The sequence below is a fragment of the Felis catus genome, chromosome B4, assembly GCF_018350175.1.
Source record: "Felis catus isolate Fca126 chromosome B4, F.catus_Fca126_mat1.0, whole genome shotgun sequence".
NCBI classification, from domain to species: Eukaryota; Metazoa; Chordata; class Mammalia; order Carnivora; family Felidae; genus Felis; species Felis catus.
The window spans coordinates 45,630,015-46,123,563 of NC_058374.1; the positions used below are offsets into that span (position 1 = coordinate 45,630,015).

General features: G+C 44.8%; 2 protein-coding genes and 6 long non-coding RNA genes across 18 annotated transcripts; 3 read left to right on the forward strand and 5 right to left on the reverse strand.

Moving 5' to 3' along the window:
• Positions 1–3,516: 3,516 nt before the first annotated feature.
• On the reverse strand, positions 3,517–10,351 carry LOC102900024 (sialidase-like). Of its 4 annotated transcripts, none has more exons than XM_019834522.3 (7): positions 10,183–10,351; positions 9,009–9,201; positions 6,750–7,166; positions 6,538–6,600; positions 4,922–4,969; positions 4,414–4,461; positions 3,517–3,755 (listed from the first exon to the last, which is right to left on the reverse strand). In XM_019834522.3, the coding sequence occupies exons 2-6, from the start codon at positions 9,076–9,078 to the stop codon at positions 4,424–4,426; spliced, it is 636 nt and encodes a 211-aa protein (XP_019690081.1). In that variant the 5' UTR covers positions 9,079–9,201; positions 10,183–10,351; the 3' UTR covers positions 3,517–3,755; positions 4,414–4,423. The 4 variants fall into 4 exon arrangements, with proteins under 4 accessions (XP_019690081.1, XP_019690080.1, XP_019690083.1 ...); XM_019834521.3 differs by having other exon boundaries at positions 4,414–4,464; positions 9,009–9,132; positions 10,183–10,319; XM_019834524.3 differs by lacking the exon at positions 10,183–10,351 and having other exon boundaries at positions 4,414–4,464; positions 6,750–7,058.
• A 33-nt stretch (positions 10,352–10,384) lies between these two features.
• LOC123386532 lies at positions 10,385–43,256 on the forward strand. 3 transcript variants are annotated; one of them, XR_006600539.1, is made up of 3 exons: positions 10,385–10,859; positions 20,210–20,459; positions 43,153–43,256. It is a non-coding gene; the product is annotated as an uncharacterized LOC123386532 (long non-coding RNA). The 3 variants fall into 3 exon arrangements; XR_006600538.1 differs by lacking the exon at positions 43,153–43,256 and adding an exon at positions 23,401–24,448; XR_006600540.1 differs by lacking the exons at positions 10,385–10,859; positions 43,153–43,256 and adding exons at positions 10,868–11,181; positions 23,401–24,448.
• A 40,385-nt stretch (positions 43,257–83,641) lies between these two features.
• On the forward strand, positions 83,642–399,634 carry ETV6 (ETS variant transcription factor 6). 5 transcript variants are annotated; one of them, XM_045061379.1, is made up of 10 exons: positions 83,642–83,770; positions 110,441–110,514; positions 132,701–132,828; positions 243,032–243,161; positions 345,000–345,164; positions 359,817–359,951; positions 375,132–375,677; positions 389,094–389,236; positions 391,506–391,606; positions 395,465–399,634. In XM_045061379.1, exons 4-10 carry the CDS (start codon positions 243,125–243,127, stop codon positions 395,568–395,570), a joined length of 1,233 nt encoding a protein of 410 aa, XP_044917314.1. In that variant the 5' UTR covers positions 83,642–83,770; positions 110,441–110,514; positions 132,701–132,828; positions 243,032–243,124; the 3' UTR covers positions 395,571–399,634. The 5 variants fall into 5 exon arrangements, with proteins under 5 accessions (XP_044917314.1, XP_044917315.1, XP_044917313.1 ...); XM_045061378.1 differs by lacking the exons at positions 83,642–83,770; positions 110,441–110,514; positions 132,701–132,828 and adding an exon at positions 144,232–144,565 and having other exon boundaries at positions 243,035–243,161; XM_045061377.1 differs by lacking the exons at positions 83,642–83,770; positions 110,441–110,514; positions 132,701–132,828 and adding an exon at positions 144,234–144,565.
• On the reverse strand, positions 164,497–166,766 carry LOC123386535. Its single transcript, XR_006600544.1, has 2 exons — positions 166,323–166,766; positions 164,497–165,442 (listed from the first exon to the last, which is right to left on the reverse strand). It is a non-coding gene; the product is annotated as an uncharacterized LOC123386535 (long non-coding RNA).
• LOC123386536 lies at positions 220,073–225,348 on the reverse strand. The gene is made up of 3 exons (XR_006600545.1): positions 225,247–225,348; positions 223,381–223,461; positions 220,073–220,235 (listed from the first exon to the last, which is right to left on the reverse strand). It is a non-coding gene; the product is annotated as an uncharacterized LOC123386536 (long non-coding RNA).
• LOC109501456 lies at positions 263,739–285,259 on the forward strand. Its single transcript, XR_002159515.2, has 2 exons — positions 263,739–263,867; positions 284,913–285,259. It is a non-coding gene; the product is annotated as an uncharacterized LOC109501456 (long non-coding RNA).
• Positions 363,020–367,341, reverse strand: LOC123386534. Its single transcript, XR_006600543.1, has 3 exons — positions 366,479–367,341; positions 364,866–365,690; positions 363,020–363,874 (listed from the first exon to the last, which is right to left on the reverse strand). It is a non-coding gene; the product is annotated as an uncharacterized LOC123386534 (long non-coding RNA).
• LOC123386533 lies at positions 395,962–463,153 on the reverse strand. 2 transcript variants are annotated; one of them, XR_006600541.1, is made up of 4 exons: positions 462,295–463,153; positions 451,799–451,951; positions 450,409–450,545; positions 395,962–396,344 (listed from the first exon to the last, which is right to left on the reverse strand). It is a non-coding gene; the product is annotated as an uncharacterized LOC123386533 (long non-coding RNA). The 2 variants fall into 2 exon arrangements; XR_006600542.1 differs by lacking the exons at positions 451,799–451,951; positions 462,295–463,153 and adding an exon at positions 450,886–451,115.
• Positions 463,154–493,549: the final 30,396 nt, after the last annotated feature.

Below are 493,549 nucleotides of genomic sequence, written 5' to 3' on the forward strand. Positions count from 1 at the left end.
TGGCTCAGTTGGTTGAACGGCTGACTTCAGCTCAGGTCACGATCTCATGGTTCATGAGTTCGAGCCCCACATGGGGCTGTCTGCTGTCAGCACAGAGCCAGCTTCAGATCCTCTGTCCCAGTCTCTCTGCCCCTCCCCTGATTGCGTGCTCTCTCTCTCTCTCTCTCTCAAAAATAAACTTAAAAAAAAAAAGTTCCATGCTCTTCCCACTGAGCCAACCAGGCACCGCTGGTTGATTCTTTATTCAATAGCAACCTATTCTTGTTGCAAGGATGCGGTATCCATTCTTACCCTTCAGAATTTATCCATTACGGTTTCTTAAAGGTTTCTTCTGCTCTTCGTGTTTTCTACGTTTCTTCTGAATTCCCCTTTTACTGCTCCTTAACTGTTATTTGATGGAGATTGTCTTCAAATGTCTGGTGATGCTCCGCTTTCTTTTTATACATGAAAATGAGGCACTGAGATAATCAGAAAACTGAGAGCCTTGCAAGGCTTTTATAGAATCGTGTGTGCCTCACAGGAGAACGATCGGGTGGCCTGACACCCAGTCTGTTGAAGACCTAGCTCCAGATGCTACCTCTGAGACCACTCCAACTCTTCAGAAGAATTTGAAGACTGCATGGCAGGCATAATCCTCACTGCTGGCACTTTGGAGCTGGCCGGGGTAAGAGACTGGGTGTCTGTCCATTCATTTCACTCCACTGCCCTGCTTTTATTTTTTATTTTTTTTTTTTTTTAAATTTTTTTTTTCAACGTTTATTTATTTTTGGGACAGAGAGAGACAGAGCATGAACGGGGGAGGGGCAGAGAGAGAGGGAGACACAGAATCGGAAACAGGCTCCAGGCTCTGAGCCATCAGCCCAGAGCCTGACGCGGGGCTCGAACTCACGGACCGCGAGATCGTGACCTGGCTGAAGTCGGACGCTTAACCGACTGCGCCACCCAGGCGCCCCTTCTGCCCTGCTTTTAGAATGGCATCTCCCTCGTATCTTCTTCAGTGACGGCGGTCCCAAGTCCAGCACTTTTCTGGGTCAATTTTCTAGAGAATAAATCTAATCTCACCTGCTGGAATAAGGGAGGATATGAACCTGTCTCCTGTCGCCTGTTTTACCACCATCGTCACCTGTCCTTAAGCCTAATCTTAACAGCACCTTGTGCCTGTAACCCCTGAGCCTCGCCAGCAAGTTATGAGGACAACTGGCCTCCTTCTATCTGGTACCACTTTCCCCCAAACAGGCTTCCACAGATAGTTAAGGATTATCTTTATTTCTCTTATGCCATTAACCATTCTATTTTTGGTCTCTGTTTATTGTGGTTTATAATTTTCTTTATGATTATTCTAAAATGTCCTGTAACTCTTTATTGTTGTTGTTACTGCGTTGTAACAGCATTTTTTTTTCATGTTTCAAGCTGATATTTATATTTGTCTATAAATCGCACGAATATTACTTATTTTGGGGCGCAATTGCATGCAATTAATAATATCATACATATTTACGTGGTGTAAGTAACTTACGTAAAGCTCTCAGCTCAGTCCATGCCTCCCATAGGCAAGCCTTCAGTGGTAGCTGCTATTATGAGGACAGTAATTGTGTGGGGCTCCTTGTCATTTGCTTGCTCTGTATGTCCAGTTTCTATAACTCTGTCAGGTGCCTAACTCCTCCAGTATATATACTATTCCTAAATGACCTCATCTGAACCCATAGCTTCAATGCCACTTCTACTAGGATCAGCAAATGGTCAGCACACATGTTACAAATTCCCCCTTCAACCAATCCCCAGGTTTGGTAGTCATCTCATTAGTCTCTAGGCGGCTACCTTTAACTAATCAGTCAGAATCTGAAATGAAAATTTTTTTTCTATTCTAGATAGGTACAAATGAGTGCCTAGCTGGAGGCAGCTATCACATTTTCCTGGCTAAATTGCATAAACCATTCCAACGGTCCATCATAAAAGTCCATGCTGAAATGTACTTGAAACTAAGGAGAAAATAGGAAGAAAAATTGGAAAAATCGTTGACTGGCAAAACAGAAATAGATTTATCGTCTTAAAAGAGATCAGCAGAGGCCTTGGAACTACTTTCCTATTTAGAAGAAAAGACCTGAGATAAGGGGCTTGATAGAGCCAGGATAAAGAATCCTAAAATCTGGGGCGCCTGGGTGGCGCAGTCGGTTAAGCGTCCGACTTCAGCCAGGTCACGATCTCGCAGTCTGTGAGTTCGAGCCCCGCGTCGGGCTCTGGGCTGATGGCTCAGAGCCTGGAGCCTGTTTCCGATTCTGTGTCTCCCTCTCTCTCTGACCCTCCCCCGTTCATGCTCTGTCTCTCTCTGTCCCAAAAATAAAGAAAATAAAAAAAAATAATAAAATAAAATTAAAAAAAAAAAGAATCCTAAAATCTGATGTGCTTTGTGGCCAACTCATCCTAAGAGTGAGGGATTTATTGCATGTCGTGTAAAAATCACTGGAAAGCATGGAATAATTTTCCCTGACACAAGCTAGTAAGCTACTAATTCTTTAAGTTAATATTCCCAAACACTGGTGTATTCTGTGTTGAAATATATTAATAAGAAAAAGGGAATTTTCAATCAACCCAGTATAATTGACTCATTTTACATAAGGAAGCTGGGGTTCCCAAGTGGTAGATATACACCTAAAATCTGTATTCTCCCCACTTTCAACTCTGCCTATCACTCTACGTTTCTGCCATTTTAGTTTGTCATTTATGCTATTGCATACTGCGAAATTACAAATATGTGCCACGCCAACTAATTTTACGTAAATTCATATATATCCTCTTGTAAAAATCTAGTGTAAGAAGAAAAAAAAAAAAAAAAAAGCATGGGTAATTATCTCCATCCTGTAATGAACCAAACCAGTTTTAGAGTGAGATGTCTTGTCCTGTCTGTGGTATGAAGAATAATGGCCTCACAAAGATGCTCACTGACTAATTCCCAGAATCAGTGAATATGTTAAGTTACATGGCAAATGGGAATTAAGGTTGCTAGTCAACTGACCTTGAAATGGAGATTATCCTGGATTATCCAGGTAGGGCCCGATGTGTTCTTAGGGTCCCTAAATGTGGAAGAGATGGGCAGTAGTCAGTGTCAGTGACTGTGATATAATGAGAGAATCAAACAGCCGCTGCTGACTTTCAGGATGAAAGAGGGCCAAACAAAGCAGGCAAGAAAATAGATTCTTCCATAAAGTCTCCAGAAAGGAGCTCAGCCCCAGCAACACATTTTTAACCCAGTGAGATGCCTTCAGACTTCTGAGCTACAAAACTATAAAATAGGTCTGTGTTGTTTTAAGCCACTAACTTTGTAGTAATTCGTTACAGCAGGAATAGGAAAACTAATATATTTCCCATAGATGATTTCATGCTTTCTTGGGGCCATCAAGAGTTAAAGCCTGGTTATAAAGTATCTACCAGAGAGGAATAAAATGATTATTAGTACTAACACAAAGCAAATAAGCAATCTGTCCCTTTATAAAATAAAATAAAAAAACCCTCTCAAAATTCAATTCTAATCAACATTTATTGAGCCCCTGCGAAATGGGACACTGTTAAAAGACACCCCTCCTTTGTGTGGGTGCAACTCCTGTCACTCTGTTTATCTTCAACAGGTACATCTAAGCCTTTATAATATTCAATCTCCAATAATGGGGTGGAAGCCTTGTTCAGAAGCTCAGAATCTTCTCAGAAAGTTGTGGTTAGAAGGGTGATGGTCACAACTAATGGAAAATCTGCTTCATTTTCTAAATTAAAAAAAAAAAAAAAGGAGTTACCAAGAGAAACTAGCATTCAACAGATCACCCCCATCTTTCCCGCTGCCCACTGTGACCTTGGACATGTGACTTCATTTCTTTAAGGTGTAAACTCCTTATTCCCCCTCCCTCTCCTTGTGTCTCCAGTCAGATATTTACACACTGTCCAGGTAGCCACTTTATTTCATGAAGAAACCATTTTAGAGGCTTCCCCAAAAAGCCCAAAATGAGGCCACTTAGTAAAACTGGGACCTCCTGATTCAGAACTCTGAGGCTTTACAGTTTTTAACTGAATTATACAGTCTGTGCATTGGAAAATCTGATGACTTTTCTTCAGGCTCTTCCTTTGAAAAAGACTCCATATACTGAATTGGAATCCACATCCAAGATAGACAGGAAAATGCAATCTTGGGAAACTCAAGCAAGAAGACTTATTTATCGTATGCTTATTTGGTTGCTGAGCAACCAGACAATCAAGACAAACATCAGAGAGGAAAGAGGTTGCCTTTGAGCTCATGTGAGCTTTTATAACTGATCTCAGCATCTTGGAAGTTGTCAGTTGGGACTCCTTTCCCAGTGTACGAAAACCAGCACTGAAAATGGTATCAAACCCTTGATAAGGAATCAGGGCCAGAGAGAAGAAACTTACAAAAAGGTACTTAGGCATACTCGTTGCTTCCCACGGAGGTGCTGGGCTCTTCTGAAATTAAGTAAAGAAATGGTTTTATTCACGTCAGTAAGGATCACTCGCAGTGGGTCTAGCGTTCAGTTAACCGTGTCACGTAGCCCTGGTAAACAGAGGGCTCCACTAAGTCTGTGGCACCCACACCTTCCTTCTCCCAACTTCCAGGGTCCTCTGCCATGCCTGAAATCCTACTGTTAGAAATGGAACACAGATGCACTCCATGAGGATGATCTGGTTTAAGGGGAGGTCTCCACTCACTTACAAGTCCCTAAGAGCAGCACGTGCACTTGTTATAACTTCATTCCCTCTTCTCCCCCAGAAGCTGAGCAGACATGAGTGAGAAGGGTATAAACAGAGGCAGAGTACCTACCAGAGTCCCACTTCCTGAGTCTGTTCTGCAAAGCCTCCCAAGGAAAAAAAAATCCCTTAAAGGCCAAGAATAGGCAAGAAAGACAAAGCTGTTTGGCCTTACCTGGTCCTCTAGTCATGGGCTCTTCTGAATAAGTGGCAGTGACATTTTCTAGAAATAAAGGAGTACATTTCTTAACTTAAAAGGTTTAAACTTCCATTGATGTTCTCTATTAAAAACCACAACTTCTCAATATACATTCATATCAAATCACTACATTGTACACCTTAAGCTGATGTCAATTACATCCCAATAAAACTGAAAAAAAAAAGTTAAATAAATAAATACATTATGGTGAGGGGAAAAAAACAAAGACCCCCATTTTATGGGTAAATTCCACAGTCAGAAAGCATCTCTTGATAAGCAGGTACGAGGTCCAGTGTATTAGCAAAAATGACCAGATGGATCTTGTAGTCAAACATGAGAATTTTCCTAACGCCCCATGGGAGGGGGCAGGGGGAGACACCATTAACACAGATGAACTCTTTAATCAAGCCAGATTACAGTTTGGGTAATTAGAACACAATAGTGAAGTAGAGCTTCGTGTTGCAAATGATGTCAATTCTTCGAGGAAGACAATTAGTGGAAGAGGAAGATGTTAAAGCCAGGGAAACAACACTTTCTCAAAATAGGCCTTTCCACTAACATACCATTTCTAGATTCCTCCCACTACTCCCTGCGATACCCCAATACACTTAGAGCAGTGCTGGAATATAGACAATCGCGATTAATTTTAGCTATTGTTTGCAGACGTAAGAATCAGATCGTATAGAAATTTGCTTTTGTAGGTAAGACCCAAGAGTCTTTCTTAGCAAACATCCCAGGCATCCCTTAAAGTATTGGGGTTTGTTTTGTGGGGGTAGAAAGCATCGAAATCTTATGGCCCCTTGGCTAGGTGGAAGACAGAAAAATGAAAGAAGGTAGAGACTGGAAAGAGGGATGGGCAAAGATAGGACCACTGCTTAACCCATAAAGCTTTTAAATCTCTTTTCTCTTTTGTTTAGTCTATATTCAAATAAGATTTACATTTACCATAACCTTCTCTCAAAAAGTTCTCTATGTAAACTGAATGGTAATGAACTGGCAGAGAAAAGGAAATTGTCAACCCCTTTTTGGCCACCACATACTTCAGTCCATTGGAGACACCAAGCCCCTCCTCTTTGAGAAGCCCTGAAGGCTGGTCCTGGTCAGGTCTGGGCAGACCTCTGGGATGGAGCTATGTTGGCATCCAAGCAATTCCGGTTTCTGACACTCGGGGAAAATGTTTCAATTTTCTACAAGTTTCAGAGAACTTTTGGCAAAACTTCCCTCTACCATAGAGAACAAAGCAGCAAAAGTATCCCCAAATGTATAAGATACCTCAGGACATTTCTTTTTTTTTTCAACTTTTTTTTTTTTTTTTCCTTCGGGACAGAGAGAGACAGAGCATGAACGGGGGAGGGGCAGAGAGAGAGGGAGACACAGAATCGGAAACAGGCTCCAAGCTCCGAGCCATCAGCCCAGAGCCTGACGCGGGGCTCGAACTCCCGGACCGCGAGATCGTGACCTGGCTGAAGTCGGACGCTTAACCGACTGCGCCACCCAGGCGCCCCCCTCAGGACATTTCTATGCAATGGCCTATAAACAAGAAAAAGGAGGAAGGAAGAAATTTCTGCATTTTTGAAGTCAGAAATCCTTACCTGTAGCCTCAGCAGTTGCTTCGTCAGAGCTATCAGTGTTTGATTCCACTTCAGTAGATAATTCTAGGACAACAAAATGGAGGATGGCTTTGATCATCAGCTTACATTGGGAAATCAAGTACACTGGAGGAAAGTAGGCTTTCTCTCAGAAATGCAATGGGAGCTCACCAACTCCTGCCCAGGCCTCCTCTGAAGCCCAAACCCTCACCTACCAAAGGTTGGTGTGTTCTCAAGATGCACATCCGTGGTCGATTCTACACCAATGGAGAGTAGGTCAGTGGTTGGCTCTGGGGTGGCCGTGGACTCCAGGTCAGTGGACAACTCCAGGTCGGTGGAGGACTCCAGGTCAGTGGAAAATTCCAGATCGGTGGAGAACTCTGGGTCAGTGGTCAACTTCAGGGCAGCAGTGGACTCCGCGGTGGTGGACAACTCCAGGTCGGTGGGGGACTCTGGGTCAGTGGTCAACTCCAAGGTGGCAGTGAATTCTGTGGTGGTGGATGACTCCAGGTCGGTGGGGGACTCTGGGGTGACAGTGGACTCCGGGTAAGTAGATGACTCCAGGATGGCAGGGGACTCTAGTTCAGCGGTAAATCCAAGGGCATTAATCAACTCAAGGTCAGTGGTCAAGTCTAGGTCCGTAATGAATTCCAGAGGAGCCAAAAAAAAAAAAAAAGACGATGACGACAATGAAGAAGAAGAAGAAGAAGGAGAAGAAGAAGAAGAAGGGGAAGAGGAGGAGGAGGAAGAAGAAGAATTATTTAAGTACTATCTAGGAAGAATATTTTCACCATCTCTACACTACTTCAAGCTAGATCTTTTTCCGGGGAAAATCTGGAACATAAAAGAGTATACTGAGTCAAATGTGGTCTCACCACAAGTTTCTCTCCTGCCAAGTGCTAGAAAGGGCAGAAGACTTTAACTGCCACCCGGGAGTATGCTCAAAGCCCGCTATACCATCTTTCTTTGAGAGGGTCAGTTTAGGAAGAAGAATTCAATACTGTGCCTCTATATACAAATTAGTTAGACAGAAACAGAATAAAAACTCCAAGGATATCCTTCCTTGGATATAATCCTTCCAGGTTCCTGAAAACTAAAAAGGGAAACCAAAAGGGGGAAGGAGCCAGGAAAACAGTTATTTCCAAGGTGCATAAACCAGAATGGAATCGACTCTAAAATGGGCTACTCCTACCGGCTTTTCACTTATTGGGTGAAGTCTAGGACCCAACTTCCCAGTCTCTCCCATAGAATGCACAATCCAGATATTTGGGGGTTTGCTCACCATAAGAGCATCATAACCATGTAGACCTGATGAGCTTACAACCAGGGTCTTCTTGAGCCTGTAGTGAATCCTTCACTGTAGTGAAATATACCCAGTCATTGTGGCTGCCTAGCCTCGGTGACCAGGTTATGGGCACACTGCCAATGAGGCCAAAATCATTAGCTCTCTAATTTAGTCACTATGCTGTATCATTCATGCGTATGCAGTAAAGAACCCCAAATACAGCATCTGATCAATTGAAAGGTATCAGAGGGAGTTCTGGGAGGAAGAGGATGGGGGAAAGTAATTATTTTTAAAGTTTTTTTTAACGTTTATTTATTTTTGAGAGAGAGAGAGAGAGAGAGAGAGAGAATGAGTGGGGGATGAGCAGAGAGAAAGAAAGACAGAGAATCCAAAGCAGACCCCACACTGTTAGCACAGAACCCGAAGCAGGGCTCGAACTCACGAATCATGAGACCATGAGCTAAGTCGAAATCAAAACTTGGACGCTTAACTGACTAGGTCACCCAGTGGCCCTGAAAGTAATTATTTTAACGCAAAAGAATGAACACCCTTTCTCCCGAGAAATCAAATTGAATTTGGAAAGAAGTAGAAAAGAAAGCCCTTAGGGGAAGGCTTTCCTTTCCTCTCCGGTTCAGGAAGACCCCTATTTCTTTCCTTTCCCAGTGTGATTCATAAGTTTCCATTCCAGACACCCTGACTTCCATTGCACGTGACTGAATGAACGGCTGAAGCACTCTGAACTGCACTCTGCTATAAAATGAGGATACAACCTAGGACTTTTCCACCGGCACTAAATAGAATAAAGCCTCTTTAGGACCCAAGAGTGAATAGGGCCACAGAAAACCCTCGGTAGTGATGTTTTCCCATCACCCACCCTAAGCCCATCTAGCCCAAACTTATTACCTTTATGAGATCAATTCCAGCACCTAATCCACATTTTAGCTTAGCACTCCATGTGTCCAAGGCGCCGGGGCTCCGCCACCGGCCCATCTCCAACTTAACACCAAGCGGATATAATTTCACCCACTTCACTTTACAACATTCACTGCTAGTCTTCGTCTTTTGCTCTTTCTGTGTCTGCAGAAAGGCCCCCCCCACACCTCCCCCCCACACACACCCCCCCCACACATACACCCCATAAAAGAATTTTAGTTTCATTCTCCAACAGACCTCCCAATGGTCCACTTACCCGGGAGTATTACAGGGTAAGCCACAGCCAAGGTAAACCAGGCTGTGACTATCAGGGCCTTCCTCAGCATGGTGCCAGTGGGAGCGCAAGAGGCTGGTGAAGGTTAAGTGGAAGGAAGCAGGTCCTGAGTGTGATGAACAGAGTTCCCTTGAGCTTTTATGCAACCCTCAGCCTCAGGTCCCTCAAGGCAGCTCTTCCAAGTGGTTGTAGGAAAAAAAAAGAAAAAAAAAAAAAAAAGACGGAAAGAAAAGAAAAGAACAAGCAAGCCACGCCCCACCCGATGAGAATGCCCCTGGAGCAAAGGTGGGAAGGGAACTGGGGGCAGGGCTAAGCTAGAAGTATGGAAAATTCTGATAAGGACTGTGGCGAAATTAGGTTGCACCTTACCATTACCACCAACCTGTTGCTTCTCAGAGAGGCAGGGGGGAAAGTCTAGCTCCTCCAGGTCCCAGAAAATACCCCCTCCTGGCCTCAGGAGGTTGCAAATTTGTCATGGAGGCTGGAGGCTAGCCCTCTACCACCCTGAAAAGCTATTTTGTATCAGGGTGTGGGACTAAGAACCACAGTCAGAGCCTGATGGCTACTCTGATTCTAAGGGAGAGCCCTATTGCAAAGTCTTCTCACCCTAGCGGGTCCCTTAAAGAGAATTGTCAAAGAGAATAATTATTGCTACTATAACCACTACATAATGACAGAAACATCTAGAATCATAAATTTTCACATGTGCTCCTATCTTATTTGATTCTCACCACGATCCTGGGTGTGAGACATTACTCTCCCCATTCTTCTGGTGAGGAAAGAAGAGGCTGAGACACTAAGTGACCCCAGATTCACTTGAAGATATTCCAGCTCTGAGGGAAGTCGCTAACATGGGATACACTTCCTGGCAGAGCAGACCTGGCTCCTGCTAGCGACTTCCTCAGTCCTCTAGGGGGCAGTAGTAAGTCGCCATGGGGTCTTGGCTGAAGCACTGACTGGAACCCTCCCTCACAGGAGATGCAAACTAGACAGGGGACAGATAAGACTGTGGAGCTGGCTCACATCAGTCAACCTGGGCTCGCTATTACAAGTCAAGACCCTTCTCTGGAAAGAAAGTTCTTTATCACAGATTCACAACTCCCATCCCAGGGCCAAACTCCCATAAGGCCTTTAGCTCTCAGTGTTCCTTACTTACGAGATTCCAGCTGATTCCTGCTGCTCAGAAACCATGGGGTTTCTCTCAATACCGTTGAGAGGAATAATAACAGCTCACATTTATTAAGTGCTTAACTGTGTCCCACCGGAGTATGTTATTTTGTCCAATACAAACCCAAGTCAATTTTATTATTCTCCTTTCCTAGGTAAAGAAACCAGGGCACAGAAAAGTTAGGGAACTTATGAAAGGTCACACAGTAAGTGTTCTAGAATCAGGAAGCAAACCTTCCTGTTGCTAGGGCCTATTGTGTCCATCACGCTCTTTGTCCTCCCCACCCCCACCCAGTTGTCACCCTGACTCTTCATGGCCAGCTTTGTCCTACAAAGTGTGGCACTGCACAGGCTTCCCCTTAACGGGGTGGGGGAGGAACATCCACATACATTAGAGAACATTCTGTTCTTCTATGAACTACCTTTCTTTGGCGAGCCCTGTGCATTTTGAAGGGTAACCGAAACACAACAGTCAGGAACTTGGGAAGCAAGAACTCTTGAAAAACTTGCAGGCAATGAACACCAGCAAATGATAGGACTCAGATGAGACAATAATCCAGTAAGTCATAGGTCAGTGGAAGAAGGGGGAGTTTTATCTGCATCAGCTACAATATGAGAATATTTCCTACCCGGAAACCTATAAGAATTGACTTCCAAATGTGCAAGGTAGGATCTCTGAACTCTTTGGGGAGATTTACAAGTTCAGGTATGGAAGGGGCAGAAATGACCAACTTCTTCTAGAAGCTTTGTTTTGCAGCTCAACCACCTAAAAATACAGATACTACTTTGGATATTCTTCCAAAGGTCATGGGCCATTTTTAGGTGCCGCGGTTTTCCCCAGAGGCAGTGAAAGAGCAGCTGATGACCTCTATATTGAAAACTGGGAGGAACTTGACACGTCCTGAAGATGCGTCACTGTTTCTCACCACCTGAGTATTATTAAGTAACTGATACTGTGGGTCCAAGGAGGAGCCAGGCCTCTGGTAAGGTGAGCTCTAATTAAACTGTACGGTTATAGGGTCTTTTTAATTAATATGGGCTTATAATTCTGTTATGTATTATTAAATTATTGGGCTTTCGTGACTTTACATGTGTTATCAAACGTTCTAGAATCATGTAATCTCATGGCTTGAAGGTATATTAAATTGTATCCAGCTCAACCAGACATTCAGTGTTTTTTTCTAATATACGAGAAATTTTTCCATACATAATACACCTGTCAAGACCTGACAGCCCGAGTGATGGGGAACTCACTACCTTGAAAAGAACAGTTCATACTTGGCTACAAATTCCTTGCAACAACAACCTTGTTATTATTTCGACCCGCTGACCTCAGTTTTATTTTGGAGACCATATATATAAAATTGGGCCCTTCTTTTCTCTTTTCAGATGTCAAAAGTAGCTATCATTGTATTTTCCAATTTCTTCACCATACTAAAAAAAGTGTAAGTTTTTTCCTATCTTGTTCGGTCAAATTTCTCCAGCACTTAGCACAGTATCTGGCATATTGGAGGTGTGAAAAATATTGATTAATAAATTAAGGACTAGATAACACCTGGTCATTAGTCTCTGATCTCGTTTGTTTATGGTCTTCTAAAAAGGAAACACTAGAATGAAATGATCACAGATTTGACCTAATTGGAGCCGGGGGCGGGGGCGGGGGTGGGGGGGAGACTATCCCTGTCCTTTCTGGATAATACATGATATTAATCTGATTGTATTAAATTGATTTTTACCTTAAATGCGAAATTAAATGCCGAAAGGTAGGCTTGGCAGGATGTATGAAAAGGTTCCTGACAGCATTAAAGGACCTCAAAAGCCTTTGCATCTATTTCCTCCAGAGTGAGATCAGTTTCTGGCAAGCGGGTTGAGCGGGGAGTGATGTCCTAGGGATGTGTCTCTGTCCCTCCCCTAATTCCTACCTTCAACAGACACAGGTCCTGAAGCACCTGGGAATGAGGAGCCAGGCATTTGACCCAGGGCAAGGTGCTTCATTCATTCCACACGCCAACAGTCATTCTTCCCTTAAGGAGCAGTTTCCAGAGACTAAGACTCAGGTTTCTGCCCTGGGGAACAGGGAGCCCAAAATGGGCCATCTAACCTCCCAGATTAGATATGGATAAAGACTAGCCCGGTCTTCCAGGGTCAGACCAGACATTTTCCAACATCTGTGCAGTGACCCAGCAATTACACTAAGTATCTGCAACAATCCAAAAGAAGCCCCAAAATTGATTCCTTCTTTAAAGTTATAACCATGGAGTATGTCGACATAATATATATTAATAATAAAGGCAGTTTACAGCAAGATACTAAGAAATCTAAAGCAGCACCAGGAATTCAAAAAAAAAAAATGTTGATTTAGTTAAATGTTTACAGAGGGACTGTGAAGTACAGTGACTAAACACTAGGCAAAGAGGTCAAAATTGCAGACTCCAAGAGCCCGAGTAGCAATCCTTGCTCTGCCAGAAATAACTAGCAACCATGGCCAAGTCAGCCAGTTCACAGGACTTCAGTTTTCTCTTTTACAAAATAGAGATGAACGTAGGTTTACTTCATTGGATTTTGTAAGGGTTAAATTAATCTATTCATGTTCAATGCCTGGAATAAGCAAAGCCCATAATAAAAATTAGTTATTATTATTAGGTGCTGAAATGAAACAGGCCCAGGTCCCCAGTGAGTTGATAACATTGTTTTACAGCAGGAACGGGATGGGGCATTGCCCTGGAAAGTTCCAGGCGGGAGATGGAACAAGTTGAAGTAAGAGTGGCATTCGCTTGAATTCAATAAATATATCTTTGGGTCTGTCTTTGGTTTATGGAAGATAAACCAAAGGAAGAAGATAGGCAAAAGGAAGTAATAGGGTATCGGAGGAGACAACAATGCGTACGAAAAGCAATGTTCAAGGTGTCATGGCATGTCAACTATAATAAATTTGGGAACATAGAGCAAGAACGGATCATCAGTAAGATGACTGAAACCGTCTTCATCGACTTTCCAATGCCTATGCCTGGAAGTGCATAGTTTCTACTCTGGTGCCCTATGCGTGGCAGTTGCCAAATAAATGATTCATGACTCATTTGTACTGAATTCTAACATGGGGAAGGTGGGAAGACATCACCAGCTGAGAAGTAGAATCGTGGCGAAAAACTTGGGTTCTGGACTCAGATCATCTGGACATGAATCCAGGTCCTGGTAGAACTCGGGCTTGCCCAGGTTACTCTTCCCTTCTGACTGCCTCGCCTGCAAAATGCAGATGATGGCAGGAATCATTCATAGGGCCTTTGTGAAAGTTAAATGAAGGAATCTGTGTAAACTGGTAACTGGCATATAGTAAATGATCAATGATTGGCAGCCGCCATCATTATAACTTGGAATGGACTTTGAAGAATGAGGTGAAGCTGTAGGATTAACTCCTGTCATTACAGAGAAGCTCATGATGGGGAATATAGTGAGAGACTGAGGGGAAAGGAGAGGGTGGGAGAGGAGGTTGTGAAAGTCTGAAATGATATCTGGGACCAGACCCAAGAGAGCTCTGAAAGCTAAAGAGTTGAGTCATTATTCTGCCAGCAGAATAGAGTCATTGAGGCTGTTTAATCAAGGATTGTCATGATAAAACTAACCAAACAAACCTGCACAGACCACAGACGAAAAGCAAGTCAGCTATGGCTCTGCACAGGCAAGAGCTAATGCGGATTGAGCAGGGTAGTGACCGTAGGCATGAAAAGAACACAGATATTAAAGATATTACAAAGGTGCAATTAAAGGGACTGGGTGGCTGATTGGGTGCGGGGAAGTCAGCCCCACTGTGAGATATGTATATCCTCACAAGAGTTGGCCTTCTAGGCTTTTAGTTCCTCGAGGACATGAATTTCCAGAGTCAAAACCCCTGTGTTAAAAACAATAGAGGAGAATGAAGAGAATGATAGTTCTTTCTTGCCTGATGGTGAATGAGCTATGGCACACCAAAAATGGATTTCACTGGGTTTGAATGAAGTTTTAGGGCCCATATTTTCTTTGGCACTAATATACATCCTCATGGGAAATTCTGAGACTGGAGACAATGGTTTTGTCTGTTAAATATTTTGGCTCAAGATCAGACCCTTTTAAGTCATTGGGGGGGAGCAAGGAGATTCCATCAGTGAATTGGTAAGAAATAAAACAACAAGATACACTTCACGAACCCATTAGAATGAACACTATCAAAAAAACACACGGGCCCTGGGTGGTTCAGTCGGTTAAGCGTCCGACTCTTGATTTCAGCTCAGGTCATGATCTCACTGTTTGTGAGTTTGAGCCCCGCATCGGGCTCTACAATGACAGTGGGGAGCCTGCTTAGGATTCTCTTTCTCTCTCTCTCTCTCTCTCTGGCCCTCCCCTGCTCTCATGCATGCTCTGTCTCAAATAAACAAATAAACATTAAAAAAAAAAAAAAAACAAATAGAAAAGACCAGTGTTCACAGGATGTGGAGACACTGGAACTCTCATATACTTGGAACATAAAATGGTGCAGCCATTAGGGAAAACAGTATAGAGGTTCCTCAAAAAATTAAAAGTAGAACTATCCTATGAGCTAGCGATCTTACTCCTTGGGGATATATCCAACAGAATTCAGCGCCAGGTCTCCAAGAGATATTTTCACAACCATGTTTATAGCAGCAATATTCATAATAGCTAAGAAGTGGAAACAACCCAAATGTCCGTCAACGAGTGAGTAGATAAAGAAGGTGGTATATACACATACTGAAATATTATTCAGCCTTAAAAAAGGAAGGGAAACTCATCGCATGCCATGAACAAGGTCGTATGGATGAACCTTGAAGACACTATGCTATGTGAAACAAGCCAGTCACCAAAGAACCAATAATGCATGATTCCTCTGACATGAGCTATCTGAAGTTCAAGTTCATAGAGACACAAAGTGGAATGGTGGTTTCCAGGGGCTGGAAAGAGGGAGAAAGGACAGTTGTTGTTCAGTGGGCACAGAGTTTCTGTGTTGCAACAAGAGAAACTTCTAGAAATGTGTTGCACAATAACGTGAATATACTTTTGAATATACTGTACATTATTGAACTATAAAGAACACTTAAAGATGGTTAAGTGGCAAATCTTATGAGTTGTTTTTTTTTACCACAATTAAAAATGTTTAAATATTGTAACAGTTAATAATGCCTCGATGACCATTACTGTGTGCAAGGCAAATGCTAAATATTTTACAAATTGTGAGTACTTCACAAATGCCTTTCATTATAATCCTCATAACAATCCTAAAAGGCATGTAAATTGTTATCCCTGCATCCAATTTAGAGATGAAGAAACTGGGGCACAAAGAATTTAAGTAACGTGCCCAAAGTTAACAACAGGTAGAGGCAGGATTCAACGCAGACAGAATGGACCAGAGTCAATTCTTAGTTTTGCTCCACCAAGATTCATCTCTACGCATTATCTCAGTGTCAAAGGTAACTATTCTGATAGTTTGGAATCAGTTCCTTCCTTATGTCGCTAACCCAACTATAATGAGAGCTTCAGAGGGCAGGGACCAACCTTACATAATGACACGACATTGTGTTCCCTGACGACACTCAGGGAGGTGCTTTGCCCATTATTGTTGAACCTAGTTAGTGCATGCATTTTAATTTTTTTAATGTTTATTTATTTTTGAGAGAGAGAGAGAGAGAGAGAGAGAGAGAGAGAGAAAATGAGTGGGGGAGGGGCAGTGAGAGGGAGACACAGAATCTGAAGCGGGCTCCAGGCTCTGAGCTGTCAGCACAGAGCCTGGTGTGGGGCTCGAACTCACAAACTGCAAAATCATGACATGAGCCAAAGTCAGATGCTTAACTGACTGAGTCACCCAGGCACCCACGTACATACATTTTTAAAAGCAGATATTGAAGCTGAACAGAATCCCATCCATGTAAGATTTGAACTAGGAAACTTCATCCATTCCCCCCACTGATTCATTTCTTTTTCTTTTTCTTTTTCCTTTTAGTTTCCTGAATGAGCAAACTATTTTTATTTTGCAGACTTTGAATGGGATATCCATCACCACATGCTGTTGGGAAAGTAACACAATTGTTTTCATTTCTTTACCTTTTTTTTTTTTTTTAGTTTATTTTGAGAGAGAGAGAGAGAGAGAGAGAGAGTCTGGGAAGGGCAGAGAGAGAGAATCCCAAGCTGGCTTTGCATTGTCAGTGAGGATCCTGATGCAGGGCTCGAACACATGAACTACGATATCATGACCTCAGCCAAAATCAAGAGTCAGATGCTTAATCCACTGAGCCACCCAGGTGTCTTCCCTATCACATTTTGAGTTACATAGGGAAATATCAGAAGAATGTTCAAGTGTCTTTGACCTTCCAAGAGATTTCATAGAAATGCACTACAGAATTTTATTCATTACTGTTTTCTGTACAAATGAGACTCCCCTTAAACGGGAACCCTCTTGCACTATTGGTGGGAATGCAAACTGGTGCAGCCACTCTGGAAAGCAGTGTGGAGGTTCTTCAAAAAATTAAAAATAGATAAAAAGATCTACCCTATGACCCAGCAATAGCACTGCTAGGAATTTACCCAAGGGATACAGGAGTGCTGATGCAGAGGGGCACTTGTACTCCAATGTTTATAGCAGCACTTTCAACAATGGCCAAATTATGGAAAAAGCCTAAATGTCCATCAACTGATGAATGGATAAAAAAAAATTGTGGTTTATATACACAATGGAATACTACTTGGTAATGAGAAAGAATGAAATATGGCCTTTTGTAGCAACGTGGATGGAACTGGAGAGTGTGATGCTAAGAGAAATAAGTCATACAGAGGACAGATTCCATATGTTTTCACTCTTATGTGGATCCTGAGAAACTTAACAGAAGACCATGGGGGAGGGGAAGGAAAAAAAAGAGAGAGAGAGAGAGAGAGAGAGAGGGAGCCAAACCACAAGAGACTCTTAAATACTGAGAATAAACTGAGGGTTGATGGAGGGTTGGAGGGTGGTTATGGGCATTGAGGAGGGCACCTGTTGGGACGAGCACTGGGTATTGTATGGAAACCAATTTGACAATAAATTTCATATTAAAAAATGAAATGATTTCATTTGTTTCATCTTAAAAAACAAAAAATAAATGAGACTCCCCTTAACCATCTGAACACTCATTTAAGTAAAGCCAAAAGGAGGGTAAAGGATGAAGGATGCAAGAGTCCATTATTCAATTTGATAAATCCCTAAGGCGATCTGAAACAAAGTCCCAAAATCTTTTATATACAAAATTTCTTTTGTCTCTTTGTCACTGGAATTTCCTCAGCAATATTGTCCCTTGTCTTTTCCTTTAAAAAAGCATATTAAGAGGGACGCCTGGGTGGCTCAGTAATTAAGTGTCCAACTCCATTTCAGTTCACGTCATGATCTCACAATCCGTGGGTTCAAGTCCTACATCGGGCTCTGTGCTGACCGTGTGGAGCCTGCTTGGGATTCTCTCTCTCTCTCTCTCTCTCTCTCTCTGCCTCTCTCCTGTTAGCTCTTTCTCCCTCTCTCTCCCTCAAAAGTAAATTAAAACATTAAACAAAATTTGAAAAGCATATTAAGAGAATATTTCTTATGAGCATATTATTTTTCTCATAGGAGAAGCCTGAACGGTAGTTTCTCCCAATAGTGCTCCTGTCCCTTTGACACCTTCCTTAGAAAATCACACCACCGCCTCTCCACCATCACCACCATTGGCCAAACAATTCTGTCGAAGCAACCTTTAATGGGGTTAACATTAAGTCCTAGAAAATGTACTGAGGATACAGAATTGAATGGACCCTGCCTCCAAGAATCACACAATCTAGTGGGGGAAGGATGTTATAAAGGTTATAGAGTATAATCTCAGGGGAAATTAATTATTAGTACCAACTCTAACCGCTTATGTGAGCTTTCTGGTTAACAACATAATCTCCTCCCTACTCTAATGCTTCCTGAAGTTCATTCGTTTAATGCATATGTATGGATCGTCAACGCTCTGCAAAATTCCTGACTGTTCCAAGGGCTCAAAGCTAACGATACAAATAAATGTAACATAAGAGAAGCACCAGGTATTCTAGTGACCCAGAAGAGACAGGGGTTCCATTTAGCTCACGATTGTCCCTTAAGTCAACAGTTGTTGAGCAACTCAGTGAGTCAGTAACTGTGCTAGACACGAGTGGCACAAACACAAATAAGCTACCGTCACTGACTCTGAAGGTATTTCTGGCTAATAGAAGATCAGGGGACCTTTCATAAAGGATGTTGCATTTTCACTGAAAGTTAACAGATGGTTAGGATTTCATCGGGAGAAAATGGTGGATAAAACAGAGAGGGTTATTGGAAGAAGGAAAATTCCAAGTAAATATAAGAGAGGAGAGAAGACGCATCCAGGGAACGGCAATAAGTCTAATTTGTCTTCCGTGGATATTGCCATGTGGAAATGGAACTGACTACCTTGGAATGGTAGACCACAGAGATTTGACTCATTGATAAATAGGAACCTGCTACCGAAGGCTTTTTAGTAGGTTAAGTTGATCCGAATCATATTGTACGAAGACAGGCAGTGAAAAGAAATGTAAAGGAAAGAAAAGGAGCATCCTGATAGCACAGGCAAGACACTGAACAGGAGGACCACAGTGATGGAAGTAATGTATGTTTCCATGTGTGATACGTGAAGTGACGGTCCAGGGAGAGGAAAAATGACTCCGGGTTGTAAACCATGAATTATTCCAATGACACACACAAGGGGGGGGGGGGGGGGGGTCAAACCAGGAACCGGCTTCTGAGTAGCACTGGGATGAGTAGACAGTTGGCGAGAAGGGGATTTGCAGAAGTAGTGGGTAAGATGAGTTCGGCTCATGGAAATTTAAGTGCTGTAAGAGAATCTTGATAGAAATATACCAGAGACAAGCAGAAAACATGAGTCTGTGAGATTTTGGTTTATGATTATAATTCTGAGCTATACATGGAGATGTGATTCATTTGCTTCAAAATAATGACTGGGACCAAACAGTGGATACGATTTCAAGGCCCTTCGGGAAGGCCCGGCAGAAACTTGGTTCCGAAAAATTCTTTCATTCAGGAGGATGGAGGAAAAGTCAGCAAAGGAAACAGAGGTAGAAAACTAGAATGTTGCATGGACACAGAAGATAGGGAGGGAGAGAATTTCAAGAAGACAATCAGCAGTATTAGATACAGCCAAGAGAGGTCAAGAAAAATGGGGAAGTAATCAAAGGGGCAAAAAGATCAAGAGAAGGTGAAGAGTTTGGGCGGTGGGGGAGGTATTCTAGGTTTTAGGTGAAGGGCATTGAAAACAAGACAATGGTCCCAAAATGAAGTCACTCATACTGAGCACCCCATCAGGAAACCAAACTTAACTCAGTTACAGCTTTGGCCTCTCCCAGAAATGGAATTTTAAACTAATCAACCAGATATCACCTGATTAGCCACTAATTAGGGAATCTGCCGGATTCCCTACAGAAAAACAACCTTACAATAACCAACCCACTTTCTTGCCCCGTATAATATTCTCTTTCTTTCTCGCTTCCGCTATAGGAGTCTTTCATTTTGTACAGCTTCTTGGAGCTCCAATCTAAGCTCTGCTTAGATTGCATGCTGCCTGACCTGTGCATTGTTGAACAAAGCCAAAAAGATCTTTAAAAAGTTACTCGGCTGACTCATGTTTTTTAGAAGTCAACAAGAGCATAGTTTAGGCAGAGGAAAGGGAGACAAAAGAGAATAAGAGAATGACAGTGTTAGGTGGTAAAGTGTTGGGATAAATGACAGCACAGGGTTGCAAAATATATATATATATACACACATATATATATAATATATAATATATAATATATAACATATGATATATATGATATATATATATAATAATTCCTTATTTACACTTCCGTTTTCTTCCACCAACATAAGCAACTTTTAGGAAAAGACCAGGAACTGTTCACATTTGTGCCCCAGACAAAGATTACTTGTTGTCCTTGATACACATTCTCCCCTTCTCTCCCAGATGACATCCCAATGTGAAGACTGCATTTCCCAGAGGACATAAGCGGAAATAATATGCACAACTTCTAAGTTTTGTCCTAACATGGAAAAGGCATACCCTTCACTTCCACCTTCCCCCTTTCTGCTATAATGGATATGGGTGTGGTGGTAAGTCATCTTGAACCATCTGGATGAGGGCAACACTGTACGGATGGCAGAGAAGATACAAGGAAAGGATCCTGCATTCCTCTGAAACCTCTCCCCTGTTTGAGGTACTGACATTGTAGTGTTAGTGTGGGATACACCCCCAGTATGTTCCGTGTTGTCCCAAATAATTTCACATCCCGGCACCTCGCGTAGCTCCTACTAGTTGCCTGATAAAGATGGAAGGAGAGGAAAGAGAAGAATTTCTAAGGTCTATGTCAGTGAGGAGACATTTGAGATGATGCCAAGACCATAGAAAGTAAAAGAAACATCAGGTCAACCATGAGCACACCGGTTTGTTTCCCCTGTGTTTCCATTTCTTTGTATCAAGTCAGGCTTGCTGTGATGACAATCTCCAATTTGGTCTTGCTTCACTTTGTTACTTATTTAGTGAAACACTTTGTTATGAAAAGTCTAGTCTTCAATGAGGCAAGAATTCTCTTCTTTGAAGTCTTTTGTTCTGAAATGCATGAGGTTTTTTAATGTTTTAAAGGGCTTTCAAATCCAATTTTACTCCAATACTAGTACTGAGAGATTGCCAGAGTTCATAGTATTAATATTATTCTGTGAGTGAGTGCTCAGCACATTGCTGCCTCCAGAAATAGTTACATATGGAGCATAAGCCAAAGAAATAGAAATACAAGATGGTAAGTGATTTGCCAGGTCGCAGCTAGTTAGTGCAATGCCATGAGTTAGAGCCTGTAGGATTCTTCCCACGTTTAATTGTAGTAGATTAGTAGATTGTAGTAGACTGAATGAACAATAACTCCCGATGAGCCTCAGTCAACCCATCAAGAATAAGTTTCTCTGGAAATAGTAAGAGGCATCCAAGTCCTCATCCTTTCTGTTTGCAACCCAAAATGTCTCACGATTGACATTTTTTCACCATCACTTATGAGGAAAAACATAGAAGCACATTTTCTAAATTACCTAATACCAGCAGTGGGAAAGACAAGGAAAAGTCTCATTCATTTCCAAGTAACTAAGATCAATACTGTAGGGGAAGAAAATTTGCCACCTCAAAATGTGTCTCTTTGTCATTGGACTTCTTCAGGCTGATTATGCTTTTTAAGAAACAGAAGGCTCAGGGGGTACCTGGGTGACTCAGTCAGTTATGTGTCCAACTCTTGATTTTGACTCAGGTCATGATCTTAGACTTTTTGAGTTTGAGCCCCACGTCAGGCTCCATCTAGACAGTGCAGAGCCTGCTTGGGATTATCTCTTTCCCTCTCTCTGCCCCCCCCCCCCCCCCCCCCCCGCCGTTCTCTCTTTCTCTTAAAATAAATTAATTAACTTTAAAAAAACACAAAAAACAGAAGACTCAAAAAGGTTTCCTTTTTGCCTGTCTCCTAACTACTCCAGGTAGGGAGTTATCACCATAGATAACTATAGTAAAATATAAACTGGGTGTGGCAGACGAGGAATTTAGCAAAATCTCTGTTAAAATTCCTCTCTATGTCCCATTGTTTCTGCATGGCCCAACAAACATTTGTTTACAGAACATTTACTCTTTTTCACCTTCCTGTGAGTTGCCTTCCTTCCGGTCAAGTCCCAGATTCCTATCCCCTTCTCTTTAACTCTGGATGGCATATAAGCCTCAATTGCCTGACCGCCGGTGGGCCTCATATTCTCATAGAGCCCCTGAATGTTCTGTAATTAAATATTAAACTTGATTTTCTCCTATTAACTTGTCTCAGGCCAATTTAATCTTAAGACCAACCAAACAAATCTTGAACGGTAGAGGAAAACTTTTCCTCCACAACAATACATTCTCAACTCATTCCACTCTTTGCTTCCATGAAAAGCAGCCCATCTATATAACAGTGAATACGTTGTTCATCTTTATTCTTCATGTTTAACTAGAAAGTACTACTGTAGACATGTAAGCTTGTAAGTTCTCTTGCTTAAAACAGAAAAGTATTTGATGATGCAGCCCATAAAAATATTTTTTAAAAACCCACAGCAAGAATCCACTGAAGCTTAAGCATAGGAAATTTTCTGAAAGGAGGACCAGACGGGCATTTTGCCTTCCAGGGATTTGTGATTATGATTAAGCTGCCTCAACTGGTTGGCCTTGTGTGTGCAGTTAATATCAATGATAAGGACAACTTGTGTTGCCTTTAAGCCATCAAGGAACCTTAATATACTTTTTTTTTTAATTTTTTTAACGTTTTTATTTATTTTTGAGACAGAGAGAGACAGAGCATGAACAGGGGAGGGGCAGAGAGAGGGAGACACAGAACCGGAAGCAGGCTCCAGGCTCTGAGCCACCAGCCCAGAGCCCGACGCAGGGCTCGAACTCACGGACCGCGAGATCGTGACCTGAGCTGAAGTCGGACGCCTAACCGACTGCGCCACCCAGGCGCCCCAAGGAACCTTAATATATATTGTTTCCAAATCTTAGTCCTCAAAACCTGGCCCATTTCTTCCTCTCTCCTCAAGAACTTCCCTGATATTTCTAGTAGCTCTCTGGATACAATCCCTCTTAAACTCCCCCTTAGTCCTTCTACAGTCTCCCCTTCTCCACCATCCACAACTGTATTTGATGTTGAATGAGACGTAGATTACTAACATCACTTGTGCTATCGGTGCATCCACACAACAAATATTGAGGGTCTCAATCCACTGGTCCCTCCAGGTGTTTTCTTATGTATGACTTCCGTGATTACCTTTTCCTCCTCTGGGCTAGTTATAGAGCTGGGTCCACCTGTTATATTCCTTTTCCCTTGGGAAGAGTAAATGGTCCTCCTCACTTCTCCTCTGCCCAGTGGTTCTCCAAGAGCCCGACTGAACAGAGGGCAGAAGCAAGGACAAGGAGCCACAACCCTTTTAATTCTTCCAATGACTCTTCTATCTTGCTGTCTAGAATTCACCCAGCGAGATCAATCCCTTTTCTTATGTCCCCAGCCATACTCTTCATATAATGAGAGGTCAATGAAATAAATACTCATTGAATAAATAAGTCAATAAATCAAGAAGTTAATTAGATATTCTCTGTTCTCAATTCAGTGGACCATCCTAGGACAGCCGTTCTGTGTGATCCAGCAATGGGTGCCTCCAAACAAGAAAACTCTATGCAACATAAGCCCAAACATTTGGGAAGCCACAAAAAGAGCCCAGGAAGTTCAGGGATGTATCCTGTTTTTTCCATGCAAGAAACTAAAGATGGGTAATAAGGAGGAGAATGAGAAGCCTGGAATCAAGCAGAATTTTAAAATCATGATGCAAGCAGCATTTTAAGTGAAATCAGGAGGGGTTTTGCCCTTCCTATACTTGTTATTTTTAACTAGTTAAGGAAATGTAAGGGCAAATGTAGTGGCATGGGGCACCTGTGAACACTGCTGGCGACGAAACACCCTAGAGGTTTGTTTATAGAGGCTGTTGTGTATCTTGACCCCAGAAAACCTAGAGCCAAACTGGGGTTTCTTGCCCTGTAATTAGCACAGGTACTAATGTGGGCAGACAGAATGTCTGCTCAGGCTTCCTAAATTCAATTTGCATCGGAAACTCATGGAAAAACTGGTCCCCCAGTTTCTAAACTGGGAGTCAGCGTTATAAGATGATACCAAAATTTCCTCACATTTATACAGAACTCAACAAGTTTCAGGACAGTCCCCAAGCATTATCTTATTCGAGTCGCACAACCACCTTGTGGGGTGGGTGTTTTTCCAAGTTTATAGAATATCTTTAGGACTTGAGAGGGCTTCTTTAAAGTGAGAAAAATGGGTCAGTTCCTGCTTCCTTTGAAGAAACAGATATTGGCCCCTTTGTCTCAGTGGATGCCACCTTCATGCCCTAAAAAACAAAAACAAAAACAAAACAGTGAGTCGGAAGGAACAGCTCCTGTGGTCTTGATAAAAACAGCTGTTCGGGGCAATCACCTTTATGTTCAGGGCAATCACCTTTTCGTGATTACTGCATGAAACGAAACATCCTGCAATTGTCATGGCGGGCTCCCCATCTGTAAGCCCTCAGAGACTCATACAGTTTAGAATAGAAATAAACTTAGGGGCGCCTGGGTGGCGCAGTCGGTTAAGCGTCCGACTTCAGCCAGGTCACTCGCGGTCCATGAGTTCGAGCCCCGCGTCAGGCTCTGGGCTGATGGCTCGGAGCCTGGAGCCTGTTTCCGATTCTGTGTCTCCCTCTCTCTCTGCCCCTCCCCCGTTCATGCTCTGTCTCTCTCTGTCCCAAAAATAAATAAAAAACGTTGAAAAAAAAATTTTAGAATAGAAATAAACTTAGAGATTATATGACCCAATACCTTCATTTTAATGAGAAGGAAACTGAGATCTAGAAAGATTAGGTAAGAGTGTCCAGGTTCCAATCCCCAGCCTGCCCCTTAGCAAATTTCTTAACATTTCTATGCCTCAGTTCTCCCGTACGCAATATGGGAATAAAAATATCTACCTCATATTGTGGTGAGGATTAGGATAATGCCTGTACCTATTAAGCACAGAGTACTTAGTAAGTAATCAATAAATAGTTGATAGTGTAGTCACTGTCATCTTCTACCAAGCACAGATAGAAGAGTTGGCATTAAAATCGGGCTGTAAATTACGACTCCCCAACATTGTGTCCACTGTGGGACATGATCAGTTTCTGTGAGAAGAGTTCTGCTGTCTTTGAGGCGCCAAAGGCATTACAAGAAAATTCGTATTTTTCACATGTAAATGCATAATAGAAACTGGACTCAGAGAAGCCCCGAGGCAAGGGGTGTCTAAGAATGCCGTATCAGGGAGACATCCACCATTGCCCTGAAGAATGGGACAATCAGTTGATCTGGAATCTTTATTAGTCCTGGAGTTGCAGATAGATGAGCGATGGGGGGTGGGGAGCAAAGGGAAACCTCCAGGATAGAATCAAAGAATGTATGTTGTCCCTCTCATTTCTAGTGACTGATTTCCCAGTGTCATTTATGTGAAAAGGGAAGGGGAGGGAGTAAAACAAGAAATAAAATCAGAAAGTCTGATATTTGAGAGTTCTTGCAGACAAAGAAAAATACATTTACACAGGGTTTAGAAGGAAGGAAGAGGTGAAGAGGCAGAACACAGGATTTTTAAGGCAGTGAAAATACTCTATATGATACTATAATTGTAGAGGGGCGCCTGGGTGGCTCAGTCAGTTAAGCATCTGACTTCGACTCAGGTCATGATCTCGCGGTTCATGAGTTCAAGCCCTGCACCCAGCTCTGTGCTGACAGCTCAGAGCCTGGAGCCTGCTTCAGTTTCTGTGTCTCCCTCTCTCTCTCTCTGTTCCTCCCCCTCTCACACTCTGTCTCTCTTTCTCTCAAAAATAAATAAATATTTTTTTAAAAATTTTTAAACGTTATAATTGTAGATATATGTCATTATACATTTGTCCAAACCACAGAATATATAACACCAAGAGTGAACCCTAATGGGAACTAGGGACTCTGGATAACGATGTGTCAATGTAGGCTCATCAGTTGTGACAAATGTACACTCTAGTTGGGGGGTGGAGTGGTTGTTGATAATGGGAGAGGCTAAGCATGTGTGAGAGGAGGGGTATATGGGAAATCCCAATACCTATACTGTTTGCTCAACATTACTGTTAACCTCCATCTGCTTTGAAAAAATTAAATGTATTTAGATAAATAAATAAATTTCACACATCTATAGAATCGGCTGATTCCTTCCCATGGAGGAATGTCCCTGGAATAACACATTTAGCAAGATAGTTATTTCACTTGCGGGGAGACAGAGCAGCCAGATCCATTACTAAGGAGATTCTCATCAGAAAAACCAGTATGGCATTCCAGAAATACTCTGCCACCGAAGCATGTGGAATGGAGTCACAGAATGTTGGAACATAAAAACCTGTAGAAGAAGGTCGGTCTAAACCCCCTTTGTCTTTCCTAGAGCCTAACCATAGGCCTGGAACAGAGTAGGTTCTCAAAGCTTGAGAAAGAACAGGAAGAAACTGAGCCAGAACATTACGAGATTAATACAGATAAGACTCCATTTGCCCCCTGTGGCATTGAGGTTCCATATGACTACGTGGTCCACAGAGAAAGAAAGATTCTGGAGCCTGGTAAACACATCCCTCTTTGATGAGTGCTCATCACCTCCACGGGCCCCCAGAGCACAGTGTCTTGTTTTCATAATGTGGGCACAGTAGCCTTTACCCAGATCCGGGGACTATAAGAAAAAGCAGATAGGGGCGCCTGGGTGGCGCAGTCGGTTAAGCGTCCGACTTCAGCCAGCTCACGATCTCGCGGTCCGGGAGTTTGAGCCCCGCGTCGGGCTCTGGGCTGATGGCTCAGAGCCTGGAGCCTGTTTCCGATTCTGTGTCTCCCTCTCTCTCTGCCCCTCCCCCGTTCATGCACTGTCTGTCTCTGTCCCAAAAAAAAAAGAAAAAAGAAAAAGAAAAAGCAGATAAAGCTCAAATTTTCCAGTTTTCCTCTAATCAGGAAGAGGCTTGATCTGGAGCAGAGTATCACCAGAGCCCGAGCCCCCAGGGAACAATGGCATGCTGTAATCCCACTAAAGGCCATAAATTCAGGGAGTCCTAAAGGCGAAATCTTAACTGGAGTTGGTGGGAAAGCCCCAGACTCCTACCACAGTATTCAAAAGAGGACTTTACTTCCCGTTTTCCTCTTGTTCATACTTTCCATTTCTTGTCCATGGGATTCCCAAACAGGCTGTTGCTCATACTCCCAGTTATAATCAGGAATGCCTTCCCAACTGGACTCCTCACGGGGTCGAATCTGAGGTGGTTCTTCTGACTGCTTCCCTTTGCCTTTTCCCTGTGGGTTCTTTTCTCGATTCTTCTCTACACGGTTCAAATGAATCTTCAGTAAATTCCCAGCTGAGGTCCTGTCCCTAAATGTCACCGAATTCTCCACTGATGTGCCTCAGTCTGTGCACTTCGCTCCATGCAGAAGACGCCAAATAAAAAGGCAGTTGAGCAAATACAAACGTTGAGCATCTCAGCGTCAAACTCTGCGATGAGTCTCTCCCATTTCCTTCATGTTGACAGGGGAGGAGATAGCACATCTGTGGTTCTCAATCATCTCTACAAGGATGGAAATACTCTCTGTCTCCGTTGCCCAGTTCCATAGCCACTAGTCGCAGGTGGCTACTGAGCACTTGAATTTTTGACCTAACTTAATGTTCATCATTTTAATTTATAGGGTTAGTGGCTATGGTGTTGGACAGTCCAGCCTTGCTTGAGTGAGAGATTTCTGTAATTTTTCTCGGTTATGAAACAGATACCTTTTCCCTACTACTTGCCCAACCTGGTTTCCCTCGTCTGATTCCCCTGGAATGAGAATTTTCTTGGGAAAAAAAAAAATAGAAAAAATTGAGAAATAACTGAGGTGTTTGGGAATTCACTAACACAAACAACAAAACTGTTCTTATGATCTTGTTCTATACACAGGCCAAACTCAATGCCATTATCCTATTATTATTATTATTATTATTCAGGGCCCCAAATAGCTTGGGTTTGCTGTCACTTAGAAAGCAAACAGATCGTCATAGTCTTTCCTACTGCTACTTGAATGACAGGTCTAATGGGGATATTTTCTGAGTCACCCCATGTTCTTTCAAAACTTTTTCTTTGTAACTTACCAACATGGCAGGCTTTGTGTAACCAGCATCTATGTCTAGTACATCACAGATACTCAAAACAGCATTTCTTATGTGAAAGAAATGATTAATAAAGTGGGAAACAGACCATAGCTCAGCCAGACCCAGGCTAAGTGAGATTCAGGAAGACGTCCTTAAGGACTGGGTGAGTGGGAAAGCCAGCAACCAGGAAATTAGGTTGTCTCTGGGGTTAATTCAAACACCTTGGAAAAATCAAAGCATCACTAAAATGTTGAAGGGTGACAAGCTGACGACGGGCAGCGGGAACAGAAAGAAGGCGGAGTTTGCAGGACCCCGAGAGCAATCTGGGCCTGGAACTGGACTCCCTTGGGGCAGAGGAAGCAGGCATCAAATGGGCCGAGGTTACCCTCCTCATGGTGGGCAGTCTTCAGTCTCTGGTGGGAAATGTACTGGGAACAAAGCAGAAAAGTACATAAAGGTCAGTTGTGCCAAGGTCAAGCAAACCTCAGGCCCAGGCCCTTCCCCCACTTTGCAGTGTCATTACACTAGAGACAATTGTTTGATTCACTAAAATTCACTAGGACATGTCACCACCAGGGGCTGAATGAGTAGGACTTATTGCCTATAAGGGACCAAATCAAAGATTTCAGAGCAAGTCAAGAATGAAAAAAGAAAAAAAATCAAAAAGGAGAGGGATAAAAGAAGGATGATTATAAATTGGAAGTCACTTGGAATCACATGATATGCAGCTGTCACCTTCAAATAAAAATGCACTGAGTTCCGGCTGGCTGGGAATTAGGCAGAGATGGCCAGTAGAGTAACTGAGTGGAAGGATTTGCAAGAAAAGGCAAGTACAAATCATCAGAGACCAATCCAAATCATTGCGACCATGTCCTCTTCTTTGAAATGATCAAAATAAATAAAACAAAAAGAATAATAAAACTTGAAAGAACAAAACCCCCGTAGGTACAGAAAAATACGAAAAATACCCTGCAGCTGCAAATCTACTCTGGAAATACCTGAGTGCTGGCAAAATCCAATTAGCCATTTAGGTCCTGCTTTGGTTTTAAAATTAGTTTTCCTGGGGCGCCTGGGTGGCTTGGTCGGTTAAGCGTCCGACTTCGGCTCAGGTCATGATCTCACAGTCGGTGAGTTTGAGCCCCGCGTCGGGCTCTGTGCTGACAGCTCAGAGCCTGGAGCCTGTTTCAGATTCTGTGTCTCCCTCTCTCTCTGCCCCTCCCCTGTTCATGCTCTGTCTCTCTCTGTCTCAAAAATAAATAAACGTTAAAAAAAAATAAAAATAAAATAATAAATAAATAAATAAAATAAAATTAGTTTTCCTCAGGGATCCTAGGTGGATCAGTCGGTTATGCGACCGATCCTTAATTTCGGCTCGGGTCACGGTCTCAGGGTTCATGAGTTCGAGCCGCCTCACCTCTGGCTCTGTGCTGACAGTACAGAGCCTACTTGAGGTTCTCTACAGGGATTCTCCCTGCCCCTCCCCCATTCTCTCTCTCTCTCTCTCTCTCTCAATAAATGAACATTGTTTAAAAAAAGAAAATTAAAAATAAATAAATAAATAAATGGAAATGATTCCTCCAGTTTCCAATATTCCTCCAGTTTCCATATTTCCATATTCCTCCAATTTCCTCCATTGACGAAACAGAGTTAGGGGATGGAGATGGGAGGAAGATGGGCATTGCCGGTTCACGTCACCAGAAGGAAAGGAAGAATATGATAAACAAGGTCTCAGTTGCAAGACAAGAGGATGAAAACAAGTAGCAAGCTTGAAGAAACTCTGAAACGTGTCAAGACGAAGGAAATCTTTGGGTCCGTGTGCAACCCAGAAAGGATGAGGAAGCTCAGGCACAGAGAGGCTAAGTAACTTGTCCAAGGACACAGAGCTAGTTAATGGCAATTTCAAGGACTAGAGAAAAATGCACAATAGCTTCAACGGATGACTTCATCAAAAGCTGATTCAAAGCTTATAGACCAGACCTGAGGCCAGCACCATCCCTCCCAAAATGCTTCTTTACCACAAATTCTTCTAACCAGTACCGAGAGGACTTAAGGAGCTTCCAAGAAAGAACGAGTGAAAGAAAACCACATAAACAAGTATATGACCCTGGCGATGGAAGGCAAGGCAGTGCCCTTAATGGTTCTTCATTCCGTGTCTATAAATGTCGAGGAACGGGGAGGAGCTGGGACAATGAAATGAAATAGAAAAAAAATGAAGATCACCAGCTTGGTCCAGGGTCCTGGACCAGAAGCCTTCAGGCCCACAAGGCTAAGGCTAAATGCTGCGGTCTTCTTATTCACTGAAAGGGAACAAGATCACGCATGTATGGAATTTTTTTTAAAAGAAGCCGGGGAGTGAGAGAAAGACTCCATCCAGCATAAGGGAATTTCAGAATCAAGTGAGGAGTCAATGTTTCTGTGAAAAAGAAAGCAGGCCTTAAAATCGGTGTCACTTGGGACACCTGGGTGGCTCAGTCGGTTGAGCATCTGACTTCAGCTCAGGTCATGATCTCACGGTTTGTGGGTTTGAGCCCCACATCAGGCTCTGTGCTGACAGCTCAGAGCCTGGAGCCTGCTTTGGATTTTGTGTCTCCCTCTCTCTCTGCCCCTCCCCCACTCATGCCTCTGTCTCTCTCGCTCTCAAAAATAAATAAAAACATTAGGGAAAAAATGGGTGCCACCCATTTAAATAGCAAGAGCCTCCACAGGCCCAGAGCCTGCAATACAAAGCAGAGGAGGGACACCTCAACAGCTCATTTGGTTAAGCGTCCAACTCTTGATTTCAGCTCAGAACGTGATCACAGGGTCATGGGTTCAAGTCCCCTGTCAGGCTCTGTGCTGACAATGCAGAGCCTGCTTGAGATTCTCTCTCTGCCTCTCTCTCTCTCTCTCTCTCTCTCTCTCTGCCTCTCCCCTCTCCTGCTCATGCTCTCTCTCTCTCACTCTTTCAAAATAAATAAATAAACATTTTAAAAAATTTTTTAAATCTTTATTTTTGAGAGAGAGGGATGCTGAGCGTGAGCAGGAGAGGGGCAGAGAGAGAGAGAGAGACAGAATCCGAAGCAGGCTCCAGGCTCTGGGCTGTCAGCCCAGAGCCCGACGCGGGGCTCAAACTCACGAGCCATGAGATCGTGACCTGAGCCGAAGTCAGCTTTAACCAACTGAGTCACCCAGGTGCCCCCATCAATGAACATTTTCTAAAAATTTTCAAAAAGAAAAAAACTACAGGAGACCAGCCCCGCCCCCACAGATCCACCTGTTTGCTGCCCATGCCCTGTGTCTCCTGGGAAAAACCGGGGCCTCATCACTGTTTCCGGTGCCTGAGTCCCACCAGACAGTTCCTCCACTCCTGTGCCTCGGCTCAGATGGCTCAGTCACCTCCTTAAGGGGGTGAACTCCACCAGGGCCCCCAGAGACCTACAAGCCTCGCGTTAAGTTCTGCCCTGCTGGAGGGCTGTTCCACCCGCTAATGGAATCAAGGCAGCCATAGTGACCCCAGCCTCCCTTCCCACAACTTCAACCCTCCCCTCGGAGTCCATTTCTCATCGTCAGCCCGAGCTGAAGCACTCCCCAGCAGAGTTCCCAAGCCTCGCCCCAGTGTAACCTGAGCGCACACTGCTTGCCCCTGCCTGGTGGGCACAGAGCCCCCCAGCCGAGGCAGGCTGCCTCCAGGGCAGCAACAGCTCAGCTCTCTGGGCCTGGGTCCCACCCTTCAGCTCCCACCCTGCCCCACCCCCTTGCCTCGGTCCTACACGTCAGTCAAATCGCAAGAAGCCGCTTCCCACCGGTCAAATTCACCTTCTGTTCTTCCTAGAGAATTTGCGATTTTGCCTCATGAACCTGGTGCTCACCTTGTCATTGATTTATTTTTTTTTTCATTATTGCTAACGCTTTTCTTGCTAAGACTAAATGCATAGCCTTCGTCTGGGCAGGGGCACACTGTTAACTCCTGTTTGTATACCCAGGGCCAAAAAGAATATACTGATGTTGATAATGAGGAGGAGGAGGAGGAGGAGGAGGAAGAAGATTACATGCTCCTTACGTTTTCTGGCTACATTTCCACACCATCCTCCGAGTATATATTAAGTCAGGCACCGTCCTCAGCATCAGAGGGGTGTGAGTAGCCTCCTTATCCTCAATGAGCTCCTGATCAAGTGGGCAAGACAAACAGGCAACGCGACGGGTCTTGAAAGTCAAATGTCTAAGAAGAGGAGGAAAACACCCCAAGCAAGTACGGGCCAAGATTTGAGATCACGTCTGGGATGGTCTTTCAACCGTTCGTTCATTCATTCAAGAAAAATCCCCGGGGTATCATATTCCAAGCCCTGCGGTAAGCATCGAGCGTATAACGATGCATAAGACATGATCATAATCGTTGCCATTAAGGAGTTTACAATCTGGAAAGGAAGGGAAGCCAGCAGGCAGCTAATTAATTGCAGCGACAATTCTTTAAGGGGGGGGGGGTGTGAATGTGGGCTACTCTGTCTCATCTTAGAAGGATTCAAGGAAGCCATGAAGTCTGAAATCCAAAGGACACGTGTTGCCCTGTGAAGAGGGGGGATATGGTAGGGAGAATTTCCTGGTAGAAGAAAAAGAAGGAAATCCTTTCTCAGCCCCTTTTCTAGAACTATATATCTGCCTCATCTCTGCCGTGTGGTTTAGGGATAAAAAAAGACTGAGCCTGGGTGGCTCAGTCGGTTAAGCGTCCAACTTCAGCTCAGGCCATGGTCTTGCAGTTCATGAGTTCAAGCCGGCATCGGGCTCTGTGGTGACAGCTCAGAGCTCGAAGCCTGCTTTGGATTCTGTGTCTCCCTCTCTCTCTGCTCCCCCCCTCACGCCTCTCTCTCTCTCTCTCTCTCTCTTAAAAAGAAATGTTTAAAAAAACTTAAAAAGAAGAATTTAAATTCATAAAGGAATGAATGGCACAGAAAACTAGAGAAAATAAAGTATTTCTGAATTGTGCTTTGAGATTGCATTGGCATTACGCCGTCTTGATTTTATTCATTCTTTGAGAGAGAGAGAGCACAGGCGCACAGGGGAGGGGTGGGGGGGGGCGGAGGGGGGGAAAGAGGGACAGAAGATCCAAAGAATGTTCTGTGCTGTTAAGAGCAAGATTATGACCTGAGCCAAAGTCAGACACAACCGACTGAGCCACCCAGGTGCCCCTACACCATCCTGATTTTAAAAGCAATGTGGGTAACGAACGCCTATAATACGTATTCCCTATAAAGGGAAGAAAGCAAAATGCAAAACTATATATACAACCTGCCTGTAACTGAATAAAAAGAAAAAACAGGGCATAATAGGTAAATATGAAAGGCTATGAAGTTAATTCTGTTGGGGCGCCTGGGTAGCTCACTCAGTTAAGCCACCGACTCCTGGTTCCGGCTCAGGTCATGATCTCAGGGTTTCCTGAGTTTGAGGCCTGCATTGGGTCCATGCTGACAGTTTGGAGCCTGCTTGGGATTCTCTCTCCCTCCCTCTCTCTCTGCCCCTCCCTTGCTCACACTCTGTCTCTCAAAATGAATAAATAGGGGCACCTGGGTGGCTTAGTCCGTTAAGCGCCCGACTTCAGCTCAGGTCATGATCTCGCGGTTTGTGGGTTCGAGCCCCGCGTGGGGCTCTGTGCTGACAGCTCAGAGCCTGGAGCCAACTTCCGATTCTGTATCTCCCTCTCTCTCTACCCCTCCCCTGCTCATGCTCTCTCTCTCTCTCTGTCTCACAAAAATAAATAAACGTTAAAAAAAATCAAAATAAATAAACTTCAAAAAAAGGAAAACACTGTCAAATTACTTATTGTGGGACTCTGCTTATAAAAGACTTTGGATGTTTCTCATTATTTTAATAATAATTGAATGAGTGTGATTTATCTTTATAATAAGGGATAAATTATCTTTTTTTAATTTTTTAGGGATAAATTATTTTTAAATAAAATATAAGTGCTGCCATCCTTTTTCATGTTTTGACATGTATATTAATCATTTAACAAATATATATTGATATTCAGTCATTATTTTAAGCAGTAGTAGAAAATAAAATAGGGTTAGTCTCTGTCATCACAGTAAAGGAAAAAAGACATCAATAAATAAACAAGTAAAAATAAGTAAATTAGATGAGATTAATTTAGATGAGTAGTATGGGGGAAAAATTAAATCATTAAATCATTAAATTAGATGAGTAGTATGGGGGAAAAATCATCAAAGAAGGGTTACACGTCGTGCTGGAGAGCAGGTCTGGAAGTTAGTGGTATGCTAGTTTAGATAGGGGCCTAGAGAAGGGCTCTCTGAGAAAGTCTTTTTAACAACATAAGGGACAGTGACAGACATTACCTGGAGAAAAAGTGGTCCAGGCATTAGGAACAGTAAATGCAAAGGCCCTGAGGTGACATGGAAAGGGCTTGTTTCATTTTCCGCCTGCACTGTTGCCTGGTTTTCCCCCAATGGAGTATAAGCAAAATTAAGAGCAACCAGGGAGAAATTGTCATGAGGTAAATGCACATACTAGACTTTGTTTTATTCCACAAATACTTACTGCATACCTGTAAGATACCAAGCACTGTTCTGGGTGCTAGGGACCAAACAAAGTCCAAAACAAAGTTCCTGGCTTTAATGAAGCATAACATCAGAGAGGGAATTACTGTCGGGTTAAAGAAGTAAAAATTACTGGGGCGCCTGGGTGGCTCAGTCGGTTAAGCGCCCGACTTCAGCTCAGGTCATGATCTTGCGGTTCATGGGTTTGAGCCCCGCGTCGGGCTCTGTGCTGACAGCTCAGAGCCTGGAGTCTGCTTTGGATTCTGTGTCTCCCTCTCTCTCTGCCCCTCCCCTGCTCATGCTGTGTCTCTCTCTGTCTGAAAAATAAAAACAAAAATAAAAATAAAAAGAAGTAAAAATTACTTCCCATGTTAGATAGTACAAATGCAAAGAAGGAAGGCCAGGCAAGGAAGACAAACGGGGACTGTGTGTTTGTGGGTGAAGAGCCACAGAACCTAAGGGACACATGGCTGGTTTTCCTGGACATTGGTGCTTCGATAGGGCTTAATAGTGAAAAATAAAGATCGTAATCGCAAAACGGCAACAAAATGCGTCAACTCACGACCATGTTCCGTGTTGTTCCCTCCTTTTACATGGAGCAACTGGAATGTGCTGGAAGAAACCCGCTCACAGTAAGCTCAGCTTACAGAAAACATAATTAGGGGATCAGATCTGCTGGAACAACAGCTAACATCTAGTGAGCACTTGCTCTGTGCCGATCACCGTTCCCAGGGCCAGGGATGTGTCTGTGTGATTCACGTAAAGTAAAACGGGTTTTGATCTACACAGCAGCTCTGAAGCAGGTATTACGACTCCCAGTTTATGGCCGCAACGAATGAACAACATGAAAAGTTCAACTACATGTTTGAGGTTGCGCAGTGGGTGAAAGGCTGAACCGGGAACACGATCCCAGGGTGCCTGACATTTAGGGGCCAATTTGGAATCTCTGGAACGTACCATACTGCCTCCGCTGTCAGAACAAAGGAAACCCATACACAATGAATCTCATAGTAAGAGGATGACTCAGAATCACACAAGATTAGAACTTGAAATGACCTCAGACATCTTGTCATCCTGAGAGATCCAGGATGGATGGCCTGAAGCCGTTTTTCACATAGTGGTTGCGTTAGCTGTTGTCCATGGCTCTATATCCAGATCTGGGCCATCCAGTCCTCATCTGGACTTAAGAGCACAGAAAGACAAAATTCCTCATCAGGTGTGTCTGGCCTTTAGTGCTTAGGAAGCCAGATTTTTAGGGAATGCATACTCATGAAGATCCATAGATGCTACTGTTCTCATCTGGTGGATAGCTCCTCAATTTTTCTTGGCCCCACTCTTCCCAGTTCCCTTAAACATAAAGAATAAACACCTTCTGCTGGGCGAGGGGCCCAGTTCAAATACATCTACGAATGAGCAGAATCGGGCAATCAGGTCTCCAGGAGAATCAGCCTGACCATGCCTAGCACCGAAGCTGTGCGTTCGCGTGTACTGAGCACCATCCACCCAGAGGAGTTCCGTGCTCCCGTTTGCTCACAGCACAGGCATTTGCTACGAATTTCTCTGTGCATTGCTGGGCTACGTACCACGGGGGTCACAAAGAAGGGTGAGCCAATCCTCCTGGATGAAGGAGGCAGGTACATGTCAACACAAAGGACTCAGATCCAAAACAACAGACAAAAGGAAGTAGATATTCATGCCGTTATTGACTGATGTTTTCCAAAAGCATTTCTGAGTAAGCATTTTGGGGGTAAAGCTAAAGAAGACGGATCAGTGAAGATGAAGGAGAGAGCTAAACGGGCTCACGAAGGGTGCGAAGGAGCGCACAGACAAGGTTGTGAAAGAGCCTTACCAAGCAAGTAATAAAAAAGCAGCAACAAAGGTAGGAGGAAATAGGACAGATCTGGAAGAAACCATGTTCCAGAAAGATGGAAAAGCCTCAGAACATAAGCGACAATGCTGAACTTATACCATTATTCAGAAGGGTCCTGGCATCCACTCCGTTTGATGGGATTTCACGTTATATTTGCACTGGCTCACAACCAGCTTTCACTGGTAACACACTCCTTGACTTGGGAGGACTTCACACCTCTTCTGGTCAAAACAGTAATAACTAAGCCACGCATACTAACAATCCCCTGTGGTTTGAATTGGTCCAACCCAACTTCACTCAGTAATGGTCATTCCTAAGGCTGGAGCCAGGTAAATATGACATGAAATACCATTCATAATTTTGTTTCCCCACCAGATGTTTATTGAGCATTTGTTATGTGCAAAATTAAGATGAAAAAGTAGCTTCTCCTCTTATCCTCTCTCACCCTCATTTGAGAGGAAAAATGGCAGAGGCTAGGGGGGGTGGGGAATGGAAAGAAGAGAAGAGTAAAGGGCCCTGGGCCTTGATTTTATAATCTAGTTTAGGAGGCAGGTATGTAATGAAGCGGAGGGAAAAAAATAAATAAAACAGAAGAAAACAATGCTATGAGACTTCAGAAGAACAGGTGAAGGAAATTCCTGGAAGAAACCAGGAATTGAGAAACTTGCATTGGAAAAGGTAGCATTTGGCTTGTACTTTGAAGATGGGGAAATTGGAGATGCAGAATACATTCTGAGCCCGAAGCCCTGTTCCACCAGGCTACTGATGTCAACTGCTAAGCAAAGATAAGTAATATGCCTTTGGGTGGGAGGCAGTCGGTTGAAGTTCAGGCCCTTTGCTAATTCTTCCAAAGGGATCCATTCCAATGAAAGTATAAGGAGCCCTTATTCTTCCTTGATGCCACGAGACAGAAATTCTTTTTTTTTAATTTTTTTTTCAACATTTTTATTTATTTTTGGGACAGAGAGAGACAGAGCATGAACGGGGGAGGGGCAGAGAGAGAGGGAGACACCGAATCAGAAACAGGCTCCAGGCTCTGAGCCATCAGCCCAGAGCCTGACGCGGGGCTCGAACTCACGGACCGCGAGATCATGACCTGGCTGAAGTCGGACGCTTAACCGACGGCGCCACCCAGGCGCCCCACATTTGCCTTGGATTTTAATGTAAACTCCTGACATAAAGAAACTAGTAAGAGAGAAGCCGATACTGCAGCTGTCTCCAAAAATCTTTGGTTGCCATCACCTGGTCTCCTCGTCTGATAGATTATGTTGTCTTCTTTGGTGAATTTGAACAGTGTAATAGTTGGAAATCTGGATTTCCTAGAATTAAAATGAGATGTGCCTTGTAATTACCAAAGCAGAGAACGACGACAACAAGTTAGTACTCGGAGCGTTATTTTTACTTCTAAAACAAAATTACATGAAAGCACACATATTGAAAACTGTACTACTTAATAACTTACATTTAATAACTTTCTACAGTTTAATTTGGGGTTTCTCAACATTATAGGAGCTCCTGTGGCCATAGGATGTAGCATTCCTGGCCTCCACTGACAATATGCCAATAGCATTTCCCCAAGTTGCGACAACCAAAAATGTTGCCAGACATTGACAAAATTGAGAACCTGATTGAGAACCAGGAGTTTTAATGGAAAACCCCATATTTTAAAATTTAAAAAGTAACAATTTCTATGTTGATTGGTGTAGGAGGAAAAGTGATCCTGATAGTTGTGGTATTACACATTTACTCATAGAAAACTAAAAAAGTTTTGTGAGAAGCTAAAATAGACGGCAATTATGTGTTTCAAGCTTGTTGTTTATTTTTTCTGAATATATTTCCCCATATTAAAAGAATGGTAATACCCCTTAGAATTACAGTGAGATCAAATAAAACTTAAAAATATAATACATATCAGAATCTAAGCACATAGCAGGTGCACAAAAAATTTGTGTTTTTTCATGCTTTCTTGTGAAGTGAAACAATTCAACAGCTAAGACTATGTGAAATAAAGGGTTTTGTATGTAGTCTAGAAAAAAATTGTGTTTTTTCATTCTTAACAGACTTATGGAAGCGTTCTCTGTTTTGGTTTCTTTTGTTGTGTTATGTCTCATCTGTGTATTTGGGCATGACTTTAGTTTTGTAGGATTATATTAAGACCACGTAAAGTGATAGTCTTGTCTAAGCCAAACTGGAATGTACATTTAGCTGTTTGTGGAACTCTTGCTTTTAATTTTAAGGGATATCTGAAGAGAGAAAAAAAAGGGAGAGAAGTAGAGAGCAATAGAGGGAGGAGAGAATATCTATTTCCTGCTGCCACCCTGACACCAGTTTTTAGAGGAGTTAAAAAAAAAAAAAGAAGCTAGGGAGATCACATTCAGAAAAGGCTGTGAAAGGCTCAGAGCATCAGCAATGCTAAACCGACTCCATAGATTATATTTTTCAAAAAGTTCTCACAATCCACTCCATCGGTGGAGGGCTTTCTCCGCATGCAACATTACAAAGAGTGTCGATTTCCCAGTGGAACACTACTAGCCTTCAGTGGTCACCCACTCCTGGGTGCAGTCAACTTTCATGTCTCTTCCATACCAAATATTAATAACTAAAACATTAATAATAATTGTGTAAGGAAGAGGCACCCAGTTTGGTTCAGTAACAAGGTCATACTATAATGGAACTTTTACATCTTTAGACGAAATCAGTCTTCAAACCCCAGATTTACATGCCCAACCATCTAACAGATTTTCTACGAGGACTTCAAATCAAATAAGTTCAAAACAGAGCTCATCTTCTCTCCCCAGAACCTGTTCCCCTCCTGTGCCTTCTAGCTCAGTGAATATTACTGATCTCTGCTATTCTCTATTGCTCATCTCTACTCAGACCCTAAAACCTGTCAAGTGTTACCTTGTCTCCTTGTCTTCCCTTAAACCCACAGATCTAAAAAACTAAATCCTGTTGATTCCATTTCTGAAGTAGCTTTTAAATCGGCGCCTTCTTTCCATCCCCTGGTTTACCAACAAAAACCTCCTAACTAGCATAGCCTTCAATCTTGCCCCTCCAATTTAATGAACATAGTACAGAGGGAGCCTTCCCCCTCCTCCCCAAAGAGCAAATCTTTTTGCCTCTCCATCCCACATAAAACCTTTCACTAGATCCTACATTGCCTTCTGGATAAAGTCCACAGTTTTAAAATAAAGGCCGTGGTTACTCCCCCAAGTTCACTTCTTGCCACTCTCTCTCTCCAACCCTCCAGCACCGTGAGCCCTGCAACTAAACACGCGGTCTAAACTGCAGAGACATGCACTGCTTGCAGGTCTCCAAACACCATGTTTCCTACTTCTGCTCGTCCCCATTCCCGACCTTTGGTCACCTTATGGGAACCGCTCTGTTGGTTCCTCTAGGGGAGATTTCCTTGGTCTGCCAGGAGAGGGTCACATGTCCTCCCAATGGGCTTTCATTTCCCGTTTATGTACATTCTCATGACACTGAGCTTCCTGTTTCACTACTTCATTCCCAGCTCCTAGCCCACAGCATGCTATTTTTTTTTTTTTTTTTTTTTTTTTTTTGAGACAGAGAAAGACAAAGCATGAACGGGGGAGGAGCAGAGAGAGAGGGAGACACAGAATCGGAAACAGGCTCCAGGCTCCGAGCCATCAGACCAGAGCCCGATGCGGGGCTCGAACTCACGGGCCGCGAGATCGTGACCTGGCTGAAGTCGGACGCTTAACCGACTGCGCCACCCAGGCGCCCCAACACAGCATGCTATTAATAATATTTCTTAAATGACTGAAGTACCCCCAGCAAATGAGAATAAAATTCCACTGACCTGACTGTGATCCTTATGTTTATCTCACCATCTCTCGTATTACACAGTTATTCATTTGTTGAGTAAATAGGTGTCTATTTCTTCGGTCACACACATATCTTACGGTGGATACCCAAGCCAGCTGCCTTTCTTGTCTCTGCTCAATATAGAAAACTTTCTCTTCGCTCCAGGCCCCAGCTTTTTGGTTTTGTTTTTGTTTTACCTATTAAGTTATTTTATTTTGTAATTTTTTTTAATGTTTATTTATTTTTGAGAGAGAGACAAGGTATGAGCAGGGGAGGGGCAGAGTGAGGGGGAGACACAGAATCCGAAGCAGGCTGCAGGCTCTGAGCTGTCAGCACAGAGCCTGATGCAGGGCTCGAACCCACGAACCGCAAGATCATGACCTGAGCCTAAGTCAGACACTACTGAGCCACCCAGGCTCCCCTCTATTAAGTTATTTTAAAGAGTCACCAAAAAATGTAGTTTGCGTTTAAAATGTCCCTTTAAAATATTTGAACAGTATTTTAAAGATACCATTGATGTAATCTGATTTTTTCCCCACATATTCCTTTTTTGGAAAAATTGTGGTTAAAAAACAAAAGTACACAACATTAGATTTACTATCCTAACCATTTATTATTGTTTCTTAAGGAATGTTTAATAAGGTAGATAATATATGCTTATCTAACATGCATTTCTGTATCACTGAAGCTAAAGCAAAAATCCTGTTCGTTGGGTGAAAATGGCCTGTTTTATGTAGGTACATTTCAATGCAATTAGTAAAAAAAAAAAACAAAAGCGAGAATACACTTGCTCCTTCGTATTCTGATGACACACAGCACATAAAGATGTGTCTTCTATTCTTTTTTCCATATCAGGATGCCGTGCCCCATCATGCACAATAAGACCTCTGATTAGGCTTGTATCAGTCTCTGATTCCTGTTGCATTCCCATGACGTTGACCATGAAGAGGTTCACAGGTTCATTTTATTTTTTAATGGCCAAAGTGGAGCCCAGTTGTCCAGACATCAGCAAGTTCAGCACGAGCACCACGTAGAGGTGTTCTGGCCACATCTATCAGTGTTTTCCTGTTCTTCTCTTTGCTTATGTTGATTTGTTCCAAAGACAGATGTGCCTTTTCCTTTGAAGCTTCAGATCCCTATATTATTATTATTATTATTGGGGTGAAGACCCTAATAATAAACACACAATTATGAAACCACCCCCATACAGGAGTTCTTCGATTAGGTGCAACTATCGTTTGTGTTAAAGATAGTTTTTGAAGGGGTATTCTGGATCCTGCATACCCTTTAATACAATTAAGTTAATAAAACGTGCTGACTTTCTGAATACGCTTAAAAGGATGAATAGTCCTTTCAGTGCAGAGGAAAAGAACAGACCTTGCTCTATCTAGCAGAGGGCCAAAACCAAGGGAATATTAGGGCCCCCTAACCGTCTTAAGTGTAGAGTTCAGTAGTGTTAAGTATATTCACACTGCTGTGCTATAAATCTCTAGAACATTGCCATACTGCAACCCTGAAACCATATACCCGTTAAACATTTATCTCCCTCCTCCCCCAGCCCTTGGCAACCACCTTTCTTTTTTCTGTTTCTGTGCTTTGGACTACTTTAGATACTTCGTATGAGTGGCATCATTGCAACATTTATCCTTTCGTCTATGGCTTATTTCAGTTAGCATAATGTCCTCAAGGTTCATCCAGTGTTGTAGCCTGTGGGAGGACTGCCTTCCTTTCTCAAGGCTGAATAATATCCACCCAGTGTGTCCGCCATATTTTCTTTACCCATTCATTCGTCAGGTCGTCTTGGCTTTGTGAAGAATGCTGTAATCCACATGGGTGTACACATATCTTTTGAGATCCAACTTTGAATTCTTTGGATATTGAAAAGTTCAGGACACGGCTGTGTTCCAACTTTGTGTATTTTTTTGAGCTTATTCCTTCAACGTCGCATTCTGTGTGTGAGATACAACCAAATTGTTTCCTGGGGCTTCAGATGATTCAATTTCATTGCTATATGATACTTCCTTTTATGACTTTACCCAAATGTACTCACCTATTTTAGTATGATGGGCATATGAATTATTTCTGGTTTGGGCCTAGGACAAACAATTCTGCTATGTACTTTTTTAGTCAACCATCGTGGTGAGCATGTGCTAGAGTTTCTCTAAGATTTATACCCCAGAGTAGCATTGCCAGGCCATAGGTGTACTTATATTCAACTATACCAAATAATTAAAATTTCTTTTCCAAAGGGATTATGCCAGTATAAATTCTTGCCACAAGCATATGAGAGTTTTCAATGCTACATATCCTGACCGATATTGGGTGTAACCCATGTTAAATTTTTACTGACTCAGAGGGTGTATGATGGTAACTTATTTTGCAATTACCATTTTTACCTAGGAATCTCACAAGCCAAGAGAGGCCATTAGTCACTTACATTTTTCAAGGTTCATATGATATAAAAAAAAAATGCCAAAACACAAATGTAATATACTATTATTGTGCTATTTACAAGATAATGACAATTAAAAAAAATAACCTGTGGTACATTATGAAAGGAATGAAATGCAAGTTTTTTTTTTTCAATATATGAAGTTTATTGTCAAATTGGTTTCCATACAACACCCAGTGCTCATCCCAAAAGGTGCCCTCCTCAATACTCATCACCCACCCTCCCCTTCCTCCCACCCCCCATCAACCCTCAGTTTGTTCTCAGTTTTTAAGAATCTCTTATGCTTTGGCTCTCTTCCACTCTAACCTCTTTTTTTTTTCTTCCCCTCCCCCATGGGATTCTGTTAAGTTTCTCAGGATCCACATAAGAGTGAAACCATATGGTATGTCTTTCTCTGTATGGCTTATGAAATGCAAGTTTAAAGTCTTATGATGAACATCTTCAATCTCATTCATGTATACTTACAAATGTATGTGTAAATCTCATTGACAGGTAAAGATAAAGTCTCCGATAACATGAAAAAGTTCTCCTGAAGGACCTTTTCAAATCCAAGTCCAGAGCAAAATGGTCATGTGATTCCCTCCACCTACCCCCCCCCCCCCCCGAACTCAGCCTCCAAGCCTCCAAGCCTCCACTTTCGCTCTCGAGAAAACCGTCCTTAATGTCTGCCGGACCTATTGGTTTTACCCGAATTTCTTCAGGAAATACTTTAAAATGAACATTGGGGGAAAACCTCAAAAACAATTCACAAAAGGATAGTCTAGTGGGGGCATCAAGAAAAGATGAAGATACCTCCTGCCTTGACTTGTGAGAATATCTGTCTATCCAACAAGCATTGGCTGAGCACTTTCAAAATCAAGGAAGTGCGCTGAGCACTTTCGAGGAAACAAAGAAGAGTAAAACCAGGTGCCCGCCATCGCTGAAGCTCATATGCCAGTTGGGGAGCTAAGGGAAACAGAGGCAGTAAAGGGGTTGAAAGAGATGGCCCTTGAGATAGAGCGGAAATATGAAGAGCTGTTCACCTGGTGGTCAACAAGTATGCTTCCACTAGAATTAATAGCGTGTGTAGATGGCCAGGACGCTGGGAAAGCTCAGGGCCAGTTGGGAGAACACTTAGAAGTGCTCTGTGGACAGTCTGAAGGTCGGCCTTGGCGATAGCGATAAGGGCAATTAGTAAAATGTAAAACCAGGGCCAGATTCTCCGTGCATTAAGTGTCATGACAAATACAAACCATTAATAATAGACTATCAGCAATTTAAAAGAGAGTAGTTGCATGGACCTTATTTGCATTTCCCAAAGATAATCCTTGTGGGAGTGGAAAAGATCATAGAGGAGACGACCCTCTAGTCTAGATATTAAAATAAGGACCTTCACGGAGGAACTTGGCAGGGGGCAGGGGAGGGCAGCCATTTTGTGGGCTGACCCCATCCCTGTAAGACCCAGATCTTTTCCAGTATACCACCTGCTCCTTTCCTGAGTCGCTTGACCAGTAACTGGCTGCTCTGGAACCACCAGTCAAATGGGTCTCGGCACAATCCTGTTTCCTGAGGCAGCCAGTGGGTCCTTGGGACAACCCTGGGCTATAGCCACCCGCCTAGGCCTGTTCCACAGAATGTGAGAACTGTATCGCTGAAAGGCATCCTAGACTCCAACCCGGTGCCTACATGAGGAAATTTAGGTCCAGAGAAGTTAAGTAAGCCACCCAAGGCCAAACAACTAATCACTGGCTGAGTCAGTACTCCAACTCGCCCCAGGATTCTGAGGTGCCAAGTTTCCTACACAACAAAATCAGGACAGAACCCAAACTCGGTCCTGTTGTATTGTTTCTCTATGACTGAGAGTGACACCCAAATTTATTAGCAGTAGCGTTTACAAAATCATTCACACATTATCGCTGGCTAATGTTTTCAAAGCTTTCACAAAGGCCTAACCACAGGACGGGCTCTGAAACCCACCAACTAAATACAGTTACTCTCTCCAGGTACCCTAATACCCCGGGCAGTTTGGTTAGGGCTCTCCTTTGGTTTTTTTCTGTCTACCACGACAGAAGGTCCAAGAATCTGGGGACAAGCCTTGGTGTAAGCACAACGCTAATCATGGTTGTGGAAAACAAGCTCATTAAGTAAGGATGCAAAAGAGAAAAACAGTGCATTGGTGGTTTTCAGAGAGGCTGAAATGACGTGATGCATTAATTAGTTCATTAATACCCATTTTTGCACGCACGGTAGCACATGAGTACTCTGCGGTGTGTTTAAAACAAACGACAGAAAGTGCCAACGTTGGTTTATAGAACTTTTAGCACAAACTCCATGTCTCTTGATCCCTACGTCAGCCCGTGTATGTGAGATAACACCCTCCCCATTTTAGGATGAGAAAACTGAGGCTCAGAGCGGTTAAGTGAATAGTCTCACATCACACGGCCAGGAAATAGCAGAGCTGTGATTTTCGTCTATGCCTTACAATCTCAAACACCCTATTCTTTCCATTACATCCGTCTGGTATCGTAGCAGAAATCTCTAAGGCAAAGGGGGCTCACATCCCAACAAAAGGTAATAATGTCACGTGTAAGGGAGTACAATGTAAATAATACATGCAGATTTTAAATAGTTTTTGAAGAAAAAACTCTTACTGTGCACGGGGATTAAGCACTGTATCTAGAATGTGCAAGCCCAACGCTCCATATATCATGATACACCCTACATTCATTGCGTCTCAGGTCTGCCCTAGGAAGGGGGTGGGGGTTGAAAAAAAAAAAAAGACTTAACTGAATTCAGCAAATATATTTCCCCAAACACCCCCCAAACCCACTGATCTTCTTAAGGCAGATCTAAGACGACACTGAAGAATTTCCTAACTAGGCAGGCTGGAATCCAAAACTTTCTTCTGCTTTGTAGTTTTGATACTAACTAAACATCAGCTACAAGCAGAAGAAAAACACAACTGTTCCTTAAATTTTAAACCTTCAGTCTGCATTCATTCTTTTGAAGAGACTGAGGTAATTCTTCAGTTAATTAACTAATTAATTAATCAATCTGAGCAATGTTCCTCAGGTTTCACTGGGCAGGAAAATCACCTTGACAAGTGTTCGAGTACAGATTCCAATGCTCTAGGCTTGGGGTGGGATCTGCCTCTGAAATTGTACGTTTCAAGTTAGCAAAGGCCTAGAATACACTTGTACGCTCAGGTCTATACATGTTGCCAAGAGACTATTCAGAGGGCAAATTGAGTTGAGTGCTCTTGCCCTAGGGGAGATCACTACCTAGATTTAGTTCTAGCAGCGTCTCAAAGGCAGAGGGCAAAGTCAAGATTTTTATGACCTCTCGGGGTTTGGTATGAGGTGGGTCTTTCAATATGCGACTTGATTAGGATTTGGTAAACATTACGATATAATCGTAATTCAGGATTGGTGGACAGCAAGGGTGTCAAAGAGTTTCGGGGAGTAAACAGCTGTTTGATGCCACGAACTGGAAAGTTCGACAGTCTCATTTTGCAAGTTGTTTCTGCCCAGGCAAGAGTTCCAGGGATAGCAAAGACTTGTTGGCGAAGGCAGTGAGTAGTAAAGTCGTACTGATACTAATCTGCGCGGGTGTAGACCATTTGGGTGTTTAATACCGATGTGCACGCTCATGTATTATGACAAATCGGGAATCCACGGCTTCCTAGAAGGAGCCAGGGAGGAAGAAAAGGAGGCAGGGAGGACTTAATGAGTGACAAAGGCTTTCGTGTCCGAGAGCGCCACCTGCTGGCTTCTGTGGGTTAAAAACAAAACAAAACAAAACAAAACCCCAAACTACAAACAGAAAGACTGGGGTGCCACCTACCGACTTATTTTTGAACTTTTCAAATGGTTTCCAGAAAGATGATTCACTTTCTTTTAAAATATGTATGTTATGCACCAATCATATAAGAGATGCTAGAAACAGAACAATCGATAACACAAGATGGGAAGGCAAGTCATGGAGACAAGTGAGCACAGAGGAGAGACCAGGTGAGGGACAGAGGCATAGGTAAGAGGGGTGAAGTGTGCAGCCCAAAGGACAGACTTGCAATCAAGTGACCGGGGTGACTGGGCCCCAGGGAGTTGGGAAAGCTTTGTGGAGGGGAGGAACCCCAACGTGTCTCTTGAACGAGAACTGACAAGCAGGTGGGAGAAGGAAGGGCTGGGAGGTGGACCTTGTGCCTGCCCAGTGATTTAGTATGGCCAAATCATGATGTAGGGGGCCTACAGACAGGCACAAAGAGAGAAAACCAGGGAGCGGTGTTGGGGCCACATCCTGCAAGGCTTCACATGCCACACTGAGGAGGTTACCCTGACCGAACGAGCTCTGCCCAAAGGATCACCAAACAATCCCTAATGGATATCAAACCGGGGAAATGCAGAATGAGACCTCTGCTTACAAATACCACACAGGCAGCGCGGCCCTGTCTTTGGAAGAAGGTGACATTGGAAATCAGCGCCTCAATTTGGAAATCCGCGGTTGCAAATCGCATAAACGCGTGCCACCTGTGAGTGGCAATAAAAAGAGGGAATCTATTAGAAGGATATCAGGAGCACACCAAAATTATCAAGAGGCTGGAAGAACAGGCTTGCAGAGGGGCAGGGGCAGAGGCACAGCAACGGTCTCAGAGGCGGAACAGTTTGACCAAGGGGACTGTGCTGTGGGAGGACTCCGTTGCCACTGCTGTGCTGAACTGGGCCTGACCACCCAGTGCGAGCGAGGGATCTGTCAGCCCTCCGCCATCTGCCGGTGCCAGGGATAGTAGGTAGCTGGGGCGGGGGGGGGGGGGGGTTCTAACTGGTCCCTGACTTCATAAACACTATGAAGTTAGGGTGCATGTTTGGCTGCAGTAACAAAGATCAGAGTTCACACAACTCAAAAAAGGCTGATGTTATTGTTCCCTTGTGTTAAGCCCAAACTAGTTTGACGGCATTCCTCCAGGAAGCCACTTTGGGCCCAACCTCCCTCCATATTTTGACTCCACGATCCGACTTCCCAGTTTCTTTCTTTCTTTCTTTCTTTCTTTCTTTCTTTCTTTCTTTCTTTCTTTCTTTCCTTTCTTTCCTTTCTTTCTTTCTTTTTTAATTTTTTAAATGTTTATTTATTATTTTTAAGAGTGAGAGACAGAGCACGAGCAGGGGAGGGGCAGAGAGAGAGAGAGAGAGAGAGATGAAGACACAGAGTCCGAAGCCGGCTCCAGGCTCTGAGCTGTCGGCACCAGAGCCTGACGTGGGGCTCGAACTCACGAACCGTGAGATCGTGACATGAGGCTGAAGTCGAGGCCTAACCCATCGAGCCCCCAGATGCCCCTGCCCGCCTGCTTTCTGTTTGTGGTCCAAAAGAGCTGCCCAAGTTCCCACCATCACTTTTCCATTCCAGCCGCAGGAAGAAGGAAAATGAAGTGAGATGTCACGCTATTTTCTTTTCAGGGCCCAACTTGGAAATTGCGTATCTCACTTTTCCTTACAAGCCATCTTCCGGAACACGGTGACGCAGCCACACGGCACTGAAAAAAACCTGACACGACGCAGCCACACGGCACTGAAAAAAAAACTGACACGTGTAAGTCAGGATTCTGTGTGGCCAGATAGTTAAGATTCTGTTCCTATGACGGAGGGGAATGCATATTGGGAGATGACCAGAAGATCCCCAAAATAGGAATCGAGGAGCTAGATTCTGGAAAGACAAAAAAAGAAAAAAAGAAAAAAGAAAACAAGGCAAATGTCCAGCACAGGCAGGTAGATTAGGTAGAAGAGTGGTTCAGTCATCTGAGTAAGAGATAATAGCAGCCAGGAAGAAGGTCATATACTGAGGATGGAACGAAATGTTTTAAAAATACAAAGGGAGTTAGACTCTCCAGGTTTCAGAGTCTGATTAAATATAAGGGCTAAAGAGAAGAGAGATAAATGCATCGCAATTTTCTGACGCTCGTAACGGGGTTGATCTCTGAGCCATCACTCAGATAAGGAATATACCAGCAATCACACATGGTACGCTCAGGTCTGTGGGACTTTCCCCTGGAGGTGCCAGGCCTCAGTCAGATGCATGGTTCTTGACTCGGGACGGAGTTTGATAATTGTCAGCATTTTGGTGGTAGATGAAGCTGTGGAAGAGAATCCCATCACCAGAGGAGAGTATGAAGTCAGAGACAGGGTAGAGTCTTAAATTAACATAGGAGCACAGACCCGAAATTAACCAAACCCATTAACCAACCCCAGGGCTACAACGAAAGCTGTAGCTCAAATCACAGTGCCCATGATCAGAGCTAGTAGATGAGGCATATTCCGGGCCATCCGTGTTTCTTCACCCATCTTTTGTAAGCTCCGACACTTAACAAGCACTCACTGGATGGAAACGCAAAATTTCCTGTAGACGAGGCCTGGATAACCCGATTCAAGGCATCAGTGGGGATCCTGGTCAGGCCATTCCTCCCTCACTGAAGTGACAAGCGATCAGTAACTGGAAATTCCTTTGTGTTGAACATTCTTTTCTTGGGGGGCCCGCTCTGTTGGAGGAAACATGCCATGACACCCCCAAGGTCTCAGGTTGTGCATTTTCCTATCCGAAATGAAAAGAAGACGGAGCCCTGAAGGAGAGCTGAAGGTTACAGATAAAGCGTCTCCTGTTAAGAAGTCACTGCTTTACGATTTACAATTTATTACAGCTACTTGTGTCTAGTACTTTCTGTAGAATGTGAAACAGCATATACAGTGGCCATCACAGCCAGCTGGAACATTTCTACTTCATTTATTTAGTCAACAGTGGGTGGGACCCTCATAAATTTCACCGGCATGTAGGTTGTTCAACAGGTCAGACTCCTTTTCTGCGAAAACTGTTTTCAGGTTTTAATCCCAAGTATCCAGCCTGAGAATGTTTCTCATTTTTCCTTCCCGCTTCTCTTTCCTCACCAAGTAAATCTATAGCTGTGGCCTCAATGAAACACAAAAGGCAGACGTGAATAATTTGAAGCCATATGAAAAACAATTAGCACAGAAATTGTCCTAGTAAGGCTACTGGAAGATATAGAACAGCTGTGCTCGGTTCCATTTTGTTCATTATCTTTTAAAGTGAGTTTCTTGAGTTATAATTTACATACAATAACATTTACCTTTTTAAAGAGGATAGCCTGATGAGTTTTTGACACTTGAATGCGGGTTGTTCAAACGCCATCACAATTAAGATACAATTTTTATCACCCCAAAGAGTTCCCTTGTCTTAAAAATTCATCCCTGCCCCCTACTCCCAACTCTTCGCTCCCATTATCTGATTTCTGGCGTTAGAGTTTTGCCTTTTCCAGAATGTCACATGAATGGGATCATATAGTACTTACTCTTTGGGGTCCGACCGCTCTGACTTAACAAAATGCTCTTACGGTTTATCCATGTTGTTGCAGGGATCTGTAGTTTGCTCCTTTTTATTAGTAAAGTATGCCAGCGAATGGATGGACCACAGTTTGTCTATACTCTGACCAGCTGATGGACATTGAGATTGTTCCTGGTTTGTGGCTCTTATGAGCGAATGATGTCGTAAACAGTTTCATTTCCTTTGAGAATGGGGTTGATGGGTCATACAGAAGTTTTACATTTAATTTTATAAATAACCACAAAACCATTTTTCCCAAGCGGCTCTACCATTTTGTATTCGCACCGGAAGTTCATAAGGGCTCCAGTCCTTCCTCCTCCCCAACAGTGCTATTATCTCTCTTCTTTTTTAAAAGAATTTTTTAATGTTTTTATTTATTTTTGAGACAGGGAGAGACAGAGCACGAGCAGGGAAGGGGCAGAGAGAGAGGGACGCACATAATCGGAAGCAGGCTCCAGGCTCTGAGCTGTCAGCCCAGAGCCCGACGCGGGGCTCGAACTCACGGACCGTAAGATCGTGACCTGAGCTGAAGTCGGACGCTCAACCGACTGAGCCACCCAGGCGCCCTGCTATTGTGTCTCTTCTTAATCTTTGTCACACTGCTCAGTATGTCATGGTATCTCATTGTGGCTCAAACTTCCATTTCCTCAGTGACTAAAAATGTGGAGTGTCTTTTCATGGACTTAGCCATCACCTTTATCTCAGGGTCTGTTCAAACCTTTTCCCCATGTTTAAACTGGATTGTTTGTCTTATTATTAACTGGTAGGCCTTATTCCTATCTTCTGGACAGCAGCCTTTTTCATGTTTAAGACCTGTGTTTTGCAAATATTCTCTCCCCATCGGTGACTTATCTTTTCAGCTTCTTAACGTGGTGTTCAAAGGACAGAAGTTTTTATTTTGCTGAAATCCAGTTTAGCTCTTTTTTTTTTTCTTTTGTAGTTTCTGTGTTTCGTATCTTATCTAAAACGTGAGGGACTTAAAGTTTTTGTGTTTGCTGTTAAATCAAATGAAGCTACAGTAACTGATACAGCATAAAACTGACAATAAATGTAGGCATCCAGATCAATGAAACAGAATAGAGTCTATTTGATCTTTGCTATCTCACCTAAAACATTAATCATTGCTTAGCTTCATTAAGCAGAAATGTTCACATTTCTCTGATTCTCTTAAAAGGTTACCCATTTATTTGTTTGAATTGTGATCAAAATAAGTCCCAAACTTTGTGACGAATTGATGTATTTCCTAGGTCTCTTTTTATTGTTGACCCCCCCCCATCTATTTTTTCTGGATTTTATTTATTTATTTTTTTTTAGAGTTTATTTACTTACTTTGAGAGAGGCAGAGAGAGAGAGAGAGGCAGAGAAAGAGGGAGAGAGAAGCCCAAGAAGGCTCTGTGCTACAGCCCAGAGCTTGACACAGGGCTCGAACTCACAAACTCTAAGATCCTGACCTGAGCTGAAATCAAGAGTTGGATGCTTAACCGACTGGGCCACCCAGGTGCTCCACATTACTATTGACATTTGTACCTTTTGACCGATTCTGTCCATTTTGCCCATTCTCCTTCCCCACCGACCTTCACCCAGGCAACCACCAATCTGTTTCTATGAGTTGGGGTTCTTTTTTTTTAAGATTCCACATGTAAATGAGCTCATACAGTACTTGTCTTTCTTGGACTTTTTCCTCTTAGCATAACGCCTTCAAGATCCATCCAAGTTGTCTCTTATGGCGGGATTCCCACCACCGTCTCCATTCTGGATCATGTGGGCCCTTCCAGCTCCTAGTCCCGGAAGGTCTCACCGCTCCACCTCAAACCTTCCCAGTGTGTCTGCACGTATTTTCTTCCCCTCCTATCGTTTCGAGAACAAACTCTCCAACTGCTTCTGACCCTGTCCGTTCTTCAGTCCACTGCACTCTGTTTTTCACAGAATTCCACTCTATTAAAAATACTCTGCAAACAGGTCACTGTTGACTTTCCTAATCATCTGAAAGCAGGTCAGCCAACAGAGAACCACGGTAGCCCAGGCAGCACGAAGGAAGGAAACGAAGAAAAATGGGACAGGAGATAAAAGAGGCACTCAGAGGCTGGACGTGCGGTTTTTCAAGTGAAGTCCACAGACCACACTTGCGTCAGAAGCACCTGGCGCCTTCCTAAAAGCACGGGTGCCCGTTCAAGCTGGCTTCATGAGCTTTGTCCATTTGTTCATAGTTTTCGTTGTTGCTGGCTTGGTTATTGTTCTTGTTTGCTTTGAATATTGCCTTATTCGGGGGCACCACGAGATGCCGTAGGCCCATCTTGTGTTTTCTCTACCTAGCCCGGGATTCGGCCGATACTTTGCGGAGTCCTGGTGTCTTTTACATGAAAGTAGTACTTAGAAGTGAAGATCCGGACGTGAGATGGGCTCGTGGCTGTGGGATTGTTGCAACTGTCAGGCCATGTCGCTGGACAGAGCCAAGGAGCACATGCATACGCCTAGACACAAAACCAAACGCATAATCACATTTACATCTCTACCTATATCTATCTATCTACTTACCTACTGAACCAGGAATTTACTGGTACCTCCAAACCCCATCTACCACCATGGATCACTGGAATGATTTCAGATTTCTCTCTGTATCGTCATTTCCTTCTCAGATTGGTATCCAGTCTCCTTACAACATATTTACCTATTTGATCAGCCCCAGCTTTTATACTTCGTCTTCCATATTCGTTACCGCCCCTTCCTGCTCCAGCCCTGCACCCCCTTCCAGGCCACCCTGCCCTGGAGTGTCTTCCTTAGCCTGACACCCTGCATCAGGATGCACTCTTGCCCCACATGGACAGTCTGCCCCCCACACAGGCTCGGACACACACATACTGGGCCACGGAAGCTGCCCACCTCCTCCTACACGACAGGTGGCTTAGGATTGAGTTGTTCAAGAAGCCACGGGAAAGGAAGATGAAAAGAAGTGAGAGGAGGGGGAAAAGAGAAGGAAGGGGAAGAGAAATAGGAAGTAGATGCAATATCTCCTTAGTATAGCAAAACAGATGAGGGTGGGTTTAGAGGCGCTAGTTAGGAATTTTGTATTCCAAGCCTTGGATGCTGATGATCTTATAGGAGTGGGCGGTGGGGGAGAGAGAAACAGACCAGCTAGGAAGATATTTAGGAGATAAAATGGACGGAACTTGAGGACAGGTAAAATACAAGGGATGAGAAACAGAAGGAGCATTGTACTGAGGGTGATTCTTCATACTTGTGTAGTAAATGATGCCATTGCTGGAAAAGGACCAAATTCTACGTAGCCACACATTTTTGTACATCTCTTAAATAGCATTGACATACCTGCTTTGTATTATAGTTATTTGTAGGTATGTAAGATTTTCTCTTTTTCTTTTTTCTTTTTAAGATTTTATTTTTTTAAGTAATCTCTATACCCAGCAAGGGGCTCAAACCCACCACCCCACGATCAAGAGTCCCACACTCCAACTGAGCCAACCAGGCACCCCTATACACATGTAAGATTTTCAAATCAAGGCTTTTCAGAGGTTGGCAAAAAAGGCCCACAGGCCAAATGAAGCCTGTTTTTATATGGTCCAGCTAAGAATGGGTTTTTTTTTTTTTACATTTTTTTAATGTTTATTTATTTACTTTGAGAGAGAGAGAGAGAGAGAGAGAGCAGGGGAGGTGCAGAGAGAAGAAAGAAAGAATCCCAAGCAGAGCTGAGCCTGATGTGGGGCTCGAACCCACAAACCATGAGTTCGTGAGATCATGACCTGAGCCGAAACCAAGAGTCAGTTGCTTAACCCGCTGAGCCACCCAGGCGCCCCGGTTTTTAACATTTTTAATGGTTGTTAGAAAAATAACATAAAGAAAGATGAATAGGCAACAGAGGTGGTATGGGGCGGGCAAATTTTCAAATATTTCCTCTCTCCCCTTCATTGGAAAAATGTATAGATCTCTGCTTCATGTAGTTTCTCTTGCGTGATTAGGTAATGAATACATATTTACAAAATTGAATTTTATACTTGAAAAAAGTTCTCCAAAGAATTTAAAGTTGTAAAGTAGAAATAATACATAAGGAGGCTTAAGATAAGTTTCTTACATAGAAAAATACATGTTTTGAAACTTCAGAAAAAATGGAGAATCTTCTGCTGACTTGGTCAGTCAACACATTCATGAGGAAGGAGAATTTGTAAGTTGAACTTGGGAAGTTCAACTGGGCGGGTCTAACTGAAAGAATTGAAGCAGTCTTAAGTATTTATGATGAAATGAACATATTTTTAATCTTTCAAAATTTTACACTGTGGATGATAAATCATATTCTCCTAACCATCAAGCTTTATGCACATAATATCTCAGTTTCAGCCTTTACTCCCCTTATCATAACTAGGAACAAAAAACTCTTTAAACTGATTGTTACTAGTTGACCAGTAAATGGCTCAACAATTGAGCAAATGTGAAGCCACAGTCCATCATCTTGCTTACAATTGCATTTGTATAGAACCCAGTAATTTCTCCATGTGAAAGCAATTGTTTTACCTCTTCTACAGACCCCACCCCCACCCCCACCCCTACCACCAAGGTTTACGTTGTGCCATGTTCTATAACCTTTACCTAGGATTAAGGTTTGGGTATTTTTGCGGTGGATGGTCTTTGGTAACTGTTTGGTCTCGGTTTCTTAAGAGGCCAGGTCACAGGAATTGCCACGTGTCTGAATACGCAAGTTGGCAACTTGAGCTTAGCCAAGGATGTGACATTTTTAATAGGACAAGAGCCAAGTTGTTCTATTTCCATACAGGTGGTTACAAGCAAAACATATTAGTCACGGTAAAGGAAGTAAAAATGCAAGAAAAAAAGGTAGAGATGCTGCCTTGTTCCCTTCCTCCAAGGAATTGAACTTTAAACACTCAGGTTAATGGAGACTTTCTTTCTGAAGCATTTCCTTACCCCTCCTCCATCTGTTTTTGAAGCTAGAATTAACTATGTCTTTTCTACACCCATGCCTAGTATTTTCTGTACCATTTTATACAGTTTAAGTGTCTATAAGTGCTTCTATAACAATTCAGAGCAGTTGTCCACATGTCTGCTTTGCCCGCTGGACTGCAGACTTCTCGGGGAAAGGACCTTGTCTATCTTTCTCGTTCCCTCACCTAATCAAGTGCCCACCACAGAGCAGGCTCTCCACAAATGTGTGTAGATGAGTAAATACATGAATGGCTTAGAGTTACTGGGTGATGACACTGCTTATAGAGGGAGTGGCCAGGACCTAATACCCATTTTCCCCCTCCCAAGATGATGGAGTCCTCAATTTTTTGCTTGATTACATGGCCGTCTGGAAAGGAAGCTTCAATTCCCAGCCTCCCTTGCAGCTAGGTGTGGCCATTTGGCTGATGTCCGCCCAATGCGATGCAAGCATAAGCACAGGGTGGCAGTTTCCAGGCCCCTTCTTCACCTTTCATTCACGTTATCGGGCCTGGATCAAAAGGTCAAGAGCTACATTCCGGGGATGGTGGGTCATGGGGGCCAAAGGAGCCTGGGATCCTAAGGACTTCACGGTTTGTGGCTGCCACCTCGGCCGTGAGCTAGCAAACCCTGGACTGTTGCCTGAGGAAGAAATAAACTTCTAGTTCTGAAAACCATTACCACTTTAGGCTTTGTGTATCACTCTCAGCCAAACCTATTGCTAGGCAATACAGGACTCAAAGTGTTGACAGCCTAGAGCGCCTAATTACCCACAAATCACAGGGCTTGTGGAAACTGTCTTTAAAAACAAACAAAGCAAAGATCTAAGGATTTCATCCCCTTCTCCCCACCCACATCCAGGTTGCAGGATTTGCTGTGGAAAGCTAGGTCTGCAAAGTCAGTTATGCGGAAACTTAACTGGAAGAACAGTAGGAGAGAAATTAGGGGAGGGAGGGAGAGGGGGAGGATGGGAAAGAGACAGGACAAAACAGAGAGAGATGAATGAAATGAAAGGAAAAATTAATGGCAACTAATATCAGGCCTCTCTCAGCTTCCTCTCCTTTCCCCACAAGGCAGGAGTAGAATGCACAGAAAGGGAAGATGAGACTTCTACCCTGACTGAGGAAAATTACAAAACATTACAGCAGAAGGGGCAACAAAGAATATAGAGGCCAATCTTGTAATTTCACAGATGAAGTGGGGTCAAGGGGAAAGAAATTACCTTATTCAGCTCACACAGCTGTGAGGATCAAAGCCAATAGCGGGTCCTAAGACAGTACAGTTGACCCTTGAACAACGTGGGGGTTAGGAGCACCAACCCCATGTGCAGTCCAAAATCTGTGAATAACTTCTGACTCCCTAATAGCCTGTTGTTGACCAGAAGCCTTACTGATAAACGGCCGATTAACACATAGCAAAACGCTGGATTGCTAGTAACGTGTTCTACAAGTGTTCCACAAGACGAGCAAGCATTTTAAATAAATTTTAACTTGATAAACGAGCGATGTCTTGCCATACGAGTAGTGTGTGATGCCAAATGTCACGTGATCACCACTGAACCAATGGTTCTTGAAATTTGCTTTGATATACGAGTGCTTTGGATTACAAGCATGTTTTCAGAACAAATTATGCTCGCAAACCAAGGTTTTGCTGTATTTTGTATGTTACAGGTATTAAATACTAAATTCTTACAATGAAGTAAGCTACAGAAAAAAAAAGTCATTAAGAAAATCATAAGGAAAATACATTTACAGTACTGTACTGTATTTATTGAAAAAAAATCGCATGTAAGTAGACCTGTGTAGTTCAAACATATGTGTTCCAGGGTCTACTGTATTTACTCTTCTATATAGGGTTCTCTCTGTTAATCTCAGATTGTTAAAGATGGAAAGATGCTTAGTCCAAAGTCCTCATTTTAAAAGTAAGGAAAGATGTTTTGAGAGAAGTCAACTAAATTGCCATGGTCACGCAGTTGGCTTCCTTTTTTGTTTGTTTGTTTGTTTGTTTATTATTTTTTAGAGAGAGAGCAAGCAGGGAAGAGGCAGAGAGAGAGGGAGGCACAGAATCGGAAGCAGGCTCCAGGCTCTGAGTGCTCAGGTCAGAGCCCGAACACGGGGCTCGACCTCACAGACCAGGAGATCATGACCTGAGCTGAAGTCGGCCCCCCAACCGACTGAGCCACCCAGGCGCCCCAATTGGCTCCTTACTACCAAATCAACTTATCTTCCCTAGTTTTTGCATTCACAAACAACAACGATGTGCTGGAAAAGCTTATATTAATCCAAAGTAAATGTGCATATTCAAAGGGAGCATGGAGATAAGCAATAGGGTGTAAATGCAAATGTAAAAACACCCTCCCCCCACGACGCAACGTATGTTGGTCCAGGACCAGTTAACAGTTTTTAACATCTGACACTTTTCTTCCTGTCCTAACCGGCCGCCAGAGTTCTTTTGCAAAACTATGTTTCCAAGTTCCCAAGACGGATACATGGTTTAAATATGTTTTAAACTTGCAATTGTTCTATCTTTGAACTCCTTGAGAAGTAACACTATTCATCTTCACCTTTAAACTGCTCTGTGGAGTTTGTTACGAGCTGTTTACACATACCAGCCTTCTTTTTCTGCACAGAACATCTCTCAGCAGGTCACCGGGCTCTTAGAACTGAACCCTTCAAATTCCTATAAATTTCCTTCTGTTGATAATACTGGCTTTCACCCTTCGCGGAAACAGGGCAGAAGGAATGAGAGCAAAGAGGAAATGAATTTGTATGGGAAGAAGCCCTCGTCACCTTGTGAATAACACGCGCGTGAAAGCTTCAGTAACATGTGAGGGCACAAAGGGAGAGACAGGGATTCTCCGGGAGAGAGGAGAGCAGCCCCACACTGGGAGCTGGGTCGGGTGGTGTGGATCTGCACCCCGGTGCGTGAAGTGCTGCAATGCTGAGGGCGAGGGCGTACTTACAACCAGGGTCTGCCCTGCACCAGGAAGAAGCCTTGGGGTATTTTCACTAGTGGCTCTCCTCTGTCCAAGCAGCACCGGCTGATGTCCTTGAAAACGTTCTCATGTGCCCACTTCATTCTTAACGAGGCCAAGCGCATTAGTCATGCAACTCACGGACAAATAGGAATGTCTGCAGCTCTGGACACAGTCACGAACTCATTGTACTTTGCACAGGAAGCTCGGCTCTGCGTGCTCAAATGTCATCCTCTAAAGGTCAGCTCTAAGTCCACAGAAGCAGTCTAGGAACACTGACAGCCGAGCTGAGCACGCGGCACTTCAAACAAGAAAGCTCTACAGTGGTTTTCGTCCTCCCGAACAGCGGCAGGTACAGGCTGGCAAGCCCGCCTTTGCCCCTGGGCAGACTGCCCTTTGGAAAGGAAAGCCGTCTCTCCAGACTTTCCTGTTGGAAACAGTGCCTGAGACTGAAAAGAGGAAAGGAGGTCCAGGGAACTCTTCCTGCTGCAACAGAACTAGTCCAGCCCGGGTCCTGAGATCCTTGACCTGCTGTGTGCATCAAGGGAAACTCAACTCCCCAGCATGCCTCTCCGCTCCCAAAATAGTCCCCTTGGCCTGGCGCATCCTCCCCATTCCGCCCGCCACCGAGGCAGCCCGGTCAGCGGTCAGCGGTAAAGAGTTTGGATGAATTTAGAGATCATGTGCTCCAGCCCCCCCTACCTGTCCATCAAAGTCCACTTCAATTAGCACCTCCTCCATTAAGACCTTCCAGGATCCCGCTGGCTCTCAATACATTGGCCCTTTGGCACGCCCTCATGCTGTTGATCACATTAGATCAGTGGAAGTTGATTGCGTCCATATTTTTCACACCCCCTACAGGGCCAGCTTAAAACCTACAAATTACACAATTTGTCCTAAAAATTAAACAATAACCTGTGCGCTTCCTACCATTAAAGATTTTATGCTTGGGGAAGGAAACGTATCATTTTTTTTTTTTTAACCAAACTTGGTTTCTCTGCTTTTCCAGTTGCCCAAGTGTCTGCTCAGCATGTCTAGGGGGTGCTTGGTCCACCTCCATCCCAACCGCACGGCGGACTGTGAGCACGGTCAGGACAAAGGCAGCCTTACCCCCTGTATGAGCCCTGTAGGATTAAGCACGCCGTCCGGAACACAGTAAAAACCCAAGAAATGAATAATGAAATGAACAGAGCTAGCATGAACTCAATGAGGGGCAAGAAGTAAGATCACACGGCCCCATCCGAGGCTTCCTAGTGCCCCACGGGGACCACCCGACTCCCTTAACACAGGAAACATCGCGACGCTTGATAAGCAAGCAGTACACAAAGCACAGCTTCCTACCCTTCCTCTCCCTGCAGCTCAGTGCCCTTGGCAGGGGGCCACCTGCCTCCAGCCTTGTTTGGAAAAGTATTCATGGGACAATGGCGGTAACGTTGCACAGACTAACACTTGTTTAGATGTTTGTGGGGAGCCACTGCCGCCGTTACTGCTCCCGCTGCTTCCGGAATCCAGTCAGCAAATGCCTTCTCCCGTGGCTTAGGAAGTTCTCTACTTTTGACCCCTGCAGCATCACTTTCCACATTCTCGGTCAGAAATCAGAAGGCACCCACCCGCATTTCCTGTGTTCATGGTAGCAGTAAGTAGCAGAGAAGGGTAGGCTGCTGGGCAGCCGCCAGGTTGCAGGGAAGGGGGCTGAGTAGGGACAGAGCCACAGAATTTGGTAAATCTGGACCACTAACCTCCCCCCACCTCTCCCTGTTTGGTCCTTTACAGCCTTCTTACTAGTCAGGAACAGATTTCTGTCTCTTTTTTTTAAGTTTAGTTATTTATTTGGAGAGAGAGAGAGAGAGAGCAGGGGAGAGACAGAGAGAGAGAGGGAGGATTCAGTCAGGCCCCCCACTGTCAGCACAGGGCTCGATGCGGGGCTTGAACCCATGAACCATGAGATGATGACCTGAGCCAAAACCAAGTGTCAGACACCTAACTGATGAGCCACCCAGGCACCCCCAGATTTCTGCCTCTGAAAGCAGCAGCCTGAGTTGCTAAAAGCCATTATCTGGGATTTAGGGATGAAAATGCCCACAGGAGAAAAAAAAAACCACCCTAAGAGGATTCAGCTGGACCAATCTTTTGGTCATTGGACTGTCTGCAAGGCCAAGGGGGAATCCATGCTGATTTCAGATCACCATTTATTCAATGACTTCAGATCTCAGGGGAATGCTGGCCGGTGGGGTAGTTTATAAATACGTTCAACCCTGGTCTCTGAACGAATTCTTTAGGAATATGAACGTATCCAGTGGCCTAGAGAGCTTCTCATCTGGGCTCACAGTTACCACATTCTCTAAAACCATGTCTAATCCCTTTCTTACATTGCTCCTAAAACACTCATTGCTGGGTGTCCGTGGCATTTCGATTCTCCTCGAAGTGCTCATTTGAAAGAAAAGTCTTTTCGTAGTTTTTGATAGTATTAAATCATTGACGAGTGACTCTCAAAAACTGGTTCTCCGAGTGTCCCCTTCTGTACAAGAAGCTAGAATGGGATGATTTTAAGGCCATGAAGTTCTGATGGCCCTCTGGTGGCCCAGGGTAGGCCTGACGTGTGACATGAGAGAGAGAGGCACCCTGAGTGAACGGGGGCTGACTCCCACCTCCCCGTTAAAGGGTATGCGTACTGGGTTGAATAGTATCTCCCAAACTTCTTGTCCACCTGGAGCCTGGGACTGCGACTTTATTTGGAAAAGGGGTCTTCACAGATATTCAAGTTACGATGAGGTCATACTGGATTACGGTGGGCCTTAAATCCAATATGACTGGCGTCTTTCCAAAGAGAGAGACACAGACCCAAAGGAAGAATACCTTGTGACCACGGAGGCAGAGACTGGAGTCACGCCTCTGAAAGCCAAGAAAGCACCTTCCCCCTAAATTCTTCTTTGCCACATCACTTACTAAGTATCTAGCTCATGGCAGAAACCAGGCTAGATCCCAGAACCACGATGGCAGAGAAGTCTATTCCTGCCTTCTGATTTGGTTCTCTGGTACAGGAGACGGGCAGGTAAACAAATAGTGACACAGGCAATCAGAGAGGTGTATACGAGGAGCAGGACTAGCAGAAAGGAGTAGGTAACTGTTAATAAAGGTGTCGAGAAAAGTTTCTTAGAGGCAGAAACACCGAGGCAGGGTTTGTAAGAGGAAGTTCCGGAGAAGTCGCTGAATCACGGGAGCATGATGCAGAAACAGTTGTGATGGAACAGGGTATATGCAGACAACTGCACACGTTCATTTCTCCTGAAGGCACAAGGGAAGGAGAGGCAAACCTAACAAGGAAGGTGCAGACGGGGGCCAGGTCGCAGGGGGTTAAGAGGGTTTTACTCCACCCCCGGGAGCCATGAGGAGTCATTGGAGAGTTTAAAGGAGAGGAATAACCATCGCACTGTGTTATGAAAGACCATCTGGGCTGCTCGCAGTGGGGGTGGAGCTGAGGGGAGAGATCGGACTGGGGCATTATGGAAAAGAAAAAACATAATGTGCGTGTAGGAAATGGGGAAGAAGAAAGAAATCATTTCCGGTTTCACCTTCCCTTTTCCGAGGTTGGGTTGCAGGGCAAGGCGGGGACAGCTGGGAGATCAGTTTCACGCAAGTAAGTAAATAGATGGAGGACAGGAGAGAGTTTCTCACTGCCGGAGAAAGATGGCACACGCATAAAAACAAGGAACTGTAGGACTGGGGGGCGTCTGGGTGGCTCAGTCGGTTAAGCAACCGACTCTTGATTTCTGCTCAGGTCCTGATCTCATGGTTCTGGAGATCAAGCCCCGCATCAGGCTTTGTGCTGACAGTGCAGAGCCTGCTTGGGGTTCCCTCTCTCCCTCTCCCTCTCTGCCCCTTCCCCCGCCTCTTTCTAATAAACTTAAAAAAAAAAGAAAGAAAGAAACTATAGGATCAGATTGGAATTGGAGGCATTGGTTTGAAATCACGGTTTTTTAAGACAGATAACATGATGTCTAGGCAGATGGGGAGAGAGATAGATGATGAAGAAATAGGTATCAATGGATAGTTGAGTCATATTTCCTAGTTGTGTGCACTTACTTAGAAGGGCTTAGAAGCAAGGACATCCCAGTTGCAATGAGCATCCTGGCATCCACATCTCAGTTTCTGGCTTCTTGGAGAAATGTCTGATTCCAAGGCTAAGACCGGAAAAGCACGGGATGAGTCTGGATGTCATGTGCCAGAGAGCAAAGAGGCAGTCAGGGAACTGTGAGGACATGCCCCGAGGGCACAGGACGCGGCCCAACGGGGACTCCTTCTGGCCCAGTCTGGGATGGTTTGAACATCAAAATTAATAACGATGCTGATCATAATCCATTGAAAAAAATCAAAATTCGCGAGTTCATACTGATATGAATAACATGAACAAATAAATGCAAGGAAATAGGGAAAGCTCTCCTTTATAGTAAAAGGCCAATTCGGGGCGCCTGGGTGGCGCAGTCGGTTGAGCGTCCGACTTCAGCCAGGTCACGATCTCGCGGTCCGTGAGTTCGAGCCCCGCATCGGGTTCTGGGCTGATGGCTCAGAGCCTGGAGCCTGTTTCCGATTCTATGTCTCCCTCTCTCTCTGCCCCTCCCCCATTCATGCTCTGTCTCTCTCTGTCCCAAAAATAAATAAACTTTGAAAAAAAAATTTTAAAAAGGCCAATTAAATTGAGAAGGGATGATGGAATTAGGAAGTCATTATTTGGCAACCATCACAGTAACGACTAATTTAGATAGAATTATTGGATGCCAAAACTAGCATGTGAACATTTAATGAGGATATGGACATAGGGTCAAAATAGCTTCCCCAAATATTTACCTGCTTATTAATTAATGAGTACAAACTACTTGCTAATTAATTAGGGTGGACAAGCTTAGCCAACACCATCATAATCAAGTGATAAGATGTAACATTACCAGCAACAAGACAAACCCACATCAAGTTATTGCCGATCAACTGAGAAAACACAGCATCGCTTCCGCGAAATTCCTGCCAAAAATGCATTACTGAAATCTAATAATGAGAAAACATCAGATAAACCCAAAGTGAGGGACATACTACAGAGCAATTAGCCTGTAGTTTTTAAAAAAAAAAAAAATTTCAGAGATGTGAAAAACCAGGAAAGAATGAGGAAATGTTCCATATTGAGGGAGACTAAAAAAGACGTAATGATTAAATACAACACATGATCCTGGGTTGGGTTCTGAAAGTATAAAGAACATTATTGAAATGCCTTTTGAAATTTGAAAGGGGTCCATGGGTGTACTGGCAGATGGTAATATTACCGCAATAGTCATTTCCTGATCTTGATGGTTTCCCTCTGGTTATATAAGTGTCCTTGTTTGGAGGAAATACACACTGAAGCAATAAAAGGTAATGGGGCATTTTGTCTGCACCGCTCTCCCCTAGCTCAGAAAAAAAAAATAATAATACCTATAAGTGTGTGGATAGAACGAGAAGACACGTGTGGTAAAAATGTTACCAATTGAGGAATCTGGATAAAGAATGTGTAGAAGTTTTCGTGCCGTTCTTACAATTTTTCTGACTTTGAAATCGCGTCTAAATAAAAAATTTTAATGTGTTAATGTTCTAGAAAATGCAACTCACCTGCAGCGACAGAAAGCAGATGACTGATTGAACAGGGAGGGGCCAGAGGCAAGAGTTAGGATGACGAAGGGGCATCAGGAAACTTTGGGGGGGAGGGCGTTGGATACGTTCGTTATCTCGATTGTGGCAACGGCTTTCTTGGTGTAAATATATGTCAAAACTTACACTGGACACTTTATAAAACTCTATCAATACGTAAAACAATAGAAAAAATGATTTTGAAAATTCCTGATATCTGCCAAGGGGTTCCAACCAACCTCTTTACCATGTGGATGCTTTTTTGTCACGCATTTCCATACTCCTGAAATGCCCTATCCTAGGAACTTCCTCCACCTTACCCTCTCCTTCATGTTAGAGAAGATAATGGATTTCCATCCCCTCCGTTGACTCTCCCTGCACTGAAATCTGGTGGGTCCTTCATTAATTCAACAAATCTTACCGTTCAATGTTAAAGCACCCTACCCTTTACGATATCTACAATGGAAGTATGTAATCTTTTCTGTTGCTCTCCTTATAAGCATTTCATAGGTTCGTTTTTATGTTTCCTGCTTGTTTTTACACTAGAATTGAATGTCGAGATGTTTCTATTCTTGGAGCGTAACATCTTGTCAAAGTGCATTGCACGGCGCGTACCTGGGTAACATGAGGGGAGGAGGGACAGGAGAGGGAACACAGTGAACGTGGCCGAGAGAGTGGGCTGGAGATGTGGCTCCAGTTCCACCACTAACCAGCCACCTGCCAAGAACGCTTGGCTTCACTTCTTTCCGTCTAGATTTCCGCGTATGTCAAAACGTTGGATCGGATGTCCTATCACCCACCTAGAAAATGTTGTCAATCTTGGATGATTTGAGTAGTGACCACTAGATGGAACCCGTGAGCCCACACATGTGGACTTGGGCGCTAGAAGGTGAGGCCTAGCCACACCAGAAAGCCTGGGGGGAGACGTGAGCCTGTGTTTGATGCAACAGGCCTAGTATGTAGAAAAAACTTGCAACGTTTTCCCCACAGACAGTGGTGTTTTCGTGTCTTTGCCATCTGGGCCAGGAAACTAGCCTTCAGAGGAAGTCAGGCCAAAGTGAAAGCTGTGCACTTTCATTCCCCTCTTTGCTAAATCCGAAGGGTCTTTCACATAAAACTTGCAAATCCCGCGTGAGTTTCTGTATTATCTAAAGTGAAACTTATTTAGGAGTTCCTCATGTTTTTAGCCACATATGTTCAAAATGAATAGTTTTGAGAGACAGGGGATGTTAATCGCTTGTGTCAAGGGTATTCGAGGGTGTTGGAGAGAAATCGTTTTTTTTTAGAATTTGAAAATGAAATCGCTGTGAGATGAATTAAAATGGACACGAATTTAAAAACTATCAAGCTATAAGTGGATAGAAAAACGATTGATTTTGCGGCATTTTTGGATGCTAATAAATTAATGGTTAGCACTTGTCAACACTTGTTAGAAGTATCAAATGCTATAGCGTAACTGATTCCTTACTGTTTATAAGTCGCACATATAAGGAGTGACACGCTACCCCCTCCCTGAATAATGTTTTTCTTCTGCCACTGACCTTTCCTGCTGAATATTTCGAAACCCTTTGTAAACTTACTTCGGCATCTCTGTGGGGCATTCATTCCCTTCCCTTGCACACCTTTAACAGTCAGAAGCTGTCTTTCTCTCTCTCAGAGCAAATAAACTTAGCGAAGGAGATTGTCTTTTTTTTTTTTTTTTTTTTTTAAAGTAGGCTTCATGCCGAGCACAGAGTCCAACATGGGGCTTGAACTCGCAACCCTGAGATCGAGACCTGAGCTCAGATCAAGAGTCAGACGCTTAACTGACGGAGCCACCCAGGCGCTCTAGAAACTGCCTTTGATAAGAACAAATACAGATACTTGGAAAAGGATGATGGTAAGACTGAGAGACACTCGCATTCAGATTCAACAGCACTTAACGAGAAAGTGGTCTTTGACAGGAATTTTAATTCCTTTATTCATGCCTCACAACATCATTGTCAATAGCCATGTCAAATGACGTTTTATAAATGATGAAATGAGGGGCGCCTGGGTGGCTCAATCGGTTGGGCGTCCGACTTCGGCTCAGGTCACGATCTCGCGGTCCGTGGGTTCGAGCCCCGCGTCGGGCTCTGTGCTGACAGCTCAGAGCCTGGAGCCTGCTGCGGATTCCGTGTCTCCCCCTCTCTCTGCCCCTCCCCTGCTCACGCTCTGTGTGTCTGTCTCTCAATAATAAATTTTTAAAAACGTTAAAAAAAATGTATAAATGATGAAATGAAAACTTAGGGATGTTAAGCCATTTGTGCCAATAATACAAGTGGCAAAGTCAGAATTCAAACCAAGGTCTCTTGGTTTCGAGCCCGGTTCTTCCCAATACACCAAGGTGGAGGAGATGATGAATTATCTCAGCTTTAACATAGAAGGTAGAGACCTCACACGTGAGTCATCACGAAGCAATGAAACCGTTTTCCCCATCTTTGTTAGAGATGCTCTCTTTGTCTTACCCTTTTTCACAATTATTATTCTTTTTCACTCAGCAAGGAAGAATCTCGGACTTCACATTAGCACACACGGCCACTTCTTTGTTTTTAATTTTTTTGCTAATGTTTTATTTAGTTTTGAGACAGAGAGAGACAGAGCATGAGCAGGGGAGGGGCGGAGAGAGAGGGAGACACAGAATCCGAAGCAGGCTCCAAGCTCTGAGCTGCCAGCACAGAGCCGGATGTGGGGCTCGAACTCATGAACCGTGAGATCGTGACCTGAGCCGAAGTCGGATGCTTAACCGACTGAGCCACCCAGGCGCCCTGATTGTTCTTTTCTTTTTTTTTTTTTAATTTTTTTAATGTTTATTTATTTTTGGCAGAGAGAGAGAGAGAGACAGAGCATGAGTGGGGAAGGGGCAGAGAGAGAGGGAGACACAATCTGAAACAGGTTCCAGGCTCTGAGCCATCAGCACAGAGCCCCACGCAGTGCCCAAACTCACGAACTCACGAACTCTGAGATTATGACCTGAGCTGAAGTCGGACGCCTAACCGACTGAGCCACCCAGGCACCCCACGGCCACTTCTTACCAATAGTGCGATGCTACCTAAGCTTTTGCGTGTCAACAGCACATGAGAAACAAAATCCTGTAAAAGCCTTGACAAATCGCAACACAAGGAAGGCGATACAATTGCTAAAGGGCAACCTCCATTCTCCCCACCCAAACCAGAGGGAAAAGGCATCTGCGGCCCTTAGGCTGAAGGCCCCCCAACAGTATCAAAGACCTGGTTTTGTTGTTGTTTTAAAGGGCTGGTGCAGACAGTGCATTCTCTGAGCTGTGTGGGGTGAGGGTTTTTAAGTGTTTTTCTACACTAGTGTCTAAGTGTTTAAGTGTTTTCTATACACTAGTGCGGGCTGCCTCGCTCCAGCCAATCCTTGTGGAGGCAGCGAGATCTGAGCCCTTTCTTTCTTTCTTTTTTTTTTAAATTTTATTTATTGTTGAGACAGAGAGGGACAGAGCATGAATGGGAAGGGGCAGAGAGAGAGGGAGACGCAGAATCCGAAGCAGGCTCCAGGCTCTGAGCTGTTAGCACAGAGCCCGACGTGGGGCTCGAACTCACAGACTGTGAGATCATGACCTGAGCTGAAGCCAGATGCTTAACTGACTGAGCCACCCAGGCGCCCCTGTTTTTATTTATTTTTGAAGGAGAGAGAGAGACAGAGCATGAGCGGGGAAGGAGCAGAGAGAGAGAGGGAGACAGAGAATTCGAAGCCGACTCCAGGCTCTGAGCTGTCAGCACAGAGCCCGATGCGGGGCTCGAACCCACAAATCGTGAGATCATGACCTGAGCCTAAGTCGGACGCTCAACCGACTCAGCCACCCAGACGCCCCAGGAATTTCCTCCTTCTCTTAAGAGAGCAAAGAGAGACATGGATGTGGAAAGGAACAGGGAAATTTTTCCGTCCAAGGCTTGATAAAGTTGACGTCTTCCTTCATTGCTTCCTGCAGTTCGGGACCCAAGACTGGAGTAAAGGAGTTAGGAGTTCTGCTCTTCAGCCCCGTAACTTTCATCTCAAACTGAGGGCATTGCCCTCAAAATAGAAGCCTCTCGTGAGGAGTGGAGGAAGGCTTGGTCTATGCTCCACGTCTGCTGACCTGGAGGGAGGACAGTTGGGCTGTTATTGTCCATTTCCCTTTTCAGGGACGTCCAGCCCCGGTCAGTTCCATGCACAGCAGAGAAAGCCCGGTCTGTTAGCCCAGCCTGCTGACCAAGTCTTGGCAGGTCCTTCTATTTTGGCAAGGCTGAGCCAAAAGAGAAGTTTTGTTGTGCTACTTACTTTCTCTCATAGCATCTCTGGCTCAGAACTATCAAAGTAGCCTGTCAGTGCAGAAGGCAGGCATTCCCCTCCCATATCCTCCCACTCCTGCCTCCCTCCCCCCACCCTGCCAGTGTTTCTGGTCTACTGGGGTTTTTTTGAGCTTGCTCAGTGGGGGAGGAAATCCCACTTGACCTGGCATTCCTTTCTGACAATTACCATATGCCTCTAGAGACCTGGGAAGCTTCACCGTGGCTTGCGATGTCACTGTGGGGGCCATTCTTATCCCGGATAGTGCTGAAAGCTTGCCTTTTCTGTTTCTTCTCTGTCTTCTTTTTCTTTTTCTTTTCTTTTTTTTTTTTTTTTAATTATAATAAGCTACCTTGTCTCTGTGAGATTCGGTGACAGTGAATTTCAAGGGCTAATTATTCCCCCCATTAAAAAAAGTTTCCTCTACATCATTTAAAGCGTGCTGCCTTGTCCCCAGCCTGAGATGATTGGCACAGGTAGCCAGGATGAGTTTAATTAAGGGATTTTCATGTGTCAACAGCTGAGAATAAGTCTGACTTCTCTGACACAAGGGGAGACTTTAATTAAAGTGAGAAATGGCCATTATCCCCGGGGGCACATCCTCCTCTCCCTTCCCCATCCAGATCTTCGCCTGTCTCTCTTCCCCTATGCCAGGAAGAAGGTATGGGACGGAAAGGTTCCACTGCCCAAGATCGCCAGCCACCTGCAGAAGGGCAGTGGACACCTGCTCATCGAGCTAAGAACAAGGGGCTCTGGGGCTTACAGAATAATTGTACAAGTCTCACGTGGTTTCCCTAAAAGCAGTGACAGCTCAAAACGTTATTCGCCCCCAGTTTCTAGAAAATCTCTTTCTTTACTAAGTTACCTCCAAGGTTTTGTTTGTTGAATTTTTGTTCAATTGTTTATTTTGTGAGTGGGAAATACATGCACATGGTAAAAGGGTATGTGGTGAAAAGCAATCTTCCTCCTCCCTCAGTCCCCAGCCACCGAGCTCCAATTTTCTTGCATACGCTTCTAAAGACATGTTGCTCAGTTGTAGGTTTATGTATGTGTGTGTATTCAGTTTATCTGAAATTCAGATTTAATTGGGCATCTTGTATTTTCTCTGGCAATCCTGTACTGGGTGTCACTGTTTCTAGGCTCTTTCTGGAACAGAAGTCAGATATACAGATATAAAAAATACATATAGGGGCGCCTGGGTGGCGCAGTCGGTTAAGCGTCCGACTTCAGCCAGGTCACGATCTCGCGGTCCGGGAGTTCGAGCCCCGTGTCAGGCTCTGGGCTGATGGCTCAGAGCCTGGAGCCTGTTTCCGATTCTGTGTCTCCCTCTCTCTCTGCCCCTCCCCTGTTCATGCTCTGTCTCTCTCTGTCCCAAAAATAAATAAACGATGAAAAAAAAAATTTTTTTAAATACATATAATTATGATATAACACGTAAATATATATTATAATACATACATAATATATAATATATAAATAATATATGAAAATATATTCTCTCATGTTTCTATACATTATTTCTGTATCTTTTATCTATTGTAATATATAAAACATAAATGGATAATGGAGATACATTTATTATTTCTATCTCTATTATAATATGTAACATATATCATATAAAAATAATATTTATACAATATATTAATCCACATTTATACACATAACTATTATTATTTCTGTATCTTTCTGTGTGAATATATATGCCATATATATCTTACATTGATATGAACTCATATTTAACTTTAAATATATTAAAATTTGGGGCGCCTGGGTGGCTCAGTCAGTTGAGCGTCTCACTTCAGCTCAGGTCATGATCTCGCAGTCTCGCGGTCCGTGAGTTCGAGCCCCGTGTCCGGCTCTGTGCTGGCAGCTCAGAGCCTGCAGCCTACTTTGGATTCTGTGTCTCCCTCTCTCTCTGCCCCTCCCCAGCTCATGCTCTGTCTCTCCCACTCTCAAAAATGAATAAATGTTAAAAAAAAACAAAATTAAAAAATATATATTAAAATTTGAATTAACTACATACTTTATAAATTAAAATTTATAAACTGAATGTATATTTAAATATGTATTTAAAGTTAAACATGAGTTCTTACTAATGTTTGCCATATATATTCATAACTTAAATATGAATATATATGTTTAAAGTTAAATATGAGTTTATATTGGTGTCCCCGATTCTAATCTAGTACCAAAGGGTTTCTTCTATTGTCTCCCTTTTGCTTGTCTATAGCTTCCCCCTCCAACAGGGGAATAACCTTGCCCCCACTATCCACCATCCATTTACTTGTTTGTCCCTTGTTGCTTAGTTTACATGCAAAGCAGTTTCAGGATTAACTCGTAACCCCATGAGGAAGAAACTTACTAACTGGAAAACAGTGGTGGCATTTAGCATTGTTTGCCTTTAACCTTAGGGTGGTTTCCAAAGTTACTTAGGTGACTGTCAAAGACAAAGTCTGCATTCCATCTTGGGATGCCCCAACATCCTGGTGGATTTTTTAAAATTGTGTGCATTAAGGCTCACTCTTTGTGATGTATAGTTCTATGGAGTTTGACAAATTCAGAGTCATTCATCATCCATCCCAGGGACATGTTAGAACAGTTCTTTCACCCTCAAAATCCCCCCATGAATCTGCTTTGTAGTCAACTACTGCTTCCCGTCACCAACCCCTGGCATCTGTTTTTTATTCCTATAGTATTGCCTTTTCTAGAGTGATCGTGCAGTGATTTTCTGCAAAAAAATATATATGTATTTTGGTTCCATTAAAAGTACTGTGCTTCTTGTATGAGAAATGTATTAATATAAGAGATAAAAGTGACATCATATCAAAAAGAAGATGGTTTTGCCATCCAAATTTCATCCTTTTGTGAGGACACACACACACATACACACACACACACCGTTTATCCCACCGACTGATCATTGTGAAAAGAAGTACAAAATATATTGAGAACTTAAGAAAAGAGAACTTAAAAATATTTATTAGGTGTTGGATCCTTGTTAAAAATTTATATTCTTGGCCTAATAAAGACTTTGCCACTCGGAAAGGATCAAAAAGATTGAAAAGTATTCTAATTGAAGATAAGTCAGTCTTGTAGAATCTATTAAAATAGATGAACTTAATTGTGGCAAAGTGAATTTCTCTCTATACATTCTCTCTATACATCTCTCTGCATTACCAATAATGTTAAACATGGTGGTTTTGTTTAGTATCTGTATAAACTTTCGAACTTGTATCGCCTGCCCACACATCCAGATCTGCCTCTATGGGCTTTCTTGAGAACTATTTGAGCTTCCTGGTAAGGGCCTCTACAGGTCTTGCTTCACTGGTACGGTGACTTCATGTAATCATTAAGGTAATCACCACCTCACCAGAGCAGAATAGCGGGCCCTACAAAAATTGAGACTAAATTCTCAATAAATGTGGTCTCAAATTTCAGAAATCTAAAAATTTTAGTGTATCCACTAACCCGTTGATGCATTCAGTCAACCAACAAACATCCACTGAGAACATTTCAAGCACATCGTGCTATCAATTGAAAATACCATGATGATAAAGCTTAGGATCTACTATCAAAGACTTACAGAGAAACCAGAGTAAGAGACCGTGAGGCATGTTAGGAGAAATGTGGTCAAGGAATGTAAACCTTGGATGGAAATCAGAGCGTGCTTCCCAAAGGAGAGGACAAGAGAGTTCAACCCTGGGTTACTCTCTTCATCTTGAATGTGACTTCCAAGAGTCAATGGTTTGGTTTCACTAAACAAGTGTTGATTTAGCAACTCTAGGCACTATTTGGACCATTAAGACAAGTGAATTATGAAACATGCCTCAGAATGTAAACTTACTTTCCTCTGTCACTATTCCTTGCTCTATTTGACAAAGTAATGAACAGATGAGAGTCATTGAAACCTAGTAATTAATGAGTATATAAACACTTGAGAATGCTGTTTAAGTGTTTAAACACCCTTAAGGGTCCATGCATAAGTCAAACATGTCACTAGTCTTTTCATTTACACCACGAATTGACCTGGCAAACTTTTTCCCATGCAATTTAAAAGTAAGGTTCAAATCGGCCTATATAGAAACAACTGCAAATGAAATGCCTGAAGTTGTATTTAAAACAAACAAACAAACAAAAAAAATCCACGAAAATTCCAACAATGGTTATCTTTGGATTGTGGGTTGTGGGTCATTTTTCATTCCCTTGTATGTTTTTTATATTTCCTGAGAGCTCTCTATTGATCATGCGTTGCTCCTTTAAGAAAAACTTGAAATAAAATTACAAAACCCGTGCAGGGATTCCAAGAACACTTCAGCGTAAACTCTTTTGTGAGCAGTTCAATTTGGGCCATGTTTAACGTCAATCCCTTCATTAAGCTGGCTACACATAGCTCCTGAATCCGAGAGCCCAGTAATGTGAAACATACTGGAAGACTGTCCAGCAAGAGTAAGCAAAGGCCAGTGAGATAGTGTTATAGAGAACTGACAGTCTAGAAGCTGAGTTAGACACCAGTGGAAAGAGAACTGGAAGCAGAAGGGGCAGAAACAGAGAGAAGTTCCATCATCACAATAGCAGACCATTGCTTAGAAAGCAACAGACGTCTACTCTAAAAGGACAAGATAACAAGATTAATAGAGCTGCTTCTTATCAGAATGGCGTTTTAGTGCTCTTTGAGTCCTGTGTGTTCTGTTCCGGGCTCCGCGGCTGATGAGATTATCTTGTTCTGTGTCTGCTTTTCACGTGTTCTTACAACACAAACCGTCAACTGAGGCCACCTGAGGACGTATCTGCTCCTTGAAACCTACAAGAAGCTAACTGGCATAGACAAATATTTAGATTGTATCCAGTTTTAAAAAATCTTTTTTCAAAACACTGTGATAAACATACTAGAAGAGAAATTTTTGTCTGTGTTTATAGTTACTTCCTTAGGACTGAGCCTTAGAATAAAAACTGACGGGTCAAAGGGTAAAGAAATTTTTTTCATTTTTTAAAGGTTTATTTATTTATTTTGAGAGAGACAGAGACAGCATGAGCAAGGGAGGGGTGGAGAGAGAGAGGGAGAGAGAGAATCCCAAATAGACTCCACACTGTCAGTGCAGAACCCATGCTGGGGGCTGAACTCACGGAACCGTGAGTTCATGACCATGAGATCATGACTGTGAGATCATGACGTAAGCCGAAACCGAGAGGTATATGCTTAACCGACTGAGCCACCCAGGCGTCCAAGGGTAAGAACTTAAATACTGCCAAACAGCTTGTCAAAAACTGCTTTGCTTACTATTGAGGTTTATTGGTTTTGCATGACTTTTATATCTTTTAATTTTCTATTTTGTGCGTTTTCTGCTTCTATTCTGTGTCTATATGGCTGATGCTATATTTAGGCGGACCCAGTCTCCATTTGCAACATATTTCTTCCTTATTTGACTCCACTATGGAGGGGACAAAAGCTAAATTTTGATTTTCACCCTCTCTGGTTGGTATGAGAAATAAATCTATAGGCACATTCTCCAAATTCTGCCTTCTTCCTGCTTGAACTGCCGGGAGACACAGCAATCATTTTGAAACCAGAAAGATAAAAGCTACCTGCTAAGAATTTGTGAGTCAAAAGGGTTAATCCTTGGACATTGGTGATGTTTGGGGACAACATATCAGCCTGGACTGATTCCCACGGGATTTCTTATTGCCGGAGTAAAACGGCCCCTTCACCTCTTCAGCCACTGGGGTAGGTTTTTCTATTTCTTGTAGCTAAATGCAATTTTGACTTGCTGCACCCATTTTTTCATGACTTCATCTATGCACGATTATCTATCATGCTTGTTGCAAATATTTTCCCAGTTGTCCTTTAGTTTGTGATGTTTTCCAATGCACATATGGTTTCATGTTTATGCTGTTACATGTACCCATTTTCTCCTGTGGTTTTTTTCAATTGAAAACTGGAGAGATGTAGTTGAAGAATTTTGAAAGTTATTGGAGTTGTAAGCAAAACAGAACACAGTCTATCAATTGTAACTGAAAACGATGAACAAAAACAAATCATATGTCTAACATATGGCAGTTACGTGTACATTTATAGTAATGAAAATGGGTTGAGCTTCTTAAATTCCCCTAGTAAGATACAGTGGTTCTTAGACTGGTTAAATACATATGCATGCACACCCATATACATACAATCATGCTATTTATACCACATACTCGGGCCAAAATGACCAAAAAAGTTGTCAGCAGATAGGCAAAGATATGCCAAGGAATGAAAAGAACAAGAAAGCAGGAATATATATTGAACGAAATATGATGTAGGGCAAAAAACAATAAGGAGGCCCCACACCACCATTTTATTGATAAAGCTGCACCGTGATAAGAGTCATGTGATTTTATCCATAAACACTACATAGTTTTATACAGAGCAAAACACACTAGAAACACATGAAGAGGGGCACCTGGGTGGCTCAGTCGGTTAAGTGGCCGACTTCAGCTCAGGTCATGATCTCGTGGTCTGCGGGTTCGAGTCCCAAGTCGGGCTCTGTGCTGACAGCTCAGAGCCTGGAGCCTGTTTCGGATTCTATGTCTCCCTCTCTCTCTGCCCCTCCCCCGTTCACACTCTGTCTCTCTCTGCCTTTCAAAAATGAGTAAATGTTAAAAAAAAAAAAAAAATTTAGGAACACATGAAGAAAATTCCAGAAATGCAATTTCAGTGGGACATTTTAATGTGTTTTACTCTTTGACAGGTAGGACAAGCAATACATAATATAGAGCCGAGGGGTATAATTAACATGTTTGATTTAATCAATACGTTCAAAATTATGTATGCTACAAAACAATGTGCCTTCATTTTTAGTATGCCTGAAATATTATAATTTAATATTTTGTTGGACATCGGGGAAATCATCAATTGAGCAGATTACTCCCTGTTCTTTCAGGATAAAGCAAGAGGGATTAATTTTTTTTTTTTCAACATTTTTTATTTATTTTTGGGACAGAGAGAGACAGAGCATGAACAGGGGAGGGGCAGAGAGAGAGGGAGACACAGAATCGGAAACAGGCTCCAGGCTCCGAGCCATCAGCCCAGAGCCTGACGCGGGGCTCGAACTCCCGGACCGCGAGATCGTGACCTGGCTGAAGTCGGACGCTTAACCGACTGCGCCACCCAGGCGCCCCAAGAGGGATTAATTTTAAAATTAAAACATAAGCTTTTGGCTTTCAACTTGGAGGAGGTGAAGGGACAACTCTCTTTGATGGTCCTGAGCCCAGGCTCATCTGCCACCAGCCACCTCCGCCATGATGCCTAAGTTCAACCCCGGTGAACTCAAGGTCATACACCCGAGGCGCACCGGTGGGTAGGTCAGTGTCCCGGCCCCCAAGATTGGCCCTCTGGGTCTGTCTCCAGAAAGGATTGGTGATGAGAACACAAGACAACCAGTAATTGGAAGGATCTGAGGATTACAGTGAAACTGGCCATTCAGAACAGGCAGGCCCAGACTGAAGCGGTACCTTCTACCTCTGCCCTGATTATTAAAGCCCTCATGGAACCCCCAAGAGACAAAAGGAAGCAGAGGTACCTGGGTGGCTCAGTCGGTTGAGTGACCAACTTCAGCCCAGGTCATGAGCTTGACGTTTGTGAGTTTGAGCCCCACATCAGGTTTGCTGCTGTCAGCCTGTCAGCGTAGAGCTGGCTTCAGATTTTCTGTCCCCCTCTCTCTGCCCCTTCCCCACTTGCACTCTCCCAAAAATAAATATATTTTTTAAAAGAGATGAAGAGAAGCAGAAAAATATCAAGCACAGTGGAAATAACACTTTTGACGAGATTGTCAACATTTCCTGGTAGACGCGAGAGAACTCTCTGGAACTATTAAAGAGATCCTAGGGACGGCCCAGGCTGTGGGCAGCAATATTGATGGCTACCACCCTCGCAGGTGACATCACCAGTGGGGCAGTGGGACGCCCCACTAGTTAAGAACTAAGAAGGAAGGGGCACCTGGGTGGCTTAGTCGGTTGAGTGACTAAGTCTTGATTTTGGCTCAGGCCATGATCTTACAGTTCATGGGATCAAGCCCTGCATCAGGGTCCACACTGACAGCACAGAGCCTGCTTGGGATTCTCCCTACCCGCCCCTCCCCCTGCCCCTCCCCATCTCATGCACCTGCACACGTGCTCACTCTCTCTCTCTCAAAATGAATAAACAAAAAAAACAAAACAAACAAAGAACTAAGATGGAAAACATTTCAATAAAGGATCATTTGACAGCCAAAAAGAAGTAAATTAAAAAATTGTCTAAATTCTCTTTTACCTGAAAGACGAAATCTACTGCTTGTATATACCACATTTTGTCTATCCATTTACCAGTTGGTAGATGTTTGGGTTATTTCTACTTTTTGACTACTATGAATAATGCTGCTGTGAGCATTTGCACTCAAGTTTTTATGGGAGCACATGTTTTCAGTTATTTTGGGTGCATATCCAGGGTTGGAATGGCTGGGTCATACGGTAATTACATGTTTATTTGTTTTGAGGAACAAACAATTTTCCAAAGCAGCTGCACCATTTTAGATTCCATCCAGCAATGCATCCTCCCTAGCACTTGCTACTGGCCGTCTTTTTTAGTGTCCTGTCCCCGGAAGTAAGGGTTACACGCAGCTCCCTTGATGCTTGTCTGAAGCAGTCACGTCTTTTAGGTAAGAGGTACCTGCAAAACCCTCTGTGTGTCCGCCAATAAGAGCCATCAAATGGATGTTCAGAGCAGCTTAGATGCTTGGACACATTTATCTTTTCACAGAAGACTAAACTGAGGGTGAGTATTATCTCAATATTTATGAATGTCGTCTTGGGGTAGAGAATTAAAAGGGCTGGAGAAATACCTCTTGGTTGATCTCCGTATCTCTGTCTCTTGAAAGTTCTGAGTCATGCTTAAGTAAAAGAATCAAAGTTTCATTTTGCTTTCTGGAATATATATATATATATATATATATATATATATATATATAACATCTTCTTTAGCCATTCATCCATCAATGGACAGACAGGTTGTTTCCATATCTTGGCTGTTGTTAATAACGCTGCAATGAACACGGGGGTACAGATTATCTCTTTGAGCTCTTGTCATTTCCTTTGGATGTATACACGGAAGTGGGTTGCTAGTTTCTGTGGTAGTTCTATGTCAAATTTCGTGAGGAAGCTCCATACTGTTTTCCATAGCGGCTGCACCAATTTACATTCCCACCAAGAGCACACAAGGGTTCCCTTTTCTCCACTTCCTCACCAACACTTGTTATCTCTTGTCTTTCTGATGCCGGCCATTCTAACAGGTGTGAGGTGATAGCTCATTGCGGTTTTGATTTGCATTTGTTAAGGGTCCATTTGCATTTTGTTCTATAAAGGGGAAATTGACCGAAGACGTCCCAAAAGAGTTGGACACAATAGACATTGGGACATTGTCTTACTCTTTCGCTGTTTCTTGCAAAAATCTCTGCTGTCAGTTTAAATGATAAGTATGGCCGGCCTTTCGTCTGATCGTAGTGGTGAGGTCTTGGGTTCAATCTCTGAGATAGAGTTAGAAGAGTTCTTTTAACTTGCTTTGGTCTTAGGTCAGGAAATGTCAAATATCTCTACTGTATCCATTCTCAAGCCCATGACAGGCATTGTTACATATCATGTCACACCACACTGTCCCACCGAGTTCTACTTCTGTCTTAGAATCCTTGGTGGTACAGAGTTTCAAGAAGCCACGGCTAATTGATTAGATTTGGAGAATAAAGTAAAGCCTATTCACCACCCTTGTTCTAAGAGCTATCCAAGTCAATCTAGTTTACCTAAGGATAGTCTTCTCGGGACTCAGACTAGCTCATCACAGTTCTGAACTGGTGTTGGAAGCTAAAGTCACAGCCCTTTAAAAAGTGTTACTTGTTTCTACTGTGTCCTCAATGCGTGTGCGTGCTTTGCTAAAATCCGAAGTAATTTAAAAACCCTACGCCTTCCCCACTTTGTCATGATGGAAAAGGCCATTGAGCACCTTGAAAAAGATAATTTATTTCTATTACCTCAGCCAAATGTGAACTGTGGCAAATAATTCTGCCAATATGTCTCCACTTCTATGGCTCCTGTCTTCTTCGTATGCTGCCCTTCCTCTCTTGCTGAGTTTCACTTGTCTGGAGTCACTGCTTTGGGGAGCTATGGTCAGCCATGCCCGTCACAAGATTTTCCAGCCTCAGTTCTCTTCAACTGAAAAAATACTAGGTCAACTAATATCCAGTCTGTCCATAAAGATTAGATTCTCTTCATTTACTTATAAGATATATTATCATCTGCAAAGTTCTAAAACACTTAGCAACAGACTATTGCTACTGCTATATCTATCCCCTCACCTCACCCTTCACCATTGCCAGTTGATTTTCATTCATTCTTGGCCAGCTTTAATGAGACAGAGAGAGAGCATGAGCATGGGAGGGGCAGAGAGGAGGAGACACAGTGTCCAAAACAAGCTCCAGGCTCTGAGCTGTCAGCACAGAGCCCGACGCGGGGCTCGAACTCACAAACCGCGAGATCATGACCTGAGCCGAAGTGGGACGCTTAATCGACTGAGCCACCCAGGCGCCCCGAAGCGTGTTTTCTCTACATCAGCACTAATAACATTTTGAGCTGGGTAATTCTTTGCGGTAGACGTCTGGTCCTGTGCAGTGTAACATCTTTGGCCTCTACCCACTAGATGCCAGTTAGCAGCCCCGCTGTCACCACCCACCTCATTATGACAACTAAAAATGTCTCCAAAAATTACCAAATGTTGTTGGAGAGCAGGCGACAAAATTATCCCCTATTGAAAACCGTTGCTATAAAGGAAACCTAAGTGTTATCATGCATATAAAAGGGCTGTATATACTGTGCACTTTAGGAACTATTGTATTTCTTATTATTTTTATTTTTTTAATGTTGACTTATTTTTTTTTTTAATTTTTTTTTTCCAACGTTTATTTATTTTTTGGGGGGCGGACAGAGAGAGACAGAGCATGAACGGGGGAGGGGCAGAGAGAGAGGGAGACACAGAATCGGAAACAGGCTCCAGGCTCCGAGCCATCAGGCCAGAGCCCGACGCGGGGCTCGAACTCACGGACCGCGAGATCGTGACCTGGCTGAAGTCGGACGCTCAACCGACTGCGCCACCCAGGCGCCCCTAATGTTGACTTATTTTTGAGAGAGAGGGAGAAAAGGAGAGCGAGCGCATGCAAGGCAGAGAGCTGGGGAGACAGAAGATCTGAAGCAGGCTCTGTGCTGACACCAGGGATCCTGATGCGGGGCTTGAACTCATGAGCCATGAGATCGTGACCTGAGCCAAAGTCGGATGCTTAACCAACTGAGCCATCCGGGTGCTCCGGAATGACTGTAGTTTTCAACAGGTGCTTTGTCAATATGTCGGAGAAGAATGTGAGAAAAAAGTAGATGCAAAGAGTAGGGAGGTGGTTTTTAAGTGGCATTCCACGTTATTGTCTGCATGGAAGTTGTCTCATGAGAAAAGACAGACTGTCTAAGGATGTCTTAAAAGAGGTTGTGACCCACAATCCAGGTCATCCCCTAATATAAAAAAGGATCCACTATCTAGCTTTGATAGAAATCGACTCAGTGTCTCCAGCCCCCTTAAAATTGATCAACAGCTTCATAAGGACACATAAAGCATGAAACAAGAAAATACTTTCCATCAAGTGAGGTCAAGAGATAGATAGCATGATTAATCCGAATCTACAGTTATTTGAGTTGCCATCAATAGCAATCTGGTTTATCTACGATTTGTCGTGACAGGGGTCTTAGAAAGTAAAATGTGCACATGGGTAAAATTTCAAACCGTACAAGAGATATTCGTTGGGAAGTAAACTTCATCCTCACCCCTGACCTTTAGTCTCTGTTTCCTGGAGCAACCACTGATATCAATGTCTTGGTCATCGGGAGATATTTTGTGCATGTGTGTGTGCACGTACACACGTGTGTGTGTGTGTGTGTGTGTGTGTAGGCATCAGTGTAGGAGTTGAAATTCACACATCAATAATCCTGTAATGACAAAAACAAAATCAACCTTTAGCCCCAACTGAGGAAAAAAAACACCTTGCTGGTCACTCTGAGAAAGGGAAAAACCTAAGTATTACACATTATTCCCCTCTCTGGTCTTCTTTTAATACTGTATTTGGTCAATTCTAAGATGCCCACTGTCAAATTTCAGCATGGCTGAAATTGGAAGGTGTCTTAGATTTCACCTTACATTCAGTGAAACACAGAATTGTTCTGATATTCATAATTAGATAGCTGATAACCCCAGGGGGTACATCATTCTTTTATCCAGACGTTGGTGGAGTAAATTATCATTTTAAATTTTCTGAAAGGGTGAAAGAAAAGAGCCAGACTCTGGCTTTGACAAAACAGCCAGCTTCTGGGTGCAACACATGGAGATGTACCAGGCCCACCCTGTAGGGGGCGCTGATGGTGTCCGATTATCTTTCATTTGAGGGGTTTCATCCATTACGTCTGCACACTCTCCTTCCTGCCCAGGTTAAATAGGCAGTGTGGTAGAATGGAAAGAATCTGGATTTTAGGGTTAGGAATGCCTGGGTTACATTTCTGGGTCTGACACTTTCTATGTGGTGCTGGGCAAGTTATCATCCTGAGCTGTAGTTTCCTCCTCTATAAAATGGACATAATGATTGCTCCTTCTCAGGCTCATGGTGATCATTAAAGCCTCCAGCAGTGTGAATGCCATGGAATTCTTCCCTTGTTTCCTTCCTTCCTTCCTTCTTCCTTCCTCTGTCTCTTCCTTTCTTCCCTCTTCCTTCTTTCCTTCCTTTCTTCCTTTCTTTCTTCCTTCCTTCCTTCTTTCCTTTTTTCTTCCTTCCTTCCTTCCTTCTCTAACTGTTATCTATCCATCAGATATCTATTGATCCATCTATCTATCCCTCCCCCAGGTGTTAGCCCTTGGAAATCCCCAAGCCCTCCAGTTTTGTAGGGTCATCTTGTGCTTTAAGATTTAATAAAAATTAGGGGCACCCAGATGGTTCAGTCAGTGAAGCATCCACCTTTAGCTCGGGTCATGATCTTGCAGTTCCTGGGTTTGAGCCTGGCCTTGGGCTCTGAGCTGGCAGTGCAGAGCCTGTTTGGGGTTCTCTCCCTCCCTCTCTCTCTCTGCCCCTCCCCTGCTGGTTCTCCCTCTCTCTCTCTCTCTCTCTCTCTCTCAAAATAAATAAATAAACTTCAAAAAAAGATGTAATAAAAATTGACTCACAATCCAGTCCCACTTAAGATGGAACATCCCACGTCCTTCCCGATATCCCCGGGCAGCCTTTGTGGGGCCTTTTTGTTGCTTCCACTGAATTCCTTCTTTCCATCCTGCATTTTACCTCCTGGGCTATTGGTGGTTCCTTTGAAACTATGTCACTCTGACAGCACGCGAAACCCCTCGCCTCCAAAGTATGGCTGACTTAAAGCCATGTGTGAATGCTTTATTACACTCCGTGGCCCTTAAAGAGGAGCTCATACTGCAAAGCACAATAAAACAACAGATATGTTCCAACTGGATACCAGGCTTCCGTGCAGGATGACTGCATAGACAGGGTGCACTCTGCACCAGGCCACTCAGGTTCAAATTCTCGTTCCATCACTTACTAGCTACGACCTTGGTGTGGGGAGAGGCAGTTTGCCACGTGCCCCAGGAGTCCCTGCATGTCCTTGCTGAGTGTGCCAAACCACAGCCCCTCATCATCCCCTGACCCCGGCAGTTTCTGGAGCCGGTCACACAGCAATGAAGTCAGTCAAGGCGCTCACAACTCGCATACTTCACAACTCGCTTGCTATAAAAAGTGCCGACCCTTCGACCCTGGGTTTCTCAGAGGCAGCATGACCCAAGGTGTGAGTAGCTGCCATCTGGGCCCATTGCTGCTTCATGGGACTTAGAGGCAGGGGAACCTGCGGCCGTGTTGATGCTCCCGCTGTTGGCTGCGCTGTGAGTCATAGACATCTCGATCTCATCCGATCCGTCGCATGTCCACCTCTGCACCCATGACGTGAGGGCCGACCAACGCGGTGCCGGCTCACTCGGGTCCTTGCAAGCCTGTTACTCTTTGCCATTTGGGGCTTTTCCCTGATACTTTAGTAAGCTACTTAATTTCCCTATGCCTCAGTTTCTACACTTGACTAAGGGGAGAAAAGTAACAGCGTTTAACACCCATCGTTGTGAGACTCAAACCAGCCAACATAGGTCAAGCACTTAGAACAACACTTAGAACTGGCACATAATTACGTTAGCTCCATTTTTTCTCCTGTCTGCTCCTAACTTCTTGCCCTTTAAAACTCAAAATTCTTCTAAACCTTGCCTTCTAACACTCAAAGTTGTACCTTTATTTTGCAGGGAAATGTACTTTTCTTTGTCCCACTGCTAGGTCACTACGGCCATGCCTTGTGGGTTAACTTTTCCCAAACAGAATGCTTAACAAAGACAGTTTTCTTCCCTAATCAGATTTTTTTCCCCCTGCAGTTCTTAAATGAGTCATGTTTGTGTGTTTCTGCTACAACAGAGGTGGTATTCAAATCGTGTAACAGGCGCTCTTGCAAGGGCACTGACCCATCAGAACTTTCTGGAAAGTAAATATACCAGCAAAAATCAGGCCTAGCTGCCGTGATCTACATACTCGGGGCCAAAACATGTTTTTTGTAATATAATAACTTAAAGTATTTTCCCCTTTCCTGCTTCTAAGAGACCGATCAGCTTCTAGCTAGGGGATGTTGTTAACCTAACTTGAGAGGAGGGGTGAATAGTGGGTGTAGACACAGAATTAAAAAAGCTTTGAGAGGTAGTAGATCTATCTATGTAAAAAAAAAAGGGGGCTACGTGGGAGGAAACACAAGATCCCAGGAGCAAAAGGAGGCAGATGAGAAAGGAGAAGTGATCTGTAGGGTAAAGCCAGGATGAGATCAGCGTTCCTGGAGAGAGGGGACAAAAATGTTTGAGTTGCTCCCAAGACGAATAAAAGTTTGGGGAAAGGAGGTGCCTAAGAAGGAGTTTTAGAACTTTTGACATGTGTTATGTGATGCAGTTCTCGGGTTCCTGTCTCTTTAAGAAACATTTAAATCAACACATGAGTTTCAAAGATCATTTTGGAGTGAAATTTGTGCTTCTTTAGAACTTGACACCATGCTGAGGATGGTCTTAATTTCTCTTTTTTACATTTATTTATTTTTGAGAGACAGAGACAGAGCACAAGTGGGGGAAGGGCAGAGATAGAAGAAGACACAGAATCCGAAGCAGGCTCCAGGCTCCGAGCTGTCAGCACAGAGCCCCAGGCGGGGCTCGAACTCACGGACTGTGAGATCATGACCTGAGCCGAAGTCGGACGCTTAACCGACTGAGCCACCCAGGCGCCCCCCTGCTGAAGATGGTCTTAATGTCAGCGAGTTAACGTCCCAGTGTCTATTTATACATAATATTTACAATAGAAACAGGAATATAATTATTCGAAGGATTTATATTCGGATTATGTACAACATTCAAAACCCGCAAACGCGTACACACATTATACAATATCTGGGTATACACTGATATCACTCGAGACATGCAGCACGCAATGAGTCTCACTGCAGTTATCAAATACACGCGCGCGTGCCTGTGAGCGCACGAAAAGCATCACAACCGAAGGCAGGGCGAACGCATGCGCAACGTCACGTGGCTCGCTGAGACTCCAAGTGAAGGTGGAAAAAGAAAACGTCTCTTGAAGGTACAATAAGTCGTTGGGTTTTTGTTGTTGTTTTTTCTTTAAGCAACCGGGGAATCAGGTTTGGGGGTGACTGTGGTTCTCTGGCGGTGCTCGTTTGCAGCAGAGGAGGAAGGGCAGAGACCATTGCATAAAGGTAGGAAAACACAGCGCCCGCGAGTTGGGTCCAAGCGGAGATGGATACTAAAGAAGAGGGAGGAGCCAGCAAATTGCCAGAGCCAACTGGGGGTGGGGAACCGCGTGGGAGCAGGCTTTACTTCGCTTTCTGTCCACTGACGTTGGTTCCGTTTCGTGCTGCGTTCTGTTGCGCTCCGAGGGCAGCTCTTCCCCGTACCCACTTAGCCCAAACGTTTTTCTCCTGGATTGAGGGAATGCAGCGGAGATTTAGGAAATCCCAGAACCTGCCACAATTTGCAGTGTGCGTCAACCTGCCCTCATGCTTGCCTTCTCTCTGCCTCAGTCTCCTCTGCTCATTAACCTCCCTGCTCCCTCGCTGGTGCAAACAAATTCCTTCCTTTGGCTTACGGGTAGTAGTTAAGAAACCAACTTGTGTTATAACATGTCCCTAGGATCTCCGTCTTCACCCCACGGCGGTTTAAGGGTTTTCTTCCCATCCAATTCCTCCCCGCCAGGATGGAGTTCTTGCAAATAAAAGTTTTTTTCACCACCTCCGTCATTAATTGTGCAATGAATATATTTTTTTTCTTGTGGTGGGGTAATATTTGCATATTTATGTGGGTTTTTAAAAAATTCCTTTTACTGATCTGTTTTTTCCCCCACCATTCAAGGAGTGTTGGGTTTTTTTTTTTAATTTTTTTTTCAACGTTTATTTATTTTTGGGACAGAGAGAGACAGAGCATGAACGGGGGAGGGGTAGAGAGAGAGGGAGACACAGAATCGGAAACAGGCTCCAGGCTCTGAGCCATCAGCCCAGAGCCCGACGCGGGGCTCGAACTCACGGACCGCGAGATCGTGACCTGGCTGAAGTCGGACGCTTAACCGACTGCGCCACCCAGGCGCCCCAGGAGTGTTGGGTTTTTTAGAGCTCGAGATAAAGAGACGAAACAGGGTGAACAATTAAATGCCTAACTTTTAAGCTCTTGAAAAAAATTTTGTAAAGTCCATAGCAGAGCAAAAGGTCTCAAAAGCTTTGACTTTCGATTACGAGCCAGGTACTTGACGAAAAAACAAAACAGAACAAAAAACAAAACGTGTTTGGGTTTTGTTTTGTTTTTTTTTTATCCCCAGAGTCTGGCTTGAAATACCCAGAGCCAAAACTTGGAGGACCGAGTACCTGATATTTATACCATAACCACACAGAGGAGTATGTGATGTCATAAAAGGTGTCCCGTTCAGAGGATAGGGTTTGGCCAACCCATGGGAAAGCAAGGATTGTGGGAGATGTGTTAAGGGCTCAGTGACTGGTGGGGCCTGGGATCTCCACTCCTTCCCAGAAGGCCAAGTCTCTGTGAGAGGCAGCATAAGCTTGAATACCTCTGAGGCATTCCAGAGCAAATAGAACCATCGCTTGACTTCGGGGACAACCTGAGTGACTCTAAACCTTGGAGGACACCTTTACATCTGCCCAAGCAGGACAAGGATCAGGGCTGGGGCTGGTCGTAAGGGTCTGAGGGACCCTCACAGAGTCTTATACCCCAGCGTGATGCAGGGGAAGGACCTGGAATCACCAGGCTCCCCGAGAAGCTGAGTGCACAGGTGCATCTTTGTGATTAGGACAAGGAAGACAGAGAATTGAGGTGTGACAGCATGAGCCCCGGCAGCAGCACCAGAGAGCAGTGCCCCAGGCGAGTCCAGACAGAGACATCTGTGGTCCGAACCCACACATGCCCACCCCTGATGCCACAATTTCACACAAGCACCTCTCAAACTCAGAGGCCATCCAGGAACAAAAGGACCAGAGCAGGGTTGGAGGATTGAGTTACTCGTAAGAGACTGAGCTTTAAAGTGAGAGTAAATTAATCAGGGTACAAGTGAAAAATGGAGGCTCATGAACTAAGCTGGAATCAGTTACAGAGAAATCATGAAAATGTGTGTATAAGCCATCCCGTGGTAATGCAAAGTTTGCACTCCCGAGTCTTTTGGGAGGGTTACCTGGCAACAGCTACTAAAATTAAAAATGCAGGGGCGCCTGGGTGGTTCAGCTGGATAAGCACCCATCTTTGGCTCAGGTCACGATCTCAGAGTTCGTAAGTTCAAGCCCTGCGTCAGGCTTTGTGCGGACAGCTCAGAGCCTGGAACCTGCTTTGGCTCTTTTAAAAATAAAAGAGCCAGGGGCACCTGGGTGGCTCAGTCGGTTGAGAGTCCGACTTCGGCTCTGGTCATGATCTCACGGCTCATGAGTTGGAGCCCTGCATCGGGCTCTGTGCTGATGGCTCGGAGCCTGGAGCCTGCCTTGGATTCTGTGTCTCCCTCTCTCTCTGCCCCTCCCCTGCTCATGCTCTGTCTCTCTCTCTCTGTCAAAAATAAATAAACATTAAAAAATAAGTAAATACATAATAAAAATAAAAGAACCAGAATGCAAAGAGATGTGTATAAAGATTTTTATTTTGACAATATTTACAGTGTCAAAAGACTGGAAAAAGCTTGAAAATATCTTATCAGTGAGGATGAGGTGCATAAAAACTGCACATCCAAAGCCTGAAATACTTTGTAGCAATTAATATGTTGATATAGATTAGTTTTTAAAGAGGAAGTTACAGCGGGAGTGTATGTTACCTTATTTTTGTTGAAAAATGGGGGTCCTTAGGCATGTTGTTATAAAAATGTAAAAAGATACATCAAACCGTTAGCATTAGCTCTCCAGTGTTTTGAATGTAGTTCTGAAGGAGGACACTTATTTTCTGTTCATATACTTCAATATTGTTTGACTTGAAGCAAAGAGCGTGTTCTAATTCTGTAATATATTTTAAGCCGTAAAACAAAAATATGAAAATATAGATATGAGAAGGGGGGAAAACCCTCAGTTTAGCACTAACTTTTAAATTATACTCTCAAAAGTGTCCAGAAAAAAAGTGCATATCTTTCGGAAAGATTAGACTTTCACTTCTCTCCTGCTTGCCTTCCCTTAACTCTGCACCTCTGGTAAAAGCGATGAAATATAGTGAAAGGGGTGGGGGCGTGGGGGGAGGTACCTTAAAATAGATCATTTACATTGTGAAATATACTCAAGAATTAAGATTTGATCTTGAAAGCTTCTGAGTCCTAATTTTCAAGGCCTCCATTCAGCCTGGGGAATCGAATCTCCCTTTCTCGGATAATGCCCCTTAATCTGAGAGTTACACCCATCCCTCCACCCCCCATAACCTGTGCCCACGCCCTTTCCTGTTTCCCATACTCCCCACATTCACATCCCTGGATCTCCTTGTCTCTGACCTAATCATTTCTTTTCTTTTTTTTTTTTTAATTTTTTTTTAATGTTTATTTATTTATTTTTGAGACAGAGAGAGACAGAGCATGAGCAGGGGAGAGGCAGAGAGAGAGGGAGACACAGAATCTGAAACAGGCTCCAGGCTCTGAGCTGTCAGCACAGAGCCCGACGCGGGGCTTGAACTCATGAACTGTGAGATCATGACCTGAGCCGAAGTCGGACGCTTAACCGACTGAGCCACCCGGGCGCCCCAGCCTAATCATTTCTTTTAAAAAAAGGTGTTTTTTTATGTTTTTATTAGAGAGACAGAAAATGAGCAGGGGAGGGTCAGAGAGAGAGAGAGAGAGAGAGAGAGAGAGAGAATCCAAAGCAGTCTACAGGCTCCGAGCTGCCAGCACAGAGCCCAATGCGGGGCTCAAACCCACAAGCAGTGAGATCATGACCTGAGCCGAAGTCGGAAGCTGCACCGAGTGAACCACCCAGATGCTCCTGACCTAATCATTTTTTATTGCTGCCTACCTAAAAAAAGAGAGAGAGAAAGAGAATGTCACATATGGACATCATAACTTCATTGTGGGAGGTATGCTCTTAATGGATGGAGCACTGGTGGGAGCACTGAGAATCCACACCAAGTTCCCCAGTAACTTGTCTCATGAAAATCACTTCATCCTCAGACATGGGATAATGGAAGGGGGCAGGGCTGGCGAGGCCGGGCGGTTCCTTAGGACAATTCAAGTAGGAAGTGTTCCAGGCTGTGTTCAAGGTGGTCCATAACCGCTAGTAAGTTTAGCAAGGAGGGAGAGGAAAGCAGCATCAGAGAAAAGATCAGAGCTGAAGGAGTTGATAGGGTGGTGTGTCAAACTTAAAATGGAAAAGAGAAGAACCAAGAAATAGAGTATCAGCAAAGAGATTCAGCAGTTAAATTGTTTAGTATCCTGTTCACCCTGGCCTTCTTTCTCATGGTTCGGTGCATTTCACTGAGCTCCAGATATGCTCTTAAAATTTCAGAGTCAACATCTGAGGAATTTAAGCTATAAACCAGATGAACATAAGGGAAGGGAAGCAAACATAATATAAAAAGCAGGGAGGGGGACAAAACACAAGAGACTCTTAAGTACAGAGAACAAACTGGTGGGTTGCTGGAGGGTTTGTGGGTGGGGAGATGGGCTAAATGGTTTAGGGGCATTGGGGACGACACTTGCTGGGATGAGCACTGGGTGTTGTACACGGGATGAATCCCTGGAATCTACTCCCGAAGTCATTTTAATACTATATGCTAATTAACTTGGACGTAAATTAAAAAATAAATAAGGAAAAAAAATTCAGAGTCAGGAAGGACAAACGCGTGGGAGTGTCCATCAGCTAGAAATAAATTTGTGTATATACACTTCAGTATATTTTCCACTTCGTGATTTAGCTTAGGGTAAAAAGTATAAAGCCTTGCATTTCTTCAAAAAAGATATTTAATTTTCCAACCGTCATTCCGATCCACTTAAATGCAGAGTCATTTTTGATGTGATGACAGGCCATGGGACAAGGTGGTCTCCATGATTCTGTGTCCAACCAAGGAGTCTAAGAATTAAGCAGATCGATGTTTTCTGGGCAAAAGAGTAGCAATCTGTAGGAAGCCCTTGGCTGGAAGCAGGGCCAGATGAGGCCGTGCAGTCCGTGGTGGGCTCCTTTTTAACGAGGAAACCACCCCCGGAGGCATTTAGCTCACTTCAAGAATTGGTGATGCAAAGCAAATGACCTATTTAATGCTTAATCCCCTGAGCCCTGACTTCTGCTCGGCCTTCTGAGGCAGCGCAGAGGACCTGAACCAGACTGCTCAGGAGGAAGTAAGGAAACGACCCCCACCCACCACACCACTCCCCTACACAGAAGTGAGAGTAAGTTCAAAACTGGGGGGAAGTGTTTGGTGCCAAGGCCTTTGGCCTCTTCCTGCCCGTGTTGAGCAACTCAGGCACACGCTACCCGTGTCCTGGCAAGAAACTCTAACTCCCGCAACAGCGGGAGGAAGGCCAGAGAGGACCAAAACCTTCAAACAGAAGCTCAGTAGCAGAACTGGGAGGGAGGGAGAGGAAGAAGTGAGGCAATTGCCCGGGGCATCCTGGGCTGGTGACTCAGCAGCCTGGCTAAAGACAGGAGCCGGCAATTCTGGAAGAGTTAGGCCTGGTGCCACCACGGGGGGTGGGGAGGCTTAGTGCAAAGGAGGAGGGCAGGTGTCCTCGTCAAGAAAAAGCGCATGGTCCAGCAGGCAGAGACAGACAGCCTTGTCCACCAAGGAAATTCTGGTTTCTCTGTCCGGGCCTGGGGTTAAACGCTGTAGAAAAGAAAATGCCCAGCAGGTGGCAGCACCAGATAACTGGAGTAAAACCGGAGCAAATTTCAACACCGCCGTTCATCTTGCAACACACCGCGCTATAACTTTCTTGGGAGGGGGGGGGATTCACTTAGCTATTAGTGCGTATCTCCCTAAGAAGGAAGAGGCGTCCAGTTCATCTTGGTATCCCCAGCACTCAGCACAGTGCCTGGCACATGCTGAGTGTGTTTGTTGATGGAACGGATCCATGAATACAAAAATTTTCAGATTTTACCTACACTAGAAAAAAAGTCCAATTCCCTTCTTCTTATTCCATTACTGCTTTTATCATGTTAGTCACAAAGTTAATTAGTTTAGGTAATAATAATAATGCGCCATACTAGAGTAATTCTCCGCTTACCCTTTTGCCAACCTACATTTTTATTCTCTGCTTAATTAATTTTTCCCTCTGTCTTCGGAGACTTTTAAAACCCCCAGGGGTTCAAAAAAAAAAAAAAAAACCTGACATTAGAGATACAACAGCCTAAATTCCAGGTTAAAAGAATTCACCTACGTTTGGATGTTGATGTTTATAAGGAAGGCAAAAGACAATTGTTCTTTGATTAGTTGTATTTTTTAAAATCAGTGACCTGCTTGCCAACTGTGCTTATCTTAAATTCTACTCGTGAACAACCTTTTCTTTAATTGGCCCTCTCTGATGTCTGCTGTTGTGCTGTGGCTTGTGGTTTTTTAGAATCCTTGCTTACTAATAATATTTTAAGGTCATAAAAAACAAAAAGACTAAGTAAACTAATATGCAGTGAGAGTTGACTATGCTAACCAGGCACTGTGATATATGGAGTTAGAGTGTGACTTTCTATCACTCTTTAGAGAGATTTAAAAAAAAAAGAAAAAAAGAAAAAAAAACCACTTCACCTTTTGTTTAACCAGGGACACAAAATGGCCACAGTGAGCACCAAAATAAAGAATTTCCGTATCTACCTATATGAGGGGGAGCCAAACTTTCCCTAAAAGCTAATGGCAAGATCTTTGCTAATAAATTAATGGAGGCTAGCAGCACTGAGTTGGAGTACGAAGAGCAGTCTATGCATATATATAGGAGTTCTTTGAGGGCAGGAATGTTATCTTATATATTTTCATATCCCTGGCACCTCACCCAGAGTCTGGCATATTTTAAGGCCTCAGTAAATATTTACCGTATGGGTGGAGACTATGAAGACATATCACACTGAACAATGGTACTTGAATCCAGGCCACGTTCTCAGCAGAAGAAAAGAATGGGAAAACAGATCATGGGAGCCATCATTCATCAGATTCATAAGGATGGGCCCAGAACCAAAAGAGTTAGATAGCATCATCTGGAGCTGCTGACACCCTTGATTATCTTTCCCATCTCAGGAACTCCTAGCCTCCCCCTGTTCAACTCTGTTACACCTAATCATCTTACTACAGCTTTTACGCCTAACGCAACGTTCCTGAGCTCGCAGAGCCCGGTTAAGTCCTTCTTATCCATGAGGGAAACGTTCTGAACTATCATTAGTCTCCCTAACTAGGATACCAGGAATATTGTATCCGAAAAACAATGGTCTCAAATATTGATGGTCCCCAGCATTACGCTTAATTCCTATTCCATTTTCGTTCTGCATGCTTTCCCGAAGCAATCTCATCCCCACCCGTCATTTCTATACCAGGGACTCCAGATATTTACCTGTAATGTAGATTTGCCTCCTGAATTCCAAGTCCATACAGACAGCTACCTGCCTACCTTATATCTCTACAAGACACACCATAGCTATGAAACACATCCTATGATAGATCAAATTCTAGAGCTTCTGGCTTAACGTGGAAGACTGAGCATGCCCACTTACCTCTTTTCCAAAAACCACATTAAAACCACGGTAAAGAAAGAAGAAGGTGTGGACATTCCTAACACAGCCCAACAAAGCGAGTAAGATAGAAGCCACAGAAGGAGTAGAGATTCCAAGAAAGTTCTGAAAGTCAGGACATGGAGGAAGAGGGGTGACTATTGACCAGAGCAGAGTAACCTCCAGCCTAGAACACCCAAGAATGAGACTGTGGCCAATGAAGGAGTCAACCTGTCCGGAGTAAAGCCAGAAACGCTCTCTACTCGCTGACCCCCAAATTCTGCAGAAGGCAAGAGTGAGAAGCAGGCAGAAGGCAAACAAAAGTACTTCAGTGCCTTCAGAAATATGAAGCATGACACTGCAGTCATAAAACAAAAGGAGGATGAAAGATATGAGTGCCCAAACTTCACGCTTCTCACCAACCTGCTTCTAGTCCTATACCCTCTATGTCTGGGAACACCACCATTGCCCGTTCAGTTTCCCAAGCCAGAAAGTTGAAAGTGATCCTTTATCCTTCCCTCCCCTTATGCCTCATTCAGTAAACTAAGGGTTCTTTCTATCTCCTAAATCTTTCTCCCCCTCCCCCAGCCACTGTCTTTCATAGATTTTTACCGTGTCTTTCCTGGATTTTCTCACAGCTTTATTTATGTTCTTTCTAACTGTATAGCCTTCCCAAACCATTCTCCAGGATCTTGTAATTCCTAGTGAGCCCAGCGTCTAGTACATATCGGACCCCCCCTTCCCCGGGGCTTCCCTTTCTGAATTTCAATTGCTATGCATGGTCAACTGCGGTCCAGAAGCAGATGATCTTCCTACGGATGAAGGTCCTCAGAAGGTCAATAGCAGCCTAACGCTACGTCACAGCACCTCCATCATTCACCTCACTTCATCTCATGACGTGGGCATTTTACTATCCTATGTCATCACAAGAAGAAGGGCGAGTGCAATACAATAAGCAGCTTTGAGAGACAAAGACCATATTCACATAACTTTTGTTACAGTGTGTTGTTATAACTGTTCTATCTTATTATTGTTGTTGTTCATCTCTTACTGTGCCTAATTTACAAGTTACGCTTTATCATACATGTGTATGTATTGGAAAAAAGAGCATATACAGGGTTGAGTAGTAGCCATGGTTTCAGGCATCCCCTGGGGGGGGGGCGGTCTTAGAATATATCCCCTGTGGGTAACGGGGACCACTGTATCCCTTTCAACCAGTGAGTGCTTAGTAACTGTGTTGGTTGAGCGATACATCTGACCATCTGTCCAGCCCCGAGTTTTCATTAACTTCATGCGTTGTTCTTTATAGCCCAGTAATATGACTTTACTTTCCGTTCTTTCTCAACACACGTCTCCTTTTAAAACCATGTGCTAGTATCTCTGCCTGGAACCCCTCTTCTCATTATTGGCATGGAAACCCCTTTCAAGGCTCAGCTCAAGTGTCACTTCCCCTGAGGAAGTCCCCAAACTTCCCTGGCCTGACATGAGTCTCCAAGTCCTCATATGCCCTCCACATATCTCAGCTGCCTCCACTTTTGTGTCCAATTGTAATTGTATGGCCCTTGTTTCCGCAGACCAGATTGTAAGGCTCTTGGGAGACAGGAAAACTAAAGTCCTTTCAATCTTGTATCCCCTGTACATGTGGCACGTGAATGAATGATCACACCACAGCAGAAGGACACTCAAGAAGCCATCCAAGATCCCCGTCCTGGAGCCAAAGAAATATTATCATTCCCATTTTTTTTTTTTTTTTTTTTAGTTGAGGCCACTGAAACCCAGAGATTAAGTGACTGCCTTGAGGTTGCAGGGCTGGAACATACAGTTTCATATGCGTGGTGGGGCAGAGGCAGGGACAGGAGATAGTGGTGTTCATAACTCATAATCCTGGTTTCCTGCCTTCTTATACAGTGATGGTTTCACTACATGATGACCTCTTACTAATCTGTCATCATTCGCTAGAGAAACTCAATTGGAAAAAAGAAAACATACGGGAGCCTGGATGGCTCAGTCAGTAAAATAGCCAACTGATCTCACAGTTCACGAGTTCAAACCGCCAGTCGGGCTCTGTGCTGACAGTTCAGAGCCTGGAGCCTGCTAAGGGTTCTGTGTCTCCCTCTCTCTCTGCCCCTCCCCCACGTGTACTCTGCGTCTCTCTCTCTCAAAAGTAAATAAAGATGAAAAAAGAAAAAAGAAAGCATAGGCGTGCCTGGGTGGCTCAGTTGGTTAACGATCCGACTTTTGATTTTGACTCAGGTCATGACCTCACAGTTTGTAAGATCGCACCCCTCATTGGGCTCTGTGCTGATAGAGCCTGCTTGGGATTATTTCTCTCTCCCTCGCTCTCTCTCTCAAAATAAATAAACATTAAAAAAAAGAAAGTATAAGCAAAACGAATTATTACCCAAACAGACAAAAGGATTGTTCTCTTTAAATAACAATTATTATATGATATTTTTAAGCCTAGCCTTGTTCTGAGCCAGGAGGGTGATGCTCCTTTGAAACCACCCATTTATTCGTTAGGCACGATGTCTCATATGTAATTTTCTGTTACAATGAGCTGATAAGCAAACGCTCTCACGGGTTGTCACATTCCGTTCTTCCCCTTATTCTGTCGTGGCAACTTCTGGTTCATATGCCAAAGGTGGCAAAAGGGCCAAGTATTATCAGTGTGCTGACCAGCCACTCTCCACCGCACCCCCCTCCCCCGAGCACGTTCTCAAACAGTCTACCATTATTTTACCTCTCTGTCTTCTACGTCTTTTCTATCTCCCTTGGCGCCCTGACAAAATCCAGTGACCATAAGAGGTGCTCCAGAGGCAATTTGGTGACTTCATAAAGAAGATAAAAGGGAACCTACAAATCACTCTGATTTTTTTTTATACCTTCTTACCCATTTCCCTCCTTGTTATTTGATCGCGCCTTCTCAGCCTGTTTTGTCATTTTAGCCCCTGAAGCCCACCATTAAAATGATGTAAATTTCCTAGATTCTGCCCTCCACCCTCCCCTCTGAACGGTCTTATCCATTTAGCTTTATCATAACCTATGTGCTAATGACTCCCAAATCTACAGTGTAAAAACCAATTTCTCCTAAAAAAAATGAAATATCCCAATTTCTAAGGGCCTCCTACACAATGCCACATGAATAGCCTGATATACTTTAAAAATAAGATGTCTAAAATAAAATTGGCTACTTTACCCAAACCTATTTCTTTATCTGTTCAAAGCATCATCATCCTCCCAAACATTGTGGCCCAGAACCCCATTCACAATTTATGTTCCTCTGTCTTCTGTGCTGTGTCCCCACTGAGGGAGCTGAGATGCCTCCATACCCAAGAAGTTCCCTTGTGGCTATGCCTCCAATACCTTCCGGGACCCTCAACGGTGATTTTCTAGCAGGAAATGCCAAAATCAGCACCTCAGATGTCAGGTCCAGTGACTGGCCCAAGAGACGGATACATGACCCAAGCCCATCCATCAGTGTCCATCTCTGGAAAAGCCCAAACTGGCTCAGGAGGAGACCCCATCGTTCTGTGGGAGCTCAGTTAGAAGAACCAGCTTTGATGGTGATCCACAGGCATGGAGAGAGCTTCTCTGCAGTAGAAAAGAATAAAGTCTACATTCAATGAGAGGATATGGGGGAAGAATGACATCTGAGGCCCTGATTCAATTGTCTGTAGTTGGCTCTATTTCTGTCCTTCCTCTTGAATTAACAAAAATCCAGCTGAGTAAATTTGAAGATCTAATTGGCTTTATTCAATGATTCATGAGTTGGGCGACATCCCATCCAGCAATAAGAAGGTCCCAAGCTGTAGGAAAGGAAAGGTTTTTAAAGGTGGAAAGGGATGGGAGGCTGAATGGCTCAGTCTGTTAAGCATCTGACTCTTGATTTTGGCTCAGATCATGATCTCGAGGTTCGGTTCGTGAGATTGAGCCCTGAGGCAGGCTTTGTGCTGACAGCGCAGAGCCTGCTTGGGATTGTCTCTCTCTCTCTCTCTCTCTCTCTCTCTCTCTCTCTTTCAAAATAAATACACATTAAAAAAAATAATAAAGCTGGAAAGGGAGCAAAAATAAAAAAAATTAAAAAAAAGGAAATTATGAGCAAAGAATACATTGCTTCAGGCAGTCGCTTTCCCCAAGCAAATGGAAGGGGTCTATCTGGCAGATTATCTCACTAGTGCTGACCAGGTAATTCCCTGTTGACTGGTTGAAGGTTACATTCCTGAGCATTGAAACTGAAATCAAGTGAAGTCAAGGTTTGCTGACGTGGGGTTGGGCACAAGTGACTCCATTTGGGACGTGCCGTCTCCTTTTTAACATTCCCAAAGTTAGGTTAGTAACCTAATTTTGCGAATAAATTCTCCTCTTTAACTTTTTGGGTGAATCAAATTGAACTCCTGTCATTTACAAAATCCTTACTTAAGCCTTTTCCTCTCACCATGTGTCTTCCCTTTCCCCTGAATGGGTAGGTATGCATTTAAGCGGTTGCCAAATCATGTGCATTCTACCTCCAAACACCCTTCATATATATCTCATTTTCCTCACCTAGTCCAGGTCCTAGGTTACATAATGGTTTCCTTACTCTATTCTGAGACTCTAGTCTTACCTCCTGTAAATATTCTCCAACTGCTGTCAAAGGACTTTCTTTAAAAAAAAAAGAACTTTCTTTTATTCTTTAAGTCTATTTATTTTGTGTGTGTGTGTGTGTGTGTGAGAGAGAGAGAGAGAGAGAGAGAGAGAGAGAGAGAGAGAGAATCCCAGGTAGGCTCCACCCGGCCCGCGCAGAGCCCAATGCGGAGCTCAAACTCATGAACCATGAGATCATGACCTGAGCCAACGTCAGATGCTCAACCAACTGAGCCACCCAGGTGCCCCACTGTCAAAGACCTTTCTAAAACTCACACTCAGTATGTCAACCTTCTTTTCAGTAACACTCAGGGACTTCCTAGGACTCACAGAATAAAAATGAAACAGCTCAAACAGCCTCAAATAGCCTATGATTTGGTACTTGCTTTGTTCTCCAATGCATTGCTCCTAATATCTCCTTCAACCAAACATGACTATTCACCTATCACTAAACATTTCCTGAAATTTCCTGCCCGTTTGCTTGCCATTTTCTCTCCATTTGTCAGCGATACAAATTCTACCCATCCTTAAGATGTCACCTTCTTCACAGAACCTAAAATCTCTTAGATAGTAGCGAATTCTACATTTTCTTAGCATCTACAGCACTTTATACATCTAACTCATTTTCCTTTTAGGCTATAAATTTCCTTGAGGACAGGAACTCTTCTGTGTTAATCATGAATACCACAGTGTACCAGAAAACACCACCCCCAAAATATGCCCATTTGGCATATGGATAATTGTGAGCCAAAGGCAATTGAGAACCAGCCGATGCAGAAAAGCGACTCCCAAAGACAACTCTTGTCGCCTGACAAGAAGATAAACCTTATCTGCCCAAGAAGATAAACCTTATTTACCATATATTTCCTCTCCTCAACACCCATAACTTGCTTCCTCCTCCCCAGAGCTCAAAATCCCTTTTCTTTTTTTTCTGCCTAAGGTGGTGTATAAACGTCAATCATCTGGCTACCTTTCTGAGTTTTCGTTTCTTTCTGAACTCCTATATAAAATATATGGGAGACCTAGGGTTTTTCCTCTTGTTAATCTTTTTCTTGTCCATTCGATTAGGGGGATGGGCGGCCAGTAACCTGGGAGAGTAAAGGGAAAAAATTGTTTTGCACCAAATAACTTCTTACCCGACACTGTTAAATCAATCGAAATATTACATGTGGATTTAGGCAGAAGCACCGTTTCTCCTCTAACCACGTCAAAGTTTAATTCAGGATTGTAATGAATGCTTCCTATAGAATCCATGCGGCATTTATTATGAAAGTCTAAGCAATTACGCTCTTTTTTTTTTTTTCCCTACCATTTTCATGTGTGTCCTCTGTAAGAAAAGTTCTGGTTTGAAATAAATTCTAGGGGTGTCTGGTTGGCTCAGTTGGTTATGCATCCAGCTCCTGATTTTGGCTCAGATCATGATCTCATGGTTCGTGGGTTCGAGCTCCACATGGGGCTCTGTGCTGACAGCAGGGAGCCTGCTTGGAATTCTGTCTCCCCTGTCTCTCTCTGCCCCTCCCTTGTTTGTGCACATGCTCGCTCGCTCGCTCGCTCTCTCTCTCTCTCAAAAATAAACTTTAAAAATGTTTAATAAAAAATTAAATTCTGTAAGAATAAAAATAAATAGAATAAATGATAAAATTCTGTAAGGAAACAATATCCGAGTCTGTTCCATTAATAAAAAAACAAAATGTAATCTCCCTATCCTCTTTCTTTCTTTCTTTGACAATCAAAATGCAAACCATGGCTTGGGTGTAATTATAGGTGTCAAACTAAAGTCAGCTTTTATTTACACCCCCTTTGCCAACTCAGCAGTCCTTCTCCTACTGTCTGATGTACGCCGACTGCACCCGAACCGGTTTGAGTCATGTTATTTGTATGCCATTAAAATGGGGCATCTGATAGCATCTGCTCCCTTTCTCTGGTTCAAATCATGAATGGGGTTCCTCTCCCTTCCTTTAGTCACCAGCTTTTGAATATTTACAATCTGTGATCGTACAAAGAAATGGATTTGGAACTCTAAGCAGTCGGTAGTTGAAGTGGGGAAGCCATAAGGGAAGGAAAACCGGAGTGAACCCCTGATAATAATGAATTTTCTGTGAGTGGGAGTGGGCTGTGGAAGATGGGGGAGAAGAAGGAAGATAGATGGATGACTAAGAGAAAATGGAAGTTTACAAGGAAAGCTAAATACTTACTTATGAACAGGAAGACAAGAAATATTGTGCCATTTATGTAGTATATGTAGTAGGTACTCGATAGCCTTATATATAAGGATTTGGATGGTACTTAAAAGATAGTACTTTCTGGGGCGCCTGGGTGGTTCAGTCGGTTGAGCGTCTGACTTCGGCTCAGGTCATGATCTCGTGGTTGGTGAGTTCGAGCCCTGCGTCGGGCTCTGTGCTGATGGCTCAGAGCCTGAAGCCTGCTTTGGATTTGGTGTCTCCCTCTCTCTCTGCCCCTCCCCCACTCATGTTCTGTCTCTGTCTCTCTCAAAAATAAATTTAAAAAACATTACAAAAAAGAAAGAAAGAAAGAAAAAAAGATAGTACTTTCTTTCTCAGAATTAAGAAGAAATGACAAAAATTATTCCTTTAAAGGGCCATGGCAATGTTAAGGCCACGCGAGGATGTACGTAGATGGTTTGACCAGAACTTGGTTAAGTCCCTATACTCATGCAATTCTATATAAACTGAGAGTTATAGCCTTTGGTTTCAGGTACTGACAGCCTGAATCTGTATATTTTTTTGCAGATGAGCTGGATTGAAACATCTGTTCTCAGACTACCTAATCCTGTTGTTTCAACCAGGCAGAGCTAGGCCACCAGCCCCACTTTTGCTAGGTTAGCACGGTTATTAAAAACCGAAGCAAACCAGACCAACTGGATTTTGACTGTTGAGCTTAGTTGGCCAAGACTGGTGTTACAGATCGAGTCAAAGAATATGAAGGCACCTGATCCAAAAGAGAAAGCGCCGGGATACTGGAGTGTCTCGGATTTATGGTCAGGATAGCATACGCTAGAATCTTGGTTCCCTCGAGTGCACTTGGAGTAAATCACTCAACCTCTACAATTCCTTTTCCTGTGACTTTTGTATCAAACACCCTGTTTCCTTCAGATTTGCCCTCCTGTGAAAAATGGGAATACAAAGTTGTTGTGAAAATGAAATGCGATTAGCATTCTCATTGAGGAATGGCTTCTGTTCATTTCTGAGAGTAGGAGGGTCATGTACGGTAAATGCAGACAGGATGAGTCATTCACTAATTCGCCCCTAATTCACAGCTTATTGATGGCCTACCATGTGCCACCAGTGTTTTAAGTGCTGGAGATGCAGCCACAAGAAGAACAGGTAAAAACTCCTGTCCTTGTGGACAGGATACAGATAATGAGCCGACTAGCCACAACAAAGGAGGGCTTAAAGAATCACTGGTGTAAAATTTGGGGTCATGCTACTGTGAAGTTAGTGTAGAATGATACTTTTCAGTTGACGACATATAGGTAATTAAAACAAACCACACGTGTGATTGACAGACGCTGACGTGAGGAAACCCCAAATTATCAGCAGGGGGTCGCTGCCGAACTTCCTGCCACCTCCACTCTGTCCAAAAGAACTTTAGCTGGTTGAGAAGTGAGAAGGGAGGATGGGCAGATGATGGGAGCTAGGCTCCTCCCGTCTGAGGTTAATACACATAATGCGACAAGGATGGGTCCTGGAGAAAAGTCCCACAGGGAAGGGAACAGGGTGGGTCATGGTTGGTGGGGAGAGAGGATGGTCAGGAAGACCTTCACTGAGAAGGTGGAGTCTGAGCAAAGACCTGAAGGAGGGGAGGGAATCGTCCACATAGAGGTCTGGGGCCATCACATGGCCATCCAAAGGAACAGTGAATAGCATGCCTGGTGTGCTGGAGAGACAGCAAGGGGGTTAATGAGGCTGCACTGGAGTGAATGGGGTCTAGTAAAAGGTGAGCTAAGAGGGAACTGGGCCAGATGTTAGGGGGCTAAAAGACACTGGCTTTTACTTTGGGGGAGATGGTAAGCCATTGAAAGATGCCGGGCAGAAGAGTAACGTGATCTGCAGGTTCTGACAGGATCACCCAGGCCACTGTCTCGAGAACAGATGGCAGGGAGCAAGGGTACAAGCGGAGACACCAGTGAAAAACTAGTGAAATAGTCCAGAGGAAGGACACGGTGACTTGGCCCAGGCGAGGCGCCATGGGGGTGAGGAGTGGTTGAAGTTGGCGAAAGGAGAACGAACAGGATTTACCGACAAATCGAATGTGGGCCATAAATGAAGGAAAAAGTAGATGGAAAGACTAAAATTCTCGGCCTGAACAATCAGAAGGGTCAACTGACCTGTGCTGAAAGGAGGTTGAGTAGAGATGAATGGGATTTGTTTGAGAAGTCAAGGACCATTTTCTGTTTCTGAGGGCATGAAGTGAGGAACGAGTAAAGGTGGAGAAAGAATATAGCCAATGAGAATGAAAATGGCATTTTAGGGGACGCCTGGGCGGCTCAGTTGGTTAAGCGTCTGACAGTCAGCTCTTAACCGTACATGAGTTCGAGCCCCACAGCAGGCTGTCTCTGTCCCCACGGAGCCCACTTCGGATCCTCTGTCCCCCTCTCTTTCTTCCCCTCCCCCACTCATTCCCTCTCTCTCTCTCTCCCACTCTCTCAAAATAAATTCATACATTTTAAAAAAAAAAGAAAGAAAGAAAATGGCCCTCTAGGTGTAGGTGAGGCTATAGGTACATGAGCTGAGGTGGAAAGAGCTAAGGACTTGGGAAGAGCAGTCAGAAGCTGGACGCGCCATCACAAGATGAAGACTGCGCCTCTCTGTTGTACGACTCCATCCCCGGGGCCCAGGAAGGGGCAGCAGGTTAAACATGGGTGGTAGGCAATGCCATTTTGGTGGCAGTCGTCGGATGTGTGGGTGAAGAGCAGGCAAGGCACTCAACAAAGACAATCCCAGTAAAAAGAGAACACTAAACCTGGGGGCTCAGGATGGAAAGAATTGACTTCCTGTCCTGAGAAAAAGGGCCGGCCTTTACAGCACATCGTCCGCGTAGCATGAAGACCAATATAGGTTTTAGGTTGTTTTCCTTTGTTGCTCACTTTCGCATCCCGTCTATTTTTTAGAGTCCGGCGGGTTCCGCTTCTGACGTGGTTTCTTGGATCTGTCCTCTTCTATGGGTTTCCACTGCTAATACTCTGTCCTACCTTACCAAACTCTCTTCTCATTACTACTGCAACAGGCTCGTAAATGTCTCTCCACGTGTTCTCTTGTCTCCCCCCTAATCGATTTCCCACATGGGTCCGAGAGGGAACTTAGTAAACTGTCAAACAGATCGTGATAGTCCTTCTTAGAATTCTTCAATGGCTCGTGGTTGCACTTAGAATAAATCATAATAAAACGGGCACATCTGTGACACGTACTGGGTGCCAGGCGCTTAAGTAAGCGCATTACATAGGTGAATTTGCTTAATATTCGACCCTGTGAGGCAGCCACTGTTCTTATAACTTATATTTCTCAAATGAGGAAACTGAGGCATTGAGAGGCAATTTGCTAAAGAGGCCTGTCTTAACCTGGCTTTCCCAGAAGCGGAGGCTGCAGGAGAAGCATACACACCGCTACATGATTAGTGAGTAGCATCTCAGGAGAGCATGAACGAGTCGGGTAAGGAGGGACAGCCAACACAAAGTGACGCATTCTCTCAGTGACGGCCACTGCGTGGAATCAAATACAACTGATTGCTTGAATTTGCCCGATCGTCTTTGAGAAGCTGCCTGAATAAATGTATCTCAGGACCCTCCATCTGGCTGGAATGAGGGAAGAGCTTTCTCGATGGCACCTCTATCTGATTGGTCAGAGGTCTGCCCTACGGGCCATTAGCTCCCTTGTGATGGTACCCGAAAGCTCCCTTAACGCCGATGGGAATGCGCCTGACCACGTGACGGCAGGTGCATGGGGCAGGACGCTATAGGATTGGCCCACGTGAAGTCTACCAGAACCTCACAGAGCTGTCCGTCTCATTGGTGGCGGGAGCAGAACAAGTAGCTGGAGGGTACTGGAATATGCCACCCCAAAACATGCCTCTTTGGCACATGGATTATGTTGAGCAAAGCAATTTGAGAAGCAGCAGATGCCGGAAAAGCTTTTTTACTTCCTCTAACTGCCTAAACATAGTATATAAATTCCCCCCCTTTATGAAGGAAATTTCCATTTATAAAGGAAATTTCCATTTGTAAAAATATCACTTGCCAGGAACAGAGATACTGTTCAGGGACAACTCTTCCCTGCATTAACAAGACAACCCTTATTTATGAGACATTTGTGCCCCTCACCTTCCCATAACTTGTCCTCCCTGCCCAGCAATTAAGCGTCTGACTTCGGCTCAGGTCATGATCTTAACAGCTTGTGAGTTCGAGCCCCGCGTCGGGCTCTGTGCTGTCGGCTCAGAGCCCGGGACCCGCTTCGGATTCTGTGTCTCCCTCTCTCTCTGCCCCTCCCCAGCTCAAGCTCTGTCTCTCTCTCTCTCCTTCAAAAAGAAATAATCATTAAAAAAACTGAAAAACTAGCAAAAGGTACAAATCCTTACCAAAGTCAGCCTCCCTAGTTTCCGTCTGCAAAGTCCAATTGAATGAGGGTGGTAAAAGTCTCTTTGTCTTTTCCTTTCCAGATTTAAATCAGCAGGAGAAAGATAGTTGTAAGAATTCATTCTTTGGATTATGAGTCTTGTCTGTTTGGTTTTAGGTAATCGTTGCCTTATTGATCCTTAGCCGCCTCTGACTTTTATATCTTTCATCTTAAGAGAAAACTTACAAGAGAGTCTCCTTCCATTTTATTTTGTGTCTTGAGAGCTTGGGGTACTCTCCTTGGTCTCTGGCGCCTTGGGGGGTAGGGGGGCTGTTCATCTGGCAGCGAGGAAACCCTGTATATGAAGTGCACAAGGAACATTGCCTGTCCAACCATACCAGCTCTCAGGGATGTTTTGTCTTCATGTGGGGTCACAGTCAGCATGAAGGCTTTGTCTTTTCATTTCCTCGTTTGTCCAGGAAAAAAAGTCCCATTCCAGGGTAGCCTATTCAGTGAGACTGATTAGCAGGCCTGGGATTAAAGGCATCTCCACTTTGCAGAAGACCAGAGTTTCCTTACCACTTGTGATAACAAAGGTCTTTGATTCTTAAGCTATCTTTAGGGACAACTTTAGATCCTGGGGTGGAGGGGGGCGGGAGGATGCTCTATCTTTCGCACTCTCTCTGGAGATGACTTTCGTGTCCGTGGTTAAAGATATAAAGGGATAATTGGTTTAGAATGACATTGTAATAGGTGTATTTGGCAATTTGGGCTTCATATATAACATATTTTTTTTTTTAATCTTTAGAGAAAGTGTGAGAAGGGGAGGGGGGAAGAATGAGAGAGAGAAAGAGAGAGAGAGGGAGGGAGAATCTTAAGCAGACTCCACCCTCAGTGTAGATCCTGATGCTGGGCTCAATCCCGCGATCCTGGGATCGTGACCTAAGCCGAATTGAGGCAGACGCTCAACTGACTGAGCCACCCAGGCACCCCTGAAAGACTTTTTTTGATATTTATCTTTCTAATTGAGATATCCTTGACATATAACATTATATTAGTTCTAGGTATACAACATAATGATTTGGTATTTGTCTATATTGTGAAGCAATTACTACAATAAGTTTAGCCAACATCCATTGCCACATATTAAAAATTGTTCTTATGATGAGAACTTTCAAGATTAACCTGTTAGCAAGTTTCAAATATATAATATAGTATTGTAAACCTTAGTCACCATGCTTTAAACTACATCTCCAGAACTTATTTATCTTATAATTGCAAATTTGTGTCTTTTGCCCACTTTCATTCATTTTGCCTACCCCAACCTCCCCTGACCTCTGGTGACCACCCATCTGTTCTCTGTATCTATGAGGTCTTTTTTTTTTTTAATTCTCATTTATGTAAGATCATAAAGTATTTGTCTTTCTTAGTCCAACTTATTTCACTTAGCATAATGCCCTGAAGTCCTATACATGATGCTGCAAATAGAATTTCCTCCTTTTTTAAAAAAATTTAATGTTTATTTATTTTTGAGAGAGAGAGAGAGTAAGTGGGCGAGGGGCAGAGAGAGGGGTACAGAGGATGTGAAGAGGGCTCTGTGATGTCAGCACAGAGCCTGATGCAAGGCTCAAACTCATGAACCATGAGATCGTGACCTGAACCGAAGTCAGACACTCAACAGACGAGCCACCCAGGCGCCCTGAATTTCCTCCTTTTTAATGGCTGAATAACATTCCATCATGTGTGTGTGTGTGTGTGTGTGTGTGTGTGTGTGTATCACATTTTTTGTCCATTCATCCATCGTTGGACACTTAGGCTGTTTCCAGGTCATGGCTATTGCAAATAAAGCTACAGTGAACGTAGGGGTGAGAATATCTCTACAAGTCTCTACAATCTCTACAAGTTAGTGATTTTGTTTTCTTCAGATAGATGCCCAGAAACGATATTGCTAGATCATGTGGCAGCTGTATTTTTAATTTTTTGAGGAATCTTCATATTGTTTTCACATTGCAAAGTGGTTTCACCAATTTGCATTCCCACCAACAGTGCACAAGCGTTCCCTTTTCTCCACTTCCTCACCAACACTTGTTATCTTTGTGATGATAGCCATTCTAACAGGTGTGGGTTGATAACTCTTTGAGGTTTTGATTTTCGATTATGTGATGATTAGTGATATTGAGCGCCTTTTCAAGCAGCTGTTGTATACAACATAACGATTTGGCCATTTGTATATGTTTTTTGGAAAATGTGCATTAGGTCCTCTACCCATTTTTTAATTAGATTGGCTGGTTTTTTGCTATCAAGCGGTTTGAATTCTCCTATATTTTGGATATTAATCCCTTAACAGATATATCATTTGCAAACATTTTCTCCCATTCAGTAGGTTGTCTTTTGCATTTTGTTGGTGGTTACCTTTGCTGTGTAGAAGCTTTTTAGCTTGACAGAATCCCATTTGTTTATTTTTGTTTCCTGTGGCTTTTGCTTTTGGTACCAAATCCAAATGATCCCTGCCAATGGTGATGTCAAGGAATTTACCCCTGTTTTCTTCCATGAGTTTTATAGTTTCATGGCTTACATCCAAGTTTTTAATCCATTTTGAGCTAATTTTTATGGATGGAATAAGATAGGATCCGGTTTCACTCTTTTCCACGTAGCTGTGCAATTTTCCGAGAAGCGTTTATTGAAGAGACTGTTCTTGCCCCATTGTGCATTCTTGGCTTCTTTGTCATTAATGAATTGACCGTATATACACGAGTTCAGTTCTGGGCTCTTTATTCTGTTCCATTGATCTATGTGTCTGTTTTTATACTGATACCATACTGTTTTGACTGCTGTAGATTCGTAATATAGTTTGAAATCAGAAATTAATTCTCCAGCTTTGTTCTTTTCTCAAGATTACATTCGTTGTCCAGGGGGTTTTGTGGTTCCTTATTTTAGGACTGTTTGTTCTATTTCCATAAAAAATGCCATTGGAATTTTGATAGAGATTGAATTGAATCTGTATATTGAATTGAATCTGAGTGGCATGGAACAATATTAATTCTTCCAATGCATGAGCACAGAATATCTTTCCAGTTATTTGTGTTTTCCATTTCTTTCAGCAATGTCTTAATACTTTTTAGTTAACGAGTTTTTCGTCTCATTGATTAAATTTATTCCTAGGGTTTTATTCCTTTTGATGCGATTGTAATTCGGGTTGCTTTTCAAATTTTTCTCTCTGATACTTCATTATTACTGTAAAGGAACCCAAGTGACTTTTGCATGTTGATTTTGTATCCCACAACGTTACTGGATTTGTTTATTAGCTCTAATAGTGTTTTCCCCTCAGTCTTTAGGGTTTTCTATGTATAATACCATGTCATCCACACATAGAGACATTTTTACTCGTTTTGCAATCTCGTATGCCTTTTATTTCTTTTTCCTGCCTAGTTGCTCTTGTTAGAGATCCCAGTACTATGTTGAATAAAAGTTGCTAGAGTGGGCATTTTTGTCTTGTTCCTGATCCTAGAGGAAAATTTTTCAGGTTTTCATCATTTAGTGTGGCGTTAGCTGTGGGTTTGTCACACACGGACTTTAGGATTTTTTTTAAAGAGAGCTCTTCTCCTGAAACAACTATCTAATCGGAACCTACGGGAAGAACAGACTCAAAGGAAAAAAGGAGTGCCTTAGCTGGCCTATGAAAACAAACAAACAAGATTAGGAGATGGAGAACAGACTGAAAACAAAAGTTAAGAATTGCTAAATAGTGTCTGCCCCTCCCCCCTCTTAAAAATAAATAAACATTAAAAATTAAAAAAAGAGAATTGCAAAATATTTTGTGAGACCAGTGTAAATACTGACAGCCAAGAAACAGCTTGAATGAAGTCCCCAAGCTCCCAGACCTTCCCATTCAGTGCCCTACGTGAATGTATTTTGGACTTCGATGACGAATAATTCATTGGACTGTCCTATATTTAAACTAAAAATTTTAAACATAAATAGTAAATGCCCCAGATTTGAGCAAATATGCCTTTAAACTCTTCCTGAGAGGAAACTTACATCCTTTTCTCTGTCCCTTGGAAATGGAAATCTTACTATCTTCCTAAAATGTAAACATCCAATAAGATAGATAACATTTGGCTAAAGCAACCACCTACAACCGCTTAGGGCTGAAAAACATAATAAAATTTTAAATAGAGGCTTTTTGGAAACAAACTGTCCTTGATCTTTTTAAATTTTTTTTTTTCAACGTTTATTTATTTTTGGGACAGAGAGAGACAGAGCATGAACGGGGGAGGGGCAGAGAGGGAGACACAGAACCAGAAACAGGCTCCAGGCTCCGAGCCATCAGCCCAGAGCCCGACGCGGGGCTGGAACTCACGGACCGCGAGATCGTGACCCAGGCTGAAGTCGGACGCTTAACAGACTGCGCCACCCAGGCGCCCCTGTCCTTGATCTTTTTAAAGGGCCCTTTGCCCACAATTTAGTATACAACCTTTATGAGATTATTTATTAAGGGCAAATGAAAATCTTAAAAGTCTTCCCCACCAATATTGGTAAAAAGTTTTAGCCATGAGTGAGCAGGTAACTGTTAACTTGATCCATCTACCAAAAACATAATTTGGATCCAACTATTGTCTATAAACGAGTGAGTTTTGTATTACTGTATCTGACTCATGGGTACAATTTTTAAATGAATGCTATAAGATCCCTATTTGTACCTGTCTGAATGTTTATGTATGTCCCCATGTGCATATTTTGTATATGGAGTGGTTTCCTACCTCAGGATGATATTGCCAAAATTCAGAAAAGAGCTCTGCTTTAAGTGATTCAGAAAGAAATAAGCACTTATATAAATTAAGTATTCCTAAAACTGCCAGAAAATCAAGAACGAACCCAAATGCGTTTTTTTTTTTTTGCAAGTCCATATGAGCTTGGATAATCTTTGATAAAATAGGCTATTTAATATTGTTAATTAATTAAAAGTCATTATGTCCTACGAGCTGTCAGCATTAAATGTAATGCAAAAATACAATTTTCTTCCACCTGGGTTTACTTGTCAAATAAGCTTAAGTTATCTTTACCAGTTAAGATTATAAAATTATAAATTCATGCTAAGGCATATGCTTAACTCTTAGTTTCTTTACTTCTGTGAGTTTTTAATATTTGCCTCACATGCATATGTTATAAAATTCCTTAACAAGAAAATAACTTTAGATGATGGCTGATTTATTTAACGTCTCATGAAATTTTCATGAATAGTCCAAGCATAATTGTTAAGAATACATGAGTTAAATTGAAGTGGAATAAAATTTATAAATGAGGCTTTCTGCTTAAAAATACTTTTCCAAATCTTGTCAGTAATTTAAAACGTTAATGTAATACTAAGCTAAATTAAACGATGTATATTCCTTGAAAAGGTAGGTCATTTTGAAATAAGATAAAATACTGCAACATTAATTGCTCAACACCAGGTTATCTACCTTTGGCCTCTTATTACAGACAGAACAGATATTTGGGTCTGTTAGTAAACACATTCTTTTACCTCTTAGAAAAATTGTACTGTGAAGAAATCCAGGTCTCTAAAAAGTATACAATTGGTGTATTCATAAATTTGCTAATTTGCTACCGAATGCTAGCATATGTAATGTGCAATTCACAATTGCTTCCTTGCTTTCACTAGAAATTAAGGTTACCAAGGATTAAAAATTCTAATCAATATATGTAGATAAACTACTAGGAATAATAAGGATGAAGGAAAAAGTTCTATGTGCAAATTCTTCAAGGAAAACAAGGCATTAAAAAAATTTTTTTTTAATGTTTATCTATTTTTGAGAGAGACAGAGCACAAGCGGGGAGCAGAGAGAGAGGGAGACACAGAATCCAAAACAGGCTCCAGGCTCTGAGCTGTCAGCGCAGAGCCGGATGCAGGGCTCAAACTCACAAACCGTGAGATCATGACCTGAGCCGAAGTTGGACGCTCAACTGACTGAGCCACCCAGGTGCTTCAGAATAAGGCATTTTTTGTTACACAAGATATGAGAGATGAAAGATGACTTTTTGTAAGAAAAAGGAGAATGATTTTATCCTACAGTAGTTTAAGGTTAAAGTTTGTTTCAGATGAGACAGAGGAAAATAAAGGACAAAAATGTAGATAGATACAGGAAGTTATAATAAGAAAGAAAAAAATTTTGTCTCATGTGGTCAAGCTATCTAAAATTAAATGTTATTTATCATAAGATTTTAAATGAATTTTAATATCAATAATGTGCTGATGATACAAGACTGGAGTTCACATTACTGGTCTGTTGTTTAAAAGATATGCTGAAAGGTTTTTCTTACCTATTAAGTAATTTGCCTAAAAAACAGATTCTGTGTCTTAACTCAATAATTTCCTATGCTTTGTGTTGTCTTTATCTTGTCTTTGATTTCTTAGGACAACTGAGACTTTTTTTTTTTTTAATTTTTTTAATGTTTTATTTATTTTTGAGACAGAGAGAGACAGAGCATGAGCAGGGGAGGGGCAGAGAGAGAGAGGGGACACAGAATCCGAAGCAGGCTCCAGGCTCCAGGCTCTGAGCGGTCAGCACAGAGCCCGATGCGGGGCTCGAACTCACAAACTGCGAGATCATGACCTGAGCCGAAGTCGAATGCTCAACCGACTGAGCCACCCAGGCGCCCCCAACTGAGACTTCTTAATGTTGAAAGTGCTAAGGTTTTTTTTAGTCACGTGACGTTCTACATTTGCTTTGAAATCTTTTATTGTCACTTTGGTTACATAGGTAACGAAGTATTGTTTCATAGTGACCTGTGATTGTATTTAGTCAGATGTACAAAGCTTTTGGCATTTCAGACAAATCTCCCCAAATCAAATTTCCCACAATTCTAAATGGGGTGGGTTTTTTTTTGTTGTTGTTTTTTTTAACCTGAAGACAACTTTGAGACTCTGTAGAGGTCACTTGGAAAATTTCAAAGGATTTGTTCTCTTACTTTGTGAAAGAGAGATATTAAGCCAATTAGGTTTAGTTGGTATGTTAAACTGCATGGGAAGCATTGTCAAATAAGAAGTGACTCTTTTTTATTTCTTTTCTTTTCTTTTTTAATGTTTATTTATTTTTCAGAGAGAGAGAGAGAGAGAGAGAGTGAGCAGGGAGGGGCAGAGAGAGAGGGAGATACAATCTAAAGCAGGTTCCAGCTCTAAACTGTCAGCACAGAGCCCAATATGGGGCTCAAACTCAAGAACCGTGAGATCATGACCTGAGCCCCAGATGCCTAACCGACTGAGCCACCCAGGTGCATCCTCTCCCCCCTTTTTCTTATTTATTTCTTTATTTATTTATTTATTATTTTAAAATTTTATTTATTTATTTATTTTGAGAGGGACAGAAACAGTGTGAGCCAGGGAGGGACAGAGAGAGTGGGGTGAGAGAGAGAATCCCAAGTAGGCTCTGCAATGTTGACACAGAGCCCAATGTGGGGCTCGAACTCTTGAAATTATGAGACCATGACCTGAGCCGAAACTGAGAGTCAGACACTTAGCCGACTGAGCCACCCAGGCGCCCCATCCCTCTCTCTTTTTAAAGGCTGAGCAAGAATTTGCTTTCTGCCTGATGGTCTTTACTTTTTTTTTTTTAAGATTATTTATTTTAAGAGAGACAGAGTAAGTAGGGGAGGTGCAGAGAGGGAGAAAGAGAAAATCCCAAGCAGGCTCCGCACGGCCAGCGCAGTGGGGCTCTGACTCACGAAACTGCAAGGTCATGACCTGAGCCAAAACCGAGAGTCAGACTCTCAACAGACTGAGCCACCCAGGAGCCCCTAAGAAGTGAGTCTTACCCTCCTTTAGTTATATTTGTGTGGACAGATGTTTTAATGCACATTATTCAGAAATCATGTAAGGTTTCTAGAAATTTCTCAGTACCCATGTTATCAGTCATAATTCCAGTAATTACAAACTGTTGTATGCCACAGAAATAACAAACTTTACTTGTCAATTATCCCATAATGAACTTCCATAAGATTTTATTTTGTCATCCACATACAACTAATGTTTTACTTTCAGTCTTTCGGAAAGCATTTGCAGTCAACTAAAGGTGAACGTGCGTATCTTCAAGTAGATTCATGGGGAAAACTCTGGTAAGTAATCTGAAATACAGGTTTCTGATAACTTTCATAGCATGCCACCGGGCTGGGTAGAGATTCACGAAACTCCAATGGAGAAAGTGATGAATTCATAAAATTGTTAATCCCAAATCAAGCAAAACAAGAATTAATTCATGGAACTGAATACACTGAAGATGATTATAATTTTTATGGCCCTTTTGTTTGAAATATCGCTGGTTCTTTACTGTTTCACTTTCCAGATTTAAAGAATCTTTTTTCTCTTCTCTCTTATCAATAACTTACAGCAACGTGTTAAAGTATACCTTTGTGAAACCTTTGTGAAACCCCTCCTTTTTGACCTCTCTGATCCTTCCAGAATTTGGAAACTCTTATCGAGGACTCTTATTTTCATGGTAACACAATTATTTGCGTAAGTTTAATAAGAATCTGTTTTCCTTGTAAACATAGCACAATTTGAAACTTTGGTTATGTTACCAAGGGTTTGACTGGAATGTCACATTTGAGAACGGTGTGCATACAATCAGATAAGACCAGACATTTTTTTTTTTTAATTTACGTTTTACTTATTTAAGTTATCACTACACCCAACATGGGGCTTGAATTCATGACTCTGAGATCAAGAGTCACATGCTCCTCCGACTGAGCCAGCCCGGTGCCCCTATGACCAGACAGTTTAAAGGAACTAATTTTGACTGTAGGGAGCCAATGCTTACAGAGTCCTCGTGGGATATCTACCTGATACCCGGCTTACAGGGTTCCTGGCCTTCTAAGTGAGTAAGGAAGATCACTTTGAGGCAGGCCCAGGAACATTAAAATATATTGGAAACCTCAAGAAAGAAGGAATTCACTCAAACCTAAAGGCACTACAGGTAAAGACTGATGGCAAGTCCTTGGCGTGGCTTCCTACCCTCAAGAGGCTTTTTAAAAGTCTCATCTAAACGGGAACCCTCTTGCACTGTTGGTGGGAATGCAAATTGGTGCAGCCGCTCTGGAAACCAGTGTGGAGGTTCCTCAGAAAATTAAAAATAGACCTACCCTATGACCCAGCAATAGCACTGCTAGGAATTTATCCAAGGGATACAGGAGTACTGATGCATAGGGCCACTTGTACCCCAATGTTCATAGCAGCACTCTCAACAATAGCCAAATTATGGAAAGAGCCTAAATGTCCATCAACTGATGAATGGATAAAGAAATTGTGGTTTATATACACAATGGAATATTACGTGGCAATGAGAAAAAATGAAATATGGCCTTTTGTAGCAACGTGGATGGAACTGGAGAGTGTGATGCTAAGTGAAATAAGCCATACAGAGAAAGACAGATACCATATGGTTTCACTCTTATGTGGATCCTGAGAAACTTAACAGGAACCCATGGGGGAGGGGAAGGAAAAAAAAAAAAAGAGGTTAGAGTGGGAGAGAGCCAAAGCATAAGAGACTGTTAAAAACTGAGAACAAACTGAGGGTTGATGGGGGGTGGGAGGGAGGAGAGGGTGGGTGATGGGTATTGAGGAGGGCACCTTTTGGGATGAGCACTGGGTGTTGTATGGAAACCAATTTGTCAATAAATTTCATATATTAAAAAAAAAAAGTCTCATCTGAGTTATTTAAAGTTCCAGCAGTGCAGACTTAAAAGAGCCTAAAAGATCAATTACTATTTTTGCTGTGCTTATGCAAATAATCAGGCCAAGTTTAATGAGACTAGATTTATTTTGCAAATTAGTCTTTACTTTGATTGTCTTTGATAGAAATTAGAGTGACTGTAGAGAGTCATTTCCCATTTTTCTCTCACCCTTCTGCCTTGGCACCACTGAGAACGAAAACCTGACCTCACAGATCCTTATTAAGACCATCCAAAGGGCTCTGTAAGCAAATGACGGATGCTTCCGTGCTCTGCCCTGAAAACTAACCACGTCTGTGACGCCGGTGCACCTGCCATCACTAAAGACATTCAAACTGCGAACCAGGAAAGCCGGAAGCTGGATTATCACAGCCATCTTCACCCCGCCGTCTAAAGAGGTTTTGATCCCAGCCTCCAGGAGTCTTTTTGACTGACTTCCATCTGATCCCCAAAATTGGATTTATAATTTGCTTCATTCATTCACTTTTGGTTTTCTTTTGGTTTCCACAGGAATGCTGCTTCCTGAAAAATGAGTTTCAGTGGGCAGAATGAAAGGTATCAGAATATGCCACCCCCACAGGTGCCTCTTTGTCATAGGGATTAGTTTGAGCTAAAGGCAATTGAGGACCAGCATATGTAGGAAGAGCTCTTCAGCTCCCCTTACTACCTAAAATGGAGTACAATTTTCCCCTTTTGTAAAGGAAAATTTACATTTAAAAAAGGAAATTGCCATTGGTAAAGATGTGTCTCACCAGGGAGAGACAGATCTACACCCAGAGACGACTCACCTGAGAGACTCTTATCTGCAGAGCAAGGCAACCCTTATTTACTATATATTTTCTACCTTCCCCTTTCCAAAACATGCCTCTCCCGCCTAGAAGCTCAAACCTCTTTTCTTTTGTTTAGCCTAAGATCACATATAAAGCCTCATTCATCTAGCTGCCTCCTTGAGTTTTCATTTTGTTGAAGCAAAATGTATATGCATGTATATGCATGTAGCCTTCTCTCTCTCTCTCTCTCTTGTTCATCTGTTTCTTATCAGTTTCATTGGAGGGCTTGGTTGGTGAACCTAGGAAGGTAGAGGGAAAAAAAGGCTTTCCTTCCCTTCACTGTCAAAGACCCTGGAAATGAGTGAGGCTAGGGGTTCTGAAGTAGTGCACAGATGGGGGGCTGATACATACAAATAGTAAGTAATGAAGTGGGACTCCAGACCTGTCAGCCTGGCCTCAAGGTCCACACTTCATTGAACTTGAAGTAATTTCATGAATTTCTTCGATAGCTTTTATTTTTAATCAGTCTCTCCAGTAGAATGTAAGCCTCTTGAGGAAATGGCATTTGTCGATCTTATTCTCCATTATATCCTCAACATGGAACCCAGTCCCTGACTCAAGAAGGTGCTCAGTAAATATTTGTAGAATGAGTGAATAAAGGGTTCCTGTACAGGAAATGGATTTTAAGGTGGTGTTGTTCATGTCACCATTCAAAGTGAAAACACTATTAGTTACTGAATGGGCAAATAAGACTTATCAAGTGAAGGTGACAGACTGCAAGGAAATGACGTGGTTGGTGTAGCTTGCTCAGGTTTCCAGCCAGCCCTGGAAGTCCTTGAACTCTGGAGGATATCATTAAGGAAATAGGAAGGAAACACCGTTGGAAATTCCTTAGGAAGTTCAAAAAAGGAAACATAGAGAATCGGGCATGTTGTATGATACACAGGACGTTATTTAAAGCAGGTTTTTAAAACTGTGAATCTATAAGTGGGTTATAAAAATCCAGGAACTCCATACAATTTTACACAACAACATGTCTCTATATATTCATACACAAATTCCTAAGCAATAGTTTCTTTCATATTTGGAAATAAATCCATAACTTCCACATGATTGGGAAATGCTAATTGATTATAGGAACTCATAGGTAATCTAGATCCATGTTCAAGTGAAGAAACCAGGGGCACCTGGGTGGCTCAGTTGGTTGAACATCTGACTCTTGATTTCAGCTCAGGTCATGATCCCAGAGTCATGGGATTGAGCCCTGCATTTGGCTTTGCACTGAGCGTGGAGCCTGCTTAAGATTCTCTCTCACCCTTTCTCTCTCTGCCCTTCTTCCCCACTTGCATGGTCTTTCTAAGAGAAAGAAAGAAAGAAAGAAAGAAAGAAAGAAAGAAAGAAAGAAAGAAAGAAAGAAAGAAAGAAAAGAAGGAAAAGAAGAAAGAAAGAAAGAAAGAAAGAAAGAAAGAAAGAAAGAAAGAAAAGAAAAGAAAAGAAAGAAAGAAAAGAAAGAAACCAAAGTCCAAAGATGTTATGGGATCTGCTAAAATTCAAACAATAAACTGAGTGACAAGAGGGACCAGGACTCAGGTCTCCTGATTCCTAATTTAGTGTTCTTTGCTGTGCCTCAATGCCTTCCTGAAATTAAGTCATAGAATACTGTGTGAAGCAAAAAAAGGAATTTAATTTCTTGGAAAAAAGAAGTAAAAATCTAGACAGATCCATTAGAAAGATTAAATCAGTAGAACCATATAAGGCTATAGGAGCCTTTAGGTATACCTAATGCTTCCCTGATTTTAGGTGAAAAATGACTCTAAATGTCCTGAAATGTTTATTTTTCAGGATGGTGAAGGAATATGAAAGAAAAGACCTAAATAATTATTCAGCCATTCAGCTGAGAAACAGTGAGGACTAGATTATCTTCATTCGGTATATAAATATGAACATCTATCAAAGTTGTCCACAAGAAAGAATTTTACAAAGCATTGTGAACATTTGATTGTCTTTTGCAATATAGTCTCAAGGGTATTTAAGTAAATGAAGTCTTCAAACTCCAGTCCCCATATTAGGCAATCATGCTAGGCAGAGAATGTCAGACTATCAGGAGACCGAGTTCAAATCTTGCAGTAGTCACTAATTCATTGACTTGGACAAGTCAACTTCTGTTTCTCAACTTTTTCCATCTTCAGAGTGGAAAAAATGTTGATCTTAGGCAGTGTTTTTCAAACTTTTTGTGTGCGGTTTTTTATTTTTAAAAATTTAACTTTTTTGACGACCACCCATTGTAAGACGCATAGTTTATGCTATCTGCATGAATGAACATATATGCCTATAACTGAACCATAAGTTTCATATAACAGTATCAACTCAGTATATTCAGGGCACTCTGATATTTTCTACTCTATTAGGTTAGGCTCTGTTTCTTTCTTTTTTTAAAGTGCATGTTATGACCCGTTAAATTGATTTCATGACCTACCAATGGGTCATAACCTACGGTTAAAAAGACATTATGAAAAACATTAAGGTCGCTCTGGCTTTTATATTCTACTGATAAACTCTCTCCAAGGACCACAAGTCAATAGTAAAATCAATTTACTTGAATTTCTATTTTACCCTCTCCCTTATTTTGATGGTAAGAATGGATAATGATAAAGAATTTCAGGTGGCAAAAGGGAAAGCGGGAACTTTAAGCATTCCATGAAGGGAAATTCGGCCAGTAATTTAACATTAACCTTCGAGAAAAGCCAAGACATTCACAACTAAACTAGGGTATTTTTACTGACATTTTAAGAAGACCACCTGCGAACCGTTGAAGTGTTAAGGGCTTCCTAAGAGAATATTTAAGAGAAGAGGGAGACTGGGCAGGTAAGAAGAAGGACGAAGAAGGAGAAAAAGAGGTAAATGTTCAGGTGTTGGGCTGTGCCAGCCTCTCTGACTCTCGCTGGTGGGAGGCTTAGCTTCTGTGACAAACCCCCTCTATACATGTGAAATGGACATTCTGAGCCACGTCGGCCTGTCCCACTGTGAAAACGCTCCTTTTAGATCACAAATCTGACCATTACACTTCTGCTTAAGATTCTTCAGGAATTCTCAGCATCTCCAGGATAATGTGCAAACTCTTTAGCATGGCGCACAAACCACTCCTAATTGGATTGCATGTTCTCCCATATCCCCCGGACCCGTCCACACCCCAGTGTGCATACGCCATCACCAGTTATTATCAAATGTGTGCAGTTCCCTAAACCTCCCTTATAATGCCTCTTTTTTTCAGTTCGTTTCTCCTTCTAGAATACCCTCGTCTCTGCTTACCTTTTCTATTCCCTCAAGTCTTTTTCTTTTTAATGTTTATATATTTATTTTGAGAGAGAGAGAGAGGAAGGGGCAGAGAGAGACAAAGGGAGAGAGAGAAAATCCAAGGCAGGCTCCGAGCTGTCAGCACAGAGCCTGACCAGGGGCTCGATCTCACAAACCATGAGATCATTATGTGAGCTGAAATCAAGAGTTGGACGCTTAACCAACTGAGCCTCCCCAGGTGCTCCTCTATTCCCTCAAGTCTTAGTACATGTGTCCTTTCTCTGTCATTCCCCACGTGTCTGTGCTCCTCTAACACTGGGCCTGCCCCAGTCACAGATGCTAACACCGTATATTGCAACACATATCTGTTCATCTTTCCCACAAGATGGTGACTTCCTTGAGAGCAGGGGTCATGTCCCTCCTATTCATAGGTGAACAGTACCCAGCACATAAAGTTCCATAGATATCTGTTAACAGAATGAACATGGAAGGACCTTCCTATATTCCACTTGTCCCAGCTACTCAGAGTAACTGCAAGTTCTGAAATTCAGTTCTGATGCCTTCCGGTTAAGTGTAATCAGATTAAGTAGATAATCCTTCAGTCTCCCAGCAAAACTTGAGCTAAATCTTCACATAATAAGTAAACTGTGAGTCCTGGTTAAAATAGATCGTGATTAAGCCAAATGGGAACATAAGCTCCTGGCAGTCCATCAAGAGAACGTTGTTCCTAGAAGGGCCCCTCGAAAAACGTCTGGAATTAAGAGTGGAAAAAACTCCGAAAAACCCAGGGGAGAATCACCAGATTTTAGAAAATTTAGCTTTTCGACTGTATCCCCTATACCAGTGGAAAAGAGATAACCATGGCTAATGGTAAAACTCATATGCTGGAAAGAAAGCAAAGCATTCTTAACTCATCACTATATTCCTACTTTGATTATTAAAAGAGTAGGATTTCACTAAAACAATACATCCCTGGTGTGAGGAACAAGTAACAAGGGATCAGCATCATTCATTTTAAAAATATGGTAAATAAAACAAGAGAGCCCATTAAATCCAACAAGGGAAATGATCGGAGGAACAAAGGTAATAAATGTTAGCCTCAAGAGGAAATAGAATGAAATATCTGATCTTGGAAAATGAACAGAGGTGAGCCTAATGAAAGCCCAAGATACAGAGGGGATGAAAGAGACCATGATTCTAGAATTTTTTGGCTTTTGGAGTGGAAGATGCTTTTGGAATGGAAGCCATTTTAGATTTGGTAACTTTCCAGGAAACACAAGAGGACAACCAGGAAGTAAAAAATATGCTTCCATTAAATTGCTGATAAAAAACAGGTGAGGAAATGCAAAGAATTAAGGACATGGTTTAAATCTCCCCGTTCCTAAAGAACAGAGGAACTGAATAAAGTAAATGCATTTATTGGTTATCAGGAAGACTAAAGAAGTCCGATTTCAAAATTACTCCCCACTGAATCAAATTCTGGTCCTCAATGATCTCTGAAAGAAAAAAATGCCTATATGTACAGACATATATGAATGTATATGAATATAAGTAGTAAAATTACCTGCATTTTTGAGGACAATTCAAGATACTAATGTGATTATATTTTCATCATTGTTGGAATTTTGTCCTTAAAATTAATGACGGTTGTTTGTTAGTGATAAAACTAATTTTTTAAAAATATTTTTTCCTCTTATTTATATTATCAAAAGTTGTGATGATGAACATATATTACTATTATAATGAAGAAAAATTCCCTTTCCACCCTTTCCCCCCCCCACCCAAAAAATTCTGAACAGGATAATTATTATTATTATTATTATTATTATTAATTTTTTTTTAATTTTTTTTCAACGTTTATTTATTTTTGGGACAGAGAGAGACAGAGCATGAACGGGGGAGGGGCAGAGAGAGAGGGAGACACAGAATCGGAAACAGGCTCCAGGCTCCGAGCCATCAGCCCAGAGCGCGCCGCGGGGCTCGAACTCACGGACCGCGAGATCGTGACCTGGCTGAAGTCGGACGCTTAACCGACTGCGCCACCCAGGCGCCCCGGATAATTATTTTTTAAGAGAGAGAGAGCGCGCAAGTGAGCAAGGTGGCAGAGAGAGAAGGAGAATCACACGAAGGGCAGAGAGAAAGAGAGAGAGAGAGAGGAGAGAGAAGCAGAGCTCACCCAAAGACGGGCTCATGCTCCCCCGATGTGGGACTTGAACTCATGTACTGTGGGATCATGAGCTGAGCCGAAGTCAGATACTTAACCGACTGAACCACCTAAGCTCCCTGTATAAGACAATATTTTAAAAATTTGATTTATTTGATCTCTTGTGGTAGAAATATGACAAAATTGATCCCACGAATTCAAATCACTCCCAAGATATTCCTAGGAAATTAGACTATTCAAAAGAGCATCAAATCCAGTCTCCTAAAACTAGAACCTGGAGGACAGCAGCTTTAATTAACCCCTTCCCTCTGGGCAGAGGTGAACTTTTATTGTGTTACTTGAAATAAGTAAACAAATATGACTAAGAGATTTTGATTTTGATTCAGCCGTTGACTGTCTTCTTACCAATTTCCTCGACCGAAGGAACAGAAACCAACTCGCGGAGCTCAGATTTTTTAAAAAGCGCGTCTAGGGGCGCCTGGGTGGCGCAGTCGGTTAAGCGTCCGACTTCAGCCAGGTCACGATCTCGCGGTCCGTGAGTTCGAGTCCCGCGTCGGGCTCTGGGCTGATGGTTCAGAGCCTGGAGCCTGTTTCCGATTCTGTGTCTCCCTCTCTCTCTGCCCCTCCCCCGTTCATGCTCTGTCTCTCTCTGTCCCAAAAATAAATAAACGTTGGAAAAAAATAAATAAATAAAAAGCGCGTCTATTTTTAAGGACAGAGAGAACTCACAAAAACACTGTTCAGTCCAGCCGCATGGGAGCCGAGGATGGGGAGTGGTCAGCTGGCAGGCCAGGGAGAGAGCTCCGTAAGTCCTGGCGCCACGTGGCCTCTATTCTTTGGCATTTTCTCAATATCTGCTCCGTGCTTATCTCTGCAGAGCAGATCCTTTCACAAATTCAAAATTTCTGCAGTTCGATGATTTTGGCCCACACGTGGCTTTTTCTCGGCCACAAAGCTGGCTCCAGGCATGATGCTACGTAACAGATAAGCTTCTAGCACCTACCACACAAACTCTCAGAAAGCCGACTCCACATTGGTTCTAAGAGAAGATGCCCATTGTCTCAGCTCCGATGAGGTTTACGTCGCTGTTCCAATCGGCAAAGGTAAAGGAACCGGATACGGTGCTTTCACATGGCCACCTAGCCCACCTCTTCAAAAGAGCCTTTTCTGGGGTCCTTTCCGGAGAAGGGGCTTGGTGTTAACAGCTACCCAAAATATACTTAGGATCGTTTACTGAGCAACTTTGGGCGAATCGTTATATTTAGTAACGGGATGAAAGGGTTGTTGTGTGGTTCTTCCTTGCCTCTTCCACCCCTCTCCTCAAGTATCCTGGTCGTTTTGGGGGGGCTGCCAAGAGCCCCAGTCCCAGGCCTTCCCTTACGAGTAAGACCCCAGCTCCAAAAGCATGTACGCTCCTTCTCCCCTCCAGTCACATTCCTGGAGCGGTCAGCTTTTTCCTAGCTAAAACAGATCAGCTAATTCCTACTGAGGTACTAACCAGTGAGGTGACTTTCTAGCAAGCCATTCAACCTCTCAGGGATTTCGTTTACTTATCCCTAAAGTGACAGAACTTGAACTGATTGACTCTTTTTTTTTTTTAAGTTTATTTTTTTTTAATTTTTTTTAACCTTTATTTATTTTTCTGAGACAGAGCATGAACGGGGGAGGGTCAGAGAGAGAGGGAGACACAGAATCGGAAACAGGCTCCAGGCTCTGAGCCATCAGCCCAGAGCCTGACGCGGGGCTCGAACTCACAGACCCTGAGATCATGACCTGAGCCGAACTCGGATGCTCAACCGACTGAGCCACCCAGGCGCCCCTATTTATTTATTTTTGAGAGAGAGAACGAGAGAAAGCGTGGGCAGGGGAGGGGCAGAGAGGGAGAGAGAATCCCAAGCAGGCTGTACATTATCGGCACGGAGTCCAACTTGGGGCTCCGTCTCATGAACCTTGAGACCATGGCCTAGGCCAAAATCAAGAGTCAGCTGTTCAAGCAACGGAGCCACCCAGGCACCTTAGACCGGTCGATTCTTAAGTTGTTTCCTAGTATAATGTTCTAAATTCCGAAGATAGAAGTTGAAGATCACCCCTTGAAGGTTATTTGCATTTTTAAGGACCATTCCATTCAGAATAATAACAGCATCCATTTAATGCTTAGCATATGTTAGACACTCTTCTAAGAGCTTTACATGTAATAATTTCTTTGACCCTTAAAACAACCCAGGTAAGAGAGTGTGTTAATTAGAATCATATTCACTGCGGTAAATAAGTGCTGAATATATGGACCTTAAATACAGTCAAAGTGTATTTCTTATTGGCATCGCAGGCCGGGATGACGGGTGTTCCTGATCTGTGGTAGCTTTCTTCCATTTGGTGATTCAGAAACCCGGGTGCCGTCCTCCTCCCTGCCCTTTTGTGGCCCCGCCACCTCCTGGATCTCTCTGTCATCTGCTTTCAACTACAGAAGGGAAAAGAGACTACAGAAAATTCAGGAAGTGCCGGACTTTGCAAGGGACTGAAAGCCCCCATCTCATCTAAAGGCCGTGAACTGGCAGCCAGGGCGAAATCTGGCTCAGAGATGAGATGTGCTTTGTTTGACTCATTATTTGAATTGGGTGTCCACATCTTTAAAAAAAAAAAGGAGGGCTCACATTTTTAATTTTTTTCACATTTATTTATTTATTTATTTATTTATTTTAAAATTTTTTTTTCAACGTTTTTATTTATTTTTGGGTCAGAGAGAGACAGAGCATGAACGGGGGAGGGGCAGAGAGAGAGGGAGACAGAATCGGAAACAGGCTCCAGGCTCTGAGCCATCAGCCCAGAGCCTGACGTGGGGCTCAAACTCACGGACCGCGAGATCGTGACCTGGCTGAAGTTGGACGCTTAACCGACTGCGCCACCCTGGCGCCCCTCATTTATTTATTTTTTGAGAGACAGAGCACAAGTGGGGGAGGGACAGAGAGAGAGGGAGACACAGAATCTGAAGCAGGCTCCAGGCTCTGAGCTGTCAGCACAGAGGCCTGAGGTGGGGCTCGAACCCGTGAACCACGAGATCATGACCTGAGCCGAAGTTGGATGCCCAACCGACTGAGCCGCCCAGGCGCCCCTCAGGGAGCTCCCATTTTTCAAAAATCTAGATTCGCTCTTGAAAAATCGTAAGACTTGGTGCCTCTGAGTGGCCAGCGTTTCCCCATGGCTGTGACGAGAACTAGCCGCTGAAATGCCCTTTGGACATTACAGTACAGTACCCCCCACTTGCCCAGAGCCCTGCTCCAGCTCGTTTACATAACCTGCCCAGACTCTGTTGGCAGGATCCGAGTTCGCAACCCTTGCTAGACCGACCTGTTTGTTTTTCAGAGCTAAGGAAGGGAGGCCCAGAGAAGCCAAGTGATTCACTCGTCCACGTCACTTTTTCTCACGTAACGGGGCTCAGATAGCTAATAAGAGGGTGCTGTGTCCATACGTTCCCTTCTCCATCTCATACTTTCTCCCGGAGAGATTTGGGAAGTACGCATACAATCTGAGGAAATTGTGTTTTGGGCAGGAAGACACAAAGATGACGTCAACCAGCGGATAAGCTAGAGAGGTCCACTGACTGGAACTCAAGAGACTTGGATAGGAAATTATTAGTGGGAGGAAGTGGAAGGAAGAGAGAGGTTACATGCATACTAAGGGCACGGGACAGAAGCACGCGTGGAAGAACCAAGGTGAGGCGAGGAGAAAGAGCAAAGGAGGCACTGAGTTGCTCTGTTCCTCTAGAGAGGAGAGCCTTGCTGGAAAGCAGCTGTTGCCAAGGGGGAGAAAAGGAGGCCGCCAAACGGAGACAAAAATCAAAACTGATCAGAGACAAAATAATGAGAACTGTAAGAGATTTCTTCTTCAGATTTGTTTATTTTGCACAGCCACAGAAGCCCTGCAAAGAAAAGGCAGAGATTTCTCAAGGTTGTAATAAGTTCTCAGGCAACCTTGAGAAACAATGATCTAAAACAATGAAGGTCTGCATGAAAAGAAAGAAAGAAAGAAAGAAAGAAAGAAAGAAAGAAAGAAAGAAAGAAAGAAAGAAAGAAAGAAAGAAAAAGAAAGAAAGAAAAAGAAAGAGAAAGAAAGAAAGGAAGAAAAGAATCTCCCCCAGAACCAAAAATGCAAATGGGGTAGTTTTACCGAGAATTGGCCGTTTAAGCGTTCAGCAAAAGTTTTTCTAGAAAGAAAAATGAACCAGGACTGAGGCACAGGACTTTTTCTTAGGGAGGAGGGGAATCTCCGGACTGGTTCCACTGCAAGGCTATAGGATCCACAGCACATGCTATTGTATGAGTTCACTGGAAAGATTCACAGAAGTAACAAAATGATATTTGAGATCCTGACCGGAGCCAAAGCAATAGGGAAGGAGTAATGTAGACAATTGGTAACCTTAAAAAGAAAGAAGGAAAGAAAGAAAGAAAGAAAGAAAGAAAGAAAGAAAGAAAGAAAGAAAGAAAGAAAGAAGAAAGAAGAAAGAAAGAAAGAAAGAAAGAAAGAAAGAAAGAAAGAGAAAGAAAGAAAGAAAGAAAGAGAAAGAAAGAAAAGATTCATGTGCAATTAGCATATGAAAGTCAAAATGGCTGGATGCTGGCCCTGGTTCTGCCATTAATGGGTTGGGTGGTTTGAGTCTCTCGCTTCACTTCTCTAAGGCTCAGTTTCCTCAAGCTGTGAAGTGAGAAGCTTGGGTTGAGTCTCAAGGTGTTCTTCCCAGCTCAGCTGCAGCAGCCCAGGAGAACTTGTTAGAAATACAAATTCTTCGGTCTCATCGCGGACCAACTGATGCCCTGCAGTCTGTGTTGTAACCAGCCCTTTGGCTGAAAGCCTCTGAGGTTTGAGAACCACTGAGCAAGCCACCGGCTAGATGTTCTCCACCGACTGCTGTAAATACTCTTAATTCTCAATGAGAGAGGAAACAGAGCTGGGTTCCTTCTAGCTGGCATTAAAGATTTTTTAAATTAAAATTTTTTAATGTTTATTTATTTTTGAGAGAGGCAGAGAGAGAGAGAGAGAGAGAGAGAGAGAGAGAGAGAGAAACAGTGCTAGCAGGGGAGGGGCAGAGAGAGAGGGAGACACAGAATCTGAAGCAGGCTCCTGGCTCCCAGCTGTCAGCGCAGAGCCCGACGCGGGGCTCAAACCCGTGAACCGCGAGATCATGACCTGAGCCGAAGTTGGACACTTAAACGACTGAGCCACGCAGGCGCCCTAAGATTTTTTTTAAAACATGTTCAACGTGACAAGGCATGATTATTTGTTTCAAATGATGCAAGTGTTTGGTTAACCATTTGATTTTGGGAGACATAAGAACAGCCACGCACAGGCAAGGAGCATCCCAACAGTGAAACAAAGTGAATTGAAGCTAAGTTAAAAACCACAGATGGCAAGACAAGGACAGTCACATATGCATCAGCAGTAATCTCCCTGTGAGGGAACATACAAATTAGGACAGGTTCAGTGTGCAGAGTAAAGAGAAGGATCTATTCCTTTCAATGTTTAAGTTCTACAGGGTACCAAAAAAAAAAAAAAAAAAAAAAAAAAAAGAATACGCTGGTAGCTCAGTAAATAAACTGCCTTATAATTAGCTATTTTATATTAATAGTACTTATGTTTACAAAAAAGGTCTTCAAGGCTCATTGGAAGTTTTAGTGGTGTTTTCCGGCTCCAAGGTAGAGCTCTAATACCAAAAGACAAAGGAAAACACAAGCAAGGAAGCAAAAGAAATGAGACAAACCAACGTCAAAATCAACCTCCGTCTGTCCAGGAGTAGTTGAAGATGACTTGGACGGCACAACTCGGGGATTTTAGTTTGCTTTCCATAGCACCTTCTTCTGGGTCTTCTTCCTTTGCTCTTTAATGTCTTGTCCTTGTCAGTCATTATGCATTATGACTCTTAACGCTTGGGTGTGAATAAATGTTACAATGTGCTCTGTTGATCAGGCATTTTCATGTGGTTTTTCCTAATGAATTCTTGAATGCAAGGTCTTGTCATCCATGAAAGGAGCTATAGGTATCACCTACTATTGGGAAATACTTGAAATGGCGCAGGAAAGCCTCCAAGGTCAGAAAGGACAGTAAGGAAAGTTGATCTGACTTAGTGATCTTCTTAGCAACCTTCTCAGAGCGATTGGGAGCAGTGGTGGTAGAGGAAGTGGAGCAGCATGGGAGGTGGAGTAGCAGGGGGGGTGGAGTAGTGGGGGAGGTGGAGTAGCGGGGGAGGTGGAGTAGCGGGGGAAGTGGAGCAGGGAGCTGTCCAGAAGCCTGTGGTAAAATGAACAGAGACTCTGCTGACCTTTCTGCTAAAAGAACTTTCTCCCACCGAAGGACAACCTGCAGGTTGGCTAGGCAAGACAGTCTGTATTCCCTGTTGCAAAATCTCTCCCAGGGTTGAAGTCTTCCTACCTTCCAATCAGCTCTCTCCCATCCTTCCTGCTTCTCTGCCCCATCTTTTTGTGCATGGCTATGGATCAGCTCATCTCCCTTCCCCCCCTAACCGTGATCCGTCTTCTGTCCCAGGGGCCAGGGCTGTTGTGTTGGTTAGGCAGGCTGTGCCCTACGCAAAAGGGCTCACGCAAGTGGCACCATGCAGAGGGACAAAGGGAGGCTGAGATTTACCCCTCATTAAACCCCGCCTTGGAGGAGTGCCTTTTTCTGACTCACACACAGGCACCCGAAGCTAGCCACAATCATGCCAGGACCCCCCACCTTGTATATTGGGGCACATCTGACACTATAGTACTTTCCTTAAAGAAATTCCTCTTGACTACTCTCTAGACTAACCCATGCTTCTCGTTCCCTCTGTAAAACATACCGTGAGAGCTGTGCCCGCGGCACATCCCTGCCTGCTGTTGGTAGACACTCTCTCGTATGCTCCGGGCACATCTACTCCCTCTAGTTAGGCTCTATGTATATCAAGCGCTCCTAGCTGTTCCCAGACTGGTTTCTACCAGTTGTGCTTGTTGTTTTAATTACCCAAATTAATTAAATATTGAATAAACTGATGACATCGTGTAAAATGAGTGTTGTGGTTTCTGTACAAACTACATTCAGCAGCTGCAAAAAGAAATCGCTGTTGATACGGCTGAGGGGAGACAACTAACTGGAAAAGGTTGGCCAAATGAAAATGCGAAGGCTGAGATTCTGTACTTGAAAGACTTTGTGTGTGATTTGAAGTCCTTGATTCCCTTTAAAGAAACCCAGGCAAGAAATCGTGGACCAGGAATTATAGGTGTCATTTATGAATGAAAGGTACCACCGTAGTCCACAGTCCCATGTGGACATAGACACATATGCACATAGAAATAGAAACGTCTGTGCTATTTTTAGCAGTTTTTCCAATTAATCAATTGTCAACCAGGTCATGTCAGATAAGAAGGCTTCTATAGAATTTTATTAGGTGCTTAATGAGATTTGCCTATGGTAGCTCTCGCCCGTTGTGGTGCCTTTCTGTGCAACTTGAAGTATCTCATAGGACATCAGCCTTTACTAACAGTATTTTTTGTTTTTCAATCTTTTTTTTTTTAATTTTTCAATTGCTAACAATATTTTTGACAATAAAAGCATAAAATCATCCTCAGTAACAAAAGAAACAAAAGAGTCATCCTCAACAACAGCCATACAATCGCATCTAGGCCAACTCAAAATATATATAAAAAAATCTTTTGAATCCAATTGGACTTTATGAAACATGCTTCGCTACAGATGAGAACCGGACGCACATTCTATCTGGCAACCACAAATCAATATTTGGCACCTCTGCTGGAAATTTTGTAAAAATTGCCTTTTAAAAAGTTCACACTGACTAAAACCCAGCTGGGTATAACAAACTCAGAACTTTTCTTAGGAAGGGTGATTTAAAGTGAAGTTAATTATTCATTAAGGGAGGCAGAAAGAACTGGAGAAGAAGTTTTGTTTCATCATTTCCCAACCATTTAGAATCCAAGAACCATGCAGCTTTGGAAGTGGGAGAAACCTCAGAGGTCAGTGTGCTTTTCTCTCATGGCAGAAAGTTCTTCAGATCAAAGGGTTCCCCACTCTGCTGTATTACCACTACAAATAAGATGTTCTCCATGCCGGAAAGCAGTATGCTTCGTAATTGAAAAACTTAATTCAGAAAATTCTTTCTTCTAATGAGTTCTATTCAGTCATTTTGTAACCTCCATTTCTGGATATCAGTTCTGAAGCTCGCTATATGAACACTTCTGTTCTTGCATATTTTGAAGAAACTGGGTGTAGTTACCCTGGAGATAACAGTGTGTGTGTGTGTGTGTGTGTGTGTGTGTGTGTGTGTGTGTGTATGTGTCCCCTAGATGGATTGTGGGTAAGAGTAGTAAGCTTCTGGGTGTGCCTGGAAGGGCTCAGTTGGTTACGTGTCCGACTTTTGATCTTGGCTCAGGTCATGATCTCATGGTTTGTGAGTTCGAACCCTGCCTTAGTCTCTGCACTGTCAGTGCAGAGCCTGCTTGAGATTCTCTCTCTCCCTCTCTTTCTGCCCTTCCCTAACTCACACATGCACATACCCTCACTGTCTCTTAAAATAAATAAACTTAAAAAATGAGGAATAAGCTTCTGCATATAAGGGAAAACTACCTATCAGTTTAGCAATTAAATAATGTGGAGGTTTGCCTTAGAAAGTAGAAAGGCCACTTGTTTCCGAAGAGAGCACTGTTCCAGCAGAGAGCATCCTGAAAACTTCAGGATGGCATTCTTACATTGAGGAGAAGGTCAGGATAAGAGATCTCTAAAGTTCTTTTGAAAATTTTAAAAGTCCTTAATATACCTGATAGTCTCGATGATTTTCTTTCTTTTTTTTTTTTTTAATTATTTATTTTTGAGAGAGAGAGAGAGGGGGGGACAGAGTACAAGCAGGGGAGGGGCAGAGAGAGAGAGGGAGACACAAAATCCGAAGCAGGCTCCAGGCTCTGAGCTGTCAGCACAGAGCCCGACATGGGGTTCCAACCCACAAACCGCGAGATCATGACCTGAGCTGAAGTCTGACGCTTAACCAACTGAGCCACCCAGGCGCCCCTGACAGTCTCCATGATTTTCTACTCCATAACATCCTTGGTTTCTTCAAGTATCCTTTATACGCTGTAGTTTCAGATCTTTTTATTATGTCAGCTGACCTGCTATGAAAGCATGTTGATGTAATAAATATCCTTAAAATCTTGTATCCAAAATTTAAATGTACAGTCAGTAAAAATTATGCTGAAATGGGGTCATCGGGAAATGGCCTCCATTTGGTGTTCATGTTGCTAGTAAAAGACAATATGAAATGCAGTGTTGCTAAAGAGCCTTGGAAAACACTAATTTCAAGTAAAGTGGCCAGAATTGATTCGCAGAATTAGAATATCACTCACAAATCAATAAGTCAGTTAATACTTTGTTTCCTACTTAAAGAAATACAGGTCAAAAACCCCTTACTCGTAACCCAGAAAACTTAAAAAACAAATTGTTCCATAACTAATTTGGTGGCAGAAAGTGATGTGAATCGCTGGAGGCTATTGAATTACCTGCACTTATCCTATTTATTCTGAATACTCACATGTTTGGCTGCTGAATCATTTAAATGTTTGATTCGGAGGTGCACTATATTACTTTGCGAAATCCAAAGTATCTGAATTCAGAAACACATCTGGGCAACAACAACAGGTTTGCTAAACCTGTCATATGTTCCTGGAGACCGGTGATGGGCACCTGTGTATTTGCAAGAAAAAAAGTGATTCTACTTGGAGAGGTGTGTGCTCCAGACATTGAAGATTCTGGCTATACAAATAAAAACAATGAGATCCTGAAGAGGACATAGTTTTAACGCCATTCTAGCCTCCCAAGCAGTAATGGAAATCTACAAACACACACACACACACACACACACACACACACCCCTCATACATACACACTGAACACAAAATAAAAACAGACCAAATACAAATTGGAGGCGGGGGTGATGAAAAAGGAAAAAAATCATTCCAAAGACTTCAAGATAACATCGTGGTCACAATAGGCTACATCATGCTATGACGGTAAATTAACTTCAATACCTCACCGATATAACACAAACAAAACTTGCGTCTCACTCCTGCCTGAACACCAAAGCAGGTAAGAGGATCTGCTCTGCACAGTCATTGAAGGACTTGACCCATTGAAAGTTTTGCCCTCCAGCATGCTGTAAGCTGTTGCAACAGGATAAAAGAACACATGGAGAACTGAAACCCACCCTTCCCAGCTTTGGACCAGAAATGGCATATGTCACTTTCATGTCTATAGCCAAGGATCCGGTTGCCTCCCCTAAATGCAAAGGAAACAATCAACAAAACTAAAAGGCAACCGATGGGATGAGAAAAGATACTTGCAAATGACATATTGGATAAAGGGTTAGTATCCAAAATCTATAAAGAATTTACCAAACTCAACACCCGAAAACCAAATAATCCAGTGAAGAAATGGGCAGAAGACATGAATAGACACTTTTCCAAAGAAGACATCCAGATGGCCAACAGACACATGAAAAGATGCTCAACATCAGTCATCATCAGGGAAATACAAATCAAAACCACACTAAGATACCAACTCACACCAGTCAGAGTGACTAAAATTAACATCTTGGGAAACAACAGATGCTGGCCAGGATGTGGAGAAACAGGAACCCTCTTGCACTGTTGGTGGGAATGCACACTGGTGCAGCTGCTCTGGAAAACAGTGTGGAGATTCCTCAAAAAATTAAAAAAAGACCTACCCTATGACCCAGCAATAGCACTGCTAGGAATTTACCCAAGGGATACAGGAGGGCTGATGCATAGGGGCACTTGTTTAGAGCACAATGTTTAGAGCAGCACTTTCAACAATAGCCAAATTATGGAAAGAGACTAAATGTCCATCAACTGATGAATGGATAAAGAAGATGTGGTTTATATATACAATGGAATACCACTTGGCAATCAGAAAGAATGAAATCCTGCCATTTGCAGCAATGTGGATGGAACTGGAGGGTATTATGCTTATGCTAAGTGAAATAAGTCAGTCAGAAAGACAGATATCATATGTTTTCACTCAGATGTGGAACTTGAGAAACTTAACAGAAGACCATAGGGGAAGGGAAGGGGAAAAAACAGTTACAAACAGAGAGGGAGGCAAACCATAAGACACTTAAATACAGAGAAGAAACTGAGGGTTGATGAGTGGAGTGGGGGAGAGGGGAAAATGAGTGATGGGCATTGAGGAGGGCACTTGCTGAGATGAGTACTGGGTGTTGCATGTAAGGGGTGAATCATGGGAGTCTACCCCCAAAGCTAAGAGCACACTGTATACACTGTATGTTAGCCAACTTGACGATAAATTATATTAAAAAAATGCAAGTGTTCAGATAGGACAGCATCTGGGATATTTACTGATCGTTACTGCATCTGCTATGAAAGGAGAAAAAAAGAAACAAGCAAAAAATGGGACAGATAGAAATTTAAAATGACAGTGTATAAATAAGTCCAGATAAATCTGTAATCACAATATACAAATCAAGTATGTTCATAAGTAAAAAAGCAGGTAATGTCCAAAAAACATTTTTGAATCTAATTATTCATGTTCAAAAGAGAGCCACCAAAATTATCAGAGCAAGTAAAGCTTAAAAATAAAAAGGCAAAGAAGGCCATCACAGGCAAATATGAACCAAAAGAAAGCTGATGTGGCTATGGTTTTTATCAGCAATAATAGGTGTTAAGATTAAAACTTATTAACTATAAATAGAGACACTCAAAACAGTTTGATAAAAGCTCAGTTCAACAAGATCTAAAAATTGTAAACTTATGTATACCTAATAAAATAATATCAAATTATATAAAATAAAAAATTGATAAGGTGAAGAAAAAATATGGCTCACCAAGTTTAAAATATCTTGGGGCGCCTGGGTGGCGCAGTCGGTTAAGCGTCCGACTTCAGCCAGGTCACGATCTCGCGGTCCGTGAGTTCGAGCCCCGCGTCGGGCTCTGGGCCGATGGCTCAGAGCCTGGAGCCTGTTTCCGATTCTGTGTCTCCCTCTCTCTCTGCCCCTCCCCCGTTCATGCTCTGTCTCTTTCTGTCCCAAAAATAAATAAACGTTGGAAAAAAAATTTTTAAATATCTACTATCTGACCTTTTACAGGAAAAGTTTGTAGACTTCTATACATGGACATATAAGGCATCTCAGAAATTTTCAAACTATTGGTACCAGATGAGAGTAATCTTTGAAGCATAATGCAACTAAGATGTCAATTAAAAAGAAATTAAAATAAGTAAAAAAATTCCACACTCTTGAATATTTAAAAGGTGACCATACTTTTTAAATAATGCATAGGTGAAAGGAGAAATAATAATGGGAATTTTATTTTATTTAACTTTTTTTTTGAGAGAGAAAGAGAGCATGTGCATGGAAGAGGGGCAGAGAGAGAGAGAGAGAGAGAGAGAGAGAGAGAGAATCTTAAGCAGTTTTCACATTCAGCATTGAGCCAAACGCTGGACTCGATCCCACAACCCTGAGATCATGACCTGACCCAAAATCAAGAGTTGGATGCTCAGCCGACTGAGGCACCCAGGCGCCCTAAGATGGACAATTTGGACATCACCAAGGGCACTAAGGGCACTGATCGCAATGCATGAAAACAGATCAAATATGTTTAAATCCATGAGTTTAGATGCTTGGGTGGAAAAGTAGGAGGTCACTTTGGAAAGATAATAGAGAATCATTCATTGGTAAAAGAAAACAAAATCATGTTATTTATCATGCATTCCTGCATGGACTGTACCAGTGAGCCATCAATAATCAATAAACTCAAAACAATGGCACAGGTGGACAAGTTGAAACTTTCAGGGAAACTCGAAAGGCCAATCATATTCAGACGCCCAAGTGAGGCCACTAAAAGGGTACCTTGGAGAGTTCTATGGAAAGCTGTGATCTCTGTGGGCTGATCATGGAATTTAAAGTGAGGCCAACCCAGATCCAATGGGGACTTCTGCATCTATCCATCGCGATATCTGAGCGCAACAAGTTTCTGAAAGTAGTGGTCTCTACCTGACGTCTACCTTCCAGATTTCATCTGGCTCTTCTTTTGACCAACTCGAACTCAGAGTCATAATGGAAAGGGAATTCTGGAAAATAGTCCAATTCAGTGTAGCCTACTATTTTTCAATTTGGCAGCTATACGTCTTCTTTTAACCACTTCCAAATAAAGATAACAGCGAAATCATGCTTCCACTGAAGAAAATGTAACTACCGGGTCGCTTGGGTGGCTCAGTCAGTTAACCGTCAGACTTCCGCTCAAGTCATGATCTCGCGATTTGTGGGTTCGAGCCCCGCGTCCGGCTCTGTGCCGACAGCTCAGAGCCTGGAGCCTGCTTCCGATTCTGTGTCTCTTTCTCTCTCTGCCCCTCTTCCACTTATGCTCTGTCTTTCTCTGTCTCTCAAAAATAAATAAATGTAAACATTTTTAAAAATGTTTAAAGAAAAAGAAGAAAATGTAACTACCCCTCATGCAACTGAAAAGGCACTGTTATAGGACTCCTTCTTGGATATCTTGTCCCACTCCTTCTTGGATATCTTGTAACTCACATACTAATGCATAAAGTTAACATTTTATGTTAGACAGTAGAGGAATGGGAGAGAAAAAAAGAAATGGTGCGTATTTGTGTCTATATACACATGTATGAATATAGTCATATCAAGGAGAAAATATACTCATGACTACTACAATCCTCATTTCTGCGATTGCTCACATGGTCATAGCTGGTATTTATAAACTCCTTTCTCCACTACCCAGAGAGTATTTGGGTTAGTATTTGTTGCTCTCAGTAAGCATTCAGATTTGGTGACCCAAACCTTCATTCCTAAAGGTTCTGTGTCATTTGCAGTCCTGCTATATTGGGTTGCTGTGACTTTCTATCAACATTAAAAAAAATTTTTTTTTACATTTATTTCTTTTTGAGAGACACAGAGAGACAGAGCACAAGTTGGGGAGGGGCAAAGAGAGAAGGAGACACAGAATCTGAAGCAGGCTCCAGGCTGTGAGCCGTCAGCACAGAGCCTGACGCGGGGCTCGAACCCACAGACTGCAAGATCATGACCTGAGCCGAAGTCAGACGCTCAACCGACTGAGCCACCCAGGCGCCCCTCTATCAACATTTTTCATAGCACATAGGAGTATAGAGTATGAAGAGGTATTCCCAGAGGATCTGTTGAATTCCAGAGATTTCTCCTTCTGCCCTCATTTTGTAGCAGCAATCCAATTTCCCCTTGAGGAGTAGGATCCATCAACCAGCTAATATAGTAAGGCACTTTCTTTTTTTTTTTTCCTTGTTGATTCAGCGGCATGAGAAGACCCAAATGGCCAGGTTGCAGCACCAGCTTCCAGTTCAATGGAATCAGTTTTGTACCCCTAGTGAAAGCACTCTTCCTTTGGAAACTTAAGACCTCTAAACCAACAGCGCACAAAGGTGAGGGAAGGAAAGCATGGTTTTTCTGGTGGACCGTTAGCGTTATTAATAAGAGGAGCAATCCCACTTCCATCCCTTGATTCTTGGAACTGAGATAAAAAGTGCCATATGGTGGCTGCTTACTCAGCGTGTATATCACATCCTGTAAGACATTATTCTTCCCCGAAAAGTGTTGCCATCCGGCTGGCACCCCATCGAAGTCTTCAAAAGGCCATTCCCCGGTCCTGTCAGGCCAACTGCTTCCAAGTGATGGAGAACATGATAACCCCAGTGAATCCCATGAGCCCGAGCCCACTGCTGTCATTCATTTGGTGTAACATCGGTTTTCTGTTCAGAAAGCAATGCCGTGTGCAACGCCATGAGGATGAGTGAGACATTTTGTGGTTCGCAGAAGGTGGTGTTGCCAGAAACATTGCGGGCAGGACAGGCAAATCTCTATCCGGCTCGGACCCCTGAGAGATTTTCCATAACGACTGTCCTTGGGGCCTCTTCTGAGTGGGGTGGTAGTGTGGCAGCTATCCGCGTTCGGGTGCTGCCATTGTACCCTGAAAACCCATCTGTAGTCAGGCCTGAATTTTGTCTTCTTTAGTACAGTGGACACAGAGGACTTCCCGAAAGGCCAGAGGTGTGGGTGGAGACAGAGGAGACAATTACTAGGAATCAGAGCCATCGGAATCGGGGTCAGGTGCTGATGCAACCTACTTGTACCATCAGGACCTACCTGGGCCGGATTTTACATATATTATTTCTACTCATGTTGCAGCGCTCGGTGCATGCCCCACCTAATGCCTTCGTGGGTTAAACAATACCTCAAATGAGCAGTTCAGGGTCTATGGCAACTTGGGAGTCCAAAGTCAAGCCTTCAGTCTCTTTCAGGGTTCAGTAGCAAACCAGAAGCTATTTCTTAAAAGGAGAATGGTTACCTTTATTTTTAAAAATTTTTTTAAATGTTTTTATTTATTTTTGAGACACAGAGAGACAGAGCGTGAGCGGTGGGGGGGGGGGGGCGCAGAGAGAGAGGGAGACACAGAATCCAAAGCAGGCTCCAGGCTCTGAGCTGTCAGCACAGAGCCTGACACAGGGCTCGAACTCACGGACTGTGAGATCATGACCTGAGCTGAAGTCAGGTGCTTAGCAAGACTGAGCCACCCAGGCACCCCAAGAATGGTTATCTTTAGAAGGTGGCATAGCGTCGCTCCAAATCCTACAGGACTGCTCTGTAATTCACCCAGGATCCTGCCAAGGGCCCCATACAACATCCCTATTTGTCACAGACGTTTTAAGTATCAGTGGGCCTTCTGGACCAAAGGGCTCAAGTGCCAGGGGGGCTGGCACCTAACTTGGACCTGTTGCCGAGCCTTCTCTTTCCCCGAACACTAGAAACCCACTAAATGTTGTGTTTCTGTCTTTGGAGTAGGAGCAGCTAGGTGCAGCAAATTTTTCACCTTAGCAGAGATATCTCGACCATGCCCCAGATCAGAGGAGGCAGTCACTAAGGTGGAAGTCCCCAGAACTTTGATGAGATTTATTTCTCACCCTTTGGATATTTGTTACTTCCTGCTCATCAGGTCCAATCAACATGCTATAATTGCTACGATGGACCAAGATGATATTTCGTGGAATGGAGAGGCAATAAAGATATTTTTACATGGGATTATGGGTAATGGATTAGGACAGTGAAGTACATTGCTAGCCCCACCATTTGAAAGCAAACTGCTTTTTATAGTCTTTGTTATGAAAGATAAAAGGAAAAGTATTAATCAGATCAAGAGGTGCATACTAAGGACCAAGGATTGTATCAGTTTGCTCCAATATGGAAGCCTCATTTGGAAGAGTAGCTGTGATTAGAATTATGACCTGACAAAATTCACTACAATCTACCAGCATTCCCCCAAATCTAGCTTTTCTTCACAGGCCAAATAGGTGAAATAAATGGGAATGTATTAGAAATCACCACTTGTCCAATTTTCAAAGCCTTAGTGGTGACACTATTCTGAGAATGCTATGTTGCCTTTGGTTAACCGTTTTGGCAAGTAAAAGGACTTTTAGGGACTTCCTCCTGGCTTTTTCTACCATAAAGCCCTCACTCCATAATTTGGGGAACAATGTGGGATTCTGTCATTCGCGGAATATGTAAACTCTGCATTTCAGAACTGGAAAATAATCATGGAGTGGGTTTGGACTTCCACTAGGTCCACTATGAGTTGGGCTCAAGCCAAAACTCCATTTATTCCCTGACTTCTTAGGCCCTACTCCGACTGTCACACCACAGTGACATTTGGGGTTCTAGGAATCATCATTAATTCAGAGCTAGTAATGAGTAATACCCCAAATCCTGGTTATTTCCCCTCCCTTAATGTGCAATAATACCGGTAAGTTGCCACAGTGTCTTTGGAAGGGAAGGTGGAAGATTTACAGTACACATTTTGGCAACGTAGCAGGGCTGTTCCTCAAGGAGACTTGCCTCATCTTCATTTAAGGAGCTCTGCATCTAACTTATCCAGATTGAATCAAGTCTGGGAATCATTGGAGGATCTAGGACTATCTACTCTTGGATTGAAGTCAGAAGTCTTTACTCCAGGCCTGGAGCTTTTTTTGTTCATACAAGCCAAGTAAGACATTAGTGGGGTGTCTACATATTTCAATCCTAGGAAGACTACAATGAATTAGCCAATGCCAAAGAGCAAGCCATTCTGATTATCTCTTTAGCTCTGTCCATTATTACAATGTTTCCCTTGTTTCTGGTAGTTAAGATAGTTAAGTCACGTCACTTGGTGCCTGTCATTCCAGTGTCCCACTATCCCCAGTGAATTCAAGGGACCCAGTTTAGTGAGAGCATTAATGGCTTATAGAGAATGGCTAATACAAAACTGTGCACAGATGTTGTTGTTTGCTTCAACAATGCATTTCTTAAAGCCTTGATGAAGGAAATGTCTTCTGAACCCTCCTGGGTCATAAGTAGGGGATGGCTGAACAGTTCTTACATAATGCATCCGCTCCAGTATTCCAACTCCTTAACTTGTGGATACCTTCCATTTATATAGTGAAGGATGGATTTATGAAAGACGTGAGCGTCAGGTCCAACTTGACAGAAAACAAACGGTTTCACAGCTTAGGTGTGTGGGTAGAATTCTGAGTAATATAGGACAAGACAGAAAGACAGAAATGAAAGTACAGTAGTTCCCCCCCCATTCCATGGTTTCACTTTCCATGGTTTTAGTCACCCTCTGTCAACTGTAGTCTGTAGGCAGATGATCCTCCCTCTGACTTATCACCAGAAGGCCAATGGTAGCCTAACACTAATTCACAGTGCCCATGTCATTCACCTTATTTCATCTCGTCATGTAGGCATTTTATCATCTCATCGTCACAAGTGGAAGGATGGGTACAGTACAATAAGATATTTTGAGAGAGAGAAAGACCATATTCACATAACTTCTTTACGGTGTATTATTGTAATTGTTCTATTTTATTATTGTTGTTGTTACTCTCTTACTGCACCTAATTTATAAATTAAACTATCAGAGGTAGATATGTATGAATAGGAAAAAAAAACATAGTACATGTGGGGTTCAATACTACCTGTGGTTTTGGGGTCTTGGAATATATCCCCTGCAGATAAGGGGAAACTAACGAAGAGATTTGGGCAGACATACTCAGTAGATTACGGATGAACCATAGACGTTTGGTGGTGGAAGAAAAGAAGTGGCAATAACCCAAACTGAAGAGTTGCTGCTTCTGGGAAAATGAGGAGAATCTGTGAATGAAACAGAGATTGGGGAGCAGGCAATATACATGACATAAAAGGGAGCAGCAGGTCAAAAATTATTTTGAGGTTAAGTTGGAGGTTGGTGATATTGTGGCGTTAGTAACGAAGATGGGGAAACCATAGAAAGAAGGCATGTGGAAGAGAATAGTTTGAAGGTTAGATGGGAAAAGATGTGACAGTAGTGAACAATTCTAAAAATATAACTGTCAGAGAAGGCTTAGGGAAAACTATTGCAGTGGCTGTTTTTCTAACTTAAAAAAAATGTTTATTTATTTTGAAGGGGGGTGGGTGGAGAGAGGGAGAGAGCAGGGGTAGGGAAGAGAGAAAGGAGAGAATTCAAGAATTCCAAGAACTCTGTGCTGATAGTGCAGAGACCGACGTGGGGCTCAAAGTCACGAACCATGAGATTGTCACCTGAGTTAAAGTCAAGCACTCAACCAAATGAACCACCCAGGTGCCCCTGCGGTGACTTTGTAATGTGAACACTTGGGTTTCCCTACATTCCCAGAATTCACTTCTCTCTCTGTTTTCAGTTAGGGTGGTCCATGGGAGCGTCTTGTGTGATCTGGGTAGAAATGAAGCCGCATTTTTGTAGATCCCACACGTTGTCATTCATCTGTTGCCTCACTTCATTGGTGTGTGGCAGCAGCTGAGCCTATGACTGATCAACCTTTGCCAAGATCCTCCTTTATCTTCGGAAACTCCTGGGCCAGCGCGCGCGCGCGTGTGTGTGTGTGTGTGTGTGTGTGTGTGTGTGTGTGTGTGCGTAGTTGCATGAAAAAGGGCCCTAGCTTGGGTATAGGATACCCAAGCCTATATCAAGGTCAGGGGCAATGAATGTCATGTGTTTTGGTCCATCCTCATGGGCTCATATTTTTGTATTCTAGCTTGCTCTTAATTTCACCCACTTTATATCCGTTTGCTCTACCTGACTGTCATATATATATTTCCGTTATTATATCAATCACCATGCAATCAGAGAAGGAGGATCACTATATAGATACACACACACACACACACACACACACACACACACACACACTGCCCCCTCCTCCATGATTCTGCTTTTCTGATTGTACCCCAGTTGATGTAATAAAGGAAATATGTAGTTTAGGGCAGTCATTCTTAAGATTTCAAAATCTATGTCTTGTTTGGATAAGCATAAACATTTCTCTTCTTCTTTCCCACCCCACCAGTTATAACAGACTCCTCTTAGGTTAAGCAATTCTGGTTTCACAGAGATACATGGATGGTGTTTCTTACTATAGTTATATTGTTTAAAGTGCTATTTTCATTAAAAAAAGATGATACTGTAATGGCTTTGGTTTTTAAATTAAACAATCCACTTCCACACATTCTTTTTTTTCTAATTTTGTTAATGTTTATTTATTTTTGAGAGAGAAAGAGACAGAGTGAGAATGGGGGAGGGGCAGAGAGAGAGAGGGAGACACAGAATCCAAAGCAGGCTCCAGGCTCTGAGCTGTCAGCACAGAGCCAGATGCGGGTCTTGAACCCAAAAATCGTTCAAGAGATCATGATGCGGGTCTTGAACCCAAGAATCGTTCAAGAGATCATGACCCACCCAGGCACCCCATCCATTACCACACGTTCTTTTTTTTATTTTATTTTAACACTTATTTATCTTTGAGAGAGAGAGACAGAGACAGAGCATGAGAGAGGTAGGGGCAGAGAGAGAGGGACACACAGAATCTGAAGCAGGCTCCAGGCTCTGAGCTGGCAGCACAGAGCCCAACGCGGGGCTCCAACTCCTGGACCATGAGATCATGACCTGAGCCAAAGTCAGACGCCCAGCCGACTGAGCCACCCAGGCACCCCTTTTTCCACACATTCTTAATTGTTCATTCTTCCCCAGTCCTTGCCCATCCTCATCGCTCTTTTGGAGGATAAAGATTAGACATTCAGGTTCCTCTTCATGTTTGTATGTAGTGAGTCACAAGAGCCACAATTCACTCCGTAACACCCAATACAAGCCAAATAATCTACATAATTATAGTTTTAAAAAAAGTCAGAGAGGGGCGCCTGGGTGGTTCAGTCAGTTAAGCACCTGACTTCAGCTTTGTTAGAAGCACCCATCAAACTTTGTTAGAAGGTAGGCTGATTTCTCCTTACCATCATCTGTGGTGGATTTCTCTTCCCTTTGCTCCAGACAGGAGTGAGAACCACTATGGATCTTTCCTCTCATCCTTGTCATTATCTGAAATTTAGTTCACTTAAACTCCTCTGTACTCTCATCTCTCTTGACTTTTAAATTTTTTTTTTATGTTTATTTGTTTTGGGGAGAGAGAGAGACACACACACAGCGCAAACTGGGGAGGGGCAGAGAGAGAGGGAGACACAGAATCCGAAGCAGGTTCCAGGCTCTGAGCTGTCAGCACAGAGCCCGACGCAGGGCTTGAACCCACGAACTGCAAGATCATGACCTGAGCTGACACTCAGCCAACTGAACCACCCAAGTGCCCCTAGGAAAGTCTTGTAGAGGAGTAGAAGAGCTGAGAGGGGACCCCTGGCATTCCAGGCCTTTGGCTAAGAAAGTTTGGGGGTAGGAGCAGAAGAGAACTGAGATCCTCTCCCAAGGCTTCAAGCTAAGGAAGATATCCAGCAGAGCAGCAAAGTGGAGAATAAGAGCTGTAAATCAACATTTGCTTGTAGGAAAAGTCCTAGTCCTGCCTTCAAAATTTTCGAAGCCAGTGGTGAATTGAATCAAACTAAAAAATTATAACAAACCCCAAAGTCAGTTTAATTACACATCATACAGACTCAGTCCCAATTCTGGTGGTATTATAGGAGAAGGTATTAACCCTTTTTGGAGGAAAACATCATTTAATTCTTTGTCTACTGTGTTTTCACATAAAATGTCCGGCACACAGGAAACAATATCAAGACACGTACACAAATAAGAAAACATGACCCATGGCCAAGAAAGGAAAACATCAACAGAAGTGAACCAGGAAAGAACCCAGATTTTAGAATTGTCACAGTATGACAAAAATGCTGAAGGACGTAAAGGAAAACATAGAGGCCATGCATGAAGATACGGGCAACTTCAAAAAAGTGGCGGAGAATATAAAAAAAAAGGGAAATGCTAAACGTGAAAAAACAGTGGGAATTAATCAGATGGGCTGGCTTGACAGTACAATGGAAACAGGAAGAGGAAAGAAATGTATAAAAAGATAAATAGAAGGTATCCAAATTGTAACAGATCAGAGTTACTTTAGAACTGTGGACCAAGTAACAGATCAGAGTTACTTTAGAACTATAAAAGGTCATGTGGTCTAATATTTGTATCAGTAGGGTAATAAAAGGAGGGGAGAGAGAACATGAGCAGAAACAATATTCAGACAGGTAATAGATGAGAATTTTCCAAGACGGATGAAAGATATCAACTTATAGTCCAAGAATTTCTGCCAACATCAAGAAGAATAAATACAAAAAAAACCAAAACCAAAAACAAAAACAACTACACTTAGGCACATCACAGTCAAAATTCTGAAAACCAAATTTAGACCTTAAAAGCAGCTAGAGAGAAAAAAAAAAAGATACTATACACAGGGAGTTAGAATCTGAACTACAAATGACTTCTAATCAAAAATAATGGAGACAGAAGTGGAATGACATCTTTAAAGTGCCAAAAGATGGGGCGCCTGGGTGGCGCAGTCGGTTAAGCGTCCGACTTCAGCCAGGTCCCGATCTCGCGGTCCGTGAGTTCGAGCCCCGCGTCAGGCTCTGGGCTGATGGCTCGGAGCCTGGAGCCTGTTTCCGATTCTGTGTCTCCCTCTCTCTCTGCCCCTCCCCCGTTCATGCTCTGTCTCTCTCTGTCCCAAAAAAATAAATAAACGTTGGAAAAAAAAAAAGTGCCAAAAGGAAAAAGAATCTGTCAACCTAAAATTTATATACTGCAAATTATCCTTCAAAAATGAATGTGAAATAAAGACATCCCCACACAGACAAAAGCTGAGAGACTTTACCTCCAACAACCTGCACTACAAGAAATGCCAAAAGTTCTTGAGGCCAAGGAAAAATGATACCATATCTGCAAGAAGAAATTAAGAAGTACCAGAAAGGGCAAATATCTGGGCAAATTAAAAAGAAACATATATTTTAGTACCTTCATTATATACATGTATTTGCAATTTTTAAAATATCAAAATATTACCCCACAACGTATGTGGGTTTTATAACACATAGAAGTAAAAGATATGCCCGTATCATAAGGGATGGGAGAGGGAATTATGGAATAATTATGGAATAATTATGGAATTATGCTGTTGTAAGTTTCTTACATATTCTGATAATAGAATACTATTATTTGAACATAAACTCTTATAATTAAAGGTGCAAACTCTAATTCTTAGAGGACAGCTATATTTAACATAAAGGAGAAAAGCTACAAAGACAACCTAGGAATTTTAGTGGAATATGAAAAAAAAATGCCCAATTTGCCAAAAATTCAGGAAACGAGGAATAGAGAAACAACTGATAAGCGGGAATAAATAAGTGAAACCTTCCCTCAACTATGATTACTGAAAGCTGAGTGTCTTTGGAAATTAGCTTTTGCTACAGACTTGATGTTTTTCATGAATCAAACCTAAAACTACAAGGCAAAACAGAGCAACGTGTGAAGTTTGTACTGCAGTCAAATCATTTTGACATGACTAACATTGTTGCAATCACAAATAATATCAAGCTGCTTTATCAACTTCCCATGCTATCCAAAGTGAAAAGGAGAACAATATTTCTATTCCAACACACATTTACAGCAGCTACGTTGTGCTGACCCCAAACTACAATTCCAATAGTGGTTTTTGGATTTTGATGCAACTGAAAACTAAATTTCCGTGTTTAAAACCCACTTAACTGTGCAACTGAGGCACTTCCACCTAATTTTCCACTGAATGTGCTTAATCTGCAATGTAATGGCATGCTGAAGGGGAAATATCAAGAGAACTTAATAGCATTCTAATAGAATTGTATGAATGCGTTCTAAGCAATGAATATGCTTGACTAAAATCACACATTCATGGATTATTTGTCAGGACCTATCTGGGTGAGAAAATGTTTTCAAAAATGAAATGTGTAAAATTTCATTACAGATCAGCATTAACAGATAGATAAACAATTAGTTTTGATGATAGAGAACACTAATTCTGAACTGGTGTTCAACTAAGTAAAATGTTAATCCCCCCCTCCCGAAAAAAATTCAATTCCTCTCATTATTAGACTTGATTACAATTATTATTATTACACCTTACATTTTGTCAATAAAAAACGTGGATATTTATTTCCTCTCTAGTTATAGAAGTATCTACATAATATCCTCGATTCTACATCTTTGCACACAAACCCTCAAATGTTTTGTGTCTGGCCCTTTACAGAAAGAGATTGCCAACCTCTGGTCTAAACGTACAGTTTTCCATAACTATTGTTTTGCTTTGGAATCACACACTTTCTAATTCAAATTACTTCTATGAGTCACTCGGAGAAGGTAAGGAGGAAAGGAAGTTGAGAGTTAATTCAGTCGTGAGGTTAAATAATTGTAGCTAACATTGAGCACATATAATATGTAGCAAGTGTCAGGTAATTATGTACCTTGTATACATTTGCTTGAACTCTTATGAGATAGGTACTAGTTCCCACCTTTAACAGAAGCTGAGAGTTGCCAAAGATCTTATTGGTAAGTAAGTGATACAGAGGTTTATAGGATTTAATCCAGCAATAGGAGTCAATGTCTGCAACATAAGTAGAGGGATCAAAGGCAGAGAGATAATGGGGGGGGGGCGCTAAGGAGCTAAGGAGGGTGTCGGATGGGGTGGACTGCAGGTGGAGGAGTTGGTGTGGACATGAGCCCTCTTGGGGACGATAGAACTACCAGGTGACAAAAACTGCTGAGATCTCTGGAGGCTCACAAAAAACCATTTTTCCCACCATTCCAGCAATAGGACTCTTCCATCCCGACCCCCTTAATCACTTCTGGTTCAGAACGTTCTTTTGATGTGTGAAGAGGTCCGAACACATTTTATTATGTGGAGAGTTGAAGACAAGTGAGTAGGAAAAATCTGTAGGGTGGGGAACTGGGAAATCTGTCCTGTTTTACACACACACACACACACACACACACACACACACACACAATACACACACAATTAGGCACATACTTATACATACGTGTTTATACGTTTGTAATATAATACACATCTACACATTAAACTCCTATGTATGTATCAGCAGGGGTTTGGAATTTAACACATAATTATGTTCTCAGCGTTTTGCAGTGGACACTTCAGAACGTGGTAAGAGACTACGAATGACAATAAAAATAAGAGAGCATTCAGACCACATGTGCTCAAGGCTAGAACCCTCAGCCCCGCCGGATTTTGCTTCCCCACGATTGTTTTTCCAGCCAAAGATTCCTCCCCTGGCGGGATCTCAGGGTCATCCAACCGGCCAATGACGGTTTCAGAGAAGCGGTCCCGGGGAGGGGTATTATGTTCGGGAACACGTCCTGTCAACTTTGCAGTCGAGTCACCTATTTCGGTTGGTAGCGGCCGCTATTTCTTTAAATGGACAGCGGATTTCGAAACGGCAGGAAGGGGGGGGGGCGCTCAGGAAAAGGAACTCAACCGCCTTTGATAACTGCCCAGCAGCCTTCCCTTCCCCAGAACGCGTGCCCGGTTGGGGAAGCGCCTGCGGCGGCCGCACCCCGCCCCCGACCCCCCCCCCCCCACGGGCGCGCGCGGCGCCTGCTCTTTTCGGGGAGCCCACCTTCGCGGGGAATCCCCCCCGCCCGGCAGTCCCCCCGCGTCTGCGGCGCGGCCGCCCGGCTTTGTCTCCGGCGGCGTCGCGCTCCGGCGCTCGCTCTCCCACATTTCCCCGTGTGCAGGCTGTAACCCGATCTCCCATTTCCTGGTGGATTCTCTTAAAGAGGCAGCGGTCGAGAAGCAGAACAAAGGCTATTGTTTTATTTCCTCCTTTGGATTCCGCGTCCTTACCGGAATGTCCCTTCATACATGATTATTCTCACTGCGTCTCTGCTGGGGCGCGGGGAAGCGGGGCGGCGGGGGGGGGGGTGGGGGGGGAACCTCGTGCATTTCAGGGTAGCTCAGAGACCGAGGCGGGGAAGGTGGGAGGCGTTTCACAAAACCTGTCTTGTGGTTTCTGGGGCCCCAGCGTAACGTTTTTTTTCCAACGTGTCTCCCCGGACCTGGCGATTGCCCGGCCGCGCCCGGGCAGCCGGGCTCCCGGCCCGCAGAGGGGATCACGGCTGCGCGGACGCGCGTGGGCCGCGCTGCGGGGGGCTGCGCCGCGCGCTCCGCTGGCGGCCCTGGCCTCGCGCGGCCCCGCTCCCCGGCTTCCCTCCGCCGCCGCCCCTCCCCCCGCCCGGCTTTTATTTCCCCGATGCCGGGCTGTAACCCGAGCTTTTATTTCCTGGTGGCTCCTTTAAGAGGCAGAGCTCAGTGCTGGGAATTCACGTCAGTTTCTGCACTGAAACTCTCAAGATCAATGAGCAAAGAGCTTTCTCAGTTCTGCCTTTCAGTTTCTCTCTTCCAGGAAGGAAAACATTCGAGAGAGCGAGGGAGAGCGGCGGGAGGGCGGGGGGCGGGGGCGCCGGCCGCGGGTGGGAGGAGAGAGCGGGAGGCCGGCCGGGCTGCGCCCCGGGTCGCCGCGCCGCGCCGCGACCTGCAGACCCCGCCGCCGCGCTCGGGCCCGGCTCCCACGCCCCCGCCGCCCCGCGCACCCAACTCCGCCGGCCGCCCCGCCCCGCGCGCTCGCAGACCCCCGGGGCGGCTGCCGGGAGAGATGCTGCAAGAAACTTCTTAAATGACCGCGTCCGGCTGGCCGTGGAGCGCTTCTGGGTTGGGGAGAGGAAAGGAAAGTGGAAAAAAACTGAGAACTTCCTGATCTCTCTCGCTGTGAGACATGTCTGAGACTCCTGCTCAGTGTAGCATTAAGGTAAAGATCTTCTCCCCCTCCCTCTGCGTGCTCGGAAACCTTGAGCTGCACCGGCCGGGGCAGCAGTGCTGGGCTCTTCCGAGGGGGCTGTTGCAGTTGCCTCGGTTGCAGTGAATTATTTGGGGCGCCGGGGAAGGAGATGCAGCTCGCGGCGGCGGCTGTACCCTTTCGTGTAACCTTGCTGCTCCCCCCGCCGAGCCCCATCTCGGCTCCTCGCCCCCCCCCCCAGCCCACCCCCTTTCTTTTTGACAATTGAATGCCCGTCACAATTGGGCAGGAGGAACCCGAGTGGTCTCTAGACCTGTAAGACACCCCCGTAATTAGTGCGCTTTTGTAAAAAAAAACAAAAACAAAAACAAAACAACAACAAACCTGCTCCTACTCCTACTGCCAACATGTGACTGAAATGTAACTTTTGTTCCGGAGGGGTGGTCTCCTTAGGAAAAAAAAAAAAGTGACTGCATCTCCAACGGGAGCTGAAGAACTTTTTTTTTTTTTTCCCCCCTTAAAGGACTCCCGGGGTCAGATCAGACTGGATTTTTCCCCCCTCCTCTGATTGTAATTTCAAGCACTGTCGGAAAGACAGCCCTGGTGTCAGCTTTTCCTGGGCATTTGCACAATGAATTTCGTTCTTTCTTTTTTAAAGCAAGGTAATTAAAGTTGCCGAGTGGTTATTGTACTCCGATGCATAGGAGAGTTGAGTAATCCCAAAGTAGAAAACTCCTGTGATGCATTATCTGAGTGACCAGGCAAAGTGACCTTCCCTGTTTGACAGTGCGGGGAGGGTATCTGAGAGTAGAAATCTCCCGGCTTTCTGGTGGTGTTTTGCAGCATTGTAAACGCAGGATGGTGGATGTTTGCAAACACGGTGTTTGGTTCCAGTATGTGTACATGTGTATGTATCGATATCTATAGAGCCGGTGGTGCTGTGGTTTGTTGCTTCTAAAAAGTTGTAAAGTTTGCCACCGTGAGGAGGCAAGATGATTTGTCCATTTCCCCCAATTATTTTTCCCATCGCCGCATTTATTGAACACTTTATTTATTTCACGATTCCATCTGTCCCCCAGGTGGAAGAGCCTACTGCTTCTGCCGGAGGCTGAAGCCACGGAAGTTTGTTTGTTTTTGGCTTGGGCCGTTTAATATGTGCTCATTGAGTGGACACTGCAGAAACAATGAACAAATAACCTGTTTTCCTCATCTGTGGGGAATTAGAGAAACCTTTCCTGTTTTAACATGGCTTTTCCATTAGGGTCTGTTTAAAGGAAACAGTATTTTATTATATTTGCTTGCTAGGTTTTCATAATCATACTCAGATTTTAGTGTTTCTTATCAGGTGAGATTTTCATGGATTTTAAGATAGGGCTAATGTGAACTTAAAAAGTGGGTTGGGTTTCTTTGTTTTTGCCTCACAGGAATGCCCAGTGGAACTTTTGTGTTTGTGTATACCTGGGGTTATCCGTATGTCTGTGGTGAAGGGTGTGTCCCAGTCAATAATTTAAGCTACTTGTATACTTCAAAACTAGTTTCTTTTGCTGTATAAATTAGATTTTACAATGAGCACGGTATGGATCATCTATTTGGACACTTCACAACACAGACAGAGGGAACTGCATAATAGGGATTAAATCAGTAAATTGTATTTAATTCGATGGCAGTAACTCTGGCATCAGGAAAACCGGACCAGCTACGGGGTCCTCATTTTCGGGTGACCGCAACAAAAAGCTATCCTTTCTGTGACTTTTCTTGATACTTCTTTTAAAGGGACTGCATATCCCCACCATTCTCATGGGCTGATTTATGTTCGTGCCTAAATCAGAAAACTCCTACTGAGTGGCTGGTTCCGTTGTACTCCAGTGGGAAGAGTACAACAGCCCTTTCCTTGCTCAGACATGCAGAACCAGTCCCAAACCCAGAGAGAATACCGTCTTAAATGTGACATAAAAATTTCTTCCCTTATTGCTTACCCTCAGTTTGTTTGTTTCCTTTTTTTTTTTTTTTTAGGTGCCTCTTTTTGTGACTTTGTATTTCCGTGTAATTGAGCTAGATTGAATGTTCTCCACTAGTAATGAAGTATCACTTTTATTTGGATGGTTCTTCACGGAGCCAGATTATGACTGTTCTGTTTGTTGAGACCGTGCATATGTTTAGGTGCACATAGGTGAGGTGTATTTTTTCCAAGGAGTTTGCTTAATTCGCTGCGTTCCAATAATAAGTGCTGCAGATCAAGGCCTGGGGATTATTCCGGGTCATCTGAAAATGTTCTGGTGATGTGTGCAGTGTTTCCTTTAGTCCTTGGGATGTGGTACAGTGACTGCATAATGAAAAATGTTTGCTGGTAACCCGCAAGCAAGTACCGGGATTGCTTTTAGAGCCCAGTAAACAATAAACTTTTCTGCCGAGCAGAGAAGGAATGTCAGAAGCTGTCAAGGATGACCTGATGAATCTGATGGATTGAAGACATGTGACACGGAAGCGTGGCTCTAGGTGGAGAGATTTCCCTTACTCGTCCACTCCACTCCTGAAACCTTCCTCCCTTGCTCCTGTTCCTTACAAGCAGCTGGTCAGCAAGCGGTAAACTCGGCAGCTGGTGCGATGGCACACCGAGGCAGCCACGGAGGGAAGTGCTTAGTTTACTTCTGAGTAGTGTCTGTTCTCCTAGAAAAGACCAGTGTACCATTTGGGTGCAATTTCTAAGGTGAAAGTTTTTGAATCAGTCAATCAGCGACACCTTTGTATGTATCACTTGTGTGGCAGTGGGTGACATTGGATACCCGATAAAGCGCTTTTATATTTCTTTAGCGATTTATAGGCATCTTTCCGTCACGTAGGGAGGTGACTGTCAGATGCGCATTGTACAGGAGAAGACAGGTTGACTAGCCCAAGGTCACCCAGACTGTCGCGGAGCCCCCACCGTTTCTCTGCACCGAGCTGCCCCACGCGTGGAGTGACACTCTCGTCCAAGAGTTTAAATGCTTCCCTTCCTGATCATTGGGATTGTTCAACTGTAAGGACGGGGCAACCAACTATATAAAAAGTCAAATAACTTTTTTTCAGAGGATTGTGTGGCTGACTGCGCCGGTGATGGGAGGAAGGAAGGAAGAGGCTGTCTTTTCCCTCATCAGCCTTCACCTTCAAATCACCTGTTCAGTGTTAAGTTCAGCCAGCTTGCTGTGGAACGTGGTTATGGCCCAGCAGACATAGTCCTTCAGGTCTTGGTAGGCTGTTTTAGTCGTGAGGGCCATCCAGGTTACCAAAACTAGTGGTATAACTTCCTCTTCCCCTTTTCACTGCCCTCCCTATTTGTCTCTACTCTCCAATATGGTTGGCTTTCTTGGCAGAAAGAAATCTTTTTTCTTTTTTCTTTTTTTTTTTTTTGCTACTAACTGGGATGGATGGATGGATGGATGGATGGATGGATGGATAGATAGATAGATAGATAGATAGATAGATAGATAGATAGATAGATAGAGTGAGTGAGTCCAGGTTTCCCCTACTGGACTCTGAGCTCCTTGGGTTTAGCGATGATTGTCTTTGTATCCTGCTCCCTAGCTTGGCACCTGGCATAGACATGTTTCTCAGTAATGTTTGCTGATTTGAAGTGAGGCATGGGAGGAGGTCATTGCCCTTTCTTCTGTTTGTCCCTGTGTACCAAAGGCTGACTTAACACCTGCATCCATTAGCTTGCGTCAAGTATTTGATAGAGCCACACTGCTCTCTCAGGGAGGCCGACGACACTCTCTGGGTGTCGGTCCAAAGATGATTATCAGTAGAATTTTGGTATAATAATACTATTTTTATCATTTTGGTAAAGTTCAACAAAAACGTTTGTGTCTAAACAGACAAAGGAATTGAGTAAAAGATCATAAAAGGGCCTGAAGAATTACCTTAGAATCACGTTAGGCTCAGATTCGCAGGCTTCTAAGTTTCCCCCAGTCTCTCGGACAATTGAATCGGGGAACGTTCAGGCTTTCAGAGCTGGAAGACCTTAGGGATCACCTGGGCCAGCCTCTTATTTTCATAGGGAGGGGCTCCAGAGAACGCAGTGGCTTGGCTTTAGCTAATTGGTGACCGAGCCAGGTTGAGAGCAGCGCAGGCCGTGCTCTCAGGCCCCTGCCCTGCATTTGCTGGGTTCGTGGTGCATCCCTATAAAAGGCCAAGGACATTCGATACAATAGGCTGCACTCTCTCCGGCACTTCCTAGCTTGGTCCATTTTAATCCCAAGCCAGCTGGTATGAGGGCACGGAGGTATGTGCCAAGGAAGATGTGTGTGGGGGGGAAGCCCTGGGCCCAGAGGGTGTATTGTTAGACGTGAGAAGAGGAAGGAGTAGGAGTAGGGGATCAGGGAAGAGGGACTTGACAGACTTGTATTTGCACCACTGTTTGCAGCACCAACTTTTTTTTTTTTTAATTGTAAGACACGCACGATGTTCCGTTTACTGTCTTACCCGTGTTTAAGCATCCAGTTCAGTAGCGCTAAGTATATTCACATGGTTGTGCAACAGATCTCTGGAACTTTTTCGTCTCGTGGCTCGGAAACTCTGTACCCACTAAACACGAACTAAACCCTGCATCCCTCTCCCCTCCTCCCAGCCCTTGGTAACCACCTTTCTGTTTTCTGTTTCTATGATTTCGACTACTTTAGTGCTCTGTGGGAGTGGAATCCTAGACTGTCATTTTGCTTATCGTAATGTCTTTGAGGCTCATCCACGTCGTACCGTAGCGGGCACGGGATTTCCTTCTTGTTTTAAGGCTGCGTAATATTCCATTTTATGTGTATGCCACGTTTCCTTTCCCCGCTCACCCGCTGTTGGAGATTTCGGTTGCTTCTGTCTCCTGGCTGTTGTGAATCAGGCTGCAATGAACTCAGATGTGCAGTTATGTCTTCGAGATCCTGCTTTTTAATTTTTTTTTTTTAACATTTATTTATTTTTGAGACAGAGAGAGACAGAGCATGAACGGGGGAGGGTCAGAGAGAGAGGGAGACACGGAATCCGAAATAGGCTCCAGGCTCTGAGCAGTCAGCACAGAGCCCGACGCGGGGCTCGAACCCATGGACCGTGAGATCGTGACCTGAACCGAAGTCGGACGCTTAACCGACTGAGCCACCCAGGCGCCCCTCGAGATCCTGCTTTAAGCCCTTTGGATGTATGCCCAAAGATGGGACATGTGGAATGCAGCAACCCTTTTTTTTTTTTTTTTTTTTTTTTTACAGTGTGTGAGAAGTCTGGTACTTCTGTGCTGGGCTGAGGGAACTGGGCCTGTTATGAAAAGCGCCCTTTTCTGAGGAAACCTTGGGTGGGCCATAGGCTCTTTTATCTAGGGGTGGCCAAACTTATACCTCAGTTGAGGTGTAGTAAGCTTCCTGTTTCACACAGTATGAGCTAAAAGCATGGCAGTTGGTCCTAGGAAAGTAGCTTCCTTCCTTCACACAGGTCAGTCAAGGGAAGAAGTACCCCTGATGTGGCTACCAGAGAACCCAAAGAAATTCTGTAAATCTGAGTTGAGCTGCGTGCACTCACGCCAAGGAAGGTAGAGGGGCAAGGAGGCACGGGGTTATTGGGACGAACGGGAAGAGCCGTTTCATTTTATTACCAACTGTGAAAAGTTGCCCTTTGGTGTGGTTCTCCCAGCTAAGCAGCGCAGTGTTAAATGAAGCCCCCTAGGGTGTGGGGGTTTACAAATGGCATATTTTTCTCTGTGACTGTGACTTTAGAAAAAGCCCTGGTGTTCGTTTTCAGGCAGAGTCTGGCCCTGCCGTATTCGTTGTTAGACGTGTGTCAGAAACCAATCTCTGTGTGTATTTGTTGCCGAGAATGAATGTGAGTACACTCAGGGTTCCCAGGCCAAAAGGGGCCCCGCTGAAAAACGAATCCCCGCCGCACCTAGTATTTGGGGAGTGGAAGAGTAGGCTGAATTAGCAAGAAGTTGGGATTATGGCCCATTGAACAGAAAACACATTCTTATTTATTTCTCAACGTACAGGAACCAGACTGATAACGCGTTGTTCACTGGGGCGTCTCAGGATGAGCCCCAGCGAAGAGGCAAAAATGACGTGTGTTCCACATCACCTGTTGGTTAGAAATGAGTGCTACTGTGTGCTCGAAACTGTTCTTTCAGTGTCGAAATGGTACCACAAATATATCATTTGCCTGATAAGCCTTTCTTCTGAGGTAGTGAAAATGTACAGTTCATCTGGTCTTTGTCTAAATGAGCTGGAATTTTCAGACTGTGGGAGGATGGTGGGGGTGTTGAGTGAGGAAGGCATTAGCCCGAGTTTGGTAAGCGTGGACTCCCAGATGAGCATGGCCGCGTCTGGGTCCTGTGGACTACGCTTACGGAAAACTGGGGAACACTTGCATTTTGGAGCTTTCCCAGTTCTGTGATTAAAGGTGTCTGTCAGCTGTTTTAGTGGTCATTGCTCCTACCTTTTCTCTCCTTCCTCCTCCTTCATCACCACCAGCACCAACGTCGTGTATGGAATACCCCTGTGTGCTGGTCTGTGTGCTAAGGGCTTTACCTACATTATTTTGCTTACTCTTCACAACTCTCTCGAGGAGAGAGATTCTGAAAGATTCTGAAGCCCGGAGTGTTTAAGCCATGGATTGGTCCAAGAGCTCACCTGCCATAGGTGGTAAAGCTAGGGCCTATAGTTCCAAAGCATTTTCCCTGACTGTTCTTGGGTGCGGCCATCTTTATGAAGAGAAGTAGGAAATCGAGAGTGACGGGGGATGGTGGAGGCTCCCATGAGCTGGGATGAAGGGCAGGAATGGGGCTGCAGAGATGTTTATGAGGCCCCAACTTCCCTTCCCATTCTGGGTTCCCTGAAGGTGGATTTCTCCTCACTGTTCCTCTCACGGTGGGGAGAGCTAGATGGCCACACTGTGCAAACCATCTTCGAATCAATGTCCAGATCTTCCATTTTTATTCCAATCTCTGGTATTCTCTAGCAATGTTTTGTCTTTCGACGGGTTTCATTTTGGGCCCTTTATGTTGTCAGAAACCTTTCTTTTCCCTCTCTGCCTTTTTCTTCTTTCCCCTGGCACCTAATTTCCCCTGAATGTGGGCGACAGGCTGTGCGGTGTCCTCTCATCCTGTCCAGCCTCTGGGTTGGATGCCTTTGTCTGCGTTACTCTCTGGTCAGTCTCTTTTCCTTCCACAGCCTTTTTTTTTTTTTCCCTCCCTTGAAACTCTTTATACTATCGATCAACGTAAAATTTTTCTTTAACCCATCCCTCATGTGCATCCTCAATACTGTATGATTTCTAGGAATCTGTTTGAGATCTTTTCAGATATTCCCTGATTATCGCCTACCACCAAAGGAATCATCTTTTTTTCCCCCTCCCTCTTTCCTGATAGCCTGACCACACTGGCCTGGTTTATTTTACTTGAGTGAAGAGAGGATTTTGGCCATCTGACTTCACAACATTTTGGATTTGAATGGCTCTAACAGAGCCTGTCTACAGAGCAGATGTGGGGAAGGAAGCAGAGAGAGAGATGTGTGGAGGTAATAAGAAGGAATCTAAGAGCGCCCAAGCCAAATTTCTCATGAAACAGATGAGGAAACCGAGTCCGTTGGCATTTATTTATCAATTTATTAATATTTTATTGAGACAGAGCACAAGCAGAGGAGAGGCAGAGAGAGAGGGAGACACAGAATCCGAAGCAGGCTCCAGGCTCCGAGCTGTCAGCACAGAGCCTGACATGGGGCTTGAACCCACCAACTGTGAGATCATGATCTGAGCCAAAGTCGTACGGTTAACCGACTCAGCCACCCAGGCACCCCTGAGTCCTTTGGCATTTAAATAGCATGCCTGAGATCACATTGTGCACTGTACCTGAGCCAGAGTCAGAATCAGGTGTTCTGTCCTCGGGCCATGCCCCTCTAACACTGGCTGGGGAAAAGTGATACAGAGCAGACAAGAATTCAGAAAGTGAAGCTTTATCACAAGGACTCCTATAGAGTTAAACCCATTTGTATGGCACCCCACAATGACTGATGATATTAATGATCATAATTATGACTTCCAAGTTAAAGACAAGCTTTAAGTTATGAGATTTAGGAAGTGAGAAAATGTAATGCGTTTTGGAAAGCTATCCAACAAAAATGTTTGGCATAAAAATAATGTGAAGTTTTAAAAGGCTACGCTTCAGTTATCTGGATGAATGACTTACGAAAAATATGTTAGTCCCCAGTGAAGACAGGAAGGAGCTATCCAATAAATCTGTATGCTCACCAGACCTGTGTACTCCTTGGGGGTATTTTCCCTTTGTGTGTGGGAGTCAGACATACGGAAAACGACCTCATTTCCTGAATGACCTGAAAAGGACACATCACCCCGCCAGCACGAGCACTAAGGGTGAGCGTGCACAATGATGTAAGTGTCGCCACAGTGTAGTTCCAGTCACCTCTACTTCAGGTTTTGATTCGCATTTTATTCTGTCTGGTGTTCTTTGGTTCTCATCTATAAAGTCGATTTCCCTTAAGAGGATTGTAAGTTGCTGGGAAGAGGGGGCCAGTCATTGCCTTCTCGGGGAAGACCACAGACACGGGAGTGGACCGACAGGAGTGTGAATCCTGGTCCTTGAACTTGAATTTATTAATCTTCTTCTTCAACCTGTGAACTCATCTGAAGTGCTAATAAAGATACGTGTCTCTTGGGATATGTCAATTTCATAATGCAGCAACTTACTTTGTTAAAGAAAAAAAAAAGGTAATTCTCTCTCCCTTTATGTATCCTCCACAATATCTAGATCTAGAAGGAGCTAGAGATTTTCTAGAGCGTGCCTACGTGATACAGTTGGTGCAGCGGCCAGAGATGTTGACGGTTTGCTCACGTGGCTGGTAGGTGGCACCTTCCAGAACCAAAGATCTAGGTCTCCCCAGTTGGCCGACTCCCAGCCAGCGTCCTTGCCACTGTCCCACTGGTTTCTCCTAGGGCTGGGGTCACTCAGTCCTGGTTGAGCAAAGCTCATAGTTTAACTTTAATTGAATGCAAGCCTTGACAATAGGACAGATGAGCCAGCTGCGGTTACATGATAATAACCAAGGCCTTTGGCATCTTCCAGTAAAGTTTTGAGGGAATGGCTAGTACGGTTCTGAATAAGTTTCAAAGATAAAAAGAAAAGGAAGAAAAAAAAAAACAACCCTAAGCCTGGAAGTACTGTGCAGTGACTCTAACTAGCATTATTACTCAGCACTCAAGTATTTGAACCTACTCAGGGATCCACTGGTTCACACAGTTGCTTATTATTTGCGGCTGGGGCGAGACTTGAACGAGGGCATCGGTTCTTTAGTCTGCTTTTGTTGAACAGGCAGTTCCACGTCTGTCTGACCACAGAGCAGACACTGTTTGCTGCGGGGTGGTGAATTTCCAGTTTCAAGAGCCGGGAGTATATATGGCTCTTGGTGGAAGTTTATACAGAAGAGTCTGAGAAAGCCAAATTTGTTACTTTGGGCCATGAGGGAGCCTTTGTTTTTAGACGTTCAGGGACCGACGTATCTGTTTTCAGCAGCTTTGTTCTCTTTGCCGTGGACTTGAAATGCTTTCCTGAGTTTTCCTCTGCGTGTCCACGTTCAGTGACAAGATGAAATGAATGACCCTTTTTGAGGCACAGTGACCCCACGCGGCACCCACGTCTGCTGACCCCACGCGGCGGGCGTGGGTGCTTTCGGGCTATTGGAAAAAGAGCATAGGTTTGGAAAGAAACCGTTCCTCTGCACTCTTCCTTGGAAAACACAAGTGAAAGCTGGGTATTTTCTTCTCAGCTGCCTTGTCCCCTCCCCAGTGGGTTATGACGGGCCATGTAACTTTATCTTTCTGGAGACTTATCTGTGTAACAGGCAGTAACCCCTGCTCCACTGACATCCCCTATATGTGAGGAAGCAGTAACCAAAGATGAGATGCTGACTCTAAACTATTTCCTGGAAGAACGGAGCTGCAGATACAAATCAGGCTGGTAATTAAAAAAAAAAAAAAAATGAAGCCCCAAAGAACAGCCTGTTTGTCTCTGAAGTTACCCATTTCTCTAACACCTTTCCTTGTCCCCTAGTGAAAGTGTGGGTCTGGGTGTGGCCCTGGTGACAGCGTTGGGAGATGGGAAAGAAAGGAGAGGGCTCAGATCTGCCCGCCTGGCCACAGGTGTGGCCAGAGCAGCGCTGGGCTCCCTGATGGAGAATCCAGGTCAAGGGACAATTTAGAGTTTGTGCCATCCAAAGCCTACTAATTAATACTCAGATCAATACATCTGCACTGGGGTGGGCAAGAGGGAATGTCACAGAGACTTGATAGAAAGGGGGGTGGGACTTTGCTGAGCTCTTTTCTGGATTGTTCTGAGGAGCTCAGCCAAGGGAAGGGGACTTTTCTCCACCTTAGTTCCTTCATTATTCACTGTTGCTTCAAGACCATTTGTCTTTCCCACAGTGTCCTTGACCATCGAATCAGAGTCTCCTGCCAGAGGAGAACCACATAAGAGAGTCTTCTGACTCACCATATGGTCTAGCTGTGTCTTTTCACGTATAGACAGACTTGTGATCACAGGTGGGGCCCCCAAGGGGACAGAAGTGGATTCTCTTTCCTCTGGGCCCGTGTGTGTCCTTGTGCCCAGCTTCCTGACACAGAGTTGGTACACCCTTGTTTTGGGAGATGGAAAATCGGAAGGATTGGACCCCTGGTGCATTTTGTAGTCGCTGTGTCCTCCTTTTGACCTGAGATGTGGGAGGTTTCAGATCTGTGTCATGAGGTCACATGACTGGTACTTTGCACTGTTGAGACCCATGGCTCTCCTCACTCGTGGGTCTTGACATTAACGGCCAGTGATGGGTGGGGACAGCAGGTCAGGAGTCCCTCTCACTTGGTGCCTTTGATGTGGTCTGTGTTCGAAGTGAGGTGAACGAGGTGGGGAGAGCTGTCATTTGGGACTGAAATATGAGTCACATAGGTCCTTGGTCTGGGGGTGTCCTCTTCCCCCTGACCAGGAGGCCTGAATGACCCAACGTGGCTGACTACATCCAGATCCCCTAGAAAACTGCTAGCTCTTTATTTGACTTTGTGCCATTTAGTCCTTCCCTTAGTCTGCTGACTTGAATACTTTAGGATGAGGTGGAAAGAGAGACCTTATGAGTCGAAAAGGTAAGAGTTTTTACCCTCCCAGGGCACCTGGGTTGGGTGGCTCCGTTGGTTAAGTGTCTGACTTCGCCTCAGGTCATGATCTCACGGTTCATGAGTTCGAGCCCCACATCAGGCTCTCAGCTCTCAGCGCATGGAACTCCGCTTGAGATCCTCTGTCCCTCTCTCTGCCCTTCCCCTGCTTGTGCACTCTCTCTCTCTCTCTCTCTCTCAAAAATGAGTAAACATTAAAAAATTATTTAAAATAAAAAAGAGTCTTTACCTTCCAAAAACCGGAAACACAGAGGCTCACTTTCTGAATTTTGCATTGCGCTTTTTTGTGTCTCTGAGACTCTATGCCTTTGACTGTGAGCTGGGTGGCGATGGTCCATTTCTCTGCAGACAGAAGCCCCCTGTAGGTCAGATGTAGCTTCTGAACACAGTGGAATCCAGTGGGGATGTTGGAGGGCACAGGAAGGCCAGAGTGATGATCTTATCATCTTTGTGTTGCCAAGATAGGCGGGGAGATGGGCAAAGGGACCCGGGCGTTCAGATACATCCCAAGTGGGGCACCTATTAGAATATCTGTCTTACTTACTCCCACCCTTCCCGGTACTTTGGCTCTTCTACACTACCTACCTCAGGAAATGAACCAGGGGGCCCTGATATCAATGGCAGGATATTTCTTGATCGTCTTTTGGGTGCAAGGGGAGATCTGTGGGACAAGACCTCAGAGGGAAAAGAACCCTAAAACTGCAAGAAGGAAACAAGGTCTAGAGCCATGCAGACCCGCTGAAAGGCCTAGTTATTCCTGCAGAGTGGGAAGAGGTGGCCCCAAGGGCAGAAGTCACCGTTACTTGGAGCTAGCTCTTCTGAGAATTCTTCTGTCTCGAAAAATTTGGTAAAATAGCCAAATGGAGCTTCTGTAAACCATGGGGAATGCCTATGTGTGCTTTTGTGGTTAGCTCTCGTGTTGAGCAGTCTGATTTAAGGGAAAGATGCTTCTGTGTACATTTCCATTTCAGTTGTGGTATTTGAAGGTTTACCATGGAGGAGGAGGTGTGGGTGAATGAGAAGACAGTCCTCTTGCCTCTTCCTTCAGTTATATGTAGGTTACAGGCGAAAGTAAGTTGACAACACATCCACTTTCTTATTCGGTCGGGTCCATTTTAGGATGGCCTGCAGAGCCCAGGGCAAATCCAGTCACTCTACCTTGGCGCTCCTGTTTCTGGACTGCCAGACTCAATGCCAAGTGGATTATTGGAAAGAATTCACTTCACAGGCCTGGCTCCCGGATCGGTGTCTGTGATTCTCCGTGGGGTCTCGTATTAGGGCTCTCTTCTCTTAATCCTTTTGGGACTCCGAGTGGGGCCCGTGTTGACAAGATTACGCTACTTTGGGGAAGTTCTGGCCGCACACTTCCCCAAGCAGGGTGAGGCAAGTGTTGTCCAGCTGGCTGCCTATTGGGCAGTTGGCCATGCTTGGCACTTCTGAGTTTCTGGTATACCAGTTGCCAGAAAGGCAGTCTCTCAGCTGGTCCTGGTGTCCCCAGGGCACAAATGTTAGGCTCTGGAGGAAAATTTCCTAAGTTCGCATTCATTCTTTGTTTTCATGTGTGTGCATTTATGGCATTATAATTGAAGTGCATTTAAAGATGGCTCCACACTCCAAAGCCTAGCAAGTAGCTTCTTTGGGTCAGGGAGAGGTCCCAGGTAAAATTATTGAAGGCCCGTGCGCAAGAACGCGCACTGGAGGTTAGAATGAGCCTGTGCTAAGGAGAACAGTGAGAGGGTCGCAGACACCATGCCTTTAGATGCTATTTTTAGTTCTAGTCATGACTGTGTGATATGGCTTATGCTTCCTTGGGCATCATTCCGCTTTTATTCTAAGCGTTTGTTCTTGTGACTCTGCGTACATGCTCGTGTGCATGCTCACAGGATCATAAGTCACAGAAATTACGGTATAATCTGTTTTCTAGCTTATAGAGTGAAAGATTGCACAAAACGCAGCCTTGTGGCAAGAAAACCTTACATATAGATGTAAAATATATCTCCTTGGAGGGCTGGCTTTCTGATGGGCTATAAACGGATTGTTAAACAGCAATGTGAGGGGCTGTTAACAAGCTGTTTCTAGGAGCATCTCCCTGGTCTGGTCTGAAAAGGTAATGTGTACATATTAGAGCTATGAAATAGTTTTCCTGTGGTGTTTATACGTTGGTAGATCGTGTGTGTGTGTGTGTGTGTGTGTGTGTGTGTGTGTGCCTTCAGTGGTGAATGAACTGAAGAGATCCTTTTAAATGTTGTTTCTTTTCTTCTACATTAAGTGTCCACATTCTACCTTGGGCTGTGTTCCGGTTTTTTAAGCTGGCTTAAGTGAAGAGGTGTTTGGTCAGCCAAACTTCAGAAAGCTTCAGTTCGTTCATGAAAATACCCTATGTATGCAATCGCTGCTTTAAGGACTTAGAAGACACCGATGGATGGGTAAATCACCTCCTCATGAGCAAAGTAGCGTTCAGGTTTCCAAGTTCAGCAAAGCAGTGTTCCTATTAGGTATCTAATATGAGTTGAACTCCTTTTCACGGTCAGGTGTCCTAGCTGAACGTGGGTCCGTGCCAGTTTCTGCTACTATTGGATTTTAATGAGAACTCTTTCTTGTTACTAGGATGCCATGCTTCTACTGTGTTCACAGCTGCTGTGTTAAAAAACAGGTGTCTCTTATAATCCTCTGACTGGATCAGTTTGCTAGGCTGGCAAAGCCTCGTTATTATAGTTTTTATTTATTTATCTGTGCCCCACATAGGTCAGACCCTGCCAGGAGCTGTTGGTGAGCGGGATTAATGTGAGAGAAGATGGTGGCTCTCCTTGGTGGAGGTTTCTGTGAAAATAATCCATCTAAGATCTCACACCACAAAGACAGAGCTAAATAAAACCATTCGGGATACGAATCACAGGGGAGAACAGCCAAAAGAAGGATAGTAAATGAATAGTTCTGCCAAGTCACCTCTCTGTCATTCTTCAAAGGCCAACCTAAAGCCAGTGCTGCCACAAACGCCATCCAGGACTAAGGGGCGTGAGTGATGGCCCTTCTCTGGTCCCTGGCACCGTAACAGATTCATCCGCTGGTGCTTCTTAAGGCTGCTGGTCCCTAAGCTTCTGGAAGGCAGATGTTCTGTCTTCTCAGGCCTGGAAGGCAAGCTGGGGTCCTGCCGCACGCCTCATCCCTCTCACCCTGTTTTTTCTCTTCTCCGTCCTCACTGGTACTGTCTTCCCTCCGGCCCCAGATTTTTCAGGAGTCTGCCACCTCACCGTCCTACCTCCGTGCCCTACACTTTCCAGTCCAACCCACGGTGATTCTTTGCCGGCTAAAATTTGGTCCCGTGAGTTCCTTTTCGACGCCGCCCGTCAGGATGAAACCCGGCCCTTCATCACGGAAGGCCCGGTGCACTCTTCCTTTCCGGAACCCTTCTCCAACCTCCCCCTCCGTATTAGCTTCCAACCAAGACCTGCTCTTCTCTCAAACCACATAATGAGCTTAGTGCCTGGAATCTTCCCCTCATTCTTTTTCCGCCTGGTAGCCAGCCTGTCACCCAAAGCCCATTTCTCAAGCTTTCCGTGTTGCTGATAGGCACAGCGTCCTTCGACTCATTGAACATGCCTGCTGTTGGCAGTGAATTCAGCGAGAGCCCATGGGGAGCAGGAGTCTGAGGGATTCGTTTTTTATGTTTCCAGTGTTCAACACAGTGCTTGGCACAGAGAAGGTCCAATGTATGTTAGCCGAATAGAGTTTTTTTTTTTTCAATCAACAAGTATTTATTAAGCTTCCGTCATGGGCTCAGTGGGTGCCAGGCTCTGTGATACGTAAGTGGGAAGAGGAACACCTTGCACAGTCGAAATCCTGAGCAACTAACCCTTAAAGGTAGAGGAAGGAAGAAAGAGAGCTCACTTTCGTTGCAGTGTGAGACCACGAGGCAAGGCTCTCTGCATTGTCATACCCCGTACCCGAGGTGCTCGTGAGAGACTTCAGCGCCCGACACACACACCCACAGGACCCGCTCACACTTTCCCTCTTGATTGCCCACCTTCCAGAGAGGAGCACAGATAGCTGGAGAAGGGGCTCCAGGACCTTTAGGCCAGATGTGAAGGGAGAAGCATGGCAAGCCCCAAATGAGTAAACGTATATACTGATCTGCCCTCTTTCTTGGCTCGGCTCGGGATGCCCCTGGGTCCGGGAGAGAGAGCTGATAGCTGTGTGTTGCCGCCACGTGCAGCCTTGACATCGTTGGCCGTGATCCTCTGGGAACCAGCGGCTGGTCGCCACTGCGGGGGGCTGCCCGTCGTCCCCTCCCCTCATTCCTCTCCCGGCTGGTTGGCAGAGAGAGCCTGAGAGAGCAGCACGGCTTCCTGAGCCTTCTGTGAAGTCTGTGATTGCCTTGCCAAGTCAAGGGAGGAATCTGACCCTGCGCTTGGGTCAGCCCTTTTCAGCTTTCTCCTCCTGATCCCGTGTTCTGTTCTGTCTCCACTTATCTGAGCCGCTGATCTCCTTGGAGCTCTTATTTTACTCCCAGCATGTTGCCCTGGGGGCCTAAACTGGGGAGAACACCTGAGTGTGCCACAGGACTAGAAAAACAACTCAAAGCCATGTCTTAGGGGCCGGATGACGGCCTCACCATTTCTCTTCACACTGGACAACTCAGTGCTCCTTACTTAAAGAGGAGGCTCTTAGGAGAGTGTGTTAAGGGTTATGAACAGTCTGGTAAGTGGGAAATGGACCAAGAGGGAAAAGTCAGGTATTTTCAGATACAAGCAGACATCCCTAGACCTTCCACACAAGCCCAAATGTCTCATTTTCTTATTCTTATTCTGCCATTAACATACAGCTGGGATGTGGGGCATTGGGGATATGGGAAAAGTTTCAACTTCCTGAACCCAAGCAGACCCCAGCAAAGGTTCCCCAGACTGTCACCTGCCAGGTTTTCCTGGGTACCTGTGGGGGGGGGGCACTCTTTTCCAGACCCACACTGCAGCTGCCAGGCTAGCCCTCCCGGCCTCCATCTCAGCTCTGCTGCAGGGGACCCGTCTCCACACTGCTTAGAGTGTCTAGGCCTTTCTGTCCCCGCCGGCAGCCCGAGGTTTCCCTGGCCTCTCTCAGATCGGCTCCAGGAGGGGTGGTGTGCAGGTCGGGAGCTGTTACAGCCACACTGGGGAGCAGCAAGGGCATCGGCCAGCGTGTTCCCAGTGCAAGCACACGTTTATGGAACTGCTGAGGTGGGGGTGGGCACTAATGGTGCACCCTCGGGAACATTCCGCGCATCCGCCTCGTAACGTCCAGGACAGAGTGGTGCTTTCTGGTTTCCTCCCACCGCTGCTGTCCTTGCTCAACCTCTCCACTGCCGAGGCTGTTGATTTAGAGGCCATTTCTCTCCTGTCCACTTCCCTTTCCTTTCCTTCCAGCCTCAACAGACCCAGGAGTAGGCTTACGGTTCAGGGCACACGGGAGCCTGGGGCTTAGCGCTGCTGAGACCCGGGGTTCCTGATGACTAATATGCCCTAGTCTCATCTTGAGTCCCATTTGGTTCTGTGAGGAATCACAGTCCTTGTTCTCTTAGGAACATACTTTTGAACCTCCACAACTGTATTAGGGCCATCAGTCTTTGTTTTCACTTGCAGTTGCTTCCAAAGCGACCTCCCCGGGAGCACATTTCAGGATGCTTTTCTTTTCTTTTCTTTTCTTTTTTTAATTTTTTAAAACGTTTACTTATTGAGAGCGAGCGCGCGAGCGAAAGAGAGAGAGGGTGAAAAACAGAGTGCAAGCGGGGGAGGGGCAGAGAGAGAGGGAGGGAGACACAGAATCCGAAGCGGGCTCCAGGCTCTGAGCTGTCAGCACAGAGCCAGACGCAGGGCTCGAACCCACGAACTGTGAGATCATGACCTGAACCAAAGTCGGACGCTTAACCAACTGAGCCACCCAGGCGTCCCTGAGGACACTTTTCTTAATGAGTTGTTGAAATATAAACAAGAGGAGAATAGCAAGTTCCCATGCAATTGTGTGGGAGGGACACCCCCCCCCCCCCACCACCACCATGAGAAGTTACCACATTTTCCAAACCCTAAGTGGTGATGTGTGATCTGGTGAAGGACTCCTCACTGTTTTTTATTTACGTTGCAAGCCTTACCAAAGGGTATGCTGTTATATTTTAATAAATCACTTTTATCGAAAATAAAATCCTGTGAGATCTGAGCTGTTGAGGAAGAGCCTCACCTCCAACCAGTCTTCCAGAGTGGCGAAGGTGATGCCCCGTGACCTAGATACCACCCCGCGGTGGGTCTTTTCTGAACTTGTTCCATTTTGACGACCCCTGGCTGGGACCGAGAAGGATTACTGAGTATGTTTGTCTTTCTTCTGGATAGAAGTCGCAAGGACACTTAAGCCTGAATGCTTCAGGGCAGAATCTGATCAGAGCTGAGATCAGGAAGAAATTTTCCCCCTGGGGGATCAGATTGCACAATGGCCCGGCCAGGTGTGCTACCTCTGTTAAACAAACACGCACGAGCACATGTCACCTCGCTGGCCATCTTTGGGACAGGCTGTTGGACCTCATGGGCCAGGGGTCCGACTCCTTTGGCAGGTCCTGCGCTCGACGATGGAAGGCGACTGCCCCATGTATTCCGGCACTTGACTTTCCTCCAGCTTCCTGTACTGAACTCAGGGTCGTGTCTTCAGACCCTCAGAACTCTCCGCAGCTTTGCGGGAGACTTCACGTGGGGGTCTAGGTATATACACAGCCACGCACATGTGCAGCACATCTTTGAGGAGTTTTCTGTAAACTCGCTGCGCCTCTCCTGGGCATTACTGTAGTTCCTACACCGCATCAACCCCATGTACATTCCCAGAACATCAAAATACTGTTCACAACCAATAGTAGAATTCTTTACCATAAGGCCCACGGTTGACGATCTCAAGCCTGCCTTGTGGGCGGCTTCGAAGTCCGATCCAAAAGTCCGATCATGGACCTTTTCTTTTCCTTTCTCTTCTTTTTTAAGGCCCTGTCTGTGCTGCCTCTTGCGCGGTGAGATAATTACCAGCGATTCCCAGGCTCTTCTTCCTCTGCGTCTCTATCTCCTGTGGCGCACGACTTCCTTGTCTCTCTATTATTAGCCTACTTAGCTTTACCATTCACTTCCCCACCTCTCCCTGGTTCCCCCCTCATCTTCTTCCAGTCGTTGTTTTCCCTTCACCTCTGTAAAGTCATTTTGGGGAGCACTCTCCTTGTTCTGTTCAGACAGAAAGCTGCTTTTTCTTTATCCCAGTACAATTAAGTAGTTTCTCCTTCATCTCATCATGCATTCATTCATATGCCCCAAATAGCAAGCAGTGCCCTCCCATGCATCATGTCTGGCTGGCGAACCTTTAAAACAGGAGGTGCCCAGGTGACCCCCACCTCCCCCACAGGTGTGCTGTATTCCCAGGACTGCGGGCTCCGATGCCCTTCCGGCCAGCTCCCTCACCTGCAACACCATTGTGTGCTCTTTCTGCTTTTTGACGATTCTGCCCCAATCACGTTCCTTTCCCAAATTACCGTTTTAGTACTTAATGGTTCACCTTGGTTCGCTCATTCTGTAGTTTATTGTTTCCCTTTTCCCTCTAAGTTTTTCTGTTTCTTTGGGGAACACTGATATTCCTGTTAATTAGAGATTATGCCAGTTTTCATTACCTAAATTTGCTAAATGGACATAATGGTGAGTGTTTGGCACTTACGGGAAGCATGCCCTTTGGAAATAGGGGAAGACAAGTGGAATTGGGGCAGCTCTCGGTATAACAGTAATTCCAGATTTACGGAAAGAAGTCGTTTGTGAGATTTCTTACACAGTAAAAGCTTGAAAGTAACTCTCTTCCTTGTAATTTATGCAGCTCTCCGTTTGGGTAAGAAACCCAGTTTAAATGTAAAAGTTTTTCAAATAGAGGACTGAGAAATTGTCATTATTGCTTTAATTTTGACAACTAATAATTAATTTCTGTCGGTTAAGAGTTTTAACGTTTATGATACATTGCGGTTTTAGCCAATTGGGAATTATAATTTTTGGTCTTATAGCAGAGTTTATAATGTGGGCTGTGATGTATTTAAGTGGCAACAGTGCATTTCTTTAAATAGGCTTTCCGATTCAGACTTTTACTGAGGTAGCCATATCCTCTGACGCTTTATCACTACCCATTTGTACGGTTTTTTGCTCTAAGGGTAGTTTCATCCTGTTTGCGACATACCCTGCTCTGGGAATAGATAGAAGAAGTTGAGGGAATTTTGTTTGAGTCATACTCCCATCAAAGAGCAACATCATTTTGGGAATGAAAGCAGAGAAGTTCTCACTCTTCTAAAAATAATGGGGAGAAGATTTAGGGAGGTAGCTTATAGGATCAGTTTTAAGACCAGGCCAGGCATACACGCGAATTCCCTCTTTGTAAATGAGAAGTGGCCTCTAATAGCTTTCATATGGTTAGGTGAGCAGGTGAAATTTTATTCCACGCAAGGCGCGACGCTTCCATAAGTACTGCACTTCGAAACTTGCCCTGTGGAGTTTTTAAAATGTTCTTTTCAGGGCGCTGGCTCCGTTGGTAGAGCACGTGACCCTTGATCTCGTGGTCGTAAGTTCAAGCCCCATGTTGGGCATAGAGATTACTTAAAAATAAAATCTTAAAAAAAAAAACAACCTCAAAATGTTCCTTTCAGGATTTTAATCATGGATATATAATAAAACAAAGAGCAACTTACATCTTATTAAAATCATGTGTGCTTTTTGGAGAGGTGAGGGAGCAGGGATTGTGGATTTTTCTTGCTTTTCCTTATCTGCCTTGCTTCTCAGAAGTGATGGGAATGACCCAAACCGTAAATGTCGTTGAGGATGTCTGCTTCCCAGGACAGGAACCACCCCCACCCCCACCCCAACTTGTATCTCAGTTGGTCCTGAAGAGGAGGAGCGGAGAGAGCTGTTGATTTTTTTTTTTTTTTTTGGAACTCAGTTTTAGCCTTCACCGCAGGTCCAAAACCATGAGGACTTACTAGCTTAGACCTGGGAGCCAGCGGGGTTTAGCGGTGGGGTAGAAAATCGAGATTCTGGCTCAAGGCACTGCTATTATAGTCTGAGAGTTGTTTAACAGGGCTCTAGTTGGAAGCCTCGTTTCTCTCTTTTCGTTAAACGTCGGTATGCCGTGCAGTGCTTGGGACAAGCCGCGTCGTGATGTTTATCCGGTCAGTTCTGACGGCCGAGCACGTGTAATTCAGACGGTAGTCGTGAGGATCGCTGAATGTAGATATTTGGAGCTTCAGTGTTTAGAAATTTAGGCTCCAACTAGAACCCCGGTCTCCTGACACCCAGCCAGCTTACTGATTTTTAATTCAGTCGTTGGTTTTACTTCAGGCTTTATGTTCAAAATGACAGATTCAAGTCACATCACTCTAATTAGTGGGAAGTTTGTTTGTTTTAATCAACCAGGTGGACTAAGTGAACGGATCTACTTTTCATTTGGGTGTTTTTTGGTCGTGAAGCAAAACCACAAACTCAGAAGCTCTTACATGCTTCACGTTTGTTTTTTGGGTCTTGTTTTTTGTTTTTGGTTTTCTGTTTCTGAATTCAGAGTGAATTAAGGATGGTGAAGTAGGAAATAGAACATAATACAGCATCCACTCCTCTGTCTTGCCACCTGCACTCCCATCGGGTGTCGTGGGGCTCATTTTAAGGTGAGAGTTCCATGCCGCCTCCTTGACCACCCTGTTTCCTTCTGCCAAAAAAATATCGCAAGGTTTTAATTTCACAGTGCACTTTAACTATAGAAAGGAACCAACTCCCACCCCAAACCGAATTGCCTTCGAGATCCTATTAAACAGCGAATGCCCTGAACACCAGTATATGAAAATGCTTTTCTCGGATGAGCTCAAAGCATTTCATCCTCCAAATAAAATCTATCTGCTCGCACTTAGATTGTTCAAAGGCAGATGGTAGGCAATTGAAACGGAGAGGCAAGCTGGCAAAAGAAAAAATAAAACCACAAATATCTGAACATGAAGGTGATCTACGCTCTTGCCAAACCCCCTCCTAACTTCGTTAACACAGCAGTGTAGCAATTAAGTAACATGGGAACTCAGACTCATATGGCTAATACAATTGTCCTCCGTTAATGGGGTGAAACAAAGCTTGCATATAATATACAGCTCGCCAAAATGCAGAGCTAAAGGAGAGTTTAAGAGGGAATCAGCGGTGGAGCCCATCAACCATGCTACCCATACCAGACGAGCACCCGATTGGAATCTCGCTGACCCTTACCACGTATTAACAGTGGGGTCACTGAGATGAAATGTTGGCTGTTACAGAGTCGCCACGTCTTAGGAAAAGGGGCCGCTCAGCGATAGTGAGCTTCAGAGAGGCAGTAAAATGCCCTCGAGGTGAGGGGAAGGAAGGGGGTGAACAGAATGGCTCAGAGCACCGGGAGAGTCCACAGTAGCTGCTTTGTGGGAAACCCTGAATGAGCCAGGAGCAAACATTATTATTGCCGTCATACTGCTGTGGGACGGCCGTGTGATGAGACAGCCCTCTCGGTTCCCTTAGCCTTAAAACCGACCAGAGGACTTTGCAGCCACCAAAACCTGGCACTTGTCACTAACCTTGAACTTGAACACTCCGTGACAGAAGGGGAAGGGCGTGTGTGTCTCAGCTGCTGGAGCCGGGTGTCTGTGTGGCTGCTGTCTCGTAGCCGGCCATTTGTGGCTGTGCCGGGGCCAGGCTGTAGGGCCCCAGGGTGCGTGAGTGACAGGGTGCCGGTCCCCACTGCGGAGGGGGCAGCCTTCCGAAGCGGGTGGGGCTGGTGTGTGCGAGGGGGTGTGCTGGGCAGGATGTGAGAGGAGTTTACTCTGCTGAGCGGGAGTCTGGGGACGCGTGTGAGGAAGGCGACCGAGATGGCTCCCGACAGTGGGCTGGGTGTGGGAGACGAGGCTCCGACTGCCACCAGAAAAAGGCAGGAGGGATGCTTGGTATCGAAAGGAAACCACTGCGTGCAGCGTCAACCTTTTGCTGCCTGAGTAATGAAGGGGAGACTTGGGCGAGTTAGCCCTCCGTGTGAAAAGGCAATAAAATCAGGTCTTGAACTTTGTAGTCATACAAAGTTCGAATAACGAGGTGTCTGAGGGGCCGTGATTGAGAGGAAAATTATGGCGTGTGAATGAGTGAATGCGTTGCCTCGCAAATCAGTGTTTCTCCTCCCAAGCCCTCCACGTGGTTGTCCCAGATACACGGGTTTATCTCTTACATAAGAGAGCTTGTTGCATTTTATTGCTGTATCCCGTTTTCCACTGTTGTCTTGCCTCATGGTCCTGTGTCTGATCCTGGCCAGATGTCACCAGCGACTAGTGTTAGAATGGTTTTTTCTTTCCCTGCCTGGTCGGACGATGGCCCGCGGTTTCTCCCTTGGGATTTGGTAGTGATTCGCGACTGTCGTGAGTACAATGCAGCATAAAAAGCTCCGTGGTGGAGGGGCCATATCATGAAATTTGGTGAAGCCGGTGTTGTTTTTATTCTTCTGCCGATGCCGATCTATCCCAGGGAATGTGTCTTTACTCACAAAGAATGGCCTCTGTACCACCTTGCTCTAAAATGTACAAGGTCACGGTAATGCGCATCTGACGGGTTTGTCGGCTTTGACCTTGGGGACCGGCAGACCACCCCCGCAAGTACAACGTGTGGGATCAGCAAACAAGAGCATGCGCTCACACGGCCGGAGCATTAGCGTCCTTCCTTTTCCGCCTTGAGTTTGAACTTGTTGGTTCCATAGGCCACGGGACTTCGCTATATGAAATGCCAGAGGGTGCTCAAAGGCGAATGTGGAGGAAGAGGGAAAGCAGGATTCTGGGCCAGAGAGCAGATGGCCAGCTGGTGACCTCGGAAGGGAAGCTGAGGCTTTTAGAGTGAAAAAACTAGTAATTTTTTTAAAAGAGGGATTTTTGTTAAGTAGTACCATAGCTCCAAGTTGGAGAATTCCAAAAGCAGTCATTGATGCCTGCCCTCGAGGGTTTACGATCCAAAGAGGAGACAGCGTTTGTAGTTTAACGTGACGAAGGTATGCAGAAGTCAGCCAGAGAAAATGGAAACACCCTTGGTCCGCCACCTTCTGTGGCCCTGTGCGCTGTGGCTCTGGGCCTAGGGGATTTTTTAGATTTGTTTTTGATGCTTTTCCCCCACGATGACCTGGTTGTGCAACCCTACATTTGGAAGCCAGCTGCTTCCTGCTGCTCTTTTCCAGGAGAGCGTGAATATCCATCTCCCGGAGTGATGATGGAGACGAGGGTGGGGGCGGGGAGGGAGACTGCTCATCCTCGTCTCACTGTCCCTCATCCCATGTCCCGCATTCAGCTGGGAACCGGGCAGATGCTCAGGAGGCCTGTGGCTGTGTCCCTGCCTCGCTCGGAGTGGTGCTGGGGAGCCTGGTGGTAATCTGAGGAGGGACAGCCCTCCTAATGCAGGAGGGAAGCTGCAGCTCCTGTTGAAGGCATCGGATATGTCACGGGCTGTGCCGGTACAGCTAGGCCCCCTTCGGCTCCCGGGGCAGGCCTTGCCTCTTGGCATACACACATTTATTTATAGTCACAGACCTAGCAGCAGCCGCAGGGGTGAGCCTCGTTCTCCAACCTGCGGAAGTTGATCACCACGGGAAGCAAGAACCCCGGGATCTTTGTTGCCCCCAAACTACCTGCACTGCCCAGGTGGTTTTACGTCCATCTCCGAACTACCCAGAAACCATTCAGAGAGGACCTCGTAGAGATCGCCATTTGTTTTTGTGCTACAAAGGGCAAAAATAAAGGAGGCAAGCAAACAAACCAAAAAAAAAAAGCGCTCGGAAGTGCTTTAGTGGTAGTGGTATATATCTGAAAAGTAGTATACATCCCTGGGCGGGGACCTCTACGCGTTTCAGTCACTTGGAAAGAATGCACTCTTCCAGACATCATGGTACAGCCCTCTAAAGTTAGTTAGCACCTACTGTACCTTCACAGGAAATGCCAGTTTGAAGATGAGACGTGTGAGACGTGGAGCTTTTTTTCTTTTCCTCCCCCTAGAAAATAGGGGGAGTTGAGGAGCTCTGTGTACCTAGAAATGGTTAAAGGAGACGCTGCTGCAAAGAAAAAGTCGCCAAAGGCAAATGGAAGGCTCCTATCTCGCTCCCTGCCCTGTGTTTCTTGCCACAGTCTGGGGCCACTCACTGCTTGTTCGCGTCCCCTTCCTTATTAGTGTGCAGTGGGCCCAGGCTGGGTGATGGCTTGGAGATGACTGTGGACAGTCATTGGTGGAGACATTGTGAGCAGCATCCAGCATTGTCCCCTCTCCTCAGTTATTCTCAGCCTGGAATGCAGGAGCTGTTAGAGGCACTGCTCGGTCAGCCTGTCCCTCCCCACAACCCCCCCCTCCCCCATCATTGTGCTTTCCTAGAAGACTCCAGAAACTCCCTGAGGGCAGGTGAAAGCCCAGCTAACCCCAACGAGGCCACGACACCCTGTGTGATCCGGCCCTGCTTACCTCTCTGTTCTTGTCCCTCGTCTCTTGCCCTCGGATTCCCTTTACCCACACCAACTCCACAGGATCCCAGGAAGGTCCTCTCCCCTCCTGGTCTTTGCCCTTGCCATTTCTTCTTTCTGAAATATTCCTCTATCTTCTCCCAACTGACTACTCATCCTCAGGTCTCTCTCCCAGGAGCCTTTTCCTGGACTCCCTGGGTCTGGATGAGATGTCCTTCTCCTGTGTCTTCTGAACACTCATTTTGAAACTGCTTTCCCATGATTTTGTGACTGTCTCTTCATATCTATCACTTGGTAAGGAGCCCATTACATCAGGGCTCCATCTTGGTTTTCGTGCCTGGGACCACGGGGTGGGCATAGCGTTGGTGTTCCATGATAAATATTCGTGGAATGAAGGAACATTAGAAAATGTAGAAAATGGAATCTGGTCTTTGATTAATTCTCTGTTTGGCTTAGTGTCTGATACCGTACAGATCCTTCTTATCAGTTCATAAGACCCCACAGAACTCTGAGGGTGATGCGTATCCACAGTATTGTCTGATGCAGTCAGGTCGTTAGAAGTGTGCTTATGCAGGAACAACATGGAGTTTTTTATTTTTAGTTGTGACTTCAGAATCTTAAGTTATACATGAGCTGCAGTGGTTTGGTTTTTAAATTGAGTTTTTGCTTAAACTTCAATTCAAAACAAATGAACTGAAAAAAGGAGGTCTTCCTTATCATTTGTGCCTCCGTACAAAGGCTCTGTGGTTCTCTGGGTGTTTCCGTAAGACAGGAGAAGCTATCACGGATCAATTCTAGTTGCTGCCTTTGAGAAAAGAGAGGAAGATAGATGGGTCTGGGTTTGTGAGGAACCTTCCTTTTCTCCCCCCCACTCCTCCTCTCTCCCTCCGTCCCTCTCTCTCTCTCTCTCTCTTGCTCTCTGTGCCAGTAATTGCAAAGCTGAACTGAACTGCTGTTGAAAATCCACGTTCTTTCTTGGCTCTGAGTAAGAGAGCATAGGTAGCACGCACATCTATGCTCTTTGGAAACAGACATACGTACATAAATACGTGCACACGCGTTTACTCTGCTTTTGGCCTGAAGTGATGGCCCTACATGAAGACCTGTTTCTCATTTCTTAAGCAAATGGATAGTTACATTACGTTTATCTGAATATTTCTTGGTTAATTGACTGGGATGTAGCCAAAATCACATAGGACTTGGAGTCCGGTGATTTGGATTAATTGAACTAATACTTACTGAACACCTGTGATATTCTAGCCATATCGCAATTACCATGGTGAAGAAAGATAAGACCTCCGATTCGAGAGGCGTGCTGGATAATGGGGTCAAGCTCATGCCATTTCCTTTGTAACTTTGCGGGGGCAAATAATTTAACTTCCTTCAACGTCCCGTTTCTTCACTCTAAAATGAGGGGAGGAACACCTACTTTGTGGGGCTGCTAAGAGCATCTACGTGTTCACATTGTCAGATTCTGCCTGATAAACACCTGTTCCTCCTTGATGTTTCTCAGTGAGGTCGCCTCAGCCCTTTCCGACCTCCACTGCTAGAGATTTCATGCCTCAGCACCCCACAGTCCCTCAGCACCCCACAGTTCCTCGTGCGGTCTGCTGTGACACTTCACTCCTCACCGTACGCATCCTGTGCTTTGGGGCCTGCCCTTGTACCAGACTCTTCTGGAGGCAGAACTGGTATCCGCCCATCTGTGTAATCCCAGTCCCCAGCACAGAGTCTAGCACGCAGTTCTTGGTACATGTTTGCTACTAAATAAACTAAAGGGCAAGGTTTATGAATGATTAGGTACCACACGTTCTGTCTTACTGTTATAAGAACTTTGGGCGAGAAAACAAAACAAAAAGACTGGAGTGTCTTGAGGCTCTGGAGATCGAAGGAAAACCTGGTGTATTCAACTCTTATTTAAAAATTTTTTTTTTCTTTTAGTGTTTCTTTTTGAGAAAGAGAGAGGAGAGCGAGCGCGGGGGAGGGACAGAGAGAGAGGGAGAGAGAGAATCTGCGCTGTCAGCGCAGAGCCTGATGCGGGGCTTGATCTCACGAACCGTGAGATTATGACCTGAGCCAAAGCTGGACGCTGAACCGACTGAGCTACCCAGGCGCTCCCCAACGCTTCTTTTAAGATTATAATTGTGTGCCACTTTTTCCACGGTTGCTGATAAACAGAGTCAAGTCTGTTGGATCAGACATCAAGGTCAAGAAACCTCTTCAGGTCAGGGAGGAAGTCTACCTACCATATGTTTAACCTGAAGGTTAGTGCATGGTTTCACTGGCTAACAAAACTAGCGGAGGCGGGTGGTTGAGAACGAGAGGCTCATTTTGGTTATTTGATACTATGTTCACCACAAGTAACATGGCAGCACCTTCCCACTGGCTTCATCTCCTCTTGCAGAAAGAAGTGTGTTTCTCCTCTTCTCGGAACAGCTCTTTTTTCTACTCTGGCTCTACCGTTTTTTGTGGTTGTTGTCCATGTAGACAAGAGAATGGATACGAGTTATCAATAACATTTCAGTTGAAAAGAGAATGTTCTCCACTGTGGTGTGTGTGTGTGTGTGTGTGTGTATAAAATCTTCACATTCTCGGGGCGCTTGGGTGGCTCAGTCGGTTAAGCGTCCGACTTCGGCTCAAGTCATGATCTCGCGGTCCGTGAGGTCGAGCCCCGCGTCGGGCTCTGGGCTGATGGCTCGGAGCCTGGAGCCTGCTTCCGATTCTGTGTTTCCCTCTCTCTCTGCCCCTCCCCCGTTCGTGCTCTGTCTCTCTCTGTCTCAAAAATAAAATTAAAAAAAAAAAAGTTAAAAAAAAATAAAACCTTCACATTCTCAATGTGTGGGAAGCAAGGGTAAGTATTTTGGAAAAGATCATGCCTTGAAGGATTATTTTTTTCCCTTTACTCACCTCTTTGGCTATCAGCCTTGAAATCACAGGTCAGAAGGTTGTTGGAGAAGAAACAGCCACTCTCAGCCGTTGCGTATGGTGTTCTAAGTAGGGTAAGTTCTTAGCACTGGGTAGGTAGATGGGTGGGTGAATGGATGCATGTATTTTTGAGGGAAAAAAAAATTCCTTCCTGAGTAAAGCTTAGTAATTCTTCCCACTCCTTCTCCTTTCATCCCTTCCCTGGTTTCCGTGACTGGGGCCTCCTCTGTCCTTGTGGGGCTACCGTAGAGTTTACTTAGGGCATGTTAAATTGTCTTGATGTTTCCCTAGTCTATAAATAAGGGTATTTAAAAATGGGGCCATCATGGGATTTGGCCGTATTTACTATTGTCACTCTCTCCTCCTCCTCCCAGAGAAATGGCATATTCAGGAAGAATTCCCCTCATTGGTAATACACGTTGACTTGTGTCTTTCATAGACCACGTCTCCATCCTGGTGTCAGAGTTAGGGAAATGGACAGTTCCTTCCTTTCAAACATGCTTGTTCTAGGTCTGTGAATGGTCTGGGACAGTGGCCACACTCCCTTTGTCATATCCATCATCTTGACATCCTTTGGTTCCACACATCTTCCCTGCCTATTACACTTCTCAAGTTTACAAATCTCTTTTCACTGATTTCATTTTAGTTTGGCATCATGATGTAGTGGGACTAGCACTTGGCTGGGAATTAGGACTAGCTGCGCCCTTGGATAAGACACTCAGCATAAGAGGTAGTTTTTGCCTCTGTAAAAGTCGAGACATCCAATTTGATAGCTCTCTGGCTCTAAGGGCATTTTGACCTCTGATTGTTGAAAGGATGCAGGTGGGATTTTAATCTTTCATAGCTTACGCTTTCTGAGAGCATTTTGGTCAGCCAGCAGAGTGATGATTCAAAAAATCCTGTGTTCCCATGAGAAACAAAGGGAAACAGGCTGCTCCCTCCGATGGGAGCTGCTAGAAATAAAAACCCTACTGTTGTTTGATTGCAGGTCTCACGATAAGCTAGAAGCCAACTTGCAGAGTTGACCTGTGTATAGTATTTAATATCATCAAGGTATACATTTTTCTTACTTCAAAACTACTTTCGATGGCAGAGTATTTATTTCCTTTCTTATTTTTGGTTGTGAACCCCTTTGCCCTTTAGTGATGGTGTTCTAGCTGACCTCATGCAAAAAGATCCTTATTACGTGTCCAGCTAGGACAGGTACTGTGTCAGGGGAGCATCTCTCATATAATTTGACTCAGCCTGAACACATTGATTTTCTTGCAACCCGGGGATTAGACTCCTTCCATTGAAGCCTCATATGAGGGGAAGAACAGATCGCAAAGTGTGTGTTAAGATGATGGACTGTTGTTATTTTGCCTCCGGGCAGCAAAGTGATCTGCCTGGAAACTGATTTCCCCTATGGTGTTGATGATCTGCTTCCCCTCCTGGCTCGAATTAGAACACTCCTGCGGTCTCTTCGTTGGCCGTGCTACCTGTCAGGACCTGGCCGTAAAGCAACTGCCCATCTTTTCTAGCCTGGCTCCCTCGCCTGGAAGGATGCGGAGAGTGGCTCGTCCCTTCTAGTGAATTCAGACCTTTCCTTTCGGGACTGTTATTTGAGAAGGTGATGCTCTTCCATGATGATCCTTGCCTTCTGCTTTTCAAAGTCTTGAATACCATACATAGGTAGGTAGGAGACCCGAGGGTCCTCTGGGTCTGGTCCACGCTTCGTGGCGGCACGGGGGTGAAGCTGAGCTCTTCTCTGGAAGCCTGCTAGGCCAGCCCCTCTTCTCTGCATCCCACTGAGTCTAGACTTAATTTCTTTCTAATGTGGCAGCGTCCTTGCCCACCTGGGGAGAGGATAAGGACGATCTTTGTCATGCTGTAGCAGCTGTAAGCCACGTGTGTCTGTGTTCCGTAGCGGCGGGAGCACGTCAAATCCATTGGGTTTCTTCGTCTTTCAGGACACGTTTTGTTTGGCTCGTATATTGAGTAGCCACATATCCCACCTCTTCTCTTTTGCTATCATGTGCTAAAACTTTGGGTCCTGTGGCCTTAGACAGTCATTTATATAGCTCAAGTTATCTATTAATACTTTTTTGCAGGTTTCATGCCCCTTTCTGGTGGGCTTTGGGTATTTTTTGTTTTCACATATCCTAAACCACAATGTCCCGTGATGTAGAAAATCACGTGGTAAGACTGGTTAGGAATGGAAGATGCTGTCGATGATATGATGCTCATTTTCACCACTGGCTAAAGGCTTCAGACCGTCGTTCCGGTGTGTTTTGTTTACACTTTGATTGTCGAGGCTAATGGTTTTCATTTTAAAATTGTGCCTTGATTAGATTCAGCAAACCCTTGAAGAACACAAACTCATGAAATTTGTGGGAATTTCTACAAGACTATTTTAATCTCACGTTTCACAGGTAACACCAAGATTTGGCTACACTTTTTATACTGATGCCTCTATTATAGAGAAGATATTTAAATTATAGGGCAGCTAAGGTAAAATAAAAATGTAAAAAGAACTCAAATAAATGAATCTACTCATTCCTTCCCGAGAAATTTCCTTGTTCCTGTATTGCTGCATTTTTAGCCATAATGGGCGCTAGTCTACCACTAGACTGTATTACTTTCTATTTATCTGTAGGTTCGGGAAAGTAGGACTGGAAAGAGGAAAGGGGGCATCAGCTTTAAGACTACTTTTTCTTTAAAAAATTTTTTTAATGTTTATTTATTTTTGAGAGAGAGAGAGAATGAGCAGGGGAGGGGCAGAGAGAGAGAGAGAGAGTGAGGGAGACAGAATCCAAAGCAAGCTCCAGGCCCTGAGCTGTCAGCACAGAGCCCGACACGGGGCTCGAACTCATGAGCCATGAGACCATGACTTGAGCTGGAGTCAGACGCTTAACCGACTGAGCCACCCAGGCACCACTAAGACTGCTTTTTAAGTCTTAATGTCTGTAACTCCCATGTCTGAAGGAACTGAAGACAAACCGTGAGCCTGAGTTTAACATTGGTTTTCCTGGAAATGTCATCAGGATGTAGGCTCAGAAGCAGACTGCCCAAAGAAAAATTCCCTAAACAATTGCCTTTTTTTATTACGTTACCAAATTTCTTGCGGGATTCCACGCAATAGTATGTAGTTTGTAGAGTTGCCTCCCAAACTTCCTTGCTGAGCTCTTCTTATGAAAGAGGCTTTTCTTTAATTACTGTGTGGACACGTGTATACAGATGAAAGCCTGACCTTCCTAAACGCTGTGTTGTAAAATTAATTGCTAGTTAATTCCACAGATGTGTACTGACACATGCATAGAAGACAGAGATGGTCCTTTGGCACAGATATTGTCAAAGTGACTCAAGGGAATTGGGCCTGCAGGTACAAGGTTCTGGAAACACCATAACCAAACCATTTTACTTACTTTCCTTTTAAATTCTTAAAAAAATTTTTTTTAAATATTTATTTAATTTTGAGAGAGAACAAGAGAGGCAGAGTGCAAGCGGGGGAGGGGCAGAGAGAATTCAAAGCAGGTTCCAGGCTCGAGCACAGAGCCTGATGTGGGGCTCGGACTCCCAAACTGTGAGATCATGACCCTAGCCGAAGCCAGACGCTTAACCAACGGAGCCACCCAGGCGCCCCAGTTTTCCTTTTAATATTTGCACAAGATGAATGTAAACATTATGTATATATCTAAAAGTTTTAATAAGTACAGAATAAGTATAAATGATAAACCTGTTTTTTCTAAAAATTTTTTTAATGTTTATTTTATTTTTTGAGAGAGAGAGAGAGAGAGGGCGTGAGCAGGGGAGGGCAGAGAGAGAGAGGGAGACACAGAATCCAAAGCAGGCTCCAGGCTCTGAGCTGTCAGCACAGAGCCGAACGTGGGGCTCGAACTCATGAGCCTTCGTGCTGTGAGATCGTGACCTGAGCCGAAGTCGGTCGTTCAACCAACCGAGCCACCCAGGCACCCCAAACTGTGTTTTCTTTGTGGTGGGTAAATCGGTGCATCGGATGGATTCTCATCTGTGGCCTGCTGTGAATCCTGGCTAATTTGATAAGCTAAACGAGCATCTCATTTTATTTAGCTTTAAAAATAATTCTGTGAGGGTTTTGTTTTTCCGTTGATATTTTACTTAGGATTTCTTCACCCCAAGATCAAACACATATTCATCGAAATATATGGACTGTTACCTGTTTCACTGTTCCATTTAGGTTGAAGAATTTATTGGAGGAATTTGCACACATATTACAAAGTAGAGAAGAATATGATGAACTGCATACACTCACCGCTCGGCTTTAACAATTACTGATACATGACTAATCTCGCTCTATCTATATCCTCTTGCACTCTTCACCCCTTTTCCACCCTGGTATTTTGAAGTATAAATCCCTCACATGATTTCATCCATAAATACTCAAGTATGTGCCTTTCATAGATTTAAAAAAGAAATAAAATGCCATTATTACATCTGACAAAGCTAACACTAACTCCTTCATGTTATTTAATTAATATCTAGAGTTCAAATATGATACCTAGTGTGTTAGGCCTTGAGGATACAGCCTGTAAAAGTAAGGTCTATAAGGTTTTAATCCCCGTGCGCCAAAATCCTAGTGTGAGGAGACAGGCAAAAAAAGTAGATAAGAACCAGACAGTTGTGTTAAGTGCTCCGAAGCAAACACAGTGGGCGATAGAACAGAAGGACCCAGGCCAGGCGTGGGCTGTTCCAGGCAGGGTGGTCAGGGATGTCGTGGGGAGGTGTCGTGGGAGACCTGATGAAGAGAAGGACCCAGGAACAGGTTCCTGGGGTCGGGGGTTCCTGGGGTAGGTGGCGATGGGGGGGAGGAGATTGTGATTTCGGTGGGCCTGAGGGGTGTGTCCTTTCTCTGAGCAAATTCTTTTCATTGTTAATGCTGACTTGAGTTACAGTCATTTGTAATTTGTAACTTTTTGGTATCTAACTTTTCGGCAGGGTAAATAGGAGGAGCCATCCAAAATACACTGATACTGAACTTTGTGATAAGTTTTGGCTGAGTTGTTTATCAGCTCTGCTCAATTGCCCCTGAACGTTCCAGAAAAAAGTGAAACTGAAAATTCAGGCTACTGAAAGACCCCTTGAAATATATAAACTCCTCAGGGCACCAGGCCCTTATCTGTCTGTAATCATGGAGCCCTAATTTCTGTAGGGCAGGTTCCCTTTTGAGATTTTGGACACTTCCTGATTATTTCTCAGCAAAATAAAAGCGACAACTTCTTCTTTGTTGTTGTTGTTGTTGTTTTCTTGTGACTCTTTAATACTTCTCCTTCTCTGGGTTAGAACCAGGAAGTGGAAAATCAAGGTATGGAAACCACCGGTACCCACACACATTTGTATTTTCATGTACGTGTGAATATATATGTAGGTAACAGGGGGGAGGGAAATAATGCCTAGAGAAGGTGATCTCTATTAAATTTGATTTAAATGCAGTAGCAAATTAGAGTACCTTCTTGTCTTAATCATCTCTGTAACAAAGATAGAACGAGGTATTACGTTCAGATGATTGAACAAAAGTGGATGATTCCAGCATTCTTCTTCTCCACCCTTAAAAGAAGATTGTGAAGGAAACAGTCTTTACATAGACGTACGAAGAGTTTGTCAGCCTTTCTTCAAACACAGCCAGCCACAGTCAGACTAAACATCGGTAGACGTTTCACTTAGTTCACAGTGGAGATGTTTGTTGATTCACAATTTTTTTTTTTTTTACAAGAAAGTCTTCAAGCATTTACTGTGTTCCTGCATTTAAGGCACCTCCAAGCGTTGTAGGGAAAGAAAAGCACATGAACTGTACTCTTTACCTTTAAGGGACTTGTGGCCTGAGATAAGACATACGTATAAGAAGATAAATAGAATGTAAAGGCAGCATGTAAACAATGCCAAATGCACATGTGTGCTAAAGGCGCTTATTTATTTCAGTGTTGTTAAATGTTTATTTATTTTGAGAGAAAGAGAGAGAGCAAGCGGGGTAGGGGCAGAAAGAGAGAGAGCCAGAACCCCAGAAAGGTCCTGCACTGCCAGTGCAGAGCCTGGATGTGGGGCTCGATCCCACGAACCGTGAGATCACGACCTGAGCCGAAATCAAGAGTTGGATACTGAACCGACTCAGCCACCCAGGTGCCCCTAAAGGGGTTTAAAGGAGGGAGAAAGTTCATTGCAAACTTGAATAACCGTAAGAATGACCGCAGCCACCCTCTGTTGAGTACTAGGTACTGTGCAAATATTTTACGGTATGTAGTCATTTAATCTTCCTGTCAGCCATGTGACGTAAGCGCTCAGGATCACATGCCGAGAAGTGGTAGGGCCCCCGTTGGATTCTGGGCCACCAGACTCCAAGGGCCCAGTCTTATCCGTACCCGGGGGGCCGGGGAAACCTGCGTCAAGGGGGGGATCTTTTGGTCAAGGGAAGCAGCCCACGTCATAGAAGCAGCCAGTGTATAGAGAGAAAGAGTGACAGGTAAGGTTTCAGGGACATATTTAAAAGCCCTTCAGTATGGGTGAAAAGCCTTTGAACTTGATGAGGAAAGGAGTCGGGAGAACCAATAAATGGACTTACCAAGAAAGTAACATGATCACCCAAGCACCCTGGGAGGATGGGTCTCCCAGGGGATCGTTGGCTGCGTTGCTGGGCAACCCCTACAGTTCGAGTTTGGGCTTTCTAATCATTTCCGCTTCATTCTTGTGGCTGTCCCGTGACTCGTTTGGTTTTCCATTAGTCCTTTCCCCGTTGGCCTGGAGGGATCAATAACTACAGAGCCTCAGTCACCAGGCAGTATGAGCACACAGTCCCACAAGGCTTCCCCGCAGGCCCCGCAAGACCTGTGTGCTGTGTGTGACCTGCCTTCCTTGGTAAAGCCCTTCGGGCCCCGCTCTGCGTCTCTAGGGGCTCATTAGAAGAATCCTTTGTGATCACCTGGTCAAGACTGCATATATTTAGACAGCAGGGTCAGGGGGAGTAACCACAATTTTCTACTCCATGCTGATTAATCTAGGATTTAAACACAGGCTCCGAAATAAAGTGTAAGTGGTGGGAGCTCAAAGAAGCAAACGAAGCTTAACATTAAATGACACGGGGCTCCTGGAAATGCGGGAAGGCCTGGGAACCAAGGTTACTTCCTACATCTATAACTCTCTTCAGACAAAGAAAATATGTGATTAAGAAATGTTTTGGCAGGGTCTCACCGAGATTATTTACTGGGAAGGAGGCCCAGGACTCAGCCAGGCAGGAAAATGTGGGGTGTTTGCCGGAGTTGTGGAAGAACTTTCTAAAGTATGGATGTAGAGTGAACGTGCCTGTGTCTGGAGAGGGAGGGAGAACCATCATGCAGTTTTCTGCACTTAAAGGATCCCTGCAAAAGCCAAAATAAGTATAGGAAGGCCTCCCCCCCCCCCATCTTGAAATGAGGAGACCCTGCTGAGGTGAGGAGAGGCTCAAACCTTAACTCTCAGGGCTTGAATATTTAAAGGCATAGCACAGTACTTTTAACTTTGTTTTATTTTATTTTATTTATTTTTTAATATTTTTATTTATTTTTGAGAGAGAGAGAGAGAGCGAGCGAGCACGAGTAGGGGAGGGGCACAGAGAGAGGGAGACACAGAATCCGAAGCAGGCTCCAGGCTCTGAGCTGTCAGCCCAGAGCCCGATGCGGGGCTCGAACTCATGGACCACGAGATCATGACCTGAGCCGAAGTCGGATGCTTAACCAACCGAGCCACCCAGGTGCCCCAACTTTGTTTTATTTTGAAACCATGGCTAGCTCTTCTCTGGTCTTTTCCAGGAAGAAAACTTGAGTGTTTGCAGTTGGACTGGCATAAAAATGTCCACAGTTATGTTAACGGACAGGCTTAGGTAAGCAAAGAAAATTTGCCTTTCTGGTTCCAGCGTTTCACTACCTAGCTTTTTATAAAACGAAAGATAAATGGCCATCTACTGAAATTCCAGGTTAGGGGCTTGGTTTAAAGGTGTTTGAAGATTTGGTAGTCCTTTGCCATGTTTTTTGGTAGATATTACATGTGTTTCAGTGTCCTTGCTGACCACATTTCCCCCTAGGGCATGTTCTCTCCAGAATCATTTGTCTCCCACTGGGAGACTCTTCCCTCCCTCCCCCTTTTGTCTGTTTCTCAGACATCTGCTGCACACTTTCTCCAGGGCATGCAGTCCAAACCATCCGCAGAGAGCTTTGTCTGCTTAGTGTAACTTCTGGAAGAAGATAGAACGGATTGATTTTCATGCGCAAACACAGTGATGTTCTTGCCGGAAGCTCCACGTCCCTCGGTGTCACAAGCATGAATTTATGATGCACTTTGAGAAGGGTCAGAACACTCCATGATGAAACTAACGCTGGCCCCCCAGTGCTTTGTGGTGCTTAGGTAAATGAAGGGTTATCTGGTATTCTCTGGAGCTCGGGCTCCTCCAGCAAATGCCAAGAGGAAAAGGAGGGCTCCGTGGATTGACCCGGGGACGTGTGCATCCATATGTCTTACCTCCTTTCAGTTGGTGATCTAGATACAGGCCGGCTGGTGGAAATCAATTAGTGGTGGGATGTGGCAGGAGCGGTCTTCCCTTTGCCCTCCTCACTTTCCTTCCAGGACACCTGTTCGTTTTGCATAGATTCAGGCCCCACTTTCTCATATTCCTGTAAATTGATTTTTTTGTTGTGTTGATTGATATTGGTCTTTAGAGGCAAAGAAGTAGATTCATCATAATCCTTACTTCATGGCACATCATTTCATATTTTCACCTATTTAAAGCGGTCTCATGAGCGACCTAAACCCATCCCCTGAAACCAAAGCTGGGACCTTGAAAATACCCTCCATATGACCAGACGATGCTCCTCTTCCCATTTGCCCCTTCTTCCTTCTCCTCCCCAAGGTAACCATCATCTGAACCCTGCACGCACCCTTCCTCTCCTGTTCTTTCCGCATGCTTGCTTTCACCTGTGTGTGGTCCTAAAACGGACGACATTAAAGGCTAAAGCGGATACACACAAAAAGTATGTATCTGTACAGATGTATATTTAATTTTACTTCTCTTTTCACCATTTATAAAAAGGGCATCAGACTGTGTGTCATCTTTTTTACTTAATATTTTTCACTGCTTCCATCCATCTGTATTGCTGTATGCCGCTGTAGATCATTTGCCTTGTCTCCTATATAACGCTCCATTGTGGGATTATACTCAGTTTATTCTTCTCACTCTCCCATTGATGGGCATTCAGGTTGGTGCTAGGACTTTGGCTGCTGTGGACATGTTTGCTATAAATATTCCTGAACATGTAATCAGCTGTCTATGTGTGAGAGTTTACTCTCTGTAGAGGCCTTCCATTTTTTTAGACACCTAGCCATAGTACGCTGAACTGGAGGAACGCTAGCATGTAAACCTTGTAGGAGACAAGGTGCCAACCGAGTTTCACTTTGTGTCTTCCACCATTCTCCCTGTCCCACCCAGTGCTTGCAACAATTCTGGCCGCACAGCAAACGCTTTCTTTAATACATGGTTTCTGTGTGGTCAGTGCTTGTTGATTTTACCTAACTTAAAACTCTTTGAAGGTAAAACCATATTCTCATGAGACCAGTCTTCTTTGTGTTTCCACGTGCCTAATTGGGTCAATTTTTCTGCGTTTTTTTAGTGCCACCTGCAAACTAGGCGGACGCCATCTTAACAAGGCAGAGTTCTTGCCCTGAAAGAACTTTCCATGGAGTGGGGAGAATTATAATGCTATACCACCAAGGTCATGGAGACAGGGTACTTACCTGTCCCCGGGAGACAACACTTCTGGGTGTTGGATCTGATCTTTGGCAAATGAGTAGATCAGGAAGGTGGATAGGGTGGACTATTTCAGGGAACCGGGAAGTATGGGAAAGCATGGCACACTCAGGCCCCGAAACTCAGTCCAGTTGGTTTGGACTAGAACATGCGTTGTATGCAGTTATGTGTAGGCAGATGAGAGGTCAGATGTGCTTGTGATTTTGTGAGTCTCTTCATTTTTGAGGGTTGTACATAGACCAAAGCCATTTTCACTTGCTCCTACTACTAGGCATCTGGGTCTGTGGTACTTAGTGACATCCCTCACCCTTCCCCTTCATGACACATCCATTTGGCTGAGAAGGCCACCTGACCATGTGCCCAGAGTAGGGGGAAGATCCTAAGTACCTCTGGTCCTTGTTAGATAGACAGTAGAGTTCACCTAAGGTAGGATTTGGGAACAGTCTGTGATGCTGGAGTAGTGTTTTTCTCTCCAGGGACTAGACCAAGATAGCTCCATTGTAGGGGTAGCAAAAATTATATGCTGGGGAAAATTCGCCTTCTCCTTCTGGTGGCTTTTAGCCTGTGTGTACTCTTGCTGTCTCTCTCTCTCTCTCTCTCTCTCTCTCTCTCTCTCTCTCTCTCTCTCTGTCTTATCTCTGCACCTAGCTGCTTTCATATATTTGCTTTCTAGTGATGGAGCACTGTTGGGGGGGGGGAGAGTTATAGGGATGACGGCCTCACCCACACCCATCCCTGGCCATCTGTTTCCAGAGACTCCATGGCTCGCAGAGGGAGTGATGATTTCAGGGAAGGGGACCAGAGGGGGCTGGTGGACAGCAGGCAGCTTTCTTCTCAGAGAAAACAGCTAGTCCTCTGTGACCAATTCTCCTTCTAACAAGAGAGATTATACAGCCACTGCACGCACCGGCACATGCACTTGGGAAGATCGGATGGATCTTACCAAATAAAATTTTTATTGGAGCGGATGGTGGTAGAGAAACACATTTTATTATGCCACGGGAAAGTAATATAGTGTTACGTTTGGGGTGACTTTTGGAAAGTCTTTATTTCAGGTTCGCGTTGGTGGAGATCTGATCTCTTTGTAATCTTTTACCTACCTAGCACGGTGGGTTAAGAACGCAGCCTTTAAAGCTGGGTAGATCTGCCTGTGTTTGAGCTCACCCTGTGCCACTTTTTAGCTGTGTGACTTTGGGCGTATTATTTTACCACTGAGGCTCAGTTTCCTCAGCTGAGAAATGGGCCACTGATTCTTAGCTCCCACACTGGGTTATTATGAGGGTTATGTGAGCTGTAACGCATTTAAACTATTTTGTAGGGGTGCCTAGGTGGTTCACTCGGTTGAGCACCTGACTCTTGATTTCGGCTCAGGTCATGATCTCATGGTTTGTGGCACTGAGCCCCACGTCAGGCTCTGTGCTGACAGTGCAGAGCCTGCTTGGGATTCTTTCTCTCCATTTCTCACTCTGCTCCTCCCCCGCAACCCCGACCTCAGAATAAATAAATAAATAAACTTAAAAAAAATGAAAAATTTATAGCAGCTTTCTCTGGAGTTATTTGAATTTTGGATTCATGTGTTGCTTTATTATTATTGTTGTTTTTTAATGTTTGTTCACTTTTGAGGAAGAGAGAGAGACGGAGCGTGAGCAGGGGAGGGGCAGAGAGAGAGGGAGACACAGAATCCAAAGCAGGCTCCAGGCTCCAGCTGTCAGCACAGAGCGCGTTGTGGGGCTCAAACTCACGGACCGCGAGATCATGAGCTGAAGTCGGACGCTTAACCAACTGAGCCAGCCAGGCACCCCATGTGTTGCTTTTGTAAAAAAAAAAAAAAAGAGTCAGTTCAGCCTTTAGGCTGTGACAGTCAGGTGGCCATCGTGAAACCAAATGAGCTGTCTTTTGTGAGGTTTAATAGGTTTTTAATATCATTCGGTGCAGAGGTTAAATTAAATAGGAGGATCATATACGGAGTGGGCACCTCTCTGCCTAAATGTGGCTCTCTCTCACTTTCAAAGCAGTGCTTTAAAAAAATCTCCTTCCCTAGGAATATTCCCAATGAAAACTCTTTTTCCACCTGGTTATTGTCTCTGTGTTTGCTTCCCTCCGCTCTCGCATATTTACCTCTGCAAAGTCGGAATCATCTATCCACATGAACTTTCGTGTGTGTTTGTCCCGTCTCTCCCTTTAGAAGATGTATCCCTGCTGGTGTATGAAATAGGATGTTCTCTTCCTTTCCCAGGGAAATACTATTTTCCTTCTCCTCAAGGAGCGAGGAGAGAACTCAGCTCAACATCCCTTACGTGTCCGTGTCTCACTGTGCTTCTCTTCCCTTAGTTTGCCAGGTGGTTAAGAAAATCGCGTGGGGACACGGTCCCGCAAAGACGGCGTGTGTCCCCTGATGTGCATCACCTGTAACTTCTGTATACTGAATTTCGCTGCAGCCTGTCAAAAGATACTAAAGACAGGCCTATTTGAAGCACTCGATTTTCTGGCGTTTCCAGAGCGAAATCCATACGCCACACTGATCTACCGTGAACCAAAGGGACGTCGTCCTTCCTTTGCATGACGTTATCAAGTCTAGCTCAGATTCACAGGACTCTTTTTTTTTTTTTTTTTTAATTTTTTTTTTCAACTTTTATTTATTTTTGGGACAGAGAGAGAGAGAGAGAGAGAGAGAGAGAGAGAGAGAGCATGAACGGGGGAGGGGCAGAGAGAGAGGGAGACACAGAATTGGAAGCAGGCTCCAGGCTCTGAGCCATCAGCCCAAAGCCTGACGCAGGGCTCGAACTCACAGACCGCGAGATCGTGACCTGGCTGAAGTTGGACGCTTAACTGACTGCGCCACCCAGGCGCCCCAGATTCACAGGACTCTTAAAAAAGCTATCGTGATATGAACAGAGTCTAAGGGACTGAAATAGAGATTTCTCCGCCTTACGTTAATGATAGCACTTTGAGAGTTAAATAGTGAGGTGGGAGGATAGGGACAGGGATTGAACGGCATGGAGACAGTTGGAGAGGGGACCAATGAGGAGAGGGCCGGGAACAGTCCCCCAAAGGCCATTGCCTTGAAGCAGTTGGAATCCTTTCATTAGACTCTGAGACCCTCTCTGGCAGGCGCTGCCGTGTGGTGCTCTCTCCCTTCCCTGCGTTCCGGGCTCCCCGGTCGAAGTGAGTCGTCGTATTGCGGTCAAGTCCAGTTTTACTCTTCAAAGGCATGAGGTGCAGAGAAGACCGATGGTGCGGGCTGGAGAGAGAAGGACTCGTACTGTCAGCAGGATGGCCTTCTCTCAACTTGACTAGGTTTCATGTGCGAGGTCCCCTAAGATGTGGGGTCAGAGCCTGCACAGCTTCTGGGGCTCACGTCTGCATGCTTTCTGGGGCTTTGTGTCCTCACCTGGTGGCCAGGGAGACGGCCTTTGGGGCCTGGTGGCACTTCCTCTTCCTCGTGCTTCCTCCTGCACTGGATGACCCAGGGGGCGTCCCAAAGGCCTGCCGCTCCGCCCGCCCTCTGACCCGGACGTGGGTTCAGCTTTGCAGGCTCCCGTGTGCGGCGGCCCTTCTTGTGGTCAGTTGGCTCTTCCCTTGTTACCTGTGACCTCTTTGTTCTTCCTGATCGTCCCCTCGTGGAATGTTAGCGAGGGCTTTGTGGTTCCTGTTGCCTAATCTCCCTCCCTCGTTACAGCGGTGAGGCCTGGGGAGGGGGAGGTAGCAGGTCAGCCAAGGCATGCTTTGGCTCAAGGCAGAGCGAGGACCAGAACCCGGGTCTCTGGAATCCTCGTCCGGGGCTCTTGCCATGTCTCTCTTCTGTTCTGTGTCGTCAGGCTTGGAGAACACCTCCGATGTGTTTCGCTGATGACCCTCAAACCTCTGCGAGAGCCGAAGTTGCTGTGAAAAGCCGAGTTTAAACTGATTTTCTCCAGCGAGAACACATTGACAATCAGAAGAGAATATAAAGGGTTTTTTTTTTTTGAAGGAGGTTGATCGAAGGCAAGGCAAGGCTTCGCTCATCTGGGTCCTTTCGCGCTGCGTTGTGGTGGAGAGTGAATCCTCGCTCTGGTGCTCGCCTCGGATCTCTGCTGAGAGAGGCACCTTATCAGAGGCCTTCCCGGGCCACCCTTCTAAAATAGCAACTACCCAATGTTCCCTTCACTGCATTTTTTTTTGAGAGAGAGAGAGAAAGAGAGTGCACATAAGTGGGGGAGGGGCAGAGGGAGAGAGAGAGAGAGAGAGAATCTCTTAAGCAGGCTCCACACCTGCCCAGAGAAGAACCTGCTTTGGGGCTCGATCCCATCACCATGAGATCATCAAGAGTCGAACACTTAACTGACCGAGCCACCCGGGCACCCCACTGCTTTGTTTTTCTGTCCGGCGCTTGTCACGCTCTGACATCGATTGTAGTTGTGTTTTGCTTAAATGTATTTCCACTTCCACGAGTATATATAAACCCCATAGGACTGGAGACTTCTGTCTCTTGTTCGCTGCTATATATCCCCAGCCCCCGGAGCAGTGCCTAGAACGCAGTAAGCAAATATTTCTCAAAACAGCGAATGGACCTTTGTTTGGGCAAGCAACCCAACCTTTGTGCGCCTTACGTATCTTGTGAGTAAAAATAGGGATGAGAAATAGAGCCTACCTATAGGGGTCCAGTTATGGAACGGATAAGTCTGGGGATGGAAAGGCACAGCACAGGGAATACAGGCAGTGATATTGTAGCAGCAGTTGTATGGTGACAGATGGGAGTTACACTTGCGGGGAGCACAACATAAGGTAGAGATGTCGAATCACTCTGTTGTACACCTGAAACTAATGTAACACCGTCTGTCAACTGTGTTTCGGTAACCAAAAGAATAGAGCCTGCCTCATCACTGCGGTGAGAACGGGAGGAGTTCGTCCCTCTAAAGCACTTGGAACCAGCCTGGTGCATAGTAAATGCTCAATAAACGTTCTCGGTTACTATAATTATTGTTAAATATTTGACTTCCTTACACTAGACTGTAAATTCCCTGAGGGCAGAGACTGTTTCTCACGTCATCTTTATATTCCTGGTAGCAATGCGGCTGACACGTGATGGATACGCAGCGTTTGTTAAATAGATACATACATTATAGAGAAATTGTAGGCGATATCTGCGTAAATAGTTGTTAAATCTAGGCAAATAGTTTTCCTTCCTGTCTTTTTCTCTGAGCTGTAGGTGGTGAATCTTCGTGGACTAGGATGATTGTATCTAGCCTTAGCTCATCGCTTAAGCAGTGGGGCTGATGATTTATTTTGTGGCCGTGACTGGGCTGAAGTTTCCTAGGGATTGACGGCAGTGGCAGAAGCTTGGTGGGTGACGAATGTCACCCCGGCCTGTCAGATACGTGGCGGTTCATGTATCAACCATGGCGGTTGAGATCCCCTCCATTCATAGTTGATACTTCACAGAAATGCTTCCCTGGTAAAGGGGGTGCTTATAGAGACGGCAGGCGTCTGAACAGACAGATGCTGGAAAAGGCGAAAGAGAAGGTTTAGAGGGAAACATACTCCTCCTCTCTGTTCTCAAGAAACAATTTAAAGGTTGTAAAAATACGCTTGTAAACTTGAGCCAGCCATTTGAATTCCATGGGCCTCACGGTTTTTGTGGTGAAATTAGAGACTGGGACTAGAAGATCTCCAAGGAACCTCCTTAGTTTTCAGATTTCCTGATTCTGTGGCAAATGTTTAAGAAGGCCCTAGACTGATGAAGAGTTTAAGGGCAGAGGTTTAAGCAGAGATACTGCCAAAGTGGAAGAGGGTGTTACCATAGGAGCACGGACAAGTGGCTAACTGACATATAGTGTCTGTTTGTGAGAAGGACTGGAAAATTATAGCATTTAAATAGAAAATGAGCTCAGACCCCACATCTTACCAAAAGGCTTTACTGATCTCCCGGTTTGGGTCAGTTTATTTAATGTGAACTAAGTTGCGTGTTAGCTGTCCAGTCTGGGTATCTGATTTGTGAAACCTTCCCATAACTAAGTCCCAGGAGGTTTCCAATCACGCCCATAAGGTAATGCAATTTGGCAAGAGGATTTGGACCTTGACAAAATCTCTTGCCCAATTTGGTTTCCAGAAAGGCTGACTTACCTAATTTGAAAATAAATTGAAAACAAAACCTTTGGTTGTTACTTGTTTGATGGAATGCCACAGAGAGCTATAATTTTTTTTTCTCATACCCCATTAGTGTGGAGAAGATTGTTACCATTTACTGTCCTTGATTTACTGTCCTTTCCTGCCATAGTGCTCCAGTAGGGCTAAATCACTATAGCAATGATATTAAATCCTAGGAATCCTTATGTGTGTGTGTGTGTGTGTGTGTGTGTGTGTGTGTGTGTGTGTGTATTAGTATGTATGTGTATTTTGTAGCATGTATTTCTTCCTGCATTCCTGACCTCCACATTAATACTAGCCTTCTATTGCTGTGTAACAAATCAGCACACATTTACTATCTTACAGTTTCTGGGGGTCAGGAATCCAGACACAGCTAATTGGGGCATTCACTTAGGGTCTCACAAGGCTGCAATTAATGTGTTAGCCAGGGCTGTGGTCTCATCTGAGGCTCGACTGCGGAAGAATCTACTTTTGTGGGCAAATTAGTACTTTGCAGCTGTGGGCAGAGGATTTCAGTTACTTGTTAGCTATTGGCCAGAGGTGGCCATCAGCTCTTTACCATGAAATGCCACCCCACCCATGGTGGCTTGCTCCTTCAAGACTAGCAAAGGAGTTTAATATTTTCCTGTAGCTCAGATTTCTTTTTAGGTGTGACCTCAGTTTTTTCCCTATTATCCTTGTAAGGTGAGATAGAAGGAGGGAGAACCAAGAAGCTTTAAAAAAGCTAAATGAAAAATTTTTAATGGAAATGCCATATGATCCAGTAATTCCACTACTGGGTATTTTTACTCAGAGAAAACAAACAAACAAAAAAAACCACCACTGGGTCAAAAAGATACATGTACCCCTCTTTTCATTGCTGCGTTACATACAGTAGCCAAGATGTGGAAGCAACCTAAGGGTCCATGGATAGATGATTAGATAAAAAAGATGTGGTGTGTATATATAACGGCATATTACTCAGCTGTCAAGAAGAATGAGACCTCATCATTTGTGACAACACGGATGGACCTCGAGGGTATTATGCTAAGTGCGCTAAGTCAGAGAAAGAAAAATGCCATGTGACTTCACTTATATGTGGAACCTAAGAAAAGAAAACAAATGAATAAGCAAAGAAAACAGAAACAGACTCAAAAATGCAGAGAAGAAGCTGGTGGTGGCCAGCTTCTTGCCAGAGGAGGTGTCGGGGGGGGGATCGGCTATTTGGTGAAGGGTACAAGGGTACCCTTGTACTGGAAGGATACAAACTTCCAGTTATAAAATAAATAAGTCACAGGGATGAGAAATATAAACCCTGCTCCGTCCCCCTCCCCCCCTCCCTCCCCCCCCCCCCCCCCCCCCCCCGCCCCCAGAAGCTAAGTATAGTATCTAAGGTTGCAAGCGGCCACTGGTTGCTCTAGAATAAGAGTACAAGTTGATTAGTAACAAAAACTAACATTTTCTAAATATTTCCTACATACCAGATCACGTGCAAAGGGCTTTATGGCACTGTATGCTCATTCAGCTCTCTGACCCGGCTCTGAGTTAGGTATCAGTATTACTAAACTATTTCGTAGGTAGGGCAGTTGAGGGTTGGAGAGGTTATATAATCGGACCAAGGTTTGCAGACAGAAAGCGCCCAGGTCTGAAAGCAGGCGGGCAGATTCCAGAAGCCATTACCATCCTACTCTGAAAATCTTTTCCATTAGAATGTACTGCTACCCATGTTTGGAATTCCTGCTCGCTTTTGGCAGATACTTAACTCCCTGCATATTGCAAAGGGTCATTGTAATAGATTGCTCCTTTAAAAGTGCAGCGCTAAAATGGGAGGGCAGTGTTCTTTCTTTCCTATTTCAGCCAAGCTTTCTTATTTTTTTTCCGAAGACCTATGGGACAAATTGAAGGAACCCAGAACCTAGTGGGATCTGTATGTATTAATAAGACTTATGCTGCACATACATCCAAGAAATGAAACCTCAAGGTTGGTACAATACAGCCTGCTCATTTTAATTTATTTAAAATGTGCATTTTCAAGTGAGCATTATGCACTTCATTATTCCACAAAACCTCAGGAATCTGGAAAAGACCGAATAGGTCTCTGTTTCCATTCTGTAAATCATTTATGTAGATATGGATCTTGTTGAGAGATGTGCAAAATTTGATTGGAGTATTAGAAACTGAAATTTTAGAGGGGTGCCTGGGTGGTTCCATCAGTTAAGCCTCTGACTCTTGGTTTCAGCTTGGATTGTGATCTCACGTTTTGTGAGATCAAGCCTCACATCAGGCTGTGTACTGACAGTGCAGAGCCTGCTTGGGATTCTCTCTCTCCTTCTCTCTGATACCTTCCCCCCACCCCTGCTCTCTTTCTCTCTCTCAAAATAAAGAAATAAACTTAAAAAACAAGAAACTGACATTTTAGAATAAGTCGTCTAGTTGTGTGTGTTTCTTCTATATTTCTGGAAGCCTGGAGAGTTATATTGCAAGATACTTCATAAATACAGAGGAAAAGTAAAATACAGAGAAGGCTCATTGATTATCGAACTTTTTCATAAGGAGCAGCAGATAGAGGTCAAGAGGATGGAAAAATGCTGTGCTGGGTGAGATCCAGGCAAATATCCAAAAGTGTGGTGGCCATCCCACATGTTATATAGAATGGCAGAGTCCTCCAGCTGGAAGGACATTAGGACCTACTGAGGCCCCCTTCATTTGCTAGAAGGGATGCAGAGGTTCAAGTAGGTCAAGGTCGTGCATCTAACTTCTTTCATCAAATGCTTATGAATTTGTCTTCCCTGAACTCATCCTGGACACCTTTCTTGAACTTAAAGTTGTCCTTCCTCCTATATTACATTTTTTATGTGCTTCAATTCAGATCTGTCCAGTGCTGTAGTTATTTGAGTATATGTCTCATTCTCCCTAGGATTCTTTAGACTATTTATAATCAACTTTAATTTCCTTCCAACCTAGGATGAGACCTGGGACATTGGAGGTTCTCAGTATGGTTGTGGAAGGCAGGACTTATAACCGTTAAACTTCCATTTTGAATTTTTGAGGAAGATCCCCTCATTCCAGGAATCTGAGAGTTGGTGAACAAATTCAGATCTACCCTGTCAGTATCCTCATGTTCCTATGTTTTTGTTCTGTTTGTCCTCAATTTCTTTTCCCTCATCCATTGTCTTTTTTCCCCCCACTTAGAAATTATGGCAGAATAACATCAAAGTGACCATTTTAACCATTTTTATGTGTACAATTTACTATCACTAAGCTCACTCACATTATCGTGCAACTGTGTCCACCATCCACGTCTAGAACTTTTTTTTTATCTTCCCCAGCTGAAACTCCATACCCATTAAACACTAACCTCTGTTCACCCTTCCTTCCAGTCTCTAGTAACCACCATTTTCCTTTCTGTCTCTGTGAATTTGACTCTTGTGGGTGTGTCACATAAATGGAGTCATACAGTATTTGCCTTTTTGTGATTGGCTCATTTCACTTAGCCTACGTTTGAAGGCTCATTCACGTTGGAGCATATTTCAGAATTTCATTATTTGTGATGCCATCCATTGTCTGTTAAGACTCAAAAGTTTCAGTGTTTTTAGTTTCTGTAGCCAGAGGTGGATTTTTCTGCCAGACCTATCCAGAGCCTTTTCCCGAGATGAAATTTCCAAGGGCATGCCCTGACTTCCTTTGGGGGAGCTGTGTAGCAAAACTGAGGCAATTCATGTCAGTGCAACACAGGAACACCTGCTATGTATCAGGGGCTCTGCCCATGGTCTCTTGGTAGCAGCAGAATTCAAATAAAGCCTTCATAAAGAGTATAAACTTACACTTTGAAGAACAAAGCAGAATTGGCCTCAAAAGCCATCATCAGCATGGCCATCAAAGCCTGTGTCATGGTCCATAAAGAATTTGGCTCTTCACAAAGCGTTTTGATAGGAAGGAAGTTCACCAGGAAAAGACATGGCCCCTACCTGTATGCAGTGTAGATTCATTTACATTTATGTAAAATATCAGAAATTGCTCTGGGAAACAGAAAAAATGAATATAGTTAGTATTCTTTTTTTTGAATTTTTTTCAACGTTTATTTATTTTGGAGACAGAGAGAGACAGAGCATAAATGGGGGGAGGGTCAGAGAGAGAGGGAGACACAGAATCTGAAACAGGCTCCAGGCTCTGAGCCATCAGCACAGAGCCCAACGCGGGGCTCGAACTCACAGATGGCGAGATCATGACCTGAGCTGAAGTTGGATGCTTAACCGACTGAGCCACCCAGGCGCCCCTATAATTAGTATTCTTAAAAAGTGATCATGTTGGGGCGCCTGGGTATCTCAGTCGGTTGAGCGTCCGACTGCAGCTCAGGTCATGATCTCACAGCTTGTGAGTTCGAGCCCTGCGTCAGGCCCTGTGCTGACAGCTCGGAGCCTGCAGCCTGCTTCGGATTCTGTGCCTCCCTCTCTCTCTCTGCCCCAACCCACTCGCATTCTGTCTCTGTCTCTCTCAAAAATAAATAAACATCAAAAAAACAAAGTGATCATGTAAGGAGGGCCCCAGGCTTTCAGATACAGAAAGGGAAAACACTACTTGAGTACAAGTATTGAAAGAAAATACCCAGGAGTCATTAGTTGACTAAAAGCTGACTGGGAAAAAGTGCTGAAATATACTAAAAATAATATGAGTTTCAAGGAAAATAACCCTTTTGCTAACCTTTGCATTAGTCAGTTCCTTATTAGAGTATTTTTTCCTGTTTTAGTCACTCTTTATAAGAGTGTGTATAAATACAGATGAAGGGAAGTGTGATAAAAATAATTGAAACGGTAGAACATAGGTTTTAAAAGAAAAGGTTAGAGAAATTTGGGGATTAGAATGGCTACCTTTGTCATCTTAATATTAAAAAAAAACCCAGTAGACTATTTGTGGGCAAGCCAGTGTGAATGATACCAAGAAGTTTAAAACACACTTTTGGAAGAAGTTAAAACACACTTTTGGGGCAGAGTTGATTGGGTGTCTGACTCTTGATTTCAGCTCAGGTCATGATCCCATGCGGTTCCCTGCTGAGCGTGGAGCCTGCTTGGGATATTCTGTCTCTCTCTCTGTCTCTCTGTCTCTCTCTCTGTCTCTCTCTCCCCCCCCCCCTGCCCCTTTCCTGCGTGTGCTTTCTCTCTCTCCCTCTCTCTCTCTGCCCCTTCCCTGCTTGTGTTTTCTCTCTCTCTCAAAATATATAAATAAACATCAACACACACACACACACACACACACACACACACACACACACACTACCCTTATGGGGCTTTAATCTACTGTCCAGGTTTTCACTGCGCAGTTGATCAGGGGTTTTTTTTGTTTGTTTTTTGTGTGTGTGTGTTTTTTTTTCAATTTCCCATGAGAACTGAGTGGAAGCAAATTCATGTGAAGTTGTGGAAGATATTTCAAATGATCCTCGGAGCCTAGCAGAGTGCCTTGTAACTACCCGCTGGGAGATGAGTTTCCTTCCTGGCGGTTGGGAGGGCTGGGCAGGACACCTTCCTGGAGGAATCTGGACTGAATGATGTCAATTACGTAATTCCTTTTCATTTCAAGATTAGAAGGAAACTTTAGCAAGAGATAGGTAATTGCCCTGTGAGTGTAAGAGTCAACACCTAAAATATATGTATATTTCCAAGGTTTTGAAAATAAAAAAAGAAAAGCTGTCTTGGTCCCTCCAAAGTATTTTCAGGTCTTCTTCCTGTAGTTTTTATCTGACTCTTGCTCGTTCCTGTCTTAGCAGTTATTGCAACTCACAGACACTTTGTCTGTTTATTTTGTCTGTCTTGCCATCACAAGGTAGGCACCACGAGAACAGGGACTGTGCCTGTCCAGTTCTTTTATTACATTTCTGGCATCAAGCGCAGTGTTGACACACAGTAGGTACTCGAGAGAGAATGGTTTAATGAAAGAACCATCATTCAAGAGTGGGGTGGGGAGAGAAAAGTGCTACAAAGCCCAGGCAGTGGATGTTGACTGCCTCAAAGGGATACTAGCCTGGGGGTTAAACAGGGAAGGAAGAGGCAGAGAGCAGGAGAAGAGGAAGGGGAGTGAATTCACAGGGCTTTTCTTTCTTTCTTTTTTTTTTTTTTTTTCCTGTTGTTGTTGTTGGTACCTTAAGTAAGAACATGCGAAAAATGGTGGACGTAGAGTGTCCTATAAAAAACAGGAGGCTGCGTGGGCTGGTGCCCAGACACACTAGCTCTGGGAAGCAGTTCACGCTGACTTGCCACCGGGTGAAGTTTGTTAATGTTTTCTAAAATAGCCAAAGGCTCTCTGAAAAACCAAGTTTCCCTGGGGTGTAAATCATTTGGAGGTTTTAGTGGTGGTGGTGGTGGTGGGGTGTATATGTTTCAAGCGTCTGAGTCCTTTAGTTATCCTTTCTGCCCTGGCCCTCAAATGTTTTTCGAGCACCTTTAGATTCGATGATCTGCATTGGGATAATGGGATGATTTTGCAGTGAGCTGCCTCTGTGCTTTGGACCATGCAGTTCTCCTTGGCCTGAATAGCCACGCGCGCACACACACACACACAAAATCTTGATTTAGTCTGGTCTGGTCTCTTGTAGCCTCACTTAAGGACATGAAGTCCAGACCTGAGGATGATTAACCTAAAACACGAGCCTATTAACAAAAGGGTAAAACAAAATAAAGTTTAGAAAGAAAATCCCCTCTTTCCAAACAGTCAGTCCTCCCCAAATCCAAACAGTTCCACGTTCCAAACTGCCCCATGCTGACGGCGCTTTTCAGGGAGAGTTTTTTGAACCACAGGGTTCCCTCATAACTTGAAGAGTGTTCCAAGGGGAAGACGGGAGTAAAGACAACTCTAACCCTCGTCAGCCTACCCAAGGTCTCTGGCCATCTCTGTATGCTTCCCCAAGAGAAGGGAGGCTGGAAATCAGTCTACTTGCTGGTGTTGAACTGCTTTTAATAACAGAGGAAACAGAGAAATGAAAGCGAGAGCCTGAACCTAGGGACTTGTCCAGAATCATTGTGAGAGATGTACTGTCGTGATGGGAGCCCCGCCCCCTTAGCTTCCAGGGTTTTACACATCTTTGGAGGACCTCTTTGGGACAGGGATGATAAGAAGCAAATGTTCCTTCTGCTGATGTCCCTTTGTCTGAGCTCTCGATGTCCTCAGACCCCACGTCCGTGTTGGAGAAAGGACTCAAAATAACAGTGCCTTTCATTTTATAAAGCAGCTCTTAAAATATTTGCTTTTGTTATCTTGTTGCATCCTGATAATAACCGTGTGAGAAAAGCAGGGTGCGTTCTTACTGTTCCCGTGTCTGTGCAGAGAAACTGATGCACAAAGTATTTCGTAGAAAGGGCAGAGCAGGGACCGAACTCTGTGTCTTCTCACCGTGAAAGCAAGTGCGAGTGCACGCGCACATCGTCTCTGGTGAAGCAGCCCTGACGAAAAATCAAAGAGTAGACAGACCGATGGAGTGCATCTTGGCTTTTTAAATTTTTCTTCAGTGAGGGGCGCTTGGGTGTCTTAGGTCACGATCTCGCGGTCCGTGAGTTCGAGCCCCACGTCGGGCTCTGTGCTGACAGCTCAGAGCCTGGAGCCTGCTTCGGGTTCTGTGTCTCCTCCTCTCCCTGCCTCTCTCCCGCTCACACTCTGTCTCTCTTTCAAGAATAAATGAACATTTAAAAAATAATAGTCACTAAATAAATTTTCCCTCAGTGAAATAGTGAATCAATATTCTCTGAGCCTCTGTGGTGGGGAGCCCTCCATACTTTCTAGGCCTCACTGAGAGAGGCTCTGAGAATCCCAGTGACCCCAAGTTTAAGTGTTGGGGAGACCGTAGGGCCAGCTGGACTGTGTTTTGAGGGTAGGACAGATAAGCGACTCTTTTTGTGTGTGTGTGATTTTTTTGTTCTTTAAAAAAAAATGTTTAATGTTTATTTTTGAGAGAGAGAGAGAGAGAGAGAGAGAGAGAGAGAGAGAGAGAGAGAGACAGGCAGACAGAGCATGAGTGGGAAAGGAGCAGAGAGAGAGGGAGACACAGAATGCAAAGCAGGCTCCAGGGTCCGAGCAGTCAGCACAGAGCCCGACGCGGGCCTTGAACTCACGAACCATGAGATCATGACCTGAGCCTAAGTTGGACACTTAACTGACTGAGCCACCCAGGCGCCCCAATAAGCAACTAAGCCTTAAGTGAACTGAGCACCAAGGAATTCTTAAATTGACAGGTGGAGAGAGTCCCTGTAAGGCCCGCTTTCTTGTAGGGCAGTTGTTCCTCAGGGCCTGGCTCCGGGATGATTGCTTCCATGGCTGTATCTGTTTGCTTTCTGATGGGGCATAAAATTTACCTTTTGAGTTCTATAAATGGAATCAGGGGTAAAGTCTTGACTTTGTTGGACGCAGGACCTGCAAGTTGGTTTCTCTTGTTTGGGGAGCCCTCTGCTCCACAGTGAACATTTTGTACTGTCAGGTAGACCTTTCGGCCAGAGGACCAACTCTTGGGTGTTTGGAAAGGAAGACAAACCTGTATTTTGGAGAAAGGGCCTATTGTTCCCAGGGAGCGGTTGTAGCCAATTTCTCGGGCTCCTTGGCCGACTCTGAAGAAGGAATTGAAGTCAGAATGCTAATCACTGACTTGCGCAGACATCAACAATCAAACCTCAGGGAACTCATACGAAAGTAAACAAAAGTGCTGCATTTCAGATTCTGGAAGGAGAGCGGTCCTGTAAAGGAGGCTCAAGACGAAAAAGAAATGTGCGGGTGAGGAAAAACGTTCTCAGTCCCTGCTTCTCAAGTGGGGAGTCTCGAACAGAGGGAAATCCAGAGGTGTGGGCTCGTTCGCCGTCACCAGGATTAATGTGGCTGGCGACCTTTTCTTTTTTCTTTATCAGAGATGGTCTCCTCAGCCCAGAGCCCGGAGCAGCCTTGTGAGAACCACACCCTGTCTGGATCGCACGATTTCTCCACGTGAGCTGGACACATACGCTGTATTCTAGTTGGGCACTGTGTCTCCATTGATCCATCTCATGTTGTCACTTGTTCCCTCTAATGCCAAAGAGAGGGCTGCTGTCGAGAATGCTGTTACCCGGAAGGAGCAGTTTGCTTCTAAACGGGGGAAAGTTTGGAGTTGTTGGAGCCCGATCGTGTAGCTCTTGAGTCGTGGGCCCGTGAAATGTTCTTCTCAGTTTGGGTTAGCCCGTGATGATTTTTCTCCTCCGAATGTCAAGACAGAGTTATTTCCCCCCACCGTCACTGTCGTCCAACCTCCTTCGTGTAGATTTATGTATTCTAATCTGGGCCTTTCTTTGATTTGGTGCCAGTTTCTACAAATTCCAAGTCGTGTATGTGGCAGGTGGCTAAAGTGGTCTGTCCTAGAATGCATGGTGGAAATAGCAGCACTGGTCGTGGAAGGGGGAGACCTGATTCTGCTTCTGCCAGTGGCCCGCCTGTGACCTGAAATGTCACTGAGCTGGTCGTGTCACTTTACAGGCCCACATTCACCTGTTATTGATGAGGCTGGACTAGAACACGGCTACGGTAATTCTAATCTCAGCCCTCTTTCCTTCTGTATTACAGTTTATAAAGTGACTCTTTAATAGGAGCCCTTTAGGGGTGCCTGGGTGGCTCAGTTTGGCTGGGTGTCCGACTTCGGCTCAGGTCATGATCCCATGGTTCGTGGGTTCGAGCCTTGCGTCTGTGCTGGGAGCTCGCAGCCTGGAGCCTGCTTCAGATTCTGTGTGTGTCTCTCTCTGCCTCTCCCCCACTCACACTCTGTCTCTCTGTCTCTCTGTCTCTCTCAAGTATAAATAAACATTAAAAAAAAAAATAGGAACCCTTTCTAGGCTGTTTGAAGTCTATCCATTCTTCTTCCAGTACTTCTATTTATGATTCTCCCAGCCTTGTTCCCTGAAGTTTGGTGAGCAGAGAAGTTTTTCCATCCATTATTCTGTGATTCTCAGTTCTGTGGTGAGCGTACATCCAAAGCTATGCTTACTCTCCAGGTTAACCTTTGTTTCCAGTGTGAGCACTCATTTACCTGAAATTGGAATACATCGGCGCTGGGGCACATGGGACAAATGGGAGCATCTCAAGTTTAGGGTCGAGGCGTCCTGATGAGGGCGGGGAGTTGCCCAACCAAAGGAGCCACCCAGCTACCCCTAAAGGGCTCCTATTCAAGAGTCACTTTATAGGGGCGCCTGGGTGGCACAGTCGGTTAAGCGTCCGACTTCAGCCAGGTCACGATCTCGCGGTCCGGGAGTTCGAGCCCTGCGTCAGGCCCTGGGCTGATGGCTCGGAGCCTGGAGCCTGTTTCCGATTCTGTGTCTCCCTCTCTCTCTGCCCCTCCCCCGTTCATGCTCTGTCTCTCTCTGTCCCAAAAATAAATAAACGTTGAAAAAAAAAATTAAAAAAAAAAAGAGTCACTTTATAAACTATAACATAGACTATTATAAACTATAACATAGAAGGAAAGAAGGCTGAGATTAGAATTACTGCAGCCCTGTTCTAGTCCAGCATGGGGGGTGTCACTTGGGTGGCTCAGTCGGTTAAGCGTCTTGACTCTTGGTTTCGGCTCAGGGTTCGTGAGTTCGAGCCCCACATCTGGCTCCACGCTGGCAGTGAGGAGCCCGCTTGGGCTTCTCTCTCTCCCTCTCTCTCTCTGCCCCTCTCCCACTTGCTCTCTCTGTCTCTCAAAAATAAATACATAAACCTCAAAAGAAAATGTATAAAAAAGAGAAAAATGATCAGAATTGATGAGGGATTTGAAGGCACGTAAAGCGTTCCTCACCGGGGACCATTTTGGCCAGTCCTGTTGTTTTCCTAGCTATTGACACGACTGGTCAGGAAGCTTAGTGACAGGTTGGCAATTCGGTAGAAGTGCCGTGGGGCCCCGCTGCGTTTCCTTAAGGAGACGTGGGGCCGAGGTGCCACATCCCTGGAAGGTGCTCCCACTGACGGCTCACAGTCTGGACATCACAGATGATCAAGATTTTCATCTCTCTGGTGTGTATCCCCTCTACGAGCCTTTCTGTGTTAACCCTTATCAACCGGGGGGGCCATTGACAGCTCCCTACCAAGCGGGGTGGCCATTGTTTTGCTCTGGGCATGTTGTACCTGTGCCCCTGCCTTGTTTCACTTTCCCAGAATGTGAGGGACTTAGAATCCACTTGAGAAGGGCACGCCTCAGTGTGTGAAGAGTTCTCTAGGAGCATCAGCTCCCGGATAGCAAAGACAATGTGATCCGAGAAGGAGAGATCTGTATTCAGGAGTGATCAGGGGAGGCTGTCTTGAGGTGGTACTCTCACTACATGGACGGAAAGCTTGATTTTTCTCCCTTTTATTTTATTTCATTGTTATTTTTTTTAGAATTTTTTTTAATGTTCATTTATTTTTGAGAGAGAGAGACAGAGTACCAGTGGGGGAGGAGCAGAGAGGGAGGGAGGGAGACAGAATCCGAAGCAGGCTCCAGGCTCTGAGCTGTCAGCACGGAGCCCGACGCGGGGCTCGAACTCACAAACCGTGAGATCATGCCCTGAGTCGAAGTCGGACGCTCAACCGACTGAGCCACCCAGGCGCCCCTCTCCCTTTTGTTTTATGTGTAACACCTGATGTGTGTGTGTGTGTGTGTGTGTGTGTGTGTGTGTGTGTGTGTGTATAAAGATATGTGGGTTACAAAGCCTAACAATAAAATGAAAACCTCAGAACCACCATCTAAGGAACGAGAACATTACCAGCACCGCTGCCACTCCCCCGACACCTTCCCACCCGAGTTAGCGCCTGTCTTAAATTCCGTGAGGCTTATTCCCTTGCTTTTGTTTTTCTTTTTGAAAGCCTCCGGACAGCTCATGTTTTCTTTGGAGATCTCAGAAGTTTCTGTGATACAGGATCTCTGAAAGCAGAACACCTGGGGCATATGTGATGGTCAGTTTTACGTGCAGGCTCCTCCACTATCCAAAAGTAGAGCGTTCCTACAAAAACTGCCTTAAGCTGAAATGGTGTTACAGGGAAGCGGTGATTACCACTAATTTACACGAAAGAAGTTTTGACTATTCCCAACCCCCCCCCCCCCAAAATAACGTCCCTTGGGCTTTTCTGGAGTCCTAGGACACAGACCCATCTTGCAAACAGACCCCCACAGTAAGTTGAGATAAAGCACAGATGCTCACAGACGCAGTTCAAAGCCTTGGCAGCTTAATGCCGCGATGCTGAGCGTGGTTCCCAGGGAAGGAGCTTGGTGGGGGCCGCTGTCATTGCTCGGGGTGCTTTGCCTCTATAACGGCTTGCTGCAAAACAAACACTGAATGCTATTTTCACGTTTCTCCTTTTTTCAAAACGGAAAATCCTCTTCAGGTTTCGTTTGGTTCGTGAAAACAGGTACTAACACGGGTCTTTTATAAAAGTGAAGCAGTGTAAAGTTTTGAAAAGTGGGGGATACCTGTCCATGCTTGGCTGGGCCACCGGTGCTCAGATGTGTGATCAAACGTGATTTAGGATGTTTCTCTGAAGGTGTTTGTGGATGAGATTCGTATTAAAACTGGGAGACTGTGAATAAAACACGTTGCCCTTCGTGGTGGGGGTGGGTCTTCTCCAATCAGTTGAAGGCCTGAATAGAACAAAAGACTGACACCCCCCCCACCCCATACTCCCACCCCCTGCCTTGCCCTGACAGGGCAAGAAGGAAGGATGCAGAGGACATTGGCTCTTGCCTGGGTTCCCAGGCCACCAGCCCACCAGCCCACCAGTCCACCAGCCCACCCTGCAGATTTTGTACTCATGTTGGCTGTGTTTCTCTGGAAAACCCTGACCACTACAGCATATCACAGTTCTCCATGTGCCATGTGGGTAGCATGACAGAATTGATTTGTGGAGTATTCTTTTGTCAGGAGATCAGCAGTATGTTAGTCACATGCTAGGAAAGCCTTTGGCCAATTCTGGCCCAGGCCATGGAAGGGAAATCTTGATTTTTCTATAGAAGCAAAGCCAGCTCTGTCTTTTTGGAGCACTCTTTTCTCCTTGGTGTAGTATTCTGTCCCCTTCCAAAGTCCCGTTGCTTTCGTTAGTCACTCAGATACCCCCTCCTACCAACGCTCGCCTGCAGTACACCCATCCCTCCTCAACAACACGTGCACAAGCGTATCTGTGTATGTTCCCGCATCTTCTATCCGGAACCTAGCTCTCCTTGTTACCGGGAAAGACATTTCTGCCCCGAGGCTGGGGGGCATCGTCCACCTGTAATTTATTATGTGCTGCCATGTTCCAGACCCAACTGAGGTACTTTACCTGTTTATTCCATGTTTATCCTCGTAACAACGAGCCCAGGTGGTGGCTTCTGTCATCACGATGACTTTGCAGCGAGAAAACGGCAAGTAGGTTATAGAAATGTGATTTGAATCCAATGTGACCCCAAGAGCCTCTGCTCCTAACACCTTTTAAACATATTATGAACTGGAAAGTATTCTGCAAATATAAGAAACAGCTATTATTAAAATACACCCTTGGGGCGCCTGGGTGGCTTAGTCAGTTGAGCATCTGACTTTGACTCAGGTCGTGATCTCACAGTTCACGAGTTCAAGCCCCACGTCGGGCTCTATGCTGACGGCTCAGAGCCTGGAGCCTGCTTCAGATTCTGTGTCTCCCTCTCTCTCTGCCCCTCTTCCACTCGTACTCGGGCTCTCTCTTTCTCTCTCAAAAATAAATGAACACAAAAAAAAAACATTAAAAAAAATACACCCTTGCCTTGGGGCCCCACGCTCTGCTAGTTGATAGCTAGGGCATTTGAGGACCTGATCCAAGCCAATGAGGTCATTGGTAGGAATGTATCGCCCTTCCTGGAAAGCTCTGGTTCTTTGACAGAAGTCTGGCCGTCCCAGTGCCTGAGCACCAAGGAAAAGTTCTAAAGGGGGCCCTTAGGACGCGACAGTTGGTGGTGAGCTGGGTCACGAGCCTCCCCTTAGGTCACACCCAGGAGGAGGCCACTGCCTGCGTTGTGTTTAAATAGATCCTGGAGACTACAGTGTAGCCCATCGAGGCAAAGCGACTCCTCAGGCGAGGATGCCTTGGCTTGGGGAGTCAGAGTCCTCCACCGGGCACGGCAGCTCTTTGGTTCTTCTTCGCCAATCCAGGACCATGGCAGATGTTGTTAAGTACTCCTAGCCCTCTGCAGAATAACCAGTGCTAACTGATCGAGTTGTGCAAATAGCACGAAAGGTCTTTGGCCGTCATTCTTGCAGCGATCTGGGTTTCCCCAGAGAACCCAGCCTGGCTTTACTCTGGCCTCCCTGGTCTCTCTTGTGTCCTATTTCTCCAGGATTTCAACACTGGCTCTGCCTGTTATTCTGGTTTCTTCAGTGTTTTTTTTTATTTTTTATTTTTTTTATTTTTAAAAAAAAATTTTTTTTTCAACATTTATTTATTTTTGGGACAGAGAGAGACAGAGCATGAACGGGGGACGGGCAGAGAGAGAGGGAGACACAGAATCGGAAACAGGCTCCAGGCTCTGAGCCATCAGCCCAGAGCCCGACGCGGGGCTCGAACTCACGGGCCGCGAGATCGTGACCTGGCTGAAGTCGGACGCTTAACCGACTGCGCCACCCAGGCGCCCCTCTTCAGTGTTTTTTAACTCCTTTTCCTGTCTGGTTACGAAGTGGAATGGGACTACACACCTCAGTTTCCAAAGTGGATTCCCAGGGAATAAGAATCATTGTCTTTTCATGGAGACAGTTCCTTTTTTTGGGTAATGGCGGTGCCTGGAGACCCTCTCCGCACAGCAACGCACACCAACGTTCCTAGGACTGTCCGTCCCTGAGAGGCTCATGTCTCGCAACCGTGGAGGGGGCAGAAGTTACTCCATTTAAGTGTAGAAAGTTTTTTTTTTAAATGTTTGTATATTTTTGGGAGAGAGAGAGAAAGAGACACAGAGCATGAGTGGGGGAGGGGCAGAGAGAAGGGGACACAGAATCCAAAGCAGGTTCCAGGCTCCGAGCTGTCAGCCCAGAGCCCGACACGGGGCTCGAACTCACGGACCGCGAGATCGTGACCCGAGCCGAAGTCGGGCGCTTCACCCACTGAGCCACCCAGGCGCGGCACCTAGAAACTTTCTTTTTTAAAAGGCCTCCCTTCCTTTTTCTTCATGTGTCCTGGGTCCCCCCTCTCTGGTACTCTCACACGCACACTGGTATACAGAGATGGTGCCTGGTCCCAGATTCCTTTTGAAGGAACGTTTGTGTCTGCCTTTGTTTTCTGTGGGAGATCCGTGCTCTTCCCTTGGCTCTCCAAACGTCTCTCCCAAAAGCATTTTCAAAATGTCGGTCAAGCAAGGGAACAATGGTTTCTGGGTCGTTTCAGGGGCACCTTGTTAATTACTCAAAAACGAATAAAATGTGGAGGAGTACTCCTCCGAAGCTGTGATTTGTACGTCATTTCCTTGCTTTCTTCAACACCCTTATTTTTGAACCAGTAAGTATTTTGATCAACATTTTTTTTTTTTTTTTGAGGAAGAATTGTGTGGTATTTCCCAACCTTCCCCCGTGGGTGGAACTGCATTACTGAATCACTTTTCTCTATTTTTTTCCGCTTTCTGTCTCCTGTTTTGTCAAGGCTCCAGCAAACTCCAGCCTTTTTTCGGTGTTTTTTAGTCCTGGAATTTTAGCGTGGCATCTGTGGTTGTGTTAATTTCCCATCATTATTTTCCAGCCCATCAAGGAAGCCTCAGAAAAACAAAGCATTTTGTTTAATCCTCAGGTGGAGGTTGGAAGCCTGGTACATACGGGCCCTTTTGAGCGGTCCCAGAGGCCGGGAAAATAGGGGTCTCACTGACTGTTGGTGAAGCGAAACACATTCCTTTCGTTAGCCTTTGTGCTGTTCCCTCCTTCATCCATCCAGTCCTTTTTAAGGGATAGTAGTGCTGTTAGAAACATTCCTTGTGTGGTCAGATTTTCAGCCTTAACCTAGTCGGAGACTTAGGGTGACAGGCCAGTTCTATAGAGGCCCTGTGTGGACTAAAGGACTCAGAAGCCAGTCTAGTCCCATCCCTTCCTAGAAACGTGACCTCTCAGGGATACATCACCTCACCGTGGGTGGGGACGATATTCCTGGTGGTGCCCGTCTGTACCAGTCGGGGTTCTCTGGAGAATTAGAACCAGTCGGGCGTGTGTGTGTGTGTGTGTGCGCGCAAACAGGTTTATTGTAAGGAATTGGCACACTCAGTTGTGGAGGCTGGCAAGCCCCAAATCTGGAGGGCAGGCAGGCAGGCTAGAGACCCAGGGGAGAGCTGATGTTACAGCTCAAGGCCAAAGGCAGTCTGGAGTAGAATTTTCTCTTCCTCGGGGAAGACCTCAGTCTGTTTCCTCTTCAGGCCTTCCAAATGATGGATTGCACGAGACCTACCCCCATTACAGAGGACAATCTGCTTTACTCCAAGTCCACTGATTTAAATGTTCATCTTTTCAAAAAAAATTGCCTTCACAGCATCATCTAGTCTGGCACGTGACCAATACCTGGGTCCCACGGCCCAGCCACGTTGACACGTAAAATGAACCCCCGCACGATCTTGCAAGGCTTTTATGAGGGTCAGCTACGAGTGGTCGGGAGCCGGAGGCTTGTATGGGGAGGCAGCTGTCTTTCAGTGCTTCTCTTTTCCCTCTGTCTGCCTTCTTCACCTCCTGAATTTTGTTTCCTTCCCTTCCTCTTACCCGTTTCTTCCTTCTTCTGACATGTGCTCTCCTTCTCCCCCCCCGACTCTGAGATGGGAGACCCGTGTGCAGTGAGAGTAAGGGGAACAATCCAGTGGGTGATTAATGTGTAATGGAAAGAGGATGACAGATCTTGAAGTCACTCTGACTGGAGTTAATCTCGCCCGTTTATGGTCACGGGCAAGGGGATATACCTCTCTGAGCCTTTGGTCACTGATTTCTGAAATGAGGATAATGGTATTTATCTGGTACAATTCTTATGATGATTAAATGATTTAACATAATCATGTACATTTCCCTTGCTTCCAGATGTGTCCTTGAAGTAGAGTGTATTTTGAACTCCTTCAGGCTTTGGGTGCCTAGCCTTCCCATGAAGATCAGATGAACTGTTTTGCTATGATGGTGAACCACTGTTTTGATAAAGTCTCTTAGGGAATGTTCTTGTGTCTTAGTCTCTTTTGCTATTTCTCTAAGCACACTCCTACCTCAGGGCCTTTACATGTGCTGTTTTGTCTATATAGAGCTCTTCCCCCAGATAACTGCATGGCTTATTCTGAACATCTTTCCGGTATCTGCTCAAATGTCACCTCTTCAGTAGGGCCTTCCCTGATTACCTTCTATACAATAACATACTCTTTCGCTCCGTTGCACTTACTTATTTTTCTCTATAGTGTTCATCTGAAATACATATTTCTTTTCCACCCACACCTCCCACTAGAACAGTGGTTCTCAACCTTGGACATTCATGATAATTGCCATGGGAGCCTTTAAAAATCCTAATGCCATGTTGCACGCCAGAACGATTAAATTAGAAACTGTTGGTGCGGGGGGTGGGGAGACCCAGGCATCAGCATTCTATAAACTTTCCAGGTGATTCCTGTGTGCATCCAGGATTGAGAAGCAGTGCTCTCGTCTAGAACTTTACTATGAGAATGTGGACGGGTAACGCCCACATCACCCAGGGAGCTTAGTGGAAATACAGGTGTTTGCCCCCCCCCCCCCCCCCGCCCGGGCCCACTGAGTCCGATTCGACTGTTGGGCACGATCTCCAGATGAGCCAGGTGCCACTGACGTTGGGGATGGGCTGCACTAGAATGTCACCTTGGGGCACTGTTGTGTTACATCCTTGGTGCCGGAAGAGCGTGTAGCGTCACTGAGCATTTACTGAGTGAACGAGGAATTAACGTTGGAGATGAGAGAAAGGAGGCGATGAGGGAAAGAGGACAGAGGAAGAAAGAGAAGGCAAGACCGAGGGGAAAACAGCTTTGCCCTGCCCACATTCCCCGGGCCCGGGTATAACCTGCTGCCTGCTCCTGCTTCAAGTCCAGCGTCCCGCGGGCTTGCCTCCAGCTATGGTGCTTTCCAAGGTGATAGCTGACTAATCAAAGATACTGCGATAATGAATCGCCTAACTACCAGGGCCGACTTCTTCCCTGCAAGCATAGATTTTATTAGGAGCCCGCTGAAACCAATTTGCCAGTTAAGTCATAATTTAGTAAGACTTTATGGACTGCCCGCTACACGCGTGGCTTAACGTGGCTCAAGAGGCGAGGCACCAGAGATAGAAGAGAGACACTTACGGTCCAGCAGTAGAGACGGTCGTGGACGTGAGTGATTCTAACTTGAGGCAAAGCGTGATTGGTGCCGGGAGACATGCAGGCAGGGTGCTGTGCAAGGTGAGGCGTGGGTGCTTATCTCAGGGTCAGGGTCGGAGTGGGCTTCCTGGTTGGAGAAGCCAGGGGCACACGCATGGCTGGCACATGGGGTAAGTGAGGCGTGCCCAGGAGCGCAGGGAAGGCGGGTAGGAGGCGGTGAGGGCGGTGGGGTACGGCCAGCTGTTTCCTCACGACAATCCTGAGAAGTAGGGGATGTTTCCATTTTTTTTTTAATTTTTAAAATAAAAATAAATTGAGATACAGGTGACAGGTGACGTCGGATTCATTTTAGGCGTACGATGTAGTGATTTGCTATATGTATACACTGGGCAGTGGGTATCACAGTGAGTTCAGTTAACATCCATCACCACCCAGAGTCATGAACTTTTTTTTCTAGTGAAGAGAACTTTGAAGATGTAGTCTCTTAGCAACATTCAAATATGCAACACAGGGGGCGCGTGGGTGGCTCAGTCGGTTAAGCGTCCAACTTGGGCTCAGGTCACGATCTCGGGGTTCATGCGTTTGAGCCCCACATCGGGCTCCGTGCTGACAGCTTGGAGCCTGGAGCCTGCTTCAGATTCTGTGTCTGCCTCCCTCCTTCCCTCCCTCCCTCCCCCTCTCTCTCTCTCTCTCTGCCCCTCCCCATCTTGCACTCTCTGTCTCTCTCTCAAAAATAAACATTAAAAAATTCTTTTTAATTCAAATATACAGTACAGCATTGTTAACTGTAGTCGCCATGCGGCACATTACATCGCCAGGACTCACTTCTTCTATGACTGGACATTTGTGCCTTTTGACCCTTCCCCATCCCCCCACCTCACCCCTCTACCTCCCGCCTCTGGCAACCACCAATCTGCTCTCTGTGAGTTTGTGGTTTTTTTATTTTGTTTTGTTTTTAAGATTCATGTAGATGTGCGATCCTACGGTATGTGTCTTTCTCTGACCTATCTTACGTAGCTACTTTCATTTTAAGGATGAAAAAAACCGAGACTCACAGAGTAAGTAACTCACCCAAGGTCACACAGCTAATAAACAGCGCCATTGTGGGCTGCGAACACAGGTCTGTCCCATGTAAGCTGTGATCCTCGCGGCTGTGACTGGCTGTCTCACGAATCAACCCTTTCTTCCACTGCTGACAATGGGCAGACCTTGCAAAGGAAGGTCAGGCATTGCTTGCCTTATTTTTGAACAATTTTGTTTTCTACGACTGTCATAAATTGGGGATTTATGGCAGCCGAATTTTCTCTGAGACTTTGGGCACAGTCACACCATATGACCTTTAGAAGTAAAGGCTTTGAGTTCCTTAAAAAAAAAAAAAAATCTAGATTGTGAGTGGAGCCAGAAGAAACCTAACCCAAATCGGAGCATTTCTATCAGCTTTCTTTATTAGGTTTCTAATAACAAGGAATAAATATTCAGCAGTTTTTTCTTCGCATAACTAGAAGAGCCAGGGAAGAGTGGTGACCTTTGACCTAGCTGTATCAAGCCTATGATCTTGGTAAAAGGGAATTTGCTCAGCGCTCTGGGTCTCACACTGAAAAGCTGAAGAAAGCAGCATCTTGTATATTACCCATCTGTTTAAGACCATTTGGACCCACTTAGGTGGAGAATCAGGGCTGTGACCTGGTGAATTGGGACTGATTTATGCGCACTCCCACCCCTGCCCTGTGACCTAAATGAGTAGGATCCATTCAGACTGCTTCAGTTTCTACGCATGCGCACTAGTATTTGGTGGAAGTTGGGTGAATTCTGGCTGAAACTGGGGAACGTGGGGAGAGCAGAACTGGTTTCAGACTCTCTTTCGTCCTTTTCTCCGGGAAAGCACTGCGGTAGCTCAGAAGACTCCTTGTTCAGAGCAGCAGTTGAGAACCTTAGACCCCTCCATTTCTCTGTCTGTGAAAGAAAAGGAGGGACCTAGTCAGGGAGACCACTGATCACTCCTCCCGCTCTAAAATTCTGTGATTCTTCTTCTACGCAGTGAGTGAAATAGCTGTTGAGCTGCTGTGTCGGTTTTGCCTGTATTTTCCCCCAGATCTGTGTATTCAGCTACATATGCTCATGTCATCCGGTTTTAAGAACACGTCAGTGGCCTCCGCGCAGTTGTGCACAGTCCATAAGCTGCCCAGCCACTTATCCCAGGCTTGTGAGTAGGTGCGGATTCTCATCTCCTAGATCTAAATAATGAGGTGGATTTTGATTCTGGGAGCGGAAGGCCCAGTGTGGTGAGCAGTGGGCACTCATCCAAGCAGGTCCTTCCGGCCTTCAGGGCACACAGGTGGATGGCTTCCCCCGAGCCTCAGGGAAAACCTGTCTTTTGCCCGGCATTGCCCTTCCGGCACCGTGGGTGCTAATGTCATTCTTGCACCCCAAATGCAGCAGGGTCTGCTCAGCTCCATTTTCTTCCATTTGCCAAGAAGCAGGCAACCAGCCCTGCCTTCCCAAGAGAGAGTAATAAACCTGGAGCCAGAGGGGCCACATTTTCAGCACTCTGATGGCAATGGCTTTGGTTCCCTTATTTCATCACCGATTAGGATGCGCGGGCGGGGCTGTGTGACCCAGAGCCCATAAAGCATACCTGCTTCCTGCTGATTTCATGGTTCTGGAGGGGAGGCTGTGCATGGGGATTAGGACAGACTGAACTAACAAGCAGGGGGCCGTGGACTAGTTACTTATACCAAAGGGAATCACTGTCCTTTTGTAGGGAACACAGCTGCCTTTCCCCATAGTATAGCACCGTAATGCTGTGCGCGCGTGTGTGCGCGTGCTGGAGAGTAAAGGGTGTCCGTCCATCTCTGGCTGTCATGTCTGAGAACGTTAACAAAAGGCTCAACCTCACACGCCTGCGGGTGAGCACAAGACAGCTACTGAGGCATTCAGAGAAACAGTGTCTCTTATCTGCTGGCTCCTCTCGAATCACTAGGGAAAACCTTCCCCAGACCACTTCTTAGAGGGGATAGTTTGAGGCAGTTCTGGAGTTTTGTTGTTGTTGATAATCATTGGGAAGTTTGCACCCGGACAGACTCCAGACCAGGAATGGCCCTAATATCACCGCCCCCGCCCCCCTCCACCACCCCATCGTCCTGATCCGTCGTGTCTGATCTGGTATTACTTCCTGTGGCAGCCCCTTCTGTAGCTGATGGGGCCTGGACTTTCCGCAGAGAGTTAACAGCCTGGAAGTGGAGCTCTCTCCATCTCAAAAGCACTCATCTCATGCAAATTTCCCTTAAGCTGAAAAGAAAAGAACAAACAAATAGAATGCCAACTTTTCAAACAAGCTTGGGAAACATTGGGAAAAAGTCAGACTATGTATAAATCAGAGAGAGAAAATGAGGCCCATAATCAAAGATTTGAGATAAATGTGGGGAGTCTCCCAAAAATAGTGCTCCAAAGTGAGCAGTGCTTGGTGTATGTATCTGAGCAGCTGTTTCTGATGCCGCCATCGCATTGGTGGTATTGCCCCGCTCCGGGCACCCTGTGCCCCCTGTCGCCTGGCCAGCGCCCTCCTCTCTGGGGAGCGGCCATCCTTCCATGCCTCACCCTTGCCAGCCCAAAGCCTCACACCGGGCTTGACCACACCTTGCTTCTGTTGGCCCAGCTTCCCAGACTTACTGGAGTGACTCTTTGACCGGATTTAAAGTGCTTGGCAGGACCTACTGCATCATGTGTGGGGCCCAGTGCAGGATGGAGACGCAAGGCCCCGTGTTCAGAAATGGTGAAGAATTTCAGGACGGCCGCGGGAGAGCATTGGAACAAGGACAGGTGAGCTCAAACGAGCACGAGGCCCCTGTGCCACTGCACGGGTCCCACACGCGCGAAGCCAGCCTGACCTCAGGATTGCATTTTGGAATAAGCAAGAGTTGGTTGTAAGGCTGCCTGAGAGGCCCGGTCTCGGCGAGGGCCTCTGGCGAATCCCTGAGCTGCGATTCACAGCCCTTCAGACGGGAATGGCGCAGGGTCTCTCTCTTTCCTGAAGTTGTTGAGGTTGTGCTGAATGTATTTGTTTCGCGCTTCACCTTGGACGGTCAGGGTAGTCCCTTGGGCAGTCAGTTTCTCTGGCATCTCCGGAGGTAGAAGCAGACCAGATTCCATGAAGGATGGAGAAGTTACCCAAGGACCGGCCAAGCTGCCGCCCTGCCCATGACACAGAAGCCCGGGCTGTGGGGAACCACTTTCCCAGAGTCTGGGGTACATTTGCTCCAGGCAGGAGGCCTGCATCTCAACCTAGGAGGCGCTGCCTTGGTGTCCAGCATCATGTTGATGTTCTTTGGCGAAGGAATATCGTGTTTGCCTCCAAATTATTTTAAAATCTCTTTGGGCCATGTGACTCGTCTTAAAAATGCCAGCAGACTTTTGGCCCCTAACGTATACTGGTCTTTGAGGTCTGCCGTGTGATAGAGACATCAGTCCTGTGGGTAGGGGAGTGAAGAGGCTTTTCTTCCCTGGGGCACAAGCTTCTGTAGTGTTTCCTGCACTGAGATTAGGTCACGCCGGACCAGGGATGGCAAGGGAGGACTGGCTGACAAATAAGAAAGCAGGCCCGTCTGTAATTTCACAGGACACTGAATAACCACGGCTTTATCTCTGAGCAGCCCGGGGACGGCCTCGGTGTTCCCCACAGGGAGAAGTTCCAGGTGCCACGGCTTCTTTGGGGCGCGAGGGCAGAGTCTCGGGGAGGAGAAAGGCAAGTTCAGACACTAAACTCCAGTGAGGGTGGGGCTGGAGAAAGAAAGGGACGGAAGAAGGAACAGGAAAGGAATCGTAACAGATTCTCTTCCCCCTTTCTTCCTTCTGCCTTCACACTGGACCTTTTGGCTTCTTCCTTCCCTGAAATGGAAAGCGGTCATGTGGTGGCATCCAGAAGCATGGGCTTCTGCTGCCCGGGCACCCTGGCACCCTGGCTGGCCCTGACTCATCTGGGAAGTGAAGGCGTCTTTTACAACCTCCTCTCCCACCAAGGCCTTGGGCTTCAGCCATGCAGGACGTGTCTGGTCTCCCGCTAATCAGAAGTGATGAACAAGTAGTGGCCATTTGTACAGATTTGGCAAAGGGGTGGACGCTGGTGGTTATTTGCATTAGTGCTGATAGAAGGGGGGAAAGTACATATGTGAAGATGTCATGAGGGACTTCTAAGCATGTTTAGGTATGGCCTTACTCCTTAATGTTTGTTGGTTTGTTTGTTTTTAATTCTGGAGAGAGGGAAGCAGAGAGAGAGGGAGACAGGGGATCCAAAGTGAGGTCCGCGCTGTCAGCAGCGAGCCCGATGGTGGGCTCGATCTCATGACCTGAGCCAAAGTTGGACGCTCAACCGACTGAGCCACCCAGGCGCCCCTACGGCTTCACTCTTTAAAAGACAGAAAGAGCAAGTAGCACAGCCATCCCCTAAATGAGCCTTGAGAGCGTGGTCATGAAGAGAGTTCTAGGTGGAAGTAAGAAATCTTACTGAGTGGGGGGGTGTCATGAGCATAGGTTTGGGGGTGAGGCGTGGGGGAAGTCAGCCCTGTGTTCAAATCTTAGCTCTAGTGCTTAAGAATTCTGGGACTTAACTCCTCTAAACCCATGTCTCCATAAAATCAGGATAAAAATTGCTTGCCGGGTTGTTTTAGAATTCCACAAGATGATGTTTGTAAGGTATCTGGCAGATGCTTTAGCACCCCAAACTGTGCAGTAGGTACCTAGCTCATTTTAGAGTTCTTGCTTTTCTTATGAGAGTAAAGATGTCACGGGCAGTTGTGATGGTGGGAAACGTCGATTATCAAAATTAAGATAGGATCCATAGAGAGGTGATGGATCTCAGCCTTTTCACCTGTGATCAAAATTGCCCATGATCTTGGCATCTGTAAGAGGTTTCATTCAAGGTAAGAAGATACCATAGGTTGCCCCTGTAGAAATTCCAGAATTTGAACGTAATGCTTCTGTTCCCTTGCAGACTGGGCTGACGCTACAAAGTTAGCCTGGCCTGACTGTGTCTGATAATTAGGGGCTGGGAGAACAGGGAAAATTGAAGCCCATAGATAATCCCAGTGTCTCGTTTTAGCCAATAACAATTTTTCTCCCACCAAGTCCTTACCAGAGCTGTTAACAAGGAGAAAAATTGGCTGGTTTGAGTTTCCTCACCTTTTATTCTCCCCTGCTTATCCTCAGTAGAGGTGCTAATGAACAGTGAAATGGCCAAGAGGTGAGCTGAGTGAAGTCACAAACTGGATAACCCGCTTGAATAATTGAGTTAACCCAGCAGAAAGAACAGACTACTTGCTATGCATTGTCAGGAGCCGAATTAACACTTGCAGCAAAGCTTTCCTTTTCAGTTTTCTTTCTTCTTCTTCTTTTTTTTTTTTTTTAATGTTTTAAATGTTTATTTTTGAGAGAGAGAGAATGAACAGAGCCCAAGCAAGGGAGGGGCAGAGAGAGGGGGAGACACGGAATCCGAAGCAGGCTCCAGGCTCTGAGCTGTCAGCACAGAGCTCAACGCGGGGCTCGAACCCACAAGCTGTGAGACCACGACCTGAGCCAAAGTTGGACTCTTAACCGACTGAGCCACCCAGGCGCCCTCCCTTTCAACTTTCTTTTTTGTCTAGTGATGGGTATTTTGGGACCCTGTGGCCTATTTAGTCTGCTAACTGATGTCGGGATGCTATGAAGGAGTGAAACCACTAGAAGAATTTCTAAGGATTTCTTAACCGCTTCTAGCCTTCTTCTGTCAGGGTCTAGACAAGAGTCAGAGAAGCCAAATTGACTTCTCGGAAAATAAAGGGAATGGTGATTGCTCTCAAGCGCCAGTTCTAGGCCACTCCCTAAACTGACAGACTGGATGATTCAAGTATTTTCACCTTTGCCCAATGCCAGGCAAGGCTGCTCCCCACGAGGGAGAGGTATTTTATAATCCGTTTTAATGTAGCCACTATCTGGCGAATCGCTGTACTGTTAATGAATTCTGTGGTGCTCACACTGTTCATCAGAATTATCAAGAGGGCTTTTAAAAACGGTTTGCTGGGTCCTTCCCCTGGAGTCTTCGATTTAGGACTGGGTAGGGACCAAGAATTTGCAAATCTGGAAGTTCCCAGGTCTAAGGACAGTGCCTTGGGAACCACAAGTGTAGTGGATAAGAAGGTGAGCTCTGAGGGGCACCTGGGTGGCTCAGTCAGTTAAGCATCTGAGTCTTGACTTTGGCTCAGATCATGACCTCACTGTTTGTGGGTTCGAGCCCCTCATCGGGTTCTCTGCTGACAGTGCAGAGCCTGCTTGGGTTTCTCTCTCTCCCTTTCTCTCTGCTCTTCCCCCACTCTCTCTCCCTCTCTCAAAATAAACACACAAACAAACAAAAAAGAAGGTGAGCTCTAAAATCAGACTACCTGGATTTGAATCCCAGATCTCTCACCTGATAGTTGTGTGACTGGCTAGTTAAAGCTGACATAACCTCTTGGTACCCAAATGGTCTCACTTATCAAATGGAAATACTAGTATCTTATAGGGTCGTGAGCATTAAATGAATTACTGCATGAGAAGCCCTTAGAAGAGTGTCTGCTGTGTGTTCAGTATAGACTCGTGTGACTCAGTGATAGGCCCTCTATGACAGTGAATAGAGTCTGATGTTTGTTGAGCACTTACTATATCCCAGAGACTAAGCACTTGGCAAGGATTGTCACATTCAGTACCCACAACCGTCTTTCTCTCCTTTTTTGCTTCCTGCCTTACTTCTCATTTCATTTTTCTTCTACTCTTCCCTTCCTCCCTCCCTCCCATCCTGTCCTGCTCTTCATAAACAATCTTGTAACAAAATTAATACAATTCTTAATAACAAAAAGTACACATCTTTTTGTTGTTGTTGTCGTAAAGTGTGACCTTCAGGAGTATGAAGGCCTCCTTCATCTCGGCCTCCCAGTGTGGTAACAGCCATACGGTAGGAGTTTGCTGAACATTTATTGCACGAAACTGGTCATCCTTGCAAATCAAACCGGATTTATCCACCAGGGTTCCCTTCTGGTTGTTCATCCTGTCCTGGTTTCTAACACATTCATGAGTTTAGCCTCTGTTCTTACTCCCTCTGGCTCACACCCACCAAGACAAGGTGGTGTCCCCATCTGTCTACAAAGCTTTTATTTCACTGGCTGCTACCTGGACGACTTGTCCACATTTTAAAAACAAGACACCCCCCCCCCCCACCCCAGGAAGAACCTGGGACCCCATTTGGGCTCCTAGGACTGACCGACACCAGGCCATCCGAAGCCACCCTGTGCTCCCTGACCCAGGAAATTGGTGCTGTCTGCAACATCTCCCTCCCAGCCCAGCCTGCCACGTAAGGGACGCCAGTGTCCGCTCGCCTGACCCCCGTCTTGTAGGGAAGTTGGTCGTCAAGTGTTGCCCAGTTACGGTTGGTTTGAACCCGCAACTAACCCATGCTGCCTCCAGATCGCAAGCAGGTCAGCCGCCTTGAGTCTCTGGTTACGCTTGCGGCTCAGATTTCCCGCTAGCAGGTCCTGATAGGGGCTAGTTTTGCACAGTTGATGTGGCCAGGGCTCATGGCCAGGTTTAGGATTTCTGTGTACAGCCATGTTAGCAGGCGGCCCCTAGGGAGGGAGTATGTTCTGAGGGGTTGGAAGGAAGTTTCTTTGCATGCAAAGCATGTTCCTGGATCTTTAGTGTTTGGAGCCAGTCTTGCGGAGTGGATCCGTGCCAGTCAGCACCAGGAGAATTTTTACTAAGGGGAGAGTCTGTTAAACCCCGTGACATTTCAAGGGTCTGTGTTTTCATTGTTTCTCTTTGCTTGCCCCATGACTGGGTATTACAGAAACATTGCTTGAGGGCCTACTGTGTGCCAGATACCCGGCTAGCGACTCGCAAGGGCGGGGAGAAGAATGCAAACGTGGATAAGGCCTCAGGAAGCCTCTGTTTCCACGCTGCGTATCAGTGGAAGATTGAGTTAGTGACAAGAACAAAGAGTTCGGGGAGAGGGAACCGAGCAAGAATGACAGGCTTTCGAGAAGTAGGAAAAAGTGTTAACTGGGAGAAATTTTGAGACAGTTTATTAAGGTATTGGTAGTAGATGTATATCTCGATATGGGGCTTCTCTGGTTGGGCTGCATGGTCCATGCATGAGACCTTCGCAGGCTTCCCAAATGGCTTTTGCCTGGGTACTCAGCATTAGCATTGAACCTGTATAGGGGAGACCTGTCTCATTGTATGACACCAAGGTTTTGGGTAGAGCTCCCCCAGTATCCACACAGATAAGTCTTATCCTCTGTCCCCTGGGTCCTCCAGCTTCCCATTTGGGAAGAGTGGAGTTCTATGACTATATATTGCTTCTGTCGTGAACTGGCCACCGCCCCCTTCTCTGACCATTTTCCCTATCAGGTTCACCCTGGGTCAGGGCACATCTTTCCTCCAGGATCCATTCCCTGCCAGGAATCCACAGGGAACTTTTAAGGCTTACATTTCTTCTTCCTCTTCTTCTTCTTCTTTTTTTTTTTTTCTTTTCCCCATTCAACACCTAGTCTCGTGCTAAACACTTACATGCTATGCTGTGAATAGGAGTGTGAAGGGATTGGTCAGAATTCCAAATTTTAGTTGCAGGAAGATTCTTTTGTTTTGCATCGTACACGGCTTCACATGAGGAAGGGTACTGACAAAGACTTGGCAATCCGGAGATTCTGTTTGGAATGACATTTGCCTCAAAAAGTGTTGACCTGTTTTGTGACCGACCAGGATGGGGTTTCCCGTTTGCCTACAATTTCAGCAAAGTTCAGTCCATTGAAGGTCTATCTCAAAGGCAATATACATTTTTAAAATTTCAGAGCAGTGTTCGTAAGCTGAATTACAGCTTCCTCTTGTCTTAGCCTCTGGAATGCTGGATTATTTTGAGTGTTTGCCATGTTGCCGTCTGACTCCTTCCAGTCGCCTCAAGGATGGGCAAGAATCATGTCTTAACCATTTCTGTGTCCAAGTATGGATTCCCAGTGCCTGTCACTGGCACACAGTAGGTACTCAGGGAATTTTTAGGGACTCAAGAAGTGTTCTCAAGAGAAATGTACTCAAGAAGTGATGAGGGCGCCTGGGGGGCTCAGTCATTGAAGCATCCCACTCTTGATTTCACATTTCGTGAGACAACAGCACAAAGCCTGCTCGGGTTTCCCTCTTTCCCTTTCTCTTTGCCCCTCCTCCACTCATGTGCACTCGCTCTCTCCCTCGCTCTCAAAATAAATAAACATTAAAGAGCGACCAAATGAATGGATAACTTGGCTTTTCAAAGTTCTTCGGGGCATTCCAAATGGCAGAGGGATATGTCTGGAAGAGGGAGTGTGAGGAGTCCAGGGGACAGAGGGGAGATCAGCTATATCCAGAACTTGCAATAGTTTCCTCAGGAAACATTACCAGATATCATGGGAGGTGGGGGAAATGACCCCCTTCCTCAATATCCTAGACTACAGTTGTCACACTGGGTACTCACTATGTGCACAGCTAATACAGTAGATAGGAAAAATTAACATGATGTGATTCTCCACCACCAAGATGGGGAGATCAGATATACCCAAAATAATTAAAAAATACAAATCAGATTAAGTGCATGAGTACTTAGGCTAGAGAGAGGAAGGAAAATACCTCCTGCGTGCCAAATACTGCATCATACAGCGGAAGGAGCCTTAGACACACACACACACACACACACACACACACACACACACGACTTCATTTAATCTGTACAGCCTTTCAAGATAGGTGTCTTTATCTCCAGTTTACAGACGAGGAAACGGGGATTTAGGGGCTGGGTCACTTGTGCAAAATAGCTAGTAAATGTCTGTGCCAAGATTTGAAGTCGTGGTTGGGGAAGAGATATATCTATATGGTGGAGGGTAAGTAAACGTATGCGTGGGCAGAGTGAGAAAGATACCAATAGGCAGAGGCCCTGCCTTGTAGCTCTGAGGAGGTAGATGCACGCGCGCACACACACACACACACACACACACACACACACACACTCACACACCTCACCCTGGATGACAAGTGTTGAGTCTGGAGTTTACCTGACTCTCCCAACAGAGAGAGCGGCACAGAAGAAACCTTATGTAGCACAGACAGGCCCACGTCCCATGGGTTACAGGGCTGTTTCTACGCGTGCACCAGCCAGAGTTGCACAGAACTAGCTTTTGTGACAAGGGCCCCACATGAAAAACCATCTTTTAGGGCCCTCTACCTCATCAGGGCAGTGTACCTGGGAGCTTCCCATTCCTCGGTGGTGGCCGCATTCCCTTCGGTCATTTTACATCCCCTTTGTTCTTCTCTTTCATCCTTGTCATTCATGAAGTCACTTGAGAGGGATGATAATAATGCTAAAGAAGGCCTCAGAATAAGAAATAGGAAGAGCTAAGAAAATACAGCCTCAAGCATACTTGGAGCTGGTTTTCTGGTTAAGAGGCTTGATTAAAAGTGTGGGGGAACTGAAGCCGATTTTCGCATCATTATGAAAAGCGAAGGAAGTGTTCTAGCCCATGTGCCGTATAGACTGCATCACAGGCTCGGGGAAGAAGCCTGGGGCTTGGTGGTCACAGGTGAGCACGGAGTGCTACCACCAAGGGCCCCCTGATGGCTCCACAGGAGCTGACCCTGGCCAGGAAAGTGGCTCTGGTTCCAGTTATAGGACTTGGTCATGGGACTTTTAGAAAGACTTCGTGGGGCGTCTGGGTGGCTCAGTCGGTTAAGTGTCCGACTTTGGCTCAGGTCATGATCTCACGATTCATGGGTTCAAGCTCCGCGTCGGGCTGTGTGCTGACAGCTCGGAGGCTGGAGCCTGCTTCGGATTCTGTGTCTCCCTCTCTCTCTGCCCCTCCCCCAGCTTGTGCTCTCTCTCTCTCTCTCTCCCCCTCCAAAATAAAATAAACATTTAAAAAAGGCTTCTGTTACCTGTCCTTTCTTCTTTCAAGCTGTATATTCATTCCTCACAGTGGAGTAAATTAGGGGTGAATTATACACCAGTAAGGACTGGTATGCCTCATGAGAGAATAGTCTACACCTTAAAAATTAGATCCTATTTACTCTATGGTGATAGAAGCAACGGGGCTGGCCTTGAGGCTATTTGGAGATTCCCTTCAGAGTTAAGATTTATGACACTAGTTTTACTGTCAAATTGCGTCATAGACATTTATAATTACAGGAAATCATTTAAACTTATTTATTGTTAATTAAATGTTTAAACCACTTTAAAAGATTTTTTTAAAATTGAACTTCTTTACGTAGTCACCAACCTCCTGCACCTGACTTCTTCAGTCTTTAGCCCTATGTGCTCCCATAGCTACCGGATGGTTTTTATCAATGTTTTGTTACAATTTCATATTCTACTTTTAGCTATTTAATACCGATATAATAATAAGTAGCATTGTATATCGGGCTTTATAGTTTACAAGACACTTGGACATTCTCTCTTTTTTTTGATGGCTCGATGACATTCCAGCCGAACTGATCTGCAACAGTTTAAGGTTCTCTTTCTTTTTATTTTTTTAATTTTCTTTTTCATTTTTCTTTTTCAAAAAAAATTTTTTTAATGTTTATTGAATTTTGAGAGACAGATCCTGAGCGGGAGAGGGGCAGAGAGAGAGGGAGACGCAGAATCCGGAGCAGGCTCCATGCTCCCAGCTGTCAGCCCAGAGCCTGGCGTGGGGCTCGAACTCACGAACCGTGAGATCATGACCTGAGCCAAAGTCGGACACTTAACCGGCTGAGCCGCCCAGGCGCCCCTCTTTTTTCTTTTTAAAATTTTTTGTTTAGGTTCTGTTTCTAAACTGAGTTCTGCTCAAGCGTGAGAAACCATAGCAGTGAGCATGAACTAGTTTTAGCCTTATCACTGTTTCCTGCTTAGGCAGGTAAGATCTGCTGAAGGAAAGAACAGTTGCCAAACGGCTAGGTGTGCCAGTTCATGGCCTAGAAGGGGCAGCTGTCGGTTGGACTTTGCCCATGTTTTCAGGATTTTATCTGATCTTCTGGGTATACTCATGAGTATACTCCTGTGGGTGGTAAGCTTATTTATTTTTGAGAGAGAGAGAAAGAGAGAGAGACACACACAAAGCATGAATGGGGGAGGGGCAGAGAGAGAGGGAGACACAGAATCCGAAGCAGCCTCCAGGCTCCCAGCTGTCAGCACAGAACCTGATGCAGGGCTTGACCCCACAAACCGTGAAATCATGCCTGAGCTGAAGTCGGACACTCAACCAACTGAGCCACCCAGGCGCCCCTGAATCAGAGACCTGTTCAAAGGCTTTGTACCTTTAACTGAAAACCTTTCTGAAGGTCCTTCCAGCCATTAGGCAGCCATCTGGGAACAGGTGAAGGTCAGGCTGTAGAGAAATAGGTGTGGTTCATGCCTACCAAGTGGTCTGTCCTGGGATCTGAGACGGTTGCTCCCTGGGTCACCTGCTACACTATGAACGCAGAAAGAGATAGATGTGAAAGGAAGAGCCAGTTTCCCTGTCCTGTTTGGTGTGACTGCCGGCAATTTGACGATTTCTTCCTTAATCTTGAGGCCATCTCAATATAAATAACCGTGGAGAAGATAGTGGTCTTTGAACTCTTGGTTCATATGGTCTCGACCTTGGTTAGATACCATCTTGACCTCTGGAAAGAACTGTGCCCTAGCCTAGTAATTTATTGATTCTCCTCTCTACGAAATAACTGGTGTCTTTTAAGACTTTTTTTTAATTTTTTTTTTTTTTTTTTACTTTACATGCTTGAAGTTAAAGGTCATCTTCCTTGTAGTGAACAAATAACCATTTCCCAGTGGTGTGCCAGATGTGTGGGTTAAAGCAGGGAGACTAGCTGTCGTGGGTCCCATCCCTTGGTTTTTTGCTGATTCACAGGGGCAGTTAATTTCTCTCTACCACTTTTTCTGGCTCTGCAAAAATAAAAGAGGGGAGTTCATGAACATTTATGTGCTACCCGGGGATTTTTCTGTGCAAGTGAAAATTATTATTGATGCAACCACAGGACTTGCTGCCAGCTTTAGGGGGTGCATTTTTACTTTTTCTGGAAAGAGGCCAGCAGTAATGATGGAAACACAGTGCATTTGACTTTGACCTTACTTTTGACAACTGTTCCCTTGCAATCCTTAAAAACACACTCCACCATCTAAGAGCACGGCGGCAGGCCTTCAGCGAAGCCTATGGCCTATGCATGCCTTTGTAGGTCTTTGGGATGGTGGTGAGAAAACCCTATCCCTCACTTGCTTCCTGGTAGCTTGGCATTTTAGAGGCATCTGGAAAGAAAGGTGGCAGAAAAGCAGCCTAACCGGCTTGACGAGTCTTGTATAAATAGAGGAAGTCCAGTAAGGCTCCTGGTCTGGGATTGCCAAGCTCAAAGAAACCAATTGTGTGTGCACAAAGGCACAAGTCACTAAGGCCCAGAGATCTCCCAGGAGGCCTGCACGTAGGCAGGTCCCAGAGATCTCACCAAAGACTGAACGGTCCGTTGCAGCCAGGGGGCTGGCAGAGTTCAATGACTGTGGACGCGTGGGAGAGGTAGCAGTGTTGCCTGAACTGGCCATGTGGCTGGGGCGGGGAGGGGACAGCTGTCCCGGCCCTGCCCTCCCACGACCCTGTTTTCTCAACCCTTCAGACTCATCCAACAGGTGCAGAAGGTGCCGATAGTGGCAGTGACCGCTGTCTCCTCTGCAGAACTTGTGGGCGAACTTGTGCGCTTGATTTGATTTCCTCCTTTTGCTTGGCAAGGTGCAAGTCAGCCATTAGAGTGGACCCACGTGGAAGGAGAGAAACCCTTTCCCCCCCCAGCCCCTGGCCTCTCGGGGGCGGGGTGGGGGGCTGCCCTTTCCCCTTCCCTAGAAAATGACTTTATCTTGTGCATGTCATGCTTCTAGGACATCAGAGAAGGTGGGAGAATTTGCCTTTCCCAAATATGCGTACAGGCAGCTTTAAGCCGTTCTTGTGAGTAGGGGAGCCCATGGACATGCTCCCCTCCTTGGCTCACAGCCTGTCTGCCTTCTCTAGGCTGAGCGCCTCCAGTGTGTTTGGGTGACCCAGAAAAGGCGAAAGTGAGATGGCCCTCTGTGGGCACTGCTCTTAAGAGAATGGGGAGTGCTGCCTGGGAGACATGATTTCAGCGCGAAGTTTTATGTTTAGGGCGGCTGTCATCTTCCACCGCAAGCAGGAGAGTCAGGAATAAGTCCAAAAAGGAGTGTTTGATCTTTAGGATACTGTGCTACGTAAAATGAAAATACAGCCTCCTCGTTCAGTGTTGTATTCTCAGCACCTGGCACAGGGTTGAGCAACAAACCAATTTTTGATTGAAAGTATCGCTAGACGGCTGAATGAACGGGTGCTACTTGAGTGTGAGAATTTATCTGTTCTAATCAGGTGGTTTTCTGCTCACCTCAAATTCCATGTAGCAAGAACGGAGGATGCTTACAGGGGAAGAAGATGCGTGCTGTTTGTTTCTCCGTAATATTTCTGTACGAAAGCAAGAGCTTGCTAAACTTTAGAAGCTTTTGGAGGTTTTTGAAATTCCCCACCGCTATTCTTAAGAAGAGAAGGGAGAACAACTTTTTTTTTTTTTTTCTACCTTCTTGGCCGATAAGGAAAAGCGAATTTCAGAAAAACATGGGACGGAACAGGAAGTGTTCAGAGATTTAGTCATACTTGTTAGGTATGAAAAAGCCCCACTGCATTCTCATATTGTTTCTTTTATGGACTTAACACTTCCGACTTTGAGAATACCTTCCTCCCCAAACGGAAGGCTCTTTATAGTCGTTAATCTTCATTCTGCTTTCTTTTTCTCAAAAACTTGAAATGTTAGTGACCGTTTTGCCAGTGTCATACCAGCTAAACCTTCCAGCTAAATACATTTTACCTGTCTAGGTTCATTAGCTCAGTTGAGAATGTGGCCCTGCTGTAGGCAGTAGGGGGACCAGTTTGTCCGGGTTTCCCTGGGACTTTTCTGGTTTTTAGCACCGAAATCCCACATCCCAGCAACCCTTTCAACCCCAGGGAAACCAGGATGGTTGGTCATCCAAGGAGGCCACCAATGCATGTGACCCTGAGTGAAGAGAAATCCTGCCACCCCACAGTCCTGCCCTTCAACCTGGCCTTAGAAGTGACCCAGACAAGAGTGTGTGAATGAGGTCGTAGAAACCTTTAGTGCCTCTTGGTAGTTGAAGAAGATTCAAAGCACATTGTCATGGAATTAGGGAAATTCAAGATGAGCAGGGGTATCTTTGTGATACGAAGTAAAACCTCTGGTTTCTTGGGGGTTTTCTTTCTGGTTTTGTTGTGTTTTGTTTGTGTTTTTGGTCTGCCCTTTCGCTCCTTGCTACAGTATATGGTGAAAAGCGAAAATGAGAACTGATAGCTACCTAATTTCTGAAACAAGAAGTGTGATTTCAGATACTTCTCTTGGTCTCAGATGTTTCATCTGAAAAATGAGGACGCTGGTCTCGATTTCTGGGGCCCTTTTCTGCTCAAACATACTATGAGGAAAGAAGCAGGAAGTAGGAAGCAAGAGAGGTCAACGAGAAAATGGACTCCGGCCCCTTTCATAAGCTCTTCTCACACGGAGGACCTTTTTCTTTAAGCATGAGTCTTTTGACATACTTAGGGTATTTCCACCCATCGTTACCCACCTCGTCTTTTTCTGCCGTCTTACGCTGTGTTATTTGAATGTGCTGGGAGGGAGAGGGTGGCCACCATGGTTCCCCAGGCGCACCTGATACACAGACATCTTTTCCTTTTCTTGCCTCCAGAGGACCTAGAACAACCTGTGCTGTTAGGACACCCTGGCAGTGGGCCTAAATACATTACCCCAGATGTCAGAATATGCTTGCTTGTACCTAAATTGTCCAACTCTAGGTATGCAGTCGTCTTGTGAAACACTAAGACTTTCAAAAACTTTCCAATATATATATATATATATATACTTTTTACCATCTTTCACGAGTCCATAATGCCACTCTCCTTTTGCCAAAGATCCTTACTCCTCATTTTGGGGGGGGTGGGAATGTAAAGGGATCATGGCTTTAAAATCCAACATACCTTGGTTCGAGTTCTCGCACCGTTTGTTGTATGGCATGGGAAAGAACATTCTTTAAGTTTGACAAGGCTGGCTTTCATCATCTATAAAACCAAAAGGTATCCTATGTTAGTGTTGGCACATAGAAGGCACCGAGTGTATTTTATTTCCCTCTTAGCCCTTCCCACTGTACCAGACCCCCTGACGTGTCACCTTGTGTTCGTTCGTTGCCCCCTGTTGATTTCAGAGATTACAAAAAAGGTGTTACAGGTAAGGGAGGGTAAGTACACAGTGTGTGGGTACTAACTGAATAATTGTGCCAGGCTTTCCTCCTGACAATTCTTCCTAGGCAACGCTGCCCCTGAATGGTTACGGAACCAGCGGGGGGAAAAGGTGTCGTGGGCAAAGAACAGGTCACCTACGCGTAAGAAGTGAAACGTGCGCGTTATCAGACACCTTCCACACCACCACTCCCATGCTCCACAGATATTGAAAAGTTGATCCACAAATGCCGGTAGAGCTGACAACTGATCGTGGCGGCAGGTGGTGGGGAAACCTCTGTTCAGCAGACCCCCGGATGTTTCAGTTATAGTCACGTTCATCAAAAGAATCAAATGCCTGGTTTACCTTTTAGCAAAGCATTGCTAATAGTGTTCGCGAAATTACCTCGGAAGAGCTCTCCTGGAATATCTGCCGAATCCGGGTATCATGCCGGGACACGTAGACCTGGAAGGGGCCGCTTCTACTGCAGCATCTTTGTGGGAATTGAGTCTTTCCACTTTCCTGCCCCCCCCCCCCCCCGCCTCGTTTTTTTTTTTCCTTGCTTAAAAATAGGTAATTTGCAAAGGCACTCGAAGGTGACTTAAATCCTGTAACAGATAACAGTTTTGCGCGAGCATTGTGTCTTTTATCACGCAGCCCTTGATGTGATTAGGTGATAATTATGTGTAATTATGTGATATCTTGAATCTACCACAGATGGAGCTACCAAGCCATCTCAGAAATGACCATATCTGGATGTGTGTGTATCTGTATGTCCTTAAGATTTACCACAATTTTGGCACATGCACGCTTCTCGCTGCTACTTATTAAACTTTTTGCCTGCGAGGTCCCGTGCTAAGTTCTAGTGTATCTGTCCTTCAATCCTCACAGCCCTTGAGGGAGAGCCAGTGTTGTTAGCCCCCCCCCACCCCCACCCCACCCCCGGTGTAGGTGAAACGACTGAGGCTTGTGGAGTTTAAGTAACTGGCACAAAGTTGCACAAAGTCATAAAGTGCCAGAGCCAAGACTGAAAACACCCGTGGGTGCTCCCACACCATAGCTCTTGGCCACCACACCTCTAGATCGGTACAAAAATATTTCTAGAACTGAAGAAAGAGATCTAAGGAGAGAGATGTGATCCCTAGATTTGAACGTCTTTTGTGATAACAATATGAGACTTCTGTCTCTTTAAAATGTCGTTAAAATAAAACTCGAAAGTCTCCATTCTCCGTCTACTTAGTAGTAAGAATGAGCAAGAAGTCTCCATAATTCATGGCATGTGGCCCCTTTTCGAGAGGCTAGTTCCTGTCTCTAGGCCTTCTTTTTCCTTCCAGTTCCGCGTGTACCAGTGTTTATCTGCTGCTTACTCTACCCACCTAGGTGTTTGTGGGTCCACCAACATTCCCGTGGGAGCTTCTCCTGAAAGTACCTTTGCCCCAACATCAGCACAGAACGGGGGGGCCTGGAGCTCCGACTGAGTGAGCCTGTGGTTTCTCGATGCCCATGAGAGTACAGCTAAGGGAGCTGGTCTTTCGAGGTCTTACCTCTTAGTGAAATCAGGGTTGCTGTGTCCCCTAACGTGATTTCTAGAATAGTAGGGATAAGGCCAAAAGAAGGAATATGCATACCTGCACTTAGATAGCCATTTAAGTGTCATCTCCTTTAGGCTTTCAGAAGTAGTCACTTAAAAGCCAAAACATTTGCTTGAATTGCACAGCCGTTGCTTGGTGTCATGGAAGAAAGGTCCTTAGTTCATAGGCTCTGGGTTCAAAGACCGGCTTGTCACTTATTAATATTACGCAAGTTGTGTAACACTGTCGAATTCCAACTTTTTAGTCTTTATAATGGGGATCAAAATCTCACACTTATTTGATTGCTGAGGCACTTAAATGAAATAATATATGTGCGTGCTCCATAAGAGTTGACAATAAATATTTTTCCCTTTTCCGTAAGTTTTTTTCTCTTCCAGACTTTAAGCTCTTTAAAGAAAATAATTTTTTTTTCTTATTCATCTCCATATTCTCAACCCCCAGCAGTGTCAGGCATGTGTTCATTGAATCAAAGAAAAATCTTTTGGGAAGGTCTTCAGATCATTCATTTATTCACTCACTCATTAGTTTCACCCCTGCAGCACATCCGGCTCTGTGCTTGGGGTAGTGCAGTCAACAACACAAACGTAGTCTGCCGCCACTTTTTAAAGTCTATCTGAGAGAGAAACATTAAATAGATAATTAGAGTAATGAACAACTTTGGTCCTTGAGGCGAGATCTACGTTTCGGAAATAGCCGAAATTATTTGGCCTCAAGTCCGATGAGGCCAAACTGGTTTTGGCCAGATACAAACAGGAGCACTAAATCATTATAACTGGTTCTGAAAGTCCTAAAAGAGGTGTTTCTAAAGTATTTCTGGGGAAAGATGGCATCACTGGACTAAGTCTAATCACATTATAAAGGATCTACCTCAAGAGGCAGCAGAACTGATGGGATGGGATCATAGTAGGTCAGGTGTTCCAGGAGCTTGGAACCACCTGGAATAAGGCCTAAAACCAAGTCAGATAACTGGATAATTGGGCAGTGAACATGCCTCTTGGAGGGGAGAAGAGGAGATGAGGCAGCTTGTAGCAAGATTGTCATGTGGATAGTTGGACTTAAAATCTTTGTCAATGAGTCGCTGGGTGGCCCTAGGGGGAAAACACAAGACAAAAGATGAGTTTGTGTTGGCATCAAGAAATGCTCTTGGTGGGACTGTCTAATGAGGCTCATTCAATTCATTCATTCATTCATTCATTCATTCATCCATCCATCCATCCAGCAACGGGTGCCTAGTGCTAGCGAACAGGCACTGCTCTAGGTGCGAGGGGAACAGGATAGAGAAATCCCTGCTCACTCAGAGTTTTCTGCTAATGACAGCCTTCCCTCCCGGTTCAGTGGAAGGGTCTGGGGCTCCAGTGTGCTCCGTGGGGGCCTGAGAAGCAGGTGAAGGTGAGGTAGGCCTCACCTGCAAACCGTCAACTTGGAAACGGGGAACTGTGAAGACAGCACCTAGATCCAGACTCAAGGGCAGATCCGCTGAGGAGAGCAGGTGTGTGCAGATGGGGGAGACTTGGCCTGAGACGAGAGGAGAGGAGAGGTAGAGGCAGGACAGGAGGCCCTGAATGGGCAGTTGAGCCCATGGAAGGGAGGGAACTGCTTAAAGTCCTGCGTTGGGAGGATAGAGCTAAAAACCTACAGTCAACTTTAAGAAGTTGTCTTAACATTTTTATTGAACTAGAATGTGATTGACAGTGGATTTGAAAGAGCTGGGGTTTTATTTAGGTGTTAAGATGCTCAGGGTCTTGTGGAGCTTTTCATCTTACCCCTATTTGTCCTGCAATTTATTTTTTAATTTTTTTAAATTTGTATTATTATTATTTTTAATTTGAAAGAGAGTGGAGGAGAGGGGCAGAGGGAGAGAGAGAGGATCCCAAGCAGGCTCCATGCTTCGCGCAGAGCCTGACGCGGGCTCGATCCCACGACCCTGGGGTCGTGACCTGAGCCGAAGTCTATAGAGTCGGATGCTCAACCAGCCGAGCCACCCAGATGCCCCATCCTGCAATTTCGATGTAACACACTCAAGGCCAGCCTCTGAAAATGGGGCTGATTTATTTTTCTAGCCTAAACCAAGGGAAATACTGCGTGTTCTTCTCTTCCCAGTGATCTGTCGTGCACAAAGAAAATGTTATAATGCTGTGAGACAAGGCCTGTGAATTTTTTTTTTTTTTTAGCTTCTGGTGAGAGTTGTGACAAGGGAGGCAGCATTAGTCTTTGAACCTAGGTCTGAAAGCAGTGGAAACCATCGCGTGCCAAGAACACGACATGGTTCGTGCGGCCTTTTTCTCCTATTCTAACTCAGTTGACTTACTGGAAACCTCGTCAATCCATCAGCACAGTTGTCTCCATTTTATAGCTGAGGAAACTGAGGCTCAAGATTGCCCTCCCTTCTTTTTGCAGTTTTTGTGGGAAGAATCAGTTGGCGTTGAGGGAATATTGAGTGTTCAGGCTTACGCTCGTGTGGTTCTTCAGTCTTGCAAGGACGGAAAGACACGCGCAGGTGACGAGAATTGGTAGAAAGACACATGCAAGTTGCATTGAAATGGGAAGGTTAGTGTGTAAGAGATTGAGTGTGTGGGGGGAGGGGATGCAAGGATGTCCTTCCGGTGGGGCATCGGTCCCAGCCTAGAGTGCCTCTGTTCCTTTTCAGCAACTGCTTTACCTGCTGCATGGAGTCAGGCCAGGCAGGTGAGCACAGGTTGGACCCAGACTTGCTCTCAAGGAACTTGGAATCGTGTCTTTTACTGTGTGTAGGGCCTTACTTCCACTTTCTACGTCAATTCTGTTTTCTCTTAACTAGATACTTCTTTCTCCTCTGATGAGTGCAAAGGGTCTTCTGAGAAGCTTAAACCTCTCTGGTATGGTCCAGGAATGGCAGATGGTAGAAATAATTAGTATGAAGCAGAGTCCCCAAAGCTTAGGGGCTGCAGGTGGGTTATTTCTAGGTGTCGCCTAAGAAAGGTTGTGGCCAAGTTCAAGAAAATCCACGTGAGGAGAGGTTGCCTGGCACAGGGATGATCTGAGCTGGGGAGGAGAGCTGAAGCTGCAAAGTGGCATCCTGAACAAACTTGTTTTGCAGCTCCCAGGGAAGTTTGTTAGGTAGGTTAAAAGAGTGAGCGAGCAAGCGAGCGAGGGAGATAGACACTGATAAGAAGAAAGTAATAGACTTCTCTTGGTGGAGCCTGAACTCCTCTATATTCTTTCTGCTGAGTTCTGAGAGGCTCATCGTCACTGAGTACAGGACAGGAAGTACCTCTGTCCCCTCTGTCCTTCTCTGTACATGGCTTCCAGTTTAGAGGACTCTAAGGACTGACCCTTGGTTTTCCTTTTTTTTTTTAAGTCTTATTTATTTTGAGAGAGAGAGAGTACAGGAGGGGTAGAGAAAGAGGGAGAGAGAGAATCTGCCGTGTCAGTGCAGAGCCCGATGTGAGGCTTGTACTCAAGAACCTTGAGATCATGACCTGAGCCCAAACCAAGAATTAGCCGCTTAACTGACTGAGGCACCCATGCGCCCCTAATGACTGACCATTGTAATTGGAGAAGTGCAAGAAGAGAGGGGTGCCCGGGTGGCTCAGATGGTTAAGTGTCCAACTCTTGATTTTGGCTCAGGTCACGATCTCACAGTTATGAGATCGAGCCCCGAGTCAGCTCCGTGCTGAGCATGGAAACCTGCTTGGGATTCTCCGTCTCTCTGTCTCTGTCTCTGTCTCTGTCTCTCTGCCCCTCCCCCGCTCCCTCATGTGTACTCTTTCTCTCTCTCAAAATAAATTTAAAAAAAACAAGGCAAGAAGAGGAACATGGGTCATGTGTAGTCGTTGTCTACCCAGACTTGATGATGTTTCTGAAAGCATGTGGGACAGCATCACACCTTGTGACCTCTACTCATTCCTGTGGGGTGCTCACTGTCCCAGGCTCTAACCTACAATACGCAGTGTGGTTCCCCGTAGCTACATGTGGCGAATGAGCCCTGGAAATGGCTAGTGCAACAGAGAAACTGAATTCTTAATTTATTTAATTTTAAAATGTACTTGATTTTTGTTAAAAATCTTTTAAAGTGTGTTCGGAACAGCTTGGATATGTGATTGACCTTTTCAACTGTAGATTTTGTATAATCTAAATACAGATCAAGTATTTCCCGTGAAAATTTGGTGTCTATTTGAACTGTAATATAAACTAAACACTAGGTTCCAAAGACCTAGTATGGAAAAAAAGAATGTGTCCCAATAACTTTATTGATTTATATGTTGAAAGAGTATTTTGGCTACATTGGGTTAAATGTAATATATTCTTTAAATTAATTGCACATGTCCCTTTTTAAAATGTGACTGCTAGAAAAACGTTGAATCACACACATAGCTCGCGTTGTATTTCTGCTGAACAGTGCTGGTCTAGATAATGTCTTATTGGGTCCATTGGAAGTATTATGAGGACTTTTTTAGGGAAAGTTGCTAGACTTCCAAAGTTAGAGATTCGTTTTTCCCTATTGTGTTAAACTCTGCTTTTTTAGATGGATGGGTTCGTGACAAGGGAGGGTTGGAAAATAGGTTTTGGTGAAGAGTGAGTTAATTGAGAAGATAGCTTTGCTTCTGGTAATTAGAACGATTTTCAAATGCATTTTCACCCACGTGGAAACCCCTGATCGTCATGAAAACCAAGCACATTGGTGCTTTGTCATTTGTGTCTGTTCGGACCCTGCTCCTTTTCTTGAAGCAGAAATTTTGGTGATTGTCAGCAGAGATTTGATGTGCTCCTGGCAAGGAACCTAAAGAAATATAACTAAAGGGGAAGTCCGTAGCATTAAAGGAAATATTTAGCCCTTTGCTAACTCCTGTTTGAACCCTACCAGCTCCCAGTGGTTTTCAGAGTCCCTATTTCAACTTCTTTGTTTAAACTTTCCAGATCTTCCTATTTATAGATTTCAGTTGTTGGCAGCTCGTGTTCGAGGCGTTGTTGACACCAGTGGTGAGGCCTGACTGGTGGCGATGCTGTAGTCTGCTTTCACAGCTTGGTTTGCAGGTCGCTTTCTAAAGATGCAAAGAGAATTACTATCCGCTGTAGTAGTTTCAACACCTGAGTGAATTTCAGATGACAAAGTCACATCCTTGCCACGCTTCTCCCACCGTTTCAGAATTGTAGTTTGCTTACACGGAAGAAGAGATAAGATACTAATGACATCAAGATGCTTGGCAACTTGAAAATTTTGTTTCATAGGAAGAACTGAAGTTCCCAGTGACTTCTTTTAAATCAAGGAGTGAATAGATAATTCCCGCTAGATTCTTAAGGAAGCTACCCTTCCCCGTAAGGGCCACTTTATACCCAGACTTTATCATGATGACCAAGCGTTTAAAAAACATTATAGGCAAAAGTAACTCTGGAGAAAGATGGCATCCTCGGTCTCTGGACCTGCCAGAGGTGTGGCGGGATCCATTCAAGGATCTCGTTAGCCCTTCAGCCTCCATTCCTGCATCCGTGGAGTAGGTTTTGTGCTCGTTCTGGTGACATGACTCGTAGGAGTGTTAAGAGGATACAGCAACCTGTAATTGAAGGGCTTTTGGTAATAGAAGGGTATCTTGGTAAAAGGCCTTAGCAAGCTCAAGATATCTACTAGTTTAGGGTTCTAAGATTTTATTAAGAAGTCAGCTGCTTGGAGTTCAAGCTGTTTCGTCAAATTATAATAAGTTGATAGTTTGTGTGCAAAAGTAAAGACCTACCCACTGGAAGCAAGGTTACTTTTGGGGGGCGGGGTGGAAGTAAAGCCCACTCACCCCTTTAGAATGGTACAAATGTAGCCCTGAGCACCGTGTTGGGGATCCTGCCCCTCACCGAGGGAAGAGCTGTCCAGTCCCCAGGCTACTTGATTCGGTTTCATTCTGAGCAAGAAAGGGGTCCAGGACCTGAGCATATGAAGGCAGACCCTTCTGGGTGGGAGAGGAGGAAGGGAGGGAAGACCAGAGGTGGAATGGGTTTTCGTTCGTTCTTGCTTTTCCTTCATCCACCTTGTCTTGCTCCTGTTATACTTAAAAAAGTGCTGAGAATGCAGGTTCCATGTGGAGTTGCAGAGAGTGAAGCAGGGCTTCCTGCTGGTGGGTTTGGGGAGGGGGTAACTCTAAGGGTCGTGGGGAGAGAAGAGGAACCCCTGCAGGCACACCTGTCTGGGCCCCTGGTTCCTATGTAGGTCAGGTAGTCCTCATTCAGGAAATTCCTGTATTACACCCATCATGTCCATTGTATGGATCATTCAGGAACTTCCTGTATTATTACACCGATCATCTCCATCCTATGGGTCCAGGCAGAACAATAACAATTTACTCAGGAGGGAAGGACAATTAGCAAATTGATTAAGAAGGTTTCTAAAAAACTCTTGTGACAGATAATCAGTTCACATGTGTCTTGATTTACTGTATTGACTTCTGTCTTGATTTAAGATAGTCTCAGCCTCACTATTGGAATCACATGGGCGGAGCTTTAAAGCTACCAATACCTGGCCGATTTACTTGGATACTGGAATTTTTTTTTCTTCTTAGAGCTGCTCCAGATGGTTCTCCTGTGCAGCCAAGATTCAGAATACCTGGTTTAGAATGTGTGTTTCCTCAACTGTTAACTGATCCCGAGTCCCTGAAGTATGTGGAAATTCAAGCCTATTTTTCAGATACGGGGGCGAACTAACAATTGTGATGAAGGCATGGATCTTACTAAAGTAAATTGCTGGTTAGCCTTCACAACAGGGCTACAAGGGTGTAGCACAGGAGTTTCCTTATTTCAAGCTGTGTCATATTCTGACAATCACTGTTGTCATCGTGCACCCACACAGGAGTCAGTTGTCAGAAACAAAACTTCTTTCTGCCACCCGTGGTCTCAGAGAAGGAGAGATGCCTTTTCTGCATTCCTGTCAGGAGTTTTGTGTCTAAGAATCAGGGAATTTCTAAGGTTTTTGATAAGCATAGGTAGTATAGGTAGAAGATAGTTGCCACGATGGTTATTACTTCTGGAAAAGCTTGTCTGAAAGAGGAAATTCAGGTGTGTGACCTTGGTCATCGGTGTTCAAGGTTGTCCATATGTTACTTTTTAGAGGTGTAGAGGCTGGGCGGGGCAAGAAGATGAATTCTGCTCTGATTCGTCAGTCAGTCCTATAGTGAGGTCATGTCAATCTTGTCTTGGTTTAAGTTAATTTCTCATTTTACAACATAAAGACAGGTTTAATTCTTGAAGATGTTTAAACATTTTTTTTAACGTTTACTTATTTTTGAGAGACAGGGAGAGACAGAGCATGAGCCAGGGAGGGGCAGAGAGAGGGGGAGACACAGAATCCGAAGCAGCCTCCAGACTCCGAGCTGTAAGCACAGCGCCCGACACGGGGCTCGAACCCGTGAACCGTGAGATCATGACCTGAGCCGAAGCTGGAAGCTTAACCGACTGAGCCACCCAGGCGCCCCAAGGCAGGTTTAATTCTTAAAGCACACACTAGAAGTAGTGCTTTATTTGGGTCTTTTCAAATTCCATGTCATAATAAAGCCTTGCGTTTACAGAGAGCCTTTGTTTGAAGAAACTCATAATAATTTACAAGCTTCATCTCATTTATCTTTAAAATAATGTTATGTGACAGTAAAGGTTGGGTATCGGTATATGCCAGTTTCGCAGACAGCAGCGCTGTGGAGAGGCTGACTTCTTTCTTTCACACTGCTTTTTAAGTGTGGCGTTCTTATGTGGGTCTACTGAAATTATTTTGGCAGTAAACATTTTCCAGAGATACAAATCTTTTCCAGATCTAATTTGCGCTTATGACCCTAGGTATACAGTTTACAGGGCTTTTTCTCTTGCTATGTATTCCTCTGCCGGAGGCAGCCCAGGAGTGATCTGATATAGGTAGAGCAAGGGAATTTGTTCAATTTGGCCATGGTCGTGGCTGTAACCCAGCCCTCCGCCTTACAGAGCGAGCCCCAGTGGGGTGGGGGTGTCTCCTGGTTCACCGAAAATGGGCTGGATCCAGTTAGGAACTTGCCGGGGCTTCCTGCAAAGCACTTCCTTGGGGCTGCCCTTCTAGAGACTTTATTCAGTTTTATTTAGCATCTCTCTTTGGATTAGTCTCATTTGAAGGAGAAAGTAAATCTTGCCTCTGGGATCAAATCTTTAGATCCTACTATTTCTTCTGGTAAAAAAAAAAAAAGAAAAAAAAAAGCCTTTTTAGTTTTAAAGGAGGTCTGAATTGCCTCCTCTGTAACCACCCCCAGCGAACAGCTGGGGCTGTGGGTTCAAGCCATAGCTTCTCTTTCTCTCTCTGCCTTCCTTTTACAAGACTTCCAGGATACAGCCGTTCAAGAAAGAGGTGAAGAGGAGCAAAGCCCAGAGTGATGCTGTAACAGAAAGAAGAAAGCTGCGTGGGGGAGGGGTGAAGGGTTTATGAAGCAGGAAGCGGCAGGTGGAAGGGGAGGAGGAACAAATGGATAATGCACCGGTTTGAAGCAACAACCTGAGCATTGACCATTTATTCTGCCGCTTCTGCCTCTGGGCTCTGCGGAAGCCTGACCCTCGATCTTTCTCTGCCCAGGTCTCAAGGTCCCACGATGACCCCAGGGGACTTAGCTCCCACCCCCGGGTGGGGGGGGGCACTGTGAGTACTCAAGGAGAGCAGTCACATGGCAGGTGGAACATGCCTGGAAGGTATCTCTCCTCTGGGGGGAGAAATTGAGAAGCTCTCTCTAATGGCGCCCTTGATACAACTAAATAGCAACTCTCTCAGTTCATTACTCGTTAGCCCCAGGCAGGGACACCGCATCCTGGCTAATTGTAATAGCCAAATCATTAAGGGGAATGGCATTAATGGAGGAGAAAGCGTCTAATCAAGAGCTGAACTTGGCCACTTTGTTGTGCCCAGGATATAAGCTGCTGTGAATTTAAGCACCTAGTTCTTCTGCTATTAGAATTAGTTAGGAAGAAAGGATTTAGTGACCCTCTTTCAAAAGGTGGTTCAAAAAGCTTAGGGGCGTTTCTGGGTAAATCCCACAGGAAGACTTTATTTTTCCCAGAGATTTTATTTATACCTGCTGGCTGTATAAATAAAGTCACACCCCCTTTCTTACACCGAAGCGACCCACTATCAGTAGGACATGCCCTGTCACGGGGTTTCTAGGAGCGATGATGTATGTTGGCAAGTTTACCTAATCTCTGCTTAGAGCAAAAGCAGTCATCTCCATCAAAACAGGGATTAGGGGTATAGTCAGGGCCATGGAGCTCCCACGTTAATTTCCCCATCCAGGTCAAAAGCTCGTGACCTCATCTGCATCAGCCCTGGGTTCCAGCCAGGTGAGCTGAGTACCCTTCAAGCATAGACCTCCCTGGAAACCACAACCTGGCATGAAAAGGAATCACAGCTTGAGATTCTGCTTACGAGTCATGTCAGAAATACTTAAGAAATTCGGGGGGGAGGGGAGAAAAGAAAAATTCATACCATCTCAGGTTGGAGAGGATCTTAATTAAAATGTTTTAAAATTAGAACAATAAATCTATCTGAGTCCCCCCACCCCACCCCCCACCAACCACCACGGGTGCTTGTCTTTAAAGGGCTTGCTCCTAGGTCCAGATATTAGTGCTTTTCCTGATAATATTGGGTAGAAGCCTTGAACCCTGTGAGGGATTTCTGATGGAGAGAGGAGGGGATTGTAGTGTTCAGGCTTTGTTTGGATCCGTTCCGCCCTCACTGTAATTAACAAGCTCTGACTTACCGGAAGATCGAAGATCCTGGAGTCAGAAGGCATCTTCACGTTCTACTTGAGTTCCTTCCCAGTGTAGGAACCCCATTTAGAGTGACTTTGGAGCCTCAGCTTCAACAGGCTTGAGGGAGAACAGTATACCACATACATATTTTTAGTGCGTGGGTATATGCTGCTGGCTGGGCCCTCTGAGGTGCGAGGAGAGGCTTTCTGTCTTCCTTACGCTAGTCCTTCCCGTATTTGAAGACATCTAGGAGAATCGTGTAGCTCTTTTCTTCCCCACAGGCTCCATATATCCTTAGTGCCTTTACCCATGCCTCATTTGAGAGAATGGAGTCTGCTATCTTCAGGCCGTTGGAGAAGCCTCATTGGACTGTGGCCACTGTGGTTTCTGGAGGCAGACTCTGCTCCTCGGTATACAGATATTCTCACTGCAGGCGTGAATAACATGTTGACAGGGCCTTTCCTCCTCACTGCTCCTGGGTGTCTCACCTGTACATTTAGATTTGTTGCTCCTGGATGAACGGAAAGCCATTGAGTAAGGGAAATGTTTTTTTCTTGTTGTGAAACAAAATGTTAGAGATAAAAGTAACATTTTTTAAAAACATTTTTTAATGTTGATGTATTTTTGAGAGAGAGAGAGGGAAAGAGGGAAAGAGAGAGTTGGGCGGGGGCAGAGAGAGGGGGAGGCAAAAAATCCAAAGCAGGCTCAAGGCTCTGAGCTGTCAACACAAAGCCTGATGTGGGGCTTGAACCCATGAGCTGTGAGATCATGACCTGAGCTGAAGTTGGACGCTTAACTGACTGAGCCACCCAGGTGCCCCAAACGTAACATATTTTTACTCAAAAATTACCTCAGGTGAGATTTCTATACCACATGAAGTCATCATATGCACAAGTAATTGACCGTATGCCCTGGTGGCCTTGCTGATTGTGTCCCACAGGTAATAATACCTGTCCTTGGATGAATTCTAATGGCCGCCCCTACTCAGAGGTCATTCCAGGAGAACTTCTCTCCTACATCGTATTTAGTCCCTTCCTCAGCTAAATGAGTTTATGCCTTCCATCTGTGCTCCCAATAAGATAAGCATTAGGCTTAAGAAAGTTGGCACCCTGGCTTAGGTGACTCTGTTGAGTGACCTTCAGGAACCCCACACAATTCTGTGAGGAGCAAGGGCACAAAGCAATGAAATATTCCAAAGCCGCAATGATTCTAGACAAGCTTGGACTTATCTTTTGGGATTCCCCATAAATTCTGAAGCCACCGTTGATGGGCAGTGCTCCTTAAATGTAATATCTTATTTCTCCTCATGAGCTGGGAACTTGAACGGCTTGCTTAACCCCTGCGATCTTCAGGTCAGATTCCTCATGTGGAATGGAGATGATCGTGCCCTCCTTGCAGGGTTATTATGAGTCTGAAATAAAGTGAAGCTTTCATGGGAAGCACATTCCAAGTGTTCCCTGAATGCTAGCTCCCTTTCCTGATGGTTGCAGTGAATATCTTCCAGCTGAGATTGGCACATATGTTCTGAGGGGTGTTAAGTATTTATTCTGTAAAGTGATACTGAATTTTAAATGTTGGGACCATCTTGGAAATTCTAGGACTTATGGTGGCAGAATTCATAATGCCTAGTACAGGCGCTGGCTCTTAGTGGACCCTAGAGGGATGATGAAGTATTTCATAATAACCATAGGGAGAAAAATACCCTAATGACCTTTTACAGCAATATTAGACTACAGGGCCTATCGCTCACACTTCTTTTTTATTTATCTTGCTGTCCACCGAGAACATAGTTCTGGGTAAAAGGAAAGCTTACAGTGTTTTGACTACATTGTGTCTGATTGACAGACATGGATGCTGTCTTCTGATTTTAGGCCGGAAAGGTGAGGAAAGGGGCTGTTTCAGGTGGAAATACACAGGAATCTGCGTATTTCAGGTCTCGAACCCCTCTTCTCAAATGTCCAAAGGAAGAGCCGTCCTTAGACCAGTAAAGCCAGGCTCCCAGGAAGATCTCCCCGTCAGTATGTGTGTGGTTCGTCGGGCGCACGCTCCCTCACGCCTTTCCAAGGGCTGAATGGGCATCTGGGTGACAAGAAAGGAGGGGGGCCAAGCGCATAGTTCCACCTATTCTAATTTGCACAGAGTAGTCCCATTACCCACCCACCTCTGAAACTACCGCAAGTGTGTTAAAAGCCAAAGACCAGTTGGGCTGTACAAATCTAATGGCACTCAGAGGGTGCTCAGGAGAGGAGCTGGACGCTAAGAGGAAGGAAGGCCCGCTCAGGCTGCTGGTACAGATGTCTTCTGGAACCTCGATGGGATGGAAAGAGAGCATCACAACTTCACAGCTGGGATTTGATGGAGCTGGATTTCTACTTCAGAGTTGATGCTTGAATACCTCAGATCCCAAGGTGTATCTCAGATCCTAAGGTATACTGCTTCTTTCTGGGGAAATGCCAAAAATGTCATGGCCTGCGGCTCTTGGTGCAGTGTATATCTAGAAAAGAAGACTGGCGTTTGCATCTTTTCCCAGGTTCTTGAAGTTGATCTGGCTGAATTTTGGGGTGGACAAAATATTCAGTGTAGTTTTTCCTTTAAAAATTTTTTTAATATTTATTTATTTATATATTTTTTAATATTTTATTTTTATATTTATATTTTTATATTTATACTATTATAAATATTATATTTATATAATTTTTATATTTATATAAAAATTTTAAATATTTATTTATATATTTTTTAATATTTTATTTTTATATTTATATTTTTATATTTATACTATTATAAATATTATATTTATATAATTTTTTATATTTATATAACATTTTAAAATATTTATTTATTTTTTATATATTTTTTAATATTTTATTTTTATATTTATATTTTTATATTTATACTATTATAAACATTATATTTATATAATTTTTTATATTTATATAACATTTTAAAATATTTATTTATTTTTTATATATTTTTTAATATTTTATTTTTATATTTATATTTTTATATTTATACTATTATAAATGTTATATTTATATAATTTTTATATTTATATAACATTTTAAAATATTTATTTATTTTTATATATTTTTTAATATTTTATTTTTATATTTCTATTTCTATATATTATAAATATATTTATTTTTATATTTTATTTTTAATATTTTTTATTTTTTTAATATTTATTTATTTATTTTTGAGAGAGTGAGAGAGACAGTGCGAGCAGGGGAGGGGCAGAGAGAGAGAGAGAGGGAGATACAGAATCCAAAGCAGGCTCCAGGCTCTGAGCTGTTAGCATAGAACCCGATGCGAGGCTCGAACTCACGGACTGCGAGATCATGACCTGAGCCAAAGTTGGACACTTAACCCACTGAGCCACCCAGGCGCCCCTTCAGTGTAGTTTTTCAAGTGAAAGGAATTGGCATTCGAGAGTGTGTTCGTTCGGGCTCTTGTGCGTGTCTGTTTGTACCCCCGGCACCAAAAACCTCAAAAACTGTGCAGCTCCAATTTCTGTCTTGCTCAGGTTCTGGGTGATGTATATAGATCTCGCTTGTTAATGAAAGCTTATTTAATGTAAGCTGTAGCCACCGCCTTGAATCATTTCACAGCCAGAAGAGTGTACTTAAATAATTGTGTGTTCAGCCTTCAGTTTAGTGAATCTCAGTAAATAACTTCCCACTGGAGACATTTCTTCCCTTCAGTCTCTAGAAGACAAACTGTAGTACAAGCATCAGCTTTCCCAGGCAGCTTTCCCAAAAACCTGCAGGGTGAAGAAGAGATCCTTCCCTCAAAATAGGGAATATTACCAGGTGCCCGCCGTATCTCGGGTGCCTGTTGTTTTCCATTGTCTGAGTTGCCAGTTAGAGTGCAGGGAAGGGACATCAAAGTGCAACAGGGCGAAAAGGGCAGCTGTAGAATTTTTACCACATTTCCCGGCGAAATGGTCACCACTGTGTTTCCATGACACTCTTCCTCCTGAGAACCTGACACGGGCTTCAGAAACCATCCTTGGGGTAATCTGGCATTCATAATGGGGATGGGGGCTATTTGGGGAAACACTTCCTAAATCAGGGACATCTCAGCCTTAGAGGAATCTGTAAAATTACCGGTAAACCATCTCTTTGCAAGTACAACCAAACTTTGTTTCTATTCTTCTCAATTCCAGAAACGCTTTATCTTTATTTCCAGAAAGTTAATATTTAATTGGCAACAGGCTCTAAGTGTGTCAACCTTCAGCCTCTTTAAAGAACTAATGGTGTGAAAACAAATGTATAAATGCATCAGGGGGATCCCTGTGATTTATAGAAGCTCTACATTGAATAATTTTGAAAAGGGAAGACTTTTCTGGTAATAAGAAGATTCATTTTTTTGACTTTTCTGTAGTATGCAGCCATGGTGGGCGGGGGGAGGGTTAGGGGAGGGGAGAGGGGAGGAGAAATACCATTCTACGGAGCATAAAATGTTTAAGCTTATTTTACGTGATAGTCACACGTTCCCTAAGCACTTGATTTAAAAATGAGCAGAATCCAACGGGTACCCTTCATTGGCCCTTCATGGTTTGGGGAGGAAGGAGGACAGGGAATAGACCTCATTTTGGTTTCGGTAGTTAAATGCTTCCAGCAACCTTACTCCATATTCCATTTAAATTAAAAGAAAAAAAAAAAAAAAGAAGAAAAAGAAGAAAAGAAAAGCTTTCTATAATGGTTGGTGAAATTTACATTTCATCCCTTGCCTAAAACTATTTTTAGCCTTCTTTCTCTTTTCAGAGCTTTGTGCTGCCCCCTGCCCCCCCTTAGGTTTTACAATTGGTCTTAGAAATGGCAGTGCTTCCCTTTTGTTTCTGCAGGATGGTTTGATAGGTTGTGTCTGCACATTTGAGAGCAGCACGTTTTCTTTATTTTTTTTAGCATCTAAACAATAATGTAACCACATCACGGCCTTTTCAGTCACATCGTTGACCTCCGTCAACATGAATGCATTAATGTTGCATTCATTTTATCCCGTACAACACTTGAATGCATTAATATCACTGTCTGTAGCATTTTAATTTAATTAGAGCAGTGGTTATAATCCTCTTGGGAAAAATCGTTATCCCCTCTGTAATGTTAAAATAAAACACCTCTGGTTTTCACCCGACTGACAATTTGCTTTTGAGGTGACTGAGCTCTTCATGTGTACTCCCCTTCTCTTTGTTGGGGTCGGACCACAGAAGCAGTTGTGAGGATAAAGAGGTTTCTTTTATTTGAGAAATTGGATGTTAGTCTCCTTAAGCCTCTCGGTCTAGATGTCTCGAGATAGTGGTGTTTGTTTCCTATTTCTAATTGCTGATAGTCTGCTGGTTATGCCTTGTAGATGTTAAGTGTATGGTTATAGGAATAGATGAAAAAATGTGAACCATGTGAATTGCCCTAGAAATTAACAAAAAGAGAGATAAAGCCTGCAGTGTGAGATTTCCAGGTGTGTGTTTCATTCTGTTAGGAAAGGAGCCCACATACTGGGCAATGTCCTTTCTTGGGTCCCTTCAGGGCTCTACTGGCTGCTGAACTCAGGGTCAGGGTAGGTGTATAATGGCTGCTAGCAAAATGCTCAAGGCCCTAGAAGTGCATTTTGCTGCAACCCCCCTCTTGGTCAATACCCTCTCTCCCGCTGCTGGCAGGTATCTTCGTTCAATCTTTTAAAAAAGAGCTTCCCGTCCCAAGCTTAGGGTGTTGCAATATTGCTGAGTAGAAACCGTCGTCTGGAATGAGACTCTAGAAGCTGTCTCCGTCTAGAATTGTTTGGACATGGGGGTGTTATAAAATCCCAGGGCAAACACTGAAGTGTGGCTTTTCAGTATAGCAGTAAGGACAGGCAACCACTCAGATGCACACACACACACGGGGGGCTGCCTCTTGAGAAGGTACAACGGTGGTAATTTAGCAAATCAGAATATATACACTTGAAAGGTGATACCTAGCTTGACTCACATCAGTAGGCTAGCGCTAGATTTCCCAAGAAACCAAGTAAAATCTGCTCTGAGGCCTGGTTTTCTCCCCTTTTTGACTTTGACGGGTTTGGTGAGGGGTGAGGGAGCTGGGATGACGTGGCCTCTCACTCACAGGGACCAGTTGCAGGATCTGGTGAGTTTCTCCTTGCTTTAAGAGATAGTCATCGTGTTATGAAATGCCGTCTTCCTTTTTTTTCTCGCACTCGTGCCATGCCATTTGAAAACTCTTTGGCTGCACAATGTTTTCTTCATCAACAGTTTCACTTCTGCAAAAACCCTAACAAAACAAAGCTATTTCTGGGAATAAATGTAACGGCAGATAAGATATCTAGACATATATTGGGACTGGTTTGTTTTTTTTTTTTGAGGGTTGAAGTGTGTTAAACTAGAAAAACAGACTGCGTTTAAAATGTTTAAAAAGCCTATCTCTCGTTGAAAACTCCCTAAACAGATTGTATGTTTCCCAAAGGTGTGTTTATGTCTTTGACTCTTTCACCCCTTGAACCCCAAACTAAACACCAAAAGTTATAACTCATCCTTAAGCTAGAGTTGCTCAAGATATGCGTGATGGTTGGTAAAGTTCAATAAAAGTGAAGTTGAAGGTTTTGCCTCTGGGTGACCTTTCACAGGACATCATGATTGATACAGAAATGAAATCTAGGGTGTGTACGCCTGCCTTTAATTAAGAAATTCACCAGGAAACTTTAGGATGTATGTTTAAACGGAAATACTCCAAGTGCCCTTTTTGCTGGTAGAGGATGCCTCAGGGAAGGTATAGCGATTCCATTCGGAAATTACAGAAATATGTATATATTCATTTAAAATTGAAACTTCCTACCACAACCACCAAACTTTCCAGGCTCTGAGCAGAAGAAAAGCTTTAATTTGGTTATACAGCCAGAGGGACTCCCCTGCTTCCCTTTTGCACATTTGATGAAGTATAAAATGTTAGAGAACTGTCTTTCCAAAACATAAACACCCCCTTTGCTTTATTTTCATCTGCAATTTTTCTTTTGCTCCTGATTCTTGTTTTCATAATGGCATCTTCCTGATCTTTCCCCCCAACTTATTTTTGGACCTTGTATGTCCCACTTTGCTTTGCCCAGTCGAACCACAGAAACGAATGGAAGTTATGTTTATTTATGTATGGACTTTAAGTCAAAGTAGTTGGTATATAGATTTGAGATGCAAATTGTACTGCTCGTCTAGCTGAACATAATAGTTGGTTCCTTGTCATTATTTGCTGTGTTTTAATTTGAAGCTAGTAATAATCCTTCTCATCCCATCCGGTTGTTTTAATTGATCTAACAAACACTGCCTGTTTGAATTTAAACAGTGGGTCTGCAGTTGTCAGTTGAATTAAGCACCTTCAATTAAACAGCACTTTCCTTAAATGCAGACAATTCTTGAATGAGCTCTGAAATACTTCAGAAGGAAAGAAGCATGTGTCTAAGATGGAAAATGAAGGGACAAGGAGATACTGTTAATGTTGCAGAGAGTTCCCTGCTACGAAGGAAAAAAATCATTGGATATTTTTGGTTTCTAATGAGATAGGTAGGCCATAGAAAAATCTTGTTTGTAGATTTATTAACTAAATCTGGAGTTTACAAGCCATCACTGTGAGCTCACCTCTCATTGGATCTGAGTACAGAATCATATTTGCATTAGGAACCGGGGATATTGCCAGAGAAGAGGAAACGTGGTTTTAATGTATGGGTGACATTAATTATGTGACTTGGACAAGTAATTTTTGAGAGTAGTCTTTAAAGCCATTCTCTTGGACATACGGTTTCATTTCCTCCGCCTTGTCTCCCCTCTTGACTTGAACAAACCTCTAGTACAGAGGGGAGGGGACACGGACACCCATTGACCTGAGTCCAAAGGAGAAGCCCTGTGTTAAGCCTTTCCACAACCTTGTTACAAACCCCAAATGCTGGGGATCTGGAAGACAACTGAAGTGTCTGGAAAGGGGGCGAGCGGGAATGATGTGAAGCCTGGTTGGCCAGTGCTCAGATGCCCCCTCTCCCTTTTGCCCCCCCACCCTGCGCGCTGTTTTCACACCTAAGTCAGTTCCAAGCTTTCATTGTCTTCTTCCCCCTCCCCTCTTCCTGCCCTTCTTGTTAACAGCAGGAACGAATTTCATATACACCTCCCGAGAGCCCGGTGCCGAGTTACGCGTCCTCGACTCCGCTTCATGTTCCAGTGCCCCGAGCGCTCAGGATGGAGGACGACTCGATCCGCCTGCCCGCGCACCTGCGTGAGTGTTGGCGCGCATGCGCGCGGGGGTGGGAGGGAGGACAGACCGCCCCAGGGCCAGAAGGACAGACTGACTGACAGGGGAGTGGTTGCCTGCGCGGGGACGGGGCTTCAGGCAGGAGCTTGGCAAGCTCTGAGATGGGTGGCACTCCTGATGTCCACCGTGGGAAGCTGCTTCGCGGTCCTTTACCCCTCTCCCCCCCGCATTGATGGCTTCAAAAAGCTTGAGACTCCTGTCCCTTGTTGACACGTTACCCCCAAATCTGGAAGCGTGCACCATGTCGCAAGGTCAACTACACCTCCTAAGAGGCAAAGTGAACGTTTTTGGAAAGTTTGCCTCTCTTCCTGAGTTCACCCGTAACTCCTCTAGGATTTTCGTAGGCCCTAAATTTTGGGCAGTTTCTGAGTCAGACTCCCTCCCTGCTTTGCTTTTAGGCTGTGTGCTCTTCCTTTCTTTACAGGGAGGGCCCCCCGCCATTTTTTTTTCTTTCTTTCTTTCTTTTTTTTTTTTTTTTTTTTGGTTTCATGCTGGCTGCTTTTCTTTCCTTCATTTTACTGCCCAGAGAGGGCCTCTCACTCCCGTCCTTTCTCTTGCTCCCCTCTCCTGCTTCTCTTGTGCCTGGATTGCCTCCACGGCCGCAGTCTTTGTGGTCCTTCCACCTCTCTCTCTCTCTCAGGTCACCTCTGCCCCTTGCCTCTACCAGCTCCCTATCTGTAGCTTGGCAGAGTATCGGCACCAACACACTTGTGCTGTCGGGGCCAGTCTCCAAAGCAGCCGACACCTGTCATTTCCTTTTTGTCTTCCTTTCCTGTGCTGCCACCCAGCCTCTAGATGATACAGTGTGATGGGGCAGCTGGGGAGAATGAGTCACCTGATTCCCACCCTGATCACAGCGTCCAAGAAAATGCCAGGTTTCCTGGCTTGAATATTGCCCTGAGGGCTCAAGTCCAGGTTGTAGGAAGCACGGGGGGTCACCTTGGCCCTTGCCTAGCTGATTCCTCAGACTTCCGTGGTGGCACGCACGGTTGTGCTTGCCATCTCTTTCTGGCATGGTAACGCTCCCCGGGATGTTCGCCTCCTCTCATCCCGTCTCTCCTCAGAAGCCAGAAGGTTGCTTGCTGAAAGTGGAGAACAAAAGGAGACAGAGGATGCAGGCTTCTCTTCCCTCTCCCTGTGATAATTCAGGGAATCAGGTGACTGTGTTGCTGGGAAATCCTGGGGGAATATTGCTGGCTTATTCCTTCTCCTCCGGTGAGGACGCTTGCCGGGCTTCTGGCGAGGACTTGAGGGCCGTGAGAATCCGTCCCCTCCTCCAGCTTGCCGTGTCCGACGGTATTTACAAAGTCGCTACGAGTCGCAGGCAGGACATTCCAGCTTCGCTTGGGCAAGGAGGTAAAGGGCGCAGTTGCACTCTACCATCTTCTCCACAAGATGAGATGGGGACTGTAGAGGTGCCCGGGTCACGACTGCGGGCACCATTGTCCCTGGTAAACTGGAATGTTGTGGCACTGGTAGAGTAGACAGGACTGGAAAAGGAACCACAGTCAGGGAATAACATCTTTTCCTCCGGAAGCTGTCCGGTGGCCAGTAGTATATTCGCTTCGGGAGCATTCGCTTCCACGTCGAACATGGTCATGCCTTGCAGAACACTCTTACCGTCTAATCTCATTTGTTTATTTATTCAACACCGTGCTGCACCAAACACTCTCCTGGATGCCAGGGATACAGAAATCGACGAAGCAGACCAAACTCCTTGCCCTTTGAGAGCTTCACGTCTAGTACAGAGGGGGAAAAAAAAAAACAAAACGTGTGAACCCTTGTCCCAAACAGGCTGAAGTTTCTTTCATAGCTTTTCATCCCTTGGCTTTGAGACATCTGCCCCAAGAAAGCCCCAACTCTTGGTTCACCTCTGGATACCTTTGCTCTTGTAAGCTCTTTTACCACACGGGACTCTCTCCCCACAAGTAGTAACCATGGCAAAACCAGCTAAGACACACACCGAACCGGAGGATCTTAATTCTTAACTAGTTCTGCTGTTAAAACGAGCTGTTGGAATGTGAGTCAGGCACGATAATACCCAGTTCTGCCATACAAGATGGTGATGGGACAAGAGACGGTTTCCTGGCCCTCTTTAACATATCATGATCTCACTGAAGGACTCTTTCTCCGCACTTGGAACTGTCTCTTCCATGCCAACGCTGTTCTGGAGTAGACGGTTTCCTCACGGGCCACGACTGGGCCACTCCCTGTGCCTAGCACACAATTGTAATAGCTAATATTTGTCATAGGATAACCCTGGACCAGGCACTGTGTGAAGTCCTTTATGTAAATTATTTTATTTAATTCCTCCCAGCAGCACTTGTAAGGTAGATCTTTTTCTACCCATGTCAGACATAAGGAATTTAGGGATTAGAGAATTTACGTTAACCTGCCCAAGTCACACAGTTAGTAAGAGAGAGAGTCAGGATTCAAACTCAGTTCTGTCTGACCCCAGAGCCGGGCTCTTACCTGTTGTGCCACTATGTAAGTGTGTTCAATACATAGTTTTTGGATAGATGGATGAATTCGGGCTTGACACTTAGCCAGGATTCACCCGTGTGGCTGTAGTGAGTGGCCAGAATGGTTTATGGCTGGAATCTTCTAACCGGTCAGTGAATTGTTGAATAGTTTGCTTATCTCCCTCGGATGGGTGGATGGAGGGATGGATGGATCCCCACGTAGATTATTCACATCTAGGATTATCATATCTAGGATTGTAGCATATTACTGCTGACTTTAGGATATAATCAGTTGATAGAATATGGATTCAGGTCAGGGCAATGCCTTCTGTCTGGCAGCCTGACTCTAGAAACCTTCTGGGTAATCTGCATGAGCCCTGTTGGTTCCGACATCTGGAATGAATCCTGTGCAAATGGAGGTTCCCAGGCTTTTGTTGTTTGTCCTCAGCTGGGGCTTTCCACATGAGTCTGAGCCGCCTGCCCCACTCTCCTGTTCCAGGATTCGGCTGCCCATTGAGCTGTTTGAGAAAGCTCGCATGTAGCCCCCAGGATGGTTGAGGCTGTGCCGTATACTGGAAGATGCATCCCAGCTGGGTTTCCAAACCTAAAAGAAAATAAATATTCTAACAAGGGAATTGGGTTATTGCTGTTTTAATCTGGGATTCCAGACAATTCCCAATGGAATGCTCATGGAAAGTACGGGGAAGAATCTGGAAGCCAAGACAGCAGCAGGACATTTATGGTATTGCTAGGTTGAAAGCATTTTTAGCTGCTTGTCTTAAAGAGATACTCACCAGACTGGTATGCGTCAAAGTAGCTTCTCTTCACCATTTGTCCTCATTGATCTGCAGAAAAACCTTCTCTCTTAACTCTTTCTTTTTCTCTTTCCATTCTGCAGTCAAAATATAGCCTTTCCTGGTTGGAGGGAAAGTAGGGGTGATAATGTTTAAGATTCTCATACTGAGGGTTTCTCACCATTTTGTTCTGCAAAGGCAGAGCTATATGCCCAAACGGAAGGCGTGTGACAAATTAGCAAGCGATTGAGAAGCAGAAAGTAATGCCTTCTACCGGCCTGTGATAAAAACAAACGGTAAATGGAGCAAAGTGTTAAGGGGTGATTAAAGAGGGCTTGATAGGGCCAGGTGGGGTACTCTGGGCCTAGGAAAGGAGGTGAGCAAAGGGGAGAAGGGCCAGCCCCATGCTGTCCTGGTCTGGCCTCCTCACTGCCCACATGTGCAGGCTGGTACCTGCCAACACAGGTTCCTGGAACCACCCTGTTCTACTAGGAGAGCAAACACAAGGATGTTTATTGAGAAGATAGAAAGGGCTTCTTTCCCCCTCCACCCCACCCCCCTTCCACAGAGGATACTGACTTAGTTTTTAAGCTTGAGGGTAGAAGAGCTGAAATACAACAATTGTAACAGGTTGGGTGAAAGACACAAAGTTCTACTCCTTCAAGGGAGTCTAAGCCTCTTATGATTCCTTGAAAACACAAAAAGGATCGAAGGCCCCCCAGAGTAGCTGGAAGAGCTCACTCTTGACTCTCTAAGCAGTGAAGGCCGTTGCCTCATTCTCACTAGGGGCCTCCTGTTGTGAGGGCGAGACTTCGTCTCATTTGTCTGCCCGAAGACCGCCTTTCTCTAAGTGCCTGGGGGGAGTGTGGGTGTTGAGGGGGCAGCCAGAGGTGCCTCATGAGGTGGTGCCCACCCTGTGAACCCCTCAGCCTCAAACAGTGATGCTGGGGGCTGCCCATCTGATTCCAGGAAAGTATGCTTCAGATCTGTCAGCAGAATTTAAATCACTACATGTCTTTTCTTTCCTTTAAATTCCTTCTTACATGATCATTTTGGACTTAGTTGATAGAATCCCATCTGATCACAGGTTGACATGATGCTCTTTGCCCAAAGACTTTGCAAAATTTTGCAGGGCCAGGTGGGCCTTCTAAAATCCCTGCGAACTGGTATTTAAAAGTCGGAACCGAGGACTCATTCATCATTTTTAATAGGGTTACGGTTTATGATGCTGTGGGTTAATAAATAGCCATAATAGCCGCTCAGAGTTTTCTAGAATCGGAACACCAGAAATAGTCCCTTGGCTCTACTTCCTTTCCTTGTGAATCTTTCAAAATTCTTACATTACTACTCCTACTTGTGTGTGTTTAATAATTTAATTTAATGCCTTCCTTTGGAAACGTTACCTCGCTGCTCACCCACTTGGTGATTTTGCCTTCTCAGCAGAGTAACTGAGTTGAAGACAGTCACATGGCGAGCAAGGCTATATTAGAACCGGGATAGTGAAAAGAGATGCACTGCCTCTCTTTTCTAATTAGCTGGAGCAACCCACAATTTTATATGCTTGCAAGTTAATTTTGTTCCCTAAGAAGACGCAAAAATGAGAATTAAATGGAATCGTAGCTAGTATTTTATATTGTTATGAGCCACAGCACGTGCTCGTATATGTTATCTCATTTAATCATGTACCAGCCCTTGAGGTAGGTGTTATGGATTCTGTTTTATTGATGGGATGACTGTGGTTCAGGAGGTCCACCGAATTGTCCAGATTCACACAAGCCTGTGAGGAGCCAAATGTGATGTCTACCTTGGAAGTCATCAGTTAGGCTTCTTAGGAGAACACAGAATGACAGAGTCTTGTGGACACGAAAATACAGGCACCTCTGACTGTTGGAGTCTGGGTGGCCGTGGGTGCGGGGGACTGGGAGCATTTTGGCTCTGGTAATGCACTTGACCGTTAATTTGCACTGAACCTCAACACGTTGGCTTCCACCAGGAACCAGAGGCTGTTACTGTGAATAATTCACTCCTGTCTTGCCCACCCATCTCTACTGTTCCTCCCACCTCCCTCTCTTGTGAGCTCAGGGTGACGTTCAGTTTCTGTCTGCAACAGAGCTGGCCATGAAGGCCTCAGAGGGCCAGCTCCAGGAGTGGGGCCCAACCACATTCCCACATTCCCTGGCATTTCACCAGGAATGGCCTCCTGGGAACAGGTCTCACTGCGTTTTTGGTGTTTCCAAAGGAAAAGGCATGGTAATAGAAGGGACGTGGGTTCAAGTCAAGAAAGAACTGAGTGGGCTTGGATTCCAGGGCCCCCCTCTCTCTGTTAGAGATGATTTAGCCTAAAACTCAAATTTCTAAGATACCTACTCATGAGAGTTTCCTGTAAGGATCAGAGCTAACTCGCGGGGAGCACCTACCATGGTGCCCGGCAAACAGTGGCCAGTAACTCACAAGAACTCTGTTTCAGTTCCCAAAGCTGGTAAATAGCCTGTTTAGGAGGCGGCTTCCTCATTTTTAAGGGCAAAGAGAAGCATGTATGTCCTTGTTTGTTTCACTAAAGAAAGGGCCTAGAGTTCTGTCTGTATAGCATCGGGACCGATTTCCATCAGTCACACTGGAAACCAGCTTTATTTTCTAACGTCTCTACGATTTCCAGGAGCTCAGTTCCGCTCTCGGGCACTTTCCTACCCAAACCCTATCTGCACGTCTGTCTGGAGTGGTTTTCTTCACTGGCCTTGCCCAAATCTGTAGGTCTCTTTCTACGGCCTGTCCTACCCTTCTTCTAAAACCCAGCAAGTCCTCCCGTGTCCTTTGCCGTTATCAGTATTCCAAAAATGGCCTCTCCTCAAGCTGCCTGTGACGTGTTGTGACATCACCAGCAGAGTTGAGGCAAGGACACGGGGAAGATTTAATTCTCAGTCAGAATCTGACAAAGCGATAATGACTCCCAACAGAGATGGCCAGCCACCAGCATTTTGTATCTTGTCCTCCGCCCCCCACCCTCCAAGCCTTCCTTTGGGCGCCTTCACCATTCACATTCAAATGCTTAAAGGCTTTCTCTTTTTCCAGCAGCACGTGAGGCTGTATCAGGGCCCTGCTTAGCTCTTTCAAACAGCTTGAAGAGAAAAAACAGCCCACAACCGAACAGCCAGGATGCTTTGGAAGGGAAATTTCCTTTTTGGGCTCGCTGTCTGAAAGAATTTCCGATGCAGGCAGACGTTAATTCCTAGCTCCATGCTTCCTGATAAGGAAGCAGCTTCAATAAATGCAGCTATTTATAGATGTCTTTTTTTTTAAAAAAAAATATATAACCAGAGGTCTATTGACCTTTTCTTTCACTTTGCATTTCATGCCGTGCGCTCCTTGTACATTTAAGGCAGTTCCTCCAGCAGAAGCTCTGACAAAATGCCTGTGATCCCGGGGGGGATGGGGAAGGGAGGGCTTTCTCTGTCTTTGGAATTCTGAAGTTGATGTTTGGCAGTCGTTGGCAATTGGTGGTCCCTACTTGGTCCTGTGGGCTATTTGTGTGAACCCAGAGATGCCCAGCACTGTTCTAGGCCCCATATTGAAAGAGTATGACAGACAAAGTGAGACAGCCATGTAGACTTAAGAGCCGATGAGAACCAGTCAGTTCTCTGAGTAGAGACTTGAACAGTGGGAACTAAATGATATTCCCATTTCTTCTGTCTCCTCTCAACTGTCTTCCCTGGGATTTTCCAACCATTAGTATCTCTGTGGTCTCTCTCTTGGCATATTAGGGCCCCTGTCCATTAAGGTCCATGGCCAACTTCATCTGTTGCTACACAATCCTTGCTGCCCGGCATGGTGAAGATTCGGTGTGATGTTGGCTTGAAATAGCTTCCCTAGGTTTCTCCTCACGTCCTCTCCATTATCACAAAGCACGGATTGGGTTGAATCTATACAAATAGGATAAAGTCTCCATTCTCAAATGAAAGATATTTTCTCCCATTTTGCTTTATGCCTAAGTTAAATCTTATCAGTAGCTTAGACGCTTGGAACTTCTGACAGGAGTGGCTTTGACCTCCTCATCTTTATGTTTTTCCAGAGGTGAAAGTTACCAGGGGACCTTCGATGTTACTGATTTCCCTGTTGCCGTAGGAGGATTCTGGTTCAGTTGCCTGAACCGTCCATGTGTCTTCTGGGGGGTTCTTTCTTCTTGTCCCTTCTGAAGGCAGGTAGAGTAGGATTTTAGAGATATAAACTGTCCCTGTCTCTGGCCACATGCTGACTGTAAATTCCCAAGAATAATTAGTTACCCTGCCCTGATCGTTACTGCTTCCGTCTTGGGTAGGTGGATTAAACTCCATTCCTTTGAAATTAGACTCTATTTCTGTTTCCTCTAGATCATGGATAGAAATAGCCTCAAATGGAGCTCCAAGATTTCAGTAATAGAAATGCAGATTGCAGATATAGGTACTGGAGAAAGAGCTGTGGATGTGTGGTGGATGCCGATTAGACGCTTGAAAGGAAAAGTCTAACTGGTGCAGGGCTGTGCGGGGAATACTTGATTTCACCCATTCGCTGGGGCTGAATTCTCTACTCTGGGGATGGGGGCATAAGCTAAAGCGGTTCACTGAGGATGGTGAAGGTTTGCAACAATCAAGAGGAAAACCAAAAGGGACCTAGATGAGTCTTGAAGGGTATGGAATAGTACTGTCTTAAGAAAAATTACAGGCGTATCAGGCAGTCTGTGTAGCTCCACTTTAGAAGTAACAGTATTAGGATTTACTTATTGTTTGTTTTCTAGGAGTGGCTTATCTTGACAAATGCGTGTCTTTTTTTGTCGTCATACCCCACTTGCCCACTTTGCCAGAACTGTGCTGCTTCCTAGGAGCCATTCTGAGGTCAACTGTATACAAGAGGCCACCCTAGGGAGGCCTGGGTGGCTCAGTCAGTTGAGCATCCGACTTCGGCTCAGGTCATGATCTCGCAGTCCGTGAGTTCGAGCTCCGTGTCGGGCTCTGTGCTGACAGCTCAGAGCTTGGAGCCTGCTTCGGATTCTGTGTCTCCCTCTCTCTCTGTCCCTCCCCTGCTCACACTCTGTCTCTCTCTCAAAAATAAATAAACATTAAAAAAAAATTTTTTAAAAAAGGATGCCACTCGAAAGAAATCTCTGTTGCAATAATATGCAGAATAAATAATCATCGTCACTGCTGTTTATTGAGCACTTTCTGTGTGCCAAGACCTTTACATAAATTATCCTGAATAATCTCTGACACTGGAAGGTAGATACTATGTTTGTGTCTGTATCTGTGTCTGTATCTGAGGCTCAGAGTGGTAAATCACTGGCCGGATGTCACACAGAGAGAAGGTGAAGGAGCCATGATTTGAGTCCAGATTGAATCCCCAAATTTAGGCTTTTTGTCACTTTGCTGTGTTGCTTCTTCATTAGGAACTGACAGGAGTCGTGATTAGAGGCTGTTGGTTGGAAGGAGAAAATCCAAGCAAACAGGTTGCTGGCTTTTTTTTTTTAATTTAAGCAAAATTTTTATAAACGATAGACAAGGAAGGCCAGAGGGGTAAATGAGTGACACAAACTAAATTACCTTGTGAATATAGAGGAAGAAAAAATTTTCAAATTCAATCCTCTATGCAAACTGTTATTTGTAGCGTATTTGCAGGTACCTGTATAAATTCTGGAGTGTTAGAAATAAAATTAAATTAAAAGCATCATGCCTTCCACAATGTTCCTTCTTTGAAAAAGAGATGATCTACCCCAGATGACTATTAAACAGCAAGAAAGATGCTGTGCTGGAACGGAGATTGTATTATTGGGTTCACGAATGAAAGCATTTCACTTCCTAATACTTTATGTCAGTCTGACATGCTTCAGAAAAATTGTCTGACATTTTGGTGCCTCAGTTTACCAACATGGCCTATGTTCCAGGAAATTCTGCAGGGTAATAGAGAGCAGGGAGCACCCTTGTTGGGCTTGCTCCTCTGAGCGTTGGCCCCGGCGTGCTGGCTGGTGGGGTCATGCCAGACAATCCGTTCTCTCTGCCAGTGTGGTAGCTTCCTCACATGAAAAGCAAAGTAGCCTGAATACAGGATTTTACGTCCTTCACAGCTCAAACATTTTATGTGTTCTAATTCCAGAAGAGAACTAAGAAGGGATATGGGCAGTGGAGCATCACCTATAAATGCTAAGCATCATGGTCATTCACTTGATCTCAGTGCTCAACATCAAATTTTGGTTCGGATGGTGGTATTTCAAGGATACAGGAGATTATCCTCTATTTTTGCCGTGATTGTTTTGTGAGGACGCCCTCGCACAAGGAAATATGGCAATTCAACACCTGACGCTGTTGGATGCTTCCCTGATGATTGAGATCAGGTATGGGCGCAGTTCCTCAGCCTTCCAGATTTTCTGAAGGCTGTTGGGGCCACTCACACCTTACCCTGGGTCCCAAGAACCTTCTCTCTGATCTCAGGCCTGCTTCCTAGTTCTCGTAGACCCGAGAAGTATCAGTGAGTTGGCTCTTTTCCCAGGGCATTACGCACAGGTGTGGCTTCTGGTAACTGCCCCTTGACCCCAGCTGCGCGACTTGTGGGAATCCCCTCTGCACCTCAAGGCATGGTTGCCTTTCCTGTAACCTGTGAAAATGACAATGTGTATGTTCCTCCCTCTGTCGACGTCCACTGGGTTTCCAGCTTTACAAAGCCAGCTGATCTAGCTGCATGGATAGGGCCACCGTATCCTCCTTCAGCGGGCCCCATAGCACATGCACAATTAATACTGCATTAATTAATTATAAGGGGGGGAAAAAGCACAGTTGGCAAGGGAATGAAGGCTTTCAGCTTCTAAAGTGAGGCTTTGACGCTGAGCTTTAAAGTACATTTCCATCCGCCCCAGCCGGCAAAGAGAATCTGTGACACTCCTACCGTCCCATGGGCATGAAAACTCACACCCAAGAAACTATTTCTAAATAGGGGCCCTGAACTAGTTACTCAGATCATCTACTTGTTGCCCCAGGCCGTGAAAAAAGGGCGCAGGATTAGGGAGAAGAGAATTGCCCAGAGCAGCCGTGATTCCGAACAAAGCTGATGCGTGGTGTTCTTTTGCCTCCTCAAGTAGCTCTCAGGTCACCAACACCAGGAACTCATTGTAGAGAAGCAAATGTGAGCAGATGACTTGTTGCCAACCCTCTTGAGGAAATAAACTTACTCTTTCTTCTTCCCCCTCCTAGGCCTCGCTTGAGGAAGTAGCCCAACGGCAGTTGCAAGTTCACAAACCTGTTATTCTGATGGGCTGGAAGGTTCCTCTGTCTTGGGCATATTTTCCTACTACAAGTGAACCAAGTGGGGGGAGCAAACACTTTCCTTTCTTTTTCATTCTAATTTCTTCCACACCATGGTTCTCGTGGTTCTGCCTCCCACACTTACTCTTTTCACTTCTTGGTGCAAGGTGGGGGGGAAGCCGCCTCCCAAGATCCCCGCCCTAGACAGATAGTTCTCTTTTCCCTGTTTACAACCCTGCGTCCAGCGTGTTGTGGGGCACCCTCGCTGCCCTTACAGTTGGGCCAGCAATCGCGTATTCACACAGATATCCGGGATTTTATCCAAAGGTCTTTTCGAAACACAGAAGCAGAACTTCCCCGAGAGAGAGATTCCTCACCTGAGAGCTGTGGATGTTGATAACGTCCTTTTTTTTTTTTTTTTTTTTTATTTTATTTTTGGGACAGAGAGAGACAGAGCATGAACGGGGGAGGGGCAGAGAGAGAGGGAGACACAGAATCTGAAACAGGCTCCAGGCTCTGAGCTGTCAGCACAGAGCCCGACGCGGGGCTCGAACTCACGGACCGCGAGATCGTGACCTGGCTGAAGTCGGACGCTTAACCGACTGCGCCACCCAGGCGCCCCGATAACGTCCTTTTAAACTACTCTTTAATTCTCCGATCATGCTGAGGGGAACTTCAGAGACCCGCAAAAATCCACACAGATGTAGAATTTGTTTGGACCTTGTCAAAGGAAAAAAATTTTTTTTTCTTTCGATTCTTAGGCAAAGAAGAATTTCACTTCAGATGAATCTAAACGAGTGTGTGTGTGTGTGTGTGTGTGTGTGTGTGTGTGTGTGTTTGGTTCATACTGTTTCATAGCTGTAACTCCAGATAGCTGCTTGACAGAGCTTCTGTGATGATTCCTGTTACTCACAGTGATCCAGGGAAAGAACTTGACGAAATACAACTGGGTTTTGTAGCACTGGCATTGTACATTTAGCTGTGTAGCCATCTCCCATCTTGTGCTTCCTCACTTGCTAAAGGAGTGTTGAGATTCAGAGAGTTTTCTGAACTTTTACTGTCCAGAAAGCACTACTCTAGAGCTAGGACAGAGGGTTTGTACGTTGTTTGTGAACAGGGCCAGTGTTGACAGTGTTATGCTTCGGCAGGGTATGTGGTCACCCAGTTACGGTGATGTGAGAGCGTCCTGAACTTAAATCTCTCCCACGATAAACCACCGTGATGTCTGAAGTTCCACTGTGAAGATACATTCCTTTTGGATTGGGCATTATTTCTACCTAGCTCTACTTTTTAATGGTAAATTGTTAGATTAGCAGCTAGTACCTTGGAGAGAGATAGCTAATACCTTAAGTCCCTGATATCTTAATGAAAACGAGTTAATCAAATCTCTTGAATCTTTTAAAATAGAAGACCGATGGCCAGCATGGACAAAGTCAAGGGAGGGAGTAGAGTCGGGAAAAACTCCATAATTTTGCCTGGGACTGGCCTTCTCCATGGAGAAGACTGACGTAAAATTAGATGGAAAATCCAGGCCCCTTGATTCAGACACAACATTGTGAAGCTGGACCTCTGAGACGAAGATGAGTAATCTGATATTTACCATGCCTGGCCGTTGGTTTCACGACATTGCCAGCATTGGTATTGACTGGACAAAGTCCGATCTTCTCTGGCACACGGTTGACTGGAGAACGTAGAAGTCATCTTCATTGCCTTGAGAGGAGGAGTGAATTTTGCATCTGAATCCTTAAGCCTTTCAGTCGTTCTTAACCAAACCGTCTTTACCTCTGAAGCGACTGAATGTTTGATCGCAATGCCAAGACCACGCTGGTATTATGAGGGACCTAACGTTAATCCAGGTCTCAAGTTGAAGCGGTCAGGAAAATCTTGACTTGCGGAGAATTTAAAGGTGCCAGCCAGAGGTGAGTGGCTTATTTGAGGAGTGGGTGCGTGGAATTTGGGAAAAAGATCCTTCATAGCTCTCTGTGCGGAGTAATAACCACCGTTTATTGAGTACTCGTGGAAGGCACTTTTCACAAGTATTAGATCATTTAATCCTCATGATAGTCCTATGGGCTGAGTTTTATTATCCCCACTTCACTGATGAAAAGGCAGGTTTAAAGAGGTTAAGGAACTTGGCCAGAGTCGCAGAGCTGGTAGTTGGCAAAGCAGATTCCTCAGGCTCCCCTCCACACTCCCCCTCCCACTCCAAGCCAAAGGCCTATTCCCGACACCATTCTCTCTGCGAACATGAAAAATGATGTTGGGTCCCCCTAAGAGATTCAACCATGTGGTTAAAACCTCGTAAAGTTTAGAAAAATAGAATAACTCACTAAAATAAAATTATAAATCCACTCCATGGAACGTATCCACCACAACCCAAAACCTCAGGGTTAATCTATTCAGATTTCAACGCGCTATATGATTCTCACTAGTCCCTTAAATATCGCTCTGTTTCCTGGTAAACAGTATCCCTTACAGAGTCCTGGCACATGAATAGTGTAATAAGATCAGATTCTATCGCTTTGCCATTCTAGTGCAATCTAATTGCAGGGTGAAAATCCAGGGCTGTCTTAGTTCCTCATCTGTCTGTGTCTCTCTTTGTCCTACCGCCTGCTTCACAGTTTGAAGTTCAATACCACTCCCTCCTTTTGTGCTCTAGCTCTCTGTGTTGTTTCCCTTTGACAACATTTTTTTTTTTTAAATGAAGTGATTTGAAATGGAAAATTAAAAACTTGACTATGAGTCTGGCAGTTTCCTGCCAATGCCTCTCTGCTAAGAAGCTTCATAAAATACTATATATTATTATTCGCTTCACAGCTGCTCCGGGCACTCACCCACTTAGTCATTCACAATATGTCTGAGAGATTAGTTTTTACAAGGCTGTGGTTTCAGATATTTCTCCCCCCTCCATGTTTTACTTAAAATCTGCACTGGGGAAGTTTGTGTACAAAAAAATCCACCACCCTTGAGAAAAGAGGATATGGTAATATGCGTGCTTTAGAAGCTCTGGCGGGCTCTCGTATTTTCTTGTACCTTCTTCATCTCAAATACTGTAGTCTTTCTATGACAGGTCTCAAGTCGGTGTGTGGGTCGGAGAGGGAACAAGAGTGAGTGTTTTGCTCCAGTGTGGTTGTAAACCTCCTGTTTTGGTGTCAGATATGTGAGAGAATCACCATTCTGGTTTCAAGCAAGGTGGGTAAATTATGCCCTAATAATACAGCTTCATCTTGATGACTGGATCTGATTTTTTTTTTTTTTTTAATATTTAAACTCCATGAAGACAGGGGTTTTTGCCGGTTTTTTTGTTGTTGTTGTTGTTGTTTGTTTTTTGTTTTACTATTTTATCCCCGGTACCCAGAACAGTACCTGGCACATAGTAGGCACACAATTGATTTTTGTGGGAAAATAATTTGAGCCTCAGTTTAGTCAGGGCGGCTGTGGGCCCTCTTTGTGTAAGCCCTGATGATGGTGAGTGAGATTTATGGAAAAAAAAACAAAAACAAAAACAACCAGGTAGGATGTGGGCAACATAAAAATAAAATGTTTAAAAAAATTTTTTTAATGTTTATTTATTTTTGAGACAGAGAGAGACAGAGCATGAACGGGGGAGGGTCAGAGAGAGAGGGAGACACAGAATCCGAAACAGGCTCCAGGCTCTGAGCTGTCAGCACAGAGCCCGACGCGGGGCTCGAACTCACGGACCGCGAGATCATGACCTGAGCTGAAGTCGGACGCTCAACCGACTGAGCCACCCAGGCGCCCCAGAAATAAAACGTTTAGAGTAAGACCAGACACCCTGTCTCCACGACCCCTCCCCACCCCCACACATCAACCAAGTTGTCCTGATTTTCAGAGTCTATTAAAATTAACAAAATGTTAAGTTACGAAAGAAAGAAAGAAAGAAAGAAAGAAAGAAAGAAAGAAAGAAAGAAAGAAAGAAAGAAAGAAAGAAAGAAAGAAAGAGGTGCTGTTGTGTTGCATCGCCGTTGGATGACCTTGGGGTGCCCATCTATGAGCGTGTTTGCGTGTGCCCTGTGGGTGAGTCTCCAGATGGGCCCATTTCTCGGGGTGCTTGGGGAATGTGGCAGGTACTTCATCCCTCTTGGAGAGGTAGAGCTCTTGCTGTGATGCAGGACAGGACGGGGGGGGGGGGGCGAGGGCACCGGAGAACGAAGAAGAGGGAGGAAGGGGGTGAGCCAGGGCCCGCTTCAGCGGGGTCCCCACCGCCTCCCCCCCCCCCCCCCACCGGGGGCAAGAACCGAACTGTTTATCCCCACATCCCAGCAGCAGCAGAAAAGCCAGGGGTGTTTTTGGGACTCAGCTGCCAAAGTTTCTTGAAACAGCTCTGCTCAAAGGCATATGCTGGGCTCACTTCTGAGGGAAATTTCCTTTTTGGGGAAGTTGAAGCAAAGGAATTTCCTGTGTGGGCAGACAGAGCTTCCTGACTTGAAGGCTTCTTGGAAGGGAAACAGTTTCATAATGAAATGACAAATTAAAGACATACCAGCCGGGTTCACTTCAAAACAGCTATTGAGAGTACAGGCAAAGCCCTATTATACTCCCTCACAGAACAAAAATAAATCCCATCCTGACAGGTTTCTGTATGCTGGATTATATCCGTCCCCCCCGCACCTTCCTTCACAGCCCCTGTTCCTCTCCCTTCCTCCCACCCCCGCCATTAGCTGCCGCCGTCTCTATCTTTAACCGCTCCCGGGAGCAGCCGGCAAGGAGGCTTGGAGCATCTCTGGCCGCCTCGCTCGGTGGCTTCGCCCATCCCTGACCTACATGGAGGCCTTGTAGGTCACGTCACAGCCCCCGTGCTGCTAAGACTCCCAGAAGCGACCTCTTTCCTTCCCCCTCTGACACAAACCATGATTGAAGATGGCTTTAGCGACGGGGTAAGGAAAAAATGTAGCCATCTCCCTCGGGCTGGCCTTTCAAACCTCGTACGCAGTACGTGTCAGTGCTGTTGTGGTCTCGGGAGCTGGGGTCCGAGGTCTTTGCTTTGTGGAAGGGAATAAGGGTCCGGGTGGGGCAGAGGATGTTCATACCTGAACATAACAATCTTCTACGGTTCGGTCAGCCCACGTGTTTTAAGTTGACGCGAAGACGCCTTATGGAGTGCCTCTCTTTTTTTCAGTGGAAAAGACCAGGAGGAAGAATGATGGCAGCATCGTTTGCGGGTCAGAATTCATTAGTCTTAGGCCAATGAAGGGAAGCGGTGCAGGTTTTGGAAGCAGATGTCTGAGTTCAAATGCCAGCTCCAGCCGTGTGCGACCAGCAGTGTAGACCTTGGACGAGTCATTACACTTCTGGCCTCAGTTTCCTTATCTCTGAAATGGGTGCAGCAGAACCTTTTCTACACTGTTGTGAGGAAACGAGAATGGGATTTCAAAAACACTTTGTAAACTCCTCCAAAGACTTTTCCAAATGGCACCTGCTACTTAGCCATGGTTGGGACCTTTTGGGATTGAAATGCAGGATTGGGTTGAAAGAGCAAAGTTGGCGAATTTGTAGATCAATTTGGCAAGTATTTATTAGAGATTTTTCCATGAGTGCAGCATGCTTGGGCCCTGTGGGGAGAAACAGACAAAGTACGAAATTTAAAGCAGCCGCAGGAAGAATCTTGGACTTGGGGTCAGGAGGCCAGGGTTCAACCCTGGCTGTCACTCAGTAGCTCTGTGGCTTGGGGTGAACTATGTAACCTTGATGAGTCTCCGTTGTTTGTTTTTAAAATTGGGGGAAATAGACTCTATGACTCTAATAAGTTCTGTCCAATTCTGACATTGTGTAATCGATTTTAAGAGGTCTCTGCCTTTTGCCGTTGTTTACAGGATTTATTCTAAAGCGCAAGGAAGAACTATTCACTGTATAACAGCCTGTCTGATGAAGAAACTTGCATCGTAATTTTTTATTAGTAGATCTGATATACACAGGAAAAAATGAGTGCTTGCTAGATAGGTCAGCTATAACAACTCGGTTTGGGGTGTTTCTGAGTGAATGCTGACTCAAAAATACGCAGGCTCGTGGGTTGAATATGGCGCTTTCCCTAAGATAACTTGTCTCGGGATTTTGGTTTACCTTCTCTCAACTGTGCCAGGGGATTCCCAGCATGTTTCCAAATGGTTGTTCATCGAAGCCGTCCCCGTGATGGACATCCCTTGCCCAAATAGGCTTCTAGGACAGAGGCCACCATGTTGACTGGTCCTGACGTCAGGTTCTAGCATGAGCGGGTATGTCAGTTTTAGGCCCGCCACATTATTCTCCTTCTCATTTCAGGTTGTGTGAGTAAAGGTCTCTTACTGACTTTGCCTCAAAGCGTGTTTTCCCCGCACCCGTTTCGATTTGAGAAAACTGAGGCACTGGAAAAATTAGATGCCACGTATAAAATCACAGTTGCAAAATGGTGACAAGCCAAGCGTTGCGTAAAAAGAGCTGTCATTTATTGGGTGTGTGTTCCAGTGTTCTAATAAATTGTCTCATTAATTTTTTTTCTCCCAACAAGTCTGAGAGGTAGGCGATATTATCTTTACAGACACAGAAACTAGGGCTTTGAAATGTTAAGTAATTTGCTCACGGCCACAGAACTGGTTGGTGGTTGAGCCAGAATATGAACACAGCTCTGTCTGTTCCAGAACCTCCGTCCTTTACCCCTTCATTGCGTCTCCTCTGTGTAGTCAGTTGTTTTCAATTGACCTCAGTGCTTAGAAGTAAGTCACACCTGTCTCAGGCCCCTGAAAGGAAACAGCACTAACCTCATAGTCTTGTCGTGGCAGACTCTTGTAACGGCAGAGAAGCCTGTGGAAAATAATACACCTGGGTAATAAACTGAGCAAACATAACCCTGCCTCTCACCTCTGTCTGGAAGAGAGCCTGTACTGGCCAGCTCTGGCCACACCTTATGCATCAGGACAGAAATCTGCTGTCCGTTTTTCAGATAGGTGAGGAAAGTGCCTAGTGCCAGACTGCATCCTTTTCCTTGTGAAATTCCTTGCAAGCGCTGTTTGCGGCTTCCCCGGGCTCGTCGTGAAGAGGATTCAAATCTTGTTCTACTCGACAGGCATTGATTGAAGAACCACCGTGCTCAGTGCTAGGGACACAAAGAGGCGCAAGGTAGGGACTCGGTCTTAGAAAGCAGAAATTTGGATAGTCATTCAACAAAACCAGTATTTACTGAGAATCCACTGTGCCCAGTAGAACAGTAATTGCTAGAGATAAATATCTCAAACACTCACAAGGATATGTTTTGCATCTCCACAGAAAGTATGTGTCGTCGTCGTTGTTGTTTTTGTTGATTTCTGTTCGGTTTTCTTAACTTTCCTCTGTGCAAGTAAGCTTCCAGGGTGTGTCCTCTTGTTTAAGTCCAGAGCTTTATTACTTTTCATTTCGTGGACTATCGTGTCAACAGCTCAGGAACTTCTCTTCACCTCATTTTTCTCCCCCCAAAGAAGATGGATTTTTTTTCCATTGAAAATTATTTTTCGGGGCGCCTGGGTGGCGCAGTCGGTTAAGCGTCCGACTTCAGCTCAGGTCACGATCTCGCGGTCGGTGAGTTCGAGCCCCGCGTCGGGCTCTGGGCTGATGGCTCGGGGCCTGGAGCCTGTTTCCGATTCTGTGTCTCCCTCTCTCTCTGCCCCTCCCCCATTCATGCTCTGTCTCTCTCTGTCCCCAAAATAAATAAACATTAAAAAAAAATTAGAAAATTATTTTTCAGTGAAGTCTAAAATATGTTTTAAATCCACTTCTGTTTAAAACACAGGTATCATCCAGGAGAAAATCTGAGGGCAAAAAAAAAAAAGGGGAGGAGGATTTTGATTGCACCTAATTAGACTCAAAGTACTAAGTTATTCTCTGGCGTATGTAGCGAAAACACTAGGTGGGTGTTGTTTTGAGTTCATAGTGAGGGGAGAAATGGGGTCATCACTCCTGCGGAGAGAAAGGTAATCTCTGATTTCAGTCTTTCATTGGCCTCCGGCAGCCGGTGGGGTCTTCCGAAACAAATTCCTTTTCTTCGTTACTCAGTATATTCCCCATTTGGGCTTGAAGCGGGAGACCCGAAAGTTGAAATGCTGTGACCACCTCTACACTGTCACATGCCCTTGCTTTCCTCTGGTGAGGAAGTGGGGGAGACGTGGAAGAGGTGGCCTCATCACTCGCTTTGTTTGGAAGTGAGAAGCGGCGAGGGGAGGATTGGAGGAAGACGCGGGCGCTCGCGGCACCGCCGGCCTGCGACACCCTGGCCATTCCTCTTCCCTGGCACTCACAGGCAGCTTTGCGAGGCAGGAGTACGTGAGGAGGAAGATCCTATTAGCAGAGGAGCTGCAGGAACTGGAGAGATGCCGAAGGGAGCCAGGTGACTGACAGGTAGATGAAATCCAACATCCTTTCCGCTCAAAGTTTTGAGAAGAGAAGTGGCCACGAGTAAGCTTGAGTTCTGTCCCCTTCCTGATACTCGCTGCTCCTCAGACCCAGGTGAGGGCGATCTACTACACGTAAGCAAGCAGATGTGGGGAAAAGAGCAAAACCCACTGAGCCGTGAGATCCCTAAGACCCTCCCCGCCGCCCCCAGGCCTTGGATGTTGGGGGTTGACAGCGGCTTCCTGTGCACTGTACCGTGGAGACCACAGGTGATGGAGGCAGTGGCCCAGCTTATGCTCTGGGCGTGCAGAGAAGGGAAGCTCCGCCTCCTTTGTTCGCATCCTCCTTGTTGGATGCTGGGGTAGCCTCTGCCCCTCTTACAGGACAACTCTAGGTCTCCGTGTGATCCTGGCCCAGCCTGAAGCCTGAGGCTCCTGAACACAACCATCCTAGTGCTGGCCTTCCTTGCATGACGCCCAGGAGTCCCTAGTGGGGAAAGCCATGCCTCACCACTGTCAACCTAACGATAGACCAAGACCCCTCCTCCCTCCACCTGCCCTCCTAATAATCTTAAGATTTAGGGGAAACTAAAATAGACCTTCCTCTAGACCGACACTGCCGTTTCACATACAAATGTAGCTCTCTTTCACCCTGGAGAAAGACAGCCTTTTCGACTTCTCTGCGCCTCCTGGATGGTCCCGCAGATTTGCACGAGACCCAGAGTGACACTGACGTGCTTTAACTGATGAGCGACGTCAAGTCTGTTTGTCTCTGCCGTTAGAGACTGATTTGACCCGCCACCTATAGGAACTCTAGTTTCTGAAAATGTGGCAAGGCTTTGTAGGGATCGACCCCAACCAATGCTTTCACACTTCACAATTTGAGTAATGAGCTGGATACTCCTCACGTTTTCCTTTTGGTTCTTTGTCAAATAAGGTAGTAACAGAGTCCCTAACTGTAACATAGGGAGCAGTCGCTACATGTGAACTTCGTGGCTCTAAAATCTTGAGATACTGCTTCCTTACCTCCTTCCTGGTCAATGAGTGTTTAGATTTTTAATGACATTCCAAAGTCAGTCTCCAAACACTTTAGAGGTCAATCCTAGCAGAGACGAACTTTAAACTGGTGGGAGTAGGGTGCAGAGCAATCCCTCTGGGAGTCAGAATGAGATACTTGTGTGTCTGGACTGGTAGCAGGGTTTTATGTTACCAGAGTGATCTCCATGGTAACAGATCAACATGGTGCCAGTGACAGCTTTACGCTCCAGGCTTTAGGTTCCCATGAGAAAGTGGATTCTTAACAACAAATAGGGGAGCAGAAATGAGGGAATATGGATGTACGCTCCCCTTTCTTGTAAAGTTCTGGTCATGAAGTTTCTGTTCATACAACCAATGACACGTCCTGTTTAACCCCCTGGGTTCCTCTGTCAACCAAGACTCTTCAGAGGATGTGCAATGTGCTCTTGAATTTCAACTGAACTCATACCAGGTTTAAATAGGCGTTGGTAGCAAAGAACTGTATTGGAGTGGAACAAGAATGAGACTTGGAGTCGGGAAACCTGGCCTTCAGACCCAGCTTTTGTACTGTCTTGAAGGTCCTTACTTTCCACATTCTTAGATTCTCACCAGTTATGATAGTCAATCATCCAGTTATATGGAAAGCCCCTGGTGTGATTCATTGGCGGTAAAAATAGTAGCCAGTTAAATAGAGGACAGTCTGCCATCCCCATCCCCATCAAAGGTATGATCCTGTTGCGATCGTGTGGATGCAAACGTTCAGACACCTAAAAGGTAGAAGGTAGGAGTCCTCTCTATTAAAGATTAATCTCTGAACTTAACGACCAAAATCTGGAGGCTGCATAGCCAGCAGAAGAGTTCATTTTCTGGAGTGTTGGTTACAAAAGGTTATTAATTCGGAGAATCAGCACTCGTTTATCTTAAACCACAAGAGAACATTTGTGAATTCAGGGGAACAATTATGTAATTTGGTAATTTCATGAGCCTCTTCCCTGGGGAATCTTATGACTCAACGATCAAAGGTGTCAGAGTAGAGAAGACAGCTTTCCATGGTCACATCTGTGCCCGTGGCGGGGCTTAGGTACACTCTGAAGTGAGATTCTTTGTGGCTGAGACCTCGGACTGTTGGTGATGGGTGGTTTGGGTAATGGTTTCTGTTGTATACATTTAAAGGGGACTAGTCTTTCCCCCAAAAGGGAAGTTTCTTTTCTAAGGAATTTATTCCTAGGGTTGTGGGGGAGTTAAACCCACTGTGCATCAAGGAAGTAACTGATTGCGTATTTCGTATAAAAGGCAACTATGAACTTGATATTGACTAAAGCAAACCAGCAGCTTCTTTCTACCACCTGGTTAGAACATTTCTTTACTATACTTTGCAAGATGATAAAGGACAACCAAGGTGCCTGGGTGGCTCAGTCGGTTAAGCATCTGATTCTTGATCTTGGCTCAGGTCATGATCTTGTGGATCGAGCCCCAAGTTGGGCTCTGAACTGACAGCAACAGAGCCTGCTTGGGATTCTCTCCCTCTCCCTCTCTCTCTGCCCTCCCCCACTCATACTCGTGCGCGTGCACAGTCTCTCTCAAAATAAATAAATGTAAATAAAAAAGGAAAAATAACGGTAGTGCTAAGCTTCTCTTGCAATTCTCTGTGGTCTATCTCTAACCAATGAAAGTCTAAAGATTTTTGGATCATAATGTTGGAAGATCTTTAGATTGCCCATATCATAATGCCACTTCTAAGACTGGTTTTAAGGTTTCTGATCATGATTTAAGTATGAAAAGTCTTGATCTTATTTCCTTTGTCATTTCTAGGTCTTTTTTAAAAAATTTTTTAAATGTTTATTCATTTTTTGAGAGAGAGAGAAAGAGAGAGAGAGAGAGAGCACAGCAGGGGAGGGGCAGAGAGAGAGAGGGAGACACAGAATCCGAAGCAGGCTCCAGGCTCTGAGCTGTCATCACAGAGCCCGATGTGGGGCTCGAACCCACGGATGATGGGATTATGACCTGAGCTGCAGTTGGATGCTTAACCTACTGAGCCACCCAGGTGCCCTTGTCATTTCTAGGTCTTAAATTTACTTTGTTGACCTAAAAAGAATTTTTGTTTAGCTCAGCAAAAGTTAAAAGAGCAGTATATATCTTTTTTTTTTTTTTTTTTTAGTTTTTTAATAAAGATTCTTTGCCTGAGAATCAACAGTGTTGGGACTGTTTCAGTTGAAAATGGAAACGTTCTTGAAGTTATATCAACATGGACAGGACGGTGAGCTAGAATTTTAGAGCTTGGTTTCCTGACTGTGCAGTTTTGGTTCTAGAACATTAGCATTGTCTGAGTTCAAATGTAAATAGACATTGTTTTGTTGTTATCTGCTGGTTTAAATTTTCATTCGGCTTGTAACGAAGAGATAATTGATCACCCTGAACGCTTTGAAAGGAGACTAGACAAGGCTCAGTCCCACTGAGCTGGTATCCAAAGCAACTTTTCTCATGCTCTGGCTTGTAGCACTTTCAGAAATAAGGTTTTAGGAGAAGAAGGAGGGCATTTGAGGAAAACAGAGCATATTTATAAGGAGAGCATACTTCATTCCCTTCAAAACACAAACAAATGAATAAACTGGGGGGGGGGGGGAGAAACAAAACACCGATCCGAGTCCCAGGAGTGGGAAGGGAACCCACCCCGTGGCTTCCGTTGCAGACACTACTGTTGCTGGGGGTGCAGCCGGATGCCTTTGACCTGAAAGTCGGGGAGAGGGAACATGGCCTACGTGCTGCCGTGCCCTTGGGTGACCAAGGCTGCTGGTGCAGCCTCAGAGAAACGAGATAGCGTGGGGAGAACGGGGACACACGGTGTGTCATGGGAAGGAGGGCAGACCTGGAGCCCAGACAGCTGAGGGCAAGGGACTGTTGGGGCAGGACCCCAGCCGCAAGGCCGATGGAGAAGTTGGCCGATCTCAGAGATCTCAGAAAGGAGAGGTGTTTTGTTTGTTTTGCTTTTGCTTTTAGTGGAAGAGGGAGTTGAATGAGGAAGGAGGGTGGGAAGCTTCAGGGCAGTTTCGTGTCCAGGGTTGAGAGATGTTCCTCCTGGCAGCAGAATGCCCGGCTTTCATCTTGTCCTGCATTGTGGCCCCACTGCCTGGGGAACTCCATCAACAACCCACGTCTTAACCACCTAAGAGAGTTTACAAACGGGGCATGGGGCCTTGTGCAGACAGACCTCCAAAGGTCAGGCACTAGGCTTGGGCCAGCTTGTGGACTCTCCTTCGTATCACTGCAGTGCCCTGTCCATCTGCTTGCTCCAGGCCCTGCAGGCATGTGAAATGGCAGGGTCATTCTGTACCTTAGAATGTGTGTCCCCAAATCACATTTATCCCTGGAGCACATTTTTCCCCCTAGTGGTAAAGAATTAAATGTAAACAGGGGCGCTTGGGTGGCTCAGTCGGTTAAGCGTCCAACTTCGGCTCAGGTCATGATCTCGTGGTTCACGAGTTTGAGCCCTGCGTTGCACTCTGTGCTGACAGCTCAGAGCCTGGAGCCTGCTTCAGACTCTGTTTGCCTCTCTCTCTCTCTTTCTGCCCTCTCTCTCTCAATCTCTCTCTCTTTCTTTTTTTTTTTTAATGTTTTATTTTTTTTTTATTTTTGAGACAGAGAGAGACAGAGTATGAACAGGGGAGGGTCAGAGAGAGGGAGACACAGAATCTGCAACAGGCTCCAGGCTCTGAGCTGTCAGCACAGAGCCCTACGCGGGGCTCGAACTCCCGGACCGTGAGATCATGACCTGAGCCGAAGTCGGACGCTTAACCGACTGAGCCACCCGGGCGCCCCTCTCTCTCTCACTTCCAAGAATAAATAAACATTAAAAAAAAAATTGTATAAAGAGTTAAATGTAAACCAATGGTGTTCAGCTGTCCCCTTAGCTCATAAAAACCCATATATAACTCATATTCTGTCTGAAATATAGTACAGATAGACCTGTTTCTACTAACCACCTTTCTAGCCTAATAATTAATCTGGCAAAATGCACGGAGATTCCAACTGTGGTTCAGCAAGAAGGAGCGCATCATAACCACTGCCCTGCCTCTTGAAGGAACTTGGGAGAAAATGAACAACTGGTAACTTGTTAGCTAGCCTCTGAATGAGGGAGAGTGCTGTTTTAGCCAGGCCCCAGGAATTCTGAATGATGCGGGAGAGGACTGTGGCCCCACGGGGGCAGGCTAGGGAATTATCCATCCCTCTTCCTCTGAATGGGTCGCAACGGAGTGTCTCATCAGGAACTGTGTGTATAAAAACATGACGTCTGCAGATTTGGGCATGGCTAGATGCCTTCGCTGCGTGCTGTATCTTTAATTCCTATCCAGGCGCAGTCTCAACCTTGCATGACATCTTGTAGCAGAGGGCAGTTTGTTTTCTCCAGTCAAATCTATGATTTGAGAATGTGGCTGTTAATGATTGAGAGTACAGGAAAACGTGGGGGTCCAGAAGGGTAAAGCTGATTCCCGGGACCGTAAACTTGGGACTCTGAACTGTGGATGGTGGCTACAAAGGTCCTGGCCAAGGCAGGGAGGCTGATAGTGGGGGGCAGTCTCCTTCACTGGGAGACTCCAGGTTCTAATCCTGGAAAGTTCATTGTGGAAGAAAACTTAGCCAGTCACAACAAGCAATTGCCAGACTTATTTTGTGGCAGGCCCTGTGATGAGTGCTGGAGTTACACGTCGAATAAAATACGGATACTCCTCTTTATGACTTACTAAAATGTATTTATGTGAGTTTGTGTTCGCTTTTCCAGCAAATATGAACTGAGCAGCCATCATGTGCCAGGTGGATGCTAGACGATGTGGAAACTTCAGTGAACAGGAGCAGACATGTTGTCCTGTTAATTTGTAGAATTTACACTCCAGAGGGGTCTCTACCCACCCCATCAAAATATGTACAGAAGACACGGTCACTGCCCTACTTCTGAGTCTGTGCTCAGGTCACTCCCTGAGTTGAGTCTTTCCACATTTATAAATATCCCTATTGTGGGAGCCACTGAAAAGGACAGAGGAACCTGATAAGCCAGGCAGGCGGAGCACCCAAGCAATGGTTTGTGAACAGTTAGTGGGGCAGCCAGAGTTCCCTGCACCAAGCATTATGTTTTCTGTGTGCACATCAGCGTGTTACTGATTGCTTCCTTGTGCTGATCTGTTTTTATTTCCTGTAGTTCTTCAGGTCTGTCCAAGCCAGTATGATCTATCTTCTACTAATGTTTCTGGAGTTCTAGGGAGCTGTTTAATGCACTTTCTTCTGCATCTGCCACAGCATCAGGCCCCACGCCCACTAACCATGCTTGATGGTGATGCCCAGAGATGATGGTTATTACCAGCCCTGGGTTTGGAAGCCAGTCTACCAGTGATGGAACCGTCAAGGCTCAGCCTAGGAGCTCATAGTCCCGTGGAAGAAGGAGCTCAGGACCACGTGCAGGAAGCTATGGGGTGATGGAAATTGATTTCAGGTACTGAGGTAAATCTCCAGTGAGGTGAAGACAAACAGGTCAGGACAAAGCCCTTATGTCATAGCAGCACTACAGAATCCCAGGGTGGGGACCTGACTTCTCCTTTAGACTGAGCATTGAAATTAACTCACCAAAGAACAAATACTGGAAGTATGTACTTGAAATGATAACATACAAGATTTTGGTTTTTTAGCTGGCAGATTTTTTTTTTAATGCTAATTCTCAACTCAGACTAGTTGGTGGGGGGGAGCCGGGCCCATGTATTCATGCTTGGCACAGGTAGGCATAACAGATTTGCAACAGCAGCTCACGCAAGAGGCATGTATGTGTAAGTGACATGAAAAAACACCAACAGGGGCACCTGGGTGGCTCGGGCAGTTGAGCGTCCAATTTCGGCTCAGGTCACGATCTTGCGGTTTGTGAGTTCGAGCCCCGCGTCGGGCTCTGTGCTGACAGCTCAGAGTCTGGAGCCTTCTTTGGATTCTGTATGCCCCCCCCTCTTTGCCCCTCCCCCACTCATGCTCTGTCTCGCTCTCTCAAAAATAAATAAATGTTAAAAAAAAAAAAACCCACCACCAACAGCGACCCGAGAACAAAAACGCAATCTGCTGAGCATACCCTTTGGTAAATGTGGGTTAAGATCCTTAAAACAGTTTAACTCCTCAGCTCAGTAACCTCTTCTCTAAAAATCCATCACTAGGAAACAGTCTCAGATGCCGACAGTGGTTCTTACACACGGATGTACGGCCAACAAGACATCAGTTCAATGAATTAGGGAAGGTCATTACACCAGAATATTATGCGGCAGTTAAAAATCACGTTTTTGAAATGTTCATCTCATATAATTGCAAAGGCAGGATACACACCTCTGTCCTCAAAATAATCCCATTTAAAAAAATCCATTAAAATAGACCAGAAGGAAATGCAGGAAAATAGTTCTTGTGGTTATCTCTAGGTGAAAGGACTACGGGTAGAGGGTTGTTTTTTTTTCCTCTTTCTCTACTGTAATTTTTTTCTAACATTGTCTAGGATTATTTTTGTCTTAACGAAATCATGATCACATCCGTCCCCAGCTGGCCACTTTGCACCTAGATTCATTGTGTTAAACTGCAAGCAAAGAACTAGCATTAAAGAATGTTATTTAATTCAAGTGCTTTCCATTGTCCCCTTCCCCCTACCCTTAAAACCCCTCAGGACCTTCCCACTGCACCTAGGACAAATGCAGCAGCCTGCAGGGTCCCGCACACCCCGGGTCCCCCTCACCTCTGCAGCTTTATTTTGTATACTCACCTCCTTGCTCTCTGCTTTCCAGCCGTACGGGGCCTTTTTCAGTTTCCTGTACAGATCACCTTCTCTCTCTTCCTTCTGGCTGCAACACTCTTCTCTAGGCTGAGCCCTTCCCCCCGTACCGCCCCCCACCCCCCTCATTCAGCAAGATAAATTCAATATAATTCCAACTCATCCTTTAGACCTCTGCCGAAGTCACTTATGCCTGAGGACTCACCAGCGCCCCCAGTGTACCTCCAACAGGCTCTCTACTTCCCTTTTTACAACAGGGGTTCCCACCCTGTCCTTAAGCCTAAACCACACGCTGTAGAGGGCTGGGACCATGCCATCTAGATCACTACTGCGTTCCCCCAGAATGCAGCACAGGGTTGAGCTGACCATAGAGGGCTCTGAAGTATCGATGAGTGGGTGAATCTCATCTAACTAGACTGAAACTTCTGTTCTCAAGGCAGGCTGTGCTGATTGTCAAAAATGCCCTATGTGCCTGAACGTCACAAAGTCTCATTTTTCTCATGCCTGAAAGGAGGCTCCCAGTACCTATAGTACGCTGTTGTGTTGCATGAGTTGTTGCTTATGAAGTGCCTATTAGAGCATGTGGCACACGGCAGGTACTTAGTAAATGATGCTGTCTTCCTGGGCCGCCCCCGGTGCCTGTTTACACAGCCAGGCCTGGCATACACCTGTTGTTTTTGTTTTTTTTAAGCTTATTTATTTATTTAGAGAAGGAGACAGTGTGAGTAGGGGAGGGGCAGAGACAGAAGGAGACAGAAAATCCCAAGCACCGCCCTGATGCGGGGCTCGATCCCACCAACCGTGAGAGCATGACCTGAGCTGAGATCAAGAGTCGGACGCTTAACCGACTGAGCCACCCAGGCGCCCCAGGATACAGCTGGTTTTAGTGTGACCTTATCTGCTATAAGTCACTCGAGGAGGGGTTTCCCCAGAAGAAACTTTTTTTTTCCCCTCCCTAGACGATGAAGTCTCATTAGTACTCCTCATAAGCTCTAACGCAGAGTCAGTTTTCTGGGCCCCAGCACAGCGCCAGACTCACGATGTGGATGTGTGCCAAATTGACCAGGACCAGGCTGAGGCACCGAGTGAAACCTGTGTGTCCATCGGCTGCCTTCTTCTTGTGGATGCAAATCCCTCTGAACTCTGCCTGGAATCGTTTGCCCGGTTGGAAGAGTAGAAAAGGAACTTCCCTGACGGGTCAAAGAGTTCTTATTTTTCCTTTCTAAACACCACTCTTCTTTCAGACGCCATTAAACTAGCCCAGTTGTGGATCCTGGGCTTCAGCTGTGTGGTTATGAAAGCCGAGTTCTTTCTCTGAGGTCAGAGCCCTGGGTGTGGGTAATCTCAGGTAAAAGGTGTCAGGGATTCAGACATGTCTGTCATTCTTTTGTATAACTGACTTTTCAAGTACTCCAGCCCTGAGACTGTCCCCTTATTGTAGCTTCTCGAACGTTGTCACACTGTCAGACTTGGGCTGGCGGGGTTTTTTTCCTCCAAACAACCAAAATCAGATTCATTTTGGAAGCAGATGTTAGGATGGCTGTTGTTCTTCCTACGTCTGGACCCTGAAGAATTCAGAACTAGATTCGATACTTTGCCGTGTATTCTCACAGGTTAGGTTTTCGAGCAAACACGAAACTTGGACCTAGTAGCTTCTGTATGCATGCACACCGCCACCTGTGTTTATGTGTGCGTGCTTCCTAGAATAAGACCTCCTTTAAAACTCAACCTCCCATCATTTGAGAACTGATTTGCTATTTTATAGCTTGTCCTTTTTACGGTTCTTGGAGAATCACTGCACCAAATATATTTGGCAGGAACTTAGCACGCAAGCCCTCCCTCAGAACTTGCTACCAAATTTGCTGAGTTCCCTTCTTAAAAACTTGAAATTCCTCTAACTTTTTCCTGTGATGTGCTCATTTTTGATCTAAAACTGTAGTTGAAAGCCTGTCTTGGTAATCATTCCCATCAAGAAAAGAACGAATTTCTCAAAAAAGAAGTCAGGTGCTAAAAATAACCTCCACGCTAAGACCCACTTACTTTTCTACCTAGGGAATCAAGACAGAAACATTTCTAGGCTAGAAATGGCATAGTTCAAGTGATGCAACCATTTCGCTGCCTACTATTTTTTTTTCTTTTCTGCCAGAAGGCAAATATATAATGTAATGTAGAAAAAGTTCCCCTGAGTTGTTAAAATAATCACTGAAATAACCTCTGGTGCTCAGTACGATACCCTGAAATCTTGGATCTTCAGAATCGTTCGTTTCTGAGGTTTTCCGGACAGCCAGGCTTTTACTCAAAAATTGGTCGGTAGAGCGATTGCTGCTGTTACAATTGCGTACATTATGAGAATCCTTTGTGGAGGTAAAAAGTGTAAAGAAACTCGCTGAGAAGTGCCCAGCGACTCCCTTCTGTGTTTGTCTAGTGTGCCGTGTAATTAAATGAGTGGGTCAAGTCTGTCTGAAGTAAAGTATTATGCAACATCAAATAAATGACATGACTTTTAAAAAGGTTGTGCACGTAATTTTTTTCTTCTGTGACTATAGCATTACAAATGTGCTACCTTTAGCCTTCCCTGCTTTCTGTTACACGGATGCCAAAAAACAATAGGGTTAATTAGGACTCATTCTTCTTTTTCTCTTCCTAGCACAGAGGAGGCTTTCAATATGTGCCGAATGAATGAACCAGTCTGTGAGTCATAATTTATCACATCGCTGATTAATAGAAGCACAATTGTTATCTTCTCTAATAGATGTAGCTGACTTTTTTTAAGTTGAGATTATCTCAATGGCTGGGGTGCCAGCATTTTAGAAAAATCGTGGGTTTATGTTGGAAGTAGTTTTTAGGGTCAGTATCCTTTTTACTACATCAGGACAAGAGCAGATATTAAGCAGACTCATTCTGTGATGGAACACTGTTAGAAGTGTGTCAATTCATATGTGCAAGTAACAAGTTATTTATAGCATAATGTATATATTATATATAACTTAGTTATGTATGTATATGTATACACACATATGTAAGTTATGTATAACTTAGAAAAAGGTCTCATTGGAAAGATATTAGGTAATTCAGGGGCTCAATTAAGAAAAAAAAAAGCAGGGGCACCTGGGTGGCTCAGGCGTGAAGCGTGAGTTAAGCGGAAGTGTCCGACTCTTGATTTTGGCTCAGGTCACGATCTCACGGTTCCTGGGATGGAGCCCTGTGTCGGGCTCTGTGCTGATAGCATGGAGTGGGCTTGGGAATCTCTCTCTCCCTCTGTCTCTGCCGCTCCCCTGCTCACGCACGCATATTCTCTCTCTCTCTCTCTCTCTCTCTCTCTCTCTCTCTCTCTCTCAAATAAACATCAAAAAACAAATAAAAGCGGACCTCAAGGCTTTCTCAGGGGCCAGAGCTCAGCCAAGGTCCTACCACAGGGACAGTGCTCCCTGAATGCCTCCGCTGTGTGGCTGCCAGTGGACACACAACTTATGAAGCTGATGCCCCTGCCATGAATAGCACCCCAACATCCCTGGGGAAGTGGTCACTCCCTTAAGATTCAAAAACTGGGACAGGTGCATCTGATGGGCCCGGCTTCTGATCCAGAGAACAGGTGAGAAAGCCTGCCAATCCTGGGATTCCCCCAGCAGAAGGGGTATGGGGATACTGAGCAGAAAAAAATCTGGAAGTCTAGCATCAGATGGTAAGCTATTGCACCGCACCGTGTTTCACCTTGTTTTCGTGTCCTGCTTTATTCGTGGCAAAGTTAAGTGGTTCCACGTTTGCGTTGCCCAGGTCAGCACACAGAATGGCAGTGGCTTGTTTTCCTTGTCATCTTTGTTCCTCGTTCACGTATGAGGCTTTAGCGAGTTGTGTGCAATGAATTTTTTTTGTTGTTGTTTCTAAATTCTGTTAGCATGCTGAGAAGCCTGCCTGTGCAGTGAAACAGTAGCTAAGCCCTACTCCAAGAAAACTATGGGACCAGCTTTCTAACATGGGCAGCATCCAGCTCTTGGGAAGTATTTTATTTCCTTTTTAAAAAATTGCTTTTAATAATATGTGATACATATCGATGAGTCTAAGAGCTGTAAAGGCCCTCAGAGATGATATTTTTTGACTTGTCACCCACGTCATGAATGTCTCAGCGGCATCCCAGATACAGCAGGACGTTGACCTTCTGCTTGGATATGGTCAGTGAGGAGCATGTCACTGCCCCCTCTTCCATCCCATTTTTGGATGTGTCTGGATAGGATAAGACTTCTCTGAAATTCACTTCATTGTCACTTTGCCCTTTGGTTCTAGTTTTGTCACGCGGGACCAAACGGGACATGTTCCTTCTGCATTAATTCTAGAGACAAACTAAACTTTGGAGTCAGGTATGGATTTGACTCCCACCTTTGCCATTACCACCTGGTCGAATTTTAGAATCACTGTATCATCTTTTTTGAACTGCTTTTCCTCATTGGTAAGATGAGAAATAACAGCTCCTTGGCAGGGATTAAGATATAATGGAGAATACGTTACGATATGCCTGGCCAGTAGTATAGTTCCTTAATCAATGCTGACTGTCATTTTTGTTATTAGTCGTACATTTAAAGATGATTATCTTGTCCCTTCAGTCTTGTTTCCATGTTGGGCCTCTGCTCACCTGAGACGAATCCTCCTGGATAATTTACCATTCTGGTCTTCCTCCTGAGTGCCCTTCTGTCCCTGTTCTTCCAGTTTTATTAACATTTGTGTGAAAATGTGGTTGGGGCTCCTCCTCGGTGGCTCAGTTGGTTAAGCATCCAACTTCAGCTCAGGTCTTGATGTCATGGTTTGTGAGTTCGAGCCCCGCTTCAGGCTTTGTGCTGACAGCTCAGAGACTGGAGCCTGCTTCAGATTCTGTCTCTCTCTCTCTCTCTCTCTCTCTCTCTCTCCGCCCCTCCCCACTCATGCTCTGTCTCTCTGTCTCAAAAATAAAAAACACTAAAAAAAAATTTAGAAAATGTGATTTGCACACCAACTGGGCTGAGGGGAATGGGAGTAGACGTCCATTAGGTGTAAACGAATTGTTGACTAAATCAGTAGGCACTTCATCAGTGTGACATAAGGTGATAGCATTTTAGTATCGATGTCGTACTCAGGTTGACCATTATTACTCGGACTGTAGCCAAAGTCAGAATTCTCCTCCCTTATGCTTCAGTGGATTTTTTTTTAAGCTAAATGTGTGCCTTTACATTTAATCCTATTAAATTTCATTTAAGCTGGCTGAGGCAATTTGGATCTTATGTTCATCCCTCTTGAGAATCTCTTCTACTGTATGTCAAACAGCTTAGATGAGAAGTCCCTATAGGCCTTTGTGTTAATTATTTGGAAGGACAGGATTGACTGGGACAGGATCAGTGAAGAAGCCCTGTGGCGCACTACTCGAGAGTGTCTTCCAGGTAGGTACAGACTGATCTTTGTAATTTATAAGTATGTTGTGGTTATGTAGTGTTTTATGACATATAAATCTCTTTTTGTGTGCCATGCATTAGATATACCAGAAGTGACACATCATCATTTTTGCAAATGTGCACAATGGTACTACATTTCACTTTAACCCGTAAGAAAATGCAAACTGTCGGATTATTTGCTGAAGTCAAAGATGCACTCCTTGGCTCTCCTAGCAAATCTTTACTAACTACCCTCTTTCACTTTGCTTGTCTGCTCGTGATGAACCTAAAACCTTACAGTTAGGCTTTTGGAAAAGGTCTTCTTGGATCTGTGGCAGTAAACAGATGGTTAATCAATTTATATACTCTCCGTGCTTTTCAAAGAGAAAAAGGAGAGTTGTAGGTTTGCCAGGGAGGAGTTTTTAAACCTGGCCACACAGCTAAAATGTATCTGAAATCTACTGGGTGAGAGAGAGCATCTTTTCTTCTTTTACCATAACCGTATGTATATGTGTATATTCGGATGTTTTCTTCCGGTGAACACTTATGACAATGGGTTGTGTATTTTATTTTTCATTTTAAAGTGGACTCTGTGGAACGTTCACTGATGTAATAGGAAGACAGAGGGATCGGGGGATCACTGGGAAATGCTTGGAATCAACCCATTACATGATGTTCGTGGTAACGAGTTCAGAAGGATAGCTTTTCTCGCTTATGTGCTATTTCTCTCTAAATATCTTTTCAGAAAGTTCTCAAACAGTAACTTGCAACTGTAAGGTCAAAAGACTATGCCACCTTGGTTTGTATGTGTATACAATTATATATAAGTTAGCCTCTGGGTGTTGACCCAAGAAATGCAATTCAATGATTTCTGTGTGTAAGAAAAATCTGGGACGTATACACATATGTAAACCAATAACTGCAAGTCTGTGACTGGCTGAAGGAGGAAGTGGGTGCTAGCGTTTGAGGGGCTCAGGGTATGCCATCCTAATGAGTTTAGATTTCACCCTGAAGTTTGTAGGGTGGCTCAAGGGAATTTAAAAAAATTTTTTTTCAACGTTTATTTATTTTTGGGACAGAGAGAGACAGAGCATGAACGGGGGAGGGCAGAGAGAGAGGGAGACACAGAATTGGAAACAGGCTCCAGGCTCTGAGCCATCAGCCCAGAGCCCGACGCGGGGCTCGAGCTCACGGACCGCGAGATCGTGACCTGGCTGAAGTCGGACGCTTAACCGACTGCGCCACCCAGGCACCCCTCTTTTTTTTTTTAATTTTTTTTTCAACTTTTTTTATTTTTATTTTTGGGACAGAGAGAGACAGAGCATGAACGGGGGAGGGGCAGAGAGAGAGGGAGACACAGAATCGGAAACAGGCTCCAGGCTCCGAGCCATCAGCCCAGAGCCTGACGCGGCGCTCGAACTCACGGACCGCGAGATCGTGACCTGGCTGAAGTCAGACGCTTAACCGACTGCGCCACCCAGGCGCCCCTCAAGGGAATTTAAATAGGAAAGAGACGTGATCAGATTTACGTTTAAAAGTTTTCATAGGTCGCAACACAGAGGACGAGGTGAGGTAAAAAAGCTGTTGCACTGGTCCAGGTGAGAAAAAATACAAGTCTAAACTAAGGCAGCGGCAGTGGGGATGGAGTGAACTGGAAATACGCAATTGACATTAAGTAGATTCATCAGGCAAGGTTTAGCGACAGATCAGATGAGAAGGTTGAGAGCAAGAAGCAGAAAAGATGGCTCTTTGTAAAGGGCCCATTATGTAGGGTATCAAGATGAGAAGGAGGAGCCTGTGCAGAAGCACAGGGAGAAAGAGGAGGGAAATCCTGGACAGACCAAAGAAAGCGGATTTCGGGAAGGAGAGAGTGATCCTGAACAACCAAGTACCGTGAGAGGTCAGAGAAGATGAGGACTAAGGAAGTCATCAGTGACTCGGTCAGAACAGTTTTTGAGGTGGGGAGAGGCTAGCGCCGACCTGACTGCTGTAAATTGAAGCGTGGAAAAAAGTGATGGTAGGTGTCCCTTTGGCTGACCGTGGATTAGAATAGATCAGAGAGGAGTGGGGGAGGGGCAGCCGTGGGTAAAGGGAGGGTTTCGTTTGTTCAGTGGCAGGTGTTCGTCCACGAAGAATTGCTGGTGAGAGTTGAGAGCTGAAAACAGAGGAGAAGTAAGGGGTGACTGAGGGAACTAGGTCTTGTAGAAATGGGAGAAAACGAGATACAAAATAAAAACGGAGGCGTTCCTTCGTGTTCAATAGGAGGATGGGTTCATTCCACTGAAACAAGAAGAAAGGCATGTAGAGAAATACAGCTGGATGAGGGCAGGCGGGAAGGTAATGAGAATTCCCCCACGGAATTCATTCCCGCCCCCCCCCCCCCCCCACCCTACAGAGAAGCCACACATGGAAGAGGTAGCAGTTAAAAGGCAACAGGAGAGTGGCCGAGTAAGCCAGAGATTGGTTGCTTGGCAAATTGGGGGACCTGGCATTGCCTCCCAGCAGGAGACGGGGCCTCTGTGTTGGTATACAGGTCGGTCCGTCTGTGTGATTTTCCCCTGTGCTGGTCAGCACTGTGGTATATAGCTGGGAAGAAAGGAGATGGCCAGATTCATTCTTTCTGAAAGTACAGAGCACCTGCTGTATGCCAGGTACGTACGTTCCGTATCATTGAGAGGCAGCAGCTAACAGAGAAGTGAGGAAGAAAGCCGTGCCGCTCTCTGGGTTAAATGTATTCCAAGCACGGAGAGCCGTGAAGGCCTTGAGGAGGAAATGTGTTGGGTGTATTAAAAAGGCACAGCGACGAAGCAGGTGTGTCTGAAATGATGTCTGGCAGGTGAGGGGCCCTCGGGTTTGGAAGGAGGGGTGGGAATAGAATTTGGGAAGACCCTTCAGGCCATTGTAAAGAGTTTGGCTTTTAATTTGCCAGTGAAAATTTTAAGCAGAGGACTGACATGGTCCGACTTTGATTTTTAAAGAATCACCCTGGCTGCTGGAGAGATAAGAGGAGGGAGAGTATAAGGAGGGAGGGAGGAGCCTAAAAGCAGAAAGGCCTATTAGGAGCCTGTTAAATAGTAAGTCTGGCGAGCCATGATGGAAGGTTAGGCCACGCATATTCCTACCTCAGGACCTTTGCACTTCCTGTTCTCTGTGTCTGGGATCCTCTTCTTCTAGATATTCCCATGGCCCACACCCTCCCCTCCTTCAGATGTCTGCTTAATGTGAGTCCTTCATAGCAGCCCTCATGCCCTCACCAGCACACCCTTTCCATGACATTTTTTTTTTCTCCATAAAACTTAACCACCATTTGACGTTCTACTTGTTTATTTATTTATTGTCTATCCTGACAAGAATGCAAGGTTTTTAAGAACAGAGATTTCACTCTGTTTTGTCCATTGCTGTGTGCCTGCTCCCTAGAGCCATGCCTTCCCTGAGGAGGTGCTCAATAAATATTGGTTGACTCAATTAAGGAATGAAGTGCTCCTGTCTCCTTTATCACCAATCCACCTCCGCCATTACAATTAGTAAGAACAATGGCAGTGATAATATTCCATTTCCTTACTGCCTCTCCCTTTTTGTAAAGATGAGGTACATCGGGCTTCATCGGTCTTCCTCTGCAGAGTAGAAGTAACTCACTAAGCCATGGAGTCAATTTCGTGGCTCCTCATGCAGCGAGCAGCCTTGCCTTTGGTTTGTGTCCGTCTTTGCGTCTGTTTAGTCACGTCGCTCACGCTCTTCAGAATCCTCTAGCTTAAACTCTTGAGTAATTCTGGACAGTGGAGTTAGCTGGGAACTTGAGAACCAGATGAAGGATTCTGCCAATAGCATGCCGTATGTGCTTGGCATCTAATTTTGGCACTCGTTTTAGCAGGTTTGATTGCATAATTCAGGCATTGGCGACAAAAAGTGACCACATATCCAGGGAGGGGAGGATTGGGAGGCACAAGATGGAAGCTGTTCTAGGGATTCAGAGAATGGGCTAGGGCTCTTGTTTTTAAAAAGATGCCCACATTTCCAGCGCCCTTGGGATTCTTCCAGGCCTCCTGCATAGACCATCATGGAGTATTTACTTCCTTTGGGGACTACAGGATGATGCTCTTGTGGTCCTTTCATAGCAAGTCTCCATTTTATTGTATATTTTTTTTATGCCTGCATCCTGTGTTTTGAAATATTTTCTCTCCTACAAAATCTGTATCAATTAAGTACAACTTAACTTGTTTTCCCACTTTTTCCTAATTAAAGACCTGTATCTATAGACAGCTATCCGAACTTCCAAGTATGACAGAACTGCAAAGAGCGTATGCAATTGACATGATTCCAAAATAAAAGCCAAGAATTTGTAGATTTCACACCCACACCCTCATTGTGGGTCAATAACAGGATTCCTGATCATTTTGAATGTGCAAATACGATGCCTTTTGAGCACCCTCAGTTCGTTCCTAGAAGAGAGACTTTATTGTGGTTTGTTTTGTTTTCAGTGTGTGGAATTTTAAGTTGTGAGTGAAAGAGCACTGGGCACCACGAGGCAGGACAAGAGATCTGTCCCTCAGCAGACAGGTGATCATGGGCAAGTCTCTTGGAGAAGAGAGAAGCATGAGAGTTCTGAACCGGGTGACTTCTAAAGAGTCTTCCACCGTGAAACTGCAGCAATCTTTCACACATGTCCATGCCTGTTGCCTCTTTTTGCAGCCTTCAGGGTTAATGAGAGCTCTCGGGAACACTGTGACCTTAGAGGGAACTGGCTTACATCAAGAGAGCAGATGCCAGCTCCCTCTAGTACTCTCCTGGGCACATGACCCACTCCCTTTTTGAAACCCTGAATCTTTACATCACTGGGAAGTGCCTGTATAATTGATACTGTTGCCAGTGATCAAACACGGAGATTACCAAATGATAGAGCTGGAAGAGACCCTAAGGTATTATCGAGTCCAATTATGGCCCCCAGACACCTATGTGTCTGAAAAAAGAGATGGGGGCGGGTCTGTGAGCCAACTCTAGTGTTCCAGATGCCCTATGGTAATTCTATATTTGAGGATAATACTGTCAGGTTAATCAAGCTAGGGAAGCATGAGGTTCCTCTGCTTTTGGCAGGAATTATCAATATGTGGATAAATCGGTTGTTCCCAGTAACTGCTCGTGGGGAAGCAAAAGCTTTCGAAAACCAAATGCCTGTAGCTGTGTTGTCCAGTACGATTAGCCACTGGCCACGTACTGAGCACTTGAAACAGAGCTAATCCCTAAGTATGCTGTCAGTGCTAAATGCATACCAGACTTCAAAAACTTAGTAGAAAAATGTGAAGTTGGGGCGCCTGGGTGGCTCAGTCGGTTGAGCATCCGAGTTCGGCTCAGGTCATGATCTCGCGGTCCGTGAGTTCGAGCCCCGTGTCGGGCTCTGTGCTGACCACTCAGAGCCTGGAGCCTGTTTCAGATTCTGTGTCTCCCTCTCTCTCTGACCCTCCCCCGTTCATGCTCTGTCTCTCTCTGTCTCAAAAATAAATAAACGTTAAAAAAATTTTTTTAAAAAGAAAAATGTGAAGTATCTTACGTTTTTAGATTGGTTACATATTTAAGTGATAATATTTTAGATATATCAAATTAAGAAAGTAATTAAAAGTAAGGTAAATCCTTTCCCTTTACTTCTTTTTACTGTGGGGCCTGCACATCTCAAATCACATCGTGTGGCTTCCATTGTCCTTCTGTTAGAAGCTGTGGTCTGTTGTGAGAGATTTCTGGGCGGTGAAGTGTCTGGGACTCGTTCTTTATTTGGTAGACCCACAAAGTGAGATCAGAGAGGTTAGGCCACTTGTTCAGGATCACACAGCAAGTTGGTAGCTGAACCAGGATTAGGCCAGTGTGCTTTCCATTGCTGAGAACAGCCTCAGGGTCCACAGTGATTTGTTTTACTAGGGGTCTGTAAAATTGCTTCTTTGAGTAAATGCCAAGGTTCTTGTATAGACGATTGGCAGTTGTGTCCCTCCAGAATCAAATCCAACCAAAAACGAAAAGAAAAGGAAGAAAAGGAGAGAGAAAAGGCTTTCCCTTTCAAGGACCCAGTGAGAAATTGCAGTTTTCATTCTTGAGCAGATTCCTTTACCCCCAGCACCCTGGCGTGGAACATTAATTGCTGAAGAAAACCGCAATAAGAAAACATTGACAAGGAGTGCAGCCCTCATTCAGCGTGCTTTCCCCTTCAACGCAGCAAGAATCCCTCATTAAAAGATTAAGGCTGACCAAAAATAAATTGTCTCTTGGTCCCCAGGCAGTTCATTTGACATCATTTCCACAGGATTAGGGACCCCAATGGCATGTGTTTAGCATGGGGCTATGTTAATACTACATAGGATTATTCTCAAAAGTTTTAAAATATATTTTTAAGTATTGAACTACTACTAATTAAGACTTTGATGTGACTAATAACTATGATATTTTGCCCACAAATGGGGACTTTTCTCCCCCCCCCCACACCAGTGTGTAACCAAACCCAGCAATTCTACCTTAAAAAATTTATAAAAAGCAGACCATGAAGTATAGCAACATCATGATCACTTGAGGAATTGTGTAATTGTGTGGAATGGAAATTTAGCCTCTACTGCACGTGGTCCTTGGTCCCTTCTCCGAGCCATCATTTCTCGTCTTTGCGTTTTCTATGGTTATTCCATATTGTACGTGTAGAGTTTAAAGAAGCTAAAAATTTTATAAGGTACATTACGAAATCTTTTGTGCCCCCTCCCCCTACTCTACATCCCTACTCTCGATTTCCTGCCCACCAGAGGCAATCACTTTTATGTCTTTCAACTGATTCTTTAGTCATTTACCTCCATTTCTTAAATCACACACTCAGGGTGCCTGGGTGGCTCAGTCAGTTGAACATCTAACCCTTGACTTAAGCTCAGGTCACGATCCAACAACCGAGCCCCACGTCGGGCTCCATGCTGAGTCCCTCTCCCCTGCTTTCTCTCTCTCTCTCTCAAATAAAATAACATAAAAAATTAAATTACACACTGACATTGCTACTTATTTCTCTTTCAGTTCTAGACATTATCCTTTCTTACCCCACTGTAGAAGATGACACTTTATCTCTTTTGTCCCCTACCCCTAGCCCTACCATAGAAGCATCCAGGTAGTCATAATTTCAGACAGGTCAATATTTAGTGTTTCCATGCTGTCATTATATAAATGCGATCGTATCTGACTCACGTACTCTATTAAGATTGCTTTTCTTTACTGTAACTTCTGGGTTTCCCTGGAGTTAATAACTATGGTGTTTTTACCATGCACTTCCATTTTTAATGTACTGATAACTCAATTTTTATGTACTCATTGCTAATTCACCTTTCTCAGATGCAGTGGGTGTTAACAAATCCTGGCGCAAGAGTCTCTGAGAACCTTCCACCTTCTCTGGTCTTGGCTTTCGCGTGGTGCCCCGCTGCCATCTGGGCCTTTCTTCACTTCACCTCCTCTTTGAGTTTGATTCCATTTCCTGAATTCCATGCCTTTTCTTGTCTTAGTTTGTTTCCTAGCTTTAATGGAGGACAGTTTTCAATAGCTTCCTAGGGATGGGGAGGGGGTGGGGCGGGGCTAGAGGGGAAGTAAAATTGTTGAAAACTTGCACGTCAGAAAATATCTTTCCTCTCTCCCCCTATTTGATAGTTGGACTTAATAAGTTGCCTAAGGATACAGTTCTAGGCAGGAAATAAGTTTCCCCCAGAATTTTGAAGGCACTGGTCCATTGTATTGTCTTTCAGTGCTGCTGTTGCAAAGACCGTGCCTTCCTGACTCTTAATCCTTGGTGTGTAACTTGTTTTGTTTGCTTATTTGTCCTCCGGGAGTATTTTTATCCTCCGCATTCTAAATTCACGGTCATGTGCCTTGGCGTGGGTCTGTGTTAGTCCATTCAGGCCGTTGCAGACCTGACACTTCCTTCCTTCAGTTCTGGGAAATTTCCTCCCCTGTTTTCTCAGTTCTTTCCCTGGAACTCCCATTATTAGGACGTTGGTCCTATGATTTTCTTACCTTCCCTTGTTATTTTCCACCTGCTTGTAGTTTGAACTCCTCTTTGGGAGATTCCTTAACGTTTATTTCCCACCCCTTCTGTTGAGTTTTTATTCCTGAGGTCATACCTTTAACGTGCATGGGGAGATTTTTGTTGTTGTTCTGGACACGTTCCTCATTATAACCTCTTGTCCTTCTCTCAGGGTCGCAACATCTTCTCTTACTTATGGAAGGATAATAATGATGATGATGATGATGACTAGTTTTTCCTACATTGTCTTTTCTCCATGATGCCTTCTTCTGGCCGTTTTAAGGGTTTTTTGTTTGTTTTTGGCTGGGTGGTATTTTTTGTTTCACTCTCTGCCTTTCCTCTTTTTTACCCAAACATCTGGTGACCTCTGCTTGTCCGCTCATATCTGAGAGTTGTGGGAGTACTGACTGGAAGTTCCACATGCCTGGGTGGGCTTATCCACGAGGGTGACAAGTCTGGGTATTTCCTTGACATACATACCTTTGTTACGAATGTCTCGACGTCTTTTGTCTTTGGCTACGTTCCGCAGAGACGGACAGGTAGCCATCCTGGAGGGCTTAAAGTCTAGCTGCCAACCTCCTGGGAGAGCGGCGAGAGGAAATGGGCTGGGGTGGGGGTGGGGGGAATCTCACTGGTTGCCACATACACATCCTTTTACTCCTCCATATATAAGTTTTAAGTTAATTCCACCTGGCCATTTTGGTTTCCGTTCTTTCTGAATTCACTGTATTGTCTCTGGTGCATAAACTTCTGATCTTCTGCCGTGATAGGAGAGGAGCAGTGGCTCAGCTGTCCAGATTTCCAGATGTAACCAGTGCCATCGATTGCCCAGCCTTTGAGGGTCCCTGCCCTGGAAATCTGGCTATTTCGCAGCTTTTCTTACTATGAGCTTAGCATTCTACTTCCCTGCGTCTGCTAAGTAAATTACCATTGGTTCATCTGCTTCCAAGTTTCTGATTTGTGCTCCTCTTCTCCTCCTCCTCTTTTCGTCCCCCTCCCTCTTCCCCTCGCTCTTCTCTCCTCTCCTGGTGTTTTAGTCCTTGTGCTTTCTTACAAAAATCTTTTCGCTGTTATTTTAAGAAGTTTGGGGAAAGAGAGCAGAGCTAAAATTAACTTCATCAAAGACTGATGAATTTTGACAGTCTCTCTGCCACAGGGGGAGAGATTGTCTTAAGTGTGTGTGTTTCGTATATATCGAACTTCGAACTTGAACTTCGTATATATGGAGCTTCTCAGGAGGAAGCTTTTTTGTTAATTGAAATTATTATTACGATTGATAATTTTTTACCCTTAGACTAGTACAACTTGTGTCACAGAGTATCGCCTGCATGGAAGTCTTGTGAGGCACTACATATAGGGCAGGTAGCTGTATTTTTGTATTCCTTTGCCCTCTTGAGGGATAAAGTTTTATGTCCCCGTTATAGGAAATCAGTGGAAGAACTGGATTAACCCAGTTAGATTTTTGTTTTGTTTTTACACCAACACCCTTTCGTTAATAAAGAAGTCAACATATGAAGTACTCATAGACTAGTTAATATACGTAAAGCTCTTAGAATCATGACTGGCACACAGCACTGTGTAAATGTTAACTGCTACTCTTATTATTATATGCTCTTGTCTTGATAGTACTTCTGAATATTCCAAGAGTTACATCCAATGGTTCCCAAGCCCAGCCGCACCACAGATTCACTTGATGATCTTTTAAAAAAGATTACACTTCCCACCTCAGACCTCCTTCATCAGAGTCTCCAGGGCTGGGTTCCAAGTACCTAACAAAACACAGCTCCAATTTTCTGGGGAAGAGATAAGCGAGACATTTCGAGAACCGCTCCGAGGAGGGTGTTGTCACATCACTGATGGAAATTATGTGGATGATGGTTGAAGAAGACTGCAAAGGAGCCAGCTCTGGGAGCTGAGATCAAAGGCAACGTAGATATACACGGCAAATAAATAAATAACTATACACACAAGCATACCCAGAGCTGGAAACCAAGTCATTATACCTGGCCGTCGTTCTGTACAGAACATTTAGGCAGTAAAGTCACCCTCTTTCTTTATGCTGTTTTGCTCTTTTCTTTAGATCAGATTTTACCTGGATAGAAGAATTATCGAAAGAGGTTCAGGTGGATGGATGTGCATTTCTTCCTGCTCTCCCAGTGGCAGACGTTTGTGAAGCATTGGCCAGAGTCAGCTAAGCATTTACTTTAGACGAGATCCGCACTCCTAAAGGGGACTCATGCAGTCTTCAGATGGATTACATTTAAATTAATCCTTGTTCAGACTCAGGTCTCATCTGCTAGTAGGGTTCAATTTTCATTCATCTACTGTAAAACCAAACAACCCTTATTTGTGGCTAAGGGAGAGAGGAAAGAGAGGAAATAAAAAAAGCATTACATTTTATTTCCATGTAAGTGACTCAGAAGGCTCTAAATGGTTACTTTATTTGAGAATTAATAGCAACCCTTTGTTTAACTGAAACAGTTGGTGTTAGAAGAATAATTTATAGAATAATAGAATTATAGATTATATAACTATATAATAATTCATAGAAATCACAGTTAGGGGCTGGGGAGGAGGGGTGGGTGACAAAAAAAAAAAATGCCAAATTGCAGAGTGACCAGATTCACATCCACTAATGTTTTACATTATCCAAATTTTAATGCTTGATTTTAAGGCATATTCCCTTATCATTTATAAAACATTTATCTTGAGATTCTCTCCATACTTGGTGTTGGAACAATGGAGAATGATCCGGGCTTTCCGTTGGGAAAATAACAATAGCTAGCCCTTACTGCATGCTAACTGCGTGCCAGGCACTGTCCTAAGCACTTTTCCATCTGCTAGCTAATTTAATCCTCATCAGGGCCCTGGAGAAGGTTCTGTTAAGATAAACGAAGTGAGGGGCGCCTGGGTGGCTCAGTCGGTTAAGTGTCCGACTTCGGCTCAGGTCATGATCTCGAGGTTCCTGGGTTTGAGCCCCCGTGGGGCTCTGTGCTGACAGCTCGGAGCCGGGCGCCTGCTTGGGATTCTGTATCTCCCTCTCTCTCTGCCCCTTCCCCGCTTGTGCTTTGTCTCTCTCTCTCTCTCTCTCAAAAATAAATAAACGTTAAAAAAAATTAAAAACGAAAAAAAAGATAAATGAAGCGAACGCATGAGAGGCTTACTTGCTGGTAAGTGAGTGGTGTAGCCCTCCTATTTGCCTAGCTGCTTTGCTTGAACAGCTTTGGGTTGCTCACCACAGGTGCCTGGCCCAGAGGACGTTATGTTCCGGACTGGGCTGGCCAGGGCTGTAGAAGGTGTTTTAGACACAAGCCAAAGGAAGCTAATACAGGCCTCCTCTTCCTTCCACATGCTGTCTCAATTCCAGACCAACAGTAACTCTCTTAAGGGACTCTTAGGTGAGGCGAGGCTCCGAGGACTCCGGTAAATTACTCAAGCTCACACACATGGACAGTGCCAGTCAGAATTCAATCCAAATTAGATTCCGAAGCCAGTGGAATACCTCCCTTCTTCTCTTAATATTACCTTTTGCTCTGTGTCGCCTCTCAGGAGGTGGGAAATAAAGCCAGGGATGAGTGGGTACCTCTACTCACAGTTACTTCGTGTAGCACTGTGTGACCCTTCAGTCTGTTTTCCAGGCATAAGCCTGGCGAATGGCAAATAAAGCCCAGGCAGAACGGCAGCCTTCCCCATTTATGCCTGGAAGATATAACGCTCTCTTTGCATTGGCACCAGAGAACTGTGCCCACCAGCTCTGATTCTTTTCTTCTCCCTTCACTCCCCCCCCCCCAACTTCATCAAGAAGATATGAATGCTGAGATCATCTCAGAGAAATCTAGAATAAATACCATGAGAAAATGGTCCCCCTGGAAGGCATCTTGTTCTCCTGCTGTTTGTAATTGTGAAGAGCTCAGCAACTGGGCAGCTGGATGGGTATAAATATAGCCCAGAGCACTGACGCCCGCTGAATCCTGCTTTCTTAGAAGCACAATGGGAACCCACGGAAATCAGGGAAAGAGCAGTAAAGCCCAGTCAATCAATCAGCCTCCCTCCCTCCCCTCTCCCTTTCTCACTCCCTCTCTCCATCCTTAACCTCAGTGTGGGTGTGAGGATAGAAGCAGCTTTTAAGAGTGCACTTAAAATAGTTCTTGGAACTGGACGCTGGCTAAACTCAAAGACAGGGAAGATGCTACCTCCCAAACCGGCCCCTGTCTGACCTGTAAGCCCAGGACTAGTTTGACCATTCTGGTGGGAAATCTCAGGAGCCTGTGCATCCTCAGCCCAGCTGCTTGGGTACAAGCAACGTTTCTAGCGTGAGCTCCAGGCATTTGGTGCCTCCATATTCAGATATCTTATTCTAACCAGACTCAGCTGCCTAATGCCCGGGGATTAAAAATAGCCTCCCAGTGCTAGCTGCGGAATTGAAGGAGAAATACTCAGGGAGTAGAGAGGTCAGCTTTACTCCGGGCCCCCGATTCTCATACCCGTGGGTTTCATTGCACCTAAGCGTTTAATCCCTTCAGGTTATTTTAGTCTTGTGCTATACCATTGCCTATTTTGTATGGCTGTTTAAGATAAAACGGTCATCCCAGGTTTGTGGGCATTGGTATCATTAGGAGTCTGGATTTTGGCAGGAGAAAGCCATTATTTTGCTTGGTGGTTCCCGGAAACAAATTGTGTCTAGTTATCTTTCCATGCAGACGTCAATGGTATTTGCTATTGATGCATACATTTATTGGTTTTTTTCTTTCCCATTTGGCAGTGAATACTTCACAGAAAAGAATCGTGTCCTCTACTTCCAGTGTAACTGTCCACAAAGCTTAATAAATGGTCTTACATGACTTGCTGTGTTTTGTGACTGTTGAGCTGACCGAAACAGCCATTCTTTAATGTCCACAGCACCCTTCTAGAAGATGGCACAAATGCTGTGTCATTTGCATAACATTCCATTGTTTAAGGTTCCGTGTGCACCAGCGGTCTAAGAGTAATCTGTGTGCATGTGTGTTTTTAATTGTTTCGTTGGATAGGAGCTGCATCTGTGCTTTTTAATTTTTTTTTTTAATTTCTAAGATTGCTTCCTCCAAATTGAACCTCAGAGTGTAATATTTGTAAAAAAAAAATAAGGCAGGAACAGTTAAAGCGGAGTATATTTAAAATATAAATTTAAACACGGATAAACTGAAGAAGGCCTGAGATGGAAGAATGGTAGGCCCGTCGGTTCACCGGTCTCCGGAGCGCCTCAAGCACAGAACCTTCCTCACAAAACATCCTGCCTCCAATTGCTTGTCCTTGGGACCGGAGCCGTGCTAGGAGAGGAACGCCAGCTGTTCTGGCCTTGGTAGGGACTCCAAGGAAATCAGGCCACCGCTTGGAGACTTCACAGAGCCAAAGGGAACACCTTGACTTACAGCCAGGAGCCTTGCAGGTCATAACAGAGTTCTAATGATTGACACCCTGAAAACCATTCACTTGGTACAGGGCCTGGCACATAGTAAGGACTCACCGAATGTTAGCAAATATGCAAAGGGGCATTCCACCCCTATCTCTTCGCTCAACTTCCAAAAGCCTAGAAAAATAACATGGGGACTTCGATCTGCACGGCCACAGCAGCGAGTGCATTCCCTTGGCAGATGATGATCGGACGACCTCGGCCACCTTCTCCCGATTTTTCCATTTGCCCCTGAATCAAGATGCCACTTGGCACGGATGAGCCGCAAACACCTCAGCCTCTGGTTCAGGGACTGTCCCGGAAAGAAGGAGAGCACATCGTATATGAAACTCATTTAAAAAAAAAAACAAACAAAAAAACTAGTTATATAAAGAAAGAAAAGAAAAAACTAAGATACATCCGGGACCAGAGGATAGACTGAGTTGTAGGCTTTTATGTGCACGCCAGAAGGGAAGGGAGAAGAGCCCACCACACTGCATCATCTTCTGCTCCTTGGCCAAGATTCACATCCACCTGTTATGTGCCATTTTCACCTTTGCCCCCTTGTGCACCAGCCCGGTGACACTTACCGTTACCTTTAGCCCTCCCAACCGCCGCAAGCTGGGTGGTGGTATTCCCCCGTCTTCGATGAGGAAACAGACCCTGGAGTGAGGTGACATGTCCAGGCTCTTCAAGGAAGTCAATAGCAGAGAAAGGACTTGAGCCCAGACCTTTTAATTCCCAGCCCCGTGAGTAGGAATAAAAGAGTGGAAACAGCTGTCCAACCCTCCCCGAGTGTTATGAAAAGTGTTGTATTAAAAGCACTGACAGCCCCAGAGGTGACACGAATGTTTCTCCATCGCTCACCACTGAAACCAGAACTGTCGCTGGATACTGTCCGTTCCAGAACCCTCAAGGCACCGAGACTGTGAAGTGACAGCTTTCCTCTCTACAAACTTTCTTTCTTTCTCTCTCTCTCTTTTTTTGTTTTGTTTTGTTTTAAGAAATCGAATAGTGCTGAGGGATCATTTTTTTTCTTTTTTTCTTTTTTTTTTTTTAGTTTATTTTGAGAGAGAGAGAGAGATCATGAGCAGGGGAGGGGCAGAGAGAGAAAGGGACAGAGAATCCCAAGCAGGTTACACACTGTCAGCACAGAGCCCGACACAGGACTCAAACTCACGAACCTGAGCCAAAATCAAGAATCGGATGCTCGACTGATTGAGCCACCCAAGTGCCCCAGGATAATTTCTTGAAATAGGGCTTTACCTCCTTCTTTTTGAGAGGAATTTAGGTGTCCTTTCTTCAGTGAAAGATCCTTTCTGTCCTGTAAGAACCTAGAAATAGTCTGTTGGCCATCCACTGTGATGTTTCCAACAAATCCAAATCATGCCATCAATAAAGCTCAGTTTTTGAGAGGCCATTCGTTCTTTCAAGCACTAATATTTGTATTCATGCAGTGTGCTTAGCACTAGTCCAGGCACTGGGAACAGAATTGAAAGGATACTCTCTTTAAGAAATTCACAGTTCCCAAACTTCAGCTGTGCCCACAGAGTCGAGGCAACTAGGGAAATTTCAGTATCAGGTAACGGGAGGAAGGCCAGGACCACCAGTTGTTGGCGAGTATGGCCGGGAGGCAAGGTGCTGGTAGTTGGGGGTGGGGGGTGTCTAACATGACCTTGGAAACGTGAGCTTAAGGAGCAGACAGCAGAAACCCAGCCATAGCAACTGGGATTCAGCCATAGGACTTGTGTTATGGAGAAGGACTGGAAGATAGGGCTGGGTGGGAAACCCAGATAAGGGACCCCATTACAGCAAAGACTTTTTTTTCCGGGTGACAGAGCAAGGCCCAGTAAAGCCAGCAGTAGTGGTGACTCACTACTGATTCCCTGAACAACTGGTCCCAAGCTTCCTCTTGATAAAGGAGAGGATTGGGCCTGGAGTTTGGGTGGAGCTGGACTTACAGAAAGGGGGTTAAATAAGTCCAGCTGAAAAGATTATGGGGCCCTAGGGGCAGCCAGCCAAGTATCTTACTACAGCTAAAACACATGGAAAATCAGTCGGACCAATGCGATGCACAGCTCTCTCAGGAGAAAGTGGGCATCCCACGTTGGCATAATCTATAGGGAAGGATTTCAGTTCTGTGGGTCTTGAAGACGAAGTTACAAGGTTGCTAGGATACTTAGGCTACAAGATGTTTTTGTGTGATCGCCTAACTTATAGTAGAAACAAAAGAACATTCCCGTAGTCTTTACCACGTAAAGGTTGCAGAAGATGAGCTTTTTTACTTTATTTTTTTTAATTTTTTTAATGTTTATTTTTGAGAGAGAGAGAGCAGGGGAGGGGCAGGGAGAGAGAGGGAGACACAGAATCCGAAGCCGGCTCCAGGCTATGAGCTGTCCGCACAGAGCGGACATGGGGCTCGAACTCACAAACTGCGAGATCATGAGCTGAGGCGAAGTCGGACGCCCAACCGACTGAGCCACCCAGGCGCCCCAGAAGATGAGCTTTTTAACAAATATCCATCAACTATCTGCTATGTGACTCCAAAGACAAATAAGAAGGTAAAATAGTTCTTGCCCTTGAGGAACTTGTCACCTCTTGGGGAGGACAGATGGCTAACCAGCAAATCAGAATATAGGGTGGTTGGGGTTGTGTATCATGTCATTGACCCACAGAGGAGAAGCAGTTGACTTCGGAAAGGAGTAAGTGTTTAAGCTGGGTCGCGAAGGAAAGTAGAAGGAGTCTGAGGAAAGCAAAGAAATGAAGATCAGTTCTAGAAACAAGCAGCAGCTGGTGGCCGGAGCAAAGGGGTGTGATAGAAAATAAAACCGGAAAGATAGACCTGAAGGGCCGGCTGGGCTAAGCTGAAGAATTGAATTTCTCCCCTAGAATCTACGGGGAGCCATTGACGGGTTTCAGGCGGGGAAGCGATACATTCCTTTTCGGGAACTATGTGGAAGGTGGGTTGTAAGAGAGATGTCAGGCCAGTTAGGACGGAGAATGATACTGCTAATGCTCGAGTACTCGCATTTTTTCTCCTGTCGCCCGTTGTGGCTCCAGAATTGTAGACTCGTCTACAGAGAAGCCACACGAGTGTGGAATATCGGCTTGTGAGCCACTCCAGAAAGGGTATGCTGGTGGCTAGGGGTTGGGCAGATTGAAAGGCTTCTTGTCATGAGGGAACAAGTTACATTAGGGCACACGTCTAAGGACGCTGCAGAAAAGTTTAAAGTCTCGGTCACATGGTAGCCATGATGTGTAGAAGAACCAGGATTTCACGGAGCGAAGTTGGCCAAATGCTTTGAAGTTGGCCCCCACCTACCTTCACTCTGAGTCGCAATTAAAATCGGAATGTGGCACAGCTGTGTGAGTGGCACGCACATTCCCACACATGTCAGATCTCTCGGGTCCATTTTGGTAGTATTTGTTTTCCTTTGAGATAGGAGTTGATTCAGTCACACTTTCTTCTCCTGACAATAACTGCATTTTTTTTTTTTCCTGAGGTAGCCTTCCCTCCAACCGTCTCTTGTTGTTCTTACCCAAGACCCGGTATCTGCCAAAACAAATGTATGTGAGTGATAAACGCTGAGAGGAATGTCTGTTGGACCACAGGAAATTTCCTGTTCAGGAAGAGATCTTGGGAACTTCCTGTGGAGGGGTGCATTGTGGGACTTTTGGCTGCAGGCCCTTGACCACAGCTGCAATTAACTAAAGGCGGGGGGGGGGGGGGGAGGGGAGAGGAAGAAGAGGAGACAGCTACCCACAGACATTTTTATCCATGTAGCCTGAGGAGAGAATGGGCTAATACAGGTTAAAATTTTCCAAGTGATCTGAACGTCTCATGCGCACCAAGGTCACTGGTGCCCAGTCTCCTTTACTGCCACCCATCCTTTACGGCATCCCAGATGCTTCCTTAGGCTTCCTAAAAACAAGCACTGTCGCCTTGTCCCCATGAGTCTTCCTGTGCCTCCGGCCCTTGTAAGCCTGTGTGAAGTGTCCACCTCCTCTTGGGCCATACCGACGGGTTGCAATGCCCTGATTATCCTCAGGACCACTCATGGCTACTGGCGTCCACACCTTGGGGTTGGTGACGCGTTCCATCCCGACTCAGGTATGGAAGAGGGAAGAAGTGACACCTTGGCTCTTTGGCTTACCTCTGCCTCAGAAAACATCAAAGAAATGTTACTGAATTATCACAAAAGACTGGGTTAATAATCCAGTTCATAACCACAGTCAAAACCAACAGGACGACCCTGCTTTCTTGTTCTACAGTGCCAGTCAGGAACGAAGTCCCGATGAACGCCTCATGGCCAGACTTCTCTGTGGCTGCATGGCCGAGCCGGGTCCCTCTCTGCGGGGAAGTTTCTGGAGCACTGTGGTAGGCAGGGAAGATGGCAGGACTTGGAAGCCTCCAGGCTGTTTCTAGCTGTGTAACCCCAGGCTGGGGAGAGGGCAAGTTATTTTATCTCTCTGCATTTCAGCTTCTTTGTCTAACTTGGGGAATAAAAAAAAACACTTCCCTTAAATCAGGTAATGTATGGAATAGTGCCTATAACCCAAAGCAGGCGCTGAGAGTTCTACATACATTTTCCTTTGAGTCTATCATCATTACAAACTGGAAATTACTTAGGTGTGGTTCTGGCTAGCGTCAGAGGAAAGGCTTTGAGGGGCCTTTCACCCTCCACTTCTGTGATTTGTACTTAAGGAAGTTTTTTCTGGAGCTTCTACTCTGCATCCAAGTGCCTGTTACTTCCCCACAGCTCCTGCTCGGCGTTTATGGAGTGCGTCTGTGAAGAGCGAGACTGGTGTTTGAGAATCAGTCACAGCTTGGTGGCAGCTTATGCCTGACTATGTCTTAGTCCTTGGGGATCTCCGGCAGGGGTGACCCGCGCCGTTCTCTGGGTCTTGTAGAAGTAGCCTGTCCTCTGTGCATCGCCTGTGTCACTGTCTATGTCTCTCACTCTGCTGTAACACACAGCCCCCATCGGACACAGGGCTGGTTGCTAAGTATGAATTGATTATTGTCCTTACCTGTGTGTCTGTGTCACCCACTAGAAGGTGACTCCTTGAGGACAGGGGCCTTGTCTGCCACCAGGGATGGGCTTAACAGAGGCTTGTGAAATTGAATGCGCTTCATTTTAGGGGAAGGGTTCCCTGGGGGCCTTTAAACGTGGGACTTAAAAGGCATTTATGGTTTTATGTTGTAAAATACTGTACCAACCGGCCTGAAAGTTCTGTATTAAAAATAGTGTCTGTGTGGGGCGCCTGGGTGTCTCCGTTGGTTAAGCGTCCGACCTCGGCTCAGGTCACCGTCTCACGGTCCGTGAGTTCAAGCCCCGCATTGAACTCTGTGATGACATCTCAGAGCCTGGAGCCCGCTTCGGATTCTCTGTCTCTCTCGCTCTCTCAAAAATAAATAATAAAACATTAAAAAAAATGTGAAACTAGTGTCTGTGTGCACTACTGACTGTATTATACCCTGTCATTTGGCCTCTGTGCTCCACTGTCACATTTTTGAGTTTTCATTTGCATGGCTTCCATTTCTTCAGAAATGGGGGGGGGGGTCTATTTTATTTTTATTTTGCCTCTTTTCTACTCTAGAAGCTTGAAATACAGGCCTATTTGCACAGTAGGTCTGGAAACAAAAGGCAGTGGTGTTGCCCCTTGATGGAGTGAGCCCCCAGAATCATCTTGAAAATGGGACTTAAATTTTAAAACGTTCGTCAAGAGTAGGTGACCAGGTGTTTCCCAGAAAGAATGAAAAAGCCAGAGTATCTTGCGGCAAACGTCGTCCGAGTATATAGTCCGCCCTCTGAAGCAGTAAAATTACATCATGGCTTTAAAGATGAAAGCAAAAATAGGGGTGATATAACAGTGAGCCGCAGTCGTTGGAAAGTCGTCCTCACGTATCCCATGTGATTTTGTTTTACGTTATTCTAAGCAGACTCCCCACGTTAGAATGGCAAATATGTGAGCAGAGACATAAATTAACTGGAAGAAAACAAAATAGACCTCTTAACTGACCTTTCTTTCTTTTTTTTTTTTTTAATGTTTTTTATTTATTTTTGAGACAGAGAGAGAGAGAGAGAGACAGAGCATGGTCAGGGGAGGGGCAGAGAGAGAGGGAGACACAGAATCCGAAGCAGGCTCCAGGCTCCGAGCTGTCAGCGCAGAGCCCGACGCGGGGCTCGAACCCACGAACCGTGAGATCACGACCTGAACCAAAGTCGGACGCTTAACCGACTGAGCCACCCAGGCACCCCTTAACTGACCTTTCTTTTTAAAACTCTGACCTTGGTCTTTAGAAGAAAAGGGCAAAAAAAATTTTTTTTAAAGGTACCCTATTTAGTTTCAGAGGCAACTCTATGGGTTATGGCTTAATTAAGCCAGTTTCCGACATTTTGAAAATGTTTCTGGGGCTGGAAAAATAAAAGCTTGTTTAATGAATCTTGATATAGCCAAAAAATTCAGGTAATCAGAATGTTCCATTTCCACAGCTGGTGCTCCCTTTAATTCAGATTGCGTTGACAAAGACGGGGAAATAGAATGGTCCTCCCAGGGAGAGACCTCACCGTTCTGTAGATAACCTACTACCGGGCAGGCTTTTGCTAGAGTGAAAATATTGTTATGGTCAAACTAGTTCGTACTACCCTTGTATTTGTATGAAACCTTAACAGTTTACTAGTGTTAACGTCTATATTAATCTGTCTTGTTTAATCAACACAGGGCCCCATGCTGTTCAGATGGGGAAATAGATTCGGGGAGGCCAGGGCTGGAGGTTGACCAGCAGAACCTGCACTTACATTAGGTCTTATCTCTCCAAGTTCATTCTGACCTGGGGTGAGGCTGCTGGCCAGGAGGTGAATGCCAGCATGTGCCAGTTAGTAAGCAGTTTTCTGACAAATCCAAGGCCAAGGGAAGTGAAATAACTTCTTGGTTCCCCTCCGTTTCTTCCCATGCTGTCTACCCATCAACCCCCTGTTGCCTTCCACCCCTGTTCACACCCACCCTTTCTGCCCACACCACCTCAGCCGCCTCTGCAGTTTCTGTGGGAAGCTAAGGAACTCTTTGTTTGTGCAGTAAGGGTTTCCTCACAGGAAATTTCCTGTGATGGAAACTCCGGGGAAACTTCCTGTTGGTTAGGACACTGCAGGGGGCTGATAACGTGAACCACTTAAACCTCCAAACCTCAGCTGCCGAGAAGGATGGGATGGCCCTTCCCTGCTTTCTCCGAGCCTGGGAGGGCATGAAACTACAAGCGTACAGAAGCATCAAGAGGTTCGGGCACATGTTCCAGAAGCTAAAAGCTTATGCCTGTGATCAGCAGGTTCTTCTAGAAGATCAGCTCTCATGGTTCAGTGGGCTACTCGGGTTTCTAACAAGCCTGGTACCTGCAGGGCCATTCTGTATGGAAGTATTAGGAGGACTCTGGAAAGTGTCTTAAGGTTCTGGATTTAATTCTTTCTATATCACTTTAAAACATGTTTCTGTTACTCTTCAATGTTATATGTTTATGAGTGCTGCAAACATTTATTTTCAGCTGTCACTTAGGGACTGGGAATTGTAACCAGTCTTATCATTGGCAGACACAGTTGACTATGTTACGTGATGTGATTTGCTTAACACCAAGCGTAAGTCATCTGGGGTGTGTACCACAGGGCGACCAGTCTTGAGCCACAGCACAAAATTATCCAATAAGCTTTATGTTTGCTTGACCTACTCTGTACCTAGAGTGGAATATTTTGTTGTTTGCTGGCATTTGAACAGAGGTAATTATTCCTAAATCATCTCTTCGGGTTGAACTTAGCTTTGAGTATCTCCAGTGTTGGGAATTCTGTAGGTTCTCCTGAGCAGCTCTCTTAGCCCAAACTCAAGTTTGGCCTCCTACTTAGCCTGAATTTTCCTTAGTGACCTCTAGACCCATTACTATTCATCCTGCCCTTGTTGTACAATAAAAATAATTGACCCCTGACCTCTTTCTGATTTCGTATCGGTAGACGGTTACTTGAAAGATGTATCTTAATCACTGGATTTGCCCCAACGCAGTCCATTCCTCTACAAGTTTCTTACTAGGTATTGTCTTCCTGGTTTAGGTGCTAATGTGGCCTTCATTTCTAAAGTGCACTAGATTCGATGCAAGTTTCTACCAGTCTCACCTCCCAAAACTTCTGCCACAAGCGGGTGCTCTTGCTTGCTTGCTTTGTAGGAATGATCATTCTAGCACTTGAATAAATCATTCGCGCATACTTTCAGGTGGGGTATTGTGGCTGTATTCTTGGTCCACATTGCAAACTAGGGAAGCATACAAGAAATTACAGTTAGCCAGGAAGAAATTTGTAGCTGATAAGAAGCCTGTCCCTTAAACTCCTGGAAGACAGAAACCATTGTTCATCTTTGTATACACAATATTTTGTCATTGTTTTGCATGTAGTCTCCATACATGTTGGTTGAATGACTGAGTCCTAAAAGTCAAAAGAACAGGTTTTTGGATTTATTTTGTTCTTAGAATGTGTAAGAGTTGCAAATTTTTGGAATTTATTTGTGAGGACAAGCTGTCCTCATGAATTGAGTATTGATCTTCAAAATGGCGAGTCACCGGGGCGCCTGGGTGGCGCAGTCGGTTAAGCGTCCGACTTCAGCCAGGTCACGGTCTCGCGGTCCGTGAGTTAGAGCCCCGCGTCAGGCTCTGGGCTGTTGGCTCAGAGCCTGGAGCCTGTTTCCGATTCTGTGTCTCCCTCTCTCTCTGCCCCTCCCCCATTCATGCTCTGTCTCTCTCTGTCCCAAAAATAAATAAACGTTGAAAAAAAAAATTTTTTTTAAAAAACAAAATGGCGAGTCACCAATAATGAATGATGCTGCCTATAATATACTTACAAAATCTAGGGAAAATACCTTTGTAAAAATGCCTTGGAATAAGCTTTAAATATGGAACTCCAAACCAGTGATTTAATTTGGGACGATCAGAAGAAAAACAGGGCCTATCTAAGTGTCTTGCAGTATGACTTACTTCTGATTTTATATCTGATTTATTATTATAGAATGGGATTAGCCGGAATGTGTCATAGAGACTGTCACTATAAACACCAATTAGCACCATTTGTCTACGTAAGAATAATTGCCATTTTCAACCTGCTCTCGCTTTAAAATAGATCACAGTGACGTCATAATATCTATAGACTGAACCAAGATGATATTATCAGTAGCAGAAGTGCATCATGGTCTTCGTCAAGGGGACTTTCTGCTAAGGATCCTTATCTTTTCTGGAAGTCTAGTTAGTGTACTAGAAGGACCGGGGCTGTGGAATCTCACACTAATTTCTAGTTCTCCTTTTGCTGTTCAGTTCATTCTCTCAACAGATAATTTATTATATGACTACTAAGTATATATATGGGGTACTAAGTACATATCAGCGACCAAGACAGACATGCCCCTGCCTTCGTGTTGCTTACAACGTCATAGGGGAGATTGAGGCTGACCAGGAGTTAACCCCAGCCATACAGTGCACTCCCCACACAACAAGGAGAGTACTCTGTTGTAAAATAGAAGCCACGTGGTGCCATTTCGCTGCTGCAGAACCTCCAGTGGCTTCTAGTTACATTTAGAAATATTCTGAATTCTCAGTGTGAACCACCAGGTCCCGTTTGATCCAGACCCCGTCAACCTCTCTAACCTCATCCTGTGCTACCTTTTGTTCTGTTCGTTTCTCTTTAGCCAGACGGGTCTTGCTATTCTTAGAACTCTCTACGATAGCTCTTTCCAAAACCGCACCTTCCCTCGTTCCCCTTCCCCTTTACCTTGTACCGTTTTCCTCCATAGCACTTTCCGCCACTTGTAATTTTTTAAAAAGTTGGATGGCAACTCTTAGATATTTATTCAAAACGTTGGCCGTCCCGTGTGCACAGGTGGGGCTTGATGCCTGTTGAGTCCAACTCCGGTGGTTCAGTTGGTTGATAATTTGGCCATCTCGTGGGAGGCCCCAGAAGTCTTTTCGAGGAAGTGAGTTTGCCCCAGAAGAAATCCTGTGGTCTCCTGCTTGTAAGGAACCAAGCTGGGAAGAGGCTTGAGCTTTTATCATTCATTACGCAGATTTCCACTGCATTCCCCTCTATTCTCCTAATCCTTGATCTCTGCTGGACCGGGTACTCTGACTCAACCTGATTCAAGCAAGCAAATGTTCTGTCATTTACTAGGAGCGGCAGCCGCTGAACTGAGGAGAGTGGAACAGACTCACACCACAGATCCTTTTATCGGTAGCCTCTCCTGCTCTCCTCCTGCTTTCAGAGGACCTTGGAACCTCTAGTTTCTGAAGTTTTGGGGGATTGTCAGGAAGAAGGAGCCTGTTTCTTAGTGGTGTCTCCCCCTGCGGGCAGGTGGGGTCTAGCTGTTCCGCTCTGCCAGATCAGATACGCGTCTTTCATCTGCGTCCCCTCCAGAACTTTGTGCACCTCTCTCCACAGCCTTCTCCCATCCTCTCTCTCTATGGGTTTGTACCTTTCTTATTCCTCTGCTGTGGTTTAGCCGCACCTGGGACAGAAGCAGGGATAGACACACACATGACTCACGCGTATAGTTACCCTTGAGGGGGAGGGCACTGATGCGGCACCACGGGGTGCTTTGAAAGCCTAAGACACAGGAACTCGGTCTAGTCTACAGCGTACATGTAAGAGGCAACTTAAAAACTCAGTGGGAGTTAACTGGGTAAAGAGGAGGTAGGATTGTCTCTGGGAAGGGGAAATGGGGTGTGCGAAAGCCCTGAGACTAGAAGATTTGGTCTTCCAAGGATGGAAACCCAGGCAACTGACGTTTGGTGAATTTGCTATGGAAAACCACGACAAGGGGAAAAGCTGGTGAGGTAGCCTGAGCCCATCATGTTAGAGAGTCTGGTCTGGGTCCCAAGAGCAGCGAGCGGCCATGACTGTTAGCTGTGTAGCCTTGGACATCACAGAATCTTGGCTCTTCTTTTGTAAACCAGGCACATAACCTCGACCTCATAGAGTAGTAAGCACTAAATGGCGTTATGTATATACTATGTCAACTTAGAGTCGTCATACTTGTTGGCTGAATTTGATCTTTGGGGACATGACATGTCACTGTAGCCCCTCAGTAGAACAGTGCAATCAGAATGTCAGGTTGAGAAATAATCTTCCGAAATCAAGTAAGTGGAAGGAATCAAGTGACAACCAGTTGAGTGGTCCTGTTCTGGGTCCCAAAAGTCCAATAACAGAAGAGTTTCAATTATCCACACTCCAGACGAAGGTAGACTTGTAAGATGGTATAAAGTTGAAAAGGTAACAATTTGAGGGGTGCCTGGGTGGCTCAATCGCTTGAGCGTCTGACTCTTGGTTTTGGCTCCGGTCAGATTCTCGTGGTTTGTGAGTTCGAGCCCTGCTTCAGGCTCTGTGCTCACAGTGCAGAGCCTACTTGGGATTCTCTCTTTCCCTCTCTCTCTGCCCCTCCCCTGCTCATGACGTCTCTCTCTCTCTCTCTGTCTCTCTCTCCTCCTCCTCTCTCTCTCAAAATAAATAAATAAATAAACTTAAAAAAAAAAAGATAAGAATTTGATAGTATTCCAGCTGTGCTCCGAAACTAATACTGCGTGAAGATCCATTAAGCTTATCAGTTGGTAGCTGGAGACTATAGAGGAAGCAGGCACCAAAGAAAGGTGGCGGATGGCTCTACCCATCTTTGTCCTATGCCACAGTTGATGACGAAGCAGCTGTCTTAGGTGTTCATGTAAAAAAGTTCCCTGTGCTCGGCAACGTACTAAACACGATAGGTAATAGATGAGGCTCTTGTCCTGAAGGATCTTTTAAGCTGTAATACATTTTCACATGAGTTGTATCATCTTTATTATTTTAAAGCATTGGCCGGAGAGTTGCGCCTTCAGTGCAAGGATAAATTAACAAGTTTCAGGGCTCTGATCTTAACAACACATGTACATGGGTGTTCGTCCTGCCTGTTGCTAGCCAGCACCAGAGAGACTGATGAGCTCAACTCTGTGAACTCACCCTTTGAGCCTGGAAATCAGCCTTCACTCATGACTTGACATTTCTGAACACGCTGATCACTTCTTAAAGGAAAGCAGTGATGCTTAATAGTCACTTGATGATATCCCACCAGTTAAGTCAATAAGGAGAATTGTCATGTCGGCCAGTGGTATTAAATTTCTAGAATCTGTTCTGGGTTTTAAAGACGCAGGCAGAGGGGCGCCTGGGTGGCGCATTCGGTTAAGCGTCCGACTTCAGCCAGGTCACGATCTCGCGGTCCGTGAGTTCGAGCCCCGCGTCGGGCTCTGGGCTGATGGCTCAGAGCCTGGAGCCTGTTTCCGATTCTGTGTCTCCCTCTCTCTCTGTCCCTCCCCCGTTCATGCTCTGTCTCTCTCTGTCCCAAAAATAAATAAAAAACGTTGAAACAAAAAATTTAAAGACGCAGGCAGCTTCTAAAGCCCACCGATTTAAGATTGCCAGGTGAGTTTTGGCTATAACGTTATCTATAAATAGGCAGCGTGGTTCCCATGCGATTGATGTAGTTGATGTAATTGTGTCGCCTTTTACAGCTCAGTAGAAATTACTTGTAGTTGCGAATTGTAGTAGAAGCAGGCATCTACTTCGTTTTGATCTTAAAGAATCTCAAGGAAAATAAATGCACACCAGGGAGTCTGTGGATTTTGATAGCTTATTTCAAACATCATTTTTTAGTAAGCACATGCCGAAATGTGTAGTGGTAGAGAAAATTGGTAGAGTGAAGAAAAGCACAGACAGATTCACGTGGGCTTTCGATGAACATGTATATGGCTGGGCTTCCGGTTAGGAAACAGTGGCTCTGGGTGGAGCCTCTAAGTTTGCAGGGCTCATGAGGCATGAGCGGGAGAGGCTCAAGGCTCTTAGGTTGACAGCTATACCTCGAAACTGCAGAAATGAAAAGTTTTTCATTCCTGAGCCTGGTGGAAGGTGGATGAGAAGGAAAAGACTGTCACGTAGTAAAATAATATGTAAAGAATAACCAAATGATCCGCATTAGGTTTTGCTCACTGGCAGGCAGGAACGTATCATATTTAAAAAGGGGTGTCTTTACCTAAACGTACCTATGTAAACCAACTACCTTCCCAACGAAACAGGATGCACCTGTCTAGAGGTATCTTTGTTACTAGAGCAATGGATATTTTATTGGGCTGACAGATTTTATTTCCGTTTTAGAAAACATAATGGTAATTGGTATCAAATCGCCTTTTCTCTTGCCCCAAGAAGTGTTGCAAAAACAGGACTCACTTCGTGAACTTGAGAAACCAGTTATTTGACCTACATTTTTCGGTACCTTAGCACATTCTTCCAAAGTAATAAGGGCACGTATTTTTCCCTTTCATACCCTGCAGCCCCGTTCCCCAATTATCATCGGTGATAGGCCCACCCATAAAGCAATGGAAGGGTCGTGAAAGAGAAACATAAAATTCACTTGAAAAAGAGTACCTATAAGGCATTCCTAGAATGTTCAATATGAGTCATTTTTTTTTGGCAGCGAAGTTAATTGTCCTCAAACATTTGATCACAGGGATGGCATGCCGTAGTTGGGTCCAAGATCTCCTCTATGGGACAGGTGCAAGGGGAACGGAATCCGGCCACAGAGACCACTGTTGCCATATGAGTAACTGCAGCTTTAACACGAATTTTGTATTTTTCTCTACAATTCCCATCACGCCACCCCCACCCACCCGCCACCCGTTTCCCCCCTAGGATACAATGAGAAGAGAAAAGGACCTGACAAAGTTTGCTAGAAAGCTACACTAAAGAGGATAATAGCAGGCAGTAAGGTATGAAGAGAAAATAATAGAAGAGTGTAGGTGGGATGTGGTGATTTATAATAAGAAATATATATTTGGTCTTTGTCCCCATTTCTGGCATAGAACTGAAACGCTGGAATTTCGTAAATGATGAGGGAGATGGCTTCTTTTGTTAAGGCAATGAGGTGAGGTGACTTCCGGAAGCGCAGAAGGATGGGAGCTGGTTGCCAGTGGAGCCACCCATGTGATTAGAGGTTCGGAACTTTCTGTTCCACCCCCAGCCCTCGCGAGATCAGTGACCAGCGTCCAATGACTGAACCAGTCTGACCGATGAAGCAAAGCCTCCATAAGGGGCGCCTGGGTGGCTCAGTTAGTGAAACGTCTGACTCCTGGTTTTTGGCTTAGGTCATCATCTCATGGTTTCGTGAGTTCCGAGCCCCTCGTAGGGCTCTGTGCTGATGGTGCGGAGCCTGCTTGCGATTCTCTGTCTCCGCCTCTCCCCTGCTCACACCGTCTGTCTCAAGATAAATAAATAAACTTAAAAAAAAATTTTTTTTAAAACCTAGAAGAGGGTTGAGAGAGATTCCAGGTTGGTGAACACATGAAGGTGCTGGGAGAAAAGTCCTCCTGGAAAGGTCACAGGAGCTCCTTCCCCCTTCCCCATACAGTGTCCTACTGGCTGTCCCTCAGTTATATCCTTTTATAATAAACCAGTGATCTAGTAAGTAAAATGTTTCCTGAGTTCTGTGAATGGCTCTTGCAAATTAATCGAACCAAGGAAGGGAGGGGGTTGCGGGAACCTGCGATTTTGTAGCCAGTTGGTCAGAAGCATAGGTAGTAACTTAGGCTGGTGACTCACATCTGAAGTGAGGTCAGAGGGTAGTCTCGTAGGACTGAGCCCTCAACCTGTGGAGTCTGATGCTATCTTTGGGTAAATGGGGCCAGAATGGAGTTGAATTCTTGGACACCCTACTGGTGCCCAGAGAATAGCTTGGTGTTGTGTCAGAAGTACCTTCCCCCACCCCGACCCCACCAACACACAAGTTGGAATTGGGTCAGGGTAGCCGAAAGAGCAGGGCACCCACAAAAACGAAGGAGTGCTGAGAAGAGGCAGGATGAATAGAGAAATGTGGTTTCAGGAAATCATGCATAGCTGGATGATCTACTTAAAAATGTCAGGAAGTGGGTGAAAGAGAGGCTGTAGGTAAAGGGATGACAGAATTTGTAATGGTCAGCAAGGAAGCAGGAGTGGATAAGAAGGAGGAAGACAGTACAGTAGAACGAGAAGGAAAGACACAAAATGGACATAGGAGAGATACTGAAGACATGTGAAGGAAAAAGCAGAAAAGAAGATGAAAGAGGGGAGGAATGAAAATAAATAAAATGAGAATTAAATTTCTGATTTGTTCATCCATAGCTATGTAAGAAGTATGTAGTCAACTATTGATTTTCTGTCTAATGAAGAGAGTGATATGGATAACCCAAAATAATGGATCCTTTCCAAACCATTAATACATTTGGACTTGGGCTACATTTTAATAATTACATTGAAGTATATATTTGACTGTGTGTGTGTGTGTGTGTGTGTGTGTGTGTATTGTTTTAAATTTTTTTCGTAAAACAGAAACCACAAGATACATAGTTGATTGAGGAGAACCAGCTCTTTATCCCTACTGTAGTTCCTTTCTGCTTCTTCCTTTGAGCTAGGAGAGGTCCACACCTGCAGACGTCCCTTAGTCTATAATTAGGCCACATCCCCACCCACCACCCTGCATAAAACCCTAATCTGAAAAATTTCCTGAAATCTGGGGAGGAAGTAGAGCGTCTTACTTAAAGACTTCAGTGAGCTGAGCCTGAGCGTGGGTGGTGAACCCCAAACCTCTTCTGGTTCCTTCTGGACTGCGGTGCTCCAGAGAGAGAATTAACATAGAGCTTGAAATTGATGTTAAGGCACCTTGTCTCAAGTAGAAAACCCTTGCGGGTAAACCCGTGAAGAAAACACTGCTTTACTTCAGCGCGCAAAAGACCAGTAACTCAAACACGTTTTCGAAGACCTATAAAGAGCTGGGGGTGCTTAGGAGTGAAGGGTACATGTGTGAGTGGCCGTGTCTTTATCAGTGACTCGATAGCTCAGAGCCAAGCATCTTTGTGCCACAAACCATAGTTTCTCAATGTCCCAGAGGGAAGGAAAGCGTAAGCATGAATTAATATAAGACAAGTCACAGTAAAACAAAAATACCACTTGTGTCTTGAGATGCTAGTTGGCAAGACCCAATCTAAAACATACATGACTGTCACCATTAGAAAGATCCACACATTGGGTTTTCCTTTCTCTTTCTGATTAGGATTAACCTGGAAAAATGGACTGCGTCCACCTTTAATAACCTACACCTTCTAGAAGATTAGAAGTTGTTATTTTTTTTTCTTTGATGCTGCTTTTATAGATGTATAGTAGGACTTCTGAGGTTAGATGGACATTCCAGGTTATGTAGTCTATGCCTCCTAGATGCAGGCATTCTACCTGTGGCATGGCTGAGTGACAGCCACACGCCTTCTGCCCGGACACTTCTGTGGATGTGACCTCAACTGTCTCTGAGGCCGTCTTGCCATTTTTAAATAACACCAGTTGTCAGAAAGTTCTTTAAACTCTTAGATATGTGACATTTTTTTTAAGTTTATTTATTTACTTTGAGAGATAGCACAAGCCGGGGAGGAACAGAGAGACAGGGGGAGAGGGAAAGAGAAAGAGAGAGAGAGAGAAAGAATCCCAAGCAGTTTCCACACTGTCAGCACAGAGCCCAGTATAGGGCTCGAACCCATAAACACCGAGATCATAACCTGTGCTGAAATCAAGAGTTGGATGCTTAACTGACTGAGCCACCCAAGCATCCCAGATGCATGGTATTTATTAAATCATCCATCACTGTAGGACAACAAGTAATTGGTACCCTATGTTTTTTGTTCTCCAGCTCTGACCATTGCCCAGGTATCATTTATAATAGGAGTCCAACCTCGATCAGTCTTTCTGCTTCTACCTCATGCTCTGGTTATATCTAGATTATGGGACTCATTTAGAATCTAACTAAAAATGAGAAATCCTCTGTTTCTACAAATATAAATCTTGGCAATCAATAGAAAAAGGAAAGGAGGTTTAGCAAAAACTGATGATAATTCCAAGAAGGCAGTATCTTTTGGAACATTCTATGGTGACCCCACCACTGGAGCTATCTGCTTACCTCTGGTTGCAGAATTTCCAGAAAAGACTTGCTGCCTTCAGAATACTTTTGGGCCCTTCCTTTTGTGCTTGGATTTCTACCCTTCGTGGTTTATTCCTTCAGCATGGATTTTTGTAAAAAAAAAAAAAAAAAAAAAAATGCCGATAGTCCGGGAGATGGACCATTAAGCTCTGGGTGGTCATTGCACTTAAGTGTTAATCATTTTTATATCTCTTCCTAGAAGTGTGTTTTAATGGCATGGAGGAGGGTGCAGAACTGAGAGGAAACAGGGACGTGTGGTTCACTAGGCACAGGTTTCTGGGTGGAAAAAAAGAAAAGGGGAGCATTTCTGTGTGCTTGCGGAAGACCCAGCACTTTTGCGTGTCCAATTTTCACAGCAATCCCTGTGAGTTGAGATCTGCCTTTTACAGATGAGGAAGTTGAAGACAGGAGATGAAGAGGCGTCCCACCCAGGCCGTAGCTAGTCAGGGACACGACTGGGGTTTCTTTACACCCCAGCCGCCTGATCTGAAGCCTGCGCTCTCTTATTATTCCGTGACACCTGTGCCGTCATCAGAGGGACAAAGCACAAGGAACTGGAACCCTGAGAGGAAATTTGCCTACTTCAGAATTTTGCGCGAGGCTAACCCTGTCTAAAAGCGTCACTTTGAAATCCGGTGCATGTGGCAGTAAAAATGTCCTAATGCCAACTGATTTTAAGCCGTGGAGTTACTCTACCTAAAATTCATAAGACACTGTGAAATAATTTGCAACGAGGTATTTGTTCACAAGGAGACTTTCTCCACTTGTTCCGAGTGCTTTTTATTGCTTCCTTATACGTTATCATAGATTTTCATCCCTTCGTGGAGTAACGGACGGTGTTCACACTCTAAATGTGAATCTTGCACCGGAAAGCCGGTGAAGACCAATTGTGAGGTCCCTTCCATCCCTGATTCCTTGCAGTATTTTGGTCTGACGCTGTTACACTAAATCCTAGGTCCCCTTAGGGAATGACGCGGGTATAATCCTCAGGTGTCCCCCCCCCACCACCACCACCGCATTTGCAACCAATGCAGCAAAGCCCCTTTAACCCCCTCCTCTCATGGCTACTCACTCACTCAAATACATGTAACGCTTGTCCAGGATTATTTCCTGCCCCTCGTCTGGCACTTTTGGGAGAGCTTTGGGGGTACACAGTCTTCAGGTGAATTACTCCATCATCGAGAGAGGATCTTCTGGAAGGCAGGTCTGTTCTCCCCCACTCAGTATTCTTTCACAGCAACCACAAAACCACACTTTCTCTATTAAGTACACATTCCTGGGACTATAACAAAAGGCTTCTGTGAGCTTGAAAGCAGCAGGGGAGGGTACAACATGAAGGACTGAAGATTTAAAGGGTTTCATTTCTTCCTTGCCGGAGACCGTATTGTGTTTGAATGCAGTTTGGAATCTGTTTCTCTACCACAAGGGGAAAGAGAAATCTGCCCTAAAGCTGCACAGGGACCCCGACTGGTCTTTATTCTCATAGCTTAGTGATTTCCTGCCACCCCAGCCGAGTGAGCGAGCAAGCAGGCACAGGGGCTCCCTGACAGTCATAGGGGGGCCCCAGGAAGCCCGGCTGGGAGCCCATGGGGACTGGGCTCTGAGCCCACAGCCTCAGTTCACCGCTGTGAACGTCTTCCCTTTGCTGAGTGGCTACCCAGCCAGGCAGTTTTCTCTAGCCCGAGCCCGCAGCCACAGCTATCCTGCCCTCCCAGGATGGTGGATTCATTGTTTTCGAAGTGGTGCAAGGAATCAGAATTTTCCATCCTTCCCAACCGGGGAGAGTTGAGTTCTACAAAGAAAGTAACCAAGTGAGCTCAGCCGGTTGAGCGTCCGCCTTCGGCTCAGGTCGTGATCTCACGGTTCGTGGGTTCGAGCCCCACATTGGGCTCGCTGCTGTCAGCGCAGGGTCGGCTTCCGATCTGTCCCCCTCTCTCTCTCTGCCCCTCCCCTGCTCACACTATCTCTCTCTTTCTCAGAAATAAATAAAAACATTTTAGAAATTGAAAAACAAAAAATAAAAGACCCTTAAAAAAAGAGAGAGAGAGAAAGTAATGAGCTTTAAAAAGAAAGTCCCCTGGGGCGCCTGGGTGGCTCTGTTGGTTAAGCATCCGACTTTGGCTCAGGTCATGATCTCTCGCGGTTCGTGGGGTCGAGCCCCGTGTGGGGTTCCGTGCTGATGGCTCAGAGCCTGGAGCCTGTTTCGGATTCTGTGTCTCCCTCTCTCTGCCCCTCCCGGCTTGCGCTCTGTCTCTTGTCTCAAAAATAAATAAAAAATCGAAGGAAAAAAAAAAGTCCCATTCCCTCCCTTCCGCTTCCAGCCCACCCCCAAGGGCACACCGTCCTATTCTGCATTTGAGGGAAACCTCCTTCTCTGCCGGATCGCGCCAGGCGCTGAGAACAGCGGGCTTGGCTGTGCCACCAAAGCTCTTGTTTTCTCCGTAGCAGAGTTAATGTGGCCATGACTCAGAATTGTGGGACCCCAGACACCAAGGAAGTGAACTAACGTCTTTTCAGCTCACGGTGGACGCATAGTCCACAGAATAGGTTTCATGCTCTAATGAAACAGCACAGAAACTCTGTCCTTGGTGGCTAAGGGGTGTGTGGTGAGATGCTGCTCCCTCCCTCTCCTGCCGTCTCCCCTTCCTTGCCCCCTCTTTTTTTTCTTTCTTCATGTCCAAGCTGAGAACTCTAATTCCAGCCCAAATTCCTTTGAGCAAAGGTCCTCCTGAACCATGACCTTGAAAAGATTTCCTCTTGTGATATGCCCATCCAGACTCGCATGTTGTTCCCTGGATGTAGGAAAGGCTGGAGAAATCTTCCACTCCATTTAAGGAGAGCCTGTATGGTTAGTGGGTAGGGCCTCAGGCACAGGATTGCGACAGCAATAATGCAAAGAGAGACGCCTGCAAAATAAAAACTTAATAACGAAGAGCATCGTACAATTATATAGCACCTGTTTTTAAAAAAAAAGACAAAATTCAACTGAGTAGATTTAGAGATGAAATTGGCTTTGTTCAGTGATTCATGAGTTGGACGGCATCCCATGTAGCAGATAGAAAGGAGTTCCGAGAGCAGTACAAAATGGAAGGCTCTTACAGCCAGAAGGGGGCAGAAAAAGGAAGTTTCTGTCTAAGAGTGGGTTGTTTCAGCAAGGCTACCTTCCTCTGGGGGAAGGCTGAGGGTCTGTCGAGCAGAGTACCTCACTGGTGCTGACCAGATCGTTCCAGACGGACTGGTTAAAAGTCACAGTCCTGGGCGAGGCCGAAACTGCAATTAAGTCCTGGTTTGCTGTCGGGGGTGCAATTGACTATATTGGAGCCCTGCTGTTCCTCTTTTTTTTTTTTTTTAAATGTTTCCCCCGTTTTGATCAGACTCTCCCCCTGAGAGATGTGATGAAAATGTAAGGCATCCGTGCCCGTCTCAGCTGCCTCTCTGTAGTTCTTGTGGCTTTTACTGATCCTCTGTATCATCTTCACAGGTCAGGGTATTTTTTTTTGTTGAATCTCTGTGATTCGCACAGGTCACAGGTTCAGGTTCACATTCTTTGAGCCCGTCATTCTCTTGGTTGCTTTGACTTTCCAGTCGGAGGGAGATCATTGGCCTGGTGGGTAGCAGCTGCAAACATGCATTTAAAGCTTTTGAGAAGGTACAGCGTGCCAGTGTGACCGCAAAGAGTTTGATAAGCTGGATAATTCGCGGCGTTTGGAGCACACTTCAGAGCCATGGGCTCTGAGACCCAAACCAATACAAGTCAAGGAAGTCAAAGAAAGGTTTTGTTGAAGTTCCCTCTTACAGTCATGTGGCTTGCTTAGGGACCTTATGTGATTGAGTTGCATTGTCCCCGGAAGTATTAATTTAGGTATAGCAGGTAGTATTTGCCACAGCACAGACACCTCCTTGCTCTACTAAAAAATAATCAAGGGCTAGCCTATTATCAAGAACAATTTTGGTTGGGGAGCCTAAGGATTTGGGGAGGCAGGGGCAGCTATTGTCTTAGCAGTGGATTCTGAAATATTTTCAAGAGTCAAGGGAAGGTTCCTGATCGTATTCCCATTTATATCTACTCCTGGGGCGCCTGGGTGGCTCATTCGGTTGAGCGTCCGACTTTGGCTCAGGTCATGATCTCACGGTCCGTGGGTTCGGGCCCCACGTCGGGCTCTGTGCTGACAGCTCAGAGCCTGGAGCCTGTTGGGCTTCTGTGTCTCCCTCTCTCTCTGCCCTTCCTCTGCTCATGCTCTGTCTCTCTCTGTCTCAAAAATCAATGTAAACATTAAAAAAAAATTTGTATTTACTCCTGACCAGGAAAGTAGGGCCCTGCCAAAGGAAGGAAACTCTGAATCTTGGAAGCCTCCTAAAGGTCCTTTCTAACTTGACGATGTAAATTCGGGGGAGTTGACGGAACAGGCATTGCCCAGTTAGGCTCCAGCCAGGTATTCACAGGCTCAAGGGGAATGGTAACCACCACTGACAGGGTTAAACCCCGGTGGGGCCAAAACTATTCCCATTAAAATGGTGCTGTTCGTGGATTCACTCACAGGGATTGTTGCATTTGCTCACTCAAGCCACAGGTCAGTTAGGTTTTCTGCACATCTGGGAAATAAATCTCCTAGCCTGAAATAAGTAGTTATTCTCAATATCTTACAAAGATGGGCGCGGCTGCTAAGATCTTTTTGTGATCGGAGGCAGATCTGATTTAGATAATCATGAGAAAGTGGGGGCACAAATATAATGAAATTTATGTAGCTATTTGTGTCTAATTAGGTAAATACAGTTTCATGGGACAAAGGTAAAAAAAAATGGGCACTGGTTTTCTGGCCTTAAGAGTTGAACACAATAAGAGACTCTTAGGCGGGGCCGGGGGGGGGGGTTGTCAATTAAAGCTTGTGGTGACATTGGGAATAGAAGAGAAGGTCATAGGGAGGGACTAGGAGGTCCCTAGCATTATAGATAGATTGAAATCCTTGAGGACGAATCCAGCAGTCGGAAAAGTTACTCCCTTATCTGTGGCCTGGTAAGTACAGATACTGGCTTTATCTTTCCAGGCCAATGGCAGAATAAAGGAAAAAAAAAAAGAGAAGGAGAAAGAGTTTCATGTTTCAAGTATGAAGCCTTGATCAGTGTCTTGGGTGGAAGCAGTCTACCTTGATGTCCGCCACACGGGAGGTCTCCAGTGTCTGCACGGGACCCCATGTCAGGCGGAGCCTTCCTCAGCGGTGACATGTGTGCCTGAGGCTCAATATCTGCTAGTTTCGTGCCAGTGTCAGTGCTCAGGGGTACTTGGTCAGGTTCCTTCCAACAGGGTTCAGTGTCTTCCTGGGATGACGTTTCCAGAATATCCAATCACCAGGCTCCAAACTGTGACCATCAGGGTTCCATGACTTGGGATCCAGGAAAGCCTCTTTAACCTGTTGATGATAAGCTTACGCATCAGTCATTAAAGACACAGTAACTGGTTATACTAGCCTGAGACAACAAGGGACAGCAAGCAGAAGGGACAGCAAGCAGAAACATGACTGTTTCATGTGGGGGTGAGTTTATGTTTCCCAAAGTGGATACTGTAAATAGTCGTCAAGACCAGAGGCCATACCTGAGATGGGTAGTTTTAGCAAATTTAGAGATTTTTAAGTTTGAGGACCCCATTAGTTCTCCTGACCTTGCCTGATACTTGAGGGTGATAAGGACAGTGATAATTCCAAAAAGCTCGTAAGGTTTTCATCAAGGCCATGTGATTTCACCAGTGACGTGGGGGCCTCGATCACTGGAGACTGTGGAAGGTATAGCCCAAGCGGGGAACAAGTTTTCTGACAACTTCTTTGCCGCTGTGAGGGCATCAGGGGAAGGCTTCAGCCCATCCGGAAAACATACATGCAATAACAAGGACACATTGAGAACCCACAGCAGGTGGCGTTTGAATCAAGGCCAGATACCCAAAAGGTCCAGAGGGAAGAGGTTTGGAACCTGGGAACAAAAATAGTTTGACCAGTATTGTGGACCTGACAGGCCAGGCACTGGTGGTAAGCTGTTTTTACATTTTTGGAGAAGCCTCCCCACAAATGTTTATTTGCAATTTGAGTCATCTTAATTGCTCTGTGGTGGGTGAGAGTGAAAGAAAGAAAGAAAGAAAGAAAGAAAGAAAGAAAGAAAGAAAGAAAGAAAGAAAGAAAGAAAGAAAGAAAGAAAGAAAGAAAGAAAGAAAGAAAGAAAGAAAGAAAGAAAGAAAGAAAGAAAGGGAAAGGAAAGGAAAGAAGGAAGGAAGGAAGGAAGGAAGGAAGGAAGGAAGAAAGAAAGAAAGAAAGAAAGAAAGAAAGAAAGAAAGAGAAAGAAAGAAAGAAAGAAAGAAAGAAAGAAAGAAAGAAAGAAAGAAAGAAAGAAAGGAAAGAAAGAAAGAAAGAAAGAAAGAAAGAAAGAAAGAAAGAAAGAAAGAAAGAAAGGAAAATGGGGTTTGCCAGGGAGCTGGGAAGAACCAAGTGGCCATCTCGGGTTTCCCATAACCCCGACTATTCATTTCATCCACAACCATTGTTACCCACCATGATTTCTCTGATTCAGGAACAGACTGTTGCCATGTTGCAAGGACATTACGATGGCAAACGTCTGGCCAGAAAGGGCCATTTTTTGCAGAAACAGAACAGACTTCATGTGCCACAAGCTTCACAGATTCTGTTGCTGCTGCCTTTGCCTACAAGTCAGCTAGAACATTTCCCTGATACTTAGGTTGTCTTTTTAGTTATGAGCCTTAATCTTGACGATAGCCACTTCAGAGGGCGAGAGAATAGCGTAAGAAGGTCAATTTACTTATTGTCCATTTTTTATTGATGTCCCCCTGGATATAAGGAAAACCCCTTTGTTTCCATAACATCCTCAAATCATGGACGACCCCAGAGGCCTACCAGCTATCAGTATGAGTATCGAAGCTTTGTCCTTCTGGTAACTGGCACCTTCCAGTAAGAGCACAGAGCTCACTCGGCCTGTTGGGCTGATCAAGCTTGTGAGAGCTTACCCCTTTCCAGTAGTTCATGCTGGGTAGTAATAGCATAACCAGCCTGGAAAATCCCTTTCTCAATTTTATAGTATGACCCATCAAGAAGCACAATGAGATCAGGATTAGTCAAAGGGATGTCCCGTAAGTCAGGACATGGTGTCACAAAATGGATCATTATCACCTCCAAAATCATCAGGCTCACTCTTGTCAAGAAGAGGTAGTAACATAGTAGGATTAAGAATGTTGTAGCATTTGGGCACCTGGGTGGTTCAGTCGGTTAACTTCTGACTTCGGCTCAGGTCACGATCCCACGGTTTGCGGGTTCAAACCCCGCGTCATGCTCTGTGCTGACAGCTCAGAGCCTGGGGCCTGCTTCGGATTCTGTGTCTCACTCTCTCTCTGCCCCTCCCCTACTCACGCTCTGTCTCTGTCTCTCTCTCTCTCTCTCTCAAAAAAGGAATAAACATTGAAAAATTGTTTTTAAAAAAATGTAGCATTTAAGAGGGAGATTAAGCGATGAAAGTAGAAGATCTCCTAGGAGGTTGGTCTTCTTGCAGAAAAATGTTGAATCCATTCAGAGTCAAGAAGACTTTGGGCAGCGAGTGGGGTTTGTGAATAAATGTCACTTCCTAGGGTTAAATGTGCTGGGGCTTCTAACTTTGCAGCTGCAGCTATAGCCTAAGGCAGTTGGGGTCGGCCTGCAGGACAAGTCAGGTTGTACGCTATAATAAGCAATAGGCCTATGTTTATTGCCATGTTCTTGCATGAGCATTCCCAGGGCTCCGTATCACTTACGTGCACAAATAAGGTGAAAGGTTTCGAATAGTTAGGTAGCCATAGGGCAGGTTGTTCTTACAGCACCTGTTGTAGTCTTATGAAGACTTGCTCGTATTTATCCTCCCAAGGAAAGCGTTCAAGTACTAAAATTTTAGTAAGTTCTTGAGCGGGGAAGCTAACAGAGAAAAGTGAGATACCCATAGTCTGTAACAGCCAGCGAGACCTAGAAATCCACAAAGCTGTTGCTTGGTTGTGGGCCTACAGAATTCTTGAATTAGCTCAATTCTTTTTGGAAACAGCTTAGATCATGACTTAGGTAATGAATAAGAGATCATTGTAATTTTTCCTTAGAGACTTTACGTCCCCTGTCAGCTAACTGTTGTAGCAAATAAGTGGAATTCTTCACGGACGCTTCTTTGGTGACAGCATAGCAAGAGATTGTCTAGGTATTATAAAAGGGTCAATTTCCCAGGGAATTGGACGGTCCTTAAGTCTCAGTGACATACTGGGGAGAAATAATAAGGGGCCTCAGTGAACCCTTTAGGCAAGATGGCCCAGGTATATTGTCGATTATTGCAAGTAAAGGCAAATATTGACTGTTGGGCCCTACAGGGCTGCCGAAAAAGGCTGGCACTTGTGACAAAAAGGACGTGGGGGTTCGGAACAGCTGGGAAACCGGGAATAACTTTCTCGTTAATAGCTCTCAAGCCCTGGACAAATCGCCATCCCCGTCTGTTAGGTTTCCGGACTGGACTGGCAAGAGCCGAGCCTTATGGGAGCTGGTGCAAGGAATGATTAGCCCCTGGCCGATTAGGTCTTCTGCTGTTGCTGTGAGGCCTTGTATGCCCTCAGGCTCTAATGGTTATTGAGGCAATTTGGGAAAGAGGTTTAGTTACACGCTCTGCACTTTTTATTCTCCCGATGTCAGTATTAGAAGTAGCCCACGGATTTTTCAGGCACCTTGATTAAATCGGGGACTTCTGTTGAAATTCTTGCTTTTCTATGTCAAGGACAGACTGTAAGGAACATAAAAGATCAGGTTCAGGTTGGTCAGGGAACTCTAAGGTGAAGTCTCCATAGGAGGCAACACATATTAGCCCTTTTAACTTAGAAAGGAGATCTCTACCTAATAGATTAACTGGGGCTGGATCACATAGCAACAAAGGAATGTTTTTCAGTGAAAGGTCCCAGAGTCACGTATACAGGTTGAGATAGAAACTCTCTATGAATTTGCTTAGGTAACCCCGCCACGGAAACTTCTTTTTCACTTTGAGGGATTTGTTGTCCTATGAGAGTAGGGTTTTCAAGTAGAAAGCATCTCTTTGGTATCTGCCAGAATTTGGGAAGGTTTCCCATTTTTTTTTTCCTTTTATCTGAGAATAGTTGACACACGATGTTACATTAGTTTCAGATGTACAGCTTAGTGATGTGACAGGTTTGTACACGACGCTGTGTTTACCGTAAGTATAGGTACCATCTGTCCCATTACGTCGCGATTACAGGATCATTGACTGTATTCTTTATGCTCGGCTTTTTATTCCTGTGACTTACCCATTCCATAACTGGAGGTCTGTATCTCCCTCTTCCCCTCACCCATTTTGCCCAATTCCCCCACCGCCTCCCGTCTGGCAACCACCAGTTTATTCTCTGGGTTTATAGTTCTGATTCTGCCTTTTGTTTATCCATTTTTATGTCTTTAATGCATTTTGAGTTTACTGTTGCGTATGGTGTTAGAAAATAGTCCAGTTTTATTCTTTTGCATGTAGCTGTCCAGTTTTCCCAACACCACGTATTGAAAAGACTTGTTCCCATCATATACTCTTGCCTCCTTTGTCACAGATTAATTGACCATATATATGTGGTTTATTTCTGGGCTCTCTGTCCTGTTCCATTGATCTACGTGTCTGTTTTTATGCCAGTACCATACGGTTTTGGTGCCTACAGCTTTGTAGTGTATCTTGAAATCTGGAATTAGGCTTTTAATTTCAGTTTCTCCTAGGCTCTTTAAGGGGAGCCTTGGTATAATCAGTAGGGATTACCCTTGGAGTCCTGTCAACCCTGGGAGGGACCCATCTAGGACCCTCCTTCAGGGGCCGATATGGGGGTATTTGAGTTGATGTGGAAGAACGTGTATAGGACTTTTGAGGACAACCTCTTTTCCAGTGTCCTAGATGATTAGAATTGAGGCATCAGTTTCTGGGTCAGTGTTTTGATAATGGACCCTTAGGAGGTTGCAGTATGTGGGGTTGCAGGTGTTATTTTAGATCTCTGGCCTTGGAGCTATTGTAGGTGTAAGGCCAGTAGCTTGGCAGACTTTTTTTCTATGGTCTTGCTCCAAAGTCCTTCCGGAAATGTTCAGCTGCGGTCACAAGTTCAGCCAAACCGGCGGCCTCCCATCCTATCTTCTGCCTTTTATGAATCCACTAGTCTCAGGCGATGATCCATTTACAAATAGCACAGCTATAGCTGATTGGGTGAGCTTGTTTATTGCGATGAACCCAGAATGCTGTATGAAGAGAGCATCTAGACAGACTTTAAAGCCTGCCACAAGTTCATATTTCTTATGTTTGCATGTTTAAAGGAAGACTCTAAGAACGGTTTTTAAAAACTCAGTTGTGGGGTGCCTGGGTAGCTCAGTCACTTAAGCATCCAACTCTTGATTTCTGCTCAGGCCATGATCTCACGGTTTGTGAGACTGAGCCCAGTGTCGGGCTCTGTGCTAACAGCACAGAGCCCGCTTGGGATTCTCTCTCTTCCCCTCGCTCTCTCTCTCTCTCTCTCTCTCTCTCTCTGACCCCCCCCCCTGCTCTCTCTCTCAAAATAAATAAACAAAAAAAAGTATAAGATCAGTTGGTAGGGATACCTGGGTAGTTCAGTTGTTTGAGCATCTGACTCTTGATTTGGGTTCAGGTCATGATCCTAGGGTTGAGGGATTGAGCCCTGCATTGGGCTCTGTGCCAAAAGCGGAGCCTGCTTAACAATCTCTGTCTCCCTCTGCCCCTCTCCCTACTCTCATGCATGCATCCCCCCTCCCTAAAAGAAAAAAAAAAAAGATCAGATGCTGTATAGTGAGGTTTTGCCAGTCCAGGAGGACACCATGTTGAAGACTGAGGATCTCGAATATCATCCTTGGTGTTTTGCCATTTTGCTTCCTGCATCCATTTTTGGGTTTCACCAGGTCCTACCAGCACGTGCAGAAGCTGATCTGGCAGCCCGGGGTCATAGGACTCAGTAATGCCTCTAAATTCTTCAGAAAACTTAGGAGCATCCTCCCTAGGCTTAGGAAACACTTAAACTATGGATCTTAATTCAGCCTTTGACCAAGGAGTGAAATATCTAATAAGGATCGCCTGCAATCTCAGATGGTTTGTATCTTAAAAGGTAACTGTTTAATACTCTTTGGAGTGGAAAGGCAGTTCAGATAGAGAGTTAGTAGAACATGAGAACTCAGGTAAACGAGGGGAGAAGAGAGCAGGAGGAGTCACGTCAGTCTTGCTGTCTTTTGTTTTAGGTACGTCTTGTGTCTTTAGTTTTTCATTAGCCTTTTGCGGTAAATTTGATAACGAAGCAGCTTCGGAATCTTGAAGCCTTTTCGACACCAGCACATACCAATTAAAATAGGTATCCCATTCTGTGTGTTTCATTCAGGAACCCTTGTTTCCAGCTGCACTTAAGTGAACAATCTTGTCTAACTGGAACGTTCACCATAATGGACACTGTCACCGTAGGTTGTTTTTGGCACGATTTTGCCGTTTTTCTAGATATCTACAGCATCTCAGACTGTAGTTCCCAAACATAAAACAAGCAGGTGTGACAGAAGGTGGCATCCCTGTCTCTTTAGGATTTAAAGTTTTTGTGAGTGTAGTTTTTTTTTTTTTAACATTTATTTATTTTTGAGACAGAGACAGAGCATGAACGGGGGAGGGGCAGAGAGAGGGAGACACAGAATCGGAAGCAGGCTCCAGGCTCCGAGCTGTCAGCCCAGAGCCCGACGTGGGGCTCGAACTCACGGACCGCCAGATCATGACCTGAGCCGAAGTCGGACGCTCAACCGACTGAGCCACCCAGGCGCCCTGCTGTGTGTGTGTGTGTAGTTTTTGTTTACTTGCTAAGGCTTTGGGCCTCTGGGAGTCAAGCTAATACCTGAGAGGTGTGTGCGTCTGGGTTGGAAATCACGTAGTGTTTTACGGTGTATCTCACTGCACGGAAATTTTCTGGAGATTGGCAGAAAACCCACCGTCAGTCTAATTCATTCCATGACCAACTCATCCTAACGTGGAAGTCATCGGCTTAGGTGGTGAGCACTTAGCTTTTAAGCTCTAGACCCCTGCCCACCAAATTGTTGCCTTTTTGGCTTCCCAGATCCCCTTTCTCGATAGCCTTTATCTACACGAAACAAGACAAACAAACATGTGGACTTTAACGCCAGGAGACATCACTGTGGCCTGGCCAAGAGAAGGCCTTGCACACGCCACCAGCGGTTCCCAACCTGGACCTGGGGGAAGTGGGGCAAAGACTGAACCAGCAAACCCCAGAAATGAAGACTGTGGACTGGACTGGGTTTCCAAAACGGGGAATTGCAGACAGGAAAGCCAGTTCGATCGGGAGCTTGACTCAAGGAGAGTGGAGCTCAACAGAGAGGAACCTCTCTGTGGCCCTTGGAAATGGGGAGAAAGTCGGGACTCAGCAGGGTTTGTGGGTACCCCACCTGTATTTCTCACTGTCCCCGAGGCTGTTGGAAGGCTCCCTCAGTCCCACCACTGCCACTAAATCGGTTAAAACACAAAATTCAACTGAGTAAATAAAGATCAAACTGGCTATTCATCAATTCATAAGTTGGCCAGCATCCCATGTAGCAGATAGGAAGGAGCTCTACAGGGGCGCTTGGGTGGCTCAGTCGGTTAAGCATCCAACTCCTGATATCGGCTCAGGTCGCGATCTCACAGTTCACGGGATCGAGTCCCGTGTCGGGCTCTGCACTGATGGTACAGAGCCTACTTGGGATTCTCTCTTTCCCTCTCTCTCTCTCTCTCTCTCTCTCTGCCCTTTCCCTGCTCCTGCTTTCTTACTCTCTCAAAAGAAATAAATATTAAAAAAAAAAAAAAAGAGGTGTACAAAATGGAAGGCTTTTATTACCAGAAGGGGCAGAAAAAGGAAGTTTCTGTCCTTCTGTCCAAGAGTGGGATCTTTCAGCAAGGTTATCTTCCTCTGGGGGAAGGCTGGGGGTCTATCGAGCAGATTACGTCACTGGTGCCGACCAGGTCATTGCAGACAGACTGGTTAAAAGTCACGGTCCTGGGAGAGGCCGACACTGCAATTAAGTCCTGGTTTGCTATCAGGAGTGCAAGTGACTCTACTGGAGCTGTGTTGTTCCTTTTTCTGTTAGAACACATTCTTCCAGGGAGTACCAAGCACTTCCTTGTAAATTCTGCCCTGTTCTCATAGAGCGTGAATTATTTCCTAGAATTGACTTAGGCTCTTTTGGAAAAATGCATTCATTCTTTTAACCATCCTGATCCCAGTTACAGTAAAATGTCTACTATCTGATTTGCTGTGAATCTGTAAAGCTGTTATTAACTGGCACATTCTGTATGTCACCAGTACCGGGACAACTGATGTTTATAACGGTGACCGTGAACTTCTGTAAGATCCCGAATTACCCGCTCAAGAACCAAAGAAAGATTAAACTGTATTTATTTATTTTTTTTAATTTTTTTTTAACGTGTATTTATTTTTGAGACAGAAACAGAGCATGAACGGGGGAGGGGCAGAGAGAAAGGGAGACACAGAACCGGAAGCAGGCTCCAGGCTCCGAGCCATCAGCCCAGAGCCCGACGCGGGGCTTGAACTCGCGGACCGCGAGATCGTGACCTGAGCTGAAGTCGGACGCTTAACTGACTGCGCCACCCAGGCGCCCCAAGATTAAACTGTATTTAAAAGCGTTTTTTATGTTGTGTCTATTGTATTATATTCAAATCTTTGTTAGTGGAGTCCAACTCTATGTCCACCGTGATTTCCCAGGGTAGTACCAATTTGAAATATTTTCTCTTTCTCCGGGAGCCCGGATGGCTCAGTTGGTTGAGTGTCCAACTCTTGGTTTAGGCTCAGGTCATGATCTCACAGTTTTGTGAGTTTGAGCCCCGGCGTCAGGCTCCGTGCTGACAGCGTGGAGACGGCTTCAGATTCTCTCTCTCTCTCCCTCTCTGTCTGCCCCTCCCCAACTCACGCTGTCTCTGTCTCTCTCAAAATAAATATATAAACTTAAAAAAAAAAAAGAAAATATTTTCTTCTTTCTTCATATTGTTAACCAAACCTTTAAAAAAACAATAATTTCAGTATTTGGGGTCTAAGCTACAGCTGATTAAGTCTCAGACCTTACAGGGAAACGAAATTTCTTTTTCAGAGCAGGTGTGGCGGGCATGAAATATCATAAATAGAGTCGCCAAAGTGTGGGACAGATCAACCCAAACACTCGCTGTTGTTGCTCTTTAAGAGTGTAGCCCAGGGGCGCCTGGGTGGCTCAGTCGGTTGAGCGTCCGACTTCAGCTCAGGTCACGATCTCGTGGTCCGTGGGTTCGAGCCCCGCGTCGGGCTCTGGGCTGACGGCTCGGAGCCTGGAGCCTGTTTCCGATTCTGTGTCTCCCTCTCTCTCTCTGCCCCTCCCCCATTCATGCTCTGTCTCTCTCTGTCTCAAAAATAAATAAAAAACGTTAAAAAAAAAAAAAAAAGATTATAGCCCAACTTCATGAGGCGTACTGACTTGTGCCTGAATGTGTCCTGAGTTGTACGCACCCTTCCCTGAGTTGTGCCAGGGTTTGACAGCAAGATCCAGAGACCGACAGTAGTTTGGCATCCACGTCACTGTGGCTCAGGTCAGTGGCCCTCTATACTGAGCCGTGTGCCTCTCTCTCAGGTTTTGTGAGCTATGGTTTCTATCCTTTTCCTTGAAGGAAGCCTTATCCAGAAACGTAACTGTATGTCATGAAACAAGGCAACCTTAGCCAAGACACCGGAATGCTACAGGCGTGCAGGAGAGGGGTTAGTAACAACAAAATGCACCGCGGGGAAAGAGATGGGAGCAGAACACCCCCTCCCCCACCGCCTCTGCCTGGTACCACGCAGGAGGCTAACTGGTGTAGCCCCAGTTTAGGGGCAGGGTCCTTGACGCCACTTCTGCAGGTTAAGCTCAGGGAGTTGAGAGCTGGGGCCCCACAAGAGCTAAAGGAGGAGGAAACACAGCCTAGAACACCCGAAAAGGATGCGCCCGCTCTCTTGGGCGCCCATCAGTTCCCACGCTTATCACCTACTTATCATTTAATGGTACCGTATGGTAACGTCAGAGAACCTTCACGTTCATGGCTTCATCTGAGCTCATAACAGCCGTGTGAGGTGGGCATGAAAGAAACAGTGACTCCCACCTTCCAGATGAGAAAATAAGCTCAAAGACAGTGAGTGCTGTCGCTAAGTCCTATCCAAATGAGGCAGGCTTGGACAAAGCCTTCTAATTCCTTATCCGTGATTCCTTGATGCCCATAATTCCCTGATACAATACGGTCACCCTTTAAGGTGAATGGTCCCCCAGTGCTGGGTTGAAAACAGGCGGAGGAGTTTTGAGATGACCTTTGAGGACACTGACCCACGGGGCCACCTCTACTTTCGGAGTTCAGTGGGTTAGACAGACCTTGGGCCAGAAGCCAGAAGACCTCAATGCGAAGCTCAGACAACTTTGAGCAAGCCGGTTAGCCTCCTGCCCCTTTGGCTGCACAGCTGGAAATACGAACAGTAATGCCTGCACCGCGGACCCACATGGTTATTAGGAGAGCCAAACGAGATAAAGTGTTTGAAAGCCCTTTGTTGCCAGGTATAAGGTCATGTGTCCCTTTCCCATGATTTAGCTCAGACGACAAGGACATCCAGGGGAAGGACTCGGTAGGAATGCTGACTTAGGCTCGGGGATATTTGTGGACAAGACGCAACAAATAAATTCATGTGACCGGGGGCAGAGACGGGTACGCTGGGTATAATAGAAATGCCTGGAACCTGAAGTTGTTGTAGAGTTTGAAACTCAAAAAATGATGCAGTAGGCGGTTCCATTAGCCTTTCTTCCTCCGTGCCCCCACCCCGCCCCCTGCACCCACTGTTCACACTTCTTAGAATGACGTGTCCGTTTCAAAAGGCGGCCCCTGAGGAATCTTAGTCTGTTTTGAAGTGCGCATGGTTCACCGGGCAGCAAACAGAAGCAGCCCGACCCTGGCAGAGGGGGTGGTCTGTGCAAAAGCCAGAGAACACAGTGCTTCTAGGAATTTCGAGCGTGCCCATGCGCCTGGAGCTGGGTCAGCCGGAGGACGACATGGCAAGTTAAGTAGGAGCTTAGAAAGGCCCTGAGAAGTTTCTGAAAATTTAAAGCAAAGCAATAATGTAATCAACTTTCTGTTTTAAAAAGGTCACCACTCCAGGGGTGCCTGGGTGGCTCAGTGGGTTAAGCGTCCAACTTCGACTCTGGTCATGATCTCATAGTTTGTGAGTTCAAAGCCCCACCTCGGGCTCTGTGCTGATGGCTCAGAGCCTGGAACCTGCTTCGGATTCGGTGTCTTCCTCTCTCCCTCTGCCCCTTCCCCGCTCATGCTCTGTCTCTTTCTCTCTCTCTCAAAAATAAATAAACATTAAAACAATTAAAAATAAAAGAGTTCACTGCTCCAACTTGGGGCTCAGCTAGCTACCTGACCCTTTTTACTGGGTAGAGGAGAGATCTCAAGATATACAGAGACTAATGAGCAGGGGGAGAGAAGCCTTCCTGGCTTCCCTGTCCCTCTGCCTCTGCGTGCCCGCAGTCGGCCCTCTTCCTCTGTCTAAACCAAAGGATGGTGGGGTGCCACAGAGCCGGGGGCTGAGTTAGAAAGGGTGGGAGGTGTCAGCGAAAGGGTCCGTGCTGCAGCTGACAATTTGATGGCATTAAGTCACTCAGTTTCAGCTGCCTCCCACTTTTCCTTTGATATTTCTCCATAGCAAATGGAAACTTTAACCAGATTCCACCTTCTTTCCATCCTTCCGTTGGACTCAACAGCCCACTTAGAATGGAAATGTTCAAAGTCCCAAGTCAGAGACAGCGTGTCCCATGACCGTACTCAGGGTGGAGGGGGCTGGGCTCCCCAGTCCTTAGAGCCACCTGGTGGTGTGCAGTGATGTTGGGAGGCTAGGGGGACCTGAACTTTGGAGTCGGACAAGCTAGGCTGTGAGTCCTGCTTCCACCATCCATTGGACTCAGGATCTATGTCACCCCTCTGCCCGGGCCTGCACTTTCTCATCTGCCAAGTGACGGCTACAATGTCCCCTTCCAGAGCTGTGGTGAGGCTCAAACAGATAGTATCCCCAAAGCACCAGGTGTATGGTAAAATCTCACTTACGTTTTTCCTTTAAATGCCAGAAGTTAGGGGCACCCGGGTGGCTCAGTTGGCTAAGCATCCAACTCTCAGTTTTGGCTCAGGTCCATGATCTTATAGTTGGTGAGTTCGAGCCCCACGTTGGGCTCTGAGCTGACAGCGTGGAGCCTGCATGGGAATTTCTCTCTCTGCCCCTCCCCTACTTGTGCTCACTCTCTCCCTCTCTCTCCAAATAAACTTAAAAAAAAAAAAAAGTAAATGCCAGAAGTTAATACTCTTTCAGTAATTATTCTCTTAAAAGCAAAGAAAACAAAAACAAACAAAAGAGATCCCGTGTGTGTGATGCTCCCATATCTGCTCTATGGTATTACGAAGTTGAAGAAATAGGGGTTAACGATGAAGTATATCAGAAAGGAAAAATGTCTCTAAGATGCCAAGGGAGGAAAACTGAGGAAGGAAGGAGAGCTTCCTGAATTAGGGGAAGGTTGATTCCCCTTCCCATCAGGTTGATTAGGGGTTAAAATGTGCTCTACTGGCCTCGTATTGGAACTCCAAGGACTAATTCCACTGATGAGCTAGCTCAATGCCCTACTCAACCAGGAATATGCCTTTCTAGCCAGAAAGATACACTGATAGGGTGTATTCAATTTTAATACACTTGATTTCTTGTCAAGAAGTCTTCCCGGTCTTTCTGTGGCTGCAGACGGCACACCCAGGCCCTCCACCATGCCAGGTCAAGTGCACGAACACTTCCCTGGGGGGCACCGAGTCAAACACAAATAGGCTTGCGTTCGGAGCTTATTGCTTCGTGAGGAAGAAGACGTGAGCCCGGATAAATCCAATTTAACACAGCTTCTGGAAATTGTATATACAGCCTCAGAGCGCCCTGGAAGCAAAAAGACAGGAGGGAAGACATTTTTTGGAAGAAGGCTTCATTCACGGAAAGAGTGACATTCCTTCCAGGCATTAAAGGAGGGGGGAGTTTCAGCAGGCCCTCCCGGGGGGAATGTGGGCTCCGGTCAGAAGAAGCAATCCTGTGAGCTAAGACACAGCTGGAGAGAGCCTGGACCGGGACGGGTGTAAAGGGGGTGTCAGTAAAAGGTCTTGGGAAGGGAAAAGGGTAGGTGTTGAATGTGTCTTTAAAGAGCGGTTTTATTCCGTATGCCTTGGTGGAGAGTCTCGAAGGTTTTTCATCAAAGGAGCAATGGGAATGGTCCTTGAGGAAGACTTCCCTGAGAACACTGTATGTCCTCTCTGAATAACTTTGTGCTCTGGGTCTTATGCCCGTTGCCGTGGGGAGCTTGGCATCTCTGAGCCTCCGGTCTGCATGCCCAGAAGAGAATGGGTCGGCTTCCCTTTGTTCACCGTACGGCCCTCGTGTGGCCACTGCTCTTCAAGCCTTCGAGAGCCCCTCGACAGCACTCTCGTGTTCCCTGTGGCTGGCGTCACCGTCGAGAGCCGGGTTCCCTAACCTCCAGTGCCACCCTCCTCCCGACAGTCAGCCCACCTCAGCCCTCGCCTGCACCCTTCGCTTACCTGCCTGAGGCCCTAGCTTCAGGACGCGCGGGGCCTTTCCTAATGAGATGTGTTCCTGCCCTTTCCCCTGAGCTCAACGTCCTCTACCCCAGCCTCCCCAGTTGGTTACCCTGTCCCTTCTCCATACTCTTTCTCTGGTGCAACCAGTTCCTCCCATCTTGGAAGAAGCCTGCCTGGATTCTATATCGCTCTTCACTACCACCCCGTGTCTTTTTTTCCTTCACAGCCAAGATTCTGACAAGAGCTCTCTGAAAAGAGTGTCTCTGACACGCTGTCTCGGCTTGCGAGATGCACTCGCCCCTGGTTTGTCTCTTGCTGCCCCATCCTTCGAGGGGTGGACCTGTTTGAAACGGTTTACCGCTTCAATGGTTTCTTTCCGTCTCCTGTCCCCCAGGGGCTTCAAAAATCGCTCGTATGATAACTCCTAACTATCTTTTATATCTAGCCTAGGTCTTTCCCTTCAGTGCCAGGTGCACATCCACGACTCCAGACGGGGCCGCTCCCCTAGCTGCCCCGCGGTCCTCTCCTGGTAAACGAAATGAATATTTTTCTCTCCCCGTCAGTCCTCTGTGGGCAAGGGTGGGTGGGCACCACTCTCTCGTGGGAGGAATCAGAAGCCTGGCTTTTGTCATTGCCTGCTTCCTCCAGAGTTCATCTCCAACTTCTGTCAGTTCTACCTCCGTGATATCTTGAGCCCAACCTTTCTCCCTTCCCTCTGCTTTAGCTCAGGCTAACGATATCTGTCACCCCCATTCCTACAACGGCCTCTAACTACTCTCCTCGTACCAGCCTTGCTCTGTCCTAATTCATCTTCCACTCTGCAGCTGGAGTCACCCTTCGAAAACAATATCTGATTATGTTACTCCCTTGTTAAAGATCCTTCAATGCCTCTTAGCAGCCTTAGGAGAAAGTCTAAAGTCCTCAGTACAGCAGACAAGGGCCCTCCTCATAATGGCTAACATTTATCAGGTGCTTCGTCTGTGCCAGGCACTATCCCGAGTGTAGGACTTGATGCTCACAGCTCTCCGCCGTAGGTCCTGTTTCCATCCCACTTTTACCATTGAGGAAACCAAGGTGCAGAAAGGTACGTCGCTGGCCCAAGATCACACAGCCAGTAAGTTAGGGAACCAAGATTCAAACCTGGGGAGGCGACATTCAAACCCGGGAAGCCTGGCCCTGGGGCCACACTCCTAGCCACTATGCTATACCGTCCCTCCTTCGCAGGGCGTAGCTTCTCATTCATTCAAAAATATTTACTGAACACAGTGTGCCAGAAACTGCTTGAAACATCGAGGATAGAGCAGTAATCAAAACAGTTCCTTCACTGCTGTCATCGGTTTTTGTAACTCATTACGATAAAGATCAAAATATATTTAATCAGGAGTCTACCTGTGGAGTCATAACAAAGGCTTTTTGAAAGCATATTCAGAGACTGGATGTTAAGATAAAAGAACTTTAATGATGGTAACATTGGCTTCATTTGAATAGCTTTCCCGAGAATAAGATTGCATTTAAAGCAATTTTTATAGGCACGTCCTTTGATCTGGTGAACACCAAAAATAAATAAATAACAAGGCAGGTGGGGGGGGGGGATGTGTTTAACGAAGAAAATGAATAATAAGATGAATAGTGAAGTATATAGATTAGTGATAAATGCTAAGGAAAAAAAAAATAAGGCAAGACGGGGCGCCTGGGTGGCTCAGTCGGTTGAGCATCTGACTTCAGCTCGGGTCATGATCTCACAGTCTGTGAGCCCACATCGGGCTCTGTGCTGACAGCTCAGAGCCCGGGGCCTGTTTCAGATTCTGTGTCTCCCTCTCTCTCTGCCCCTCCCCCGTTTATGTTCTGTCTCTCTCTGTCTCAAAAATAAATAAATGTTAAAAAAAATTTAAAAAAAAAAATAAGGCAAGAAAGAAGATAAGGAGGAGTCTGAGAACAGAGATTTGTAGTTTTATGTGGAATATCCAGGGAAGACTTAAAGGAAGTGAGGATATCTAGGAAACCACACCAGCTAAAGAAACAGCAAGTACAAAGGCCCTGAGGTAGGAATGTGCCTGGTATGTTTGAAGAACAGCAAAGAGGTCGGTGTGGCTAGAGCAAAATGAGGGAGGGAAAGGAAGGAAGGAGATGGGTTCAGACAGAGATCATGTGGGGCCCTAAAGGTCGTCTTAAGGACTTTGACCTTTACTCTGAGTGAGTCGGGAAGCCCCTGGAGGATTTGGAGACGAGGGGTGACATCATGTAAATTCAGGGCAGAGGAGGGACATGTTTTTTAAAATTTTTTTTTTTCAACGTTTTTTATTTATTTTTGGGGCAGAGCGAGACAGAGCATGAACGGGGGAGGGGCAGAGAGAGAGGGAGACACAGAATCGGAAACAGGCTCCAGACTCCGAGCCATCAGCCCAGAGCCTGACGCGGGGCTCGAACTCACGGACCGCGAGATTGTGACCTGGCTGAAGTCGGACGCTTAACCGACTGCGCCACCCAGGCGCCCCAGGAGGGACATGTTTTAATGGATCCCTCTGGCCTGTATGTTGAGAATAGACTCTAGGGGAACAAAGGAGGAAGCTGGGGGACCAGTCGGGGAGCTGTGCCAGAAGTCCAGGCGGGAGATGATGGTGGCTGGGACGAAGCTGGTAGCAGCAGAGGTGGTGGCAGTGGTCAGATTCTGGATGCATTTTGAAGGCAGAGCCAACAGCATTCACCTGTGGATTGGATGGCTGCAGGGCGCTGGGGCCCTGGCATCTGGAAGGATGGAGTTGGCGTTCTCTGGGACGAGGAGGGCCGTTTGGGGCAGATCAAGTCTCACGTGCCTCTTCAGCGTCCCCGTGGATCTCTTGCTTTCTTGCTCCCTCCCCTCACATAAATGCGGGTTCGCGTGCATTTCTGCGTTTTGTCCTGGCGAAACTCCTCCGTTGCCCAAACTGCTTTGGCTCTCTCGTAGGTCCCGGCCTTTGTACCTGCTGTTCCCTCTGCCAGCAAAGCTTCCCTTCAGTTCCCTTCAGTTCCCTTCCCCACCCTTCAGTTCTTCCCTGGCCCCGCACGAACGCACTGGCCTGCCGACCGTCTCTTACCTTCCCTGCTTCCGCCCCGCCCCGAGATTTTAAAGCCTTGTGTCCCTCACCTTGATGGACCTTGCACCTCGTACAAGATGCAGTCTGTAGGGGGTGCCTAATCGGCTAGACGGATGGGTGCGTGGATGGAGAGATGGACGGAGGAGCACTTAGCACAGTGAGACCAAGCTGTGCTTCGGTGGTAATGATGGGAACTCCCCTGGAACACGGCCAGGTGAGATGATCACCCCAGACTGAAATGAAAGAAACGGCAGATGTCAGGAAGTTTTTGTGTTCGTGCTGGCATGTGCGTTAGAACACTCCGGCACAGGGCCCCCTTTCCCGTGCACTCTCCCCGCCTTCCTACCCCAGCCCTGGCTCCCGGTCTTGCTAACCTCTGGCATCAGTGAACATATACCCTCTACCTGACACATCCAGGTCTGTAGGGGAAGTTTTGGTTATAAAACCGGAAGAGTGTTTCACCTGATGACGTGTTGCAGGCTTGCTTTCCGCGGGCCTCCGGGTCTGCCAAAGCGATCCGGCCTCATTATTTAGGAAGCTGCCTCAGCCAGGCATTACTAATTTGGGCATTGCTAATTCGGATGCCTATTCAGGCAAATGAGCAATGAATGTAAAGTGCTTTTGTCAGTGAATTGCCAGTGAAGACAGGGGGAGGGGTGAAGTAGAGGGAAGGTGATAGAATGTTTTGAGTTTTTGCTTCGATTCCAGAAAGGACAGTCATTGCTTCCTGGAAGCTGCACTTGGCAACAGGCATGGAGAGTGGGAAAGATTTATTTCCCTTCGCCAAAGCTCAATAATTCAGCTTGAGTATTTCAAATCGATACATTTCTTGCAAAGTTTCCAAAGGCTGCATTAAAAAAGCCACTTGAAAAAATGATCATTATGTGGCCGCATCCTTTGATGAGACCGGGGCGTCAGGGACGGGTCGGGCCTTCCAAACAGACGCAACCCGACTGAGAAAGGAGGCTTTTCAAAGCAGGAAAGTCGAGTTAGAGTGGACAGCAAGCCCAGCCGCACCTGCCCAGCTGCCCGCGGCCTTGCTGTGTGGGGCTCTTTCTGGAATGAACGGCTGACTCGCTCCTCCTAGGGCTCGCGTGGGGAAATCTGTGGCTAACACGTAACTCCCTGTTTCTCTGAGCTGTGGTTGGTCGCTGAGCATGAAGGGCACTCACTGGAGGAGACCGGCCCCCTGGTGTAGGAGGACTGAGGTGTCCAGCCAAAGGCTGAGTCAGTCGAATTTTCGTGAAGTCTTTAAAATTCCGACATCTGTCAGTCTTGCCTTCTTGGGAGGGGAAGTGTGGAAGGACGGCAGAAGGTTGGGGGTCTTTCTGCCGCTGTCACTGCTGTCACTTTCATCTCCACCATCCATTCCTTCCATTTGGAGGATTTTATCTTCACTAGAATAGTCCTTCAGTCCTTTCCATGAAAGAAGCCGTGTATTCCCTCCCTTGGCATCCCATGCCCATCGAGGCTATAGCCATTTGATCGTGTCTTCCCTTCCGGATGCTGGGTCTCCGCCTCCTCGTGGGCTGTGACTCCCTTCGGGTGGCCAGAGACCGCTCAGAGTAAGGACCGCACTTCTTTGACTTACTGCCACAAACCCCAGCAAGAGTTCATCCAGAGACGTAAGAACGTTGGTGCTCTCTTTTACGAGATACCAGGGGCGTGCTGCCCTTGCAAACCGGAAGTATTCTGGGACAGAGTCTGGGACGATGGCACGCCAGCCGTGTCGGTTTCAACGTCTCTCAGAACCCACAACACGGTCGCGTGGCCAGAGCCCGTGGACAAGAGCAAAACTGCTGACAAGCTAGCCCCAAGATCCAGCGGGGCTTTTGATGGAAAAGCCCAGGGCAGCCGAGAGGAGCTCACCGGCCGTTGCGGAGGCTCCGTTTGAGAGGGACAGCTGAAAGTGACAATCTTCTCGTTGCTTCCAAAGGCAGCCAGTGCACACGGGGCAAGGTCTAAAGGGTCTGGAGCGCTCTAGCTGTGATCTCGGGAACTTCCCAGCCAGGTCCGTCTTCCAGGAAGACCCCACACTGAGAGGCTGCCGGAGTGAAAGCAAGTTGAATAGGAGAGGAACAACAGAGACTAAGGAAGAAAGGTCCCCAAAAGGAAACAGAAGGAGGAAATTTCAACCAGCAAGCTGCCATATATTCGAGCACTCCGTCAACACAATAGAAGAGAGAGCTTTGTAAAGTTGGAACACGCCTTGTTCTAAAAGTTCAGGAAAATCAATTTCACATGAAACCGCGCAATAGGAAAGCAGTGAGGTCAAGTCCCATACAAAGTTTTTAGAAGATAAAAGAAAGTAAGAAGCCGAAGAGCACTCCTAAAGAGTGTCCTAAAGACATGGCTATGGAACCATTCAACAACTGTAGCCTGCCATCCAGATGAGCTAAAATTCATTAAGAAAATGCTATTAAATATGGAGGGGCGGGGGTAGACAACATAAACCAGAATTAGGAAAACGTAGAACTAAGATGCCAGAACTCAGGAAACATTTAAAAATGAAAGAAAAATCATTTCAGAAATGAAGAGCAAACTAGTAGGAATTCAAGATGACTATATCATAAACGGCAGTGTTGAAGAGAAACAGAAGGTAGAAACACTGGAACTTGTTTGAAATGAAAGCGAAATGAGCGATTTTTGAAGATTCAAGAGAAAGTGACAACTATTGGAGAGAGGCAAGGGAATTTCAGTATGTGGATAATAGAAGCCTGTCAGGAAAGAAACCAGAGGTTTGCATAACTCCGCTCTCTGCCTGTCTTCACATGACCCTCTTCTGTTCTCTGTCCCTCCCCTGTGTTCCTTCATAAGGACACTTGTCATTAGATATAGGTCCCGCCTGAATAATCCAGGATGATCTCATCTCGAGATTTCGACCTCAATTACATCTGCAAAGATCTTTTTTTTTTAATAAATAAATAAATAAGGTCACATTGACAGGTTCCAGGGATTATGACATGGACATATCTTTTGGGGGCAGGAGCCACCATTGAACCCCCTACAGCTGCTGTGCTAGTAGGCGACGGAAACAGGATTTGATTTTTATTTTATAATCAAGTCGCTAAAGGCAAAATGTCATGTTCCCAGCAGATTAGCAGTTCTTGCCAAGAAACCAAAGTAGACGGCATGCTTTCTTTATAAATAGCAGGACAATAGGAGGTCAGCCTGCCGACCACCTGGAGGCCTCACCTGGCTCACGCTCTGCCCCGGCCTCGGCTGGGAACCGTTTGTGCGCTGTGTGAACGAACTTTCCTTGGGCTCTCAGTGATGGGCAGCTGTTTTGCAGACTCTCGAGTCAAAGTTGAAAAACAGACATAGCCCTGTCTGTCTCCAGAACTCAGGACACTCAACGTCTGTATTATAAACACTCACACCGTTCCCAGTGCAGAAGTAAAAGCTCCTTTGAAGGAGTCGTAAGGGGGGTGCCTGGGTGGCTCAGTCAGTTACGCGTCTGACTCTTGCTTTTGGCTCAGGTCATGATCTCACGGTTTGTGAGTTCAAGCCCTGCCCGGGGCTCCACTCTGATGACACAGAGCCTGCTTGGGATTCTCTGTCTCTCTCTGTCTCTGCCCCTCCCATGCTCAGGTGCACGCTCTCTCTCTCTCTCTCAACTACATGAACATTTAAAAAAAAAAAAAAGAATCATACGTCAGAAACATCTGTAGGTAAAAGTGAACAAAATTTCCTTCCCTCAGGCGCCTATACCATTCTGCCTCCTGGCTGCTTCAGACCCCCACTATCCTTCAAACTTGAGGGTCCTCTCACTCCTTCCTCTGACAAGCTCATCTGACTGCCTAGCAAAGCTAAGGTGTGAACGGATTGTATTGACTTAGTGTATTCCCTCTACCAGCCTCCCCTTCCACAGACGTCTTCGTGCCTCCATCCAAAAGAGTGAATAAAACTGCAGACAAGACAACAGAGCCAAAGAGAAGGATACTTGGCAGCAAGAGAGAGTCTCCCTTTGGCCACGGAATGTTTCTGCGGTTCTGGAAGGCGGCATGGGGTTGCTTTTGCTTTGTTTTTTTTGTTGTTGTTGTTTGTTTGTTTTTGTTTTTGTTTTTGTTTTTGTTTTCATCTTCCTGACTCCCCAGCAACCATCTTAGGCCCTGAAACCAGGGGATTAGTAACCTTCGCAACTCAGATACCAGGGAGTTTAACTGGTGAGAAAAAAAAGATTACAACTTTTTTAGTGGCTAAATCTACAAAAGCCATTTGCCTGTGGATTTGCTCCACACAGAAGCACCGAGGCAGAGAGGACACACACACGCACACACACACACACACACACACACACACACAAATGCTAGTTATCTTTACGTAGAAGCTACTTTTACAAGTCTGACTTTTTGTTTCGTTTCATGAGGTGTCCACAGATGTGTTGAAACGATTTCACCCGGCCTCTGTCGCCCCGTTTGCCCCTCCTATTGCTGATTCAGCTTCGGCTCAGGCAGCCGGGAGAAGGAGCGACGATTGGGCACCAAAAGGCAACCGATGGGGCCTTGGAAATGCTCGGAATCCCTCTCCTAAGAGTCAGGGAAGGAGGTGATGGAAGAAAGGGGGAGGGGGAGGGAGAATTCTCCTTAAAAGAAGGTATTGTCCAGAAAAGCATCGTTTTATAAGGGTGGTAGGTTGCTTGAACCCTGGTCACATCTGCCTTTTGGGCCGTGGATGTGCCTTCCAAGGCCTGCGGAGTTGACACTGTAAAAGTTAAACGTTTCTGTCAGGTTCCCTTTTGCCAGCCCCTCCCTCTCCGCCCCCCCCAATCCCCACCCCAGCCTCCTGTTCACCCCACAGGACTCAGTGATAATAGGGACTGTCTCCATCCTGAGAAAAGGCAGCCCGCTTGTTTAAGTTTGCCTGGAATAAAGAGAACCCTGGAGGGAAGGGACCGGGCGCAGCTGAACCACACAAAGGAAAGCCTCTCCCATGCCAGTGACCGGGCAGATCAGGCCCTGTCCAGAATGAGAATGAGTTCAGCTCTTGTTATGCGTCGCAAAGGAATGTTCTGTGGACTGTGGCCCGCACAAGAGACGATCCTGTGTGGTTTCAAAGAGCCAGAGGGGGAGAAAAGGATATTCGTTCTTCTTTATTCAGACACCCGCAGTAGAGCTTCTGTGTTTTGTGGATCATGCAAATCCAAAGGGATCCCTCTTTTCTCCGCACCCCTGCGTTTCCACGGACGATTAGAAAATCTTCTTGCGCCTGCTTTTCCTGGCAATTTCCCAGTCTGCCCCCTAATCTATTTAAGGAGCATTTCAACTTTTAATATCTATTTTCCGACATTTTTTTCCTCTTCAAAATGGACTTCTTTGTGTGCATAGATGTCAACAAAATTGAAAATAAAGTGTTTTCTAGGGGCACCCGAGGGGCTCAGTCAGTTAAGCGGCTGGCTCTTGATTTCAGCTCAGGTCAGGATCTCGCGGTTCGTGATTTCGAGCCCCTCACCAGGCTCTGAGCTGACAGTGCACAGCTGCTTTGGCTTACAGCTTTCTCTGTGCCCCCCCCAAATAAATAAGCTTAAAATAATAATCATAATAATAATAAAAAGAATTTCTTTCTGCCCTGTGGTAGGAGACATGCTGCCCTTACTTGCCTCTTTCCTTTAGAAGTTCAATCACATCTCTCCTTCAGTGGTATCTCTCCTATCCCAGCTGCCTCACTGTTCATAAATTAAAATAATTTGCAGTGCTTAACCTTCACCAGTCCGAATACAAACTTGCCGTGTGTTAGCTACAGTTCCTAAAATACCCGAGGAAGGGACATTCCATATTTAAGGTCAGGTGTGTGCATTTCATAGAGAAGTGACCCCCTCAGTTGCCCTGCGTCATTTCATTGCTGCCCCCCCCCCCCCACGCTTCTCAGTGCGACACGGGCACCCTTCCTGCCTCTCTTCTCTTTTCCTCCCCAAAATACCAGGACAGACGAATGTGTGTCTTCTCTTCTCGCGCCTAAGTTGCTGCTTACCAAAATTGCGAGTACCTGTCGGCAGGCCCATGTGCATACGTGAGGCTCAAAATTACTAGCCTGATTCTCCAGGGGTCGCTACATAGACGTTTATAGACAAGGTCTATAAACTTTGAAATTAGAGCCAAATATTTGTGTGCGTGTGCCTGTGCATTCGGCAAGTGGGTCTCCCTGAATTCTCAGAGGGGTCCGTTATCTCCGAAACTTAAGAACCCCTCTCCGTTGGCACTGCTACACCCTCATCATTTCTCTTCTCAATATGGCTTCAGTTAAAATGTTGCTGTTTTGTTCATCGTGAAAATGTAAACAATTTCCACCCGAAGTGAGCATTTCAGTTGCCTCACCCTACTCCAGGACCCAAATGGGCTCCAAATCTGACCTTTCTTCCTCCAGCCTCTCATCTGCCCCCGTCCTTTCTCTCCATCGCCTCCTGAGCCATTTTCCCAACCTGCAAGCACACTGATGATGCCGGTCCCCTCCTCAAAGCCCTGTGCGGGCCCCAAAGCTCCTGCCAGAGCCTTCACAGCCTGCAAGAACCCTTGCGCAAGTTCCTGAGGCCCCAGGGAGCTGCAGGAAGGATTCCAGTCTCCTGGAGACATGTGGCAAAGTACGGTCAATCTGCCGTCCAGCCTCTGTCCTGCCCAGTCCCCCAAAACGCACTGTGTACTTCCCGTGTACCAGACATGGTGGGAAGTCTTTATAAGCGTTACCTCGTGTCATACTTAAATTTGCCCAAGGAGATAAGTGCTATTCTTGGCCTCATTTTACTGCTGGGGAAACTGAGGTTCAGAGCTGTAACTTGCCCCAAAGCACTGAGCCCACTAGGCGGTAGGACCAGTATTTGAACTCAGGACTGAGTCCAAAACCCAAGTTTTTATCTAAAATATTACATGCCTCTCACCACATTGGGCTTGCTGCCCCAAAGCGGAAATGGGAAGGACTCTTATGTCATGTTTGCGAGGGTGAGTGGCAGGCGCTGGGCCAGCTTTGCTGTCAACAGTTTTGCTGCTAAAAACCCTTTTGTGGATAAAACTGAGTGAAAGCCAGAAAAATCCACAAAGTGAAGTCTATAAGAAAAAAATTTTTCTTTTAATTTTTTTTTAATGTTGTTTGTTTTTGAGAGAGAGAGAGACAGAGCATGAGTAGGGGAGGGGCAGAGAGAGAAGAGGGCACAGAATCTGAAGCAGACTCCAGGCTCCGAGCTGTCAGCACAGAGCCGGACGTGGGGCTTGAACTCACAAACCGCGAGATCATGAACTGAGCCGAAGTCGGACGCTCAACCAACTGAGCTACCCGGGCGCCCCTATACGAAGAAATTTTTTGAGGGAATCAAATAGGACTCTGGATCTGAACTTGAACATATAGTCTTCTTGCTTTGGGGATCTGGGCCAAAAGATGTAGGTGGACCCTTCTAACCTCTACTTGGGAGCTGAGTGCCGAGAAACAGGCTAACCTTGAGGACAAAAATAGGAAATGTTTTGGAACTTCTAATTCCCTAGTGACAGAATTTGTGTGCTGGAAGCAGTTTTGATCAAATAGCAAATCCAAGGTCAGAGGCAGACCCAGAGAAATGGGAATACCTGGCTTGTGGGAGTTACCTCGGAGACCAGGCCCAGGGTGGAGACTGGACGACTGGCTGTGGGGGGGACGCTCCCGGAAGGTGCGCTGGGAAGCAGCTTGGAGGTCTCCGATGATACTCGGTTTGACTTGGGAGGGTTTAGTTATCCTAAGGTAAAGCCTGCCCACCACGACCCCCTTTGCAGAAGGCACAGGGGGTCTCTGGGGTCTGCTCAGACTTCCGGATCCACAGCTAAACCAGACCTGCCATGAGAAGTTGAGTTCATGGTTTATTACTCCTAATTCCCTTGCGTTGTTACCATGCGTTTCAGAGTACCGGGGAGACTTTTATATCCATTGCATCCTTTGACCCGGCCAAAGTTCACTAGACTGACCTGGGCCTGCGGTTCTGGTCGCAGGTGCATTGTGACCTTGGGACAGTGCCTTTACCTCTCTGAGCTTCCGTTCCTTCAGCAAGGACAGTTGCACCAGCCCTAGCTCCCTCACAGAACAGTTGTGGGGCTGATCCGGGCGCAGCGGCATGTGGTATTAGTAAAGGACCACCCAGATCTGAAGCATCCTGCCCGATGAGCATGGCACTGGCTGGGAGAGGGGTGACAGTCACAGGCTGCAGCGCTGGCCCGGCGGCGGACCGGGGATCTTGGTGCAGTCTGGCATCACGGGGGGACCGCCGTGTGCCAGGCGTGACGGGAGAGGCGCTGAGAAACCTGTGTCAGCTCCGTGCTTGCACGTTTTGACTCTTAACAGACGCACCTCGCGGTTAGCGTTTCCTCTCCCAGAAGGAACAACGAGGGGCCCTACAAATTTGGACTCGGGTCTGACAAACGAGGAGGCAGCGGTGGGCAGAGTAGAAATGATACAGGGACACGCTGGTGAGAATACATCATCTTACAATTGGGAAAGAGAAATGAAAGACATGGTCAGTTGTGCTTTCGGAAGTTCAGAGGAGAAGTGCCTGCGGTCCCGCGGTCCACAGTGCTCACGCACAGGTCAGAAGAGTCAGGGCGCTTTTGAGAATGAACTTCCGGCAGATCGCGCGCGCAGGGCGCTCGCTGAGACGAGCGGGCAGGAGGGTAACTGAGGAGGCTGATGAGGCTGCGTTGGGGACATTCTCTGAGGAGCTCAAGTTTTAAGTGGGCTTTTTAAAATATAAAGGTGATGCATGCTTAATAGAGAGAAGCGGGAAATAAACCATGGAAAGGAGAGGCACCTGGGTGGCTCGGTCGGTTAAGTGTCCAACTGTGGCTCAGGTCATGATCTCGTGGTTCCCGAGTTTGAGCCCCGCATCGGGCTCCGTGCTGACAGTTCAGAGCCCGCTTTGGGTTCTCTGCCTCCCTCTCTCTCTGCCCCTTCCCCTGCTCACACTCTCTCTCAAAAATAAATGAAAATAATAAACGTTAAAAAAAAAAAAAAAAGAAAAGGAGATGGTAAGCATCACCTGTAATTCTCCTGAGTGACAGTTGCCGTTAATATTTTTATATTTCATGGTAATATTATTCTGTGCGTTGTTTGGGATTATCATACCTACGTACGTGTGCTATTTGGCATTCTTTCATACGAACAGATACTCTTTATAAGAATTACCTGATTGTTGGGGCGCCTGGGTGGCTCAGTCGGTTGAGCGTCCGACTTCGGCTCCACTCATGATCTCAGTGTTCGTGAGTTCGAGCCCCGCATCGGGCTCTGTGCTGGCAGCTCGGAGCCTGGAGCCTGCTTCCGATTCTGCCTCTGTCTCTGTGCCCCTCTCCTGCTCGCACTCTGTCTCTCTCTCTCTCTTTCTCTCTCAAATATAAAACATCAAAATACAATTTGAAAATAAATAAATAAATACATAAATAAATAAGAATAAGCATGGTATCAGCATGCTGATTCGGTTGGATAGAGTGACATGACCAAGTGGCAAAGAGAAAACTGTGCAACTTCTCTCTTTCTTCTCTCTCTGCCATCAGGGAGGAGGGTTGTCAGACCGAAACAGGTATTACAAACATCGGCAGAAGGGAATTAAAGCCTCATGGGAGAATTGATGTAAAAACGAGTCTAAGTTGTTCTAAATAAATTCACTGCTCTTGGCCCAAATGACAAATGAGAATACAGAACTTACAGGGGTGAGAGTTAGGGCACTGACAGCGATCCCTGAGGGTTGTAGGGAATGGAAGAGGGACCGAAAGAAAGACTGTGAGCCACCGTTTACCTGATATTCACAATCGAAAAGGAGAAGAGAGTGTCCGTACAGACTAAAACCAGCTGGCGTGATCTAACCTCCAGGTGGAATTCGGGACAGGGTTTGAAACGCAGATGTTGTGAGCACACGGGAAAAAGTTGTCCCTTCAGAACCCAGCATTTGCTCCTTCTCTGCTTCCTCTATCCTCTTCGATAAGGTCGTGGTTACTTATTCATGGACACGAAGAAAGCATTTCATTGAATTTTAGACGGTGCCGTTTCGGCTGAGCTTGAAAAGTACAGTCCGGCTACCAGAGTATTTAAATGGACTGATCATTGAACCCTTGCACCCCAAAGGAGCTGATAACTTGATCAGCATCCATCTGGAAGGAGGTGACTGTTACGTCACCAGAGTGCTCCCACCTAATCCGCATTTTGTCAGGAACCTGTTGCGGTGACAGATGCTTATCAAAGCCACAGAAGACATGAAGCTATAACGCGTGGTTGTTACTAGAAATAGAACCAAATCCGGAAAGACTGCAGCAGGCTGGGAATGATGGCAAAAAAAAATAACAAGATGAAATCTAATATTGATTCAAGTACATTCCTCCAGTTGGGTTCCAGACACCAGCTCTGTGTGTGCAGGGTAGGGCAACTGAAAATGGCGACCGTAGTAACAGTAGCTAATACTTATTAAATGCTTGCTACATTCCACATACTGTCCTCTGCGTGTTTTGTTGTTACCACTTACATAATCTTACTGTATACTAGCTTTATGGCATCTTCACATTTGACAAGCACATCGTCTGTGATCCACTGGTACTTACTCACAGCTTGCAAACTGTCCCCTTTTTTTCATTTGAGTCAAGTGAGACACAGAGAGGTCGAGTAACCTGCCTGAGGTCACACAGCTGGGGAATAGTTTCAGTGCTGGCGCTCGGTGCCTGCGTGCGTATCCACTGTGACGATTCGTATGGCCATTGACGCTCTTCTCCCTCTCTTTTTTCGGTCACGAATTTAATTTGATGTTCTGCCAAAACACCAAATAAGCCTAGACAGAGACGTATAGGTGGTTAATAATACAGACTTTGGGCCAAGCCGGCTGGCTTGTCCATTATCCTAGCCGTGTGACTTTGGCCGAGTCACTTAACTTCCCTGTGCTCCAGTTTTCTTCTCTAAGGAGGGATAGTGATGGTTTCTGTCATACAGTATTGTTGTGGGGATTGCATGAGTTCTGTACAGAGAGCACTGGGGACAGTACCTGGGACACAGTAAGTTCTTGTAAGTATTTGCTGTCATTATGAGGTTCTCGAGAAGCAGTATGGCAGGGTTTTAAGAGTTGGGACTTTTGGGGGCGCCCGGTGGCTCAGCCACTTGAACGTCTGAGTTCGGCTCAGGTCATGATCTCATGGGTTCCTGGGTTCGAGCCTCGCATCAGGCTTTGTGCTGACAGTGCGGAGCCTGCTTGGGATTCTCTCTCTTCTCTCTGCCCCTCCTCCACTCGTGTTTTCTCTCTCCCTCAAGATAAATGAATAAAACTGAAATAAAAAACAGAGTTGGGAACTGTGGAACCAGACCACCTGGGTTTGGATCCAAGTGCCACCATGTCCCATTATGCGTGCTACATTTTTTGCTCATCTATAAAATGAGAATAAGAATCTTTGCAGAAAATATTCAGTCTAAACGCCCAATAACTTAGCGACTATGAACAATAGAAGTCTATTGTCCAGAGGAAGAAAGTTCTGGCCCTGCTCCTGGTACGATGTTTACGCATGGGAGCTAAATATGATCTCTAGAGGAGGCAGGTGGGTTGGGGAGGGTCTAAAAACTGCAATTGAGAAATTACGTTTGGACCAATTAAGGACGTTTAATCTGAAGTCAGGATGACTAAGCAAGGAAGTGATCATTTTCCTCATTCATGTCAGGGGTTACAGAATTGTTCTGTGTCATTGAATCGAGTTACGACACAGCATGAGATGCTGGAAGCAGGGAACGTGGGGCGGCTTGCTCGCGGTGCAGCCTCTTAACTTTTCCCAGCGTCAGTTTCCCCGTGAGTGAGATGGGTGGGAGTTGGACTAGATCATCTCTGGGGTGTCGTCTTCTCTTTTACCAGTCTGTCCCATAAGCCACAGCGTCTGTATCAAAATCCCGTGTACACGGCAAGGTTGGGACAAAGGATGTTTTTGATGACTGTATTTTGTAGCACCAGAGCCTGAACTGAGTATTGTTCGAGCCGGTACAATCATCTCCTGACTCCGAGCCCCCTGTTCTCCTCCTCATCTGTTAAAACTGACATGGGAGCAAGACGGATTTCACAGAGCTTTTGTGAGAATTACATGAGGTCATACATGTGAAAGCCCCTTGTCAGAATGTTATGTGTATTATTGCCTTGGCCGGCTTATAGCTTTTCCAAGAATTGGAATATGATAAAACACTCTTAGGCACTGCCCTCTATTTAAAATAATGTAATCTGTTTTCCAAGACCCAGAAGGTCATTCGGGAAGTTACAAAGTCTTGGGGTCATCGTTGTGAGCAGGCGGCAGTTTGGTAGTAAAAAGGTCCTGGCTGTTTATAGGATTGGGTTTTTAGGATTCAGATGAAGCGGGACTATGTTCCCAGTGTGCAACCCGGAAAGGAATAGAGACCCCATCGTCTAGGCGCCTCATTTTACGGAAGGAAGTTGCCGAGCCCGGGAGAAAATGCCCCAAATCACCTGTTAGCTAATGGCAGTTCTGGTGGTAAAATCCGGGCTCCTGACTCCTAGCCCACTTTTCATCGTTCATTTAAACATTAGCTGAGAGACCTTGAAATGAGGCTTAACAATGTGCTGGTGAAAGTGGCTGCCCCCTTGAACGTGGCCTTGAAGAAGTGAATGAACTTCACTTGACCCACTTGGGAAAAAAACTGCAGTGGGATGCTTCGGAGTTTTCTTAATAATAGCGGTTCATCTCTTCTGTATAAAATGCTTCTCAAATATACTCTGAAGTGAATTGACGTTAAAAATGGCAGGTCTTGGGGCACCTGGGTGGCGCAGTCGGTTGAGCGTCCGACTTCAGCCAGGTCACGATCTCGCGGTCCATGAGTTCGAGCCCCATGTCAGGCTCTGGGCTGATGGCTCAGAGCCTGGAGCCTGGTTCCGATTCTGTGTCTCCCTCTCTCTCTGCCCCTCCCCCGTTCATGCTCTGTCTCTCTCTGTCCCAAAAAAAATAAATAAACGTTGAAAAAAAAATTAAAAAAAGAAATTAAAAAAAAAATGGCAGGTCTTGGGGCGCCTGGGTGGCTCAGTCGGTTGAGCGTCCGACTTTGCTCAGGTCATGATCTCACGGTTTGTGAGTTCGAGCCCCGCATCAGGCTCGCTGCTGTCAGCGTAGAGCCCTCTTTGGATCCTCTGTCCCCCTCTCTCCCCGCCCCTTCCCTGCTCACACTCTCTCTCTCAAAACTAAATCCAACTTTTTTTTTTTTTTTTAATGCAGGTCTTAGTAGGCTTATTATGTGCACGGGGAGTAGTAGAACATAGGCGCAGAAAAATGGTCTCTCTTCCTTTCACTAATCATTAACTGCTATATTATTCGATTTTGTTGAGTTAAAGTTGCAAGAGATAACTGTAAGGCCGGTTCTGTGTTATACGTTCTCCCTCATCTCGCCCATACGGCTTCTGTTACATTAGCAGCTGTGAGCCACATGACGTCTCAAGACCAGTGCCTATGAGCATTGAGTGCCCGCGGGCAAGTAGCCAGTGAGGGCGGCACTTTATTCCTGGATGTGTTCAAAGCGGAGCGCCACCTACACCTCCCTCCTCTTCCCATTTATAAATCTACTTCTCCAAGGATATACAGATTTTTTGGCTCTATTTTTAGTCTGTTGATAACTTGAGAAAGCCTCCAACGATGAAAGTCTTGGATGGGGAGGATTCAATTCACCCAGTCTTTTCTGCATCCCTAATAGACGCGGAAAATCAATCCGAATTCTGACTCTGGGTGGGAACTGCATGCGTAAGTGTAGTGTGATGGATAAGAACACACACCCGGAGGCCAGACTGCCTGGGTTCAAATCTGCCCCTCTCGGCCCCTCTTGTTCTGTGGCCGTAGGACCTTGGGCACATCCCTTGAGTGCACCGAGCCCGAGTTCCCCGATCTGAACCCCTATGTCATGGTTTTGCTGTGAGCATGCAATTAAATGGGCTAATATTTACAAAGTGCTTACAAGAGTGCGAGATGATAGACATGCCTGATAGATGACTGTTAAGTAAATTAAATGGTCCTGATTAGACAGAGTTGCCTCTGGGTCCAAGGCTCTATTCCATTTAGACACTGTAACTCCCAGGCCATAGGGCTGTTAGGTTGGAGGAAAGGGGGCTTCTTTTTTCCCAGTTATTCTAGACAATTAAAATAGCAGTAGGACTTGACTTTGAACACCGAAGTTTATCAAGCCTCTTTCCAGCTTGGTCTATCTGTCTTCCTTGTCCTTACACTCTGACCGGTTTCCTCGGGGGCCTCAAGCAGGTAGCTGGGTCTGTCAGGGTCACTTTTGTAAAACTGCTAGGATCGCCTGGTATTCCCTGGACTGACAGTGACCTGATGGGTCCCTTTTGCACACAGCCCAGGGCCTTCATGCTGGTTCGCCACGAGGGGGTTTCCGCGGTGACTGTGCTTGCTTCGGGGGACCGGGGCTGTGGGAGAGATTAATGGGAAGTGAAAAGAGAAACTGTTGCCTTTCGCCAGCAGGGCTGGTTGGAGTGTGTGACTCCTCTTGTATTTAGGGAAAAGATTACTCATGAGTATTTTCTTCCATAGAATATAAAGAACCTCAAATTACTACTTGTGTCCCCCCACCCCCATTCCCCCCACCTCCCTCCGGTTCAGTGACTCCTCTGCAGACACTTCAGCATTTCACTCTCATTTCCCCCCCCAGGGGGATTCGGTTCTGTATTTGCCTTGGCGCGCGCGCTTCCAATAAGCTACCGCATCGTTTTTCCTGTTTCTGACTGTGTCTTCTGCTCCGTGGCCCATCTACCGCCAGGCTCTTTCCTAGGCCAAGCTTGACTGGAACCCCATATTTGCACCACCACCCCCCCCCCCCGCTCCCCGCCGGGCCTGGCTGTGCCCGTGCTGCTCCTGTGAAAGAGAGGAAGGGGAAAAATTCCCAATAACAGATGACTGATCGCTGTGCTGTTTCTGTTCAAAGGCGACACCGCTGACGATAGGAAGTAAACATTAAGGTTTTTTTACCGGTTCAAAAGTTGAGATTTTGCTAAGCCGTCCTCACGCCCACTGCCATTTCACTGTGATTTCAGATACGGGTTTTGTCAAGGTCGTTGGAAAGACGGTGGGGGGGGGGGCACCTTCTGTATCCAAGGACCGTTTTTAATAGGCATTACTTCTGGGTAGAGTTAAGAGCCAAAAACAAAACCTTAAATTCTTTAGTGGCTGTGTTTTATTCTCAGGATCATAGAGCAGTAGCATACTACACATTATTATTTTTTTTTTTTTAATTTATTCTTGAGAGAGAGACAGCATGAACAGGGGAGGGGCAGAGCAAGAGAGGGAAACACAGAATCGGAAGCAGGCTCGAGGCTCTGAGCTGTCAGCACAGAGCCCGACGCGGGGCTCGAACCCACCAGCCGGGAGATCATGACCTGGGCCGAAGTTGGACTCTTCACCGACTGAGCCACCCAGGCGGCCCATACTACACATTATGATTTCATGATGCCACTTTCTTTTGCCACGTAAAATTGTAAAACTTAAAACCCGAGGGAAAAAAAGCTCTTGGACGCCCGTCTCTAATTCTGCCAATGCCTGTACTTCTTTCTTGGTGTCCTACACGAGAGACTGCTTGAGAAAGGACTTCCCCAGAGTTCAAGGAAGCCAGCTACCATTCTTCAGAACTAGACTTTGCAAAGGAGCCACCTGGAAGACGGAGCCAATAGTCATGCCCAGAGGCTCTGGACCTTCTCCAAGGGAACTGAGCTATTCCTTCCCTGGTCCACGAGGGAGGAGAAACAGTAGACCAGACAGTTCTTTGTTATGCTTGATTGAAGGATGAAAAGGTGACTCTTTCCAGGATCAAACTGAAGGGCACTTTTAGAGCACACTCATGGAGTCTCCTTAGGAAGTTTAAGTAACTTCCTGGAGACACTGAAGCTCTTCTTGGCAAACCCTGACTCCATTGTATTTGAACCCTTAATTCACACGGTGCAGTTTTGGAGAATGAAGCTCTGTTGGGCACGTAGCTCCTTCCAACCCCTCAGTTCTCATTTTGGCCTCAGGACTGCTTTCAGTTTTTAAGAATTATTGAAGACCCCAAAGAGCTTCGCTCATGTGGATCCTGTCTATATTTACCATATTGGAAACTAAAACTGAGAATTTCAAAGACACTTAACTTACTGAAAAGTAATAAGCTAAGCTTATGTTAGCATAAATATATATTTATGAATATATCTTCCAGAAAGTAGTGAGAGAAGTGGCATTGTTTTACATTTTTGCAAGTCTCTAATGTCTGGCTTCATAGAAGATGGCTGGATTCTCACGTCTGCTGCAATATCACACGTTGTGTAGCTTCTAGAAAACCCCACTGTCTACTCATGAATGAATGAGGCTGAAAAAGGTAGATAACCTTTTACTATTGCTATGAAAAGAGGTTTGACTTCATTGACACTCTGAAAAGTGCTGGGGAACCCTGAGGGGTCCCCAAATCACCCTTGTAGAACCACTGTTCTAAACCACTTGAATGATATACCAAAGATTTCCCACAACAGCAAAATAAAATAAAAATATAGATTCACAGTCAGACTTCCAGAAAAGCCCAGCCTGAGTTCTCCTCTCCACCTAAGCTACAGCCCTCCCTTTGGCCCACTTCTGGTCCCACTCAGAGTCCAATACCACCCCCGGCAGAAAGTTCTAACATCAAAAAGTAGAATAAAAAGGCAAAAGACCTTTTATCCTTGCTTTGCCCTCTCCTTCCCAGAGGCTAGCCTGATAGTTTCCCAGAGGCTGAGTGAGTTGCTCTTCCTGGAAGAAATTTCAGGGAATACTTTATTATTTGGCAGCTCTCAAAGGTCAGGCCCAACTCTGGAACGTTCTCACTTCAAAAGGACACTGAGGGGGCGCCTGGGTGGCTCAGTCAGTTAAGCATCCAACTTAGGCTCAGGTCATGATCTCGCGGTCCGTGAGTTCGAGCCCCGCGTTGGGCTCTGTGCTGGCAGCTCAGAGCCTGGAGCCTGTTTCCGATTCTGTGTCTCCCTCTCTCTCTGCCCCTCCCCGGCCCACGCTCTGTCTCTGTCTCAAAAATAAATAAACGTTAAAAAAAATTTTTTTTTAATTAAAAAAAACAAAAGGACACTGGGTGGCAATCAGATCAGCTCTGATTCTATGGTCCCCTCCAAAGCACATTGACATTTGTCATGACTCTGAGTTCCTTGGGTGTTTCAGGCCACCGTGGAGCTTCAGCTTTGGGGCATACCTGAATCAAGGCAGCCCCTGGAGCTGGGCAGGGAAGGGCAGGCCAGCAAGGCCTAGGGTCCATCAAAGACCAAAAAAAGGATCGTTCTTCTCATGTTGCCTCTGAATAAATAGTTCATCCGATATCACACTTGGGCACTTACAAATCTTGAGCTTTGCCTTGGGATTCAGAGTTGAACATAAGAGCTCTTCAGACCTGGAGACTCCATTTTATTAACCATTCAGAAAGCTTTTTCCTTTATTCCAACTGTCTAACTGACAAGACCTTTTTTTTGTCCTCCCTCTCTCTCTCTCTCTCTCTCTCTCTCTCTCTTTCTGCCTCTCTCTCCAACAGGCTTGCAGCCAATTTACTGGAGCAGGGATGACGTAGCCCAGTGGCTCAAGTGGGCTGAAAACGAATTTTCTTTAAGGCCAATTGACAGCAACACGTTTGAAATGAACGGCAAAGCGCTCCTGCTGCTGACCAAAGAGGACTTTCGCTATCGATCTCCTCATTCAGGTGAGAGTCTGGACTCCTGACACGTGTTCGGCTTGGAAAATCTGTTAGTCATTGCTTGGTCTTTGCCACCACCCATCACGCCCAAGAAATCCCCACGGTAGGTCACCGTGAGCACAAAGACCGTGACCTAGCTTCATAGAGGAAAGATTTTGCTGACTAAGTCCATTGGAGGGGAAAAGAGGAAGAATTTCCAGATCGAGGGGAAACTTTGAAGGTCGGGAGAAGGACCCACAGGGTCCTTAAGGAGCTTAAAGGGTCTAGTTGTGCCACCAAATCAAGGAGAAAATGCATTCCGGCCCTTTGACTCTGCCTTGCTCCTGATTCTGGAAACTTTTGAAAGTGGTGCTTGAGAGTGAGTGTAGGTGGTGAACTGCTCAGTTAAAACCAAAGACACAGGAAGAAGGGGCGTGAGCCCTTGCTCAGGTAGATGGAGTAGAAAGGGAAGAAGACGTGAGGGAAACAGAAGATAAGGATGGGAAGAGGTGGAGGTCCTAGGAGCCACGGCAAGTGTAGAAATAAACGGCTTTGGGTGATTTCCTTTGGAAGTACTGATTTTTTTTTTTTAAGCTTATTTCTTTACCTTGAGAGAGGGACAGAGAGAGAGTGCATGCGAGCGCAAGCAAGGGAGGGGCAGAGAGAGAGAATCTCAAGCGGGCTCTGCACTGTCCGCTCAGAGCCCGATGCGGGGCTCGAACCCACAAACCGTGAGATCGTGACCTGAACTTGAAATCGAGAGTCGGACGCTTAACCGACTGAGCCACCCTGGTGCCCCAGGAGTACTGAATTTTTTGAAGTATGGCATCCTGTAGCTTATAGAAATCCTGAAAAAGGCAAGTGGAAGATTTCCCAGGCTCCTCTAACCGGGCAGTTTTGTCAACATAAGGGCTCCGAAGACCGCATAGGAAGATGTGATTCAGCAAAGAGCGTTTGTACCTACAAAATGTATTTCTGGGGCGCCTGGGTGGCGCAGTCGGTTAAGCGTCCGACTTCAGCCAGGTCACGATCTCGCGGTCCGTGAGTTCGAGCCCCGCGTCGGGCTCTGGGCTGATGGCTCGGAGCCTGGAGCCTGTTTCCGATTCCGTGTCTCCCTCTCTCTCTGACCCTCCCCCGTTCATGCTCTGTCTCTCTCTGTCCCAAAAATAAATAAACGTTGGAAAAAAAAATTAAAAAAACAAAATGTATTTCTGACATTGGTGTGAGACTTCAAATGAATTTTCTAATTTCACTTCTTAAACTTTATGGAGACTTAGGAGATAGTTATTTGGGAACCCCGTATGTGAAATGGGGAACTTTGGTCTCAGGTTTATGCCTTTTGAGGGGCCAGTTATTCAGGTACCAACAGGCGCTCCTTGTCTCGAGCCTCTTTGTGGCCAACTTTGATATACCTTGTCTGGTGGAGACTCTCTTTGTCTTGACAAAGGGCAGAGATCCTGTGTAAGGTCTTGGCATAGTTCCCTTATTTACTCCATAGTTAACCCTTATTTACTCCTGGAGGCCTGCCAGAAGTTAGTAAACTAGCTGTCGTGAGGAAACATCCCCATCACAGGGCGTGAGGTAAGGATATAGAACAGTATCTCCCCCGCTTTTCCCAATCGCTGTGAACCGTTTATATGAGGAAATGATAAAGGGAAGTTTCCCTGAGAAGTATAGAAGGTATTGAAACTCGGAAGTTCATATCTCTGAAAAACAGATCATTGTTAACGTTTTATAAAGGAATGGACCCAGCCATACCTGAAACGTTTTGTCTCAAATCATTGATTCTTGGGGCGCCTGGGTGGCGCAGTCGGTTAAGCGTCCGACTTCAGCCAGGTCACGATCTCACGGTCCATGAGTTCGAGCCCCGCGTCGGGCTCTGGGCTGATGGCTCAGAGCCTGGAGCCTGGTTCCGATTCTGTGTCTCTCTCTCTCTCTGCCCCTCCCCTGTTCATGCTCTGTCTCTCTCTGTCCCAAAAATAAATAAACGTTGAAAAAAAAATTAAAAAAAAAATCATTGATTCTTTCTGTAGTCTCAGGGTAAGAAAACTAAAACAACTATATAAATAAATAAAGCTAGCCTAAAAGGAAACTAAGTAGTCCCCTTTTTCTTAATATTTATTTTTGAGAGAGAGAGAGAGACAGAGTGTGAGCAGGGGAGGAGTGGGGAGGCGGGTGGGGGACACAGAATCTGAAGCAGGCTCCAGGCTCTGAGCTGTCAGCACAGAACCCAACACAGGGCTTGAACCCACGGACCACGAGATCATGACCGGAGCCAAGGTCGGATGCCCAATCGACTGAGCCACCCAGGCACCCCTAAATAGTCCCCTTTAATGCAAAAATACTTACCTTTTCTGTTCCAGTGGAACCTCAAAGGTATACTCAAAGGAGCAAAGCTACCTCTCTGGAGGAAAAGAACTTTTAACTCTTTAGTGTGTTCCAGAAAAACCACTCGTGTCAGGCAAACGAGGGAAAACACAGTGATCTGTTTTGACTGGATTTGACTTAGCCCTTAGCCGGGGCTAAGACTCCCTGAGTCTGTAAATCCCCCCCCAACCATCATATCTCAGGTACTCCTTTTCGTTGCTGATTTCTTTTTCTCCCTAGAGAGCTCTCTCCGCTTTACTTAGAAAGTGGGTTCTCTCTCCTCAAAACTGGAAGCCAAGATAGGCAAAAGCCTACCAGTAGTCCCCTGCCATTTTGTCAGGTCTTTGCCAGAGTGGGCCATGTGGAATAGCGACAGGCTCCCGCTGTCCTGCTGGATAGGATTGCATTGAACCTAGAGGCAAAAGGAGGCTGGAGAAAGGAAGGGGCAGAGCAGGATGGGGCTTAGGAGAGAAGGAAGGGAGTTGATCTGGAACACGAAGGATGGATAGAACGGAGAAGGTGGGGAGAGAAGAACATTCCAGGTAACTGGGGCAGCACTATCTTAATGTATCTGGATGATGGGAAGTAGCCCATCTGATGAATGGAAGAGGCGGGAGGTAGGAGACGGGATAAAGCCAGTGCACTCGCTGGGCCTGAGGTGCTTAGACCCCAGTTAGGTGGCAGTAGAAATTCATTCCATGCGTATTCTCTGGGCAACTCCATGCTAGAGTTACAGAAGTGCGGGCCAAGGAGGCTCAGGCATCGCAGAGGCAATTTCTGGCTGGATTGTCAGATGCAGCTCAAGGGCATGGTAATGGAGCCGGGACTTTGAAAGCTTGGAAAGGAACCTAAGGTAGAGGTAAGGAAAGGTGTTAAGGAGGAGCCGTAGGCCAGTTCATGTGCCGATGGGGTTCAGACATCCTGATTCCATGGACATCATCCATGGACATCATCCATGGACATCAGGATTCCATCCTGCCTGAAACAGTGTTGATCGTCACTCATCACCCCTTCCCCACTTGGCCGAATGCCTTTTCCTATTAGAAGTTCTGCTGCCCTTCTCCGGGAAAGCTTTCCCTGCGTCACATCCCTGCTTCCCTGATTGTGCCCTGCCTGCCTTCCTTTCCTCCACCTCTTCCCACCTCGGTCTGGGCTAGGTGCTGTTCCTCTTATGTCGCAGAGCATACCCTAATTCTGTCATGGCTCCTGACACACACACACACACACACACACACACACACACACACACACACACACACAGCATGTTTTATAGGATTGCTTTCTGTTCTGCATCCCTCTACTAGAGGAGGGAGTTCATTTGGGTAAGGGTTGTGTCTTGTTAAGCTGACCTACTGCAGCATCCAGTTGGCACTCAATATTGATCGAACGATGACCCAACACATGAGTCCCTTAAAGCCCGCGTTAAGAAGCTCGGATTTTATTTGGCAGGGCGTGGGAAACCACTGACGAGTTTTGATCAGGAGAATAACAGAATTGGAGCCCTCCCTTTGGACCAGACCTTGGCTGTCAGTGCATAGGATAGACTCATTTGGTCACTAAAAACAGGAAAACCAGTTAGGATGCTATAGCTACAGTCCTAATTGGACACATTGAACTCCAGAACTAGATCGATGAGAATAAAATAATAGTACTTCAGGCACGGAATGGTTAGCTAAGAAGAGGAGCTCATCTGCAGGAAGCAGTAAGATTCATTTTGGCCCGGCAACGCCACGGTATCCAAAAAGATACGTCCTGTTCTGCTGCTGGAAATCTGAGACCGGAGCCAGGCCAGAGCTGGGAATGGTAGACGTGAGCATTACCCCTATTGTGTTGAGCTGGGGGTAAAGAGAAATATATACTGCAGGTAATTTAATTAAGGCATCGACCAGAAAGCCGTGGACAGAATTTCAAGGTGATACCTGCCAGGAGGGGCTGCAAGAAAACTGACCACAAAAAGAGGGGTATTGTCAGAGGGTTTGGAAACGAGCTGCAAAAGAGTTCCGGAGACGTTCGCGTGGCGTGGCCGCGTAGCAGGGTAGTGAGGCACGATCTACCCACTCGGATTCTCCTCGGGTAGGGACAAGGTGTAAATAGAAGATCTTCTTCAGTGCTCCCATGTAGCATTTGCCACTGCTGCTTCTGACGTGGGCTTTCTGGTTTAGCGTTTGATATAGTAGATGTCTGGAGGCCCACGTTCTATACGTGGCTCGTCCACAGGTCACAGTACTTCTTTGGCCCCTTTGGTAGAAAATGGGATTTCTACCATATGGATCCAAAGCCCCCGTCAACTCTTAACAGTTAGGCCCAACCTCAACCAGGAAACAATATTAAGCTTCTATGACATAGTACAACCTCCTACCCTACAGGCAATGAATAAATACTTTGATCCCCTTCAACCTATATGTCTTGCAAAACTTATACTTCGGTCAGTTTTTTTCTGTCTTTCTTTGAATGTTTTTTGCTGCCTCGGATGAATCAGCAGCAGCTTCTCACTAGTCATGGAGCCACTGGAATAAGCAAAAGTGTCTGGTTGCCCCGTCACCGTGAATTGGATGTTTATAGCTTCCTCCCAACCTTATTTCCTGCCTGGCCTCACCCAGAATTATGCTGTCTGTATATGGACATAACATTCCCCAACACAACCCATTTCAAATGTAGAGAGGAGGGAACAGTGTCCAATGAATTTTAATGACCTGAAATATTAATATATCGTAGGTCAAAATATGGTAGCCTCTCTGAACTCTACATTCTTTGACCCGTTTCACAAACTACACCTGTCTTGTCCATTTCCAGGACAAGAGTTCTCCATGCTCAACCTCTAGAATAAAGCAGGGAACATTTAGAATGTGCTTTAAATAACATATTATCTCCAAACAGAAGATTGTAAGGCTGAAGATGCATGGGATATTTTCTTTGGAATATTCTCCCAGTTAGGGGACACAAGATGTGAATCTATAACATTTGCAAAGCTAAGGAAAAAATGCAGAGGAATCTTAACTTTATAAAAATTTTACCTGTACGGGATAATTTTACCTACCCTTTGAGCTACTAGATAGTAACTGCCTTAAATGGTCTGGGATGATTTAAATTCAGAGGGATATTTGACTATTTGACCTCTTTGAGACTTGAGAATAAGGAATGGAGAAGTTAACATTGATATTAACTCTTTTGGAGTTATCCACCGTTAGACTTCAAGATGGAATAGATTTATGTACACATTATTCATAAGAACAACAGCCACGAAAGCCACAAGATATTTTCAGTTCAATTCATGTTAGACTCTCTACTGATGCTAAAAAATGGAAAATAAGCATCTTTTCAAAGCTCCTTCAATTCAATTCAGCAAAAAAAACGTATGGTGGATTTACAAAGCAAATTAGTCTTCCAGTGTACCAGAATGTGATGTGGCAAATTATTTCTTCCCTCTCCAACGCACCAGAACCTTTGTTTGGGGAAATACGCTTCGCTTGTGACCTCCAAATATAGTAAAATTCCCTTTCAAGGTTAAACGAAAAATACTGATCTGTATCTTCATAACGTTCCTCCTCGGACCGACTTGCTTATTCATTTCTGTTAAGCAACCGTAGGTGCATTTGCTGGGTTGACTGGTTGGGTCAGCTGGCTATTTTGGGATCAAGTTGCAGAAACTGAGGGTATTGGTCACGGAGGGGAATTATGGTCCCGAAGTGTGGGAGTTGCAGGAAGCGTGACCCTTGACTGAGACACCGAGAGTTGGCTATACTCCTTGTGTCTGTGAACAGAGCAGGGGGAAAAAAAAGCATCTACACATCAGAGAAATGGTTAAGAAGCCAGTTACAGAAAAGTCTTTTAATTTCTTAGCTCTTCCCTTGTCCCATTTGTAAAGTGGTAGTGATGACCGATCCCTGTGCCAGACAGCATGGCATTATCACCTGTAAAACAGACCACACGTCCTGTAACAGCACCTACTCGTTTTACGGTATTCGTATTTTCTCACACGCTTAGTTTTTGGTTTATCTGTAATACCCCTCTGTGTTCTGCATCCGCTAAAGGCAGTTGTCTCCCTGTATCTCTTTTCTAACTGATTTATTCTTGCCTTAAATGCAGTGTTCACGTTTTCCCACAACCTGCACGCTTTTTCTCAGGATCTCTGTGTCTTGAGACACAGATACCAAGCTAACTCTCAAATATTGGTTCCTAAGTAAAAGACTAGCTTATGGTTATGGTTATGGTTACAGAAATCACTCTGTACTAAATACAAAGGCCTGTACTTTAATCAGCCTACAAAAATGGATTGGATGGAATTTTCAGAAAAGAAGGTCGAACAGAGTTCAAAAGCAAAGCTGTGCCCTGATGGGAGGGGCCTATCGTGGCCTCCAGTGGGACCTCAATAGGCCAGTACCAGCCTTGGCGTTCTCACTGCTGAACACACACCGAGACTGAATGAACTGAGGCCGTGGACTTCATCCTGAACGTCTACCGGAGGCCGAGAGGACCCAGCCGAGAGAATTTGATGACAAATCTGAAAAGCATCCCTCCCAGCCTTGCCCCCTTTGTGTTTTAAGAATTGGTCAAAAGGAAACCAAAATCTCTGAATAAAAACAGAAGAGAAAGAGAAAAGAGAACAGTTTGCAAATTTAAGAATGTGTTACTTCAGATAATCTTCACATGAGGATATGTACATAGTAAATCATCCCCTGAAAAGTGCACATTTTAAGAATGTTAAAATTCTGCTCTAAATCTACCGAACTTGAGAAGTTAAGTGATGCAAAGCCCCGGGGAGACGGGCTGTGGGTAGCACAGTAGGTGACACCGTGCGAGGGTCCCAGCCTTCTGGAGAACAAGTAGTGTCTAAGAACTTTAAGAGTGACCAAAACTCAAAATAAGTCAGTCAGAGGAAGACACATATCATATGATTTCACTCATCTGTGGAATTTAAGAAACAAAACAGATGAACATAAGAGAAGGGAAGAAAAAAATAAGATAAAAACAGAGAGGGAGGCAAACCATAAGAGACTTTTTTTTTTAATGTTTATTTTTATTTTTGAGAGAGACAGAGCATGAGCAGGGGAGGGGCAGAGAGCGAGGGAGACAGAATCTGAAGCAGGCTCCAGGCTCTGAGCTGTCAGCACAGAGCCCTATGCTGGGCTCAGACTCATGAACCACAAGATCAGGACCTGAGCCAAAGTCGGACTCTTAACTGACTGAGCCACCCAGGTGCCCCAAAAGACTCTTAAATACAGAGAACAAACTGAGGGTTACTGATGGGGTATTGGGTGGAGGGGGGGATGGGCTAAACGGATGATGGGCATTAAGGAGGGTACTTTTTGGGATGAGCACTGGATGTTATAATGTAAGTGATGAATCACCAAGTTCTATTCCTGAAATCGTTATTATACTATATGTTAACTGACTTGGATTTAAATAAAAAGTGGGGGGAAAAAGAGTGATCAAAACACTTTTACTGATGATACTATTTTCAGAAAATATCCCAGGGGCTCCTTAGTCAGTTGGGCGTCATCAGACTTCGACTTGGGTCATGATCTCACGGTTTTGAGTTTGAGCCCTGTGTCGGGCTCTGTGCTGACAGCTCAGAGCCCGGAGCCTGCTTCGGATTCTGCGTCTCCCTCTCTTTCTCTCTCTCTGCCCTTTCCCTACTCACACACTCTCTCTCTCTTTCTCTCTTCTCAAAAAAAAAAAAAAAAAAGAAAAGAAAGAAAATATCCCAAGGATGCAGTCCAGTGGGGGGAAAGAAAAGATACCCTTACCAATCCTGTTTATAAGTATAAAAACTGGAAATGCCCAAGCCACCCACAGTATGGGACTTGCTACATAAACTTGGAGAATGTAAATATAAAGGAATGTACTGTGACTCTACGACTATTCATTGAGTCACTTATTATTTCTTCAGTAGATTATAGGGCCTTGCAGATCATGTTCGTGGTTCTAAAGGTTGTTTTAAAGACAGGTAGAAGCCATTCTGTGTTTTAAGCAGAGACTGGGGCGAGTGCAAAGGTACAAAGTGTGAGGAATGGATGTGGGGCGGTTGGCTTGGCTGGCATCCAGGAGCAAAGGTGGTAACTTGAAGTAGGACAGAACCAGCAGGGGATGATGCCAGGGCTATTTAGAAGGTAGAGTCTGAAAGTCTTGGTGACTGATGCTGGATGAGAGAAGGAGAGGAGTTAATTAAGCATGACTCCCAGGTTTCTGGCCTGATCAACAGGGCATTCGCTGGACTAGGAAACACCATGTGGGTCGTAAAGACTTAGCCTGGACACATTAAGTGTGTGGTGTCCGTATGTCACACAAGAGGAAGTATCTAGGAGATGGCGGTAGGTTCTGGAGTTGGGAAGAAATTCCTGGCTGGAATAGATTTAGCATAGACAGGCTGATTGAGGCCATGGGAGGAGATGAGATTACTGGGGAGAAAGACTCGTGTGAGCCTGGGGAGCCTTAATAGTGCAGGGTTGAAGGAGGAAGCGCAGAGAGGTAGGAAAAAAATCCAGGAGGGGAACGTCTGAAGCCATGGAATGTTCTAGAAGGAGGCAGGTAGTGAGTGCTGCTGCTGAATGTTGCTGAAAGTCAGAGTCCCCAGGTACCGACCATCCTCCCCTGACGAGGTCAGGAGTCGAAGGGGAGAGTCGTGGAGATAACAGAGCTGGTCAGTCCCTCAGACAAGCTTCGCTGTGATGCAACCAGAAAAACAGCAGTAGTTGGAGGGGAAGATGAGGACGAGGGGTGTGTGCGTGTGCTTGAGTGTGTGCGTGTGCGTGTGTGTGTGTGTGCGTGTGTGTGCGTGTGTGTGTGTAGAAAACAGGAAAACCTGACACTGCTCAAATGCTAAAGGAAGAATCCCATAGAAAGAGGCTGAAGATACAACTGCGTACTAGAGAGAGAGACTGAACTAGAAATGTCTATGTGACGTGATGTCAACTGGAAAAAAACATACTCGATACACACAAATGTGACTTCATGCATTGTATATGCACTTTAAATACACAACTGTTGAAGCAAAGCAAATAGTTTCCAGATTTTTTGAGACACGTGTGTTACTGATTCTCACAATCACAAGGGGTGCCACCTCTTGGGCCCACATTATTGCAGACACGGGGCTGCTGCCTGTCCACATCATCTCACCTGTCTTCCTAGCAGCCCAGCCAAGTCTGTGGCATTGTTCTCACTTGAGACAAAAGAAGGTTAAATAAGCCATGAGTTAAGCCTCACTGAGAAAAGATATTTGCCCGGGGGCATGCAGCTGACAAGTAGAGGAACCAGGGTTTGAACTTGGGACTTCTTTGATCCACAGCCCAAGCTCTTCCCTCTAATAGGAAGGAAACATAGATGACTTTAGCCCCCCAAATAGCATTTGTATGTTCTCAGCCTTCAGACACGAGTTACGTTGAGAAGGCAACTTGTAGCAGGTTTGTTTACTCTCTCTACTTACCCGTTTGAAACAAATTACATATAAAATTTGTACTGTACTAAATACAATTTAGTATAAATTGTATTTATAAATACTATTACTGTATATATACTGCATACTGCATACCTTATACTAATCCTGTATAAATAAATACTATTTATAAATACTATAAACACTAAATACTAAAAAAGAATTTATTATCAAAGTAGATGCCTGGCTTTTCACCATCAAGACCACCGGTGCAAAATTATATGTATGTGGAGCGTGTGGGTTTCTGTGCTGTATACGTGTGTGCGCATATGCGCTGTGTGTGTGTGTGCATGCAAGTACAACACGCATCACATGTGTGCGTGTACCCAGGAGTACATCTAGGTCTTATGGGGCCTGAAGCTTATAATCTGGGGGACACAAGTAGGTCTAGGGCTCCTCCCGGGAGCCTATGCAGGTGAGAGCCTTGAAGCTCAACTAGCTTCTTGGCAACTCTACTTTGCACATACATGTGCGTCCATGAACTATGTACGTATGCACGAAGATACATAGAGAAACCAACCAGAGCTACTGCCCCTTAAACAATAGCCTTGGTTCCATTGTTTAGTACGATAACAGCACCTTTTACAGTCAATACCGGGTATTTCTTTTCTGGGGAGACAGAGAAGATTTATCACGAATTAAATGGGCCAAGAATTTTTTGACAGGTGCTTTTGAATTCAAGCCAGTGGTCATTAGCTAAGTTAAATATGCAGTGCTATGGCTCATGCTCTTTATTTTCAGCAGGCAAATAAATATAACATACATTTTTTAAAAAAATTTTTAATGTTTATTTATTTTTAAGAGACAGAGAGACAAAATGGGGGGGGGGGCAGAGAGAGAGGGAGACACAGAATTTGAAGCAGGCTCCAGGATCTGGGCTGTCAGCCCAGAGCCCAACATGGGGCTCGAACCCATGAACTGTGAGATCATGACCTGAGCCAAAGTCGGACGCTTAACCAACTGAGCCACCCAGGTGCCCCAAGTATAACTTATTTTTAAATGTCTTTTTTTTAATCCAGAGATCTTTTTGTTAGTATTACTTTTTAGATATGATCTTCTGTGTATGTGAATATTTTAAGAGTGTAGCAAGAGAACAGGCTGGGTGTCGAAGGGAATAGGAGGCAGGGGAGATGGGATAGGATGGGAGGCCGCCTTTATTTATTTGGAAAGCTGTTGTAGACGAGACACATGTTCTGTGTTGTTCCAGAGCCAAAACTAGGAACCGAGGTCCACGAGATTGCAGGGGAGGCCAGGTTCCAACTTAACAGAAGAACTTCCTATCAACTCGAGCTGTCCAAAAATGGTTTGCTTATGTTAGTGGCCAGCTGCCCATCACTGGAAGTGCTCAGCCAAAGCTACTTCTTGGCAGGGGAAGGGGAGGCAGGGGACTTCTACTGAACACAAGTTTGAGTCGATCGAAGTAACCTCTAGAATCCTTTCTAAGATTGCAAGCTGTTATCGGGCACACGCTGTTACTGCCAACCACGCATACACAGGGCATGCACAGTAAGTTGGTTTTTCCCCCGTCGTAGTGATGCATTTGTGCTAAGCCAGCCACATTCCCCGACTGAGCCCCTGGTTGCTGAGGAAACATGTCTGTGAATGGACTGATCCATCTATGGCCGTACTCTATGGTCTTAGAGTTAAATTTTCGCACCCATTAGTCAGCCGTCCCAGGTGGCACTTACAAATGTTACCTTACTGGTTCTCATAACGGGCTTATGGTTTAGGTAAGGAACTGGCAGAGTTCCACTCGATTCACCCCTCCCCTGCTTTCTTTTGCACAGATAGGAACCTTCTCTGCCTGGCTCCCTTTGCCAGCTGTGGGGTGAGAGACAGAAGAGAGCTAGCACAGAAGGCTGAACAGGTCTAGGGCAGAGAACCTGTCAGTCCTTCCGTGGGGCTGCCCACCGGGCCAGGGGGAGGTGTTGGAGAAGCCAGTATGGGTGAATGGCCTCCCTTAACCTTTTTCTTTTCTGGAGGGAGAACATAACAATGACCATGACCCACACGCCCCTTCTTTGTTCTCCCCGTGAGACTGCCTCAAGGGTCCACAGGTCTGCCCTGTGCCACTTTAATAATATCAATAATGACAACGATGGTGGTGCGGACAGTGGTGGCCACAAAACCAGCTAGTGTTTGCTGAGTTATTACTATTTGCTGGTCGCCGTGATGTGCTTTTCACAGGGATCGCCTCATCCAGTCCTCACACTGATTCTACGAGACAGTTATTAACGTGACCATTTTAAAGACCAGGAAACTGAGAACTAGAGAGAGTGAAGAGCGTGCCCGAGGCACCAGTCTGACTCCAGAGCATAGACTCTTCCCCATTCTGCTTTACTGCCTCACTTTCTGTATGTACATAGAGAAGTGGAAACACAAAAAGAAGTGACCTGCCCTGGCTTTGACCACCTCCCAGCAGAAGAGTCTTTAACCTTCTCACAGCGGGACATCTGCAGCCCGGGGAGGCACTCCCGAGGAGGGGCCAGCATGAACACACGTACCTCACCTGCTCCCTCCTCGAACCCTCCCAGCAGACTTCCAAGGCAGATGCTGTTTGCATCTCACAGGGAAGTTCAGGGACTTGCTCAAGGTCACCTGGTGCAGAGGGGCTGGGACGCAAACCCAGGCGGCCGCATCTGCACGTCCGTGCCTTCCCCGCCACATCAGCCTGCCTCTCTGAACGAACAAAGTTGAACACCCTCACAGACACTAAATTTATATTTCCTGGCCTCCTCTTCCAAAATGGATACACTAATTACTGACCATTTTTTTTAGTAATAGTAATCATCAGGAACACATTTTTCAGTGTGTTCGTTTTCTCTTCTGCGTACTACCGAAATAAAGCATTGCTGAAACCCACAGGATAAAACCCAGCGGGTGTGAGGCCGTGTAAATTAAGAAAAGTTCAGGAAGACATTACAGTAAACCCGAAGAAACAAAGTGTTGATTAGGGACTTATTTTTGTACGCGATTAAAATATGAATCATTAAAATAGGACCATATTTCAGGCTCTATATTCTCATCGCATCAGAGACGACATTACCATGACTACTAGGTTCAGATTAGATGGGCTCCAGGCCTCCTGAGCTCAGAAAACACAGTCGTGTGCACCACGGTTCTACCTGACACGGAACATTTGTAAAAGTCTGGCTCACGACACCTCTGCATCTTCTCACCCATGTCATCAAAAGGAAATTCCCAAGTGACATGCTTGTCTTCAGCTCTTTAAAGGCTTGTGCTTTATTTCATCGTAATAGTAAATAGTGTCACTAAGTAATAATGTTAATGACAACCAACACTCAAAGGTAGAGGAAGGAACAGAATCAAAGCAAAGACACAAAGGCACCTCAGGAGTCCCTTAGAACACAGCGATCTTGAACTTTATTTGGTACAAAGGGTTTGCAGAAAGAAAGAAACTAATATGGAGCGTTTCTCGGGTTCAGACAGAGTTTAAAAGAAAAAAATAATTCAGCAATAGCCCAAAATATGCAGTTAAATCAAGTGGTTCATTAAAGTATCTGTTAAAAATGGCTAAAATTAGAGACAAAAGCCCATTGTCTGGTGCAATTGTTGACTGCCTGCATATCTGTATTTGGAAGGGCGTAGGGGGACAGTCAGAAGCCTGTGGTATTTTAAAGATTCATCACCCACCCCTAAGGGGTTTTGAGCACCCACCTGCATTTTTGAACTTGAATCTAAGCCAAAGAGGTGGGACAAGACCATGACAGGTTTTTGGGGGGGTTGGGGAGGTTTTGTTTTGCTAATTAACTACTCAGTGGACATTTTAAATACCAAATATATCAGAACAGAGGCACCTAGTTCAGACCAGCCCCCACCGTCCTCTGCGAGGGGCTGACATCTAGAGATGATCTTCTAGAGGCCTGTAGAACCTTGGAGCGATGCCTGTGTGTATTTTTAAAGGAGGGGAGCATCCCAGAATGTGCCAGTTCTTTATAGGGTATTTTTAATAGTTAGCCCCTCTGACTGGGGTTGTGCGTTTTTCATACTCATTCTCTTCCTGCCTGGGGTTGGGATGGGTTTGAAAGGCTTTTGTTTTGTTTTTTTCCTGTTGGAAGCTCTCTATGAATTGCCAGTGGAGCATCAAAAATTTTCATACTTAATGACTTCATCATTCTTCTTTGGTTAATCAGAAATGCAAGCAAAGATTGATAGGAAAATATTTTTCGCAAGAATGATAGCAACAAATTGGAATCGTTGAAATGCCCAACAAAGTCCGGTACCTTCCTGCGATGGGCTGTCATTTTGCAGCTAGTGGAGCCGTTCAATAATGTGGAGAGAAAAAGAGACATATAAAACCCTAGTACAAGCCTGATTCTCACTATAAAACCATAGATAGTGGTAACAGGACTCCTTTCTCTGCGCAATGGGATTATAGGTGCTTCCCGTTCTCTCGTTTTCAGCATTTTTAAAGCATTTTTTGTATATTCCTTTCATAATTTATTTTTTTTTAATTTTTTTTCAACATTTTTATTTATTTTTGGGACAGAGAGAGACAGAGCATGAATGGGAGAGCATGAATGACAGAGAGAGAGGGAGACACAGAATCGGAACCAGGCTCCAGGCTCTGAGCCATCAGCCCAGAGCCTGACGCGGGGCTCGAACTCACGGACCGCGAGATCGTGACCTGGCTGAAGTCGGATGCTCAACCGACTGCGCCACCCAGGCGCCCCAATTCCTTTCATAATTTAAAAAGTCCAATAAAACAACAATCCCATGGCTCCAACCTTAGGAGTTTCCCCTGTGTGCTCCATGCACATCTGGCCAACCATTACGTCATTGCCACCCATAGAGTCGAAGCCCAGTGTGTTAACTAAAATATTCCCTTTGCTCTAGTTCTCTTTCCGTTTTCTTCCCAGGTGATGTGCTCTATGAACTCCTTCAGCATATTCTGAAGCAGAGGAAACCTCGGATTCTTTTTTCACCCTTCTTCCACCCCGGAAACTCTATACACACACAGCCAGAAGTCCTACTGCATCAGAACCATGAAGAAGGTACCAGAGGAACCTTTTCTTTCCTTTCATCAGGGTTAGACAATCCAAAAGGTTTCATCGTTTATTGGATGTGTTGTTCCTATTCATGTGATTGGTTCGTCATTGAACAAACATGTATTGATGCCAAGGTGAATAGGACGGAATCTTGGTTCTCCACAATTCATAAAGAAATGAGATGCATAGATCCATGTATATCAAAGCACAGCTATGATAGTGGGCACCATGGAGAGAGACTGGGAGGGGAAATTACATCCAGGCGCAAGCATCAGGGGCAGCCTCATAAAGCAGGTGCTTCTGGAGGCTTCCTTGATGGTGCAGCAGAATTCTGATAAGCAAGGATAAAGTGGGGAACCCTCTAGGCAGAAGAGGTAGGGTGGAGTGAGCCCCTGGAACAAAGAGCCATCAGATGACTTAGGTTATAGAGCTTATCTTCACCCCCCCCCACACACACCAGCCTTTTGTTCTAGAAAATATCAGACAGTAGAGATTTCTCCCAAATAGAGAAAATAAAGTAAATAAACCCCTGTGAGCCATCACCCTGTTTCAACAATAATCAACACTTTCCTTTGGCAGAGTTAGTCCAAGGAGGTTATATCGGACCCTGAGTGTAAAGGACTTTAATGAAGAAGCATAAGGGGGTCTTTGAAAATTTGTGAGTAGAGGGTACTAAGAGTTGGGGGACTCCAACCCTGTGAACTCTGATGGACCAGGGGTTCCACCTTCATGCACCAAAGGTGGTTCCTTGCGGTGTGCTCAGCCTAAGTACCTACTTCAGATGTACCCAGTGCTCCACTTCTCCAGTAAGCCCCAGTGGTCATAAAATCATCAGTAGAAAACAGAAAAAAAGGCCAGAATTGACCTGGGGCCCCGGACCTTGTTCTAAAGCAGGTGTTTGGGTGCAGAAACCCGTTATTAAAATCTTACTTTGTGCCCTACTCCGTTGAACGGCGATGCCTCGTGCCTCTGAGGAACATTATGTCCATGTTCTTCCCTCCACGGATCAGTTAGACAACAGATGTGGGGACCCAAAGTAACACTTTTAAACTTGTGCTTTCTCTTAGGACCTGATTTACTAGGGGCCTGAACCCCTGGTGCCTCGGGGGTATTTCCTTAAATCGAGTGGGCATCTTCAAGAGCAGGGCTAATAGTTTTGTTTTGTTGTTGGCAAACCAAAAAATGAGAAGTTATTTGTTTTCTTAATTAACACTTCACAAAAGACAGCCTGACTCCGGGTGACCGCCATCGCTTCCTGGAGCCAAGCGCTTCACAGCAGGGCCCCTTGCTTTCCTGATGGAGAGTAAATGAGCGTTGCTTGCCTGCTCCCTGCCTGTTTCTCTCTCGTCCTTTCTTCCTCCTGCTCTACTCTGGCTTCATTTAGCCGCTGCCCTCCCCAACCCCCAACAATTCAGGTTCTCCGTCCTTTTGCGCTTCCTGCCTTGTACATTTCCGGCTTTCGTCATTGCCAGCAGCGATTCCCGAGGAGGAGGTGGGTTTACCGAAGCTTGACATTCAGGCAAGAACCATATTACCTAGCTTGCCTCTTCAGATACAAAGGTGAGGGATGGGCTTTTTTTTCCCTCCCCCTCTTTAAAAAAAAACCCATTTGGAATTCCTGTTCCTCTTTTTATTCCCAGATGTGATTGGAGGCTTAATGGTCTCTCCTTCCTCCCTTCTCCTTGGTCTGATTTGACTCAGAAGTTAGCGTGTCGTTGTTCTCATTTGCCGGGGCTGATCAATGGAGAAAGCTGGGCTCACTGCCTCTCAGAGCTGCTGTCAGGCTAAGTAAATACAGACGCACCACTGCATACGCCGTAAGGAGCTGTGCTCTCGAGTGTTCGGATGGTGGTCGTAACGACTCAGTGGGTAAAAGAATGGAGTTAATGAGACCAAGGTCGAGGGCTTCATCACCATGCAGACCGGTGATGAGCTCTGTCTCAGCTCTTAAAAGTAGTGTGTTCTCAGAGACCATTCCTTAAAGCTCTCAGCCAGCAAACAACACCTGAGGGCGCAGGCCTGTTCAGACGCAGGGCGCGTTCTCTCAGGTGAACAGGTGGACGCACGAGAAGGGCGGTTTAGGTCTCTGTCAGATGGCGTCAAATGAGAAGCGCTCTACAAGGCATGGAGGTGATGTGAAGAGGCTGCCTGTCCCCAGACTGCCACTGGTAATAAGGGGACCCTCTAGAGAGGGGAACGGACTGGTACAAGTTCTCTACCTCTGAACACCTCCCGCCTCTTTCCCTTTTCTCCACCAAAAAGAAGGACACATCCAGCTCAACATGAGTGATCTCTAGAATGAATACTGTTATGCTTGCTTGTGAATGGTAAAACACTAATACAGACATCTGTTAGCACACAGAAAGCTCCGGTCCTGAAAGAAGAAGAGGCTCTAGAGTGAAATTATACGTATCAAATACTCTAACCCCCCAACGATCTGTTCCCCATAATTGGGGATACAGTCCTTTGGAAAAGTACGTTGCTGTTGACGTGACACAGAGATAATATGACAGAATGGAAGGACAACAGGGACATTGCGGAGGAGAACCGATCGGCCCCTCAACGGCCTGGCACAGGGAGGCGCAAAGACAGCGTTCCATTCACCCCCCGCGACTTCGCCTCATCCCTCCCACCGACTTTACCAACTCAGACATCCATCGCTGCACAATGGAAACTGATCTCGCCATACAGACAGATCTTGGTGAATCTCGCAACCCTTCCCCCATAGGTCCCCCATCTGAGTACGTGACATTGAAATCACACCGGGCAGCCATGTGGCGGTGCCAGAAGCTAGGAGGTTGGTGTTAGGGCTCAGAGGCTCCCCTCCAGGCCCTGAGGGGAGAGGTGGGCCATGATACTGCTTCCAGTTGGGCAGAGCAGACTCCTGACGTCCTCCTATGTCTAGAGAGCCAGGATTGCCACTCTCTTCCCCTGCATACTTACGAGAACGCAGCATTATACATTAGAATTTCTCGCCCCTAGCGAGCCACGGCAACAGTGAAACAGGACTCCCAGCAAGTATGCTGGGAAATGGGCATGAGCCAGGACCACCACAGACAAGCCAGCACGCGTGGTCAGCTTAGATGACATTTTTGAAAGGGCGGGATTCTGGAGTCGGGAGAGCAGGCTCCAATCCTCTATTCTGCCAAAGCTTAAGGGCTGAGTTACTCTTCTCTGGCCCTCGGTTTCCCCAGCTGTAGGACAGGGATTAGCCCGAATGGTCTCTGATCTCCTGCACTCTCAACTCCTGCATTCCCTCCGAAGTCTGGGTTCTCCCTGGGCGATAAGAAGATGGCCAAGACATGTGATCTACCTTCAGGGCCTTGGGTAACTAAAATCCAGAAAAACCTAAATGTGTCCTGCTTGATGTTGCTCAGAAACAGCTGAACATCACGTCTGTCCTCACTTGTGTCACCTTATCAAGAACTGCCGATGATATTACCCCTCTGAGTAGTCAAACCAAGAGTGGCATGGTTCCTTTATCGCGTGACGAAAGCCTCCGTTCCAGCGGATCCCTTTTCTTTGATGGTTGTGACTCATTTTATCAGCATGCTATGAACGAGTTAGATGTGAGGTAGATCGTGACGTAGGAAGGAGACGAACCGAAAAACGATAGCGCTTCGTTCACCAAAACCAGGAGGTAAATGTCTTCAGAAATGTCAAGTCGGCAAATGATGATAAAATAAATGTATTTGGTCACACACAGTTATATCAACTTCTTTTGACACCGTAGGTCCTGAAATCAGTTACTTTTAGCTTCCATGGAGTAATTACAAAGAAAGACTTTGTTCCAAAGCGTATATCCGAACGCCGGTAGGCCTTTGGTGGTAAAACTGCTTGAATCGTGATTCCCTGAAAGCTCAGGGAGCAATATGAAATGTGCTTCTGGCTCTGCAGAGTCACCCCTGTAGGACTGGCTGTGCACAAGTCTGTAGGGACAAGGAACAAGATTTGTGTTTACCATGTGCTGTCATCCGGTGACCCCTCTGGGCATCCTCTTACCCTTTCAGCTCTGTAGTCCCACCCTCTCCTCTGCCCACCCTCTCCTCTGCCCCATCTAAGGGAGTGGGAGGTGATTTTCAGTCACTTTAATTTTAATTTTTTTAAGTCCTTATTCATTTTGGAGACAGAGAGACACATAGAGGGTGAGTGGGGGAGGAGCAGAGAGAGAGGGAGACGCAGAATCCCAAGCAGGCTCCAGGCTCTGAACTGACAGCACGGAGCCCGACGCGGGGCTCGAACTCACGGACCGTGAGATCATGACCTGAGCTGAAGTCAGACGCTTAACCGACCGAGCTACGCAGGTGCCCCTAATCACTTTAATTTGAAAATATTCACACACGCAGGGCTGTGATTGTTTCTGCAACAGTGGACACACTTTTAAGACACAAGTTTTGCTCTGGAGCAGCCCTTGGTCACCAGGTGGACACAGACATCGTTAAGTGGTGAGAATGTTCCTGTGTCACAACAGTTGACCTCGATTCTCCGTACAACCAGCACACGGTGACGGCCCAGAGAACAGAGAGAAGTCATTTCTCCGTGGGGAGTGAGGGGGGTGGCATGCGTTCGGGATTGCCCACAGATTTTCATTTATGTGATTGCTTTATGGCAAGAAATGTTTCGCTTCCACCACCCCCCCCCCCCACTACCAAATCCGAGTGCCCAAACACTGCTCTGGAGGAAGAAAATCTTACACAATTCTAATGAGATCATTAAAGAAGATGAGGTCTGTGAATCTGCTTCATAGTGACAAAATAACAGCTAACGTTTACTGGGTCTTTGCTGTGTGCCAGGCCCTGTTCTAAGCTCTTACGTGTCTAAACCATTTCCTCTTCGCAACTACCCTATAAGGAAGGTAATGTTATCCCCACCTGATGGGTGAGGAAATAGAGGCCAAGAGCCCCCAGATTACACACTTACCGAGTGCCCTGGGTCTGCTTCGCTCTGATGCCTGTGTTCATTCCATTGCAGCATGAATGAGCTAACCAAATAACATTTTTGTTAATGTGTCTTGTGCACATTAATTCCTGGAAACAGGACCAAAGATGGGGCAATGAGAAGAACTGGGGAGACCAGGACCCCTGACTGGGGTACAGGATGGCAGGTGCCTGGCAAGCCTGCTTACAGTTTTTCTGCCTCACGGCACTTGAAAATCGAAACAAACAAAACCGTCAGAGATAACTTTTGAGATACCGCTGTATGTCTGCAACTCATCATACTAAAAACTCACGCTAATTCGGACTGCCTTAGCCCACTAGAGATCGTTGACCGCCTCAGAACGAATGGACTTGGCATGAAGAAAATCCCCAGCCTGGGAGAAGTGTGGGCTCGGAGTCAGACACTGGCTTCTGAGACAGGAGCGCTGGCTGTCACCCCCTTGGGAACCAGCCCTTTGGCTCCCTTGGAGCTGGCCCCTCAGCTGGCCCTGCTGAATAGGCACCCGGGTAGATAAAGTTTTTAGCTGATCCAGCCATCCTCTTACTGGTTGCTGTAAAAACTTCCCTGATTCTCTAGTCTTACTGGAACCGTGTTGATGAGATTAAGGTGTCAGGGAGGCCATCGGCTAGGGTTTGACATCTGTGTTAATCCTGTAATGCTTACCGGAGCCAGAGAGCACAATGGGGTTGGTGTGTGTGTGCACACGGCTCTGGATCCCGACCATCTGGGTTCAGATCCCAGCTCCCCTGTTTACCGGCTGTGTGAGTTTACGCAAGTTGCTTAACTTCCTTGTCTCTCCGTTTCCAGCTGTAAAAGGAGGATAATGGCAATACCTGTTGGATATGATTGATTTAAGAAAAGAATCAAGTTAGTGTGGCAAATGCCCTTAGAACAAGAGCTGCCACTCAGTAAATGTTACTCATTACCATTATTGGATATTTCTTACCACTGTTTGGTTGGGGTTTTTTCTTCCGCCTAAAAAACGTTTCATTGTGATTAAATATGCATAACATCATCTTAGCCATTTTTAAAAACATTTTTTGGCATTTACTCATTTTTGAAAGGCAGTGAGAGACAGAGCATGAATGGGGGAGGGGGAGAGAGAGAGGGAGACACGGAAACAGAAGCAGGCTCCGAGCTGTCAGCACGGAGCCCGACGCGGGGCTCGAACCCACGGGCCGCGAGATGATGATGACCCGAGCCGAAATGGGCCGCTTAACTGACTGATCCACCCAGGAGCCCCTCATCGTAGCCATTTTTAAGCCATTCTAAGCCATTTTGCATACAGTCGGGTAGTGTAAGCGTGTTCACATTGCTGTGCAATGGTCGGGGTTTTTGTTTCTCTTACCTCCAATCCCAGCCGTCCAAATCATTTCAGTTATTGTGACTAAACACACTGTGTGCGGACACCGGGTTTGTGCATCCCGGACACAGGGAGGGCCTTGCTGCCTCCCCGCGCCCTGATAACAGAATTCCTTCACAGGCACACCAGGCCCCCTGCGTTACATTCTATGGGAAAATACATTTCAAACACCAACCCCGGTTGCTCGCAGGGCACAGCCTGTTTTGAAAATGCTCATATTTTGTTACCTCACCGTAGCAGGCACAGGGTCGGTCCTCCGTGACCCCGTTGGGACCCTTCCAGCTGTCTCCTCTCACAGTTAAGCACCGCAAGGTTAACCTCTTGTGCCCCTTTCAATTCTGTGATTCTTGGGTCTGGCTGGAGACAATGAGGTCCCCCCAGAGGAAGACCAGCAAATCTTGACTTCCTGTTGTCCCCCCGGGACACCAGGGAACACTTTTGCCCTTGGCCTCCTCATTCCCACTCTTAACTCCTCCTCCCCCTGTCTAGGGCCCCTTTGTCCTGCTTTGCTTCCTATGTTTCAGAGGCTGGGGCAGTGTGACCTTTTACCCTCTGACCCTTGTCCTCTGATGGAACATTTGATTGTGACGGGAGAGTGTGGAGCCCTGGCGTGGTGCACAGAGCCTCTTCATCTGTCTAGACCATCAGTCTCCTTCAGAGAGGGCCCGCTCACCTTCCCCGCCTCCTCTGGCGTCCTCCAGTCAGGTGGAGGCTGCCCGTAGCCAGGGGCTAGCTGGCTCTATTAAACCAGAAACTTCAGCGCAAGAGATCCGTAATATGCATGACTAACTCTCCCCAGGTACCCGGGAAGTTTTCAAGAAACTTCCTCTTAGCCCTGGGGAAGTGCTATCTGAGCGCTTTGAGATAAGGGGACTGGGGCGGTTGGGGTTCACCTCCAGAGCAGGAAGCCCTCTGTTATCTTGCTCTTTCCCCTCTCCAGCACTCTGACTTATCTCTGTGCCACCCTGACCCCCTCCCTACAAATGATTCACAGGGTTTACCCCCACATGTCTAATTGGCTCATTTGAAACCTGACCCCGCTGGTTTCTTCATTCACTTCTTTTGTGCGGCTTTACTGAGACTGAGGCTGGCAGACTGGCTCTGTGCCGTCTGTGCTGAGCCACTGGCAGAGGCTAGCCTGTTTGGAGGCTGTCCTGCCCACAGGCAATAAAGATGAAACCTCAGAGTCCTGCAGTTCACCTGCCTTGAGTTTTCTGGGAGCTCACGTAGGATTCTTTGTTTACGACCTCACGCATCTGCGCATCAGACGCCCCAAACTTCTGGTTTTCTTCTCAGGCCCTTTAGTGACAGTTGCAACTTGCGAGGTGAATAGACTGAAATGGGCAGGTGGAAGTCAGTGCAATATCTCAATGGGACCTCTTGGAAAAGGAAGGGGCAGGTGGTGGCGGCGGGGCGGGGGGGCGATGTGTTAGTATGCTAGGTCCACCGTAACAAAGTACCACAAATTGGGTGGCTTAAACAACGGATTTATTGTCTCACAGTTCTGGAGGCTAGAAGTCCAAGATCAAGGTGAGGGCAGGATCGGTTCCTTCTGAGGGCTGGGAGGGAGAGGCTGTTCTGTGCCTCTCTCTTAGCTTCTGGTGGTCTGCTGGCCACCTTGGGTATTCCTTGACTGGTAGATCTCTGCCTTCATCATCACCTGGCATGCGCCCTGTGCACACTGACTCATAATTCAGCACCCATAGCCTTTGCTTGTGTTTTTTTGTGTGTCTCTTTTCTCCATTAGACTATTATATCCTTGAGAGCAAGGACCACTTTTCCTTACTCTTTGCATCCAAGGCTCTACTTGAAATACGGTTGGCATCACTGAAGGTTATGTGGTTCAACGCATAGTTTGTAATCACTGTGTGGCAAAACCGTCCCCCTCCGTTCATGTAATCTGTGCCTGTCTATGTGTCCAAATTCTCCTTTTCATAAGGGCACCAGTCATATTGTATTAGAGAACCCCCCATTCTAATATGACTTTATCTTAAGTGATGACATCTGCAACGACCCTATTTCTAAATAAGGTCACATTCTGAGGCATAGGGGTTGGGACTTCAATATATGAATTGAAGGGTATGGGAGAAGAGGCAGGCAGCACAGTTCAACCCATAGCAAGGGGTGACAGACCCTAAGCGTGTGTAGGAAATCTATTTTGAATTGCACCTGAAGACCAAGAGCATTTAATCTCTATAGCTCTTCGTATCATTTGTGGTTCCCACTAATCTTTTACAAAGTCATGCTGGGAAGTGGTTCCTTTCAGAATGTGGAACACAGTGGACTGAGGCTGATTGAGTAAGTCACCTGCTGGGCCTGTTGATTTGCATCTCACTGACTAGCTTCTCTTATCGCTGCCCATGGCCTTGGGAAAGCATAGTGGTGGAAATGTCATCCTGGTGTGTGAGATACAAGCTCCAGCCTTTGCTCTACCCTGGAAATTTCCTACTTAAAAGCCCATGACTTTTTTTTTATGTTTATTCACTTTTTTGAGAGACAGAGTGTGAGCAGAGCCGGGGCAGAGAGAGAGGGAGACACAGAATCCGAAACAGGCTCCAGTCTCCGAGCTGTTAGCCCAGAGCCCGACATGGGGCTCAAACTCACGAACCGTGAGATCGTGACCTGAGCCGAAGTCGGACGCTTAACCGACTGAGCCACCCAGGCGCCGCAAAGCCCATGACTTTTAACCAAAGGCGGTTTTTGTTGGTTTAAGTTTACTAGTTATTCATTATTTATAACATGTTTAAATTGGGTCAAATTTTGATGAATTTTAAATGGACAAACTTTTCTAATGAGTACAAGAAAAGAAGACAAAAGAAATCAGACCTTTTTTGTGCTCATCACATTTAAAGTCTTAATTTATTTGGGCTGTTTGGGATTATTTGTACCTAAAAGAGGTCTGCAAAGAGAAAGGTTTGGGATTAGAAAACACTTTCAACCAGGATGGGTTGCCTACCAGTCCTTGGCCGTCCCTGCCCCCTTCCCTCCATGCCCACACTGACTAATTATGTGTGGCTTTCTTGCGCATTTCCCTCCCGTATCAAGACCTTCAGACCGAGGGCAATGTGGATAATTTCCCAGCTCTCCAGCTGGGCAGTTCACCAAGAACAAACCCAGACATCAAGGCTAGACCAAAAAAATCTTCTTGTTTTAGACAGAAGACTCCTACATCTGGGGGATTTAATGCACCCACTGTCCGCTCAGTGCATTTCCTGTGTCCGGAGCTTCTCTGCCTGCCGGCTCTGGTCTCAGAAGTTTCCATCCCCTGCTGCCAACTTGTAATAACAGGGGCAGCAGGCGGCAGGGTAGGAGCGTCATAGCCTACTCCATACGTGGGCGCATGCTTTGCAAACTGAAACAAAGCTTGGAAGGTCTTATTGCAGGACTTTCGGCCTTGACAGTGGCTGTGCCCAGACCACCAGGAGCCTGGAATTAAATACCCTTGGATCCAGTTCTCTACCATTAATGTTATCAACTTCATCAAGTACTTCCTCTTTGAGTGGTGTCTGCAGAGAAATAAATAAATCAAGCTCCTCCAAGTCCTGTTCCTGCCTGGACCCAGAGTCAAAAGTACAATCTGAGTTGGATTATCCAGAGCACTGTCTGCCTCCTTCATTGTTCCCAAAGATCTGGGCAGGAACAGAGAGTGAAATCTCTCCAGGACATTACATCAGTTCCTCTTTTACCCTTGGCATGAAAATTCTTCCTCTCATGGTCCACCCAGACTTCCTAAGGCTTGCCCCGAGCTCACACCCATAGGCTGATCCTTGAAGCCCAAGACATCAAAGAAGGCCTGCAGGTGACCAGACTACTGGCCAACGCCTGTTTCTGTTTTGAAATTTGTAAGACAGGAAATGGACTCAGGAAATAGGATTTTTCAGTACACGGTCTTCATCATCCTTAGGTATTGTTAAACCTTAATAAGCTTTTAAGTAAAGGGAGAAAATGGCATTGAGAAGAAAATGCACGAAACTTCGAAATGCAACCATTTTAAGTAGTTGCTTATCGTGATCGTGTTCTGTGACAGAGAAGAGAGAAATTCATTTTTGTGGACAGCAGAGTTGAGATCCTTATTAGCTATGAAAGGAAAATCTGCCTCATCCCCAAAAGATGGCAGGTCATTTTATCACACTAATAATCTCAGCCATTAAAATTAACTCCGTGGGGGGGCGCCTGGGTGGCTCAGTCAGTTGAGCGTCTGACTTCCGCTCAGGTCATGATCTCGCGGTTTGTGAGTTCGAGCCCCACATCGGGCTCTGTGCTGACAGCTCGGAGCCTGGAGCCTGCTTCGGATTCTGTCTCTCCTCCTCTCTCTGCCCCTCCCCTGGTCATGCTCTGTCTCTCTGTCTCTCAATAATAAATAAACGTTAAAAAAAAAAAATTAACTCCGTGGGCCTAATCAGTTAAGTACCCTGTAAGCATGTATTTGCGTTTGGGTTAAAGTGAAGAATTTAGTACTTGTTATCCCAACGTGTATCCTTGCAAGCTTGACTAAGTACTTATAAAAACAAAAAACAGGGGCACCTGGGTGGCTTGGTCGGTTAAGCATCCGACTCTTGGTTTCAACTCAGGTCATGATCTCATGGTTTCATGAGTTCGGGCCCTGCATCAGGCTCTGCACTGCCAGAATCCCTTCTTGGGATTCTCTCTCCCTGTCTCTGTCCCTCTCCTACTTGTGCGGTCTCTGTCTCTCTCAAAATAAATAAATAAAACTTAAAAAAAAAAAACTTTTTATAGTGGAAAATGTCAAACTTACACAAAATTAGAATTAGTTAATGAGCCACCATGTACCCATCACAAGCTCCATTAATCAATTCATGACCAGTCTTGTTTCTTCTGTGCCCCACCTACTCTCTGCTTTCAAATTAATTTCATTTCAAATTAATTTAAAGCAACTCCTGGATATAATTTCATCTGTAAATATATCAGTACAGGTCTGAAAAGATAAGGACCCTTTATGAAGTCATAAACCCAAAACCATCACATCACCAGAAAACTAACAGTTCTTCAATATCATCAAATACCTTATTAATGTTCACATTTTTTCCAACTATGTCATAAATGTTTTTACCATTTCCTTGAATCAGAATCCAAGCAAGCGTCTATACATTGCAGATGGTTTATGTGTCTCTAAGTCTCCTTAAATCTTTAGGTCTCCACTCCATATCTTTCTTGTGCACATACTTGAGCTCTCTCTTTCTCTCTCTCTCTCTCTCTCTCTCTCTCTCTCTCTCTCTCTCTCGGTGTTTAAAAGGAGTTATCCATAATTAGTATAACTTTCCCTGTGTACGTAGTGTATCTTTTTCCCCACGTCTGGTTGCTTTGGGGATTTTATCTTTGGTTTTTAGCAGTTTGACTGTGATATGCCTGGATGTAACTTTTGTATTTATCCTGCTTGGTATTTGCTGAGCATCTCGGGTCTTTAAGTTTGTTGTTGTTGTTGCTACCAAATTTGGGAGCCATTTGGTCATTATTCTTTTTCTTTTTTTTCTTTTTTTTTTTTTTCTTTTGGCTTCATTCTTTCTGTTCTCTCTTTGGATTCCAATTACATATCCATTAGACCATTTAATATTGTTCCACAGGTCACTGAGGATCCATTTGTTTATTTGGTTTTGTTTTTAACTTTTATTGATCTGTCTTCAAATTTATGAACCCTTCCTTCTGTTATCTCTAATCTGTTGTTAAGTCCATCCAGTCCAATCTTTCATATACTGTATTTTTCAGTACTCGAATCTTTTTTTTTTATAGTATCCATTTCTCTTCTGAAATTCTCTCTCTGTTATATCTCATTATGACCATCATTTCCTTCAAGTGCTTACCCTTAAATTTCTCAATATCCTTTAAGGTTCTTTTTTGCTAATACTAACACCTAGATTATCTCAGAGTCTTTTTCTGTTGACTGCCTTTCCTGTTGATTATGGGTCACGTTTTTCTGTTTTGTTTTGTTTTGTTTTGTTTTGTTTTCACATATCCAGAACATCTTTATTGAATACCGGACATTACACGTGATACATTGTAGAGACTCTAGATTATGTTACATTCCTCTGAAGAATGTTGATTTTTGTCCCAGCAGGCAAATGACTAGCCAGTCACTTTGAATTTGTGGTGACTTGGTCCTGCATTTGGTTAGGGCAGATCCATTTCAGTTTTGCCTTTAGCCCTCAAGAAAATCCCTTTGTTCTGGAGCATAGTCCTTACTCCTAAGGTGTGGCCGTTCTGGGCTAATAAACAGCCTGAGGTGTTTACGGAGCCTTTGTTGCTAGGATTCAAATTCTGAATTCTGTCTCCAATACAGGGGCCAGTAACTGACATTCCTGCTCCTATCTTTCAGCCATACAGCTGTTGCTTTCCACTGAGCTCTTTCGAGCTCCCCCTGCACACGCGCTGTTCAGGAGCACATGTTAAGGATTTGAGGGAACTTTATGTGCCAATTTAGCGGCTGCTCCCCCTGAGGCTCTCTCCTTTATGGGTTTGCTTTCTCAATTTTTTGCCATTCGGGCAACTCCACACTCTATTCCCTGACAGATTACACAACTTCCGGTTCATTTTCTACCGGCCCCCTGCTAACGTGAACTGGGGAGGACCCTCAGGGCTGCATAAATTTGGATCTCACCTGTGCAGTTCTCTTCCTTCCAGAGTGAAACCCCCTTCAGTGTTCTCCAGTACCTTCAAATAACTTTTATAAATGTTCCGTCATTTCTATATGTAGGAATGGTAGTTGGGTACAAGCCACTCTGTCATCTGTCAGACTGGAATCGCCTTCTCCTTTATTACAGAAAGGTGCTGGCCTACCAAATACTTCGCCTGCCTTCGCATACCTAATCGTAGAGCCTGGAGACCAGGCCTTAGGAGAATATTGACACACCCCTCATTCTGTTTTATAGCTGTGTAGTCCTTCATTGTTTACAGATAGAGTATAATTTATTAAGCCAGTCTCCTACTGATAGCTGTTCGAGCGAGTAAGCACTTTTAGGTGCATGGCAGCAGGCTACGCGTTAGTTACGAAATAAACCCTTTGCCTGCAAGCAGGTGATCTTTTAGTGATCGTGAACAATATTTCTTTTGTTCACTGTCTCCTGTAACAGATCTAGAGGCATCCCCATTTTTCTGTTAATCCTTTGTAAAACTTGGACCACCCAGTTTTGGCCACCACCTTAATCTCTGTCTACTAACCCTATCAGATTCCTGGATCCCCTTTATACGTTCTTCCTATAGATATTACCATAATGGACAAAGGAGATATCTTTGACTTGCTTGACTTAGAATCATGGGCAAATCTCTGACCACAGCAAGGACCTGAAAGCGTGTGCATCCTTTTGGTGCAACAGCTCTGGGAACAGAGGCGGCCAGAGAAACCTCACGAAGATGAGTTTGAGGCACTGTAGCAAGTTCCGTTTTTGTAGGCAGATTTTTGTTCCTTCCCTTCCCTAAGCAGGTGCTCCCAAAGCCACACATAGGCTGGTCCATCCCTCAACCCAGCCCACAGGACTACTTCTGTTGCTGAGCTATGTACTCTTCTGATGTTGTCCCTGCTCTCAAGTATCACCAGCTTGGAAGTTCAAGGGGGATGGGGTGGAGGCACTGTTGGGGTGCCCATCCCTCCTTTTCCTTCCTTACCTTTACCTGTCTATGAGCATTCATAGGGTCTGTGCACTCAGAAACAAAATGAACCTGGGGCGCTTGGGTGGCTCAGTTAAGTGTCCAACTTCGGCTCAGGAGATGATCTCGCGGTTTGTCAGTTCGAGCCCCACATCTAGTTCTGTGCTGACAGCTTCGGATTCTGTGTCTCCCTCTCTCTCTGCCCCACCACTGCTTGCACTCTGTGTCTCTCTCTTTCTCTCAAAAATAGATAATCATTAAAAATTAAAAAAAAAAAAAAGATCCCAAATCTTCTTTCAAGATTGTCATTCTGTAAATCAGACCCACTGTCCATGCTTAGAGCAGGTTTTGATACTTTTCCCCCTGGTTTCTGTATAGCAAAGTGGCAGGAATTGTAATGGGTACCTGCCAGAGTACTTACCAGAGTCTGGGTCTAATTCCCTGTCTGTGTGTCTTTGAGTAAGTTGCTGAACTTCTGTATGCCTCCTTTTTATCACCTGTAAAATAGGAATAACGGTATTAGCATCTCCTACTTAGGAGTGTTATACATTTTAAACTGTATAATCCAAGGATGTACCAAGGATATAGTAACTGCTTTAGCAGTAGTATAATAGTGTCATTATCATTAACACCCAACAACAATGCCCCGGAGGTAGAGAATACATACATTTAGTGATGAAAATGTAAGCCCCTGAAAGTATCTGGAAAGCAACCCTTAAGGAATCCAAAAGCCACATCCAAGAGTCAAGTAACAAAAAAACTAAAGAACACAAATTTGGCTTCCTTGTGTTTATAAGCTACTAGTAAGTGATTAATGGAAAGCTTGTGGTCATTCTTAGCCTGTCTAGTGTAGGAAAAGAATTTCAAGTATGTGCACTTTGTTTTTTTTAATTTTTTTAATGTTTATTTATTATTTTTGAGAGAGAGAGAGAGAGAGAGAGAGAGAAACAGAGAGCAGGAGAGGGGCAGAGAGACAGAGAGGGAGATACAGAATCCGAAGCAGGCTCCAGACTCTGAGCTGTCAGCACTGACCCCGATGCGGGGCTCGAACCCACAAACCATGAGATCATGATCTGAGCCAAAGTCGGATGCTTAACTGACTGAGCCACCCAGGTGCCCTTTTCATTGTTTTTTTAAACAGCAAAAAAGACATTCCATATCCAGGGACGAAAGGTGCTGCCCAGCACACACACGGGCTCCAGTGCTCACTACCTTTATCACCACAGCAGGCTCCCTCTCCGGACAACTCACCGGGGTCAGTGATGGTCTCTTCCTCTGCTCCACAGATAATTGTGTCCAGAGGACCCCGAGGCCTCCGGTGGAGAACGTGCACCACAACCCCCCCACCATTGAACTGTTGCACCGGTCTAGATCGCCTGTCACAGCCAATCACCGGCCTTCTCCCGACCCCGAGCAGCGGCCCCTCCGGTCCCCCCTGGACAACATGATCCGCCGCCTCTCCCCGGCCGAGAGGGCCCAGGGGCCGAGGCTCCACCAGGAGAACAACCACCAGGAGTCCTACCCCCTGTCAGTGTCTCCCATGGAGAATAACCACTGCCCGCCGTCCTCCGAGCCCCACCAGAAGCCATCGAGCCCCCGGCAGGAGAGCACACGCGTGATCCAGCTGATGCCCAGTCCCATCATGCACCCTTTGATCCTGAACCCCCGGCACTCCGTGGATTTCAAACAGTCCAGGCTCTCCGAGGATGGGCTGCATAGGGAAGGCAAGCCCATCAACCTGTCCCATCGGGAAGACCTGGCGTACATGAACCACATCATGGTCTCTGTCTCCCCGCCCGAGGAGCACGCCATGCCCATTGGGAGAATAGCAGGTAGGTGAGCGCCGCCCCCCTCACGACCACTCCAGCCTCAGGGGAGACCTGACAAGCCCCGCTGTCTCCCCAGCCTTGCAGCTGGCCTCACACGGGTTCCCAATTAGGCGCCCTCGAAGGTTCTGTGAGGGCAAGCGGAGGCTTCTGCCTGAATGAAGTGAAATCCCTAATGGGCTAGTTAATGAGCCGCTGGGATGGAGTAGTTAATGAGCCTCAGAAATGTTAAGAAACAAATGTCCTACGTCCAGCTTACAAGGAGAGTCACATCAGAATCATGGCTAAGCGAAAACATTTAAAATAAAAGGTTTATGAGCATGCTAATGGCCCTGTCTTGAAGTTTCCAGCAGCTAATTAATGACCAGACACAGCATAAAGAACCTTTGTCTCAGATTCAGACCTGTAATTCTGTCCCGTGGGCAGTAACTCAACGTAGCCTTCACCTTGGGAGAAGGTGGGAGAGAAAAACACGATTATGGTATTGGAGGCAGATGCTCCTGGGTCGTTTGGACAGAGGAAACCACTCCCGAATTCTTCTCCTTTTATGATGACAAGCCCAAATTTGCTTCCCTCAGACAAGAAGCGAGTGGAAATCAGTGGGAAAAAATCTACACATTGTGTTGTGCTCGTCTGCCCGTAATTTACATGAAGTCATCCCCCAGGCACTTACTCCTCCAGCCACTTGGCAAGGGCAGCTCTTTTCCTAGAGCATCTCTCCCTTCAGGAGACAGTTGTTGAGCACCTACTATGCACAGATAAATGCATCAGGAAGTAGGGGGACACAGAGCTGATGGAACAGTTGTCTCCTCAAGGAATTTAATATTTACTGGCGGAGACAGATGGGAAAACCACTAACTAAGCTGTAAGGCACGGGGAAATCAGTCATATGTCCCATTCATTCGGTACACGAGCACTTATCGAGTGCTGACTGTGTGCTAGGATAATTAAGTCCTGTGGAAGCAAAGCAGGGAGAAGGTGCATTTTGACTGCAGGAATTGAGGAAGGGCTTTGCAGAGAGGTCGCTGAGGGCTGAAGGGGAATATGTGTTCAGTAACGGGAGGGAGGCACAGAGGAAGGAGAAGTCAGACCCGGTCAGGGGAAGGCGAGAAATGCCCCCTTCCTCCATGAGCTGTCCCCCAGGCCAGAGCCCCAGCTAAGCCCCAGGATGGAGCCGTGCTCCTAACAGCGTGACCGCACAGGGAGCTACAGGCTACATTAACTCCCTCTGCCGTGACGCATTGTCCCTTTTTTATTTAAATTATTTGTTTCTAAATTTTTCTCTGGCTTCAGGTACACCTCCAGTGTTGCCTCAGTTTTACTGTTACAAATCACTTACGTGAGTGTGTTGAATGAAGAAAATGAAATGGCAAAGAAATGTGACTTACGTTTGAAAAACCATGAAAAGTGAAATGATCTGTGTCTGGGATTTGATTCAAAAGGATCCCACGGCACTGGGGGTGAAGCATGGGTGGGGTGTACATAAAATAAGGCTGGCTGTGAGCTAACGGCTGTATGGCTGGGTGACGGATACAACGGGGATTCGTGTTATTTTTTTCTCTACCTTTACATATATGCCTATGTGTGTATGTATGTTTCAATCTAAAAACAAATCGTGAAAGGAAAAACATAGGGGGTTTATAAAGAAGCAAAGCGCTCAAACAAGACACGTGAATTTCCCCAGATGGTTGGAGAAAGAGGATGGGGTCAGTACATTACTGTGAAGCATATAAATGACTTGTCTTATGCTTCCCAGGCCAGACCTTTCTTGCCTATACATACCCTTCGTGTCTTATTTCTTGCACGGTCTATACAGCAGTACTGGACATTTTGCGGATACTTTCTACTTGTTTCTCGTTCTCCGAGTAGCTCTTAGAAGCTGCTTATTACCGCTGTATTCATTTTATATGAAAAGTCATCTGGACCAGGGAAGCCACGGAGGAAACAGAGCCCCAGAGGAGCAAAGGTCAAATAGGGGTTGGGTAACAGGGGCAACAAGGCACTCACTGCTGTGCCGTTGGCTGCTGCTGGTAGTGCTGCTCTTGAGGAGCCTGCCTTCCCCAGCAACATACGTCCTGTCCACCTCCTCGGTCACGCTGTCTTATCAGAGACTTCTAGGAATTGAAGATGAGCCCATCCATCAAGAAAGTTAAATGATTTAGACTTATGGAGTTATTTCTCCTTATTTAATAGGTTTATAAATTTTAAAGTATTAGTCTCTTAGAAATTGTGCTACGAGGGGCGCCTGGGTGGCTTAGTCGGTTAAGCGTCCGACTTCAGCTCAGGGTCATGATCTCGCAGTTTGTGGGTTCAAGCCCTGCGTCAAGCTCTGTGCTGACAGCTCTGAGCTTGAAGCTGGCTTCGGATTCTGTGTCTCCCTCTCTCTTTGCCCTTCCCCACTCATGCTCCATCTCTCTCTCTCTCTCTCTCTCTCTCTCTCTCAAAAATAAACACTAAAAAAAAAATTAAAAAAAAAAAAGAAATTGTGCTACGATTTTTTAAAATCTTATTCCTAAACATCAGAATTGTTTCATGTTGGAGTTAGCCCCATCAATAAGACACTCCATGGAAGATCATACCAGCCCAGTGATGAAACTTGGCACCCATGGATGCCCTTGTCTCTCTCAAGAACACACAGAATAGGGGAGTCTATGCTTTTCTTTATGACCCTAGGAAGTCAGAATAGTCACATAAAGTAACCCTAGGGCCCAGACCCTTTGAGGAATGCTCCTCGGTGTGATAGAATCTATAAAATTATGATTAATTAGCTCTAATGATATGCTCACAAGTTTAAAAGTCTCCAGATGTAAGTATTAACTAATTTAACCAAATCCAGACCAGCTGATTTAACTGCAAGTCACTGTTTTTCTCAAGGGTGAAATGATAGGGTTAGAAAGTCTACAGTCGAACACTTTGTCTTGATTCTAACCCTCTGAAGCGAACTCCTCAGGGCTCCATGCCCTTTTGTTTCACTTGGGATAGCCCTGTCTCTTCTCTCCTACCCTTCTAGTGTCTTTTTGGACCACCAGATCGTTGTAAAATTCTATTTCTTAGCGGCCAAACTCATTGAGTTATTCCTGTGTAAAGTGTGGCATTACAGAACAGCCATAAAAAAGCCTTCATATCTGTAGAGCAGATACGAATACTGCGAAAACTTAGTTCCTGAAGCTTTTTGCACAGCACTGCCGAATGCCATCGCCGGAGGGTGTGGATGGAAACACCGCTTATGAATGCGGATCAAAAAGGGAAGCCAGATTTCTGTCCATTCGGATGCCATTTGCTCAAGTACTTTGGGATTTATGTATTTGGGCGCTTGCTGTGTTTGGGCACTGGACTGCGTTCGTGGGGGTGGGGTGTTCCAGGAGGTCTAACACACAATCTTGGAAAATCTTGAAAAGGCTGAATGCAGTTGGCGGTCAGTGTCGTGTGTGGGGTCTGTGAAGGACTCCCGTCAAGTACTATAGGAGTCAGCGTCGGGGTCATGAGGAGTCAGAGTCGGGGTGTTAGGGAAGGTTTCGCGGAGGGGCTGGCTTTCAGCTGGGCTTAGCATGCTTAGAATATGAGCAAGTGAAGGCTAGAAAAAGAGAGGTCATTCCTGATAGAGAAAACTCCAGAGCAAGGTAAGGTCCAGTATATTTTTATCTATTTCAGGTAGAAATATAAATCTAGGACTCCAAGTCCATTAAAAATTTATCATATTTTATAATTCTTTTTTTCCCCTCACTTTCTAATATCACCGAATTGGGATTTTATCATACAGTTTGGAGGTGATCTGCAAAGGTATGATAGTTTACTTAGGTATTGGTCTTGTAGAAGAATTAAAATAATCACTAAAAGAGAGGCGCCTGGGTGGCTCACTCGGTTGGGCGTCCGACTTCAGCTCAGGTCATGATCTCACAGTTCGTGAGTTGGAGCCACGCATCAGGCTCTGTGCTGACAGCTCAGAGCTGGAGCCAGCTTCAGATTCTGTGTGTGTTTCTCTCTCTCTGCCCCTACCCTGCTCATTCTCTCTCTCTCTCTCTCTCAAAAATAACTAAACATTAAAAAAAAATTTTTTTTAGTAAAAAAAATCCATAAAAGAAATGTAGGAGGTGGTAGACAGCTTAAATACAAACCACAAATTAGATCTATTTAAACATAGCATGTAGCTTATTTTTAAAGGTATCACTTATTTTTAAGAGGATAAGGACTGCTGTTGAGGTTAATAAGTGAGAATAGCCAGAGTTTATGGGAAAGGATTTAATATGGAATAGAGTGAGCCAAGACCCCTGGGTTCAAACTTTTTATTGAATAGCCAGTGGTGTATGTAACAGTGAGCAAACTGCTTCTTTCTTTAAAAAAAAATTTTTTTTAACATTTATTCATTTTTGAGAGTGAGGGAGACAGAGTGTGAGCAGGGGAGGGGCAGAGAGAGAAAGGGAAAGACAGAATCTGAAGCAGGCTCCAGGCTCTGAGCTGTCAGCACAGAGCTCGACGCGGGGCTCGAACTCGTGAACCACGCGATCATGACCTGAGCTGAAGTCGGATGCTCAACCAGCTGAGCCACCCAGGTACCCCCAAATTGCTTCTTTCTGGGCTTAGTTTCTATTTGGTATGCTCATGAAGGGATTGCGTGGTGGGGGCAGTAAGACATAGGGGGTTGGGGCAGCATCTGGGAACCTTCTAGCACTTTTCTCAGCCCACGAACGTTTTACTGGTCTGTGCTTTGCCAATGTGTTTCATATCCAAAGAGTATATTGGCAGTGAGCACCATAAGGTGATGAGACGTAGCACCAGTGATGCCGTGAGTCATGTTTTTAGTACATATTGACATTCCTTCTTAGAACTCGGTGATTTCGAAGCCAGAAGGGTCTTTCACAGATGAAGAAACTGAGATTCAGGCACATCCAGAGTCCAGCCTTGAGTTTCCTCCAGTGTCCTTTCCAACACCCGTGTTTCCTTCTGACCTGGGACTCCAGAGCAAGGATTGGAAACTCTGGCCCGTGGGCCAAATCAGCCACCGCCTGTTTTTGTAAATCAAGTTTTATTGGCATACAGCCACACCCATTCACTTAGTGCTGTCGGGAGGCCACTCTGGCATTGTAACAGTGGAGTGGAGCAGTTGCAACAGAGGTTGTATGGCCAACAGAGCCTAAAATATTTGCAGAAAACGCTGCAGGAAACATTTGCTGCCCCCCATTCTACGGCATTGTTGATTCGGATGTGCAGCACAGTGTGCTTCAAATCCTAGGCATAACGTGGGATGCGGAAGTTGAAAACATTGTCCCCGCTCTCAAGGAATTACTTGCACTTTACAGCATGAGGCATGCCTAAGACATGTAGAAAGAACAATAACAAGTGATGTAAGAAAGGAGGCAAGTGCTAGACTGTAGGCTGTTTGCAGACCAGTCCGGAATATTTGCAATAGCGTCATGAACATCGATAAAATACAGTTAAGTGGAAGAAGTTGTTTCTTTGCATACCTGAATTGTGCAGTTAAGTCATTCATCCATTTATTCAAAAATGATCACGAATCTGTATGTGCCAGGCCTTTTTCTAGGTGGCAGGGCATAGCATCTCTAGATGCCAAATTTTGTGTCTTTATTGACATAAGGCAGGATTCCTCTGATTCTGTGCCCTCAAACAAACTAAGCTTCTGCTTTGGTTTTAACTATCGACAGCCAAGTCTTCAAAGAAGAATTTTAAGTCGATTTGGCTTTCTCTTAAAGTTCTTCAATTCCATTAAAACCTGAGTTACCAGACTTCCTGTCTGCTTGTCCCTTCCCTGGCCTTAATCCCAAAATCTGCTACGGACACAAGTTTCATTTGGCGCACCGGTTTATAATCCATTCATCGTCCTTCATTTGCTGCACAAACGTGGGGATTTTACAGGTCTGTACAGACGGGTTGTTCCAAGTCCATGATCCATCCAAATAGAGAATATTTCTTTTCTTGTGCTTATCTCACAACTTTTGCTTAGCTCTCTGATTCTCTTTGCAAACATGAGCATCTTCATGGTTATCTGCAGCAGATAAGACATAAAATCCACCCCGCCCCCAAGCTCATGCTCTCTTTTCTAATAACACACGTCATGGCAATCTTTCAGATCTTTAAAGACACTTGCAAAAATGTGCCTATTATCTCTCAAGGTTACATTTTAAACAGAAACAAAAAGATTCTCATCGAGGAGACACGGAGTCTCCTGTACTGCTCATTTGTCACCTGCCTAGAACAATGTACTTTCCTGATTTGGTTTTATTGACTGGATGAGTTCTGTATGCACAGAAGTTCAATCCTGGAAGCCTCTAACTTTCAATCAGATGAAGAAAAATAAGCTCCGCTTGGATAAGCCTCCAAAGAAGTTGGAGGCACATCCTCAGGGGCCCGGGGGGGCCAGGGGAAGTCACTCTGTACTCTTCCCCCTGCTTCCTCGCCTACTTCCTCCCCCACGGTATTTAGTGCTGGCCAAGTGGTTTCCAGTGAGGCTCATGGACTTAATTATTTATTTTTATTAATGAGCCTCGGGACCAGCCTTGAAGGGAAAAAGACTTTATTTTTTGTTGTTGTTAAGTTTATTTATTTTGAGAGAGAGAGGGAGAGAGAGCACGAGCAGGGGAGGGGGAGAGAGAGAGAGAGAGAGAGAGAGAGAGAGAGAGAGAGAGAGAGAATCCCAAGCAGGCTCCATGCTGTCAGTGCAGAGCCCAATGCGAGGCTCAAACTCACGAACCGTGAGATCATGACCTGGGCCGAAATCAAGAGTTGTCCATTTAACCGACTGAGCCACACAGGCGCCCTGAGGGGAAAAAGACTTCATAAAAGAGAAGTCTAAAGGGTTCAGTGTGAAAGTGACGAGGGGCAGTCTCGTTCCTGGGCCTCGGTGGTAAGATGTGCCTTTGCATGCTTGTGTGTAAATGTCTGTGTTTGAGGAAGAGAAGGACGGGTGTGGGGTGCTCCCATGAACCAGAGAGGCCCAGGGTTTCAGTACTAGCTAAAAGAGCCACAGCATCCCTCACTGTCTCAGGCAGATAACCCTCTGCAGAACCCCCAGGGCTCCCGACCTGGGGTCCCAACCAACAGCTGGCCCGGAGTGTTCCCGGGGAAGCAGCGTGGGCCTGTGGGAAAGCGTGCACTCAGGAATAAGCAGGATTGGAATCCAGGTCTTGTCTCCAAACAGGGGCTTACTGTCCCTGAGGCCTGGTTTCCTTCTCCATCTTAAGGAGAATACTAATACCCATTTCCGTAAACATTAAAAAATATATATTTTCTATTTTTAAAAAGGGGTGCTTGGCCGGCTCAGTCAGTTAAGCCTCTGACTTTGGCTCAGGTCATGATGTCACCGTCGATGGGTTCGAGCCCTGCATTGGGCTCTGTGCTGACAGCTCAGAGTCTGGAGCCTGCTTCGGATTCTGTGTCTCCCTCTCTCTGCCCTCCCCCACTTTCACTCTCTCTCTGTCTCTCTCAAAAATAAATAAACATTAAAAAAAAAAAATCTAATACCCATTTCCGGGCTCTGTTGAGTACTAATGAGACAACATGTAAATGCACAGCACCAGTTGGCTAATTACTGAGCACGAGAGCCCCTTCTCTGCTCCGTTTTTTTCTTCGCCCTACTGCAGGGCTGCAGAGAGTGAGGGGAGGGCAGCAGGTACAGCTGGCCCCACCCCCACCCCCACCCCCCAGAGCTGGCAGGGGCATTGACCTCGGAGGCCTGTGTCCTAGGCATTTGTTTCAAGTGACACTGGCCTGCAAAGGGCACCCCTTCAAGGCGCCCGGGTTTTCTTATCTCCTTGGAGATTCACCTCTGCGCTCCCTCCCTCTCACCCCCCGGGGCTTTGCTGGGGGGGGGGGGGGAGTATCCCAAGTGTCTCCACCTTCTCACACTGGCTGAGTCACTGCAGTTTATTTTCACTGCACTACCGAGAAATCAAAGAGCCCTGAAAGAGAAGGAAGTTTCAGGACAACGTTTTTACAAGATAAAATGGTCACAGCACAGTGGCTGGGCGGAAAATCGTAGAAGGAGCTCGGGGAGACTGGAAATTCCAGTTTGCTTAAGGACACACATTTCTGTAATACAACGTGACTGCCCGACTGCCGACTGCCGGGAGGTAGGGATGCAGTTTTCCCGGGCTGCCCCCACCTGAGCAAAGCAGGGGCTGGGGTTTTAAGCTCAGCTCTGCCAGTGCAGCCCAGCCTCACTCCACGCCTTATGCAACCAGAAGTGAAAAGGGCCAACCTCGTTTGCAGCTGTGGTCCCCATGCCCCCCTGGAGCCAGGAAGCACAGATCTCTATCCCTCACCCTCACTTCTCCCCCACCCAGCTTGCCACCGTGCACATATGGTTTCTGTTTTCCTAAGCCGTGGCAGAACGCAAGCAGTTGCCCATTGTAAACACACCTCTGTGTATCAGCACAGGGTTGGATGAGCTGGATTCATCTGCTTCTAGGTAATGGCTGATCTAGAATTGGGGGGGGGGGGAGGGTGGGAAGCAAAAACAAAACAAAACAAAAAACCCAGACAGACAAACAAACAAACAAAAAGCCCTGAGCTGTGCATGTTGTAAAGCTCGTGTTCCTATAAGCAGAGTTTCTCAAGCTTGGGACTCGTGGTAATTGGGTCAAGTGATTCTTTGTTGGGGAATGGGGGAGAGCTGACTTGTGCATTATAAGATAGTTAGCAGAATCCCTGGCCAGTAGCGTCCTTCACCCCAGTTATGACAACCAAAATTATCTCCAAACGTTGCCAAATACCTTCCCTACAGGGCAAGATTGCCCCTGGTTTAGAACCACTGCTCTCAAGCAGAGGAGTAACTTTCTAATTTGTACGTTACTTAGCGGTTTTGTTGCTGAACCTGAAATAAATCCACTAATTTTTTGCAATAAACTTAAGTAAAACAGGGACACTCACCGTCTGGTGAGTTGGTGATTATACCCACGGAACTCCAGTTTACAGACCTTCATTTAAAATTCCATTTGGGCAGTTAGAACAACATAAAATTACTTTCTCAGAAGCTTTCCCAAAATTTTAATTAACCACCATCATTAAACATTCCCTTTGTCGATAACTTGACTTGCCCACTCAGATTTTGAAACATCAGCTTTGTCTAGCATGATTTTTTTCATTAGAAACTATGTTGGTTATGTGTGAATCGCCCATCTTTTTACAGTCTCTGCTCTGCGAGCGTGTACAATGAGTCTCTGGTAAGAGACAGACGTGGGAGTGGAAATATTTCTCCTTAACCACAGGAAGGGAATTTTTACAATGCCTTTTAGCTGTGGGTACCCAGGGCACCTCACCCAGCAGGAAGGAGAGAGAATGCTCTCTGCAACCAAAAAATGGCACGTCACTTGAACTAAACCCTTTTATAAACTTCCTCTCATGGAAGAGACAATCCAAATAATGGACATGTGTTTAAAACACCCATGTGCCTTCATATAAAGGCCCTTTAGTTTAAGAGAAATGCACTTAGAATTAATGAATACTTTGTAACATAAAATTTTTTCACATGCATGTTCGAGGGTTATGTTATAGGATAATCTTTTATTTATAGAGTTTGGTGAATTTTATTATAGAGTTTGGTGAATTTATTAAGCATTTTCATTGATGATCAAAGAACATTGTATCTGTGCAGATGTGGATTTCGACAGAGCTGAAAAATTACAGGTAGGCTATGGTAATAACCTCCAGAGGATCTAGGGAACTAAAAAGGTTCTGCCTTTTATTTAATTGAAATCTTAAAAACAAACTAACTCACATGGCTGAACTTTAATTGTTAAAAAAAAAAAAGAAGAAGAAGAAGAAAGGGAAAAAAATCTCTTGTATGATCAGGCATTTATTTTTATCATCTGGAATAATTTTTAACTAAAGAAACCAAACAATCAATAATAGAGTTGTAAAAGCCACTTAATACTCTGAGTTTGAAACAACGGCTTTATGCCACAAAATTCCTGTTGCTACCTCTGTTAGTGACTGAATAATTCAATATGTCTTGAATGTCAACATATTTTTATTACTCAGCTAATGTTGGCTTTGCTGGGTTAAATGTCATTTAAAGTGATCAGCTGGCAGCTTGTTTGGGGTTCTTTTCACATTTATGAAAGGGAAAAGTTTGCAAGAATCCAATGTTCTTGAAACATATAGGTGAAGTCTGTTCTCCAGTGAGCCCTGCCCTTCATTTACCAACCAAGGAGCAGATAGCATTCCAGATCTTTTTAAAAAAAAATTTTTTTTTGAGAGAGAACACATCTTCAGGGGGCAGAGGGAGAGAGAGAGAGAGAGAGAGGAGAACCCCAAGTAGTCTCCATACTCAGCACAGAGTCCAACGCAGGGCTTGATCCCACGACCCAAGCCAAAATCAAGAGTCAGAGGCTCAAACCAAATGAGCCACCCAGGCGCACCCCTCTAAGATCTTTTTTAGGAAAAGGTTTACATAAAGATCCAAGTTTGAAGCCCCTGCATGGACCTCAGTGCTGGTTAAGCCCTTGCTTGGAGAAATGGTCTGGTTCACACTGCACTGTTTTGTGATAAGTAGAAGGTACCACAACAGTAAAACAGAAACCACAGACACAATGAAAGTGAAAGTCTTTGTGCAGAGGGGATGGAAGGACCATCCGCTTTATACTTTAGCTCCAGTTGGCCGAGAGATGAGAGGACTAGCAATATATTGTTCACCTTCATATGGGCACAGTTTCTTTATATCAAACCGTTGAAGACAATCCAATAGTTCATTACTATTCAATGTTAGTGAAATGGACACTTGAGAGAATTGAGTCCCGATCCAGGTGACACCAAGCCCCTGCAGTGAAGATGATTTCTCCCATGTGGAGGAGCGATATAGGAGTTAGACACAGACCCCCTTTGTTGTTCCTTCTAATTTACTGGCATTCTATGCGATAATATTTGGTTTTGTCAGAGGTTTTCCAACTGGGAGAGGCTGGGGGGAAATGTAAATGCATCTGCCATTGTATGATGGGACAAACACTGAATCCGCAGCTCAGTCCTTGGTTTTCCATTTGTAGTAACAGTGTTCCAGGGCAAGGAGATGGCAAGGAGGGTTAGGACCCATTGCCTTCCCCACTGCTTTGCCTAGAAATAGAGTCGTCCTGTTACAAGAGCCTTAAAAATGAGCTAGGGGGCGCCTGGGTGGCTCAGTCAGTTAAGAGTCCAGCTCTTGGTTTCTGCTCAGGTCATGATTAGTTCTAGTCCCGCATCGGACGCTGTGCTGACAGTGCAGAGTCTGCTTGGGATTCTCTCTCTCCCTCTCTCTGTGCCCCTTCTCTGCTCACTCTGTCTCTCTCAAAATAAATAAATAAAAACTTTTTTAAAAAATGAGCTAGAGTCTTCTCAGTGTGACCCTGACTTCTCCAGGTACTTTATGGTGCTCGGATTGGGTCCCCCACTCTCTCCCTCTGGCTGGCAGGCGGGTAATAGAAGTGGCTGGCCATTTCTGTCCCCAGAATGGGGTTCAAACTCACAGAGCACCTGGTGTCTTCAACGAAGAGCACCGTTTGTCCTTTTCTAAAACCCAGTAACTTGCACATTCCATTAATGTTTAGACACAGATAATGGGGGGGGGGGAGGCTACAGTAAAGAGATTTATGGTCATTTCAAGTTTAATGTCAGTTTCCTGCAAGATTAAGCTTCTTAGAAAATGCTACATTTTATGCCAGTTCCTTGCTTGGGCTGTTCAGAGAAAAGGCTGGATTTCATAAAGCTTACACTAAACAGAGCTAAACCTTGTTCTGGAAAGGCCTAAAATTTTACAGATATCTACCTGTTCACTGGCTTCTCTGAGAATAGAAAACCCATCAGGAAGAATGGTGGGACACGGGCTTCAGAGTGGTGCAGAGCCTGGAATCCTGTGTGTGTGTGCATCACTCACGAGCTGTGCCCTTGGAGTAAATTACCAAACCCTCTAAGCCCCAGCTTCCTTGTCCATAAAATAGGAATAGCAACAGCACCTGCCTCCGAAGGTGTCCTCAAGGTCAAGTGCAGCACAGTGCCTGCTAGTAGGCTACCCGATACGTAGCATTGTTGCTATTTTCATTACTTTCCCTTCACTTGCAATATCACTAATGCAGTGATCCTGTAAAGTATGTGTGATTCCCATTTCATATATGAGGAAGCAGAATCTCGGGGAGATTTAGGAAACCTGCCCAGGGTGACCTGACTCAATTCCCCTTGTGAATATACTCCTGAGAAGGGTGTGTTTCATTCTCTGGGAGGTGCATGTGTTGGCTCTAAAATACTCCACGTCCCAATTAGACACTCCCTGCCCAGGTGTGCTGGGCCTCACCCAACATAAGGAAGTCAGCACACTGTAGTGCAGGAGCCCAGGAATTCATATCCCGGCCCCCTCAGGCCTCAGAGGGTTAGGAAAGACGCACGACACGTGCTGAGCACATACACAGCGTTCGGTAATCGATCATTCACGACCAGCCATTCTGGCTCCAGCCTACCAAAGCTCCCCAGAGTCAACAGTGAAGCCCCTGAAAACTGGAGTCTCTTACTCTCATCTGGAGACCATTCCAAAAGTACACATAGATAGGATGTGTCTCCATCCACCCAACAAGGGGGCCTAGAAGGCAAACCACAGACCATGACGGCCCAAATCCAGAAAGCACTAGAACAAGGGAAATTATGCGGTATGTGTCTTCTCGTTTTAATATGCCAGCCCTCAGCCAGGAGCCAAAGCCTAGCACAATACCTGGCCTCTATGAACTCACTTAGTAAATATTTGTAGCCTGGCCAAGTGACAGAACGTCGGTCCTACAGATGGGAAAAGTGACTTTTTGCCCTGGGTTCCTTTCTACGCTGATTTTGTGACAATGAACTGGTTTTCGAGAACTCCGGGGGATGCTGTAGTAAGAATATCTCTCTTCTTTTTGAAAACCACGCTAGCTCACAGTTTCTTTTTCTGCAGCGTTTCACGCATCACACTTGTTTTTCTGCCATTTTTTTAGCCTACCCCAATCTTCTCATCTGTATCCATTCAGCCTCCAACACCAGAACAATCCTGCAGCATCACCAGGAACACCATACTGCTTGCTTAAACACTGGGGCTCTCTTTCCGCCCTTCGTCCCCACCAGCCTGTTTTTACCCCTCTTTTGGCTTGCTCTGTGTCTTTCGTGTGAGCTCTGCTCAAGTTCAAGTCATCGGTCATGACCTTGAACAGGCTGCTTCCTCTTCCAGGCCACTGCATCCCCATCTGTGGAGGGGAGGCCGTTGGCCGGGATGGTCTCTGAGGCCTCCACGGGTCAAAGGTTGCCTTTCTCCAGCACCATCTGCCAGATCTCTCTGGGCCCTGGTCTCCTCACTGTGAAATAAGAAAGTTAGACCATCAATCCACACTAGGCAGGAGCGGCTACTGGATTATTTTCTGGTTGTTATTCTTAGGGCCTCAACAAGAAACATAATCAATGTTTTCTTGCCCTTTTCCTCTGTAGACTGTAGACTGCTTTGGGATTACGTCTATCAGTTGCTTTCCGACAGCCGGTACGAAAACTTCATCCGATGGGAAGACAAAGAATCCAAAATATTCCGGATAGTGGATCCCAATGGACTGGCTCGACTGTGGGGAAACCATAAGGTAAAAGGGCACCAGATATTTGCTATGCGAAGTAATGCCAAAATAAAGCCTTCATTTCCAGGTTGGAGGATAATTGTCTGTCTTCTGCCCCCCAAGTGTGCCCATCATTATTTAGTTTATTCCTCACTGCGCAATTAGTTGCAAAGGGAAGGACATAAGTAAAGATGCCACTTTCCATGTGTTACTTATGCCGGGTGTCAGTTAACTTCACACCCCCCGGTCTGGTAGGGCTGCGTTGGAAGTGGCCCTCCATCCCATCCCCTCCACCTGGTGCTGCCACCCGTGTGTCGCTAGGAGCTGAGGAACAGGGGCTCTGTGACTCACAAGGGAGCTGGGGAGGTATCGCTTCTGTTCCGCTCAGTGAGAAACACCCACGTCCGCAAAGGCCCCCTTCGACATGGAAATGCTCACATTCTGACTGTGACATCCCCTTGAAAAGCAAACAGGCAAGAACTGTCCGCCCCACAATTTTCCGCCCTGGGAAAAGGGAGTAGAATTTAAAAGATCCAATCTTTTAGAGTTAGGAAAACTGTTGAAGTGCATAGAGGTAAAAAGTGGGTGAATCACCACCCTAAACATGCATGATGGATGCCTGGATAAAGAAACACTGCCGTATACATACAGAGGAAGATTACTCAGCCTTAAGGGAGGTTAGAAATCCTGTCACGGCATTGGAGGAATCTTGACGACATTCTGCTAAGTGAACTAAGCCAGTCCCAGAAAGACAAATCCTGCCTGTTGCCACTCACATGAAGTATCTACAACAGGCAAATTCGCTGAACCAAAGAGTGGAGTGGTGTGGCCCGGGGTTGGGGAGAGAGGGGCAGGAGAAAGTACTGATCAATGGGCATAAAATAAAATAAAATAAAATAAAATAAAATAAAATAAGGTAAGAAAAGAATAGAGCAAAGAGTCTCTCCCCTCAAAAAATATTTAAATAAGTAAATCTGTATTCCTACTAAAAAAACAAAAACAAGTAACCAAGATCCAGGCCTGACCACAGCCAGGTAGATGTGGGCAAAGCAGGCAAAGCACCTTGGTGGCACAGCCCCAGATGAGCTGAGTGAGCAGGGACAGAGTGGGGCCCAGCCGAGCTCGGGGGGCTGGGGGGCAGGGGAGGTGGGGGGCTGCAGCCTTAGAGGTTGGAAGCCTGTGCTCTGGTTCCAGTGAGGAAGACCTAATTGCAGGCCATGACCAAATACGGCAAGGCCCCACTGACAGACTCTTCAGTGCGTGAGTCACAGAGAAAAATCCCTCTGCAAGCTCCCGATGGTGCCCGGAGCCCCAGGGCTCGGAACCACTGTATTCTTCCTTCCACAACAGGAATTCCAACAAACAAACAAAAAAATCTCTTCCTTAAAATGACAAACCAGAAACACAAGTTGGAGAAAGGTCGCTGCAATGAAAGAAAGGGAGGGAGGGAGGGAGGGAGGGAGAGAGAGAGAGAGAAAGAAAGAAAGAAAGAAAGAAAGAAAGAAAGAAAGAAAGAAAGAAAGAAAGAAAAGGAAGGAAGAAAGAAAAGGAAGAAGAAAGAAAGAAAGAAAGAAAGAAAGAAAGAAAGAAAAAGAAAGAAAGAAAGAAAGAAAAGGAAGGAAGAAAGAAAAGGAAGGAAGAAGAAAAAGAAAGAAAGAAAGAAAGAAAGAAAGAAAGAAAGAAAGAAAGAAAAAGAAAGAAAGAAAGAAAAAAGGGAGGGAGGGAGAGAAGAAAGAAAGAAAAAGAGAAAAAGGAAGGGAGGGAGAGAAGAAAAAAAAGTAAAGGAAAGAAGGAAGAAAGAAAAGGAAGGAAAGAAGGAAGAAAAGGAAAGGAAGAGAAAGAAAGAAAGAAAGAAAGAAAGAAAGAAAGAAAGAAAGAAAGAAAGAAAGAAAGAAAGAAAGAAAGAAAGAGAAAGAGAAAAATTCTCTGTGGGTCAGAAGGTGAAGGATGACCCACAGATAGGGGAACCTGCAGGAAATTCATGGAGCACAGCAGAGCATAGTCTTGGAAGGCAGTGAGGGAGGTTGCTGTGGGATATACTTTATTAGCCACAGCGCCAAGACTTCTGACAAAAGGGGATTCACCTCGGAGAAATTTTGGCGCCCGTGTCTAAAGGCCAAGGGGGTGGGAATTGGTGGGCCTGGGGGGCAGCTGGGGGGCAGGCAGCTCCCCGGAGCTGGTAGGGCCACGCGAGCAGCCAAAGAGCTTTTATTTTAATAGCTCCCCAGCGCCTTTTCAGAGGTTTATGTCACTGTGTCTTTGTGCTTTTTTCTCTCTTCCTCCTTTGAACAAACAGAACAGAACAAACATGACCTATGAGAAAATGTCCAGAGCCCTGCGCCACTACTACAAACTAAACATTATCAGGAAGGAGCCAGGACAAAGGCTTTTGTTCAGGTAGCGCTTCCTTTTTCTCCTTTCCTTCTTTTGGGAGGATATTGTTTTCCTTAAATAAGAGGGAGGAGGGAGGCTGTTAAGATCTCTACCTGCCTGTCTGACACGGAAAGCCATCGCTGCTACAAATTGCATACCAGATGCTGGGTTGTTCGAATTTCAGGAAAAGAAGTCGGTTTTTTGTTTTTTAACTTATGTCTGTCCTGTCACAAAGCCCAAACTAAGTAAGCACAGTGCGACTCAACTTGAAAATAATGCAGTGATCAAATCGTATTATCTGGATTTAACATCCAGGGTAGTTAAGAGGACCAGCCAAAGTAACACCGTCAATGGCAAAGCGAGGTATTAGGTCTAGACTTCCAGGTTCCCGACGCTTGTGAGCAGGTTTCTGAACCAGCGTTTGTCAAACTTCAGGTCATGACCCGTTAGCGAATCATGAAATAGATTTAATGAGTCAGTCTAAACTTTTTTTTTTTTAAATGGAATAGAACAAAACTGAACAGGGTGGGATAGAGTCGAAAATATCAGACTGTGTCACATGAACTAAGAGTGGCTAATGATTCAGGAAAGCTTTGTTTCATGTGTGCGTGTGTACGTGCTGAGTCATGATGTCAAAATATATATATATTTTTAATTTTTTTTAACGTTTATTCATATTTTGAGAGACAGAGCGTGAGTAGGGGAGGGGCAGAGAGGTAGAGGGAGACAGAATCCGAAGCAGGCTCCAGGCTCTGAGCTGTCAGCACAGAGCCCGACGCGGGGCTCAAACTCACAGACCGTGAGATCATGACCTGAGCTGAAGTTGGATGCTTAACCGACTGAGCCAACCAGGCGCCCCAAAATATATTTTTTTATGGTGCATAATCCGAAAAGTCCGGAAGCTGCTGCAATAGACACTCCTCTTTCCAGACTTCCTCACAGCTAACGAGTTCCAACCATTTAACCTACCACATAGATTGTGATTCCAAGCACTCTGCCAGAGAAGAGAAAGAATTAGGAGAAGAGGAGGAAAGGAATGTCAAGGACCAGTCAGGAGAGGTAGAAGGGATGGTCACTGACACTGATGGTAATGGACGTGGGGCGACCAAGGGAAGGCTGGGAGAAGGTGGGATCGACGGACATGACGTCAGGCTATGGGTTTGGCAGATGGGACAGAAAAGAGTTTCGATGGGGCTAGAGAGATGGATTTGGAATTGTCTGTACACAGGTAGCAAGTGACACTCTGCATGAGTAGATCCATTCGCTGGGATAGATTAGAGAGAGCAGAGAACTCAAGCTTTATTTAGCATTAGGAGTAATGGTAACTTGGGAAGGGTAGAAACAATTGACGTCTTCAAAAACAACAGAAAAGCTTAGTCAAGAGATGGGAACAGAATGGGAAGGAGTTAAAAAAAAAAAAAGAACCCTCGCTTCCCTGGCTCTGCTGATGACTTCTCATCATCCTTGACCCTGAACGTAGTCCTCGGCTCCTGTTCTTTCTGGATGAAATGATTCCATTACACAGCTTCAGTTAGACTTCATGGTTAGACTCACCAGCCTTTGTTCTGTATCCAGCTCTAGGATCCCCCTGAAGTCCCCCTGAAATCTGAATTTCCAAGAGCTTCTTATAGTACATGGCCACTTAAATACCTTCTCCACATACTAGAAATATCCCCTGCCCCCCATCCAGGATTCCTGTTACTCATCAGTGGTGTCAACGTCGTTTTAAGCAACCAACTTTGATGCTGGAGTTACTGTTGACTCCTCCTGTATCCAGGTCAGTTATTATGCAGGATTGTCCCTGGCTCTTCCATTCCACACTGTTTCTACTCCATTCTATGTTGCTAGGGCTAGAAGCCTGGAAACCACATTTCCCAAGATTTCTTACCAGCAAATTCCAGGTTGGAGTCTACCAATGACAAGCACTTTCATGAGAATTTAGAAGACATAAGAAAGGCAAAAGCATTCTTGTTGCTTCCTTGTCTAGACTTTATGATTCACACCTAGATTAATTCAATAATCCTTTCTACCTCTGGTCCACTCCCCTGCCTTCCAAATTCATCACACACACTGCCAGCTACCTACCCTACGACACTAATATGATCCCCTGTGCCAGAAATATATATCCCTCTAACTTTTGCTTTTTTAATATATATGCCCTCTAGGTCTATCTCAAGTGTCCCACCCATCATGATGCTCAAACACACACAGATGTCTTCTTCCATCATCTCTTGGATCCCTTGGCCCTAAACCACATCACGATTTGCATTTTTAATAGCTATACATATGAAGTCCTTCTCCCCACAACTAGGTCATAAGATCCTAGAAGGGAGAGGATTATATTTTATATAATTCTATTTTATACCTTACGGAGGCTTTCAGTAAATGTTTCTTGACAAGCCTGATTTGGAATATCAGAAGCTTATTACAGAAGACTAGTCAAGAGAAGAAAGAGGTAGGGTAGGGGGCCGAATATAGCATATCTGTGGATTTGGCCTCGGGAGATTGTCAGTGACTTCAGATTTTGGGGAGAAGTGTTAGGGGATGAAAGGAGAAGACAGAGTGCAGACCCAACAAATCGTACCACTTGGGGAGTTGAGCAATAAAGGGCAGAAAAGAGAAGCAGAAGTAGTTGGAAGGTTCATAGGCTTCCAGTAGTGATTTTTGACAACATAAAAGGACAGGATCGTGCTATTAGTGAGAAGAGTTGGTCATTTTTGAGGAAATGAGGGATGGAAGCCAGACTTGCCACAAAATGAAGGCTTCTTGGTGTGTAAAACCCTGTGTGTAATCAAGTGAAGTGTTAAATTGTGGGTAGTCTTTACAAGGGTTATAGGCACTGAGGGAAGGAGGATTGCAGTGTGGACTGGTGCTGTTGCATGGCTCTTTGATGCAGGGGCAGGGCGCAAAGAATAAGCAGGGCTCAGAGAGTGCCAGAGGAGGTTTGGAGGGAAGGCCATGATGTGTATAAGAAAAAAGACTGGCCAGACGAGAATAAAGGCTTCATGCTCGTCAACGGTGGGTGACAAGAGTTTCCTGGGTAGAGATGACAGAGAACCCAGGTGGGCAAGCCGAAGAGTGTGTCCTTGGCTTTATCTGTTAAGTGGTCATCACAGGCTTTCGAATGTGGAGTGACATGTGTTAGGACCGTTCATCTGGTGCAGGGCAGAGTGTCTGGGAAGAGAAGGGTGTGCAGGCGCCGAGGGGGCTGTGGAAGCGGCACTCTGGTGAGGGCAGAACCTTTGCAACCAGGCCACCTTCCTGCACTGTGGAAATCGTGGCCCTGACAGGTCACTGATAGGATTTCCAATAAGAAGATAAGCCTTGCTGTCTGCACCCAGCTGCAGAGGAAGACAGGCTAAGGGGGATTCATTGCTAGCATTTTGGCTGGATCAGTGATAACGTTGAAAATGATTCTCTTTGCCTTTCTAACTGCTAAGAGCACCACTAAGTTGCCCTTTTATGAAAATTTTCCATTTGGCATTTAATTGGATCCTTTTGAGGTAAATTCAAGTGTTGCATACCATTCCCTGGGCCCACAGTCTGGGATAGAAATGGATATACAGCTCTCGTAGGTCATTGGAAAATCTAACAGCAGATCAGTGAGCTGTACCAGGGTTCCCTCGTATGGTCGTACAGGAATGCACGCCACAGCTCACAGCCACCCTAGACGTTTTTATAGTTATTTTGCCATTTTTTTCAGCACTCAGAGGAAGGGGCACCTCCTTCCAGTTTGTGCTAAGTCAGCATTACTGGCTGAGTTCAAATAGCTGTCCAGCTATTTGAGATGATGGGGCCTTTGCTTTTAGTTTAAGAGTTCAAGGTGAAGGCAACTGGAGGAAAATGTAATCTTCTGTGCTCGTCCATTTCCTCTCACCAAAGGTTTATGAAAACCCCGGATGAAATCATGAGTGGCCGAACGGACCGTCTGGAGCACCTGGAGTCCCAGGAGCTGGATGAACAAATATACCAAGAAGATGAATGCTGAGGGAACCAACCCACCACCTCAGCGGGCCAGCAGCCGGGGTGGGGGGGCCCCCTGCCCGCGAGGGGCCTGGAGGCGAGCCGAGCAGGCGGGCTGAGACTAGAACAGGAAGAGACCCAGAAGTGGGAGTGACACCTGTCTCGCGTAGCGGGAGGGCCCCCAGAGCACCTTAGACAAACCACCCAGCAAAGGCGGGGCTGGAATTCTGGCCGAGGGCACGAGCCTGGGACTCACGGTTCCCGTTTCCTCCTCATTTGGAACCTCTCCATCTTTAATTCCTCACCCTCACCCGTCCACCTGTTGTTAGTTTCATGGTGTTTTCGTTTTTTGTTTTTTTTGTTTAAGACCATGCAGTTTGACTTTTCATCATTCATATAGGGGAAGACATCCGAGGTTGTTTTCCTATGGAAATATATATCTATTATATATACCTATTTTTTTGCAAATCTCACAAAGTGCGGCAAACCCAGCTGGTCAGGAAAGAGAAAACACACGCAAAGGGTTTCAGGTTCCTCTTTATCCTGCCACGTGGATCAGGTTTGTTCCTGTTGCTCTTGGGTCTTGGCTGGGGAAAAAAAAAAAAAAAGATGCTTTTAAAAAGGATAAAGTGAAAAGGAGAGCGCTCTTTTTCTCCCTCTCGCTCTTTCCTCCCCTGCCTCTCCCTCCCTGCCTGCTGTTGAGTTTCAGATACCTTTTAGCAGAGTCCAGCCTCCAGGACAGTCTTGGGAGTTGGTGACGCTCCAACGGAATCAGCGGTCTGGGTGCTTTGCAGCGGCACTGCGCAAAAAATAAAATAATAAATAATAATAATAATCCAACCCACATCCGGACATCTGGCTGCCTATCAGAGGGAGGCCCCAAACGTCACAGGTGCTGTGGTCCTCCAGAGAGATAAGCGTCAGTCCAGCTGGCTGCCCCCGGCCGTGGCTGTGAGCACCCCAGGGCTTGGTGGTGCCTCAGGACAGAAGATCAGGATGGAAGGCTGTATTATTCGGAAGGCCCCAGCCTCTTGGGATTAACTTGCAGGTCCTGCAAGGTTCCCAAAGGCCACCTTGTGGTCAGTTTCATGCCCTCACCTAACTTTTTAAAAATTCCTGGGCTTTTTAAAAGTTTCCTGGCCCCCACGGGACACAGGGCATTGGAGAGGGGAGGACCCTGGAGTACACAGTCTCGCTTGCTACTGATGTTTGCCCAGCCTGGGCAGACAGGAAACTCGTCAGATCTATGACCTTTTTCTCTTCTCCTTTCATCGCTGTGCTTCACCCATTCGTGGCTCTTTCTCGCCTCGAAATAAGGTCCACAGTGTCTTGTAAAATGAGGGAAGTGCCACCCCTTAGTACTTTTGATGATAACACATATTTTTAGAAAGCTCTTTGAGATTTTTTTTTTTTTCCTTTTCTAGCCATCTGAACTGACTCTTTTAATACAGGTTCAGAATCCAGTCTTAGAAGGATGGCCGTTTTTTAATCCAAAAGATTAGACCCGCCTTACACAGCACCCCCTCCTCATTTCTCTAGTTTTCTCTCCTTGGTTGGGTGAGCATCTCGCAGCTCCCCAGGGTACATGTGCACGTCGTCAGCGGCACTTCTAGATGCTGCTGCCAGATCCCTGGGTGTCTTCTCAAGCCACTTCTGAGCAAATCAGGGAGGTGGGGGTTGGAGGAACGCAGGCACGAAGAGTTCTCCCCCAGCCTTATTGACAAGGACACCAGCCTGGGGAGAGGGAAGGACAGATTGACTGCGGGTCAAGGACACTGGAATCAAGGAGCCCTTCGAGGTCCTTCAGTTGTGCTCTGTTCCTGCCCCTTATCAGACCGCAGATAGAGACATAGAGGTGGCCAGCCTCCTCCACTGTCACATGATCCACCAACTCTACCTTCCAGAAGGCCGGGCTTGCAGTGAGGTCAGGGACCTGCTGATGAAGGAAGGGTTTGGTCCCGGGCCACTTGAATGGTGGTGAAAGTCAGCTGGACCCCAGCACGCTCCAGATGTCTTTCAAGAGCATTCAGCAGCATGCACTGATTCGTTCTCCAGCCTCTAAGATGACTGATGTTGGATTGCAACTGGAGAGATTAAGCCAAAAACCTGGTGTATTGGGAAGGCCATTGAGTCGAAGGGCTGGAGAGAAAAGGTGGATTTTTACTGAGGCCCTTTGTGTGGCTATGAAAGCAGAGACCAGGGTGTGATGTTGCTCTTTCCTAAGATGAGAACATCTCATTCTGTTCACTTTACCCACACGTAAGGACTCCAGCTTTTTCTGTTCAAAGAATATTACAGCTGCATTATGGAGGGAAATTCCCTTTTGCCCCAAGGATCTCTGTATTTAAAGCAATAGCCTGTAAGAATAGGTAAGACTTAGGATGGTGACACCTTCACCTGCTTGAAGAATAGAAAGCACTAATTCCAACGTGCTCCTTATTTCCTACCCCGGTATTACCAGTAAGAACTTTCTGTTGATTCCCTTAATGGCAAAAGTCGTCCTCATTTATTCTCTGAGCTAACACCCGGGCAGTGCCGACACCAGGGATGCGGTGTTTACACGCCGCAGACCCCAAAGATCTCCGGTTCCATTCAGCAAACTTGGATGAAGCACCTTCTAGACACTGGGAGGGATTCAAAGAGGAAATCAGGCGCAACCCCTGCCCTCCAAGAGCTTAGGCTCTACCTGTAGGGTCTACCAGTATGAAATTCCTTACTTCAACACTAAGTACGAGGGGCGATGAACATGTCACCTGGGACCAAATTAAAAGCACGTCCGTGATCTGAATAGCTGGCCTTTCCCTACCGCTGCCATGTGAGTCCTGGGCTTGCGAGATCAGAAATTGGGAAAGGAGAGTGTGGACGAGCACTGCAGAGCGGGGAGAGCTCCCTTCAGCGGTGTCTGAGACGGTCGCTCTCACTTGTATCTCTAGCTAGAAATTCTCTAGCATTTTCTCTTCCCTGCACCCTGGGTTAGGGAGGTTGCCTCCTCTTGATCAGAAGAAAGCAGTGGCAATTAGCGGGACTAGCTATGTGGCTCTCAACATGATCTCTTTTTGTCCCAAGGCAACTTAGTCTTGCCTAAGACAGCATCACCAGTGTCCTGAATCCTTTTTTTTTTGGGGGGGGGGGGGCAGGGAGCTGCCCACAGAATAAGAGGAATAACACACTGATGAATTTTCTCCTTTCAATGGTGTATTTGGCCCCCTCCGACCCAGGGTCTTTTTACCCTGATACCTTGTCCAAATGGGAACGTAGCTTTAGCTGAAACTTCGATGGCTCTGACAGGATTCGCCTAAATGACTAAGTACCCACCGTCTCCCCCTTTCACTGCCTAGGCTCCAACTCGGAATACGTTTTTGAAACATTCACTCCCTTCTGCAGAAGGGAGACCCGAGTATCCAGGAGGTTAGTATGACTTGCCCGAGGAGCAGACAGCATGCCAGGGACAGAAGGAGGATTGAGATCCAGCCTGGCCAGATCCCCCATTTGACCCATTCCCACCCAGGAACCTGAAGATGAGAGATTTGGGAAAACACACGAAGAACAAAGGGCAGGTTGTTTTTGCTTTTGTGTTTTTCCCCTAGCATTCGGTGCTAGTCGGTTTTCACCCGCTCGGCCTGCTCCCCTTCTGAGCAGAAATCTGGAAGGAAGGCAGTGAGACAAGGAAGCCATGGCGGGAGGGTGGGGTGGGGGTGGCAATAATCCCTGCCTGTCTAAAAACCGCGGAAGACTAACCTGATCCTCTTTTGGCCCCATCTGCATCAACACTAAACAACTACAAACTCCCTGAATCTTTCACACATGCCAAGTGAACATTCTTGAAGATTTCTCTTTGTGACTGCAAACCAGGATGAATCTAGAATTTCTTTTTCTCCTTTTTTTTTTTTTTTTGTTTAATTTCTAATCTCTTGTTGTTTATGAGGTGTGGGGTGTATAAGGGACTGAATCAAATGAATGTAACAAAAAAAAAAGAAAAAAAAAACAAAAAACAAATGCCTTTTCTCAGGGCCAGTGAGTTGCAAATAATTTTTAAAGAAAAGCCTATAATTGCATCATCTCAATAAATTTTTTATAAAAAAAAAAAAAGGACCAAGTCTCTGTTTTTAATAATATGGAATAGAGTCAATGCAGGCAAGGTACGCCAATGAGCTAAATCCTGTCTCCACTCAATTACAGCGTAAAGCACTGTCATGGTTTTTCACTGGCAGGCAGCCTCTGTCCCCGAGCAGTCTGCAGGCACTTTGGACAAGCGGCACCAGAAAGGTCAGAGCAAACCGTTCAGATCTGAGCATCTGCCGCAGGTGGAGAAATCTGCCGGAAGGAACCCCGACGGGAGATGCTTGGGTCCCGTGCTGTGCCAAACATTTACCAGCTCCCTGCCGACTGAGGGGATTCCAGGGTCCTCCAACAATAGAACTGCTCCTTCGTTCTACTGAAATCATGGGTGTGAGCCTGTCGGTGAGGACGGCACAAGTACGGGGTAGGGCCCAGGACTACACAGGGGACCACAGTGACCTGGGAGGTCATCGCACAACTCAGAGCCCCGCCCCCACCCCCGTGCTCAGAATGTCTCAGTGACACTGGCCAGTCTTGCCACTTGCCAGTGAGTAGGCACTTGTGATTTCAATATCAAACATCCTGCAGTCAACCAGAACTATCTGCCGCCAGAGGTGGGTGGAAACTAAAAGAAAGGAAAATGAAGCAAATGAAATTGCTTGTTAGCAACTCAGATGAAGGTTTGGGAAGTAGAAGTTTGAAAGCAATCAGATTATTTCTGTATTTACGTTGCCCCCGGGGTACTCTGTCTTCCCTGACCATGGATTGGTGATATTTGGCCCTATATTCCATATCATCAGAGCACAGTATCCACTCATGAATGTCTATAGATTTCCTGACGTGCTAATAATACATCTGGGCGCTACTATTTTTATAACTCAGCATTTGCATCACCTGGGGATTGCTAGAAATGCAAATTATCAGTTCCTGTCCCCTAAACTGAAGCAAAAACTTTGGCGGGAGAGGGGAGGGCTTAGCAATTTTTCTAACAAGCTTTCCAGATGATTCTGATGCCCGCTAAAGTCTGGGAGCCACTGCTAGCATCGGTTTGTTCGTTTTGGTATAAAGAAGTGTGTGGCCATCTGAATAGTAAGTACACGGAATCGATAACAAGGAATTTGCATTCACAGTATTCACACACACTGATGCTATATTTTTCCTAATACTAAATATACTGTGGAACGAGGCTCAATGGACAAAGAACCACATTTCAAGTCCTCTTCTCCCTCCCTCCAAATCTTTGAAGCAGTCTGTTTGCCATAAAGATGAGCTATTTTAAAGGGTAGCTCTAATGGCTGACCTGCCCTTGCAAATTAGAGCACAACTATTTACTCAATTATGTCCACTTATCTGCCCAACCAGCCTAACCTAAAAAGAGAAGTAAAAGGATCATTCTCATCTACTCCCTGACTTTGGCTGTCTGGCCCTGGAGTTATGAAGCAGAGCCCAGATGACCACGTAGCCAGGGTATTGGCAGGGGACTCCAGAAGCACTGGATTAGATCAGTGCTTCCCAAACCTGAGAAGTGTTCGTGAATCACCAGGGATCTTGGTAAAAAGCAGATCCTGCCAGTAATATCAACATCTTGGGAATTCGGGCAGAAGATCGGCTTGTTCTCCCTCTGAGTGAGGCTTGAAATTTGGCACTACTTTCACCAAGCCCCCCACCCACTTTGAGTAGCAAAATGCCAGTTCTTCTCTCCCTTTCAGCCCCGAGATTCTGACCCTAATGGGGAATCTCTTTGGTGCATTCCTTGGCCAGTTCCTTCCTAGGAAAGTCCCCAGGGCCAGTCTGCTCTGCAAGAAGTTGGCTTCTTCTCCATGTAGGGCAGCGACAAGAATGCACACCATGATCAAAAGCCTCTTGACCAAATAAAGGGACAGCTATTCAGGTACTGGACTCTAATACAGGTGGCCCTAACCGGATGCCTCACGGTCGCCGTCCTTATGGTAGGGAATGGGAATTCCTGGCATCACTGTCTCTCTTTCAGCTTCTAGAAACACCAATCATGATCACTGTAAGCAGATAGAAAGCTGATGATGAATTTCTCGTTTCAAAAGACAATAGGATACATGAGCAGATGTTCCATCCAAACTGCCCAAAACGTTGACATGATAAGCCAACGGTCTTGGGGCACTGTCCTCACTGTCGCACTTAAAGATTCATTCTTTTTTTAAATTAAGAACTAGTTGAGCTCGGGGAACGTGGGGGGCTCAGTCGGTGAAGCATCCAGCTCTAGATTTTGGCTCAGGTTATGATCTCCCGGCTCGTGAATTCGAGCCCTGGATGAGATTCCGCACTGACAGTGAGGAGCCTGCTTGGGATCCTCTATCTCTCCCTCTCTCTCTGCCCCTCCCTTGCTCACACACATGCTCGCTCACTCTCAAAATAAACAAACAAAAAAAAATGACTCAGTCTTGGAGCACTTGGGTGGCTCAGTCAGTTGAATGACTGACTCTTGTTTTAGGCTCAGATCATGATCCCAGGGTTGTGGGATCGAGCCCCACATAGGGCTCTGTGCTGAGTGTGGAGCTTGTCTGAGGTTCTGTCTCTCTCTCCTTCTGCTCCTCTCCCCGGCTAGCACTCTCTCCCTCTAAAAAAATAATAATAATAAAATTAAAAAAACAAAAAACCCAGAGTCTTGATCATGAGAGCCCATATCAGACCCCCTGAGTTGACCTTGGCTTCCTCTGATGACTCTGGTAGCACTATGCACTCTCTCCTCGGTGTTACAGCTGCAAGTGCTTCCGTAAAAGCAACTAAATGTCGCCTACAACGGAGGGTTCATGCGCCTCTGTCCCCCACTCAGGCTCTCAGAGGGGAGGGGAGTGTTTCATGCGCCTTTATACGACCAGCCCCTTGCATGGCACCTGGCATATGTATATCTGAATCAGTGAATGAGGGTGTGAAGTCAGAAAATCTTTGTGACCTTTGGTTAGACAATGACTTCTTACATATGATGCCAGACACACAACCCATAAAAGAAAAAAACTTTTTTAATGTTTATTTTTTGAGAGAGAGAGAGAGAGAGCGCAAGCAGGGGAGGGGCAGAGAGAGAGGGAGACACAGAATCGGAAGCAGGATCCAGGCTCTGAGCTGTCAGCACAGCAGGGCTCAAACTCACAGACCCCAAGTTCATGACCTGAACCGAAATTGGACGCTTAACTGACTGAGCCACCCAGGTGCCCCCTGGCGGGGGGGGGAATGTTTTTCTGACAAATTGAACTTCATCAAAATTAAAATTTGTTCTTCAAAAGATCCCATTAAGGAAATGCAAAGGCAAGCTACAAACTGGGAGAAACAGCAACTTTTTTATGTACAAAATAAGACATCTATGATATGCACGGAACATATTCTCCCATTTCCACTTTATCTATAACCATCTTAAAAGACGGTTATCTTTCCATTCATAACTGGGTAGCGTTAGTCACTCACACATAAAAGACAGAGATATATTACATGTCTGCTGTAAGGAAACCATCTTCAAAATGTGTTTTAAAATTGTTTCTTCTGTCTGTCATGTTGGCAACACACTTTTCACTGTTCTGCAGTTCATATTCCCTTTTTCCCTTTCCTTTGCCGAATGCCTGAAGTAGGCGGCCTTTGGGGAGGCATATTAAACGATTTTTAAACTACATAATAAAATAAATCGCCCATTCCTAGTAAACAGCGTTGCACACTGCACCGTCTGGTCTCAGGGTGCAGCCGATTACAACTCTAGGCAAAGCAACATTTTTAGGTGGTGGGCCTCAGGCTGGGGGGAGCCGCCTGCAAGATCCGGGTGTGACCTGCTGTGTCAGGAGCAAGACTGGCATCAGAGATAGGGCGACACTAGCAAGGACATTGGTTTGTCCACCGGAGGAGTCTGTCTGCTTGGGCTTTGGTATCCACCTTTCATTCTGCCAGTCACGTCGGGAGTCCTAGATGGAGAGACCTGAGTTCACTGGTACCAAGGTTCTGATTTATTCCATTCTGATTTTGGTTTTGTACCCCTTGCACAGGCTGGTGGCCCAACCAGCGTGTGAGAGAGCAACAGAGCTGAGTGGTTAAACAGGTGCAAAGTCCGTATGCCAGGTCCCATCCCCACTCCCTTTCTCCAGCTGTGTGACCTCAGGCAACTTACTCACCCTCTCTCTGTCGCAGTTGCCTCAAATGTAAAACTGGGATGATGCTGATAATAGCACTACCTCAGGAGGATGGTTGTGAGGAGTAGATCAGCTTTTACAGAGAAAGGGCTCAGAAGTGTGTTTGGCACAGTAAAGTTACCTGCTGATATTTTTTTGTTGTTTATTTATTTTTGAGAGAGAGAGCACAAGCAGGGGAGGGGCAGGGAGAGAAGGACAGAGGATCTGAAGTGGGCTCCATGCTGACAGCAGAGAGCCCGGTGAAGGGTTCAAACTCACGAGCCGTGGGACGGTGACCTGAGCTGACGTCAGATCCTTAAGCGACTGAGCCACCCAGGCACCCCACCTGCTATTACTTTTATGCTTTGCTCTGGATCCCATGAGCCAACAACCGCTGCTTTACCCAGAGAAGCCCTGCTCTGATCAGCTCTACACATCAGAATTCTCCAAAATACTACCTTCTGAGAAGTTTCCACTGTTTCTGTCTTATTCTGTTTTTTTTTATTTTTTTTTAAGGTTTATTTATTTTTGAGAGAGACAGAGACAGAATGTGAGTGGGTTAGGGGCACAGAGAGAGGGAGACACAGAATCTGAAACAGGCTCCAGGCTCTGAGCTGTCAGCACAGAGCCCGACGCGGGGCTCGAACTCAGGAGCTGTGAGATCATGACCTGAGCTGAAGTCGGACGCTCAACCGACTGAGCCACCCAGGTGCCCCATGTCTTGTTCTGTTTTGGCTCAGACACCAGAGAGCGGGTGCAACCCCATCACTTCACAGGTGAGGGGTCAGAGGACCTGCCAGGTGAGGGGCTATCTGAGCCCTCCCACGTCCCACGGCGGTCGGAGCCAGAGCCCCCAGCCCAGCGTCTGCAGGGACCAAATTCTCAGCCTAGTGGAGCACCTGAGCACTCCATGGTATTTACTTGTGGCCATGGACTCAACCCAAGGGAAATACTGCCTCGCTTCAGATTTACGGGGAATATTTTCATCTGGTTTTGTTCAGTTCAATTGCTGTAGGAAACGTGTGGATTTCATTCCGTTTAAAATTGGTTTGTGAGTTTCCTTGATTTTGTTTCTCTCCCTCTTGTTAAGGAAGTCGTGGCTCAGCTCCCATGTGCACAAAACAATGTGATTTGGGTTCCGTTTGGAAACTGGGAAATTAGAACAGTACTTTTGAGGAGAGTCCTTGAACCTGAGGGGGCCGCATCACAAAGCCCTAGAAGTCTGGCCGCTCAGGGAAACCGGGAGGTCCCGACCATCCTGCTCACTGCCGGACCTCCTGCTTTTCTGTCAGGAAACGGAAAGGTGCACCTGAGCAGCTCGAGAATCTTCTGTTTCCAGAGATGAATCTTGGCACCCAACGCCGGGGGGGACAGCAGCCATACTGGGTCCTAGGCCCACTTAACACTATCTCAAGCAATTCACTGAAGATTTGGGCCTCAGTTTCTTAAAGAATTTTGTTCCTCAAAGCACCACTGAAGCGATCCAGTAAAGAAAATGTGTAACAATCTTAGTTCATACTTGTTAGTTCCCTTTCCCCTTTCACGCCTTGACAAACCCTCCCCACAACTCATACACACTGCCAATGTCTGTAATTCTGATTCCGTAGAATTCCAAGTGGGAAAGTCACCCAATGGCCACTGCTAAAGGATGTTGGCCTTTTGTTTCTAATCCACTGAATTGTCACTTTACCTCCTCAAGACACATATGGCCCTTAGCCAAGACCTTGACCAGAATGGGGTAGATTACCTTGCGACACCACCTGGGAAGTCGGAACAGCCTTCCTCTGCCAGCCTCCCAAAGGAGGAGTCTGCTCCTAGATTAGAGGTCTGGAAGCCGTTCCCCTCCCCCAGCTCCTTCCTCCTAGTAAAACCTGCACATGCCATTTGCATCAGCTTAGACCTGCTTAGTGAAATCAGTAGATAAATGCAAATTCTCCAAGGAATTCAAAATCTGCTTTGAGCAATTTGGTTTGAAGCCCTTTCCTTTCCTTTCCTTCCTGTCCCTTCCCATCCCTTCCCTTTCGCTTTCCCTTTCCCTCTCCCTTTCCCTTACAAGCTCCCAGTACTGATTCCCCCAAAGATGAGTTTATTCCCAAACCAAAGACTTTTCGGTTGCAAGAGAAATCTTGGTTTTGGTTTAACCTGCTTAGGTGTAATCAGGGTTCTAGACACCCCGATGAAGTTCCCTTGCTAGTGGATGCCTCATTCTCTCCCTGTGCTCCCAGCACTCGCCACCATGGCTATCTTCAGACATTGCCTCAGTGCCAGGGATGGCATGGCACATGGCCACATGCAAGGGAGAGCTGCCCATGACCCCTCACTGAATTCTTTTCCGTGAAAGGTGTGGACTCAGAGTCAAATTCGACATGGCTGACCCATTCGGCTTGAGACATTTGCCATGAAGAAGCTCCCAGTGCTGGTCTACACTTACCTGCAAAGCCTTCTTCAGTTTCAGACATGTAGTGTGGCTTAACCAGCGGTCCAGTGGGAATTACACCAAAGTGAAATAATTGCACAGTGTCGTGATGTAGCTACTCCTTCAGCCTTCCTCACGTTATAGTTTTGGGTGCCAACCTTCGGATGGGCTCAGGCTTGCCGGAGAACATTCCCTACCGGGTGCCCCACAGAGGCTCCCAGGTCTGGGAGGCTGCCCGGGCCACGGTGCGGTTGGAACAGGTCTAGCCCAAGGGCCGTCGGGCCAGTCAACCCCCAATTATTTTGAAACATGCCTGCTTTTTGTTTCCTGAACGTATTTTGAAGAAGATCCAGGCGCCCCAGGTCGTGTGTGGCTTCTGAGATGGATCAGTAAGCTTCCTCAGAGAAGTGAAACAGGGTGGTCTGGTGAAAAGAGCACAGGCTTTGGTATCAGACAGAACTGGGGTTGGAACCTAGCTCTACCTCCCACCAGTGATGGGAGGTTACAAATAAAATAAAAATAAAATAGGGGCCCCTGGGTGGCTCAGTTGGTTTAGCAGCCAGCTCTTGGTTTTGGCTCAAGTCATGATCCCACAGTTCGTGGGTTAGAGCCCCATGTTAGGCTCCGCCCTTACGGCATGGCGCCTGCTTGGGATTCTCTCTCTCTCTCTGCCTCTCCCGTGCTTGTGTGTGCTCTCTCTCACTCTCTCTCTCAAAAATAAATAACTTTGGGGTGCCTGGGTGGCTCAGTTGGTTAAGCATCTGACTTTGGCTCAGGTCATGATCTCGTGGCTTGTGAGTTCGAGCGCACGTCGGGCTCAGTGCTGACAGCTCAGAGTCTGAAGCCCGCTTCGGATTCTGAGTCTTCCTCTCTCTCTGCCCCTCTCCCAGTCACTCTCTGTCTGTCTCCCTCTCTGTCTCAAAAATAATTAAACATTAAAAAAATTTTAATAAAAATAAATAAACTTTAAAAAGTAAAATAAAATAAGTAAAATAAAAGGAAACTCATGTTCTTTGAGTAGCCATTTCCTTCTCTACCATTCTGAAGGGTTTCTTTGAAAAGTAGAGATAATGTATATAAAGTGCCTGGCACATTACAGACGTTCAATAGTTTACATTATTATTCAGTTGGGTGGGTCCTTTCTTCGGAAAGTGAATGCAAGGGTGGATAGGGAATCCCCTGTCCAATAATCTTATTTTCTGCTTACTAAATCTTACCTAGCTTCTGTCTTCATATTTTGTCCTTTTCCCCTCCTTCATTATTCAAGGGGAAAAAAATTTAAAGAAGGAACTTAGGGGCTGTCTAGATCTGTCCTTTGTCAAGTGAAATGACCTCTGTCCCGATTTGTGATGTATATGGTGAGTCTGAGAAGCATTTTTGAATCTTGCATAAAAATCTTTATTCTTACACAGCACTGACAAGGAGTCCCTGCATACACTCTAGCTATAAATTTTTATAACACCATGAAAAAATACTTTCTCTCCCATTTTAAGGTGGAAACTGAGACTCAAGAGAGGGTAAGTTATTTGGTTAAGTTCACACAGATAGGAAGAGAACTGGATTTCAAAACAAGGTTTTCTGATTTCTTTCTTTTTCTTTCTTTCTTTTTCTTTCTTTCTTTTTCTTTCTCCTTCCTTCCTTCCTTCCTTCCTTCCTTCCTTCCTTCCTTCCTTCCTCCTTCTCCTTCTTCTTCTTCTTCTTTTCTTCATGTTATCAAGGAAAGGAAACTCTTCAAACCACTGTGAGCTTTGATACCAATGTTTCTTCATTTGGCTATTATAGGACAGGGCTCTGATGGAGTAGACACAGGACAAATAACTCTGGCTAGAGAGAAGGGCTGAAGCTGGCAGTGATCTGGAATTTGGATTCCTGAGAACCAGGGGAGGGTGCCACTGGTGTGTCCTAAGGCAGCAGGGAGAGCCCTGGGTATCTTGAAATGTGGGGTGCCAAAGAGAAGAATTTGTACCTGACATAGAGATGGAAGGATACTGAAAATAAACTTCTCCTAAGTTACAATTTCACTTTGGGTGAGCTCCACCTCTCTTCTTTACTGACTTCATAAATTTTTCCTACTTGTTCCATGGCCTTTTCTCTGAAATGCTGTCACCCACAAGAATGCAGTCCAGTTCATTCATATAATAAGAAGGGCCAGGGTCATGGCAGAATGGCAGTCCACCAGCCCAGGTGAGGCCACATCAAAGGAGAGGGTCTGGTGAAGAGACAGACTAAGGAGGAAAACTCTGGTGAACTCAGCAGGCAGAGGCAGAGTACAAGGCCGGGAGCAGAGTTGTGCAGATTCCCAGTTAGCTGAAATGAGTAGAAGCCGGATTCAAGAATATAAACATGGAGGGTATTTGCAAGGCAAGGACCAGGCAGCCAGATATGGGCTGAAAATCAGGAGGTATCCAGCAGCAGCTTCTAAGAGTGAGGATGAGGGGCGCCTGGGTCGCATGGTCGGTTAAACGTCCAACTTCAGCTCATGTCATGATCTTGCGGTCCATGAGTTTGAGCCCCGCATCGGTCTCTCTGCTGACAGCTCAGAGCCTAGAGCGTGCTTTAGATTCTGTGTCTCCCTCTCTTTCTCTGCCCTTCCCCTACTCACACTCTGGCGCTCTCTCACCCTCTCCCTCCCTCTCTCTCCCTCTCTCTCTCTCTCAAAAATAAATAAACATTAAGAGTGAGGATGACCAAAAGCAGAAGTATCAGAGGATAATGATAGAGGACAGCTACATGTATGTGTTTGCAGGTACTTTCAGGTGTGTGTCTGTGTGTGTGTGTGTGTGTGTGTGTGTGCATGCACCTGTGCGTTTGAACAAGTGATAATATTGCTAGGGCAGCTCAAGTCAGGAATGCAGAATATTAGAACTAGAAGAAGTCTTAAATCATTTCAAGTAAATTGGAGCTCAAAGGAATTGCCTGATTGACCCAAAGTCACAGAGCTACGCAGAGACATAGCTAGCATGCTTCTGTATGGTTCACTGGCTTTAGCACAGAGTGAGGAAAATACCTCAGCAAGGAATCAGAGGAAGAATAAAAAAACAGTCCTCAAAAGCTACCAATAATCAGGGTAAATATGAAGGCAAAAAGAAGAAGAAAGGAAAGTGTTCACACATTCAGACATGAAAAGTACCATGTCTTAAGAATTTAAGTCTTAGGAAAAACAGACCCCAAAATCAGAAAAGGCATAAGAATACTGTCTCAGAAGGAAATGCAAAAACACAAAAAAGATTAATTTTATGGGCAGCTTGATACCAAAGTTTTACAACAAAATGCATGCCATAAATATCTGATTTTGCATGAAGAAATACAAGGAACTGGTTTGTGTGAGAAGAAGGAGGTTTGGATGTTCACTGCAATTCTGGCTTAAAAAGAGGATGAATAAACCTAGTTTATTAGGTGAAAGGCTGCAATTGGGTGTTCCAATAAAGTGGCTTCCTGTAGGCTTCTCAGCGATTTATAAATACACACGGGCAGTTTCAGAAACAAGGAATTCACTAAGGCTATAAACTAAGCCGTGGTTTTCACTCTTGTCCCAGAAACTGCTAGATAGACTAGTGATTAAAATCACATAAACTTAAGTAAAATTAGATTAGGACAAAAGTTATAGCATTGTAGTTTGGTGGGGGGTAATAACATACAGAAATGTAATACATATCACAACAAGGACATAAATGACAGTAGGAAGTGGTAAGTGAGCCTAAGTGGTTACTAGGTTCTTACATTTTACATGAAGTAATACAATATTAGCTCTAAGACTCTGAAAAGTTAGGAATATATGTTATAATGTTTAAGCAATCACTATTAAAAATGTCAAAAGGCTAGCAGATAAATTAAAATGGAATTATGAAAAATATTCAATTAACCCAAAGAAACCAGGAGTAACGGCGTGGGGGGGGGGGGGGGGAACATATGGGAACAGTAGAAAACAAAGAAGAAAACATAAACGTAAATGCAATCAAATTAATAATTACATTAAATGTAAAAGGACTAAACACCCCAGATACATAACAGAGATTGTCAGAATGGATAAAAAGCAATATCCAAGTATATGCTATCTATAAAATATAAATATAAAGATACAGATAAGGTAAAAATGAAATGGATAGAAAAATATGCCATGCAAACAGCAAGCATAAGAACGCTGACATGGCTATATTAATGTTAAACAAAGTAGACTTCAAGGCACAGAAGTATTACTGGAGATAAAATGCGAGCCTTTGGAAATAGGCATTAGTTTGCTGACAATAGAACCTAAAGAGTCAAAGAAGTCAAAGGGAGGACAAGATGAAGTATTACAGCCATTTTCCCCAATTCCCTCTAATTTATCTTAAAAATAATTTAAGATAACTTAAGCATACTAAACTTCCTGAGTTTGCACTAGGAAAGATAAAATGTAAATTTTTTAAAAAAAGAATAGACTCTTCAACTAGAAGAGAAACTTGAGAACACTGAATTGTGTCAACTCTCCAGCTTTGAGTATAATTAAGTGACTAGGGGATGATCAGCCATGTGTTTAATAGATACGCATTAAGTTCTCACTGCATGCCAAGCACTGAGCTAAGTGTTGGGTGAGTCACTCATATTCATAAAACAAATAAGCCAACAAGTCACTAAGCCAGCTATAAATCATGATCATTATTATCAAGAAAATCCTCATGATGCTGAGATGGAGAAAAACAAAGAATAGAGAAAACTTGCCTGAGTTATCAGTGAAGGACTGATATCAGTGAAGGACTGACATATTATCAGTGAAGGACTTCAGAGGATGTGACATTTGGGAAAAGCCTATGCAGGGTGAGTGGGGAGGTCAGGGAAACAGTATGTGCAAAGGCACTCAAGGATGAAAAACTCTGGAGTTTTTAAGGAACTGAGAGTGGTGCAGCCCAGCATAAGGGAGACAAGCACTAAATCTTATGGGAGAATTCTACCAAACTTTCAAGGAACGTAATATCCAATCTTATATAAAATTGTCCATAAAGTAAAAAAAGAAGCACCCCTTTCCTAACTCGAAAGACCAACACAACCTTGATACTAAAACCATATAGGACAATACAAAAATGGAAATTATGCTACAATGTCACTCATCAAATAGACATTGAAACTCCCAAATCCAGCAAATAGTAATAACACTTATTCAGGCCCTTGGAGGTATTACTAAATAGCCCAAAGCGTCACATCTTGAAAACTGGCAAAATAATTTATTGTTGCTTTTCATAATCCTGGAAAATTTGTACCTGAGATGGAATGTAAGTTTATAGTGGGCAGCACTTATAATCATGGAAATACTCAGCTTTCAGGTTTATATACAAATGTATAAATAGGTAAGTTTGGTCTTTAGAACCTATTGTGCCCCTTTCCTCACCCGCAGCCCACAATCTCACCCTGAATGGTCCTACCACCTCTCCTTTTTGGGGTTTGTGTTGGCCATTTACCTCCCTGTAAAATAGTGGTACTATCTAATTCCTTTAGCTGTTGTGCAATGACTAAAGGAAATAATACTTGGTACTATGGCATTTGAAAAGTAGCAGGAATTTAAACATTTTTTGTTGTTTGTTTGTAGAATAAAGAGTTTTGTTCTATATTCTAGGATTACCAATCTTTCAGGAGTACAGAGAGGTATGATGGGAAACAGTGCCCTCAATATAAAATCTCAATGAGGTACACATTTACTTATGCGATAAATCAACCAGATTCTGAAGCACACCATGAGGGGCAAGTATCAATCAAGGGTTTAAAACAAATTTTATTTGTTCCCAAATAGAGTTCGAATTGCCTTTGGTCAGTCCTTTTTATATCCTCTAAATGATCTTTTCTTTTTACAAATCTTAGTTGCTCCTACCCAACCAAAGATCTCATGGAACCTCAGACCTTCTCTTCACAACTTCATTAAAAAACCCATTAGCTTGAATTAATCAAATGAAAACCTACGGCTTTGACAGGACATCTCTGTCACTCCTTGGTCCATCTAAGTATCATGCAGTTCATTCCAATGCCATCTAACACTTGACATCACATCTTGGGAGCTCAAAATTCAGCGTCAGACAGATAGCATCCAAAGACAGAATCAGACTTTTCTACTCAGAAACAGGAGTTCTGTTCGTCTGTTTCACAACTAAATAAAGCACAGTGATGCTTTGTGAACCCTCCTTGCCTAGCTCCCCTATGCTCAATACTGTAGCAGAGGGGAAAATAATGGAGTGACTTGGGAGCATCTGACATAGCTAAGGCATTCATCACGAGAGTCTGATACCAGGATAAGGTGTGTATTACCTCACAAAAACCTATCGTTCCATTTTTTTCTTAGAGGTCCTTCCACTATATTGGATACTGCATAAAAGTGCATCCGCCAGAAAAAGAGAAGACTATCTTTTTTGAACATGCCTAGAAACTAAATTCCAAACTGTTAGCCCAAAATCAGCTCTGATAAATAGTGATTGATTGACTGCTTGACAACTTATTTCTATGAATACACTGGTTGCCAATTATGATTGTTTGGATTCTAACATCTAACTTATTTATGTATTTCTCTGCTGCTCTCCATCCCACCCCAGATTTCTTAAGCTCCAGGAAGGCAGAACCGTGACTGACTCACCTAGAAATATTCTCAGGGGCACCTGGGTGGCTCAGTCGGTTAAGCGTCCGACTTCGGCTCAGGTCACGATCTCACAGTCTGTGAGTTTGAGCCCCGCGTCGGTCTCTGGGCTGATGGCTCAGAGCCTGGAGCCTGCTTCCAATTCTGTGTCTCCCTCTCTCTCTCTGCCCCTCCCCCGTTCATGCTCTGTCTCTCTCTGTCTCAAAAATAAATAAACATAAAAAAAAAAAAAAAGTATTCTCAGGGAAGAGGGATCAAGACCTGGTTGTCCCAGTGGGAGCTCAGGGGGAATGGACTGGTACAGAAAGGCTAATCTGATCATCCAAATCACCAAGTCCAGAATGAGAATGGCAAGCTGGTATCTGTGAGCAATAGGAGAGAACTCACATCAGATGGAAAGAGCTGGGAAGGAGGGAGTGCCTCAAGGGAAAGCTGGGTGGGGCTCCCAAAAAGTTTAGGCGTTTCCACATCACCACAGGATGACCGCTGAGGTCCTGTTTCCAAGGCAGTCATGTCTGGTTGGACGAAGGGAACAATCAGTAGTGTGAGGACATGGGAAGCTGAAGTAAAGAGATTCCATCAGACCCAAGACCTTCTCTTAATGAATTAGTAAATATTCAATAGATTGAAGAGATCAAATGTAAACCCACTGCTTTTAAAGGGCACTTTTATCATTCCTTGATCCATCTAAGAGTCCCTTGGGCTTTCCACTGGCAAGTTTCACCAATGTGGTACTTAAGAAAAGGCAAAGAGCTGACAATGCATTCTAAGACATTTTGACCTCCTCCGGATTGTGCCCCCCCCCACCCCCGCCCAGTCAAGTTGGCCATTAGACTGACTGGTTTAGCAATGACTAAAGTCAGTCCTACTAGAGAGGTAGACTCTATATCCCCACAGCCATCTTATTTTCCCCAGTCATAAACTAAATCCTTCTTCCCCTTAGAAACATGTAGAGTAACAGGTGCAAATGCCATGACAGAACCCAGCTCAGGTGGCAACAATCTTTTCAGTTCTGAAGAAGAAACATCTGTACTATGGCCAGGCCCCATCTCTGAAACTGACATATTGGTTTTACTATGAGTAGTACTCATAGTACTAGAGTACTAGACTCTTCTTTTGGAGTCCACCTTTCTCCTCCTCTTGCTTCTGGAGTCTGACTCCTTACAATCAGTCTTTTTGTGGGGGGTGGCTTGACCTCCAGCCTCTGCCAAGCTCAACCCTTGTCAATGAGCCAACATTCCTAGCCCCAACTACAGTTATTCAGCCCAAGGCGTGTCTCAGCTGAGACACTCCCTAGGCAATAAAAAAATGTCAGAATGAGCTGTATCTAAAACACAGTCCCTATGGAGTTTTGTACAATAGCTTCTTCGTCTTCTGATAGTTATGCAAGGGCTTTGCTCCTTTATACAAATCACCAATTAAAGCTTAGCTCTCGGGGTAGCCAGCCTATTCTCACCTTAGCCTAAATATAAATCTGAACAGAGGGGGAATCTAGGAAGTAGATCACAGAAGATGCTTCTTTCTTCTAAAAAGGAAACATATATTCTCTAGGTAAATAGGAAACTAATTCAAGAGAATATTCTTACTCTCTTCCCTGATGCATATCTGTAAGATTTCTACTTGATTCTCTGTAACCCTAGTGAAACCCAAAACTAGAAGGTTCAGCAAAATCCCCAAACATCCTATTTTCAATATTTTTAGAATTCAAAACACCGTTTAATAAGTAAATAATTCATGTCATACATATTGGTGATATGAATAAAATTTCCTGAAATTACTATTTTAAGTCCTGAAAGACATTTTCGTTTCTTGTTTTAATATATTTATTTTATTTTTTAATAATTATTATTTTTATTCTCAAGCTAGTTAACATACACTGTAGTCTTGGCTTCAGGAGTAGAACCCAGTGACTCATTTCTTAAATATGACACCCAGTGCTCATCCCGAAAAGTGCCCTTCTTAATGCCCATCACCCATTTAACCCACTCCCCTTACTACCCCCTCCCATCAACCCTCAGTTTGTTCTCTGTATTTAAGAGCCTCTTATAGTTTGTCTGTTTCTATCTTATTTTTTCTTCCCTTCCCCTATGTTCTGTCTGTTAAGTTTCTCAAATTCCACACATGAGTAAAATCATATGATATCTGTCTTTCTCTGCCTGACTTATTTTGCTTAGCATAATACCCTCCAGTTCCATCCATGTTGTTGCAAATGGCAAGATGTCATTCTTTTTAATCACCAAGCAGTATTCCATTGTATAGCACTGCTATAAACACTGGGGTGCATGTGCCCCTTCAAATAGGCATTTTTGTAACCTTTGGATAAATTCCAAGTAGAGCAATTGCTGGGTCATAGGGTAGTTCTATTTTTAATTTTTTGAGGAAGCTTTACACTGTTTTCCAGAGCGGCTGCACCAGTTTGCATTCCCACCAACAGTACAAGAGGGTTCCCGTTTCTCCACATCCTCACCGACATCTGCTGTTTCCTGAGTTGTTCATTTTATCCATTCTGACTGGTGTTAGATGGTATCTTATTGTGGTTTTGATTTGTATTTCCCCGATGATGAATGATGTAGAGTATCTTTTCATCCGTGTATTAGCCATCTGAATGTCTTCTTTGGAAAAGTGTTTATTCGTGTCTGCTGCCCATTTCTTCACTGGATTATTTGCTTTTGGGGCCTTGAGTTTGGTAAGTTCTTTATAGATTTTGGATACTAACCCTTTATCTGACATGTCATTTGCAATTATCTTCTCCCATTCCATTGGTTGCCTTTTAGTTCGTTGACTGTTTCCTTTGCTGTGCAGAAGCTTTTCATTTTGATGTGGTCCCAATAGTTTATTTTTGCTTTTGTTTTCCCTTCCCTCAGGATGCATATCTAGAAAAATGTTGCTACAGCTGATGTCAGAGAAATTACTGCCTATATTCTCTTCTGGGATTTTTATGGTTTCAAGTCTCACCTTTAGGCCTTTAATCCACTTGACTTTATTTTGGGGCATGGTATGAGCAAGTGGTTCAGTTTTATTCTTTTGCATGTAGCTACCCAGTTTTCCCAACACCATTTGTTGAAGAGGCTGTCTTTTCACCATTGTATCTTCTTGACTCCATTGTCACAGATTAATTGACCATAGTATCGTGGGTTTGTTTCTGGGCTCTCTATTCTGTTCCATTGATCTATGTGTCCATTTTTGTGCCAGCACCATATTATTTAGATTACTACAGCTTTGTAGTGTACTTTGATACCTGGGGCTGTGATGACCAGTTTTTGTTCTTTTTCAAGATTTATTTGGCTATTTGGGGTCTTTTGTGGTTCCATATAAACTTTAGGATTATTTCAGAGCAAAATGTTTTCATTTTAAGAAGTCCAGCTTCTCAATTCTTGTTTTCATGGTGTTGTATCTAAAAGGTCATCACCGAACCCAAGGTCCTCCTGCATTAGGCTTTTTCCTGTGCTGTCTTCTTGAAGTTTTATAGTTCTGCATTTCACAATTAGGTGTGTTTGAGTTAACTTTTGTGAAGCATGTAAGGTCTTTGTTTATATGCAATTTTTTTGGATGTGGATGTCCAGTCGTTCCAGCACTGTTTGTTGAAAAGATTATCTTTGCCCCATTAATTGCCACTGCTCCTTTGTAAAGATCAGTCAGCTATATTATGTGGATCTGTTTGGGGGCTCTCTATTCTGTTCCATTGACCTATTTGTCTATTCTCTTGCCAATATCACACTCTCTTGATTACTGTAGCTTTATAGTAAGTCTTGAAGTCAGGTAATGTCAGTCTTCCAGCTTTCTTCTTCTTCTTCTTCATTATTGTGTTGGCTGAATGACTTTTTAAAATTTATTTAAAATTTATTTTTTGTATAGAAGCTTTACTGCTGTTACAATTCCTTGGCTTACTAAATGTACCATATTTAAATTTTTGCTGACTCCAAAAATATATGTGTTATTGATTCCCCCACCCCCCACAAGAGGACTCCAGATTGCATTATACTTCGGTGATTCTGCTGTTTCTAGAACTTCTTCTTTCTCTTCCTTATCCCTTCCTTATCCCTTCCATCCTTTCTCTTTCATACCCAACACCATCTAAGTAAGTGGGAATAAGTTGCAATGTCCAAAGGAACTATATTTTACACTCATTTTAAAACAAATGGATAAAAAGCCCTGAGAGGGACTTTGTATCCCTTCTGTGGAGTGAACTACTCACTCTCAGAAGCTCTAGATTCAAAGGCATGATCTGGGCAGCCGCACTAAAAATCCTCATCTCGGGGCGCCTGGGTGGCGCAGTCGGTTAAGCGTCCGACTTCAGCCAGGTCACGATCTCGCGGTCCGTGAGTTCGAGCCCCGCGTCAGGCTCTGGGCTGATGGCTCGGAGCCTGGAGCCTGTTTCCGATTCGGTGTCTCCCTCTCTCTCTGCCCCTCCCCCGTTCATGCTCAGTCTCTCTCTCTCTCCCAAAAAAATAAATAAATGTTGAAAAAATATAAAAAATAAAAAATAAATAAAAATCCTCATCTCAAGATGTGGGGCACTCTCTGATACAACTATAATAATTACAACTGTAATTAGCAGGAAACTACTAAGTGCATCTCTCTTCTTCAAAAACTAAATTCCTGGGAATTTCTCCCCTTCCTTTCCCTTTTTGCTCACTTCACTTTTACAAAAATAAGGAACCTGAGCTACCTCAGGTAGCTTTAAGACTGTATAATAGATGTCACTATTAACAGTCACCAAAACCTGTATCTATCAGTGACACATTCCTCCCCAAATCTCCTACCCAGACACCTGCAGTTTACTTTTCAATGTTTCTTTGCATCTAGAGATAGGGGAAGGACCATAGCTCAGGAAGAATTATCCCATTCAGGATTAGAATCGATCTAATGAAAGTTGATAAGACTTGTTGGCCTGGGGTCATTGATTAGTAGCCAAGCCAGCTCAGTGGGTCCAGTTTCTAACTTATCACTTTTCACCCTTCATCAAGAGAGGCACTGGAGAGATGGCTGAATCCACAAAGCCAGTCTTGTCCATTGTGATGAAAAAGAGTGTGGGATTCACTTTCTCTAACACAAGAGGGAAACCAAAGCTGACTCCACTGAGGGGAGGGCAAGAGGAGTCGTGGCCGGTGTCACCTCACCTGGAGAGGGAATTCAGAGGAGACTGGGATTTCCATTGTACAGTATCTGGGGAATGCTAGAAGAACAGGGCTCTCATTGTTCTACGTCCAGCATTTAACTACCACAGATGAGAGCTTCCTTTCTACTCACTACCTATGGCCCAGAGTTGCTGGGAGAGGTAATCAGACGGTCTGGTAACATCCTTTGAACTCCCTGGAGAGCTTGAGTGACAGTAAAGCATGTGTGATCCTTATCAACACTAACTCCCTTGGGTGCACCTTTCCCATCTTTGACACCTGTGCACATTTCACTCAAAGTGGTTCATTCTTCATTCTTTGCTGCAGCTGTTTGTTTCAAGCCCATTAAAAGCTCACTCCAGGAAGTAGCAAATAACATAAAAACCTATGTCAGCATCCCAAGTGGCAAAGCACAACCGGGGGGGTTTAGCATGAACTCAGCCTCTTTGTGAATAGTAGAGTAATAACAGTGCACATTGATTTTGCAAACGTGAAACCATCATCCAGAGGCCCAAGTCTTCAGACAGCATTATCGTGCCTTTCCCCAGATGCCAAAACATTTTTTTTTCCTTTACATTCTCTACATTCTTCTCCTTCATTAATTCCACATCGAAAGTTCTGGGGCACCTGGGTGGCTCAGTCAGTTGAGCGTCCGACTTCAGCTCAGGTCATGATCTCATAGCTCGTGAGTTCGAGCTCCGCATCGGGCTCTGTGCTGACAGCTTGGAGCCTAGAGCCTGCTTCAGATTGTGTGCCTCTCTCTTTCGCTGCCCCTCCCTTGCTTGTGCTCTGTCTCTCTCTCTCTGTCTCTCAAAAATAAATAAACGTTAAAATTTTTTTTAAGTTTTATTAGTTTTCATATCAAAAAGGAAGCTTTAGGGGCGCCTGGGTGGTGCAGTCGGTTAAGCGTCCGACTTCAGCCAGGTCACGATCTCGCGGTTCGGGAGTTCGAGCCCCGCGTCAGGCTCTGGGCTAATGGCTCAGAGCCTGGAGCCTGTTTCCGATTCTGTGTCTCCCTCTCTCTCTGCCCCTCCCCCGTTCATGCTCTGTCTCTCTCTGTCCCAAAAATAAATAAACGTTGAAAAAAAAAATTAAAAAAAAAAAAGGAAGCTTTACAAAGGTTCTACAGATTTTAAGGTAAGGATGCCAACAAAAACGCAAACAAGAATGGAAACATTACTTTCTTTTTCTTTAAGTTTTTATTTAAATTCCAGTTACTTAACATACAGTGTAATACTAGTTTCAGGTGTACAATTTAGTTATTCAACACTTTCATACATCACCAGGTGCTCATCACAAGTGCCCTCCTTAATCCCCATCACCTATTTCAACCCTCCGCCCACCCACACCCCTCCCGTAACCATCAGTCTGTTCTCTACAGTTAAAAATCCGTTACTCGGTTGCTTCCCTCTCTCTTCTTCCTTTCCTACGTTTGTTTGGTTTCTTAAATTCCACATATGAGTGAAATCACATGGTATTTGTCTTTCTCTAACACTGATGGACATATGGACTGTTTCCATAATTTGACTATTTATAATTTCCATAATTTAGCATAGATAATGCTACTATAAACCACAGGGTACATGTATCCCTTTGTGGTTTTGGGGGGGGTTGTTTGCTTTTTGTTTTGTTTTGGTTTCATTTTGGGGATTTGTGGTTGTTGTTTTTAAGTTTATTTATTTATTTTGAAAGAGAGAGTGAGAGAATGAGTGTCGGGGTGGGGGAGAGGCAGAGAGAGAGGGAGAGAATCCCAAGCAAGCTCCAGGCTGTGAGCACTCAGACTGACACGCGACCCAACCTCACGAACTGTGAGATCATGACCTGAGTGGAAATGAAGAGTCACTTAACCAACTGAGCTACCCAGGCACCCCATACATGTATCCCTTTGAGTTAAGATTTTTGTATCCTTTGGGTGAACATTCTTTTATAAAAAATGTTTTCTTTCCAGGAGGATCTGAGCACCTCACATATATGGAAGAACGTGGGGTCATTTCAAAAGATATCAGGTTGAATTTAACCTTCAGTTATGAGCAGTGATTCAGTCTGACAATTAAGTATCTGGGCAACGCAGAAATGAATCCCATTTGCCAGTAAATAAAAATGGGTTTTACTGCAACACATTCCATCCTGAAAACATTCCCCTGACCCTCGTAAGCTTAATAAACACTACTGTCTGAAGAAGATATCTTTTCTTCACTAACCTCTCTTCTGTACTGCTTGAATATATCCCATCTGGTGAATAAATCTAAAATTCAGGAGCTTATATCCTAATTCTATTTTTCAAAATACGGTTTCTAAAAAGGCATCCGTCAAAAACCCTTATAATGATATATGGATTCTTCCTCGAGACCGTTACATATGCATACGCACAGACATACATCAAGGAATATATATATTTATGTACGTTCTCTGCTTAATTCATGAATAAGAAAAGGCTGTCAACTATCACCATTTCCATTTCTTTCTTTTCTTTTTTTAAGTTTATTTATTTATTTTGAGAGAGACAGCACGAGTGGGGGGGGGGCGCTCAGAGAGAGAGGGAAAGAGCCCCAAAAGCAGGCTCTGCATTGCCAGCACAGAGCCAAACATGGGGCTCCACCTTACGAAGCTGTGAGATCATGACCTGAGCCAAAAACCAAGAGTCGGACACTTAACCACCCAGGCGCCCCCACCATTTCTATTTCTATGTAATATTATTCCGTAAATAGACTTAAGCAACAAGAAGAAAAGGGCAACATTTGGTGATACTATGATATTTACCTGGAGAACCCACAACAGTCCACTAAAAATTATTACAAATAATAAGAAATTGAAGTTTTCTGGGTACAAAACTAATACTGAAAAATCAAAAGTCTTCATGTATGTAAACAACGTCTGCTTAGAATTTATAATGAAACAAACGATCCCATTGATAATGAGAATAAACGATAAAACACATAAGAGTAACTCTAAAAACATATGCAAGAAATTGTAAAATGTTACTGAGGGAATCCCCAAAAAAAATCTTAAATGAAAAAATCATATCTATTCTTATACAGGAAGACTCAACATCACAAAGGTGTTAATTCTTTCTAAATTAATCTAAAATGTATGCCATCCTTATAAAATATGAACAGAATTTTTTTTTTAAGTAGACAAAGTGATTCTAAAGTTTATTCACAGAATAAACATGTAAGAATTATCAGGAGGTGCCTAGGTGGTTCAGTCGGTTAAGCGTCTCACCCTTGGTTTCGGCTCAGGTCATGATCTCACGGTTCGTGAGTTTGAGCCCTGCGTCAGGCTCTGCCCTGGCAGTGTGGAGCCTGCTTGGGATTCTCTCTCTCCTTCTGTCTCTGCCCCTCCCCTGCTCATGCTGTCTCTTTCTCGAAAGAAATAAAATTAAAAAAAAATTTTTTTTTACTTGTCAGGACAATTCTGGGGGGAGAATAGTGAAAGAAGCCTATTTTGCCAAATTTTAGCTAATTAAGACAGTATGGCGCTAGTTCATGAATACAGCAGTGCAACTGAAGAATAGAAAATCAGGAAGTCGACTCAAATTCATACGGGAATTTTGGATGCCATAAAGGTAGAATTTTAAATCAGTGAAGATCAGATGAATGCTTCAACAAAAAGTGTTACAACAACTAGGTTGTCACCTCGGGAAAAAAATTATATATGCATTCCAGAATTCATAATAAAATAAAAACAAAATCAAGTGAAAGGTTGAAATGTGGAGAAAAAAATAAGTCTTAGAAGTGTTAGAAGAAAACATGAGGAAATTATTTTTATAATCTTGTAGTGGAAGAAACCCTGTTGCGTGTGCCAGATGCTAAGCTTTCGGTCCGTTATAGTCAATACCCACTTCCCCGTTTCTTCCCTGCTAAATAAAACCCCAGTTCTGTTCAGGGGAGCAGTAGACTCCAACCCCCAGAAATGGGTCCTGATGGCAGGGTCGCTTTCCACATTTGCAGCCTTTGCAGCTATGGTGGCGATGTGACTTGGTCAATGAAACTCAAGTGAAAGTTTCCTGGAACAACTTCTTAGCTTGCCCAATAAAAATGGACATACTGACACCCCCATCCCCTTTCGAAGCCTAGTCCTAAAGAAATCATCTTAGGACCAGAAGGGAAAGGCTAAGAGAGGAGAATAAGGGACATTGACCCTGACGTGGTTGAACCACTGAATCAATGCTAACAACCACCTATCTCTAGAGTTTTCACTAAGAGGCAGAAAAAATCCAATTTACTTGAGCTACTATGTATAGACTTTGTATAGACTGTTTCTTACAGTTGTATGATACTTGCCATCCTAACTGACATGCTGAGAATGCCAAAAAACTCAGAAACCTTGAAGGAAAAGACTGAGCAATTTGACCACGTTTAAAATTTTTAAAAAATTTATGCCCCCAAAAAAGATATCAAAAGGAAAAAAAACCCAGATATTTTAAGTTTGCATCATAGCCAAAGGGTTAATATCTTTACTATATGCAGAGCTCACCAAATAAAAAGTAAAAAGGGCACCTAGGTGGCTCAGTCGGCTAAATGTCTGACTTTGGCTCAGGTCATAATCTCACAGTTCATGGGTTCAAGACCCACACTGGGCTCTGTGCTGACAGCTCAGAGCCTGGAGCCTGTTTCAGATTCTGTGTCTCCCTCTCTTTCTGCCCCTCTCCCACTGTCTCTCTCTTTTTCTATTTTTTTTAATAAACATTAAAAAAAATTTTAATAAAAAAAGTAAAAAGACAATAGCCCATGAACTATTGAGACTTCATCAAGACAAAAAGCTTCTGCACAGCAAAGGAAACAATCAACAAAACCAGAAGGCAGCCTACAGAATGGGAGAAGGTATTTGCAAATGACATATCCGATAAAGGGTTAGTATATAAAATCCATAAAGAACTTATCAAACTCAACACCCAAAAAACAAACAATCCAGCTAAGAAATGGGCAGAGGACATGAATAGAACTTTTCTAAAGAAACATCCACATGGCTAACAGACACATGAAAAGACGCTCAACATCACTCATCATTAGGGAAATACAAATCAAAACCACAATGAGATATCACCTCACACCTGTCAGAATGTTTAAAACTAACACCACAAGAAACAGAAGCTGTTGGTGAGGATGCAGGGAAAGGGGAACCCTCCCACACTGTTGGTGGGTGCAGCCACTCTGGAGAACAGTATAGAGGTTTCTCAAAAAACTAAAAATAGAACTACCTTACAATCCAGCAATTGCACTATTAGGTGTTTATCCAAAGGATAGCAAAATACTGATTCAAAAGGGCTCATGTACTCCAATGTGTATAGCAGCATTAACAAGAGCCAAACTATGGAAAGAGCCCAAATGTCCATCAACTGATGAATGGATAAAGAAGATGACACACACACACACACACACACACACACACACACACACACACTACACACAGACACACACACACACTACACACACACACACTGGAATATTACTCAGCCACCAAAAAGAATGAAATCTTGCCATTTGCAATGATGTGGATGGAACTAGGGTTATCATGCTAAGTGAAATAAGTCCATTAGAGAAAGACAAATACCATATGATTTTACTCATAGGTAGAATTTTTTTTATTTTTTTTAATTTATTTTTGAGACAGAGAGAGACAGAGTGTGAGCAGGGGAGGGGCAGAGAGAGAGGGAGACACAGAATCCAAAGCAGGCTCCAGGCTCTGAGCTGCCAGCACAGAGCCCGACACAGGGCTCAAACTCACGGACTGTGAGATCATGACCTGAGCTGAAGTCGGATGCCCAACTGGCTGAGCCACCCAAGCGCCCCCTCATAGGTAGAATTTAAGAAACAAAACAGATGAACACAGAGGAAGGGTGGGAAAAAAGAGAAGAGAGGGAAACAAACTGCAAGGCACTCTTCACGATAGAGAACAAACTGAGGGTTGATGGAGGGAAGACAGTGGGAGATGAGCTAGAGGGGTGATGGGTACTAAGGCGGGCACTTGTGTTGAGCACAAAGATGTTGTATGTAAGGAATGAATCACTGAATTCTACTCCTGAAACCAATATTGCATTGTATGTTAACTAATATTTAAATTAAATAATAATAATAATTAAAAAAGAAAAAAAATCATAGCCTAGAAGGAAAATGGTCATGGGATATTAACAGAGCATTCACCATAAAAAAAGAATACAGATGGCTCTTAATCCTATGAAAAGATGTTCAACTTTACTCTAATAAAATAAATGATAAAATAATTTATGTTGTAGTAATGTCATTCCTATCAATTTGTTTGGCAGATATTTATAACAAAATTGGACAGCACATTATATTTCTCAGGAAACCCATACTCTGGCATTTCCACTAAGAAAGAAAATTAGGGGGCACCTGGCTGGTTCAGTCGGTTAATCTCAGGGTCGTGAGTTCTAGCCCCATGTCGGGCATGGAACCTACTTTAAAAAAAATTTTTTTAATAAAAAGAAAAGAAAGAAAGAAAGAAAACCAGAATAACCCCCAAGGAGAGCAATGTGTCAATGTCACAATTACAAACGCCACCCCAGCAGTTGCTACCCGGTTACAAAATTAAAGGGCTGGAAAACAATCTAAATGTCCACCAAAATAGGGATAGTTATTTAAATTATGGAATATTTATTCATAAAGTATTATAAAGAAAGATGCCATCTGATTTCATTTGTATGGGGAGTCTAAAAAAACCAAACAGGGGCGCCTGGGTGGCTCAGTCGGTTAAGCGGCTGACTTCGGCCCAGGTCATGATCTCGTGGTCTGTGAGTTCGAGCCCCGCGTCAGGCTCTGTGCTGACAGCTCAGAGCCTGGAGCCTGTTTCAGATTCTGTGTCTCCCTCTCTCTGACCCTCCCCCGTTCATGCTTTGTCTCTCTCTGTCTCAAAAATAAATAAATAAATAAATAAACAAACAAACAAACAAACCAAACAAACAAAGTGGAAACAGGCCCATAAATACAGAAAACAGCTGGTGGTTGCCAACCGGGCAGGGGAGATGGGCAAAGTGGGTGAAGGAGACTGGGAGACACAGGCTTCCAGTCATGGAATGAGTAAGTCACGGGGATCGAAGGCATAAGGTAGGGAATGTACTCAGTGGTATTGTAATAGTGTTCAGGGTGACAGATAGTAGCTACACTTGTGGTGAGCACAGCATAACGTATAGACTTGTCCGATCAGCAGGTTTGTAATTCTGATACAATAAAGCTGAATAAATACATTGAAAAAAAAATAGAAATACAAATTCCTTCTCATTTGAAAAATAAAATAAAATAGTACACTTCTATAAAAAGGACTGAAGAAGCTCTCTGTATATAATTGAAGACTCTTCAAGATAGGTCGTTAAATGACAAAATCCAAGTGCAAGGCAACGTGCAGGGTATGCAACCCCTTGTACTGAAAATACATCTGAAGGAAAAATATGTGATTTTATATTAATAAAATACCCCTGATAGACTACACAAGACCCTGGTAATGGTGGTTTTCTCTGAGAGCGGGCACTGAATGACTTTCTGGGTGTTCCAGTTATCTGTAATGTACACTGAACCACCCCAAGGTCAGTGGCATCAAACCACATCCTTCTGATGGAAATCACAGATTCTGGGTCAAGGATTTGGCCAAGGCTGAAGGCAGGGACCAGAGGGCGACTGGTCTCTGATCATTGACGTCTGGAGCTCCAGCTGTGAGAATTGATTGGCAGAATGCAACTCAAATGGCCAGAGGTGGAAACATCTGAAGGCTTCTTCCCGCCCCTGTCTGGCGTCTGCTTTGGTGACTCAGTTGTCATCGATGACAGCGCACCTACAAGCGACCTCTCCACATAGCTGGGGCTTCCTCACAGCTTGGCAGACTAGTTAGAGCAGTAAGACCTCCAAGAGCCAACTCAGGGCTCCAAGAGCAAGCATTGCGACACACAAGGCAGACATTGCACGGCCTTTTACGACCATCTTGGAAATCACATAGCATCACCTCTACTGTACCCTGTGGGTAGAAGCGGTCACAAACCCGCCTAGACTCGAGATGCCAGGAAATGAAAACTGAAGTACAGTAAAACCTTAGATTGCGAGTAACTTGTTCTGCGTGTGTTCCCCAAGACAAGCAAACTTTTTTTTTTTTAGTTTTTTTAATGTTTATTTATTTTTGAGAGACAGAGACAGAGAGACAGAGTACAAGTGGGGAGGGGCAGAGAGAGAAGGAGACACAGAATCTGAAGCAGGCTCCAGGCTCTAAGCTGTCAGCCCAGAGCCCCATGTGGGGCTCGAACTCAGGAACCCAGAGACCATGACCCAAGCTGAAGTTGGACACTCAACTGACTGAGCCACCCAGGCGCCCCAAGAGCAAACATTTCTAATAAACTGTGCCTCAATTCAATAATGGTGGTTATCTCTAGGGAGTGGAGTTTGGGGAGATTTTAATTTTCCTCTTTTTGCCAACTTTTAGCTCCTAATTTCTTTAAATAAGGAAGGACTGCCTATGTTTAAAAAAAAAAAGTGTTTTAAAAAAATCAAGGATCTCTCTTAAAATTCTCTTCTACGGAGCACAGCAAAGCCACACTTCCCATGCGTTTCCTTGTGAGCTTGAGATAGTGACCGAGTTCAGAGATAGGTCCATGTGTATTTTCCATAAGCCCTCCACAGTGACGCACCATATGAGAAACATTATGGTTGCACGCGACCGCGCGAGTGGAAGGACACCATACTCATCTGTCGCAATTTGCAGAATTGGGTTCTGCAGGCACAGAGAAACACGGCTTCCGCTGACTTTACCTGGACCCTATCCAGCTGTGTGGCACAGCTCTGCGGGAGGTACGTGCCAAGTCCTTGTGTGTGGGTATGAGGTGAGCCCAAGACGACCAGGGGCTGGCCTGCCTTTGTCCTTTGCCCCCCTGGCTGTCATGCCTTTACGGGAAGCTTTTCTCCCTATTCCTTGTCCTCCCTCCTACCTTTATTCTTGTCTCTCTGCACACGTTCACCCTTCCCAGATGTTTCCTTCTTAGCCTACTTTGTCTCCTCTCACCCTTTCTTTTCTTTCTTTTTTTAAATTTTTTTAATGTTTATTTATTTTTGAGAGAAAGAGACAGAGCGTGACCAGAGAGAGGGAGACATAGAATCCGAAGCAGGCTCCAGGCTCTGAGCTGTCAGCACAGAGACCGACATGGGGCTCGAACCCACGAACCATGAGATCATGACCTGAGCCAAAGTCGGACGCTCAACTGACCGAGCCACCCAGGCGCCCCTCACCTTTTATCTTCTTCCCACACTACACCCACTTTCATATGGACCATTATATAAGGGGGTGGGGGGACCACCCTAAATCAACAAAATGGGTTTACAGGGCTCTGTTGCCTTTTCTCAGCTACCAGTTTGGGTTTTCTTTTTTTCTTTTTTTTTTTTCCATATCACTTCCTTTTATTTCATCATTGGTCTTAGGATGACATGATCATTTCCAATTTCCTTCTCTTTTTTTATTGAGTAAAATACACAGGACATGAAATAAACCATTTTAATCATTTTGAAGGATACAGTTCAGTACATCCCCATTGTTGTGCAACCATCACCACCACCCGTCTTTAGAATTTTTTCATTTTCCAAAACTGAAACTCTGAACCCATTAAACACAGCTCCCCACTGCCTATTCCCAAACCCCTGGCAACTGCCATTTGTACTTTTCAGTATCTATGAATCTGACTAGGCTAGGTATTTCCTATGAGTGAAACATATTTCCTATGAGTGAAATCATACAGTAATTTCCTTTCTGTGATGGGCTTATTGCACTTAGCATAACTTCTTTAAGTTCGTCTATGTCGCAGCCTGTGTTAGAATTCCTTTCCTTTTCAGGGTTGAATAATATTCCATGGTTTATGCAAACCACGATTGGTTTATCCACTCATCCGCGGGTGGACACTTGAGTTCTGAGCTATCCGTTTTTTCCAAAGTGAAGTAGGCCTCTCCTCCCCTCGCCCCAGACCAAGGATACCCTCTCACCGCCAACTCCTTCTTTCCTGGCCTGCGGGGACCTCCTTCCCTGCTAAAGCACCTTGGGATTAGGTCCTGTGGCGTCATCTCACCTCTTTCCACATTGTCCCCCAAAATGGCACTGTTTCCATGGCCTTCAATACCTTCCAGGGATGATGATTCCAGGCTTATCTCTCCACTCATTTTATTTCATTTTTTAAAGTTTATTTATTTATTTTGAGAGAGAGAGAGAGCAAGTGGGGGATAGGCAGAGAGAGAGAAAGAAGAAGAGAAAGAGAATCCCAAGCAGGCTCTACACTGTCAGCAGGGAGCCCGAAGCAGGGCTCAAACTCACGGACCATGAGATCATGACCTAACCTGAAATCAAGAGTCAGATGCTTAACCGAGGCATCCCCAGGCTTATTTCTCTAAACAAGACTTCGGCTCAGGGCTCCAAACCTTATACCTGCCTACATCTGTCACAGCTCTATTTATGAACATTTCATAACCAGTTCAAAACCAGATTTCTTTATTTGTCCCCACCCCTCCGCTCTCAGGGTAAAAGTGACCAGAGCTCTCCCCTAAACCAGCCAAGAGACTAGAGGCTTAGTCTTTAAGACACTGAAGCTTAACACTCTACCTCTAGATACCAGCCACAAAGGATGGTGAGAGTGAGATTCAGAGCGGAAAATAGGTAATTAATCATAGAAAGTCTGTATGTTCTACAGTCGGAAGCTGACCCGGCCCCCTTCCCCTGCCACACTCCCAGAACAACAGGAGTCAAATGCAAGTTCTCAGGGAAAAGATCAGAATGCTCTTCCCTGGAAAAACAACCTTTGGACACTGATACTTGACTGGTTCACTGTTCCCTATCCTGAGAGGCCTTCTCATCATCAAGAGCAAGGCTGGCTGTGTAGACGAAGCTTTAAACCTGTGCATAAGGGTCTACCTCTTGAATGTCAATAAACAAGCAAGGATCAATAGGCATTTAAGGAATATAGCAATGTACCCGTATGGTCTAGAAATTTAGAGACAAATACCGCCCCCCAAAAAAAGGCAAAAAAGTCAGAGATGGTTGCCTCTGTGGAGCAAAACTGTGGAGTAGGAGGGGACAGCTGTACATTTTTTCAGTATTATTTGATTTTGTATGATTTGATTTTTAAATATGTGTATTTATTTATTCTTCGCAGGGCACTGAAAGTAACTTTCCTAAAATGTCAACCAGGTCATTTAAAACTCTGCAACGTCTTCCCATGATCTTCAGTAAGTAACACAAAGTCCAACGGTAACCCCCAAGACCCTGCATGATCTGACCCTGCCTGCCTCTCCCACCTCATCCTACTTTGTTCCGTTCTCTTCCTTGTTCATTAAGCTCCAGCCTCACCATGTTCCTCTCCTTCAATTCCTTTCAAAAAGCCAAGGTCTTTGCTGCTTCAGGCCTTTAGATATGCTCTCACATATCCATGGAATATTTTTGTCCTGCTCTTCATCTGGCTGGCTCCTTCTTGTCCTTTCTGTCTCCACATAAATATCACCTCCCAGGGAGGCCTTCACCAACCAACCTATCAAAAGTTGGTCACCCCTATTATCTTTTTTTCTTATTAAAAAATTTTTTTTATGTTTATTTATGAGAGAGAGAGAACGCAAGCAGGGGAGGGACAGAGAGAGAGACAGACAGACACACACACACACACACACACACACACACACACAGATTCTGCAGCAGGTTCCAGGCTCTGAGCTGTCAGCACAGAGCCCAACGCAGAGCTCGAACCCACAAACCATGAAATCATGATCTAAGCCGAAGTTGGACACTTAACTGACTGAGCCACCCAGTCGACCCACCCCAGTTATCCTTAATTTATCCTCTTACTTGCTTCCTTCATGACATTTTTAATTGTTTTTATTTTTTTATCTATTCATTTGTTTTATTATTCTGCTCCCCTACTAGAAAATTAGTTCCATGAAGGCAAGGACCGTGCCCTATCTCAAGGACCAGAGCAGGACGTCTGGCACAGTACCTGTTTGAATAAATTATATCCTAAACTGAATGCAAATCTCAATTCCCATCTCCCTGGGCAGGTTTTCCAGGTTGTACTAGTCTTCAGAGTAAGCACTACTAATGTGGTTAAAGATTAAAGATGTAGGACAACAGATGCCCCCCAATATGTGGCACACATCAGCCCCACTCCAAACTGCTAAGACATCTCCCTTATGGGGCTTGAGTAACAGTTTCTCTCTTTATATTGGAGGGAGCAGAAACGGGAAAAGAATGCATACAAATTGACTCAGAGGGGATAAGGAGGAGTACTATTTATTTAAATGGCTCAATAAATCTTCCTTAGATAATAGGGAGGAACCCCCTATCTTGATGGGCTTTGGAGATTGAGAGTCAAATGCCAATTTTCATTTGAATCACATTAGTGTGGATAACAAAACAGCTTAGTACTTAATAGTAATGATGACTATTAAAATTGTAATAATGCAAGAGAGCAGAAAATCAGAAAATGAGAAGGAATAGGCAGGTTAAATGCCCTCAGCTGTGTTCTCCAGACATTTTAGTTACATCCAAACCATATCTTCATCAAAAAAAAAAAAAAAAAAAAATCTGCAGGTGGTTAGGATAATGTTAATGACAAGACATTTGCACTTTGTCTGACCTGGAAAGAAATATCTACTTTGCTACCTTAAAATTCAATCCATATCACCCCATGTCACCCAATCCATGTCACAATCCAAAATCATGGTGACTTATTTCAAGCACTACTGGACACATATTTGAAAGGAGAGCTATGAACTTTGCTGATGTTGAGATCTTAAATCACACAGTCTTTTCTCCCTCTTTTCATGGAGCAGAAACTCAAGCCCTAGTTGAGGAGAAAGTGGGATCAAATGATTCCTCTGCATTTCTCCCAGCTCTAAGATCCAATAATTGGGTGACTCATCATCTGCTGAAGGAAATTAGTTTAGGAGATAGGGCGGTAAGCTGTGAAATGCTCATAAGCCTGGTCATACTTACAGAACTGTTAAACCTATACACTGGCATCCTATAAAAAGGAGAGTCCAGAGGAAAGAAAGAAAATACCAAATTCTATATAGGCAGAAACCAGGAGTGATGAATTACTTACTACTCATGATTTATTTACTCATTAAGCACTCACTATGTAACTGGCCCCGTGCTTGAAATGGGGCAGATGCATAAAATGACTCCCTGTGTTCAAAGAGTAGTAGAGATAGACTCAAAAATAAACAATTTTAGCACCATCATCATTTAGCACCATACAATAACATTCATTATAGGGTTCAGTGCCACAAATTCTAGAGGAACCCAGAGGGCTGGGTAGCTCTACTGAGGAAGTTAAGAAGGACTTTATCAAGGAGATAATAGTTTGAACTGGGCTTTGAAGGATGGGTAGGAGTTTTCTAGTGAAGGATGGGTAGGAATTTTCTAGTCAAGAATGAGAAGGGGATTCTAAGAAAAAGGAATAGAAAACATAAAGGCTTAGAGACATGAAGGAGCATAGAAGAAAAAGAAAAAGGAAATATTTGGAGTAAAGGAAGCAGGAATACATAGGAATAGGGGATTAGAATCAAGACATACAGGAAACTAACCGTTAAGAATTTTGTATACCATGCTGAAAGCTTCTTTTTTTCCCTATAAACAAGGTACATGATTGAATGACTTTTTAACCAAAAGTACTTCATGATCAGATTGCTTGTGTTAAAAGGAATTCCCTGGTGGGATTGTAGAAAATTAAAAGACCAAAGAAAACAAGTCAGAAGGCCACTGTAATCATCTAGTCAAGAAATAAGGACCTGCCTTAGCACATGGAAATATTCTCAACTTCACTATAATGAGAGAAATTCAAACTAAACTCACCCTGAATACCATTTCTCACCTATCAAGATGGCAAAAATTCAGATTCTTGAGAACACACTCAAGGTGTTGATGAAGTCAGGGGAAAACAGGCCCTCTTATATATTGCTGTAGGAGTGAATAATAGTGCAACCTATATGGAGGGAAGTTTGGCAATTTCCAATAAAATAATATGTTTTTACCTAAAGCAATCTACAAATTCAATGCAATCCTTATCAAAATACCAACAGCGTTTTTCATAAAACTAGAACAAATAATAAAAAAAAAATTGTATGGAATCACAAAAGACTCCAAATAGCCAAAGCAATCCTGGGAAAGAAAAACAAGCCTGGAGGTATTACAATTCCAGATTTCAAGATACACTGCAAAGCTATCATAATCAAAACAGCACGGTACTGGCACAAAAATAGACACATAGATCGATGGAATAGAACAGACAGCCCAGACATAAATGCATGATTATAGGATTAATTAATCATTGACAAAGGAGGAAGAAATATACAATGGGGAAAAGACAGTCTCTTCAATAAATATGCTAGGAAAACTGAACAGCTACATGCAAATAATTAAACTGGTCCACTCTCTAATACCATACACAAAAATAAACTAAAATGGATTAAAGATCTGAATATGAGACCTGAGACCATAAAAATCCTAGATGAGAACACAAGTGGTAATTTCCCTGACATCAGCCACAGTAACATTTTTTCTAGATCTGTCTCCTAAGGCAAGGGAAACAAAAGCAAAAATAAACTATTAGAATTACATCAAAATAAAAAGCTTTTGCACAGTGAAGGAAATCATTAACAAAACTAAAAGGCAACCTTCTGAATGGGAGGAGATATTTACAAATGATACATCTGATAAGAGGTTAATATCCAAAATATATAAAGAACTTAAACAACTCAACACCAAAAAACATCTGATTAAAAATGGGCAGAGGGGGGCGCCTGGGTGGCGCAGTCGGTTAAGCCTCCGACTTCAGCCAGGTCACCATCTCGCAGTCCATGAGTTCGAGCCCTGCGTCGGGCTCTGGGCTGATGGCTCAGAGCCTGGAGCCTGTTTCCGATTCTGTGTCTCCCTCTCTCTCTGCCCCTCCCCCGTTCATGCTATGTCTCTGTCCCAAAAAAAATAAATAAACGTTGAAAAAAAAACTAAAAGAAAAAAAAATGGGCAGAGGATCTGACTAGACATTTTTCCAAAGATTCAGTGCAATCCCAATTAAAATCTCAGCAAGCTGTTTTACCTATACAGACAAATTAATTCTAAAGTTTATATAAAGAGACAAAAGACCCAAAATAGTCAACACAATATTGGAAAAAAGACAACATCAGAGAACTCACACTATTGGATTTTAAAAATTACTATAAAGCTATGGTAATCTAGACAGTGTGCTATTGGCAAAAGAATAGATAAGCAGATCAATGGAACAGATAAAGAGCTCCAAAATAGACTCACATAATATAGGCAACTGATCTTTACAAAGGCAACACAATGGAACATAGTCTCTTCAACAAATGATGCTGGAACTACTGGACATCCACACGCAAAAAAAAAAAAAAAAAAAAAAAAAAAAGAATCCAGACACTGAACTTCCACCTTTAATAAATTAACTCAAAATAGATAATAGGTCTAAATGTAAAATGCATAACTACAAAACTCTTAGAAGGTAACATGGGAGAAAACCTAGATGACCTTGGGCATGTTGATGATTTTTTGAATAGTCGCTAAAGGCATTTTCCACAAAAGAAAGAATTGGGCTTTATCAAATCTCAGAGACAACTGGGCTTTATCAAAATTAAAAATCTTCTGCTCTGCAAAGGGTAATGTCAAAGGGTAATAAGAAGACAAGTCACAGACTGGGAGAAGATATCTGCAAAACACACACACACACACACACACACACACACACACTTAATAAAAGGCTGTTATCCAAAATATACAAAGAATTTTTTAAATTCAACAATAAGCAAACAGCTCAATTTTAAAATGGGCAAAAGACCTGAACAGATACCACACCAAGATGTACAGATGGCAAATAAGCATACAAAAAGATGTTCAATATTATATATCATGAAGGAACTGCCAATTAAAACAACATCATTGAGATATCACTATACACCTACTAAAGTAGTCAAAATCCAAAACTTTGATAGTACTAAATCCTGGAAATAGGTGGAGAACAGGAGCTCTCATTCACTGCCAGTGGGAATGCAAAGTGGCATGGCCACTTTGGAAGAGAGTTTGGAAGTTTCTTATATAACTAAACATAACCTTACCATAAAGTCTAGCAATTTCATGTCTTGGCTTTTATCCAAAAGAACTGAAATGTATATCCACATAAAAACCTACACATGGGTGTTTATTGCTATAAACACTTGAAATGTGAAATTAAATTTGACATTGCTTAATTTACGATTGCCCAGACTTGGAAGCAACCAAGATATTCTTCAGTAGGTGAATGCATATTCACCTTTGGTATATCCAGACAATGGAATATTATTCAGCACTTTAAAAAGATGAGCTATCGGGGTGCCTGGGTGGCTCAGTCGGTTAAGCGTCCGACTTCAGCTCAGGTCATGGTCTCACAGTCCGTAAGTTTGAGCCCTGTGTCAGGCTCTGTGCTGACAGCTCAGAGCCTAGAGCCTGCTTCAGATTCTGTGTCTCCCTCTCTCTCTGCCCCTCCCCTGCTCATGCTCTGTCTCTGTCTCAAAAATAAATAAAAACATTAAAAAATTTTTAATATCTGGAAATATTTTATGTATATCATAGGATAAAGTAAATAAATACGTATATTAATGTTAACAGGAACCAAGATTCTCACTAGGAGAGAATAGAAATAAAAAGTTTAAAATAAGAGGCGTGCCTGGGTGGCTCTATCAGTTAAATGCCTGATCAAGTGACCCTTGATCTGGGCTCTGGGACTTTCATGACCTGAGACTCAGGTCATGATCTCATGATCCCACGGTTCATGAGATTGAGGCCTGAGCCAGGCTCTGCATTGACAGCACGGAGCCTGCTTGGGATTCTCTCTCTCCCTCTCTCTCTCTGCCCCTCCCTCCCTGCTTGCAGATGCACTTCCTCTCCCTCACTATCTCTCACAATAAATAAACATTTAAATTTTAATTGTAAATATCAGTGAACTTAGAGTTTTTTTAAGTATATTTTCTATTACTTCCATTGAAAAGGCCTAGGTGCAATAACACCCACACCAACCAGATCTGGGTGTCTAAATACCATTCCCCACTAAAAGAGACCAGGATTCCTTGGAGAAACATCTATTCCCAGGTCTGGGGCCAGAAAAACACCAGTTGAGCCTTGGACCTCTTATTTTGCTCACAGTAAAGAAGTACATAAAGACCAAGAATCATGTTAAAGAGTCTCAGAGCATGGCCTTAAGGGGCCCCCACTGATCACATATGGGTCAACTCGGGCAATTTGCAAAAATTGATTTCAGACAGGAATCATCAATAGATACTGATAACACTGGGTAGACCTTGTTGGGCATCAGGATATTCACACCAATTCAAAGTATTACCCACAGATTGCTAATTATGAAGGGGTGAATTACTTTGATGGCTGAGAGACATGATTGATATTTTCTCTTTCCCTCCTCTAGGATCTTCTTTTTTTCTAGGATGCTAACCAAACTTAGTATCTGTGGTGGCTTCATACTGTATCTACTTAGCCAAGCTGGAGCCATTGTTTCCCAGAATTCCCTTCCCTATATGTCCTGAAGCAAAGCTGGTCACCAAGGGAAGTTTATGAGTAATTCAGAAAGTGGACATGGAGGCACACAGTCAATGAACTATAGTTTTCTGGAGCTGACCTTCTACTGGGTGAAGGGCCATTCTACTACCCATCTGCAATGTCATCCAGTCCTCACTGCTTCCATTTCTAGGATGTGAAGCCAGGGGTCTGTCTGAAGAAGTAAAAGCACATGATTCACTTGTTTACTTTCCTCCTCAACTTCTCCCAGCATACCATAGCATTTCCTGGAAACCGTAAATTGAAAAAACCAAACAACAACAACAAAAACCCCATCATTATTAAATACCTCAACCTCACCCACAAGTGGAGTCTGGGGATTACATAAAGCCCCTGTGTGTTGGGGCATAAAGGAAGAAGCTCATTTAAATATCTGTGACATCAATGGAACAGACACTGATTAGACAGATGGACAGTGGCATTTTTAGTATAATATGCCTTATAAGCCTGCAGAAAAATCGCTCAGCCCACCATGATGTTAGTGACTCATAGGTGTTAATAGTGACAGTTCATAACTCTACCGAGAATACAGCCAATTTCTGCTTATCCACAAATAGATTGTTGCTTTGCCAAGTATTTGCACGGCAATCTGTTCCAGCCTCGGCTACCACAGCAGGCCCCAGCTTGGGTGGGGTCAAGGCTATATAAAGGAATGTAAAGAGCAGGGCTGGGCCTAGAATATAGAGTGAAGGGGAAGAAGTATTTTCACCCCAGCGCGCATCTGATTATATTCTCAGGTGAAATGTTATCCATCCGTGTCACCAAATGTTTACTGAGCACCTACTACGACTGGGACACTGTGCAGGCCAGTAGGGATTCAAAAGCTATAATACAGGGTCTCTACTTCAGGAGCCTTACACTAGAGTTTAGGACACAAACCATAAACAAAAAACACATGCATCAATATTCACTAGCAACAATAAATGGCCAAGTGTGAGAGGCAGCCAACAGAGAGTAGAGAAGGGGAATTTGCACTATATAGCTGTGATAGATGAATCACAGGACTAGGTGAATTCTCCAGGGAGAAAGGAGAAAGCAATAGAGGCAAGAAATCTTTATTAAGCATCTACTAATGATATACTAACAGCTACCACTAACAGCTACCATTTGGGGACATTTAACAATGCCAAGTGTTTTACCTGTGCGTTCACACTTAATTTTTGCAACCACCATGTGATTAAGTGACTTATTATTCCCATATTATAGTTAACCAGGAAGTCTCAGATAAGTAATTACCCCAAGGTCACACAATTTGTGAACGACTGGGCAGAACTCACACACAGATTTTTCTGACTCAAAGTTCATGTTTTTCTGTTTAACAGTGTGAGCTCGCTTTCCTGTATCTCTTCACGCTACAAACGTGTCACGTATGTTGTGTGTAACCTCCATGGCCTTGGCCTTCAAGGAGAAAGCCATGTGCACAAGATGGCAGGGGACAAGAGAACGCCAAAAGAAAGGGTGAGTGCCCCAATCTATGGCAGACATAATTGGTGCTGGGGAGGGAACAGTGTGAGGGGGCAGCAGTATCATGGGGGGAATATGTCATTCTTAAAGCATCAGGTCCTTCAGGCTGCCTCCAAGAGCTCCCAGACAAATTCTGCAAACTACAACAACAGCCCCCCAAGGATTCTCTTTATCTGATGCCGCACAGCAGGGCGCCCTGATTAGGTTCCCATAGCAGACAAATGGCCCTGGGTGGCCTGGCTTACTGTGGACATAAGAGGTGGCTGCCATTCCCAAGGCCCAGCCACCCATCTGAGCAATGGCAGCTCTCCAGGGGCAGAGAGTATTCCCCATGCCTATAATGGGCCTAACTAGTGTCAATATTTACAGAGGAACCCAAGGGACAACAGATGGATGGAGTGAACCAAAAGGCAGCCACTTCCCTGTCTTCATTTTGAAGTCTCTGCTGCAGAAAAGAAGGAGGGATTCAGGGAAAGTGGTGTTCCACTGTCACCTTGGCAAACTTGTTCACCTCCCTTAAACATTGGAGGAACTACCCAGTGAAAGGTGGAAAACAAATGGCAGGAGTCCAGTGAAGTGTTAGCATTTCTGTCTTCGGATAAAACAAATCCTCTCCCTTCCCCCGACTGTAATTTCCTTCTGTATAATTTTCTAGCAGTACTTGGCAGGTTGGGGACTCACAGGCACATAGTCATTAGCTGTAAAAATGACAGCGATGATACTTAGAGTCCAGAGGGGAGAGAACTGGCCAAGAAAAATCCTGGGGAGTGCCAACATCTGAGGCTGTCATGGGGAGGGGAGGTGTACCCCTGAATTCTACATGACCATGGGTGTCCATAAAGAACGAGGACCCAAAGGTGTCCCGGGAGATTGTGGTCCAAGGCAGTAAGAAAATCCAGGAAGAGCACAACTGAAACATGTCCCCTGCGTTTGGTACGAAGGTCATGGGTGACCTTAGCATGGACGTTCTCGTAGAGTGGTAGGGTTCAGAAGACACAGCCACATGTACCAAGGAGCCAAAGAAGGGGAGGACACGGAGACGAAGTGGAGACGTGAGCTTTCAGAGAAGTTTGAATATGCAAGTAGGGGAAGGTCAAGGGAGCATAATTTTTTTTCAAGATGGAAATTATTTGAGTGCGATGAGAGGTTCAGGGGAAAGATCCAGTAGGGAGTGAGAAGTCATAACGGGGACGGAGGAGCTGGTGGCAGAACAGCAGCAGACATCCTACAGAGAGAGCCCGGAACGCGTGTTCCTCAGCCAGCCTCTGAAAGTTTTCTCAAGAAGCCATCAACAGCTTCGATCGTCGTCTTGCGTCTCCCTGTTAAACCTAGTCAAGGACAGGAGGCCCAGACTGGCAAATCAGTTTATCCCCAAAAAAGTGCAAACCAGGTTTAGCGTGGACGGACCATCTGCAGTGTTTCCTCAGCCCTCACTCTTATGTATAAATCCTTATCTCCCCTTAAGAAGGGATTCCTTGGGGCGCCTGGCTGGCTCAGTCAGTGGAGCCTGCCACTCTGGATCTCGGGGTAGTGAGTTCGAGCCCCACATTGTGTGTAGAGATTAGTTAAAAAAAAAGGAAGAAGGGATTTGCTCGCATATGAGGAAACAATTTGCATACAAAATAATTAATCAACCTGTAAACTAACTAAATGTTCTTGAGTTATTTTTTCACAAGAGAAAGAAAGGCAGAAGTAGGAACAAGTGATGGATGGTGACTAATGAAGCAAGGTCCAGAGATGGTGGGAGGGGATGGGGTCAGAGGGATCCCAGTGAGGTTGTCTTTAAGTAGGAGCATGGATCCCCCTATGCTTTGACCCTGGAGGAAATGTGGGGAATGTGCATAAGGTTGGGGGGGGAGGGAGATGCTGTAAAGTGGGGAGTGGAACAGGAAGTTAGAGGGCTGTCTGCTGAGAGGGAAGAGCTCACGTATTCAAGGGATGGTGGAAGGTTTACATTATTGAATAGAATGAGTGATGGACCAGGCAAGAGAAAGAAAACACTGCTGGGCACCCACAAAGACCCAGCTGAGGCTGAGACAAAAAGGGTGACAGTCTGCACAACTATGTGATTTCCCCCCACCAGCTGCACAGGTGGAGAGGGAGAGGAGAGCGGGATAGGTATATCGCTGGGGGGTGGGGGGAGTAAAGAGGAAGGAGGGGATGTGAGGAGGAGGGAGACGAGGAGTTCAGATGATCACAGGACCTGGGCTGGAAGGGGAAGGGAGAGAGGCCAGGAGTTGTGCTCACAGTGGCCCGTATTCTAGTTAGAACAGAATCCACTCCAGCTGGCTGAAAAAGAGAGGGATATAGATAGCTCAAAAAATCACCAAGCAATGTAAAGAAACAGACTCTGGCTCAGCGTCCAGGAATGACTCCCCCCACACACTGGGGGACTGGCCCATCACAGGGGCTGAGCCTCGCCACAATCACGAAAGCTATAGAACAAAACCCCCTCCATCACATGCTCCTGGGAAAACAGACGCCCCTGCTCCACCTTCTCTGTAGAACTCAGTGTTGAGTCAAAAGTCTCTTGTAGGTGCCTTAGGTTGGTAGAACCGAAGTCACTGCCCCTGGCAGCAAGGGAGCAAGGGAGACTGACACATTAACTGTGTGCTTTGTCTCCCTTCCCCTCTGCGCACCCCCAGGGGGAAGGCTGCTATTGCACTTTGGGTAAGTGTTCAAGAAGTAGAGAAAGAATTCAAGAGGCTTGGGACAGCCGTCCTCTGTAAGGTACATCCAGGCTGCTGCCGTCTACACGGTGACTTTTTTGTTGAATTTTTTTAAGTTTATTTATTTATTTTGAGAGAGAGAGAGCACACGTGGGGAGGGGCAGAGAGGAGAAACAGAATCCCGAGCAGTCTTTGCACCATCAGCGCACAGCCCAGTGCAGGGCTTGAACTCAAAAACTGTAAGATCATGACCTGAGCTGAGATCAAGAGTCAGAGGCTCAACTGGCTGTACCACCCACGTGCCCAACACGGTGCCTCTGTGAGTACTTTTTTTTTAATGCCCTACTGGGTACATGCAATTCTGTGTGCATATGGCTTGGCAAGATCTGTTTGTTATGAGAAGGAAAAGAAGGGAAGGGAAAGGAAGGGGAGGGAGGGGAGGGGAGCGAAGGGGAAGGCGGAGGGGAGGGAGGAGGGGAGGGGAGGGGACGGGAGATGCTTCTTCTCCTGGGGAAGAAGGGCATGCCCTGCCCCCGTGCACAGGTGCAGTGTTTACGGAGCAAAGTACAGGTTGGGTTTCAGCTCCCACCCAACCTCCTCAAGGGGCGGATTCTGTGCAATGCACAACAGGCACAACCCTTTGAGACAATTCAGGAGCCTACTGCCTGGGCAGAAATAGAGGGGCCAAGGGCCAAAAAGTCCCCACAAAGTCAAAGAGCGTGTGCAGTAGGAGGGAGAGCAAGAAGGATAAGCGTTCTGGTGTGAGCATGAAACCCAGGAGTCTGAGAGTTCTGGGCAGGAGCTGTCAGTGTGGCAACAACATGTCCCCGTGAGTGGGTGAAGTAAGCGCAAGGGAGCTAAAGAGGCCTTGGAATTGAGGAAGCTGTTTCAGAGACAGATCACCTATGTGGATACTAAAAACTAAGATGGAGGAAGAGGAAGAAGGGAGCCAGATTCCAAAGTTGTCCGTGAGACAGTTACAAGGAAATAGTGGGTGACGGCACCCAGGAGGACAAGAAGGAGGCAATCACCTCAAGTAGGAAGGACTTCACGCAAGGCTGGGAGCAAACAAATAACAAATCCCCAGCTTCCCTCTCCCGGCTCCTTGTTCCTTGCTCCCTGGGACACCGATGTATTCACTGAAGCAAATAGTGAATATCAGGTTACCATAACAAAGCACTAAAGACCGGGGGCCTTAAATCAAAAAAAAAACAAACTTATTATTTCTCAAAGTTCTGGAGGCTGGAAGTCCAAGGTCAAGTTGACAGCATGATTTGGGTTCTGGAGAGAGCCCTCTTCTTGGCTTGCAGATGACTGCCTTCTCCCTGTGTCCTCACATGGCAGAGAGAGAGGGCAAGGTTTCTGGTGTCCTTCCTTATAATGGCACCAACCCCATCATGAGGGCCTCACCCTCATGAACTCATCTAGCCCTAATCACCCCAAAGACCCCATCTCCAAATGTAACCTTCCTTTGGGAGGTAGGGTTTCAAAATGTAAATTTGTTGGGGGTGGGGAGGACACAGTCCATAGCACTTAGTCCATAACACTCCACTGTTTGTGAACAAAACAAAATCCCTATTCTCACAGTGCTTATGTTCTAGCAGAGAGAGGCAGACAACACACACACACACACACACACACACACACACACACACACACTATGTTAGGGTAATAAGTGCTGTAAGAAAACTTATGTTAGTGAGGTGACAGAGAGCCAGGACATTACTGTGCATCAAATGGATATGGAAGAATGGAGTGAGACATGGAATATCTGGTGGGAAAGTGTTGCGGCCTGAGAGAGCAGCAAGTGCAAAGGCCCTGAGGCAGGATCAGGTTTGTGAAATTAGAGAAGAGAGATGAAAAGGCAAGTGGTAGGATTTGTTGTCATTGGAGGATAATAGTGGGCAAACCACATAGGGAATTGTAAAGACTTCAGTTCTTACTCTGAGTGAGGTGGAGACTACTTTGGTTAAGAGGTGAGAAACGACATGATCCAGAAATGCAAGAATGGCAAACCTCCAACGGAGGAAGTCACACATGTAGTGTTCCTTAGAGGAGATGTGGGTTGCAAGGAAGAGAGGGGTGGAGGAAGGCTGGTCTGAGAAAGCTGAGCACTGAGAAGTGAAGGTCCATAGGGCACAGTGGCATGAGAGGTAGGGAGGGCCAGGGTGAGGAAGGGGCAAGAGAAAATAGGAGATGGGGGTGGTTGCCTGGACACCCAAGATTAAAGGAGTAAGGGAGACACTGGACCAAGATGCTTGAGGCAGGATGGGATCAGGAGTCAGAGGCATCAGGAGGGCTCCCTGCAGTCCACAGAGGGCAGAAAGGGCCACGGTATAATGAGGAAGCCACCAGAGGTGCCCGTGGGTTTTGGGATGGCAGGGGGAGTGAGACACAGGGAAGCAGGGCAGGAACACCCCTGAAATGTGCAGAACAGCACCCTGGAGAGAAGGCAGAGTGCAAGGGACTTTCTGGCCAACATCTGTCTCCAGGTAAATTTTGAGGGAAAAGGGTAGAAAAAAATGGACCCCTGCAAAACTGTCCAGCCCAGGAAAGCCCCCGTCCCGGGGCATCTGGGTGGGCCCAAGGTCCTGGATGGGTGTGCCCAGGAGGGAGGAGGAGTTTGCCGGGAAAAAGGAAAAGGAGGAAGTGAAGGGCAGCAAACTGGGACACTCCCTCCATTGCAGCAGCCCTCCTGGTGACCTGGGCCTGCTGGCCATGTAGGGAGGAGGGGAAAAAGCCACAAAGTAGATCTAATCCAGAACCACTTTCCATAGCCTCATTTGCAATTCAGTTGCTCCTTTGGCAAAAGTCCCTGTGCAGCTGTTCCGCCCAGAGAGCCTTTGCCAGGTGAACCGGGGGGCCAGGCAAGATGCCTCGCAGCTGCCAGCCTGACGGCTGCAGGGCTCAGTTTCCCCTCTTCAGGCTGGGGGACAGGTAGGCAGGAGGCCCAGGCACATGCAGAGAGCGCCGTCTTGCCTTGCCTTGCCTTTCCTGGTTTAAGCGAGACACAAAGCGCTCTTTGATCTGAAGCCCTCTGCCAGTTCTGGAAGGGCTGTGTTTGTCACAGCTCCAAAAAAAAAGCAGGAGGTTACTTAGCTATGGATGAATAATAATTGGGCATTTGCTAACAGCTACTGTACTGATGAATAATTAAAATCTTTATTACAATTGAGGCAAAAATCACTCTACCCGCATGGATGGTCTGTCAGCTGTGCCAGGGGAGATGCAGGGAATGGAAGAGGACCTTCCAAGTTCTGAAAGAACAATCACGATTATGGTTAAGAAGCCTTGGCAAAAAGATGGGGAAGTTACAGGGGAAGTGGACCCAAACACAGCTTTTTCCTTTACATTTCTTTTCAGGATGTAATAAGAGAAGTCAGCTGGATTGGGACTTGGGACAAATGTCTGAAATAGCTAGGGAAAACTGCAAGTGACAACGAGAAGGCTCCAGAGATAAAGAGAAATAGATAATAACTTGGCTGTATAGATACCTTTCTGTAAGAGCCAATGAGGGGGACTTTGATGACAGTGGAGAGGGAACAGCTGGAGTATAATGGGGAACCACTGAATTCAGGAGTCAGAATCTTCCCCCCTCCCAGTTGAGTGGAGTGGCTACTTCCTGGCTGTGACTTTGGGCAAGCTCTCTATACCTCCACAGACATCCCTTTCTACAACTATAAAGTGGGGATAATACAGCCTCACCATGTGTTGTTCTGAGGAGTAAACAAGGTAATGTCAATGAGAATATTTGGTAATTATAAAGACACACACAGCAAATGCAAGTAATTATAATTCAAAAATAAGACTGAAAGCCAACTGAGTCCAAACAGCATTAAGAGTTGGGATAGGTTGAGTGAACTGGGATTCAGGAATAATGGAAAAGAAAATCTGTGTTATTTGAGTTGGGTATGAAACTACCAATGGAATTTCAGAGTCTAACTTAAATACATTGTGCAAAATAAATAAATATCCCTTTATTTATAAATAGCATTTTATTTTTCTCCGGTTTGTCAACAGGACAGTCTACTTAAGAGGGAGACCATGAGTGGTGCCTCGGGTGGCTCAGTCAGTTAAGCATCTGACTTTGGCTCAGGTCATGATCTCACAGTTTGTGGGTTCAAGCCCGGCGTTGGGCTCTGTGCTGACAGCTTAGAGCTTGGAGCCTGCTTCAGATTCTGTGTGTGTGTGTGTCTCTCTCTATCCCTCTCCCACTCATGCTCTGTCTCTCTCTGTCTCTCCAAAATAAATAAACATTGAAAAAGAGTATTTTAAGGGAGACCATGAAATATTAATTATTTTGATGAGAGAGTGCCTGTGGAATTCATACATCCACCAATAAATACATTCACGCAGTGGGAAGTGACCATGGGGTGAAAAGACTATTTTTGAGAGCATGTCCTATACAGTAGAACCTTGACTACCCTGAGGGATAAATTTCAAGAAAGCCCTGACTCCTCAAATATGGAATGATAATATAGAGTGGAGGTGGTGGTTTCATCTTTTTCCATGCAGTGACCAGTCTTGCAATCCATGATTCAAGTTCATTATGAAACCCAAACGCGTTAAATGTTTCAACGCTGAACAGCCATCACACGTTATCTCCTTTAATCCTTGTGACACTCCTGTGTTCCCCATTTGATACAGAATGAAACTAAGGCTTGGAGGGGCATAAGTAACTAGCCCAAGGTCCCAAGGTTATTAATGCAGAGAGCCAGGACTAGAAGCTTATTTACCTCTTAAAAGCCATCAAAACATTCACTAAAATATTCCCCTTCATAGTTCACATAGGGATACAACACTGACCACAACAAGGTACCTTTCCCTTCTAACCTTGTAGGAGAGATTAATAGTGCAACAAATTAATACAGCAAGTATTTGTTGGTTACCTCAGTTCAAGGTTCTGGGGATCTACAGATAAACAAGAGAGACAAAGCCCTGCTCTTGGGAGCAGCTATGAATACTGTGTGCACACTGTAGCCCCAATGCCGGAAGCCTTGCAGGGCCCCTCACTAGCTCTTGGTGCTGGATCCCCTTATATTCCTGCCATTGGATGTCCTGGTTGCAGCTACTCCCTGACCAACCCCCTTGAGTGTCCAGAAACTGGTGGGCAGTGGACAGGCTGCATGGAAAGAGACAGAACAGGGATTTGGAGGAAGAATCCCAGAAGTTCTGGCTTCACCGTCACTAGGCCTGTCACCTTCTATAAGTCCCTCAACCACTAAATCAGTCTCTTTGCTTATAAATGGGGATATCATTGAGTAGAAAGTACCTGTGAATCATCACCCAAAAGTGCCCTGAAAATTATACTAAATGAAAGTTAGCTTTTATTATCCTTGTCTGTTAATCAGATCCAGGATAGGTTGTGTGTTCATCAATCCATGAGGCTCTGTGAAATAGTACTTTTGAATCTCCCCAGCTGCTCCTGTGTTGCCTGCGGGAGTGTCTCGCATGGTTCTGGCCTCGATGGGAAGTAGTATTGCAGAAGGTGAAAGGTCACAAAGAAAAGTAAATGCCAGGCATCCTTCCATGCCACCTCCTTCTTTCCATCTCTTTTTGGGTATAGATTTATATAACGCAAGTTGGAAGTTTGGGTAGTTCCAATTAATGAAGAGCAGGGTGGGAAGAGGAGGGATTTTTTTAAACTTTTGCTAGAACTGCTGAAGTAGTTAGCTTCACTAGAGCTCCTCGACCCCGCAGGTGCGGCCATCCTGCCTGTGACTCTGCCTGGACTCTGCATCTGAATGACGGTGGCCTGCCCACTGAGCTCCGCGGGTCTGGAATGCTGCTTCGTCTCACAGAATAACAAAGCAGCTGCTGTCCCACCAGCTGAATGGGCCTGGACATCTGGCTGGTGTCCTTCCAAAGGGCTCCATCCTGAGCAGTCCTCAAGCAAAATACTCCAACCTTCCATTGTGGACTCGGGCCAGGACTGCAAGTGTGACCATCAGCGGCCAGCTGCTGAGCTCCTGATGAGACAGGTCATGAAGGTCAGTCCTTTCAACAACCAGATCAGATGTGACAGATGAGCCGTCAGATTTATTTGCCTGGCTCTAAACTCTTGTACCTATCAGAAAGAAATAGAGCCAAACTCTGAACGTCAGTTTGGGGTGTTGTGTAAACATGATCTTCAGTGTGACTTATTCCTTCCTTCTTAGCTATCTCAAGTTGCTTAAAGAATGTAGACAATTCGCCCACAGGTCTCCAGGGATGAGCACCCAGTAACATTTCACTGAATCTAGAGTCTTGTCCTCCAACTCAAGAAAAGTTGTAGGTTGGCTCATCTGCCTATGCAATGTCTCTACAGTATCATGGTGGGGAGACTGTGACATTCATGTTCTTCACCTTCCCACCCTGGTGCCTGTGGGATGGTAGGGAGAGGAGGCAGTGCCTTGAGAACAAGGAAGAGAGCCCCTACAGTTCAGAGAATCAGCCCTCCACCCTTGAACTAGACTTCCTGGTAAAACCTGCTCCCAAGGGCAAATTGAAACCACTCATGACATCATCGACAGGGAGCCTCCCAGCTTGGTCTATTTAAAGTTGGAGTTGAGGCAATGAGGCAGCCTCATGCCCTGATATGCTTTCAATTACTTGAAGAAAAAAAAAAAAAAAGCAAACAAATCTCCTTATATTGAAATGAAACCAGCTTCTCTAGAACTTTCTTCCACTGGTCCAGAAGATATACCAGATTTGTATCATAGCTTCAGAAAATATGAGTGGTCAAAAGAATCCCTTCTGGATCCTCCTACCTAATCTACGGGAGATGTTTTAGCTTGTTTTCTGCCTTATTGTAAAAAGTCACGTCCTCCAACTCACATCTTGATCAATAAAAGGCTTTCTCTAGAGGACCCCTTTTCCTGTACCTGCTCATCTGTCCTCCTGAAGATCACATAACCCTCCAACCACTGCAGTATCCAGCATGTGCACACACTACAGAGAATTCGGGGCAAAGGCCAACATAAGTGACTGTGAGCAACAAGAAAAAGGCAGCTGTGGCCGCGTCTCAATGCTTATTAGGGACAAAATAAAACGCGCAACGATGAGTTTTACCTTTTCCAATGATGGGATCACGTGGCTCGTTCCAGGCATTGACCCATAGCTTTCACTTCTCTCCAAAATGATTTAAGCAAACCTGTCAACATCGCTCTAAATAAAATGCACAGGTATACCCTACTGGTGTGAACTGTCATCAGAAAATCACCCCATCTTCTCACGATCACCCCCGTATACCAAAACACTCCCCTAAGGCAGAAGGGAGATAGATGGTGGAGGACAGAACCTTAACTAACTGATAACCTTCTCACTCAACATATTTGCATTGAATGGGCTTTTTGTTTTCACAGCATCCAGGGGCTGGAAATAAGAGAGGTTAAGAAATCATACCCATACCCCACTATTCTGGTAGATCTATATTTAAAATCAACTGAGGGGGAGAGGATTCCTTTATTGTTGTTGGTGATGACGATGATGATATTTTTGTATTTGCTTGTTTCACATCAGTAACTATTTCAATGTAAAAAAAGAAGCGTAGACTATGATAAAATAAGAAGTTGTGTATCCACCATCTAGCTTTAACATTATTTTTTTTAATTTTTAATTTATTTATATATTTTGAGAGAGAGAGAGAGAGACAGCACAAGCAGGGGAGGGGCAGAGAGAGAGAGGGAAGAATGAGCATCTCCAGCAGGCTCCACACTGTCAGCACAGAGCCCAACACAGGGCTCGAACTCACAAACCGCGAGATCATGACCTGAGCCAAAGTCAGATGCTTAAATGACTGAGCCACCCGGGCTCCCCTGGCTTTAACATTATTAACAATTTACTATGTTTTGTTCAGTTTCCCTTTGTTAAAACAAACAAACGGCATTTAGATACATGTCATGTGTGTTCCTCCCTGATCTTCCACTCCTTATGCAACCATTGGCCTGAGGCTAACGGTATCAGTCCCGTGCAGAGTGAAAAATATTCAATACAGCTTTCTGTGTGGCGGCTGCCACCATGTAAGCAAGACGGGTGCTTACAAGCACATTCAGGAGATACGGAGGAAGAAGCAGTCCCAAGTAATGCGTTTTCTTTTCCAGGTGCTGCGGGCTGTACCACCAGCTCTCTGTTCTACCAGCTCCATAAAGGACGCAGACTGGGACACAAGGTGAGGCAAGGTTATGTCATATATCAGACTCCTGTGCTCTGGAGTGTGACCTACAGCAATCCTATCCATCATGGTGTTAACCAGCTAGTTCGTTCAAAGCCTCCAGTTTGTTGCTGAGGAGGCACCACGGGGGACTCTGAGAGCCCTGAACTCTTATTGGGTTGATGAAGATTCTACATACAAACTCCTTGAAGTTCTCCTCCTTGACCCATTCCATTCAGCTATCAGAAAAAATCCTGGGGCACCTGGCTGGCTCAGTCAGTAGAGCACGCGACTTGATCTCTGGGCTGCAAATTTGAACCCCATGATGGGTGTAGTAATTACTTAAAAATAAAATGTTAAAGAAAAAAAAAGAAGATGAAGATGAAAGAGGAGGAGAAGAAGGAGAAGATGAGGGAGAAGAAGAAAGAGAAGGAGAAGAAGGAGGAGGAGGAGGAGGAGGAGGAAAGGGAAGAAGGGGAAGGAGAAGAAGGAGAAGAGGAAGAGGAAGGAGAAGGAGAAGAAGAGGAAGAAGAGGGAGGAGGAGGAGGAGGAGAAGGAGAAGGGGAAAAGGGAAGGAGAAGGAGAAGAAGAGGAAGAGGAAGGAGGAGAAGGAGAAGAAATCCTGACACCCAGTGGATCACAAAACCAGTCCACAAGCCAGGGAGATTCGAGGGCTCACATCTGCAGGCCACAAGAGCTGCGGCCTCAGAAAGGGTCTCAAGTGCCACCATACTCTCAGTGGTTCTCCGTGCAGCTTGGAGAAAGCACAGTACTCTCCAGCTCCACCATTACTACTAATATAAGGAAGGTTTATAAAATTCTTACCTAATAAACAATTTAGAACAGTCAAAACAAATTGACTACTGAGGTGCCTGGGTGTCTCAGACAGTTAAGCATCTGACTCTGGATTTTGGCTCAGGTCATGATCTCACAGACATAAGATGAGTCCCACGTCGGTCTCCGTGCTCAGAGTGGAGCCTGCTTGGGATTCTCTCTCCTTCTTTCTCTGCCCCTCCCCCATTCATGCTTTCTCTCTCTCTCCCTCACCTTCTTTCTCTCTCTCTCTCTCTCCCTCCCTCCCTCTCCCTCTCTCTCTTTCAAAATAAATAACTATACATTTTAAAAATGGACTACATATATACTCATAAAGAAGTGATGGGGATTTCTTGATATTTCACCTTTTAAATAAAATCATGTCATATTGTGTGTTCTATACGCACTTCTCTTTTCTGAACCTTATCCTTTTGCGATACATCCGTGATGATACACGCACCTCTGAATCCTACCTCCCAGCCACTATTATATCTCCTATCTTCAAAAAAAATCTTCCATTCACTTTGCCAGCCTCTTACTGCCCTCTCTTTTGCTCTTTTCTCTCTTTGCTCTCTTTGCAATTAAAATTCCTGAAAGTGCTATCTATTTTCATCGTCTCTAAGTTGTGTCAAACTCAACCACTCCAGTCAGAGCCCCTGGACTCTGCTAGCAAGAGGCTAAATGTCCTTCCTCTCTAGAGATGCTGCATTACTTCAAGAATGGCCAAGGAGAGGCCTCACGTCTCAGTTCCTGGCGGCGGTTTCTGTGGTTCCCCCATGGCTTTAGGGTGCCTTTCTCTTCTCTGTCCTGAACCTTAGGATCTGGAGCCAAGCAGACTGACCCAGCTCAAGAGGTGATGGCAATTCTGTTGTTTCTACCGCCATGTGATAGTCTTAAGAACGCTGCACAGGTAAGATGCCCAATCTAGAAGTCTTTTCTGACAACTTCTAAAGAGATGCGTAAGCATCATGTTGAGTCCTTCCTTCCCTGGCGAGCACTGTCAAGGCAAGAGAGGAACAAAGAGCCTTCCTTCAGGATCCCGACCCTCGGACTGCCCGTGGATTCCACTCAGCTCACCAGAGTTCTAGCTGTTAGGAGGACCGAGGAGTCACAGTGTGGGCCAAGAATAGCTTTCCAGCCCACCTCTTCCTCTCCTGAAAACATATTAGAGTTTGCAGTAAGGGTCTCTGCATGAATGCTTAGATCCCCCTGAGGGAGAGGACTTGGAGCTCATGAAGGAATAAGGGTACACTGTTCTCAGAGCATCTCACCTGTGAAAGGGTATCTTTATCGGCCACGCATATGCAACCACAACCTTCTCTCCTCGCCCTGCTTGTGGAGAAAGAGGGACTCCTCCACTAAGCAACCTGACTCTATTGATAAATCACTTAGAGGCACAAGTCAGACTCCTGGCAGGGACAAGTATCTCATTCATATTCTTTTCCTGCTTTCTTTTTTTTTTTCTCTATCCTGTTCAAATTACTTTGCATCTCAGTTTATGCTGAGATATGGGTGGATAGGCATGAGTTCCTAAAGTCCCCACATCCTGCTCGGGAAATGTGAAAAAAACAAAGCGGCCACTATGAATATCCTCTCTCCAAACCCCAGCACTGAGACACAAACCACCTGTGCAGGAAGACCCACCAGGAGATGCTGCTTACCATGTTAACATATTTCACAGACGAATACAACTGCATTCTAAAAAGATTTTCACAATAAACCGTCTACATGTAGGACTGGTCGCAGAGAGAGGAACAATAAAAGGTATGGGCAAAGAAGCAAATCTTACCAGAGATTTTGGAAAGCAAGGTCATCTGGGACAAATAAAACATTTTTTATAATGAGTACTGAGTGTATAATGAAATAGAGAAATGACTCGAGACGAGTAAACTTACTTTCTTCGCCTTTCTTTACATCTCTTGTCTCGAGTTGTTTGTTTCCTTGGATAAGACAGCCAGGGTTTCAGTCTCAGCTCTCTCACCATCTGTGACTTGGGGCAATTTATTTTACCTCTATATCGCAGTCTCATTATCTGTAAAATAGAAGATGATAATAGCACTCACCTCTTTGGGTGACTATAAGTATGGAATGTGAATGGACTACCTAGCTCACTGTCTGGCACATAGGATGTATTCAATGCGGTTAGCAGAGAGGATTATTTACACTCCTTTTACAAATTTCTCAATATTCATTTCCTCCCATTTAATGGCCCTGGGCCCCTCAATCCATTCCATCTGCCCTCAGCCTCCCCCCTCTTGACTACCTTCATTCCCATCTCTGGGCCAGGTTGACAAGTCACTGGGGCAAGTTTATAAGCTGTCCCAGTCTATCTTTCTCCAGCCCCTGAAACTTCCCTCATTCCATAAACTCACCCTGTGTGCTGGCCACACTGAACCTTCCTAGCCCACGGTGATGGCCACTCTTCAGTGTTTCTCTGTCCTTACTTCCTTCATGCTCTTTTCCTGGAATGCTCTTCTCTCTCTGTCTTTCCATCCATCCTTCACTCCACAGCTCTTTGAGCCCACCCCGGTTACTCCACTTTTCTCATTGTATTGCCAAGTTTTATTTATGGAATGCACTTAGCCATATTGTTCTCTATGAATCTAGACCAAATAGATAGATAGATGATGAGAGAGAGAGAGAGAGAGGAGAGAGAGAGAAAGAGAGAGAGAGATGATAGATAGATAGATAGATAGATAGATAGATAATAGAAAGATAGATGATAGAGAGAGATAATAGATCATAGAGAGATACATGATAGATAGATGATAGATAATAGAAAGATAGATGATAGATATGTAGATAGAGAGATAGAGAGATAATAGAGAGATAGATGATAGAGATGATAGATAGATAGATAGATAGATAGATAGATAATAGATGATAGATACATAGATGATAGACAGATAATAGAGATAGATGATAGATAGATAATAGATAGATGATAGATATAGAGATAGATGATAGATAATAGATAGATGATAGAAAGATAGATGATAGATAATAAAAAAGATAGATGATAGATAGATAGATAGATAGATAGATAATAGAAAGATAGATGATAGGTAGAGAGATAATAGATAGATGATATAGAGATGATAGATATGTAGATAGATAATAGAGAGAGAGATAGATAATAGAGATAGGTGATAGATAATAGATAGATATAGAGACAGATGATAGATAGATAGATAGATGATAGAAAGATAGATGATAGATAGATGATACATACATACATACATACATAGATACATAGACAGACTACATATATTGATATATCTCTACCTAGTAGGTACCCAAGGCATGCTTGTGGAATGTATGAGTGAGTGGACTGTTTCTTCTGAGCTGTTCCAGTCTTGCTAGGCGACTTGGAAAATTTTCCAGGGACACCAGATTCCAGGGAAGATTTTCCAGAGACACACTGCCGTCTCTTGCCATCTACAAAACACAAGTGTGTGAGACCCTCAGGTCACTTGGGCAAATTTTCCAGATTCAAAACACCAAGCCTGGGTGCATTTGACTCTCATGCAGAGGTGAGTATTCTGAGGATGAAATCGAGATGAGGGGTACAATTCCTCCACTGGCCCAATTTCCCTGTGAGATCCTCTCATGATCTAAAGAGCATTCTGTAAAGAATTATGTGGCACTTGCCTCACCCATCCTGGGCGATAAGATAAAAGTCTCAGTGGTCAGTGTGGCTCCATATCAGGAGCCCCTCCTGTCTCTATTGTGTATTTTTTTTTCTTGTATTAAGTTTTTTAATTTTAATTCCAGTACAGTTAATATACAGCATTATGTTAGTTTCAGGTGTACAATATAGCGATTCAACAATTCTATACATCATGATAAGCGTACTCTGAATCCCCCTGACCTATTTCACCCATCCCCCATCCTCCATTGTTTTTTGGAGACGGGAACATTGGAACAGAGATTCCCTGGGAGATCCCAAAAATTCCTCATCATCCCACTATAGCAGTAGGGAATCCAGAAATGATTCACAGCTAAAGCCACTGTCCCACATCAACGCATCATGTGGCCATTTAAACTGGAAACCAGATGGCCATCTGGACACAATCTATCCATATTTTTGTGAAATCATAAATATACAGTGAGTAAGAGGAGTTTAGTAAATCCTGTTATAATGTTGGTGCTGGGAGCCATGAACACCAATCCCTGATGTAGTGAAAGACATATTTCCTATAGAGTCTAGAGCCCCCGGGGACAGGATTCCACCTGCTAGAAAAGTAAATCCAAGGGAGAGAGAGGCACTTCCCAATATGTTTTTTTGGCTTGTTTTGGGTTTTTTTTTTTTTTTTTACTTCCCAATAGGTTTTTTGCTTTTTGTTTTTTCAGTGGTTTGTTTTATTTTGTTTTACTATAGTTCAGTTTTACTGGTAGCATGGTGGGACTCCCACATGATGTGGCACAATTTCCTGAGTTTCAGTAAAAGACACGTAAAAAACTATGGTCTCCTGTCAGACTCAGAAATAATGAATTAGCATGTGAAAAAAAACAACAACAGGAAAAGTAAGTGACCCTTCCAAAGTCACCAGATTAGTGGCAGAGTGTGGACCAGAGTCCAGGTGTCCAGACCCCTCACCACCAGGCCTCCTTCCTGTGGACAAGATCCCTTCTAGGTCAGAGCCAAGAACCAAGGAGATGACATTGTGTGGTACGGGACAGTTCCGGCCCCAGCTCCTAACAGTCTGAGTTCAAAATCTAGCTCTGCTTCTTAGCAACCGGGAGACATTGAGTCCATTTACTTAATTTCCGTGTGCCTCTGTTTCCTAATCTGGAAATGGGATTGATGATAATATGGGTCACTCTAAGAACTAAATGACATAGTAAAGCTTTGGGAATAGGGCCTGAGGCATAGTAAGGACTGTTAGTTGTTGTTACTGTAGTAAGGGCTTCTCTGCAAGCCTTATTAGAACAACAGAGAGCAAGGGGTTCTCCGGTTCCTCTCACCAATGGTCTTACATTTGCTCTGGCACTAGCATTCCCAAAGTGGAATCTCCTGTTAACTTCCCCCAGACCCATGACCCATTTCTGCCAAGAAACTTTTCAGTGGCTGCTTACGTATTACTTTTTCCGGGGTCTCTTCCACCACTGGGCAATGGCCCCTCTTAGACCTCGCTTGCATTGGGATAGAATCTGATCTGCCTCTCCATAACTTCTCCCCATCGGTCTTAACACTATTGCTTGACTTCTCATATGAAGATAAATGTTTCCCCTGGGAGACTTGGCGATGTGTTGGGGATTTGTAAACTCATAAAATGAATATGGCACGTTTTCCTGATGAACCAAACTAAAATGAAGATTTATTGGGCAAGTGGGGTGGAACTGAAGCTTTGTGTTGAATGTTTTTTCTTTCAAAAAGATTTTCTGGTTTAAAATACGTTTCCTTAGAACAAACAAGCATATTTTCATGTATAATATAAAGTTCCAATAATTTGTTTTTCAGACTTGACTCAGAATTCTGTTTCTGGCAGCTCAGCCCCAGACTTCCCAGGAGTATCCATTTACTTGCCTTTGACATTAGGGATTTCTAGATGGAAAAGCCTGAAAAATGCTACTCTATTGAACAGGAGCTACAAAAAACAAATCTAATTCCTTTCCCACAGGACCGCCCGTCAGGTTTCCACAAGATCTTACAGTTGGAAAGAGACTCAGAAATTGTCTAAATCGATCTCCTTCCTGCAGCAGCCCTAACAGATGGTCACCCAGCCTCTGCTGGATCAGGCTCAGAGCAAAGAGACCACGTGGTAATCCTTGCCACTCCATTGCTGGCCAGATCTAATGGTTAGAATATTCTTTTCTTAAGCTGAGCAACGTGCACGTCAGATGTGAGTTGAACTCCATGCTGGTCACTTAACCTCACCGGACCTCAGTTTCCTCAGCTTTAAAATAGAATGAGTGGTGCTAGCTACATCGCAGGGATACTTAGATGGGAAAATGCATGTAAATTACTTAGCATTGTGTCCCGCACATTGAAGGATTCAGTAAATGTTCACCACCATCATCATCATTTCCTGCATGTTGTCCGTGAGCCAATGACACAGAACCTGTTTGTATTATCTCTGCTCCCAAACCATGTTTTAGGTAGTGGATAACAGTTAATATACTATCTCCCAGCTGTGCCTAAAAGCATTATTTCCTAAGTTTAAGTATGCCCCACCTTCCTCGACAGATTAACACTCGGACCCTTCAGTTAAGGTATCTTTTTTCAGAAAGCCATTTGAAAACGTATTAAAAGATTCTTACAGCTGAACTGGAGAAACGTAAGAAAATGAAAAGTGCCATGGAGAAAAGAAAAAGGGGCCACATCAAGAGATGGGAAAGGCTAGGATGCCAAGGGGTGCAATTTAAAATAGGGTAGATCATGGGGCACCTGGGTGGCTCAGTCGGTTGCATGTCTGACTGATTTGGCTCAGGTCCTGACATGATTTGGGCTCAGGTCCTGATCTCACGGTTCATGAGTTTGAGCCTCACATCGGGCTCTGTGCTGACAACACGAAGCCTGCTTGGGATCTCTCTGCCCCTCCCCTGCTTGCTCTCCCTCTCTCTCAAAATGAATACATAAATTTTAAAAATATAAAAGAGAGTAGTCACGTAGCTCAAAAACTCCAAGGACTGAGCTTTCTTATGAAGTCCGATTGGCAAACGTGGCTTTGACCAGAGTTGAGGGAGGTGTTTGGCTCCTTCTCAGAGTTGCAGACAGACAGACACACCTGCAGAGCAGCACCGACCTGATTTACCCACCCAGCAGCAGGCTGAAAAGCAGGGAAAGATGGAGTGGGGATCTGGCCGGGGCAGCCTAAGTCTACTGCTGTCCTGCTCACCGCATGTGGTCCAGAAGCACAGCACCAGCCCTCTGAGTCTCTACAGAGAGGGCCACGGGAGCAGGAGTCCCCATCTTTCCATCACGCCTGGCCCCTAAAAATCAGCCCAGTGGATATGTCCGGCTCTCTCAGTCATCCAATTAACTCCTCCTCCCCTTGTAGAGAGGAGCAACCACGGTGCTATGGACTGAATCATGTCCCCCTAAAATTCACATGTTGAAGCCCCAACTCACAATGTGACTATATTTGGAGATAAGGCCTTTATGGAGGTGAAGTGAAATGAGGGCATGATGGCGGGGCCCTAATCGATTGGAAATGGTGTCTTCTCTTAAGAAGACACGAGACACCAGAGCTCTCTTTGTCTCCACCCCACACATTGCAGAGGAATGGCCACAACTAGAAGGCAGCTGCCTACAAGGCAGGAAGAGCCATCTGCAAGAGCAGGGGAGGGGCAGAGAGAGAGGGAGACACAGAATCTGAAGCAGGCTCCAGGCGCTGAGCTGTCAGCGCAGAGCCTGACATGGGGCTAGAACCGGCGAACTGCAAGATCATGACCTGAGCTGAAGTCGGACGCTTGACCAACTGAGCCACCCAGGCGCCCCAAATAAAGCAAACTTTAAATAGAAAGTTACTTACTGTGCCCCTAGCTCTGTGATCAGTATATTGATTTCTTCTTGGGAAAGGAGGAAACGAAACAAAGGCTTGAGCAGGCAAAAGAGTAAAGAAGGAAAACATTCACAGAGGGAAAGAAGAAAACCAAAACGAGTTAAAAGTTAAGTACTCTTGAAACCCAAATTCAGATGGTGCAAATGCTAATTGAAAGCAGGAACATTTGTAAAGTATTTACTGAATGCCTGATGCATTCGGGGTCCTAAGTTAAGTGTGGAAGATGCAATTAAAGAGTAGGCTATCAATCCTGCCTTCCAGAAACTTAAGTTTTAAAATGCAAATTCTTCCTCCCTACCCCTTTCTTCCCTTCCCTCCTTCCATCCCTAATTTACCAAACATTTATTGAGCCAGTCCTTTGCTAAAGAGCACAAAAGACATATAAAGACAAGTTAAAATTTTTGCTTTTGAGGTGCTCACAGTCTCAAAAGAGAGAAAAAGAGATGTGTTAGCAATGAAATCAGCCTGTGAAAGGCCGCTAGTTTCACAAAGACAAAGAACCTTAAAGGATGATTATAAGTTCCACAGATGGGGTCAGAGGAGAAGAGCGTTCTGAGCAGAAGAGACTGCCCAGCCCCAGCCCCAAGGCCTGCACGCACAGTGTTCTCTTGAGAGGCCAAGAAGAGCCCTGAGGGGGCGCCTGGATGGCTGTGTCCGTGAAGCATCCAACTCTTGATTTCAGCTCAGGTCCTGAACTCGCAATTCATAAATTTGAGCCCCACATCAGGCTCAGCTCCTGGATCCTGCTTCAGATTCTGTGTGTCCCTCCCTCTCTGCCCCTCCCCTGCTTGTGCTCTCTCTGTCTCAAAGATAAATAAACATTAAAAAACAAAAAACAAAAAAGGGGTAGTCCTGAGAGCTTTAGGTGGGAAGGGTAGACCCCTCAGTGGAGTTTCTCTCTGCCTTCAGAAGACTTCTAGATGTGCTTTCGCCTTGAGTTACGAAGCTGAAAAACCAGCCAGAAATACCTATTTTGCTGAAAACGGCCAAGTCCCGTCCTTTTTGCCAAGTGCTGCCTCTGGGGCTCCCGCCCCCCACAAACCCGCATCCCTTCCCACGTCCTGATGATGGCAGGAGCAGAGAGGAGCCAAGGGGAAAACAGCTCGGCTCCTCCGCCCTGCTTCTTAATGCCCTTTTTTATTCCACATTTTCCAGCTCTTTAAGCCTCCCACTCCTGCTAAGTCCCTAACATCTACTCATTCATACTTTTTTTAAGTGCTAGGCACTTTTCATGTATTTTTTTAACTGATATTCAAAACAAGCCCAAGAGGGAAGTATTATTATTCTATTTACAGATGGGAAAACTGAAGCTCCCAGAGGTTGTATAAATTGGCTAAGGTCATACAAGTAGTTAAGATGGAAATGTAAAACCAAGTCCCTCTGACTCCATAGCTGTGGTTTTCAAAGTGTGGTCCCTGGACTGGCAGCGCCTCCGGGGTCCTTGTCAGGGACCTACTGAATCAGACAGGGTGGCAGGAGACAGTCTTTGAGATGTTAGTCCACTGTCTTCCTGGTTTGGGCCTCCCTGAAATAAACCTTTTTCCTGTTTCACCTCCACTGGTCTCTGCCTCTGGATTTTGTCAGCAGCGAGTGGCCGAACCCAGTCTGTTTGGGACCCCCAGAGCTCGGTGCTCTGGAACCGCTGTGTCCCAGCTGCGATCTGCAGCTCTCACTAATTAATACAGGATTTAGAAGACACACGGGAAACTTACATCTCATAAACTCAAGAGGTGTGCTAGTCACTGAACCCGCTCGTTTGCCTTCATGCCTTTTCTCAGACTAGATCAGTTACAGGTCATTGTAATACACAACCCACAAACACATGAATCGAGCCTTATGACCTATCTGTTCTCAAGGTGCTTACAATCACATAAGTTTACATAATGTCAGTGACTTTCAAAACTTGAATGAATCTAATGACTTGCCCTCAAAAAGTATAAAGAGAGGCAGAGAGCCAGGAAGTCCGTTTTTTAAGTTATAAATTTAACAGGAAGCCTTTGACGACCCCAAATGGTATTGTACTGTATTCGTGGCAAGGGCAGAAACAGAGGCATGGGTGTGAGGGGACACATTAGAAGCAAAACAAAACAAAAAACAGAAGCTGTGGAAGTTCAGGCCCTGCAGTCTGTCGGAGCAAAGCCTTGAGGCGATTCGAATGGACGCTCAAGACTAAGAGCAGTGCTTGAAGCTTGCACCCTTGACCTCTGCACTGTCTTTCGTCTCCACTTCCCTGCTCTCTGTATGCAAAAAATCACCTCAGAGGACTCATCCTGCGAAATAGATTGTTTTCACTTCTCTACCCAGATGCTTCCAAGGGATGAAAGGTAACCTCTTTACTCTAGACCCTAAAGTGGACCCCCAGCTCAGTTGGCTATCCCAGATTCGTTAGCACACCCAGAGCATACCTTCAAGCAGAGGCCAATTGCTGAGCCTAGAGATCTGCTCTCCCAGCCTGTAAGGAATTGTAGGACACTAGCTACCCACGAAGAGGGAAATTATAGCTTTGCTACTGAATCCGACCTGATAGTAAAATCTCCTTGTCAGCACAACCCTACCCTCGTCCAGACTGACTGCTCATTATAGGCCTCCCTCCCCTTGGGGACGTCACTCTGACCTCTGCCACCAGCTGGTGTTTGTTGATTGACTATTCTGTCTGTGTCGGGTCCTCCACTAGGCACTTGAGATGCATTATCTCTATCAATTCTTACAACAGCCTGGGAGGTGGGTACTATTATCAGCCCCATTTCAAAAATGAGGAAGCCAAGGCACAGGAGATTAAGTAACTGAGCTAAGGTCCCCAGCTCATGCATTGCAGAGCTGAGACTCAGACTAATTTTTTTGTACACCATGCTTTACCATGCTTTATTGCCTGGTATGGCCTTTTTTGAACAAGTCCCCCCTCCTGGTATCCTTCAGGCTCAAGCTCTGTGTTCCAGGTTGAAAGGCCTCTTTGTAGCCACATGGATCCAGTTTCGTGCTCTACTGATATCTTTCCTCCCCACCTAGGCTGTGCTCCACCTGGAGGTGAGCTCCACTAGCCAGCATTTTACCCCCTACTCCCTTCTCCTTCCTTCACACCAGCTTTGTCTCCTCTACATGCTGCTTAGCAGAGAATAAATTCTAGCTTCTGCCAATTCCCAGTTTCTGAGACGGGCTTTTTTATCTTACCATCTCTGCTTTGACCAAGCACTTTGTACAACTTCAAACATCGTCGCCCATTATCTGGCTGACTGACAAGGAACTCTTGGCCCATTTTGAAGCCAGCTTTCTTTCTTTTTTTAATTCTTTTTTAATGTTTATTTATTTTTGAGACAGAGACAGAGCATGAGCAGGGGAGGGGCAGAGAGAGAGAGGGAGACCCAGAATCCCAAGCATATTCCAGGCTCTGAGTTGTCAGCACAGAGCCCGATGCAGGACTTGAACCCATGAACCGTGAGATCATGACCTGAGCTGAAGTTGGACGCTCAACCGACTAAGCCACCCAGGCGCCCCTTGAAGCCAGCTTTCTTAAAGCCACTCTCACATTTAGCGCCCTTGATATAGATTTTTGTCTACAACAGGGTAGGGTGCATGGAGAAGATAGGCAAGAATCAGGGAAGAGGCTATGTCTTTGCTTATGATTCCACTGGTGGTGGAACCAGTACTGAATGTGGTGATTTAAGCTGAAAATACAAAAATGGGGCTGGGGGGGTGGGGTGTGGCAGGTAGCAGATACAACTTCTCACAGGCGCGGCTGATTAGAGTTCCTTGTGAGGTTCCTCTAACAGAAGTTGTGGGGAGACCTCCTGGAGGGTCCCTTCCTCCCAGAACGATTGAGGGATAGGCCAGCTCAACCTTCCAGGCAAACAGGAAACTCTGCCCACACACAGAAGGAAAAAGGAAGCGCCCAGATTCCTGTTCCAAGTAGCCTTTTGAGGAGGACTTTATCTTTGGGGAAAATTTTGCTAAAGGAAATTTGAACTGAAGTTGCAAGTTTCCTTTGTTAAGAAAAGCAAATAACATGAAAAGGGAGAGAAGCGATGAGACAAAAACTGGGTCATCACAGATGCAGATCTAATCTCCAGGATAAAATACACTGGAAAGAACTAGACTGTGCACACAGGGAGGGGAAGAGAGAGTAGCAGGCAGGGGTGCAAGGGTGCAGCATAGGCAAAGGCTCCAGACAAGATGACCTGACCTTCCCAAAAGGCAGTGAGGGGTCCCCGTTGAGAGAGAGCAGAACAGCATCAGATTTGTAGGGGCAGGTTAGAGCCTTGTACTATGGAGATGTACTATTTACTAAACCCATGGGCCATAGAGAGTTCTGTGCTCCAAGCATCTAGGAAATGAGACCATTAAAGCATATTAATAATAACAGTCAACATTTTTTTTTTGAGACAGAGAGAGAGTGCACAAGCTGGAGAGGGGTAGAAGGAGAGGGAGAATCTTAAGCAGGCTCCACACCTACTATAGAGCCCGACACGGGGCTTGATCTCACCACCGTGAGATTGTGACCTGAGCCAAAATCAAGAGTCGATGTTCAACCAACTGAGCCACCCAGGTTCCCCTAACAGCCAACATTTTTTTTTTCTAATTTTTTGTTAAGGGTTATTTATTTTTGAGAGAGACAGAGACAGAATGAGAGTGAATTGGGGCAGAGAGAGAGGGAGGCACAGAATCCGAAGCAGGCTCCAGGCTCCGAGCTGTGAGCACAGAGCCTGACGCAGGGCTTGAACTCACAAGCTGTGAGATCATGACCTGAGCTGAAGTCGGACGCTCAACCGACTGAGCCACCCAGGTGCCCCATCATTTTTAAACATATATTAGAATCTTCTCAGGGCTTTTTCATGGATTAGCTCATTTAACCCTCGCAACAACTCTGTAAAATAGATGCCACTATTATTGCTATAAGCAATAATGTTATTTGTATAGTATAATAATATTTGTTTATTTCACTATATTTATCTAATATAATAATTGTATTATTTGGGGGCGCCTGGGTGGCTCAGTTCGTTAAGCATCCGACTTTGGCTCAGGTCATGATCTCACAGTTCATGGATTCGAGCCCCACATCCGGGTCTGTGCTGACAGCTCAGAGCCTGGAGCCTGCTTTGGATTCTGTGTCTCCCTGTCCTCTGCCCCTCCCCCACTTGTGCTCTGTCTCTCAAAGATGAATAAATGTTAAAAAAAATAATTTTAAAAAATAATAATTGTATTATTTGCTTGTAATCAGGGAAGTTTGCATGGCCATCTTCCTTCCTATCTCCCCACTCACTAACTGCTGCTTCTGACCCCTCGAGAGGACACAGTAAGGTTGACCATCTTTCTCAAGGTCACGTTTTATAAGGCTCATCAGCAGTGCCAAGCAGTCCACAAAACTAATAAAATGCATCTTCTCTCTGTTCTTCAGGAAGAATTTTAGCAGCTCTGGAATAGCAATGAGCTGTAGCAGAAAGAAACCTGGGTGGGAATCCTAACCCTGCAACTGAAGAATGAGACCTTGGACTTTGAACCTTAAAGGCTTAAGTATTGAGTGAGATGATCATGCCTCTGGCCCATAGTGGACACTCAGCAAATCTTTACTCTAGCTCATGTTCATTGACACTTCTCGGGTTCCAGGCATGTGCTAGACCCTACGTACACATCTCCTGAATTAAATCAACGGGAGTACACCCGCTGCATAATTCTGCTACAATTCAGAGCGTGAAGAGTGGTTATGTTCAGCACTGTGGGAAACGTCTCGAAACTCCCCACACTAGATTTGTGTAACAGTTGTTTGGGCCCCATAGAGTTGAGGTTCTCATGTCCCCTTTTTAGTTATATTTTAATGAATGAAATCGATTCAATAGGTTGTGATCGTAAGGCAACTTTACTCTTTTGCTGTCCCTTTAAATGTTTTATTTATTATTTTTGAGAGAGAGAGAGAGACAGAGCATGAGCGAGGAAGGGGCAGAGAGAGAGAGGAACATACAGAATCCGAAGCAGGTTCCAGGCTCTGAGCTGTCAGCACAGAGCCCGACACGGGGCTCGAACTCATGAACTGTAAGACCATGACCTGAGCTGAAGTCAGACACTTAACCGACTGAGCTCCCCAGGTGTCCTCTCAGCTTCCCTTTAAATCTATTCTGTAACTAGGCTCTTTCTCTGGCACTGGTTGAGACTTCAGACCGGTCTAGTAGCTTTTCTGATCATTCCTAGGCACATGGGTCATTTTCGGTCAAAAAAAAAAAAAAAACGCTTCATTTAGTCTTTTAAATCCAGGCCATGATGACAATCAAAATTCTGAATTTTTACCTAAATTAGAGAGTCTCTCGTCTTCTATCAGGGCAGTACTTCAGACTCTGACCGTTTGCCTGTAGGCAGAAAGGGTTGCGTGGCCATCTTCCTATCTCCCCCGCTGGACCCTCCCACACTCGCCAGCTGCTGCTCCTGACCTCTTCCAGGTCAGATTCAGGGGCGGTGGGGACTACAGGACAAGAGCATCTGTCTTACATGACTGGGGCTACTGTGACCTAGAGGTACGTGCGGGGCCTGGCAGATATGCAAAGCCGACCTCTTGTGGGAGGCAGTTGCCAAGTGGTTATAGGAACCTCCAACCCATTTACCTTAACACAAGGATGGCCATAGGCCCTGTTTGCAGGGAGGGACGGTTCCAGCTTAAGCCTGTTGCCCTGGCAAACTCACTAATATCATCCCCTTTCTTTCTTACAAGTGTCCCCATTTAGATGGTAATTACATGGTCATTCTGCATAACACTGATAAGACCTCCGGATGACCAAGTTTCAACTTCCCCCAGCCCTGCAGGCTAGTACTCCTAGTAGTCCACTTGTACTGGCTACTTCGTCCCTCCAGAGAGCCCTTGTGGTCAGAGTTCTTTTAGAAAACTCCAGGCTGGCTTCCCTCCCACATGGCGCCACATCTGGTGTCCCAGAAATGGACCTCCTTCCTCACCATTGTCTAAGAGCATAATCACACCTAGTGTAGTTCAGTCTGCCCCTCACTCTCTTTTCATTTCTCTCCTGCCTCTGGCCTATCTGATTATCACTTTCCAAGCCAGTGCTTTCACTCCCCCAACTCCAGAGAATATATGGAAGCTACCCTGCAATCCTCTCTCTTGGCTTAAAGTAAGAGGGAAGTCCTCATTCCTCTCTGCTGGGTGGGAGTGGGCACAGCACTATAATAGCTGTCTCCAGACAGATCTCACCCCTGGCGCTTCATCTCAACTCCTTTTAAAGGTTGCAGGCAGGTAACTGTAAATGCTAACAGATCTGGGTTTTGCTGTTTCTTAGCATGTCTGGAATCGTGGTCCAACTTCATATTCTTTTATAATGTGGAATTATTTAGCACCTATTGTAATATTCTCAGACTTTAGGGACTCTGCCCATCTCCTAAGCAACAAGAAGAGTTGAATTTAACATCTAGTTATGCATGATGTAATAAAGAAGGAGGAAAAAACACACCCAGGCCTACTAAATCTTACAACAAGGTTATTCTTGCAGCAGGCTGTGACCCAAAGCCACGTCAGCTTCCAGAAATGTTATGTTGATGAAGCACGGAAGGAGCTGAGCAAGTACGGATTTAGCCAGGATGTCCCCCCATCAGGAAGAGGGGACAGATTCCATCAGGGCTACCTCATTCAGTTTCTTTGCATTCCTTCTGGAAGATACCAATGCATGTAGAATGTGAAGATCTGAACTATGCCCATGGCATTCCATGCCCTGGACAAAAAGCTCTGTGCAAACTTTATCTCAGCTTTGAACATGTGAACGGAAAATTCCCTCCAGAATTATCCATCTCGTTGGGAACACCTGGCCATGTTGCTGGCTGAGGCATGCACAGAAGTATCAGCCTTGCTGGTTTAGTTCTCAGTCCTCCATCCAATGCAAAGGGTAGAGGGGTAGAGGGAAGATTCCTCCTCTCTGTGTCTCCAGGGGGTTTACAATGGAATCCCCGAAAGCTGAAGAATAGAAATCCAAACGCTTGGTCCTATTGAGGAATCACTGTAGTTGTCTCCATTTTTTTTTTTAATGGGTAACCTGAGAAGACTTCTGGGTATGTCTGAGCCACAGGCTGGATCAGTAGCTTAGCCAGGAACAATCTACAAGGCCTGACTTTTAGCCCATGCCCTGTTCACTACACAACTTGAGCTCTGTAGAGTAGAGTATCCACAGAAACAAAGCAAAGCTTTTTTGGGTAATCCCACCTTTCCCCACAAACCATGTTTTTATAGGAGGTTTTTGTTTTTTTTCCCCCAGCCGCAAGGTAAAGCAAGCAATTGAACTAACTTGTTCCCAGATCAATGAATCCATTGTGTGCTTCAGGGAGCAAAAGGGTTTTTTTGTTGTTGTTGCTTTTTTTTTTTTCTCTTTCAGTGTTGGTTTGGAGCAGGATTTAAACTTGGCCATGGGCTATGAGGAGGAAAGAGAACTGGAGAGACAAGGCTTTTCTTTCTTCGGTTAGGGTTTAGATTTCTGTAAAAATCGATAGGTTTGTAACTAAAATTGTTAGTAAATATGTACTCACTTGCCCACATATTCTCTTTGGCTCCTCCTCCCCGCCTTCCCCCCATTTACCCCTCACAGTAGCACCAGCTGAACTCCAGAACATTAGAACAGCCTTTCTTAAGGTGCTGAAGTCTTATGTGCCTGATGTCATTTGATTATCTTGCCAATAGAAACAGATGCGAGGTTACTGAGGTACTATCCAATGCTGGCAAAGAAAGGGAGATTCAAAAGTTCATGCTCAGCATAGACAAAGCTTCAGATCAACATTCGAGAATGTCCTGATCTACTTAGGAATTGAGGAGGGGAATGGTGTTATTTATTTCACTGTTTCTCCTCTGCTCACAGATGATTTGGTTGGATTCCATTCTCAGTCCTGGGCTAGTTGAAGAGTAACTGAAGCCAAGAAAATTCAATGCAAAAGAATAGTCCTTTCATCAAATGGTACTGAGACAACTGGATATCCACAGGCCAAAGAATGAAGTTGGTTCCCTGTATTAGTCAGCTCAGGGCACCATAACAAAATTCCATAGTGTAGGTGACTTACACAACAGAACTTATTTTCTGTTTTAGAGGCTTGAAATCCACGATCAGTGTGCTAGAATGAGCAGAATCTGGTGAGACCTCTCTTCCTGGCTTACAGATGGCTGCCTTCTCACTGTGTCCTCACGTGGTGGAGAGAAATATCTCTCTCTTCCTCTTCTTATAGAGCCAAAGTCCTATCAGATTGGGGCCCCGCCTTTGTAGCCTCAGTTACCCTTAATTACTTCCTAAAGCCCCTATTTTCAGATACAGTCATTTTGGAGGTTGGGGCTTTGAAATATGAATTTTGGTCCACAGTTTAGTCCACAGCCACCCCTTCCTCACACCATACACAAAAATTAACTCAAAATCTATGAGAAACCTATATATAAGAGCAAAACTATAAAACTTTTAGGAGAAAATATAAGAGTAAATTTTTGTGGCCTTGGGTTAAACAAAGCCTTCTTAGAAATGACACCAATAGCACAAGCGACAAAAAGGGAAAGCAGATAAATTGAACTCCATCAAAATTAACAACTTTTGTGCAACGGACACCATCAAGAAAGTAAAAAAAACAACCCACAGCATGTGAGATAATATTTACAAATCATATGCCCAATAAGGGACTTATATCTAGGATACATAAAGAACTCTTACAACTCAATAATAAAGACTAATAACCCAGTGAAGACATAGGCAAAGGATCTGAACAGATATTTTTCTAAAGAAGGTATCAAAATGACCAACAAGCACATGCAACGGTGTTCTTCATCATGAGCCATCAGAAAAAAACAGCTCAAAACAATGAGCTATCATTTCATATCCACTCAGATGGCTATCATCAAAACGACAGATTATAGTAAGTATTGGCAACCGTGTGGAGAAAGCAGAATCTTCCTACATTGCTACAGGGATATAAAATGGGGCCACTTCTTTGGGAAACAGGACAGCAGTTCCTCAAAAGGTCAAACCTAGAGATGTTGCATCCACCAGCAATTTCATTCCCTTAGGAAATACCCAAGGGAAATGAAAACCTATGTTCACATTAAAAACTCATATCCAATGTTCACAGCGGCATTGCTTGCAACAGCCAAAAAGTGGAGATGATCCAAATGTCCATCAACTGATGAAGAGGTAAATAAACTGTGGTAAATCCATATAATGGAATATTATTTGGCAATAAAAAGGAATGAAGTACGGGCACGTGCTGCAACATAGATGAGCTTCAAAATAATTATGCTAAGACAAAGAAGCCAGTCATAAAAGCTACATATTGTATGATTTGATTTACATAGACTGTCCAGAGTAGGCAAATCTATAGAGACAGAAAGTAGATTAGTGGATTACCCAGGGTGGTGGGTTGAGTGCCTTGGCAAAAATGGGGGGTGACTGCTAATGAGGTACAGGTTTTTTTGCGGGCTGATGAAAACATTCTAAAACTGATTATCATAATGACTGCACAGCTCTGTTACCATACTAAAAACCATTGAAGAGTACATTCTTTTTTTTTTTTAATTTTTTTTAACGTTTATTTATTTTTGAGACAGAGAGAGACAGAGCATGAACGGGGGAGGGTCAGAGAGAGAGGGAGACACAGAATCTGAAACAGGCTCCAGGCTCTGAGCTTTCAGCACAGAGACCGATGCGGGGCTTGAGCTCACGGACCGTGAGATCAAGACCTGAGCCAAAGTCGGACGTTTAAGCGACTGAGCCACCCAGGCGCCCCTGAAGAGTACATTTTAAATGGGTGAATTGCATGGTATGTGAATTGTATCTCAACAAAATTGTACACACAGACGCACACACACACACACACACACACACACACACAACTTGAAAAATAACATTCCCTGAGATTTGAAACAAAAACAAAAGTAAGAGAAAATTTTAGGGGTTAAACCCAACCCCAAATGTGCTTTTGTTCCTTCTGGAGAAAGCACTGAAATGTCTGAAAGCTAGAAAAATTGAATTAGGGAAAAATAGAGAAACATACTCAGGAAAACCAAACCGGAGATCAGATCAAGTTAAGCCAAACAAAATAAGGCACTGATCTTGTTTAAAGGGATAAGAGCGCTGGGGTGTGACTTCTACCGTAGTCTGAATGTTTCTTGTTAGGAAGGAAGAAGAATCCACACAGACCAGTCATACCTTCCTTCCCTGGAGGTGATCTCATCTCTAATATGTGAGTATGAAGAACAACAACACAATTTTTCCTGATTATAGAAGTAATATATTTAAGATCATGTAAAAAGTACAAACAAGGGGGGGGGGTGGAAATCACTCAATCTTACACTAGTATTTGGTAGAGTTTTCTCCTATGCATGTGGTTTCAGAGGAGTGAAACTCATACAATACACACAATTTTGTACCATTATTTTATGTTAGCAATCAGCATTTTCCATTATTATTTAAAACTCTTACAAGTGCCATTTTCAATGAGAAGAATATACCACCATCAGGGCACCTGGGTGGTTCAGTTGGTTAAGCGTTCGATTCTTGATTTCTGCTCAAGTCATGATCTCACGTTTCATGAGATTGAGTCCCACATCAGGCTCTGCACAGATGGCACAGAGCCTACTTGGGATTTTTCTCTCTCCTTCTGTCTGTCCCTGTCCAGCTTGTGTTCTCTCTCTCTCTCTCTCTCAAAAAAAAAAAATAATAATAATAATAAAAAGAAGAATATACCACCATTTATTTAACTAAATTCCTGATACAAAGAATTTTTCTTTTCAATCTGTTACTGTTATTAAAAATTACATATTTTAGGGGCGCCTGGGTGGTGCAGTCGGTTAAGCGTCCGACCTCAGCCAGGTCACAATCTCGCGGTCCGTGAGTTCGAGCCCCGCATCAGGCTCTGGGCTGATGGCTCAGAGCCTGGAGCCTGTTTCCGATTCTGTGTGTCCCTCTCTCTCTGCCCCTCCCCCGTTCATGCTATGTCTCTCTCTGTCCCAAAATAAATAAAAAACGTTGAAAAAAAAATGACATATTTTAAAGAAAGTTCTGAGCATAGGTTTTTGGTTATATTTCAAACTATTTCCTTGGAATATAATGATCTTATAGTCAAGAGATATGAAAGTGTTTCATGATCCTCAAAGGGCTTATCAAAAATGTAATATAAACTTATTTATGAACAGCAGTGTATTGATTATGCCCAGCTCACCACACAATATCAGGACTTTTAAAAGTAACTCCTGGGGCACCTGGGTGGCTCATTCGGTTGAGCCTCCAACTCTTGATGTTGGCTCAGGTCATGATCTCAGAGTTTGTGAGATCGAGTCCCATGTCAGCACAGAGCCTGCTTGAGATTCTTTCTCTCCCTCTTTCTCTGTCCCTCCCCCAGATTGTGCACGTGCATTCTCTCTCTTTCTCTCTCTCTCTCAAAATAAATAAACATTGTAAGTAAAAAAATGTTTTTTTAAAAAGTAACTCCCGTTCTCCTTCTGGGAAAAAATTCTCATCACATTATTTATAATAGTAAAAATTGGAGGAAAAATAAACATTCAACATAGTAGAAAAGTTGAATAGATCATGATGGACTGTTTTTCAGTAACTGAAATTAAGCATTATCAATGAATATGAAGTGGGAAAGAAAAATGAATTCTACAAAATTCTTAAATGAAATGATCTGTATGTCAAACACCAAACTGTGAGGTCAAGTAATACATCAGGTCATCAGCAGTGATGATGTCTGTATTGTGAGATCACAGGTGAGTTTTTGTTTGTTTGCACCTTTCTATATTTTCCAAATTGCCTACACTGACAATTTATTACTTTTATAATAATTGTTTTATGTTCATGGATTTGAAAAGTTAGCCCCATGAGTAAATTCACTATTAGCGAGTATTCTCATAGAAAATAGGAAAGGTAGGGGTGCCCAGATGACTCAGTCATTTAAGCATCTGACTCCTGATTTCCACTCTCAGGTCATGATCTCACGTTTGGTGGAATCAAGCCCCACATTGTGATATGCACTGACAGCATGGTGCCTGCTTGGGATTCTCTCTCTCTCTCTCTCTCTCCCTCTCTCTGCCTCTCCCATGCCCTCCCTTTCTCTCTCTCTCAAACTAAATAAAAATAAACATTGGAAAAAAACGAAAAAGAAAAAGAAAAAGAAAATAGAAAAGGTGGAAATCTATGGAAACCAAGAAAAGCCAGTGTGGGGAGGTCTTGCTGTTTCAGCTTCTAGCTCCAGCCCTACTGCTTCTGGGTGTGCTTTGTGTTGAGGTCTTGACTGGACCTCACTTCCTCTTTTTTACAGGAAGCTGTCAGATGACCTCTATATGCTAGTGTCCCTAAGTCTGTGTTCCTCGAGAGTGCCACCCTGGGACTGTGTTGCAGTCATCTAACGAGCATTAACAATTGATTGTACATGAGGCAAACATCCAAGGGAGTTCTACATTTCCTGCCAAGCACAGAAGGAGAGGGTGAATCTGGATAATGCTTGCGCTTGGGAATCTAAACGCAATCCTAGCTTCAAGGAAACCCCCAGATTGCAAAGCTCTTGGACAGAAAGCAAAATACATCCAGTATTCCTGCCACCATGTCTGTGAGTTTTCTGTTAGCATTCTCTACCATGACCTCTGACTTGTCTAGCAGCCTGCTGGATTTCACAGTAAGAGTGAAGATAAAATGGGACGAAGGAGGTCCCATGAAACGGTTGACAAAACATCCAGAGTTAGTGGTATAGCCTGGGCTTCCTGGCTGGTAAGCTGTACATAATGACTCACTGGTCAGGCATTAACAGCAAACTGAATTACTGTGGACCTAGAGCCAGAATGTTAGCAATGCAATCCTTACAGAGCTCAAGTGATGCTGGAATGCATTTATAATCAGGTGGGGAAAGCTACATTTGCCCTAGATGAAAAATTAGTAGAAGTTGGTTAGCCAGGATGAGAAGTCACGTTGACGATATTAATATCCTTCCCAGGTTATCATCATAACATCTTTGGATAGTTCTTGTATACCTATTGGGTGAAAACAGCCAGAAATCCCTTGTTAGCCAACAGGAACTCAGGAGGGTCTGTTCAGCAGACTTAGACCAGTGTACAGGTCAGCCATTGCCTCAATAAGGCTACGTAATAGACCTCCCCAAAACTCAGTGCTTTAAAACAACAAGGATTCGGTCTCATACTCACAATTCTGCAAGACTGACTGTGGTTCAGCTGGTCTAGGTGAGGCTGAGCTAGGAAGCTCTGCTTCAGACAGCAGTTCAGCTAGACTTGGCTCCAGACTGTACGTATGGCTATAGACATGTAGGTTTATTCTGGGCCCCAGGCAGACTGGGCACCAGCTACCTGGAGGACGTCTTCTAGTGGTAGATCACTGATATACAAAAGGAACAGGCTGGCTGCACAGGCTGTTTTCAAACCTCTGTCAAGTCCCATCCACTAATATTCACTTTGGCCAAACCCAAAGTTAAGGGGCAGAGTGTATACTCCACCAACCATGAAGCCATAGCAAGGGTATGGATGATTAACTCTCTTTGAATGCTGGGAGGAATTGAAAACAGTAATTGAATTTTCCACAGTGATGATTAAACCTCCACATATCAATCTAATCTTCCTCCTCTGGCTATTTGTGGTTTTCTCCTCTGGCTTCCCAGACAATGCTTGTGCCCTACAGGTCAGTATTATCCACCCAAATGGAGAAAGACTAACTTTTCTTTTGGAAGGTTCTGCCCAATCTGCCATGTGTGAAGTCATCTCCATTACTTGGAAAGGGATACGACTATGCAAAATAATGGAGTCTAGGGAACTTAGAGCCAAAAAGGAGTAAGGGGAGGAAGTTGATTCAGCAGTTTGAACTAGAAATAAGACTCAAATTATTTTTTTTAATGTTTATTTATTTCTTTGGGGTAAGGAGGGCCAGAGAGAGAGAGAGGAAGAGAGAGAATCCCAAGCAGGCTCTGTGCTCAGCATAGAGTGCAATGTGGGGCTCGATCTCACAACAGTGAGATCATGACCTGAGTTGAAATCAAGAGTCAGACAGTCAACCAATTGAGCCACCCAGGTGCCCCAAGACTCAAATTAATTTCAACCAAAACATCCCAAGCAAAGAATGTTCTCCTGAATCCCTTTTCCTTATTTTTACTAATTTAGCACAGAGGTAATAAATGCTCATTGTGAAAAAGAATCAATCTGGTGAGCAGAAAACATAACCACCCATATTTCCATGACCCATAGTTGGCCACTGTTCAAATTTTCTAGACCAGGCAACTTCAGAGCATCTGAAATCAAGGTGACACTATCTAAACTATGTAGTAAAAATATTAAGGTCCCAGGTCCAGCCCACTTGGACACCAGAAGTTCTTGTCACTCTACTACAAATAGGCACATCCTCTCTTCCAGACTTTTCTCAACATATACTATGCATATATACTATATAGATGCATATACACATTTTTTTTGCAAAAATCAGATCACCTATCGCATATAGTTTTAACCTACCTATTTGACATGTCAGAATAGTTTTCCCTATCAACAAAGATATATCTATATAATCATTTTAAGTGTTGCCTTGTATTTCATTTATGAATTACCATAAATTATCAATGCTTCCTTGATGGAAGTTTAGGTTATTTCCAATTTTTCAAAATTACTTTCTGCATGCATAATAACCCACATCACTTCATACATAAACTAAGGCATTTCTTTTCATTTTCAGATCTAAGAAATCTAAGAAGTGTCTTTATTGACAATAAATAGAACCACCCTTGTGGTGTTAGAATGTGGGCAGCAAGAAAGGAAATAGTGTGGTTGAGTGGAGATTAGTCATTTTTGAAAGAGCACGTATGTTCATTTTACATATTGATGGCAATCCACTCAAAAGTTTATAGATGCAGGTTAGTTCCAAGAACACAGCTTAAGTTTTAAATCAGCATTAAGCACTCCTAAATTCAGATGTTCATCTCCGCCTCTCGGGTTTGCCAACCAGTCTGGAGACAAAACAAGGCCAGACTCCCTGGCGGCCTCTTGGCAATCCTGCCCTCAGAGTCATTTCTGGAAGGGCAAAGGAGCCCCAAGGACTCTTGTGTCACTAGGACAGAAACGTCACCCAGCAACTCAGCCCATTTCCATCACTGTAGCAGGGAGAGTAGCCCAGGCATTATTACACTGGTCAGGAATAGCTCAAAGCCAGTAGCAAGCTGGCTGATGACAAACTAAGCCAGGCCTTCAAGGGAAGGCTTTTGAAGGAATAAGCCAACAAACAGCACCAGACCCTGAGGGACCATTCCTTCTCCAACTCTACTCCCCAAAAGATATCAAGGTGACACAATCTAAAGTCGGCATGGAAATTATTGCTGCTATGGCACAGAATCCTTCTGGCACCGGAAGAAATTATTCTCTTCCCTCACCCCTGCTTTTTCCCAGATTTATCTTCACTCCTTCCCACGGTAAACCGGGACTGTCCAGCAGGTTTGCCTGGATAAACATGTTTATCCAAAAGACTGCAGTGCCTTTCAGAACCAAGAAGGTGCAACATTTCCATTAGTCTATTTTATAACCTTAGATCAATCCTCTGATCTTCTTACTTTGGAATGTGGGGTCAGGATAATAGATTCACAGAACGGTAGAACGTATGAAGGCCTTGGAGATTTTGTCCACTACCGTCATCCTGCAGGGAGCAAATGGAGGCCCCAGTGATGGTAGGTGACCTGCCCATGGTCCCACAGAGTGGATGGCAAAGCCCAAGACTCTTGGCCCCCAACCATTCTGTCCGGACTCCAAGCTGATCCTCTTGCCAATGCCCCACAGTGGTAACAGCCTTTTTGCCTGAATGCCTCCTAGGGATGTCAGGAAGACAAATTACTCTCTGGTTGTATGGTTCTTGAGTCCTTTGGATAAACTTGCTGCATGTCAGTGTGCCTGGCAGGTCCCCACGGAAACTAAAGCTGGGAAGAAATGAAGCAGCCTGCCTTGGCTAACACTTTTGACAGAATGATCATACCCAATCCTTAGCTCTCTAGACACCCTAACAGGTAAATATGAGGCATTATAGACAGTTAAACCTTCCATACCAATTAGGCTAAAAAGAACAGTTAATTTCATACCCACAAACTTCACAGGAATAGAACACAAGCTTACAAGGCAGCGAGAACAAAGGAACAGACTAGATACATAGATTTTTCAGAAAATTTAAGCCATGAAGAAACAAAAAAAAATTTTTTTTCTTTAAAGAAAATTTGGGGGCAGGGGATTGAAATATATGCAAAGCTTATTTTTAGTGCCCTTTACAGATATAAAGTCATGCTGTTCGTTTAGGAACATAAAAATGCATTATGTATAACTTGTTTCACTCATAAAATTATCATGTTTTGTATATTGATATATTTAGACATTGGGAGAACTGAAAAAGAGTTTTATGATTTCTTTCCTGGTTGTTTTCCTGGGCAAAGGGAGTTGGGTTTTTTTGGTTTTGTGTTTTGTTTTTTGTTTTTTAAGTCCTCAGTGGGAAAACTTCTCAGAAATTTCAGAAACTTTTCAGAAATTTTACAGATTTTACAGGGTCTTTACTTCTCCAAAACTGACTATTTTAAGTCCTCAAGTTCTCAAGTCATTGAATTTACATGTGTTCAACCAACCTACTCTATCAAAAGATTAGCACAATCTGGTTTAGTTGTGGTGACCCGGTGTGGAACTTTAGAAAGCCCATTTTGGAAGTCTTGCAAACCTGGAATTCACTCTGCCCTTCAAGGCAAATCTCCTCCGTCCTTCCCAGGGCAGCACTATGGAAAGCACATTTCTGGAAATGAACCAGAAGAGACCATAAGCCATTTAGTTTAGACCCTACATGGGCAACAATCCTCTCTATATGAGGTCTACAAATGGTTGACTGTCCTTGCTTCTCTCAGAACCAACAGTCCAAGACCCTTTATGATTCACATGTGTATATATGTGATCATCTGATCAATTTCTGTCTTCCTCACCAGACTGTAGATGTCATCAAGGCAAGAACCAAACATTCTTTGTTATTTTGTCCTCAGCAACGATCAGTGATGGGAGATAGCAGGAAATGTATGCTCACCACCTTCTGAGACACCTCCTTATGGTTAGAATTTCCCTCTGTATACTGAACTCACATTACTCTCCTTACAACATCAACCCACTGGCTGCATTCTGCCCTCCAGGTCTATCCAGACCTTTCACAAGATAGCTCTTTAAATATGTGAAAACCCTGTATCACTGCCAACTCTTCTTTCCTCTAAGCTAAAGATGTGCAGTGTCTTCAGCTGTTCTACAGGTGGCATGACTTTTTAGTTCTTTTGTTATCTTGGATGCTACACCAACATACCAACATACCACTACACTGGTTCTATAGACCCATGTAGTTAACAAGAAAGGGGGCAGTTATTGGAATAGAGGTGATTGATATATTCAGTGCTCACCCCCCAAAAATGGTTTCAAGGTCCAGGACTAGGAATTCTATAATTGTTCTTCTCCAGAAAGCTGATTGGCAACCAAGACTTCTAGTGGACCCCTACAATATACCCTCCTCTTCCTCTATGGCAATAGAACCCATGACTTTTATCTGGACAAATAGTTCCCTACACTAAGGGATATGCTTCTGAGCCTCTCATGCAACTAAGTGTTGCCATATGAAAAAGTTCTTATTAATGCGATGAGTGGGAATGCACTGGACAGCCTTTGAGAACCTTTTCTAAGAGATAACATATCTGTATTCTTTCCCCAGCTTCTTTATATTTCTTCTATTTTTTTTTTTTTCCTAGAATGTGAATGCCACCATCTTGGACTATGAGTCCACAGTCCCACAGAGCTGAGCAATAAGATAGAGAGATTGTGGATCCCTGACATGAAGGAATGTTCTGGACTAAGACTTTTATGTTTGAAAGAGAAATGACCTGGGGTGCCTGGGTGGCTCAGTCAGTTAAGCATCCGACTTCGGCTCAGGTCATGATCTCACGGTCCGTGAGTTCGAGCCCTGCGTCGGGCTTTGTGCTGACAGCTCAGAGCCTGGAGCCTGCTTCAGATTCTGTGTCTCCCTCTCTCTCTGACCCTCCCCTGTTCATACTCTGTCTCTCTCTGTCTCAAAAATAAATAAACATTAAAAGAAAGAAAGAAAGAAAGAAAGAAAGAAAGAAAGAAGAAAGAAAGAAAGAAAGAGAGAGAGAGAAATGATCTGCTATCGTGTTTATACCACTATTATCCTGGGGTTTTTGTCATGCACAGCCAAACCTAATCTTAACTGATAGTCCACCCCTTGGTCTTCAACCTTATCCAAGTAGCATTGTTACTGAAGCAGAATATAATGCAATTAAACACAACATTGCAAGCTGATAACTTTGCTACCTTGTCAGGGCAGGGAGTGAGACCAAGAGCATGACATCCTTTCTCAGAGGGTATCTATGACTTGACCGGAAAGAGCTTCTAGGAGCTGACTCTCTGCCTAGTAGTAATAATAATAATAATAATAATAATAATACAAAGAAAAAAATGCAAGACGTTCCACCATACATGAGGAAAGCATAGATGACATGTTACAAAAGAGGATAGGCTATTTTTCTTCTTCTCTTCCCAGTAAAGTTTTGCAATCTAATGGTTGATTTCAAAATTACTTAATGAGTCAACAATGCAGCCTTCAGATAGAGTAGGCCAATCAACGAATCCTGGAAGGCCTGTAGAGATGTTCACACAGAGGCCACTGAGAAGGTAAGCAGCAGGAACACCCCACTGCTGAATATGCCATTGAGGCCAGGGCAAATGCCAGCTTAGAAGACTCCCCATCTTCATGGTTAGAGGTGATGGGCCCCCCAAAGACTAGAATTTCAGCTTCCATGTGCCATTTCTTGACTTAATGCCAGTCATTTGGTATTTCTTGTTAAAATTAAACTTCCATTACGAAACCATAAAGATGGCAAACGTAGTAGCAAGAGGCTAATTAGCAGGTTGTAGTAGTTTCGTATTTTAAAATATTCCCAAGTGTAATGCCTCCATTTAAAATGTCAAAACGTCACAAGAGATCATCATCTCCCACTAATACTGAGAACATGCTAGAAAAGCCACTAATGATAGTTTAAAAACTCACCAGAGAGCTGAGGACACAAATCTAAACAAAGCAAATTCCAGAAGGCGATAAACACTTCCTAGGAGAGAAGAGGCTATGGCTTCCTTCATCTCTGGCATGGTAAAGATGAGTAATCTGCCATGGAGGGAGAGGGGGAAACCAGTCAAATTTTTTATAAACTTTTAGCTATGTGTGAGCGAACTCGATAGGTGAGAATGCCAATGGGCTCTAGTCACAGAGCAAGTTGGCACCTACTTAATATCTCCACGGGCCCTCATTGAGTGCAGGCAAAAAGCCAGGGGCAGGGCAAGAGACCTGAGAGAGAGGGGCCCCTGGGTGGCTCAGTCGGTTAAGTGTCTGACTCTTGGTATCAGCTCAGGTCATGACCTCACACTTTGTGGGTTCAAGCCCCACATCAGGCTCTGTGTTGACAGAGTTCAAAGCCTGCTTGAGATTGTCTCTTTCTGCCCCTCCCCTCTCTCTCTCTCAAATAAATATAATAAAAAGTGGTAATAATAAATACATAAATAATTTATTTATATAGGAATAATAAATATATTAAAAAAATAAATACAATAAAAATAAAGTAAAATAGAAAAGAGACCTGAGAGAGATTCACACATCAGCCCATCTCTTATCCCAGCAAACGGCACAGAGCTTTTTCCAAGCCCAAAGCAGCAGCCTGCTAAAGGCTGAGAGCAGGGCTGGAGAGCTGAGGGAACGCATCCAAGGCCCACTCAGACCTTACCAAGTGCTCTGAGGGCAGTGACCTTCCTAAGGTTGGAGGTAGGCTGGAGAACTAGAAGAAATTCCTCTCGAGTCCCCCAGACCCTCACGGATTATAAGGCAGATTCTTCCAAAAGCTGGAGACAGCAGCAGAGCAAAAAGCAATACCTCTGAGGCATCTGAGTCTTTACCAGCTCTACCGCACTGGCCTTCTGGAGGCTGGGGGAAGCACAGGAAAGCTGAGAGGAATCCTTGAAAAATACTCTTGAGTCTTCACCGAGAGCACTGCCAAGGGCAGTGAAGCCAGGTGAAGGGAGATCTCCTGAGGAACCGAAAACTAAAGGAACAGAAGGCAAGGAAGACTCCCAGACATACAAAAAAGCTGGCAGCTGGCTATAAAATATCAAGAGAGCAGGAGTCTACCAGTGTTCCAATCCCAGGCACTCTGGAAAGGAAAGTCCTGCTCCGGCTCTAATCCTGAAGGAAATGGGGGGTGAGTTGAATCTAACTAAAAGTACCACAAAGCCTAGACCCAGTTCAGCTAGACTAGATCCACCCAGCCTCCACTGGGGTTTGACAATATGAACAATAAATTGCACCCCCTGCCCCCTGGTCAGTACTGCCCATCATGCCCTCATCCCTTATAGGTCGTCCGTTCAGGAAGACAGCTATGAAATGAATCCCATGTTTGCATTTCCTTGTCTCTTCTGATCAGTACAGACTTTCAGAGTCCTTTCTCTCAGTGGTGACATTAAAAAAAAATTTTTTTTAATCCTTATTTATTTTTGAGAGAGAGAGAGAGAGAGAGAGACAGAGTGAGAGCAGGGAAGGAACAAAGAAGGAAACACAGAATTTGAAGGAGGCTCCAGGCTCTGAGCTGTCAGCACAGAGCCCAACGCAGAGCTTGAACTCACAAAACAAGAGGTCATGACCTAAGCCGAAGTCAGATGCTTAACCCACTGAGCCACCAGGCGCCTTTCAGTAGTGACATTCCTTAAAATCTTACGTTTATTTATATTTGAGAGAGAGAGAGAGAGAGAGGGCGCACACAATGGTACATTTGCAGGGGAGGGGCAGAGAGAGAGGGAGACAGATGATGCAGGGTTCAAACTCACAGAGCATGAGATCATGACCTGAGCCAAAGGCTGATGCTTAACTGACTGAGCAACCCAGGTGCCACAGTGGTGACATTTTAAAACAAGGAGTGAGTTGTGTGTAGAAGACAGTCGGGAGGTATATCCCCCAAAACATAGTTATCTGTGGGTGGTTATCTATGAGTGGTACGTTTATGGGTTATTTTTATTTTCTTCCTTTGGTTTATTATGTTTAATGATTTTCCCTAAAAAACTAACATTGCATGGGTAGTTTTTAAATGTTTTTGTGTGTTTATTTATTTTTGAGACAGAGAGAGACAGTGCATGAGCAGGAGTGGGGCAGAGAAAGGGAGACACAGAATCTAAAGCAGGCTCCAGGGACTGAGCTGTCAGCAGAAAGGCCTACGTGGGGCTCGAACTCCTGGGGCTCGAACTCGTGAACCGTGAGATCAGGACCTGAGCTGAGGTCGGACACTCAACCAACTGAGCCACCCAGGGGCCCTTGAATGGGTAGTTTTTAAATATTTAAGAGAGATAAACCTAGTACATAATGTTTTAAAAATATCTATTTACAAAGGACAAAGGTAAACAAAATCAAAATCAAATGATAGCTGGGTCCTATGAGTTCTCATCACAAGGAAAACGTTTTTTTCCTTTTTCCTTTCTTTTCTTTTTATTGCATCTATATGAGAAGATGGATATTAGCTGAACCAACTGTGGTAATCATTCCGCAATACATGTAAAGCAAACCATCGTGCTATATGCCTTAAATGTATACAGTGATGTATGTCAATTACTTCTCAATAAAACTGGAAGAAATAAAAAACTAAAGGTGAATAAGAAGAAAAATGGTAGCTGGGGGAAATATCTGCAACGCATGGTGATTCATATTTAACTCAATACAATAGAACAGACAAGGCCCACAAAAGGATATCCAAACGGCCGATAAGCATATGAAAAAACATTTATCCTCACTAGTAGGTAGGGAAATGCAAAATAAAATAATAGGGAGATGCCATTTTTCCCACCCTTCAGATGGAGGATTTTTTTTAGTTTCTCAATTAAAAACCTAGAACATTCTGTGCTAGCAAGCACTCTCACACATTGCCATTAGAATGGGAATTACTACACTTTTCTGGAAAGCAGGCTGGCCAGAGCTTTTAAAATTTTACAGACACATGACCTTTGACCCAGCAACCCCACCTTTAAGAATAGGTCCTATTGGGGGGGAGGGAGAGTTCGAGTTCATAACAATCTATTTTTTTTAATTTTATTTATTTATTTTGAGAGAGAGTGTGCACAAGCAGGGGAGAAGCACAGAGAAAGAGAGAAAAAGAGAGAGAGAACCTTAAGCAGGCTGCATGCTGATAGCCAGGTTCACAGGGCTGGATCTCACGAACCATGAGATCATGACCACAGTCAAAACCAAGAGTCAGATGCTTAACCAACTAAGCCACCTAGGTGCTCCCATAATGATCTATTTTAAAGAATAATTATTGCAGCATTATTCCTAAAGGTGGAAATCTGGAAACGTCCTGAATATTCGCCAAATGGAGATGAAATAAATGCTGGTATATCTATACCACGGATTACTATGAAGCTATTAGAGAGTGTGGCTTGGCTATTTTCATCTGGAGGGTTATCCATAGCAAAGTGTTATGTGACAAAGACAAGTGGCATAAAATTGTATACTGTGTTTTCCCAATTTTAAAAAGTCACAATAATATGTTACTGTGTTAACTTGGGGAAGATGTAAACAGATACACAATAGGTCGTCACTGGTTACCTTAGAGGAGCAGAGGTAGAAATTCAGAGGAGAAAGATGCTTAACTCTTTTTTTTTCTTTCTTCATATTATTTTACTAGTTACAGAGAACATGTGTGAATTTTCTAATTTGGGAAATGGAATTTAATGGAAGATTTTAAAAACTGACGAATATGCGCCACGCATTCTTATCTCTCTGGAACAACACAGACTCAAGAGCAGTCTCCCTCCAGATGATGGAATGAATTCATCCTCTTCTGGAATGATTTACAGTCAATAAGTTTCCTCAGGTAGCCTGACTGTCAGGCTGGTCTTTTGAGAGATGGTATTTTTACACTTTCATTTCTGGAAGAGGGTGACAGTCTAGTCTTTCCATCATGAGGCTAACTGGACCTAGCATCTCTGTCTGAGTCATGCCATGCTACCACGCACATCCCGTTAATTCAAGGAAGGCTGTGGTATGGTTCCTTCAGAAGCAGTTATCAATACTTGGCAAGAAAGAAGGGATGTTCCCAAAAGTGAACATGGGATGAAGATTGGAGAACCATTCCAACAGGATCTTCTTAGTTCCTCCTCATCTAGTACCAATCCCTTTGTTTACACTAGCCACCACGATAGTTCAGTTGGATCAAACAGCTGTACAACTGGTAAGGATTTAACGCGTCATTGCGTTTGCCTATTATGCTGCCCTGTATCTCTTCTAAGGATGCCAACGGCTGCCATACGCCCATTAGTTACAAAGGGCTTTATAGCAGCTATAACCATCCAGTGGAACTTGGCATCAAGAACTTAATTAGGAGAAAGAAATCAAGGGACCTCTGGGTGGCTCAGTTGGTTAAGTGTCCAACTCTTGATTTCAGCTCAGGTCATGATCTCTTGGGTTTATGAGATCGAGCCCTGCATTAGGCTCCATGCTAAGTGTAGAGCCTGCTTAGGATTCTCTCTCTCTCTCTCCCTCTCTCTCTGCCCCTCCCCGGCTTGCTCTCAATCTCTCTCCACATAAATAAATAAACTTTAAAAAAAAGAGAGAGAGAGAGATAAAAAAAATCAAGGGAAACTCTAATTGAAATCTGCTCTGTCTTTGTATGGGAAAAAAATATATGTGGGCCTAACACTGGTCAAACCTCTCTCAAAACTATGGAATCCTGAGGGAAAACAGTGGTATTATTCTATTTGTTTCTTTCCCAGGGATAAGGAGCAAAAATCATTTTTCTCTGCTTTTTAGTAATCACCAAATCAAATGGCCCAAGCCTTTTTTATTGGCCAACACGGAACCACTGCCAGATTCCTATTTGATAAAGTCATTCACCGTATTGTGGGTCCTGTGCCTTTCATCTGGGGACAGAGGCTGGAAGAAAAGAAAAGTCATAGACTTTTACTGGTCTGGGAATGGTTAGATGCTAAAATGGGGGCCTCTGATGAGTCATCAAGCACCTGCTGGGAGGCAAAGATCATTTGAACATGAATTTTTCTTATATGCTTGCTAGTTTCAGGAAAACATTTACACCTATACTTCTCTCCCATGGATCAGCAGCACATTACAAAACTGCTGCTCATACCAACCTTCTCCTCCAGGCAGTGTCTACTGAAGAGAGGAGCAGGAGTTTGGAGTTAGCCCGGCTGCCAGCCAGCCTTCAGGAAAGAACCCATGCCTTCTCTTCATCTGCGTGTTCTCAACTTACCCCAGATGAGAAAGTCAGAGGATCCCCAAGAACGACAAGAGCCTAGAACTGGTGCCCCTGGGTTCACATATAGACAATTGTGATTTGCCTCCTTAACATTCATCCTCCCTTCTTCTGCCAATGGCTCCAGCCTTTTGTCAGAGGACCCACCGCTCCTTCAATCAAATCATTGCGTTCTCTGGCCACAATGAGCACATAATACAAAGGCACCAATGAGATGAAATGGGACTTTGGCTGAGACTTCTGGAAAATGGACCTGATGTCTTTTCCACCCCACTCCTTGAGAGTTGAAGGTAAGAGGAGTGAGGCCTGGAGCCAGGTAGTCATGGCAACCCTGAAGGGCATACCTCTGAGAATGGGGCTTGTTGGAGGTGAACACAGCCAGGGTGTGCACAGAGAGAAAGAGGGTGTGATAGCAGCACAGCGGTAACAAGTAGCCCCTGGAACCTGGAACACAAATTCTTTTTTTTTTTTTTTTTTACACCCTTTAGGGTAAGATTGTTTTTGTCACTTGCAATAGAAGCATCCTGGCTGAGAAGACATGAGATGGCAAAAAACCATGGGTCAATATGAGGACAGCCACGTGTTCCCTCTTTCCATTTAAAATTTCCACGCACTTTGCTTAGGAAATTTCACATGCCTGAGGAAGGTGTTACATTCTCACCCGGGGAGGGGCCCCTTCCAGGCTGGTTTGCCTTCTGTAGGAGATATTATTTTCCTGGATAAGAAACCTTGGTGAGAAGTCAACTGTGTTGTTTACTGTCATTTTAATTTTGTTCTTATTAATTATAACTCATCTCTCGATATTCAGAGAGTATTCAGTTGATCCATCATGGGCAGGAGGTTTGTTCTTCCCAGTCTTAGACAGAGTTGTGCTGTGAGTCATCCACATTCTCATATGGCCCCCATGGTGACAATGACACACTACTGCACAGTGGCTTATCCAAATCCTCCCTAGTCCTCCTGTGTGGTTTAATTAAATTGGTCACTCTGTACCAGCCACTTAAAAAAGACAGGGTATTGAGGGTTGCAAGCAAACAAACAAGAAGAAGAAGAAGAAAATATAGAAAGGGTATTGCTGTATTCTTCCAGTCAGGTCTCAGGGCAAAATATTCTTCAAATCTGGTATTCCTTGCTCAAGATAAATGAAGCATGAAGATACTAATGACCACCCCCCCTCAAGTTATGATTTGGCTATTAATAGCTTTCCTCCTCCCTCCCTCTCTCTCTGTCTCCCTCTTTCTCTCTCTCTCTATTTCTTTCTCCCCCTTTCCTTTCTTCCTTTCTTCCTTTCTTCCTTTCTTTCTTTCTCTCACTTTCCTTCTATTTATGGAAGAAGTTATAAATATCATGTTGGGTCTTAAGGTATTATCCAACCAAACAAGATATGTGCACCAAAGCATTCACACCGACCAGAACTCACAACTTTCAGAATGTTTTCACACCATCATGGTGGCTAGGAGATGTCCAGCTTTGGGAGAATCCCTCTTTCCATGGTCATGATATCAGAAAAGGGACACCTTTCACTGACTGGTTTTTTCATAAGATCCAAAGAGAGGAATTGAGAGGTAATTGTTATTAGATGCACTTAGGTATCTGTGTCTTCAAGAAGAGAATTTTTGGATGAGCCAGGTCTTCATAAGTGGGACCAAATAACTGTGAAATGAGTAATCATAGATTTCAAAGTCAAACCAGACTTCATACCAACACCAAATATGACCAGTGTGGCTGTTCCTTCACCTTTCTCCAGGGGTAAAAGTCTAAGAATATTTTGTGGGAAACTCCTCGTCTAATGTAACCTGGTCTAATCTCCCAAACAGACACTTATATTCCCTCTTCCTTACTTTCTCAAGGTGAGATGATTACAAACAGAACTTAAATCTCACACATGTTGAAAAGGTGGAAAGTGAGGACACACAAGAGGACAAAGGTTCCAACGCGTCTTACTGGCTTAAATTCCGGGAGAATGTGCTCTAGATGATTTCTTGCATCTGAACTTGTGATTGCATTAAAGGAGAGCACATCAAAAAATAAAACCAAACTATGACATAAAGGAAAATAAAGAAATATTAATAAAACAATCTGAGAAATTATAGCCAATGAACATCAATACACCAAGAACTAAAACAGACTCCTTTCCAAAATCAGGAATCTTACATCAGCAAAATATATATACTTGTAAAAAAAAAAAAAAAGTTGAAGGGATCAGAACTCAGATTTTCTTTAAACTCCAAAATTAGATCCGGGACTCTGGCGGCTCTATTTTTTTGATGATGTCCATTAAAGTGTGTGTGTGTGTGTGTGTGTGTGTGTGTGTGTGTGTGTGTGTGACACAGCATTGGAAGTACAAGTAAACAGGCCAAAGTAGAAATTCAGAATTATAAGACCTAAGTCATTCTTATGTCATTATTTTCTTTTGGGAAATAACAATTAAGTTAATGAAAATACAGCAAAAGTATTAAAACATATCTGTTTTTTTAAAAAAAAACTATAACATTTTTAACAATCACATATATTCTGGATCATTCAACTATGGAATTTATTATGCTCACCCTCATATTATTCATCATAATATTTTATATGATTTGTGTAGTATCTACCCCCAAAATGTATACTATCATCTCCATTTTTGCAGAGGAGGAATTATCTGATAAGAAGTTACATAGCCAGGATTCAAACCCAGGTCTTTCTGACTCCAAAATTCATGGTTAATTATACAATGTTACTTACCTCTTTTCAAAATATTTCAATCTGTCTTAGAAAAACCCAGCCCATTAGGGGCCAAGGGTGAAGCTAGGAACCCCATTATTCATGGCCTTATGAAGAAGTAAGGAATCTTCTCTTACAAGGGGCTCCCTGAGAAAAACCTCACCTACCATCAACAAGACCACACTATCTGCAATGCCATCAGCCCCACAACTGCTGGAGGAATCCTGGTCCTGCTCCCATCTTGAATATACTCCAGTCTAACCATCTACTTGTGGCCTCTAGTATTCCTCCATGATTTCCTGACCAGGAAAATCCACAGTATTTCCATAGTATTTCCATAGTACTTTCCTCTTGTTCAAAGTATCCTATGGGGCGCCCGAGTGGCTCAGTCGGTTAAGTGTCCGACTTCGGCTCAGGTCATGATCTCGCAGTTTGTGAGTTCGAGCCTATGTCGGGCTCTGTGCTGACAGCTCAGAGCCTGGAGCCTGCTTCGGATTCTGTCCCCCTCTCTCCCTGCTCCTCCCCTGCTCACGCACTGTCTCTCTCTCAAAAGTAAATAAGCATTAAGAAAAAAAAAAAAGTGTCCTTGTTACTCTCTTAGGAGAATCTACCTTGTTCCTGTTCTGATTTGGTCATCCTCATCTTGGTTTCCCATCCTGATTATTTCCTTTCTTTGGGTTGCTTTGACAAGTTACTAGCAATTCCAACTAAATTAGCTGCCCCCACCTCCATCAAGTCTTTATGTTCACAAGTAACACCCACCAAACTCCACCTGCCCTCAAGCTAGACCTCCCAAGGTCCATGCCAACTCAGTCTGGGTACTAGGTTAAGGTCATAATCCAACTTGTTTCCTCTCTCCCTCCAACATCCAAAGATGTTTTGTAATGTTGTAAAAAAACAAATAAGAAATTATAGCCTTATGATTTAAGTTTAATGTCTATTTATTAAAAAACTATGAGAATATTCAGATTAAAACAATAATGCAATGTAAAACAAAAACAATAAAGATGAGTAATAAAATCAATAGATACTATTCTAACATCAAGAAGCAAATTGTAACAAAAAATAAATAAAATTAAACCACACCAAAGGCAGTAATTCATGAGGAGGAAGAGAGGGATACATTTCAAGTAGAAATAATGATAAGTAATAAGCTCTTGGATCATTTGATAATCCAATTAATCAGGAGAGGTGAATCATAGGAATACGTTGAGAAAAGATTTAAATTTCTTGCTGATTTGACACAAAATACTGGCATGGATGACGATGACATAAAATTCATAATGTACCAGGAAAATGAGGACATAGATGTCATAAATTCAAAGAATATTTAAGATAGAAACTTACGAGAAAATCTCAAGTGCCCTGAAATCTTCCAGCTCCTATCTGAAAGAAACATGATAGTGATTTGCCAATTTGGGCAATGCTAAACATTTTCTTGGCATTGCCAATCACAAATTGTGAAGCTGGTAGAAATGTGTCTAAGTTATCAGTAATAAAAATAAATTTTTTCATCAACTGTGCTCAATAAAAGACTGAATAATCTTTCTATTCTCTCTATAGAAAATATCACGAAATTGCTGTCATTTGAAAACACCAAGAGTACATAGCTAAAATAAATGTTTAAACAAAATTATAAAGATGTGTCAAGCAGCTAATGAAAATATTATTGTGGGGGCGCCTGGGTGGCTCTGTCGGTTAAGCGTCCGACTTCGGCTCAGGTCATGATCTCGTGGTCCGTGGGACAGCTCAGAGCCTGGAGCCTGCTTCAGATTCTGTGTCTCCCTCTCTCTCTGACCCTCCCCTATTCATGCTCTCTCTCTCTCTGTTTCAAAAGTAAATAAATGTTAAAAAAAATTTTTTTAATAAAAAAAGAAAATATTATTGTGATCATTTCTGTTCTCATTCTAGAGAAATGCATTCACTTTTCATTCCTAATTTTATATTCTTTTACTTAAAATTTGCTCTAAAAATTATCAAAGTTTCAACCCTGCAATCCCTGAATTCATCCTCACAGTGGGATCTTGGGTTTTTCCCTCCCTCCCTTCCTCTTTTTTTTTTTTTAATGTTTATTTATTTATTTTGAGAGAGAGACTCCCAAGCAGACTCTGTACTGTCAGCACAGAGGCTGACAGGGCTCAAACTCACAAACCGTGAGATCATGACCTGAATGGAAATCTAGAGTCAGACGCTTAACTGAGCCACCCAGGCACCCCGCTCCCTCCCTCCCTCCCTCCTTTTTTCAGACAGACAGACAGACAGACAGACAGAGAGTGGCCAGGACAGAACCAAAGTGTAGTAGCATGGAGATTCTGCCCGAAAGTCATACAGATTTGTTCAGTAACAACTATAAAGCTCAGGATGGCGCACCTGGGTGCCTCAGTTCCTTAAGCTTCCAACTTCAACTCAGGCAAGATCCCACGGTCTGTGAGTTCAAACTCCACGTCAGATTCTGTGCTGACAGCTCAGAGCCTGGAGCCTGCTTCAGATTCTGTGTCTCCCTCTCTCTTTGCTCCTCCCCTTCTCACACTCTTTCTGTCTCTGAAAAATGAATAAACCTTAAAAAAAAGGGGGGGGTTGTCCCTGGGTGGCTCAGTAGGTTGGGTGTCCGACTTTGGCTCAGGTCATGATCTCACAGTCCGTGAGTTTGAGCCCCTCATCGGGCTCTGGGCTGACAGCTCAGAGCCTGGAGCCTGCTTCTGATTCTGTCTCCCTATCTCTCTGCTCCTCTCCTGTTCACTCTCTGTCTCTCCCTCTCTCTCAAAAATAAATAAACATTAAAAAAAATTTTTTTAACTAAATAAAATAAATACCTTTTTTTAAAAAAAACTATAAAGCCCACAAAATGCAAAGCACTCAGATTCCAGGGACTGCTGTTTTCACCAAATCACCTATGAACGCCACAGGCAGAAAAGCTAGATCGAACACATTCAACTGTTTTTTTAATTGTTCAGTTTTTTCAAAAGTATATATTCTGCTGGTATGTGTCAGCAGAGTAAACACAGGGCTCCCCTTCCTGCTTGTTGAAAACGCAGGTGACTGGGTAGACTTCGCTGCTTGGGGGAGGGTGTGGGAATCCGCTCAGTCTAATTTGGAGGATGTTATTTGTTCAGACTCTGGTCTCCTAAGAAAAAGTTCCTTGTGCCTTGAATAGGCATTCATTGGTACATTAGACAAAGTCAAACAAACTAAAACTAAAATTGTTTCACCACAGAGAGAGCGATCCTTTTATTTCATTATTCCTTTGGCTCTTAGTTGCCCATGGTTGGATCTCAAGAATTGTCTCTCATATTTCATTACATTTAAAGTGCAAAGCTTTCCCAAAACATGTAGCTCTATATTTATTTGTTTCATTGATTTGTTTTTCACATTAATCTGATTTTATTCAGCAAGTGTTGGTGGAGAGGCTTCTAGTGGGAGGGGCCCTGCCCTGGCCACCGAGAAATTCCCTGAGAGATGGGAAGGAAGGATGCTTTCCCCAAACGTGTGTCAAGGTGATAAATGCTCTCCAGTGGTAAGATCAAACTGTTGACAGAACAGACAAGAAGGAGCAATTAATCCTGCCTGGGCCAACTTGGAAAAGCAAAGTGGATTCAAAGTGTGGTTTGTGGCTCCCAAGGGCTCCAGACAGGAGTCTCTGGGGGTCTGCTGGGACAGTGGGGAGGTAAGGGGCAAGGCTCCAGGGCTGCCATTATTGCTTTAACAAAAGTACATCTCCTTGTATCTGCCTTATTGATTGTAAGTCTGCATTCAACTCCTGGGACAAAAAGCTTCTGCTTTAAAAAAAAATAATTTTGGGGGGGGCGTCTGGTGGCTCAGTCAGATGAGCATCGGACTCCGGCTCAGGTCATGATCTCACAGTTCGTGAGTTTGAGCCCCACACCGGGCTCTGTGCTGATGGCTCAGAGCCTGGAGCCTGCTCCAGATTCTGTGTCTCCCTCTCTTTCTTTCTCTCTCTGCCCTTCTCCTGCTTGAGCTCTGTCTGTCTCTCTCTCTCACAAAAATAAATAAATGTTTTTTTAAAAGTAAAATAAATAAATAATGAAAAATATTTTTTTTAATTACTAAATAAGATGTCCTTTGATCTGAGCTTTGAAGATTAAAGAATTTATCCAAGTAGAGGTCAATCTCGGGGTTTTGGCTCCCTTCAGATGTTAAAATTCCCAAATCCACATGGTTAGCCCTAGTCTTTCTCCTAATTCTAGTATTCTCCTTCTTCAACCCATCCTCTAGTCTCCAGACCACATTTTAGAACCTTTGATGGCTCCTCATTGCCTACTAGTCAAAGTCCAACCTCCCTGACATAGGTCACAAAATCCTTCCCAATTGAGCTCCAAATGCCCTCCAAAATTCATTTTCCTCCACTTACTCAAAGATATTTTTGGGAGACAATTCTCCATGGGTCTCCCACATTTCAGCACTTCTTGAGAACAGAGGTGCCGGCAAATTTTGCTCCAGCTACCTTTTCAAGAATGTTTGTGTAGTGAGCAGCTTGGTAAACAGAGATAGTGTCTCTGTCCAGAGTGGAGAGAAGGTTTGTTGGCTTTTTAGTACAATAAAGATAATTATCTCCCTCCAGGACAAAGATTGGGTAGGTTGGCTTGCAGTCCATTATGAGAGACTGGGGCTTCCTAAGCTTGGGGTTCCTCAAACCACTGAGTGTAGCATCCATCTGGGCCACTCTGCATTGCCACAGTGGGACTTGGGGAACAAGGAAAGCCAATGCAAGAATGAAGCTCGTGATTCTGGCTGTACTGGGAGAAACAAAATCCTTGATCTCTCACTCAGGAATCTCATGTCTTCTGCCAACATCCATATAACTCTGACATAGTAGCTGTTAGCTTACAAGCAATTTAAAATCTCAGATCCTTCAGTTCTTGAAAGGCCCCCATATCAGTTAGGACTAAACTAAGTCATGGTGCAGTAGCAAATGGCCCACAAATCCCAGTGGCTCACAACAGAAGTTTGTCTCTTGCTCATCCTTGTGTCCCTAGCAGATCAGCTGGTGGCTCTGCTTCCATCATCACTGGCTTCATTTTAGGATACAGTCTGACAAAGCATCTACTCTCTGGAACAGTGTTCATGGTCAAAGAAAAAGAGAATTTGGCAAAGAAGGCACCTGCTTTTAAATCTTTCGCCTGGAAGTAACAGACATTCCTCTGTTTGCTTTCATTGGCTGCATCTAAACTCAAGCCTGGTGGAAAGTAAAAAGCTATCATATGCCCAGAGGGAAAGAGAGATGGGATATTGCTAAATATACCTAATGACTGTGAGAGCATCCGGGTTCCATCCACATCCTGGTTCCAGTCATCTGACTGGTCTTCATGCAAACCTGGATCGCTCTCACGTGACTTTGTAATTGTACACGCAATGTCTTCTTCCCAAAATGTGCTGCTTCTCCCTGCTTACTCGCCCCTTCCCACACCTCTTATTACCTGGAAAGCTACTATTTTTCAACAGCTCCAACATTACCTCCTTTCTGAAGCTCTCTCTGACCATTCCTCACCCACAAAAATACCTTATTTCCTTATGCTTCCATAGCACTGCGTCTATAATTGTATCAAGGTACTGAACCCACTGCTTCACATTGGTTCATGAATCTGATTCCTTCCATAAACCAAGATCTCTTGAAGATACAGGATGGCCCATGATTTCTTTTTACCTTTTTGCAAAACTAACACCATTTTGATTAAAATACTTCTGAGGATTTCCACTCCTTAAAATTAAAAACAAAAACAAAAACAAAATCCTCAGCATATTGCAAAGCCCACACGGTCTGCCCATTGCCACACTCCCTATCACCCTCCACCTTCAAGCCCCATGTCTTTGCCTCTGCCTGAAACCTCTACCTCACCTAACTAACCCCTCCTCAACCCTCACATCTGAGTAGAAGCATCGCTTCCTCAGGGAAGTCTTCTTACATCAAATCCCCTCATTCATAGCACTCACCACAAACCAGCAATTAACCAGTTATTTGTGTGACTCTTTTCCTGTGTTTCTCCCCCCGACTCGACCTTAAGATGTAAGTTCATGAGGGCATGAATCCTATCTACTGTTGCTCACTGTTGGATCTCTGGTACTTGGTATATTGTATGTCACAAAGTAAGACTCCATAACTATAGGGTGAGTGAATCAGTGAATGAATGAATATAATAAAATGGTCAATGCATGTGTGTTGGGTCGAAGTAGGGGACAACGGAGGAAAACAAACAAAAATTTATATAGATTGATGTCAGAGGATCTGACTTTGACATTTTTGCAGAACTTCCTGATATATTTGTGGAATAACAGGATGGCAGGTAAGACAGAAAAGAAGACCAGAAAAGGCCAGAAAAGTGGATCATGGAGGCATAGGGAGGGAGATCAGAAGACAAAGAATCAAAAGGAGTGGTCACAGGAGGAAAGGTATAATCTACATTAAGTATACCTGTCCCCCCAAAATTCTTATGTTGAAGTCCTAACCCCCAATGTAATGGTAGTAGGAGGCAGGGCCTTTGAGAGGTAATTTGGTCATGAACATGGAGCCGTCATGAGATTAGCATCTTACTAAAGGGATCCCAAGGAGCCCTGTCACCCACTCTGTGAGGACACAGGACAAGTTGGCAGCTTGTGACCTAGAAGATGGTCCTCACCAGAACCCAACCATGCTGGCACCCTGGGCTTGGGCTTCCAGCTTTCAGAATGGCGAGAAATAAGTATTTGTTGTGTAAGCCGCCCAGTCTGTGGTCATTTGTTAGAGCAGCCCAACCTAAGACAGCCCGTCAAGCAGGGACGAGAGGGTCGCATCGGTGGGTTGTAGGGAGTGGAGACACATAATCATGTGTGTTAAGAAGTGCATTGGAGTTTTTAGAGGGAACAAGTTTCTGAGAGAGAGAAGACATGGAGTTTATAGGGAGCCTACAGGGACCAGGATCACAAGGATATTTTTAGCTGTTTTTTCATTAAAAGATTTCATACATGGGTCGATGGGGGTCAGAAGATTTCACTCAAAGGAGAAAATGGAGATGAGGTCATAGGTCACAGAAAATGGAAATCGGTTATTAATGTTGTCTTCAAGATTCCATCAATATCTGGGGTTGATCTAGCAGTGGCAATGAGCATCTTGTAAATGGTGGGGGGGGGGGGGGGGGCAGGGACGGGTGAGGGAGACAGGATACACCGGAACCTGAATAGGCTGGCAAGCTAGGAAGAATTTCCATAGACTAATCTTTTCACTGAGACCCACACCCTCCCCTGATGCTTCCAGGAGCCCTGAGCCTCCCATGGGAGATTTGAGTAGGCCCCAGAGACCCCAAGCCTCCAGGAGAGGACCATCCAGTCCTAGCTAGCTTCTAGGACTCTGCATGAGCAGCTGGCAGGCAATCCCACTCACTTGCACAGAGAGCCTCCAAATGGCCAGCCCAGGGAACAGCACCACCATCCACCCCATTGCCCTTGACAAAAACCTAGAAGTTATCCTTGACTTTTGTCTCACTTTACTCTCCACATCGAAATGATTCTGTGTTGTCATATCTCTCAAATCCACCCACCTCCTGCTATCCCCATAACCACTAATATAGTTCAGGAAGCTGTCACTGAAGCATATTCTAACTTCCTCCCCGCCTCCATCTGGCTACCTTCCTATCTGGATCTCACAGGACCAGATTCTGGTGCCCACACAACCACAGCTGGGCCTCCTATCTGGTTTTGTGCAAAATGGATCACAGTCCCTTCTCCGATTAGAACTCTTCATTAGCTCCCTTTCTCCCTCAGGGTAAAGTCCAAAGTTCCTCACGGTGCTTTTGATACCCTTCATGCGCTGGCCCTGGCCACATCTCTCACTTTATCACCGGGCTTCCCACCTGGCTTTCTCCAGCCATGTAGAACTACTTGCGATCTCAGATGAACGTCTTTTTCTTTTTCACTCCTGACCCGGAAAATGCTTCTCACTCTCCCTGCAAATCTTCTTACCCTCCCCTCCCCGCCCTCCCAGCCCCTCTGTCCTGAGTCACCTGCTTAATTCCTGCTCTTGAAATCTGAGCTGTGAGGTTTCCTGCTTCACAAAATCTCCCCAACTCCTTCTGGGCTGAGGAAGGGGCCCTGACTACATGCTCCCATAGCAACTCATATCTGCCAGAATCAGAGCATATAATAATCCATGTTGTAGTTTTGGTGTCGATTCATTTAACTTATCTGTACCTCCATCTAGATCAGTGGTTGTCTACTCCGCACATTAGTGTCACAAAGGGATCTTATAAAAAATGTGAGTGGTGTTTAAGAAGCTCCACAGGTGAGTCTGGAGATTGGTGTTCCATAAGTTCCCGCATAGAACTCTAGCGGGTGGCCAGAGATGGTCACCACTGAGTGGACTATAATCCCTTGAGCTCAGAGAACATGCCGGGTCAGCGTTTGCTCCCCAGTGCCCCGCACAGGAAACGATGCTCAGTATTTGTTACCTGAAAACATCTCTGATCACTCCAGGGTGAAAGGTCTGCAGAGGCAGCTTGGAGAAGGAGAGATGGCAGGACCTGCTTCTCACCCCTGAGTGAGCATGGGTGAAATGAGCCTCCTCAGTTTACTGAGAGACACAATCACACAGTACTTGGCACAGTACTGTGCCAAGACTTGGGCACAGTCCCCAGGGATGTCCCGCGCATACACAGCTCTGTCCTGTTAGGAAGGCTCCCATGCCACATAGCAACATATTTCTCTGCCCAGAAGAGAGTGTACATGTGGACAAGCTTACTTTTCAGAGGTCTTGAGCTTTCGTTACCTCTTCACAGCAAGTACCCAGATGGAGAAACTGAGGCTCCCAGAGCCTGTGAGTGGCCCTCACCTCAAAGCCTTCCAGAAGAAGGCAGAGCAGAAATGCAGGTGACTTGCCAAGAGCGGTCAGCTTCATGGTGGATGACATATACCTGGACCAACTTTCCTGTCCCCTAGAGCAGAGCTCACCCACTGTACCGCCCCGCCTCCTAGGGTTGATGGAAATGCGTTTGCGGGAGGACAGCAGAGAGCTGGAGAATTTTGCACCCAGAGTGACTCTTTTCATAAAAACAGGATCCTGTTAGTTTCTAGTAAGAGAAGGAAGGGACCCGGGGAATTTTATCAGACAATTTGGGCCCTAATTAATATGGAGATGCAGCCATCTTTGCCGACAATGCCATTGACAGATTCCCTCCCGCTGCAACCAAGGCAACCACAGTTAGAATCCTCAGGCTACTGGGGCACCTGGGTGGCTCAGTCCGTTAAGCCTCCAACTTCAGCTCAGGTCATGATCTCACAGTGTGTGAGTTCAATCCGTGAGTGGGAGGGATCTGTGCTGACAGCTCAGACCCTGGAGCCTGCTTCAGATTCTGTGTCTCCCACTCTCACTCTGTCTCTCTCTTGCCTTTTTTAAATTTATGTAAATAAATAAACATTAACAAAAAAACATTTAGAATCCTCAGGCTCCTGAGTCTCTGCCCAGGGGGTGTGGCAGAGGCTAGGCAAGGAGGCGGGGCTTGACGTCGGGCTTACTATTAAATGGCTTTGGCAACAGACAGACCCC

Excerpts from the sequence above, each read along its gene's own strand:
- LOC102900024 (XM_019834521.3), bottom strand. The coding sequence starts at position 9,078 with ATGCTGAGGAAGGCCCTGATAGTCACAGCCTGGTTTACCTTGGCTGTG. Across the intron at positions 4,970-6,537 it reads AGCAACTGCTGAGGCTACAG|AAAATGTCACTGCCACTTAT; the intron begins GTAAGGATTTCT and ends CTTTATTTCTAG. Across the intron at positions 4,465-4,921 it reads GCCCATGACTAGAGGACCAG|AAGAGCCCAGCACCTCCGTG; the intron begins GTAAGGCCAAAC and ends ACTTAATTTCAG.
- ETV6 (XM_045061377.1), top strand. The coding sequence starts at position 144,533 with ATGTCTGAGACTCCTGCTCAGTGTAGCATTAAG. Across the intron at positions 144,566-243,031 it reads CTGCTCAGTGTAGCATTAAG|CAGGAACGAATTTCATATAC; the intron begins GTAAAGATCTTC and ends TCTTGTTAACAG. Across the intron at positions 243,162-344,999 it reads CCGCCTGCCCGCGCACCTGC|GCTTGCAGCCAATTTACTGG; the intron begins GTGAGTGTTGGC and ends TCTCTCCAACAG.